This window comes from Neopsephotus bourkii, unplaced genomic scaffold (assembly GCF_033783945.1).
Source record: "Neopsephotus bourkii isolate Nb327-2 ecotype Australia unplaced genomic scaffold, CSIRO-AGI_Nbou_v1 NB_1373, whole genome shotgun sequence".
NCBI classification, from domain to species: domain Eukaryota; kingdom Metazoa; phylum Chordata; class Aves; order Psittaciformes; family Psittacidae; genus Neopsephotus; species Neopsephotus bourkii.
This window is the reverse complement of record NW_026901852.1, coordinates 5,006,746-5,548,621: the sequence shown is the minus strand read 5'-3', so window position 1 is coordinate 5,548,621 and position 541,876 is coordinate 5,006,746. Positions and strand designations below refer to the sequence as shown.

Sequence of the window (541,876 nt, the reverse complement as noted above, 5' to 3'; positions counted from 1 at the left end):
CATGGAGTGAACAAGCACAAATGTTAAATGACATTTCAAATGGGAGCCAGCAACAAGTGTCCCCAATTTCTATCAAGTACAGTAAAAGGAATATAAATTTGCAAATAGCTCATGCCTGAAACACAAGCAGGGAAAGCCCAAAATACATGGAAGTTGCTGACAGTTACTAAAGGTAACTGTAGTGTGACTTATGAGACAGGCTGAGGTGGACATGGGGAGCAGTAGTGGCTTTCTTCTACCGTGCTGACCTCTGTGTGCACTGGTACCCTTGTCCTGCTTGGGCCAGGCATGCCACCTGGGTGTTGCCAGCTGCCCTATGCCCATGCATATCTCACGTGCTGCGAGAGCTGGCTCTGCATTTTCTCTTGGCAAAGAAAGATGTACAAGCAGAAGTATGCAACAGGACAAAATGTTCCAGAAGTAGCTCCTGGGTACTAAAGGGCAACTATTCCAAGCACAGCAAGACTTGTTATGAGACTTGCTGGATGCTGATGGCTTCAGTGTGGCACAGGTAGGGCCACAGCTGTGAGCATGCTTTGAAGTTCAGCTGAGGATCCAGACCCAGACTTCATGGTTACTTCTGTGGAGATTTTAGTATAAAAAAAATATATGTGTATAAATCCAAGTGTATACTCAAGGAAAGAGAATAACGTTTGCTGAAACAGCTACAGACCTGACTTCTGGCTCCACAGGCTATTTCATCTGTCAACACCCTCGGAGAAGAAACTACAGATGTTTCTATACTGCTATGGCAAACTCACAACAGTGTGATGTTACTTCCTGAATGCGGAAGATGAAGATTAATGTGAATTGCTCTTTCTAAGGAGTTCCACCTTGTGCCTGTCCAAATGTCTTTAAATTTGGACAGAATAAAACTACAGTGATATATGGAATGTACTGAAGAGGAAAACAGGTAGAAAAGGCCTGTGGAGGATGAGGTTAGTTGAGGAGATCCAGAAGCAATCCATCACCTGTGTGTATGACTTCACTGTGTTCCACTGATTTCAACAGATCTCACCTGCTTATAATAACTAAATACTTGTTCTAGTATAACAAAACTAAGAAAATACAGTTGTTGGGATGCGCCTCACCTCTGGAAAGTAGAGCAGAGGAGCAAGGTTGCTCCTCTCAATATTCTGTGGTTTTAGGTATATTAAATCTTCTGAACTGCTTTTTTAAAGGGGGGAAAAAAAAGGCAAGGCAGCACAGCTAATTCTTTTAATGTTTTTAAGGTAACGCAGATCATCTGGAAGAATGGGGGAAACTAAAGGTAAAGTACAGCTCTTTTTTTCCTTTATTCAATACCTGTCATCACCTCTCCAGCTGTTGCATCCTCTGAGGCAGGCAGAAGAATCAGAAGTACAGCTTGGTGCTCTAAACTGTTTGATTCTGCAAAGAACAAATGCAGAGCAAATGACTCAGCAATGTAATACTGCAGCTGCAAGATTACAGTACCTGATCAGGAAATCAAGGTTTCTCAGAGCAGCATTTGGTATTAGGTTGTATATCCTGTATGTAGGCAGTTTGTGGTTAGCACTTGTTCCTAGATACTCTGCTGCTCTTTTAGAAACACAAGATTAAACTCTTCTGTGTGCTAAAATGGTGCAAAGTGTGTGCACTATTTAATTCCTTCAATGGGGGACTAAGGGGATGTGTGGGGACTGTGGTGGTCCTTGTTGCAATGTAGATTTTGCCAACAACAACCCCACCACCAACAAACAAAACCCACCAACCACCCAAACCACCCAAAACAATGTTGGGCTGTATCTGTAGTCATAGAGATGTCATTCCCCTGGATTTGTGCAAGGCATTTGACACTGTCCTTCACAACATCCTTGCCTCTATAACTGGAGAGGCATGAATTAAACAGATGGACCACTTGGTGGATAAGGGATTGCTATTGGGACTGGTGTTGTTCAACATTTTTGTCAGTGACACGGGCAGTTGGATTGCTGCACCTTGGAGACAGGTTGAAAGAGTTGGGGCTGTTCAGCCTGGAGAAGAGAAGGCTCTGGGGAGATCTTAGAGCTGCTTCCAGTTGCTAAAGGGACCTACAAGATATCTGGACAGGGACTTTTTACAGGGTTTGTAGGGATAGGACAAGGGGCAATGGCTTTAAACTGACAGAGGGGAGACTGAGATAAGGTATTAGGAAGAAATTCTTTACTGTGAAGTTGATAAGACCCTGGCACAGGGTGCCCAGAGAGGCTGTGGCTGCCCCATCCCTGGCAGTGTTCAAGGCCAGGTTGGATGGGGCTTGGAGCAACCTGGTCTAGTGGAAGGTGTCCCTGCCCGTGGCAGGGGATGGAACTGGATGATCTTTAAGGTTCCTTTTAACCCAAAGCATTCTATGATTAATGTTCCTAGTTGTACTGAGATGTCTCTCATGCTGGGTGAAAAACATCACTCACATCCTTGTCCCAAAAGGAGCTATCTTCCCCCACCTCTAGTGTTTTCATGATCACCTGGAAATTTTGCCAGTTGTCAAGGAGCAAGAATTGGCTCATTCTGCCTTTCCTGTTGCATACTGGCGATGAGGCTTTTTGTTGTGTCCATTGGGTGTCCCTTGGCACGTGAAGATGTATGGAGTAGCTGTCCTTCTGACATCTTTCAGATTAAGCACTCAGTGTTTACAGCAATGGATGCAGCAGGTTATGTTCAGCACATTTAATCATTTGCTTAGGCCAAGTTCTTTGTTAATCAGTAAAAAAAATGGGTTTTTTGCTTGGTTGGTTGGTTTTTGTTCTTTAAAACTGTAGTTATGCGAGTAAGAGCTTGGTAGTATGTAAAATGGAGCCCATGGGACCCTTTCTTTCACAGATTTCCTTGTTAGATCTAAACAATCAACCCTATTTCTTTGTTTATGTCAAAGGCTATAAGAAACTTCCAGCTTTCATGTGATGAGGTGAAGTTACCCGAGACCCCTGCATCTTCAGGTTTGTGTTTGATGTTATCTTTGTAGAGGCTTTCCCTAACAAAATCATTGGAGAATGGGCTGGGGGAGAAACCAGCTGCTTGAGGGGATGCATATATGTGGGATGTGAGGTATAAGTGGAGATAGATTCTACAATTTCCATAGTTATCGTTCTAATCATAATTGATTTCTACCTCAGTTTCTTCAGCTGCTAATTGAGGATGCTACTATTACTTCAGTTATTCACAGCAGTGTTCTGTGACCTCTTCTTGCTTGATGGTTGAGCATTTCAGTGCACCTAAGTACCCAAAGTATTTATTGAACACCTGAGTAAAGTTTCTCATCCTCTGACTGATTTAAAACTGCCAGTGGAAACAATCAATATAGGCTTAAGTTTTAATCAATTTTGTTGTTTTAATATACTGGTGAATGTAATTTTCTGTTAAGATTACAGCTCTTTTTTAACCTGATGTCTTTCACATTTCTGCAGTTCATACTCTGAGGCCAGCTGACATTAAAATAGTCACTGCAATAGGAAGTTTGCAAAGAGTAAGTACAAGCGGGAAGTGTGCTAAACATGACCCATTTCCTCCCCTATGATGGTGAAGTGAGCTGATGATGTAGTTTGGGGTCACAGTTAGGGCATTCAGGACTTGAATCTTTCCACAAACTTCAAAGGCTTCTGGTGAAAAATGACTGGAAATACCTGCTGTTCAGTGTTCCAGTATAACCTGAGACTAAAAACAGCCAGCTGACTTTGTGCAGGAGGAAATGTGATCACAGTGCTCTTGCAGAGAACCATAATATTTGATTAGAGTGCTTGGATTTTCCTAACGACAAGCACAACAGATCAATTGACTGGAAGAAGAAGCTGGGAAAACTCAAACTGGAAAAAAGTATAATTTTGCTGATCACCAGTAGAACAAATTATCAAGAATTGCAGTAGATTTTCTATCCTGTTGAAATGCTTTCCATAGAAACTGGTTTCCTATCTAGAAGGCAGAAGGTCTATAAGAACCACAAAGATGTATTTCTGATGTATGAATCAGTGGGTAAAGTTCTCCTGCCTGTTCTATTACAGTCAGATTTGAATTATCTTTACTTATGTTAACAGTTGGTAATGAATATCAGAAATAGATCTGAGGCCCAATTAAAAGCATCTAACCACAGCTTTCAGTCTTTAGAGAAGTACAGAAATGCACAATGGACAACAATTTGTAGCCATTGCAAGTCTACAGCTGCAAAGAAGTGGGGGAGATTCTGCCTTATCACAAAACAACTTTCAGGTTTGAGGTGGTGTTCATCAAGACCTCATACTTTTCCTTGGGATGAAAGCTTCCTATTAGAAATTCAGCAGTCCTGAACTCCTAATGAGTACCTCTCTCTTTGAAAGGAAATAATTGTCTTAACTGCAGAGGTGCAGATGCATGGTCCTTTAGAGCAAGGGTTTGGTCTTTTTTGCACTAATGTCTTTGTTGGTTGTGGATGGTGCCATAGAAAAACATACAAATGATCTTCCTTTAAGGAATGTCTGCTTTCCTAGAGCAAACATTTCTGCCACTGTCTTCTCCACAGACCATCTGGAATCAATGACGTTCCGCTGTTATGTTCAGGGGTTTTTAAATAGACACCATATTGGCTGAGTACCATCCATGTAAATTAGCTAAATGAGTTCTGGTAATGTCCCTTGTTGAAAAGGAGTAGATCGTGAGAAATTTAGTTTACAACAGCATTTCATTTGACTGAATTTGTGTTCAGCTAGACAAATTTAATTTTAAGCCATGTGTAATACATTCATTAATGAAAGTAGTAACTAAGAAAGGATTACCAGGCTATGAAAATACACTGTAATAAGGAAGCTCTGGAAAATAAGTGTGTGAGTAACTACAACACGATGGAGAAGTCTGTAGAAAACTATGCTACCTATATAGAAGTGAATTATGGTAGGGGTATGTATAGATGTAGCGTATGTAGAGCTAGTTTACCCTTTGCTTAATGCTATTCTTCTCACTTGTTTGTTCACAGACACCAGGATCTGGTGTACCTCATGAGGATTTACTCCAAAGGTAACAATCATTTGTTAGCATTGACAAATGTCATGATACTAATCTATACAGTATCACAGTGCAGGAATTACTTCCAAGCAAAATTATTACTGTTTTCGAGAGAGGAGGAGAAAGTCTATGTAAGATAGAAAGCATTTTAAGATGCCGGATACTTCTCAATCCTTGGTTAACAGAAATCCTTTCTAGTTTGCAAGATACAGAACTATCTTAGGGTTGCAATAACCTTGATTAAGAATCATTGCTACATGATGAATCCTAAGTAGTAAATATCATCGTCCACTAGTCAGAGGCCAGAAGGCAGGGATTTATTATAGCAAAGAAAGCACCCAGGAGTCCTGCCACCCTGTTCTCTCCTTGAATTATTCCCAGTGCTTCATGGAGAAGCTTTATCCCATTTTCGTCCTTCATGCCTCATTAGAAGGTCTAGATCAATGAGTAAATGTACAGCTACACCTTGTAGATGCAAGGCTGTATATCTCCTGTGGGTCACAGCATTCCAGATAAGGATTTGACCCTGCATGGATGAACTTTAAAATACTATTTTTCTCAAACAGTTGCACAAACATCTGTGCCCACTTGTATGTGGGTGCACACAAAGAGGTCCCTGCATTACTTGTGCCTGTGCATAAGCACAATTACTGCAACATGCCTAGTGTAGAGACACAACATTTGGGATCTAACGCTGTGTTCTTTCTCAGCAGTAGCTGATGACAGGATAGTTTTGGGGAAAGAAAGTCCCCATTCTTAATTTCAGCAGCTGCAGTGAGCACCCATTCTGGGCTGTAGCGGAGCTAATAAGAAATAGAGGCTGTGCTGTAATGTGATTTTTTTTCTTTGAGAAATGGAATAACAGCAACTTCCTGTTTTCTTTTCCTTTTCTATAGCACAGGAAAGAGCCTCCTCGAAGTGAGCATGGAAACTTTAGCAGGTTCGTCTTGCTGCCACACTGAAAACAGAGCCAATTGATTGAACAGCTCACTGACAGGGTGTAAGGGAAGTCTAAGGGACAGGGTACTTGGGGTACATGAGTACAGTCAGGCTGGGTTATTTTTGCTGGCTTTAAAGAGCCTCTCTGGGTACAAAAATAGCAGTGAAGAAGGGGTGCTGCAGCGTGCTGCAGGAATCTATATGACCAACAGTGAGTTTTTGGGCTGCTGCTACTACCCATGCAACAGTTTCTGCTGGTGTGTGCTTGCTGTCTGTGCTAGTCCAGAGAAATCTTGTGTGGGTTTGCCTGTTCAGTACTCTTCCTGCTGCCATGTGCTCAGGATTTACATTGGGGCTGCCATAGATGCACCACATAAACGAATTATTCATCATTCAGCTGGTTCCAGCTGGCTCTGAAGGCAGCCTGGACTTGCTTGAAGGGTGTTGCAAGTAAAACCTTCAGGTCCACTGAAATGTCGAGTTGTGATAGCTCAAGGATTCTCCTCTCAAAACCTGCTTCTCAGTGTCTTCACATCACCTCCATTTCCCTTTGAAAGGGATTTAAAACCCAGCAACAGCACCACAGGAGGCTGTCTCCAGGTAGACATTTCCAGTAGACCCTTCCAGTACCTTCATACCTAGAGTATTTAAATCCACCTACACCACTTGTGGCTGACATGAGAGATGGGGGATGGAGGTTTCTGACTGACCTGAGTCCGGAGGCAAACTCGGGCTCCAAACCTCCACTTTCAGAAGGTGAGGAGCAAAACCAGCAAGAAGAGTCGCAGAGGGGCTTTGATGCGTACCAAGAGATTCTCAGACTTTATATTTTCTGGCTGCTTTAGTTCTGTTGTGTTTATAGTGAAATGGCAGAGTAACAGTCCCTTGTGTGCAGAAAGCACCTAACCTGTGTATGTTTTTCAGCTTTCATTAGCAGTTTTAATCCCTCAGTCCTACTCCAGTCTCCTCTGCTTGGCACAAAGGGAGCGACACCAGACAGTCAAGCCATGTGAGTCTGAGGGTATTTCACTGGGCAGTTGATTTGCAGCTGGAAAAGAGTAGGATGGAAGCCTTTTACACTGCAGCAGTTCACTGGACACCCAATATATTCAGTGGTGGCAGAGGCTGCACAGACACTCCAGAGGCAGACCCTCCCACTGTGGCTCAATTGTCACCTCTCAGAGGTAGAAGGAACAAAGCCCACTGTGCAGTTTGGGGTCTGGAACATCTAACTTAAAGGCCTCCATCTTTGTATCTGTAAAACAAATTTTTTGGATCAAATAGAATTAGAGATGTGCCTACCAAGCCGTGCCTGCTCTTTTCATCCAATGCACATGTCTGAAAGTGAGATGCCTGAATATGAGCTAATCACTCCAGGCTCTCTGTGTAGCACAGACAAGTGCCTAATCTTAACACATTTAGGAGAGAAAAGATTAGTCCCACCTGAAGTCTCAAATGCTGCTTGATTTAATGGTAAAAATCAGACAAAGATTTACATTTAGCGATGCTTTCATAGTTTCTCTTTTCCTTTCTGCTTTTCAGAGACCTCCTGCATCAAGCTGAAGAAACAGTGAAGCTCATGAAAGAGAATCAGGTTTGTTTTTAAAGCACAGGGCAATTCAGAGAGTTTGATGTTGAAGCAGGAATAGAGGGAGAAATGTGATTAAATACTGTGACAGCACTCAAAAGTCTCTTCAAAAGAGAAAATGCCATTTCTTGAGGTTAATGGACTTTGGTCTTTCTATTGTAAATAAGAATCGGTTCTGTACCTTTCAATTAAAGACTTTTGTTCTCGAAAGTATCCCACCTGGTTTACGATTATCAGTGGCTGAAGAGCTTGGTAGGGAAGCCAACACATTTGTTTTCTTTTGATTAAGGATGCGAGACCTCTGCTAGCTAATGGTGCCAGCGTTTCTGAGAAGTCAACACCCAAAGCCAGTTCTCAGTATTCGTGTCTTCAGTTTCCTCTTGATCATTTAGGGTCATATTTTCAAGAAAGACAGAAAAGACCTAGATGTACTTTGGCTGGTGTCAATGGTTGATGCTGGTGAGACTTTGAATTATTACTCAGGGCTGAGTGCTTTGTAAATCCCATGCTGCAGTTTTATGCATTCTTTTTTCTTTTATTCTTGACCCTGAAGCACTTTATCCTGTAAAATGGCCTTGACATAATGGGAAAATGTAATTGGCAAGGCGATTCTGCTGTTGCCTCCTTGCTCTACAGGAGCCCATTGGACTGTTTGTACATGGACTTGGCATACGTTTGGGGAACTGAGTGCTTCGAACCCACGCTCTTTACGACTGGGGAGAACGGCCTAATAAACAGCTGAGCAGGGCTCTGGCGCTCGGATTTTTGCTCCAGTCTTCATCCCACTAGTGTGACCCAGTCTCAGCACTTCAGGAACGTTAACCCTGTCAGCAAGCTGTGGCACTGATGGAAAGAAGCAGCATTAAGCTCTGTGCTAAGTTCTGTGTGCTCGACTTCTCAAATAGACTCCCTGATGGCAGAAGGAATTTCTGGCTCTATCTTGACATTTTTATACTTGACAGCTTTAATTGCAGCGTTTGCTGTCTCCTCTAGGGAAGAGCTGGATGGCTTGTCAAATGGAAGGGATCAGGACCGCCAGGGTTGGGCCATGGACTACTGCTTGGTCTTGCTGATTTAAAGCCATAACAAATCTGCTGTGAGAAAGGAAAATACCAAACAGGTCTCCTATTGTCCCATTCCTTCAATTTCTTTATTTTTTTTCCCCAGATGTTGGACTTCCAAAACGACTGGAAACTGATCACAATTTTTTTTAGTGCTGAATGTTCTTCCTGTGCCTCCACACAACTGGTAAGCTTTTAACGGGGTGGTTTAGCAGTCAAGGCAGGGGGTTAAGACACTTCCCCAAAGTCTGCTCTCTGCCATAGTGAACCAAAAGAGTAGCTACTCTGGGGACAATGGAATTAAAAACCAGTGATTTCAGCTCCCTGCACATAGAATCATAGAATAGTTACGGTTAGAAATGACCTTAAGATCATCTAGTTCCAACCCCCCTGCCATGCCTCACACTAGACTATGTTGCCCAAGGCTCTGTCCAGCCTGGCCTTGAACACTGCCAGGGATGACGTGCTTTGTATTTGTAAACATCTGCATCTACTTTGTAATCTCAAGTCTGAGATGCCTTAGGAGAACAACTCTTACCTGCACTCAAGTCTATAGATGCTTCTCCACCCGTGTAGTTTTTAATACGTTGTCTAATTATAAACAGTTAAATTGCAAAACTGGTTCCATGCTTTTTTCTTGGCACTGACTAAGGCTGAATCCAGAATATAGTGGTCACTGGTAACCTTGCAGTACACAGCTCAACACATAGGGTTTGTGACTTTTGGCAGATTGATAACTTTCTTTTTTCTGCTAGTTTTGATGACATTTCTTATTTCACTTACAGAAGAACTGCATATTGGACACCCTGGAAGAACTTAGAACTGCCTTGGATTTTTTGTATAAAAAGGTAAGATTTATTCATCACCCTTGAATACCTGGATCCTTTGCTTTTTTTTTTCACCCCAGGTCTTGCTGGATTAGGGCTTTCACCACTGACTTAAAACACCAGCCTCTTTGACTCCAGTCCACTGGCTCCATTCATTGTCACTAAGTGTTTTATAAGAACAGATGGGTAACAGCTTCATTTTGCAATGCAAGCTGATGTACCATTCCCTCTTTGGTTTCTTTTGTTTTTAAAGTTATTTCTATGAAAGATGGAGTGTATCTGTCTGGGTCTGAAAGTCATTCATGTTTAATGGGGCTGGTTGTGAAAAGAATTGCTAGCTAATTATTGGATGTGTAGAACTACCTAGGCAGCGTACAGGCTGCTAACTAGGTGATGACTTTAATGGACCAGGAAAAACACCCATTAAAAATTATGTTTAATAGATTTTTTTTTCCTATTATGTGTGCATTTTAAGATCTCTGTGTTTCTAAAGGTTTTCAAGCTGGGAGAGTTAAGAATTATCCGCTTATCTGGAAGGATTTCTAGGAAATGCTCTGTGTTTTAGTCTACCAATGAATAGTAGACTAAATACAGATACATCACTACTAAAGCAGACTATGAACTGTTTACATGAAGTATTTCAATAGCATTTTCCAAGAATTTTGTTTTGCTGGACTGAAAGCCTAATGGGTACCCTAAACCTGCTGCAGTTTGATTGCATTAAGCCACAACCACTCATTTCTCTGACTGATTTCAACAAATGTTGTGTATGGGTGAAGTTCCACCCACACATTCTCTCCACTATTACATCCAGAGTCTGTGTATGTGCACTTGTAAAAGTGAAATATCATTATGTAAATGGAAAACTGCTTTCTGCTTCAGGGAGAGGTGAGGTGGGACGCGCGAGTGCTTGTATTATTACATAGGATGTTTCATCCCCAGCTTTGCATTGGTATGTTGCCACAAAAATGGTAATTCCTAGATCATCTGAGTTCAGTTAAATTGGCTGGTGGCCTTTTTAGTTGTGTAAAATGAATTGCTGGGTCTCGGTCAAGAAGTCATGCTCACGAGTTCTTTGTGAATGATGTGCAACAATATTCTAGGTGGCAGGCATAGGAGTAGGGTTCAGAATGGAAGTGGTAAAGATGTAGATCATTGATTTTATGCAGGCAGAATCTCAGGCCAGAGGTAATACATGTGAAGCTGTAGATGTAATTTATCATTATCGCTACTTGCTAATCTTCAATTGTAAATATGATGTGATTAATTATTACTTTGCTACTGCAGGTTCCCAGGGCCTTTGTAAATCTAGTGGACTCTACTGAGCTTACAACTTCGTCTCTTGCATGCCAAGATTACAGTAATGTCAGGTAATAGAGGCTTCCTTAAGTTCTTGACACTGCTTCCTGCTAGTATTCAGGCACATAGCTATGTATACATATTGACTTTATAACTGAGGTAGAGTCTTCTGAGCAGTTTTTCCGCCCTTAATACAGAAGTATAATAAAGATTTTCTGTTTCCACTTTGTTTCAACAATCTCACTCTGCAAGGCATATTTTTACCACGAAGAGCAGGTGCTTTAATCCTGCTAAGCCTGATAGCGTATGTTTAAATATCGGGTCAGAATTGAGGGTGGGAAGAGAAAGCCTTGATGCTGTACAATCTCCATTCAGCAACAGCCAAACCATTCATTGGTGTGTTGTCAACAGTTTTGGCCACAAATCCAAAACACAGCACCATATGGGCTGCTGTGAAGAAAGTTAACTCCATCCCAGACAGACCCAGTGCTGTCTGTGATTATGGTCACAAGTCTGCACAATCTACCTACCCCCAGCTCCTCAGTCAGTGCTACTTCTGCCCTGTAACTCTGGAGTCAAAAATTCTAAAGGCTCTTTAAAAGTTTAGGAATCAGTGTTCACAAAATGAACAATTGGTCTAAGCACATTGTCAGGTTATGTGGAAACTACTGCTAGGGCTTAGGGTATGGTAGGATGGTGAACATCTGATTTGTTAGTTCCTTATGGTAACCACACGCATAGATGGTTTCATCCATCTTGCTTTCTCAGTACCTTGTAATGAAAGTGTGAGTAGTTTATGCCCCAATTTAGTCTAGAGTAGGAGTGTGCACATGGACAGTTATGATGGAGTAGTTTACAGCTGATAGATTACACTCCATCTTACTCCACAGTAATTTTATTCCTGTGCCTGTGGCATAAGATACCACATGTACTAATATAGTCATTCTGAAGTGTTTCACAAGCTTTGCATATATACAACCCAGGATACATTCAGTCAATCAAGGAACAGGTCTGGCTGCTGTGTAACCATGTGCTTAGCAACGAGTATAAGCAGAATTGAAGCCTTCCTTGTCGAGAGTGACTGCGTGCAGCATTCTAGCTTACATCTCCTGCAATAAGGGGAAAAATGTGAGACAGGTAGATAAGAGGTAGAAAAGATAGATTTAGGAATATGGGCCTTGCCATATGTTGAAGGTCTTAAAAAGTAAAATTAAATAGATCTAATCTTTTTTCCTCTGAGCAGTTTTTATGTTTCCTTTTCAACTTAAGGCATTATGCTTTCTCACTGTCAGCATGGTCTTATAGCTGTGTTTATCTGGTGGAACAGTTCTACCAGTTTGCAAGCCTTGTACTTCACGGTTTGGTAAACTCCTGGATTCATCTGTGCCTCAGGCCCAGATTGTCTCCCAGATAAAGGGCTTGGCATTGGGCTATCAAGACTTCATTTCGAGCTGCACTTTGAGCAAAAACATAAGCAAGTGTCAAAAGATGAGATTTCAAGAATCCAGGAGGACAACAGTGGTTGATATTCCCAGTCCCATATCAGTACCTAATTTTAAGTATTGAAGTCTGGGACATAATTGGGTTTTAAAGTTCCTTCCTTTATTATTTTTTTACTAACTTACTCACAAAAAAGTGTTGTCAGTCCCAGCAGGTGGCAGGGGTTTGGAACTAGATGATCTTTAAGGTCCCTTCCAACCCAAACCATTCCATGATTCCAAACCATCCAGGCAATTTCAACTGAGTATATCTTTGCTGGATATTATTCTTAGATGTATCCTATTTGTTCCTGTCTACAGCCTTGGGAGGTCTGGGTTTTCCAGCTAGCTGCAGAAGTATCTCACATGCACATCTCACCTTGCTGGTTAGAAATCTGGCTGAGACTGGTTAGCTGCCTGACAGTGCCTGGCTATCCTTTAGCATATATAAGCTTTTACAACATTGAGCTTCCATTCACATTTCTCAATGAAGGTCCTGTGGCTGTTACTAAGGCAAAAGTTCACGTGGAAGTGCTTTGAGTGTGTTCAGTTTTCCTATGTGACTAGAGAGAGGGAAATGCTTGAAATGTACTGCTGCTGCTATTTTAAGCCTGAGCATGCTGCTAGTTTGTAAGACCCTGTGCTAATCCAAGTCTGGTGTATTTGTCATCTGAATAGGTTTTCAAATCCAGAAGTTATTCAAAGCTCTGGATTTAGAAATATAGATTATTCTATGTTTATATAAAAAAATAGGATGCTCCGTGTTTATCAGAGGTTCACAATGTTGTTCATGTTTTTTATTCTTTTCTGCAGCAATCCAGGCAGGAATCAGTGCAACTGTGTTGGTGAACACCCCCCATTAGATGAGAACATATTGAGGTGGTCCTATTATGTATGTATGGCATCTTCTGTGCTGTTTGGTTCTCATAGACATGCCTATTCATTTTCCAGATTGGACTGAAGTGAGGAGTTAAGGGAGGAATAGCAGTGAGGAAGCTGAGTAACAGCCTTTTTACCATAAATCCACAGCAATCCTGACCCCATTTCTTAAATCAGGAATACTGGAGATATGTTCTCTCTATACCTGAGTGATATTAGTATCTATTGAAGTTTCTAATGACTATATCGCTTTTTGGCAACCTAGGATTTGTCATATCCCATCAACAAAATGATCCATCTTGTCCAGTAGCCTGCCACATGGTTTAGAAAAGGGAAACCTTCTGTTAAGACTAATAGAGCTGGCTGGAATTCCTTTTAAAAATGACAGGGAAGCAATAAGCATGACATTTCATTGCCTTGCTAAACCTTTCAGATTATAGTGTATTAGTGTAGCTTTCTCATAGCTACAAGGAGTTTCCAATTGTTGTTTAAAAAGGTTTCATTAAAATACTGTCTTTGTTCTGGATTACACAATTTTATTACTGTGGTTTACTAGGAATGGGGATAATCTTTAAGCCCTGGCAAATTGCACACATATTACACTCTCTACCTGATAATACTTATCTGGTTAAATGTTTGTTTATTCAGGATGCTTGGGAAAAACTGCTGGAGTCCAAGACGTTTGATCAGAAGGATGACTTCACTGTCATTCTTCAGCCTTCTCTCCAAGAAAGAAATCTGCTGCTTAGACCAGTGAGTAAACTTGAGTTGCTCCATTCTTTCTAGCTTGTATCTGCTGAGATTCAGCACTCTATTCAGCTGGCTCTTTCCTGTCTAGGCTGTGTGTAATGCTAGAAGACAAGGTTAGTCAGGCATGTGCAGAACACACCTCAGGATCAGACAGAGGGGGCCTGAGCGCAGGATTTGCTTCCAACAGCATCAGTCAGAGATCTCGTGGCTTTGAATGCAATATTCCTGGAGAAATCAAGTCGTGGCACCTCAGTAGATTAGGCTACAAATGTTGGGAAATAGTCAGTGCTTATAGTTTTCTATATCTTTGTAGTCATCAGCATATTCATCCCTGATTATGCTCACGTGTGTTTGGCAACAAAGGCAAAAAGTGGGTAACAAGAACTATTTAAAAATGGGGGTGTGTGGAAAGGGGGGAAGATTAAGGTTATGTCATAGGTAAATTTTGTATTTCTTCTGATATGACACCTGCAGACCACCATGTATAATCTTCCAAACTCTTCCAACAGTCACTTTCATTCATAAGCACGATCTCTTAACACAAGTTCTGCCTGCTTCCACTTTTTAAGTGCATGTAAGTGTTAGCTATAGGAAGTGTTGTTTATTCCAAATCACTTATGTGATCATATCTGCATGTTTCCCTCATCACCTGTACGTCACTGTTGTGATTTTGCTTTGTTGTTGCTCTGGTTGTCCTGTCCTGATGATGTGCAGTTCCCTCACTGCAGCCTTACAGTGGTAGGTACAGCAGTTGTTTACAAGACCACCATTTGTTCCGTCTTAATGCACCAGTAGTAACTGAAATTGGCAACAAGTGGCTTAATGAGAGTACCAGAGATTGATATTCTTGTGGATATGAATATTGTTTTATGGATTGAGACTTTTTCTATGGAATATCTCATCTTTCCATACTCTTAAGTGTTTTCCAGTGCTTAAAATGCTTTCTCTTTCAGGTCAGGGATGCCACTTCAAAGACACAAGTGGAAACCCTGGAAGAAGTTTATGCCATCATGGCTTTGGGCCTCTGGAACAACATGGTGAGCAGTACCACAGACACTGTTGCTTACTGGACTTAGTATGGATGCCTGGTAGCTGCTCCACACTAGCAGTGGAGTGGCTTCGAGTAGCAAATAGGCAGGGGAACAGAGAATATAGGAAAGAAAACACCCCATGAGTGCTATCCTAAGCTGTACAGGGAGACTGATCTCGGCTAATGCTAAACGCCTTATGCTCCCAAGACAAATCTCTTGCTGTTCTGTGGCTGCTACTTACTATGAAGAGCTTTATAGAAAGGTTTCCAAAGTAGTCTTTTGGGAAGTTTCATGGAGTAAATGAGCTGTGACAAACCCTTCTTTTGCTAGTTTAACCGCTGTGACAGGGCAGCACAGTGATAAGTGAGGCTCATTCTAACCTGAAATTATAGTGATAATACTCTTTTATATACTCTGTCCTGTATCCATTCCACTGCCTTTACTAACAAGTCTCTTAACATTGCCTCCTTCTTAACCATCATGCCTCAGCTGCTGTTGCTCATAGCAAAAAGGTGATAGACAGCCTTAAGAAACTCCTGTTACCTCCTCAAGAGCTGGGTGTCCTACCCAGCTGGGAAAAGCAAACAAACAGTGCCTTCTAATGGGTGGGAGAGGGTGTCTGAAAGGACCAGGGGCTCTCCAACTCTCACCTGACCTTGAACACAATAACCGAATGTGTAGGAGGCTGTTTCTTTTGCCCACCTGAGCTGCTGACACACAGCACTACTGTGTGTCACTGGGGATGCATATACAGCTGCAGGGGTTTGCATTTTAAAATGGATGGTGGGGGCAAGTGAAGAAACAGGAGTTGTTTTTCAATAAGACTAGGACAAAAAAGCAAGTGCATGGTTTTGGGTTCACCAGAGCCGTTTAAGTTAGACTGAAGATATAAGACTTTTCTTGCTTGTCTTGCAGTCTGGGTGTTAATAAGACCTTCATTTGAGAGCACTTACTATTCCTGTGCCTCTCCAAATTATCTTAAGGATGAAGATAACTGCAACTGCCTTTTAGTGAACCACATTTAAAAATACACCCATGCACTGGCATGTTCTTTCGTTTGTTGCTAAGTCTGGCAGTAGTAATGCTACTGTAGCCTTGATCATTTAAAGAAAACAGGATTTTCAGGAGAAGCTTTTATTCAACCCAATAATATTGCTAGAAAAATCATACAGTCATTTTAATAAAAGATCATAGGCTGGTTCAAGTTGGAATTGACTTTAAATTTCATCTAGTTTCAACCCCCTGCCACAGACAATGACACCTTCCACTAGACCAGGTTACTCCAAGCCCCTGTGTCCAATCTGGCCATGAACACTGCCAGGGATAGGGCAGCCACAGCTTCTCTGGGCTGCCTGTTCCAGTGCCTCACCAACCTCACAGTAAAGAATTTCTTCTTAAGATCTTATCTGAACCTCCTGTCTTTCAGTTTAAAGCTATTGCCTTTTTTCCTAACCCTACATGTCCTTGTAAAATGCTCCTCTCCAAAAAGGTCTCCCTGGAGCTTTCTCCAGGCTGAACAACCCCAATTCTCTCAGCCTGTCTTCATAGGAAGGGTGTTCCAGCACTTTGATAGTCTCTGTGGCCTCCTCTGGACTTGCTCAAGCAGGCCCACATCACTCTTGTGTTGGGGCTCCAGAGCTGTACACATGACTTCAGGTGTGGTCTCATAAGAGTGGAGTAGAGGGGAAGAATCACCTCCTCTGACCTGCTGGTCACGCTCCTGTATCTGTGCTTGGGATTGCCCCAACCCAGTTGCAGGACCTTGCACTTGGCCTTGATGAAGTTCATACAGGCTAACTTCTAAAGCCTGTAAGGTCCCTCTGGATGGCATCCCGTCCCTCCAGCGTATCAACTGTGCCACACAGTTTGGTGTCATTGGCAGACTTGCTGAGAATGCACTCAATCCCACTGTCCGTGTCACCAGCAAAGATGTTGAACAGCACCTGTCCCAATACTGACCCCTGAGGACCACCACTTGTCACCGGTGTCCACTTGGACATTGAGCTGTTGACCACAGCTCCCTGAGTTTGACCATCCAGCCAATTCCTTATCCACTGAGTGGTCCTCTTGTCAAATCCATGCCTCTCCAGTTTAGAGACAAGGATGTCACGCAGGACAGTGTCTAATACTTTGCACAAGTCCAGTTAATGAGGTCAGTCGCTCTTCCCTGTTCACCATTGTAATCCCATTGTAGAAGGCCACCAAATTTGTCAGGCATTATTTGCCCTTTGCGAAGCCATGTTAGCTGTCACCAGTCACCTCCTTATTTTCCATGTGCCTTAACATAGTTTCCCTAAGGATCTGCTCCATGACCTTGCAGAGCACTGAGGTGAGATTTTATCTTTTAGTTAAAATTAGTAGGAATTTGGTTAGTTAGTAGGAGCCAAAGAGTTAAAAATTGATCAGCTGTTGAAGCTTTAGCCTTGAAATAACCATGCTGCATTCAGATATCTCCTTTGCTGTTATCTGTGAAATTCCTCATGATGATGCCAAAGTTCCTACATCCATTCTTCTATCATAAAACCGATGTCGTAGTAAGATACACGTTGTCTTTTTTAATCTTTGTTTTGCCTCAGTCCCACTTGGCAATCAGTTTTGCTAGTTGAATGAGCAAAGCAAACACACAAAGTCAGATTCCTGCAGTGTGAATTTAGCATTCTCTCTGGTTCTGGCAATTCCGTGAAAAGAAACTAAGTTACCTTGTCTGCCCATGCCTCAGTGTCACCATCAGTGTTGGAGATATTCACCTACATCATAAAATTACCATCACCTAAACATAATTTGTAAGACACAAGAAAGCAGTGGCATATCCCCTTCAGATAATAAATTGAAACCAGTTTGGAGCAAGCCACACAAAGTATGGACATACAATTTGTTGTGAAAAGTGCCACTTTACATCTGCTTGGCATGTTTTTTTTCATCAGCAAATTATTGAAATTAAAGACTGAACAAGTTTTACACAGAAAATGAATGCTTCCGACTGTAGAGGGAGCACAGTGCCACCAGTTTGCCAGCCCATTTTGTGCCTCTCCAGCAGGAATGGCTGGTGGACAACTGAACCAGCTTTTTCCATCTAACCGTGGCAATAGATCAGCCTGAACTAATGTATTTCCTAGGGCTTACCAAAGCTGACCTCCAGCTTTGAGTAATGTCCTTTTTTTGTCAGAGTTCATGTACTTCTACGGGTTTCGCATTCATTTTTTTCCAAGTCTATACTATATCTCTTATTTATCTTTTTTTTTCTTTCCTATGGCCTCTTACTATTCAGCTTTTTAGATTTCAGTTTATGCAGAATCCAATACTAAGCATCTTGAATATTCTTTACATGGAGTATCATCCTCAGTGTGAAACAGGTATATTGCCTCCTCCAAATCCAGGCTCTGTATCATGGGAGAGGGCCAGGATTTGTCTTCTGAAGTTTAATAACTCATGCAGACATAGTCAGGTCAGCACTGATTTCTCTTTCTTGGCCTCTCAAATTCTGACACTTATTTTGCAACAAATTTCTCCTGTCCTTTCAGATTATATTTTATTTGCATCTTCTGCTAGCAAAAGAGTCTTCCTCTCTCCCTCTGCTTCTTTTTTATGTCCCAAACCTATTTCTGCATAGACTTTATTTTGCCTCCTGGGCATTGTCCTTGAGAATCTCATTCTTTGGTGTGTTGCCACTGTTCTTGCCACTTTAAACACTAGGAGCATTTTGTTGGAAGAGCAGAGGTGAAAAACTATGAGCAAAATAAAGTGGTACTTTTACAGATGACTGCATTAGGGCTGGACAGCATCCTGGAACATCTACTGTAGGTCATGCTTTGCCTAGAAATTTTGGACCAGATGATGCTTGAGGTCTCTTCCAACCGGGTATTCTATGACCGATTCTATGATTCCCCTCTGTTTTTCTGCCTTCTCTTTGATTAGTGAAATTTCCTTAATGCAGCTGGCAGTCACCAGAAGGACACCTCTCTGGGCTGGTTCCTTGTCTCCCTGTGATGGTGTTCTGCCATGCTGCAAAAGCAGACAACATGGAAGATGCTTTCAGTGTAAAAAGCACTTTCAGGTGTCCTTACCTGGTAAAGGTCACTCTAGTTCTGCTGGGAAGTCCAGCTAATGGTTTATGCTGACTGCTTTAAGTACAAAACCAACCCACCCACAATGCAGTATTTTGGAACTGATAGGAAATCAAGATCAAGACTTGCCAAGCAGCAAACACAGCAGAATGAGGAGCCTTCAGAGAATTTCCCTCCTCCTCTTCCTCCTCCTGTCTGCCAGGCTGCCCTTACCTTGTGCTGAGGCTTGGGACAAGCCTTTTTCTTGAAATGATTACCTGCTTATTGGCCAAAGGGCAAAACCTTGAAAATCTGGTGGCAGTTGGCAGTAGGACTGCACTTCATTCTGACTGAGAATTAGCTGAGCTAGCAAGCGCTAAGGACTTGTCCTCGGCATGGCTGGATGTTTTACCGTAACATTACTAGCTACTAGGAGCAAATCAATTCTTAAGCTGAACACATCACACAAAAGTCAGCTAAATGACATTGAGTAGCTGAATGACATTGGGTAGATAGGAAAAGCTGAGAGAGGTTGATTATTTACTTGGACAGCCTTGAGTATCAGCTACAGAGCCTGATTGATTAATTTTGGCAATTGCCTACGATTTTATCTCTGGAAATACATCCAGGAGCAAAGCTTTCATGAGTGTTAAGAATTTACTCAAGAAGCTCTTGCTTTTGTGTCTGGCATTCTTTTGTGTAACAGAAGCCCTATCCCACGACCAAGATGGAAAATGAAACAGGGCAAGAACCTGAATGGGAACAGCACTGCAGGAAGCTGCCTGTGCCCCTGTTCTGCATTCAGGGGTTTATACTGACTTAGAAACTGCTACAGCACCAGAGCAGACCTCCACACTAATTTACCTGCATGACAAATGTGCTGGAATTCATGGAACATTTTAAGTGACCACGATACGGGCTTGGTCCCCAATTTCCTGAGCAGGACCTTGCAGCATTACTGCATGGGAGCTGTGTGTCTTTGCTGAGAGAGCAGTGTCTCTGGGCCATCTGGAATTAGTTGCCTCCTGGGGAAATTCATTCTCATCTCCCAACTGCCAACAACATACAAGTGTCTAATACTTGTCTGAAATTCATTCCTAGCTAAGAAACACCACTGTTGTCCCATGTCCTGCGGGATGGTTCTGTGTTGGAAGCAAAATACATTCTTTTAAGGTTGTCATTAAATAGCTATGCTGTTTTGTCCTAGGAGGATAGGAAAGTGCCAGCTCCCAGTGTATCTCTTCTCTGAGCTTCATTATTTTGTGTTTCAGGTACATTCCTTGTATTCCTATGTCTCTCAAAAAAGCACAGACTGTTTCTTCAAATGTTTCTTTCAAAGAATATCAACTCTATAAGCCTCTATTTCTCTGAATTTTCCCATTATTTTCATTGATGGAACAACCAGACCAGAATATAACATCCCTGCTCAGAATGTATTGGTGACATTAAGCCTGCTATTGTTGTATTTTCTAGTCCCTTCAATACTGTTTCTTTAGCCCGCTGCTTCTGGCAGCTGCTGCTGCTGGTGCAAGCTGAGCAGACGTTCACTGAGGAATCTAAACCAGTGGCCAGCTCCTTTGGGTGTGATTGCTATTTAATTAGCACCCAGCAGTGATTCTTTGTGTTGTCAGTATTGAACCATTCCGTAATTTTTCATTAACAACAATCCCCTCTCCATCTTGTTAGAAGGAGGCCAACAAATACAAATATTATCAACCCTTTATGGAGAGTTAGAGTCACCTTTTGATGTTGTCTAAGATGTATGAAAATGTAGATAAGGTGGGATAAATTAGCAAGCTTTTCATTGCATGGGCTACAGCCACCATAGGATTGGTGTGTGACTATATGTCACATTTGTTGCAAACTGAGCTTGCAGCAGCAGTACTTAAAGATAGTGTTCATGAGACAGAGGGTAAGAAGTTAGTGCAACATGAATGTATCACCAAATGGAAGACTTTTAGTTTTGTATTAGGGATTTTGTACTTTCTGCTTCTGAGGTACAGCAATGTGGACTTACCCAAGCTTTCAGTGTCTAATCGTGAGTCTAAACTTCATTTTCCAAGCAGTTTCAGTGATACTGTATTTACTTCAGATTTTCAATCTACTCAAAGTTGCTTTTCCTCCAACTCAAAAACTTCTGTGTTTCTTTATACTCTCATGTGAAAACTCTAAACTGTAAACTCCCAAGTGTGCCTTTCTTAAGCATTTGTGAGCATGGTTTCACTGCCTGCGAGTGGCAGTGGGTAAATCCTGGGAGGATGGGCAGACTGCTGTTGTCACCAGGTAGCTGAGCTGTGGCAACCCACCCTTTGCTTTGTCATACCCAGCCCAGGTGGGAAGTAAAACTGGCTTGCAAATGGCAGTGAAGTTTAAGCTGTGTACCATAAGGCAGGGGGAGGCGGAACTAATCATGAGGATGGTTTAAGCTTTGCTTATCTAGAGTTTGTCTACAGTTACTATGGTTGAGCTGATAAATAGCAGCTTAACTGCAAGTAGCTGAATATTGTAGTATCAGATCTATGCCTTGTGGGGAAAAAACACTTGCAGGATTGGCATTCCCAAGAGCAGAGTTAATGGGTGGATGGTTGTTTTAATCATGGTGGGATGACAGTCTAATCATGTGAGAGGCCTTGTTTTCAATTCCTTACTTAGGTATTCATGTGGTTTGTTATACATAAATAAATATTTATCATAAGCAAAACAAGTTTCAAACATATATATGGACATGCTGGAAAAACTCCAGGCACTACAGCCTTTGGGTTGCTGATGCTCTCCCTTCCTTCCCCCACCTCCCACACACAGAGTGCGTGCAATTCCTCTGTTCTCTCCTTTTCCAGATGGAGCCAGTTGGACAGAAGCAACCTTATGGTGTCACAAAACCGTTTCAGGTTCAGTGTACATCTCAGGTAAAAGGGCTTCCTTATTGCTGTGAGATTTTATTTACTCTTTGGAGAACTTCCAGGTTTCCAAATGGCGTTGTCATTTTCTGAAACTGTTGGGAGCACGAACTTGGCCAAGGCATTGCACTGGTAAAAATTCAGTGTTCTTAAAGCTCATTGGCACAGAGTCTTTTTTTCAGGGCTTTATCTTTATGAAATGAAAAACTTCTGACAAAACTTAGTTCAATCATCTTACCGTGTCAGGTTTTTTTACTCAAAATATAACCGGCTAACCTGAATTTGTTAATTGCAGATCAGAGGTGTGTCAGCAATAAAACTAAGTCTATGTATTTTTGTATAACTTGGCTTTTCTGTGATTTGACTCTGTCTGCTGTCGGGTTTAGTGATTTTGGCCCCTGGAGCTGTCAGTAACACAGTAATATCTTCAGGCTCTGAGCATCTTTGGTTCGAAGAACAGGTTCTTGAATGCTTTTGAATTTAAGCTCTGACTTCAGTAATTTGATAGTGATAAAATATTACTGGCACCCAAAGGCCTCACTGAGCAGCAATTAAAACATCAAAGAAATTCAATTATCTGTTTTGTTTGATGTTAAGTTTAAGGCAAGAGGTGGTGCTGTGCCTATAGAGCATACCAGGGATTCATTTTCAGGTCTAACCTGGTTTACTTCACTAGTGCAGTCATCCAAAAATTACTGCTCTCCTCTTGGAAAATCTAGCCGGAAGCAGACTGTGTTTCCACTAGCATTTCCACTCTCTTGCAGGAAAATCCATATTTGTTCACATACAGAAACAGTAACTACTCATCCTCTCCGGAGACATTAAACACCAAAGAAACATCTCAGGTATAGTAGGACTGTTTGCATCATATGGACTGAGTATATTCCAGGGAGTAGGGCAGGTGGGCGAGAGTGTGTTGTAGCCTGATTAAACAGTGCTACCCAGGAAAACTAAATACAGAACTCCAGCTCTTTATTTCCATGCTTGACTAAGTAGTCAGATGTTTAATAGCACGTGGGTTTTGTAAAGTGTGATTTAAGGTGTGTTCAGCCAGCCTAAAGTGCATCTTACCTTCACAGTTAAGAATCTTTTTTAAACATCTGGATAACAATGTTAATTTCCCTGGGTTAAGCAGAGAGAGAAAATGGGGCCGTTTAGTCCTACCGTGGAGGAAACTAGATCAGATCAGTCTCACACCACTGTGTGAGTCTGGATTCGTCTCATTTACACCATAGTGAAGATGAAGAACAATGGAATTTTTGGTTTTCTCTTTTTTTGTTTGTGTGAGATGGTTGCAAATGAGATGTGTGGAGCTCGACAGCCATGCTCTTTTTTGTCATGGTACTCTGATTCTGAGCAGAACTTTGTGCTCCCAAGCAGCTACCAAGGGAGGTGATAATGCTCATTTTCATCTCCCAGAACATAGTGTCTAGACTATATATGCACTCAAAATGGCCTGTATATCATCGGAATAGTAATGCAAGTTTCTCTTCTCATTTTAATGTTACCATCTGTTTTGTTAGTTACTCACGGTGTATATACCTCTGTGTGCGGCAATGGTACCTACCACCCTGATTTTCGGTAGTAGCTATGGTGTAGGAGGTGAGAAGCATCACTGCATCATGTTTGTGGGTTTGGGGTTTTGATTGGTTTTATGAAAAAATATAAAACCAAAATGAAGCAATGGGACAAGACACACGAGTGTCTTTTCCCTAGGCAAGTTAGCCTACCTAAAGAGCTCTGTAGAGACATCTGGAACACATATCCTTGAGTCTTACGCAGTGGTCTGCTGTGTGGTGTACTGACGCTCAGCTTTCACTAACAGTAGACCTTGGGGATGTTTCCATTAGTAGGCTGCAATCCAAAAGAGCCAGAAGGGCAAATCCCTGGCTGCACACAGAGAGCTGCATGCGGAGAAGGCAGGCTCACAGCCTGCTGACAAAGGTACAGTTTAGTGCTGGTGCATTCCAGGGACATTCAAACTCTTTCTCACAAAGAGATGTGAGCTCACCTCGATTGGAGTATGGGAGTACAGAACTGATGCCCAGCTGAGCACAGCCATGGCACAGAGTCTGAAATAACTGGCCCTACAGGTAGGCAACAACTGCATTGCACCGAAATGGCCATGCAACTTCTGAGCAGTCTGAGCTTGTGTCTGCCTTCAAAGGGCACTTGTAGGCATGGCCTGAGGACAGGGTGAGCTGGGTAGAGGTATACAAAGCATGCGGGACGTTTGTTAATCTAATGCTCTGAGACATAAATCACTTATCCTGACCACAGTATAGTGAGTCTGATGTGAAGCCCTGATGTGTGCTTTGTTTTTGCAGGAGAGAACTTATGGAACAAATATTCCCTGTTTAGGCCAGGGTCCCTCTGATACAGTTCCAGTCTCAGGTATGCCCCTATGCAATTGTATTGTAGAGCTACTTCATTTAATTGTAGAAAGAGGAACTGGGTTCAGTTAAGATAGGTACACTTTTACTTGAAGCAGTGCACTCTATTGACCGTGGCTTTGCTCCTTTTTGGAACAACGTAAGTAGTTGTATAGCCAGACACACATTGTCCCTCCAGGATGGTGAAAGCTTATGCAACTGCACCTTCCATGTACAAACAAAATGACAGTGGAAAAGACAGGAGGTGGTTGGGTTCATTCTTCAGTTCAGGGGTGGAAAAACTGTATGTATGGAATGGGGGCTTTTGTCAGTCTGGGGTGCAAAAAGCCACATGGAATTTTGTCACCAGGTGGGACTTGTTTTCCCTTGGATGCTGTGATTGTCCCCAAATTTTCAGCCTGTGTTAGCACAGAGGCTGTGCCTGCTTTTTAGTCATTTTCACCAGTTAAAAGGTATTTGAGCAAGCACAGATGCAAGACTGAAATCTTACTGCCTCCCTTGTCGCTGTAGCTAGTACCTGCCTATAGTACCAACAATCATTTTTGATTTGATGCCTTTCATGCCTGCAGTTCTGAGCTGATGCTGTCATGAATACTAAAATACTGTTTTTGCAATGCTGACCAACACAATTTGAAGCTTTCTGTCTTTCCTCTTTTCCTTACACTGTCTTTGTTTTTTATGTGTTAGTTCATAATTTGAGACCAGCAGATATTCGGGTGATTGGTGCCCTGGGAGATTCTCTCACAGTAAGTAAAGGCCCCTGGATAACCATCATTAGGTAGTGAAAAAGCACTTCTGAATATCTAACATGAGAAATAGAATGCATACTGTTACACCCTATTGAGCTAAACACATTTGTCACATAATCTTTCCTACACTCCACCTGGGCTGACTGGTCACGAAACAGATCACGAGACAGATTAGTCTCGTGCACAGTTCCCATTTAAAGTCCACAAGAGTGTCACACAAGGAAGAGCTGCAAGAATAGATTGCGCAGCAGCAAGCCCAGCCTGCCGGAGTGGACTTGAAACAATTGCTTTTCTTTATTGATTTTAGGCAGCTCCCAAGCCATCAGTAAGCAGTGTAAACAGGAAAAAAATCTGCAGATAAGTGTGTGGATATGATAAATCTGAATATATGATAATATCAAAGCCTGTAAAGCCATGTCCATTTATACTAACTAAATACTGGAGTAAAATTGCAATACAACATCAGGTGTGCCAAGTGTAACTTATCTTGAGGACTTTTCTTAACACTGTTCCTTGAACTCTGTAAACTCATCACCTGTAAACGGGCTGTGATTCTTCAACCAGTGACGATCGTTTCACTGCTCATATCGTAGTTCATGTTTCTCGTGTGTTCTGTGCTGATTACCGCATTAAATCCTTGTAGCCTTCTTTCTTCGGGAAACTGGGGGAGGGAAGAAATAAAATCACTGTAGCACTTTTTAATATGAGGAGTATTATAACAAATTATTCACTCAGGACCATTGCTATCTTATTTATTCTTCATGTAAATTCAGGATACGAATATTTTGAACATTCTCAACCATTTTTTCCCCTGCTTAATCTAATGAAGAAGTTGATAGAAGAGGGTAATTCACTGGCTCAGAGTTAAAATACCCTCAGCCCTTGATCCTCTTGAGAGAAAGGATCTGGTTTATTTTGGGAACATGACGTAGCTTGCTTCATTAATGTACTCTTCAATTATTTTCACTAAGATCAGTCAGAGAGCTAGTTACTGTAGCAATGTTTATTTTCAACTCCTCTTCTGCTTCCAGGCAGCTAATGGGGCAGCATCCAAACCTCATGATGTCCTGGATGTCCTGACTCAATACCGAGGTCTGTCTTGGAGGTGAGTCCCAAGAATTTCCACCACTTCAATCCACCCAAAGGGAAGGGAATCCATTTTCTTGGGTTTTGATATATGTAGTTGGCTTTGTAGCAAATGGGGCCTTGTGGAGAGTGAATTTGACTTTAAGGTTTGCATGGAGGCACATGGGTGTGTATTACTCATGATAAAGAATATACTCAAACTAGTGGCTATGTAGAGTACAATGTAGCATGGCTGGAATAGACCTAGATACTCAGATGAAATGGGGCCCTTGTTAAGATGGTCTCTTTTTCCTCTCATGGTTTAGCTAATGCGAAGGAGACTTGTAGATCTCAGCACCATTGTATCACTTGTTTCTCTCCCTGCTCTTTCTGTATCCTGTCTGCTCTTCCACACTGTGGCCCACACCACTCATTTGCCACGTTTAAAATCAGTGGTCTACAAGAAGTCAAAACAGGATCCTTTTTTGCTGCTGTTTCATATGCAGTACCTGTTTCCTTCACCCTTTTTCAGTACTGCTTGCATCACACAGAACAATTAATCAGTACAAACGTACATAGGCAGGATTTTATTAGACATGTCAAAAGGCCACCCTGAAGAAAGGCAATCTTGTTCACTTGTTATTCTGCAACTATATGATTTAATACCAAACCTGTTAGGCTGATTTTCTGTTCATTGTTTCTTACTGCAGCTCCAAGCAGTTTAAACAAGTACTAGAGCACTTCAAAGTATTCTATTCCAAATCAAAGAGATACTGTAGAGGTGTTCAACTTTTTGTATTTTGATCTATGACAATAATCTGCTGACGTTTTGGAGGAAAAAGTATCCTAACATTTTCTACAGCATGAAGGAGAGTAAAGAGCACACAGACATATGGTGAATTTTAGCAGTCTAGTAGTATTCTTCCAGCTGGGTGAAATGGGGAGGCGAAAGGTATTGAGTTACTTAGCACTTTGAGATGTATGCTTTTAGAACTTGTTGTTATGGATACGAAGGGTTTGTTAACTAAAAATGGCAGTAATAAATATTTTAATAGGGACAACAATAGCAAAGATGGCAGCTTTTCAAAATTCTCATTTCTTTCAGCTAGGTTTGAACATCTGCCAAACCACGCGAGAATTGAAAGGGCAGCTAGTGTACAGGGCTTTTAATTATGGTTATTATGGTTATGACAGAGTCTCTGATTTCGTGACCCCTTTGGTATGCACGCAAACAGCTTGCTTTGATTTAGTATAGCCACAAAATGTGCTATGTACATGTGTAGAAACCCCAAAAGGGGGAGCTCTCTTACTTAGTCCACTGCCTTACGAAGCCCATCATATCTTGGAACACTTTTTTCTTGTTCTTTCTTTTTAACAGTGTTGGAGGAAATGAAAACATAAGCACGGTCACGACACTAGCAAGTAAGTGCCTTTTTCCATAAACCTGATAAATACCTGGAGCTGTTTATCAAAACAGCTGCTGTTATAAAAGAAGACATAAAGAAAGATTTAATATATAGCATGACGGAATCAATCTGTTTGTATTCAATGCCCAGTGCTGAGTGAAAGTTGCATAACAACCAGGCTGTAATTTTCTGTGCATGAATTAACTATGTGTTTTGTAATTCCAAGGGATTTGGTTGTTTCAGTGTTCTTCTGTTGGTTATAGTTCTGTCCAAAATGTGTTGGGGATAGAGGAATCAAAGATCTCAGATCACAGCCTAAAGAAACTATTTTAACTGTATGGGAAAGTTGTTTTAGGCAGGAGAAGGATCACATTACAAGATCAGATTTTACATGCTTTTTAGAGGTCAGGGCATCAGATCTGGTTGTTTGCAAGGCTGGTTTGTAACCTAAGATGTAGAAGGGAATCTTGGGTCTTTGGAGTTAATACATCTGGGGAGATCAGGCTAAAGGATTTGATTCCAGTTCATCTGCAGTTAGAGTATGATGGCATGGGAGCCTGCTGCCTGAGTGTAGGGTTACTTGGCCTCGCTTACCAGGCAAAATAGCATTGCTAGCCAGGATGATCGTGTAAGGTCATGAGATATCTGAATTCATGAAATGCAGAAATCTTGAAGGCAAGGAAATAGTTGTACGGTGATGAAACTCCACATTTATTATACTTAAAGGCTCGTTTTTTTGATAGGATCTCACAAAGCTTTTTAATGATCTTTTACTAAGATTGAATCTTGATAACCTCATTCTCTACCTGCTGCAGTAAGCAACATTTCAGGGTGCTGTCTTTTTCTGCAGATATTCTTCGTGAGTTCAACCCATCCTTGATAGGGTATTCCACTGGCACTGGAAGGGAGACTACAGATAATGCTGCACTCAACCAGGCGGTGGCAGGGGATTGTGCTGAGTAAGAGGAAAGCTCTAAATTTTAACAGAAAGTGGTATTTCTTTAAAACTCAGGTCTAACTAAAAAAGGACCCATAACCTGGACTTTGTCAGGAGCATAATAAAAGGCTGCTAGACCTTCATTAGCCCAACTCTAGCATGAAGGCCAAGAAATGGGATTGTTTCCAACCTATGCCAAATTAGCAGCAAAAGCAATGCTTTCTCTAGTATCCTCAACCAAGAAGCCCAAGGCACTTCACAAGCACTACTCAAAAAGCTTCACATCTGTGTTGCGAGGCAGAGAAAAATATCTCCGTTTCATAGGAGGGATATTCAAAGCCTCTTGTCAAGAGTTTGTGTAGAGGAACTAAGAGGGAATTGTGGATTGCTTATGGTCACTCTGTGGTAGATCTGGACATTAACTAGGGACCACTATGCTCAGTCTTCAGTGAAAGTCATATCATATATTCTTCTCTCAGAAGCACTTCTTATAAGACATCTCAGTGGCTTGACGCCATTGATACATGCACGGGTGCTTCAGTGATATGCCCACCAGCAGCATCTGCCTGAAGCTGGAAAGGAACAAAGTACATTTATTTTGTGGTGGCACAGTGCATTTTCTATATAGCTTGTAAAAGTGTAACTATGCAGCATTTGCAAAGTGGTCAAGTGCCTGTTGGATGCTAGTTGTTTTCTCTTTTTTTTTTCCCCACCACTGTCTCAAAATATAGCCTTTTTGGGGTATCATAGCTTTAATCCAATGAAAATTGGACTTTCCTAGGTTTTCTTACCCATTACGTGAGGGATGTCCATTCATCAGCTTTCCTCTTTGCCTTGCTCTCTATGCAGGATTCTGTTTTCACTTTTATTATTTGATTTGTTAGGACTTTATTTTTCTGCTATTTTTAGGAACGTTCCTGCGCAGGTTAGAAGGCTGGTGGACCGCATGAAGAATGATACTGTGAGTTTAACATGTCACTAATATCTTTAGAATGAAGTTACTTTGGCAGCATTAGTTTCAGGCAGATGCCAACAGTGGATGCCAAACATGAAAGCTACAGCAGTGTACAGTGTAATATTCCCCAGTGCAGGGTGAGTCAGCACAGAATAATCCATAGCTTTGTCTTAAATGACACCGTGTGATAGCTACTATCAAACCCAGATAATTGTAATCTTCTTATCATTTTTACGACAAGTGGCTTGTAAGTTCCCTGCTGTCGTTTCCCCTCCCAACCTATGTCACCGTGTAAGATGACGAACTTCACTTCTGCTAGGATTTGCCTCTGGTACTATTAATTATCTTGTAAGCACATGGGTTTTCCAGCAATAATGATACCTGCTAGGGTGTTGAAGGAAAGCTTTTCAAGTGCAAATCATGGTGCTTGAACATGTGAAATGAGGAAAAGACTTGTTTCCTTAAAAACAATGTAGTCCCTTCTTGAGACATCAGCTGATTTTTGACTTACACATTTATTGTTAGGAATGAGTCGATTTATGTTCTGTAAAGCACACATTAGGCTGAGGATCACTTGCATGGTTTTCACCTCGACTGGTGTTTTGAAGGTTTGCTATTTGTAATTTGACAAATGTCCTATGCAATCAGTGACCTGTTACATTATATTACCTTGTGCATTTGGAAAGCAGCCAAAAGGCCTTCAAGATAACTCTGTGTGCGTGTCTGGTATAAGTACCCTGGTAAATATTCATACTGGCAAAAATATTTGCAGTACCTTCTTTTTTTGGTTCACTTTCTCATAAACAAGATTTCACTCTGATGTCTATCTGAAATGAGAGTAAAAGGATTAGCAACTAACAATGAAGCAGTTGGAGGGTTTAAATTCAAACCATTCAAGTCTTATAAGTACTACTATACTTATATTGTGTCGTATCTATTGCCTTGGGAACACCACGCAACAGTAATGAACGCAAATACCTTTTATTTAACTAATGAACTTCTTCCTGACTAGAAAGCCTGTTCATATTAAAGATCATGTAAAGATCTTTGGTTTAAGAGCTCCTTTCTTTTCCTCTTTTTAAAAGACCTGGTTAGTGCGGGAGGAAATTTTCCCCTCTCTTGATTTAGATAAGTACATTTTGAGACCAGCCTACTGAACAGTGTGTTTTACTAGTTGGAATATGTTGCCTTCTGTCTCTGAAGATAGATTTTTTTAAACCACTTGAGGCTGATGTACTATTGCTGCTTTTCTTAGTGGTGTTTTGCACTGAAATTGAAGTGTAAAGATACCAAGTACAACATCATTGTACTGAGCAGATCTGAACCATTCCTCAAAGCTAAGAAGGTGTGTGTTTAACTATAGTGCAATTACCCTGCATTAGCTATCCCTCTGCAAAATCCTTTCAGAGGAAAAAGTGCTATTCTTTTACTGGTATTCTTAGATAGAGTTAATATTGCCCCTCTATTCTTTGCAGTTTGTCTCACAGCAAGACTGAAACATATCGCCCTCCAGGGTTTTCCAGTGAGATAGCTGCATTATTTATAACACAGTAAAAAGATATACCATCATTTTTGCAATGAAGATATATTCTAAGAACTGCAGGAAAAGTCACTCAATGTATACACAGGATATTACTAAGAAAAGCATCCAGATGGATTCTGAGCAACAGTTTTTGGAAGCAAACAATTTGGCATGGTGCTACTGATATTGTAAACCTTATTAAGGTTGTAGCGGTTTCTACATCTTCAGTCATAACTACAAATTCATTTTGTTGTGGATGCAGAGAGAACTATAGCTGGGTACCCTGAGAAATGTTAAATTTGTGTTTATTTATGTTGCCTGCCACTCTCCCCTTTGTTCTTTTTTTTATTGTTTATTAATAACTCTCATTCTATCTCCTTCTGTGTGCAGAGAATCAATTTTGAGACTGACTGGAAGCTCATAACACTTTTCATAGGAGGAAATGACCTATGCAAATTCTGCAGGAACCCAGTAAGTCTCCTGCTGCCTACAGTGTGAAGTGGGCCAGCCTGGGCAAAGGGTCTCTATGCACTGCATTGGGTGAGAGGTCAGAACTCAGTGGGTGAGACCAAAATAAGCTAGGTCTTATTTGCACAGCTCTGGAATGTAACTGTACTGAGACCTTCAGGTTGTTCAACCTGATGATATGATAAACGAAGTGATATCTTTAGAATAAATGACATAATTGTCCCTACTTTGTTTTGTCATTAACTAAGATAGCTTTCTGTTATCTAGTTACTTTGCCACCTGTAGATAAAAGGTCAAGGGTTTTTGCTCTTCTTTGCCCTGTGCACAGTCACACTCCTAAGTCTTACTTGGTGTTCTCTTACCAGTTTTGGTGCTATGGGAATAGTTCTACCCACAGCTTATGCTGATGTAATTATATATAACATCGCATATATCATATAGGTGCTTAATTCATACATACTGTATGTAGCCTTTGTTATGTGTGAGTATAGAGGTGGTGAAAAGCTGTGTCAGACTCCACTTGGTGAGGAGTGTTCCTGACCCAGACACGAAAGGGCAGTTGCACACGCATGTGGGTGGCAAGGAGGTAGCACGTCTGCATCCAAAGATCAAAGTGATACCTCCCTTATGTTGTACAGCTACAAACAGTGCCAGCCACAATGTGTTTGGTGAGCTGTGATTTAGGAAATGAATAAGGGAACTGAGCTGTCTAGTTTTGTAGAGTAAGCCAGTGGGGCTCTCAATGAACTTCTGCTTGAAATTAAATCAAAGAGAATGAAGGCTGAAAATAAGGCAGGCGTTTCTCATAGGGAAGCTTATTTGATTGTTGAATACTTCCATAAGTGAAGAAATAAAAGTTGGATTACATGAGACAATTAAATTAGAGGGTTTAAGCCACTCAAATGGAACAGGGAAATTTTGCTGCTGAGAGGCAAGTATATAAAGTGATTTAATTTCCAGATAAACGCCTAAGCTTTGCCAGTTATTATGTGTGGCAGGCATACGAGAGGCATGTTGGTAATGTTGCATACAGTAGAAACAAACGTTCTTTTACACAAACTGATCTCTCCCAAAGCTGGTCCATCTTGCTACCCATGCCTTTAAGACCAAACCAAGCAAGCCTGGGGATGGAGGATATTGTGATGTCTGATAATGCCCCCTGGATTTGCTCCCTCACTGATACCCAGTGGCCACTAGGTTTTTTCTTGTGAGACAGCTGGGATGGGAAAGAAGAAAAGCAGAGGCAGGACAGGTTTGCCTAAGACTCTGTTGCTCTTGACCTCAGAGTCAGAAACGTGAATGCTGCTGTGAGGGATTCTAGCCAGTCAGCGTTGGGCCTGTTTGAATAAACCAGTAACAAAATGGAACCCTCTTGCTTCAACAGGAACGCTATTCTCCTGAAAACTACACCTACAATCTACAAGTATCTTTGGACATACTTCACAGAGAGGTAAAACAAACTTTTCTAGTGTATGGGAGTGGGGATCGTGTTCTGTTTGTAAAGCAGTCACTGGTTATTGATTGAGAGTTGAGTTCCCTGCTTTCATCTGCAGAGCACTGCTGTATGCGGAGGTGCTTGCTGGCAGGAAAACCTTTGTGAGAGGCAGAAAGGGCTAAAGAAGTATGTTATCAAACGCATAAGGATGTGCTCAGTTCTAGCTGATGTGCTGCAGAAAAATAATGTAAAAAGCATAGCAATGAATTCGAACAAACCTGTGGTATTCAGTGGCTAGGAGATGCTTTGCTCATTCATTATGCTGCAAGTAAGTATATTTTTGTGGTCATTAAGAGAGAGAGATTCTGATATTCCAGATGAGGGTGAGGATGATGAGAGTACTTGAGTGTCTGAGCCAATCTGAGACCTTTCTAAAGTCATATTTTTCAAGTGACCATTCATCAGCATCTAAAATAGAACCAGGCAGCGCAGACAGGGGCTGTAATTTAGTATTGTACATGTGGGGGATTAATTATTGAGGAACTACTTTGAACACCTCTGTTATAAATAATGCAAGCTGCATGAATCAGCAGGCTGCTACCTGAGGTCTGCTGTGGCTGTATAAGGGCCAAGATGATGGCACTCCGTGCTCTGGGTGATGACTACAGGTTTGCTTGTTCTCTTGGCAGGTTCCACGGGCGTTTGTGAACCTGGTGACAGTGCTTTACATAGCAAGCCTCCGGGAGCTGCACGCATCAAACAATACGTGCCCGAAGCTGCTTATGAGGTTTGAAGATGATTTATGTTACAGCTCTCACTGTTGCTCACAGAAGGCTGCAAGGTCTTCTTGGGCAACCCTTTTGCTTAAAGGGAAAAGGTTCTAGTATTTCAGACCACTAAAAACCTTCCTCTGTGTATGCACATGTACCCACACATTGATTTCAACACAGCATTTAGAAATACCTGTCTGTCACTGTCTCTGTATCTGATGAGCCCTGCTGTTACCACTTTTCTGGGGAGGTGCCATTTCAATGATTCATCACTTAGACTGCAAGGGCATCCAAGCTGGAGCAGAAAGAGCTCAGCTGTGTTCTTTTTGCGTAAAGACAGAAGAGACTGAGGCACAGGGTTTTCGTCATTGATCACTTTAAACTATCTTTATTTACGGGTTTACTTTTCTACAGTCTTAAAACTCTCCCTCTTGCTTCTGCAGTTTCTGATCTCTGTAATCTCATTGCTGATTATTAGTTTTATGGTTAATTAGTCCCTCAAGTAGACGTCTGGGATGCTTAACCACATTGCATGTTGCCTTGTGGCTCAACAATCCTCCCAGGTCAGAGAGAATCTGCCACTGAGGTGGCAGGTCTCTGCTCTTCTGGACAGACAGGCAGGCAGAATAACCTTGCTCTGTGAACGTAGGCAGCCACTGAAGGAGGTTTTACAGGAGGAACATAGATGCAACCCTCTTACTCTGATTTAAGGGCTCTCTGGTGGCTGTCAGTGTAAAATTAGCTTTTAAACTTAAGAGTGCTGGTGCTTCTGATAATCAGTTGTATGTTTTCTTTTTAACAAAGGTTACTGGCTAGAGCACACATGTATCTCAAGACCCTAATCATTAAACAGTGATAGTGGACCCTTTAAGATTAGATTATCTCAAGATACCTTTAACCTTTTCCCTTCGTTTCAGGTGCCACATTGAATTTAACATTCACTTCTATGGCAGCAAGCTAAGCTTACAGGGTACTAAGCAGATCCTAAGACAGTGAATGCCATGTTACTGAGTTGAAGGACCTCAAGAAAGCTTTTGGTCTTGAAAGCTTGTCTGTCTATTTTTGCTGAGAGCAGCAAATCACCTAAAAAAGAGATTAAATCTCTGCTAATTTTGCGTTGCTTACGTTATTTGAAACACATCTGAAAACACAGTCTAGGTTTGTATTGCCTTTCATATAGAAGTACCATAGAAATAAAACATTGTTTTATTGCTTGCTCTCCATTAAGACAAATTTGGAGCTGATAGGGGTCTTTGTATACTTTATACGTGTCAACTGCGTCTCTGTAGGAGGTATTTCTCTACGAGTTGTCTCAGGGATGCTTTACTGTGATCATATGACAGGATTTTTAAAAGCAGTCTTTTTTTCTCATTTGGATTATCAAGTAATAATGAGGCATGCTCAGGACGAGGAAGCATCAGGAAAAATTAATGTGCTTGAAGGGTCAAGATTTCAGAGAAGGATAAAAGTGGGCAACATGCCACACAGAATGGCCCTGGTTGGCGTGGCTTTTGAAGGATGGAGATTCCCGCATCAGTCTTGGCATCTCTTTTGGTGCTCTGCCATCCTTCATGTGAAACGTCCCCTAACTTGTGACCCTCTCAGCTGATTAAGAATGAATTTGTGGGAGCTGTGTCTTGAAGGGATGCTTGCTGAAGAAAACCACATTGCGCAGGAGTACTTATGTGAGCGGGTGTTGTGGTGGGTTGCTTCTGTGGCGCTTGGCAGGAATGCGAATAAGAAAGCTCGTCAAAATAAAGGCAGGGAAATCCCTTACTGATTACCATTGCAGGCGGAACAGACTTGATTTGGGGAACGTAGCTGAATTTATTGTCCATTAGCATAAGTATTACTGATTCTGGTACTGGGAAACAAACAAAGTTAACCAGTTGAAGCACATATCCTCCTTCCTTCCAGGCTAAGTTCACTTCAGGCACTTCTCCTTCTGTCCTTGTTACTGCTACATGCTACCCTCAGTCTCTTCAGTGAGGCATGGGTGGCACAAGGAATTCTGGTCTGGACATAAAGATTTCTCTTTGCTGCTTCTTCCTTCTCACATGTCCTGTGCTCCAGCATATGTGCCTGCTGTGGTGTGGGCTCATCCACAGGCTGCAGTCCCTCCATCATGGGTACCTGCTCTGCCGAGGAGCACCTCCTCCTTATTCCACTGTTGCTCTCTCCTCTTCTTCCTCTCTAGTGTTTTCTGCCCTTTCTTACACATGTTTTGGCAGAGGCATCACCACCTTGGCTGACAGGCTCAGCTGTGCCCTGTGTTTGGTTCACTGAAGCTGTCTAGAACTGGCTGCATCCAGTGCAGGCAGCCCTGGCCTGTCTGTACACAGGATCACTCCTGCTGCCAAAACATCGCCATGGGCGTCCAGTGTGTTTTTTGCTTGCATGGAGCTTTTTCCTTACTTTATCCTCATGAATTTGTGCTTAATAAATGTGTTTCTGCTCAAGAATCAGGGCCGTGGAGAAACTTGGAGATGAGAGCTAATGCTCCCATTGAGCAGCCTTTGAGAGAAATTCCCCTCCAAGAAGTTTTTAACTCTGCAGCTTGTCATCTCAAAAATAGTGATAGAATGAGGAGCAGACCTCAGCACCATGCTCTCATCCCACAGGATCGAATGCCCTTGTGTTTTAAACCTGGAGGACAACTCCAATGAGTTCAAGAAGTTGGTCTACTTTAACAGAAGGTATCAGGTAAGACATGTGGCATTTGTTACAGGTTTAATATCACCCTCCTGTTGATCCCACAACCACAGAGAAGCTAATACTTGGAGATGGGGGACGGTTTCCACTCATTTTACTGACATATTTGTACTTGTGATTAAAACGAAGGGTGAGAGGGAGATGGGAGTAGGCTCAGGATCTTTCCAACTCTATTTCACTAAAGCAGGAAAACAGACAAGAAGAAAGATTATTAAAGGGCCAAAGAAAGTAGAGTATGTCAGAGAGCCCACAGGTTTTTTGATCACTTATCTTCTTGAAGATCAGATTAAGTCAAAGAACACGATAACTCAGGAACAAACTTGGGGCATGGGACATCAGCCAAATCCAAGATGCTTCGGTGGTTCTGGAAGAACATGTTTTTGACAGAAAATCTAACTGCTGGTGTCAGTCAGGCTCCCATCCTCAGGCTGCCTCTGCAAAGAAGCCTGGGATGGATGTCTCAAAGACAGCTGTGTTGGCTGCCTGGCGTGAGCTGGAAACCACAGCTGTGTCTGGGTTTCTGCGTTAGGGAGGGGAAAGCCTTGGCCGAGATGTAAATGGATGGAGGGACTCAATAAGCTGAATGTAAAAGAAGGAATAGTGACAACTTTTCTTTGACTCTTTAGGAGAGAACGCGCCAGTTAGTGGAGAGTGGAAGGTATGACACTACAGATGATTTCACAGTGGTCATGCAGCCGTTTTCAGTCAATATTGAGATGCCAAAAACACAGGTAAAAACAACCAAAACAGATACCCCTACATTAAATCCTGGTATGATTCCACTGGCTTTTTTAAATTGTCTTGGCTTTAAGCGTGACCAGCAGTGTTCTAGCCTAATAATTATTTATATGCAATTTATATATATATTTATATGAATCTTAACTCAAGATTCAGTTAACATCTAAAATCGCAGAAAATGCTTATGGAATAATTAGTAGCTAATGGGCAACAGGAATACAGGCCTTGCAGACACTGAGTCCATGCCACAGCGATCAGACAACCATGCAGTAGATATTTAGCTCAAAATCTTCAGCAGGGAGCACTTCCCCTATCTAGCAGCCTTCCAGTATCTGGAGGGGGCCTATAGGGATGCTGGGGATGGACTCTTCTTTAGGGACTGTAGTGGTAGGACAAGGGGTAATGGGTTAAAACTTAAACAGGGGAAGTTTAGATTGGATATAAGGAGGAAATACTTTCCTGTTAGGGTGGTAAGGCACTGGAATGGGTTGTCCAGGGAGGTTGTGAATGCTCCATCCCTGGCAGTGTTCAAGGCCAGGTTGGATGAGGCCTTGGGTGATATGGTTTAGAGCGAGGTGTCCCTGCCCATGGCAGGGGGGTTGGAACCTGATGATCTTAAGGTCCTTTCCAACCCTAACTATTCTATGATTCTCTATACATCACAAATCCCTTCCAGTGCTTCGGTATATGACTTTCAGTATGTGCTTCAGAAGACTATACTGTATGAAACTCAGGAGAAATAAAGAATACAATCAATATCTGTGGCCAGGTATTCCATACATACAGTCATAGTGGTCTGTATTCCTTATTACTTTGGAAAGCCTGTATTAGAAGATTTCAATGGCTTCTTAGTTCTGAATTACTAGTGTTCTCTGGACCAGTTTAATTCTCTTGGCTTCAGAGACCTTTGCAGCTACTTCAGCTTGCAGTTAGCTGTGATATTCTCTGGAAGAGAGAGCAGATAATGCACAGCCTGTTGCATATTTACTGCCTCTGTAACAGCACTCATCCCGTTCTCTAGGAGGGGTTGCCGGACAGTTCATACTTCGCCCCAGACTGTTTCCACTTCAGCCAGAAGACTCATTCCCAGGCTGCACGTGCTTTGTGGAACAACATGGTAAGATTTCTAAATGATGTATTGGTCACCTCTTTTCTGTTCCATCCTGTCCTTGGCAGCAAAAAAGCCCTTCAGGGGGCTAGTAGGTAGCTAGCCCTATCTCTTCCAAACCCTTAACTGTGTTTACAAAGGAAGAGGGTGATTCTGGAAAAAGCTCACCTGAACTGTTAAACCAGTCATATCCAGCTAGTAAATCTCAAAGTGTGTTAAGGCTGGGGGTGCTGAGGCTTCTTTCAGGGTGATGATTCCTGCCTGTCATGTTGATTACCAGACCACATTCAGGGTGTATGTGTATTAACCTCTTCAGCATGCTAAGAAGCAGTGCATGGAGGCAGAGATTAGCATGGGTGCAGTACACTGCATTTGTCTTGCTGTGCTGCAGAGGTGGTTTCCAGTGGCTGGCAGCACAGCATTACTTGCTGCTCTCTGATACTTATTCACTTTGCTTTTGTGCACCCTCATTTTTTCAAAGATGGAACCCGTAGGGGAGAAGACAAATAATCAGCAAATGGACCGTGAGATTGTTTTCAAGTGTCCAACGGAGGTAAGTTTAAAAGGTGTCTGTGTTCATGTGGAGGTGCTATAGGTGGCTGGGAGTCTGCGTGAGCCTTTACCAACTGCCTAGAGCACTTGCCCATGTATTTTGTGCCCCTGCCACTAGTAGCAGTATGAGTGCTCCCCTGTTAGATGGAGGGTGGCAAGCTTGTCCTAGCAATAAGCTTCCTCACAGTCACACATCATGGTTGGCAAAAACATGAGGGAAGGTGTTTGGCCTACCTAGTCAAGGTCATAAAGTATCCACACTGAATAACAGAGCATCAGTGGAGAAATAGAGAAATGATGCACCAGCCAGCATAGCTTTGTGGAGGTCACTGGGACTACCTTTCAGTAAGACCACAAGCTTCTTGTTAATCACACACAGCAGGGTCCTGAGCATATTCTGTAAGTTCTGGCTGTGTAAAAATATTTACATTGTTATTGTAGGCATTTTAAAAATGCCTTTTTGGGGGGGTGGTTGGTTGTTTGGGTTTTCATTTGCATCAAGATGCTAATCATCTACAGACATCTGAGAACTGAAAGCTGGGGAATGGAAATCTACATATATTCTTCTGGTGTTTTGCATTGAGTGAGATTGTCTTGTTTTGTAGGCTGAGCCATTCCTGAGGACGTATAAGAACAGTAATTACACATACCCTAACCAGACTCCAGTAAGTGTCAACTGTGTCATCATAATCCCACACTACTGCATCTGTTTCTGTATGGTAACCAGATGAGTCATGCTCTGCACTGCAGGTGAAATCAGTCTTTGTTCAAAGGGGCTTGGGAGACTGACTGCATGGCATGGAACAGGAAAGCAGTCCCAGAATTAAGCAAAATACATCAAGAAGCACCTATGAGAACACATACTCAGACAGCAAGGTTATCAGTGCAGGATGATACCCTAGTCTGAGCAATACCAAATATGACTATTGAATGAGCAACCAAGACCTGTCTGGTTAATTACATGCTAAAGAGGTTCTGGTTTATCCACCTGGCCTCTACTAGGAAGATCCTAGTTACTACTGACTGTATTTGCTAGTCAAATGCTATTCAGTTTTATTCTTCTCTTTAGAATTATGGAAGCCAGCTGCTATGCAAGGACAGGTCTCCATCCTCCCCTCCTGCAACTTCAGGTAGTCTTGCCTGTTTTATGTTAAGAGGCTGAATAACCTTCAACTGTCCTTCGAGATGAGTTTTTACTTCTGCTGAAATGACTGCTGGACTGTGAAAAATACTGCTCAGAAAAGATGTCATGTTTCTCAGCAGCTGCTTAATAGATACAGCACCATACTGTCACGCAAGGTAGCATTCTGATTAAGTAGCTCCACTTAAGTCACTGCCAGTGGAGAACTTCAAAATATCCATCCTAAAACCCAAATCTGGGTGCTGACATAGCCTGTAAGTGATACCACCTAAATCATGGGGAAGGAAACTGGAAATCCAGCTTCATGCACGTTAGTCTAAGACACAGCAGTATTCTGTTTTTCAAATAACTTCATGTTCTCTTCTTCTCCACCTTTTTAGAGCTTTCCTGTTCCTGCTTTGTCTAAACTGTGCTGTTTTACTTTCAGCTTGGTGCTGGATATTGTTTGCAACTTACTGTTTGTTCCTTGCTCTTCTGTCTTTTCACTAGTGATGTTAACCACTGACATGCTGAATAATACGCATATGCTACTGCTACAACCACACGAGATGAACTGGAGAGAGCTCCTGTTTTATCACCTGAGTATTGCAAAAACATGTCTGAGCATCAGAATGCACAATGGCATGTTTCACACACACAGTGGTGAAAAAGAATAGCTATTTGCTATCCAGATTCAACTGTTTCTCTCTTTCCTTTGCAGTGCATTCCCTAAAGCCAGCTGATGTGAAAATTATAGCAGCCCTTGGGGATTCTTTGACGGTAAGAAGATAGTGTTTTTACTGTTCTCGTGGTAAAACTACAAGCATGTGCCTGCTCTGGTGGATAGGAAATAGCTGTTGTACCTAGAAGCAAAGATCCATTCATTCATGGATGATAATAGATCTAGCAGTTAGAACAAGAAAGGTGTCAGTCCTCCAGCACTCTGTTCCCCCCACGCACATATTCACATGCTTTTGAACTCAGGCAAAACACAGGCAAACCCTCTAAAGAGGTGCCTAAATATCTTTCTGAACTGCAGACAGAAGAGATCAGATGCTGTTGAAACTAATGGGACACAGCACCAGCCTTAGGTTACTGTATTTTTCAGTTTTTTCTGAATAGAACCAGGGTGGTGAACCTGTTCCTTTCCCTCAGTCCTTTTAGGAACAGAGTGTAACTAAGGGGTGTTGGATAGTAGCATTTTATTCAATGAGATAAACATGCACAAGGATAAGAGCCCTCTAACTTTATCAGTTTAAGAAGATATTCAGTCTTTTGTGTGTGTGTGTGTGTGTGTGTTCCTGTTTTAACTTATAGCTAATTTCTTTATCAAGATGTAGCTCTTGATGGCAATGATTATCTTAGGCAGTCTAGAAGAAATATGTCTCAAGGTCCAGACATTGTATATTCCAATTATGTCCTTTTGCCTGCTGTTTTCATACCAAAGACTGGATCTCTACAGCCAGCTCAAAGGAAACACTGGGCAGAAGGACATAATTGGAACATAGGTTTCTCTGAATGTGAGCCTTAACAACAACGATACTGTGTGTACAAACCACGAAGCCTTTACAACTCTCTGGCAGGCATGTTGCTAAAACTCCTACACACTGGAGGCTGCTGAAATAAATAGAAGCTTTTAAATGCAAACTTGCAATATTGACAAATATTCAGTATATAGCTGTGGTTGCCACGTTATAATATCCAGGATCCTGCAGGTGTTTCTGCTTTTAAGTATACTCTGTAGGAACTGAGAATAGAGCTTTCATTGACAGTGCAGTGGTGCATTGCTGTATCAGAGCTGCACTTGATCTGTGCATAGTCATTCTGAACACCAGTTTTCCATTAATCCAAGCAAGTTTATACATGGAAGAAAATGTAGTGTTGCTGTTTAATCTGAGGTGGTAGCAAACAGTCTACCTGGTCTTGTGCTGTACTACCCCATACTCAAATTTAGTATGAAACTACAGTATCACAGCTGCCAGGCACCCTGCTTCTGAATTCTTGGTGGTATTTTAGGAGGGATGTAGTTGCTAGCTTGCCTCTTTCTTTAGCATAAATGTAGAGTGCATTCCTCCTTGCTGTAGTACTGCTACATGATTCTCCATTTAGCAAAATGCTTTTCAAAGATATCACAGTGCTTCCTTCTGAGATACGTTTGTTTTCTCTGTTGTGTTCATATAGTCTTTCTTATCCTTAGCCAGCAAGTTTATAGGTATGTTTGAGATGTTTTCATCATTCCTGACTAATGCAACCATAAATGAGTTATTCAGCTCTTCTGTACCCATGAGAATAAACCTTTTGCTCCATCATTTATTTTGTGTCACCTACAATAAGTTGCTTGTAAACAATTACAAAAGGTATTGATGCATTCTTCAGAAGGAAGGCTTTAGAAAGCCAGATGTTTTCTAAAGCTTTTGAAGAGATGCATTCAAAAGTAAATGAAATTATTATGTATGACTATTGCATTAGTAATTGTGCTTTAATTTCATTTGGTTAATGAAAACTCATGTGTAGGCTGGTACAGGAATTGCCTCAGATAGTCTCCTGGATTTGAGCACTGAATATCGGGGACTGTCTTGGAGGTAAGTCTTTGCTCAAAGTGATGAGGAGAGATGTATTCTCTCCTGTAAAGAGTATTATTTCTTTCCACACATTTAGGGTCTTTCAGCTATCAGAAACCTGAAAGGAAAAAAAGTTGGTTTTTGGGCTAGCATTTCTTGTGAAAGATGCACCAAGATCCAGGATTTGTCATAAAGGTGCCTTCACAGAAAATGTTTTAAGCCATGGATTTCAAGCTAGCTTTCTGACTTCTCTCATGCTTTCATCTTTGGCTGCTTGTGACTGTATGGTGGGATGGCAAGTTGTAAATCTACAAAGCTGGAGAAAAAGCACTGATACAAACAAGTCATAACTTGCTGCTTTTGGGACGTCTCAATGTTTGCTATTGGAAAGCTTTCTGTAGCATCACAGAAAATGTTTTTTTTCACTGGAGAACTTTTACCACATGCAGCACACACTTGTAAAAGACTAAATTTGTTTGGTGTGATGATGTAGCTCAGTTGACATTGACTTCACCAGCTCTGTGCTGCCCTAACCACCTCTCCATAAGCCAGAGCGTGGCCTCAGTGTGCCCCACCAATTTGGAAAGCTTGAGAGAACGTCAATGTGCAGGATGCAGGAGCTGAGAATGAGGAGCTGTTGTTGCAGCTCTCTTGTCTCCCATGGGCTGGCTGTTTGGTACTGCCTTGAGTGGCTTCACAAGGCTGGAACTGGCCTCAAAGCTGACCTTCTAATCTGCAGTACTTTAAGACTCATCCATTCGAGTATGTAGCTGTCTCAGGCATTTTCTGCCATTTCACGATTGACTACACCCTTGTACAGCTGCAAGACCATTAAATCCTTCTGGCAAGCATCTTTACCACTGAAACCTCAGCCATTTTCCCCAATAGCACTTCCACTTCTGTCCTTCCCGTGTAATCTGATATATTGATAGTTACCAAATTAATCACCCTTCCCTTTTTCTCATGATGTGTGGTAGGTTTTTGCTTATTGTCTCTGTCCAGCTAAGAGATGAGTGATTGGGATTTCTCTTTCCTGTTTTAGTATTGGAGGAGATGCATCATTAGAGAACATGACAACTCTACCTAGTAAGTAAACACTTCGCTAGATCTAATTGGCAAGATTGGAGAGAGGGAGAGGGTATTAGAGTAATTAACAAGAACTACATTTTGAAGGAACTATATCATAGGACTAATGAATAAAAAGCTGGCTTCATCAGTGAAGCTGAGAAGCATCTAGAAATTCCCTTACTTTCTTCTCCCTTCTCGACTGCTTGGTGAGCGTTATTTGAATCTCTATAAAAGCCTGCTATGTCTGTGCTTGTGATGCAATTAACATTTGCATTTAATAAACCATCTACTGCAGCTTCTTCCAAAAGGAGATGTTTGCACAGAGTAGACCTCTTTGGTAAATATAGCTGACTACTCATACATGTAACCTGAAGGGAATCATTTTAACTTTCTCTTCACTGAAACATGCAACTTCTTGTAGCTCAGTCTATTGTTGATGTAAAGCCACTCGAGAGGCAGTTTGGATCAGCTTTAATAATAAACTTCTATTTGGCGAGGGACAGCAAACTGTCCTTCTGTGTGTTGCCCATTATCATAAGCAGAATGTAACAAGAATATAATCAGAATAAGCAGTTGATGGATTCACTGGATGCTATTACATTTGACAGAGCCTTTATTTGAAATGTGGTTAAATTCAGCCTTTGAGATTATAGTTTACAATGCAACCATTTTCACTCTCAGCTGTGAATTATTCTATTGACTTCCTTTTGTAAGCAAGCTGCTATGGAGGTAGTGGAGAACAAGATGGTATTTCATCAGAACCGTGCATCTGAGGCTTTCATCTTTGTATCTGTCAGTAGTGAGAGATCTTGCACAGCCATGAAGCAGACCCAGATCCCCTGGCTGAAAACAAGCTCCTACTGGGTTGAAATGCCCTTCAGGTTTGCTTCACAAAGCCACCATCATATGACTGAGGGCTTTATTTTAGGCTTTAACCACCACAACATGAGCTATTACCACACACAGCAATTCTTAATTCTGCTCATTGTATAAGCACAGCAAGGCCAGGGCTGTCTGCATCACTGCCAGCTGGTGATCCCTCTTGCCACTGTCTGGTGGATGCATCTAGAGGACTGGAGGCTGCAGCAGCTGTGGCAGTGCTGTCAGAGAGCAGAGCTGCAGCAGTGCTGGTGTATGCAAGCCCCTGAGGCACGGAGAAGGTGTAATAACTTCCCCTTTGCTGTTCTCTTTCTTTTTCAGACATCTTTCGAGAGTTCAATGTTGCAATTGTGGGCTATTCGACTGGTACAGGGAGTGCAAATGAGTCGAATGCATTCCTTAACCAGGCAGTTCCTGGAGCACAGGCTGAGTATGTAGCTTCTTGTTTAACATATGCAGGGGATGGATGCTTCATCTAATTGACTTTCAACTGTCTCATGTGCTGTCACAACTTGCTCTGAAGAGCAAGCAAAACCAGTCTAGTTAGGGTTTAAATTCACTCAAAAACCTGTTAAATGTATGGGCTTCTTTCATAGCTGAATGTTCAAATGAAGATAACAGTCCTGGTTATGAAATCCACAATCAAGAAACTGGCAGAAACTGGAGGTGGTGGTTTCTACTCTTCCTCTTGAACAGCTATTAATTTATCTATTTAACTGTCAATAAATCTCTGAGATTATGGATGTTTTCAGAAAGTGAGCATGTAGTGAAATGTTAAAGAGATAATAGGAGAAAAAATAGAGGAGATCTTTCATCATTCTAGCCTCAGGTTTCTGAATAGGCAAGCAGGAGTGGACAAGAGAGAGTAAAAAGAACAGCCACAGTCTTGAATCTGAAGAGTTAGTGATGGTCATATATGGGGTTTGGTGCATTGCAGACCTGATGCAGTTGCAACCAGTTCTGCCAATATAATAGGGATTGTAATGTCTTGCAGTCATTTGAATTTGGCTTCTTGCTTATAGTCACACCTGGGAGGCTGCATGAGGTGAGCTTTGCTATACTTCTTATCCTAGGAATCCCTGGCTTCTTACTGAAAGAGTCAGTGCTGTTTAATTAACAAAACAGATGGCTGCTGGAATTCGGTCATAGTTTGGGCACAGGTTCTGGCAGCCCATGCCTGGGTTTGACGCTGTTAGTTGATATTACCCAGACCTTATTTTGGTTGTTTGAAGAAAAAAAATCCCTCTTACTTCCCGAAGAGGTCTTGGAAGTGAAGCTCAGAAGCTAAGTGAGGTGTTTGAGTTTGTTATATCTAAGCAAAGATTGTTAAGGATTTATTGGATATTTTTATTGCTCTCCTGCAGGCCTTGAGTAATCCTGACTCATACCAGCAATCTCAGTAAATGCTTTTATTTACTGAGAGACATAGTCTGCTAGGTGCCCTGATATATCCTACAGCTGCCCATACCTGAGAGAAGGCATTTTATTTCCTAGTGATGACTCAGTGTATCTGTGTGTCAGTGAAATGTGCAAGGATTATGGCTCTGATTCAGCCACCAAGGAGAATTTATTAACATACTTCTAAACGCAGCATTTATCCAGATTAGTTTCAGCTTTTGCTTGTTATAGGGAAGAATAAGATGGGTGCTTGGTTTGTATTTTTGTGTCAGTTAAACCCTAAGCAGGCTTTTTTGAGTGGTAGGAAGACTTGAAACAGGATATAAGACCTCTTAAGTCACCCATGAAACTTGGAGCAGCTTGTATCAGTAGCAACCAAGATGTTAAAGTTAGCTGAATGAAATGAGCTGATGCATGTTAGTCTAATGGAAAGTTGTCTACTTCATCTATACCAATTAGTCTTCTCTCTTCCCATACAAGCAGCTTGACTTCATAAACATGATGAAGTGGAGATATCTGTGTTCTGCAGCCATACTTTGTAAACATCCAGCAAGGAGATGCAGACAACAATTGTCCCAGATTTCTGCTAGTCAACTGTCTTTTCTCTGTCTCGTGACTCTCTGTAGAAAGGTGTGCAAAAGTGAAGTCCTGTAAACTACCTCACTAGTAGCCCTGAACTTTGAGATGCTTCTTTGGGGGTTTTGTTTTGTCACATCTGTCTGTTTGTCTGTTTTGTTCTGTTTGGGCTCTTGATGCACCTGAGAAGATGAATGCATCCTAATTGAACACTGAAATGTAGTCAAATGTAAGGAACTGTTTCTCCTGCCTTAGGAATTTGGTCCAGGAGTGATGACGCAATCCAGCATTTATTCTTCATCAGCCAAAAAATATTGATTTTTCTCTGATTCAAAGGGCAAAAAGAGCCCACCAGTTAATGCTGGTACTTCAGAACTGTTCTGTGGCCTCTCTCAGTTTTGGGTACCAATCTAGAAACTGCTTTCTGGAAGTTCCGGGACCTTTCTAAAATCAGGTAGCTCTGCACCCTTACCAGCCTTTGGAAACCAGCTGTAAGGGTGTCTTAAAATGAAATCACTGGCTGCTTTGTGTTAACTTGATGGCAGTGTAGCAATGCAGGTCTCATTCAGTAAGATGTCACTAAGCCTATCTGCATTCATTGCCAAAGTGGTTACGTACATGCTGGAATTAAGGACAGATCTGAAGCATGTTGCTGAAGCAGAGCCTGGCTGAGATCTCCAATTTCATGTGGAAAAAAAAAAGGAGATTGAGAATTTAGGACTGAGAATAGAGAACAGGTGATAAGAACTGAAAATATCTGTATTTCCCATTAGCAAACTGTTTCTGCTGATCAGGATCTATATTTGGTGGAAGGTGCAGGTCAGGGACAGGTGATTGCTGACACTGTTTCATTCATGTTAGATCTTACTGGCTGCATTGGTTCAGGATGCACCAGCGTTTCAGTGACTGCATGAGAAAATTGAGGTGTTGCAGACAGTCAGCTCAGTACGTGGTGTTTTCCTCTGGGTCAATATTCAAGCTTAGGGGTTTCCATAGTAAGAACAGAAGAAAACTGTCCACTTGTGGTTTGTCATAGCTTTAGGATGTAAATAAGTAGGTTATGACATTGGACAAGGGTAACAGTGAACAGAACTATTACATGCCTACAGTGTCTGTGTCACAAGTAGATGTATGACAGGGTTCATTGCCCAGTAAATACTCTTATGTTAGTGTTAGACCTGTATTCAGTTGGAGGAGGGTGGTGAGAGAGATCTCCTGTTCCTCCAGTAAACATGGTATTGCAACGGAGAGCTAAGCTCTGGTTGCCATACAGAACAAGTGTCATGCTTATTAATGTCAGCTGAAATGCTTCCAGAAATGATAGACAGCCAGTGAAGTGTTTCTAACAAGAGCCTGGAGGGAGATGCAGCTCATACCATGGTACAAAGCTGCCTGGAAGGTCGAAGCTTTCCAACCACATTCTCTTTTCTATGCATATTTGAGGATGAGCATGTCAGGGCAGTCAGACAAGGCTGAAGCGTTCAATCTGCGTAACTCAAAATTCATGGAAGTTTATATATATATATATATATTAATGTATATGTGTGTGTATATATACAAAAAAGAGAGCGAGGGAGTGCTCACTTGGCTATTGGAAAACAGCAAGGCTGTCATCTTAACCTGCCTGAATAATCTGGAAAGTCTCTTTGGTTTTTACTTGCCCTGAAAGGCTGCGTGCACAGAGATGTTTTACACAACTGAAAACGAAGTATTGGCTCCAGGTGCAGGCTACAGAAATGAGGGAGGTGTGCACAGTGAACTCTGAAACGCTTCAGCTTTGCAGGGGGATGAGGTGTGGTTTATGCACAAGCATTGCTCAAGAGACGAGTTAAATACGGGGTCTTGGGATTCCCTTGTTGTTTTAGTCCAGGAGGAACAGACTGATGGCCACCTAGCTCTAAACAGGCCACATCATTTGCTTACAAACATGTTTCTGTGTCTGGCTTTTCAGCTGGTTTAGGTGCTAGGCACTGTAAAAGCAGCTAAACTTATGGTTCCAGATTAATTATTGAATTTGAGAGCGATCAGGATTCAAGCTCAATTTGATATTGATTTCGCACAAAGATATGAATTTGCAATTTGATCACAGCAACATGAGTATTGTACTGTCTCCTCACTCAGCCTTTATGATATCTGACAATTTGATTTAAGGTGTCTGGAGAGCGTTAATATTGAGCTTTGCATACAGGTGCTTCTTTCACTCACAAGTTGTCTTCCTCAACAGGCATTTACCAGCACAAGCAAGAAATCTTCTGAGACTAATGCAAACTGATCCTGTAAGTTGCCTGGGACTCCTTTAATCTTACAGCATGAAAAGAAACACGTGTTGCTTCACACAGTACATCCACCTGCAGTGATACCATGTGCATATCAAAAAGTCAAGGAAATTCAGGCTTGTTATTTTCTTCCTTATTGCACAGAGAATTGACTTCAGTGCTGACTGGAAGCTGATAACAGTACATATCGGAGGCAACGATCTGTGCAACTATTGCAAAGACCCTGTGAGTAGTAAACTGGTTAACTGAAACTGTAGTGGGATTGTGTGTGAGTGTAGAAACACGTCAAAGGAAATCCATGGATCCGTAGACCCTTCACAGAGATAATACGAGTTATATATGCCTTGCTGTATGTTTTGATGGGGGTTGCTGCTGACAGTGCCCTGATATAAAACCAGTTACAGCATCGGATGGTTTTGTTTTCACTGGCTTACTCCAAGGTAAGAATAACTGTCTTTGCTACTGTCTTTTGACCATGAGCAAAAAATGGAAGTAAAGCTTCACTCCTCCATTGTGGTAACTGTTCTACTGCTAGCACAGCCTCATTAAGACATCCAAGAAAGAACTGTACTGCTTTGAACTACCAGCACTCCAATCCTACAGGAGTCATTACCCCATAACTCGCAGTGTAGGGAGGCGCTAGGAACAGGTGAGGTGCGTATTAGGGAAGTTGCACAGTGCCCGGTACCATTTGAATTTTATGTTTCTCTGGATGGTGGAGAAGCCTTTAGGGCTGCCATAAGGAGATCATGGGAGCTGAGTGGACAGGTGGCAAGGAGAGGCCACCTTTCTCTGCCAGCTTTTACTCTCTTGCCTTTAAAATGCTGAATTCTCATGAGCGTTTTCAATTCTCCTGTACCCCCTTGTGCTTGAGAAATTTGCTGCTCCTGCAGGAGCCTCACTAGGCATCTTCACTGCTGCCACCAAGTTTTATAGCTTTATTTATAGCTATGACCTTGATTAGCAATGATTTCACCTCATTTTATGAGAGCTTATCAGCTGGCTCTGAGCACACCTATGGCTGCTTGGTTTATGCTGTTCAGCACGCATTCAGATTGGGTTCCTTCCTGTATCTTTACATGAAGGACCCAGTGGATTTGAGTTAAATATACTGCTACTCAACAAGGTTTATTTTAAACCTAAAATTTCACCCAGACTGTTTTGGATTAATTGATATGCTTAAAATACCTGGTCTCTAGAAAGAAACAAGAGCGGTCAACCGACCTCAGTGTTGTGTGCCAGAAAAGAAAGTGAATTAACGTGATTCTGCAGCCTCCCAGCCCAAATGCCTTGTGTCTCCACTTAGCAGTAATCTCTTCTGTTTCTCTCAGGATCACTACTCAGCTGTGAATTTCACCAGGAGGATTCAAGAAACTCTTGATATTCTGCATGAGCAGGCAAGTGCTGTGAAATAAATTGTCCTTGCATTCTAGCTTGTACTGGTACGTGACTGACCGGTGCTAGCTCTTCTGTTTGTTTGCTTTTGTTGTGTTGTTTCCCATTCTGGCACCAAGCATATTCCATCGACTTCTACAAAAGCATTTCCTTTTGTCTTGTCAACCTGAGAGTAGTGAGATGCAGTCTGAAATGGCAGACAGTAACACTGGGCCATGGTGTTGGAGAAGGATCAAAAACTGAGTTGGGGGGGGAATTGTTGCTTTTTTTCTTTCCTTCTTTTTTTCCTCGAGCAATGGAGAAAGGAAGTTAAAAAAAAACTACAGAAAAAAAGACATAGAGAAAGGGAAGAGAGAGTCAAATGACTGGACTTTAGGGTAAAATAAATGCAGCATGGGCTGCATAATCAGTTGCTTCTACGCTAAAGTCTAACTTAACTTTCAGGTTCCGAAAGCTTTAGTGAGTCTGGTTGAAGTGTTGGACCTCCGCCCTCTGAGACAGTTGTTTGTGGACACTCAAGTTCAGTGCCCCACTTACATGGCAGAGTAAGACTTGTTTGACTTCCTTATGTACCTGAGCTTACTGTCCATGATGAGAAAGCATGTTCTTATTCCACGCTTCTCTCCTCATTTGAACTGATGATCAAAGGTAGCACTACAGTCCATGCAGTGCCGACATCATCCTGCCTGATGGCATTGCCTTCTCTTGGCTTTGACCTAAGTGTTGTCAGAGAATCCGTGCATTTTGTCCATGTCCAGAGCTGTAAGGTTTCCTGTGGTACACAATATACACCTCTTTGAGGGTTCCTCAAGGTGGGGTTGAAGTCCACAAGCATTTGGATTTTTCAGGCCTTTTACAGCATGTGAAGTATTTGCAGAGTAGACAGGTCTCTCCTGCTGTAGAGGCCTTATTGCAATGGGTAATTTGCATTCGTTGCTGACCCTGCAAACAGGGACAAATTCTGTGTTTTGGCAATGCAAAAGGAATTGTTGATTGGAAAGGTACCAGCTCAGAGGCAATGCAGCCAGTAAATTTCAAAGATCTATTTTCTAGTTTCAGAGGGACTGGCATGTGCCTTCGTCAAGCTGCAGGACCTTTGGATGCCAAGGTGTAATGAAAGGGACAAACTATCACAAAGTAAAGTACAGTGTACTTTACTTTACCTGGGAATGAAATCAAACTGATTTAGAGCAGCACCATTCACATGAGGCAGAACATAAGCCTAAGGGTTGAAATGATGAACAACAGCAAGGATGATAAGCCATTTCCACAGAAACACAACTGTACAGGTTTCCTTATTATTCCCATGTCACGAGGATGTTGGGTGGCGAAGGATGACTTGTGCATTCTCAGAACTCTAATTCTCTCTATTCCTGTTTGCTCCTCTAACCTCTCCCACAGTTACCTGTGCAGCTGTGTTCTCGCAGAAGAAGAAAACTCACAAAATTTATCAATGGTGAAGGAAGCCACCAGAGATTACCAGGTATGTTTAACAAGAGTTGGTGCAGTAACTTGATTTCCAGTTGAGGTGAGCTCTTGATTGCAAAGCAACACACTATAGCAGTATTTTACCCATATAGGCCCTATGAGCTAAGGAGAAGGTAATATGATGCTGCCCAAAACACCATATGACCAAAACCAGCAACATAGCTCTTCAGAAGAACTCTGTTTCCTAGTACAGATGGATAGGTGGGAGTTTAGTTACCAAAATCCTGTTCCCAACAGTATTGTTGCAGTATTGTGTTCCAGCCTTCTCAGCCACTTTGCAAGCCGCACTTGCCAACGTCTGTGGCTGTTTCAGTTAACAAATAAAACCTCCTTTTAATTCATGGGCTGTCAGAAAACAAACCAAACCCACAGTTATGATACAGAGATGCCGATGGATTATCGGTGATGGTTTTGTGTTTCTTGTAGCTTGGAATTCGGAGACTGTTGGAGTCTGGCAGATACGACACTCATGAAAACTTCACAGTGGTCATCCAGCCATTCCTCCAAAATCCCAAGATTTCTCTTGGTCAGGTACAGTCTAAAGAGACTTCTGCATGCAAAGGACTAACTGTGCATGTCTAACCTATAGAGAATACTTTCACCTTGTTCTGTGCTTTTCGTATTAGAACTGGTTGCTTTCTGGTATAGTACATCAGATTTCTTCATATACTCAGCAGTTCTTTGTTTTACATATTATGCAGTATATGTAATATGAATTACTGTTTGGGAAAAGGAATCAAAACCTGAATGAAGAGGTTGGTTCTCAAGGGTACAGAAATATTTTTCTTTCTGAACATACAATATGAATAATAAAAGCCAGAGGTATAAAGTCACAGTTTTTAAAGCAGCACTGCTGCATTGCTCACTGGAGACATCTTTAGGTCCCATAACTCATTATTCTGTGTCCAGCAGGAAAAGAAGTTTACATATGATCTAGTGGAAGTAGCAGTTTTACGTAGTGAGCCCTTTTTCCTGTTACTGGCAGCTATATTTCAGTTCCTTGAGTTGTAAGTCTCAGTAAACCATAAAGGAAGAAAATGACCCAAACCTTCTCTGAAACTGAAACTCCACTTGCAAATTTTCACATGCCTCTGCACTTCCTCATCTCACCTGGAGCTAAGAGTAGATGGGGCAAAATACTGAGCTGAGATTGCTCTGTAATAATTGAACTGAACTGATCCTGATACTGCCAGCAACAGCCAGGGGCGAGTTTGAAAAGTTCAGATGCTGCTACAGGCAAATCTGGAACACCAGTGGAAACCTTCACAGGAAAACCAGACAGGGATTGGGGGGGGTTGTGTTTTGGTGAAGCTGGTTCCTGTGAAGTTATCCCAAGCTGGTTGGGTACCGAGATAAGGGAACACAGAAATGAAAACAGAAGTAGCAGCAAAATATTTCTGAATATTTTATCGTCTCACAAGCCTTAGTTCAGATTTTAATGAAGTTCAGGATGCTGGTTTCTATGCTTCTTATCTCACACAACATTCAGGTGTTCCTGAACTGAAAACTCTACCTCTAAACATGCCAAAAGATATAGATGCAAATTTTGGTAGTAATCTTCGAATAGGCTAGCCTAAACACACTGAACCAAAACCTGCTCAAGTTTTGAGGAAGAACTACTCTGACCAAACCACATCTTGTTTCAGTCATCTGTGACCTAAACTCCTCATCTCAGCACTCACACAAAAGCCAAGACACTTAAATGTCCAAACTCCGTTTCCTTCAGATGCTCCAGTATCTATATCGAAGTAAAGCTTTGCTCAGAGAGGAGGCTAAACACAAAATTGAAAATGGTGGGTTTTCTATTTCTGGGTGGATCTGCTCTTGGAGGCACATAAGCATCTCTAGTTAAGTGTTTCTGGTAGCTCATGGACCTGCTGAAGTACACTGTGTATCACCAGGTAACCATGAGACAATTCTGTATTGGATCAGCAAGAAAAAGTAGCATGAACCTCTCATTACTGGCTCTGATTTGGCCTCAGCAACCCCAGGTTGGAGCGGTGTGGATTCTTCTGCACTCAGAGGTCCTTTATGCTTTCATTTGTAGGATGGGCATCCAGATCTCTCCTACTTTGCACCCGACTGCTTCCATCCAAGCCAGAAAGGCCATGCTCAGCTTGCCAAGGCTCTCTGGAATGCACTGGTAAGGTGATCAGCTCTGCATATAATGTGGTCTTTAGCTAGACCTTACTACCATTGAAATAATCTCTGTTATAAAGCTTGCAATGAAAGCTTGGATAGTGCTGGACCTTTGTGTTTGTTTCTTAACTAGTCACATACCCTCCATATTTGGTGCTGCTCTCAGCCTAGAATCTCTTGCTTCTGAAAGTGTGTGGGGAGGAGAGGGGTGCTGTAGGTGCATGATCACAGTCATACGTGATTACAGCTGAGCGACTTCAAGTCTACTTCACCCCTTGTCATGAAAGGCAGGGTAGCATTCAGTAAGGATGATGTTTCTATGGGCTGCTCTGGGCAGCCACCAAATAAAGAATGGTAACTGCATGCGTCAATCCAAAATGGATTACTTAGAAGTTTGTTTTAAATCCATGTGTTGTGAATGTCTCATTAGGAATTAAAGTGGCTTAAATTCAGTTTAGTTTTACTACCTTTGGAAGTGAGTAAAACTTAATGAAAATGAGTCGTTGAAGATTGCTTAAGCAAACCCATTTTAGTGTTGCAGTGCAGTGCAATATGCAGTTGGAGGCATCTTGGATCCTGGATGGTAGCTTTTATATACTTCAGGGTAATGTCTTAACAGCTGACATGATTGCTTGCAATCATCCCGCAGTACCTCTAATTAAATTCGGTTCAATCTTCTATGCATAAACAGCCTTTTGTTGGAGATGCCATCATGCAGCTTAGTGATAAAAACTGAGGGACTCTTAGCCTCTTGTCTTTTATGCAAGAGAAAAGAGTTTATGACCTTGCCTCCTGGCCAAATTCCAAGGTACTTCATGTGCCTGCCAAAATCCTCCAGGAGTTTAAACTGATCCAGTGTAGCTTTCCACTTCCCATTTTAAGCTTCTTTCTAGAGTTGTTCTGTTGTTATGCAGTTGCCATGTTCTTTTTGAGAAGCAGACGCATTTCAGCCTTGGGTAAATCAAGGTCTGTAAATACAGGCGGTTTTATATAAATTTAAAAGCTATATTGAGGTTCTTTTAAATTAGACTTGTTACACAAATGTAAGATGGGCCAACATGGTTACAAAATGGGGGTTTTGTTGTCTTCCTTTCTAGTTACAACCCGTACACCAGAAAACTGACTCGTTTGATTTCATGGCTGACATTGTCCTCGACTGTCCAACTCAGGTAAATATACCCCATGTTGTGGAAGCTGGGCATCAGGAGGCTCTGTGTGCCTCTAGCTGCTGCAGAGAGCAGGGGTTTGGGATGTCTGGAACAAGTTTACTAGAAACTTTGGTTCTCTGCTTACCTGTGAGTGAGCAGGTGCTCACATATACCTGCTCTGGTGTCCCTCAGCCTTTTACTGGGCCATGAATACTAATTGACAACACGCTGATTGGTATGGGTTTAGTTGTAGCAGAGGTTCTGTTTTGCTGTGAAGTACAGAGGCAGGTCAAACAGCAAATAACAGAATATGTTGCATTAACTTTCCCATCAGAATCAACACCAGTATCTGTTATTTCTTCAACTAATGCCAGGTTGGTTTTCCTGGCCTGATCCATAACAGGGATACTTCAGACTCTTTGGAAGCTGCTTCTGCAGTTATAAAACAAGCTGCTGAACTTGCAGTACAGTTGCTAGGTATCAGCACGTGGAAATAACCACTGCAGTCAGCAATAATTGGCTCCCTCTCTTCAGCAGTTTCAACAAGGAGGCCAAAGGACTGAACAGATCAGAGAGCTGAGTTGTTATCTCGGGTCTGGACACAGTCATTCAAGTCATAGAGGAGGATTTTGTCCATATCATATCCATCCTGTCAAAAAAGGAAGATCTGAGAGTTATTAATTGGCATGTTTCAAACGTCCTCAGATTCACTTAAATTGATCTTACTTAATTTTACCCAGTATTCCTTCCAAGCAGCTTAAATTAACAACTTCTTTAGTGCCAAATAATGTTGATTTTCTACTTCTTTCCCTTCATCTACTTCTATTCAGAAGTAGGCGCAGAAAGGTTTAGTAGCCCTTGCAAAGAATACATGGCCATTGTTTTCAGAAGTGGTAAGCCCACAGTGCTTTGAGAAAGTCACTGATGGAAGTGCCAGTAGCTTTTCCTGCACGGAAAGCTCTGTGGCAGTGATACAAAGGAACAAATAAACTGTTTCCAGAGGATTTCACCACCTGTGTTACTGAAAGGAGTAGTGAATTATTTCGGATTCTGACACCCACAAATTCCATTTATTGTTCCCACAGTTTCTCACTGCAGGTTTAAAATTCCATCTGCTTTAAGCAGTCATGGCCCTCAAAATGTCAGGTGTGCCAGATGGTAAGGGCCCAGCAAGTCAAGGAATATCATTTGTATTGAGGCAACTTGAAGTAGGGAAAAACCCTGCAAATGAAAGAGTAGTGGGTCTTCTAATCCAATGTGTTAGTGCTTTGTAAGACCTCCTCATGCAGCCACTGGAATGGCTCTTAACTGAGACACCCCAGTGAAATTTTTTAGCCTATACAATGTGCGTGTCTTCTGAATGTGTGTTGCATTAGTATGGAACAAAAATAACCATGCAATTTATACAGTCTCTCTCAGAGAGAAGTGATCCTTTCAGTAATCTATCTTTCCATCTCCCCTCTGCTGTCAGGTTCCTCTACACTTCACATCGGTATCTTTTAAAAGGAATACATATCTAATAAAATCTAAGTCATTTCTGAAAGACCAGGAGAGGACAATGCTAAACTGCAATCAGGACCTGGTATATGTCATTTTTGCCATAAGGTGCTGAACATAAATCTTACTTCTGAATTTTAAGAAAGGAACATGGTTTCAAAATCCAGATCTCCATTTTGCAGCTTGCACCTTTACTTTCTTAGTGATGCCTGATATGACTTGCCGTGGTCTGTGCCATGTGCTTATTGCCTATTTTCTCTTATGTATTCCTCTTTCTCCAGGACAGACCATTCCTGGCAACATACAAGAATAGCAACTACACATACCGACCTGTGGAGCCCACTGATGAACCAATAGAGGTAATTGTTGCATCTTTTGCTGTGTCTTCTGTGACGTATGCAAAGCTGTATCTGGTGACTGTTCACACATCAGCCTGAATGTATAGATGAGATAAACTATTACCAGTTTTTTAGAAAGAGAAGTCTTATCTTGCACTGCAGTTTTTTTCTCTGTAAAGAAATGTTAAACTCTCCCTAAAAGCCAAACAAAAAGAATTGTATTAATTGGTGCAATTGTATCAAAACTGTGCTCAACAGTAGGGTACCTGGGATGCATCATTAATTCAGATAGCAAGTTCCTCATAGTTGTGAATGTTGTGCATGCTCCACCTCTGGCAGTGTTCAAGACCGTGTTGGACAAAGCCTTGGGTGACATGGTTTAGTGTGAGGTGTCCCTGCCCATGGCAGGGGGTTGGAACTGGATGATCTTAAGGTCCTTTCCAACCCTAACTAGTCTATGATTCTGTAACAGTAGCAAGAAGATAATGTATAGCCCTGAGCCCCCAAATGATCTGAGGAGGGTTTCCATATTCTCTTATTGAGCCACTGTACTTCCATGAACTAAGGCAAGCTTAACCTGCAGAGGGCAGTCAGCTTTACACATTGGATATGTGGTTAGATGCAAAGGTGATAGGAATCCATTTTCAAAGAGGTTCATTTTCCACAATGACTGAGCAACTACCACAGGGCTGATTAAAGAAACTGCTGAAACAAACTTTGTGTAGGATATGAAGAAATGGGGCAGTTAATTGCTCTTGACAAGTGGCTGCAGGCATGCAGACAAAGTGTGGTTGGAGGTGACAGTCAAAATGGACTGGTCTACTTCAATATACTGGGGGTCCTCCTGCTTAGCTAAATGATGAAAATCTTTATGTGCCTTGAGGGTTACAGAGAGAAACAGCTGGTTTTGCTTCAGCAAGCATAGTTTGCAATACTGAAATGGGATTTTTATCTGTAAAGCCAGAGTTACACTTTTAATGGGCAATCTTGTACTTCCACTGAATCTCATCAGCAATAGCTTTTAAAGTGATAGGGCAAAGGAAAGAGACAGTAGAGAGAGTAAAGGAACAGTTCTCTCTTTGATCTGAAAATAACTCCAGCTGTCCTTTCTACCCTCTGCAACCAGCCTTTAGCTAGATGGCTGATAGTAGAGTCATCTTCTTTTACAAGAAAAGATGAATTTGTCTTGATGATTTTAACACTAAGTGTGCTTTCTGAAGAACACTGCTCCACGTAGTTTTCCTCTGAATGGTAGGACAGTGCAATTGCAGAATAAATGGGGTTGGAAGAGACCTCAGGAGAACGTTAGTTCAACCTCCTGCTTCAAGCAGGGCCTGCTTTTGCCTCAGCATAAGCAACTCTTTGCTCTTGCAGGCACTGCTCATTACACCAATAACAGTATTGTTGCTCACTACTGAAAAATGTGGGTGGAACATCCATCAGTTGTCTCTGCTGGTGAACCAAGATGTTCTGCAATGAGTGGTTCACTCAATTTCCTCAACTGGTGGAATAAATATAATAGCTCTGATATCACGTACAAGTATATCATAGAATGGTTTAGGTTGGAAGGGACCTTACAGATCATATAGTTCCAACCCCCCTGGCATGGCAAAGTACAATTGTTTAGAGGCTAATCATAGAATCATAGAATAGTTAGGGTTGGAAAGGACCTTAAGCTCATCCAGTTCTAACCCCACTGCCATGGGCAGGGACACCTCACTCTAAACCATATCACCCAAGGCCTCGTCCAACCTGGCCTTGAACACTGCCAGGGATGGAGCATTCACAACCTCCTTGGGCAAACCATTCCAGTGCCTCACCACCCTAATAGCTCTCTTTACAGAAACTTTTGAAGTTTTGAACTTTTTCACACTTTATATTCAGTGAAAACAAGCCCTTTTTGAAAGTTGCTAGGAAAAGAATAGTTTTCTAGCAAGGTAGATGGGGAAAAATACAATGTATTAAGTTAATATTATAGATTTGCAGATTTTGTTATTGATTTTGGTTTTGTTTGTTGTTACATCTTTTGAGATGGAAAACCTGGAGACCCCACTTTCGAGGTCATGCACAAAATCTCCAGGCTGTAAAAGAGAGGAAAAAAATAATCCTCCTTATGAAATTTACCATAAGCAATATTTCTCAATTAAATATTTCATCTTTGGAAAGGTTTTATGCTTTGGTTAGAAAATTTCATCAAAAGTAGTTAATGTTTTGACAGTATTCAACAGAGGTGTAAAGGACTGTTGAGCTATATAGGTACCAAACTTGGATCTGTGTCTTCATTTGGTTTTGCCCTTTGCTGTACAATTAAACTGCATAAGAATTCTGTATCATCAAGGTGAACCAATTTTGTAACTTGCCATTGCAGAACTGGGGCAGTGACCTGTTGTGTTCTGAACAGGCTTCATCCAGTCGTGTCCCACCGTCAGGTGAGAAAGAACTTGTAAGCTAAAATCACAAAGAGAAAAAGACTCCATCTTTTGTTCTTAAAACCTATCCTAGATGGGAAGCAAACAGTAAAAGCTGATACATTTAGCAGCAAAGAAAGCCTGTCTTGCCATATACAATAAATTCTGCATCACAGCAGATGTGCCCTCTGTGGATAAATACAATCACTTTTATCATTGTCATGGTTTAACCCAGCCGGCAATTAAGCACCACACAGCCACTCACTCGCTTCCCCGCAGTGGGATGGGGAGAGAATCAAAAGAGTAAAAGTGACAAAATTTGTGGGTTGAGTTATAGACAGTTGCAAAAGCCACACACACAAAAGGAAAGCAGCCCAGCCTCCTCGCTGCCGGGGTGGTGTGAGACGCAGAAAAGGCCTTGACTCAGTGTAAGCACTGCTCAGCAGTGACAAAAGCATCCCTGTGTTATCAGCACTGTTTCCAGCACAAATCCAAAACACAGCCCCATACCAGCTACTGCAAACACAGCTAACTCTACCCCAGCCAAAACCAGCATAGTCATATACATGTATCATATATAGCAACACAGCAGATTAATATTGCCTGGGTAGGTTAGTGGCTCAGCAAGTTTGACCAATCTGATCTATGACCCAAACCTGAAAACCGATTGAAAGGGATAGAATGTATGCACCCCATAACATACCTGATCTGTTTTCATTTTTTTCCTAAGATCTTTTAAGTTCCATTTATTTCTGTGTTAGTTAAGCAAACTGTTGCAAGCAAAGTCAAGAAGTTATGCCTCTTGCTTAGCTGACACAGAATATGAAGCTTGTTTTCCCTGGAAAACTGTAAAAATGCTGTTGGATTGGAACAAGACACTTGCAACTTTACTCTGTTAAACTGTATTTTGTCTCAATTGTCAATAATCCTGCTTTTTTCCCCCTACTTTTTAGTACATGAGCTACAACCTGCTGATATCAAAGTCATAGGAGCACTGGGAGATTCCCTGACTGTGAGTACTGCTGTATTCCCATATTTAGAATGAGAAGAGCAATTGTCAGATTTCTACCTAGATCTGATCATGTCAGGCACCATCAGATAGCAATCAAATTGCTTTGGTTTGGCAAAGCAAAATGCCTCTGCCTGTGCCCCTCTGCAAAGGAATAACCTGAAGGGATATGAGTGACACCGGCAATTGTGTAATCCAGTAATAAATAATTCAGGCTAGAACAGAAATGGGATCACATTCTCTATTCCACACAGTTTATTCAAGTGTTTCTGAAAGGGGAACTGTCTGCCTTATAGGAACAGCCTTCTCTGACATTAAACCAAGAGCGAGCAATTGACACTTCTCATTAACTGGGAGATCTTGATGAAAATTCCAGTGGAAACAACTGATAGCAGAATAAAGTGCTTCTCACTCAAGATGATTCTGATATGTCTGTATCTCAGACTTCTGCTTTCAGATGCTGCTTCCTGGCTTAGGCATCTTCCAGTTAAAACTCTGATATGTACCAAGAAATGCAAACCGAAAGGGGTAGGCACAGCAAAGAGAAGCCTCAGGAAAGAGTAGCAGGGAATACTGCAGACCTGCGTCAAAGTTTTCTGACGGAAAAGTTCCAGAATTGCACAGCACTACAGAATTGTTCTGGCATGGGATGAAAGCAAACATTCCTGTCAACAGTTCCCATGAATTTTAACTCCTGAGCTAAACCACTACTCATTCGAGCAGCTTCAGCCCCTGTAGAGTTCAGAGGGAGTCGGGGGTACTGAAGCCTTTAAAGGATCAGGTTTATCTGCAGGCAGCTGTGCACGTCTTCATCTCCTCACTAGCTCCAAAACTGATTTTGCTTGACCTGATGTAATCCTGGCTTTCCTCCCCACTGCTAAGCTTTGAGCTTTCCTTAGAAGACCTTCGTAATGGCCCTGCAAGTCTCCCTCCTACCCGTTGCCGTGACCCTCAGAACTAATGGCTTGATTTCCTCCCCCACACCTAGTGCTATGGGTGTGCTCTAGCACACGTCTCTTCTTTTTTACGTTTTAATTCTTTTAGTACATGAGATGTCTCAGAGACCCCTACTTGTAAGGGCCAGACTAGTGCTCGAGCTCCCCGTCTCAAGAGCTGGGCAAGCGAGTTTCTCATACTGCTGTTATTCATCCAGTTCCTATTAGTTTCTGTTGCGACAGCAAAGCGTAATTGGGCTTTTTGAGAAGTGATTTATTGAGGGTAGGAGCAGGGCAGAAAACAGGGCAGACTATTTCCCTCATGTGTGTACACATACATGTACCCTTCAAGTACAAAGTGCCATACAGCCAGCAGCAGTGCACACTTTGTACTGCCTAACCATCCCCAGCTAAGACCTGTCATGGTCCACTAAGGCATTGATTTTCCTCCTGGTATTTCCCACAAGAGCCCTGAATGCAGTCGGTGTTCATGGCTGAATTGACACCACGGCTTTTTGAAGGATAGAAAATGAAGTGAAACCACAAAGAAACTATAAAGCTGCAGAAGCACGATTGCTGTCCTGAATGTGAGTGAGGGTGTTGACCTTGCCAGAGGTCTGTCCTAGTCCTGTCAGCTGCTCGAATTCCTCACAGCTTTGTTCTGATGTCTTATTTGGTTTTGAAAGATTAAAGTTCACACTGCAGGAAAGCTGCTCTCAGCCCAGATGCGCTTGGAGATTAATGAAAGGTTCAGGAATTTAGTCATGTCACTGGCTGGAATGCATCTGCCTGACTTCCTAGCACCACCGCACAGCGAAAGCAATAGCTATGCCAACATGCTTATCTGTATTGGCAAAAAAAAGCACCCTGCTACACCTCATCGAGTCTGCGTGTTGGATGGGCAGAATGGGTCTGGCAGAGGAAAAGTAGATTTTGCACCAAAGATTTGTTTTCTTGGCAGATTAAAAAGCAGCTCCTCTGCTGATTTATTTACAGCTGAAACTGGATGGGAATTTTTAATCAGTGTTTGGGTTTTGTTGTGTTTTTTTTTCCCTGGATTATTAACTTTCCCCAAATCAGCTTTCTTCAGGAAATGCCAGGATGAAGCGTTTTCCATCAGAAAAATCCAAACAAATACAAAGCTGTTGCTTTTAATCTGGGTCCCACTGGATCACTACAACAATATGAGAGTAGTAGTTCTAAAGCTCATGTCCTTGACCTTGCAGTCTGATGCATTCTGTCTGGATGTTCCATGGTCTGCTATTTAGATGAGCTGCTTTCAGAAATGTGAAGGCCTTGAATTTGAAGCACAGAACATGCAGGGCAATGAGAAGCCCTTGAATTTGAAGCACACAACATGCAGGTCTGCTCAGAGGCCAGTGTGTGGTGCTGAATACGGACATGGAGCATTTATGCTAAAACTGGGATATTGTAAAAGGTTGGCTGGACGCAGAGTAAAGTGGTCAAAATGCTTCTGCACTTTGAAATCACAATGTCTATCTTGGAGCAATTTTTTCTCCTAGTATTTTATACATTATTCTTCCCATCCTTTCCAGACTGCACAAGGAGCCAAAGCATCTGACCTACAAACAGACTGGAGGGGACTTTCCTGGAGGTGAAAATGCTCAGTCTTCCATTCTGCTTTTTCATCCACAGGCATAGTTAAAAGTGTGGGTCACCTGGCTATGTAGTTACCTACTTAAGCATGTAAATGAAGGAGTAGGATGTTGAGAGCAAGTATTGCTTGGTAGGGACTGGAAGAGTGAGGATTGGAAGAGAAAGGCAGTGATTCTTGTTGTGGGTTTTAGTTTGGTTTTGTTTTCTGTGGGGATTTTGTTGCTTTTTTTAACCAGACCTGATTGCTAGAAGCATGGCCTGGTGTGTCTGATGGTACTGGGTTATTAGGTACCTTCAGGACGGGCTGCCAGAAGTGGTATAAGAATGTATTGGCTCTGCACACAGACAAGCTTTGGGTGATAGAGGCAGTGGTTCTTCTCATAATCAGCATTGCAGAAACTGCAGATAGATAGTGAGTGTTTAATGCAGTCTCTCTTCTGTGCATAACTGCACACAAGCTTAGCTTCAGCAAGGTCACACGGACCAGCTTTGGTGAGGGAATACGCCTTTCAATGATGGGCATCCCAGCACGTCCTTACGAAAAATCATTTCTCTCAGTTTGCTCTATTCCCAGTCTGGAAGTTTCTCTCTTAGCTGATTCCCTGCTTGATTTAATGTGAAATTTCCTTTCAGTACTTTCCCTGAATTCTTGTGGTTTATCTCCTTAGTCCTCTTTGAAGTTAGTCTTTTTCTTTTTCCCTTCCTGGGCTGCTAGAGCAACATATGGTGGCAATAAGACAGATGGTTGCAGGATTAATCCTACTTGGTGATTTTGTTCTTTCCCTTTGTAGCATTGGAGGTGATGGCACCCTGGAGACACAGACTACTTTACCCAGTGAGTATCCTGGAAAATCAATGTGAGAAAAGCAAAAGGCAAGTATTACCCTGAAAGTACTCTAAGTGGATGCTAGGAAACATCTGGAAATGGTCATGCTTTCCTTGCCAACAGTGGGGAATGCCCATCTATTGTGGATTTGAGCAGTTCGTGTGAGTCATAGCTGAAACCCAGACTGACCTGTCTTAAAGTAGCTGTAGATTCAGCCCCTCCACATCACAGGATCTCCATGTGATTGTATCATGCTTTTGACTGAAATGATTAGGAGTAAATGTGCTGAAGGTGACTGAAGTCATCTGCAGGCCTGCTCCTCCTTTGTTTGATTTTCTGCTTTTCAGTGACTGACTGAAAAGGATGTGGGCAAATGAAGGGTTATGAAACAACTAGTGGTGCATATAGCTAGGGCTGTTGACAAGGCTGTGGTTCCTCCTGATGGTTTCAAGTTGCTACACTGCATTGAAAAAAGCCCTAAAAATCCTATACATTTCTTGTCTTATGTTCTGTGTAATCGGTCCTGTAGTTGCCATAGAAACTATTAAGGGGTCAATGTGACTGTAAACTGGAAGGGACTTGGTTCACAATGGTTTGCCTATTTTCATGTGATCCAAGCTGTGGAGCAGTTTGACAATACCTGATGTTGTTGGTAATAAAATCCGATATGCTTTGTCTTGTACCGCGCACATTGCTGTGCTTAAAGAGAAACAGAAGGTGCATTTCACTTATGCGGTATGAATGAGACCCTCTGAAGAGGTTTCAGACAGCACTACAGCCACGGAAACAGTAACATCATGCTTCCTGCTGAGGGTTTTGGTGAAATCTAGAAATGTGACTAAAATTTACTTCTCTGCAATAAATAGAACTATCTTGATGGGTATCTGGATGAGTGGAGTTAGAGGACTGTATTCAGAGCATCTGCTCCTGGTACATGAATTAACCATGATTACTGGCACCCATACTCAACACCCATGAGTTGCATGAGGCGTGCATCTCCTGGGTTGCCAGGCGTTGACTTCTCAGGGCCATGGAGAGAAATAGTTGCAGTGTGAGGTTTGGACAGTCGAGTCTCCAAAGCAGCTCTGTAAGGTCATAGTGAACAAGGGGGGAACCCAGGTCCATATTCCTACCACTCGGTTGCTTGTGCTTCTGAGGGAGGCAACGCTACCGGCTGTACTGTGCATGGGTGAACCTTGTGGTCTTTCTTTTGAAGATATCCTGAAAAAATTCAACCCAGACCTCTTTGGCTTTTCCACTGGCAGCTCCATGGAAACAGCGGGATTCAACGTCGCACAGGGAGGTGCCACAGCACGGTAAGCACAGTCACAGCCGAGAGAGGGCAAAGCCATGAGCATTGATGGACACCCAGGTTCTCTCTGAAGTGCAGGTTAAGGCTGGTTGAATACTGATTACCTGCTTGCACTGAGCATGTCTCTGTGACCTGATGTTTTTCATTGGGTTTTTTTTAATTGTTTCATAAAATTCAGTATTGGGGGGATTTATTTTTATCTCTAAATTAGAGACAGAGAAGAAACTTTCTTTATTTGACTTCTGCCCAGAATTTCTAAGCCAATGCCTTAGTTATGCTTTTCATTCTACCAGTACCTTTTTCTCCCCAGCCTTCAGTACTCAGGTCCCTGATTCTCTATCAGGCCATATCTGTAATGAGAAAAAGCCATGAGAATCTCTCATTTATTCCTTGATTTCTGGGAAATGTGCCTCAAACAAACAAATAGAAACCCACTGCTCTCCTAAAGGCATTAAGAACTATCTATTTTTGCAGTGCAAAGAAAAAGAACAGAATGAGCATCTGGAAATTAAGTCTCTTCTTTAAGAAAAGCTCTACTATAGGCTGTTAAGAACCAAAATGTGTAAGGGCTTGTATTGTGTGCTTTATGGATACTCATGGAATTTGTTTCCAAGACTTTCTATGACACCTTTAACAGTCAGTAAATTCACTGCAAAAGGGTTTTGGGGATAGCCTATGTAGCTACTCAATACTTCATGGGTGCCCTGAGCAAAGACTGAGGGCAATCAATATGGTTCTGGGAGTTCAAATACTGTAACTGCATTTGTGTGGGTGCTGAAGGGAGGCAGGGCTTATTAGCTTGAGCACAGTCTTATTCTAGTGTACCAGGAGCTTAGTTTTCCCACTGGTGTCTCAGCATGGGTTGTGCTTCAGCCCATGGACATTGCATCCTGCCCAGAGCCGGACTGGGACTGGCAGTTCCAGTATAAGCAATGTCTTCCTGTCATAAGAGAAGCTGTAGGAGTTTAAGGTCAGATCAGGATGGGTGGTTAGGTGCCCAGCTTCTGTGTAAGCATCAAACTCCCCCACCAGATTTCAAGGAGAGTTATGCAAATAAATGTCTCTGTGCATCTGGGCATTAGTGGTTTTCTCCAAACAAAATACACTTAAGACAACTCTGAGATGGGAAGAATTCATACCAGTTGCCTGCCACTTGGCAGTCATCCTAGCTGAAGCCCTTTCAGATCACATTATTCACTTGTGCAACTGCTGCTGATCTCTGTCCTATGTTTGCTCATCCTTCCGAGGTATTGCTTTCCTTGCACTGATTTCTGCTGATCCTCATATTCCCTGAAATGAGGAGTGGGATGTCAGGAAGATGATGTGTGTTTAAAGCACGCATCTAAAATGCTTCTGTTCTCTCTCTAGCAATATGTCAGCCCAAGCACGTGAATTGGTGGAGCTAATGAGAAGCAGCTCGGTAAGTGGAACTCGGGCCAGCCCTCAGTGCTCTCACGGTCTCTGGGACATGACTTTAATTGATGGGATGCTTGGGCAGCGATGGAACAAAAGTCAGTGTCCTTGTCTCTGGTGTGCTTTCCAAGATGAATGTGCCAGGGTTTAGCCTTTAGGAGATGATAATTTGCCTATAGAAATCCATGTAGGTAGGTGCAAACACAAGAGGCAGAGAATAACGTAGGATGCAGTGCAGCCAGGTGGGTAGTGAGGAAAGGAGAAATCTGAAGGTTATGGGAAGATCACAGGAGCTGAGCAACACCATTCAAAATGGAAGTCGTAAAGGCTGGGTGTAAAATTGCTGGAGCAGGCACCTGGTGACCAACGTGAATAACACTATTCACTCTTGGGTCTGGGAAATGGCAGGTTTAGGAAGGGGGACAACTGAAGTCTTCCTAGGAGACCAGGCCCTCTGGCTCTGAACAGGCAAGTGATCGATCAGTGGCCAGAAACCTCAGGGTTAGGTGAATCCCTATCACTCCACAATCAGTAGGGAGGGAATGTAGCACTGAGGGACAGACTGCTGTGCCAGTTCCACTGAGGGCTACAGAGGGCACTAAAAGGATGATTCCCTTTCAGTTCAATGGCTGCTGCTGCAGTTTGGTGGGGGGGAAGGATATATGGGAGAAAACTAAGGCCACCCTGTTCCAAGTGTTGGCTGAATTTGAGCAGATGACTGTCTGGGTGCGAGCTGCTGGTGCAGGGAGAGCACCCTGTGAAGGAATGGGAGTGCCTGGTGCTCCTTGGCTCAGGCTGAATGGGAAGGGAAGGTACTGAATAAGCAGGATCTGTCAAAGCATGTGTCTCTCTGTGCCAGCGCTCTGGACGGATGCTGCATGCTCACCTCACTGTCAGCTATTCCATGGTACCGATTGTTTGGCAGAGTGAAGGGAGCTGGCGTGGCTCTTCAATAAAATAGTGTGTGGTTCTAGAGCTTGGTTTTATCCACTGCTTTTTGTTCACCTTTAAAAAAGGGGGGTTAGTCCCTGCCACGCTTTGCCTCTTCATGAAAGGCTTTCGGAGCAAAGTGCTGGTTAAGGAGCAGAATTCAGACCTGTGGGTGATTCCCAGGCCCTCCCTCTATTTGTGGGATCCTTTCGCAGATGTTTGTTATGTAAATGCACTACCCTAAAAATAGTTGCCTTTGATTCCTTTCTTTGTACTGAATGTTACAAAATGTTTTGATGAGATCCAGCTCTCAGCAGCGCCTATTGTTAGCTTGCGGTGACGTGGATGCTGCAGCTGCCCTTATATGAGCTCAGTGAAGTCACCAGCCCCCTGGACTCTTCTATTTTAATCCAGCTGTCTGCTCCCTGGGGCACCCCTCGCCCCTCCTGCCCGTGGGGTGATGATACTTGCCCAGCTGGCAGGGATCCCCAGCAGCTCCGGTTCCGCAGCTCCATGAGTCACTCCAGCATCCACTCCCACAGTGCTCCATCCCCACGGCTGGCAAATCACCCCCGGCCATCCCTGTCCTGAAGCTAACATTCATTTAGGGACGCTTGCTGCCACAGACACGTTTTCATGGTTGGCTACCCGGACAGATCTCATTTGCTGAAGGGAATTTCCTTACAAAAGCCAAGGTGAATTGCAGCTGGATTAGCAAACAGTTCACATTTTCCCCCTGGAGAGATGCTTTCCTTTCGCCAGCTGAATTCAGCATCTCCTTTCTCTGTGCTGCCATGCTGTCTGTAGCCGTTTGTGAATGTGACCTCTGCATGCCTAAGCAACAGATGCTGCAATCTGTTTACTTTACGTGCCACTAGAAAATTAACTTCAAGGAAGACTGGAAGCTGATCACTATCCTCGTTGGAGGCAACGACTTATGCCAGTACTGCTTGGACAAGGTTTGTATCTCTGAATTAGGCATGCTCATCCAGGCACTTGGCAAGTGACCAACCCTGGAAACACAACCTTTCTCTCTCTCTTAGCGAGCCAAAGTTCCTCTTTGTTTAAAAAGCACTTAGAAGTCCTGTTCCTTTCATCTGTATTGTATCAGAAACAAGTGCACAGCTTTTAATGCTGGAGCATTGCAGCTCTGGAGCCACATTGTTTAAAAACCAGCAGCCTGCCCCATACTGAACAAAGCACCACGGACAAGCTGAAGAGCTCTCCCAGCTTAACTGGACAAGCTGTGTGGTGTTATAGGCGTGTTGTTATGGGGACACAAGCAAGGTTTTATTCTGGAAAGCATCTCCATGCAATAATCACTGGGGATGCCTGACTCTGGCTTCAGAATGACACCAGAACAATGTCAGTGTATATTGAAGATGTCTTTTACCCAGCTGTCAGTGGTCATCCCCTCTGAAAAGGTCCCTGTGATGCAGACTGGGGGTCTGGACCACAGCTTGTTGAAATGACTGCGGCTGTTCTCTCAGGTTTCTCTCTTTTGCTGTTGTTTTTTAGAGGCTGCTGCCTGGAGCCTTTGCCCCCACAGCTCCACCTCTATAACTACAGTCACAAAACAGTTTTGCCCGTGGGCTTTCTGGGGCCTCCATAGCAATTTCCCCAGACTGGCAGAGCAATAAAAAGGTATCACTGTTCATAAGGCAGACTAGGCTGGTCTGGATCCCATAAAAGACAATATCAAATCCAGAAGTGTGATTTATGTAGACATTCATCAGGCAAAGACTCTGCCAAGAATTGTTATATACCTTGGGATTTTCTACAGAGATTAAGAGACTATATTAGTGACATAGAAACACAAACACTGTATAACCTAGGTCGATGTGGCAATAAACCTCTTGATCTGAAAATATACCTGCCAACAAAGGCTTAAGGAAACACTGCATCAGTATATCTTCTCATGGGCTGCATCGCAACCGCAGAATCCGTGGGCTCCTTTGTTCAGGTGCAAAACAGTTAAAACTTCTTAGTTCCTCAAAGGAGACTGATCCTTATCTATTTATGTGTTTATTTTAATTACGCAGGAAACCTTTTCAGTGCAAAAGTATGTAAAGCACCTTCAGGACACTCTGGATATTTTCTATGAGGAGGTAAGCTTTTAAGATACCCTAGCAAGCTATGTTCCTGGTGAGCACGCTGATGTTTTTCTCACCACTTACAGACTGTCAGTGATTATGTTTCATAGAAGGTCATATTCCAAACAGCTGGAGTCAGACTTGGTGCTGCATTTCAACAACTGTGTTAGAAAGTGTCCTGAGAAAGTAGGCTGTAGTTTCAGGAAAACTGTGTGTTTCACAGTATTTTTGCTGAGGGCCAAACATAGCATGACCCTGTGGCCAGTCCTGAGGGCTAAACACGGTTTCATTTACCCTAGAGAAAACAGAAATGCCCTAGGGACTGCGGCAACATTTCAGTTAGCTTGTACAAGCCACTGGGATGTTTTTGGCTGACATCCACCATATGTCTCCCTCCTCCTATACATCGTCCTATGCACATGCCGTTGGTTGCAGTTTGCTCTGACTCCCTGACCTATGGATGGCACTTCTTCCTCACTTTGTAGTGGTATCGAGTTGTGTGATTTGGTATGTCTGGTTCTCATAATCCCTGCAGCTCCCAAGGGTCTTTGTCAACATGGTGGAGATACTGGAGATTTCTGGACTGCGTCAGATTGCAGCAAGCTCTTCAACGTGCACTTTGGTAACAAAGTAAGTGAGCAAAACAGGTCTTTGCCTTTAAAGGGTTATTTTCTTGGATCAATCTAAATTGCTTCTTCAGTAGGCATCCTCACCAAGCTTTCCAAGCTACTTGTATCGCAGCCTTTACCTGGTACACTAGTTCCCATCAGCTTCTATTACTTCTTTCAATACTTCAGCTAAAAGGCATGCACCTGCAGACAGCAGAGTTATCACTTTTCTCCCCAGCTCTAAGGCAGCATGTCACAGCACAAGTCACCATAGAAGTGGTGTATTGCTGAACTTCAAAGCCTTTTTTGTTCAGCCTTTCACTGGTCAGCAGCACAGGCTGACATCCCTGATGCCTCTGCCTGTATTCAGTGCTGCATTACCTATGGTGCAGGCTGGGCTACATAAAGCAGAGTGCACAATCAGGAACTGCTTTTCACACCTAATGGAGGAGAAAAAAGAATCCTAACTCAAAGAAGGTTGGGGGACTTGTTTTAGTCAGCAGCAGAGATTTTACAGGAGTCAACATGGACATGAAGAGGCTCTTCAGTCTAGCAGAGAAAGGTTTAACAAAGACCAGTGGCTGGAAGCTGATGCCTGATGAATTCAAATGAAGTTAGGCACAGATTTTTAATACTAGAAGTGATTAACTACTGGAACACATTAGAAGGGAAAATAATGGCTTGATGTCTTCATGTTCATTCCAAGCACATTCTAGGAGGATGCATTTCAGTGAAGCACAAGTTATTGCCTCTCAATATGGGAGTAACAGAATAAAACACAGTGGTCTAAGGAGTCAGACTACATGAACAATTTGTCTTGTATCTTTAAACCCTCAGGTATATGTGGGTTTTTTTTCCATTCTAACACATGTGATTTCCTGCTGATGTGTGGCATACTGAACACTTCTGCATTTGACTTGCAAGTTGTGGATCCTGCAGTTCTTACCAGGTGTTCACTTTGAAGATGAACTCAGTAGGGATATTTGTATCTGGCCATTTCTAAGCCAAAGTTCACATACCTCTGCACGTGAGCTTTCAGCACCTATCCTGAGCTTTGTGAAACAGACACACATTGATGAAGAGTTGCATAGGCTATTCCAGATTGGCTTTTAATTCTAGCATTTCTTTCACTGAAGGAACGCTTGCCCATGTGTCTTAAACCCCGAGGAAAATTCTTCTGAGCTACAAGAAATCAAGAGAGTTAACAGAGATTTTCAGGTAATACATCGATTCTGTAACTGGCCACCTTCACTTCTTTACATTGCTTCCCTTACTGCCCTTATTCTCATGCATATCCATCCTCAGCAGGACAGAGAGGGGTAACTGGGAAACAGCTTGGCTACAGTCTACCCTACCCAGCTAAGTGCTTAGCAGCAGGGCAAGTCTTTCCACATTGCCTTATGATTTGACCTTGATTCAGTTTCCAGATGCTGTTTCAACAGCTGAAAAGGATGATGATGGCTGTTGTGTTGATCTGTTTGTTTGTTATGAATCCAGTGAATAGCTCACATGAATTAGTGTCACTGCAAGGGTGACAAATTACCTTGCATCAGTTGCTTTGTGGTAACTTAGCAGAAGAAATGAACTAAACCAACCTGATATTCTTTTCATTTGCCATAAGCTGAAAGCGTGCATACAGATAAATAGCAAGCTGGTCCATGGTAAGCTAAGAGTAACTTGTCATAGCCTTGGGCATAAGATTCACTCAAAATTAACAAAGGCTATAAATAGCTACTGGAACATTAAGTTTTTCCATCATTATTCCTATGAATACAGGAATCACTGTATCAGATCACATTATGTTCTCCAGCCTTCCATTCTGGCTCTGGCAGGGGAAGCTGTCCAATGAATCCCAAAACAGTGCTCAAAAACCCATCTCAAAAAACATTTCTATAAACCTACTAGAGAGGACATTTCCATTTAACTAAGCAAGTTGGATTGGGAATGTTTTGAGATATGACCAAGAGCATCAGAGTTTATACCCATAAAGGGGCAAGTAACAATGAGATATTTTTGCCATCTGTTTGAATGTCCACGGCCATGGTTTTCCAAAGTGGTAGGTAACTTTTCAATGCTTAAGTTTTGCATTACGTCAAGCTCACCTTTCTGAAGAATCAAGTGTCCTTCGGCTTCACGTTGGCATTCTGACCCCAGTTGTCACTTCTAAAAATGTTGGCCTAATTCCTAAATTTCAATCTCATTGTGACTGTGCAGCACTGATTTCTATAAGCTACGAACAGCTTTCTTTTCATTAAGCAACTTTACGTTTCAAACTACCCTAACTTCTGTGCATTTTCCTCGTGACAATCGCTTTGTGAACCAAGTTATTTTCTTAGCCTTTTCCTGGACTGCTTTCAAAGCTGGCTTTACACTATCAATTTATGGCTTCCTACATTGAAAGAATGCATGGTTTTGATAGCTGATAAATATTAGAAGAGCCTCATGTTTCAAATCATTAAACTCCGCACAGGCTGAAGCCTTGCAGCTGATCAACAGCGGTCGGTACGAGGAGCGTGAGGACTTTGCAGTTGTCATGCAGCCGTTCTTCCGAAACACGTTGTTGCCCCTGGATGGCGTGAGTCCTGTTCTGATTGCCCATTATGCAAGCACCAGTACCTTGATTTCTCTGAGTTCAGTAAGATTGATTCCACAAGGACTGTGTTTTCTTCTCTTCGCGCAGTCTAGTGGCACAAGGTGGACCCTGCAGTAAGTGACAAAGGGGAAAACAGGACAGAGTGTGCTGCTTGTGAATCAAAAAGGCTTTAGGAAACATTCGTAGTGTCATACATTAAACCTAAGCACCCTCTGGCTTCCTCTAAGTGCATGTTGCTTTCCCCATTGGGGGCTTGGTTGGCATTCACGTAACTTTTGTCTGATCTAGGTTATGGAATATGTTCAGGTTTCCTTCACACAGGGACCAGAGCTTGCATGCCTGGTTCATGCCAGTCTGGAAACAGGAAGCAGCCTTTGAAGCCAAGCAGTGATTCTCCTTTCCTCCATCCTTAGCATTACATACACAGTGTAGTTAGGGATACAAATACTCATCGTGAATCCTGGTCAAAGCCACCCAGTTGTGCATGACTATGATCCCTTTGTCATATCATCCCCCTTTTGTTCTGGCAGCCTTCAGAGTTCAAAGAATGGTCACCATGCAGGCAGTGATCAGGCAAATTCTCTCTAAGACAGGTATTTGCCACAGCTGGATAAGACCACATTTTTTAATGTTGCCTGAAATCCAGCACAAATTCCAACGCCTGAAAGGTTGTAAATTTGAGTTATAGAAGTTTAGAAGGAAAGAGCAAGCAGTTCCCTGTCAGTTCTGTACGAGGTGGAGTGTGGATCAACAGCAGTGTCCATGTAAGAGCTGTGACTCTTGGCTTAACAAGCAGTTTAGGTGTGTTATGCAAACTGCTGTGTGAAGCTGAGCAGGCTGCATTACACAGAAGGTCTCAAGATGCAGTGATCAGCACACAGTTAGGAGTACCTGCTTTTATTTGCAGTGCTAAAATACGATCATATTGTTTCTAGGAAGATACCAAAACTGTGAAGTGGGAATGCCAAGTACATTATGTCAGATCTCAATGGTTGAAACGTGCTGAGAAACACATTTTTGTTTTTATCACAGGACAGCAAGCCAGATATGAGTTTCTTTGCTGCAGACTGCTTTCATTTCAGTGGAAGAGGTTATGCTGAGATGGCTATAGCTCTCTGGAATAATATGGTAAGAGGTTGCAACCTAGATCCCCATGTGTTGGTGGTAGCAATCCCTCCAAATGATCATGAGAAAGGGGTCTGAAACAAAACAATAGGCAAGAAATAAAACTCAGATCCTAACAAGAGGGGGCTGCTCAACTCTGAGACCCTTCTCACTCTGCATTGCTCGGGAACACAATCCAAAGTGATCATGGTGCATAAAACAGTGTAAGCCTTAGCTCATTCAAAATGAGAAATCCTGAGGTTTCTCATTACATTTTACTCATTTCATTTTTCATTACATTAATGTCATGAAAAATCCTTTTCTGGTTTGGTAAATAACTTGTATTAAAGCAATAAAACCCAGCCTAGTTAAGCATTCAGTCCTGTAGGCTTCCTGAAAATGTCTCTTGAATGAGCTTGCCCTTCTTGAGTGAATTCTGTTAGATTTATTAGAAATGTGATTGAATTTTTGCTACCATTCATAGTGTGGACATGTTATACCACCCACTCTAGTATCTGAGGCTATTCTAGTAGAGTCACTGAAGCTAATGTGGGGCTGAAATCACACCTATGATGCCTCTGCTTGCAGTCACATCCCTTCTGTCATTTTGGGGGAAATGATAGCTTCTGAGTAATGCTGTGAGTGTGCAAAAGGCATGTGCTAGACTTGATAACTCCAAGGTCACAGCTGCTTTCAGAACCATGATGCTTCCTATGTTGGAAGGAAGACTACGCCGTTTTCATGCCACAGCAACACTTCCTCCTCTTGTCTCAGAAACACCAGTACCCAAATACATTGTGCTGGCAGGAATCCTGTATCCTGGTTTGTACAAAAAACAAGCATAAATGGAGGGGAATTTCTTTTCCATTTATGTTAAAGTTTGAACAAGGTAAGAAGCTTACGGGCTACTCTGAAATGAGCTTGAGCACCAGGACTGGGTAATGCAGGGCAGAAATCTGTGCAGCTGCCAAGCATAGCATATGAGCGTTAGGCCCAGGGTTATAAAAAGCAGTAGATGTACAGTGCACGTACATGCTCTGAGTAATTGATTTGTGCGTGCACAGCAAATCCGCCTGGTTTCCATCAGCCTTCCCGGTCTGGGACTCCAGATGACAGCAGTCTGGTAGGCTTCACTGTGCTTCACAGCTGAAACAGGGCTAATGGTGGCCCAGAAACCCCAGGAAAAGGGAGAAAACATTCAAATTGAGCATGGCTGCAGGTTTCAAGAGGAAAAAAGAGACAATACCTGGACATATGGTAGCCTTAAACTGTGTTTCTGTTGCCACATGGCGTTCCTATTAGCCGTTACTCATTTCTGAATCACCATCAGTCCTTTTAATATGCCATTGGAGTTTTATTCTGTCCAGACTGTCACTCATTTCCTACGTGTGTAAGGTTATAGACACAAAGGTTGCTGCAGGGATCAGGTTCTTAGTGATGCTGACTATTTCCTTCCACACAGATCTGCCAGTCTGTGTCAACTGAAGATTTTACTGTTTAAATCTCGTCCTTGTAACACATCCCTGCTTTTCACTCTCAGTCCATGTACGGCGAGGCTGTGCAAGCTTTTACTGTAAGGCCGTATTGTTTCCCTGTTCCCTGAAAAGCTCAGCAGGCTGTAGGCTTATGGCCAAATGACACGGATTCTTGTCAGTACACATAAAGGGGCAGACTGTGCCTGGCCACTGCGTGGGTATGCAGGGATAGGGATGGCTTAAGGAGCCTCTCCCTCACCGTAATGTTCTTTGCCCTTTTTGGTTTGTGCAAAGCAAAGCAAAGCAAAGCATGCTCCTGTTCTCTGAAGTCAGAAGATTCTGTAGTCTTCAGGAGCTGTCACTGGTCCCAAATCCCTCTCATCAGCTCTCTGGCCCAGGAGAAGCACACATGGACAGCGTATTCAGCTTGTCTGCCACATGCTGTTGATGAGCTGTGTGTTTCTTCCAGAAGCTGTCCTGTGAGCTTATGGACTTGGGGATTCTGTCACCTTCTAAGTTCAGAGGCTAATGCTCCTGAGGAACAGATTGTACAGAGATGAAGCAAGCATGGCTGGCTACAGAATTTTGCACCTTACCATCCTTTGTCAGGGCTCTGTGCCAGACTCCTTACCAGGTGCCCTGGCACGGGTAGTATTACAATTATCTACAAATAACCAGTCGTATGGCAGACAGAATGCTGCAGGATATGAGCCCCACATCTTACAGATAACCACATCAGAATCTGAGCTGTTCCCTCTAAGGTGCATCCAAACTACCAAATTCAGCCTTCACAACATTAGCTGCGGGTCAGGCCAAGTGATTAAGATTCCGCATGAGTCCAGCAGGACACCATGACAATCAGCAAAACCTGGCACTCTGTTTTGCTTGTCATCTTCTCCCCGCTTGTTATCTTTCTTCCCTTCCCTAGGCACGTTTTGCCATGGTTCATCACATTTTGATGCGGTTCATCTCGCTCTTTTTATTTTTCAGTCTCTACTTCATTTTTTTCTTTCTTTTATTTTTTTTTTAACTGAACTCGAAACTATTTCCAGTGTTTCCATATGAGAATCCTATGAGTTGTGATGGGCTTGCTGTGGTGGTGTTTCTCTCCAGTATACAGCTGACATTTCAATCACTTGGGGACAGTAAATGCACATAAGGGCAATAGCAGAAGCAACAACACTCCTCTGCGCTGTATTCCCAGAAGGGCTGGATGACAGCTCTGCCGTCTCTATGGGCCAGTCCTGAAGTCATTGCTTCAGGCATGTCCATACACAGTTGTAAACTCTTAGTTAACATGACTGAGCAAGCCTCTACTTGTTAGCTTAGCTATGGTAACCAATGGTATGTGCACTCCTAGCCAACCACAAATGCTATGCTGTTAGCCTGGATATATTTTGTGTTCAGTCTGAAATGGACTTAGGGTGAGCTTGTGTCAGCTACTGCAACTTAGCTGACAGTTGGTAATATAAAAGGCTTTATTTAGCTCAATTCTTGCAATCTCACAAACTTAACTGCAGTGAAAACTCTAAGGGAAGTTCTTGTCTGAGTGAATACTGGAAAGGTTGGCACCATCTCACCCTGTCTCTGTAACTCCATCATTTCTGAAGTCACTTCCATCACCATGACACCTAAGCATCTTTCTTTCTGTAACATGCTAAGTAATGTGACTAACATCTGTCATGTGGGTTTGCCTTTTTTCCTTTGTGGTTTATACTGTCGTTCGAGGGGTGTACATGGGAGAACTGGGTGTATGGTGAACCACTTTGTTTTACCAGAACATGTGGTATTCAGAGTTAATTTCTCAGTAGAAAGGGAGGAAAGGCTTCTCCTGACCCTTGCTCTCAAGAGCATTTTTCTGCAGAGAGGACATCAGCTTCTCAATGTCATCAGTTCATGAGTGTTAAAACGTTTGGAAACTGTCCTGTGATGTGCCTCCCACCACGTTTCTGCACTGCTGCAAGCACCAGAAGATTGGATAAAAAGTTGTAACCACCCAAGTGAGGAGAGTCTGAGGAGGCACAAAATCATCATTACTTTTATTATTGCTTTTTTCTTCTTCAGCTGGAGCCAGCTGCTGGAAAGCAGACTTACAACAACTTCACCTATGACAGGTCAAAACTCAAGTGTCCAAGCCTAGTAAGTAAAGGCCAAGGTGTCTATACTCTCCATTAATGACTTTGATTTTTCTCCTTTCTTATTGGTAAAGCTCTTTAAAAAGAGTATCTTTGTGAAGGCTTGATATAGCTAAAATATACTCCTGCTCTGTTACACACAGAAAACCTATGTAAGATTTAACAGAAAGAAAATATTATCCTCATTGCAGTAGAAAACTTTTCTCATTTAAGCCAGTTTTCATGAATTTATATGGCCGTCTGTGGCAAACCAGTTTGGAAATGATGCCATCACTCCCGATTCTGAGCTGGCTCCTTTTTTTGTTCTAGTGACATTCAGGCAATAGGGCAGGAAAGAGGTTGACCTAAGATAGACAAAAAGTAGAAAGAGCTGATAGTCTGTCTAAAGAGCAACAATTCCTCTGTGGGAAGGGGCAATCGCATACTGTCTGAATGCTGCCTGGGGAGTGCTCTGTGGTCAGTAAAACCTTTGCTCTCCCTTTGCAGGAGAAACCCTTTCTATTCACTCTGAGAAACAGCGGGTTCAGAAGAGCAGACCTCAACTTGGGCAAGACCGAACCTTCAGTCCCCTACTGGGCTGTCATTGTGGCTGCAGTAGCTGGAGTCCTGGCGGGTTCTTTACTCATCTGGATAGTGCTGAGAAGAAGAGTAAAGAGGTACCAACATGGGACTGACACAGAAAAGAACACAAAAATGACACCTCTGTAACGCAAGTGGAACAAACATCTTTCTCTGCTGAGGCTGCTCTCTGGTGTGGTGCAGAAAGCCACAGAATAAGAAAACCCTGTTGGATATGAATGAAGCTTCTTAGTTAGCCATGGATTTTGAGGCCCAGTAGTCTTGACCAGAAATGTACTGTAAAGTTAGCCTCCGCACATCAGCCAAGTGGAGGGTGAAGTTCAAAGTGTTAAAGCTTTTTGTTCTGGGATGCAACTCTCCTTTTCATGAATATTACTCAGGATATCAATTGCTTGCATGAAGTGAGAAAACTTGCTCATGCATCTGCTCTTTATACATATAAAACTGTACATAGAATACTAGATACAAGTTCATGATTGTGACCTGGTATTCCCCAGTAGCAAGGTGAGATGAAAAAGAAAAGTTGCCATTTCACATGTTAGATTCCGGTAGGTGCTAAGGTGATTCTACACGGGCAAGTACAATACCATGGAAACATCTTTAAGATAACTTCTGAGCAACCTGGACCATCCATGTGGTATCCCTGGGTGGCACAGCTAGAATAACTGCACTCTCTCCACTGCCTTGGACTCCAGGCTCTGCCCATCCAGGATTGGAGATGGAGCTGGGCTATGCACATCACTTCTCCTCCGGGGCAGTGCTGTACCCTCCAGCCCACCACTGTGTGGCAGCTGGTTCCAGAATGACTCTTCCTGTGAAGAAGGAATTTCTCTGTAGCATGCAGTAAGGGGTCAAAGCACAAATGAGGTACCTGATTGGTAAATCAGCCTGGCTTAACCCTTCTCATAGGGGCCTGTGGTGTGTTCAGGTCTCCCAGGCTGGACAATCCATGGCTGTTCTCCAAGGAACAATTTGCAAGGTTCCTTTAAAAATCCCAGTCAGGAGTTCAGAGCTCTTTTCCTGGGAATTATCCAGCTCTTGTTTTATATTTGCAGGCCAATTCATGCACTCTGCTAGTACAGAAGGTAATTCACAGGTTCCGTGTGCTCATGTTTTCCAACACCTTTCTTATTTCCTCTGTTAAATACTTTGCATTTTGATTTTACTGAAGCCAAAGTGTGGCTCGTGCTGGTGTAATTTCTCTGAGGGGCACTACGTTTCCACTCCAGAAATGTAAAGGAGAAGAAAATTAAAGTATTTTGGAGAAGAAACTGGTCTGAGGTTCCTGAATCTGCTCACAGAGAGCAGAGTGAGAATGCACACAGAAGGCATTCTCCTTTTTCCATTTCATCACTCTCATTGTCCTTGCTAAGATAAAAAGAGGTGGATAAAGTACAAGCTGTACTTACAAATCAGGTTTCAGGGCTGTAGCTCCACTAACCCCTCCTTTGATCTGCTCTCAAAGGCTGGGCTATTACATACAGGACTTTTATTTGCCTAAATCTCATGCACAGATGCATCTCTAGGAGCTCTACATGCAGCCCCAAATAGGGATATATTTGGAATGCAAAACAGAAGCACCTGCATCTCGCTTTGGTGCAGCGCAGGCTGCTCTTCCTGTCCCTGTCTTCACTGTGGGTCATTAACTATCTACCTGGTAACCCAACTGCTGGTATTTATTTGGCTCAGTAAATGGAAGCAGACACAGCCTCAAACCTGCAATGCAGGAGGTAAGATTTACCGTATTCCAGTCCATTCCACAGCACTTTCACCTCAGACACATTGGGAAATACAAGCCTTGCAGCCTGAGCAAATATCCCAGTGGATCATGAAGGCTACAGTCTCCTCTTACCCCTAAATATTGTTCTTGTGAGTCCTCTTCCCTCCTGGGGATAGCCTTTGCTCTTGGCTTGAGGAGTTAAAAGATAGATTTCTCTGCAGAGCCTTTTATCAGTATTAGGTATTTCAAAGGGAACTCAAAACAGTAGCCCAGTGCTGATTTACCCTTCTAAATCATGTGTGCCTGCAGGAGGTGGGGTGGGGGTCCTAAAGCATAAATTAGATTACAGAATACTGCAGTTTCTCACATCAGGTTTGTCCTGCCTAGAGATGGGTACAGTGTATGTTGGGTTTCATGATGGTGCCCCTGATAGAATAACTAAACATCCCTTTTCCTCACTTAGCTAGATTTTGGTCTGAGCTTCTGAAAGCCAAACCATAAGAGGTCCAGACAGTTGGGAACTGAGGGGAAAGATGGCTCTTAGACCTCCCACCATCCCGAAGGATTCTGGGGAGGAAATAATTCTTGTGCACGAGTGACTCTGCTTTGGGCTGCAGATCCTCAGCTCCCTGCGGCATTCTGCTCTGTAAGAAATGCTGTCCTTACTGATGCCTTGGGGAACTAAGACATCATCGAGCTCCAGTTATGCTGGCTCCGTACTGCTTCTCCAACATGAGACTTTTCCCCTAGTTCCTGTAGCTGTGGTGTAGCTCTAATGCACTACTTAAGCAGGAGCAGTAGGAGCTGGAGCAGACACTGGCAGGCTTCTTATTTAGTCTAAGAAAGTATCTTTTGGCACCTTTCTGGCATGGAATGAAGTATGTGATGAACAGCATTGACATTTAAAAAACACATCAAGAATCATGCAGCTGCTCCACAAGCAAAATTATTTCCTTGAAGATATTACTGCTGAGCATTCCCTCTGTGCTCATTAAGCGGAGGTAACATTAGGCTGGAGTGAATGACAAATGATTAGGTCTGGATCTTAGTCTGGCTGCATTCAGTGACACTTTAAATCAGAAAGTAATCTGTGCATCCTGTTTGTCAGTAGCCCATTCCCCCATGTGCGTGCCCTTGGTTTCAAATACCTTTATGGCATTTTCTCCCAGTGGACTGCTGAGTAATCCCAGAATGCCTGCAAAAGAAAGGATTAGGAGGAACTTTAAATCTCTAAGGAAAAATAAAAGAAATGGCCAAAATCCCAGTCACCTTAGCCTAGGGTTCTGTTTTGGCCAAGGGTGGTCTCACCCACCACTGAAAATCACCTCTTCCATGTAAAGTGATTTCCTAATGTTCTAAGAGAACAGGCTTTATGAATTCTTCCTCTGGAGAAGAGCTACTGCTCAGCCCATGTGAGCAGTCTCTGTCCAAAGGACCTTTGTGGATACTGGCCTTGCTGCCCTGCTCAGGTGGTTGTGAAGGGCACTGGGAGTAAGGGTTATGCTGTTGCATGGTCTTGAGAAGTAACCTGTTGCTCAAATAGGGATGTAATGGAGCCTGACAAGTGTTGGCAAACTGTTTGTCTACAGCTTTGGCAGCAGCTGAGTTCAAGTTCTGCTCTCCTTTGTGGCTGCTCTTGGACCTCCCTCCGTCATGGTGCAGAGTGTGTATTTTGCTTTGTAAGGCCAAATGGCACACAAGAGTTTCCTCTAGGGTGAGTTCACCCCAAAGCCCAGTTTTGGTGCTGAGTAAACCTAGGGAAGAGAGGGGAAATTCAGGAAAACATCTGCACAGAATAACTTTGTATGGCTTTGGAGATTGCTAAATGCTTCCTCCCACCAGCTTCTAGATGGCGAGAGAGATACTGATGACAAATGATGGTCATCATGAATAGATGGTCAGTATGTTTTAGATTGGGGCATCTGGGCAAGGACTTTGTTACTTTGAAGGGTGTTTAACTAAAATGTTGAGGTGAAACAACCCCATCACAAAGAGAGGGGCATGGAAAAGCCCTGGATTTTTACAACTCTGCCTTTGTGTGATTCGTGTTCCCTGAGGTATTTAAAACATTTGGTATTGGAGGACCTCAGGTTTGCGATACTTGGATTTTTTTTTTTACCCTTTTCAGAAGGAAGGTAACTGGGATTTGGGGAAAAGCAAGACAAAATTTTATCCATAAGTAGCTCACAAATACTTCACTGAAACAAGTTTTCTGGGTATCATAGATCTCTGAGCACAGCAGAGGAGATGATCCCGAGAACCTCTGTTAAAAACATTTCTGTCCTGGGTACACAGTTTGCTCATCCAGCAACCTGAGAAGCATTTCTAGGTCTGTATCCTGAAAAGGGGTTGGTGGAAGAGGGAAAAGAGGCTGGCACGTTTTAACTTAGCACATGCTGAGCCTATTCCTTGTAACTGTCAGCAACCCTCCTTGCCACTACTTAGCTTTTGTGGACACCAGATGTTACAATATCTTTTGACTACTGAATTCCTTTCTGAGTTCAGTAGATTTCACTTATGTGTTTCAAAACCCAACACCGTTAACACACACCTGACTGAGACAGGGATGATCATTAACTTTAGCTGCTTCTGATGAATGTCCTAGTGCAAAGCAAAAATTGTTCTGTTTCTGACCATTGGGGAGAACAGTGACCCAAGGTAAAAGACAGAAAGCCCAGGGTTTGAGATATTTGAGCCAACAAGTCCAACAAAACAGGAGAATTGAATAAAGGGGTTGTTGGGACTACTCACTGCTATAGGCTGGAAGACGTTCCCTTGTGCCTTTCCATTTCTGTGACCCATGTAACAATCACTTATAGCACAATCGTAATCAGATTAAGTTACGTAGATTTTACTCAGAAAATGGCATTCACTGAACTGTATGGGTTTGCCTTCAGCAGGATTTGTAGAAGTCAGGTATGGAAACGGGCTTGTGCTCCTTGTCGGATGGGGTATGGGATCTGTATTTCAGTGGTAGGGTGCTTGCGGTTTCCCAGCCTTCTGCTCCCATACAAGAAGGATTTAACAATCACTCCGGACTAGTGCTCTGCGGGAACATGCTTCAGTGAGAGGCAGTCTGGAATTTCTACCACTGATCCGTGGGCTGACCCTGGAGTGAGTTATTTCAGCTGGAGACACCAGCTGCTTCCAAACATCCAAGAGTGCTTTCTCATCAGTGTAAAATGATTATGGCTATGAAGAAGGAAAGTGACCTGATACTTTCAAGTGTCTGCATCATAACCATCATGGCTTATTTTAAAATCCCTTTACTGGTAAAAATAGCCACAAAAGAAAACCTTTTGGCTACCACTTGTGTTGCTTAGGTGACTGGAAGCACCACCTGAGGCCCGATGGACTTAGGCTGTGATGGAGATAATCCCCAAATCAAAACTGAGGGCGGTTAAGTTTAACAAGTGGGACCCTCAGAAAGCTCACCCATCTGCACATACAGCCTTTACAGCCTGGAGTGCAGCAGCTCCTTAGCAGCTCACAGCAAACTGGAGTGATTATGTGACCCATGTAATATCCCTCAGTATTGCTCCCAGAGCCTCGGGGGATGTGAGGCACTGACACACGTAGGTTGTGAATGCCAGTCAGCCTCAGAAGCAGGACAGACAGCGAGATGCTCACCATAGGCAAGAAGGCAACACCACTGATTCAAAAGCAGAACTTCAGGTACCTGAATGCTTTTCAAGTCTGAAAACAGAGCGGGCCACGTATTCTGAAGAAATGACATAGGACTTTGTGACCATGTAATACTTAACAGGATTAGCCATCGGTATTCCATCACTGTGCCACCTACATAAGCTTTTTGAGTGCCTGGGCTGAAAATGACACAAATGCCTCTCAGCCTTTGGCACAACATTTATCTGTCATGTACTTGTTTTGCGGCATCAGCTGACCTTTTCCTGCTGCAGCAGGAACAACCTGAACATCCTCTTCACCCTTGCCCTACCTGAGACATCTTTTTGGTAGAGCTGCCAGAAACCTCTGGTGCAAGGTAAGTAAGCAAGCCAGCCTGGCAATTAGAACATTCCCCTGGCTGTTACTTATTCAACAACAGAATACTCAATGCCTTTGTTGAAGCATCATCTAAAGCATTTTAGTAATATTTATGAGGGCAATTTGTGTGTCCTAACATTCCTCTGAGATAGTCTTATTACCCCCCCCCTCCCAAAGATGATGACATTTATGTGCAGAGAAGTGATGTGCCCTGGGCTACCTGATGAGTCAGTGGCTGAGCAGGAGATTAAACCCAGAAGTCCTGGCTCCACAGACACAGCCCAATTGTGTAACCACTACACAACTTATCACTCAATCGCTAACATAGCTAGACTGGTAGCTGCGCCAACTTTACGCCTGTTTTTCCCCTTAGCCTGAATGCAAATGCAGCAAAACATTGGCAATGTGTTTGAGTGGGGAGAGCGCAGTGGGGAGCAGCACGCTCTGCGGTGTGCAGGTCACCGATCAGGATCAGGTCTGCCCTGATCCTCCATTTCCACACAGGGGCACTGGGCGGTGGGAAGTGCTTTGGCAAAGGCCCAGGCTGGGATTAGGACAGGGTGGGGAATGGAGAGGAGAGAGAAATTCACTGCTCTCCCGTCGTGCTCCCACTTGCATTACCCACACCCAGTAATTAGCTCACCAGGTTCCACCTCCAGCCTGCAAGATGCTCACCTCACCTAGCTCTGAGGGGATCCTTGCTCATTGCCTGCAGTAGGAAGGGTCAGGACTGGGGGGGAATCGGATCTCGGATCTGTTTACATGGTGAAGTTATGTCCTTTAGAACAGGGAAAAAATATCCTACTGAGAATTAACTGTTGCTGAAATGGAAGGTTTTTTTTCCCCTCACATCATTGGTCTGTTTGTCTTTCATTATTTTACTTGGTGGAAGAGTGATGGGGAAAAGTGGACCTAAAGTGAAATTTTTCATTTCAGAATGTTATTTCAAAGACACTTCAGCTATTTCAAAGGCTATTTAGTTCAGAATATTCAGAAGCGCAGGATGTCTGCCTTTTGACTTATTTTCCAGCTCAAAGCATATAGTTGAAAAATAGTACTGATTTGAAACCTCTTAATTTTTGTATAATGCCATCCTTTGTTATTGGGAATGGGAACTAACTGAACCATCAGCATGCCTGGGGAGAAAGAAAAGTTGTTTCTTCTGAATAGTTCCAGTAAATTCAAAGTTATTTCAGTGCTCAAGAGGCAGCTTCACTGCAGAGCTAACTCCTGTATTGATCAGCATGAACTGTTTGTACCAGGTAACTGTGCCAGCTATGGCAGTGACCACAGACCAAACCCGAGCTGTCATCTGCACTGCTTGACAGTACCAGTGTGTAGCTCTGAAACCAATTTATCAGTAGCCAGCTTCAATAAGAAACTCCGCAGTGTAATCGCTGTAGCAGTTGCCGCATGTGTATGACCGTATTGATTGGGTAAACCTTTCCCACTGACTCCAACAGCAGCCCAGAATTTTAAAACAGACAAAATAAAACAGGAGGAAAAAGAAGGAAAAAGGTATTTTTCCACACAAGGCTGCTTCCCATCAGGCAGCATCTCCGCTGGGATGCTCACAGCTCACACCCTCAGCAGAATGCTCTGCTTGATCTAGCTGGTGGTGCCATTGCTGGAAGGAAACAAAGGGTTATGGAAAGGGGGAGCATGCAGCACTCCTTGCGCTGCTCCATCCCAGGGAAGGGAAATCTGCGCCAGTAGGCCCTGCTTATCCTTTAACCTGCAAACAGTACCATGGAGCTGGGGAACTGCTCTTGGGCATCTTCTCATCAGATCATTTTGAGCAGAAACCTGTGGCTTACTCATGCGGCTTTTTTGGTTCTCGAACCATTGTGACTTTATGTGAAAGCAGTTGTGAGCTGGAATGATTCCTCTTGATGGGAAACAGGGTTGCCTCTGTAAATTAGATAACGCTATTTACCAGTATGTTCTCCTTTGGTTCTCCTTGGAGCTGCCCCAACTGACTGTTTGCTATGACAATCTAATTATAACTTAGTTTGGCCATGAGCACCAGCTGCCTTCGGTTTCTTTTATCTCGTTGAACTGGGCAAGCAAAAGTTAGGTGCTTCAGAGCCTGCTCCCTGCATGAAACTGAGGGAATTCAGACGTGTATTAGAAAGGCATTAGCTTGTCCTTTTCTCTCTTTTTTTTTTCCGTTGGAGCCCATCCAGATGGAGCACAAACAAGGAGAGGATAAATGCAAAGTGTTCTGCCACCCTGAAAGCACGCGCTGGTGTCAGCTTTCATGAACTGGCACTTTAATCATCGCATGGGGAATGTTTCTCTCTGCAGCTTCCCTTTGAATTTCTCAGTGCACCAACATTAGCATGTATGGCAAGGAAGATTTATTTTCTTTGCTGGTTAAGAGAGTAGTAAATTTGGAATGCTTTCACAAGCTGCGAGACGGAGAGCCCTGGAGATCCGAAATCCTGTAGGCTCAGACTAGGTGCGTCAAGGGCAGCAAAAGGACAAGCTTCTTCCTTTATGTATCTCTACTTGCATCAACAGCTAAGCTGAAAAGCAAGGGGCTTGTCCAGTCAGCATACACAGAGAAGTTGCTAGCTTTTCCTGCGTAAAGTGCTCTGGGGAGGAAAAACAATATAGGCATGAGAGACAGATGAATTAGGGACCTCCAAAGGTCTCTTTTGAGGCATGTAAGTTAAATTCTTCAGAATTAAGCACTGAAAATTATCATTCTCTTTTTCTGTTCATGTGTCAGGCCTCAAACAAGCACCTTGCTCTCTTCCTCCACCTCAGTCTTCCTGGCTGGACAACACAGAATTGGATCTTGACCCCTTCTCACAAGAGCTGGGGGTGATGAATTCACTACACTGTGTAAGAGCATTTTGGGCTCCGTGAAGGGGAGCTCTGTGTAAGCGCCTTGCATTTGCTTTCATCTAACTTTCTGCTGGGGTTTAGCCTAGGCTACTCCCCTGCATCTACTACTGCCTAGTTGTATTTTCCCTTACGCCCTTCACACATGAGGGAGCATGTGTGAAGCAAGAGTAGGATGCAGCCATCCTTTCCTGGCTGATCGCCATAGGTGTGCCCAGAGGTGAAATTCTCCCCCTGGCACAGTGGCCATCGTAACTCATGAGTTGGGGCAGATCCCAGTGGAACAATTTAACTCGAGGTTTGGGTCTTCATAGTGTGGGGTGATTACCTCACTCCATACACTGAGACGTGGGGGAGAGTGGGGAAAGATGACAGATAGTAATGATGCTAGCAGGCTGCTGTCAATATAGATGCAGTCAGCTGGTCCCATCAGCTGCTTTCATTAGACTGCCAGCTTCACAATAAAGTAGTTTCCTAATTATAGCTTTCTCTTCACTCTCTGTACTGTACAGTCCTGCGTCATCTGGTGCTGCTGCTTCCTTCATGCTTGCTGGAGCAGACTGCAGCACGGAGCTGTCTCAGCGTTAAGGCCCCACTCGCCTGTGTAATTAAAAAGGAGGATTAGAGATGGATTTGTGGCAGCTACATTCTTACTCTGTAACTCCTGCACGTTGTGGCTGTTGATTCTTTGAGGCCTCAGGTGGCTGAAGACTTGCAGGCATTTAAAACACACACATCCGTATATATATACATATATATAAACACATATATGTGCATATATATCCCATATATGCATTTCCCAAGTATTTGAAAACTTCTGTAGTGGTATGTTTGAAACACAGAGAGACAGGGAGCAAGCGTAAAGATCATCATTAAAGATTTAGCTAGGATACATTTTTTCTCCCAGGTCCATCTCTCACACACAAAAAAAAACACATGAAAAACACACCTATTCCTTCCTACCATGCACTCAGCCACCATATTTTACTTTCTTATCTTCTAAGAGCAGATACTCCCTCCTCGTTACCTCTCTCTCAAGGAAACTCCATTTTCTGTAGTAGAGCAGCCTGCAGCTATTGGCTCGACTCGGGCCATCACACATCATGAGCTGTCTGCTGGAGTACCTGAGGGTTTGGAGTGTGTTTAATAATTAGTTTGATGTGCTTCTTTTATTTACCTTTTTTCAGTGGTAGCGCTTGGTTCATGGCTTTTAAACTTTCAAGGCTGGAAATATTTTCTCCTTTCAAACGAGAACAGCAATTTCAATGTAATTATAGAGTTGCAGGAGCAAGGGCTGTAGAAAACAGCACCAAATATTGTGAAATTCATGATGTAACCATCGCAGCGTTCCTGACGTCAGTGCACAGTTTGACTTGCTAATACTGGAACCCTGGGTTTGTTTTCCTGGTCTCTCTCAACCAGCCATTTTAAAATCCAAAGTTGCTCAAAATGACCACTCTGCTCCTAATTCAAGATCTTTGTATTGTCCACTGCTCACAAGAAGAGATCTGATTAATGGCAGAGCTCTTCCTGCAGTTCTTCTAGCATAGGCTCAACTGGTACTCACCATCTGCCTTCTGCTCTCCTTTATTAGCTCCCAGGGTGAAAGAAACCACATTTAGTGACCTCATTCTTTTGTCATCATAAATACATTATAAATAGGTTTTGCTGATGGAATGTGATATATTTTTTCAACACACCCTTGTTGGATATTGCTATCCTGATTAGAATTGGACAGAAAACCAATAACCAATTACAGCCAATGCAGACCAGTAAAAAAACCCACAGTTCCACAGAAATTCATGATTTGCAAATTTTGGACAGTGCTGAAATGTTCTGTTTTCACTATTGGGGACCTTTTAGATTAAAAAATGTCCTTTTTCCATGTGAAATGTTTGTTTTCATCACAACATAAAAACTCCACAGGCAGGTTTAAAAGACCCTTCTGCCTTACAATCCATCCTAAACTTTTTCAGGGTTTTCCAATATTCAGATTGCATTTCAGTGTGAAAAAACATTTCAAACTCAGCATTCACAGAGGCGAGGTCTTGTCTTCTAGTTAGTCCTACTGGTGGCAAGTATTCCTGGTAAACTGGAGCTATTTGGCTCAGAGCTAGTAACAGCAGTACTGGGTACAATAATACCACCCTGGTGATGGCAGAAGACCTGATGCAATTGAGACATTTGCAGTGTTATGGTTCTCCCCCAATATTCAAGCTCTTCAGATCAAAGGTTGCCAGAAAGTGGGTTCCTACTGCTCCTACTGCTGCACTGAGCCCTTGCCACTTCCATGGGATCTGCAGCTTGGGGAGCTTAGGTGGTTTCTTGTTCACTTTTCCTGCAGTACTAAGTAACCTCAGAAACACTTGATGACTCCATCGCAGCAAGCTGTTACTGTATAAACAGTTATTTAAAATACTGTGTCCTGAAATATCCACCTCATGGTCTGGAGAAACCATCATATATTACTGCTCTGTGACACCATATAATCAAGGGGACTGCCTGGCCGGTGACAACTGTGGTGCCTTCTGGAGTCATGTGGATCTAAACAGTCATCACTAGAAAGCAGTGGAGAAGCAACTGTCAGCATTTCTGACCCTCTCTGGCTCCTGCTGGGTAGCTGATCCTCCAGGATGATCTCATGCAATCATTCTAAGCCTACCGTGCCCATTTTATTGGCCTTTATGTGCTGGCAACTTTTATTTCCAAGAGCTATAGCAGCTATTCAAGCGGAGCTGCAGACTAGCTGATGACTCACCCAGCCGAAGCTGGATTCAGATCTCTCCTAACCCGTTCCCAGAAATGAATGTCTGAAACCTCTGCATCCACCCTGCTGTCTGCCTCATTTGTGTTTTATGCCTTAGGAGAGAAATCTCTGTTCCTTTCTCCTTTCTTGACTCTGTTTTTCTGGATGAAAGAAAACACGTGGAAGAATGGGACCAAGCAGAAGTCACTCACGCTGTACGTGCAGCTGTATGCATACCCCCGGCACCTGTTTGTCCTCCCTATTTTTGGCCCTACAGAATGCCAGGAATTCTTCATCAAAGGTTTTCTCATCAGCTATCTCCCGAGAGCAGCCGAGACGGCCATCTGTCCATCCGGAGGGAGGAGAAAGCTGGGCATGGTGCTTTCCTTTGCACTGCAGGCCTCTTGCTGTTCCCTCATCTGTGGCCAGAGCTCCTTTTGAAGGTGTCCCCAGTTTCTTCTTTGATCTGGGCCACTGCATGCAGGTTGCTGCTCAAGTTCTGCTCTGAGACTTTCCATATGACACATTGACCTACATACCTGTCCTTGCCGGTAATGGGTCGTATCCTGGCTTATCTGGCCCTGCCTTTCCAAGGGTAATAATAAAGGAGAAACCTCTAATTATGTGGTGGTCTCCACCCACCGGTCCCCAAGTGAAATGTGCTCCTCTCCTCCATTCTTGTTTGTGTATCTTTGAATAAGAGCTAGCTAACCTAAAGGATTTCCATCCAAGCATCTCTGTGGAGTCTAAACATCTTAATCTCTCCACAATCTTAACTAATTGGATTTGTTTGCAGAGGAAAACTGCCTGTGGTTTGACCTTCTGCAGAGCAGTGAAAAAACCCAAACCAAACCAAAAAAGGTGTGTGTGTGTGGGGGGGCAAATAGATAGAACCAAGTTACAGTAATGAAGAAAAAGCAAACTGCATCACAGCTTACACCGTTGTACAATAGGCACAAATATCGCTTAAGTATGCAGTGGAGGTTTTGCATAAGCAAATCAGTGGCCTACATGGTGTTTAATATTGCTCTGCCCTTGTAGGTTAGTTACGCAGGGAACATTCCAGCAACAAGTCCCACTAACTTATGTCTCATTTCAGCTTCTAGGACCATTGCTCTAGCAAAACTCAGAATGTAAAATGCTGCTTCTCTTGAGAATGGCTTGTAAGTGCTGCTTTGCTTCTGCAGCCATCAGTGATGAATTTGTAAATGCAAACAAAAACATGAGTACCCAGAGAAACCCAAACTCAAGAGGTTAAATAACTCATTTTAACAATATATATACCCACTGGCTGCTGAGGTACTGTGCCTATCACACTGTTGGCATAGCAGTGCTGCCTGCTGCTATCCCTGTGTCCTAGGCTACAGAACATCTGCTACAGCTGCATAAATTATGTTCAGATGACCAAAAAGCCCGTGGTTTGCCCAAGAAACTTGCACTCTGCAAGCACTCTCACACTGCCTAAAGTGCCATCACATCAGGAATGAATGCTGCTCAGGGCTCATTTAGCAGGGTCTGTAGTTCACATACGTTTTGTGTTTGGTGCTTCAGACTTCCTCCTGGCTGGAGGCAAGCAGAGGGAGCTCAGCTGTGCCCAATTATGGTCAGAGACACATGGAGGGTAGAGCTTAAAAGCAGTGCAACAGGTCAGATGTTCACTGTGGCTTGGAGATGGGGCTGTGTTTCTGTCCTTTGCTCTGATTTATTTATTATTTTTTTACCATTCCTGAAGTTTTTGAGGCTGATTCCAGCTTATTCTGCATTAGTTCTGTACTAATGTTCCACTGAGTCTTGATTTTATGAAGGTAAGGGTACTGTGAGGCCTGCTCACTGTAAAACAACAGGTCAACCTGGGCTTATTTCTTATTGCTTGTCCATGCCTGTGATGGGCACCAGAGGAAGGGGCTGAGCCTGAGCATAAGCCAAGCCCTGCTGAGCATCAGAGGCTACTTGAATCCATGAGATTTAGGTGAGGGCTATACTGATGTCACTTTTTCTGAGCTCTTTTTAGGATCATGGAAGAACACTGGTCTTTAAATGAATCTGTTTAATGCATTTAGGACCTCTGTGATTGATGGAGTCTATAAATACCATTCAAGCAATAGCAATAGGACATTTAACACACCATTTTTAGCAGGCTGTGAGCCAGGCTTGCTGTCTTCCTCCTGCAGCAGTTTCCCTTGGCTGCGAAGGGATACTCTGGGTGACATGTCCTTGGCACTGGGGACATATGTTTGGGGGGGCTCTTCAATGCCTTGATTTTGGCATAGGGGTTATCACTGGGAAAGAGAGGTACACAGGGCTACCAGGGATTGCATCAGGGGATTTCTATGCTTGGAGAATAACCTCTGGGTCCCCAAGCCCTGGGTCAGCATGGGGCAATGCCTGTTTCCTCATGGGAAGAGGAGGAATTAACCCAGAGGGCAGCACAGGCAGACGGGGCAAGTGACTCCAGGCAAATAGTTATGGGTAGCACAAAACAGGGCAGTGGGAGGGAAGAGCTGGATTTGTCCCTTCTATCCTTCTGCACCTATTTCTCAGACATATCTGTGGTGTTATTTCTAATATGAATGTTTTTCCTGGGGGGGAGGGGAAACATTTTATAGGAATCTGATTATGTGTTTCTATATTTAAGAAGGGAAATTTCTTTTTTTTGATGCTAAAGTAGAAAAAAAAGTGGTTTACAGTATTAACATTTGCAAGTACTTATCATAATCTAGTGATTAAAGCACTCTTTTACTGGCATGCTTGTAAATCACGCATTCCCACTGCAGAATGGCTCCTGTGGCATTCTGCCAATTAACCTTTGCAGGCTTTGATCTTGGTTTGACTTAGGAGTTCAGGCTGCTCCCCAGCTTGTTGGGTTGTTGTTGTTAACAAAGCACTTGCTGTCTGAAATAAACAGCGCTTAGGATATGTGCTTCAGGTCCCTGCGCACATGCAATATTGATGTCCTGTGGATCATAGAAAAAGCCTGACTCATTAGTGAAAAGCTACTAACTAAACATCCTCAGAGAAAGCAAACAAACTCGGCCATTATGAAGGCTATTTTTCAGCCTGATCTGTGCTAGCAGATGCTTTAGTGAACTGGTGAGGAGAGGGGAGCCCTGTTATGTTCACCTGCTCTGCCTCCTGTCCTGCCTTTCCTGGGTACTGGGAGCAGAGCTGTGGGACAGACAGTAAGGATGGAGCTTACAGGGAATACTCCTGCCTAGAATCTGGCAACAAGCAGCCAGCAAGCATGGACTTTCTACAAAGCACTGCAGCCACAATTGCTGCTGCATGCATGAGTCCATCCTCATTCCTCCTGGGTGCACGTCCAAGACCTGCCTTTGGCTTGCCCCCTCTCTTGTCTCCATGTTTAAGTGTACAACATATGGTATTTACCTTTCCCCCTCCCTCCCATAGGTAGTATCCCTGCAGTCAAGCAACAAGTAAACACTGGCTGAGACCAAAAATAGTTGGAAGATATAAACTGTACCACAAGCATTGAGTATTCTTAAATAGGTTAGACATAGATTTTGCAAGCCATGTGATATTTATTATTTATAACTAATGAATATGTGACAGCTGAGAAATATGGAAGAGAATTTGCTCTCTGTGTTCAGGGTCTCTCAGTTCACATGAGTCAGTCTCAGTCTGAAGTCTAAAAAAGGTCACTTTGCAATCTCTAAGTAGCTTTAAAGCCTTCACGGGCCTTAAAGCATCAGGCTTAGCAGGGAAAAAAATCTCCTGGAGCAAGGTAGCTCCACAGGGAGAGAGCTGGGAACTGGGAAGAGCTGATAAGTCTGCCGTCTCCTGCTCCTGAGGCAGGTAAGGGAGGAAGAGCAGAAGGTTTTCTAGAGGGAGAGCATGTGTCTGATTTGTCTCAGCTTCAGCTCATAATTCTCACATTTATCTATTCCAGACTCTTCTCCAAATGACCAAATGCAAAACTTGACTCCACCTTGTCAAAATGCATGAAACAGTCAGAATGGTGAGTACCTCCATCTCCACAGAACATTGTATTCTCTCGTTTCCTGTCTGTTCTGTCATTGGGGCCTACATATCCCACCAGTAAGCCACCAGCACCTGTCTTCTGCTGCTTCTCACCAGACCCACATCAGCCAAAAACCTGCCACAGAATTAGCACATTTCTTTAAATTCAGGGTTTCTTTCCACCCAGACCTCCAGTACCCACCCATGAAGGTGAGAGCCTAGCTGTCTCCAATCACTCAGACCATGTTAGAAGCGTGTTCAGAAGCTGGTCCCTGCTCATTCAACATAACAACTTTTGCTCAGTCACTTCCTAGTACTTAGTTTTCCCTCAAGTGGAGTTTCCCCCCATGATGCCTTACACATATGAGAAAACCTGGGACAAAATCCCACCTTGCCACCTCTCTCCTGGCTGCCCTTCCTTCCTTTAAGTGCCCCATCATGTTGCAAAGCTGGTGCCATGTGTCAGCACTGGACTGTGACTAACGTTCGTTTTCTTGCACAATAGTATACTTGTCTTATTACCAAACTTCATCCTCCCTGCTGTCTTCTTCACTTCCTGTTCTCCCATTTATTTTGTGCATCCATTCCAAGTGATTAGCTCTTAGAAGCAGGAATTGCTAGTCTGGTTTCCTCAGGAAATTAGGTGATCACGCTCTGTGCATCCTCAGATAACTGTTGAATATACCAGTGGATTTAATTTGGCTGATGGAGAGTGGGCTCAAAGCTAATTGGATTACTGGAGTTTTGTGCAAGTAGGCAGCTAGCTGGAGCAGAGAGAAGCCCTGAAGTCACACAGCAGAAGGAAAGGTAGCAGATGAACTTGTATCTTAGTAGATACCAAACAATTCATAAGGGAGATACACTAGTTAGTTGTCAAAAAAAGCACCTCAGATTGTACCCACGAATGACCACAAAAAAGAGAACCCATAAGGAACCTGGACTCTTCCAGTGTTTGTTGAGTTACTTGCTTTTCTTATGTTGTTTGTACTGTGACTGGGACAACAGCTTTACAGCCCTGAAGAGGACTTCTTGTGTGTCGCTACAAACCAGATTAAAAACAACAGTAATAATAGTGATAAAGGCCGAATGTACTAATGAATGTTTCCTACCCATGAAGCTATTTTCAGGGCAGCACCTATCTGTAAATCTGCTTGGTTTGGCACTTTTCCATAGTTTTCTCTCCGCAGCCTTGTAAAAGTCTTGTTTGGTCTTAATATGTTAATTTTGTGTCTGTTTAACTTCAAATGGTGGCACAACAGGGCTCAAAAGGATATTTGGGCTTTTGTTGTTCCTGCTAGGAATGTAAGGCAACTCTGGTGCTGTATCACCAGGGTCCATCAAACTGATGTAGTGCAGCTGGGGTTTAGCCATCTTCTCAGGCTGTTCGCTGTCCTGGTCTGTGACTCTCAGGAGATGTAATCACCAAAGGTTCATCTGACATATGCAGGGCACAAAATCTTACCCCAGTATGTTGGGGAGTTTTTGCCAGCAGCATATCCTCAGCCTGTGCCCACCCCATTCATCTTCCAGGGACAACCTTATAAGTAGGCAGATGACACGCAGGTATATGTAAGCCCCAAGAAATCCGAGTGGCTTGCAAATGGCAAGTGGCAGATTTAAACCTAGCTCAAGGTTTCCAGCTGCTGAGTGATTACAAAGGTGGTAAGTACAGTACTAAAATCAGCATCAAGTTTTGTGTGGTGACATGTTCCTGCCCAGAAGTGGGCAAAAAGGAGGATTTAAGCATAGACCAATTCTGGGTTTTTTTCTGAAAAAAAAAAAAGGGCAGTTTTCCACTGTAAGGCGATTTCAAGAAACCCAAAACCAAACCCCAAAGTAAAGCCATAGAAAGGCTTGTGCAGTGGTCTAGCTGCCATGTTTCATGCAGTAGTACCATGTTACAGAGACAAACATCAATGCTTAGCTTACCGATTGTCTCAACACCTGGAAGGCTGTTATAGAGAAAGGTTTAATAATTAATTGCTATTTCTTTGAGACAATGCACCCAGGATCTCTTATTGAGCATACTGGACACCAGATAAAGGAGGCATAGGCAATAGAGACAAAAGCATTAGAGAAAAAGACTGAGATCAGATAACATTATTCCTCATGTCGTGGTGGCAATGGAGCTATGCTCACCTGATCCTCCTGCCTGGAGAAGGTTCAAAGCACTTGCGGTCAAAATACTTATATTTCAAAGTTGCTTTTAAATAAATGACTCTCATATGGCTGGTGGCAGCAAGATGGGAGCAGATCAGTTCCTTGATTCTATGTTGGGCTTATGCCATGTCACCCTGAACAGAAGGGGATAGAGAGGGGTTGTATTATAATCAGAAAAATATTGTACTTGGAAATGATGCTGAAAGGTTCCTACAGGATGCTTTCTGTATGTACTATTTTTTTTCTCATCTATATTTAGCTTTATATTTTTCTATGAAAGATATAAGCGTAATGAAATTTAATGCTACAATGAAGTGAGTAACAAGAAAATATTATTCTGCTGGGCTCCTTAGCGACCATGACCCAAACCATAAACATGGGCCATATTTTGGTGGTGGAGGAGCACTAGCATGATTTCTGTCTGTGTCTAAGGCACTTTTCCATGACAGTTGCCACCACTTAACACCCCTGAGGGCCTGTGTGTTACAACTGGGGTACCAAGAAGAAAGGTAACATCTGTGTGCACACATGTATTGGGGATGAAGATAGAGAGCTGGGTGAAGGAGGTGGTAGGCAGGAGGGGAGGCAAGGCCAGGCCTGGGCTACGCAAAAACAAAAGTGGACTTGGGTTGGGCAAATGGTGTATTTCAAGGTGCAGTGGGCAACAGCATCAGATGTGCATGTAGAGAAGGAAAGACCCCAAACATATGAACTCCATCTTTCTCTAATGCTTATATTTCTTAAATCACTGCAAACACATTAGGGATTTCAGCCATAGGGATATTAATGAAGCACGGCCTTAATTTAAACCAGAGTGAAGGTACCAGCACCAAGAGCAAACATCATCTGCTAAAATGGTTGAATAGATACATAGCAGCTGATGGCACAGAGCTGCATATTCTGGTAGCAGTGCTGCTTTGCAAACTTCACTACATAATCCTAGCATAAAAGCTTATCTGACCAAATATGTATGTTTACTGATGTGAAGAGCCTGATCTTAATGTAATCAATGAAATGAGCAAAATTAGGAACACCCTGTATGGTATCTACAAGGGCAAGACTAACTGCTGGTACCTGCTGTGCCATGTTTAGGCACATCTGTGTGTTTCATCATTGAGTGAAGCCCACTGACATCCTGGGCAAGACACAAAGTCTATTTTCCCTATGTTTTTTATTGCCGAATTGGATCTTGATTTCAGTGAGTCAGATAATGTTCTTTGGTAAACGTGTCAGCTCAGATGGCTTTGAAAAATGTGTTTCTTTATGGATTGTAGCTGGGTCTCTTCTTTGATAAGCACAGTGCAGAAATTGAAATACTAATATTGGATCTGGGCAGTTAAATTACTTTTACAGATGGGTCTGATGCTGTTGGGCACATTTTCCCAGTGCTACTGTTAAAGGAAAGAACTTCTGAGCTGGAAGAGGGGTTTAACAGAAGAAATTACCTGGGATGGCACTAGTTTCTGTAAGATAGCAGTTACTGAGGAAAAGCTCTGTTGGCAAGCTTCCTCTTAGTTTATGGCCAGAACCCCAACATAGAAGTTATCCTAGGGCCACTGAAGTTAGTTACTTCTGTACTAGCTGAATTTCTTATCCTGTACTTCATAATAAGTTTTGGTAGCTTTCATCTGTTAATCTGCCATGGAAAACCAGCCTAGGCTGAGGCACAGCATTTATCAACCAAGTCTGTAAATCTCTCCTCCATAAGACATTTTAGCTAATTCTTTCTCTGGCCCACAGACTTTAGGATACATGATGACAAGTTGTATGTGAAGAACCAGTAGGAGCAACAGTGAGGTGTGTTTGTGGAGATGAAGGAGTTGCTCTCTTGATTGTGAAAAGCAGCAAATAGTTTGTGACTCCACAATGTCTGGGGTTTTAAGCAAGTGCTGGAACATGCAATTGTGATACCACAACTGGCTTGTAAAGATTGAACTCATTTCAATTTTGGTTCCATCTCTGATGAAACAGCTTTTTCTTATCTCCTTCTTAATTATGATTGCTGGCGCTCTTGCCATCCATTACTGCTCCAGCACTAGTGATAACATTCAGCATTTTCAGAGTACTTTACATAATTCCAGTGTTGGAAAAACATTAACTCATTAAATCTTCCAGTATTTCTGTAATAAGGGCAGCCATTCCTCACTTTAAGGGCAGGAATAAGGGAGGATGAAGAGTTTAAGTGATCTAACCATGGCAAAGTTAGGATGGTGCTATTGATTTCTGTATATCCTCTAAAGAATCCTGAGAATTACATTCCTTATTCACCGAGCTGAATAGCCTTGGGCTTTTTCTTACAGCAGTGGTGTGGATTTAAATCTAATGGGTACTGGGATTCCAAATTTCTGGCATTGACCTTTTTTTTTTTTTTTCTTCAAAACTCTTTGACATTAATTGGAAAAAAATTAAGGCTGAGTTTTCATGGAGTGGTAAAATCCATATCACAAGGAGTTATGGGGCTCTGCACATCAGTGTTTATAAAGCATGCCATTGCCTCACGGAGCAAAGGGAGAAGCTGCTCAGTGGTGTGGCCACTTCCCCATTGAGTCACACAGTGTGCATGCTGTGCCAAGTAGCACTAACAGCAGAAGGGGAGTACAGTCCTCCCAGGTTCTGGCAAACCTATCCCTGTAAACAGAGCGTCATGGATGGAAGGCTTAGGGCAAACCATCCTAGCATTCATTCATGGCTCTGCTCAGGAGCCTAAGAACTTTCCTTATCTCTTGCATTTTCACTTGGTGCCTTGCAATAGATGTAGTGGTGGAGCAGTGCCTTAAGTTGCAGAGCAATTGCATGGCCTGATATGTTTTGAGAGTTATTGCCCCTTCCATGCAAGATCGTGGCTTGGTATCATGTTTCTTTGGGAGGTGGCTTATTCATAGGTGCTAAACTCAAAGCAAATGCTGGATTGGGTTTTCTATGTTGTCACTCACATGACAGCAGCCATTGGCATGCCGCTTTACACCTCCCTTATTGAGATCACAGTTGCCCTGAGTAGACTGCTCTTTGCATTCTAGAACAACTGCAAACTACAGCAAAAAAAAAACCCCAAAACTCAAAAGTGTGGTCCCACTTCCAAACCAGTACCACCTCTCCCAGCTCCACATCCTGATGTCTGCTGTGAAATATGAACTTTTAAATTTTGATTGCCACTCCAAGTTCATTTATATTTTGCATCAAGGCCTGTGCAATGATTCACTTTTTACTGCATTTGCCACTGATAAGAACGAATCATCTTTAGAATTTTATTTCCTCTGTGGAGTTTTCTACAAGCTGAAAACATGGTGATTAATTTTATTGGGACAATAAATTATAAAGGAAGGACTATGTCATTCTTCAACAATGCTTCTTCCAGAGATGACAGAGTAATAAATTACAGGCATACAGCAAATTTCTAAATGCAATCACTTGTCTTGGTGCTGGGTGGATGGAATAAGAGCAGTGCCGATGGGTTCAGTCGCTCAAGTCTCATGGAAGCTTTACCACTGCCCTAAGTCAGCATTGGGTGATCTACTTTTGATAGATGGTTGAACCTAAAAGCTCACATTGAAAAAAGTTCCTTTTGATGAGGTCAGCTACTCTGTCTGTTGTTGTCAAAGACCTCTCCTCAAGTATCTTATTTGACGGTTTGTCCCATAGTAGGATTTGTCTTGCTGGATTGAGCCATAAGTCATTTAATGTTGGAGGCTTCACAGCAAATGAGAAAAAGAAGGAAAAAAAAAAGCACAAGAAGTCCCATACCATAGAATGCAGGAGATTTAGATTGGACATTAGGAAGAAACTCTTCACTATAAGGGTGCTGAGGCACTGGCACAGGTTGCCCAGAGAAGCTGTGGCTGTCCCATCCCTGGCAGTGTTCACTGCCAGGCTGGCCAGGCCTTGGAGCAACCTGGTCTAGTGGAAGATGTCCCTGCCCATAACAGGGGGGGTTGGAACTAGGTGAGCTTTAAGGTCCCTTCCAACCTAAACCATTCTATGATCCATACTGAATTTCTGCTTACATTGTACAATTTAACCTGGTAATTCCTGTATGGGACCAACCAACCTATGACTGAAGAAGTGTGTATTTTTAGACCCATCTTTAATCCTGATTTAATCATTTCACATCACTGAGAATTCTGAAAAAAAAAAAATCTTTGGAAAGCCATTCACCTGATTTTCCTAAATGTAACCAGGAGATAATTTATCTGCCCAAGGTAGTGCTAGGAGTTGCCAACTAAGGCCACAGAACAGAACTGGGTGAGTGAGCTCCCAGCCCATGCTGTCAATATAAGAAATCCTCCCACTCCAACATCGCCAGGATGTTCTCAATCAAATTGAAATACACAGTTTGTCTTTCCAAAACCACTGGCCGGTAGTTTCATCAAGTGCACCTGCATGTAATGCTCTGCTTTGGACTGTTTTGGACTGCATTTTGAGGGGAAAGGATGCTCCTTAGAAAACCAACAGTCAGTATAAGACTAGGGTTCAGAAACACTGGAATATTTTTTTACTCTTGTCTGTATGAGGAACAATTAAAAAGCTGAGCTGCAGTCTTTAACAGGAAGCATTCTGGACCTGAGAAGGCAGAGGACATGGCTGCTAGCTTCTAGGCGTGACTCCCTGACTTCCACCATTTATACTGTTCACAGAGTTAACTGATGTAAGGTGTACTGAATGAAGATGAGAAAAACAAAACAAAAAGAACAAAAAACCACCCAAAACACCAAACAAAAAAAAAATCACCAGAGTTCTTAGTGCTTTTGCTCTTATTCAGGCAAATTTCCACTGATTATTATGCACAGGCAGCATAATTGAGGTCATCATCCCTGCTTTTTAAACAAACATGTAAACACACACATGTACACACACACACTACTATGTCCTTTTAGGGACCATAATGTGTTCTTAAGAATTTCGGCCACAGGTTTTGAAGAGAAAATCTGCTTAGTGGTCCAGAGATTTATAAAGCTGCTATCAAGCATAGAGAGAGATATGGCACAACAGATGTGCAGACGCACTTAGGAGGAACTGTTGCAGACATGGGAATCATTTGTTGCTGACCCATGTTCCCCTGTTTAGTTGACCCACTTGCAGTATGCTCTTTGCAGGGTATTTGCAGTTGTGTGGTTTTGTTTTTCTGGCCATGTCCTAGAGAATCCTACTTTAAGTGTGTTGTCATTGGGGAGGGAAGGAATCCTGGGTGAATTTATTCTGAAGTCCAGGTTCGAGGTAACAAGGGTTACAAGGTGAAGGTCTTTGATACCAGAGCCAATAGGGAAGGGGGAAGGAAAGTATGAAAGAATAAGTGAAGTCCCAATATATGTATTATAATCTGAGACCCACTGAGCTGGAGCTTCCCTGAAGCCCTGCTGGTGAGGTCTCCTTGGCAGGGCCACTGAAGCAGCCATTGCATTACAGTTGTGGGCACTCAATTTTGCTGAGACTCAAGCAATTTTAGTGTCTAAAGATAGGTAAAGTATTTTAGTACTGGTTAATTCTGTAGGGGAAAAAATAAACAACCCAAAACTTAATTTGGGATTTTGGTCTAGAGTATCCCACCATCTAATAATATACATGGGCAGGGTTCTTCAGTATTTTAACCTCACTGTTTGCCACATTGAAAATGCCTGTTATTTCTTTACCTTCAGATCAATAATACTGGCAGAGTCTCTTAACAATCTTGAGTGTTTGCTGCAGAGAAACAACTTCTGAGTCATTCTTCCTCCTTGTTTGCTTCTTTGTGGTTACTCATTAGGTTAAATCAGGAGAGAAAAACTTTTTTTTTCCTTACTGAAAGTTGAATGGGCTTTGATAAGCCATCAATATAATGCTTTCAAAGTACTAGGGGTGAGTACCCATGTGGGCAAGGGACTGTGAGGAGTAAGCCTCCTTTGAATTAATAGTGATAATAATATAGTGATCACTACTCAAAAAGTAAGCATTCTTAAAAGTGAGCCATCATACAGAATCCATGTATTCCTATAAAATAACACTAAATCAGTCACATCAGGTTCTATGAAATGTTGTTTTTTCAGTGACAGCTTCCAGGGAAAATAAGGAATTCACTCTATTTCTGTGATCATAATTCTTGCGTAAAGGAGCAAGCAATTTACTGTTTTGTAAATCTGTCCATGTGACAGCAGTGAAAACCTATGTTTGGAGGAGCACAGCCTTCTAAAGGCCTAAAAAGATGAGCTGGCATGCTAGTTCTGACAAGGGCAGAGTATCAGTTCTTTACTGTGAGGGTGGTGAGGCACTGGAATGGGTTGCCCAGGGAAGCTGTGAATGCTCCATCCCTGGTGGTGTTCAAGGCCAGGTTCGACAGAGCCTTGATTTAGTGTGAGGTGTCCCTGTCCATGGCAGGGGGGTTGGAACTGGATGATCTTAAGGTCCCTTCCAACCCTAACTATTCTATGATTCGCTCTTCTTTGGAAATAGACCAAATGATAAAGTTTTGTTGTTTTACCTGAAGAAGCAATATATGGCACCAACACTGTGCAGCATGTATGTTTACAAATTTAACAAACTGCAAACATATTATAGGGTTTCATCCAAAGCGCACTGAAGTCCAAGGAAAGGAATGGTTTCTCAAACACAACATGAATGGGAGAGAAGGAAAAACAGTGGAGAGCATCAGGAAGACAAGAACAAAGTTAAAAATCAGAATGAAGTGACAGGCTGGTCAGAATTTTATCCCTATCTATCTCCCTCTTTAATCCCCACTTTGCTTCTCCTGGGGCCTGCCCCTCCATCAGTCTCCTCACAGGACTGTAGGTTCTCCACTCATGTTGTACTGCAAAATCCTTCCTTTGTCCTCCTCATTGCGGATTCAGTCGTGGCTCAGAAACAGAGGCTGCCGACTACAACATCTTTCTCCAGGGGTTCAGAACTGATCTTAACATGATCTGTTGGCACCAAAGAAATTAACTTCTTTTGAATGGGACTGGATAAAAAAACGTTAATGTGAATGCTTATCTGATAAAGTACCTTTTCTGTTTATGGAATTATCCTTCAAGCCTTTGCATGTTCTTGATTTGCCTTTCTTCCAAGCTGAAATTCAACCCAGGCAAAATTTACTTTCTCCTCCATTATGACCATCAAACTTTTACTTGAGTGAACTTTATTCCTCAAAGCCCAAGTCTGCTCTGTGTTTCTGGCAATTTAATGTCCAGCTCCAGTTGCAATCACTGGATCTTTTTAAATTACACAAAGCAAATACTTGGTCCACTGTGAAGCCAGGGTCAGTGAGTATGGAGTTGCTCAGTGATGATGGCTGTTTGCAAGAGAAAATGCTATTTGGAAAAGTTGCATGTTAGTTGGATAAATCCCTGATCGGGAGGCTAAGCTGCTGGAAAAGTAGGATAGTCAGCAATAGAGAAGCTTCTGGGAGGTGTGATCAGGCACATTATTTAGCACTGAAGTGAGTAGAAGAGTCAGTTCCTGCACCTCTCCCCCAAATAAATATTTCTTTGCTGAAAAAATACCATGTAAATTATGAGAAACTCTTTACCACTGTGGCTAGGATGAGATGCTTTGCAGGTTTATTTTATATGCTTTATGTGTTAAAGGTTCTACAGGTGAAAAAATGTGTGCTACCACATTAATATGAAATAGTAATGGAAAAGCATCTTGATTAAGGATACCAAAGGCAAATGTGGGTCTGTTTACCATGCTGATTTACGCTGTTTGGGTTTGATCACCGCGCAGACCTAAAGCCAGCCTTGAGCCATGAGACACATAAGGTCTGTTATCATCCCATGCTCTCCGTGTGAAGATGCAAATACTCCCTTTGCACAGACTCTTCTCCCAGCTTGTCTTTGGGTGCCCCATAGCACTGTGGCTCTGCCAGCTGCCTGCTTCAGAGGTGTGCTGCAAGCAGGGAGCTTGGCCAGCAGCCCCAGTCATGCGGGTTTCGTGTCCCATCTGCTCATGCACAATGGAGCAGACCTGAACCACTGGGGCATTACGGCATTCAGAAATTAAGGGCAGGGAAACATGGAGTTTTCTTCATGTTTGGATGAGTTTGGGTTGTTTCAATCTGTTGCTCAGACATTCAGTAAACATTCATAAAGCCCACACTCTCCAAATGATTTACTATTACTTTTCAGTTCTAGTAACCCCCTGTTACTTTGTCATATGGGAAATAAACAACTGCTTTGACTAACTAAATCTCAAATCAGGTTGGAGAAGGTTTTAATTAGTTAATTTCATTAATCACAGTCTGTTGGTGCAGTTCAATGTACCGTGGAGCAATAGAAACGGCTGCTATTACACAATAAGGCTGCAACTGTGCTTCTTCAATATTGTTAGCAAAGGTATTCTCTGGTTGTAATGCGTAAGGACAGATGTACTTTTTCTCAGGTTTTTGTCTTGTATATTAATGGTATTAAACTCTAATATATCATTTGCTGGGGACACGTACCTTACACTAGCAGGAAGAACGGGTTATGTGGTTCATAGAGGCAAGTTGCAAGTTTGCAGTGAAATGGGAGTTCAGCGTGTACTCTGTTTCATCATGTTTGTATCTACCAAAGATTGTGAAGGCTAGAAATATCAGAATTTGAGACTGGGTTAATGAATGCCTGCACCAAAAAAAAGAAAAGAAAAATAAGAGAAAGAAAAAAATTAAAAGTACTTTTCCAGCAAAGAAATGCCAAAAAGCACTTAAAATAAAATCTAAACCTATGTGTTTTGTCCCTATGTGCTGTAAAATTAATGTGGAAGCTTAAAATCTGATATAGTAAGAGGGGAAAAAATCCAAGGAATTCATTTGAGAAGCATATTTTCTAAGATGGAACAACCTAGAGTAGTCATATTTAATAAATATATGTAGTGCTCATAGAACTCTTCAGGCTGACATCAATGTATGTAAACCCTGTTGTGCTGACTCTCCTGCAGCATAAGTGATGGCAATTACTCTGAAATCAATGACCCAAACTCTGACAATTTGGACTGGCTGCAGGTCTGCCTGTACTCATTTTTCATATGGTAGGTACAGATTGGGCAATAGCGAGACTGGCTTCCCATGCAGGGCAATTGCTTCCCCACCCTGATCAAAAGGGTTTATTCCCAGATCAGAGTTGAAAGAGATGATTAATCTCATACATTGTTCAGTCTTGGGTCCTTGTATAGTGGTCAGCAGTTCATGAAAAGCCTGAGTGGGGAGCACCACCAACTTTCCTCCTCCTGGCTGTCAGGCAACAACTTTGTCACTACTCACCTGGTCTAGGCTTGTGCCATAGCCTGGAGGTAAAGGATACACAAGCACCAATAAGTCTTTTGAATTGCCTAGTTCCCACTTCTTCACCTCAGTTATACTTTTTAAGGCTATTTACCAAAACTACACAAAATATTCTTTGAAGAAAAAAGTTTCTGCTTTTCACAGGCATCATTCTTTTTGTCTTCTCTTTGAAAATTGCAGGTGCATTATATAACTGCTATGGGTGTTATTTATTATTATCTCTACTGGGAAATCAGTGCTGCAGAGGACAACAACAAACATTTGGAGCAAAGAGGAGATGATATTCTCCTGTGGTGATAGTGATGACACTGATAGATGGTAAATAGATGGTTAGAGAAAACTTTACTGTTAGCCTAGCAGAATTGACCTTAAACAGCTATGTAGGGTTATAAATATTGTGATTTCAGACTAACACCAAAGCAAAAGTAATGGGTGCAGTACACATGCAGGTTGCGTGCCAGCATTAAAATTGCATTTGCATCACTCTTGTTTGTTTTCAGAAAAATGCTCTTGGGTCTTCTTGCTTGAGTTGTGAAGCAGTAATTTTGTTGTTTCAATATGAGCCTCTGTGGCCTGAAGTGAAATAGCAGCCGCTAGTCCTTTACTGGTTTTGTAAACAAAAAACAATACGATGATATACCAAAGTGTCTGGTCTCTGCAAAGCTCAGCCACTGCATCTACTGTGTATCCCATGATCAAAAGCACATGCCAAGGCTCCACTGCAGACCTGGTCCCTGGTTTATCCTTTAAGTTTGTCCTTTTTGTAGCTTTCAGCACTGGTTGCAGTGATCTCTCAAAGGATTATTTTCCTGTAAAGTCCTACAGAGATCACAGTAACATGACAGACTCTGCAAGGGACTGTAAAAACACATCCTGAGCAATGGTACCTAAATGAGATGAGGTGCAAACCCTATCTGTGGCAAGGAGATATCCCCTGGTATTATCTGTAACAAGAGTACAATGCCCTGATTTAATTCCAGCTTGGGTAATTACATTGTCTAGTCACATTTGCTACTGGTATCACCAGGACATAGTGTTCTTCATTTATTGCTTTGGCTGTCGCTAACAAACTGTTCAGCTATCACACTGTTAGCTAGTACTTAAACATCATCATGGACGTTCTCAAAATGTGTAAAGTAGGCCAAGCTGGTTGAGCAAGTCCACATCACACTGCAGAATTAGTTGTATCTCAGAGATAAATGAGGTTTCTCCTTTATTTAGTATAGGCCTAAGTCTACTTCCTCTGAATTCGGTAACAGTGACTGATTCCAGGATAAACCCGGTTCCAGTGCATTACTGGAGGATGAACTTCGTACTTGCAGTGAGTGATAATTGCACTGTATCTGTAAGATAGTAATGTTTTTCCATGTGATCTCGCAAACAACCTTCTCTGACTTCTTCAGGTCCTAGCCTTGCCGATAATAAAAACTTGTGTCATTGTTTCCTGAAGGGCTGCATTTGCATTTTTGAGGAAACCTAGCAACACTCATGAGGAAGAAAAACAATTAAAATGCAGCAGACTATTAGAAACGCAAGACTGAATTATGGTCTGCTGGGGACAACTAATCTAAGTGTGCCTAATGACATCCCTTAGAAATTGATACTTGGCTAAGAAGATACATTATTGTCATTTGTATTGATAATCTACTATGTTAATGCTTGCAAATACTTTAAATTATTCCCAAAATTTTAGGGAGTCTGTATTTGGAGATCCAGAGGGGTATCCATCAAAGTGGCAGGCATTTCTTTCTCATTTGTATCTTAGATATGTTTGCAGTTCATGGTATCAAAACCAAACAAACATGAAAAGCCTAAAAGGAAAAATTAATGCATTTAACTGAGGTGACAAGCAAAGTAATGTACATTGGAAGAAACATGTCAGTAAAGCTAGAGAAAAATAAGCTGAAATAGAGTAAATTTCACCCTGGCCCTATTAATATATGATATAGTTTAAGGCAAGTTAAAAGGTCCCTGTTCAACCACAGCTATGCAAAAACCAAATGAGATTATACCACACTGAATACATGGTTAGTTAATACAATCCTGAATGGGACTTTACTTTGTCTCTGCTGACTATTTAGTTGTGGTCAGCACATTCTGACAAATCTACCTTGGTTTTCCATAACTGTATTAAAGCACAGTAACATCTGGCTGGGCAGACAAGGTTTAAGATTTCAGTTTGCACTTGAAGGGTTTATGCTGTGTAGGGTGATTTATATGACAGAACTACTTCAACAAAAGCCCTAGCGTAGACACAATTATACCAGCAAAAATGGTGGGTTTGATGTTATGGCTTATACTGCTTGCCAAACTGGAATGCATTTTGCAGGCAAAAAGCACTCCAATTATGTAGGAGGAGTTTACTGGCATAACTACACCAGCATGACAATACTTCCAAGTGTAAACAGGAGCTGGGTGCTTATTTAAGTCAGTATGTCTTCTAATCACGTAACAAACTATAATTTGTCTTCCAAAGCCTCCCCTTCCCCAGCCACACACTGGGTCTCACTCTCACCCAGTTTAGAAGTCAGCAGCAGGACACCCATTGGAGAGGGAGGATCAGGCCTTCTCCTTTAGAGAGACTGCACTGATGCAATTCACCCACTAGCGGTGGTGTAATGAGAAAAGCAATGCCCTGGAAAACAAGCAAAAAATTAGTCCTTGTCCTACTTTTATGGACACATTCGTATGACTTCTCTCACACTTCCTCACGTAACTTGTGCCAGCTCTAACCTCCTTACTAATCAGTGTATGGATGCCCCTGGGACAAAAGGATTTAAGGAAACAGTGTGAGATGCTAACTGGGCAGCAGGTATGCCACGCTCTACACAGAGAAGCTTCTCCTTCACAATGTGATGCTGTGTGAGGAAGCCTTAGCAACTTGAGTTGTTAATAGCTTGGCTCATTCTTCCACCTCACAGCACAGATGTACCTAGTAAGGCTGAGCAGAAGGTCTAATGTAAAAGATTACAGCAGCTGGGCAGTACTGTACCTGCCTGTTCTACTTCTGACTGCTGCTATCGTGATTTTAATGAACTCTGTGCTCACCCCTTCCGCTCTTCTGCCACCCAAAAAAATCCAAGTCAGACAAGGGAAAACATTTTGGTTTTGTATTTTGTACTTTCTCTTGTATTTGGGTTGAAAGGGAAGGAGGAAAGAGGGAGAAAACTGTAAGATCATGTTCCAGACATACTTTGGAAATCCACAGGCTTAATGAGAGAAAAGAACTAAATGCATGAATGTTGTCACTAGCAAGTTACCTGAAGCCTGCAAGGGAAAATGCTTTTAAAATCTTTAAAGTAAATGATCATGCCAAGACACAGATAGTCAACACTTAAGGCAAAAGGTGTTTAATTAGAGTAGGAAAAGTCCTTGTTCTAAGTAATTAAAGGTAAAATTCCAGCGCAGATGAGAGAAATCCAAACTCCTTAAATATTTGACAGCTTTAAAGAGAAATCTGCAAGGATTCAGAGATAAACCCACACAAGAAGAGGCAGAGGATGAGGCTGGATTGCCTGCTTATGCAGCTCTACTGAGGTGTTGCAAGGGCTGAGAAGCAGGTCCCTGCCCATGTGGAGTAACTGAAAGCACTCCAGGCAGGTGCTCAGACTTCCCCTGCAATCAAGGAGTAAAACAAGAATCTTACAAAGAGTGATGAAAAATCCCACATGCTTTAATCTTAAAGGTTTTTAGTCTGAGATAGATACACCTTTTGACAGTGTCCTCTCATGTATGTATAAATTCAATAAATTTCAGGAAAATCCCAGGGAGCTGCAGTGAGTTAGTCTGTAGGTAGTACTATGCAGAGGTGTACAAAGAGCCATTTAGGTTCATGGGGTCCAATCCTCCCAGCTCAGAACAGGGACAGCTTAAGTCAGATACCCCTCACCTTGCTGAATTCTTGTCCTGCTCAGGAGGCTGGGGGACTTGCTCCTTTTGCATGCTGGTTATCACCTCCTCTCCTTAGCTAAATATTTAGCAGGAGGACTTTTTAAAACAAAGCTGTGGTGGTGATGGCCAATTTTGTAGAATGACCTATCAGCTAAAGGGTACACCCAGGAAATGGGATTTGGGTTCAAGATATACGGCGCTCCCCAGGGTATGCTGTAATCCCCAACCGATGGCATGGTCTGAGAAAGAAGGAAACATTTCCTCCTGCTAATGAAGTTAACCTGTAGGCACTTGGCTGCCAGAGTCGTGGGGCTTAGACAAGAGGTCAGGGCAATGTGCTGTGCAGTAGGGCACCTAAACGTTGGTCCTTACTCTCAGAGCTATTACTGGACTTTATATTAGATGGTATCTTCTCTATATAGAACACAAATAATCCTGGTAACAAGGACAAGCAATACAGATAAGGGAACAATATGTTCGTGGAACCTCATGAAACAAAGATGTTGAGGTATCAGCACTGCCCATGCTGAGCTACCCCTGGTCATGCTTAGAAACAGGACTGCAAGAACATGGAGAATGCAATGAATTTGAGATTTATGGGTCAAAGACTTCACTCAGAGGCTGCTGACAGGGTGACTGTGGACATCACAGTTGTGGAATCTGGCATTTCCAGAAGGAACTATTTATGACTGAGGCACCTACCTATTTTTGGAGGTCTAACTGTAACTATATATACACTAAAGTGACTGCTTTAGATGACAAAAAGTTTTATATGATAAATCTCCATCTCCTAGCTGAAAGAAAACTGGTAAAATCCTCAGTGTGCTGTCAGCTAAAAATGTTCTTTTTTCTTTTTCAGCAGGTATTAGTAGTATAATCTTTCAATTCCAATTGTTTCCAGTAAAAACCATACTTCACGACAAGTTTTGCTGTATGAGAGACATGAATAATCTTTGAATAATTTGGATTCTACTACAACTTTAATAGCATTTTCCAGTTAAGTGCTTTCCCCCTGCTCTGTAATGGTTGCCATTATAAGTTTATAAGAAGATTTCCCAGCAAGAGGATTTCGTACCACCCAAAGCTTTCCTATGGAGACACTCCTCAATATTAGCAACCATTTTTTTGGAATTATGACACAATTATACAGCTACCAAGAGTAGTGCATTTCTCTCCATTAACAAGCTCACTGATGTTCACCGAAAGTTACTTATTGCATTTATGCACATATGAGAAGACACTGTCAAAAGGTGTATCTTTTCTGAGTGCTGTCCAAGACTGAAGACCTTTAAGATTACAGTCCAACTTTTGACCAGCATATACAAACAGGCTCATAATCATCTGCACAAAAGCCTATGCCATTTCCTAGTTAACATACTTTAAAAAGGCTTGCCACAAGTGGAAGTATCATTGCATAGGATTATGCAGAGCAAGCTAATAATTTAAAGTAGGTCTTAAAGGTATGGAAAATACACATATGATTACCAGGAATCTTTCCTTCCTGGTGGAGTAGAAGAGAAAACAGAAGAGCTAATTTATACTTTAGCAAACAGAAAGTAAGCTTGCTGCTGTCAGAATAAAAAGACAAAAGGTATGTGGCTAACATGTACTGTGTACAGGCAGAAGTGTCCTACCCCTGCTATGTTAAACACAGGCAAGGTCCTTAGGGAAATAAGGTCTTCTTGTTGGTTTGTTGTTTGGTGTGGTGGTTGTTTGGTGTTTTGGTTTGGTTTTTTTTCTAACTACATCAGCACTCTCTTTTCCTGTTTTTCGATATGTATCTCAGTATTTTCTTGTTCCCTGAATCAGACAGCTCCAGACTCAGTGTTTTTGTTTCTGGGGGTCTCATTCAATGACCTGACTGCCTCTGCCCTAGGTACAGGCTTTCTGGGGATCCCTAGAGGGGAGGAGGACCATAGCGCCTGTCATCCTTTTGGCTTTGGGCCTCACACAAAATGCAGCTTTGTCCTTTTGCTCTGCCCCTGTGAAAGTCATGGAAGTGTTTATAAAAAAATGTTTTCTGTTTCACTTGTGATAGAGCCTCAGTAGCTGAGCTGAAATTGCCTGGATGTTCTAAACTTATAAGCATCATCCCACCAGAGATGTGTTCTTGAATGTTAAATTTAGGCTAATTGGAGGCATATCCTTTAATTTAGCAAGCTGAGGTTACTAATACAGATCAAGAGCTAAAAATTAACAGTGGAGCTGATGTATGCTAAATGCCTAAGTGATATCTTAACCTATAATTATACAAGTTCTGTTAATAGTGAATAATTCAAATCTTCAGGGATTTCAATAGTCTAATGGGCTGTAGTTATTCCCAATTTACATTATGGTTGCTAGGTTTCATTAAAATGAGAAAAAGGCTGTATAGCATAGCAGAAGAAAATTGGTGTTTGAAGTTATCACCCAGGAACCAAAATATGAAATTTAAATTAGAAGGTGTCCAAGCAACACAATGACACCAAAGCCAATCATTGATAATGAAAGTAGGAAGAGAGGGAGTTTGCAGAGAATATTAAAGGAAGACAGCACTACTAGCAACGTGCTCCGTAACTACAATACCTTAAACTCTGCACTACTGCCGCATGTAAGGAGTCCAAAACATATCACAAACCTCATTAAGGCTCACAATGCTCTTCTGAATTATTTAAATTTTGTTATCACTGATTTGCAGATGGCAGGCTGAGGCACACAAAGCTTATCTGAAGTTCTGCAATGACTCAGTAGCATGCAAAAGGAGCAGCTCAGGGCTGCAACCTCTCCCCTAGCCTTCTGCCAGATACAGCTACACCACACCATCGCTCTGGGAGGCTCTTCAGCCAGTCCCCCTCCATGGTTTGCCACTGCTAGTTTCATCCTCATACAACGATCATCAATCTTCTCAGCTGAGCTGAGACACACTGGGAGATGTGCTATACACCAGCTCACTCAAAGCAACATGGGTTAAAGCTAGTACTTCCAGAAGAGCCAGACGGGCTTCTTATTCATCTGAACCACTGTAGACATCTGGCTTGCAGTGCAGTCACACAAACACAACAGCACAACTGCAGGGATGGCAAGTCACTGCGGGGAGGGAGAGGGGGAGCTCGGAGAGAACACCTTCAACTGGTGTTGAGACCACCAAGAAAGTGTTGTGTAGCCAGCTCTGGTCATATGTGTTTCCACAGACTTGGGATATGCTTTTGGGGGGCCACAGTATACACCCCCTAGACTCCATGTACAACAGCTAATGGCCTCCTCTTAGCCAAGCCCACCCAGGCTTTCAGAGTAAGTAGGATTTGCTGACTTGAAGCTTAAACCTGTCAGTGTGACCCATTGCTACTAGTCTACAGTGATGTGGTCTCTCCCAACTCCTACTCTTCTGAGCTGTAATGTATGCAGATGAACTATTTTTGGAACAACGAGGATAAATCAGATTACATAGGTAATAAAAATACCACATAAGTTAACAGAGATGAGCAGCATGTGTTTCCTTGACTTGAATCAAATTGTATCTGACACGTTTTGGTATCTAAATTTGACCTTAAATTTCCTTTCAATTCTTCTGGAGCATACTTTAAATATAGAGAGTATCTGCTTCTTATGAGCAGGCTAACAACTAAAATGTACTTTTGTACCTAAAGATTAGTGATTTCTTCCATGTTTTGTTAGTGATTCATGTTACTTTATCTAAATTCAGGCTCAAATTCCTCACATTTCACGTTTGGAATCTAAGTTAAGTATCTGAATTTCTCTAAAAAGGCAGAGAATACTGTGGGATGGGTTTGCTTGCTTGTTTGTTTTAATTTAAACACCTTGAAGCCTTGTAGTCTGAATGCTAGTGAATGCCCCATGAGACGAAGAGTTATAACTAGTTCTTTCTTTATAAAATAACAATTCCCAATAGCTCCTTTTTATTCTTTTCTGAATCCAAGTAACCTCTTACATCTCACTCTGAAATACATGTATCCATTTTGTAAGATATTGCTAAATATCTCTAATTTACATAACAAGCAACAGCCAAACTCCACGTACATTGTGTTAGTTATTATTACTATTATGTAATTACATAATGGAGAAATAGCAAATTCAAACAAAGTGCTGATCATGAAGTATATTAAATTATAGCATTGCCTCTGCTGCAGGGGAGGTGTGCCCAGTGGCGCACCCTCCCTCATGCAGACAATAGGATAAGCCAGAGCACAAGCCAGCTTCTCTCCTGGAAACTGAAGGAGACACCCAAGACCCAAGGAGACTTCTTCTGACTTCTGTTGTGTGCTGCAACCAGGATGTACTTCAGGGTTCAGAGGTGTAGGGCTTAAAGGCAGAACCTAGTGATTCACAATAAATATACATTTCACTAAGTGATCCAGAAAACTGATGTGCTTCTGTGGGCAGGCTCATTCTGAAATTACAAGTAAAAAGAAATCCTTCCCAAGCCTATTTTTACATGCAGCAGATGATGAGGATTCAGCAGGGTTGGATTTGGCTCAGGAACATGTGCTGCAGTCGTCAGTGACCACAAGGCCTAAAGTCCTCATAGCCGTGCTCTGCAAGCCCTGAGTAATCTTGAGCAAACCACATCAGCCTCCCAGCAGTTCAACAAAACAGTATACCTATCAGAATTGCTTAGGTTAATTACTGAGTGATTGAAAACCTCTTTCAGATTGGTAGAAAATAGATGCCTTGTTACTACAGAGTTATGTTAAGCAATAACACCACAAATCAATAAAAATCACCAAACAGGCATCTTCAGACACTTAACACCCATTGCAAATGCCATTAGCAAGACGTTTGAGGGCTGTTCACAAATCTCTTCAGTGTGAATATTATAAACTCCCCATAAAGCACTCAGATGCCCCAGTGATGGCCATGCATGTTGCATACACCACAATCCTGTCCCTGTGCTATTAACAGTACTGGTTTCACGTTTAAAAATTGTGTCCTGGGAATATGGCTGAGGACACAGCACACTAAAGATGCATTAGCAAGCAAAGAGACATGTGGATGGTCAGAGCACTCATGAGACCAGGCTGTGACTCACTGCATAACCCGGAGGAACTAACTTACCTTCTCATCTTTAACATAATCCTCTGTGAGAAATGTGTATCAAAATTTAATTACTTCATGGACTGTTATGCAGTCTGATTAATAATATTTAGACAGCACTTGGAGATCCCTAGATAAAGGTGGTTGGTTTTTTTTTTTGTCAGCCTATTATTACTAAAACCTTCATAACTTTCATCTCTTGTGTTGGGTCCCTGAGTTTAAAGGCGTTCTTTCTAATGCTCTGTACACATTTTGTGAAACTCTGGCTGCTGGTGTCAAATGCCAGCATATTCACAAGGCATAAACCATCTGGTTTTGCTGAAACTAAATATTCCCGTGTTTACTTAGGAAAATTGATGCAGATACTTTCAGTTCTCGCAGCTGTTCCTTCCTGGGAAACAGGAGAAGAACATTTTTCTCTCCGAAGAAGAGAAATAGTAAGCTTGACTGACATTCCCAAACTGCAGATCCCGCAGGCCCAAATTATTTGCCTTGTTTTCCTCAGAAGTCCTTCCCCCTTCCTTGCTTGGGGAATAATGCCACAGCAGGTGTCGTGTATTTCTGATGGTTTTTGGATAATAGGAGAGGCTGCCAGGGGAACTGAGATTGTATCATATGCTAATAAATATAATTTTTAAAAAACCCAGAACCTCCTCACACTTTCAAATATTTCTGACACAGGGAGATGAAGTAGTCTATGGTACCTAGCACTGGGTATGCCTCACCTTGTCCTTGTTTTGCATGCAGCTCCCGGGAGGCTCTCTTGTGCCTTCAAGGCAGGACTTATCTTGTCCAAGCTCTCCAGACTGGCTGGAAGCTATCAGGATAGGGCTGAGGCAGCTGCTCTTTTCAAAATAAGACATTCAAGTCACACTTACTGTGCTCAAATTTATTCTGCTTTTCTTTCTTAACTATTTCAGCACCGGTTCTTGACATCTGACTTTTAAGTATGCATAGAAACCAATGATGACATAAGTGCATTCACAGGAATTTAAGGTCAGTATCAGTCTACAAAAAAATCTTGTTATTCAAAAAATATTACCAAAGCTTTGATGGTTATAGCAGACGTATTTGTGTATCAACCAAACATCTCATGATGTGTTTCAAATATTTCAGTTATGTCTCTTCACATGTGTTATTACTCCCATTTTATAAATGTGGATATTAAAACCACGAGCTCACCAAAGTTGCCCAGGTAATGATGAGCACATGTATGACAAGAATCTGGGGAGGCTGAATCTGACTTACCTATTAGCTCTTTGAAGTGGAAAGAGTAAGTGTAAAATGTATGTAGAATATTTACAGTGTGATACCTTAACAATATCCTGCCTCTGTGATTGGATCAATAATTAACTATTTCTACAAACTGTAGTAGCTACATTGAGAGAGTTGGACCAGCTCTACTGCTGAACAACTGAGGCATTCAGTCAATACAGATCCAGACTCAAATGCCTGCCCCAGTGGATATTTAATTATCTATACAAAGTGTTGCAATTCCAAGCAGTGGTACCAAGAGACCAGCCACGGATACAGCAATTCAGAGAAGAGTTTTTCACATCCTAGGTACTCTCCTCCAAACCCAAACCACTGGCTAGTTTGGGTCTCCTCTAATTTCTTCAGGAAGCTGAGAAAGCTCAGTGTAGAAGAGTAATTACTTATATTCATTTAAAAACCAAAACTTAAAGGGATATAACAAAATGTACTCTTTACCCAGCTTTAGTGCAAATACTGAGAAACAAAAAAGTACCATAAAGTTCTATGGAATGGAATCTGTTTGGTTTTCTGCATCTGTCTCTGAATCTAAAATTTGGGGACAAAATAGTGACACTGTATCTGCAGTCTTTGTATATTTGAGATTACCTCCATACAAGTAATTTAGCCATTTCTGACTAAAGAAACTGTCCTAAGAAACAAACTATCCTATGAAAATACATTTCTGATTTGGATTACTAACTTCTGTTTCAAGTCAGAAACTGAAAAAGGCTGCTGAGGAGGCAGCGGTGGTTCAGCCAGAGCAGCCCAGGGAGAATATGCTCCTAATTACATGCTGGAAGACTAACCACGTCTCCTCCCAACTTTCTCCTTCCATCCACGTAACAGCTGCAGCCAGCCTTGAGTTACAGTTATAAAGAGGATAGAGTACATTAGAAATGAGCTACAGTAATGGCATAACATTGTAAAATACTGTTGTGTGCTGTCTAGCAGACAGACCTACGAGGGCAACATAGCTAGGGCCATGATTGTTGAAAATTACAATGACATACTAAATAAATGTATGCAGTCCACCTTAAAAGCACAGTGAGTAGCAGAAGTGCTGGCTGAACCAACATAAGGTTACTAGGGAAGAGTAGGTAACATCAGAGATGCTAAGAGCGTGCTCTGTAGCTGGGGAAGCAGCTGTCTCGAATTCGCAGCAGCAGGCTAAGTGAGATCTCACGTCTATGAGCCACAGTTTAGGGAATGGCATTAACATATAATTTTTTTGCCACCTTCTTTGGAAAGTTCTGTCCTTCAAATCTTACAAAGCCATCGGAAGGGCAGTGCAAATTAAAGGGCACTGTGAAATAGCATGCAGATAAGGAGAGGAAAGTTCACACACAGGGTATTTCGTGTAAATGACACTAAGACCCAGTAGGGGAAATCAGAAGCAAAGATGTATTAAGGGACACAAGAGGAAATTGCAAAATAACTGAAAGCAAGTTTAGAAAGGAGAACTTTATGAATGGGAATTTGCCACAAGCATCAGTGACATGCAGCTCATGCTGTGACTTGAATCACCAGTTAGTCATCTTTGCTCTTTATCTGTATAATGGTATAATGCCAAAAATTGCTGAACATCACCCCTTGATCAAAGAAAATACGTTCAGTCCACATTATTTTTTTCTGAAACACAGAAGACAATGGACATCATCCTCTGATCTTTTAGTTCTGTTTACTGTCCTGGGATTATGCCAACGTAAACTGTGGGTCTGAGGGAGAACTCACGTACCCATTTCCCTGCTCAAGCTATGATACAAGGGGGGGACAGACACACACCACACACTTCAAAGGGTTAGGCACCACAGTAAAGTGACCACCCTCCCGTTTCGCAACCCACGTCCACCTGAGGCATGACTGTCACCCAGCTATGTTCCCACTACGAGGCCAGTGGAGAAGGAGGGAATGCATGCTTTGGTGTGCAAGTTGGGATGCAGCTGTGACGGGAACCAGAGGTACCCCACGGGGTGTTATACTTCTGATGTTGAGGACAGCACCAGAGGCTTTTCTCATTGTGTGACCCCAGCATGACGCTACCCTTCAGAAAACTGAGAGAACACAGTAGTGAAATGGAGCAGAAAGCAAGCTTCATGTACTCACCAGAGATCCACAGTAATGCAGCGACACAAGTTATACAGGTCAATGTGGGTTCAGGTGAAATGTGGTAATGTAAAATAAGGCACTGGCACAGAACCAACAAGGAAAAAAAGATCTTTTTTGCAGCTTGTTCTGTTTCATAGCATCTCTGCTTATTAAATTGTTTTGTTGTTATGATACGCTGCTGTCTGGAACATGATGCCATGCCTAGTAAAAACAGTTGTTACTGAATTATATGTTTTGCTCAGTGTATCAGGAAGTTTACTGTCTCCTGGAGCTTTAGAAGACATATTAATTGTATCTTTATGCCACAGTGAAAGTTAAGTTCATATCCCCATTTTGTAGTCAATGCAGAATGTTCTGTGATAAGAGTGTCATTATGTCTGAACCTGATGTTGCAATGGCTTTAAAATAACCTTCAGGGCAGTTCATCTGCGTGAAATGAAACTGGGACAATTCCTAAAAGCTCAAGAGGGACTGCGGATTTATTAGTTTAGGCAGCAATGAAGTAGTTGGGATGAAAAAGATCCTTTTAAAAGCTGAATAATTATTTTTTCTAGATTGCTAAAAAAAAAAAAAAAGATTCATTCTACTTGGATCTTCACTAACAGCAAAATTTGAAAAATAAGAAAGGATAGCTGTATGTGCTTTCAGCAAGTGAGTTGGAGTTACATTTCCATATAACTGCCTGCAAATGGAGAAACAAAATCAATCTTCTGTTTTTTTCTTTCAGTGTATCAAGTAAAACTTTAATATCATTGTGCAGGTATTTCAAAAAACAGTTCTCTACCTGACTGGACACCTAGAATTATCTGATGCCTAATCATTGCCCCACCTTGTTCCAATTCAGACTCATAGAATGACAGAATCAGCTTGTAAAAGACCATTAAGATCACGGAGCCCAACCATTACCCCATGACTACCAATCCCACCACTAAGCCATGTCACTAAGGGCAAACTGATCGCCCTCATGGCTGCCTCTCATGACCTCCAGTCACAGACATCCCTCCTAGTAGCCCAAACTATATAACTGCTGCCCCTACCCCTCAGGGCTGGTGCTCCTCTCCCCTCACGATTTTCACTCGAGGTCACCCCTGCTCTCCTATCACCATCTTCCCTCATAGCTGCCCCTGCTCTTCCCTCATAATCTTCCCTCATGACTGCCCCCATTTTCCCCTCACAATAACCCGCTGCCTCTCCTGTCCCCTTCACAATCGCCCCTCAATATCAACGCTATCCTCTCATGATCTTCCCTCATGGCCGCCCCTGCTCTTCCCTTACAATAACCCCTCAGCCCTCATGGCTGTCTCTAATGTCCCCTCACAATCCCCCTTCATGGTTGCTCCTGTTCTCCCCTCATGATCTTCCCTTATGATCTTCCCTTATGCCTGCCTCTGCTCTCCCCTCATGATTTTCACTCATGGCCAAGACTGCTTGTCCTGGGTTTAGCACTAGCAGTCATTTTTTCTCTTTCTTGGTAGCTGGTGCAGTGCTGTGTTTTGACTTTTGGGAACAAAGCGGATAAAAATGATGTTTTGGTTTGGCCAAGGACTTTGTGAGCTCTGCCACAGAGGAGGGGGAGCTGGGAGGAAGCAGAGACAGGACACTTGACCCAAACTGACTAAAGAGGTATTCCATACCATAGCACGTCATGCCCAGGAGGGAACTGGGGGTGACCCGGAAGGACAGGGGGCCTGCTGGGTCAGACTCGTTGTTCGGCGGGTGGTATTGTACTCTTTTCCCTTGCTATTATCTCTTATCGTTGTTAGTGGTGGCGATTTGTGTTGTATATTGGTTGCTGGACTGTTCTTATCTCAGCCCGTGGGATTTGCATTATTTCGATTCTCCTCCCTATCCCTCTGGGAAGGGGGAAGGGGGGGAGCCCCTAAGGAGGGGGGAACGGACGTGGGCCTCGATTGCTTCCAGCCCAGCACCACTCACTGGGAGTGACTGCACAAGCTGTCTGGCTGGGTTTAAACCACGACACTGCTCCCCCCTCATGATCCACCCTCATGGCTGCCCCTTGTCTCCCCTCATGATTTTCACTTGTGGCTGACCCTGCTTTCCTATCAGGATCCCCTTTCACGGCTGCCCCTGCTCTCCCCTCATGATCCCCCCTCATGGCTGCCCCTCCTCTGCCCCCACGATACCGCCTCATGATTGCCCCTACTCTCAACGCAATTATCATTCCTCATGGCTGTCCCTTCTCTCCCGTCATGATCTTTACTCATGATCCCTCCTGCTCTCCACTCACGATCCCCCATCATGGCCACCCCTGCTCTCCCCTCACGATCCCCTTGCACAGCTGCCCCTCCTTTTCCCTCAAGTTCCCCCTCATGGCTGCCCCTGCTCTCCCCTCATGACTTTCAGTTATGGCTGCCCCTGCTCTTCCCTCATGGACACCCCTCCTCTCCCTCCATGATCCATCCTCATGGTTGCCCCTGCTCTCCCCTCACGATTTGCTCTCATGGCTGCTCCTGCTCTCCCATCACGATTTTCATGGCCGATCCTGTTCTCCTGTCAAGATTCTCTTTCATGGCTGCCTGTGCTCTTCCCTAATGATTTCCCTCAGGACCACCCCACGTCTCTGCTCATGATGTCTTCTCATGGCCGCCCCTCATGGTTGCCCCTGCTCTCTCCTCATGATTTTCACTCATGGCTGCCCCTCTTCTCCCCTCACAATTTCAGCCATGGCCAATCCTGTTCTCGTATCAGGATCCTCTTTCATGGCTACCCCTGCTCTCCCCTCATGATCTTCCCTCATGACCACCCCATGTCTCTGCTCATGATGTCAACAAATGGCCCCACCCCTGCTCTCCCCTCATGATCCCCTTTCATGGCTGCCCCTCCTCTCCCCTCATAGTCTTCCCTCATGGCCAAACCTTCTCTCCCCTCACAATCCTCCATCATGGCTTCCTGTCGTCTGCCCTCACGACCCCCCCTCATTTTTGCCCCTGCTCTCCCCTCACGATTTTCTCTCATGGCCACCACTGTTCTCCCCTCATGCTGCTCCTACATGGTTGCCCCTTCTTTCTCCTAGTGATTTTCTCTCATGGCTGCCCCTGCTCTCCCCTCACGATTTTCCAGCATGGCCGACCCTCTTCTCCTATTATGATCCTCTTTCATGGCCACCCCTGCTCTCCCTTCATGATCTTCCCTCATGACCACACCACGTCTCTGCTCATGACGTCCCCTCATGGCCACCCCTCCTTTCCCCCCACAATCACCCCTCATGGCTGCCCCTCGTCTCCCCCCATGATCCCCTCTCATCATTGCCCCTGCTCCCCCCTCATGATTTTTACTCATGGCTGCCTCTTCTCTCTTCTCATAATCTTCCCTCATGGCCACCCCTTCTCTCCCCTCACAATCCTCCCTCATGGCCGCCCCTCGTCTGCCCCTCACAGTGCCCCCTCATGGTTGCTTGCCCCTGCAAGCAATGATTTTCTCTCATGGCCACCCCAGCTCTCCACTCCTGTGGTTCCTCCATGGTTGCTCTCCTCTCCCCCCACAATTTTCAGTCATGGCTGCCCCTCCTCTCCCCTCACGATTTTCAGTCATGGGCGACCGTCTTCTCCTTTCATGATCCTCTTTCATGGCCAACCCTCCTTTCCCCTCATGGCTACCCTCGTCTCCCATCATGATCCCCCCTCATGGTTGCAACTTCTCTTCCCTCACAGTGTTCTCTCATGGCCACCCCTGCTCTCCCCTCTTCTCTCCTCTCAATATCCCCCCTCATGGCTGTCTCTCCTCTCCCCTCATGATCTTTCCTCATGGCCATCCCTGGTCTCCTGTCATGATCCGCCCCTCATGGCCGCCCCTCCTCTCCCCCCACGATTCCCTCTCATGGTTGCAGCTGCTCTTCCCTAATGATTTTCTCTCATGGCTGCCTCTGCTCTCCCCTCATGTTGTGCCTGCATGGTTGCCTCTGCTCTCTCCTCACGAGTTTCATTCATGGGTGCCCCTCCTCTCCATGATGATTTTCAGTCATGGCTGACCCTGTTATCCTATCAGGATCTTCTTTCATGGCCACCCCTCTCTCCCCTCATGATCTTCTCTCATGATCACTCCACACCTCTACTCATGATGTCCCCTCATGGCCGCCCCTTCACTCACAATCCCCTCTCATAGCTGCCCCTTCTCTCCCCTCTCAATTTTCTGTCATGGCTGCCCCAGCTCTCTGCTCCTGTAGCTCTTGCATGGTTGCTTCTCCTCTCCCCTTGCAATTTTCAGTCATGGCCACCCCTTCTCTCCCCTCACAATCCTCCCTCATGGCCGCCTCTCGTCTGCCGCTCACTGTGCTCCCTCATGGTTGCTTGCCCCTGCTCTCCCCTCACGATTTTTCCTCATGGCCACCCCAGCTCTCCCCTCCTGTGGTTCCTGCATGGTTGCTTCTCCTCTCCCCCCACAATTTTCAGTCATGGCCGTCCCTACTCTCCCCCCACAATTTTCAGTCATGGCCAGCCGTCTTCTCCTTTCATGATTCTCTTTCACGGCCACCCCTGCTTTCCCCTCATAGCCACCCTGGTATCCCACCACGATCCCCCTCGTGGCCACCCTTCCTCTCCCCCCAAGATCCCCCCTCATGGTTGCAACTGCTCTTCCCTCACGATGTTCTCTCATGCCCGCCCCTGCTCTCCCCTCATGTTGTGCCTGCATGGTTGCCTCTGCTCTCCTCTCACGATTTTCACTCATGGCTGCCCCTCCCCTGCCATCACCATTTTCAGCTGTGGCCAACCTGTTCTCCTACCCGGATTCTCTGTCATGGCTACCCGTGCTCTCCCCTCATGATCTTCCCTCATGACCACCCCACATCTCTGCTCACGATGTCTTCTCACGGCTGTCCCCGCTCTCCCCTCCTCATAATCTTCCCTCATGGCGCCCTTCTCTTCCCTCAAGATCCCCCCTCATGGCTGCCTCTCCTCTCCCCTCAGGATCCCCCCTTATGATCTTCCCTCATGGCTGCCCCTTCTCTCCCTTCAAGATGCCCCTCATGGCTGCCTCTCCTCTCCCCTCAGCATCCCCCCCTCATGATCTTCCGTCATGGGTGCCCCTTCTCTCTCCCCTCATGGTCTCTCCTCACAGCCACCCCTGCCCTCCCACCATTATCTTTCCTCATCGTTGCCCCTCCTCTCCCCACAAAATCTCCCCTCATGGCTGCCCCTCCTCTCCCCACCATGATCCCCCCTCATTGTTGCCCCTTCTCTCCCCCCCCCATGATCCCCCCTCATGGTTGCCCCTTCTCTCCCCTCACTCTTTTCAGTCATGGCCACCCCTGCTCTCCCCTCTTGTTCCTTCTCAGGGGGCCTTGCTTTCCCCTCATGATCTTAATCTTATTTCATGGGTGAGTCTCCTGTCCCCTCATGGTTTTCAGTCATGGCCACCCCTGATCTCCCCTCATGTTGTGCCTTCAGGGTTACCCTTGCTTTCCATTCATGATCTTATTTCATGGCTGCCCCTCCTCTCCCCTGAAGATTTTCAGTCATGGCCACCCCTGCTCTCCCCCCATGTTGTTCCTTCACAGGTGCCCCTGCTCTCCCCTCATGATCCCCTCTCATGGCTACCCCTCCTCTCCCCTCAGGATCCCCCCTCATGGTTGTCCTGTTCTTCTCCATTTTCAGCCATGGCCACCCCTGCTCTCCCCTCATAATCATTCTTCATGGTTGCCTCTGCTTTCCCCTCGCCATCCCCTCTCACGGCTGCCCCCTCTCTCCCTTCATGATCCCCCATCACGGTTGACTCTGTTCTTCCCTCATGGCTGCTCCTGCTCCCCCCTCACGACCTTCCCTCATTGCCACCCCTGCTCTCCACTCATGATCCCCCCTCATGGCCGCCATTGCCCTCCCCTCATAATCTTCCCTCACAGCCACCCCTTCTCTCCCCTCATGATCGTCCTTCATGGCCACCCCTTTTTTCCCCTCATGGCTGCTCCTGCTCTCCCCTCACAATATTCCTTTATGGCTGCCCCTGCTCTCCCCTGAGGATCCCTCCTCACTGGGGCTGTTCAGCTTGCAGAAGGCTTCTTGAAGACCTCATAGCAGCCTTCCAATATCTGAAGGGGGCCTGTTAGGATGCTGGAGAGAGACTCTATTAGGAACTGCAGTGACAGGACAAGAGGTAATGGGTTCAAACTCAAACAGGGGAAGTTTAGACTGGATATAAGGAAGAAGTTCTTTACTGTAAGGGTGGTGAGGCACTGGAATGGGTTGCCCAGGGAAGTTGTAAATGCTCCATCCCTGGCAGTGCTCAAGGCCAGGCTGGACAAAGCCTTGGGTGACATGGTTTAGTGTGAGGTGTCCCTGCCCATGGCAGGGCATTTGGAACTGGATGATCTTAAAGTCCTTTCCAACCCTAACTATTTTATGATTGTCCCTGCTCTCCCCTAATGATCTTCTTTCATGATTGCGACGCATCTCTGCTCATGATCCTTCCTCATGGCCATCCCTGCTCTCCCCTCAAGATACCGCCTCCTCATGGCTGCCCCTCGTCTCCCCCCACGATCCCCCTTCATGGTTGCCCCTGCTCACGATTTTCACTCATGGCTGCCCCCCCTCTCCCATCACGATTTTCAGTCATGGCCGAACCTGCTCTTCCCTCACGATGTTCTCTCATGCCCGCCCCTGCTCTCCCCTCATGTTGTGCCTGCATGGTTGCCTCTGCTCTCCTCTCACGATTTTCACTCATGGCTGCCCCTCCCCTGCCATCACCATTTTCAGCTGTGGCCAACCTGTTCTCCTACCCGGATTCTCTGTCATGGCTACCCCTGCGCTCTCCTCATGATCTTCCCTCATGACCACCCCACATCTCTGCTCACGATGTCTTCTCACGGCTGTCCCCGCTCTCCCCTCCTCATAATCTTCCCTCATGGCGCCCTTCTCTTCCCTCAAGATCCCCCCTCATGGCTGCCTCTCCTCTCCCCTCAGGATCCCCCCTCATGATTTTCCATCATGGCTGCCCCTTCTCTCCCCTCAAGATGCCCCTCATGGCTGCCTCTCCTCTCCCCTCAGCATCCCCCCCTCATGATCTTCCGTCATGGGCGCCCTTTCCCTCCCCTCAAGATCCCCCCTCATGGCTGCCTCTCCTCTCCCCTCAGGATCCCCCCCTCATGATCTTCTGTCATGGCTGCCCCTTCTCTCTCCCCTCATGGTGTCTCCTCACAGCCACCCCTGCCCTCCCACCATTATCTTTCCTCATCGTTGCCCCTCCTCTCCCCACAAAATCTCCCCTCATGGCTGCCCCTCCTCTCCCCCCCATGATCCCCCCTCATTGCTGCCCCTTCTCTCCCCCCCCCCCCATGATCCCCCCTCATGGTTGCCCCTTCTCTCCCCTCACTCTTTTCAGTCATGGCCACCCCTGCTCTCCCCTCTTGTTCCTTCTCAGGGGGCCTTGCTTTCCCCTCATGATCTTAATCTTATTTCATGGGTGAGTCTCCTGTCCCCTCATGGTTTTCAGTCATGGCCACCCCTGATCTCCCCTCATGTTGTGCCTTCAGGGTTACCCTTGCTTTCCATTCATGATCTTATTTCATGGCTGCCCCTCCTCTCCCCTGAAGATTTTCAGTCATGGCCACCCCTGCTCTCCCCCCATGTTGTTCCTTCACAGGTGCCCCTGCTCTCCCCTCATGATCCCCTCTCATGGCTACCCCTCCTCTCCCCTCAGGATCCCCCCTCGTGGTTGTCCCTGTTCTTCTCCATTTTCAGCCATGGCCACCCCTGCTCTCCCCTCATAATCATTCTTCATGGTTGCCTCTGCTTTCCCCTCGCCATCCCCTCTCACGGCTGCCCCCTCTCTCCCTTCATGATCCTCCATCACGGTTGACTCTGTTCTTCCCTCATGGCTGCTCCTGCTCCCCCCTCACGACCTTCCCTCATTGCCACCCCTGCTCTCCACTCATGATCCCCCCTCATGGCCGCCATTGCCCTCCCCTCATAATCTTCCCTCACAGCCACCCCTTCTCTCCCCTCATGATCGTCCTTCATGGCCACCCCTCTTTTCCCCTCATGGCTGCTCCTGCTCTCCCCTCACAATATTCCTTTATGGCTGCCCCTGCTCTCCCCTGAGGATCCCTCCTCACTGGGGCTGTTCAGCTTGGAGAAGGCTTCTTGAAGACCTCATAGCAGCCTTCCAATATCTGAAAGGAGCCTGTTAGGATGCTGGAGAGAGACTCTATTAGGAACTGCAGTGACAGGACAAGAAGTAATGGGTTCAAACTCAAACAGGGGAAGTTTAGACTGGATATAAAGAAGTTCTTTACTGTTAGGGTGGTGAGGCACTGGAATGGGTTGCCCAGGGAAGTTGTAAATGCTCCATCCCTGGCAGTGCTCAAGGCCAGGCTGGACAAAGCCTTGGGTGACATGGTTTAGTGTGAGGTGTCCCTGCCCATGGCAGGGCATTTGGAACTGGATGATCTTAAAGTCCTTTCCAACCCTAACTATTTTATGATTGTCCCTGCTCTCCCCTAATGATCTTCTTTCATGATTGCGACGCATCTCTGCTCATGATCCTTCCTCATGGCCATCCCTGCTCTCCCCTCAAGATACCGCCTCCTCATGGCTGCCCCTCGTCTCCCCCCACGATCCCCCTTCATGGTTGCCCCTGCTCACGATTTTCACTCATGGCTGCCCCCCCTCTCCCATCACGATTTTCAGTCATGGCCGAACCTGCTCTCCTATCAGGATCCTCTTTCATGGCCACCCCTGCTCTCCCCTCATGTTGTGCCTGCATGGTTGCCTCTGCTCTCCCCTCACGATTTTCACTCATGGCTGACCCTCCTCTCCCATAACGGTTTTCAGTCATGCCCGACAGGGTTCTCCTATCAAGATCCTCTTTTCATGGCTACCCCTGCTCCCCCCTCATGATCTTCCCTCAAGAGACCCCACTTGTCATCTCATGACCCCCCCTCTTGGCCGCCCCCACTCTCCCCTCACGACCCCCTCATGGCTGCCCCTGCTCTCAAGATCCCCCCTCATGGCTGCCCCCCCTCTCCTCCCACGGTCCTGCCTCATGGCTGCCCCTTCTCTCCCCTTACGATCTTTCCTCATGGCCGCCCCTGCTTTACCCCCATTATTTTCAGTCACGACTGCCTTTCCCCTCATGATGCCACCTCATGGCCATCTCTGCTCTCCCCTCATGATCCCCCCCTACATGGCTGCCTCTCCTCCCAGGATCCCCCCTCATGATTGCCCCTGTTCTTCCCTCATGGCCACCCCTTCTCTCCCCTCATGAACTTTCCTTATGGCCGCCCCTCCTATCCCCTCATGGCTTCACCTCCTCTCCCCCCACGATCCCGCCTCATGGCTTCACCTCCTCTCCCCCCCACACTCCCGCCTCATGGCTTCACCTCCTCTCCCCCCACACTCCCGCCTCATGGCTTCACCTCCTCTCCCCCCACACTCCCGCCTCATGGCTTCACCTCCTCTCCCCCCACACTCCCGCCTCATGGCTGCCCCTTCTCCCCCCCTTCATGATCTTTCCTCATGGCCACTCCTGCTCTCTCTTCGTTATCTTCCCTCATGGCCGCTCCTCCTTTCCCTTCAGGATCCCCCCTCATGGTTGCCCCTGCTCTCCCCTCATGATCTTCAGTCATGGCCACCCCCGTCTCCCCTCACAATCTTCTTTCACCCCTCATATCAGCCCTTCTCCCCCTCCCACCAACCGACGTCCCTGATTGCTTTTTTTTTTTTCTGAGTTTTTTTTTCTTTTTTTTTTTCGCGTTTTATGCTCAAGAGGTTAACATAAAAAAAAAGAAGGGTTTGAAGTTATTTAAGGTGATGGGATTTCGCTGGCTTGTACAGAGCAATGGAATAACTCAAAGCTCCAGCTCACAGAGGCAAGTTTCTTCATCGACATCTCTATTTAGGCATAAAAATAAGCTGCAGCCTTGTTTTTGTTTTGTTCTTTCTAGAACGTCTGCACTTTGCTGTTTTGTCTACATGTGTTTGTCTGCTGTCCCAGTTCAGAAGTTTTCACCACCTCCATTTTAAAGCAGTTCTCTGCCCACCAGAGGCAAGCAGCCACTGACGAAAGTATGCAAACTTAACACGTCTTTAGAGAGATCATCTTAAAAGAAGTTTCAGAAATCACCAAAAAAAGTACTCTCAGCACGTCTAGCTGCATTGAAACGTAAGCCCCACGGGTTGGGAGCTTCTTCGGACAGCTGCGTTAGACGGCTATGAAAAGCAGAACTTGTCATTCCAGTTCTGACACGTATTTTCAATAAACTGAGCTTTCACAGGCGGTTTCGGCAGCAGAAAGGGTGACACACAGGTTACACGCAGCCTACTACGACTTTTTTCTGTGCCTTTTGTCCCCAATTGATAGCTGCCAAAGTAACTTCTTCTTAAGCTAATGCTGCCACTTTCCTTGCAGCAGAACGTGGCGCACCACGAGAAACGCAGTGATGCCCACAGACACGATGAAGTCTTCGGAGCCGCTCTCCGAGCTACAGGACAGCCCACAGCGGTACCCAGCCATCACGACCGGGCGCTGCAGCCGTCGTGACAGGAAAGGCTTCACGGCACTGCGCTCCCCGGGAGCTGAGGGGCTGACCCTGTCTTGGATTCATAGGAAGTACAGGGCACGACACCCCGGCCCGGGCCGGTGAGGCTGTGCAGCTCCCTCCTGAAAGCTCCCAGCCCGCGCCGCCGACCAGCACCCGCTCCGCAGCGCGTCTGACAACCGCGGGAATTCAGCGCGGGAGTGAGGGTGAGGCTCTACGCATGCGCCCCAGAGCCCGCCAGCTCCTCCGACGCCTGCGCCGTGCTCAGCGCGCCGGGTGGTGGAGAGGCGGCCGGGGTGAGGGGGCGCATGCGCTGTGGCGGCCTCCGAGGCGGGAGGAGGGGTGGGGAGGAGGGGTGGCCGCTTCCCCCCATTTAGCTGTAAGGGAGCGGGTGCGGCGCTTTCGGCTGCCAGCGCGGGAGAAGGCGGGCGGGCAGCCGCAGGGGACTGTCGGAGGGGGGTGGGGGGAGCCACTGCAGCTGCGGCCACCTCTCCCTGCTCCTCCTCCTCCGTAAAGCGCCCTCCACCCCGCCCTCTCCCCGCCCGGGACTGAGTCTGGTGGCCACAAAATGGCGGATGGGGAGCTGAACGTGGACAGCCTCATCACCCGGCTGCTGGAAGGTGAGTGAGGCGCCGGCGGCCCCATCTGACTGCAGCCCCACGCCGCGCTGTGGGGAGTGAGAGCGCGCCGCTGCCTTCCCCCGGGCTCCCCGCGGGAGACGGGGCTGCCGGCGGGGTGGGAGGACGCGGGTGGGGCGGACGCGACCCGCGCTGCGGCTGGGGGAGCAGCGGCACCGTGTTCTCCGCGCTGCCGGGTCCGGGGTGGCAGGCGGGGAGGGTGGGGGCGCGGCTCGGCGTTACCCCGGCCTGGCCCTGCGGAGTCCCTCGGAGGGAGGAGGGGCGCATTCGAGCGTCCTGTCGGCGCTGGTGTGTGCGGGGGTCTCTCCTCCCCATCTAGGTGTAGTGGCTGCCTTTCTATTCTAACGATAAAGCGCCTGGGTTTTCTTCTTCCCTTTCCACCCTGCTGCAGCTGCTTGGCTGAGGGGCGAGCTGAAGAAAGCTCGCTGACTGAGCTATGGGAGGCATTATGCCTTCCTCAGGTTGGGTTAGTCGCAGTCCTCCGTGTTTAAAATTGTCTGGAGCTGCGTTATGTATGGAGTTGTATGTACGTGAGCGTCAGTGGAACCAGAGGGATTTAGTGCCCTGACATTCCTCTGCCTACGGGGCAGTCTCCAAAAGTGACTTTAATGGATGGTAGATAAAAGCTATGAAGGATTTTGTGTGTATTAGTGAGCCTTTAAGGAGAAAACTTCTTGCTTTCGCAGAAGCTGATGAGCTACTGATAGCATTTTCTTTGTAAGTAATGTCTTGAATGCATAGTCTTTTTAGGCCCCTTTTCCCATTAATCTTTAGTTCACATTCAGCAAATACCTGGCATGTTGGAGATGAGAGTGCATGCGTGGGTATGCACTGTTCACTTACTCAGTTGCTGTACTCCTTGAATAGTTGGATCACTTTGCAGAAGGCTTAGAGAAAGGAATTTATGGAATATGTACAGTTCTGGATGTGAAACAAGTTTTGTAAGTCTGAAAGTTTTGTTCAGCTGGGTTACTACAAAGCAGAGTTTTTAGGGCTTTGAGGATTATTTTTTTAAGTAGTTGCTATCTGTTCTTTTTAGAAAATTATGAACAATAACGTCAGTGTTTTAGAGCAGATAAAAGCTTTGGGCACTTGTGCTCGTGTTTATGATTTAAAGTATGCAGTTTAGTATGGTATGAAGAAACCTACCGGTATCATTAGCTGTAGTTTATCTTTGATCTTTGATCACTAATACAGATAAACCTCCCCTGTTCTGGATGTTGAAACCCAGATTAGTAGGTAGGTTTTTAAGACCAACTAAATAATAACGTAGTAAACGCTGGCTTCATAATGCGGGTTTTTTGAGTGATACCATGCATGTGTGTAGTGATGGGTTTTTGAGACACTTTAAAAAACATTTGAAAGATACTTTTTGCTCATTGGTGTAGTTACTTAAATACAGATTGCTTCAAGAACTGGGGTTCTGCGCTGTTTTGATATGCACTTGTTGGATTATTGCGCTGCCTGTTATCCTACATATTACTCTGCTTTTTTTTTTTTTAAGTAGGACTTTTAAAGTGTGTGTTCCATACCCTTTATATACCCCATAAACACTTGTTTTGCAACTTTTTAGCTTTTGGGGTTATGTTTGAGTGCCTTGTGTCTAAGCAATCTGATCTGCGCTTTGAATTCCATAGTACTTTAAAGCTTTAGGGATATCTATGTACAACTTCTGAACCAAACTTTGCTTATAATTTTTCATCTCTTGATTCCAAGTCTGTTTCTTCCTCTGAGCAGAGATTAGGAAGTTCCTTAAGGGAAATTGAGTATTTTTCTCTGCTTGTCAGCTACTAACAGTAGTAGGAGTGTACAACATCTTGTATCTGAAAGGGAATAGATTCTTACAGGTTTTATTTGTGGGGGGAAAAAACCCAACTCAACCACAAACCAACAAAAAGCAACCATTAAAGAATGCTTTGTGTGTGAATTATTTTTGCTTCCATTTAACATCTTTCATTTGTTCTGCTAGCTTACAGTATTTTAAGCTGTGGTTCAAATAGCAGTGTTTCACAATGAAGGGGTTTTTTGTACAATTGGCAGCTCACATTCTGGAGCTCATGCTGTTGCTTAGCTGACCTGTTCTGGTAAAGTGAGTGTGAATGCCTCCCCATGCCGCTTGCGCAGAAAAATTGCTATTGACTCTCATCTCTGAAGAAATTAGTTTAGAGCTTGTTTTTTGGGTCCATTATCCACACTTGAGCTTTGACTTAAAGGATAGGGGAACATGGCTTTTGAGCTGTGAAAATGCACATTGAAATAATAAAAAGACACATTTATGAAATGTTACGCAGTACAAATTTAGGCCTTTTGGTTACTTTAAGTGAAATGGATGGCTTTAAGTTTGAATAGCAGTTTGCAGTTGTGTCTCAATGGCTGCTGCACCTACATTTGAAAGGATAGCAAATTCATATCAAAAGCCACAGCAACAGGAAACTTCCCTGCTGTTGCTGGGCTGCTGGCTAGTGACACCTGTTTCTAGGCTGTGATATTAGCTGTCATGAGTTCTTGCTCATACTTAATTAGGTTACTCTTAACTGTTTTTACCTTTGTTGCTTAAGACTACGTTTGGGGGGGGGGGAGAGGGGAGGGTGTGTTGGGTTATGTGACACATTAACTCACCTTTTAATTGAAATTACCTCAGATCATCTTACCCTCCGTTTGTCGTGGTTTTGTTTTTTGTTTGTGGGTTTTTTCTTTTTTTCTTCTGCAGTAGCATTATGAGGTGGCCCATATCCAGGCTGCTTGGGGGAATTCATTAGGAAGTTTTTCCCAGCCCTCAACACATGTACATGTAGTCTTACCTTGAACTTATTTTAGTGATCTTTTGCGTGCTGGAAGCACGTGCTGGGAAAACTCAACTGAACTATAACGTAATGCATGGGGATAGTCTTCCAGGACATTAACTTTTAATGTCTATGTTCTTTTGCATATACCAATTTCTTATCCTCTTTATTCATTGGCTAGGTGGTGAATTTAGGAATGATAAGAGCGATGTTTTGAATTGATTTTGTCTTGCAATGTAAGTAGTACTTGGTAACTAGCTAGTGATGCTTTTTAAGTTCTCTTTGGAGGGAAGTAAAGCTAAAAGTGTGTACTATATGTATAATGTCTAAAATTAGCAATGCTTTCTCTTATTTTTTCTACCTCCAGACTTTCAGTTCTTTTTTCCTTACTAGAAGAGTGAGGGAGATGCTAGTGCTCTTAGATGTAGCCTGATCTTAGAGATATTTCGAGCTTTATTATAAGATTTCTGTCCATAAATCACTCATAAGTGAATCTGCTGAGATTTGCAGGTCATGTAAACACAAAATTCCATAGCTTTGCTAAAACGTTTTGAACTGATATGTGACCATGACAGCAAACAAGCCACATTAGTCATCAGAATGTTTCCTTCTTGTACTGGCATGCAGAACTGGACTCCCGGGTCAGTTGTGCTATATTACACAAATGATAGCCTCATTTTTGCTTCAGTGTGCGGACTCTTTTTGTGTTTATTTGGTTTTTTTTTGGGGGGGGGGTAGGGAGAGGGGTTTGAGTTACTGGTTTGTGGATGGTTTTTTTTTTTGTTTCCTACCTTCCCAGCTATGCCATCTGGTGGATAGATTTTTTTCCCAGTCTATTCTAGCTGTGGACAGCATAGGAATATACGCATACGTGAAACTCATGAGTGCGGCAGATGTGACATATGGTCACCTATTCCAGCTCCACCTCCCAGCAGTGAGCAGGGACACCTTCAACTAGATTAGGTTGCTCAGAGACCCATCCAACCTGACCTTGGATGTTTCTAGAGATGGGGCGTCTATCACATCTCTGGGCAACCTGTTCCTGTGTTTCACCACCTCATAGTGAAAAATTTCTTCCTTACATCTAGTCTAAATCTCCCCTCTTCTAGGTTAATACCATTACCCCTTGTCCTGGTGCAGCAGGCCCTACCAAACAGTCTGTCCCAGTCTTTCTTATAAGCCCCCTTTAAGTATTCATAGGTCTCAATAATGTCTCCTGGGAGCCTTCTCTTCAGGATGAGCAAAGAAGTTTTTCTTCTTTCAACACAGTTTTTAGCCTCTGCAGCTGAAATTGCTGCTTCTGTTGTGTTGTGTTTGCCCCATGTAGGTTCATCATGATTCCTCAGTGGGAAGTGCCCTTAAATTTGTAGAAACAGTGAGATAAATGTATGCATGGGTTTTACATTTAAGCCAGGCTCTAAGCCAATTTAAAATTTGGTGATGTGTGGAAAAGCTCCTTCTTTATCTAAGCAAGGATGCTAGAATAGGTGTGACCTTACTTGTAAAGAGTGCTGTGGACGATGCTAAGTAAGACTGCCATATTTTTGTCTGGGTGTTGGGCTTTGTGTTTCTTTACTGGTTGTGTCTTAAAATTTCTAGATATAAGACAGCTTAGCTGGACTGGACTTTCTGCACCTTCAAATACGTAGGCATCTGTCTTGTGAAGCACTGAAGAGTTTACAATATGAAAGAGAGGATGTTCTTGGAGAAACCCAGACATACAGCAGCCTTAAATACAAGTTGTATTTCTGTGAAGACTATATAGCTGTACAAAAACCCCCTTACCTTGCTTACGCAAGAAACTTTGCTAGCCTAAATCTAACTAACATATTTTAAATTAACTGTTTTAATTCATATGATAGAATTTAATATGGATCTGCTCTAAAACAATATTATTTTTGGTAATGCTGGGAGGTCTACCAGTTCTGACAGTACTGATCCACCAAGCAAGCTGTGAAATGCTTTTCCAAGATGAGAGTTGTCAGACTTTCAGTAGACATGGAGAATGGTTGTTGCTTCAATGTTCAGCTTGGTGTGATTTTTTTAATTGTCTTAAGAGCTGGTTGTGTGGTGTTCTTGTGTCATTTGATGTCTTCTAAGAAAGCTGTGACCTTAACTTTCTTCTGATTTCAGAGGTCTTTTAGGTTGTGGTAAAGATAGAAATTTGAATATTATTCAATTTTTCAAATGGATTTTGGATTTTAAATGCTTATGAAGCAATTGAGATTTTTCTCACTAATTTTAAATGCCATAGAGCTTCTGGCCTGATCTATTACAGCCAATAATGGATTTCTTGTTTGGTTAGTATCTTAATTAAAATATCCAGCCAGCCTGTTGCTATGGTATGATATAGTAGTAGTGCTTGCAGTTCCACAGGCTTCATAACTGATACTGAAGAGAGGCAGTTGTAGAGAAGGAAAATAAACCTTAATGATCTGTTGCGAAACAACATAAGGAAACGACGGAGGTGAACCTTGAATAAACAAGAGTTATTACCTGGTTTGGTGTGAAATCACTGTGTAATTTTCTATTAGAAAAATAAACGAGAAGTTATTTAAGAGTTTCTTGCTAATAATGTATTTTTGAAATAGTCTTTAGAGAGAAAAATAGGCATTTTTCATCTGTTTCTAGGTGGGCAGGTATTGTATTAAACAGGGAGAAAGGATAGAAGAATGATGTTTGTTTTGGGGTTTGTACAGCAGTGCAGATATCAGCCAGTTCATCTTTAGGTTTATAAGTGCATGATGAATAGTTGGCTTGAAAAATGTCTGTGAAGGCCAAGAGCCCAGTGTTGGGTGGTGTGTGCTGGTGTGTCTTTATTCTGTCTGACTTTTGACACTTGAAGGCTACGTGATTCAGTAACTGTTTCATTTAGGTATTACACAGCACTCTTGTTGCTTGAGTCATTCAGTGTTTTGCTCAGGATACAGCTAAACTGTAGAGTAAAGGGAGGATAAACCCCCTGACCTTTTTATTTAATGTAGAAAGGGTGATTTTTAATACCTGACAGTTGCAATTAAATGTTCATTAGAGGCCACCAAATGTAGGTATGTCACTTCTTGGAAAAGGAAATAAAACCCCACCACCATATATGGTTTAGAACTGCAAAGTCAAGCTTGCTATGTTTGGCTAGTACCGCTCAGTAAGGTCAGATGCTGTACACGATGAAGGAGGCAGGGCCTGGTGTATAGCAGACCTACACTTAACTACAACCTGAGGTGCATCTTATGTGTCTGGTTCATGATTTAAACATGGAAAGGAGCACATTTACTGCCTTCTCTTACTGTTTTTTGATTTGTCTTAGTACATTTTAGTTTCACAGCACCATCTTCTACAGTTTGTTTTTTTTTAGCACCAAGCTTCATAAAAAGCTTTTGTCTGTGTATCATGAATAACCATACTTGTTAAATACCTGAGACGTTAAAGAGGTGCAAAAGTCGTGTTAAACCTTAGCTTTTTTTTATTACAACTGAAGTAACTTACCTCCTTGGCACTTCTCAGGAGTTGAATAACTTTGCAATTTTCCTCTGTCTTCCCTGAGTTTTAGGGATTTCATTAGCACTGCTTTAGAGGAAAAGGAAGTCAAACTTTGAGAAACAAGCTGAACTTCTTTGTTCCAGGAGACTTTTATGCTAGCTTTGCCTTCCAAGTGGACTAGAACAGGAATTGCTGCTGCTTCATGTAGTACTTCATAGTGAGAGGCTTCTACCTTATACATGGCTAGTTGTGTGAGTTTTAGGCCCAAGTGTAATTAAACAAATAGTAAATACAGACCAGTAAAAAGCATTAGGGTTACACATTTTGCTTACAGAAATGAGTAACTCATGTGATCTTGTCCTTCAGCCTTGAATTCAGCAATTCTTGGAACTGTGCATGATACAGAATGACTGAGACCCATCAGTTGGTTTATGGAACACTGGTGTAAGGAAGCAGGTCCACAGAAAGCAAATACAGTGGGTGAAGGTGGTGTAGGGACATGCAGGTCTTTTGATGGGCTTGTTTGGGTATTGTCTTCACAAGTGTTAATTCTGCTGGATAGTATATATTTTAAGAATGTAGATTCAGGATTGGGTAGAAGAGCATCACTTCATTGTTTGGTATTATTCCTGGTTAGAAATTAAAGGCTTGGGTGGTCTGTTACTCTGCAGTGAATTTGTGTTTATGTACCGCTGAAATGAATTCACAAGCAATTGCTGTGTTTTTCAGCAAAATACCTAATATCAAGGACATCCACTGAAGGCAAGTTTATTAAGATTTTAATATTATTATTATATGTAAGCACAGTTCTTAAGCAAATACCTCTCTAGAAGGCTGATTCTTTTATTTTTAGTGGAGATTTTGAGTAAAGTACCATAGGAAAGGTGCAGGGCTTTGCTGTGTACACCATGTAGAGGAGCTGCATATTCAGCAATTGGCTTTTGTGGAATTTAGCAAAGCCGTGGCAGGGCTTCATTTATATTATTGTTGTCTGCCAGAATAACACACGAATGAGAGTCATTTTAAGATCAGTTCTGTTACACCAATTCTGAAACTTTGAAAAATTACGTTGCTGGCTTAACTCAGTGTTTTGCTGCAAAATGGGGAGAGCTGCTTCTGAATGACAGCTGAACAATTTAAATTACAAAGTGTTCTGAGTACACAAAATACTTCTACTCAAAGTTTTGCTTTCCAAACTGAAAGGCGCTTTTAAAATCCAATGTAAGATTCCTGACTTAAAGCCATGAAAATATGTTACTTGGATTTTAAAAATGCTGAGAGCAGCTAGCTTCAGGATGCTGTTTCCAAAAACAGTGTAAGGACTGTTTGTTTGTTTCCAAGTCATGGGTAATGCCCCTTTGGCTTCCAAATCCATTCTGCGCCTACTATTGAAAAATGGTTCAGGATCCATCAAGTACTCCAAAGTACTTTGAAGTACCAGAAATAAATAGTTAAATGTCATAGTTGTTAATCACCAATCATTAAACATTCCACAGAATGTCAGGGGGAGTGTAAGCTTGTGGGATTTGCTTATATGCAATTTGTAAAATTGCATGCTTGCAGTCTTGTGTTGTAGTTTGGGGTTTGGTTTTCTTTTTAGATATACTCTGGCAAAACAGATGTCTAAAGCCATCATTTCAGAAGTGAGCTTGGCTGGAACTACAGTGAAAAGAATCAGAACCAGCTGCTTATTCCTTCACTAGTCCCAGCACAAGTTCACAGTGGATGTATTCTCCAGCTTGGGGAGCTATCTAGATTACATTTTTGTTTTGCTGTGTCCTTGTACTAAAAAGAGATCAGTTCACGGATGCAGTTTACTGTGTGGCCACATAAGTACATATGCCTGCAAAACAGCAGAGTGTAGGAAAAGGAGGCTGCTTCCTCGCAATAATACTGGCCTCATTTTTTGAGACTTAGAAGTCTGTCTGGGGTTTAATGTTATGTTAAAACCGTGAGTCTTTTGTCCAGTAATCAGCACAAGTGTGGTATTGGAGAACACAGGATAAATGCTTAAGGCAGCTGTGTGTACCACAGCTGACTCAGTAGTTGAAGAAACTTCTATCAGTGATGCCACAACATAAGGAGCTTGGTTACTTGGAGTGAGAGGCACAGCAGAAACAAGCATGACAGAATAGGTTAAATGTATTTTCTCCAGTTCATGAGAAGATATGGCAAAAAGTGATGCTTGCAGAACTTCCAACAGCCAGTTCTTGACCCACTTCACTTAATGTTACTTATTTTCTTTCTGGTACTGTCTTACATAATCTGCTACTCTCTGGCATGAATTTGGAAGGATTAAAAAAATGCAGTTATTTTTGCTGAATTTTTTTCTTTGCTGCTGCTGTGCAACTCATGTTTTGGATTACTAATTGCCATTAATAGACTTGCTAATGTTGTTTATCAGAGGTTGTGTAAATGCAGACACCATTTTAGTATCGATTAGAGCAGCATTTAGATTACTATTACTGTTGTGCTAAAATAATAGCCTGATATGCAACAAGGCATAAAGTTGTTTTTAATTCTCTTTATTCTCTTCTATGTCACTGTGCTTAATGTCCTTGCAGCAAAGGCTTCTTGCGGCATAGCACTATGCGTGTAGGATTGTGTATTACAACAGGAATTGCTGTCCCTGCTGAAGACCTTTATGTAAATCAAAGCTTGTTTAGAGCATCTTAAACTAAAGAGAATTAATTTACATTTATTGTTGAGATGCTGTTTGTGCTTCAGATAAATGAGAACAATTGAAAATGATGTTTTTTCGCAGTGCTGTTAAAAGCTTGCGTCGAGTTACAGTTGTTACAGTGTATGCAGCTGTGACTTCCGTGTTTTAAGAATGATTAGCTATAGGAATTTCGTACGTGAGTCTGAGAAACATAATGTATGCTCTTGATCCCATTCTCATAACTTCCTCTTAAATCTGTTCTTGGCATTTGAAAAGCTAAATGTGATGACAGATGCTCTTGTGTACAATCCATACAGTGCTCAGCCAAGTCAAGGCAACTGGAGCAAAATTCTTGTGGTGGTGTAAGTGTAAGCTGGTGAAAGATGTGCTTAGTCTTGCTTGTGTACTTGTGTCACAGCTGTGGCACAGCTGTTCTGCCTGACTACGCGGGCACCTTTCAGTGCCTTTTAAATCCAGTAAAGTTCTGAGGCTTCCAGGGTCATGGTAGCTTGCCATTTTTGCAACATGTAGTGCCCTTCTTGATGATCAGGGATTGTGGGGAAAAAAAAACGTTTTTCTCATATCATTGATGATTACTCCTCATGAAAGCCCAGGCTTTGTACTGTTTCACATGTAACTGAGGTCATGTGTTTGCTATGTGGAGCTGTTGACTGTTCAGATGGAGGGTGCCTTTGCAAAGTTGAGTGGCCCACATTTGTATCCTACTTCTCAAGGGCTGGAAGTAACTGCAGTCATTAGGTGTTTGTTATCTTCTCTTCAGAGTGTGACATGCTTCCCATAATTGTAGAAATGTCTCTTATCTGGAGAATCCAGAGCGTGCTAACAAGTTACTGTCCTGTTTGTTGGTTTGTCTGTTAAGGGCTTGCAGCAGTTAAGGCTGTACTGCAGAAAGAAGAGAACAAACATCAAGATGATGGATATACTGACTATGGCAGTTAATTTTAAAGTCAGGAGCTGCATGTGCACTGTGCCTTCTAATGCAAAAATCCAGCCTCAATCCTATAAAGCAAGTTTTCCAAGTTTAAACCTCCATGTGAGTTTCAGAGGGAGCTAAAGGCTGGTGTTCTAAGAAATACTGATTAAAACAAAGTTATTTTAAGTGTTATCAGTGCTCTCCTTGAACTGTTGTCTCGATTTTAGGCACTGTTCTTGCTCTAGTGCTACTTACAGTAGCATTAATATTGTGTATGGAGGGCACTTGTGGGTTTGAGCTCTGAAACTACAGTGGATGAGTGGATGTAAAAGGTGTGCCGTTATGTCACTTCTTGGTTTTCATGTGTGTGAAATGGCTTCATTCTGGTGCTATGAAACATGATGGTAGTTAATTACAGAGGAGGATTTCATTGCGTATCAAAACAGGCTAAAAGGAATCAGTTTGTAGAGGAAAAATGGGACTGAAAAGATAGTTGAGCTGCATGCTGCTTCAGTGTGACCTTGCTGTTTTAATTAACAATTGTTTCAGAATTATAGCCACTGGTATTTAGACTCTGCTCTTTCAGGTGGGAGTTCTATTGTGCATAGCAACAGTTTATTGTGCCTATCAAAATGAGTTTCTGGTCTCTGAAAGGGATCCTTATAAGCTCCAGGAATGCAAGTGTTTTAAAAGGCGGTGATGGGAGCATTTTGGTACCTCACAAATTGGGTAGTCAGTCCTGTGCAGAACTGCAGGCCTGAGAAACTACTTTTTTAAACTAGTAATTGCCATGGGGCTGAAGATGTATCTATAATCTTGGTAGATGTTTGAGATGTGATGAAAGCCTGTAGGCATCTATTGTTTCCTATTCACCTTGATGGTGTCTGTCTGCCTTTGTGTTCTTCTAACAAGTAAGCCAAAATTTGAATGCATGAAAAACACCAGCAAAAGTGTAACTAAGAAGCTGTTCAGCTGTTTGCTTTCTCAAGTGTAGCTGAAATCTTAATTAGCAAAAGGAATGTGACTTACCATATGGTAAATATCACCTGGTACTGATTCAGAGTTTCACTTATAGAAGTCCTATGCCACAGCCTTATTCTTGTGGGATTCTAATGAGCAAAGTATTTCCAGTATATGCTCGCAGCAGACAATCCCTCCTGCAATTTTGGCACTCAAACTAGCTGTCCCAGGATCTAGTTTCACATCTCTTCCGTGATTGTGAAAACTGTTCTTCATTTCAGCCTCTTCACATGTTCCTGTGGCTGCTTCCCAACCTCAGTTTAACAAGTATGTCTGGTGTTTATTAAAAATAAATGAAAATGCATAGCACAGTGTTGGAATGATCAGATGTACACTGGGAGAAGTATGCAGTGATAACCAGAGCAGAGTTTTTTGAGTTTAACACTTAGGACTGTAGTACAGGGTGACCTAGGACAAAATGTTTCCCCTCATACCCTTTTTTTCTTTCCATTACATAATGCATTTAATGATACCAATCTCCTCTCTAAAGTGTGTTTTCTGGAAGCTAAGTGAAAATAAAAAGGGGGTTATATTAATTAAAAAAAAAGTTGCAAGCTTACTTTTTTTTGTTTTGGAGAGGAAAAACCAGGAACTTTATGTGTGAAGAACTAGTTTTTGGTATTCTGTTCACAAATGTATCTTATTAGACTTCCTGCTGTTGCAGATAAAGTTTTTTAGTAGTAATATGTTACTATGTTTGCATTTGTGAAAGCATTTGCATTTGAACTTCTGAAGTTCTGTACCAGCTTCTCTTGTAGGTACTGCTGTGATTTAATGCTTCTGTGTAAAGCAGATGGCAGAACAGGATGTTCACCTGTTGTAGACGCTGATACATTCTGGCTTATTCATTTGAGCTCTGAAGTTTGGTTTATGCTGAGATGTGAGACTGAACTGGATCAGCCAAAGTGCAGATGAATTTGTTCTCTTTTGCTGCCTCATTAAAGACACCTTAAAAGCCTCTGACAGAGGAATCATATAGGTATTTGTTGAAAGAAGCAGCTGCAAATAAACTTGCCAGATGATGTTGGTTGGAGTGCAATGACATGTGAATGCTTTTGAAAACTTGGTGCTAAATATAGGCCAGAGTACCTGGCTTATTGGTTTAGCAATTCAATTTAATTCTAATTAGAATGTCTTTGGACGTAAAGGTTCCAGTAACTCAAGAGCCATTACATATGAATGAAGGTTTCATCAGACTTTCATAGTTTTTAGTGGGATGTTTCTAATATGGCAGTTGCAGCTGCCTGAAGTGTATACATGCCAGTGGTTTTTCTTTGCATTTAGCTAGCCCTGTTGAACTCAGCAGTCCTGAAGAAGTTTCTTTTGGGCTAATGTAAAAGTGCTTTCAGGATTTTGAGTCTTAGGATTTTTTGCCTATTACAAATATTCTGGTGTAATGGGATTGTTAATTTAAACACATTTTGAAGTTGCTTTTGTCCAAATATGGACAAAAGCGAGGCTTAAATGGCTCTCTTCTGAGAACCTGATTTAAGAGGAATGCATACTGACCTTACAGAGTAGGTTACAGTAGCACAGAGATTAATTCTAGAATTCATTGGAATACATAATTCCAACACAATTGGTAGATATGCTGGAGTGGGCTGCTGGCTTTTTGACAAGTACAGATTTTAAATACAGCTCGTCTGCACTTACCTATTGCTGTGTGATAGTTATCTTCAATTGTTAAACTTCTCATTTCAGTACGAGGATGTCGCCCTGGGAAGATTGTTCAGATGACCGAAGCAGAAGTTCGGGGTTTGTGCATAAAGTCACGGGAAATATTTCTTAGCCAGCCTATTCTCCTGGAACTAGAGGCACCTCTGAAAATATGTGGTATGTAAACTTTGTATCTGAGTGGTTTATGTCGGTGTTTTAATCTAGTTGTATGCTAGGTGGGTTGGAAGGATACTGAGAAAGGCAAGTGACCTTGACCTGGGTGATACAGATTAGAGTGAGGGCTTCACAATCTTAAATGTAATTTTGCGTTTTGATTGGATTAAGTCGAGAAAAGGCAGCTAACGGTAGGTTACTGATGCTATTTAGGAGCAAGTTCCATCGGCAGCAAGAGCTGCTTGTGCCCTTACCTGCTGCAGATTTTGCAGCCTCTCCCTTGTACACTTCTGAAGAAGTACACTGCTGTTAATAGGTACACAAGCTTAAAAGTGTTACAAAAGTATTGTAAATACTGGCTGGTAATCATCCTTATTAACAGTAGACAGTCTTAGAAAGCATAAAATCTCTTGAATTAGGCTTTTTAAAGTGTCATAGTATTAAAATTAAAGCAGTCTTTGCATTGATTATTACTAACGTGCTGAAAGATGGGTTAGCTTCTTCCCAGGCTTCCTCCTGGCAGACCTAGTGTAGCAATGTTTCTTACATTAAGAGAGGATATTACCAATTTAAAAAAAACAAAACCCAAAAAACCCCCAAAACCAACCGCCCTCCACTAGTGGCAGTCATTTTTAAATGACTAATTGCTTGATAGGGTGGGGAGGAAAAACTAGACAGCTTGCCTAATTTACAAAGTTAAAGGTAAAATATAGCTTTACCCCACATCGTGTTTTGTTCTACACTGAAAAGACTACAGTAGTCTCATCGTATTCCTAAAGAGAAAAATAATCAGGTATTTGCACATAAGTCAAAGTATAATTAGCCTCCTTCAAAGCTTATCATTTGTTTACACTGAGACAGTCAAAAGGACTGTTAGGTACACAATAATAGTGTAGCAAATGCACATTAAATAAGGCATTTGTTACATTTAAGTTGGATTCTGAACACAGTGATAGCACCAGGAAGTGTCAGGTGCATCTAAATTTAATATTAGAGCGATTGTCAACTGTGTGTCTAGATGAAAGTAAAAGAAAGACGATCACTTTCACCAGAAGCAAAATATGCAGCTGCACGGCTTTGAAGTACTATTTTAGTGTGTTCAGGCAATGCCTGAGGAATCATTATAGGTTTGTCTTGTCTTGTAATCGAGTCAGTTCAAAATAAGCTTTTACAGCTTGAATGACTGTGTTTCACTGTAAGATGAAAGTAAACGTCCATTTTAAAATAGGTGTGGTTTCTACTGAAACGCTTTGGATCTGGTGGATTTCAATGCAACTTGTGCCCATATGCAGCTGTATTTTAAAATGACAAGTGCCTTGAATGGAATAGTAAATACTGCTCTATTTACAGAATTCTTTCTGTAAAATGTTCCTTTAGCCTTTAAGTGTTTTGGTCCCTCTGCCTTGTGTGCAGCTGAAAAGTTCTAGACAACGAAAGCAATTATAGTATTCTTTGTGTAATATGTTACTTGGTAGTTAATTCTGGTGGTGGTAAAGTCCAGGGAATGTATTAATAGTGTAGTTCTAGACTGTTAGACTCAGTGTAGCAATGAGGAGTCATCAGTGTTTTCTTTCGGCTGTGACCCGGAGGTTTCTAAATACAAATTAGAACAGGAATCATTTTTGTTGCAAATTATGTGAACATTATTTTAGCCAGTGAAACTTCAGGTTGTGTCTGGAATTGGGCAGCAGATAAGGTTAACTACTATTAGAAGAAAACTGGGAAGTGATTCCTAAGTGAGAAATAGCTAATGGAAGAATGCTGCCTAAAAGGAAAGTATTGCATTTCTCATGGAAGAGTAAAGAGGAATAGAGCTGTGTACTCTTCTACCATTGTATGTCTTAAGACTTGAACTAAAGAGCATAAGGGTTTGGGAACCTTTTTCCTTTATGGAAGAAGTTTTAGGGAGGAGTGTATGTTGGGATTTTTGCTTTTTTTAAGGCCACAGTAGTTCCCATTTTACTGGAGAACAGCTGAGCTTAACAAAGTCGGGATTTTGCCACTGAACAAGCAGCAGAAGTACTTAGTGTAATGGACCAGGAGGTACTAAATTTAAATAGCATACAGCCTGTACTGAAGGCTTCTTGCATAGCTTTTTTGCGTTCAGTCACTTTGCTAGTGAACTCTACAGTCACCTGGAATACATCACAGGTATTTTGCAAGTTACTGTAGAGCAGTAGCTTTGGTATTTTCTTAGACCTTACAGTCAGCTCACAGTTAACTTTGGCTAGTCTGATATGCAGTCGTGTTGTAGTTGCCCCACAGAGTTCTTTCATTGTAAGCCTGTTAAATTTGGAAGCTGGCAGTATGCTGAGGAACGTGACAGTTATTTTTCCTAATATGGAATACCTGCAGGGATGAATGTCTTGTAAGGGAATCAGTCTTGGAGTCTCTGTATTGTTTTTATATGAAGGATTGCATCAAAGGAGGAGTTAGCCCAAATGCTGCGGGATGGGAATCTTAGTTACAGCAGTGTTATGAGAGGACAAGTAGTCCTTTGAGGAAGGGATGCTCTGCCAGCACAGTGTTCAGTTTCTCACCAGCCTACCTGTATTCTTCCTGGCCATGTTTCTGCTTGATTCTGACCTTGTTTCAATTTGAACAAATTAGAGCTTGGTTAGAAAGCTTATGCTTAATTATGAAGACTTCTGCAGTTTTTGGTTTTTAGATTGGCTTCATAACTGAGATAGAAATTCTGCAAATTATGTGGGATATTTACATTTAGTGACTACTTTAGTTTATAATGTTAGCATGGCTCTCATTTTTCTGATACCTCTTGCCTGTATATGAAACAGTCTGGTTTTTTTTTTAATTATTAATGCTGTTTTTAACATTGGTTAATAAAAAGTGATTAGCTGACTTAAGTTCTTGATTTGTGTACTCTTTATGTTGTTGCACTAACCCTTGGTAAACGTGTTTGTTTTGTTTTTTGTTCAGGTGATATTCATGGTCAGTATACAGACTTGCTTCGATTATTTGAATATGGAGGATTCCCACCAGAAGCTAATTACCTTTTCCTGGGAGATTATGTAGACAGAGGCAAACAGTCTCTGGAAACAATTTGCTTATTACTGGCATATAAAATTAAGTACCCGGAAAATTTCTTTCTCTTAAGAGGAAATCATGAGTGTGCTAGCATCAATCGGATCTATGGATTCTATGATGAATGTAAGCAAAACCTATTTCTTCTGAAACAGTGTATGAGACTAATATTGTGTTTTGGAGACACTTCTAGTAGTGGCTCTTGTATTAGAAGGATTTCAGTGTTCTACGAACCTGCTTTGAAACTTTGTAAAAGTACATTTCAAACAAAGATTTTAAAGTCTCTAGAGAATTATTTGCCCTTCTGTTGTCCTTGAAATGCTGTTGCAGGAGATTGAAACCTAAGTACAGTAACAAAAATAAACCCTTGTGAAAACAGGTTGCTAACATTTTTGTTCAGGTTACATTGCACATTGCAGGATGGCTTTGACGAAACAGCCTTCTCTTGCTAATGTCACGCTGTTTTTGTAGGCAAGAGGAGATTTAACATTAAGCTGTGGAAGACCTTCACAGACTGTTTTAACTGCCTGCCTATTGCAGCCATTGTGGATGAGAAGATCTTCTGTTGTCATGGAGGTAAGCTGATGACCGCTTTTAAAGGCAGTGTCTAACCTGATCTTTGAGTTAATGCTATACCAAATGGAGTGTGGATGTGCATGATATTTAGCTGGAGATGTTTAACCTTGTATTGCTCTGTAAAGGTCACTGTTATGCCTTATGATTTTCCCTGCACCTGGCAGCAGACAGATGTCATTCTTACTTGATACACATGGCCCTCTGCCTCAGGGCAAATACATCTGTAGGTATTCCCTTCAGTAGATCCCTCTCTGAAGGGTACTGAAATCTAGAATTCTTGCCTAATTTGCCAAGTCACTTGTTGCTGTTATCATCCAACAGTACCGTTTTAGCTAATGTTTTCATCGCTGGCAGTGAAGTGAAATAACCTTAGCAAGTAACTCCAGCTTCTATGGCCTTGGCTTCTTCAGCTAGTTTCACGAGGTATTGGTGGAAGGGACCGCTAAGGTCACATTGTCTTTGACCAGCAGACTTGACTGATGTTTGTTAACATTATAGCAGTTCAGCCAAGACTTTTTTAAACCTTTGCTGTTGAAAAATCTTTTTTCTATGGGCACCTGTCCCAGTGCTGCCCTGTTCTTGTAGTGAAAAAAAGCATTTGGGATCTGCTCAAAGCTTGTAACTTTTCTGAATATTGGAACTTACCTGAGTGTTCTTGCTTGTAGAAGGGGATTCCCCATGTTTTTACAGGTAGTGATGCTTACAGGTTTTCAGGACCTTTCAGGGTTAAACAGTTGACAAGAATTTCAAATTGTAGTATGAGCCATCCTGCCTTTTTGCAGGTGGCTTTGCAACTACTGCATTAACAAGCAACTTGATGCCTTGCACTGAGCAATCAGAGATGGTCTGGTGGGTGTCACACCTGTGTTGTTGGTGAGATAATTAACACTCAGTGGAAGTGAGAGCTCCGTGGAAACCTCTAGTTTGAACATTTCCACTTGGAATTGGAAATAGCGTGCTCCCAAAATTCCTGAGACTCTTCTAGAGTTTGTGAAGGTTGTATTGATGGCTGCCATCCGGCCAAAATACTGTAAAAATGATCCTGACTTTTCTTGCATCTTGTACTGAAAGCTTCTGCCTTCAGTACTTTCTAGAATAAGATGTCAGTCTTAGCATAATGTGCTCTGAGGTGTTGTCAGGTCCTGTAAATATGAACTAATGCAGTGGTAGACAGTTGAGTCTGTCAGTCTCCAGGTAGGAATGACATGTTAAAGTACTTGTATTCTCACAGGTCATCTTTTCATCTCTGTCGTAATTACTGGTGTCTTTTTTTTGTTGTTGTCTTTTTGGTGGGTTTTTCTGTTTGTTTGTTTGGATTTGGGGATTTTTTCGGTGGTTTGGTTTTTGGTGGGTTTTTTCTTTGTTTTGGTGGGGTTTTTCTCTTGTTTTTTTTTAAGAACTGGTACCTAACTTACGAGCCATCTCATGATTTTAAGAATATGAGACACAATGTCACTTCTGCACTGAGATAGCAAATCGTCAGTGGCTAAAACCGTGTAATTTGCTTTCAAAAAAGTTGAAGGAGTTTTCTTTTACTGTCTTTATACTTTCTGAATTATTTTTTTATTTGAGGAACAGTAGAAAATGAATGATGAAATACTGTGGTGTTGCAGACAAACCATTAAGCTTAGGTGGATGGTAGAAGGTTACTAAGGAAGTTTAGCAGGTAGACTGCTATGTTGTATTACGTTCTATAACAAAATTGATTGTTTTGTATGTATATGTACTTGAGACCCGAGTTGTGAGCAGGAAGTCTAGAAAGCTGATTTTCAAGAAAAAAAAAGTAAAGCTTTATTATAAATGTATTGGGGTATTAAGCTCTTGTGTAAACAGGTAGGAAAACTTCTGTTTTGTGCATAGTATGCTTTAAGGATCCTCTTAAGCAAAGCAGTATTTTGTTGCTTTATTGAATACTAATTATCCTTTCAGCTTGTATAGGCTTAATCTGTAACTAAAATTACTATCACTCACAACTGCTCTGCAGCTGTGAAATAAAGTGATAAGATTGGTAAATGTGCTGTGTGCTCCTCATAAATGGAAGTGGACATGCAGCGCACAAATCAGTTTTGCCCTTTTTCCGCTCTTTTCCAATCCTATCCAAACTGCATTCCAGATCCCATGAAGTCATGGACTGTCAACGCCTTTCATGATGTTACTACTATAATAAACACTGAGGCAGCAGCACAAACCATGCAAGTCTGCTGGAGGTTGAAGCTAGCATGTAGATATAAGGTAGGTGCCTTTTTTACTATATTGCGCATTTTTGCATAGTTTATTTTAAAAATATTGTCCTCTGGGATATATAATAAAACTTTGCAAAACCGCATAACATAGTAAAATAAAAGGCACCTAACTTACCCCAGTAGGCTTAAATACAGCTTAAAATACTGAATCAGCTGGTTTTGCCTAGACCTTTCTGGGCATCTACTCTTCCGAGTTCTCTGTCTCACAGTATAAGTCAAACCTTTCTCTCCTGTCTCCAAATGGTCATGCTGCTGAAAGGGTTTTTCACTGTACCCTTCCCATCACCTCCCTCTCTCTTCCCTGTCTTTATACGTTGCTCATACAAGTCATAGTTTGGACTTTTCTGAAGTCTGTCCTCTCAGCTTACGACTTGGCTCCTTATCTGGCTTTAATGAAAGCTTATTTCATTACCATTCCCTACTTCTCCCTTTTGCTCTGCTTTATATTCCATACAATATTGTCTTCCTACCTATGATACCACTCTATTATTCTAATCTTTAGAGACCTTGTTATTTCAGGTTTTATAAACCAAGTCCATGTTGCAGTGTCATGTTTATGGAATACACTGCTCATATCACATTGGATTTAAGCTCTGAGATGGGAGTCATGTTGAGTAGAATACTGGATTTATGTAATATTTTCAAGCTCTGGAATTCTGTTCTTGTGACGTTAACGGCAGTGAAATGTCTGTTGAAGGTTAAGTCTACTTGACAATTTTATACAGTATCCAAGGAGACCTTCTGCATTACACTATAAAAATAAGTAGCCATCACTTTTACCAATTCCACCTGATCATGAAGCAGTTCAAATCTAGAGTCTGGATTTGTTGAGTCTGTCAGGAGTAACGACAGTTCATTTTCTGATTTCCCTTAGGGAAGGTGTGCTCTTACACTTCAAGAAGATAGTATACTGAAAGATACTTTTTCTGTGCTTAGCTGTCATCATGTGACAAGATAACTTAATTCATTTGTGCAATTTCCAGTTTTCTTTCAGTACACAGTAGGTTGCAGCAATGACTGTAGTAGCAGCAGCGTGACAGTGAGCTTTAGCAGCCTGTGTTTGCATTCTTATTTCCTTTGTTTAACGCTGATCATCTACAACTTGTGTCTGTAAGTCTGAATTTGAGACATTAGCTATTTCTTTTTATGGAAGGGAAGTTAGGAAGATGTTTGGGAGAAGACAACCTCCTGGGTGGTTACAAAAAGACCTACAAACATGCCAGCAGTTTTGTGGGGTTTTGCTATTTTGCACTGATGTAAAATAGCACAAAAAAAAATAACAAGCTGCAGAGTTGAGATGTGGTTGTAATAATGTATTTTCTTTTAAAGAATTCCACGTTTTGGGTGCCGCCTGGAACACTGAGAGCTGTAACTTCATGGAAGGTCATAAACTGGTTGCTTATTTCACTGAGATAGTCCTTTACTATCTTGGGGTGTGGTGCTGAGTAGAATCAGAGTAGAATCCACATACCTTAGTGCTAATGTACTCTGCATGTAAATAGATCAGATCTGGGGAAGGGGAAGTGGTAGGTCGGTCAAAACTTAAAGTCTGATTATCTACTTGAATCGATATTATTATCTGTGTATTATTGTGTGAGTAGATTGACTAAATCTCCTTTGACATGCTATTTGATGTAAGATTTGTGCCATCTTTCACAACCTCAAGGTAATATTGTGAAGACAAGTTTAACAAGCCCATGAGGGTAAACGCTTTTATTATAAGACTGCTTCAACAGCAACAAAAATTTAAAATCTTAATACTTGGAAAGAAAAGTTCAAGTCTCTTTACCAAATGCATTGCGGTCGTTCAATGTATGTAACACATACACTGCCACTGCACGAACTCTTGATGCCAGCTGAAATTATTTTACACAGTGACTCATTCCAATGGCAGATATTTTCTATGATGTTCGAAGATCTGGACTGAGTATGGATATGATTTGTTAATATGAAATATGTTTCATCACAAATTAGGCCTTCATGCTCTTATCTCAAATCTGCAGCTTTCTTCATTTGGTTATTTTGGCCTAGTAATTTTAAGTCACTTTTAAGACCTTTATTTGAGAGCATGTTAAGGTGCTAGAACATCTCATAGGCTGTCTTTCATGCCTGTATGCTTCAAGTAGAAAAGCTGTAGAGTGTTTACTTAAACTGTTTGGAGGGTGGCTTTGGAGTTCCATGCTTTGACTGTAATTACATGTCAATATGGCAAAACTATGCAGAAAGAGCTGTGTCTTTGATAAATTATTTTTTTGAGTAATCAAGGTCCTACAGTCTTATAAATGACTAAGCAGCTGAGCTATAGTAAATAATCACTACCTCTGTGCTCCATAGCTGTTGTAGTTTCACAGTCGAGTATTCACTTACAGCACCCAGTGACTGCTGCTCAGCTGTGTGGTAAAACACTGAAGGGATTTTCCTTTAGATTTTATAAAGTAAGGTGGTTGTAAAGAATGTTATCTGCACTCAGTATAATTGGGTTAAATAATGGGAATGCTATTCTTCAGTGGTTATTTCTAGTAAGCTGTTTGAGAGATTGTTCTTAACTGTAGAGTTCTGTGCTGTGTGACTAAAAGCATGGTAGGAAAGGTTAAAACCCCTTTTAAAACCCCTTGCTAATTTCATTTGTGTTATTCTCTGTCCTTCTGTTCGTTAAATGTCTGATAGCAAACTGTCTTTTATTTCTATTACAGTGGAAACAATGGATGCTGTATGACTTTGAACCTCTAAATGTATGTTCTCTGGAACTCTTTACAGGTAAAATATGTACATAAGTCACTTGTTTTCTTGTACTTACAGGTCTGTCTCCAGATCTCCAGTCAATGGAACAGATCAGGAGAATTATGAGACCTACAGATGTTCCTGACACAGGTGAGTGACATGGAATTTACTGTAAATGGGTCTTAATGATGAAACAGGCTCAGTCAATTTCTCTAAAGGTAATGTGGTGACTTAAGGCAAACTCTGTTCCCAGTACAGTATTCCTTCATGTCTCTGTAGGGCGTGAGTCTTGTTCCTCATAATGGCTGAGTTATCTGATCTGTTAGATGCTATTGCTCATGTTGTCATAGCAAAGTAGGATACATTATTCAAGTTCAGATAAGTTATCCACAACTTTGCCTTAAAACAAACTCCAAAAACTTACAGAAAGATCAAATGAAGCTAAACAGCTAAGCTTTTTTCTGTACCTTAGTTAGGCTCACCCAAACCTTAGTCTGTTAAAGAACGCAATTGTTTAAAGCTTGCTGAGTGTTACTTACAAGTATTCGGGCTTCTCCCTACTTCGGGCAAGTCTCCTTCCTCTATAAATTTGAAAAGTATAGCTCCTAATTCACTGCAGATGAGATTTCTATTACCAGTGCTTTCTGTGTAATGTTGTTCTGAATGGTTTAATTAATCTTCCTCAAATCCCCTTTATTCCTGATTTTGTTACTAGTGGATTAGAAAGACTGACAGGCTGTACAATGGAATGTTTTTTGAAGTATTGATTTCAACAGTGGCCTGAAATTAACTTTCAGAGGAGATACCCCATCTGAATGCTTTTTTGAAGGACAAATTACCATTAGAGTTCAGCCTTGGAATAGAATAATTCTACTTCCTGTAATGTTCCTCAGTACTGATGCATAGGAGTAACTCAGGGACTATATTAATGTATCTACTGTCCCTGTTAAACAGCAACATTTCTGTGCAAGATGGTATATACACACTTGACAATGAGAAGCATTACTAGAGTAGTGAATGAGTGTTTCTGTAGTATAAATTACTACATTGTTCTTTTATGCTACTTATGCATTAAATGCATAACCAAGTAAATGTCAGTACAAATGAGTCAGTCTTTACAGTTATCAGAGCTCTGAGAAAAGGTACTTCTGTTCAACAGGCTAATACTATTGCTTGAGCCACCCCCACTTCAGGAATGCCCTTGCAGAATGTAGTTCTGGTTTCCATGGACACTCCACTAAAATCATACGTATTCTTAGTACCTCCTAAAAATAAGTGCAGAGATTAAAACAAAGAAAAAAAAGGGGGAAAAAAAAAAGGAAGAAGGTTTTTGGTCCATGGAGTGGTTTGCAGGCTTAATTCTGCTTTCAGAAGAAATAGCTGGATACTTAATCAGCAGGTAAAATGAAATGTCCCCTCAGAAATGTGTGCATATGGTATAGAGGCATAGAAGGTCCTGGCCTTTTGGACCTATTTAAGACAACTGACATTACAGATTGAAGTTTTATGGAAAAATGAAAAATAAACCAAAGTGGTCTCACTTATGTGGCAGTTTCAAGCTGTCCTTAAAAGCTATCCCTTTGTGGAGGGATGTCACTTGGTGAATGTGTATGTTGATGCAGAAATTCTTGGTAGATGCTTGTGTGGCTTGTGCTGCAAAGACTATTTTATTATGATACCTTATTCTAGTCTGATGTAAAAAACATCAACTTCAATTTAAATACTTCTTATTTTGGTGGCATTTTTATGGAATTTGGAAGCTGTTCACTCAAATCTGATTCTGTATTCCAACTTAAATCACTTGCCTTTGTTAACTGTTAAGTATTTGCATTTTGTGAAGCCAAGGTTTAAATCATGTTTTGATCAGTGTTGCCAACCATTTTCCTATTACGAAACTAGCTCCCTCTTTTGTGTAACCTTGAATGTCTGGTATCAGCTGTGTTGTGGTATGCTCCTGGTCAGCCTAAGCTATTGCAATGGTGTTGCATGTTAAAATATAAACCTACTTGAGCAGCATAGTTTAGTTTAGACAGAGCTATGGCAGCATTCTGCTACACAGCTGCTGAAGATTATAGAACAGGTTTCTCTATTCCTGTGTATAACCCCTAAAGGTGATTTGATTTGGGGGGGGAGAGAATTAGAAGAGGAAGTGCTTCCTAAGCAGCTAAGACAAGCAGCTTCTTGTCAGTTGTTGGAAATTCATGATAAACCATTAGGGATTGCAGAGTAACTGTTCTGTTTTGAAAAACATGTTGCTCAATATAGAACTAAATCTCAGTAAAGTAAGTTTTTTGTCATATGCTGCCTGTGTTCAGTAGCTTATTTCTAGATATTGTATGTAAAATGCAGTTTTATTTGCTCTGTTCTTTGTCTTCTGAAAGGAAATAAAATCTTAGCTTCTGCTAGAGAGGAGCTGTGACAGGCACCGAAGACCATTTTAATAGCTGTATGTAAATACAGAATGGTCTAGTTGCACAGTAGGTTTCAGATACTAGCTTTGCTTCATTACAACTTGTTATTTAAGAAATAGTGTCTTAAGCATTTTGTTTAGCAAATAACCAGATGTAATTGTAAATCAAATCTTCTTGGTGCCAAATAAAGGAGCCTGCTGGCATCTTTCACATTGTGAAACAATGCTCTGGAGTATTTAAATGCCTGTGGGATAGTCATTGCAGGCAAAGAATTTAATGGAAAACTGTGAAATACGTTTTGAATGGTTTTTGGTTTGTGTTGTAGTTGAATTGGCCTGGTTCTTTGTCATGCGAAAATGCTTTGAAAGTTCTTTGTATAAATGCATTGGAGTGGATACGGAGAATTTTTTTTAGTATGCAGTTTTAACTCCAGATTTAGCTGACCTTATATTGGCAGCAGAAAAAAGATCTTGACCAGTGCTAAAATAGCAGAGGGGTTTATTGTTCTAATTTAGATTCCAGGCTGATTGGCACGAGGCTTTTAGAAAAGCCAACAGTATTCCAAGCAAACTGAAAGTGTTATCAGAATTCTGACATGTTATATTTTGATGAAGTCTTGTCAGGTTCTTCTTTGTGGTAAGCAAGGGAAGAATCAAATCTGTTCCATGTTCAGAAGCTTGTGACACAAATTTATTTGTTGTATTAGTGACTGGGCTTGCATAGGTTTTTAAAATATACTGCAGCTTTACAAATAAGCTTTCTTGGTGAGCTGTGAAGTTGATGGTTGCCTTCTAAAGTGAACACACTGCAGTACTTCTAAATTCCTCAAATATTTACTGTACACATGCAGAATATTACAATTAAATACTATTGCAAAGAACTATTTGACTCATTTCATCTCAAGTTACTGTCAATGGTGAGATGAGGAAGAAAAATTTCCAGACTTACACAGTTCATATCTTTTGTCTGAGTTGCAGCTTAAGTGTTGCTGAATTTGTTGCCAAGGCTTTATTTGCTTTAGGAGAGCTGCTCTGGTAAATACAATAAAACTATTTTGTACTATAGCATGATAGCTTCTAAGACTACCATCTTCACTTGTGTTATCTTTCAAAGGCTTGCTGTGTGACCTACTGTGGTCTGACCCAGACAAAGATGTGCAAGGTTGGGGCGAAAATGATCGCGGGGTCTCTTTTACTTTTGGTGCTGATGTGGTCAGTAAATTTCTGAATCGTCACGATCTGGATTTGATCTGTCGAGCTCACCAGGTATGAATTATGCTGCTGTTGCTTCTTAAACATTCTCCTTCTAGATTTTATGTGGTTTTGCCGCTTGTCAGTAGAATATATTTTAAACTTCCTCATTGTGCTGCTTCTAGGAAAAGCATATCTTTCTCATAAAGGGACTATAATCCTGTGTCCTTCTATTGATTTATATTTAACTGTTTAATGTCAGTGAAGTAAAATGCTAACACTAGATTTTCACACTGATGTCTGGTTTTCGTATTGCCAGTTAGTGTTGTTTATGAATGTTAGAGGTAAAGTCCATGTTTAAAGTGACAAAGTGAATTTGAGATTGACACTGAAGTTTCAGGGTTGCCTGTTTCAGTAATAGTTCTCTGGTAGTTGTGGCTTAAACTATCTGCTTCTCTTCATGGAAGTATTAAATGTGTTTTGAATGTTTCCATGAGCATGTCTGTACATGAAAGATTTCACCGTTACTTTCATTTTGACTCCTCTATTTAGAATACTTTGACGTATATTGTTTGAATTTCTGAAATGTGCAGAAAGCAAGGTTATTTTTGGCATCATCAATATTTAAGTGGTTTTTTTGCTGTTTTTATTAAGTTACTTTAAGCAAGTGTCCTAGTTAGGTGGACACCAGGTTTCAATTTCCTGTATAACATTTCAGTGTCATTATTTAGTCAATTTTGAAAGCTCTCTCCTTTTTATTCTGTGTCACTTAGACTTGGGTATACTGTTGGAACTCTTGAATATTTCTCCTTGCAATTCTACTGCTAAAAAAAATTAGTGTCTGGAATAGATATTAAGATTTTAAGATATTAAGATTTATTAATTGCTGATCGAGATTGGTAGCAATTTTTTGTATTCATGTAGTCACTTCAGCTCTTCATAGGAGTATGACATCCTTTAAAAGACCATGGTGACTTGACTGAACCAAATGGTGACTTGACTGGACCAAAGTGAGCACTTGATGCACTAGTTTCAGTACTTTAAAGCGGTGCTTCTATTTCAGGAAAGAGGGAACATCCTTAGCTGATGTGTCATACTCCTTGCACATTTTAAAGATGAGTTATGCTCTTAGAGAAAATATGGCAGAACCACTATGCTTTTAGAGCATCAAAATTCTAAGGTTTGTGTAGACAATATCCATTGTAAGTAAAACTCAACTGTTACAGTTGCAGTGAAGTTGTTAGCCACATCCTGTGTGCTCTGAACTAATAGGTCAGACATTCAAATTCTGTGTTATAAGCCATAAAATGCTGGGAATCTTTGAAATGACAATGCATAATCAGACTTCAGGTATGAAAACGCTGAAAAAATTGATGCATATTTAACATTGGAAGTGTCAGACAGGTTAAGGTACCAGATTTGGCATTCAGTGTCCAGATGAGACAAAATGACTGAAATACCAAGACGTACAATAGTTTTTTGATGAGTTTTTGCAGTCTCCTTAATATAAGTCCTGTTTGCCTCAGGACTGGCTTTTTTCTTCAAAATGTATTTCTTTTTTTTTTTTTTTTAATGTGAGCTGTATTGATTTCTGTGGTGTTCACAGGTGGTTGAAGATGGATATGAATTCTTTGCTAAACGGCAGTTGGTCACCCTATTCTCAGCTCCAAATTATTGTGGAGAGTTTGACAATGCAGGGGGCATGATGAGTGTGGATGAAACTCTGATGTGTTCCTTTCAGGTATGATACATTTGTACATTAAGTATTGCATTAGGTGTTGGGCTGTATGGACTGAGTCAGCTCATTGTGCTTATGGTTAGTCTAAGGTAGCATACTTGAACTACGAAGAGGACTGCACAGCAGTCCATGATTAAAACTGCAAACCAGCTGTTCTCCAGAGAACTATGTGGGATTTGTTGTTTTCCAAACTCCTGCATATGGAGTTACTCCCTCTATTTGGATGCTAATTTAAGAATTTAATTGGGTGATAATTTTTAATCTCACCTAGTGATCAGACTACCTTAGTTACACTGACCAATGGACTAGTGAGACCCTTCTGGTGTGGTTACTTTGATCAGGTATTAGTCTGTATTCTTTCCTGGACATGTTTTCAGCCCCTTTCCCTTTCTCACCCCAGTGTAGTGGTAGAACAAGAAGTATTTAGAAGTAGTATTTCTGTTGTATGTAGGATTCAGAAATTTGTAGGCTTATGATGTAATTTCCTCCCCATCCATGTTCAGCTCAATGAGATTTGGTTGGCTTAACAGTATTTTAAATGTTCCTAGTTGTCACTGACTCAAAAGAACTTCTTTATTTTCTCCAAGATATTGAAACCATCTGAAAAGAAAGCCAAGTACCAGTATGGTGGACTGAATTCTGGGCGTCCAGTCACTCCACCTCGCACAGCTAATCCACCGAAGAAGAGGTGAAGAAAGGAATAACATAGAAACACCATCAGATCTGTCAAGGACAAAACTCCATATTACAGTATATAATGTGTGCACTGTAAAACCATCCAGCCATTTGACACCCTTTATGATGTCACACGTTTAACTTAAAGAGACGGGTAAAGGATCTTTATTAATTTTTTTTTCTAGTAGAAAGATGTGCGACACTGTATTGTAACAAGTATAGCTCCAAGTTCTAATATCCAGCATAGAGTTAAAAAAAAAATTAGGAAAAAACTATTGCAACTACATATTCACACTTACCACGGTTTTTGAAGTTGACCAACATCCCAGTTAAAACTTGATGTAATAGTTAAACCAGATGAGAGCATGATGTTCCATTTGTGTAATGTGGTCTTATTGTTGCTTGATTGCTTTTACTTTGGTTATTTTGTAGCTAGAATGATGCAAATATGGTATCTAGTCTTATTTCCTGGCTCTCTCTTTGAAATTGAAATAAGGAAGGCTCTTATCCTCCCCCTAGTTCCCTGTTGTTCATAATAATAATGCTGCCCAAATGTGTGCCCCATTACACTGCGAAGTTTCTAGTATGGTAGTGATTAAAAGGCAAATTAAGTCCAAAAAGCCCAGACTGGACAGCTTGACAGCCAGCATATATTGAGACAGAAAACCCTGTCTTGACTTTTTAACTTAAACTGCCACACAATGAATTTGTGCACTACACTATTTTAAATTATTGACGTTACACTGTGCTATGGCACTTCATTTAACTTAGGTAGGACAAAAATGGTATTGCCTATTAGTTGGTAACTTGATTATGTGGTACCTTGGCTTTAGTTTTATTAGCATGAAACACCTTTGGCATGCTTAGCTTCCAGGTAACTCCTTACCTGCATCAAAGTTCATCTTACATAGTTCCACAGAACATGAAGATCCTTATTTGCTAAGCCTTTGAAAGCTGACATTCTTTTTCATAAGAGGGTGTGCTTAAATGGATGTTCGTCAACGGACAGTAGGCTAGCTGACAAGTGGTGAGCTGCAAATGCTGTAGGAATGTTCAACATAATAAGGCTTATGTCACTAAAGATTATATCCTTTGGATTTTCATGATCAAATTTCATATACTGTTGTATAAACTTCTGCTTTGTAGTGTACTATAGTAGCAATAATTTCTGTACATGATCAAGAGTTATGCAGTATTTCTTTCCAGTTCTCTCCTTTCTCAAAAGAGTTAACATTGGCAAATGGCAAGACACAGAGAAGACAGAAAACTTATAGTAGGATATATGAAAGGCACAGAATTGTGATGCTTTAGGATGCAATACTTATTGGACATAACTGCAAAAGCTTTTATTGAATATTGTCAAATTTGTAAGATTCTTTGGGGGAAGGCTTCAGATTTATACCATTCTAAATGTGCGTCAGTAGATGTAAAACTCTTGACTTCAGTATTGTCTTTGAAAATGTTAAATTGAGGATTCTGGTAACTTACGTTTTATGAACTGGCACATTATATAATGCAAGAGATATATTGATTTCTGACACGGTGAGCAAGTTCTTTAAAATGGATTTAAGTCTCTTTTCTAATTCCATTTTGTTTTAAATGCGTATTTTAAATGTAGGTTTTTTCATTTAGTAAAAGTTGTCTAATTCATTTGAATGAAGTCTGACTGGTTATTTTAACATACCTTACTGTTCCTCAAGAAGTGTGAAGTTTCATATTAAAAAAAACCAAACCAAACCCAAGCTTTACAACATATATATTTTATTGATTTATATTGGATTGATCTGTGGTTTTGAACAGTGGTTTGATTTACCTCACCTTGAAGCAAGCACCAGAGTTCCAGTACATAAAATAAAATGAAGTAGGTTCCTTCTGGTATTGCTCAAAGACATTTGTTATTGAAGATCAGTGATGAGAGTTGTGTAAGTGAGAATACCATCAGTTTGTGGCAAGGTAATTGATGAAATGTATTCTGTAAACCTTGACAGGCTAACTTCCTACTCTGAGTCACTGCTTTACTTGAGGTTTGGTTTTACAGGTTTTGAAAATGCTTGGTTTTACCAAGTGCAAGCCTCTATTATAAGAAGCATCATATTACTAAGTATCTGGATTAACACTTTTCCATTTTTCCTTAGTTTCTGGAACAGTGTCCTATGTATCATGAATGTCCTGGTGTAAAACTGTATGTTATGTGAGTACCTAACATGCTCACTTGTGTTACAAATGCTGTGTCAAAAGGAAAATAAAGTCTTCAGGCCTTCTTGTGTGTCCTAAAGAAATAGGAAGTTCTTAGTTTATTTTATAGTGCTAGAAAGCCAGATCTGATGGTGGTATTCTGAAGAATTGCTGGGTTTATATAGCAGCAATCACTTGTAAAGGATTTGAGCGCCGTTTCGACTTCTGGGGAGTTGGGATGTCTGCTAACATCCATCATATTGAGGGGGAAAAAATGGTTTAATAATGTTATCACTATAAATACTATTATTGCATACTACAAGTAAACCAGGAGGATCAGATACATAACAGAACTCTCCACACCGCTTCAGCTGATGTTTACCATGCTAATACAGATCTCCAGTATTTTTACTATTTGTCCATTCTGGAAGAGGTAAAAAATGGAATGTGAATCTAATTATACTCAGATAAAATTAACTCCTCCTGTGGAAATCATGAGTGGTCTAATTGCTAACAGATTTCCCTCTATGTAAACATCTTGTCCATACAAGTCTAAAATGCCACTACACAGCATAGTGTTAGTGTGCTGGGAAGTTACAGGAGGATTCTCAAATGAGCTGTTACACCATTTCGGGGTATTTTTGTGTGTTCCCCCTACCCCTTTGAGGGTAGTATTTCTGATTTCATAGCGGAGTATAATTTGGTGCATAACCTCTTGTCTCGTTGCTTTTTGGTTGGCGGGCATTTTATGATTCTCAATCACTTGAGAAATGTGTGCTTTAATCTGATTGAAAATACTGTCCCAAGAAGTGCTTCTTGGGTCTCTTCTGTGTTGATTCACAGGAGATTCTTGGTTTTATGTGATGATTTTGGGGGGTCTTTTTTGTATGCTTCCTAGTGGTTAATGATATCTATTCATGGAATATTCATAATTGTTTGCTGCTTTAAAGAAGAAAATGTTTCATATAGTTGTGGTTATTATGCTACTCTAATATCTTGAATACTGATCTGATCTAGTTCCATAAAATGCTGTAGAAATAGACTTACTGAAAACACTGTATAAATGTCTTACACTAGTGGATTGCATTCAGTTGGCCGTGTTTGGACATACACAAGTATATGTGGCTGCTGGAGTTTGAGTTCATCTTTTTGCATCTAGTTCACTGTGCAAGTGTGCAGCTGTTAGGTGTCACCAAGCTTCCCCATCCTTTTATGAAGACAGTTTGTGTTTATACTGTGTCCTCTGTTCGGAGAGGAACAAATAGGTATGTGTGACATGGCTTGTAGTATCCCAGTGCATTGCATTGCTGTGCACTTGGCTGGGAAACTCTGATGGAAGTTCTTCAGGTCTATGGAAGGAAGTTGTTTTTGTTAATAGCATACATCCTTTTTGTAAGATTGCTTGAAGATGAAGATCCTGTTTGCTGCGTTTCTGCCAAAAGATGGTAGAAGTAGGAGCTGATGAGAGGCAGCCTATATTTACATGGAGAAATGTTCCTGTCTGGCATATCTTTTGGTAAGCCCAAGAAGATATTGCGATGATTCTGTGGAAGCTGTCAGATTAAATGACTGGAGCTGTATGTGGTTATTTTGGGGTTGGCAAACGTACTTTTTGCTGTGTAGTAATTAAAATATAAAAGACTACTGCTGTCTAACATGGTTGAACTGAAGGGAACCTGAGATTAATTCTGTTTTGTATAGCTGGAATTTTCAGAATCTGTAGATGACAAATATCCCATGTTTGGCCTTTGTTGTGAAGCTCAAATGTGAACAGAAAAGGGTACCTACTTTGAGAAGGCTTATGTAGATAACAGTTGCAAAAACCTAGCTTTTAAGCAGACTCTGAATTTCTTCCTGGTAAACTATCAATGGTGGTATCAGTGGCTGGTGTTTCTGGAACTTTCCTTGCTGTCAGGTTTGTTGGAGAAGACTATACAAACCTGACAGGTAGCATTACAGCTGAGCGGAGAGCAGAGGCAAAGTGATACTGTCAATATTATATTGCTTTTGAACTTAGCTTGAGTTGTAACTTGATGTGTGATTGGCATCCGTCTGCTTTGTGATGTACATGAGGATAAAAGTGAGTATTTGGCTTCAGATTAACTGGTGAAAAGGCAAGGGTGAGAGAATGTCTCCTTACACTGAAGCAGAGATGATTACAGCACAGTCAGATGTCTCCATCTCTGAATCCACATGGGGTAATAACATGCTTTAAAGAGCATTGTGTTAATCTAAACAGAATTGTGATGTTCACCTACGTAGTTATTCTTGTCAGTAAGGAACTCAATCAGTACCAGGCCTAGGATATTTAGGCACAGCCCTAGATGTCTTCTGTTTGCTTATGCTCATTGGCAGTAGCAGCTTTCAAAATCACTCTCAGCACAGCTGTATACTTTCTTTTTCTGCCTGGATCATACATCGATCTTGCTTGCTTTGTTCTAAGGTTTGGTCAGGGCTTTGATGACAGCATCTAATGAGATGGCTGCTTGCAGCTCATGGGCTAATAACGAAGTATTCTTCTCAGTGCATATCTCATGATTCAAGCTGAAGGAACCTCAGGCCATGTTGAACTGAACACTGGAATACCACATGACAGTAAGACAGTGTTGGGACAGTAAGTAAATTACTGAGATAAGATGCAAGTTTGGGTACTTCATGGTGCTATGTGTCTGCCAGGTTCTCATCTTCCATGGATTTCTGGAACTGGTAGTGCCTGAGCATCTTCCTTGTAGAGCACTTGAATTGCTGGGAAACAAGCAAAAGTCACTTTTTGTGTAATAATGATCTCAACGTGTTACTTAGCAATAAGGACAAAATTTCATTGTTTCCTGGTGTCCTGTTTTTGAACTCATTTAATCTCTGCACCTGTGTTCCAGGAAATAAGAATGCAAAACCAATTCAAAATAGCTGTTTGCCACAAGCCCTTGCCAATACATGGCTGTAGTAATCTTTTCCAAGGAAAACTACTGCTTCTTGAAACAGTCTGAACAGGTGGAGCTTTAAACAGTGTACATTTGCTGCATGTGGCCTAGTCCAGCCATTTTCCTAGGTTCTGCTGCTGCCTTAGGTAACAGAATCTGCAGCTCAAGCTGCCGGTTCAGCCTATTGTACATAGTCCTAGAAACAAGCATATCAGAAAGGAAGTGCTAACTAGGTCTAGCTGTTAGTACAGATCAGCAAAAGCTATTCTGTATGTGCAAGTGGAGATGTAAGCTCTATGTTAACGGTGAGAAAAGCTTCCAGGCAGAGCTCTAGAAACAAGCACCGTTTGAAAAACCCTGTGTAAATAGGATAGACATGCCCAGGTGTTAAGTTTCAGTGTTTTAACCTAATCTGAGTTACTGTTAAGTGGAGGAAGTAAATCAGATAGGCAAGGTAACAGTTATTCTACTCTTGCAGATAGCTGATATTAAAAAGTAGTGTATTTCAGAGAGCAAAATCATTAAATTACTGGGTTTTCCCTTAGTAGAGTTGTCTGCTCGTGTTCCTCTAAAAGGTTTGCATCTTCAGGCTGCAAGAGAGAATGGTGTAGATGGATCCAATTAATTATTGAGAAGGTTTAGCCAGGAAAAAAGCTGGTATCTTGTGAACAAACTTGCAGCTCATGACATGAAGCAGAGGAGCACACACCATTGATGAATGCAGGGGAAAACATTGGCAAGTAAACATATTCCAGTGTCATTTTTATATCCATTACTTTGAAGTCTGAACAAACATACTGCAATGTGAACAGTATTTCACATTGCTGTCTCTGGCTCCTTCCTAGCAGCATTTGTACAGTTCTTTGTGTAAATCCCTCATTGTCTTTATGAATTTCTGGTCATGTCTATATGAGTCATTTTCCACTAGCTAGCACCGAGTATTTCATGGTTGTATTTCACACTGGTGTTCCTGAGTAGCTTCTTGCACTTTCCACAGGTAGAACATGTATCATTCTGTGAAGTGCTGGGAGAGGGAGCGTGTTACAAGAACTGCATATTAATGGCCATCTTAACTGCACCTTAATTGCATCTAGCTTCCAGGAGGCTGGGTAGGAGGATGAGCTGTAAGACTTAATGACCCAGTCTGTTGAAGTTGGTGATGGAGAACTAACACTTTATTTCATTCTTTCCTACTCAAGGCTCTTACCTAAAGGTACAACAACAAACAACTGAATACTACTCTTAGAAGCTTTTGCCTTGCCTTTACCACCTAGAGTAGTAAGAAGATAGACCAAGGAAAATAGTGTATCGTGTGTATACTAATGCTATACAAGAATTTAACACGAGTGCTTAAGGAAAAACACCCAATCCAATTGACGTAACTTGTTTTCTTTATGTTAGAATCGATTTGGCATCCGATGCCATCTAGTGGTAGAAGGCCAGTGGGTGAGAAGCTGTTACTGCAGACTTGGCATGTTTATCGTGCACTTGTCTGATGTGGAAACCCTGCCCCATGATCAGTGCTGAAATACATTCATGCTTCCTAATAACTCGGATCTTGCTGCATTGTAGCTAGGCTTACCTCAGTTAAACGTACAGATTTATTTCCCTTAAATTTGGCTGACTTCTTGAGGCCTCTTAAAACTGTATGAAGATTCTGAAGGAAAAAGAATAAGAGCTGCCATGAAAAGCATAAATAAGTTGGGTTTTGTCTTAGGCAAAGGTGTCCAGGTTTCTTTCCCACTCTGGAATCTTCTTTTCCCAAGTCTAAGTAAGTAAGGTGGGATTCTTTATATAAATTCCCAGTGATTGGAGGTTGGTGGAAAATACATAAGTATGTTTAGGTCTGGCATCAACCAATATAACTACATAGGGGGAGAAAATAAATGGTTCTGGTTTAGGTGTGGAGAGCTAATTGGGAGATGCTATCAGAATAGGGCTGATACTAAATTTCAATGCCTTATCTATCCAAATATTACATAATGTGTTGCTTTTAGTTAAGCAGTTCTTAACTCTGCTCCACCCATGGGCTTGGTATCACAGGTTTATACTGTTGAAAACACCTGCAGAGTTTAAACCTGATTTGAGGGAATCATTTGATATTTAGCCAGCCTCCACTAGTCTAAAATGAATTGCTCTTGAAAAGCTGTATCTACACTAGTGTGTTACTTTGGAGCAATTACGTGGTTTTGAATGGAATCCTCCTGATCGTGCTCATGTACCTGGTTTGGTGTCAGAGCCCATACTGCTGTAGGCAGATTGGACATTTAGGTTTTGTTTCACACAAAAGAAACTTGTTCCTCGTGTATGTCTGTTGTGTCAACGATCCAAGCTACTTTGTGGGCCATACCACTGCGAAGCCCCCCAGCACGGCTGGGTGACACATGAGTGCACTGATAAAATGAAATCGAAATGAGAAGAGCTTATGTGACACTGAAGTGCTTCCCATGCTGTGTAAAGTCAAACTGGCATCTGTGCTTCCGACATTGTCTGTCAAGAGTCACTGCATCCTGTTACTTTACTGTTCCACAGTCCACCCAACATTTTCCTCTGTATCTTTTCCATTGTTTGTTGTAAATACCATTGCTCTGATTTTACTTGGTTTTTTTAATGTCTCTTTTTTCTAACTGATGCTTCTACCCAATGGGTGGCAAGGTCTCTTCAGCTTCCCAGATGGTTCAATACTGTGATATCTTAGGCTGCAATGAGAGACTCATTTTCAGTCTGTCGTGAGAGGGCTGAAACCTTTGGTGGCTGGATAACCTAGCAGCAGCAGGAGGAGGCTGTGCACCTCGGCAGTCGCGGACTAGCAGAACACCAACAGTTGGGGTACGTGTGCAGTTCAAGAAGGTGGAAGAAGTTATACTGAAGAGCAGGGCAACAACCGTATCTTGAGGCACTACAGCCTCATCCCCTCCATAAATGATGTAGGGTTAATGACACCACACACAACTCTACACGGTAGTGATGACAAATACTGGTTGAGGTGTCAGTTTACTTGGAATGCAGTTATCTGTTGACTTGCAGTAATGTGTTTTCCTTTCCACATTCCAGCAAGCCTGAAAGGTTTTACGGCTGCCCTTCCTTAGGCCCAGGGAGCAGCAGTGTGAAGCTTGTCCTGGGGGAGATGTATCACTGTGTGGTCTCTTCAGGATCAGAGGGTTGGGTGTCAGATACAGAGCTGCTATTTCAGCAGGCAGTCTGCAGTCACGGATTGGTGCCCCCAGGGTGGCAGCAGAGCAAGGATGTGCTGTCCTGCTTGCTGGCATGATTTTGTTCCATATATATAGCAGTCTAGGGGGGAGGTAGACAAGCTGGTGTCACAAGAATTTCAGGTGGTTGGTTTCTAAGGGCTAGAAGGTGTGCTGATCACCACCGTGGCCTGAGGCAAAAGTGAGAAGGGAATAGAGAAGGAAAAGCTTGGAGGCAGCCATGGTCAGAGTTACCCAGAACTGAGAGCAGTTCTTGGGCAGCCTGCATGCCAGACTTACTAAAGCTCAGGAGGAGACTGTGGGAAGACCAGTATCTTCAGGAGACATTTGCTTTCTCTCCAGAGTTCCCACATTAAGCTCTTCGTTAGTGACTCACAGGCCAAGTGCAGGAAAAAAAGGAAAGCAAAGGTCAGCTTGACTCTTCTGGCAGCTCTCACTCACCTCCAGTCTCCAGACACCCTCTCTACTTGCATAGGTGAGCATGAGGTAGTGTGGCATGGAAGCAGACTCCATATAGAGCACTTACTAATGCTCGTGGCCACACTTTAAGTTTGATCTGTTAGTCCCTAGTGGGCCATGTTGAACCCCTAAGAGAAGTTTGTACTGGCTCGCTCATTCCTATCTCTTTCTGTATCCCTGAAGTTCCAGGTCCCACTGGCTTCCCCAGGGCCCTGTTTTTTCATCCACATAAGGATTATGGGCCACCTCTTGGGGAATAAATACAGTTTGTATGCTTTTGCTGAGCCGTTCCAGTTCAATTCAGGTGTTCTAACCACTCAGATTTCGGGGTGATAACTCTGAAAAGGATGCTTCAGCAAAGTCTAGGCTCCGAATAAATGGTTACCCTCAGCTTTGTCCTGCATTATTGGGTCAGACATTTACAGTGGGATGAATAGCATGTATCTGGTTTCAGCTCTTATAGCACTATCTGGTAGTTGAGAAAAAACAACAGCTTAAGCCCTCAGGGCTCTGCGATGTTGACCTGAGGCTGTGAGAAAGTGGAGCAGCTCAAGTTTGTGGTGATAGGATTGAGCATACCTTGTTGGGCACCTATGGGAATCATGGAAGAGCTCGACTGTCATGTACTTATACTTGTCAGGCATCACTTAGTTCCCCTACAGTGCTGCATGTTTAATTTTTAGCAGGTAATAGAGAAATTTTAGTGGCTTCTGTGTCTCCCTTAAAAATAAATACAATTCGGAGCCAGATAAAGTTTGTTTCTCAGTTATCAAAATGGCCAGGAGGGGGCATCAGTGTACCACAGAGAAGCGTTTGAGCCTCAAACTGGCACTTCAAGGACACAAGCGCTTGCTTCTCAGTCAGCCATGCCTGTGCAAGGAGGCTTTGTTAGGTAGCTGAAGTGCAGTATTTGTGTCTAACTCATCTAACCCACCAACTAATTATTTTCAGGCAATTATGGGCAGATTTTATTGTGATTGGAGGTGGTAGTTTTTGTACACAACTACTTGGACTGTATTTGTGTTGTTACCTATTAATGTACATAGGGGTTTTACAGAGGTCACAGATCTCTTCAGTCACTGGTTTTAGTGTCCTGGTCTTCAAAATGAAGAAAACTGGGGTGGATGAAGCTTATAATAGTAATGCTTTATAAATAAGAAATGTCTGCTCTATGCTGCAGATATAATGCTTTCCTATCTCCCTTTCATGGTAGTCTGTAATCCACAAGTATCCAAGCAATACATCTGCCTAACAGTCTTTTAAGGTAGATAAGTATGATGGTAGAAAGCAAAAATACCCAAGGACTTCTTGACTATAGAATGGTTGTGAGGACTAGAGTGAAGATGTGAGAGTTCCTGTAGGCCTGCAGTCTGGGTTAGATTCCTTACCTGAAGACAGTAATTACATGTCCTGTGTGCAATACTAGCAGCACTAGCCACCATTTCCTGATAAAGGGTTCTGTTTTACTGTGGAATTTTTCCAAAGCTTTGGTTCTTCCTCAGTCTTTGATTTTGATTTTTTTTTTTAATTCTCTACTTTAACCTTTTCAAAGAATGAGCAATAAGAAAAGACATGTTCTCCACCCCTATCAGAGATGCTGCTTTGTTGTCATATTTTTGCTGACCCACAGATAATACTTCTAAGCAGTAGATGAAGATGCAATCCCTCCTTCACGACCATGGTGTCATACTGACAGTATGTACTGGGCCTGCTGCAGGACAGTAGCACTGACCTACTGCAGGGTTAATGTGCAACATTATTGTTGGCTGCTCATCTTCCTGTGCTGATTCCTACTACATGTCAACCTCTTCTGTTTGTACTTTGATGCCTGCAGTTCTTAGAATCAACTCAACGGAGGAAGAAACTGTACCATTGTGAGACAAAGGAAAAAATCATGATCCTTGCTCTGCTTTATTAATAGCAGTTACCAGAGGATGAGGACCTGTGCTATGCTGGGATGATGCGGTGATCTTACATGTGGTTTTGATAGATAATTTCTACTAAGACTGGGGATGAAAGCATCTGTGCATTCTTCTTGCTGGAGCCATTTGTTAGTGTTCTGTGGCTGCTTGTAGCTGTGGAAGATTCAACATCAGCATTTTGTCAGTGAGGCAGGAGTTGGATTTCTAGAACTTCACAAGATGCTTCTTGCTGTTCCTCTAGAACTTCGAGTGACTGATTTTCTAAACCCCAGTTTTGCATTTACTTTGCATACATCCCGTTCCTTAGGAAAGCAGCATGTATACTTGAATTAAATGACATTAACCTGTGGTATTATTCGTCCATGTAAGAGAGAGTGCACATTGCCATGTACAACTTGGTAGCACAAGGACTTCCAAGTGGAGAACATTGGAATGATACACATGCTTTGAAACGGGCATGTAGATTATACTGGAAAGAGCACAAAATTCTGCTCAGAAGTAACATTTGGAAGTCAATTGTTTTCCTAAGTTTCCCTATAGAAAAAAAAAGTGGTGTGCTGTGGTTGGTGCTTAACCTCTTGTTTCAGTCAGGCTGATTTCTTTTGTTGCAGGAAAATTGTCCACACGTGGCTTTAGCCTTAATATTTCCATTCTGGGAGTACTAAGGGTTGGAGGCCTGGTGGGAAATAAGCTGCTTATGTGGTTCCTTATCTGCTTATGGTGGTCTTCTTTATTTTTATGTATCCACTTTCTCCAGCCTGAAAATCTGCCTTTATTACCTCTGCTCCATGTTTGTTACTTCGTGACCTCTGCTGACATCCCTTTCTTACGGGTAGCTGTGTGTATGTGTGTTATAGATGCATTACATCTCCATCCCTGGTGATGTTCAAGGCTGGGTTGACAGAGCCTTGGGTGACGTGGTTTAGTGTGAGGTGTCCCCTGCTCATAGCAGGGGGGCTGGAACTGGATGATCTTAAGGTCCTTTCCAAACCCTAACTATTCTATAATTCTATTATCAAATGTATCTCCTGACTCCTTTCTTTGGAGTGGAAAATTGGGGTGGCCAGTTTGAGAGCTGGTTAAGGTAAAGGTAAGATAAAGGTAACTTACCCCGCTGAGGTATTTGCATATCCTGTGCTGCTTTAGCAAGTGTTTTACTGGTATCCAGGCTACCTGTGTTAAGGCTATTCAGCTAGAGGTGGTTATGATCGGTAATACTGTTTTATAAATAGTACAACTCTCCGGAACAACCCCAGAAACAAACATATCTTTGAAATGCATGGTGCTGCTGGCCAAAAGAGTAAACAAAGTGGCCTTTCATAAGAAGAGATGGAGATATGCCTTTACTCACTTAAATTTGAGCTGCAATAATTTAGGACAATGGCATGTAGAAGTTTCTGTTGCTGCCTAAAAAGCATTCTTCAGCTGAGTTGTGTAATCCATAGCACAGATGTTGGTAGAATTTATATAAGGTCTGTTGCCCTGTTCTCCACAAAGACTTCATCTGGCCAAATGCTGACCTATTAGCAATTACTATTTCCCAAGAACTCAATGTCTTTCGGTGTTGTCCACTTATATAAGAACATCTGGACAGAAAGAACATGCTGTTTTCAGTGGCAGGTCATCTGTATATCAAAAACTCTTTTTCTTCCTCAGAGGATGATTTTCTTAAGAACTACGGAGATGCTGCAGGGAGAAGATTGACCCACAAAACTAAACACCTGTCTTGAGTGTTTTAGCATACATACCCTGAACCTAGGGTATTTCTAAACCTCCTTGACTTCCTCTTTGCAAGAGTTGAACTCTTCATGCTTCTGTTGTAGCAGTTTGCACCCCATTTATGACGTGGAATAATGCAGGACTGTCAGTTTGTTGTTTGGTTTGGTCCTTTTTTTAAGAGCTCCAAACTGTCATAGATTAGAACATTAGCTGCAGTCATGCACCATCTGTTGTTGCCTCATGGGCACACGAGCATGTTCCTGAATATCCCCTGTGTCAACATCCCATGTATGATAGGTAGAGAGATTTAACTAGTTGTTGACAAAGTGTCAGTGTATTGATTGTACTTTTTCTAAAGCAAGGTGTATTCTAGTCTTGCACTAGAAGGAGACTTCCCTCTATCACATGCTGCTTTAACTCAAACCATTGCTGCTTTAACTCAAACCATTACTGCTTTCTCAAACCATTACTGCTATAGCAGATAGTGAAAAATCTGTAATTTGTCAGCCATATTAAATGTTCATTGATTTCAAATCCATACGTTTCATGTAGATACAGAATATAGCTGTACCCACAACCTATATATTTCTGTAGCTGTTGACTTTATTGAAATGCTATTTCATTAGTAAGAACAAACATTGTTCCATAAAAAGCAAGGAGCTTATGTTGATCCCTGTAATTACTTTTTAAGCAGATGGAACATACATGTCCAGCTCATTTCTGCAGCCCCAGGCACAGCAGTCTTGCAGTTAGGAGGAATCAGTCTCACTTCCATGAAATGGAATGACAGTAAAGATAAATCATGAACTCTTCTTGATCCCTCCCACACAAGAAGAGTACTGTTGAAGGGACATGGAAAGCCTTGAAGTAGCTAAATAGAAATGAATGCTGCATAAAATGCCCTGGGCACTGAAAAATGCTCATTTTCTATGTCAGCCATTCCCAGTGTACAGCCTTTGGTGCTGTGATGGTCGTATTTTGAGGCAGGCCAGCCTAGTGAGTTAGTGTTCTGGACAGAGTCCTGCATGGATCATTAACAAAAAAACCCAGGAGGGCAAAGGTTCCTTCTCACGCTGTATGAAAGCCATTTATTTGGGCTCAGGGTTTATCTACTACAGCACGGAGTCAACCTTTTATTGAATGTAAGTCTCATTTGAAGCCTTGCCCGATGATTAATATCTGCAAACTGTCTATTGTTGGATTCCAACACAAAGCCTGTTAGGTCATGTATTAATTGCAGCATGACAAACAACTGTTTTTCTCATGGATAACAAGAAGAAAGGAACGTTTAAAGGGCTATGGTTGCTAGTTTGGAACAGAAGTAAAAGATAGGACCTGGATTCCTTGCTTTTTGCTTGTGCTTTATCATCAGGATTTCTGAAAGCAGCTGGACCTTCTGCTAATGAGAAACAGGGTCTGGCTGGCTTCAGCTGAGATGTGTGCTGCCCTGCCTGTGCCAGCTGAGCCCTCATTCCCTGAGGAAGAGTTCCATCCTGTGGGAGGGCACACGGTTGCTGTGCCTCCTGTCCTCCTTCTGGCTCTGCCAGAGCAAAACCCAGCCCTCTATGGGAGTCCAGGAGACAATGCCCAGAACCTTTGCACTGTTTCATTGCCCTGGCAACAGCATCTTTTCTGAGCTGCTTCTCTCCCACAGGTACTATTGCAAACCGTAGGGCTGCAGCTACCTCTTTGTTCCTGTCGCCTTCCAGTGGTCCAGGTTTCCACTGATGCAAAACAGGAATAGTTTAGGCATACCATTACTAGTGAAAAGGTCAGTGTCCTCTTGCATATATTCATCTTCTGTTGATTTTGGTGACAAGGCATATCCAAAAGAACTAATACAACATAACCACGAAATAATACACTAACCTCACTAGTTGGTTCCTGTAACAGATATCCCTAGTACATAAATCTCTTCAGTTCAAGCACTCGCCTCAGTCTGGTTGTCTTGGGTGTTCTGTCAAGTATTCACAAAAGAATGCCTGTAGCAAGTCCACATAAAAGAAATCCTTTGCCCTCTCATTCTTAGTATAGCTTTCTGTACATTGCAATATCTTTCTTCTGCAGTGTGGAAAGGGTACATACAGATGTTGTCTCCAAATGGCTTTTTGACATCTGTGAAAGTGTGTCAAGGTTTGTGCTAAAAATACTGCAGCAGCTGTGTGATAGTGGTTGGCCCCATTCTCTGGCCCTCTCTAGTTTACTCATGTGGACATGTCTGTGAGTCCTGCAAGACTAATAAATACATCCAGCAGGAAGGTGCATAATGTGACCTACGCAACCTGTGTAGTCATAAACTGCCTTTGAGTTGCAACTTGAATGAAGCTCTTGCTCCTCTCGTTGTAGTCACCCTGTTCTGCATCTAATCACCGTACAAGCTGAATTCTAGGAAAGTTGCCCCAAAGCCTAAGCCTATCACAGACCTAAGAAATTGAATTCTCACACAAGCAGGCAACTCTCTTGTTGAGACAATTCTGTAAGGAAGAGGAAGAACCTTGACATAAACCTTCAAGTTGCTGAGCTGTCCCAGGGAGGCACTTTCTCACGCTGAAGATGACATAAATGATACTGCTTCCTTGTTCCCTGTGATGCTTCTAGTAGAGAGCAGATCTGATTCATCTGCCTTTTGCTCATCACAATATTGGGATTTTACAGTACTTCAACAATTATAGCCTTTTCCACATATGGACTTTGCTTTTGCAGGGTCTGCAGACAACAGTAGCTATCAGTTAAGATGAATTTGTTTAATCAGACTAGCTTCTGGGAGAGGACAAGCCTTCCCTTTTACATGGATAATTAACCTCTATGAAATAATTTCTATGCCAAGAGCAATAGTACATAATTTAGGATTCTAAACGCTTTGCTGTGGATGTATTCTTTTCTAGTGGGTAAAACAGATGTTACAGAAAAGCTTTGTGCAAACGTGAGAATTAACAGGCGATGAAAGAGAAAGCAGAACTGTCCTATCGCTTCACATGGTACTACTGTCCTGTGACTTGAGTACTGCTTTTAAAGCCAATAGGTCTCGCTCATGTTAGGGTTCAGTCTGATTTTGCATTGTCTCTTGGTAGTTTTGCATTATTGAAAAGCAGTATAGAATGCTAGTAGAAATTAGCTTTTCAGATCAATGTATTGAATTGTGTTCTTCAGGTATATAAGGTAAAAGGAAGCTTTTACATGGATTAGCAGTCCTTAATCCTTTTAAACACTGATTCAGTGGAGTACTGAAGTGTTTACTTTAAAAATAAGCACAGTAGTAGCTCCCTTTCGATCATTAGGACCGTTTGCATACTGAGCTTCACAAAAGTGTTCAAGCAGTTACCCAGATCAGGACCATAAATAGGGACTCTTTAACATGGCAGTGAAGTACATTAATGCCAGCTCTAATATTTCTTTAACTGTTTCGCACCTTTATCCTGTTGGTGCATGCTTTCTCCAGTCAGTCACTTGACATATACCTGGCTGATAGTTACTTGAGAAGCTTCCTGGTCCCTTAGGGTTTAACAAAGCAGTGTTGTCACATGCTTCACATGCCTTTTTTATTACAAAAAAACCCCACCAAAACTGGCTTTTTTCCAGTGTTCTTTGACCTCAGCAAAATTATATGGTTGCAATTGGAAACAATGCGGCTTTTGACCTACTATTTCATCTCCCAAGTTTTGCCACTGGCTGTAATGTCATGTACATACTGTGGCAGAGGTGTGGTAGGCTTTTCCATCTTGTGTATCACTAGCTAAGAATCAACCTCAAACAGGAACTGGAGGTTCTCCGAAGCTTATGATGCCCGTGTCCTATAGATGAGTGCCCCCAGGTCTTTCCACTATATCCTAAACATTTTTGATCTCATATTTATGCAGGTGCCTGCAGGCTCTGTTGTGCAGTTTCTTCCTAGGGTTTCCCATAACTCAAATGCCTCATTAGTTACTGGTTGTGCTTTGTATGAAAGTTGAATGCAGCCTTAAAAAGATAGCAGTGAATGCCTCAGGCAGTTTGAGAGCTGTAGTTGTGTCATCCTTTCTTTGAAGGTGTAGCAACTCATACAGGAAATGTGATCTAAGGTTCAGGGAGGGTGGTGGAAAGGTGAGGAATCTTGTTAGCCTTGCATGAGGGTGCAGATATGTGCAGGTGTGGATTTATCTATAAGTCAGTACCTTGCCCATGCTTGATCCATGTATTACAACCTTGACCATAGAATTCTAATCTTCCTTAAATATAGCTGCTTGCAATGGTATTGAAAAGGCTCTAAGAAGGAAATTGCAAGAGTAAAAGCTGATGTCCCAAATGATTTGAATGGCAAATTTGTCTTCCTTCTAATGAGAAGTACTCATATATCCAAGTGGCACTGAGAATCTCAGCCTCTATTTATATTTATACGTACTGCTTATATGTGTGACTTACATATGCAGTCTTCCACACGTGCATGTTGCCAAGCTAAAATTGCCATGTAACAGTAGTGTTCCCACCACTGTAACATTTGTCTTTATTTTGGGGAGGGGGAAGAGTCAAACTGAATAGCTGCATCTTCTTTACTGACCATAAATAGATCCTATTTTCTATAGGAAGTGATTTTGTTTGCTTGAACAGTAGAGGCAAGCGAAGAAACAATATATCTTATCCAGACTCAGTAAATTCAGTCTTCTTGGTGTCTGAGTAGTAAAGGGAGAGAATGCAGAAGAAAATGAATGGAAGAAAACTTTATTCAAGTCTTGATATATAAGCCTGTAGCTCTGTAAAAGACTCCAGAAGTTACAAAGCTTTCAAGGAACATGAAGAACTACTGGAAAAGAGCAGAAAGGAATTCTCTATATAGAGATCAGCATGTGAATAGACATCAGTATTATACAGTGACCAGCATGATTCTTTAATCTATAACTTAGGTGATACTGATATCTGATTTTAAGATGAATTAGACCTACTCAGTAGGATGTTCCATCTGGGCAACCTAACTGCTATGCTGCTCGGAAAGTGTGGTAGGTTTCCAGTGCTGCAGTGATTGTGCAATGCAAAAGAGGCTCCAGGAAGCTTCACTGGGGCATTTTATGGGGAAGACTTACCAGTAATTTAGTACAGTCTGAGTCAACATCTGGTAAGTCCTAGAGTAGAAGAAAAAAACGAAAGATGTTGCAGTCAAGGCTGTGATGATGTATGCATTAGAACTGCAAACTGTGAGCACATAATCCAAAATATATAGCCTCATAAGCAAAATTACAAGCAGAAGTGTTCAGCCTATGGTCTGTTTTCTGTGTGTGTGTATAAGAAGTATGTATCCACTTCAAGAATTAAAAGAAGCAGCAAGAAATCAAAGCCTATTATTTCTATCTGTCTCATTCCACTTACCATAGTTTCAATACAGTCTGAGTGTAATGCTTAATGTGCACATTAGGCTATCGTGCTCGGTGCTTCCTTTATGGAAGCTCTATAAAGATGTTACAGCAGAGGGCAGTAGGAACCTACCTCTTCGTAAAGTTGTGTATCACCAGCCTGCAGGCTTTTCTTCCCACTCCTCTTCCCTGCTCTAATGATATTCAAGGGCCAGATAAAGCACATAGAGGGGAGCTGCTGCCACGACTGTTGTCGTTGCACTTGTCACAGCGAATTCAAGAGCTATGTTTGTAGATCCGTTTCTAGTCAGTGAACTGATTCTCTAGATTTGATGTATGCTGCAAGGGATCCAGGCCCAAGCTGATGGCAGAAACTGGGCAATTTTTATCTCAATTTAGAATCCTGTAACAGTTGGTAGAAGGGAAGTGATGTGACAAACGATACAGCTCATCCTCAGGCATGTTTCCTGCTAGCTGTTGAAGTATCTTAATCTCCTGGAAGGCTGTTCCTTCATTTCCCAGTACAATATATAGGGTCTGAAAACCAGAGCCTTTTAAAGTGTGTGCATTTAGAGAAGGAGAAAGCTGATGCTGCAAGGTTGCTTGAGCTGGGAACCTTGCAGATCCGTACGGCATGATGATGTCAACAGATCCCCTCTGCACATCTCTTCTCTTTAGTCTTCGCATCCACTTGCGTTTGGTTGCCACTGCAAGTTAGTGTTCCAGCCACCTCAGTAGGTTTGGGATTCCCTCCTATCCTGTTTTTACTTCCAGAAGGGGGGACGTGCTCGTACACCCTCTTCTGAGGCTCAGTGGATTTGTGTCTCAGCAGCAAGCAGTCATCTCTGAGCGTGGTGCAGTTCACAGCCGAGATCAGCAGAGGCTTTGAACTTGCTCCCTCCTTTAATTGGAAGTAGCCGGGTCTGATGAGCTTCCCAACAACATTGCAAGGCTCAGCTTTCCCCCACCCCCAGCTTCCCCAGGCGTGTGAGAGTGTAGGTGTGCGGGAAGGAGGGAGTTACCATTGTGAAGAATTGTTCAGGAAGAGTGGAGGATTTACTCATTTCCTGCTTTACTGGTGAGGATCTGCCTTATGCATCGCTACACCTAGGGTGTATTTTTAACTTTTCCCTGGTAACTATAGCATACGTGCAGATGGACTTACTGAAAGATAGATAAAACATACTACGGATTGCACAGACTGCGCATAGGGATGCTAGGAATGTGCCTGGCTGTAGAAGTTCCTAGCTCTTGCAGTCATTCATATGTTTTGAACTGAGACATTACTAGATAGTCTGGTTTCTTTTTTGTCTTTGTTTGCCTATATGCTTGTAAAGGACAGGTTGAAGGATAGCTTGAAATCAAGACTCGTGCAGCAGAGAAATCCATGAAGTGGGTTGCTTCGGAGGCCACACCGGTCCCATCTTAAAAGACAAAGACCTCTCACTTCATGGTTTGTCAGAGCTATCCAAGGGTGGAAAATACAAGCAATGAGAGGTGAGCTGTAACTTCCAAAGATCTCCTATATTGTTCTTGTGCTGTTCTGTCTCTATAACTCGGATTAAGTCCACACCAGGTGAAGTCCCATATTGGGTAGACAAGTGTCTCATAAGGATAAGCAGCAGGAAGTCTGCCGCTTGTCACATCATAGCATTGTCTTAACTCTAGCGTTGGGTTATTGCATCTGTTGCATCTGTGTTCAGGTGAGCCCTTTGTGCCATGCTGTTGCGTTGCAGGGGACCAGAGAATACTTGAACTTTCACCTGCTTCTGAGAGCTGAGTCCAGGATGCTCTGATACAGGCAATGTCCACTAGGTACCAGTTGGAGAACACACACAGCTCAAAGCTAAATAGCCCTGAAAAATTCCTTTTAGAAACTGGTTTCACTATGCATAGCTATAAAGATTGCTTTTACAAAACTATACCTAAAAGAGCCCCAACAGCCGCCCCCCAATAGATCAAAAAACAAGCAACCCAAAACCCAATCTCACATCGACCAAGAAAAAAATCAGTGAGGTGATTACAGCAGAGGAAGTTAATGATTTTTCCCCTAAAAATACAATCACGGGGACAGATAAACATGTATTGAAAATACATTTAAGTCCAAATTTCAGTGCTTATACCTGAAGGGACAGCCAATGCAGTTTTAAGAAATCCATAAGTAGGCGCTTTGTGGTGTATTATCACACATTCACCATGCAATGTGAAGAATGCAGCTTGAAAGGAGCGTCTGTTCTCAGCCCAGCCTCTTGGGCAGATGGGTGTCCAAAGGCTGTTTTCCTCTGTGGGCATCAGAAGATTGAATGATTCGTCATGTAAAATGTCCCAGGATGACAAAGACAAAAAGCATAGCTAGGAAGGGAAGTTTTGCTTTTAAATTTGAACTCAGTGTAGATCTTTGGTGTGAACACTTGCACTGGCTCTGTTCATCTCCTTCTAGGGGAGACCAGATTCACTGAAACTCTGGGGGGAAAGTTAACATTACTCTTACCTAGTTCAGAGCCCTGCATATGCTGTGTGGTCCCAGCGAGGTAACTCCTCTCCTATCAAGTCATGCTGCAGGGGTACCTTGTGCATGTTTAATTACGCTCTGCTTAGTAACTGAAAATGGTGATAATAATCATCTGTTCAGAGGACAAGAGCAAAACGGCTGAAGCAAAACAGCGAAACTTTCCAAGCAAACAGGTTTGGTGTTGGAAGTTGCTGGTGAAGTAAACTGGAAGCATTTCCAGGAAATCTTTAACCTTTCTTTTTTAATTTGACAAACCAACAGCATCTCATTCCAACTCTTAATTTCAGATGTTGTATGCAATGGCTGTTGGCACAAAGCACTTTGAAAGGCAATTTCAGTATTTTATTTTGCTTTTTTTTATTACTGTTTTTAATTATAAAGCGAATTTGAACATTCTGACATCTTCCAGAGATGTCAGGAAAAAAGCTTCCAGGAAAGCTTATTTTGAAGCCAAGATAGGTCAGTATCTCATGCAGATGTGAGGTCAGCACCTTATGTAGGTGGGTGAAGGGGTTAGATTGCAGTAGTTAAGAGAAAATAGAGAAGCAGATATTAACACTGAAGCTGTGTAGCCTGTTTTAACCTTTGTCAGACTTTAATGGATGGCTGCTTTCATGTGCCTACTTGCAGCTGAATCGGAACCTGGGGGCTGTTAGACATGTTAAAATCCTAGTGCAGGGTCTTGGGACTCCATCATGGATTTTTCCACATTCTGGAAGTTCTGAGTTTTGGTCAGCTCTCACTGGCAGGGACATTTGAGTCAAAGAGTTCAAAAAAGACAGGATTGATGTAAACACAAAGAAAAGACAACAGCAGAGCACCCAGATGTTGAGGACCAGATAATATGATAGCGTTAGCTTCATTATACGTGCTTAGAATACAGTAACCTAGAGGAAATACTCCTATTGTTATAAAAGTGCTACATTACCTGGTAGATCTTCTGGTTTCCAGTGTCTGAGATCCATCATCAGCCCTCTTCAGAGTTGTAGGTGATGAAAGAGGAAGGGAAAAGCAGAAGTGGTTACCTGGTTCCTCCACTTGAGCACAAACTGAGAGGAATTTGGGCTCTGTATCTGCCTGCTTCATTGTCTGAGGGCTAAACAGCTAAGTAGTGAACTGTGTGCCCTAGTTCATTCTCTGGTATGCTCCTAGCAGGTGCTGAAATGCCCATAAAGAGATCAGACTGTAATGTTCCCAGCTGGATTTGTGATGTCATGGTTGTGGCTGTGCCCATAAGGAAAAACATAGAGGCAGTGATTTGTCACACAGGTCACTCAAATATCCGTACTAAGAAGCTTCAAGCACATGATTTAAGAAAGAAGAAAATAGCAGTACAATTGCTTCTTTATATTCTGCAGATGTTCCCCAAAGTAGTAAGTTCTTAAGACCTACACTATGAGCTAATCTTCCCTGGAGTAACACCCTCTGCTATCTCAGAAGAGTTATGAGTATTACTATTGCATAGATACACAGATGTGCCAGAGATCAAGGGTTCGTTGTTTCAAGGTGTGCAGTGTATAGAGCAAGAGGGGCCACCTGATGGTAACAGATTCAACCTGGAGGGAAAGCCAGATAGAGGGAAGCATTGCAGTATGCCTAAGTCATGTATTATCTCAATAGCCTTTGCTTAGCAGGCCTTACTCTGAAACACAGCGTTCTCTTTGCCCTGCTTTCAAATTCTTAAAAAATCCTTTTAGGAGAAATTAGGCAGAGGTTAATAGTAGCTTTACTTCAAAATCTGCTTATGCTTTACATAACATAAAAGCCTGCCTGTCTAGGTTAGATGTCTGCTTAGTTCTGTGCCACCTCGTATGAGCATAACGAGTAAGACTCGGTCTTGAACAACAGAAGGTCAACTGAATTCCAGTTAATCCATCTCTTTTCAACTCGCAGAAAAAAGGGGGGGTGGAATCTGTGCAGTCTGGAATGACACTCAAATGGTGAGCTTATCATGTAATTTCAGAGGTAAATGGGGTAAGTTTAGCCTGTTCATCCACAATCTCTGCTTTGGGATCGAGAACAGGACATTGGGAACACGACTGTGGCCAGCAAACAGCATCTGGCAGATCTTGTAGCAGCTACAAGGAGCGCTTCAGCTCTTCCAGTGAGTGCAGCCAGCCACAATGATATGTATAGATGATTCCTGGTTTTGGGGTGTTTTTTCCCCACATCCCTTCTTTCAACAGCTGGGGAAACCTCTATGGATTTGAGACCTGCATTGAAGGAAATGAGTCAGCCTGGGTTTTGCCAGCATGCAGTTCTGCTGGCTGCGCTTGCATGCTGCTCTGACGCGGAGGTAAAACCTCCTCCTCCTCCTCCATCAAATGGGGTGCCAGCAAACATGGTCAGAGAGGGTTTGGTAACACAAGTGCCTCTTTTAGTGCTCTCTGGGTCCCTTGGCACAGCACCACATCATGTATGTATGTGTCTGCAGCCCAAAATGCGTTAGCTTGCATAGCTGCCAAACTGCATGATGGAGACAAATTCTAGCTCCCTGTTTTCACTTGTGGTTCACTTTTGTTATTGTTGCTTTTCGACCTTGTCTTTGCTCTTAGAGGAGTAGCTGCAGCTTTGTTTCATGTACAGAAAATCCTAGTTCGAATTCTTACTGCTCAAGAAATATCTAAAGTATCATTGAGTCCAAGGCTTTCTAACCCGAATTCAGTAGACTTCAGGTGAGGTCCTATATTTGCTTGTGTTGTATTTTCTTTCTACTTTACCCACACTTATATTACTTCCCTTGTGTTATTTCATGGCCCTTGGTAGCACTTGAGGAAAGTTCCAGTTTAATACTGTACATGACTGTCATTAATGTGCCAATGACTCTGTCTTCCGTATCACTGAGGATGCTGAGGAAGATGCCTGGAGACATCACCCTCTTTTAATATGTCCATGTTTATTCTTACTCTGTTTACAGTGTTTAGGGCGATCTTATTTTGCATGACCTGGCTTGTAGCTGAGACAATCTGAATCAATTTTGAGAGGAAGCTCTGTAAATTATCTTCTATAATCTAACCCTGTATCTGATGCTTCCTTTTTGTTTGTGGTTATGTCTGAAATGAAACAAACGGCAGCAATATCAGCAACAGAAATTAACCAAAGATTTGTGCTTTAGAGACCCAGGCAGCAGATTACTCTTACTTCTCATATGCTCTGTATGCCTATAGTTTGTTCTCTTTTGCCTCTTGGAATTTGTTCCTTCTCTTTTATTGGCAATAGATGCTGTCATTACTGCCACAGAGCAGAGCTCAGCGATTTTTCAAGGATGCTTTGCTATATTGCATTTTCTGTCCCAAGATGGAAGTCAAATGTGTTGGCAGAGATTCAGCAGAACCCAAGAGACACTTCCTCATGAAGAAATAAGATGCAGCCAGACAGCTTAGCAAGGATGCTGGTAGCTGTGGCTGAGTTCAGTGCTTGGTGGGCACCAGGAGCCACTCGCTGCCTTTCTTTGAGGTTTCTTTAGGTGCTGTACGTCTCAGTTGCCTGCACACAACTCAGCATTTGTCCATATGAGGTATTTGGTATCTAAGTGCAGTGGGATGGCCATGGCTGGCAGCCAGACTCCCACCGGCTGCTCGCGCACTCCCTCTCCTTCACAGGAAGAGGACAGAATGGGAAGAACAGGAATGAGACAGCTTTAGGTTAGATCTAAGGCAGAAGCTCTTCCCTGTGAGGGTGCTGAGGCGCTGGCACAGGGTGCCCAGAGAAGCTGTGGCTGCCCCATCCCTGGCAGTGCTCACGGCCAGGTTCAAGGTTGGATAGGGCTTGGAGCAACCTGCTCTAGTGGGAGGTGTCTCTGCTCATGGCAGGGATTTGGAACTGGGTGAGCTTTAAGGTCCCTTCCAACCCAAACCATCCTGTGATTCTGTGATTATATACTCTGAGATGAGGACAGGGAGATCGCTTCCAGTTACCATTACAGGCAAAACAGGCTAGACTTGGGGAAAACTGGTATATTGCCAATTACTATATACGTATTTAATTACTGATTTGGGTATTGGAAAGCAAAAAGACAAACAGTAATTAGTGTAGTAAATGCTCCATACCTAGCAGTGTCCAAGGCCAGGTTGGACAGAGCCTTGGGCAACGTGGTCTAGGGTGAGGCGTCCATACCCATGGTGGTTGGGGGGTGGAGCTAGGTGATCTTAAGGCCCTTTCCCAACACAAACCATTCTAAACACTAAAACACTTACAGGAAATGCCTTTCCTTCCCCCTTTCCTAGGCTCAACTTTACTCCTTCACGCCCAGCTCCTCTCTTCCCCCCTCCTTGTTTTCACCACAGCTTATGTACAACCAGTCCCTTCATCAAGGCAATGGGGATGTGGCTTATGGTTGGCACTTGGCAGTTCCTCTCTGCTGCTTCCTTCTTGTCACCATCCTCCACTCTGGTGCAAGTCCTCCCCAGTGAATGGATGCAGTGAATGTTGCTTTCCAGATCACCAGCTAATAGAGGATTCAGTACTCCAAACACCATGGGATGGCCACAGTCTCCCTGCTGCTGGGTCAGGTCTCCTACACGTGGTGGCACTGCACCCCATGCTGGGTGCCATGCAGAGCAGTAGCATCAGGAGGATACCCCAGGATGCCCAGTGACAAGGGGGCCTGCACTGGCCCTTGTCTCAGTGTCCATGGTTGAGTGTGAAGGTGCTCAGCACTTTCCAGGATTAAGCTATCAATAATAAACCATTTTAAATATCTCAAAAGCAGTGCTGTGATGACAACCCAAGTAATTAATTGCATTACTTTTAATAGACCCTTCATATACTGCCAAGTCCGTGACATCTGTTGCAGTGTGGAAATACCTTCAGGGAGGAACATTTTTAATGTGGTGATACCTCAAAAGGCAGGCCATAGATAGGCTGGAAATGGCTATGCAGGGGATGAAATGTTGTAACAGACTGTTGAGCTTTCCTGCTTATTGCTCAGCCAAAAAAAATGGCCATTCATACATTTACTGGTGGATGATTTCATTAGGACCTACTTCTAAAAGCACGAAACCTGTCTGCCTAAGATGCCCTTTTGGAGAGGGCCAGGTTCTCCTGCACCTTATTTCTGCTTTGTATCAGTATTACTATCAACCATCTTAGCATAGTTACCTTTGGTACCCTATGAAGAATCAAATCCAGGGAAGACTTCATCCTCAGCTGATGCAAACAGGCTTGGCCCAGAACAATTAAGAGCACTTATGAAGAGTAGCGGAGTACGTGGAGCTGGAGTTTTCATACAAACACCAATTCACTTGCTGCTCTGGTTCTCTTGGGGGGAAATGCAGAAGATGGAATTAAAAGAGGGCTTGTTTATTGACCTTCTCTAATTTCTGTGTTCATAAAGTAATCTTGTTTATTAAGGAGTCATCTTTAGCTGAGATGCACCGTGTTCCCTGAAACACTTGGTGGAGAATTCATGAATCGAAGCTGGGCAAACTGAATACCAGGGAATTCATTTCAGAGGATATGATCTCATAATCTCACTAAATATTCATCTCTGGAAATGGATAGATTTTGGCTGGCGGCTGCAACCCTGGAGATAAGTGCATCCATATATTTGAAGGAAATGGAACCTTGATAATGGAGGTATTTCCTATTACATTTTCGTGCTTGTGTCAAGACTCAGGGTTTGGATTAAAGGCCAGGCTTTTTTCTTGTTTTAGTGCTTGTACCTGGCCCACTCCTGTTCAGTAGAGTTGATGTGGAAATGAACAATGACCTAACCTCATGATCCTGCTCCAGTGAATCTCAGGACTGTCAGAAGTGCAGCTTCCTATGGTCTCTTCAAGCCTTCATGATTCTCTCTGCATCACAAACTGTGCTGCAGAGGCAGTGCAGAGATGGTGGAATTGCCTTAAATGTCTCCAAGTAGAGGAATTGAAGGTGTTTGGTTGTTTCTCTGGAGACAGTGAGCATCCCCTTTGCTCTGTGCAATGGTGAATCACAGGTCCTACAGTGCCCCCGACATGGAGCGAGGGACAGTGTGCCACGCCAGGTGGAATTTCCCTATTGTTAAAATCATCACCACGTAGGCAACTTTTCCACTCTTTCCAAAAGCAGCGTGGAAGCAGGGGAGGGTTGTTCAGTGTGGTTGTTATCTCCGTGGCATGGAAATGGAGGGCTGGCAACAGCGTTTCAGTGACTGAAAATCTCCAAGGTAATTTCCAAGATTCACTGATAGCTTACACGGAAATTGGGCAAATAATTCTACAGAAGAGCATTTCCCAGTTAATTCTTCTTCTCTGTATTCTGTTTCCTCAGTAAACGACTGTTTTATTGCCAGAATCTGGTTATTTGGCTGCATTGTTTGTACAGTCTTCCTTTACACATTATGTGCCTAAATTGCAGAGATTTCCAAAGGACTCATGATTTCCCCTGACATTAGCTAAACCTGCTGGAGTTCAACAGCTGAAAAAGAAGGCTTCCTATGTGCCTTTAAAGCAGCAAGTGAAAAACCTAGCCTCCGGTGTTTAAATACAGAGCCACAGCTACGTCACGCCAGCTCTGATGCAGTTAAGCATTTAGGAAGGTGAGTAGGCAATGTCACTGCTTGGATTCCTCGGGGCTGTTTAAACATGCCTGTCTGCTTTGCTGAGCTGCAGCTAATGTCCCAGGAGCTCGGGTGAAATGAGTGTTTCAATGCTGATGGGCCAAACCACCTAAGTTCAGCATCGTGTCATACAGTGAGCTGGACCCTTCAGAGGAACAGGGGCTCAACCTTCATGCTGTTTTATTTACCCTGGATGAAGCCAGTGGATGTAAACACACATGAGAAGGCAAATGGGCTTGCTAGGAAATACAGGACATCCATAGGGATTAGGACTGAAGATCTGCTAGTGAGGACTCTGTGAATGAAGGTGCTTTAAAAGGGTCTGAAAGCTTTAAGCTGAGCTTTTGGATAGAAGTTCTGGGGAATAGTGACACTATTGTGATCCCTATTAAGGGATAGAGATACTGGGGAATAGTGTGAAGTTGGGAGGTGCAGAGCCTGATGCTTTTGAAACGATGGCACCTGAGGTCTGCTATGGGTGAGGGTTGCATGATGCTGCTCCCAAGGAAGTTGATGCTGGTTTTTTTGCCAGGAAGGGTAAAAAGGGATGAAGGAAGGAAAATTGAAGTTTGAACACTGACTTGAGTTTTGTTGGGTTTTTTTTCTCTTGCTTTGGCTTTGGTTCTTGAAGCTGCGGATCAACATTAAGTCACCTCAGCTGGGTCATCACCCTGTGATGAGAGAATCTGATATCAATGAGCCTACGGCTAAACCAAATAATGCCCTGCTTGAGGATAACATGTCCCTATTCAGTGTAGTAGTAATAAGCCATTATTTTACTAAGTCCAGTAGATACAGACCTTGCTCTGCACTCACTGCCATGTGAACAACCCCACCACGTAACATATCCACAGTTATGATAAGCTGAGTGGGAACAGAAGTGCTTTTAGGATATGGTGAGGAAACAGCCCCCTCTGAAAGGCTGATCCTCTGCTGAGGTGTTCTGTGCACTGTAAATTGCAACTGATTCCCAAAACAGGGAGAAGGAAGAGCAGTGCCAGAAGGTGCTGCAAGAAGGCCTGTGCCAGGCACTGAATGTCAGTGTTCTCGTTCATGGGCACACTATGAGTGAGAAGTGTTGCCTGAGATTATAGGATGAGATTCAGTAGGTATTAATAAAAGGAGATAGTTAAACCCCTTTTCCCATGGGTTTTCACCTGATACAAGCTTTATCATGTGAGCCCAGTATTTTTTGCATGTTGAAATGCTGCAATTGTCCTTAGAGCAGATTAATGGGAGAAAAACAACAAAGGTGAGAAGGGAGAAGACTGTTGGTGCATCTGTCAGAAGTTAGCAAGGATTAGACTCTATGACAGCAAACAGCACAGAGAGTTGACTGGTAAGAAGACCATCTTCTCCTTTGCCTTCTGCCTGATTGCCCACTGGGTTAACTGAATATGCTTAAACATTTTTGGTGCTGGTCATCAGTTTGTTGAACTCGACAAGTACTTCCCCATCCTGGTTGCGGAAGGCTGAAGATACAGAGCTCTTGTGTGAGCTGCAGGCATGATTTCAATGGATGTTTCCATTTATTTTCACTTTGGCAGCTGTGGGCCTATGGGTTGTTCTGTAACTTATGTAATGGACCCGAGTATTAAAATCTCTCCTGAGAAAAATGCACCCAGTATAAAGTAGTTTTTAGGAGAACTGCACAAGCTGGTTTTTGTAAGGGCTTATTTCAGTGCCCGTTGGAATCCATAGAAACGTTTCAACTGACTTTGGTGACTACTGATGAGATGAAGTAGGCTGTTTCATGGAAAACCTGGAGGAGAATGGTGATGATGCTATATTAAGACTGTGAACAAAAGCCATTACTCTCACTGGCAGCAGTAAATGGGGGGAACAGTATTTTTTTTCTTAGCCTTTCTTGCAGAGAAAGGATATAAAGGGTAGGGAAGGAAGAAAGGCCCCAGAGCAAAGAGAAACATGAGAATGAGTCAGAGCTTTCAGCAGGACCTGACTCTGGCTGAGGTTTTCATCTCTGTGCACAAAATAGCACACAAGAGCAACTGGTGAAATCAAGACTTGCACGCAGAATAACTGCAGTGGGTGAATTGGGTATGTATGATGGATTCATTTTTTGATACGCAGAATAAAATGTGACGTACTTCCAAAGAAACACAGTCAAGCTTGTTTCAGTACCGAGTGCTCCGTGGGAGTCGCAGCACTGATTAAGCTGTAGCCTGTGGATTTCAAGGGCCCATTTTCAAGTGTGGCAGTGAGAGCTGTCCATAATGAGGTTAAACTGCACACGGAAACCAGGTGATTTGAGGAAGCTGAGCTACAGTGCTGCTTCCTGCACCATGGGCTGTGCTCTGCTCAAAGGCCAGCTGGAATAAGCAGACCTAAGAGAAAAACAGCGAATGAAAGGCATATATGGAGCAGGAAAGCAAACTTTGCCCTCTTCCCTTCTGTTTCTCCACAGTGGCACTGCTTTGGCAAGGAAGGTACATAGAAATCTGTTGGGTTTTATTGCTGGGGTTTGCTGGTGTGGATTCTCTGTGTGCAGCAAGCTCCACATCTTTCCAGAGCCACCGTGAAGTCAGGAAGCTCTATACAAGTGTGGAGATGTCCCGTGCAGAGATCTCCATCACTGCAGGGTTTTAGACACCGTGTACACGTCGGGATTATTTGCTGCACAACAACAAGGTTTGTGTTTGAACGTTGTTTCAACAAAGACCTGACAAAAAAATGCCCTCAACTTTAATTGAAGAGGTAATTGCTAAAAAGAATGGGACTATGCTACTGCTTAGTATGCTTAGTACTGCTTCTATGACTACTGCTTTTCTTGTGTGTAGCCTACTTAGTTGGCTTATCTCCAAAATCAGCTGATGCAGAGATAAATCTGCATTTTTGGAGAAAGCCATAGGTGATCCAAGTCATACACTTGGTTATGCATTCCCACTCCACTCAGATTCCTTTCTGAAGTGATGAACACACAAGGAATTTGAATGCACTGTGGAGGCATAAATGCTGCAGTAATTTAGAAGGGGGAAGAAAACCCACGAGGCATGCTGAGCTGCTGTTTTCCAACTTGCGAGTTGGAGTTTTACTTCTCTTCTTCTGAAGCTCTTGTGTTGGTTTCCTCTCTTCCATTCCTATCTCTGCCTGTTAAAGGATGAAAAGAGCCCAGGGGAAGAGTCCTCTATGGCTTTAAGTCCTATGCTATGGATTGAAATGGGTCTTAGCTCCTGCTAAGGCTTTGCGCCAAGCGTCTCCCATGCGAATTTCATTCATTAAGAAAATACAGCTTTGTTTTTCCATTTGCTGTATATTAAGTTTGGGTAATGTTCGGTCCCAACTACCGTTTAGCTCGAAGAAAAGTTTTGTTTCTCATTAACGCCCACAACTTAATGAGTGTTTGTGGGTATATCATCTTTTATTTCCTCTTCGGCTTCATTTTAGCCCACCCATATTAGATGGCTTTGCCATTTCCCGTGTTGAGTTCTTGCTGTTCTATCAAATGCTGTGGTGTATGCATGTGGCATAGCAGGATGGTGTTGGCAGGCGCAGTCTCATGGGCAAAAAAAACCCCAATTCCCTGCCTTTCTGTTAACCAGTATGACGTTTTTCAGACAGATCTCTAAGTATTTTGTCTAGATTCTTCCTTGGCTAACTTTTATAAGCAGTAAAGAAAGTCCTTGTTCATGCCAGGATCAATTCTGAGAGGCAGAAAATTCCAGGTAGGTGCGGGGGGGCTCTCTGCCATTAGTGAGCCAAGGACACTGCTCAGACGTACACAACCCCATGTCAGTAGTCAAATATTGTTTCAGTTTCTTCCTAATTGTCTATTCCAGAAGGCACTTCCCAACAGCTGAAGGTCAAAAAGTGGAATGCAGTTGTTAGCCAAGACCCAAACTGAGAGAAACCAAAGGCTCTTTTGTGCAGGAAATATGAATTACTGCATGTTTCCTTCCCTAAGTACAAAGAATTATCTCTGTGACCCCAGTTGCATTGCCCCTTTTGGGGTGATATAAATAGTTCTTTCCAGCCAAAGCAAGGAGATGCTATAGCCTTCTGGCTCATGTAGGTAGGCAGGCCTCAGGCCGGCAGCAGGGACACTTGAGCAGTGCAGACAAAAGCTGGCTTTCAGAATTCACATTAGCAGCCTGTTCATCTGCAGAAGCTGTTTTTCTTCTGAAGTACGTTTTGAAACGCATCATTACAGTAAATGTAAGGCTCTAATAGTGGTGCTGAGCTGATAGTGCTGGCAACCAAAGCTCCCAGCTTACCATAGCATGGGGCAAGTAGCAAAAGTGGGTGCTTCACCATCCTGGTCCCCTCCCAGGAGGGGAGAGCATAGCTGCATCCCTGCTCCCAGCGGGTGCTAGTAATAGAGTATTGACTCACTGCCACTCAATTATCTCACATACTGATGTTGCCCCAAACCCAAAGTATATTGCCTCTGCATTAATTGAAATGTAGCTTTCAGCAGCCCTTATAAACGTGCTCAACTGCAGTGTGAAAGCATTTGTTTCCAGTGGAGATCCTGATAACTAGTGAGATTCAGGAGTGGTGACTGACCTTTGATCATCGCCTTTCAGCTTGGCTTGCTGCCTTGCTGGGAGGAGGAAGGGAAAGTTCTGCCTTATAAAAGCCAACTTCATGTCAGTGTCTCCTGTTAACATTTAGTTTGTTTAGCTAAAACCACGCAGCTCTGAAGCTCTCTTCGTACTGCATTGCCTGCATCTTTTTCCCAATGATACTCATAGCTCAGAAGTTATGTTTGTCTCCATGTTTAAGCTGTATGAGACTCCCATTTTGATGGCTATTGCAGCTGCTGCATTTCCAAGTTTGCCCGTCTCCTACCTTTCCCCTCATTTCACCTCAAAAACTGCCTTGGGATTTTCCTTAAGGCTGCTAAAGTCAGCTTCACCTCTTCCTTGGAACCTCCTTAGCCCTGCTGTTTAGGACAAAACCTCTTCTTGGATGCTGCCCAAGCGCTGCTCCGGCTGTCCTCCCGTGAGGGCTGGGTAGATAACAGCGAGCAGTCCTGTGTGCTTTTGCAGTCCCCGTGCTTCCGAGAGCTCCAGGGCTCTGGTGCTTGCAGCTCCTTCAGGATTCATTCCCATCCCTGCCACCCCGAAGCTTTTTCCGACTGTTCTTCATGGCAGAGGGTCAACTGACACCTGTTCAAATCCAGGTTTTGGGTTGCCGCCTGCTATATGACCTGGTTCCTCCTGTGACTTGGGAGTAATCCATGCAACCCGAGCTTGGCTCTCCATGCTTTCCTCTGAAATTACTCTCGTTTACCCTAATCACAATAAGCCCCTTCAGCCCGTGTCACTGGTAATGCAGTTCACTGTTAGTGGGAGCAATAGCAGATGGGTATCTTTGGCTTCCACCACACCCAAAAAGAAAGCAAACAATAAAAGTTACTGGTAAGGCAAGCTTAAAAAGGGAAATGCAGGAAGGGGAGCAAAGGGGTCACACTGTTTAAGAGCAATGTAAACTGAACAAACCAAAAGCATCCCAGGGTGAAAGCTAAATCTGCAATGGCAGCTGCCCACTTTGAACGGTGTTTTTTCATGGTGCACTGCACCATTACACCATAGGTTAAATAACTACAGTGTAAGGTCAATGGCCCACTCAGGAGTGTGCTAATTCCATGCTATGCCATTGTTTATAGGCAAGATTTAATGGAAATGGCCCTTGTTGGTATCAGGTCTTCTAAACAGATTTTAAATAACTTTGATCTGCCTTGTTTCTGGCAATTTTCTTGTTGGGAAAATCAGTCTCATCCTTAAATACTAATAGTGTGTTATAGCGTGCTGTTATTTCTGTTGGTGTTCTCCTCCTCTGCTTTACTTTCCTGTTTTCTGGTGTTTGACAAGGTCCATAACAAGTAGACATGCAGAAAAGGGGGAAGGAGTAAATCTGTGAGTGGGTTGAACTCAGCTCTGGGACAAGTTTAGCAATGTAGCCATTTCCCATTTTACCAACTATTTTTGCTATCACCATTAATGGTGTGTTTCGAACCTGCTTTGTTGTAACAGGCCACAAGTCACTTTGGATTTTCCCCAGCCATGGATTCTTTGGAAATCTGCGTTGGTGTCTCCAGTTTTTCATATACTGCTGTGATTTCCTAGAGAGCATCAAGTTTTGATCTGGTGTGAACTGATAGAATTCTACACGCTTTAGCAATGCTGCTTGATTTTTATAGGAGCATATTTAAGGGATAATTTGCATTGGACTCATGAGAAAAGGTCAGTAAAGGCTACCTGCCTGGGAAACACAGTGCCTTGGTGCTCTTCTGGATTTTGAAACCTGCCTTGGTTGTGAGTATTCCCATTAACAATCTGCATTAGGAAACATTAGGGCAAGCATCTCCACCACATTCCTCTTGTTACCCCTGGAGGCTTGATGTGCCACAGCAACAGCCAGTGAGCTGTGAAGCCAGGAGGTCCTGGTTCTCAAAAAGAGGACAACTGAAGGGAGGATATTCAAGTTCTAGACTTAGAAGCATGTAAGTAATAGGTCAGTTTGCCTGCCAGAATCTGAACACCGTATTTGTGTATTCTGGTCAATTCATGCTTTAAATTTGGGCTGACACTAACATTGCTCAGTAGCCTACAACATTCCTTTATTGGGCTGAAACCCAGGCATGTGTCATCCTTGCCTGAGTTTCTGAGTGGAGGCTGGGGTCTGGCCTGGGTTTTGATGGCTTAAGTTATGGTAAGGCTGTGGGCTAAGAACCTGTTCTTTTTCAGTAGGGAAGCACATTTCGAAGGTCTGCAGCAAAAGAGCATTTAACAAGCCTGAGCTGGAATAGGCACCAACAGATTGTAAATTGCAAAGTGCAGTGTAATTGAATCTGATCTCTGGCTTTTACAGGCTGTAGCAATTGGAAATTGCCTTTCTTTTAAATATGTACCATTCCTGGGATGGCTCCTTCTTGAAACTGTGATCTGATCATTTTTAAAGACATCATAAGGTGAAGTAAGTAGTATATAGTCTCCTTGGTACTAGCAGAGAATGGCGAAGTAGAGGCTTTAGGATGCTTCCTGCTGTGTCATTGGTATTAAACTAAGTCCTACACAGTAATTAACAGCTTAGCAAATATGAACTCACTCCTTGAATAGCTACGGCCTGGAGCCCAAATATCAGTGCTCTGCCGCAGGTCAAAGCAGATGACCTACAGAAGGGCTGAGTGGAAGCGGTCCCCATTTGCACTTGGCATCGGGATGCAGAGCATGGCCAGCCCTGCAGGAATGCCTCCCAGCATCTCCACGCTGTCCTGGATGGACTCTTCACACTTCTTTACTGGCAGCCTTCTTCTGAACACCATCAGTGGGTAAGCAGAACCCCCCCCATCCCTGCAGGGAGTCTGAACGTTGTTTCTTCAGCCATAAAAATAACAGTGATTTCCCTAATATTTTATACCTTTACGTCTAGGAGATCTAAAGGTAAGATTTGAACTGAAGGAAACAAAGTAAACCAGATGAAATCCGAACACCGTCTTTTGTAATGTTGCAGAGTTGCTGTTTAGGGCACAACACTCTCCTCCTGTCTCCCTTCATTGTCTCAAATATATTGGTTTATTATTTTTAATTTTTAAATGCAATGACAGATACATTTTATTTTTTAATATTTTTTTTTGGCCTAGATATTGATTAAAGATTGTGCAGAAAGCCACAAAGAGATTTGAGGCCTGGGATCTTTAATGAAGAGCTCTAGTGGAGTGCCTACTTAGCTTTATCAGGAAGAAGGTTAAGAGTTGATTTGCTTAATATAAAGTACCCTCATGGTGAGACACTAGTGGTCACCCAGAAATGACTGAATGGCTCAAGACAATGTATGGAGACTGGTGAAGTACATCTCAGCCATCTGGAACCTGAGGCTAAGCAAGCTCTCATTAGAAATTTGGCTTACACTTTGAAAGGGTGCTATATTGCTAAGAAAAACCTCTAAGGAGCAATTGTTCATATCCTCTTCTTTAAGACAAGACTTGAATAACTTTTCAGAAGCCAGGTACCTACTTAAATGGCTAGTTATTTGGTTCTATATGGGGTTACTGAGTTGAAATTAAAAGGGTGGTGATACATCAGAGGTTAAAAAGACTGATTGTAATGGACCATTCTTGTTCTAAACTCTCTGATCATAACAGACCAATTTCTCCCCTGCATGTGCCAGATGAGTACTCAAAACTGCATCTAGGTCTAAGCCAGCAGCCATGAATTCTAGAAAGTTGATGGAGGGTAGGAACTTGTGTGGACCTTTTCCCACATCTCCCTACCTTTTCTGAGAGGGAAAGAAACATTCACAGTGCTCTTATGCAAGGCTGGCTTGTCCTTGTCATCCTTGTTGGTGAGAAGGGGACATACCACCACTTCCGTTGTTGTGCACAGTGAGTAATAGGAACTACCCTGATGATCACGTGTTTGGAGGGTCATCATGGAAGAGGCAGACCAGCACCTACAGTCCCAAAGGCTGAGTCTCTTTTGTAGTGTCCAAGTAGCTCCAAGCTGCCCTCCACCTGCTCTGTCTGCCAGTCAAGACGACCATGTTCTCAATTTTCTGTTCCACGGGCAGGGAAGTACATGAGAATTTGGACTGTGAAGACAATTATTACCTGCAACTGCATGCTGCCAAGATGTGATTACAAGTTGGGTTTCAGTTTCACGCTCCTGATTCGCTGTAACTGTTTGGACTGGCGATGGCATTTTGCTCAATGTTTCTCCTTCATGAAATCTATCTGCTGGTATCTTCTTACCTAAAAAACATATTTTGCATGCAAGTTCCCCAAGTAGCCAATGCTTCCCCAACTCCCACCTTTTTAAGGAAATAGAGATTGTGTTCTGAGCAGTGGTGTTTGGGAGAGCGGGCATCCTGCAATCCTAGGGAAGGAGATGGGATTAGGTACATATTGCCCATTGCTTGCATTATTTCAGTTGGAGCTTGGTGTGCAGATCTCTAGCAGTTGGATGAGTTAACTGAGGCACCTGAAATGAGAAACCACTTCTAATAGACACTGTATAAATAACATTAGTATGAGGGATTAAAGGAAGAGCACTGAAGGAATTTAAGGGCATGGGGTTGATGGTTCTCCTTATGATGCCCCTTCGAACCTGTGACCAAATCCCACTGTTTACCCTGCAGTATTACTTACTCTGCTGTGCCAAGGCAGTTGTCCGTTTTGGAAGAGGTAACGGTTTCACATATGTACCATATTTTAAGAATGATTGATTGGCTTCAAGGAATCAGAGCCTTAGTTTCACCTAGGTAATTTTGCTAGCTAATAAATACTCTTAGCACTAACCTCTTAACGACTACTCAAATATCACTTTTCCATGCTAATGTCAGGGCTGGGATCCTCTGTTCTCTGGTAAATGCAGAAGTGGCCTTGTTCCTCTTTCTAGGACATGACATGCTGCCTGCACACTTCTACCTCTGCTTTCACTGTCAGGCTTCACCAGAAAGTACTGACAAATGATTTCATTTTGTGTTTTGAAGGTTCCCTCTAGCCATATAGAATAGGTTCTGCTTGAAAGTGTTTTTCTTAGTTTTTGTGTTAGTATTTGAGACATAAATTTGTTCCAAATGCACTTGGATAAAACTTACCTTTCATATAACTTTTGTGTTAAGAACCTTAAACCGGGTCTGTTTAACCAATGCTCAATGGACACGTTCTCTGCTGCTCCTGTGGTAGTGCAGTGTTGTGGTATTTCTGCAGGCAGTTGGGACCTGAGAAGTGGTTAGCAATGTGTGGAACACAAGTCAGGGGCTCTGCTGTGAATTCCTCTATGAATCTGTTATGTGATCCTGAGGAAGTCGTGCTGCCTGTCCATTCCTGCCTCTTCCCTCTGTCTCATCTGCTGACAGTGCTCTACTTAACATGTGTCCTTTGGAAGGTAGTAAATACAGCATTTTAGGGTCCAAAACAGTAAATTCTTCAACTCATTTTATACTGATATCATTCCAGTGGGATGATATATGGCATATAAAGAAGAATTTGGTCTTTACCTGCTGGTACCACATATCCTGAACCGGACTTCCAAAGGTATTCTCTCCTGCACAAACAAACCATAGACATAAACCCTCATGCTTAACAGTGTGGTTTTGAAAACCCAGCTCACTGTGTGCAGGCACTGTGTTAAATGCATCTTGTTCAACAGTACCGAGCACATTCAAGCTGACAATTGCAAACTCCCATGAGAACATAAAATGTTGCTTCTTGCAGAAAAAACTCACCACAAAACTCCCACATCCAATGCTGATAACAGACACTGAAGTTTTTCTGAGCGAGCCACTGACCAGTTCTGCTTAGCGAGGTAAACTGAAAGGACTGTTTGTTTATAGCTTCCATTTCTCTGCATGGTAGGAGGCACTGGTTTCATTTTGACTGACCACAGCATCCACCTTGTGCTGCAAAGCAGTATGTGTTTGAGTTGGTAAAATTTCTCTCAAAGAATTCCACTGTGTGCAGCTTTAAATATCACAAGTCGAGTGATTTAAAAAGATGCAAGTTTGCTTTCCCCCAAGTTTAATTACAGAAGCCATTTAAATGCTTAGACCTCCCCAAGCACAGTCTTTCCTATAAAGATTCTGCTCAGTATCTATGCAACTATATATGTATGTGTGTGCACATATATATATATTTGCATAAAGTGTTAATGCAAAACCCTATCTTCATTGTGTAATGTGACACAAAATGTGGTCACCAGCATACATGTATGACAGCAGGCTGTGCAGTGGAGGCAATCTACTGATAGCTGCCTTAGCTTTCCCTGTAAATCTGTGGAGGCATGCACTATATAAGCCTGTATCTAGATAATCTATGCAGGCTCTACCACAGAAAATACCAAAAGCTTCATCTGCAGAATGTAATTTACAGAGATTTCTATGGGAAGGAAGCATCTAAATAGCTTAGGAGCTCAGGAATCACATATATGGCAATTCTGAGATGTTTCAAATGGTGCTGTACTTGCTTCCTTTTGAAAATGTGGATAGATGATGCCTGTGCCTGTCTTTGGCAAACCACTATTCTGTTGAGCATTGCTGAGCATCCGGATGAGATCCAAAAGCAGAGCTCCCACTTCACTAGGCTCTGCCATGCTGCAGCTGGTGATGGATTCTTCTGGCTGTGATGTCTTCCGTTTTCTGATCGATGCTGTTCTACTGAGCAAAAAGAAATACAATATTCATAGGGAGGAAGAGAGAAAGCAAGGAGCTATGTCTCTATTTCTCAATGATGACAGCATGCAGGCAGGAATGCAGGCACCTGGATTTTGGTCTCCTTTTCAATATGCTACGCATGACCCAGCATCTAACGGAGAAAAGGAAATCTCTTTTCAGAGACCAGATGCCATATTTAGAACCCAGCATCAAGTCCTATTTCTGTGCCAAGCAGCTCCTGCCTAGCTGAAGAAGCTATCTCACTACTCCCACCTGTGGATCTTGTAGTGTGAAAATAGGTACAGATTTCTTTTAATGGTCTCTTTAAATGAAAAAGCCATCTGCTGGGTCTCTTGGACAGATTTTGACAGGTCAAACGTAATTTAAACTACTGTCTGCAAAGTAGTGAAAGCTTTTGGGGCTTTAAAATGACCATTAAGTAGTATCTATAAACCTCTGTTTTTGTCTCAGATAAGTATCTGCCCATGCTGCTGCTATTACTTAGCAGCACTGCTGAGCACTGTCTCAGAAATGTTGCTGTTTGCATCACCTCAAGTCGCCAGATTAGAGGAGAAGGAAAGCAAAGCTTCCTCTGTTTTCTGCAGCTCATATACTATAAGCGTTACAAGGATAAAATAAATGTGGGGGACAGGAGGATGTCAGCATTAAGTGTAGCTGTAAGCCTAAAGGCTGGACCCTGCTTCATTACACAGCGCCTTAACCTTGTTCTGCCCTTCTACCCAACAACAGCCGCTTTGTTTCCTTTCACTAACAGTCAGACATTGCAAATTCCTCCTCTCTAAAGCCATTAAAACAGAACCAGCACCACCCCAAGTGGTTTCAGAACTAACTGATTTAGATGCTGGAGTCTGCTGCAAAGCCAAAAATAACTCCCCGTTTCTTTCTCCTTCATTGGTGAAAGTAGGAGCGAAAGTGGCCAATGACAGAGACACAAATCCCCCGTAGGCATCAGAGACAAATCTATTTCGTGGCAGGAAAGGAAAAATAATGCTCTCGAAAAATGCTTCTTTGCTCAGGCCAATAGACAGAAGTGCTGCATGCGATTCTGCTGAACCGATGGTATCACTTGAATGGCTCATGGACTACATAAAATGCATTACATAATTATACTTTTAAACACTGTCCCCAGCTGTGCTGATGCACATTAAAGCTGTGTTTACAATGGACTCTGCACATGTAATTATTTTGTGGCACTAGCTCTGTGCATTTCCTTGATGGATGCTCCACGGTGCGTAAAATTGTAGCTTTTATCATAGATTCTTGAATATATTCTTTGGCTGTTTCAGCTTTAAATACCCTCTTGTCCTCGCATGGGTGAACAGGACTGATGCCTGGAAAGGCTAAATTATAGCGTCTGAGGGAACACCTTTAAGTCCTCTGGGAGCACCAGAGGGGGATCATGATGAGTGTTGAAGTCGAGGCACCTGGGTCACGGGAAGCACAGAGCGGCAGAGCTGCCTGCTCCTCAGGATGGAGCAATGGCTCCACTCCTCTTGGGTCTGCACATGTTCATCCTGGCCTGATTAACACCGTATTGACCCAGCTGCTTTGCAGCCCAGGGAGGCGAGGTAATGCTTTATGCCTGTGTGAGGGAGGAGGCAAAGGGGCTGTGGTGCAGAGACAAATAGGACGTGGCTCGGACTGTCAGGATCAAAGAACAGCTTTGATTTATCTTCTGTCCCTTTTGCATACAGCGAGCAAGCTCCAGGCATTTCACTGTGAGCTCTCCCTCGTCTGTTCTCCATCCAGCTGTGGAATACCTAACATTTCTTTATGCTAGCACAGTACTTGATGTGTAGGACCCAGCAAAGAGGACAGTGGGATATTTATCTTAGATGTGTTCCAGTATTCTTGTGTATTAATATCACTGTGAAAGCCTACATGCTGGAGGGATTTGTACATAACACAGCCCAAGAGTTTTGCCTGCCTGCCAAGCAATAACATTTGGAAATAAATAAAGACAAAAAGAAACACAATATCCTGAACAACAGCTTCAAAATGATGGAAAAGCAACATCATGGGTAGCTTCCTTTTTTTCCTATACTACTGCTGCAGAGAACTGACTTTTATTGTCAGCAAGCAAAATGGCTTGGCATTTTACCACTCATCCCTGGCTAGACTTAGATAGGAGACTCCACAAAGGAAATGCGGATTTCATTGTGAGCCAGTTTTTAACAGCAGGTGTTTGGTTGGAAGGCAGGACTGCTTTCTGGTAGTAGCTTGAATTCCGTTGTTATCATTCCTTGCCCTTTTCAGTCCTGTGCTTGGTCGTGGGAGCTGGAAGCTTACGCTTCCCAAAGGCCAGTTGCACCATGTAAAGTAGTAGTTGGTCTAATGCCAATAGCGACTGAATTATTCCAGAGTAAATGGCCCGACTGTTGGTAAACCAAGTTTTCCACCCTCACAAGAATCTAGTCTTCTCCCACCACGGAAACTGTTCAGCTATGTATGTCCTTAACATTCCCTCTGCTTGGCATGTGAAGTTTACATACCAGCTTCTGGGCTGTTGATCCATTTTGCACCAAAGGGTCAGGCAATGGAAGAGCAATCTTTGGAGTGGAAAAAATGTGGAACTGCAAAAGTTTATAGTATGTTCACTTGTACAGTCTGCCTTTCAGATAAACCACATCCCTGCAAGTGTACTGGTACTTGAAAGAGTCCTTGGATAACTTGCACAGAAGCTCAACCACCGGAGAGGTTGCTCCTTCAGAAAAGCAAGCCCACGAAGGTACCAGAAGCACTGAAGAGGAAACACTTCTGCAGTAAGTACCCCACTGTATTGTTCTTATACTTGCCCATTATGTTTCTATTTCTATGACAAGTAGTTATTTTATTAGAGATAATGTGGCTTCTACATAGGAAAAAAAGGTACTTTTCTCACTAGGTAAGACATACTTCTGACTCACGTATATATTATTTTCTAAAAGGGCTTATTTCCTTCTCCTCCCTTACTCTAGAGAGCCCTGCCGAAGGTCTATCAGCCATCTAGGCCAAAATATGTTTCTCAAATATGTGATGATCTTATACAGATCAGCATAATTCCATGTGCTTTGATAGAGCTACGACTTCAGCCAGTGGAGGATCCAACTCCGTGGTATTTTATGTAACATAGCTAAACCCCAAAATCTGTGATCAAAGAAATATTTCTAGGTGTAACACACTTGCATCATTACTCTTCTACATCAGCTGCAGTCCCTTGCTGCAGCCACTTGTGCAAGACTTCTGTGTCTGTCTTTACATTACACAGGGATGAGAGCTGCCTGTCTTTTGCAAAATGCTAGTGTTGCATACAGCCTACAGTAAGAATCCACCATCAAGTTAGTACAAAGTCTGCAGTTCAACAGAACAAAACAGTCCTCTTAAGACTACTGTTTGAACCCTGACCTTTGCCTTTTTGTGTCTCTAAGTCACCAGAAGCTGCTGTTTCCAAAGCAAAATGATGCTTTGAGCAGTCAAAGTTCAATGTAAATGATGTCGTGGCTATAGGGGTTGGGGCATCATCTTTGTTGCAGTAGGTCCCTCTTGGAAATAATAAAGACAGAAAGAAATGAGACCTATTTTACAGATTTTTTTTATTTTGAGCTCTCTAATTCCATTCTTGCTGTATTATTATCTGTGAGAAGCTTTTTCTAATTCCATAAAGCTCTATCACTATATTATCTGAGCAGCTAAGTACTCAGATTATGTAAGTTGCACATAATAGGATGTCTGTAAAACTTTGCTGCTTACAGCCTTGCAAATGTCTACACTGCTCGTCTGCAGTGACTCAGCTGAAGATCTCCCACATGATCCAGGAGAATGCGTGGTGAGGTGGGATTTCCATGCCATCCATCTGACGGAATGCAGCATGGTGCTCAGGTACGGCCTCAGCTCCAGCCTTGCTCTCCTCCCATGTCCCTGGATTTCTCTGGGCAACCTTTAACCGCTGATCAGCAGATGCTGGCTGTAGTTCCTGTCACGCATTTCAGTCCTGTCCTTCTAGGAATATTTACTTATGTTTTCAAAGCCATCCACCTTTCTGCACCGCAGGAGAATTCTCCTGTTGTACCAGATAGCAACCTCAATACATACTTTCACATTCTGCTTCTTCTAGAGGATATTTTTGGCTCATAAATGATGCTTTAAGAATAATCCTACCACTACTGTTCTTATGACACGGTGCATTACTAACCATATGGCCAAGCACAGGACATGCAGCTATATGGCAAGGTTTACTGCCCAGTGGGATGAGAAGTATGTCTTTTGAATAGGTGTGTATTGAGGACAAAAAAGTATCCAACTTCAAAGCTTAGGACCTTCATTTCTTCTCGTGGTTCTTCCTTGGTTTTGAATCAGGTTCAGCATCATCTCCCTTAGAATCTCACTGCAGTAATGTGGGCTCAGAACAGCTGTTTTTACTTTGCCTTGCTTATGACAGCGAGGAGATAAAACGCAGAGGAGTAAATTCTGCCTGGCTGCTACAGGTTGCATCACACCACCACTGGTAGCTCTCTGAGAAGTGTTGCTGAGAGCCAGATTTTATCTTGGTAGGGGTAAGAGCTCATGAAATGAAATGGCTCAAGGAATGACTAATGAAAGCTTGATGATGAAACTTCTGTCTAACCATGTCAGCCGTGACCAGAAATTGACATCAGGGGGTTATTTGGCAGTCCAGGGTGAGTGAGGAGGTGCCCCGAGTCGAGCTTGTTTTAGGGATGTCCTCAATGTAAATCCACTAACTCAGTTTGTATCAATTAATGTCAGTGGGGAAAACCACAAATGGTGATGTGCTACCCCTCGAGTGGCTTCTCGGGTTTAGAGCCGGGCCATTTAATGAGGCAGATGATATTGGTGTTATTTCACGTTTTTCTCTTTCGTGGATAAATCATTCCAGTCAGATGTATACACACAGCTGTGTTTTGTGTCTTCACGCAGACTCCAGTTCTCCCAGGAACAGTCCCAGCTACTCAGCGGGGACTACATTATCAATACGGGCATCATAATATTTCAGTGGGCCTCCAGTGTAAATGTCATGGGCAGTCCCCCTGCATGGCTCGGATTTACTACTCTACCAAAATAGCCTCCTTGGTCCCTGAGATTTACAATGCTTTACAGGTATCTTTGCTCTTTGTTTCGTGGCACTAATAGACCCTGTACCATCCCAAATCATTAATTATGGGCCTAAGTCAATGTGGAGGTTTCACCTACGGTATTGACTTAGTAGCGCTCAATAAAATTACCTACTTCTCACGCCAATGATCACGTCCTGCTTTCTGTAAATCAAAGTCCAATTTCCCCATTTCTGCCATAAAGCCTTATTTCCCCCGAGGAAGAACAAACTCCCCCTTTTGGGCAGGGCTGCAACTGAGGCAGGATGAGCTCAAGGTGCAGGGGGTAGAAGAGGGATGTTTGGCAGTTTTCCTCTGGGCAGTCGGGAGACACGGTGGGAATCATGGCTCAGATCATGATTTTCTGTGTGGCCTTTGGTAAGCTCTTTCATGTTTCCACCTCTTTTTGCTGAAACCTAAAATGGAGTTCAAAATCATCACTTCTCCAACACCTCCCCCTCCCCACACACACACAGAGTTGTGAGCTTTAATGTTTATCTCGGAGGCTTTGAACAGCATCATGCATCCAGGGAGCGTCCATGGGCATGCAGACCCCAGAATGAGCTTTATAAAATCATCAGTAAGGAGAATGGCATTTATATTAATCATAAATTTGGGATTGGAACAGAATACGTGGTTAACATACCTGCAAAACAAGCTTCTTTTCATTGACTTGAGCTGCTTTACAGTTCTGTTTGTGTACGTGGAAGTGATGTGCAGTCTTTTTAAATGAGTCACAGGACTGGAAGAACAAAAATATTTGATGGTAACATATAGCAGCAAAACAATTACTCTTTTCATTCTGACAAGCATGATAACCAGAATAGCAAGCTAGAGCTAGAGGTCTCGGCTGGTACTTTCTTTCTATGTAGCAGGGAGTTTAGATCTGCTTGCCAGGCAGTGAAACAGAACTGAAATGTCATAACAATAAAAAGACAACACCGGATCAAACAATAAAATCAAGCGTGTCCGTTAGGATACAACTCTTTACACTTATGAAGGCTCTCCTGCTCGGTGAGCCCATGCAGTATTCTCACACACTGCAGCCCTGTCTAGCAGCTTCCTGTACCTTTATCCAGAGGAGACTCCTTTCCACCCTGCTTGCTGCATTGCACCACTGATTTAGTGAAGACATCATCCTCATAAGGATGCTCTTCTAACTCACCTCTGAAATCCGCTTGCTTTTCTCCTCTGACAATTAGGTTTAAATGTGCTGCAGCAATGTACTCATCCTTAGCAGGCTTTTTTCAGTGAAAAAATGCATTAGCAAATTCCTTATTAGATAATCTATCAAATGAGGTCATACATAATTTTAGCAGTCTCATCTTGATTTATAGCATGATCGCAGCAAATCACGCACACAAAACCCAGCATGCTGGCTGTCAAAGTCAGGTATTTTTTGCTCTCCTAAGATTCCCAGGCCAGCCCAGGGGCCTAGTGGTAGCATCCCCATTGCTTGCCCCTCAGACTCATCCCTCACCCCTTATTAGGACTGATGAGAGTCTGAGGCAAGAGTCTAAATCCTTGCTTCACGCCTCCTAACAATAATCCCTAATGGTGCTTATTCTGGAAGGTTTTCCACGTTGCCCTTAAGTAACACAGAGGCTCCCTAAAAGGGTAAGCTTTGGTACGGGGAAACTGGGTCTGCGGGGCGCCGATCTGCTCCCTGCCTCCCTTCTGTGTTCCCAAGGGAATGCACAGCTAGTGGGAGTGAATCACCAGGCAGCGCTGTATCAGAGCCTGCTTCCCGGTCCAGGCTGCCTGGGCCAGCAGAGGCTCGGTGTCCTGCACCCACAGGCACTGGAGGAGGCAGTGCTCCATCTCCTACAGCCATCTGCATGGGAAGCTGTGCCACCTGCCTCGCTACAAGCAGAAGGGATGGATTTCAGGGAAAACAGGAGGGAGCTTCAGGAACAAATGCTGCTTCTGAACTGCGCTTTGCTCCCACTGCTCACTGCACCCAGCATCCAGCCCCTGTGCTGCAAGTCAATTGCTCGTGGGATCCAGAAGGGACACGATTCCTCTCCCCCAGCTGCAAATGACATTTCCTCCACAGAGATTTATCTCTAACTACCACAGGGGGAGCTGCAATAAATTATCAAGCCTCGCTATTCTCTTCACCTGCTCTCACCTCACATTGGTATTCCTGGGGTTTGAGCTCTGTGAAGTGGTGAGAGTACGTCATCTGCGTGTCTCTGAGTAAGTTATGTCTCTCACACTGAACCTATGGCCAAACCCTGTTCACAGAGAACAAAGTGGGATGGAGCAAGACGTGCTCCTGCTCTCTAAAATGAAAACTAAGTGAAAACCTGAATAAAATCCTCTAGGAAACAGAAGATCATAGAGGCCTAACTATTGCTGCATGAGAGCTTCTTGAAACACTTCATACCGAGGCCTCCATGTTAGCTTTGCAGGAATATTCCTCGAGTGAGAGGCTGGAAGAAGTCAAAGCCTTTTAGCAAAATGAATAAGCAAAGGGCATGCTTGCAGCGGATGGCACCGCTGTTTTACATGCCCCGAGGTAATTTTGCCTAATGCTACTGAATGAGTATTTGTACATGCATATCTGTGATGAGTAAAATCTATTGTATCCTCAGATGACAAGCTGTGTGTGGCAGATTGCAGGAGGGCTTGGGGAAAGAAGTTAATGACCCAGAGTAAGAGTAGAGTATAGGACTTCCATCAGCCTAAAGAGCAATTGCACCTCCTCCCCACAGCAGTACCGACACTGGTATGGGGTCCCTCTTCTCTCCTCTCCTTTTACCCCTGCCAGGAGTGGCTGAAGATGCGGCACAGAGGATGATGGTGAGAAGGGGGTTATTTCTTTGGGCTACAAATACAGGGTGAAAATTGGATGAGCAAAGGAGCGCCTGGGTCATGCCAGCCCTGTCGTGATAGACAGGGGTTAGTGGGAACAGCTAGTGAGCTTGCTGCAGAAGGGGTGCAATGCTCTGCAGACCCCCCTGCAGCACCACCATGCACAGGGCAGCCTCTCACTTGAGTCTGTGCTGCAGGAGGGCAGGGGAGGGGGCACAGCCCCACTTTTCCTCCACATGAGCCCTGGGGGCCACCCCTTGCGCTCCATGGGGTGATGGGGGCCCCCCAGCAGCAAACAGCCCCGGGTTGGCCGCTCCTTCTCTAGACCTGCCTCTGCAGAGGTGCTCGCAGCCATTGGCACGGGCGCTGCGGAGCCGGTTGCCTGGCAGCAGCAACGCGTCCTCTTCCCCATGACAAACATCATCTCCATCGACCCAGACCACCTCCTGCTTCAAATGTCTGCCCGAGCTGGAGAACACAGCAAGGGAGGACACGGCTCACTGAAACGGGCTGAGAACGCCCCAATTCATCACTCGAGTGATGCAGGGACCCTTGCACTAAGCGGCTGCACCACCGGTGAATTCACCCAGTTGCACTGGAAGCAAAATGCTGTTGTGCTGGGCAATTCAGCCCGGGTTAGCACGAAGAGAGCAAGCCCCCTTAAAGAAACACATGCTAATTAGAGTGCATGGATATTTAGCTTACTGCAAAGCTGTCGGGGGGAAAGCACTGGTGCAGCTAAGCCCGAGGTCTGCCTTCCTGTGCCTGGGTCTTCAGCTCCTGCTAAAAACACGCTAAAGCGTTTGATGTGCCAAGAGAAGGCGAAGTGTTGTATCTGAGAGCTTCAGGTCCCTGCGGCTTATAAAACATGTGCAGCATGTTTATGTGCTCCCAGCTTGGCACTCAGCCTCCAAGCACACCGCTGCATCCTGCCGCTGTGCTGTAGTAACTCAGATGCTGAATATCACAGCGATCACAGGATTATGAGTTTGAGAGACATAAAAATTACCAACTTCAGAGATATCCATCTTTCTTTAAAGAAAGAAAACCATTATAAGTCAGGCGCATTACCCACCAGCAGCCTACTGAAGGGAGCTGTCTTCTGCAGGGACGTGGAGGATGCCTGATGAATGCAGCAAGGGTGAGGGCACAGACTGGGAACGGAAGGGGAAAGCTAACTACATGCAACCACAGAGCGGCTGTGGTCGGCATGTCACAGTGCCAGTGCTGTGCAGGGAGCACATGGGAGAAGGATACAGCGGACTCTGCCCATGGGGCTGTGGTGTATGGATTTGGGATGCTCAGGATCTGGAGAAGCCAGGTTTGATGGAAGTGCAAAGTGAGTGCTGAGCTCCACACCACCACAGCTGAACACTGCACTGCGAGGTAGGGTGGGTATCCTGTGCCAGGGTGCAGTTACTTGTAGAGACATAGTATTAGGAGACTCTCTATTCCTGTCTGCAGGAAGGCTGGAATCAGTGTGGCCTATCAGTTGTTTCCTCAGTCTACCTCCAAACAGCAGATTTGTCCCAGGAAGGCTGAAGCTACATGGAAGCAGGCTCACTGGGTGCAGATGCAGCCCTCTGTCCTGACTGTGATTGCTTCACATGATGTGGGAATGAGCATCACACCCTCAAGGAGCTGCAGCTCCATCCTCTGCAACATGAGCATCAGCCCTCCCCACTTAGGGTGGTGGCAATGGCTCTGGGGAGCCAAAGACGTGCGACAGGGAGGAATGTGGCAGCTTGCCCATTTCCAGGTGAAGGAGATCTCTGGTGGGTGCTATGGCACAGTGGGCAGGGATAGAGCTGTGAGGTTGGGAGGAAGGGCTGCTATTTAATTGCCAGCCCCAGTTCTACCAGCAAATACGAGGACAAGCTGTTGCTGGTATGGAAGGCAGCAGATGCCTAATTGGGAGATTCTCCCTTGCAAGAGCAAAATGATAAACTGTTTTTAACATCTTCGCCTAGAGCCGAGTGCTAGCTTCAGCTACTACCCAGATACCCTGTGCAGAGGCACTCTGTGCCAGGAATGTGCTCTAGCGATAATCAAGAGAAAACTGTGCTTGAAGTGACATTTAAAAATCATTATTATGGCCCATTGCTGTTAGTCACACATCCCAAAAGCTGATCTGGCTAACAGAGCTTTCCAAAGCATCTTCTGCTCAACACATCCCTGGGAAACGATGCCATCGTTGTGTCACCCTGTCTCACCTTGTAGCCACCAGCACAGTCTATACACACACACACCATTTTCCCCCTCTCCTTGGGGGAAAATAAGTCTGTCTTCTGATTTTTCTCATGCTGCTTCAGCTGGTTTCATGCAGATCCTTGTCTCCGCCACTTGACAGAGAGCACAGGCCTTATGAAGCATCGCTGTCTCACCTCTTCTTGTATGCAGCCCAGGCAGCACCACCACTGTGAAGGTCCGAGGTGCCCCATCACAGCTCAGTGCTCTGCAGGCAGAGGCAGCAGAGCTCGCCTGTGTCACGCTAATATCAGGTGCTTGAAACCTTATATTGAAGGTGCCGGGTTGTTACTGGTGACTCACTATGGCATGTGCATTTTGTCAGCTCCGGCTCTGGTCTGACAACAGGGGAGAGGGCAGAGCATCTCTCAGCTGGGTCAGGTTTTCAGAGAGAACACTGGAAAGGACTTCAGCAGGAGAGAAAACTTTGATTCGCCTGTAAATCTGCTTATTGTTACTTATCAGTAAGTGCAAAACCCAGGGCATGTATCAGCTTGGTCTGCAATCAAGTGAATGCTCCACTTGAGGATAACAGCCCTCTTCTTGCTGATCCTTTTTTTTTGCAGGCCACTAGATATGTTTTTAAGGATATTTGCCTGCTGAGTATACACGTGCTGTCTCTGTGCTGGTCCTTTAAACTTCACTGTGTTTGGGGTGTTTTTGGTAATAAAAGGGCTGTAATGGGTTATATGAAAGCTTTGTCTCCTAAAGTAGTAAAATGTATTAAATCTTTACCTTCCCTTTACTGTCCATCTTCAAAAGACTCTTACCCATGCAGTAGATGTCTGTGCTGCAGCAGTCTGTCCTTCCCCTCCTTTCTCTCCCCATTTTGCTAGAAGTCTCCTGCTAAAAATCACAGCCTACACACACACACACCAGCCCACCTCTCTCAAATCCCACTGATATCATGTGGGATTTGCCCTCAGCTTCCAATTAAATCTCCGTATCTCCAGCCTTCAAGGCCCTCTGTAATGTTACTTTACCTTTAATCTTGTTCCTTCCCTCCTCCTGCCTGTATTTTCCCAGTCATCCCTCCTTTCTGCTCATTTTGTCTTGTTCTTGGGTGGTTCAATCTTGCTCTTTTCTTCACACCTCTCTGACACCTCAACCTATCTCCCAATTCCTATTAGCCAAATGTTTTTCTTCTTGTTCTGCCAACCCTACCTTAAATCCCTATTTTTTTCTTCCTGGCTAGCACTAATACCTCACATGCACTTACCCAGTCACCTGAGCTGTTTTCCCATGTGGTTTTCCTGGAGTGCTTGTTCTTCACACCAGGAATTTCTGGTTCTCTTACAGTGCACGCCCCACAGATGCAAACACACAAGGGTCTTCCGAAGAGCAGCCATCGCTGGTGAGTAACCATTCATTATTAATCCTGTTGCTTATACGACACACAGAAAACTTTCTCAAGCTGGGTAATAAGAGGAATCTTTTCTATGTTGATGCGAAGGCACACTTTGGTCGCTTTAGGTAAATACATAAAAATGCACCTTATTTAAACTTACAATGACTTAAACTCTGTACAGGCAGCAAAGCCATTCAAGGAGCATAAATAAGAAGAGGGCTGTTTGAAGAGGTTTTGGGTGTCACTTCACTGTACTGCCTTGCACTACCACATCATCACTGCCTGCATTCAAGTTGCCTTTAACATCTTTACATTCCTGCCCATGACAAACAATAGGGACTAGTTCCCATAGAGCAGAGGAAATACAACAGCAAGTGCTTCACATCCATTTCTCAACTGTCATCAGATAGCTTTTATTCATGGCATAGCACAAGTGTCAGCCAACTGGCAAGGGCAGCCTATATTAAAAATGTTGGGGATTATTCATGTCAACAGACACAAGGGAGCTTTTCTCAGCCAGTGGCTCTGCACTAGCAGTGGTATGAAAATGCAGCAGGTTCTCTAGAGTAATCTCAAATCTGAATAACTTCAGAAGCAGGCCAACAGCTGGCTGTCACTTCCAAGTGCAATTAAAAACGCTGTGTAGCGCAATTAGACACGAGCTGGGATAGGTGAGGCTTTAACTGTGTGGATGGCTGGAAAAGGCTGCGCCGTGAGGATGCTACGAAGAAAGACTGAGATGGGATGCTTTGTAAGAAGCTGAGATTGGAGGCGGTCTGTGGGTTGTGAGCTGGTGGTGCTTCCTCAAGTTTTGCTTCCCATTGCACAATTAGCAGATAGGCCCTCGGCCTGTTTGACTGCAGGCACTTACAGCGCTATTTGGAATATGATTTCCATTGGCCATGCCACTTGTCATTCATGGGCAAGGTGCACTTTAGAAACAGATTCATTCCTTCTCCTTTGAAATGGTTAAAAATATATATAGATCTCTGTTTAACTAAAAATATCTTATTAAATTTGTGAGAATATTAATAGAAAAAAAATAACAAGATGGACACAAGCAGTACATTAAAAACATCAGGTAAATATAATAGAAAACGATGGAGGTTTCAGATGTCCCAGGTTAACTGTTAGGGGCAATTCCCCAACCAGTTATTTCGGTCCCATCGAACATGTCAGTATTTCAGTATTTGCAGAAGTCTGTTATATTCCCTCATCTTACATTTTTACAGTGTTGGTTTCAAAACATATGGCCTGCTTCTTTTCCCCCTCAATTCTTTCCAGCTAGCTTAAATCTCGGAACTTGGTGATGTTATGCGGATATAAAATCAGGAGCAATTTAAGTGGAAAATAAAAAATTAAGGCTCATGCAAGTTGTCATGAATAAGGTGACCTGATCTGCTCTGACACAGATCTATGTTCCACTTCTGCTCTGGAAAACTCTGGATACTATATTTTCATCAAAACCTAATTTCTGTACAAATGTGTGATGCAGAAGAAACCCAGCCAGCAAAACCCTGGGATGTATCCCATGGCATCTCCATGACAACATATAGATGCACAGCCTGCTATATACATCATTATCAGGAGACTAACTGCTCCTAGATTTTTCCCACGTCGAGCTGAAAGGCAGGCGACCAACAGGGTGTAGCTGGCTGCAGAGGATGTTGCTGGGATTTAAATGTGGAAACGACAGTCTGTGATTCATACAGGGTAAAACGGAGGCAAACGGAGCAGCCTTGCTGAAGAGGTGAGCCTTATGCTACAGATTCCTTTGCTGAGGCTGCTTGGTCAAGGTCTCCACTGAGCCTAAAAAGTCATGTGGAGGATCTCTGCAGGGTTCTTAAAGCGTTCCCAAAAGGCTGTTAGTGCAACTGTGAGATAAGAACGGGAGGTAGTTCGGGTTAATGAGTTATCCCGAGAGGTTTTGTTCCTCCTGCATGTGCAGAAGGAAAGGGAAAGTGATCCTGTCCTCTCTCCCCAGTGGAGAACTCTGAACTCTGTGGTTCACTATCCATTCCCCAGCAGTGTGTAGGAAACCAGGGTCAGCAGGCCAGGCCAGTGGCACATGCAGCCAAGCCTTCTTCCAGGTGGATATTCCATTCCTCACAGGCAAAGGATCAGACTAGGACCAAGAAAAGGAGCCTGCTGTTCGCAGTGTGTATGTGTGGTTATCTCACCCTTCATAATCCCTTGTGTTTATTACACTGGATTTAATTGCTCCATAAGTTTCATGTTAAATCAAACCATAAATGTTGCTGTGCAGTTTGCTTCCTTCCTGGAGCAGCTGGGAGCAAGACCTTGGGTTGATGAGCAGTCCCATGGGGTCAGGAGACTGGTTCTTTCCTTCAGGCTGCTCTGCAGAAGAACTGACCGCATACATCTGCAAACACAGTGCCAGGGCTGCCTTAGCTCCTACGTGGACCCTGGAGTTTCAGAAACACGATAAGGATGCAGAGGCTGGGATAGCTGAACAGCGATAGATTCAGCAAATCCCCGCTCCTGGCTCCCTTCCTAACCCGTCCCTTCCTGAGCCCACCCCAGCACGGTGTGGTTTACATGACTTCATTGAAGGGTGAGCGGTGCCCGGGCGCACGCGCGGCCGCTCTGCAAAGCAGCTGAAGTGCTGTAATTTCACACTCCAGCTGACGGTGCAGGAACATGTTCATCTGCCTGTCCCCCAGCGCAGACACGGTCCTGGCAGCTCTGGGCACAGGCCATGGAGCTGAGTTAGTGTTTGCAGTGGTTAGGAAGCGTTACTACTGTAAACAGGGCTGCGTGCGTAACCGCCCGAGTAACGCAAGGCTGGCCTTTCTGTACTTGGTTCTGACTTCTGGACTGGGGAAGTCATCTTCTGCACTCCAACACCCTTCTAAGGCTGCTCAGCCTTCCTGTTTGAGAAACAGAGATAACAATATTGACCCTCTTAATAAAGCACGCTCTCATTTATTTTATGAGATGTGCTACATAAAACCAGATTGTTAGGTTTTGGTTGGCTATAAAATGTCCTCATCTTAACAGCGGGGCATGGTATGTTATCAGCCATGAAAAAAATCCTACACTGATTATTAGCATTTAGGGATAGACCTTTGTTCTGCTTAGTTACTTATAATCTTTGGAGTGGTGTGGCCTGGGATTGGTTTTTATTCTGCTGCTCTCTGTGTGTGTATGTTTTGTATACATACGGTTGACTTTTGCTACTATTAGGGTCAAAGATCACTTGGTTTAGCTTAATATACAGATGTCAGTTGGCATCAGCAGAGAGGCTGACCTGTGATCTGCCATTCAACACATTTCCTCTGAAATATAAGGGACATTAGCTTGCTAACAGGCAAGAAATTGAGTGAGAAACCACCTAACCAAAAAGGACAAAAAGAAGGACTATGATCCCCAAGGAATAATATGCATTCAGTATGTATTTTATGAATGTTTAATGCTGACAGCCAGAGCTCCTCCATTTGTTGCAGGTAGCCTCTTCCTTTACCGTGATAACACATATTTCCCTCGATGAGCTTCTGAAGAAGAAAAGTTCCTTATCTGTCCATAGTGCAGATGAAAGCTCTGTCTCCAGCCTGCATAGCACAGCGGAAGGGTGGGAGTGTTAAGGAGCGCCCAAGTTCACAGCAGATGGCATCTGGGCATGATGGAACCCAGAAGTTTTAGGTAGATTTCTATTTAACAGCATTTCCATTGCAGTGCCTAGCTATGCCTGTCAGGAAGGCATAGACAAATAGCAATAATACCAGTTCAAAGTCAAGATAATAGCAGGAGCAGCAAAGTCAAGCCCCAGATAGTTCCCCATTGCCTAATACCTCTTGTTCTGTAGGGCAGTGTCTGGAAATCACAATGGGGTGTACACAGTAGGGAGGCATGGTCCTAGACTGGATGATACTGGAGCCTTGGCTCTCTGCCTACAGTCTCAGGAAGCAGCAGAAGCGGTAGGACAGCATTTACAATAAGGATGATTGAGTTTCAGGTGTTTCTGAAGGGATTCAGTATATCCTGTGGGCATGGGCTGATATTCCTGATGGATGCGAACCATTCACATAAGAACAGAATAATTAACCATTCTTTCACTTACAGATAACTGAAACAATAGGAGCTGGGCAGGGTCCCCATAAGGCTCTTTGGGAATACGAACAAAGCAGCAGGGTGGCTTAGCTAGGGGCTGATCTACTCAGTAAAGCACAGATCAACTTGAAGGCAGCAATTTCCTTGGGATTAGAACAGAGACAGAAAGAGGACAGAGGGCCAAGAGGGCTCCAGGTGTAGCTGGAGGAACCCCCAGCAGTTTGACCCCAAACAAAAGCTGAGAGAGGGATTTGGGGCATAGTACTTTCAAGCAAAAGTCACTTGAAATAGCAAACAAAACTCCTCACTTCTTGTTTGGCCTTTGTTTTAAGAGCTCAAGGACAAAGGGACTTGTACATTCAGCGTTAATCAAGAGCATTGATGTAAGGAATTACCCAACACCATCAGCATCTCATCCCAATGGAACCAACCCAAAATAACTCTGCCCCAAACTGATTGGGGCTGGGTAACTGATATGGGCTGAAAATAATATTGGTCTATATATTTCTTAAGAAAAAGTTGTTCTTATTTTAAAGACTTTGGTAATAAATACATGCGAGAAATGAAGGCAGCAAAGAGTTGGATAGGCTATTATTCTCCAATCAACTCAATTTTTAAGCCTTACTTAAAGAATGCTAATTTTAAACGAGATATTCTTCTGATCATTTCTACAATTGAGGGATGTAAATTCACATTCATAATGAATGCTTTTTTTATATATATTTGATTGCAGTAATCCAAATGATCCTATTTGATATCAAGAACAGAGCTGGTGTCTATTTTTTGATAACTGCTTTGCATAGCACACTCCATACGGTTAACATTTTTAGAGACTGATTTTCAAAGACACAGCTTTTGGTAGGGCAGTCCTGGTGGCTCCAACAGGCTTCTCCTGCAGGCAGAGTTCAAAGTCACAAACACCAGGGTCTCTGCATCTTGTCCTAGTAATCTTTTATTGCATTGTTCTAACCTCAAGCATCACCTGTTCGGACTTCAAAGATGAAGTTGTGCTTGTTTTACCTGTCTCCTATTTTTAGCTTTCATCTTACCCTGTTGTCAAAGCCGGCAGGTCTTATTCTGGTTCCCAGTCTTCCTATCCAGTTGTAGCTTTTCCATCCTGAAAATAACCTTCTTCGGTCTTGTGAGGTACGTTTTATTGGCTTCGCATCCTCAAGGTGATGAGTTTCAAACCCCCCCCAGTCTTTGGGAAATGAAATGGAAACTTCACTTCTCAGGACTGTGCATGTGAAAATCCTGGGAGGAGAATTTTGGAGGGCTTTTGACCCGTGCAATTCTGCATGATAGAAATCCTTGGCGCAATTTAGCTTTTGTATGGTAATTATATGAACCGAGAGTCAATGAGATCGTGTAAGAAATGCTATTTGTTTCCATGCATAACATGAGTAATCATCATTATCAGCATTACAGAATAGGGAAGAAGACAAAAAGCAGATACTGTAGATACATTGGCGATAATGGGTTGATCATAACCAGAATATCTTATGTGTTCCATATGGTAATATGTAAATACTTCAATTGAGCAGAGGTTTAGGTCATACATCATTTTCTTAAGACTTATAAAAAGATCAAGAATCAGATTTGCAGGAAAGCAGCAGAATTGAGTGTTGTGCAGATGGGAAGCAACACTCTTCCTTGTGACATCTTCAGGCACCCTGAGCTGAAAGTTACAGCGAGCCAGGTGTCAAATGGAATTGCAGGGCAATTGTGTACCTGCTATCCACTGAAGTGCTTTATTGTTAATTATTATCATTCAGATACTGCACTGCCTGCACTTTGTAGATACTGAGAGAATTTCAAGAAGACATAGCCAGAATTTCTCAGTGTAAGAGCAGGAGCCAAACATTTCACCTCTAACAGGCTTGCTTCATGGCTCTGGACAAAATACCCACTCTCCCTTCATCCTCTCTGTAAACGAGGGCTAGGATTTGTGTCTCCTGGGATGCTGTGAGATTAGTTTTTTTCTTGTATGCATAAACTGTTTCGAAGGTGGAAAGGCCCAAGTCTCATTTCACAACAGCCTTGCAATTACGGTACAAATGGAGCAGACCCCATCTCTCCTCAGAAAGGGACAACCAGCTTGGAACTCTGCAAGTACTCTAGCCAGCTAGAACAAATATGATTTTGCAGTCCATTGATTTCCATTTACGATGCCAAGTTTTATTCGATTTATTTCTTGTTTTAATATCTATGTGCCATAGCACCAACTTCCTTTTTCTGTTTTCCCTTTTAAACGAAGTGTCACTGGCACATGGTCCTCTAGCCTAGAGATATTTTGGATAAGACAAAGGATCAGCAGGCAAAAAAACGGGGCCATTTAGGACAGTGTTGATGATGAAGCCCAGATTTTTTCTCCTGATGTGTGAGAGCTTAGGATTTCTGAGCGTGCTGGACTACTATGCAGCTGCATGGACTATGTAGGGGGTCCCACACATATGTAGTTAGAGCCAGAGTTAAATGTCTGCATCCTAGGTGTTGTTCCATGACTCTTAACAAGTAATGGCAGCCAATGTAAGAATGTTACTTGGGAAAAACTCTGTCCTCCGGTGCGACTCTCCCTGCATTCCCCTAGCACTGTGTGGTGCTCAGCACAATACCGCAAGCATCAAACCAGAATCATCCTCATGTTGAAAGGCTGATGCTGGGAGTGGGTCCTGGCTTGGGGTCCTTGCCGTGGAGCCTGGTTTGGGGCTGTTTCACCAACTGGATATGCACCCTTTAACTAGTGCATGGGTCACTGTCACTGACCGTGATTAAATAGTGCCTGCCACTGCTGAGTGAGTGGAGAGGTCTGAGGCTGATAACAGAAAATATGCGCAATACCTAGGGGTTGCAAAGAGAATTTGACCTATTGGTGATCCAACATGGGGAAACTTGCACTGTCATTGCTCATGCTGAGTGGTGCTTATGGGTAAATGGAAGATTGGGCTGTCAGGCTGTCAGCTTCAATGAGCCCTAACTTCCCTCTGAAAGGGAGAGGGCCATTTTCCTAACAATGGCCCCAGCTCTTTCAGTTACAGCCAGTCAAGTCCAATGACATCAAATATTAATCTGGCACAGAACCTGGGCTGCCTGAGTACATTTTATAACTAACAGCTTATCAAATCCTCTGGACCTGATGACAATCGCTCCTTTGTTGTCACATCAGTCAGTCACTTTAACCCAGATTCTTGGGTCAATTCAAAGGAAAGGAAATGGTGCTTCAGAGAACTGACTGCTGCAAAATGAACAGAACTAAGGCAGAGCTGAACCTCATCACAAACGATCGCACCATACAATCAGGAGAACACACAAGAAGCCTTAGATAACCTCACAGCATAGGCTGTGTTGCTGTCTTGTGTATGCTTTCCGTGCAGGGCAGACCTCGAATCATCCCACATCTAGTCTTTGGGCTCACAGTTCAGCGCCTTGGGCACAGCAGCATTTATATTCCTTTTATAACAGAACTTGTGTCTGTATAACAACATTTTCTAACACTGTGAAAGCAGGCAAACTTTGGAAATCATCTTTCCTATTTGGAGCATGAAAAGGCAGGTCCAAAGCACTGGTCTATTCCAGCTGATGCCTGACCACAACCTCCTACAATTTGTCAGGCAGATGCCACCTTCAGAGGGACTCTGTGTCAGGCAGCTCCTGCCTGCCTTTTCTCTAGCACCCAGAACTGGCATGATGCTTTAATCCACCTCTGATTTCTGCCTACTGAATGTGCAAGGCAAAAGCAACTCTTAAGATGGTTAACAGAGGGCTGAGCATAGAGGCATAGCACATTAACAAACCCACTACGGTTAGCTAGGGGGTGTGTGTGGGAAATGACAAAAATGAGAAGAATTTTGCCCTTTTTTGCATAAGACTGGAGTCACTGAGAAAAAAATATAACTTGACCCCAAATTATTCACAGGAAGCAAAGAAATACAGGCTAAAGAAGAATTCTTCCTAATAACTTGAACCAAAAGCCAAAGCACATTAACATATGAGGACTCAAAGACTCGGAGAAATAGCTGAAAGGAAATTGCATGCCTGTAGTCTTGGAAGAGAATGCAGGAACTCAATTTAGTAATATACCTGGTGTGCCTCAGGAAAGGGATAGTTTTACGCTGCACTGGCACCACTTCTGACCTTATGTACAGAATAACTGGCTCAAGGAAGAGGAGAGGAATAAAAAGAGGCTTTTTAAATGTTCAGAGGAATTCTGCCATGGAGATTTTTTTTCCCCCAGAAGCTGTTTCTGAGTGGGCTGGAGTGGGAGAAAAGGATTGGGAGCCCAGCGTGATCGTTCTCTCTTGCAGAGTCAGTTATTCAGTGATGATTAGAGGCATACCCTACCCCAGCTATGGGAAACAGTGTACTTCAGGGTGTTCTCTTTGAGAGATCAGCATGCATGCTTTTGGGTGTCTCCCCAGTCCCTGGAAACCTGCTAAGAGCCTTTGGTATTTCCAAGGTCGGGTACAAGTAGCTGAGTCTAAGCTGTTTATTTTTAAGAACAAAAAGTCAGCAAATAGAGAAAAAAATAGACCCCAACATGTTGCTTAAGGATGTGTCAGAGAACTCATGATGCCGTGCAAAAAAGCTACTTCTGTGGCAATGGAGTGCAAAATCCAAATGCATTGTGCTAAAGCTCAAAAGTAATCACTGGAAGGCTTGCTCATCTTGTGTCTGTCCTAGCAAGTGTTTGAACACGTGTGTGTGAGCACACATGCACGGGCCACCTCAGCTGCTGGTTCCCTTTGGGGCAGCTTCAGCTGCGAGGACAAAGGTAAAATAAGCACAGGGATGGGAAGCCCCTCTCAGTCCTTGGTATTTTCATTACAGGAGTCTGCAGTGTAGTAGTCAATGCAGCAGTTATTCTGCAAATGGAGAGCTCTGGTCTAGTGCTGTCAGTCTCACACCCACTGCTCGTGAACACCTACATTCCCTTTAAAAATAACATGGTAAGAGCTCTGAATACAAATGTGAGAAAGTTTTACTATTTAAAGGGAGCTTCTGGAGAATCTATGTCAAACATGCAGCTCCTTCTACAGCGCCACTGGCACCCAGCATTACTCATTCTGCAACCACTGCCTTCTGTGGCCAGCCAGTACAGGGATGAAGCTCACATCCCGCATGGGGCAACCCCTTCTCCAAACCGCCCGCCTCCTGTCGTGCTCTGCTCCACTACTGCTTAGGCAAAAGCATTTCCCAAAGTTGGGAAAGGATTGGGAATCACATTTGTTTCCAGCTGGCAACCTCAGCGGTTGCCCTGAGTGATCAAAGCTGGTGGCCTGGGGATGAGCAGCAGGAGGTGGGGGAAGCATGCTCCCTGCCTCCAAGTGATGCTCCAGAAAAGGAGAAGCAGCGGGAGGGAGAGCGCTGTCAGCAAATACCACCCACCCCGGCAGCACAGCCTTCTGAAGCTCTGCTACCTTCAGACAAGCGTGGCGGTGGAGTATCGTATGTTGGGAGGGCTGTGGAGGTGGAGGGCCAGCAGAAGGAGGGCAGGATGATGCAGGATGACAGCGCAGGCACCCTGCAGTCGCCTGTTCAGAGGTTCAGGTGTAGCCTCAGCTGTCCGTCCACTCAGTGTATGTTGGCCAGTTTTAGTGGGCATTTGCACAGTTCTCTGCTTGCTGAAGAAGTGAGATGCCTTCTCCTTTGGCATTCCTGTTATTTAAGGGGTAAGCAGAGTGTTTGAACAGGAATGAAGGCATCAATGCGTTCAGGCATTCATGCTATCAGCTTTGCCAAGTAACCTGATGGTACGAATGGGATGTTCACCCAGTTGCAAGGCATTAAGTATTTCTGTCCTGACTTACATCAGCTCCAAGCTGTAGTCAGAGGACATCATTACCTGCTTACATCAAGACATGAAGCCAAATCCTAGCTCCATAAAACTCAAACTGATTTCAGCAGCAACAGAAATTAGTCTCCCAGAGAGTGGTCAACAGGAAGGAGTTAGATGGGAGTTTGCTATCACCTAACAGTGAAAGTTTAAGGTAAATTCACTCAAGTTTAGGGACATACTGAAATTCTGCGTGAATGTGCATATGGCACCGAAGCATGGCAGTTATGGCACTTGGAGACCTAGTGTTGGTAGGTACTGAAAGTGATTTCCAAACCTTCCTGCAGATACAAATGACTATCTTGGAAGCTGAGGGACATGAACACTGTGGCTCCCAGCTGTGTATGACAGACAGTGTCTCATCTATCCCATAGCGCTTAGCACTGATACTCAGTTTGCTTAATTACTCCACCAGACAGAGTATTAAATGGTGTCTCAGGATTCTTTATTACAATATATGCTGTCCAGTAATTACCTCGCTCGTTCTCTGACAACAGTGGGGGTAAAAAACCTCCCCCCAATCATTTCCTGCCTGTAAGAGTACACACCTCTTAGTAACAGATTTTGTCCTTTAGCCTTTTCTTGTTTACAGTTGTATTTAGATTAGTATCAAGAAAATGTGCAGATCTCTGCGAGTGCTCTTTCTGTACATTTTCCCCTTACATTTAAGGAAACGCACGCCAACTATTTTTATTTCCTATTTGCTTTTTGCTTCTCTATAATTCCCCATTGTGACCACTTTTTAAATGCAGTTTCCATTCTGCACACATATGAAATAAGTTACATTTTGTTCTGTCCCAACCCTAGGTTTTGCATTCATCAGTGATCTGAACCCTTTCCTCTTAGGGTGCATAAGAAAACCTACAATTCAGAGGCCCGGCTGCCCTCCTGCGCTAATTCAAAGCTTAGATTTATTATAATCTCCAGCAGTAAATACTGTATCTGTTTTTAGAGAATGATCCAATCTGCTTGTATTTCCTGATCTTTCTTCTCATTCCTTTGTTATGATATGCTTTTTGCCTCTTAATTGTTTCCATATGAAACGGCCTCAGTCAAAGCGGTTGCAATGAATAACGTCCATTTCAGAATGTCAGCATTTTGGTCACAGCAGATAACCACGAGCTGGTTACTCCCTGCATGCAGTAAAACTCCTTAAGGACAAGTCGTAAGCTCTACAGTCTTGTTAAGGGAAAAACAGTAAAGACCAAACAGCACAGACAAAAGGCAACTTAGTAAATGTGATTTCGCATCCCAAGCCAATAATCTTGATCCCATTTTTGATTTCTGTGTAGCCATAAAATTTTACTTTCAGTATAGCTGAACAGTGTTAGGAATTAACTTGGCTTCTCTCCTGTGGACTGTGTTTAAAATGTCTTTTGTCAAGTAACTTGGGGGGGGGGGGGGGTCCCTTTTATGTTTTCAGTACTGAGGCTGCCTTATTGAAGTATAAATCTGGGCCCCTTCAAGGCAGAAAGCTCTGCTGGTTCTGCTGCATTTCCACAGCTCGATACAGGGCTGGATGCACTTATCTGAGAGGTGTGAAGGAGCATCCTGGAAGAGATGGAAGCTAAATATATTCCGCTACAAGAATTCTTCCATTCCTCTCTCCACCCCCAGATCCCAGAGACTACAATGGCTTCTGCAGGGTTTTACATATGCAGCTAATGGTGAAGGGAGGAGAATTCCCACGGATAAAGAGCTTTAGCCCAGTACCAGCAGAGCACACAGCCTGCAATGATGCTGGGGTGGGTTTTGAGGGAAAGCACTCCCATTACTGCTTCCAAAGAGAGGTCCTACACAGTTATTTCAGGAAAGGATCCCTGGATATAAGGAGATCCTTCCCTACAGCTTAGGTACGGACACCTGGACAAGGTGGAGAGGGGATGGGATTTCATCTAGACCCCCTGTGCTTTGTGTTTCCTTTTGCTTAGCTCTAAGGGGCTTCCCAGTTTGGGGAGTTTGTTTCCAAACACCCTCTGACACCCAGCTAGCTGTGTGCATCGCATGGCCTGAGAGGCTCAAGTGCTGTGCCCAGTCCTCCTGAGGCCAGGTGCATGGCGACACGCTTTCCATCTCCTACGAGAGCATCACCTTCTTCATGCTTAAGGAGCCTGACTCCATAAAAGCACAAAAGAGCAAACAAGACTTTGCTCTCATTTGGCCCTGATTTTATGCTTATATAATTCCACTAATTTCATTTGCATGAGAACAGAAACAGATCCCCAGTCTCCTGGTAAAAATTATTTTACAGGGCTGTTCTCCAAACCAGAAGCCCGAGCATGAGTCTGCTTCACATGCACAAACCACAGCAGCGGAAGTGACAGCGCAAAGTTGGTTGCTTTATTCCCACTCTATGTTTTTATCCATGTTTATGTATGTTGTGTGTAGTGGGACAGGGGCAGAGGAGAACAGCAGCAGAGCAGCCCTCCCTTTTCCACACGTGGAAGTTGTTTAGCTGGCTGGGTTTTATCTCCAGGTACACAAAAGGAAATGAAAACCATTAGCAGGGATACCTCAGAGCTGTAAACGCTGAGGGGAAGAAATTACTAACGGTTTGACCGGTTTGTAAGTGAATTACTTATTTATGTAGCTCAATAGATTTAATATTAATCACAGATGAAAGACACAAACCTGCTTTGCAAACACACGCGTGGCCTTCTTTTACTCAAGAACGGGTCAAGTTAAAATTGCTTCTGGTAGGGCCACAGATAATTGAGAAGGGAGAGCTGAAACGAGGAACAAATGAAAGCAAAGCAAATTGCTTTTAGAAGTTTCAAAGGAGCACGCTGTTGGGAGCGCTGTAAAAGATAACACCAAAGAGCCAGCTCAAAATCGTGGCTCAAGCTCATTTTTCTGCAAGCCATCATAACTCAGCAGCTTTGTGCTCGTCTGGGGGCACCGGACAAGCGAAAAAAGGTTGACCTCATCATCATGTGAAGTTTCCTATTCCTGTCCTAAGTTGTCATTGGTAAAAGCAGGCAGCAAGAATTCCAGTTGTAAACAGTGATGTGCTGCCAATGTTTCAGCAAGGGTAGCCCACATTTTTTCCTCTCTGCAGCTGTAATGCAGCTTGCATGTAAGGGACTCAGTGGCTGCAGAGGAGAAGGCTGCAGAGGAGAAGGCTGTGGACCAGCCCTTCCTTTATTGGCTTCTCTGGTGAAACATCAATGCCTGTTCTTAGGTATAACTGAAAAGGGAGATGCTGTGATTTGGAAAATGGACTTGAGAGTCACAGGGTCTTGCTTCTGTTCAACTGCTCACAAATAGGAGCAAGAAGCCCTCATCCTCTCTTGCACCCATTCCAACTGCATAGCTTAAGACACATCTGCAGGTCCTGCACCCTCCTGATGCATTCTCAGAGCTTGTGGCCCTTGTCCAGATCATCCTCCTGGGAGAGAGGCAGGACTCGTGCTTTTTGGGTGACTGACCAAGGACCTTAGGGGTGGCACTGCAGCCCTTACAGCAAGGAGGTATTCCTGAAACATGGGGTGAAATCCAGTTCACCCCAGCTGCTGTCAGTTAGACACTGATGCAGAGCTGAAGGACTTGATGCAGCAGAACAACTAGCTTCCTTCCAACACAGCTGTCAAAGGCGGCAGGTATGTGCTTCAGCATCCAGCTCCCACTCTTCCTTGTGGGACAGCTCCCTCAAGTTTAGTTGGAAAACCATAGATATTAGTGACTGGCTATCTCATTACCTGCCTGACAGTCTTCCTTGGTTCTAAAATGTCTTCAGAATGTACAGAATCAGAGAACGGTTTGGGTTTGAAGGGACCTTAAAGCTCATCCAGCTCCAAGCCCTTGTCATGGACACCTTCCACTAGACCAGGTTGCTCCAGGCCCATCCAACCTGGCCTTGAACACTGCCAGGGATGGGGCATCCACAGCTTCTCTGGGCACCCTGTGCCAGCCCCTCAGCACCCTCATTGTGAAGTATACCACCCTTCATCACTCACCCCCCTGCCCTCAGCCCACTCAATACTGTTATTTAAACAACCAAAGGATCTTTCCTAAACAATTGGAAAAAACTGTGCTTGGAAAACTGTCCAAATACCTATTTCCAAAAATAACTTAAACTGCTGCGGTCTCAGGGACACAAATGATGCATTCTGAAATAGGACTAAATGTTTGTTTACATGAGAGAGCATGCTGGCTCTAGTCTACTGAGAATATAATGGGCATTAAACCCTATGCAGCATACAGTCCACTGAATAAAAAGTAGATTATGTTTTAAAATGAGATCTGTGGTTTACTGATCTACAGTTTTTAAGCAAAACAACTCAATTTGATGCTTAGCAAAAGAACAACTATTTTGGTAACAATTTATTGCTTTTGATTTTAAAATTCTGTTAGGACTTCTTTAAAATGTAATGAAAGATAATGAGAGGGGATGATAGATTACAGCAAGAGCGAAGGTGATGGTTTATTGTGTCTCATTGAAACGTGTCAATCTGAAGGCAGCTTGTCAGCTTCTTCACTGGGTCTTCTCTGTGTCGCTCAATCAACATAGGGAGGATTTACTATGGTCCTACCCAGCCAGTGGTGGATTTCCTCCAAGGCAGAGGATGTCCACAGAGGTAAGAAAGCTGCCCTGCTCCCTGTCCTACCTCCATCGCTCAGCGAGGAGCGAGTGGTTATAGAGGCAAAGAGATGCGGCCTGAGCAGAACAGGGTTGTGATACTTGACTGCTCGAGCAGCTAGCACTAATTTGAGCAGCCCAAAGGTCACGACTATTTATGCAGATAAAAGGTCAATGGCAAGCTGGCAAGTGGCTGCAGGCTATCTTGGTACGCAGGTCACCCAGAGCACCGGTACAGGCTTCTGATTCACAGTTTGTCTTTCTCCATGAACTTTCAGGCCAAGCTTTGGCTGGGAAGGAAAATCTCTGCCATGGGAGTTGACACACTTAGGAGCCAGATGCAGTTTTTGTGGCTCAGGCTCATCTGTAGCTAAATCAAACCTTTGAATCATTATTTATAAAAGACAGCCAAATTCTGAACTGTTTGCTCAGTATTTAGTCAGCCCTGATGTGGATGGACTCCTCTGAAAGCATGCCTGGGTACAGATAGAGGAAAAAGTGAATAAGATGCTCAGGATGTCACCCACTGAAAGGAAGCCTGTGAAACGCCTACCGACCTCAATAGAGGTGGGGCTCTTCAGCTGGCCAGTATGTAGACAAAGACCACTTTAAACGCTCAGGACCTTGGAGCACAAGACTAAATGACATGGTTTGTATTGCCAGAGCAGTTTTGGTTTAGATGAAACAATGTCTATTTGGCTGAGAAGAAGGAAGCAGATATACTACATTTAGCTGAGTCCAGTCAGATTCTATATTATATCTGAAATGTTATAGTTGGTAAGTGCTTCATCCTTTGCTGGCTTTAGAAAATTCAAACATATTTTAACCTCGAGTTCCTGCAGTTGTCTGTCTACCTGCTCTCATTTTAAACAAACTCCTCTTGCCTTCCGTGATAAATCAGTCCCATATGCCCCGGTTCCCAACAGGAAGTATGCCAAATATTTTGTGGCATTTCAGTCCCCCCAGAAAAAGGTAATGGGAAAGCACCATCACATTGCTTTGCTTGTGATCTCAGAGGTATTTGGCACTGCGCCCTAATTAAGGTTGCAGCAGTAACTCTATTATAAGCACTGCTTTGCCACCCCCAGTTATTTTTTAATAGGAGTTAGCTATTATTCTGTTATTTGTTTGCTAATAAAGAAAAAATCCGTTAGGAAAGAAATTTCCCATGTAGAAAGCCACCAAACCCAACTGTCTTTAGACCTGGAAAAGCATGTTTTTCTTCTATCCATCTCTTCCCACCAAAAGGGAGAATTACCAAGTTCCTCCTTGACCACTGTCTTCCTAGATCTCCACAGATAGGGACGTTTAAACAGTTGCTTGGATGCATTTTGTCAAGTTTATTCATTCCATTGTACTTCACTCTATATTTCGTGGCCTTGGCTTCGGGCAAACCGAAACCAACCCATAACAATGACACAGTCTGGTTGGTGAATAAGCATATTGTGTATGTGTTTTCCCACTGAAAATAGCAAAATCCTAAGCACTGCACATTTGCCAGTACTTTCTCAGTCATGTGGTGGTTCTCACAGATGAAGGCTTGTGGTCCATATGTGGAAGTGCAAGTGTCTCTTGAAGACTTTCTCTTACGGCCTGTCAAAGGAAGGAGAAGGCTTTGCAGAATCTGAGGACACTGGAATACAGGCTGCAGTTTCCTGGACTTTATGCTACTTCTTGTGAGTGTTACATTATTATTTCCAGGTCCTGGAAAACAGGACTGTACTACAGATGATGACTGTGGCATTTCTGTTACCTTGGAGCAAATACGGTTTTTATGGTTTCCCTCCCACTGAGGTATTTTACTAAATGAAACACAGAAAAAAACAAGTTTGCTCACGATTACTGTTGAGGGCCATCTATTCTTGTACTTCAAGAACATAGGTTAGAAAAGGGATCTCCTACTGCCCCTGCCCAGTTTGCCTTCTCATCTTCCCGAATGAGTGATACAAACACCTAGAGCTATGTTTTCCTCACAGGACTCCAGAAAATGCTGCAAATTTATGGACAGCGTGCTATCAGAAACCCTCTTAAAATGGAAGCAGTTGTTTATCTCTTAAACCAAAACAAGACAAACCACAAAAAACAACCAAAGACTGAGAATCCCACTGGCTTTCTACTCTTAATCCTAGTCTAGAGCCCATGATTACATCTCACGTCTTCCTCCATCCTCTCTGTTTTATGTGAGTGCACTTACCTAATTTTTAGGACTCTCCCATCTTGTTTCATTTTAGTGAATGCTCACAATGAAGTTAAAAGACTCAGCTTTAGGTCACCTGAATCAGCTTTACTACATCTAGCCTTGAGCAGGGGAGCCACGTAATCCCCACAATAGAGCTCTGTATCCACTAGCTCCAAACCTGAATGGCTTCTTGAGTGGGTCTGGCAGTTTGCATTAAGCACCACACTGCTAGAGCTGCCTTGTTAGCCCTATCCAAGTTACTTAACTGCCAATTTGGATATGCCTGCATCCTGCACAGCATAGACACAGCTACGAAATGTAGTATTCTGAAAGCATTTGATGCAGTCCTTTCTCCCTGAGACCTGGACTTTGCAGTGCTCTTGTCTATTCACTTCTACAGAAACAGCAGTGGGAGACATACCCTGCCCTATTCCATAGAGAAAAAAGTGCCATCCCAGTGATTTACAGGCACTATGTAGTCCAGGTGTGAGTGCTTCAGGGATAAGGCACAAAGGACAGGGCAAGGCTTTCAATACTCAAGGAAAAGACGCAGCTATTCCCACAGCCATGTCTGTATTAGAGGCACAGTCAACAAACCTCTGTATTTTCCTCACTGCTGCTGCCATGCAGATGAGGTGAGGGTAGCTGGATGACCAGCCATCCCAGTTCCTCCCAGTTATCAGCATTCTGGGTTGTTTGATCAATAGATGCTCTCAGGATACCACGTACAGGGATGTCTCATTTAGCACCTTAAAATTTTGCACACAGCAAAGTTTTTCCTTTCCTGAGGGCTGAGTGGGCCTTCCAAGTACATTTGGGTGGCTAAATATTGATTTACACCCTAGATTTTATCCCCATAAAGGTGGAATTGGGAATAAAGGCCTTTCTCAGGGTGACAGGTTCCCTATTACAGACAAAGCTGAGAAAAATTAGACCCTTACGCAAACCCCAGCTATGAGCTATTTCCTTTCTGTATGTAGCACTTAGTTAAATGCTAAGTTTTTGTACATGCTGCAATCAGAGAACTTTTTTCTTCTTGCCTCAGAAATTCACTTACAAAATTCGCAACTAATTTCTAATTAGGTTGTTCAAATTATTATTGTACTCTACACAGAAATGACATAGCAAAACTTGAGGAGGCAGCTATAGAGTTTTATACCACTGCGGAGCACGCTGTACACATTGGTCCACACAATCCACTGAGGCATTATTAAAACAATAGGATAAGGTGAATTTACACAGTATTAAATATACCACATACAGTAACTGTGAAAATTGCTGGCTTATACAGCTCATTTTATCTTGTAACTCACTGCTTTTCTAATTTGCTGTCCCAGTCCTGAAACTGGACTTTTAGGAGGCTATGTTTCTGAGAGGCTTGGGGGGGGAGCACAGTGCACAAACATTGACGTATCTATTAAATTACATACCTGAGAGAGAAATTATCATGTTAAAATGTCTGAGTTGGCAGAGCTATACTGGACCATTGCTACAGAGAAATTACAGTCAATCCACATTACTGCTCTGTTAAAGGTGTCAGAGTTGCAGCCCGCAGCTGCGGGTGGTCATTTGATGTATTTCTCTGCCTCCCATGATATGTGCAGGCTGCAGTGTCAGCTAGGCTGCTGGAAAGCAATCCTGCCTCTCTACACCACCCAGAGAGGACCCTGGCCTCAATATACCTGAGAAGCTGCCATTTACCCACCAGAGAGTGCTGACAACCTGTTTGTGAGAGGGGTGAATTCCCCTCTCTGCCATTAATTTCACTGGGGTGTTCACTTTAATGCTTAGTAATGCCGCTGTAAGTGTTGGTGTAATTTCACTGGTAGTGTAATTGCAAGTTAACTTCGTGGCTGATCTCTTCAACAGATGGAAGCAGGGTGGGGGTGGTGATGAAACCCACAGGAAATGGGTGCTGCTGGAGGAAAATGCAGATGGAAAAAAGGAGACACATAAGAACAGGAAAAGGGGAGAGAAGGAGCTCAAGGAACAAGGGGGCATGAGAAACATACAGCAGAGAAAGGATGCTCTGAATGACCACTTCTTCTATCTTTAGAGAAAACGGAATGTAATTAAAAAGAATGTGGAGAATTTAATATATTACAGAAACCCAATACTTTAATTGACATATAAAGAAATAAACAATATGGTGCTCAGGTTCTCTGGGACCTGAAATTCTCGCATTCGCAAGTCCCTGCTCCTTGCCAAACCCATAGGCCATAATTATGGAGCCTACATTTTATTTATGCTGCGGGCCTCATTTCCTACAGCCTCTGCGCTCCTGAGACAGCCAGTGACAAACTCCAGGTACAGGACTCAGGCAGAACACGCTGTCTCAGTACAGCCCTTCCACGTAATTCCCATCAAATCTCTCAGGACCTGCCTCAGAGATATGTTTCTATACCTCATTCAACGGATTCCTTGAGCCTTGGCACCTGAGCAACCCAGGTTGTAAAGCTCTCTGTGATGCTGTGAGGATAAAGGATGGCCGCCAAGGAAAGGGCTTGGCAAACCAGGCCCAACACCAAGCACATGTGGGTGTTCTGTTGCCGGGACTCAAGCAAACGTCTCCACAGGAGATGGTTTTGCTCCCCGCAGATGCACCAGCACTCTGCTCCACTCCAGATTGGAGGGTGCGACATGCATGCACCCTGAGCCGTGCTATGCTGCTTTTATCCCAAATGTAGAGCAGGTGACACCTTTTTTTTTGGTCAAGAACTTGTCTGCAGTGATTCACACTTCTGGAACTGTAAAGAAGTTGGGATCATCAGAGCAATCCTTAAAACTGAACTGATGGGGAGGAGTAAAACTGCTCGAAGCCATCTTGATGCTCCATTGATGTGCACTGAGCACAGCATGGCCTTAGGTGGGGATTTGCTCCTAGTTCGTATTGCGAGACAAGGAGGCGTGCATAGAAATAACCTTGGCACTTACTGCTTTCTCCGAAGTGTATTTTGTTCATCCAAGTATATATTACACGTTGAAAACATGTTATCAGGGTTTAAAAGACAATAGTTTAGATGTGCTTAATTTGTGGTCTATAAATATACTTGAGCAGAATGGAGGCCTAAAAACCTAATGTGTCACGAAATAGTAACTGCAGATTTTGAGGCTGAAGGCCAAATTTAAGTACATGATGCTGCTTTCTGTATTCCCTATGGTCACAGAGTGAGGTAGAGAAGATGAGGCACCGGGCTTGATGAAGGGGTCTCTGGTTATTTTAAGGAATAAATAGGTCTTGTTCTGTTTCTTCTTCCTTTGTTCCTGAACTCAGTGGACACAAGATTACCTCAACACACAGAGCAGGCCTGAGAATTTCAATTCATATTCAGAGGGAAGAAGTCACAGGTTCTTGTTAGGAGTTCATGTGTGCCAGTCCCCTCCCAAGCACATCCTATTTATATGGCCTACAAACCAAAAGAGATGAGAGAAACCTCCTTAGTGTGTAGTGAGAACCATTGCTCTGGTTTGTCTAGTGGTGAGTAGAGAGGTATAAAAAGTACCATATAAATATCAATTAAGTGATTCTTGAAGTAGATACGGAAGCAGGTAATTTTTATTGTAACCTTACAGGTAATTTGCAGTCCAACTTGGGCCAGAAAACTCAGACCTGTCCCCAGGTTTAATAATACATTTACAGTCCCAAAGCAAGTGTTGTGGGTGAGTTTCAGAGAGGACAGGTAGGCCTGCTTTCACTGAACTCAGCAACATCACAGCTCTTTGCTCAATAATCTGTTGGGGTTTTGCACACTATATGCCTTGGAAAATACAAGTTTGGAAACGTTGCCTGGAGCCATTTGCCCAAATCCCTTTTGGAGAAACCCCTGGTAAGATGCATTTGGACAAATGTGATTTCGGCTCAGAGTCCCTGTCCATCTGTCCCCGGGCACAAGCCCAGCCTGTGCGTGGCTCCCCGCAGAGGATCCATTCTATTAAACAATTCTACCAACAACGATGCGCCTCCGGCCTGCGGCTCGAAGTGGGAGCGCTCCCGGCCTCCGCTGGATGCGGAGCGGGTCTCGTTTACAACCCTGCGGGTGAGGCTTTGCCGGAGCGCAGCGTTCTGCCAGCGCGCTCTCGGCGATGTTCCTCAGGTGCGCTCCGGGGAGCACCGAACGCACCCAGCGCGGCTGCGGAAGGAGGTGATGGAAGAAGGTTGATGGAGGAGGGGAGCCCGCCCTGCTCCCCCTTTCCCTCCACAAGCCCTCTGCGGCGGCCGCCGCCGCTCCTCAGGCGCTCTGCCCGCCCGGCACACCCGGTGGCTGCCGCTGCGGGGAGCGGGGAGCAGGCAGCCGGGCGGGCAGAGCGCCGGCACCCCACGGGCCGCGCCGGGCCGGGCCTCACGCACTGCGGGCGGGGGGCAGGGTAACCGCTTCGCAACGCAGACTGTGCATGTCCAAGTGACGCATTGCAGGTACGAATCCACCAATCAGCGCCCTCCTTCTGGAGGCTCTGCACTCATCGGTATTTTTTTCTAAGATTCTCTTCCGCTTGGAAAAATAGTTCCTCAGCCTGACCCCCCTGGCACATCCCCCCCACTCCCTCTCCAATTTACAAGCGCAGTCCCTCCCTTTCCCTCACCGTGCCTCTTCCTGCGCTGGGCATGGGGGTTTGGGGGCAGAAAGGGGATGCGCTCGGGGTACGGGGGGGGGGGGGGGTCGTGCCCAGATGAGCGCGAACAGCCGGGACTTCTTTCTCAGCTCTGCTCCCCGCAGAGGAAAAGAGGAGGGGGGAGGGAGCGGCGCGGAGCGATCCAGGCGGGCTGTGAGGAGGTTTATGAGGCACTGCTGGCGGGCAGGCAGGGCTCAGTGTGAGGCGAGCCGTTGAGCGGGCTGGTTGTTCGTGAGCCCCGTGCAGCCGTTAGCTTCCACCACACCCCACAGCCAGGCCGGGCCACCATGGTGAGTCCCTAGGTGTGGGGGCGCGGTAGGGCTTTGCGGGTGTTTGTCCGGAGCTCGGTGTGTGGGGCAGGGGGATGCGAGTGCTTGTGGCTGAAGGGTGGGGGGAAGGAGAGGGGTAAGTGGTTTGGTCGGTATGGGGCGAGGTTGCCTGTATAATGGGGGGGGGGGTAGGGGTGAATGCGTCCGTCGCTGCGGCCGTTGGGCGCAGCCCTGCAGTGTGAGCGGGCTGGGGCGGGGGGTCCCGCTCGGAGGCGCTGTGTGCGTTGGAAGAAGCGGTGGTGGCGGTGTCCGGATCCCGCCCGAGTCCCTTTCCCGCCCAGGGGCGTTGGTGCGGATTCAAAATTCAAACTGCCACTCGGTCCGAGCGCCATGACGCTTTGTCGGGGCGTGTGTCGGTTGGGGGGCGGGGGGGAGCGGCAGATAACGGTTCCTCCTGGGAGGAGATCCGCGAGGGGGGAAGAAGCTTGCCACGATGGCACCAGCTCCGCTTCCTTATCGCTTCCTCTTCCCCCCTTTCCCTCCCCTGGCAAGCCGGCGTGTGCGGCTGAATGGGGCTGGGGAGCCAGCGGCGCGGCAACGGCTGCTGCGAGCGCCTAAGATGTCTGGCTCGCTAGCGAGGTGTGTTGCGCCTGGTAATAATGCAATGCGGAGCCCTGCAGCTTCTGAGCAGCATGATGATGAGGGGCAGGCTGCCTCACTGCACCATCTCCTTCCTTGCTAGACCTGTTGTCAGCTCACGTTGGAGCCGCTTTCTCCTGCCGATTTCATGATAACGCCTTGCTGTCGGCGGCTCTGTTGAACAAGGAATTATGGGGGCTTTTTTACAGCTTTGGCTTCCCGTTTTGGGCATTGCGGTGGACATTTTCTTGGTCAAGCACAGTTTATTTTTCCTAGCAATACGTTTGTTTAGGATTTAAATCAAGTGTCGAAATAAAATATGTTCTGTGGAATTGGAGAGTTGTTTCAAATTCGGTCTAATGGATATAAGTTTAGCGATTTTTTTTTAATTAAAACGTGGATACTGAAACACGTACAAAAAAGAACAGTTCTGTCGCAAAAGCAACACCAATGACCAATTGCTTAATCTCTTTAAGAGAAGATGCAGTTGAGTGGAATTGCCTTTTCATTCATTACATGGGAATGTATGTATGCTTTAAAAGAATCAGATCACTGTCAATTTGCGTTGTGTAATGTGAACGATGGGCGCCTAGAAATTAAGTATATCTTTTTTAAGTGCTCTCTCTGGGCAAAGAAATCAGGTAAACAGAATCCTGAATCTATTCTTCTGCTTGAATTATAAACCTGTACACCAAACTGTAAAGGGAAAAAAATAGGTGAATCTAGCAGCAAAAGCCTCTTACTGCATGTAATCATAGTCTGTACAGAACCAAAAATGGAGTATCTTCAACCAAGGTCTATATAAAAAATGGGTGTGTCCAGGAGGCACAGTGACACTTTGACTGTGGTTATAGTTCATCTGAACAGACCAGACTGGCTAAACCTGTGAATATATGTTGTCCAACACCACACATGCTAGATAAAGCAGGATGATTTGCTCCTAGAATAAGCTAACCTACTCTTTTGGCCCTTATATGCTAGTCTGTTTAGTTCTCATTCTTAATGTTGGAAGAACAGAACTCTCCATTCAGATCAGATACCTGTGAAATGTATCAAAATGCCATGTTTTGGAGGGAGACAGTGTTGTCTGTTCTGTGATGTGCTGATAGCTCTCTATCAGGCAGTGTTAGTCAGCTCTCTTGAGGATCTTCCAAACTGATTACAGCATAGCAGCCACGACTGTAATGGAACACTACCTCTAGAGGCTGCATGTGCCACTGAAACTGCTGCAGCACAACAGCTCCCCTTTTTTCCTAGCAGGCTAAGAGTCTTTGTCAGGCCCTCAACACAATCCGGGGGTGGGGGGATGGGAGCCACTGCAGTGAAAATGAAAGTGCCGCAATATGAATTGGAGAATGCCGTGTCAAAGCTGTGATGGGTTTCCTGTCTTCACCAGAGGAGGTTTTCAGGTGGATCTTGACTGTAGTAAGGGGCATGTCAAAACTCCAGCATAGGGGCAGGTTCCAGTTATGATCTGTTAGTTTCTGAAGGTGGTTGCATCGCTGGAGTTGTGCATACTGCCACATGTAATGCATGAGTGTTTACCTTAAGCTCAGGATAAATAACTCCAGGAGTTCCCTCTAGAAGTCCCCAGTAGCGTGGACCTGGGCTGATAGCCCTCCACCTGAGTGGCATAGGAGGGAGTGATCTGGCAGCCTTGCTGGCTCCGCCTTTTACTGCTGTTGCGCAGCAGTCCCTGCAGAGCCTAGCACTGTAGAGTACAGATGGTGTTTGTTCAACCTTGCCCCACCTCCTAGCTTATCTTGCAACTGCCCTATACCTGTGGCTTCTAATAAGCAGTGTGTTCTCAAGCACTGTACCTCTTTAAAGGTACTGACTAAGCTTAACCAAATTTATGGTTAGTGGCTATAGGATGTTTTAAGTTGCTGGAAGTTAGAGAGGAAGAGTTCAGGAACACCTAACATCTTAAACACTGCTTAATGTCATGTCTGTATATAAAACAGTATGTGACTCAACTTGGTAACTCATAAGTACTGACCTATGTAAACTTGGTTCTTGCTACTTAAATCTGATCTACAGCTTTCTGTGGATATAAATAGCCTACAGAAATGTAGCACATCATCCTCTTCACTCAAGCAATAAAAATGTAAATAACATGCAAAGGTATGAGTGAGTCTGTGCTCCAGATGAGCAAAAATCTGCTAGGCTTCTGTTAAGTGCCCAGCAGAATGCTTCCATCTCAGACTAATGTTGAGTTGGTGATGTTCTCAGCACTGTTGCTACTGCCCTAAGCTATCTCAGTTTGGGTTTTGATTTTTTTTTTTTGTTTGGTTATTTTTTTTAAACCAGTATTGAACCTGTGTATGAATAATTTCTACAGCTACTGAAATCGGGACAGGTGGAGTCTATAGCTGCAAATATCCATTGGCTGCTCTTTTAAAAAATTACTCAGTACTGTGGTCTTGATTCTTAGGTGAACCGTGAACAGTCTGAGAAATCCCTTATCATAGCCTTTACCTTGGGCTGTTGCTGTACTGCATGCGTGGTACTGTGCAAGAGTAGTTTAGCTCTTACATGGTTTCTTGAGCAGCTTGGTTCACTTCTATTGCAGGAAGAGTAGCCAGGAGCTGGTAATGTCTAAGTTGCTAAGCAATATAAAAATTCAAATGGTAAAAAAAGCAGTTGGTATATATATATTTTCTGAATTACTTCATTGGAAGATGGCTAATGTGGGTAGAGACCTTGGTGGGCACAGCTAGTAACTGAAAACCTTTCTAGCTGTCAATATTGAAGTAATCTTAAAAAGGTTCTTGAAGTGATCACAACAGGAATAAAACTAAAAAAGTGGTGTTGCACTTTGGCAGTAAGCATATATCTTCTGTATTTTTTAAAGTGGTTGTTTTTGACTCTTCCATGGAGTGCTATGGGATAACGAGCTCAAGGAGCTTCCTTGAAGAATATCTATGGCCTGGTTACTGCAACTGAACTGAAGCTATCCAGAATTTGATGAATCTGCTAACTTGAAAGCCTAGGGAAAGTATTTCTACAGTTCTGAAACACCTGTGTTCTCTTTTAAGAGTGAAGCCCATCTTGGGTTTGGCCTTGGAGACTGAGGGTTGTTTTTGGGTTTTTTTTTTATTGCTGTCAAATCCAGTTGATTCAAAACTTTTCAGTGATGAAGCAAAATGAGGTATAAACAAGGGGGTAATTAACTGATAAAGCAATTGCATGTCTTGCACCACTGAAATTTTCTCTAGTGATCCTGTAAACTACCTGATGCTACTTCAGTCAGTACACAATGCTCTGAAGAAAGTCTAGACATCCATATGACAAATGCATTGAAATTACCAGTTTGGACTTAAGCTACTAGTACTGATTATATAGAGTTGTTTTTTTTTTTCATGGTCAGGTCTTGGACATGAAGCTTCATGTTAATCAAGGGATGATTTAATTTTAGAGAAGAGTACATCTTTCTAATTATGGCATTTTAACTTAGCAGAAGAGAATAGTCAGCCTTGAATTTGGGATTTAGGGGTTACTGTCACATTACTTAGTGCTAAACACTTTTGGTCTAAAAGTGAAGTTTACCAAAGTACAACTACCACTAGGCTGCTGTGTTAATGAGTTTAAAACTTGTATAGAGGGACTTGGTGCTTTGAGTTTTTGCTGGTGTTGCTTGGTACACATGTTAATCTATTATTTGAGTGTATGAGATACTGCAGGGTCAGGAAATGAGGACAGGCTGCCAGTTCTTACTTGGCAAGCAAGCATGACTTTTGAGCTGTGCTCATTAGAGCTATTTCAGAATGCTACAGATAAGTGCTGAAGAGCAGCTACCATATTCAGAATTCCGTGCCTTATTTTGCCTTGAACTTTTGCTACAATTATAATGATATTCTCTTTCCTTGCAGGCTGATCAACTGACAGAAGAGCAGATTGCAGGTGAGGTTTTTATACGCTGTGTTGATACTCCTGCTTGACCTGGTACATCTCTTAATCCAGTGACAGTCTGTGTTACACAAGATATTTAGCTTTCTTAGGAACTGAGGAAGTATTGTGGAATATATCCATTTGTCTCAAGTTTTAAAGGCCTGTCTACTGCAAACTGAAAGGGATGGGAGGAGTCTGGTGAAGACTTGTAATCTGGAGTGCTCTTCCAGCAGAAGGCAAAAATAATTTACTTTTCAGTCTCCTCTGTCAGGCATGTTTCAGTGTGGCTGTTTTTGATGACAGCAGAGACTGATTTCTTGATATTCCATATTTGGAACTGCACTGTGGGCTTGGATGCAAGTGTTCTGTGCACTGTTCTAATGCTCTGGCACTTGGTTTGAAATGCTTGAATAAATATGCATATCTCGTGTCTTAGTATTTGCCTCTTAACAATCATTTATGTGTGTGCACTGACAACTGTCTGCTAGTGGCTAAAATTTGGTTGTTGTCTCCTACTCATGCCGGCTGCACAAACTAGTATCTGTCACTGCTCTCTGAAGACTGATCTCAACTTTAGTAATTGATGTGACTTAAAAGCTGGTAATGCAGAATTAGGCCTTGCCATGGACATTCAAAAAAAAACTTCAGGGTTTTTGACCTGACAAGTGTGTAGTGTTAATACTAGAAAGTCTTGGTGTGCATAACTGTCATGTGAAAAGATTTTAGATGGTGTTAGGGGTCTGCTAATCTAATAGTACTAGGTCACACATACAAATAACAGCCTCTAAGAGGTAGTGTTATTTAACTGTGGTGTAACTCTTGAAGGCACGGTATTAAACAGAAGTGTCATAATGAGCTAGTTTGTTTTCAACATAATTGCCATATTTGAAGTGTAAGAACATTCTTTAGCTTTTAGACTTCACAAGCTTGCTTTAATTCATAGGAGACTAATTATGGTACTGTGGAAAGTCCTTAGTCTATTTATTTGTTGCCATGGTATTGTCTTATGAGTAAACACAAGCCAAATCTAGTTCAACTGAAGATTATTTTGTGTGTGTAAGTGGCCTACATATCTTAAGGGGTTTGTGATCAGTTTAGTTAGAGCAGGCTTTTATCAACTGTCACTGCTGTCTCTTCTGTAATGGTTCATTGTTTCAGTTTGTAACTGTAGATGCTTGATTAGTTGATGTAGCTGATTACGGAATATAAACAGGAAGCTTATTAACACCACCTTGGGATTAGTGCAAATGTTAGCTATTCAGTAATGATGGTACATTTTTCAGAGCCAAAAGTATTAATAGGCTTGTCATAGGGGAATAGAGGGTTTTCATCTGTGTGAAAAGAGTGTAACTTTATATCCAGTGTAAAATGGCCTGCCGCTTCCAGTTTGACTGTAGTATTTCATGAAGCAAATGTGTCATCAGGTAAACCATAAACCTATGGTATGAAGACATGAACTGGTCTACTGGGGGAACCACCCTGAGTACTGCTTAGGAAGGGTTTGGTTGCAGGTGTCCAAGCAGTCTGCTTAGTTCAGCTGTTGAAGGCCAGTGTCTTGTATGGGAAAACAATCACAGGTACAGATTGTGTTTTACAGAGACTGGTTTTACAAGCTTGAGCCCCCTTACCATTCCATTTCAACTAAGCTGAAGATGCCTAGCTTTTGAGTTAAAAGTGGGTGCTACAAGGTAGAGACAATACTTCTTTTCTTAAATAATAGGCCAAACTAATAAAAGCAGCTGTTTCTATGCTTAAAACAACCTCTGAAAACCAGAATTACAGCTGTTTTAAGATTCCAGTTCTTACATCCTTTGGAATTCATCGGTCATACAGGCCAGAAGGTCCTTTCCTTTATATAGATAGGGATGAAAGACTTCCCAGGTTTTGTTCATATGAAAGACTGTTTTGAAAGCCTAGTGTCAATGCTAGCTGCAGCCTCATCCAGTAAGAGTTAGTTGCCAAGTCAGATGGGTATCCCTTTGGTTAAGTGTTGTATTAAAAAAGCTATACAGGTCAGAGCCACTTGATGTGGGTGGTTGTGGGGGTGTGACTGTAAAGATGCTTTGTCCCAGAGCACCTAGTCTAGTGAACTATACTCCTTCCCCTAATCTCAAATGTCTAAATGGGCAGTGAACAACAAGTAGGCCTATGTATGGTGTTTGTTCCTAGTGTGTTGTGGTTCTCAGTTGGGAATCTAACCACAAGAGTGACTTAGAATTTATTTCATAGTAGAAATAGTTGTGTTCAAGTGTTGAGCTCCTGGTAGCTGTGAAGAAAACAATTGACATTCTCCTATAAAAGTTCCAGACATAGCTGGCTAAACTGTATGAGGGTGGAAATGGTCGTTCTGGTTCAATGAACATATTAGGTCACTGAAGGCTGCCACTTCATCTGGAAAGGTGATGTGGTACAGGCATGCCTCAGAAGCTATTGTTAAATAGAACATTTTGAGCTAGGGTGTTAGAGGTCACATTCTGTTGGACCTGCCTTTCTTTTGTTTAGCCTAGAAGTAGTCTTAGTGCAGTGCAATTCTCAGAAGGAAGGCTGAAGCTTTGTAGGCCGGTTTTCTGCCAGCACTGTCCTTGGGTTTCTGGCAGGTTAGCCTTATCTAGGATACAAGAGAATTTTCATTTGCAGCTTGCTATGGAGGAGTGTTGAATAGAGGGAGGATTTGCTTTAAATGCTGCATGGAGTGATAAGATGTTTAGGGTGTGGGAGGTGTGACTTATAATCCTATGTTGCAGAAGCCAGAACTGAGTCTCTCACTAAGCGTTAGTGTTTCATAGCTGCCTTCACTGGCCATTGCTGTAAATCCTCCAAAGCTATGCTAGGTTGTTATAGTCTAAACTCTATCTGTATAGGTTGTTACTCCTTTGTTCTGATTACTGGAGGTGGTCCCTAGATGTAGTTGAAGAGGTATTCTAATTGTGTTCATAACTCAATTCAGCATTTCAAACAGGAGTATGCTGTTGATCTTTGACTTGCTTTACAGTCTTTATGGTTATTTCTCAGCCTAATGCATCTTCGAGTAAAAGGTGAAGAGTTGTCCTTTAAATGATTCACCTAAGATGGTTAGGATACACCGCTGCCTGCATTGTCGAAAGCAAGTCTTCTGATTTTTGCATAAAAATTGCTACTTTTTCTAGGCAGGGTCATTGCAATACTGTGAAGGCTTTGTTTTAGTGACAGTTGATCTTCAAGTAGGATGAAGTGGTTAACAGCTGAACATTTAGGATTACACTTTAGTATCTGACTCTCGATAAAGAGTCGGTGTTCCCCTTGCGAGGTCCTTCTTCTGTGATAGACTACAAACTTCTCTACTAGGCTTGACCTAAAAGCCTGTTCTTCCTTGGTGTAAAGCTTTACTCCTGGTAAATCTATTTGTTGCCTGAGCTAACTGAAACTAATCCCAAAGACTGTTTGGAAGCTACTGTAGGCACAGGTTATAGCTGCCTGTTAGGGTAAGCCTGTTTCTGCTTTGTGGTTATACAATACTGGCTTGAAACTATTTAATCTGGTCCTGTGTTAGCCTTGCTCTGATTCTAATGTGCTAAACAGTGGGAGTTGGCTTTTGGAACACTTCAGGCTGTTAGATGTAGAAGAGTTTTTTTTCCTGGATGGGACTCAACCATGGCTCTGGTATTATAGCTGCATTCATGAACTATAAAAAGCCTATTTTTGTAGTTGTGTTTTTAACACTTGCCAGCTTGTACTCACCTCAAGTGTTTCAGGGTATGAAATGGATGAAGTAGGACTTCATGTAGTTCATGTGAAAACACAGCTTTTACTGTGACTAATCCTGGTCTGGGAAACCCACCATCTGGAAAGCTGGCTGCTGGGAAATTTGAAAAATTAATTCTTGGAAGTATTTTTGATGCAGGAGCACCCTTGAGCTAACAACTTCTCCAGAGGCATGATCTCAGATAACTTGAAAGCTGTAAAAGTATCTGAACTATACAAGAGAACAGCTATGTTTTTCATGTTTTAACTTTTATATGAGCTATTACAGTCCAGTGAGCAAGTTTAAGGTCTGTGGCCAAAGAGAAACAGATGGCATGGATTAAAACCAACTCCCATTTTTGGGCTGGACAATTAAACATGTTATGCTTGTATTAGTATTGCTGGCTACAGTACAGCCATTATAGGGGGTTAAGAGGTAGCATGGAAATGCAGTTAAGCAGTCTTACAACAGTTTGTTTTTTTTTTTTTTTTACTAGTTCTGTGAAGGCTGTTTCAGGATACAGTAGGACTGATGTAGTTTTCTAATCAGCCTTTCAGAAACTAAGACACACCAGTGGCTTTCCTCCTTGATCAGATGACTGGAGTTGTATGCATAAAGAGGCTGAAAAACTGCAGAAGCCCATTGGGAGAGAAGGCTGGAAGAAGTTCCCTTGTAGCTAGCTATGGCCAAAGGTTAATACCTACGGTGCAGGTCCTTACAGCTTCATGTAGTATATGTTGTTCAGGTGTCAAGGCCAGAAGAACTGAGTTATAATGAGAATTTGGTTTTAGTTGGGTCTGATTATAGCTTTTCCCATTGATTTATTAGTAATAGAAGTGCTAGGCACCTGTAGCAGTTGTATTTTAAGTACTGGTTTTCAGCTTTCTCAGAGTAATTTATGATTCTGTAATCTCATGTTTCCTTGTGAGACAAACAGTTCCTACCAAGGACATGGATCATTCTAGTTGTAGATAGCTATTCCTTCTGGCTTTGTATTAGTTACCTTGTTTGAGATTGATCAGAGTGCTTGTGAAATGGGTGAGCTTCCCATCTTACTTAGGTCAAAATTTGGTTGATTAGACTGGCAGGTGGTTTTCCAGATGCTGGTGCTTCCATATTGGCATTACAATTAAACCAGACTGAGCAGTATATTGAGATTTTTCTGAAGAGAATGACAGAGTTCTGTAATTTACAATAAGCAGCAGTGGATTCTTACATGGTTAAATAAACTCACCCTTTCAAAGCTGAAGGGGTTAACTCTTTTTTTTTTTGTTGTTGTTGTACAGAATTCAAAGAAGCTTTTTCACTATTTGACAAGGATGGTGATGGTACTATAACTACAAAGGAGTTGGGGACAGTGATGAGATCGCTCGGTCAGAACCCCACAGAAGCAGAGCTACAGGATATGATCAATGAAGTAGATGCTGATGGTAAGATTTTACTAATAAATAATGCAGTAAAGTGTCTAAAACTTGTTTTTATTAACAAAGTGACTATCTTGCAGGCAATGGCACAATTGACTTTCCAGAGTTTCTGACAATGATGGCAAGAAAAATGAAGGATACAGATAGTGAAGAAGAAATTAGAGAAGCGTTCCGTGTGTTTGACAAGGTACTAAAACATTTTCCTTAAATATTTCTTATGAAGACTCAGTGAGTTCTAAGGAGCTTCCTCACTGAATTGAGAGGTATCTGCAATCCTGTGATCTAGAACCTGTAGGTTACCTAAAAACCCTGAAGTTCAAGTCTACTCTGGTCACCTGAGGGTCAAAGGAATCATCGTGATAGTGGGTGATACTATTAAGCAGTCGCTATGATACAAAATAGTTTTACAAGAATGGCAGGGAAATTGTTTAAATACCCGTAAAATGGTTCTCTTTCATAATATCAGTGCTTCAATATCTAGTGTCCCAACTAGGATGTTGCACATAGAAGTGGTTTCTGAAGGCCTTGTGGCTTTGTGCTGTCTGCCGTGAATCAGGTGAATGAGAAGTAGCCTGTGTTGTAAGAAATGGTGCTGGAACCAGTCAGTCACATGACTGTGAATAGGCATCTGTCACCTAAAAAAGCTGCAGAAGGTGCTGATTGCTTTGTCGGTGATCTAAACATGCCTTGGATAGGACAGCCAGAGTAGAATGGATTGGATAAGTTGTTTTTAAAATGTCTTTTTAAGACTTAAGATCCTGAAAAATACCGAAGGTATGCTTACAGCTTTTATTTGCTTTGTGCAGGTGCTTGTGTCTAAAGCTGTGTTAACTCCTTAATGCCCACTTGCTCTGCAATATTCTTAACTTACAGTTCAGTTGCTAGGCCATAGGCAAGTCTATTCCAGTCTTCCCTTTCTCCTCCCAGGATGGCAATGGTTACATTAGTGCTGCAGAACTCCGTCATGTGATGACAAATCTCGGAGAGAAGCTAACAGATGAAGAAGTTGATGAAATGATTAGGGAAGCAGACATTGATGGTGATGGTCAAGTAAACTATGAAGGTAAGGAGTTGTTAACACATTCTTTTTGTGTAGCACTTTCCATGCCAGTGATTGTGTTGATGTTGATAGCCACCCCAAATTTAAACAGGGCAATGTTCAGATGAGATATTCGCAACGCTTAGTGTTCCTTTAAGCAAATGTCTTTTAGTTTGTACATTTTGTACCTCTGAATAGCTTTAAGCTTGAGTGCATTAATACCTTTGTGCCAAAGGCAAAAAATAACTATTCAGCTGTGTAAGAAATAACTGTCTAAATCTAATGATGTCTGATGACATTAGAATAAGGAAGCTAGCTGAGATGTTCACATACTGTTTTGTTCACTAATGAGCATTGATTTGAATGTAGGAAGTCACTCATTTTTCATTAATTCTCTTAAAATTACCAATTCAAGGGGGGAAGGCTCATAAAATACACAGGAGACTTATTAAATGATTTCACACAAATTGGCTGCAGCATTTGCTTATTTTCATTTCCTCCTTTCTTCCTGGTATTGAAACTTGAATGAAGTCATGCAAGCAGGAGGAGCTGTGTTAGACAATTACTTGCAGCTCAGAAGGACTAGGCTTGGTTTCATTTTAACTTTCTGAACATCTTACAGAATGGAGCTGGGGTGTGTTCAGGCAATACATTTACTGTTCCTGAGGGGTAGGTGTGGTTTCCTTTTAAGGCCTTTTCTGGTTGTGGCCTCAGGATGAGCACTCATCTGCAAGTGAAAGGCATTTTTATGAACAAGGCTGCTGCCTCATAACTGTACTTGCAGATAGACTGTTCACAGGCTGATACTAGAGAGGGCAGACATCCCTCTTCTTTCCAATTGCTCTTTTGAAACTTCAGCAACCAGTTAACTCCTCTTAGATTCCTGGTTTCTTTCTGTTACTGAACCTAAAATTATGGTTCAGCAAGATAAGTGAAAAATCCTATTTTGTGGGATCTAACTTTCATTTTGCTCTGAATAAACAATGATTCAGTTGCTTAAAGCTGGCCAGGTGAGAGAGGAACACGTGTGCTATTCTGCTTTGAAAAACAAAAAAAATGGAAACCTCTGCGGTGTCTTGGTCATTGTACACCTATTTAATTGATGGACACTTAAGCACAGTTTCCACTGATCTTAGTCATTCTTAGGTATCTTGTCCCTGTCTGTAAGTCAGTGGGCAGGAGGACCCTGTAAAGTTCTGTTTTTGGAAGTAAGGCAGTTCTCCAGTTTGCTAAGGGACCAGCTCTTTTTGATAAAAGTAGAGGCATTTTGCCATTAAAAATAGGAGTTTAAGAGGTGATTGGTGGATAAGGGTATTGTCTTGAAGATGCTCTTTCGAATATAACTGAAAGTGTAGTATTGAAAATGTTAGCACTAGTAAGGGAGGTCACTTCTCAGATCTTGCAGTTCAGATTTTTCTCTGAATAACTCATGCAATTCTTTCCTTTTGCAGAGTTTGTACAAATGATGACAGCGAAGTGAAGACGTTGTACAGAATGTGTTAAATTTCTTGTACAAAATTGTTTATTTGCCTTTTCTCTGTTTGTAACTTATCTGTAAAAGGTTTTTCCCTTACTGTCAAAAGAATATGCATGTATAGTAATTAGAAGGCCATTCCTCCATGTTTTTCTCCTTTATCTTACTGTCATTGTTCTGATTTTTGGAAAATTGATCTAAGTAACAAATGTTGCATGTGGCTTACTCTGGATATTTAAGCCCTTCTGCACATCTGAAGTTAGATGGAGTTGGTTAACTGAGGGAACATCTGGGTTATCTGTTTTTAAAAAAAGTAGCTTTCTTTAGGAGATGTAGGTATGACTAGTGATACAAGTTACATAAAGTAAGCTAGGGTTTACCATGCATTAGCAATTACTTAGTTAAAGCGACATGCTGGTTCTATTTCTCTGGTATATAAAGGAGCTTATTCTGCTTTCTGTGATGGAGGATAAGGACTCTTGCAGCTAACTGCAGGATAAAACCATGTGAATAGTATATATACATGTGGCTAATGCACTGTAAAAAAAAATCATTCTCCTGGCTTGCTTCACAGTAACTTGTTTGTGGCCATACCTGTAACATGTTGTTGAAATGTGGAGTCTTAACGTTGTGGACGATTGACAGTCAACAATATGAAACTTAAGTTGCACTAATGCAAAACGGGTGATTTATCCAGGTACTCGTACACAAGTTTTTTTTGTACTGCTGGTCCTGTACCAGAAAACATTTTCTCCTCTTGTTACTATGCTTTTTAAACTTTGTTTAGCCACTTATTTTAAAAAAATCTGCTTCTGGCACGATTTGCCTCAAATCCATTCCAAGTTGTATATTTGTTTTCCAATAAAAAAATTACAATTTACCCATACTGTTTCAATGTATCCTTGAATTATTTACAGGAATTGTTCAATACCGTTGCTGCTCTGTGTTTCAGTATGTAGCAGTTTGGTTTGCTTATGCAAATGATTGGCTGTCTTAAAATAGCTTGGAAGGTGAAAACTTAGTCCTTAAACTCTGGCCCTTAATAGTATTGTTGACTTGAAGAAGCTTTCTTACTAGTAGTTTAAAATGTATTTTACAGTCTTGTGTGGAGCTCGGTGCTTCAATAAACTTAACGTAGTGACTGGCTATGCCCACTATCTGTAGACATTGTGAACTGGATGTTGACCTAGTTCAATAGTTGACCTAAAATTAAAATTCCTTGTTCAGACAACTAAACCTGTTTGCTTTCTTTTAATTATTTTGGAGTTTATTCCATGTCAGCTGCTACATGGGGGTAACTTAGTCTCACACCTGGACTTTACTGGAACTGTCATGTCTGAGTTGCCATTCAGGGTGCAGTCACTTCAAAGTACAGAAGGAAAACATTCTCTTACTGATAGCTAATGTGCATGATTGTGCTTCTAGCACTGATTGTCAAGGTTTATTTTCTTTTTAAGTGGAAAACAAGCTTGTTTTTAACCAAGGACAAATCCAAGACGCAAAAGAATGCCAAAGGCTGTTTGTGCCCCTTGCCTCCTCTAGTCCTGGTGAGAACTGACTGGTGTAACATAGGCAGCAGTATGGTTATCTTGTCTGGGGATTCCGGTTGCCTTTAAAGTGTTGGCCCCGGTATCTGGTCACCCTCACTGGTCCCAACAGAGCAGTTACCTATTGCTTTAAAACTGTCTTAATAATCTCTGAGATATTTATAATTACAGTGAAGATGTAAAACTAGGACAGCTGATGAACCTGGATTCAGAAACACTTAATCAAATGTTTGTAGTCATAAATCTCAAAGTCATGTTTGAATTCCTTAGAATTGTTGCTTGTGCACTGGCACTCTGATTCAGGAAGCTTACACAGTCTAAATATTCTAGTAGTTAGGGTCTGCCTTCTACAAAATGAGTGACTGGACAAACATTTGTTGTCCAGTCTACACCCTGTGTCTAGGAGCTAGTGGATGAGACATAGGTGCTTAAACTGGCACAGAATGAGAATTCTGTAGAACCATCAGAAGAGCCGTGTGAAATCCTGAATTGCCAGGAGCATTGGAAGTCTCATTTTTAGAGGTAAGTAACACAGACAAGGATCTGACAAGAATTTGTATTTACCAATCTTACGTCTTGAGTTTCAGTAGGCTGGGAATTGCACATACACCCAGTCTTCTGCTCCAACTCAATGTGCATGTGGAAGTATCTGATTAGTGCAGAAAGGAAAAGGTCTTCTCCACTATGGAAGACTGCCTTGGCTGAGATAATTCCCTTTCATAAAAGGAATGAGTGAAGAATGGGTGGCAAGGCCACCTTTATTTACTGCATTTTAGCTGCTCACTGGTGAGAGTGTCTGGCCACAGGAAAAGCTGCTGGTTTTGTTTAGTGTGTGTGTGATGCTGTTAATTAAATACCTGATGTCTAGGTTGATATTGAAAACTTGTAACTTTGTTTACATAATGTTTAACTGCAGAATGATAACTTTTAGTATCATTCCAGTACTTCCAGTACTTTCTGCTGGTGGAAGAATGTCTTCTGAGGTACAGCCGGTGAAGCAGTGTGGTGGAAGTTCATGACACCAGTTACTAAACTTGAACCTTTTGACTGAGGTCACTTGCAAGTGCTTCTGCTGTTGTGAAATAGGTAGTCCTTGGCTCATCCTGAGTATGTAGGAGTACTTTATAATTGTAAGTTAGAGCTTCTGGTAGCTTGCTAAGATACAATCCCTCATTGTGTATGTTAAATATGGTGGAGGTTCTTATTCTATACAATAATAGTAAGAACAAATAGTACAACATTGCGGTAAAACACCTGGTGGTGCTCTTTTATTCTAAAATTGGGGATGAGGTGGGAGATGTGCCTGAAGATTGCTGTTACCTTAATTTATAGGCTTAGGGGGAGATCCTGTCTGTACAAAACCCTGATGGGAGGGAATGAAGACAGCTAGATTCATCTCAGTGGTGCCCACTGGCAGGATGAGGCAGTGGGCACATCAGAAAGATGATGTTCTATTTGGACAGAAGGAAAGACTTACTATGAGGGTGTTCAAACACAGGTTGTGGAGCCTATGCAGATCAAGAGCCTGGCTGAGGATGTGCTGGGCAAGTGGCTTTAGATGGCCCTGCTTGGGTAGGGAGCTGGACTAAGTGATCTCAAGAGGTCCCTTCTAACCTAACTGATACGTGAAATGAAAGCATCCCTCCCAGCTTCTAGGTGTGCCATGGTGTGCAACCATGTGTTCATGTAGTGGTCCTTCCCAGTGAAGGAAGATACGTAAGTCTACATTGAGCCTCATAAATTTTAAAGTATGTCTCTTAACTTGACCCCTACTAGTGTTGGATGTCACCAAGCAGGATTATAGAAGATTCTGTGTACTTCAAGGTTGTGAGCTGTCCTGAAAATAGTACTTCCCTAATCACTTGTAATCGTGGAATTTTGGTGGGGGAATGTACCACTGGATGAGGAATAGTAGCTGGATGGCCCCTTTCAGACACTGTTTGGTAACATCCTGGACAATAAGCAGCAAAATGACTGTATTCTTATTTATATCACATATGACTATACTGTGTTTCTTGGACAGAAACAGACCAGTTAAGAGAGAAGCTGTGTTGAACTGTTTTACTGTTGTGTATGTAAGGGAAGCTTCCGTAGTTCAGGATTGTCATTGCTGGCCATTTCCAGTGGGGGTGGGTGAAAACACTAGGGAGGCTTCCAAAATTCTCCTCGGTCCACTGAATTTAAAGCCAGTTTTCCATTGAAATCTTTGTGTTGTAGTGGACACTGAAGAAAGTTTCACTCTAATTCAGGGCCAGTCTGTCAAGAGATAGACTTTTCAGTTAAAAATACTTAGTTTAGCAAAGAGCTTCTGTAGAAATGCATCTTGAAAAGCAATATCCACCCCAAGTTCAAGTGAGAAAAATAGGTATTTGCGGTGACTGTGTATATGAATACACTGGGGTTTTCTGGTCCAAGTACGAAAATAGGTCATGTTCAGCTGAAAGGGACAACACCAAAAAACTTGGTTACTGCATAACCAATCTATGCTTAACACAACTTTGAAGAGGAGATAGATCCTTCATTTGGACAGACGGAACTGATTTGGGTGCTTCTTGGAGTAAGTGTATTTTTATATCAGCATTTCTTCAGTCACCTTTTTCCCTACTTACACCTACGTACACAGGCTTAACTGTTCTCACACTGCATCCGTTCCAGTGTCTGGTTTTGCAGTGTTCTTCCTAAGAACAGTCACAGTTTGTCAGGTATCTGTTTACTCTGGTTTTAAAGAATTGAGTCTGGTATCTGTGTATTCATAGCTAAAAAAAATTATGGGTTTTTAGGGGCTTACACTACATTTACAAAGAAAAAAGTAAATATTGGGGTGGGGATGGGGACCTTAATTTTCTGTTGTCCCTAAGAGCAAGTCCAATGCCAAGTGGCAGTTTTGACTTGAAACTCGTGCCTAGCTGCTCCTTAGGAAAATAATTCCTATGGCTTTTTTTATTACGAAGTATGGAGAAGATGGCATTTATTTCAGTGTCTCTAAACTTGAGTCCTGAGGTACTGTTTGAGAAACTACGGGCAGAAAGGTGAGATTCATCCAAAGATGCAGAAGATGCGGTAAAGGTCACTTAATGGGAACAGCCTAAAGATGGGACATACTCGCTGCAAAACTGGTTGGATGATACAATGCAGTAACTTACACTTCAGAACACCGCAAAGTTTCAGTAGGCTATGGAAGAATTGCTCTGCATTTTACTGGATGCTTTGTGTATCAGAATCTGAGAATGGTTTGGGTTGGAAGGGACTTTAAGGATCATGCAGTTCCAACCCCCCAGGAAAGAAAAGGGACAGGAGAAAGAGGATGAGAGAATACAAAACCAGGAGAATAATGTGGGAGGAAAAGGTGAGTTTGATGTAAGCATCCAATAACTGAAGCAAGACAAAGCCTGCCACTATTCCTGGAATTCCTGCCGTGCTCCTGCAGGTTGGTCTCAAATGGTGTCTGAGTTTGCTGATACTTTTCTAGTGCCCCTGCACAGCTAGGACAGATTATTTAGATTGTTCCAACTGCATAGTTCTAATTTTGCAGATAAGACCTTTAGGCAGGCATATATGTGCTCGGAAGTTAAACTTCCTTATTGATAAACCAGTACTTCTATTAGTAGTAATGGACACCTTCATCAGCTAACAATAGTGGCTCTCCCTTAGCCACCCCTCTTGTAGCCACTGAGATAGCCACCATCTTGTGCTTCTGGCTGGCTCCTTTCATGATAAGGCAACCTGACACGTGTTCCTTCTGGGTCTGACAAGTTCAGATCAGTTGCCCCATGCACCATTGCAGCAGTATGTCCCTGCTCCTGGGGTACCTTCTTGAAAGGCACAGGCTTTCTGGCAGTCAGAAAAATGCCACTAATGGTCCTTGGGGAAGGAATTTCTTCTAGCTTTATGTCGGCAGGATTGTAGAAAAGCTGTTTGTTTCTGGAGTGAGAGCTTTTGTATTTATTCTTAACTAAATGATTTCTTTCACAGAGCTATGATAACTGATACTGGAATAAAAGGCAAAAAAAAGATTTGTATCTCTTCCCCTGCCCCCAATCTGTTATTAATTGTGAAGCATTAAATGATTCAGGCAGGCTGTGGGGTTTCTCAGTTCCTTCTCTTTCTAAAGTGTTCTAAAGCATCTGATTACCATAAACATGTTATTCTCCTAAATATCCACTGTCTTTCTAATATTAACTAACCTTTGAAAGCCTTCAGAAGACCTCTGATGCTCCCTATGTCTAAAGTTGAATTGCTCATTCATTGCTGCCAAATCATTCACACAGAACAGGAAAATCATAATTCAAGGTCTGCTCTAAAGGTCTGTGGTCAGTGTATTCTTTTCATTGTCTCAAAAGGCCTTGAATATGCTTAGAAGTAAAGCTGCTTAATGGATTAGAATGTGTGAAAACTTCCAGTAATTTGGAGTTGATTCACAAAGCAGTGTGATGTTAGGTTACTTTTTTTTTAAGTTGGTAGAATTAAGATGGACTTAATTCTGTTTTCAACTCTGAGAATAGGAGGCATTTTTCCATGCAATTAATATTGGCATTTATTTATTCACATTACATTTGAAAAGGCTGCCAAGACAGTGCCTAGGGAACTGTCTTCTATTGCCTTTTCCTATGAGGAAGCCATCCCACCAAGTAAGTTCACAGGCAAGTTTGCAAGATCACCTGAAAATGAGCATTTGTTATTCTACCAGTAGGACAAGTTCCCTTCATTTATTGAAATGGGCTGTGATGCCCAGGTTAAACAGGCAAGGAAGTTAAGCCTTTCCACCCTCATGTAGCATCCTATCTGGGTTTCAGCAGGCAGTGGCTTCCCTAAAACCTTTTAAGATCCTTCTGTGGTTCTTTACTGGGTTTTGGAAGATATGCTACCAAAAAATCTCATTTACTTCTGGCAGCATTTTCTTTCCTTTTAATTTGCCTATGTTTTAACCTTCCCTAAGGAAGCATTAGCTAGGGAAACATATCTCGTGCCCTGAAGAGATCTCCATGTGATCCAAGCTGGAGGCCCCTTGCAGAATGGCCCAAACTGCTGTGCTGTAGTTTCATCATTCATCTGGCATAAATTGGATTTGAGGGTGGGTTTTATTGCCAACGTTCTGATAAATTCTCTTTGGCTACTGAAAAGAGGTATAAAATACTTGTTTTATTAGAGAGTAATCTTCATTATGAAAGCAGTGAAATCATGGGAGATTATATGGGGGCAGAAGGTTTCATATTCAGTTCTTGCTTTCTTGGCTGCTTCTATCTAAAGTCTGCCTGCCAGGTTAGCAGTTAAAAAGGAAAAAAAACCAGTCATTTGCTTGTGAAGCAGATTGGAAGCATCTACATCAATCCCAAAACCTTATTCCTCATCTGCATCTGAGAGAAAAGCACCTCCTTGCAATCTGTGAAGTGTAGGCACGTTGCTATTGAGGTAACTTGCTGAATAGTCTTAAGCAAACTGATGGTTTTCAGCGAACATCTGATGTAATTACATTTTATATCAGAAGCATGGGGAAAGTGCATCCAGTATTCAAATGGATGTGTGTTTGTTTCTTCAGCCCTCACCCAGCCTTCTCTTCTGTACCTAGCCAAAGTAGGATGCAAAGTAGGATGCTTTTACCAAAAGTGCTGATAGTTATATCCATTCAATGTTGGCACAGTAGGATGAAAGGAGTTGTATAAATGGTATCTGCCACTTCAGCTGTCCTTTGTTTCCTCAAAGGGGAGAAGCAGAGAACCTACCTTGCCACTCATGCTGAAGGGCCAAATTTCACTGCTAGTATACCCCTGGGGAATGCTCTCGAGCCTTTCCAGACAAGAGGTTTCTCTTAGCTTGTAAACATGTCCTTAGCTCTGGATGGATCAGCTATTTCAGTAGTTTTCATCAGAATCTCCCCTCTCCTATTTCTGGCAATTTCACTGGTGAAATACTGGTTTGTGCTTTCATCAGTCATTGACTTGTAACTAAAATAAGGACAAATTGAAATGAGAGTTTACATTTCCACTATGCCTGCAGAGAATAAACTGCACAAGGAACTCAATTTACATCCTTAAGCAGCCAGTGCTAATACAAGGTAGTTAGGTAGTGTGAGATTTTCCTTGAGAAACCTGTCTCAGCTGAGTGAAGCCCACCCACAGTTTTAAAGGGGAGAAGGGAGAGCATCTATCTAACCCAGAAGTTAGCATCTTGCTACCAAGTGCTTCTATGTACTTTCTTCCTACTTTTGTAGATTTACATACATAAAGCACCCTGAAGAAGTACCAGCACCTGATGTTTTGAAGACAAGGTAAGTGTTTCTTGAATACATAGGAGAGAGAAACAATAGCTGGGACTTGCTTTCAGAATGTAAGTGGGTGAAGGCTCTAGGGATGGCTGTTCTGTAGGTAATACATGACCTGTATTATCTACTTTGCCTGAGCTTTAAAATATGTTCCTCAGAATATTTTGCTTCTGTGCTTTCACACTTTTCATGTACAAGAAGTGTATTTTTTTTATTCCCCTCAGGCAAAATTTGATTTGTGTAGTCAAAGATCCACATTTTTACATGCTCATCCCATTTCCTTAGTTCTTACCACCAGTCTCCCCTTTGTGGATGCAAGCAATCCCAATATAAACTTGCATATAACTTCATCTTGCTAACAGAGCTACTCTCATCTGCTCAAAAGTTGTCTTCTTGGTATCCTGTTGGGCAGTACTTTTGTGCTGAATCTCAACCCTAGAGATAGCATGGGGAACAGAACACTGTCTAGTATGATAGGTACCCAGCAACAAAGCTTTGCACCTCTTGAACAGAGTTTCTACCTCTTCAGGGAAGCTTAGAAGCCTGTTCAGGGCACCTGCAGAGAACCTTGGAATATAGCCCATGTAAACCTGTTGCCAGGCAGAAAACAGCTCTAGTTTAGGCACTGAATAGTGCTCATGATACATGTATATTATAATTCACTCATGGGGAGGGCCCATCTTCTCTGCCCCCGAAGCAGATCCTAGCCAGGAAGCCCTGTTCCAGGCTTGCTCTTTAGCACAGGAATCTCAGTGATGTGGGATGAAAAGTGGCACATGAACTTTAAACCCTTCAGTCAAGCTATCCTGCAGAGATAAGTATGACAATCCCAAGCTCAAATTAACTTACTGAAGAGGTTTTTGGATTTTGCCACCTATTTTTATTTTTCCTTGAAAACGTATTTTTAATCCTATTTTTTTCCCTGAACATCCTCCACTATTCAGAGCATTTCTGTGAGATTATTCAGTGTTGAAGCCTTGGGTTTATGGGGAGCTGTGCTTAAACAAGATCAGAACCTTGCATGATACCTGTGCAAAACAATGTGCCATACTTGTGAGTCAGGTTCTACCTTCAGTTCCACCATACTGTTCTCTGTGGTGTGGGAGTATGAGACAAATCAGCAGCTTGAAGGCCCTCTCATCCTCCTGTCTGTGCTGACTTTTCTTTCCAGGGTATTAACACTACAGCAGGATGCTAAGTCCTCAGCTCCCTTTCGGCTCCCAGGTTTGCAAGTAAGTAAATGAGATGAAAATTACACGATAGAAAACTGATTTATGTATCCCAACACTGCAGCACACCTGTGACTGCCATTTATAAGCTTCAACCAAAGGCCACTGAAGTCTATTAATTCCAGTGGTATCTGGATCAAGCCCTTGGTATCTTGACCATCTGTGGTGGGGTAGGTCCCGATACAACATACTTTTATGGATATGCTTAGTTCCATCCCCATTTAATAAACCATTTAAGTGTGTGATTAACGTCAGTAAGATGTTGAAGCCTGTGCTGGAAGTCAAGCATGAACTCAGCTGCATTTACACTAGAGGCTATCCCTATTCAGTGTCTGGGAAGAAAGAAGGCTGGCTGCTTATGCAGACACACAGTGCTGGTAGATATCATTGTGGTTACAGCTCTTTAAGGCTAGAGCTGCCTAAAATCCAGCCAGTTTGTTTGTGCTTGTTTGTGCTCAGTCATGTAAGCAGGTCCTCCATTTTGCAGTAAGCTCAGTTATGCTGCCTGAGGGCATTCATAATGAAAACCAGCTATTTTTGAAGTAAAAACTGATAGAAACTATTGAAATAAAAACCCAACCCAGAAACAGCGCCCGCAGTGCCTAAACTCACCATAATTTCTTCTTTCTCAATGTCCAAGCAGTTTGTTTTGTTCTGCCACCAGGAGCTCCTCAAAAATGTACTTCATTCCAGTCAGTACCATGCAAATGAACATTTCCACTAATAAAATATGCATGGCCATCTGAAATGCAAAATGTACATAAATTGCCCCGTGGTTTTGAGGAGCAGGAGCGGGATGTATGGCCTGAGCACATGTGGAGTACTTCAGATCAGCTTAGCCCTCTGGACACCAGCTCAGCTGGGGTGATGAGGGGCTGCCTCACTTGAGCAGACTCATGCTGATAGACTAGAGATGCTGAACAATGGGATCCAGTGAATCTCTGTGCTGCTTTAAGGAGTTACTTCCCGCAGCTGTTGGCTGATGGTCTTGTCTTGGAGGTTCCTCCCTTCCATGGCAAAACTAGCAGAACAGAATGTGTGACCTGCTCGGGTGCTTTATTGCTGCAGTCCTTATCTATTGCTTATTGCTCCTTACTTCAAACTGCAGGTGAAGCAAAATCAAACTAAACCAATAGACTTTGCACTGAAGCTGTTGAGGCACTGACTATTTTATCTTCTTTTTACTTCACTGTATTATATGGAGGTAGGAACTCTCTATTGCAGAAAGGCCTAATATGCTCATCTATTACCACACTAACAATCAACAGTAACTTCATCTAAATCGGTGCCTGAGTTCCTGTTACCCTCATGACCATTTATTCCTATGACTGTGGCCTGTGTACTCTGTAGCACACCAGCTTGTAAGCAGTTTGTGGAAAACTGTATTGCAGGACTTGTCTTTTTAATGGCAACGAGGCTGCTGCTGGAAGAAAGGTGACACATCTGGTCATGGTCACAGGATTTTGGCCAAGATGTCTTCAGAAGGCTACGGAACCACTTCAGCTTGCTCTTTGTGACTAGGCAGTCTTCAAGGCCCTTTATGGTATGCAGAGTGAAAAGCAGTGTATATTGCTGCTATTGCCAACCATCCTCTTAAAAAATAGACAAGATAAAAAGCATTTATTGTAATTCCCTTGTAAGGGTTTTAAAGAACTAAGAGTATCTGCCAGGTCTAGAAGTAGGTGTATTTTGGCGGTGTGGCTAAGACAGATTGAGATTGTAGATGAGCCAAAGTACGAGTATTTCGGTAGCTGAAAGCAGAAGTTGAGTGCATTGGATGCATATTATGTCTGTGTGGTAGAAAAAAATGATTTGTGAAATTCTTCTCTTGTTTAAATTACAATTTCATGAAATTTCAAATGCCTTCAGCCCTCTCAGTGTTGAGGCTGATCCCAGTCGCTTCAGTAGTAGCGTGACTTCCGTAGCCTCTGTAGCACAATTCCTGATCTACCGCAAGAGAGCAAACTCAAGGCTACTGTGGGTCCATTTGACTGTCACTCACAATACCATGGATGTTGTTTATGGAAGTGCCAGCTATTGCTGCACAGGCAATACCAACCCTTGTAACTCTGAGCGAGCTATGGTTCCCATCTGAAGAGCCTTCCAGTCACACAGCTTGCAGTAGAACAACAAAAAAAAGCCAGTTTGATGTATCCTCACTGAGGACTGCTCAAGGCTCTGCCACTGGACTATTACAGAAGGGGCAATCACTGAGACTGAAAAGCTGTTTTACCTGACTGAATTTGCTGAATCGGACATGGGAGCGTTACTGCAGTCTAGTTCTTCCAGCAGAACTAGACGATGGACCGTGCTGAGCAGCTGGGAAACAGTCAAGTCTCCAGTCAGTACCACACGTCACAAACCGAACATCTGTCATGGCCTGAGTATGGCGCCTTAAGGGCATCCCTCCATGATCTTCTGTGGGAAAGCTTGGGTTTTCTCTGCCCACATCCCAAGCAGGTGCAGGCTCCAGGCTGGAGAGAAGCCGAGCAGCCGTGTTAGGGTGGCGATAAGCATGAGTTAATGCTCCCAGCCTCCCAGCAGGATTACTGCATCAGGTTTGGCACTCTGCTGATGAGGACTACTGGGAGCTCCTGGCTCCAAGTGGCTCATGTCCGGGAGCCACGGCTCAGCGGAACCAGCGTGCAACAGGTAGGATGTGCAGGACAGCTAGCCAAAATATTGCTTGATCCAAGCGTTTCACCTCCCATGCCTCAGCGTGCTGTGGACTGTAAATCTGATTCCCAAGTACTTAATTCCCCTCATTCACTTGGTAGGGTTGATAGGCACCGAACTCAGCGTTGTGGATGGCAGCATTTGCTTTTACTTTGAGGTATGGCATTAGTAAGCGTTCCGACATCCAACATGGGCAAGGCTCTGAGTATATCTATGTGTTATTTTGGATCTTCCCTAATGAGCATCATTTGATTTTTAAATCATATTTTATTAGGAAATGTGTTCAGGGGTCTGTTAATCTAGCTGACACCCAAACCTGCAGCAATTTGTTACAACACCAGTAAATCTGGTGCTTTAATTATGGAATGCCAGCTCTTGCTTCTCTGTTGTGAAGCAAACGCAGAGTCATTGCTGGTTTCTATTTTTTGCATGAAAATGATTCACAATGTAGAATGTACTGTACTACAAAAGGGATGGAAGAAAATAGTTCCATGATATATGTTGAGAGACAGAAGCAATGGCTTGCTGCTGTGATTCACGCTTGTACTGCCCAGGCATTCCAAAAATGGCTTTCTTCACAATTAGCCACAAAATCTGTAAACCATAAAAGGAAAACCATTGGTCCAACAGCAAGTGATTCTGGCTGGCTGCTTGAAATGAAGGAAGGCGATAACTCACAGGGCAGGTGAAATGTCAAAACTCACTGGACATCTTCTCCTGATTAACTTCAGAACCCAGCAGCCCAAACTGGCAAAGACTTACTGTGCTTCAAAGATCAATATGGTCTGCCGAGAACCAATCACTGATGCTTATAAATAGCTTAAATATGGCATCAGTGCCCTGTGCACAGCCACTTGTTGAGGACAAGGGTACCTAAGGGATGGCTGAACTGCAGCCCTGCTCCTCAGGCGAGTAGAGGGGCTGCTGCCCACATACTCCCCACGGAACAGGCTTGGCAGAAAGAAGGCAGTGAGTAGGCTGAGCCCTGGCACATTGCTCTTCCCCCAGCACAGCTGAAAAGCGAAAACAAGGCTGCAGAGAGCACTCAGCTGGGTGTCAGCTGAAAGAGGAAAACATGGGTGTTGCTTCCCTCAACACGTCTGCGGTTTTGGGACCCCCTCGAGCTTGGCATAATCGGGTACATCTCAAGGACATCGTGCCCTTTCCAAGGCGCTTTATGAGATCTGAGGATCTGCTGTCTGTGACTGGAAGCTTGGAGGTGGGGTGAACTCCAGCTATAGCAGACAATGACCTTCTTATAATTTATAAGCGGAGTATTTATTAACACAGGCTTCCAGGGAGCCTTTGACAGATACTTGGGAATGGCTCCAGGAAAATACATATGCACAAATATAAGTACAGAAGCTCCTGCTGGAAAAGGCAATTTATTACAGCTGGTAATGTCCTTTTTTAAAACCAGAACCAGAAGCGATAATGCTTGTATACATTTTGCCCTCTGATTGCCAGGAATGCACGCCTAACTCAGCCAAGGTCTTGGCTGTATTTCTCACTGTAGTCAGGTCTTTTTCCTTTTTGGGGCTGAATCTCTTTGCTGGTCTCAAGGTACTGGTAATTTATAGATAGCTAATAGAAATGAGCAAAGTTGGGTGTTTTTTATCCTGCAAAACAAATGATTTGTGCTTTATCTGCCCCATTCATAGTTTCAGAAGGAAAGGGATCTTTAAGAAGTAAAATAAACATCAGTACCATTCCTCAGCGCTTATTGGAAAGTATAGCAGAGGACTGTATTAATACAAATTGTCATGGGACAGACTTTGTCAGTTAAGTAAATACTAACCTTTGATTAGAAAATCCTTTAGGATCTCATTAACTGTTCCATGCCAGGCGGCCTATTGTTGTAGGAGAGCCTTTCTAAGTAAACAGCAACTCTTAAATGAGTTATACCTCCTGCTATTATACAATAGTTTGCAACAAATGATCTGCAATGCCCTTTAGAACTGCACTTGCAGCCTTGGAGTTGCAGCCTGACTCTGGTGTGCTTTATTGACAGACCAGCTCTGCTTGGCTGCTGGTACGGAGAACAGCCTTACATTTACTGTTTATCTTGCTACGTAACTGTTCTGTGCCAGAAGCATTCTTGTTTGACCTCAAGCTAACCACTAGTTATAAATGGCATCCATGCTCAGGTTCTTGATCATATACCCTAAGTAATTCCATAAGCAACTGCTTCCCTTCCAAATTTCATCATTATAATGATGATACAATATGATGCACTAGTGCAGTGCCACTGCCAATGGGGGCTACCTTTTCAATTTCATAAATGTGCATTAACATCCTGTGAATGGCTTAAAATACAGTTACAGTCAGGAAAAGGGTTTTGTAAAAGCAATGTCTCTGTGCTCTATATTAATTCTGAATTATAAACATAGCAGAATATACACAAGTCCTACTTTCCAGATGTTATTTTTTATCCTGGTATTAACTGTCAGGAGAAAGCTCTATGCTGTTAACACTCACGTCTATTGCTAAGTGTCAGCTTCTCCTCATATAAGAGTATCTTTTTTGTCACTTCCATATTTCCAACATTCACTGTGTTTTCAACATTCAAAGTGGTTTTAATAGTGATGATCCTGGAGATCTGTGATTGTCAGGATTAAAGGCTCCTCTTTGTTTTTCTTGGGGTTGTTTTGGTTTTGAGGTTTTCTTCCCTGGAGTCCTGATCATGAAGGAAATGCCTTTCCCATCAATCACCTTTTCTTAACTAATCATCCCTAAGTCAAGTTCTCTAAGCTTACAAATCAGGGCCCCATCTTTTGTTAGCTGTTACTCAAGGAAGCCACAGCAGTTCTCAATTTAGCTCAGTGAGAAGATCACAGGCCTCCAAACCCCATTTGGTTATGCTTTTCCCCTTCCCCACTGTCAGTCACTGAAAGCCTAACCAGTTCTCTGAATCTGCTTTGTTTCAGGACAGCCTTGCAGTTGATGATGGGAGGCAGAACCAGCATGATCCCAGAGGTTGAGACTGACACCATCCAGAAGGCTGCTGGCTTCATCTTCTACCTTCAGCACCCTCTTCCCTTCTCCATAGTTATGGCAGGTTATAGTTGTCATACTTGTGAGGTTTCTGCCTTGAGCACTTCTGCAAAGCTTTGAAGCTTGCCTTTGTAGTGCTCAGTCACTGCAGTGTTTGCTTCAGGCCTTCAGTGGAACGTTGGCTTGTCGTGGTTTACGTCTGTGACTGTCTTCTTTCAGTAGCTCTGCTGCTTACTATCCCCAACACACCAGAAACTTGAGTTCAGCAGGAAACCTTACTCTTCCTCATTCCAAAAGCAGGAAGTAATTTGTCTCCCCCGTGGCCTTGCCTGACCAATTGGTCTTTTATTTGATGGAGGAGAAAACACAAATAGTTTCAGAACCATTCCCACATGGCATAACAACATCCAGACAAATGGATTTGTTTATATTTCCCTCTCACCAGAGTACCTGACTTTGCCAGATGTATCTAGAAATGTCTCTTGCAGCATAGGAGCACCGTAGCAAACCTTGCCACTTCTCTGGGTGGCTGCTGCAAGCCTGTTTCCATCTGCGGCTATTGGGAGCGGTATTAAAGTGCTTGTACCTTCTTTCATACATCTCTTTTACAGCATAGTTCATAGTTATTATGAACTATCAGCAACTGAATCCTTGTCCCAGAATAATAACCCGTCAATGGAATGGTTGTAGAATGGGAACGGCAGTATTTGTAATGACAGGGTGCGGCATGTGCTGGCTAGCTTGTAGGCTGGCACATGCTTTACCTACTACCACAGCCAGCTGAGGTCAAAATGCTTCAAGAGCCAAGAGACATCTATTAATATAATTTTAAATACTGTGGCTAACATCCAGGTAAGGAGAGCCTCAATGAGGTATCTTTAAAGAAGCAAAATGCTTTATTTCCTGTCTATTATAAAACCTAATAATCTGCTTCTATGGGTAGTCCTTTGAATGGTCACTGAGTCAGAATCAGTGTGGTCTATCTGCTGTGCAAGTAATGGTAATTGTGCATGAGAGATCTGCCAAAACTCTGGTCTGTTTTGGAGAGCTGACTTTTCAGAATGCTTTACATTCATAAGCCTTCTTTTCTTTGTCATCTGCCACCTGCATCATGCTTTTCCCATATTGCTTTTTCTTTTAACCTCTCCTCTGTGTTGTCCACAGTATTGTTCTTAGCTTGATACTCATTTTTATTTCAAACATACCAACTTTGGTCTATCTGATCTCTTATTCTGATTAATGGACATGAGAAAAATTATGACAAAAAGCTAGGGAAAATGCTGCTGAAGTTTAGGAAAGCAATCCAGTAAGCCTGCTTCTTGTATTTATTGGATTTTGTATTTACTATTTGTCATGAAGTTCTTCTTTAGGATACGGGAGTCTGAGCTTTCCATCCTAAATGATAGCAGCATCTGATGGCATGTTCAGATATTCAAACTGATGAAGGCTATCTCTTTGCTAGGCTGCAAAGGAAAGACATCATGTAATATTTTTACTGTGCAACTCGTGGCATATCAGATTTAAATGGGTATTACGTGGTTCATGAATTGGCCTTAAATCATCTACATGCTGCCAATGAGCCTTTTCTTAGCAGCTGATCTTTCCTTTAGTTAATTACTTAATGCTCCATCCCTGGCGGTGTTCAAGGACAGGTTGGATGAAGCCTTGGGTGACATGGTTTAATGTGAGGTGTCCCTGCCCATGGCAGGGGGGTTGGAACTGGGTGATCTTAAGGTCCTTTCCAACCCTAACTATTCTATGATTCTAAATGTCAAAATGTGATGGCTGAGCGAAATGTCCTGTTAACCTGCATGAGCCCGAACCTCACAATCATTGTCTGTAGACAACCAAAAAGAAGCACTACCTGAAAAAACATGAGATGTTGTGACTGCACAAAAGCTTCATTTTTATGCCTAAAGTTGACAATCAAAAATAAGGGAGGGGAGCAGGGAGAATTAATCAATACACATTACCCTACCTCATGGCTATGAACAGGCTTAGGCTGGACCACAGCTCTTAAAGACCAAGTTGGGCGATTTGTGGTGGGTTTTGTTTTGTTAGTCTTTTTTTATTTTTCTGGAGACAAATTTGAAAGCCTTTTATGGAAGATTATAACTCAAAATTTGCCAGTGGAAGTGGAGGCTTTTTTAGTTGAGTGTTCCAAAATCCACTTGGTTTGTGCAGCAAAATGTAAGTATTCATTCAAGACAGGAGTCATAACCTAAAACTTCTGGAGAAGCAGGCACAGCTGTTATAATTGACCCCTGTTGCCTACATCTGCTATGGCTATAAAGTCGTTATTTGGTTTTGGTTTGGAACAGGATTGAGGATTGAATAATCTATTAAAAAATGTAGGCTCCAGCTCTCTTCTCTGTAAAAAACATTACATGGCTATTAGAAAGAAATATCTAAATACAAAGAAAATGCATTACAAAATATGCTAGGGCTGTTTTCAGTGTTTTCTTCTCCCCACAGAGTTGTGATATATTTTCTTAATGGCTGAGATCAACTTCCAAATATAACTAGGAATGCCTTTTCTGGATTGCTTTTGATTGCGGAAATCTCAAGTTTGGCCTTAAAAATTAGATGGGAATGTGTAGACGAAGGTTTGATTTATGGAGTAGTTTACTGCCTGTGTCTACAAACAAGTGATAAGGATAGGACTTCAGTTTTGTGTCAGGAGGAACTCTCCTAAATACTGCTCCTGGTTAGCTCTTCACCAACCCTGAAATGAGTTGGCCAAGGAAGCTGTGAATGCTCCATCCCTGGTGGTGTTCAAGGCCAGGTTGGACAGAGCCTTGGGTGACATGGTTTAGTGTGAGGTGTCCCTGCCCATGGCAGGGGGTTGGAACTGGATGATCTTAAGGTCCTTTCCAACTCTAACTGTTCTATGATTCTATATAACAGGAGATGCTGAAATAATGGAAGAGTTTTATATCAGCATTTATCAAGTCTAATCATAAATAACCTTCTTAATGTGGCCAAAGAAAAAGTGCGGCCGGAATCTGTTGTACATGCAAAAGTACTTCAGCTCAACAGGAGGAGTCTACATGTATTTCATACCTTGCATTTATTTCTGTGAATGAAGAGCAGGGGTCAGAGTATCTCAAGAATGAAATACCTGTTTGTAGCTCTGCTCTGGGAAACGTAGATCTCATTTGTGCATTAAAAGCCCACAGGTTAAACAATTCTATAGAAATGAGCAGAAGAACCTCGCTGAGCCCCGCAGCAGTTCTGGCTGTTCAATGAACAAAGGCAGGAGGGCTGTGGCAAATAAAGATGACAGGCAGCATTTTGCTTTGAGGATGGGAAAAGAATGTGCCAGCATTTCCTTGCTCTGGGACTGTGTTAACTCACAAAATGTGAGTAACATAATAATGGTCTATAGCCCCACTAGTCATTCACAACACCAAGGGGGGGGACTGAGGTAAAGGTTTATTGTCTGCAGTGCTGCGAGCAGTCATGTTTTCCTTTGATTCTGTATAAAACCAAGAGTTTATTTATCAGTCTTTTAGTCTTTTCCCCTCAATCTAACTTCTTAATTTGTTGGAGGGAAGTATGGCCTCTCTTGGGAGTCCAGGGAAGATCTTTTCTTTTCCAGTGCCCCGAGGGAGTGTTTCAACTGGTAACAAAGGACATCTTCCTCCTTTCTGTTGCTAATTGTATGTAAGAAAACAGTTGCATTTACTGTTTATAAGTAGCAAGTTATTCTGTGCAATCTGAATGCAGTCTAAACAATGATGAAGCATTTAGAAATTACTTGGTGGTGATGCACCAGCAGATACTGGAGATCTCAGCTTCTTGTTTACATTACAGCACCCATATGTAATGCCTGATAAGGTATTTGCTGTGACATTGGCATTATTATCTGCATCAGTTAAAATGAGTGTTAATTTATAATCACCTGAGATTGGAATACTGTTCCATGGCATTGAATTATTCACAACAAGGAATGTTCCATTAATCAATCTAAGAGACTAAATGATTTAGGGGGGGGAAAAGAGTATTTAGGTACCTAGAGAGGCTAATGGTGTTCTTGGGCTCTTTTTTAGGTCCTGGCATACAGTGAGCTACTCACTGATGAAGCTTCTTCTAAATACCCTCTTATTCTGAAACCAGAACTCATAAGAAGTTTCTTTCTTGAGCATTGGTTTCTTTCAAAGTGCTTGCATCAGTAAAAAGCCATAAGTAGTATGGAGGGCTCAACAATTATGATATTCTTTTAAAGAGCTAGTTGGGAATTAGACTTCTGAACTAAGAACTAACTACCTCCTTTTACTTCTGGAAATGATAATTTGGCATATAGGCTGCAGAATGCTTTTCCTCGGTTACATGCTCATTCTATGAGCTATGCTGAGGATGTGCTGGATGTGCAGCACTCAGTAAAGCCGGGAAACTGAATGCATGAAGCAAAAACTCTACCAGGGTCTGTGCTCTTTCCTTACTGCTTGACTGGGGCCATCTTGCAGTTTCTCAGAGCTATTAGGCGTGCTGTTTATTTAGAAGGATGAGATGGCAACAAACAAACTTGAGATGATTCACATCACAGCTACCCGTGCCCAAAATAGTGAGCTACATATGTTAAAGAATACAATTGAAGGGCATTTACTGAACTCCAAATGGTTTTTGCTGTTGGTGGGCAATGTAAGGTCCGTGATTCACTGTGGCTAATAACTGGAGAAGAGGAGCTTCCCACGGAAGCAGATGTATAATGTTGACTTTAATAGATCCTTGCCCAAGCCTATCCTTTTCCATGACGTGAGGGCTATCTCCTTGTATCTCTGCCTCATGATAACCCCGATGGCTTCATTGTGAATGAAACATGGGATATTATGAAAGCCTGACTCCACCAAAGATAGTGACGAAACACACATTGTGTGAGGTGAGGATATCACCTGCAAGGTTTCATTCTGCTCAGCTCTGGTTACTGAGGGATGAGGATCATGGCACCAGTGTCTTCTTGTGTCCTCACTCAGTGAACAGGGTGGTATGCTTGCCAGCCAAGCCGACAGCAGTCTTGAACGCAGAGGGTGCTTCTTTTTGTCTTTGAGTCTCAGGTGCTTTCTGTTGGCTTACACAACCTCTCTTTTTTATACCTCAGGCTGAATCCTGCTTTCAACCAAGTATTCCCACCAAGTCAGTGGGAGCTCCAATCCCTGCTTCAATCCAGCAGGATAGGGTTATGAAAGCAAATCTTGCAACCACTGCAGTGAGACATGCAGAAGAAGTGCCAAGCTCTGCCTAGCTGACTTTCCACTGTATAGTGAGGGAGGCTGTGTATGCCCCTTGGGAGGGCTTACATTAATTTGGCAGAGCAAAACACCCAGCGCAGGATTCCTGCTGCAGCTCACTTGTTAGATAGGCCTTGCAGTGCTGTGACTCAGCTGGTTTTATTTGTGGCAGAACTGTAAATATCTGGGCTACCAGGCAGGAGCTGCATGAGCAGCTTTGAGCTCAGCAGGCTTAGGAACCTGAAGCTGCCACTGTGTTCAGGCACATAAGCCCCTGTGTAAATTGGAGTCAGATTTGACTCCTAGCTGGGGTTGTTCATCCCCTCTGTGAATGAATCCACCTTATTTGGGTAGCCAGGATGGGTTTAGAGCACTAATAATAGCCCCCCCCTCCAGGTTAGGGAACTTTGACCTCAGATTTTATTTAGGATGTAGGACTTTTATGCAGATTGAGCACAGAGCGTGTGTGTGGGAAATGCAACATCTGGTCTGTTTTTATAGCTTCTTTTCTAATGCATGGTGGCAAATCCATTTAACTAAGCTGTACAGAAACATCATCACTTCTGCTTAATTATAAATCTGTTGCATATCATTTTGGTCTTTGAAAATGAATATGGATAAACAGACTTACCTCTAATCTATATTGATCTCTATCAAGTGATGAACAGATGATGAACTTAAACCATCGGGTTCTATGTCGTTCCCCATGCATTTCCCATCTGTACAGACATGGAAAGATGTTTATTGTAACTAAGACCAAACACTTCAAGTAAATGATTATTGTAGTCAGTTTGAAAAATAATAAAGACAAGCAAAAAAAGGTAAAGACCAAACTCAGACATAAGAAAATGTCTTTCCATACTGCCAAGGTCATTTGATGTCAGGATACAGAGGAAATATGCTCGTCATTTTGAGTAATGGGTTGTGTTCTTCCTTTTAGCAAAATGCATGAAGGTGAGCATACTGCTTAACATCTATGTGCTTGTTTCCTCACAAATGGGGGCAATAGCTCTCTGAAATGGATCTGAGAACACTTTAAAGGCAGCTGGCTTGTTTTTGTCCCAGTACTGTGTTAGTCAGAAGAAGCAATCACTAATCTTCCCAGTCCATCACTAAATGAGGAAAGGCACAACCAGAGTGCTGGAGAAGTGATAACATTCAAATAGGCTGTTATGGGGGGCAAAAAGGCAAATGATGCCCATCGTAAACTGCAAAGGCTAAACCTTAATTCCTCAGGGGAAGATCCTTGCTGGATTAGGTTTATAAATATCTTGAGATGGTACTTTGAAATTCCGGTTTCCAGGAAAGCATTTAGGGGATGAAGAAAGAACCCCTCATTAGGGTAGTGGAATTTCAGTTCCAGAGGAGTATGTGACCCGGTTGGCACTTGTGATTCCTGTAAGCCATAACTCACACCTGCCTAGATTTGGGGGAAAATACCTTTATTTCATCTTTCCAGTCATCATCGCTTTTCTGATGTAACTTCTACATGAAGTTATCTGAACAGCAAGCAACTTGATTAACGCAATGACCACGGGGATATTCATCCAGAGATGATAAAACTCGGTCACAATGGTCTTAGGACTACTTAGCCAATTGTGAGAAGGAAACATGAACAAGGGCAAGACTGGTTTCAGTTTACCCAAGTGTAGGAACAATGAAGACTTCCTTATCAGCTATGCCTTAAATTCTCACAGGTGTCATGATATTCAAGGTAGCCCTGGGGCCAATTAGCATGTGCTGTACCATGCTGTACCTCTGAATGACCCTTTGTTTGATTAATGCTATTTAGAAAACTACAAAATGCAACCCAATGTTTCTCTCTCCAGGGACAAGAATCATCGCAGTACATTTCTTTCTTCCTTGAAGAAGGAAATATATCCACAGCTTTGCCTTCTCCTTAATTTCTGAAGCTGCAGGAGATTGTTATCTTATTTCAATGTCCTATTCCAATTACACTCTGGTTTATAATCCTATAAAATTCAAGCTAACATGAAAAATCCTTATATACCTATATAGACCCGGGAGTGTTATATGGGCTTTGCACATTTAAAACCAAACAGTCTAAAAAGAAATCCAATGTCGTTTATTTGTGCTTGCTTACTTGTGTTATTTTTCAGCTTGGATAATAACAATTAGGTGGTTTATGATTATTTCACACTGAATTTCGCTCCAGGCTCCCTGTGCACAGCTCTTCAGCGGATCGGTGCTTGCAAATCCTGTGGGGAGAAAGTTTATTTCTCTGTTGGAAGATGGAGTTTCTTTTGGAATTCTTTTAAATTGTTGCTGCCTGCTGATCAGTCCTGGTTTTTTTCACAGACATGTTGGCCCTGGTACTGTCATGGATGCCTTGGCAAACCCTGGATCTGGCTTGGAAATCCTTGTGATGCCAAAGAATTAAATCCTGCACCCACCAAATTCCAGGAGTGAGGAATGAGTAAAAGAACACAAGTTTAAAAATATAAGTAACTGGAGTAAGAGTTTGTGCTTACTGAGTTATCCAAGAGCCCAGCAATCCCAACCTGGTGCATTGTTCGCATACGGAGTGACTGCTGTGCTCCCTTGGCTCATAACATGCCATGGTCTGGTCTCTAGTTCTGCCAAGGAGGTGCCAAACGGGTGCTCGCTTTGTAAAATTACTACACTCTTATCCTGGGTCTCAAACTTAGCCCTTGATTTTGTGGAGATTGGTGCCTACGCTTGGGCAACATGTGTCTTCCTTTGGCGTTTTGGCTTCCCTACCCATCTGGAGGGATAACAACACGTTTTCTCACCTGGGATAACCGAGGAGGTGGTTGGGAGTAGCTGCCCACAAAGAGGGAGTTACAGGCCATGAGTTTCAGGACAAGGAAAAGTATTCAGGGAAGGGAGGAAGCAAGTGAAGAATTCCTTTACAAGAACAGAGCATCCCTCTGGCAGGGCAAGTAGAGATAAACCTCATGGCAAGAAACTGAAAGTTAATCAGAAAAGAAGGCTCTAAAGGTAAGGGGGTGTTGTTGTTGATGGAAGAAGGTGCAAATACTGGAAGTTTTATTTTCTAACCCAATTTTATGATTATTTTACGTCAAAGTATAATTCAGGGTATTGATTTCAGTGGGAATATTTGTGCTCAGAGAGACGTGTGTTATATACCTGTTGAGGAAGGGGTTCTGGCAGGAGTGGTGCACTCTGTGCTGGGCAGCGTCACTAAAGTGCTCCTTCTCCAGCGCTTACAATTGCTTACAGCTTCCCGACTCTTCATGCGCCGAGCTGATCTCTTCCAGATGGTTTCCTTTTGAAACTGGTTTCATGCATGTGGGCTCGAGGGGAAACCAGCTCAGCCATTTAAAATCGGGAATGGCCTTTCTTCCCATGTGCTGGCTCTAACCGTTTCAGAAATGCTTTCTAACCCAAGTTGTTTTCAGTTAGAGGTCAGCCTTGCAAGGTGTAAGGATCCTCTTTCCTGAGACTTGTAGGACTGAACACATCATAGAGATGTATAGTTCTCCTTTTATAGTTATCTTTTGGTTTTTGCTCATTTTCTTGAAGTAGTCCTAACAATTCATAATGCATTTTTCATAAGATGATGCAGTGTGCTGTGTTCCCACTTAGGTGAAGTAATTAACTGGGCAAGTGAAATTAACTGGGCCAAGCTTCCTAAACCAGGATTTATATACTCCCAATGTATTTAAATCACCATTGTTGCTTTTGCTGAAATTTAATAACGTTACACCTATGGATTTCTTCTCTATGTGAGGCTGAGCAAAGTCTTGGAAAACCTTGCATTAACAGAGAGGGATTGGTAGGACAGGGTATGTCTTTGCTAATGGCAAGCAAAAACAAGCAAGACCTTCCCAGAGGTGTTTTATTTATGTGGTTGCTGGTAATAATAGAATCATAGAATCACGGAACAGTTTGGGTTGGAAGGGACCTTAACATCATCCAGTTCCAACCCCACTGCCATGGGCAGGGACACCTCACACTAAACCATGTCACCCAAGGCTCTGTCCAACCTGGCCTTGAACACTGACAGGGATGGAACATCCAGAACTTCCTTGGGCAACCTATTCCAGTGCCTCACCACCCTAACAGGAAAGAATTTCCTCCTTATATCCAATCTAAACTTCCCCTGTTTAAGTTCTAACCCATTACCCCTTGTCCTATCACTACAGTCGCTAGTGAAGAGTCCCTCCCCAGCATCCCTATAGGCCCCCTCCAGATACTGGAAGGCTGCTATGAGGTCTCCATGCAGCCTCCTCTGATCCTCAGGCAGGAAAAGCTTTTCACGAAGTGCTGTGGCTGAGACTCACTCAGGAGATGCTGAACTGCTTTTGAGAGGTTGTAAAAAGTTCTGCTCTTCATTTGGTGGTCAGACCTGTCTGGTGGCTCTTGTGTCCTGTGTATGCCCACCTCATGTGACACGGCAGGAGGAGGGTGGAGCAGATGGGTGTACCTGCCTCAGAGGAGAGGAAGGACAAATGGAGAAACGTAGGGGTGGGAGAGTTTATGAACCCTTATCAGGCTTCATAAACCTCTCTTATTGAGGTTTATATCAAAGCAGAAAGCTTTAATATCTTCTGGTTTTTCTTGCTTTAGGAAGACTTCAGAAGAGTTAGGGAATCCCTGAGCAGACTTGTCCCCAGTATCAGGTGGGACTGGGAAATGCTCCTGTCCCTGGGATGAGCAATGCCTTTACAGCCTGTGGAATATCTGTAGTGGTGTTAGTGGTCCTGGCAATCAGTAACTAAGGATATGAGATAAAATAGAGTGGTTTACTGCACTTAAGCACATGGGAGCCATTTTAGACACTGAAATTAATGTGGTCTACAGCATATCAACTGGTTCTGCCTGTGCTCTGCTTGCCAGGTTTGCAGCACAAAGGCAGGGGGCAAGGGAAGGCACTTGCTGCTGGGTTCTACATGCTTGCTGGCAGTTCTCTGTCAGCATTAAGGGAGCACAACTTGTGTTTCAGGCCCCCATTCTCTGTTGGCAAGCTCAGGAATGACCTGCTTAGGTTGTAAACACTGGGAGAAAGGCTCCTGTGGCTTTACAGCTCCTAGCTCAGAGGGAATCCAATCTCAGATCAGACTTTGGACTTTCTTGAGATCTGAATAGTTCTAAAGGTCTCTGCTCCTGTGGAGGTTGGGAGCAGCGTGCACCCAAAGGAAGGGGAGAGCTTAGGCAGCCATCTGCTTCTGTGTTGTGAGCACTTGTAGCATGCAGGAGGCCTGACACCAACCACAGTTTATGTTAATCCCTGTAAGTAATAGATGGCTCCGTGCTTGGGACAAAGTGCATGTAACACAGTCTGATTACAGCCACATGGCCTTCTAGGCAGATGAATTATATGCCTCTCCTTAGCATCGGGAAGTGCAGAGGTTTCTTGATGTGCTTCTACTGCACCATGTCAGATCTGCCAACCAAGCTGCTGACAGGACAGGTCTGTCCAGGGAAACTCGTGCTCCTCCTGCTAGTTCAGGAAAGGCATGGAGTCCCAATGGTGCAGCCAACCTGACCCTTTCCTTGGTTGCAGGGGTGTTAGCTAGGCAAGGCCTCACCGTGGTCAGCAGTGAGCATCCAGCAACCCACTGCTGCCCTTTCTCCCAAGTGTCCTTGTGCTTGACTTGGTTTTCCAGGAGAGGTCCTAAGTCAGATCCCAGTTCTGAAGCCCTCCAACCACCCTGCTTGCCCCAGTGTGGAGAAGTCAGTAGTTTGCATGCTCATGCCCTCCCACTGACACTTCAGCTATTGTCCACCAAAGACTTGTGTCAGGTTCAGGGCTAGCCTTTGCTCTCAGGTTACTGTGAAAGGATCTGATTTAATGAGTCTCTGAGAAGCGCTTACACTGTCCTCTCCTTCCTGAATGGAAGGAAAAGACTGATGAATAACTGAACCCTGCAACCTGATCTGGTTTCTGCCACCCATTGTGTTTCTGCTGGTGTAACCCTGGGGTTCCCCTTTGAGTGGGTGACGTGGTTCTGCTGTTTGCTTATCTCCCCTTTGAAAACAAGCCTCGTGGTCTGTGATACTGGAATTTCCACTGTGTAGTGGAAAAACATCTTCTAATGAGTTTAAAATAAGCAGGTATTTATATGAAACAGTAGTGCTCAGTAGAAATGGTGCCTGTGAACATGGTACATTCAACCCCCTTGCGTTGCTGTTTGTCTGAACATGACTCCCATTGTGCTGGCGCAGCTGTGTGGTAGGTAGCAGGGGACGCATGGCTGAGTTTTCTTTATAGATGCTTTCAAATATTTATCTGCAGGAGATAATGGCAGAGCTGTTTCCTCTTGTCGTCAGAATTGCAGAAAGGGTTTTAATCCCCCGTGCTCCTTGTGCTTACAGAGCCCTGACAAAAACGGGTTGGTCCAGCTGGCACAGGACCCTTTCTTCCCCTCTGCCCCCAGCAGCGATGTACTCTGTTTTAGACTAGCAGCATACCAGGAAAGCATCTACGTTTTGGAAACGCAGTTGAATCTGCTTTTCTGGGCTACAATCAATCAGATCTAACAAGGGCTCCTGCTCTTTCTCTTCAGTGTTGCTCCATTCCCCCTTTTGACCGGTGAGAAAGTGAGTGAAGCTGGAGGATGTGCATTTCTGACTCCAATGCGAGATGTAGGTGCCCAGCACGCACCAGAACTGAGCACTGATTTCACTCTTGCCAGCATTGCCATTGATGTGAGCACATCTTAAGATAATATGGACCAAACTGCAGCTTCTAAGTGCTTACAACTTAAAAGGGGTCCCAAAAGAATCAATTAAAACCTGGATTAAAACCTTAAAAGCTGCTGCAAGTCTGATATATTGCTCAGTTTTAAGTCAGCGCTGAGATACCATTTACAATAGGGCTGTCCACAGGGACTGCCTTAACGTGCTGCTTGTTGCTGTTTACTGCTTCGTATTTCCTCCAGTCTGAAGGTCTTCCGTTCCTTTGCTGTAGCTCTGACCATGCATTAAGTGTTTTATTGTGTCTTAGGAAGTACCCAGCACTGCGGCAGCCAGAGCACCAGCGTCCTTGGCCTTTGAGATAATGATGGTGTGAGAGGCTATGTGCTAACGAAGATAAGGATCGCATAGGGTTGCCTTCTGCCTCCCCAAGCCCTCGGGGTGATGATGTAAGCTCTTATAACAGTGTGAAATACAGTTCAGCAATCACTGTGAAACTCATGCTGAACAACCTTGCTGCCCTGCTTCTCACTCTGCCCTTCTTGCAAGGTGCTGTGATGCTGGTGCACAGGGGACAGGGTGCGTGCAGTGAAGCACAGCAATGTGTGTATTGCTGTGCTGTGATATGCCACACACACCCCTGTTTTCATACAGCATGGGAGAGGAGGGGCTGCAGGTTCCTTACCTGCATGCCTGCACACCAAAGCTGGGTGTCTCACAGCTGCCGCCCACCCTGTCTTCAATGCACTTCACCCCTGCTCTAGGCGGGATCATAGACTCATAGAACAGTTTGGGTTGGAAGGGACCTTCAAAGCTCATCCAGTCCAAACCCCTGCAATGAGCAGGGACATCTTCAACTGGAGCAGGTTGCCCAGAACCACATCCAGCCTGGCCTTGAATGTCTCCATGGATGGGGCGCCCACCACCTCTCTGGGCAACCTGTACCAGTGTTTTACCACCCTCAGTGTAGGGAATGAATATCTCCCTCACATCCAGCCTGAATCTCCCCTCTTTCAGTTTAAAACCATCACCTCTCATACTAGTGCAGCAGGCTCTGCTGAAAAGTCTTTCCCTACCATTAGGAAACTGATTTTTCTCCCCTGAGTCCAGACATGAAGCAAAATTAATCTCTTGCTCTTTTGTAACAGAAACTGCAAAGGAAAGGATCCTTTAGCTGCAGAGATCCACTATGATCTCTGCCCAGGACACAGTCACCATACAGATGAGTGTTACATTTGCATGGTGGCTTAGAGTGGTAAAGTACTGAAACAAGCCCTCTGTAATGTAACTGAGAGTGTAACCTTGGACTGCAGGCTGCAGTCCAGTTTGCGGTACAATGCTGGTGTTAAGCTTTGCCCTATTAACTGCGTGATAGAACAGGTGGGTTGGTAGATATCAAGATGGCATCTAAAGTCATGGTTAAGATGGTGTGGGGTTTTTTTCCACAACAGGGCTCTTCCTTAGTATGTGCACACACAGCACTGTGTCAGGGGAACATCTGGATCAACATGTGCATCGCTCCTCTCCGTGTGGGAGGAGCAGCCACAGAGCTGCATCACACCGAGTCCTGCTGGGTGCTGGTCCCCCTGCAACCTACTTGGTATGCAAAGATACCTTTCTGCAGTGAAAAGGCTTTGATTCACTCAGGTCGAGATCACTTTATTAGCACTGCAAAAACGCTAAGAGCCTATGCAGCTGATTGATAACCTCCTGCTCAGGTTGATCACCTGCCGCATATGTGATCCTAGCAGAGATAATGGGGAAAGGTGTGTTTATTGCTTTGCACTTAGCAGATATGGATATGCCTCTCGGTTTCGCAAACATGTCCTTGGTTAAAGGCTGTTGCTAAGCAATAGTCTAAGATAAGGAATACATACAAATCCCTACATGCTCAGTTTTGGGACTAGAGGCACTTGTAGGAGAGAGGTTTAGCAATACCCTGCTCTTGTCCAGAGCACCCAGAAGAAACGTTAATCTTTGTTAGACTGAGAACAGTGTTAAATTGCTCTGCAGTATGTCCCCCTCCTGCAGCCAGCTGCAGGGCAGAATAAACAGGTCAGAGGAGTAACCAGCTGTATTCCCCATCTGAGGTGACAAGGTACAGAGAAAAGACAACTCCTTCTGCCTGTGCCTTTATTTATGGCACAGTTTTGCACAGGGAGAGAGAAACAGAGCTTTCTGCTTTTTACCCTTCTTTCTGCTTCTGTGCATGCCATTTGTATGGTTTTGGTAGCTAGAATACATCTTGGTAGCACATCTGTCACCCACATTGCCTTGTGCCCATCAGCCAGTGAGTCACTTCACAAGCAGAGGGGAGCTTTCCAGTGATGGTCCTCTGCTGCTCGTGTCTCGTGGGTCACATCGCAGACTTGGCCTGATGTTTACCTACAATTGGACCTACTGCATTCCCCACCTGCCCTATAGCTTTAAGTCATGAGGTTCCCACTTGTGCCCCCCTGGGCAGTTTTCTCTGCTTTCCAGCCTGCCTTTGGTGGATCCATGCACCGCTGCAAGGGCAGGAGGTGAGCCCCATCCCTGCATCTCAGCAGAAGCCTCATGGGAAGCCTTCTTGTTTTCTGCTCTCCCCATTTGCCAGTGCATGTGAGGGAAAAGCTAGTAGCTGCAGGAGCTTGGCAGCAGTGGTGGGCTCGAGCTGAGCTGACACGTTGGGTGCAAATGGAGTCATGAAGTATATGTGGCAGTGTGATGCATATTAAAGCGATTTGCAGGGTAATGTTTCCCTGACTATATTCTTAGTAACAGAAAGCAGCGATCTTCCCACCTTAGCTGCAGGCACGTTGCAACACCCACCGGAGAGGCTGTCAGAAGCTGGATGCAGTGCTGGCTCCAGCAGACCTCAAAGCCTGGGTTTACAAAGGCTTTACATGGCCAGCCTGTGCCCTGCAACTCTGCTTCGTGCTGTAAACCCACAAGCAAGCACATGCTGTCTCCTGCTCCTGGCTCTCAGTGGCATGTATAAAAACATGCCCAAGAAATGACTGCGTTCCCTTAGGAATAAGGAAGGACCAGCCTAGTTAAAATGAGAGGAGAAAGTTTTATATCCATGTAGTTCCTAACTCTTTATTTGGGAAAGCAGTCTGCTTGCCTGGTGCTTCTCGGACCTTTGACATAACACTAAAATGACCTTCGCACAAACCTTCTCCAGCCTCTTCCCAGAGGAGAAGACAGAAGTTTTAGTTTTCTTTCCATCTGCTCTTGCTTCAGACCAGGGACTTAAAAACTGGGCTGCAGCTGCCCTCTCTAGTGAGGCCACAAGTGAAGCAACTGCAGATTGGCTGGGGAGATGTTAACCCCTTACTCTGCAGGGAGGGTCACTAAAACACCAGCTGGTGAGAGCTCTAGGAGCTTCCCAAATGTAGGTCCTAAAGCAAGCAAGGGGTCTTCCCTCTCTCCTGTTCTTTCCAGGCCTGAGAGCTCTGAAGCTCTGTCCTTGGGATTGCCGATTGCCTTCTCCTCTCTCCCAGTGTGCTAGCACAGAAGGTGTGGGTTGGGGTGGGAGGAACTGGGAAGAAGGAAAGGCAGCTCTTTTCTTTTGGTGTATCCGCATGGTTTCCCCAAAGCCTGCTGCCAGACACTGGCAACATAACCTTCTGCCTGTGGCCTTGCTTTATGAACTTCCCTCTCACAGAATCACAGCATGGTTGAGGTTTGAATGTGCATCTGGAAACCGCAGGGTCTAACCCTGCTCACCAGGCAGGGGGCAAGCAGGTTGCTGTCTAATGGGATATTGTGTATTTCCATGGGTGTCCATTCCTCAGCCTCCTGTGCTTGACCACCCTCACCAAAACAAGCTAGGTTTCATGGAATTTCAATGGAATTTCAATGGCATTTCTGGTATTTCACTACTGCCATCAAATCCTCATCTGAGCCAGGCCAGGAGTTCCTGCTGTCAGGTATCTGCTCAGAGAAGGAAGCACTGTCTTCCTCCATGCACTCTTTCTGGGATGCTACATTTGTTCCCATGTCAACCAGCTGCACTCATCTCTTCCAAGCCAAAGGAAGTGGCAAAAACCAACCTCCTCTTGGTTTCCAATAGATTTGAAAGTCTGCTGAGATGTTTCTTACAGGTGTATGAAGTCATAAATGCAAAGCCGAATTTGAAACACGAGCTCATCTACTTAATATGTACTTTACAGTCTCCGGTGACGGCGTTCTGGACCACCTTTGTACTTTGCTGCTGATGTGAATGAAGCTTCTTGAGACTGTGTCCTACCTTTCCTGTAAGTAACTTTTTAACCTGATAAGAATATTGTTATCATGCAGCCTCTAAAGCCCCAAAACACAAATACCTGGGCTGCTGTAGCAAACATGGTGTATTGTCCTTCAGGGTTTGATCATGGAGGTTATTTTTGTTATGCTAAATTTGACTAAATGTATCTCCAATTTTCCTGTCTCTACATCAAATGTTACATGTTCAGGAGCCTAGAATGACATCTGCTGCCAGTCATGTTAACTGAGAGGAGCACAAGACACTGGAGCGTCTAGTTTCTCATCACATACGGGATGGATAAAAGTATCTGTTGTACTGACTAGTCCATCAAATATGAATGATGCAGATAGGGTGGCTGTTTACATGCAGCATCTATTTTAGTTAAATTGAGAAACACACACAGGGGAGTGTTTCAGCTTTGTGGGTAGAAAACACTGGGGATGCTTTTCGTTGCGCCTTTTCCTTTCACCAGTGACAATTAGTGCTCAGGGCTGCCCAGTTTGTGGCTGGGAGAGGATGAGCTCTGCCTCTAGGATGAAGATCAGGATATCGTTAGTTACCCAACCAAACCTCATGAAACCAAAGATGAGGTGCTTGTCCCCCTTTATCATTCTAATTTTACCCGAACACTCATCTCTTTTGTACAGTGTTAACATAAGCATTTACAAAGCCTGTCCCTCTGGAGGATGACAGCAATTGTTTTGCTTAATGGTTAATGGCTTCCTCTCCCTCCAGACTCTGTGCCAGTGCATATTGTAATGAACAAGCTCTGGAAGAATATTATGGCCTCACTTCATCTATTAGGACACTTTACATAGAAATCTATTTTGCACTGCCATGAGTTATATAAACACACAAATTAAAGATACATACGCAATAACTGCTTGCAGAGAGCATTGTCTGCAGCAAACTCATTAGGCGAATGAATTACTCTGTAGAAAATCACTTAACCTTTGTGGATTTCCTGGTACTGTGTTTATTAATGTCCTTGCTTTGTTTTGATGTAATTTCTCTGGGTTATCTGAAAACATGCTCCAGGTTTGCAAATTGATGTACAACATTAAGGGTTCCTCTGGACATACTAATTATAGAGAACGCAGAATGAGAGGTCTCGTTCTGCTTTCCTGCATCCATGGGTAGAAGAGTCCAGATGCGTCTCCCTGTGCAAGGGCTCTGGAATCAGATCCAAACGATACAGGGCTAAACTCCTTCAGAGAAGGAAAAGAAAAAAGGGCTTTGTTTTCCATGGGCAAATGTTGATTACAAGCAGAAAGCTTCAGTGAACAGCCTTTCTCAGGGGTTGTGCACAGGGCTCAGTGGCTAATGTTTTGCTTTGGAAACTATTTCTCCAACAGCAAATGGAGATGAGGGGAAAATAGCAGACTAACTTTCTGGCAAAGGCCTACTTTGGTTGGAAAAACAATGCTCCACAGGCACATGGTGCTGTCGGGAAGGCTGCTAGCAGGAATACGGCAACTCTAGTAATTCTGCAAGTAGTAAAAACAGGATGCATCAGGAATAGCACGCTCGGGACAGAGTAACCCCCACAGAAGTACTGCGGCAGGAAGCAGCGTGTGTGCAGGGACCTGCACCGGTTAGATATTTTCAGTGGCAAAGCATCACTGAAGCTGTATATAGCATTTCTGCAATAACAAAAGATAATGATTAGTCACTGAAAACATGAAGTGACCTCGGGAGCCCACGTTCTGACTCGCCCTGTGCCAAGACGGCCTGTTCTGTTTGTTGGGAGAGCTGTGACTGGGGAACTCGGGAGAAGCTGTTGCAGACGCATGTCAGGGTGACTCACTCACCATCTTGCTGCCGACTGCATGGACGTGTGGGACTATGCAATGAAGGCAATGGAAAAACCTGGTTTGGTAGGTTTCAAGTCTGTAGCCTTATTTCAGGGACATAGTAATGGAAATGAAAGCAGGCAGGGACTCTGATGAGTACTGGAGCAGACTGACATTACTTAAATCTGTTGTATTGGGGATTCGTGGGTTTGATTTCGCCTCTGTGGCAAAGAGTTGCTTCTACATTTGCTGGAAAAGCTATGTCATGCTTGTGTCTTCTATAGCTGTACTTATAGCCCTGCAGAGCAAGCCAGTAGAGAGCAAAGGTTATTGACTTCCACTGATGTGTTCCAGGTGACACCAATACAAATAGAATAAAACCTTGGCCTTGAGGGGAAAGCTTCAGTGAAAGGTTGCATGGAATAATTAAAGCTATCATACAAGCCATGTCATACTGAAATGAATTGACAAGCAATATTAACCTGACTGAAACTCCTTACAGGTCTGAAGCCCTGGCACTGACTGAAAAGGCTGGGATGGGGGATAGTGGTTCTGAGGACAAACATGCTCTAGCTGGCAGCATACCCAAGCCTTGCAATTACTCAACTAAAGAGTAAGAAAAATAAAATCCGATTTTTGCTGCTTCTGCAGATCAGCATCATCTGCTGCTTTCTCCTTTGCATGTGTGGAATAGTTGAGGCAGGAAAAGGAGGGCTGGATACTGGGGGGTTTGCAGATACTCCCTGTAAAGTAAGTAGAAGACCTAGAAGGGAGCAGGAGGAGGAATCAATGTGGTGGAGAGAGAAGGGTCTGAATTCCTGCAGTCTTTGTGGTCTGGTATTTTACTTCCACCTCAGAAAAGGAACAGCTTGTAAGAAGCTGCTAATTTAGATAGGTTATGGATCAACAGACTTCACTCTCTTATGAAATAAGTGAACAGTCCTATTTATTGCTGGAGGTTATAAGTTAACCCTGCATCTTGGGATTGTAAGATTTATCAAGAGCAAATCAAAGCGTTTCACACATGGGCTGAACAACTGAAGTATCTGGTCTGTAAGAGCTCCTGGTCCAAACACTGTAATTTGCAAAGACAGGTGAAGCAAGGTCACTTATTTCTGGTGGAGACTTACAAGAACATGGCTTGGATTTGGATTTTCCTCCTAGGAGAGGCAAGGAAAAGATGATATTAAAGTAGATTAGTGGTGTATTGTACTGGTTTGTAAGAACAGCCAATGAATTTTGGAACTGTTCTTTCTAGTGAAACCAAAACAGATCTGATTTCGAAACCAACTTCATTGCCCTGGAGCTGTTTGTAAGTTGAAACTAGAAAATAACTTTGTGTATCTGATCACAAATGAGTATTTCCTAACTACAACTGTGGAATTCAACTCTGAAACAGAAAATGCTTCCTGGGCACTGAACATCTCTTTGTATTTTAGGTTTTGCATCATGAAGATACATACAGGACCCGCTGTATGTTCATGAGCGTTTCTAGTTTCATAGTAGATTGGTAACAACATCTTTCTCCCATGTGGGATGACTGGAAGCACAGCTGCTCAGTTAGCGTTTTAGCTTTCCTGGTAATAGTTATCAGCATCAGTGAAAATGTACATACATCGATTCAAGAGAGTGGACAGACTCAAATCCATTGATTAAATGTTCAAAGATAAAAGCTGAAGATGTTTTTCAATGCTGTAAGAAAGACAGCCATTAGTCTCTAACTTAATAGTGAATGGCGAGCCCACAGCGATGAATCCTCTAACTGCTCTTTTGCAAAACATGGATACTCCTTGTTTTAACAGATGTTTGGGGGGGGTAGGGGGGGTGTTTCCTCTGAAAGCTCTTCAACATACACACATTCTCATCTCCCACTTCACTCTTCTAAACGCAATCATCTCTGTGCATGATTGACCTAACTGATCACTATGGTTTCCAATTCAATTCAGGTCCCCAAAGAGGTCTTTTAATTAAGAAGCTCTAATAGAATCTCAGAGAAAACTCCTAAGTCCCCAGTCTTCAGGCTGTGAGCTACAGATCCCAGGAGTGTCTGCGGCCAACTAGTACGGGACCTTTTCCTTTTGGAAAGGTCATATCCTCTGCAGAAGTTTGGGTTAGTAAGTCTTACAGATGTAGACATCCCATGGAAAGCTCCTATGGATCACATAAGGCTGCAAAGCGCTGTAGTAGGCTGCTGTTGAGCAGCGAGTAGTGACTGAGGGAGGGCGAGCTGCAAGCAGGAGCACACAGGCATGTCTTGGTGTGAAGCTCTATCTACAGTTTGGGTAAGGTACTTGCCCAAAATGTTTAAGAACTGATTTTTACCTAGAGTGTGTCTGAGCCAGCTGCAGACTCTAACCACCATCACCTGAACTGCAGATGCGTGCATGGGGGGGATTTCAAAAGTACTTGGGGTTTGTCTGTAATCATAGGATCATGGAATGGTTTGGGTTCAGATCTTAAAGCTCAATCCGGTTCCAATCCCCCTGCCATGGGCAGGGACACCTTCCACTAGAGCAGGTTGCTCCAAGCCCCATCCAACCTGGCCTTGAACACTGCCAGGGATGGGGAAGCCACAGCTTCTTTGGGCACCCTGTGCCAGCGCCTCAGCACCCTCACAGGGAGGAATTCTTTCCCAATATCTAGCCAAAATCTATGTTCTTTCAGCTTAAACCCATTCCCCCTTGTAAAAAGCCCCTCTCCAGGTTTCCTGTAGCCCGTTTAGGCACTGGAGCTGCTTTAAGGTCTCCCTTTAAGAAGCCTTCTCTTCTCCAGGCTGAACCAGCCCAGCTGTCCCAGTGGGACAACTCCACTGTGTGTGTACACGTGCGTGCAGAGCAGCGTGTGCTGGTGTTCACCCAACAGCTCGTACTCATCTCCAGGAAACAACCTGCACTCGCTGGACTGCAGATGCAGTGTTTGGTAAGTGTTGTGCAGAAGCACCTGAGAATGCTTTCACACTGGGAACCCCAGCATTAGCCATGTGTGAGAACAAAAAGTGGCACTGGAAAACATTGCTAAACCTTTTCGAGTATGGTATTTGCTGGAAAGCAAAGTTCCAGAAAACTGGAGCCACTTATAAACTTGAGATAACTTTGGTGAATAGTTCTTGGCTGGCAGACAAAAAGGAAAATTTAAGTGTTCTGTGTAGATTGTTTCAGGATTAAACATCTTGAATTTCTGTTTCAAAACACTCTCCCTTCTGGCAATTCTCTCGCAACTTCTGGTCATATAAATCTGAGTTATTGAAGACACGACTTGAGGACTCCTGTCAGAACATTGTCTTCTTTAATTGGAGGGTTTGAAGCTCTTATTTAATAGAACATTTCTGAAGTTTCCTTTTGGAATGTAGCTTGAAACAAGTTCTTTTCTTCTCCAGCTTATTGTATAGCCGGCTGAACAGAAAGCACTTTGCACATAACCATGAGGAGGCGATGGGAAAACAGAGGAAATAACTCAAAGCCCTGGGTGTGATAAGTCACCCCCTTGACACAGCAGCCCTCCGAGACCAGACCCGGACCACATGTGCAGAAGCCCCTGTACCTTTCCGTACCTCGTAGTTGCAGCAAGGCACGTCTAATGTGAGCCACTGTAGATTTATAGAAGTCGTATGTACTGCATTAATTCATGAGTGGAAACTTCCCTTAGCTCCAGAGAAGAAACCTGAAAAGGGGGGGTTGAAGGAGGACCGCACCATGCTGCGACTACAGCGTGGTGGTCACTGGTGGGAGGCAGATGGTAGAAAGCAGCAAAACCCAAGCCACATTAATTTAACCAGTTCTGCACAGAAAACCACCCCTCTCTTGGCTCCACTGCAGACTTGGTGAAATCTTCCATCTGGTGAAAAATGAGGATGAGCTACCTCCCTTGCTACCCTCTGAGAAACACTTCAATACCCTCCAAGGAGAGGTAAGAGCAGCATCATTGTAAGTGGGAAATGAATTGCTCTCTTGCTGGATTTAACAGCTTCCTGTTTTGGGAATCTGAGATACCGTCTCACATTTCTGTTTGTTGTCAGGCTAGAAGAAGAGACTCCAAGGCTGCAAAGCCTCTGGTGAGGCAGTGGTTCATTTGCTAATTGTCTCTGCCAGACAATGCCATTTACACTGAGCACAAAATCACCTCTAACCTCCACTGACCAGAAAATCATTATATCCTTGAACTCCCATCCTTCAGAAACAGGACCCAGCATTGCAAACAGGGGCTGTGTGTGTCAGCTCCTCTGACAGGTCAACAAAACACAGGAGTGCTTATTCCTGATTAATGTACAAACACCCCCGTTCCCAGACCTAATTACGGTATCGTAAGCAACTCCATTACCAAAAAGCTGTCTGATTTGTCATACATAATGCAATGAATCTTGTGCTCCAAGGACCGCGCTGTCCTTTGGGAGGTGATGGGAACTGGGAGCAGGATTGGAGTCACTGTAAGCACACTGCGGAAGGGTCTGGGCCCCCTGCTCTCAGGGTGGGTTGGGGCTCTGATTGTGGCATAGGGCAGAAGCAGCATTAAGGTCCAGAGGGCTTTGGGGTCAGGTGGCTGGAGAGGGGCTGTTCTACGTTTACTGTTGCTGTCACAGATCGGGGTTTTTTTTATATGTTTCTGTCAAAGGCTGGTGAAGCTGGGATTTGCCTCTCTGAGACCTTTTCAGTAGAGAAAATGTCTCCTATTTTAGAGTTTTCACTGCTCATTTGGTTTTTTAGGACATGATACAATGCTTGCCATTATTGCTGTATAAATTTGAGATGCTCTGCCTGCCTCCTTCTCTTCCTCCATCAGCCAGATAATTACATCAGCTCTAAATGGGATCAGATGTGAAAATGGCATTCAGTTGGAATGACCTGTAAGGCTTCTGTCCTCCATAATTTAATACCTGCTTAACTTGGAACATGGAGGAAATCTTTGGATCTTGCTTTTCAGTTGGGGATGTTTTTGGCTGCGATATGCTGCTCTTCGTTTTGGAGACAACGCAGCAGAGGACACTGGCTTGACAGCCACAGCTCAATTAAATGCCACAGTGACTGGTAATGGCAACAGAATAAGCCAGTGATACGTAGGTCTAATTTCCCAACACCAGCCTTTAAAGGTTACGTGTGTATTCTTTCTTTGTTCCAAAGACTGGTTCAGGCACTTCTGACTGGGATGTGACACCTCTGGAGGGATGTGGTTAAAGACAGGCAGTGTCAGCAACGCTGCTTTGGTGACTCCACAGAAGCCTGACAGCCAGAGCCTGCGATGGAGGTGAGCACCTGGGCAGAACCAATGCTTCCCTTACTGTTTATGGGGTCGCTAAATATCAGTGAATCACATGAGGCAGGAATATACTGTATCTGTCTGAGTTGTTTTTACCCATTCTGCAGCACAAAAACAGAAGTGGAGGTATGAATAAATCATTTAAAAATATATAGAATATATATTATTAAAAATCATTAAATTATTCCTAATGGCCTTTCAAGAACATCATGTTAGGATTACCCACTGAAACATTACTTGGTTCTGTGCAAGGCAGGAAGTGATCCTGAATTGAGTGGAGTACCCTAATGATTGGGAGCTCCTCCCAGCAAAAAAGAGGGGTAAAAAGGCTTATTTTCTTCCCATTTAAATGGAAAGGGAATATTAAACCCCTGTGTGATGCAGAGAGGGTAGCAGGCAGTGTACCATTAGGATGGAAGCAAAGGTGAGTGGTCCCCCTCAGCGGGGACTGAGCAATGAAGTTCTTCAGTTTTCACTGGGATTCAGTGGTATTCCTCCACTTGGGCTCCTGCACAGAGGAGCAGTGGCAGCCTTCTTCCTCCCTCCTCCCCTCCCACAGAAACCCCACACTGCTGTTTCACTTCTCTGTATCATGGGAAAGGGGGGGGAAAGTCAGAGCTAGTGTTCCGTTTGCTTTAATTTCCAGTTTTTAAGGCTTTGTCCTTGCTCTGCTTGAGTTCTACTGAACACACTCGTACACTAGCCACAGCTAGGAAGGAATTCTCTCCAGAAGTCCTCTCCTTAATCTCGTTTGAGTATGGAACTAAGGGGCCGGCTTTGAAGCTTGCCCGAAAGATTGATGTGCAAGTGCAAAGAATGCTCTGGAAGCTCTTCAATGGAGACACTTCCAATTAACCACATGAGCACTGTCTGCAGCAGAAAGATGATTTAATGGCGTTGTGGCCACAAGAAGGTGAGTCCCTAAACTTGACGGCATAGTATTTGCATATTACCTCCATGTTAGAGTTTCTCACACTACCTTTGTTTATTTTTACTGGAAGAAGCACAAGAAAAGCACGATGCTCGCTTCAATCACCACAAATCCAAACATTTGAAGCTACATCACTCCTCTTTCCTGGCTCTGTTCCTCTCTGAAAGCACGCCGCTTGCATGCTTACTCTCCTTTTTCCCATGAACTACAGGGTGTAGGCCAAAATACCCTTTGCAACTGGTAACTTGCTAGGCACACTAGGTTCCAGTTAATACAGCAAATGGTCATTTCATAATGCTTGAAGTATCTGTGGCATGAATATATTAAAAGCCCTGAAATTGGCAGGAAATATGAGGAGCATTTCTTGTTTTCCACAGGGTCAATTTTATTCATCTGCTGGAAACTCCTTACAATGACAAAAAGAAGTTACATGGAAAACGGATTCCAACTGGATTAACAGTATTCAAGTGGCAGGTAGGAAACACTTGGATGTGCAATGGTGAGCACTTCTCTGTGTACCAGCTTGCAGAGGTTCTGGCCTGTATCATCACAGGCTGCATCACTGTGGTGTCATGTCCCTATCAGTGGTTTTAGCTTCAGACTGGCGTGCATTTCTGTGGGGAAACTATAAGGGTGGTGAGGCACTGGAATGGGTTGCTCAGGGAAGTTGTGAATGCTCCATCCCAAGCATTCAAGGCCAGGTTGGACAGAGCCTTGGGTGACATGGTTTAGTGTGAGGTGTCCCTGCCCATGGCAGGGGGGTTGGAACTGGGTGATCTTAAGGTCCTTTCCAACCCTAACTATTCTATGATTCTATGAAATGAGCTGGACCTTTTAGCATCCAGTGCCTTGGGAACCTGCCTTGGTTTGCTGGAGCTGAAGGCGTAAGCCAGGTCATGGAAGGCAAAGTTGGAGGAACCATCATCCTGGCAGCTGCTGGGTCAGTGATTCTTCCTCCTGCCAACATCACCAAACCAATGGGTGTTTCAGCTTCTCACTTCTAACAGAACAGCTCTCTAGCTGGCCATACACTGATAACCTTTAGCACTGAACCACAGCTTCACAGCAGGGAGACCATCACCCGGAGTCAGGCCTAGGAACAGGCAGGGGCTGGTTAAGCCAGCTCGAGTGAGGGGATGCTGGTGGGTACCCAGACGGGCACTGCAGTTGTCCCTTTGGGCATAAAGCAGCTCTCCTTAGCCACACAGAGAAGCATCATCTCAGCTGCACATGCTCCTTGCACAACTGTCAAATATGCCTGTAATACAATTCGGTCAGAGGCAGTTACCGCTGCAGCGCGGTGGCTCTGGCAAGCCTTGCTCTCCTAGGCTGAACTGTAACTATCAAATCTCTGTTGGTCTGGCTGAAAAAAGATCATAGCAGTGGTGTCTTTTCACTAAAAAGAGCCGTTTCCCACTCTACTGTCATTAAAGTGAAATATAAACTAGCCAAAGTCTGTCTTCACCAAAACTCTCCAAAAATGGAACATTTTTGGGGGATAAAATAACTGTAATTCTAACTGCAGCAGTCAGTGCTGTGCCTACTTTGGTACCCAGCCAGTGAATTTTAAAGTAAACACCCTCCAGGACTGTTCTCCATTTGGATTTATTAGTCATTACCAAGAAAAGATAATTAGCACTTCTGAAGCATTGTGATATTCAGTAGCATGAACTGTTTCCCATAGAAACGGACCGGGGTACTTGTGCAGTGCAGAATATGGCAGCTCCGTTGGACTCCCTGTACAGAACGAGTACACTGGTGGGCAGATCCTCAGCTGGAGGAAATGCTCACACTACCAACAGCTCCAGTGGAGCTAATGACAGTTTATATAGGGTAAGGCAGGGAGAGGAGTTGCTCCCTGGCCTCGTAGGCTTCTCTTTCTGTACCCTGGAGGCAGAGCCATTTTGGTTACAATAGACAAACCTTCTTGTTGGTCAAAGGCAACAGCAAACACTACTCCTCTACTGCACCACAGGAGAATAGAAAGTAATTACTTTTCTTTCGTGTGCACAAAAAAGAAAATAGCCTTTCAGTGGAACAAGAGGATCCTGGGTGTAAACCAGCATCCTTAAGGCAACGATGCCTTTTTTTCTCTTTCTAAACTGAGAAAACTGTTGGACTCAAGTCAGTGCTAAAACTTGCAGAACTGGTTTTTCACTTATTGTTCCCCTCGCTTCCATTACTTACAATCATTGGTAATAATCATATGAGCGATAGGATGTAAATCTTGCGTTCTAAGTCTCAAACCCTGAGCGTTAAGCATGCCAGGCTCCCTGCTATACAAAGAAGTATTACCCACTGAGTTCAAGGAAGTAGGTCTTTAGATTTATTAGTGTTCCTGTTTAAACAAATACTACAATGCATAGGCTTGTCCCAAGTAGTTGTCCTTGTTTTTCTGTAAGTATGACCAAAATCCGTGCCAAATAACAGAGGTAGCATGTAAGCTTGGGAAAGCCTCTGTTTTGGGGAGCACTAATAACAAATGTAGCTAGAGGATTTGCCCTGAAACACATGCAAGTCTGCAACAACCACTCTCTTGCACTGTACAGAGCAGTTTAGGCCAGTGTAAAACCTCTCCAGCCAAGAGGTACTTTGTATCCTCTGGGAAGCACACAGCAAATCTTGGGGTTGAGTACAGTATGGATCCAAAATACTTTGTCTGCAAGTGATGCAGGGGCTGTGATGTGCTGTGCCGGTAAAAGGGTACCTTACCCATGTTATTCCTATTGATGCTGATGGCATTTACTCGTGTGAGTCTTCCTTGCCACGCCTGAGGCAGAGGCTCTTAGGATTGCAATTCCAAAGCCAGTAATGCCTGTTAATACACACAAAAACCACGGGACCACCCTGCCAACATCCAACAGGCTGATGCACTCAAAGTATTTGTGCATGTCTGTGCCTCTCCTAGCAGGATGACTGCTGTGGCAAGTCCGATTATCACCAAGGTGAAGCGATGGCAACAAATGTGATGGGCTGCTGGTTGTTTACCAGCTACACTTGCAGAAGTAAATGGGTCTGTGAGTGTTTGCTTTTCAGCTGCTGCTGGGAAACAGCACCCTCCTGCCAGGTCACAGGCCAGCTACGTTACAGACCTCGCAACGCGGTTCCTTGGTTGCAGAGGTGGATGCATAGCTGGTACTCAAATAGCTCTCCGGATGCATAGCTTGTACTCAAATAGCTGCCCAGTACACAGAAGTTGCTATGGCAGTGCTTTACAGGCGTAAGTTGCACAAAAAGGTGGTGATGTGAGACCACACTGACTCTCCCACCCTGGGAACCACAACAAATATCGGAATATAATATCTATATATTTATATGTATGTATCTACTTAAGTAATTGTCAGATTGCATCTCACTGTGAGCTGGGTTTAAAACACCTGGGTAACAATTTTCAAACTATGCCAACAAACAACATCTCTCCTTCCCTCTCCTTCCCACCTGCAGTGCAGAGCAAGCTGACCTCATAGCATCCTCCACAGTAAAATGAGTCTCTGCTGCATCTTTCTGTCTTCATGAAACTCATTTAATTCTGGTACTTTAACACCTACTTCTTTCTCTGCTGCTGGTGCTGCTGCAAAGGAGAAATGTGGCCAGTAACACTGTCTCCTTGGAAACCTGCCTCTGGCCTAAAAAGCCTGATATGGTGCCTATGTGACACTGGAAAACCAGAGCCTCTGAAAGGGCTGAGCACATTTTACAGCACTGGTGCTTTCACTCCAGACCCTGCAGCAGACAAATAAGCTGGGCTATCACAATGCTAAAACTTGCAGAGGGAGTTTAGTTGGGAAAATTCAATGGGAAAAATGCGAGATATTGGCCATGGAGTGCAAGAGGCTGCTGGGAGCACCCTGCGGGCAGGAGCTCTGCGATGGTGTGGGCTGGGAGCAGCACGAGGCACCCACCTCTCCATTAGCCCGCAGATTTCCATGTAATTGTAAACAACGCTGAGTTCAAGCCTGCTGCCAGAGCCTTGGGCTCTTTAAGAAATAACCCCATCTCGTTTATTGCCTGAGGATATTCTTATCTCCGGAATGAACTAGTTGCGGATCACAATACTGGGCAGAGTTGTAGTACAAAGTGTGTTCTAGTGCAAACCTACTTATGAAGTAGTCACAAATCTTCTTTGGACAGAAACGGGCACAGAGCCCCAACCTTTTGTGTCGAAAAGTGCCTGCGGCTCCTTTCTGCACCATCTTCATCTTGGGACTGGTCTGGCTCTCATGTGCCATGGCATATAGAGCTCTGGTGGGGCACAGCTAAGGAGAAGCTTAGCAGGGGGTATGCCAGCTGCAGCCCCTGGCTGTGCCAGCATGGGGAGGCTGTGTGGATTAGGGTTATCCACTCCTGCATCTGATACGACAGGCAAAATAATGCTGCCCTGCTGAAGGCTCAGCTCCTTACCTCCGATGTGAGATTTCTACAGACAATCCAAAGATTTGGTTTTAAGAAACAAGTAATTCATACATACACACACTGCCTTCAGTATAACATCCCTTAAAAGACTGCTGCCGTCTTTTGTACCATGAAAAGATGAATATGAACATGTTTTGTGCCAGGAATGGTAATGCAGTAGAGCACAGAGTTCAGTCACAATACACTGGTAATCACTATATGCCTCACTCAAAGTGATGCAATAGGTGATTAATCAGCACAAAGCTCAGAATTCATAACTAGCTATTTCACGTAAGGCCTTTCAATAAATATGCAAGTGGAGATACATATAGCTTTTTAATATAGTTCAAGTGTGAACTGATTTGGTCTTTGGTCTTTCTGCTTTTGTGAATCATACTGCAATAGCAGCTTTTGAGAAAGAAAAAGTATTTTTAATTTAAATTGGTCTAGGCAAGAGCCACACTAAATATAGTGAGCATATGCAGCACATAAAACCAAGGCAGGAGAAAGGATTATCAGAATAACTGGAATAGTTTTGTAAGCGGCATATACTGTAGGTCTGTATGGTTTAATTGTCGTTCCTATCCCTGTCAGAGCTGTGTGGAGGCAGCCACATGTTTAAGCACAACTTGGTCAAGTCAGTTGGTGCGTTTACTCCTGTTTAGAGCTGGTCTGGGCTTGAATTAAAGCCTGAGGGGCATGGGGGGGGCTTGGTGTTTATAATGAAAATTGAAAGGTGCAAGTGCTTTGGACAGCTGTACCCTAGCATGAGCTTTCTACAGTCACCTTGAACCAACACTCTGAAATAAGCCTCGCTATTAACTTGAACAGGAGATTAGCCAGGCACCTGTGAAGAGCAAGGCAGTCTGCTTGTGCCTGTTGCAAATTCTTCTGCAGTTAGGCTTGTCTCAGCTAAGCGGGAAGACCTGAGCCCCAGCCTGGAATTGGTTCTCCCGCTTCCAGGTTACAATGGCACTTTTCTGTTGGGCTTTTTCTTTGTTTATTTGTTTGGTTTTGGTGTCTGTCCGTGACTGAAGGTGCTCAGTTGCTGAGCAAAGCTTCAGAGCTCCCTGGGTATGACAGTGAAGGGGATGACAGGACTGCTGGATTCGAGGTCCAGGGCGGTGAGGAAGCATTCGATGGCTGCTTCGTTCTTGCCCTGAGCTTGCAAGACCTCTCCAAGGCTGTTCCAGGCCCGGTGACTGGTGGTCTGGATCCGGATGGCATCTCTGAGGACCTTCTGGGCCAGGTCCCTCCGCTCAAGTCTGCTCAGCACCAGGCCCTGTCAATAAACAAGTGATGAGCAGTTAAAGACACAAAACAGGAGAATGGAGTGCCCCAAGTCCTACCAAGCTGGGCTATGTATGAGTGCAGGCACAGAAGTCCTATGATGAGGGATCTCCACCTATTTCTGTAGAAGAGGAGCAATCAGCTGGTAAGTTCAGGTTGTTTTTTTAATTGCAAAGTGTAATTTAAAAAGCAATCATGAATTAGTTCTTTTCTTTAAACACAGAGACTGATCCAGCTCAGAAGTTCTCCTGCTGCGTGTTACTGTGGCAGCATATACTGGTGCTACACAGAGAAAAGGCTACAGGCCCTTGAAGCATCCCTCTCTCCTTGAGTGGCTTACACTGGATTCGAATCCCCAAGGAAAATATACACAGGTTCAGTTACACCCAGCATCTAAATTAACTCTTGCACATCTGGAATATCCAGCTGAGGTCAAGTCTGTCAGCTCCTACATCCTGACCACACAGACAGATCTTTCTCCTTAACAAATGGGGCTAGAGGGATGCAGCTCCCTTCTACGCTTCTAGGGGCAGGCTGTATGAAACAGCATGGGGCCCTCTGTCCTCCTGCACTCCAATGTAGATCCTAAAGCAGTGTGGGGGAGCAGAAGGATGGAGGAACCTTGTTTAAAAAGCTGTCCTTAGGGTAAGAAAAGACACGAGTGGGTGTAACCATCTGGAAGGAACAGGAGGAGGAGGATGAAAGAAGTGGTAGGAAGAACATGTTTTCCTATAGGGCTCGCATGGATGTGTCTGAACCCACAGTGCATCTAATGAGCCAGGCTCCCTTTTAATTATACAGCAGCCAACCACACTGAGCCCAGATGGTCATGTGGGCTTCGCAGGCCACAGTGCACCAGTGGCATTTTCCTGCTTCCTCCTGAAGGTGCGCACACCGGGATGAACCTCCCACCGCTTCCATGCAGTGTGGCCTATGGAAGAAGCAGCCAACGCGTTCTCGTCGCCTGCCAAGAGCTGCATGGCCTCTGCCTGTGCTCACCCGTGGAAACGGTGGAAAGCGAGATGACTGCCTGGCTTCGTGCTTTTCCTGGCACTACATGGTATGTGGATGCATATATATATATATATATATATATATATAAAGTTTCACCTTTAATGTGTCTACTTGCCCTTAGTTGATATAAAAAGCCATAAGAAACCTGAAATCTCTCGCAATGAGAACCCAAATGAATTTCTGACCAAAGAAAGGTGATGCTTTCGGAAGTAGTAAAGATTTTTCCTTCGTTTTGTTTTTCCAAACATGCCATTAGATGCAGGGTGCATCAGCATGACTAAGACCCTATCATGACATGACTAGCCAGTTATAGTACTCACACCTACAGAAACACATTACTTTGCCTGAGAGAAACAATGAGAAATGTCAATTTAATGAAGTATCAGCAGTACTGTGAACAGTTTCATTGCCTTTTTCTTGCCTGTAACCTTGACCTGAATAATCAACTGGTATGAAATCTGATCATTTAGAGGTGCAGTGGGGATGTGTTTTCTTTAGGCTTCTCTTTCCTGCTGGAGAATGGTGAGACAACGATCTCACTGTCCCCCTGTGAGCAGGCAGAGGTGGCACAGAGGTACCCCGATGGGACAGGCTGGTTCCTCTGGAAGCAGCTGCAGGCACATCCCTACAAACTGTGAGGACTTTGTGCAATTATAACCTGAGTCACCCTCCTGACAGGGATAATGAGGCCCACAGAGGGCAAGCAGTGGCCATAGCAGCTCTGCTGCTGAGCCAAGAACAGACGGGCGCTATCTCAGCTCAAGTTAGTCCCCAACCACAAAACCACCCTTCCTGTTGCGCTGACCGGGCAGAGCCGATCGTGCTCTCTGGTGGCCGGGGACCCACCGCAGTCCTCATCCTGACGCTAAGCAGCATCAAGCCTCTCGATGCTCCAGAGGGCTGCCGGCCCATGGAGCCTCTGCAGCTGCTGCCTGTCATCCCGCTCCAAAGAGGAGGGGAATTCCCTCCCCGGCTGACATCTCGCGCCTCCCAACAATGCTGCAGTGAAATCCACCTCATCCTAAACCGCTCGTGCAGCACAGCTCCCTTGTCTGCCCCAGCACCCTTGCTGGGCAAGGACCACAGTCTGGCGTGGCTTCCCCACCGTGGAGCTGCTCCATTTATTGTGCCTGAGGTCCTTTGCAGCCCTGTGAGGAGGCTGTACACACACCCAGGTACTGTGTTCACCTGGGGAGGTGCTGAAGCTGATTCCCACCAGGAAGAACACTCGCTCCTTGGTATTCAGTGCTTCCAAGCATCCTGGTTTAGCTGCAAAAAAAAATCTCAGAAAGGGCAATCTGAGGATCCCCACAGCTTCCTGTTGATGCTGCAATATCCTATATGAGTGAAAAACTACATTTATGGAAAGAAATACAGGAGGAGATACTTGCTAAAGGAGGCAAAGGTTTCCTGCCTTCCTGCTTACATGCACCACTGCTACTGCCAAAGGCTGCCTGGGTCCATAGCCCTTCCCAGGGGTGCTCACCATCCTGCTTCCCTCTTCTGACCAGGAACAGCCGTGTGTCTCCTTGCCCACATGCCTGGATTTCCATGTGCTGTGGGCAGAAGACCCTGGTCCTCAGGCCTCAGCCCAAGTGGAAGTTGGGGTGTTGCCAACCTGGTCTCCAACCCAGACCCTGCCAACGCTCCCGAACCCCAGCACGGAGACCTACTGCTTTGCCCAGAGCGAGCGGTGACAGATGGTGTCCGCCTTCCCAGGGAGGCTTAACTGAACCGGCAGCAATACGCTGCTGTGTGTTTAAGGGGCAGGTTGAACATCATCAACTCTGCGTGCAGGAAAGCTTCTTGCTTTGGGTTTCCTCTCCCCGCTCCTCCCCACCCTGCTCCTTGCAAACCACAAGCGTCTTCTGAGAGCTGGAGGCTGCACGGTCCCCAAGCCTCACCAAGATGCAGCACTGAGCACTTCAGCTTTTTGCTTCCCTGAGGTATTTGCACTTGAGAGCTTCTCCTTGCTACTGAATTTCTTATTTCCCCATGGAGTCTGCCTCGCTATAAACAATGCCTGCATGTTGTTGCTATGTAGGTCCAGCTGGAATCTGCCTACAGTGCAAAGGAAAAACATTATATATAAATTCAGAAAGCCACCCACTGACAGGCAATTTGCATTTTAATCTGGAAGACTTTTATTTTATCTTAAAGATTTTTTTCTAATGAAAGTTCAGTTCCTGAGTTTCTATGGAAACTCATCTGCTTGGTGTGCATGCATCATTTCACCAAGTCAGATCTCAGGAAGATAAGCAATTAGTATAAATGCAAGCAGGAATGTGATTAAGGGTTTCATCCTCTTATTCCTGAAGATGGAGGGTTGGGCTGGGTTTTGCTGCCTTTCCTTGGTTCCTATTTGTGTTTTTGCCAAACTAATGCAGACACCCGTATACGAGGTAGCCTGGCTCCTCTGCCACCTCCTGGCTAGCACTGGCACTTCTGGTTTTGCCTGCTTATTTTCCTCCCAAAGATGATGAGTACCCCTAAGTAAGGTCTCTGTCAGTGTTGGTACTGAGTCAGGTAAAGAGCAATGAGGACAGGCTTCTTTTTAAGCTCAAGCTTATTATCAATAGCTCAAAACCCCAAACCAAACCGAAAGGTGCGTGGGAGTCATTCTGCTTTTGAGCTCCTGTGGGCAGCACATTGCTGGGGCTCACACCGGTGCTAGCCACACACAGGCACTTCATGTGCTGCATGTTACACTAGCATGCAAGTTACACTAACATTAGTATAACTGTATTGTTCTTGGATGCTAACTCAACCACGGGTAACTTGATTCATTTTCCTCTTTAGGTCTGAAGACATCAGATGTTGCAAACAGAGGCACTGAAGTGAAGCCAGGCTACGAGCCAGACGGCAAAAGGCGGCGCTGAAACCACTGGAAGAAACTCATTTGAGGTGAGGGGCTGCCGCACAGTGAAGCTGGTACGGTCCAGCGGTGCATGAAGGCAGAGAGCAAATTTGGTTTGCTGATTCAGGATGCCTTATGCAGGCAGCTGGACTCCTGAATGTATTGGTTTTGATTTCAGGGACAGGGGAAGCTTTTCCAAAGGTATTTTTGACCTTGTCCATATGCAAAAGAAACAAAACCTAAACCACTTCTATACTGACACTGGGTTGGACTCCCTTGCTTTAAGTGATGTGGTCCTTAGTAATTGATACTTGAGTGAGGCCAGGTTTGGTTTAGGAGAGACATACCTCAATTAAAGTTAGATGGGCAAAAAAGTGACTTGTTTTCCATTTCCACTAATAAAGAAAGTGGTCATAAGCCCCACTTAAAGTTCCACTTCAGAAGGTCATGAAATTTCTGATCTGTGCCTTTATTTCATTAAGAGTTTGACAAAACCTCCTTAAGGGTTGTTAGCAAGAAAATAGTTCAGCAAAGTCATTATGGAAGCCCCAAGTACAAGCTGCAGTTTATTTTTAGTAATGGAAGTCAAAACTTCCTTTGCAAATGTTTAGTTCAAGCACCTGATGAGCTTCAGGGAGTTATCCTGAGCCTTGACACCCCTGTCTCCTTCCACTAAGGTGGCACAGATTTACTCTCCTTTCCTCTGGCGCTTGTATAGGAAAGAGATTTCCCAGAAAAGCATTCTATGTCATTCCTGGGAGATTGCTTTTTGTTTTGTTTGCATGGTCATCTCATTCTTGGAGAGTACGTATAGATAGAATGGACTCTGTCCTTCACAAATTGATTTTAAGACTTACTTTAAATGAGGTTTCTTTCTTTGCACTCTGATGTCTCCGATGTTTTTCTCAACTGCACAAAGCATTTTTGCCCATTGTTGTCCAAATACCCTAAGAAATTTCCAGAAGAAACTAGACTTTGCAGACTTGCTGTTGGGCTTCTGCTAGCGCACTATTTAATTCATTTCAAGGTAAACGGGGTACCCTTACTGCTGCTCCGAGATGTAATAGGGACATGTCACTAGTGGTTAGTAGGAGGGCAGTCAGCAGCTGGCAAGATCAGGGCATGCTGCAGAAAAGTACTCGTTCGGAACTGTGCTAACTCAGCAGAATGCTACAAAAAGCCTTTCAAGATGCATTTGGCACTTGGTGATAACAGTCTCATGTAACAGAAAAATCCGCACTGCTACAGGGCAACACAGGCTTCTGTAATTATTTAGCAATCAGAGTAAGTTGTAAGCAAAATCTGCTGCATAAACCATGGAATGTATCAGAGTCTTTTTGGACAATGGCAAAGATTAACCCCTGGAAATCCTAGGTCTCCTAGGATAAAGACAGACATGCAACCAGCCGATTTATCTATGATTCTTCCCCCCTACTTTCATGACCTTTGCATTTCTGAGGAGCCAGTACTTTTTAAGCTGTTGTTGATCAGTGCAGTGAATTCTGGTTGTGCTGCCACTCAGCTAGCTAATCATGCATTTTGCTGATTCAGTCCAGATTGTGGCGAACCTGAGCTATACATCTGAGCTCTGTCCTCTGAGAATGCACGGTAGGAATACACGGAGCAGGCAGGGTCTGCGCTCCAAGCACTCTGCATTAGAGACGCTATCCTAATTTCCTGCCCTAACAAAGGGTTCTGGATCCAGTTCTGGAGGAAAGCTTGCCTTTCAGTGTTTCTGCCACCTCTTTTGTTGATTGCAGCTTTTCCTTTCTCTTCCTTCCCCCTCTCCATCTCCTTCACTGAAGCTGCTGCATCCCTGTCAGTTAGTGACGCTTGAGTGCTGCATTTGATAGAGCAGAGGAGGGGAAGGAGAAGGGAGGAGAGGGAAGGCAGGCAGGGCCACTGCAAAACAGAGCATAAGGAAAAATGATGGAACAGCACAGGGGGTGGGGGGGAACTGGCAAGTGCTGGGGAAAAGCAAAAACCTGAGTTTGCATCAGGATTTGTAGTGCTTGTGCACTGCCTGTGGGTTTCAACTCATAGATTCAACACGGAGATTTCAGCTCTGGTACTGCAGGCTGCAAAGGCAGCCTAGCAGCAGAGTGCTGCTTAAACCTCACTGCAGCATCTTCATGTGCTACAGATGAGTGTGAGGTAAGAGAAGAAATGAAACTGTAAGGAGGTAACAGGAGAGGCAGACTAGCTGAGCATGAAGACAGCAATGTCTTAAACCCTCCACAGAGCTGGGCGTGCAGATATGCTTTACTAACCATAACCAAGGAGGTTTTGGCAGGGAGAAAAGAAAAAGCAAAAGCAAAAGAAGATTAGAAGGTGAAGTCCTGAACAGAAGGACATTCCTTTCCCTGGCTTGTCAATGTGTTTTCCAAGGCAGTGTGTAATTGTAAAGGCACCATCATGCCCAGGCCCCACCGTGGGGCCAAGGCAAGCCCCCCTGCAGAAGGGAAGCACTGTGCCATATTGCACGCTGCCCTCTGCCCATGCTTGCTCTCTCCTTTTGAGTTCATCAAATGTTAGCAGGGATGTTCGTACTGTGTTTGAACCTTAAATGTGGTAAAACATTTACTGACATAAAAAGCAAACCCTAAGGCAGCATTTCAAACCTGGAGGCTCTGATGTCTTCACAGGGAGGCTCATACAAGCGGGGAGAGAATGAGTTTTTCTGCCTTGTTGGAGTGTCGACACTTAAGCTTTATTCAAAGCAGACTTGTTTGCAGCATGCTGAATATTCTCTAGATAGTTCTTCCTTTGCTGAGACCTACATGGAGGTGAAGCAGCAAAGAAGGAAATCGAACAGGATGCCTCAAACACATGTTTGAGACTAACTAAATGCAGTATTTGTTTCACAATCTCTTTTCCTAGGGAAGGAAAAACATCTCCCAGCCCTGATCTCAGCAGTTGTCATAGTAATGTTGCAGTAGAGCGCACAGTAGCTTCAACTAGGCTTGCAGTGTCATCTGTAAAAACTAGACACCAAGAGAAGGTCCCAAACGAACAATAAACAGTAAATTAGAATACATAATGTATAAGTTAAGGCCTCAATTCTGTTGTGCACTGTACCTGCTTTCCTGGCAGAAAGCCTGGTCTGAATTAGTGAGATTCATCCTAGATATATGCAAGTATTTCACAGTACTTGCAGAATTGACACTGATCAGCATCAGCAGTGAGAGAAAAGACACACGGGATGCTGAAAACCAGCAGGTTTTCTGGCTAAAGCACATGACTAGAAAGTGTTTGCTGTGCTTCACTGGCTGCTAATGCATTTCACATTGAATAATCTGCCATTGCTCAGGAACAATTCAGAGAGCGGGAACAGAGTCAAGGGACAAACTATGGGAGGCAGAAGTCCTGGGTTTTAGTGTTTTCAGGCTAAAGAGGGTTGAGAACTTGCCTCTCATGTGCTCGGGGGGTGCATGCTTCTAGTAACTTCTAGGTAATATTTGTAAGAAGTTAGGGCAGCAGTAAAGCATCCCCATCACCCCCAAGGGCAGAAACAGCTCTTTCTTTGCCTCTATTTTGATAGCGAGCAGGTGCCTTGGTTCTGTTGCACATAACAAGATGTTACTGCATATAGCAGGGGAATGTCTAGGCTTAAGACTTGGACACCCGATTAATCTGCGTGCCCAGAGTGTGCTGTGGCTGATGAGCAAGGGATTTCTGACTGCTAGGTTTTCTCCAGTGCCAATGCTGGATCTTTCCCCAGTTTTTAATGCACTGCTTTGCAGCAAAGGAGGGGCTAATGTGCACATTTCCCGTGTGTGTTATCTCCCCCTTCTCTGTATGTGCGAGCCATGAACAGGTTCTCCGAGACAGCAGCTTGAGGATCTCCATGAACTGCAGTCCTACGGAACTAATGCACAGAGCAGGCACTGCATTTAGCGCATCTCGGAGGAGGGGTGCAGTGAAGCCACGGCTGACAGCAGCACACAGAATGCCAGTGGAGATTACAGCAGATGTCTTCTGAAAGGAGAGCCGAGATATGTAACCAATCTTAATTTGCTTACTTTTCCACTCCTGGCAGCCTCTGGGATAGCATGTGATTAATGACATCCTCTGCACAGCTACAGCCGCAGCCTCCCAGTGCAGGATCACAGCTGGGCGCTGCGCTAGCCGAGCTGCTGGGAAACACAGCACGAGCTGGGCAGGAATGCGCTGCTGCGGGTCCAGCATTGCCTCTGCTTCTGCTCCGGTGCCTCCCACCCCGCAAGGAGCATGTTTCCTTACTGCCTCTTAATGCAAAGTCTGCCGTAAATCACGAACCTCCGTGCACAAAGAGGATGTGCTGGGGTACAGATAGCATTTTCTGTTACATGCTCAAAAGAGAGTGAATGAGGAAACTCATTCAGAAGATAAATAATTAAAGACTTTTGATAAATACTGCACATAACATTAGCACTGGAGAGCTGTGATGTTTACATGTTTCCCATTTGTTTGGCAAGAAGGGACTTGTCCTTCCCTCTCTTGACTATGGCCAGCTCACTGTATTGGGATAGCTTGCTGAAAACCTGGAAGTCTTGCTCGTTCCCACCCCTCTGTTTGTGCAGCTGTGTCTTATGTACCAGAAGGCAACATACTCTGTTACTGTGCTACACGCTATTTTTTATTACTATAGTCTATCACTCTGGCCTGTCTCTGGTGCAATAACAGACAGCTTAAATAGCACAGAATTTACACTAATTATAACTGGTTTCCTTGCTTGTGAAAGCCTGTTTGAAGGTTGAAGTACAAAGGGGACGGTGATTCTACCCCTTCTCCCTTCTGCCAGCACTTTCTGAAGCACCATTTATGAGTTCAGCTGTAGACCAACCTGGCAACTACAATTTCTGGGCTTTAACTTGATCTCAGAGCAAAGCACTGCATAAGGACAACACTGGTTAGTAGAGCTACAGCGGTATCTTGAGGGCTGTGGATGGAAACCCCACCTAAAGCTAGCCATCTTCTGGAAGATCAGGCTGGAGCTCAGTAGAGGGGCATCTGCTGCAGGGAGAGATCAGACCAAAGGCAATGTCTTGAGGCCTGGATGCAAGTTTTATTCTGCAGAGATGACTGAACCATCCCAGGAACTCGAGGGGTGTAAGGAATGTGTCAGGTTCTTCTCTGGGAAGGTGTTACACACACTCCAGAGCAGAGATCAGAGACGAGCTGGGGAGTTTTGTCCTTCAGGAATTTATTTTGGTTTCTAAAGTTACGTAAACAGAGCCTGAATAATGTGGTAATGAGCACCTCAGGGACATGGAGAATAACTTACCACAACAGAGGAGTGCAAATGATTGGCACATATAAACAGGATCTACAGATTCCCTGGAAAACGGGATAATCCACCTCTGAGAAGCAGAGCACCAGTCCTGCCACTAATGGCACAGTGGATCCGATTTGCCTCTTTAAGTGACCCCAAACACCACAGCAGGGCTGGTCTCCTGCTTGTGAGGGAAATGCACAGTTCCCCCAGGAGAGGAAACGGCCGCTCACAGTGTCTAAGTGATGGCTTCAGTGTCAGAGAACCACTTACCACCCTGTTTGTGATGGCTCCCCTGTCTCATCTGGATGCAGGAAGGAAGCCTGGCAACCGCAGAGGAAGACAGAGTCAACAAACCTGCAAAACAGCCCTGTGGGCTCCTAACTGGTGCTCCGGAGCTGTGATCTGGATGCACAGTCAGGGATTTGCTCCATTGCTGGGCTACCCAAGCCACCAGCTAACTAGTGGGTTTGCAGGGAAGATGGCTCTGCAGCAAACAGGAATGAGGAGAACAAAGTGTTTGCAATTCTTTGAACAGTGAATGAGCTGACACACTAACTTATTAATGTCAGCATCCAAAATGCTCATTTCTCCTATGGGAGCCAGTGACTAGCGGCAAAGACAAGTTCTCTCCCTCAAGCTCAGCTGCTTCAACACAAAAAAATTGAGCTAAGAGGCTGCTCTAAGGATTGCTTTTCCCCAAGGAGAGCTTGGAGCAGTTATTTTGGGATATCTGAAGCGCAGGAACATTCTTGGGATTCTGCAATGAGCCTCAGAGTTGGGAAAACAGAATCTGCTAACCAGCCATGGTTTGGAAAGAGGCCCCCAGTCATCTCCAAGAGCTAAACGTTGTTTTACCATTGCCATTTACCACTGTTACCTATCTGTGGTGAAGCTGCAAGAGGTACATGCCAGAGAGGCACAACATCCTTTATAACAGAACTTCTCTTAGGGTCAGATAGAATTTGTTTTGATCACTCTCCCCTCCCAGCCCGTAACCTATCTGGGACTTGCAGAGTCCCATTGCCATCCTGATGGGCAGAAAGCAGCTGCCCTGATTACAGTCAGCGCTACCGGGGATGCTTCCTGCAACTGCAGCCTCGTGCACGAGGAGTGTGTGATCACTTGACGGGGAATTCCAGCGGAGAGCACCGTCCCACAGAAGGCTGTGCTGATGGTCCACCAGCAAGTGCTGCGCTGCTGACGTGCCATTTCGGGGAGGAGGTGTAACTCGCTATGTCACCCTGCGGAGCAGGCTGAAAATAGGACTGCACTCACTGTGCCATGTGGCTCGGTGGTATGTCAGGACATGTATTTTTAGGAAATTCCTCCTTTGGGCAGAAAGGGTGAAGTGCTTGGCCTGGTTTGCAGTCTGCTGGCTTTGCCCACATCTTTCGTGCTGGAGTGTGGGAGCATGTTAGCCACCAGTCCGCAGATGTCCTTAGTGCCTGTGTACAGTGCTAATCCTAGTTACCTGTTCATCGGGGTGGCTGTGGAAGGGTAAAATACAGCTGGTCTGCTGCTGTGCTTTTCTCTCAATGCATGCATGCTTGCTCTCTGGTGCTGGTGCTTTTTAGAGAGGGAACTGACCTCCAACAGAGAAGGGATGGAGAAAATAGTTCAGGAAGATCAATGTCTCGGGAAGAATACAGTCTCTGAGGAGCAGCAATAAAAATGTACCTTGCAGAATGAATGTGAGGCAAATAGGGAACTCGGAGAAGATAGCTCATGCAGAGAAGAAAGACAGAAAGAAGGAAAACCAGACAGTAAACAGGGGATTTAAATAACCTTCTGGAGAGGCAAAATGGGGTCTGATTAGGCGAGGTACTTTCTGGGTGCACCGTAATGAAAAAATGCTATGCATCTCCATGCCCGGCCAGTTACTGACGCATAGACAGTGCTGTGACTGGTCTGACCCCAGGAGAAGGACGAGGTAAGGCAGTGCTGGACTCAGAATCAAATTCTTCTCTGGCAGACACTTGCTGGCTTCCTCTTTCCCCCAGAACATCATTCCGATCAGGCAGCATGTGTTCAGCTCCAGCATCTGGGTTTTGATTTTCTGGCAGCTGCACAAAATCTCTGCTATTAAATCCCACCTGCCAGTCTCATGTCTGCTCCCACAGACCTCTGCCTGTTAGCAAATGCTTCAGAACCCCGCTGCCAGGCACAGCACATCATTCTGCCATCCTGCCTCGGGCAAAAACCCTTGCGCAAGGACTCCTTGTAACTTCAGTGGGCTGCAGGAGGGAAGGCTAGAGGAGAGGCCTCTGGATAACAGGCAGAGATGCTAATTTAGGTCACGGCTTGCACCGCATTCTTTTCAGCACTAATGTAAACCAGCCATTTTCCCCCTGAATTTTTTTAATGATACTATTTTGTCTGTGACATTTTAAGAAGCTTTCTTTTAAAACATGCTCCCTGCCACAGCTGTGCAGTAAAAGAATTTGTGAACTTTGTTCATCAATTTGTGCTTATGTGAAGTCGTTTTTCCCTTCTTCACAAATTCCTCCTTTGCCTTCTATTGCTTCTTAGAAGCCCCAGCTAAGCAATGCCACCAGTATGACGTGCACAGTGCATCTTGCTTTATTGTTGGAACAGCATTAGTAAACCAAACGCTGAAATACAGCTTGCACATCTATCCTGCATAAGTGATCTATCCATAGAAATAACTGCAATGTTTAATTCTGTATGGGGAGAAAGGACTCAACATTAACCTAGGCAGTAAGGCTGCCCTTTTGGTGCAAGGACAGTATCTCTTGGAGATGGTCTAAGCTACTTGATTATGGCGTCCCTAAAACTGCAAACAAAAGAGACAATCAGTGCTTTTTTTGCTGTGGACATCTGTCAGCAGAGGAGCAACTGCTAATTGTCATGTAATAACTACAGCAGACGCTTCCATAGCAGTCATCTTTCTGGAAGTCAAGCATGACAAAACCTGTTACTTGTCCAAGCACCCAGATCTGGCTGCATTTCTGAAACTGTCTAAAAAGTGACATGATGCTCTTCTATAGATGGATGCTTGAGACCAAAATGTTGAGCCAAAATATAGCAGTCAGTGATCGTTTTTGTTGGCATGTGATTAAGGTATTTAGCTTTATACTCTAATACTTGCATTGTTATTTTAGAACTGCATGTATACACTGAGGAAAGGTGCTGATACTCTCATATAAATACTAGCACATGGGATTTGTAGAGAACTGGTTCAGCAGCAGAGATGCCTTGCTGCACTTCACCATTCAGAGATGTCCTTGCTCCTACTGCAGCACCGCAGGAGCTGTCAGGTTGGCAGGTACACGGCTCTACATGAGCTCTGAACAATGTTAAAGCAGTACAGTGCTGCCTAAAGCCATGTGCGAGGAGGAATAGCTAATTCTCTTTTTATGAAAGGATTGACTCTAGGCAGCCTGCCATCTACTGAAACCACACATGTGATTTCTTAAGGCATCTGCATACCTCCTTTGCAGTCACAGGCTAATCAGCCTATCACTTAATTGAAGAGAATGGAAAAATAGTTGCAACTTCTCCAGAGACAACACATAAGGAGATGACTTCTAATGACTAGGAACCTAAGTCAGCTTTGAACCAACCAAAAACTTCTGTACTCTCTTCTTTAGATGGCACCGGAGCTGCCTGCACTACAGACCAGTTACTCTGCTGATTACATTGTTTGGCAGTAGTCTAATGATGGATACTGTATTTGGAGGAGGGAAAACCGAATTTTCTTGAGAACTGCCAGAGGAAAAATACCGGATCATCAGGAAAGAGGATAAAAACAGTCTCTGATGATTTTCAGTAAACAGCGAAACAACCCTCAACTGCCTCAGTGTAATGAGCTGGGTACCTGCTGCAGTCTCACAGAGACATGCACATAAGACACAGTTCAGTGCTGCCCACAGACCTAGGCAAAAAAAAAGGAAGTTAAAATTAAATCACAAACATTATGAGTCTTTATAATCCATATGGAGTGAAGAGGATATTTACAGAGCAGTACAACCCCTAGCACTGCACCCATTCCCAAGTCTAGCAAAGCCCTTTCACATCAGTGAGGTTCGGCTGCCTTTGTGCTAGGAGGAACAGCCATGGGTATGGTTAAATGAACCAGCCTGCATACGTGAGATGCCAAGGAAGGCAGTAACATGGAGAAGACCCACCGTGTAGCAGTACGACATGAATCCTGTGCTCCTGTGTCTGGGGAGCAGTGGAGACAGCCAGGGAAGGAGATGTGCCCCTTCAGCTGTACTTGTATCAAAGCCTCACCAAAACACAGGCTCCAGCAGCATTCCCTGACGGGGGTGATCTCCTTGTAAAACATTTACACTTCCAGCAGGATGTTTCTAATTAAACTCAATTGGTTTGCACACCTGCTGGGAGTGACTGCTCTGCACCTCGTCCCCCCCTCCTCCTGGAGCACAAAGAAGATGTGACAGCCTATGCTACCACATAGCACTGGGTTCCTTTTGTGCGCTGACACTAATGGAGGAAATGGATGGCAACAGCGTGCTTTGTGTTTGATGCTGTTCTAGGAAGCTCTTCCTTTTCTTCTCTTTTTTGTTCCTTTCCCCAGAGCGTGAGAGTGCTCAGGTTTTACAGCCCTTTTTTCAAGAGTGGGGGACTGACAGGGCTTTCTGTAGTTTCCAGACTGTAGGGCATCACGATCGATGCTGATAATGAACCCCTCAGGACTGAGGAAAGTACCCATACAGATCCTGACTACGATGGATGGGGAAAGGATAGGACTGAAGCATGCTATGGTTAGTAGTGCAAGGCAGAACAGCCTGCTGTCCCCTACTAAACACTTTTTAGCCTGTTTTACAAGCATAGCCTGACCTGAATGTTTTAAGAAGGGGTTTTATTGACACTGTGTTATCTTGTCTGAGATATTTATGGGTTTGCTCAGAGAGGTCTCAGACAACCAAAAATTGAGAAAAAGCTGCTGAATTGTGTGGATGGCCAGCATGACTTCTGGTTTGTGATTGCTGTCCTAGGCTCCCTCTCTTCATCTTAGGGAGCCAGCACATGTCAATGAGATGTAATGAATGCCTGAATGTATTTGCCTTGTTGTAGTGGGGCATTGCCCTGCCGTGCAATGAGAAAAATGCATTCTGTGTGCTGTGGCAGCAGGTCAGCATCCCAAATGTTCTCCCCTCCAACGAGCTCACTGGGTCAGAATAATCCTGTTTTGGATTGTACAGGACAGTCTCCCGGGTAACACGCTTCACAGCAAACGCTCGGGGGGAGCACGCCCTTGAATGCAAGGCAGTCAATGAGATTTATAATTACTGTGTTTTATAACCCTGCTCATTCAGGCAGGGGAGGATACTGCTGAGGAGGTCTCAAACAGGAGGAACGATACATTTGCAGCTACATAAATAGCAGTCGTTAATATGATTTGAAACCTGGGAGGCAGAAAACACTCTTTTGTCCACTGTGCACGATGCACAGACCGGGTTTAAACCCAGCAGGGCATAAACCCGGGACTCCCGGAGGAGGGGAGGTGGAATCCACTCTGTATCGCCAAAGTCTGACTGCATTATAAGCAAGGTCCTGGCTGAAGGCCAGATCCCAGCTGTCCTTGCAGTGATAATGACCGCGCTCCCTCGGGGTGCTGAGCATGGGCAGAATCCAGCTGCATTTGGACACGCGTAAAACGAGAGAACGCGGCGGTGTTAATGCTTGCGGGATGACAACCCGAACCTATGGATGTGTCATCAACAGCCAGCTCCAAGCAGAGTGTGTTTGATTTGCAAAAGAGCCCGGAGGTAAAAAAAAACAACCCCACCATCTCCTGGTACCGTTTATCTGATGCTTTGTTTTTGAGTGTCCTTGATGCATAACAGCATGCTATCATCCCTAAAGATTAAAAACAATCCCTTCTTATTGCTCGGCTGGGTATTTTCAAAGAAATTCATGCACGGATGAAAACAAACAAATAACACTGCCCAATGGCTCTGCAGAGATTCTTGGCCTCTAGTTTCAGGTAGTCTAGAGACAATTTTAAACAAACATGGACCTCTTAAATCCTTGGCTACAGCTCCAGTAGGGACATGTTGGAAAGGCTTCAGTAGCTTTAATGGGGTGATGCTTGTAGAGGATTTTCATCATCATCTCCATTCTGTGATTTTCAGGGTACAGATTAACTAAGATCTGCAGTTTCACTTCTGCAATACTGGATTTTCACTATTTTTTAAACTGGAGCTTCAAGTTAAATAACAACACCGTTGTTCAGGCTTGGTTTAAACAAGAATTCAAAGTACCTATGTTGGTTTTCATGCTGTTAAGGCCTGGGGTTTTTGATGAACTAAAGCACAAGTGGAAAAAGCCACCCTCCAATCATCAGTGCAGGACCAGGGCCCAAAATGACAGAATTAAATACACCATAATCTGAGAGAGCCTCAGGCACTGACGAAGGAACAGTTCAGCTCGCCTCACTTAACATGTCTTTTGCTTTTACCCACTTGGCTTTATTGTTCAGAGGATCTGGCCCAGTACAGGAATGAAATCCCTCCCACAGCCCTAGTTCTGCTTCCAGCCTTTGCTGCTGGCTAGCTCTGATGGACAGCTGCAGGAGTTCCTTACGAAGACATCTATGTGACACTGCTGCTCTTAGAAAAAGCCTGAAAACAGGCTTTTGTCTTCACTCCTGCTTGGGCACTGGCTTTTGTTCAGACTGAAAAACACTCTGCAAACGTATAACTGAGGGTCTGGTTTGTAAGGGCTGGGCAAACTCATTCACAACATCACTTGTGAGGGAAAAATAACTCCAGGGAGAACTAGCACAAGATGCAAATACTGATTTAGGGATGCTGGTGGTATGGAGAATAACAGAGGTAATGTTGAATACAAAACCATGCTCTGTGGCTGATAAACAGCACCACAACGCAATGTATCCCAACCCATAGGAAGGGAAGGAAGCCCCGGCAGGTCACGTTCAGACTGTACCTGCTGCACAGTTTCATCCTAGTATTAAAAGATCCCTCTTTCATTTTAAAGTTAACTTTACCCTAGCTACGCACTGCCCACTTGCTTTACTGCAGTGGAAGGTTGGTTGCTCTTCAGTCTGTATGCTGGCAGGGTGTTGAAACAGCCCTCAAGGTTTTAGACAGCAATAGCCAAAAAAGTCCTCCCATGGCCTCCCTCACCCTCTTTAAGGCATTAAACTTATTTTGGCTTCTTATCAAATACTTTGTCCTTTTTAACCTTGGCCTTCCCCTATCCTTTGTTGTGGGGCCAGTGCTGCTGACCACAACTACTATTAGTTACCTCTAGTATAAGAGCGCTAGCAGCAGCACTACAATATTGCAGGATATGCTGTCACAGATACCTAAAAGCCGTCATACTTCCCTTTAATTTGAAAGGTTTCACCTTTTACCATCAGCTCTGTGGTACCTGAGCAAGGAAAGTCTTTGCTAAAGGCTCCTCTCTTCTAATAGGAGATGCAGAGAAGCAGTCCCTCTGGTTCTTCTCAAACTGTGACAACTGACCACTGAGATGGAAGAAGTTTGCAAGTCATCTAGTTCAAAGTATGCAAAAATAGCAGGGCTGCACTTCCAACAAGGCTGCTTTTCTGCCCTGTTTGATGCCACCTTGTGAGGGTGAAATTGAGTAGTGCAAGAGTATAGAGATTTAATCCATTTATAGAACTTCAGTTGTATGAAGTTGATCTGAAAGGATTTGTGCTACATGTATATATCATGACTTGTCATAGCTGCCTGCATTGACACTACATTATGTGAGCATTCTTATTGCAGAGACTAGCTACATTGATAAAATCACTTAGTACAGCTGACCAAGGTAAAAATAGATTTATAAAAACCAGGCTGCCTTTTGGCTCAAGGATCTCGCATATAAGCCATTTTTACTTTGTGATGCTGCTATTTTTGATGCTGCTATTTTATATTTGCTGGTTTGGGAGAGCTTATATTAAACAATGTGTTACTTCCAGACCATTTCCTTTGATTGTTCTTCATTCACTATTCACAGTAAGAGATTAGTTAAAAATGGTATATGTTTCCAGCCTGACCTGCTGTTGTCAGCCACCAAATAATAGAGAACTTCCCAGAGAATGCAAAACCTATGAGCTGAGCAAGTCTTCTGCAGAAATGTGACATGAACACTTATCTCAAATACTTGCACAATCATCATTTATCATTAGTGAAAAGCAGTTCTGAGCGTTCAAGACTGCTTGTTTGACCTATTTGTGGTATTCTAGGAACAACAGCAAGGAATCCTAAAGTGAGGGTTTCTGCTCCTGAAGCCTGGAAATCTCAAGGGCCTGTGGGTTTTATTTACTTTTCTTGCTTTCAAGGCATGCACTTTTCAGGCAAACAGGACAGCAAATGGTCCATGGACCTGGTGCTGAAGATACTGCAGGCAATGTTGCTCTTAATAGGCATGAAATGTGTGCAGAATCTCTTACTCTCACTGCAGTCACAGGGAGAACTGTTATCTGCTGTACTGCAGAAGCCTGTCCTGAACTATCCTCATGTATGTAATCTCCGTCTGGAAAAGACCTAAATGCTGTGGGGTCTGGCTGTATGTTAACAAGTCTATAAGCTCACCTACAACACCAAGCTTTGAGCCCACAAAGGGATCATATAGGATGTTAGAAATGCTTTACTGTGGTATTTAATTTTTCCTAGCTTCATTTGTCTGTATTAGTCACTCCTGTGCTCTGCTGAGCAAGTGACAGCCTCGGAGAGAAAACACCACTGCTTGACAACCTGGCACAAAATTCCCTACAACCAGAAGTTCACAAACTCTGTAGGCTTTTAGATGTGAGGGAACAACACTGATCTCTTATTAAAAACCATACAATCCTATAAAAGTGCCAAACCTGCTTGCCACTAGCTGCTTTGGGAAACTGCCCAGGGGAGTATTTACAGAAGGATGAAGCTAAACTTTCCCCTTGTTTAAGAAAAATAATCACAAGCACAGAGCTTCTTAAGAATTTATTTTAAATGCAATTAATAGTTCATCCTTCATTACCAATTAGGCTGGCAGGGCTGGTATGTTATGCGTAAATGTGCCGAATGAGTGCTGTAAGGAAGGAGAAGCAGTGGGGTAGCCCGTTATGTTAGGAAGTGTTTTGATTGTATAGAGCTTAACAATGGTGACAACAGGGTTCAGTGTTTATGGGTAAGAATCAGGGGGAAGGCCAACAAGTCAGGTATCATGGTGTTAGTCCGTTACAGACCACCCCACCAGGGTGAAAAACAAGGTGAAGTATTCTATAGGCAGCTGAGAGAAGTCTGACATTAGGTAATGCATCTCAGCAGACTGAAAGTAATTATTTCCTGCTATTTGGCATAGATCTGGAGTGCTGTCACCAGTTTTGAGTTCTCCAGTGCCAGAAAGATGATGACAAACTGGAGAAAGGCATGTGGAGGGCCACTGACATGGCTGGGGGGACCATGATATGAAGAGTCTGAGATGAACATGTATTCAGCCTTTCCCTCTCCAGGCTGAGAAGGTATCCAATGGCCATCTTCAGCTACCTAACTGGAAAAGATGGTACCAATCTTTTCTCAGAGGTGCTTGGCTACAACAGATTAAGGCACAGCAAGGGAAATTCTGACTGTTAGCTATCAAGAAAGAAGTCTTCACAAGGAGAGGTGCAGCATCAGAACTCAGGCACAGAGAGATGGTGGAATATTCATCCTTGGAAATGAATGTCCAGCTATGTCAAAGCTCAGCTGGACACAGTCCTGAGCAACCGGCTCTATATTTGAACTCTGTGAGCAGGAGGTGGGACCAGATGACCTCCAGAGGAAAGGTCGTTTCTCACCTACATTCTTCTGTGATTCTAATGTGCCTCATGACATGTGCGCTAAGATATTAAGCTCACTTAATATATCATCACTGGTGTCAGGTGTCATCAACACTCTCATCAGTGGGAACACTGCCGAGCTGACTCAAATACTGTACATCTTGTCTAAATGCAATTAAAAAGGCACATGGCAGTTTCTGTGTATCTCAATTAGCCTGGTACCATGCATGCTGACATTCAAAATTAGCTGACTTGGAGGCCTGTTCCCCACTCAATTCAAGGATTATATTGAGCTTGCCTGGTCTGTTGTAAAACTTACTCAGGCTCACAACGTAACACCCTCCTTCAGAGTCACATTAGCTGCAATTTGTATTTTAGAGGAATCAAAGCAAAGCTCACAGAGTACCAATCTAATGAATCAAACCCTAAAAGATTAACGTTCCTGAGTAAAGCAGCAAACCTCACACAGAGCTCCACAGACCTGCCTCCCCTTTTATTGCTCTGCTTTTAGGATATAAGAAGAGCAGTGGGCAGTGACGTCTCTCCCACACTGGCATCTATCATTGTAATGTTAAGTGCTAGCTCCTATCACCCCCGTAATCCTGTTTGGGAAGCTCTGCTACAGCATTTACGTTCTTATCTTTGTTTAGACAATGCTGGCAAATAAAAGCATAAGCAAACAATCTCCACTGTACAGCTTGGCACTGCTGAGACGCTGCCATTTGTGTTCCAGTTGATTTTTATTTGCAGTCTCTTATGCCAGTGACAATCTTGGGAAGCAGATGCAGCCCGGTAAGTGACGCGACTGTAAAACTGATGCTGTTATGAGCCTACTCTTTGTATTAAAATTAATGCTGAACAGGTGAACACAGGCAATAAGAGAATGGGGCTAAACATGAAAACATCAGTGCAGTAATTCCTCTGGAACAAGTCAGTGTAATTTCATCTCATCTCATTTCCTGCCTTAGGCCATGTACTAGGAGATACTCAGCTGCCTCATGTGATTAATTTAAAGAGGTATGAGATCTATACAAACATAAGCACCCACTTTAATTGCACAGTCTCCCTATACCTGCAGGGGAAGAACAGAGGTAGACTCTCCACAGAGAGAGAAGAGCAGGAGCCTAAGAGAAGGAGCTCTGCACCAACCTCAGAGAAGTCCCTTGCTCTGGGCAACACATGAAGAGAGTGACCAACTCATCTACCTAAGCTAAAGGCTGAGAACTAGGCAACGTGAACCTTCACCTACGACTAACAAGTACTTAGAATGGAATTGCCACCTCAGACTCTCAAAAGCAAATAGGAAGTATGAAAGCCCATTGCTTTGTTCGCTTCTTACAAAGCCGAGGGCTATTAAGGAAGGCATGACAGAAAAACTACTACCCACCCAACTTCCAAAAATACTAGTAACCAGGACCGATTTAGGCAAACAATTATATCCGACAAAGCCAGTGAACTGCATGACTCCAGAGAGCAACTGCAAGACAGAGATGCTCGATCCTGTTTCTGATTAAGCAGCTCCCAGTTGGTATGCTGTGCCCAACGACTGTCTCCAGTCTGTGCCCTTCATGATGGAAGGAAGGCTCAGCTCACTACACCGGTCATAAATCTCCCCACTGAAAGGTGATTAGCTTGAAAATCCCCTGTTGTTCTGTCAGGGAGCCATACAGAAGAGGTGCAAATCCATTAAATTACAACTTGCAGATATGTATCCAAGGAGAATACATGGCATTTGGTGATATATGGAAACTACCACGTTACACCTTCACAGAGCTTATACGACAGCCCCAAATTAACATTCTTGCCATGTGATTCTCATTAGACTCATTCAAACGTACTGTTAATCTTGTATTTTTCCTCCCAAGGGATTAACATTGATTTTTTTCCTCTTGTGCACAGGATGGTCATACTGTTTCCTACAGGGCGGATTCACTCAATAAGGAGTTACGCTATTAAATCTGACTTGATGTTATTGTCAATAGAGCTGAGCTGCCACAATGCTGCTTATTTTTAAGAGAACTTCAATGCAACTCTCCTGTGAGTCCAGCTCCATCCATCATTTCACTCCACGATACACACAAGTCACTTGACAACTCATTAAAAATATATATAGAAAGCTGGAGGTCAGGGCTGTGTTCCAGGGAAGCCTTACCAACATTCAAACTCCACCTCTAATCTAAAGAATAATAAAGCTAAAAATAAGTACAGAATGCTTCTGGGAATAGAAGTTCTTCAACAGAAGAAGCAAACAGGAAGGCAGGACAGCAGGTGGGCCTGTAAGACATTATTAGGGGGACACTCTGGTTTCAGGTCACAAGTATGGTCACAGTATGAATTCAGTTACTGGTAGTCTGGGGAAAGCAGACTGCATGCCTGCACGGGTTGTCACTCTTTTGGGTTTGCTTAAATCCTACTTAGAGAGACCTTTGGGTACTGCTTCCTCCATCCCTGGTAAACAGATCAAGCTCCAGTATCATAGGGGTCAGATTGTCTCTCCCACATCTCATCCTGGAAGGCTGCTCCAGAACCTCTCTGCACCAATGGCAAGGAACCCTCTTCAATCTCCAGCACCAATTTACAGCAGATAAAGCTGCATCCTTTATCTGATGCAGCTTCTCTCTCCCCATAGCATTCACTATTAGTTTCCAGACATACCTGCAGAGACCAAATGTATCCCTTCCCAGTCTTTGTTCTGCTGCCTTGACAAGTCAGGCTCTTTCCTGCCCACCCCTGACCCAAACATGGGCAGTTTGTGTTTATTTCCTCTGCTCTGCTTCCACCTGGGAATTCTCTTTTGAGCAGCTCCGGCAGCATTAGCAGTATTAGACAGCAGCTCACTGATAAGAGTGGAGCTTTATAGAAGCATGAAAAAAGGACAAGAGGAAAGGGGCAAGAGAAGTGTTTCCAACATGTAAAAAATGCGCAAGTTTAGATGTCACGAAGAACAAACAGGAAACCTATATTAAGTTCTTGCCTCAGGAGTCGAATTTTCCAAAGGGCTGAGGAGCTCCTCCCAGTTTCTTGGTCCTGGATTGATTGTTCTGTTGTTTTCAGACACTCCTTCAACACCACTGGAACAAGCTTCTGACCTAAGTGCACTTTCAGATTCTTTATGGCGAATTTTACCTTTCTTGGATAAAATAGCAAATAAATAGCATTTAAGGAGCTTTCTGGGGCAAATCAAGCTTAGGTTCATCTCCTGCAAAAATCTACAAGGCAGAGAGGGATGGAAAAGGAAGAAACAACCTGCTGAACGGCTAATGGTAGAGAAAAGAAGTGATTTTAACTGTCTCTGAGTTGTCAATGCTTTACCTTGGTACTTTAAAGTAAGCAGCAGTCTTTACTGTCTCTTCTATGTCCCTTCCATTTCTTTCCCCTCCCCTTCTCGCTTATACTCTATATACCTATAGATCACCATTTGCCTGCACTGGGGAAATGCAGTGCACTGAATCAAAAAGAACCTGAGAAAACCTGTTAGCAGTCTATAGGGATTTCCCCATATCAAGGTAAAACTTATGGGGTGGGCTGAACCATTTAAATATTCTGTAATGTCAGAGTAGTCCAAAAATATCCTGCTGGAGACTAGGGCTTAGCAAATTCATCCTTCCAGTGTTTTCTTGTACACTCCATATTAGGTAGACCTAAGAGAGCCCCAGAGTCTGTTGCTCTCCCAGCTGCATCACAGAAGACGTCACTGCTCTTCCTTTGGGTTGCTAGAATCTCCTGTTGACTGTCACTATTACTTAATTAAGAAAGAAGGGGGGAAAAAAAGGCACTTTGTTCAAGGTTGCTCCATTTTTGGAAAGGCTTGCAATGACTGTCTACTCCAATGCCTTCCCTACCTTTAGGTCTGTCATGTCTCTCTCAAAAATCCAACCCCCTTCTCACCAGGGGAAGCTGCAGAACTGTACTGGTACAAAGACGCTCTGCTCACGCTGAATTTGCAGAGCAGAAGGATATATTCACTGTCAGAGAAAGGAAGCTCCCTCCCTCCCTTCCTCCTCCCCCCTCCTTGCAAAAAGCTATTTTTTGCAGGCGTTGTCATATCTTATTCCCAGGAAGAGAAGAGGGCTGTGCTAGAAAGTCATCGGATTCACATTTGCTTCTGTTTTACTCTGTCCTTCACAGCACTGCTCTAACCATTTATCAATACAATGGAGGGCAAGGCACAACACACAGGCAAGGCAGACTCCTCTAATGAAAACAAATCTTTGCTAGAGAGGAAATAGTTCATAGATTCGCCTCCTAAATCCCACTCCCACTGCAATAATGTTTTCATCACTACTTACATTTAGGGACATAAGGGTACTCAGAGCTATAAAGCACATCATTTGTGCTGAACAGTCGCAGTACTTTGCCCAAAATAATTCGTGGTCCAAAAGCCCAAATGAATAAAGCACCACAGGAATCAAGACATATAATTACAATAAATAAGATCTTGCGCTTACAGAGCGCCTGTCATCTCAAAGTACGTGCAGATATTAATTAAGCTCCACAAACCCCAGATGAAGTAGATTAGTAGCTTCACCCCTGTTTCACAGAGGTTTAGTGTAAAGTGTGACACATAATCACAGCTGAAAGTGCAGCGGAGCTGGCAGTGCTGGGGATGGAGGGAGCCAGGGCTCCACCTCCTCTCCAGCGCTCTTCAGTGAATTGCCTTCAATGGAAAATGACTGAGTTGTGGTTCTGCGCTCTCTGGAAGAGGAAGGACCCACCCTGTTGCACAACAGCAGCAAAGCCCTCGCCTGAAGTGTTTTGATAAATGCCATGGCACGGTGCTGGGTTTGGGAAGGGAAATCAGGAACTCGCTTGCTCCCTCCCGCATCTTGCCACTGGGTGCTCAACCTCGCTCCTTCTAAAACGCCAAGAGATGACCTCTGTGTCAGCACACCTTATATAAACTGTCCCAATAACATGGCTCGTGGCTTCACAGGTTTGGAGGATATGGCATACATTATATCTTAAGCACTGTAATCTGTGATGTTGGCTTTTACCTTTCTATTTCTGTGCATCTTACTATGTTACAACTCAGAAGCCACGCAGACCTAGGATCACACAATGTAATTAAAAGCTATAGCAAGTCTAAACCTTACAAATAACTCCGTCTTGAAGGAGGTTTCACATAAATTTGGGATGATAAACAGAAATAATAAATCTGTTACAATCCAAAAATATTTAATATAATGAATGTACTCTATATTCATACTTAAGAAAAACCTTAAAAATGGTGTTACTAGTAAAGCTTCAATTGTTTTGTATGTTAAAGAACAGTTACAAATTCATTTTGCTATCATTATCTACCGAAATTCAAGTTCTTATGACAGCAGTTTCTCAAAGATTCACTTTAAATGATAGCTGTGATTGTGTAAAACATTTTCAGTATCACAACAGTAACTGTCCACTTCATCAAAATCACACCAAAATCACACCAAAATTCTGCTTATCACCTTTACCAAAACCAGAGCAAAGGGAGCATCAAACACAGCTAGGAAGAAGTATCTCCAAAACACGTCGCTCATTGTGACTCTAGATACAATTATCCACCTAACTACACTCAGGACAAATGCACAGTTGTCCTAAACTACTTGGGGATGCATTTTAATTGTGATGTTCAGTGCTCTGTATACAAATACAAAAAACCTGAGCAAGAAATGTCACTAGCAAATGGAAACAGAGCACGCTGTACTTATCTACAAAATAGCTAACAAATTGGATAAACTATGGACATAAAGCAGCTCCTCAGATGATAAATAAATCTTAATGTGAAAACTATGCTCTTTTGTTCCCACATTTAAGCACAGAATGCATTCTAACTTCAGCTTTCAATGTAAAAATGCTTTTAATTAGGGTCCTAGCCACCTTACAAGACATACAGATGATGGAGTTATAATAATTTACCCATGCTGAGAATCTGCCCCATGATTTATATGATTACTTCATGGCAGCGTGAAACAAATCCCCACGGAAGTAATGCATGCCATCCTTGAAAATATGAAGCAATCAAGCTATGTTTTTATTATGTGAATGGATGCCTTTGAAAACAAGGATGCATGCACCATACTGTGAGGTAAAATGAGTTAAATGAACAGAAATAATTCATTTCCATGTTCTACTCAAGGGAAACTGTAGTCTTCAAATTATCCTGATGCTACCAAATGAGAGTCTGGAGACAATAGGTTGACTCTTCTTCTAAAATGAACATGAAATTGCATCCTAAGCACACAATGAAGGCCAAATTAAACAGTCCAGGACTCTTTGTAAAGGCTCTTTCTTTTTGTTCAGCCCTTACATCCAACTAAACAATTAAGAACAGTAGATTTAAACAAATCATCATATAGTTTTTAAACACTCAAATCTAATCAAAAGGACAAAAGGAACATCATAAAAACCCCTTTTCTCAATCAAGCTCTTCAGCTTCTAGCATTACCAGCAGAGAGAAATTTGTGTTCCTCATCTGAAAGGATGTCTCTAGCAAGCAGAATGAAGAATATATATCAAAGACTAGAGCTGCAGGCTTCTTGTCTGTGTTGTATTCAGACTCGGACACTGACATCTCTGCAAGGACCCAAGACAACACTGTTACACTGCTCCTTGATATAAATCACAATGCATTCAATCAGAGGTGCTGACCATTCAGAAAATAAGAGAGACCCTGCAGGCACGAGAAGATGGTAACAGCTGTGATAATGAGATCAGGTTAATACAAAAGATTTCAAATAGAATGCATACAAAAGATTTCAAATAGAATGTTGTATTTGTATGAAAATGTATGTAGGTAATAATTATATGAGTAGAAGACCATGGGACAGTGAGAGGTTTTTTAATACTGAGACTACAACACTACCTTTGAAGCTAAGCTAGTTTATTCTAGAAGCATTATTTGCTCTAGTCTTCTTATCTTAATAAGAACTGTTAGAAGTTCAGAGAGAGGCAACAGCAATGATGAAAGGAATAGGACTGGTCTGGTGATATCTATAAAATCAGTAATGGAAGTGGGATGATTAAGAATCAGCGATGTGTTATGTCTTCCAGAATAAGACCTAGGTGCATGAGTTTGGCTAAGGAAAAGCTGCATCCAGAACATAAAAAGTTTGGCAGCTCTTTGTACAACAGAAAGCAGACCTGTGGGTCTCCTTGCCGAAGGGTACTGTCAATGCTGAAAAACAACAGGCTCAAGACAAGTTCATGAAGGAGAAATCCACTGTGAATTACTAAGCAAGTAGAACCTGCATCTACTTCAGGATGTCCCTGACCCAAGTCATAACCTCAGAAGTACCGCATTTGCCTGCCCTCACTTTGTGGGTATGACTGGATGAAAAGCAGCTTTGCAGAGAAGGCCCTGATGGACAACAAGCTGGCCATGAGCCAGCAATGTGCCCTTGCTGCAAAGGCAGCTAATGGCATCCTGGACTACACAAGGAATTGTGTTGCCACAAGTCTGAGCGAGGTGATCCTTCCTCTTTACTCTGTACTGGTGAGGAGTGCTGTGTCTGGTTTTGGGCTCCTCAGCAGGAAGAGGACATGGACTTACTGGAGAGAGTCCAGCAAAGGGCCACTGGGATCATTAAGGGGCTGGAGCATCTGTCATACAAGGAGAAGCTGAGATAGCTGGGACTGTTAATGTCGTAGGATAGAAGTCTCAGGTGGGACCTTATCAATACGGTTAAATATCTGACAGTAAGGTCAGTAAGGTGTAAAGAAGGTGGAACCAGACTGTCTTGTGACTGGATGTGCACAAACAGAAAGAGAAATATTCCATTTAAACATGAGGTTAAGCTTTGTTTGTTGTAAGGATGATCAAACACTGGAGGAAGTTGCCCAGAGAGGCTGGGGAGTCTCCATCCTTGGAGATATTCAAACTTCAGCTGAACACAGTTCTGGTACCCTGCTTTAGCTGAACCTGCTTGAGCAGTGGGCTGGATTACATGCTCTCCCAAGATCCTTTACAACCTCCACCATTCCATGACTCTGCCATGTGGCTGATAACTCCCAAACTACATTCACCATAGGAACTTCCTTCAAAAATAACCAGGCTTCCTGGGGAAAGGCCAAAATCTACAGATGTCAGAAAACAAGGGTCACAAAACAGCCTACAGTCAATTTGTTGGCTCAGCTGAGGTGATGTAAACCCAGATGTGTGGGAAGCTAGGTTTTCCTATTTTGGTTGGAGGTAGGACTGCACAGCATATGACTGTAAAGCCCTTCTGCATGGCTGCCAATCACGTTTTGTGGTACAGATGACTGTCTCTCTAAGAAAAGGCAGAACTCTCATGATTAGCACAACTGGTGTTACCTCTATATTCTATTTAACTTGGTTACGGAACAAATCAAACTCATTTTCACTAGATTATATTTGCCACACATTTCTGTGGTCACAACAAAACACAGAATCACTTTATAAAGAATGTTTTCCCATTTAACTTCAGGAAAAGCCCATCAAACAAAGCCCAATATACTTGTCATTTTGTTTTGCTATTGAGCATAGGGATGAGGCAGTGCAGGCAGCTACATGGCACTGTGATAAGAACCTTATCATCTTTGCCCCAGCCTTTGACAGAAGTGAGGAACCATTACCATCTTCTACTGCAATAAGTAAGACTTAAGAATGATTCAAGCAGTTTTAATTTGGTTTGTTGGTATTTATTGTTGCTTTCATTAAATCTGGCACAGTGAAGGAGATCAGACTGCCCATTTTTTTTCCCCTTTAAATACATGATTCTCTTTCTTCTTCCCTGAAATAAACATGTTGAGAATTGTTCTAACTCGACAAAGTCCTATGTGAGATGCATGCTGGGCAGGAGTCTTCTGAATATCTCAGCATGTTTCTAGTTTTTCTTGCAATATTATGTATGGAGCTTCAGGACTCAACTCCAACATGCTGGCTTTGATTTTCTCCTCCTCTGAATCAAAGGGATAATGATACTGAAATGCACTGTGGCTGGGAACTAGCAAATCTCAATTTCTTTAGCGACATACAGGTAGGTGGATTTGTTTCTTGCTTTACAAGGAGGTGTCATCTGCTCCGGCTTATGTTATATTTTCTGACTTGGTTGGGCACATGTCAGTTTTGTTACCACCATCCCAAAGCTGTGTATATCATGATGTTATATAACCAAATTTGGAACCTACTGGAAGAAGTAAGCTGTAGCGATTTTGTTTAGAAATGTGCTGTCAGAGATCAGCATCTGGCATGGCTGACTAGTCACAGCATAAGACAAGGGGATACAGACCTCTTGTTCCTGGACCACTGAATACAGCCACTCAGTGGAATCTCCATCAGCCCCTTTCAGAGGGAGAAAGGCACTATAATCCTTGTGAGCAGGCCCCAGAAAGGAAAAGAAGAAAAGAACAGGGCTGTTCTAATAAAGGGAGCTAAGACAGAAACAGGTTAGACAGAATGAGGAGAAATGAGGAAAATAAACCTCTAGCAAGTTGTATTTCTTGAAGAGAGCTGTGGTCTTACAGCATGCACAGTTTCTAAGGGCCAAGACAAGCTAATTGTTTCTGACAGCAGAGTTGTTCAACCAAAGGAGTAGCTCCACACCTCATCAGGAGCCCTTTGGTACATAAAAATGTTCCCAAGAGCCCGCTAAACTGATTCTATTTTCCAAATGAAAACAGAACTCCTCAACAAATGTGCTTCCTTAGATTAGGTATTAGCCAGTAGTATTTACTTTGTAAAGGCCATTTGTGGACTCTTAATACAGGCTTAAGGATCCAGTGGCATCGCTTAAAAAGTGTAAGTGCTATCAAGAAGCAGCACAACTATGTAGTATTTTCAGTGTGCCTGTGGTTTCCTAACCACAGTATCAGACACCAAGTGCCAACAGCCTTTGCAATAAAGCAGTGTGTGGTACCCACCTCATCAGATGCATTCAGTACTGCAGTCCTGCTGTATAGTGCTGCTCTTCCATGCAGCAGCATCCTTTATATGGAAAGCACACTGATTTGACAGCGATTGTAAACACCCTACAGTCACAGTAAACCACGCATTTTCAGCTACAGAAAGAGCTTGTGTTTATTATGGTGGTGACTCTACCCTGCGTAAAAGTGAAGCTATTGACATCTGATGGACTCATTCATTGCTAAATTCGTGCCCTTCATTTAAAGCCAGCAGTGCTCTTCAGGTTGGAATTTTCCAAATATAGCTTTGACAACCCAGTTCTGAGAGCCCAAGGGAAGAGACATGACTACTTTGCTAATTGATGCTGATACACCAGAGAGAATCACACTGTCTACAGCAGAGTTTTCCCTTAAAGTGGACTAGGTCGGCTGGATGGCAGCTGCACTACATCAAACAGCAATTCTCATAACCAGATCCTCTTTCCTTGAATTATTACACATCCACAACAGTGTTGCTACAGTAGGAAAACTACGTACTCAAATGTTTGGGGAGACCATCACTGAAACAGCATGTGTGAACTGAATTTCAGCTGCCTATCTGTCTTCCATAGTTTCAAGCCACTTGGAACTAGCTGATAATCCTGTCTGGCCTCTTGCATAATCCAAGACATAGATGTCCCTCTGGAAGGAAACTGAACATACCGTGCTCAAAGAACTTGTATTTTTAATAACAGTACAGCTAGTACTTGCCTATTACATACATTTCAGAAAGGTATCAAGTCTAATGGCCTTGGGGAGATGCAGAATTTAGCACCTGTTGTATTACAACCTCGATTGAATAAACCCAGTCTTAAGGTTTTCATGGGGACACTGTCTCATTCAGTACACAGGACAAAATCACTTAGCCACTCAATATTTTATGTTTGCCCTTTTTGTTTGATGCATAGCCCTAAAAGCCTTGTTTACTGCACAGTATTCCAAGCTCTGTTCTGAAGGCAGAATGATTAATTTCTTTACAGGCTTTTCTATAGTGCTCATCAGATGCTTTTAACTTGTTATGTGCAATTTCCTAGCTTTTGGAAAAACATACAAAGGAATGCCATTATGTGGCATCCTAGAAGTACTGCCACGATTCATATCAGCAGGGATAGACCAAACCTTCGCTATCTTAGCTAACAGGTGTAAAACACAGGCTGCTAGCATGGCCAAGCTACAGGAGATGAGGCACATGCTTAATTAAGCAAGTGATTTTCACTGGTATTTACTGGCACTAGGATGGGAAGATTCAGAATTTTAAGGAGACTGAAGGCTATGCAGTGACTAACTTACAGGTTCATGCTCCTTTGAATGTCTCATAAGATCGACCTCTTTAACTCATCCTTTCCAACATGCTCACCCCTCAGTTCATGTGTCTTGGCCTGTTTCCTTACTCAAATCCCATTCTTCTTATCTACCCAGTCTTATGCACTATTACCTATCTTAATTCCTACCTATCCTTATTTCTCTTGTTTTGTTACCAAGTTTATCTTTCCTCTTCCTGACTTGCTCACAGACTGAGTCTCTGCCCCCAATCTCTGTCTTTAACCTCTCCTCAGTTTTACCTCTACTCCTTGACTAAGAGATGATGTAGCTTACTGGGGTTTGAGGGGAATGAGCATTCACAGATTCCTTAAGAGATTTCAGAAATACCTATCTACTAAGTGCATATAAAATGTGAGTTTTTAAAGGTTATAACTTGGGTAACCTAGGAAGGATTTTCTTAGGGATGGTAAAAATCGCATTAATACATGACAAAGATTACCTGTTCCTGACAAAACCCAGAGGCACTAACGCACAGTAAATGAGATGTCACAGAAGCCTTTAAGGTCTCTTCTTTAGCTTCATTTTCAGAAACAGTCAAGCTGTGTTGGGTGACATTTTCCATGTGCATCTCAGAAAGTTTTGCTCCAAATGACTACAGTCTCAGAAAATTGAAATGAGAAGACACAGTATGTGGTTCTGCCCATAAAATGAGACAAAACCGAAAGCTATTAGTATCAAGTTAGTATCTAACTTGATGGCTGCTCTGATGCCAGCAACTTGTCTGAAATCATGACACCACCTGAACAAAGAATGAATTCTATCTCGCCAAGTTTTTACTGCCTGATTTTCTAAAGGTTAGATTACAGCAACAAAGTAATATTATTGCCCCATATAAGCCTGATATATGCATAACTATTTCATAACCTTCCCCTGACATATTGTCATGGTTTAAGCCCAGCCGTAACTCAGAACCACGCAGTCTCTTTCTCACTTCCCCCCTTCCTCTCCCCTGCCCCGTTCCTGGAGGGATGGGGACAAGAATCAGAAGAATATAACTCTCATGGGTTGAGATAAGAACAGCCCAGTAACTAAGGTATAGCACAAATCACTGCTGCTACCAACAGTAATAATAATGATACAGGAAATAACAAGGGAAGAGAACACAACCGCTCACCACCTGCTGACTGATACCCAGCCCACCCGAGCAGTGATCTAACCCTTCCGGGTAACTGCCCCCAGTTTATATAGTGGGCATGAGGTGCTGTGGTATGGAATACCTCTTTGGCCAGTCTGGGTCAGGTGTCCTGTCCCTGCTTCCTCCCGGCTTCCCCTCCTCCCTGGCAGAGCATGAGACTCAGAAAGTCCTTGGTCAGAGTAAACATTACTGAGCAGCAACTAAAAACATCGGTGTTGTCAGCGCTGTTCCCAGGCTGAAAGTCAAAACCACAGCACTGCACCAGCTACTGAGAAGGAGAAAAATGACTGCTACTGCTGAACCCAGGATGCGTATGCACCAGCTATTCATTTGCTAGTTTTGCACTGAACATTCAGGATTAAAAATGTCTCGTTCCTTGCCTGTAGGTTCTACTCTTTTCTCTCAATTATAACTTCACTTTACATTTGTCCTGTTGTGTGCTGAGACCCCTTCAGTTTTGGAGTTGCCTGCAAACCTCATCAGGACCAAATGTACACCAGGAAATACAAATCTGCTAGCAAGGACACAAAGCAGTCACACAGGTATAGAATTCCTGTAAAAATTACATTAGTCAAGAAAGACTTCTGAAACCCCAGACAGGCGTAGTAAGGGTTGCAGTTAAGATGAGACATCATGATGAAGCATGATTACCTGTTCTGATTTTGTAAGATAAGTGGGTTTTGGTCTTCCACAAAGCTCCCTGTATTATTATTATTAAGCTCTGTAAGTAAGTTTGTTTTGGGGATGGTGCAACGGAAGCATACTTGCTGGGTAGGAGTGTTTCCAAAAAGGCCCACAAACGTGGAGTCACTGCCCCTACACAAGGCTGGAGCTAAACCGCAGCTTAAGACAATGATTAGTTTTACTGTAAACTCACAGTTTATCTTGATTTGAGTAGACACAAGACTCTGACCCCATATACACATGAGGTACCATATATACATGTTATACATTTGTACCCATGGGGTATAAACCCCATATATATCTACATTCTATAGTTACTTAATTGAGATCTTTCAAACATCAGTGTACTGCTAATTTAAAACGTATAACACTTAGTAGCAAAAGCACCAAACAGCAAGTTGACTTCCAAAACCATCAGTATAATATTTACTTTTGACACAAGTCCTAATTAGTTCAAAACATTTAATCCAATCTTAAAATAGAGGTTCAAGCTAGCCGGTTTATTCTTGGAACAGTCACTTGCTCTCAGGATTAGGAAGACAATGAAAACCAGAGCAAGCATGAGCCCTCTTTCCTCTTATTACAGTTAATCAGGAACATAAATACTATAATGGAGCTGAGCCCCTGCAAACTCACCAGGCTGTGCATAATTTCCACTCCAGCTGGATTCACTGTGAGCGCTTCATCATACAATTGCCTCGCCTCCTCCAAATTGCCTTTCATCTCTGCAAGCTTCCCACGCATGTACAGTACAGCGTGAGATGTGGGGAAAAGACTAGCTGCCTCCTGGATACAAAAGCCTGCTTCTTTGAGATGCTGCTGTTCCATGAAGAGTTCAGCTAAAAAAAAAACCACAAACACAATAACCAAAACCCACCCTACCATTAGTTGAAATAAGTCAGAGACCTTTCTTCACATTAACTACACATCACCTCCCTTAAGCATATTAAGACATGATGCCATGATGCTGCACAATGCTTACTACTATAGTTAGTGCTTACTATCACAAGTGGATTTACTGAATGGTTCCTTTTTTAATGCTAAGGGCTCTATACAGACATTCATGGAAACCTTTAGGTGGTGTCCTGACAGAGGATGGCCTTAAGGATTAGTCAATCAGGAATGTAAACAGTGCTGAACTGAGCCCTAAGGAAGCACGGCTGGTAGCCACTTGGAGCCATCATATGTATTTCCAAATAATCTGAAGGAAAAAGAACAGAATAAGCCATCACTGGCTGCTGAGAGCTTTAAACATGTAAGAGTAATGGGATACATCTGACGGAGCTGGACATCAGATAACTTATTTAAAAGAGTATTTCCACATTTTAAAAGATTATTGGAAGTGTTTCTGCTTATTTGTCTAGTTTATGAGATAGCAGTCCCTTAACTTTTCAGAGTCTATTAAAATCAAAAGGTTTTTACCATAGAGAATTACTTATATTGTGTATTCCCATATTTACTTCCTCATACATATGGTGCAGAAAAAATGAGAACTCTTGGAACAGACTGCTTAGTCATTTACTTTCTTCAGCTATCAGCAAGTATCTTAGTGGTTTTCTGAGGAAAAAAATAAGTAAAAGGCATCCTGATAAGTTCAATGGCTTATTTTTATGTAAAATAAATTTCTCATGTTAAACAGATTCCATAACATATCTTGTGGTTAAACATTAACACTTCTCAGGATTTGGACCAGAACATCACTGGACTAGATGATTGCTCTAGGACCCTTCCAACTGAAATAGTGGATTCTAATTCTAGATTTATTATGCATCCTATCCTTGCAAAAGGCTTCAAAAGTGGCACTCAATTTTCACTGCCACACATAACTGAATAGGGAAGCTGTTTTTAGAAACACATATATGCATGTATAGAATCACAGAATGGTTTGGGTTGGAGGGAACCTTACAGCTCATCCAGTTCCAACCCCTGCCATGGGCAGGGACACCTTCCCCTAGAGCAGGTTGCTCCAAGCCCTGTCCAACCTGGCCTTGAACACTGCCAGGGATGGGGCAGCCACAGCTTCTCTGGGCACCCTGTGCCAGTGCTTTACTACCCTCATAGTGAAGAATTTCTTCCAATAACTTCTTCCTAATGTATATATATATATATATAATAATTCTCTCAATATAGCAGCCATTGCTCCTTGGTCTATAACCTGTTTGTGTTCTACATGGTACAACTGGAAAAGCTCAAAGCCTTTTTTCTTTTTTAGCTGATGTGGTAATGCAGTAAGTATTGACAGTTCAAGAGTCCAATTCGAAATGACTAATTCATGCTCCAGATTTAGATAAATAATTCTGAAATTAGACATAACCTTAAATGCCCTGACTTTTAAGGGTAGTGAATATTCTCAGGAAGTCCCTGTGAGAGGGGAAATTAGCCTGAAAATTCTTCTCAACCAGCTCTGAAACTCTGCCAGTTTCAAGCTGCTGTGAGACCCAGATGACTGTGGGGACTTGGCTTGCTGACACGGAGCTTGCTGGGTAGAGGTGAGCAGGAGAGCATCTCAAAGGCAGTCCTGCCTGAACATAGAAAGGCTCCTCCTTGTCCTGTCTGACACGAGACTCAGACCGAAAACAGCACTTTTACTGGCGCACTGAAAATGGTCATGGACTGAAATGACAGCATGGCTGAACACCCTTCCTCTTCTGAAGTGGTCCTTCTAGAAGGAGAGCAAGACATCGTCCAGAAAACAACCAAATATTTTTTAGCCATCCCTAGGTTGTGCTACAGATAAATGTCATTCTCCAAGGCTGCCAACATAAGCAAAACCTTAGTTCCTTGGTGAGAGCTATACTCTTTGAGTGACTCATCGACATTTCTCTCTGGTTAATCATTATGAAAACTCAGCATGCACCCCTTCCCTTGGCTCCAAGAGGCTGCAGCTATCTGTAACAGCAGAAAGCAAGGCCATGTACCTTGTCAAGCTGAGTATGTGTGCAGCTTATTCAGAAGTTTGTGGGAGGACAGTATTTTACTTGCACTTCCCAAGGAACACAGCATTTTCCTGCCAAGTGCTGCGTAACAGCTGATGCTGTGCATGTGACAATAATGAGGATGGGGATGTGCAAAGTAACGATTCACAGCCTGAAGATGAACACTTCATTTGCAAAGTTAGCGCAAACTTAGCAGTGAAGGGGTGAAATCCTGGTACTGTGCAAAGTCAGAGCAAGTTCTGGATACTGCCACGCTAGAAGCCCTATTAGCAACTAACAGCATACTGTGAGTTGTTTCATTTCAGAAAAGAATCAGGAGCAGGAGAGTTTAGATGTGGAATCATGCAGAGCCAGTGTTTCTGTGCATACAAAATGGGGAGTACTTATTTCAGTGGTGCCTGTAAATCTTCGTCAGTAATAACAATTATTTAGAGGAAGTGCAGAAACACAGAATCTAAATAAGATCTGCAAATTGTATTTTATTATATGGTAATGTAGCATATTAAAGTTCAGTCCATTTCTTCATAGGCTCAGGGTCAATAAAACATGATTTATTGGTGTGGGAGGCCTAATTTGCATGAAAACAGAATGAGAGAGGTGCCTTTGGGTTACCAAAGGAAAGGACTGCACCCACCCGGCTAAAAATAGCCATTAAAGGAAATCATTTAGGCATGCATTAAAATGTGTTCTCTGTAAGCTCATTTTTCACTTCTATTACATACTCACTTGATTTACAAGATTAACAAAATACTCTTATGCAACACAAATAAAAACACAGCTAGAGACACAAATCAAACCCCAAAACCAAGGACTCTTTAAATCTACCATGGTAATACTACAGCCGCCTCAATGGTACTGAAAGTACTGAAACACCTGCCTTTGTGTTACCTGGGTTGGCAGCTTCCTGTCCACTGCATTATTCAGCACATCTCCTTATGTCACCTAATTATGCTGTAAATAGACATCTAACCAAATTAGCAGCCTCCATGAGGAAGTTCTCTTATAGAGATGTGGCATCCAATTCCACCCCAAAGCACAGGGTATCTCCTCAGGCTTGGCACAGATACAGAGGATGTGTAATTCTTACCCCGTGAAAGACTCAATGCTTCAAGGAAGCCACTTATAAACCTCCAGCTGCTGGACTACATCATTCTTGGTAACGACATACTTCATTATCTTTGAATCTCAAGGCCATGTTTGCAAGCTTCCTGCTCTTTCTCACTTATCACCATGTTCATAAAACCAAACAAATTTACATCTGTTTTGAACCAAGTACCACCAAATGCTCTCCAAATGCTACTGAGCAAAGAGAGGTGATCATCCTAGATGCACTGCCTCCTCTATCTGCTGACTCCAAAGTCTAGCCTAGCATGCTCCATTTCTTTCTCATATTCACTTTATGCTTCCCATCTGTGCTCTCTTGCAGAACTTTCCAGCCTACTCTGTTGTTCTCCCAAACAGCTGTTAACTCCTCTTTTGGCTATAGCTTCCTTTGTCTTGACTTGCAACTAGACTTTCACTGATACACTGGTCTTAATGCTGGACCCAGCATTAAGAGAGCAACATACATCTCAAATCAGGCTATCATTAGCTCCTAATATGACCTCCTAGTTCTTCCAGCTGCTTCTGCTAGCATTTAAGCTCATCTACTGTGAAGATCCTTAATCAAGTGAGAATTGCCAGATGCCTATCATCTACTTGCTCTCCAAAGACCAGAGACAAACCCACAGACTGAGAGCAATCCCCAGAACATTGACAAATACTGTCTCCAAGATTGATTATTTGACATAGCTCTGTTAAGGAGTCCACCAGAGGAGTAACAACAGTGTAATCTAGTCACGTCTGCATCAAAGCGCCAGCCTGAGGAACAGGGTTGCTTGCCATCACCTTGAACACTGATTCTGTTCTCTGTTTCCTAGGTGTTTCAAAGCAGTGTCAAGAGTGATTGTGCTTGTCACCACAGAAGCTGCAACAACTGTAATTCTAGCAAAAAACCCAAATAAATCAAACTGATGTGAAATGTATTTCTGCAGTGTGAACAAGCCAAGAGTTAAAACCCCATTCCTTGCGAATCACGGCTGGTGTTACCCAAGACGCAGCACTTAACTCCCACAAGCAGACTGCTCCACATCACTTGGTTGTGTGTGCCACCAAATCTAAAGCACTTGTCTACTCTTGTCCACCCCAAAAATGCTACTGCATAGTGACACGGCCAGCGCAATGCAGTCAGATGCCCAGCAGGGTGGTACAGCAGGGAGCAGCACTTCACACTTTAGCAAGGTGACAGCACCTGTGAGGATGTGTAGGGAGGTGATTTCTGTTCCACATCATCTGCCTTCAGGATTGTAACTTGCTTGTAACTGCAGCAGCCCTTAGCCAGCTGGAAAGACCTGCTCCTCTGCGACAGCTCTGCCTTCAGCAGTGAGTACAGAGCTGTTACTGCCACAAAGGGTTCTCCCCCAACACTTTACTTTCTGGCAGGTGAGGTTGAGTCACTGTTCCATGTTATGACACCACCCTGCATGCAGGAACGTGGCAATTTGTGGGTAGATTAGATGGAACATTCCTCAAGCTGTATCCTGACTGCAATAACTTCGTTTGATGAAAACCTGCAATACAGAAATGAAGAACAGAAACTGCCACATGTTCCCATCCACCTGAGCTCAGAAACTCTTTTGAACCATGCAACAGATTTACAGCCTCAAAGGCTATCTTTGCATGCAAACTGGTAGTTAACTGGAGTTCAGGTACCCACTTGGAGTGTCCAAGCTTTGGGTCTCACAGTGGCTGAAGTGGCCACTGTCTCCTTTATTTACTAATGCAGCATTAGAGTGAATGTTTCTGGAAGCAACACAGAACCACCACAAGCTACATTCTACACTAAATGGCATGGTCAAAACATGATTTGAAATACTAAGAAAAAGCTGGTTCCTTTCTGTGAAGTAAGGCCTGCTCACTGGTGAGGAAACAGCTGTTTCACAGCTGGGAGATGCAATAAGGCCAACACCAATAAGGGTGACATAAAAAGGGTTCCATTAGAAGGGCACCTTTTGGGTTTTCCTGTGCCCTCTTTCAAAACACATATTACTGGCTGTAGCCAAGGAAAGGACTCCTAAGTCTTCGTATTCTAACCCAGTTAAGTATAAATTCCCATTTTCTGTCTTTGGCATGAATAAATGTCCCGATTTCTTTTTCTTTACTGTCCACACCTTTATCACTTGCCCAAAATTCACTGAGAAGCTGAGGAAATAAGAGTATTTAGTACCCTCTGTTGTTCTCTGGGTACTCTACTGGCACCGCAACAGGTTCCTCTCCATCTTTTGGCAAAGGATCCACAGACTGCTTGACAAAGAGCATTGCTAGCTGCTGCCCGTTTCCTTCTCAAGTGAGTGTTCAACACACACGTACATGTTTGCATGTCCCACATTTGGAGAAATGGCATGTGCTCTTTGAAGACCGCCCATGCCAACGGATTATCAGTCCACAGCATTTCATGTCCTGCTCCAGCAATGAGCAATATTCAGAAGCCTCAGGAATGGGGGAAGCAATCCAAAAATGCCCGATACTGATGTAGGGCCAAGACTCCTTTTGACTTTTTAAATTCACTGCTGATAGAAAATACAATAAGCCAAGTTGGAGAATGCAGATCAAAACCTAGCATCTCCCCCTGAGGACATTCAGATGAAGAGATACAGGGAGTTTGGTGGTCCTTAGCCAGCACCAGAAAAGCCTAGGATAGAGCTTGCTAAACCAGGAGGCTTCTTAACTTCACCAACAACACTTCAAAGTGGACCAAACCTGCTCATTTTACCATTTCTATCTGTGGTGTTAAGTGTTCCTAATCCCTCCTAGTGAGCAAACACTGCAGGGCAGCCATTGTTGCAGTACAGCTTTATTACACAGCTATTGCTGAGGAGAATAAAGGACCCTCTCCTGCTTGCTCCCGCAGGATCCAGCTTTTCCTACTGCTTTGTGTCAATGTAGAGAGCCACAAAAACCAGCAGCGCTTACGGAGCTCAACAACTTAAAGCAGTGAATGGGGATGTTCTAAATTTGAAATTCTAAAATTTGAAAGCACTTAAAAAAACCCCAGCAAAAACACCAAATAAGAAGAAAGAAAAATATTAGAATCGCTCCAACGACCAATGCTGCATCATGGGACAGCATCTGATCCCAGCTATTCTGGCAACGTCAGTGAAGATGTTTCCCAGCTCTGATGAATGCCTTTAATATCAGTGCTAATAACTTGAGGGGGCTCAGGATGGCTGAAAGGGAAGGAGGAGCATGTAAGCACCCACGTGAACACAAGCTGGGCACCTGCTGTGCAGCGCGGGACAGCCGGGGTTGAGATTGCAGCCCGCTGGCCCTTAGACACGGCCTCGTGCAGCACAGCCCATCTCCTCCAACACGGCTTTTTCCCAGGAACCGGCCCATATGGAATAAAATAAATAAATCACAGGCATTTTGTGAAGGGAAAAAAGAAAGTTCCTGCTGTCCCTAGCTCAGGGGAGCAGATGTTTTTCCATTAGCTCACTGCTCTCTGCCGCACTGCCTCTCCTTGCGTTTCTCATCCATGGCATGTTCATTACTGTATTTGTTCCCTAGGGTAAACTCAAGAGAGCAGGTAGCCCACTCCAGCCCCAGTGCGAGCACATGGAATAGTTATCCTAGCCGTTTTCCTTTTAGTGCTCCTTTAAATTAGGCATAGGTCTACCTGGTGAGTTTTGCAGACTGTGCTTAGCAGGCATTTAGCCAAACTTAGATCAAATTACCAGACCTACTTTGCTGTGAGTGGCCATATTTGGTAAAGTATTGGGTTAGTCAAGAAGCTAAATTGTCAGATATAAAGTACTAGTGAAGACAGAGTGGACATTGTAGTTAAAAGTAAAGCTTACAATAATATAGCAACGGGAGCTGGGATATTAGAACTTTTATTAAAACTGGCTTGCAGCAGTCTAAAATGCTCCATATAAATAGAGCATGCTGTTATTACTGCCTGGAAATATAATCACATGTACTTCAGATAAGAAATCACTCCGGTTACCCAAAGAGCTTAAAACTATTGAAACTATTTCTTTTCAGTACTGACACCCTTTGCTCTCTGGGTCAAAAGTGATCTTAGAAAAAAATGTTGTAAGAAGGTAAATTTTGGCCATAAATTTGAACTATTTCAAGTACATTTCCCTTCGCCAAACAGCATGCCTGTATCCTCTAAACAGAAAGGAAGAGTACTGGCATGATTTTATAAAGGAAATAAGGGGTAGAAATAGTTCCTAGGTCAGACATTCCTCTTGGTAACACAAGCAGTATTATCACCAGTAATGTCTAGGATTCCCCTTGTGGCTCTTCCTGCAACAAGAGGTAGGAGTTAACAAGCTTTATCAATGCTACAGAAGTTCCTTCTCTCTTCTCAAAGTTGAATTCAGGCTCTCAGACATGAAAAGAAGAACAAAGAGGAGAAATGAGCATAAGGATTGCATAAAGACCACCTCTCCTGGAGCTGCACACCCACAGCATGTGCACTGCAGCACCTTTCCGGAGTACTCCATGAAATGAGCTGTTTCTCAGATTTGTGGCCAAGAACAACATTTGGGCTTATGAATGTTAAAGCTTAATGAGATGGCTCTCTTTTAAGAAGCCACTGCACTTCAAGAGGACTGGAAGTGGGGTTTATTGATGAAAGAGACCAGACAAGCTGTGTTAACAGTCTTTGCTGCAGAACCCTCACAAACAGAATATGCCTATTAGCATTCCAAGCATGCTTGCTGTCAGGAGTGGACAACCTCACTAGTCTTTGGGGACAGCAGGCCTTGTACTCTTCCAAAGTTAATTGTGACTACCTGCAGGGAAAACGGGAAGATACAGAAGCCTACCAAGAAATGTGCTAAGTTCCCTGCTGCAGATGACTGTACTTGCAGCTGGTCCTACAAGAGAAGGCTGGACATAACATTAACAATGAGAATTCACCGTTCTATTTGGATTTGTGAAAGAGAAGAGTGCTCTTTCTAGTAACCACAGATCCACCAAGTAGCAATTTGGTCACTTACAGGAAGCTAAAAAAGTACTTAACTTGCTACAATTCACCAGGCATTGCTGCAGAGAACGAGGTGCAGCATCCGTTGTAGTGCAGCACATCTGGACTTAGCAGCTGCACTTCCAAAACTGCTGCCTTATTATCTTCCCTACATAACTGTGCTGGTCATAAACCCAGAAAAGTTACAGATAAAAACACTAGGTCTATGCCCTTGTATGCATAAGACAATCTCTTTTGTGTTGTGGTAAGATACTTAACTATTTGCACAGGGTTCACAGCCTTGCCTTCAGCCACAGTTAAAGGAATGCACATATTCTCAGGCATTAATTGTGAGACTTATTAGGAGTGCAGCAAGGGCTCTCCAGCTCCAAGGGACTGAGGATGCTTCTGCAATAGGCAGGAACTCCAATTGCAGCTGCAGGTGGAGAATGACACTGCAAGGATTCCCCTATGTAAGCACCATCTGAGAGCTACCACCCACTAACAGGCCCTTTTGCAAGAGTATGTGCTGGCTCTGTGGCCTGGCCTGGCTGCCGGAGGGCTGCAAGAACAGCCTCACACAGCTGTGGGATAGCTGGCTTTGTATACCTCTTCCCAATTTAAGTGCTCCAACTCCATCACTTGGTTGGTACCATTCATTTTCATGCCTTGGGATATGAAGAGGCACAGGAACTGTAATGGCTATAATGAACCCAGACACGATTGCAGCCTGTGCTCTAAATTCATACCCACACACAGACACACATGGCCAGCTGCGTCCTGTTAGTGTCTGAAAAGGACAGATGCTTTATTATAAATCTGCTGTTAGTATGAGGTTAGGAAATGGTAATAATTGTATCTCAAGATTTATGATTCATGTAAAAAGGTTAAAGCGCTAATGACAACAAGCCCAACAATACACAAGCCATTTCCTAAAGGCAGATTAACATATTTTCCCCTTTAGAGATAGGACACTGAGGCATGAAAAAGTTAGGCAACTTGCCTAGAGTCACAAGATTAGTCATTGACTGAGAAAGAACAAGCCCAAGCTAAACCTGATAGAAATCTACAGTGTACTGCTGCAGCTCTTTCATGAATATGAAGGGACTCCAGATGCAGGTGTCAGACTGTTAAGATAATCGCCTGTTGCTTTCCACAGCTGTTAATTTTGGGGTTAGCTGTAATGCAAAAGCATGTGACTTCCTCAACTGGTTTTGACCACACATCTCTGTTTAATTTGTTGTTTACAAAATGCCTCTGTTTTGGAAGTTATTAACTTCTTATGGGAAAGATACTAGCACAGAGGATCAGTGATACCCTTTTGGACTATTCCACTCAATAAGCCTAGTGTTAGATCCAACCCACTTCAAAGAAGCCTTCTAATTATTCAGGTGCTGTGCCCTTGCCTGCAGACAGTAAAGACCACGTCAAAATACCTGCATCTCTCCTCATCTCTCAGGATGCAGCGACTCCACACTACTTCGAGAAGACAATGGGCAGTATCGCACCAAGAGCTCATTAAGCTGCATCCATAACAATAACTGACTTCAGTTACAACATTACAAAGCAGTCGCAGTATGTATTTTCAGAATATCAATCCTGATTCAAGTACAGCTAGAAGTAAGCATGAAACAAACCAAAGACTTAAAAAATGATAGGACAAAAAAGTTACAGCTTCTAAGAATAAATCCTATCTAAAAGAATTAATTAACACCTTTGAGAAAGGCACTGAATTTACACTGAAAAGTAATCGTAGCAATTCACAGCTAGGGCACAGCAAGCACTAGGTCTTTATTGCTTTTGTCTTTTCACACAGCAGCAAAATGCCTACTGCCTACAGCTATCTGTAGGATGATGGACAACAGACATCTGACTTATCACAATAAAATCAGGGTTTTTTCTCCCCATCAGCCTCCTCTGCAGCCTTAAATCAGGAGCATAAACTGAATAAAGCAAAATATTGTGAGGAACTTTGAAGCCCAAAGGACATCATTGAAATTTACATACATGCAAGCCATGTAAATGTATGTGAACGCTTGCGGTTAACTTAAAATGATGATGCACTCCATAAGGTAGTTTCTTCTGTTCTTTAGTAGTTAAGTCAAATCATAACAAAAAAGAAAGTCAGGTATTTTGTACCAGAACTGAAGTCTAATTGGTAAGAAATGGCCCACAAAAACAGCTATAAAAATCTTTGCTGAGAAGTAGGGTGAGAACTGCCAGGTTTTATGTGAGAATTGCCAATTGCACAGATTAGTGAAATGAGACTTTGAAAGGTTCTCCTGCATACAGAATAGCAAATTATCAGCAAGGTTCCAGTGGGCTCTGCTTTTTGTTGTTGTAGAGACACCTCAGAAGCAATCACAGCACTCAAATGTAAGTTCAGGTGCATAGCTATAGGCCCAGCTGTGGGAGAAAAGCTGCGTCTCTTGAGAGCAAAACTGCAGGGTCAGAACATTTCCTATCAGTCCCGAAATGCTGGAATACAAATGGCAGAATGTGCTGGGCAGCTTTGATCCTCACCAACTGTCCTACATAAAACCTTTTCATGAGTCTGGAGATCGCCTCTGGGTAGAGTTTGTTCTCACTGCTCCCTTTATGTGCTCTGCCGTAGCATCTCTGCATGAGTCTCTCAAACTGACATGCAACCTACAAGTCCTTGGGAGAATCAAACAGTCTAGGATAAATGAGTGGAGGACTGGCTCTTTTTAAAACTTTTCACTTAAAACTCTGCAAGGTTGGAAAGTTCCCAGTCTAAATAACATTTAAGATGTGGTTTGCCCAGTGTTATTACAGGGAAGCACACAGGAAAAGGAGAATGAAAATAAATGTCCCTACCAACTACTATCCCTTAATGAAGAACTGCCTACCCTCTTCTTTGAAAAACGTATTTCAATGATGACTCAAGTTTTCTGTGTATTATGGAAAAATAGAGGTGAGCTGAAAAAAATTGCACTACTCCTGTATTCTTTTCCTTTTTTTTGGGGGGTGGTGGTGGTGGTGTTATACTAAATCAAGTAAATGGTATTTCAGAAACCAGCCACGATAGATAAGCAGATTTTCTGCTGGAATAAGTAAATTTCAACTACTGGTTTCAACTATTTCACTAATACTTTATCATCTCATTCATCACCGGAGGGAAGAAGGAACTCCAGGTGGTCCAGGACTTACCAGCTTGTAGCCAGATTTGTTCAAGAGCTGTCCACAGCTGCATAGGTCCTTGCTTCATTGCGCTGCTCTGCATAGTTATTTCAGACATGGCCTGTTCCAGTCTTGATGCAGCAAGCGAAGAGGCTCGCTGTGATCCTATGGACCAAACAAACAAGAACAATAATGCATTTTATACCTCTATGGGATATTTATTTGACTCATTAAGGCTACAGGTCTGGTTCTCCACTCACTGCATCAGTCTGACGTAGTAAGAACGCCATGGAATTCTGCTGGGACCAACTGGGGAGACATGTTTTATAAAAGGTTAATTTACTGAAAAAACCCCACTAAATTACCCAAGGGCTGCAGCTCAAACAAGCGAATTAAGAGACAGACAGTAATGTTATAAAGGTCTGCTTAGCATTTATCACGGAAGCAACTGTATTTTGCTCATGTGGGAAACAGCTCTACCATCAAATATCTCCTCCAAATACCTCTTAGTAACCAGTGTTATCAGCACGCTGTCACCGTACAATCACAAAGCACGTCCCACTAATGTAAAACCTTAGCACAGCATTACACAGCAGCTCGGCACCATTCACACAGCACACACATTTCAAGTGACATCAATATTGTTCTACTGGTTTAGAGGCAGTGAGGGTTTTCATTTAACCCTGGGGAGCAGAGAGCTCAGTGCTTTGACTGTATTAACCTTTAGCGTGCGCTGTAACATTTATGCAAGAATCAAGTACTTGGCGCTTGCACGCCTGGGACAAAAAGCATCAAAGCTGCTCCCAGGAAGAACGCATGGGCAGAGACCACCTTCTCCAGTACAGCACATGGGTTTATACTGGTGAGCCAATCTCCCAGAGCGGTACCAAGAGAATGGTAATAAAACAAGAAGCTACAAAATGAGATTTCAGAGCTGGCTTCATAAAGCTTTGGGGAATAAGTATTCCGATATGCATAGGTTTAATGTGACTTTAAGGTTGATAGGCTCTTTCTCTGGAGAGCTGCTGTGACTGAAAGCACTTGTGCTGATTAGCATTGCTCTTCAATCTATCCTTACAGGCTCACCTCACAGACCACAAGATCCCATAGTCAAAATCCCACTTTATCTTACTGCAGTCACCCTGAGGGAGCAAGCAGAGCCTAGGAACAGGTACACAGAGGAGCTGGAATGGCTTTGGGCAAGGGAAGGGCTGGCTCCTCTGGATGCTGAGCAGGGACCCAGCCTTCTGCCAGGCACAAGAGGAAGCACGTTTCCACCCCATGCTCCTTCACAAAGACATCTGTGTGGTGCGGGGCAGGATATAGGCTGTGGCTTTTGCCTAACCTGAGGCAGCACTGCCTGCCCCAAGAGGGTCATGGCTAGAGAGAGGCCACAAGTGCAACTGGAAGTCTAAAACTGCTATGGTAAATGTGTCCCATCATCTCACTGCTAACCAATGTCATTCATTTTAAGCAGGAGAACTTCAGAACAGCCCTGCAGTGCAGGCACCTCCCACAGCTCCCCCGGAAAATGCATCTCCTAGATGCATTTCTTAAATTCCTATGTATTTTCAAAGACACTCCTGATCTCCCGTTCCAAGAGATGACAGTGCAGTAATGTAGCAATCACGGCTTTAATGGTACAGTAAAAGCCATTCTGCTTGATGCAGAGGATTTATCATATTTAACAGATCCATCTTCAGCCTGTTTCACTGCATGGGTTTCCTCCTCCTGCCCTGCCCACTCACACTCCTCTCCCTGATCCCTACCTCTGGGAAAAACCCCACAGAAACTCCCAGGAGTTCAAGTCAGACAATGGATGTTAGATGGAGGGAAAACAGCCACTCAAAACACAGATTCCTTTGCAGTGCAGAGGCAACAAGAAAATGGCCATGTGAGCAGCTAGCAGTGTTATCAGGAGCACTTTGAAGTTAGGGGCAGACCCCTTGCCTTCTACATGGCAAACCTGGGAAAAAATGACATGGGATTTGGGGAGTTCACAGTCAGCTTAACCAGATCCTTACATCAGCACTCCCGGTCATGTTAGCAGGCTCTGAAAGCAACTTCCAGCATTGCACTTCTCTGCCAAGACTGCCCTCTTTCAGAGAATCTGTCTGGAACTGTGTCTTGCAAGCATCCATGTGTAACGCTGGTGTGACTGCATGAGGCAGGCAGAAAGGCTGGTGTTTTATTCACATCCTCACAGAGCTCAGAGAAATCCTCTTTTCCTTGCAAGTCAATCCAAGGACGCTTTGACACTCTAAGGCACCTTAGTGCATTTTGGAGAGGTTCACGCACTGCTGCGAGGCTAAACAGCCACTTAGGATCTACTAAAGCATCCTCCCTTTGCAAAGCAGGTTTTATAGGGATACTACTATGAGCCAGCTGCACTCAGATGAACATTAGCTAGCTCCTTCTCCTCTCCATTAGCCAGGTAGTTGCCAAGAGGGAAAGCCTGGCATTTGAGGCTGATCTCACCCAGTGGTGTGGGCTTCAATCTGCACAGCCATAAGAAAGGAACCCAAGTTACTGTGCAATTTACAGTGGAGGCTCTTTGTGTTTTAACAGCCTTTGGCGTTCCAGTCCTTTGATGTTTATTTCCTTTTCCATTTCAGCTTACACAAGGAAGCAAACCATCTTACCAAGCAGAGACCACCCAATCCCTTCCCATCCCTGCCCAGCCTCAGCACAGGTATGTTCCCTGACACACACATGCCAGATGAAAAGGCTGTCCCTACCCAGCCCATACATGCATGCTTGCTGCTGCTGTTCTTACCCATCTCTGCGGGACCGCTCTCAGGAACACGCCTTAAACCTTGTCTGCTCAAACTCTGGAAGAGAAGGACTTTGCCAAACTGGTCCTTCTGGACTGAAAGGGGCTCAGCCACAGCTCTGAACCCTGGGTGAGCAATGAGGGGTGGGCTGAAGGCTGCTGGAGCCAGAAAAGAGTACACCTCTAGCACACTGCCTCCCGAGAGAGGAGGCAGGCACATATTGCACAGGTATCACTGACCTCAGGGTGGAAAACTGCAAGCAACATTAAAAGAAATGTCTCTGAATGTCTCATTATAAAAGATATCCTCCTAAAGAAATGTAGGTCTGTATATGCTAAAAACCCACCACAAAAGCTGTCTCGCAGAGCTTTAATGTCATGCCTCAAAATACATAAAAATGTTGGCATAAGAAGGTATCACATCAATTTGTTATTTTAGTGCTGTCTCTGCCTCTTTTTAACAGCTCCACTCGACAGAATATAAACTTCCCATTTTACAATAAAGCCCTCCAAACATTTTGGAAATACATCATAAATATAACAAAATTGATTCTGTCGTGATGAGCTCTGTGCATAAGCCATACAAAACACATCTGAATAATTTCAAAGCACTGTTCTAGGTTTGTTATAAGTCCAGGAAGGACCAAGTTTAATATTTCGCATCTATGAAATAACTGCTCTCAAAATAGAAACGTACCTCAGTAGATTTACTAGGCTTATAAGAAACACGGAATTCCCCAGCCTAAATCACTTCAGGCAAGAGCATTATAAGATAACGCTAACTCAGAAGAAGAATGAAATAGCAAGGCAGCTGACCGATACCAGTGAATTTAGTTAGGAACATTGCTTCAGTTAGGAGAAGATGAAGAAAATAAAGAGGAATTAATCTCCCTGGCAGCAAACCTAGACTTCTGGCACAGCAAATAATCTCATTGTGCTCTAAGTGAGGGGGAGGCCAGTGTCAAACCCAGCTGCAGCAATCCCCCCTTCAGTGACGAGTCGGAAGATCACAGAGTGCCTGTGCATTGCAGCGATGCTGCTGCACGCTCCCAGGGGATTTCAGGATGGAAACTGAAGCCTGTTCCAGAATGATGCAAAAGAAATCAGACCTGCCCCCTCCTTCAGAGCAGCCAGCCACAGCCACAGCTCTGGGGAGGGACAAGGGCAAGGGGGGAAAGACAGGTACTCTCCAGTCTCCCCCCACCACCGCCTCAAAGGGGCTCCCAAGCCGGACAACAGACCCAGCTGCATCCCTTCTGCAGATGGAGAACAGCAGCACCTAGAGCCTGCAGAGCAGCGAGCACAGACCCTTGCTGGAATCACTCCTGCGCTAAGGCGGGTGGTAGGATTTCAGTACCAGCCCCATCCTTACATGCATTGTGGGTGCAGCCACATTAGCATGGAAACCTAGACTCTTGAAGTGGAGGAGGAATAAATTTCTTGGCTAAAACCAAGCTGCATTCAGTGCAAATCACTTTATGTGTGTGAAAAGCTGCCTTACAGCTTGTGCTTTACATGAATTTGCTTTCTGGCAGGCAGTACTATGGCATAGAGCGCTTTCTGCAGCATCACAGCTGCTCCATTGCATGTTGGCTGCTAGAACCAGGTGAAGAGCACGCTGAAGCAGGTACCCAACCCAGGTGCTTTTCGAGGAGGGCACTACACAAAGAGCTGAGCTTTGCTGTGACTCTGGGAGAGTCACAGCAGAGGAGTAAGCAGGAGGCAGGAGCAAGCTCTTAGCAGGGTGGCATAGCAGCACATCAAACTGCTACAGGCTCTGCTGGTGACAGTTTGGTCTCAAGACCTTGTTGTGAAGTGGGTGTAGCCCAAACCTGGCCACTCTCCCTTCTTCAGACAGCTACAAAGCAAGGCAAGGAATGTCCAGAAGAGTGAGAATGCCTTTTACGATGCATTAAGCACAGCTAGACTTGAAGGGGCAGGGATCAGTCCACACTCAGCCCCACAGTCTAGGCACCATAAGCCACATCCTGTTTCAGCAGAAGAGTGGGAATTGGATGGATAACAAAAGTAGTGTGGCAAATAACATTTTGGGGGTTTTACTGCTTCCCCAGTAATGCCCAATGGCTGATGGATTCTGCAAACTACCTACAGTGTTTTCCAAATCATTTTCTTGTATTCACTGAAAGTCCATTTTACTGCCCAGCATTACGGACAATAATGTATATAGAATCATAGAACAGTTAGGGCTGGAAAGGACCTTAAGATCATCAAGTTCCAACCCCTTGCCATGGGCAGGGACACCTCACACTAAACCATGTCACCCAAGGTTTCATCCAACCTGGCCTTGAACACCGCCAGGGATGGAGCATTCACAACCTCCCTGGGCAACCCATTCCAGTGCTTCACCATATATTCCTCAAGTCTTCACAATTATCTTCAAATAATGACTATCCTGAACAACTTTGTATCACCAGGAATTGCTCATGTCATATCCACTCCCTTTTCCAGATCATTTTTAATATGCCAAACAGCACATACTTAATATATCTTCTTCATCTATCTGTGCTAAACTTGGTCTGTCTATTTAATTAAGCTGAAGACTGTAGAACACTGCCATATAAACAATGAGGAAAAGGATCTATACAAAATACAGTCATCTCAGCAAAGAGTAATAAAAATGGATTAAACAAATTAAACGTTATAAAGACACGTGTCTACAGAATAAGGAAGATTATTATGTCATAAACATAGACCCTAAGGGTTTAACACTACAAACGAAAGAGCAGACACACTGAATAGTGTTTTGATGTTTGAACGTTTGTATGCTCAAGACACAGCCTTGCAATGCTTTTTAAACATTGGTGGGTGTAAACGGGGGTTAAACACTCATAATTTAATGCAAGTCGTGTACTTAACACAGAAGAACTTGTCTTCCATCTCAGCTATATACGCTGAGCATGTGATCAGTTTTACAGTTCCTAATGATCATGATTGAAACTCACACAAACCCTAACTCCCTCACCCCAAAACATGAGACTTAAGTGTTAGGACATTTTTAAATCAAGCTTTTACAGTCTCCTTGTGCAATTTCTGAGTCTGTGAGGATCATTTTTTAACTCTATTCCTTCCACATCCACAAGGGTAGAAAGTTGCTTCCCTAAAAACCTCTCCAAGTTACAAGGCAAGTTTCTCACATGATCATCTGATTTTGAGTGAGAGTTTTAAAGGAAGCACCAAATGTCACGAGACTTATGATAAAAATCACAAGTCAGCAGCACTCTCTGAAAGCCTCCTTTCCCCTTCCTGCCAAGATTAGCTTTGATGTCTCAGTTATTTCCATCTGACTGTATCTGCTACTGTAAATGTGTACTTACCATAAAATAAAGCATCAAAAGGTTCATGTACAAATCCCAAAGCAAATCACCTTCTAATAAGAACCGACACTCACTCAGCTTTCCAAAACCACAAGAATAAAAGGCTTGATCAGGACAACTAAAAAGGATTAAATATGGGGGAAGGGAGGTAAAAGGAGGAGGAGGGGAAAAAAGAACTGAATTATACAGTTCTTGCAGAAGCATAGTGAACTCCTGTCTAACACCTTACATGCTCATCTCAGAGAGCTTCGTAAAAGGAAGCAGGAATTAATCACTGTTTTCTGCATGGAAAAGCCAGGTACAGCCAAACCACAGTGCATGTTGTGCAGCAGAGATGGCCCTGGAGACAGATCTGGACCTCCTGACCACCGGCCCAGCAACAGCATGCACACAGCCTCCCACCCCTGCCAAAGAAAACAAAACATTCCTCTCTCACAAAAGCATTTAGGATGGGAAAGAACAAATCTTGTTTCCTCACCAGAATCGGTATCGTGAGCATCCGGGAGCGTGAGATGCAGTCCATTATGCTTTTTGATCACTGGGGTTTCGGTGACACTACTTCCTTTCTCAGAGCCACTGTACAGAAACAAAACCATGTTACCTGGCTGCTCTTCAGCAGAGAGACAACACTGCCCTTGAAGCTGGCAGTACTCTCATCTAGCTGCCACTGGACCTGAAAACTGAAGCTCTCCACTTACAGGCAATCAGCCTCCTGAATGTGCTGTTTCACCACCACCACCTTGCCTGTGGAAGGAAGCTCAGAGACATCGTGCCCAGCAAGAGCTCCAGGGAACATGCCATTATCACTTTATTTGGCTGTTGGGACTCTGCAAACCACTGGATGAGGACCGTACTGGCAGCTAAGAGCCAGACCAGAGGAGGCCAACCAGCAGCCCTATGCCCAGGAAGAACCACCATCCATTGGGCTCGTCTGCAGAAGGATTTGTTCACAGCCCTGCTGTGCTGATCAGTTTGAAACAGACCAATTACCACCTTCCAGCCAGGTGCTAATTCCTTCATTTCAAAGGGATTATTTTCTCCTCTCCCACCTGCACTCTGTTCAAACGGAGGAGGAGGAGGATTAAAGGTACCACAGAGCACTCTTTATGAGAGGAGGACTACCTGGTCTGCTCTTCTGTCCTCACTGTAGAGGTCTTACAGAGAGAAACCCACAAAAAAACAACCACCAAAAAAACCCTCATGAAAAACCACTTAACACATGTCTCCTGAGCCTTCCTGTCACCACATAGCCTGCCATCCCCCCCGGATCAGATGGTGATGATATCTCCTCTCATCATCCATTAAGGGACAAAATATCAAAAGGAAAAGCGACTGCCCTGGCTACTTTTTCTGGCATGCTCCCAAGCCTGCAGCTCAGGATTTAGACAATATTCCTCCCAGGAAACAAGCTCTCATGATTGCTGTTGGATGCCCCATCTTCCAATCTGATCAGTCCTTTGGTAGGGATTGCACAGGATTCCCTTGAATTTGCATTAATCTAGCAGAAGAATTAGCTTGGGATGGCTATTTGGTTTTAAACGTGACGAATCCGTTATCACAGAAAACAATAGCAAAAAATAAACAGTGTCTTGTCCTTCTCAGCTAAAAATCTACTACTGAAAGCCACTCACTGTTGTTCATCATAGCGGTAATTACATTTACAATAGCTAATAAACATTTTACTTGGGCTTTGGGATCAGACATTTTGGTTTGTGCTAATGGATGCTGTATTCTTGAGCATTCAACTGCACAAATGCACCGATACCCCATTTCCAACTGCCATGTCATGACAGATACAAAGGAAAAGTAAATCCTCTACCCTATACCTAGCCAGGATTAACCCAAGTGTAAGCGCCCTGGCTGAGGGCTGCTGCTGGAACCATAAGGGCATTTCTGTCTTACTGGTGCATTGCACATGCAGGAAAACGGAAGCTGCACTTCAAAACATCACTCCCATGAGGCAAGCACTGCTTTGATGCAGCAGCCATCACCACAGAATCACTGCTCAGACACATGGCTGGCCACTGGTTTGTATGCTGTTGTCCTGGTTTCAGCTGGGTTAGAGCTCATTTTCTTCCTAGGGCTGCTACAGTGCTATGGTTTTTAATTTAATCTGAGAATAATGCTGACAACACACCAAAGGTTTTGCTGTTGTTAAGGTGTGGTTTCCCTAATTGAGCACTTTTCAGCCTCATGCTCTGCCAGTGAGGAAGGGCACAAGAAGCTGGGAGGGAGCAGCGACAGGACAGCTGACCCAAACTACCCAAAGGGGTATTCCATACCACAGCACATCATGCCCAGTATAGAAACTGAAGGGGTTACCCAGAAGGCGCTGACTGATGCTTGGGGATGTGCTGGGCATTGGTCAGTCAGTGGCGAGCACTGCATTATGCATCACTTATCTTTTATTTGGTGGGGGCGGGGGGGGTGGAGGGAAGAGCGTTCTTTCTCTTTTTGTTGTCTCCCTTTTCATTATAATTATTAATATATTTTATTCCCATTGTTAAACTATTCTTATCTCAGACCACAGGCTTTACCTTCTTTTTGATTCTCCTCCCCATCCCACTGTGGGTAGGTGATGTGCAAGTGGATGTGTGGTGCTTAGCTGCTGGCTGAGGTTAAACCATAGCAGCTATGCTTCTACCCAAAGGAGACTGGTGGGTGGCATAAGTGTGGACACAGTAAGACTGATCACAGGAGAGCAGCATTCAGAGGTGGTTTGATGAGAGGACCTCAGTCAATAGCATGTACCTCAGTACAGTCCACAGCATGGCCTTTTAACTGGGAAAACAAAGCGAGATCCCAGCCTGAAAACCAAGTGGAGTGCACTGTGCAAAACCCCCACTCCCAACGGCTTTATCTGCTGTCCTGGAGAAGGGCTGGAAATGAACTACTTCTTCAAAGCTGCAGTACGAGGCCTTCAGCCAAGAAAGCTTTTCCAAGCATCACAGAAGGGCCAGTAGCCAGGTGATTTGCCTTCTGCATACAGCACTGGAAAGGCTGACAGCGGGACACACTGCCACTCCACTGCCCATGTTATTAAAATGTAGTTGAGGCGGTGGATAAAATGCTGACAAGAACCACTTGGTTGTGGGATAATGCAGAGGCACCAGAGAAGACAAGCAGGGACTTGAGCATGGCTGATAAATATCTTCCTGGGGAGAAAATACTGGGCCCTGAAAGACTCTTTAGCAGAGTCATAGTAAGATTGCAGAGCTGGGAAACTCAGGCCAGACAAATGCAACCCAACGTAACTAAAGTGCAGTTTAACTGTGTAGGCGATTAGCTGCTTATTGAGCTAGTACAGAACACTGAGTTCAACAGCTCTCAACTTCATGTTAAGAAATACAGGCTTTTCTCTTCCCAGAAGCCCTAAAAAATGCCTGTGTCCAAGTCTCGGTGGACAGAATTCCCCTTAAGCTCCTCTGCAAGGCCAACCCGAAATATTTGGCATATTTGTTAGCTGATACTGCTGCAATCTGCTTAATACAAGGGGCTTCCTGTGTCACTGAATCCAGCCTAAAATTGCAGGTGCCAAGCTCATTCTTGTTACCTTTCAAGCAGCACTTCCCAGGAGAAAATGCTTTATGACCTATTTTTTGAGAAAGCCACAAAGTCCCACTGGGAACAGCAGTGGCATACACATTAGAGCTCCGAAAAGCAAAAGCAAAGCAACTTGTTTTGTTTAGGCTTCTATGGCCAAAGCTTATCAAAAGCCCCTAAAGCTATCACATCTTGGTTTTTTAAGTATAGCAGCCAAGCACAGCTTGGGATCCGAATGCAGTCCAAATGGCTGAACTACTTGTCTGTTCTGCAATGTACCCTCTGCAGTCTCAGGCTTGCAGTCCCCCCTTGCAACTGTCATAATTGTTCACTGTGGATTTGATCAGCTTCATGAGGACTACTCATGGATATAAAGATTATTCATGTGAGAGGTACATGACTGAATCCTTACCTAAAGAGACTAAGGCTTAAGGAAATCAATGATTCCAGCCTGTAAAAGACCATTTCTCTGCTGCTATGTAAATATCTTGATTTTTGTGTTTGGTCTGCTGCTCATTAGTCAAACCAACAAGGAATTACTAATAATCCCTCAAAGAGAACTTGTATATAGACATGCATCATTCTGTACATACACTTCTGGTGCTTGTAAAGCTTATGGAAATGCATACAGAAGCTGGGAACAATACAGGCTTCATCAGCCTGCCGTCGTGACTGTTGCCATCACGAATGCTGTCCCCAGATACAACCTCTACAGACATCACAGGTCAGTAATAACATTCCCAAGGCAGTGGTTGCACAGTGGTATCATGACTAGGACAATATTCAAAGGGTGTGGGAAGGAAGAAAACCCAACCTGGTAACTTTCATACTTTCTAAGCTTCTCCTTTTGGAGGGGAAGCAGATGAGAGAGGGAACAAACAGGGAACCTAGCACTATTTAAACGCAGATTTACTAAGACAAGGGAAAGAAGAAAGACTACATCCTTCACTCCTTTCCTTGCCCGGTTAGCACCACGCTGTGCAACCAGCATGCAACCACAGCACATGACAGTCTTGGCTATGTGCTTTTCCTTGGCTTACTCAGTTCAGGGCTGTATCACCCCCACACATTCCTGGGCGGTGCCAACTGCTGTAGACTCTGAACAATAGTTGATGGATGCTCAGCAAAATCTGCCCTCCATTCTGGACATCTGAATATGGATAGAGCCGTTTAGACATCTAGATTAGAAACTCTTTGTTCAAACTGCTGCTTCAAGCTTAAAATCTTGAGGGTTTCTTTCTCTGTTGGGGTTTCTGTTTGTCTGTTTTGTTGGGTTTTTTGGTGGGTTTTTTTTTGACTTTTGATTATTTTTTAAATCTTGGATATTAAAATCTTACGGGGTTTTTTTGTTTTGGTTTTAATCACAGCTAGAAATACTACGTGTGTGCCTGTATAAAGTGTACAGTTTATTATCCCTTTTGCAAAGTAACTGTCTAGACAACTAAAGAAGATAGCTGCATCTCCATTATGAAATCTCAACTTGCTAGTGGAGAAAGCCTACCTGTGCTGTAAAACATTATATACCATCTGCCACATCTGCAACATATGTCTGCACGTCACCAGAGCCTCCTCGGGTCCTTTATGTATCCATTCCAGTTTTACTTTGGTGAAGAGTAAGCTGCAAGATAAAAAGCAATAACTTGTGTTTTATTGGCACCTCATAAACGTGCAGAATCACCATTGCCCTGGCGAGATCCTAGCAGCCAGCGTTTTTACTTGCTTTGTATGCGCAGCAATAAAAGCAAACACCATAGCACAAAACACTGCATTTGGCTCAACTCCGATTCCCCACAAGGAGATGAGAGGATTAACAATATTCCTCAGCTGCAGTCAAATTTGCGTCACAAAGCTGGCAGGACAGTGTTAAAAGCAACGCGCTGCCAAGCTAACAAGGTGAAGCATACAGTGATTCTCATTTTATGTTGCACAGAGTTAAAAACAGAACGAAGAAAGAGCTGCCATAGTACATGTGCCAGACTGCTTTCTTAGTCTGGCATCTTCTCATAGCACTGGCTTATATAATAAATTTCAGACAAAAGCCCCAACACACTTAACATAGGCGGATAATTATGTAAGGCCCCACAGGAAGGAAATGCTTTTCCTTAACCCCCAGCCAGCGATCATCTTATGCCTGTAGGCAAGACAGCTGATAGCCCTTGGACATTCTTGCTCCAGGCAGAGTAGCTGCTGCTACTATTCTTACACCTAGAGAACACATACTTGCACAGACCACTGGAATTCAGGAGAATTAGGTCAAGCAGAGGTTAGGAGACAGATTCGGCAGTGACACAAGCTACTTGCTCTTAGCATGGCTTTTAACACCATCCTTCACAACACCCGTTTTACTGCTTTTTCTACTTGCCAAGATGATTGAATGTATTTATTTACTACCCTAAATTTATTTCTCTGCTTTAAATGTTTTAATGAAGTCCACAATCTACACATTTTAAATGACACGTTTATGTGCATACATCATGAACAGCTGTGTGTTAAAAATCCTAAAGCCAGTTTTGGAATGTGACCTGCAGGCTCCTGAGGAATCCAAACAACTTCAGAAAGAGACCATAGCAACTGCACAGATGATGCTAGAAAAGACTCTGCTACTGAATAAGAGATCCTTTGCTTGCAGTAATTAGAAATCTGCAGTCAATGCTGTGGTACCTAGAGTAATGTGCTAAACTGGCAGTGCCATTCTGCACTAACCAACATTAGTGGGGTTTTTCTTGGGGGGTGAAGTTGCCAAAATGTAGCCCAACTGTATGAACTGCTATAGGGAAGTCTTCTCATGGCTGCTGCTACAGTTTGACCTCACAGGACAAGTATTCAATTAAATTCCCCACGTACAAACTTAGGCTCTTTAGAGATGCTGCCCCCCCTAACTGAAAGGAAGTGCTCTTACTATGATTCAGGTAGCTATTTCGGGGGCTAAATCCATGAATTGATAAAAAATTTTGCTGGGACAAAGAACAGTGGACACACACTTACTAAAAACAAGTGTGAATTCAGATGAGTGGTTAGCAATGGAAGCTGGCCAGTGATGCATGCTGCTCTCTATCCCTTAGTTAAATGGGCTCATGACGCTTGTTTTAATACAACACAATCCAGAATCAATCACTTAAGAGCATGGAATATATATCACACTAGAAAGATGGGAGGTTATACCCTGGAGTGCAATGGTATCATAAAAGATCATGAATGTGAAGTTCCTGAACAACAATGCAGTTAAGAAATCGAGCAACCCTTAGCATCCATATACGGAAGCACAATCAAGTAGGAGCTGGAAGATGTGGTTATTCCTGTTTACAGCATCAGCAAGACATTAGAATCCTGTTTCTAGCTCTTGCTCTTTAATTACAAAAGATGACTAAAAATGGGATGAGGTTCAGAAAAAGGTTATGCAAGTGATCAGAGGGTTAGAAAAGCCTATTTTATCAGCAGCTTAAGAAGCTCCGTTTATTTTGTTTAACTGAGAAGCACCAAAGAAATCATTTTGCTTCAGTCTGCAAGAACCTACATGAAGAATTATCTAATTGTGAGTCTTTGATCTAAAGGGAAAAAAAAGGCATCAGAAACTCCAAGTATTTGCTGGAAGCTGAAAGTAGTCATACAGAGATCTGTAAGTAAATGCAGACACGTAACTATCAAAGAAAATAATCTCTAAAGCAACCTCCTTGTATGCACAATAGATTCTCTAGCCTTTAACTGCTTTTCAGCAAGACAGGATAGCATCCAGAAAGCAACAGTAATGCACAAATGGAAGACACGGGTTTGATGCAAAGACTCAAGCAAGCTTCTTTGGAGCTGAGGCTGCATCATCACTCTCCTTCTGGCAATTACCCTGTTAAAACTATTCTACTGGTCCAAGAAACAACCACACTGAACAATCTATCCTGGCTTTATTATACAGAGTATTATATACACTTTCAAAATTAAAGACCTAAAGCACCATAGGACCCTCCTTGCAGCAGAAGAGGTGGTGGTCAAGGAGCCCAAGGCTTAGAGAACAGTCATATTAACATCCCTCAAAAGCTCCACACTTTTGAATGCTGTAAGATATCATTCAATATTCATGAAATAGAAGGACTATTATCCTCCTGCTACAGGAGGGATCTATTAAAGGTACTTTCTCCCTTTCATACTACTAGGGATATATATGGCTTAGTTATCAAAGGCAATTACAATCACTACATAGTACATACAAACATTGCAGTTAAACATGAAAAAGACAAAGAATTCAAATTCTTCTCTCCATTACTCTGCTGTTTACTGCTTACAGAGAGAGTATGTCAACTTCCTTGAATGAAGGTGCAATGTCTTAGAACAGAACAACTAGTGAAACACAGGGAAAAATTCAATCTCACTAAACCATAACGTATGTCTCAGCACAGTATTATCGCCAGTCATAAGGCACAGGCACACAAAGGTTAACATAATTGAATCATGCAACTTTAGCAACTGTCCCTGCAGTGCAACCCTACCAGATGTCGAAGATACTACACACTGTTAGCTGTTGCATAATTTACCTTTGGAATAGTGTAATAATAAAATACATAAATAAAAATAAAATAATGTAATAACAAAATTAACCAAACTAAAAGGAAAATATAAGGGACTATAAGTGGCAAAAGGAATCAAAGCCATACTGAGAGCAGAAGTAAACAATGCAATTAAATACCATAATTAAAAGGTGTAAATACAACCAGGACATCAGGCTGTATGTGCTGCTTGCTGTATGTATTCCTCAGCTTCTAACAAGTTTTCTAACAGAAAACCCAGATAAATAAAGATATAGGGAAAACACTGAAGTAGCAGCACTTATCTTGATCTTACAATTTTATTACTGAGACAGCACTCTCGCTACAAATAAATCTAATGAGTATGGTGTCACTGTCTGCAAACAACTGTTAGGGGCATACGTAAAAATTACGTATGCTCAGATCTCACCTTATTTTATTTTCTTAATATCATTTTACTGTCCTTTTGTATGCCTGAGGTATTCAGCAGAGCAGACTCTTAAAGTGATTCAACATATAAAAACAGCCCCAAGATTATCAATATAGTCGTTGGCAATTTTGTTAGCCTCTGAAAATGAAAACAGATTTGGGCTAAAGCAAACGTATAAATTGCTACTTCAGAAGCATAAGAGAGCAAAAGATTTGCAAATCATTCCTGTAACAATGGGCAAGGGAAAGCAACAACAGAAAATAACCAGTGCTTACTCTGGGTACCAGACTCTAAGCTCCCGCTCGGAAAAGGTTTTCTTTTATCTTGTATGTGGACAGTATGCAAAGCCTTCTATTCCCTGATGTAACATCAGGTTATTGCCACAAACACACACAGGAACGTTAACTCTGGCAAATTAACATCTGTATACAGATGACTTTGTGGAGATACGAAGCTCTGAAAATTCAAAGTTAGGTTGCCAAGTATCAAAATGCCACTAGTACAAATGACTTAAATACCACTATAATATGCCACGCATTGACAGGAAAGGATGGACTAGAATACTGGAAAGCCTAGGAAGATCTTCAGCAGCAAGCAGGCTAATTCCTCCTTATTTAAGGAGGAATTCAACATCTGTCTTCATAAAGACTGATTTCAGTTGCTGATACTCACCATGTCTCAAGGCTGGCCAAATCCACCTACCAAGCCCTCCTGAAAGTCTTCTAATCCTATATGGCTAAATGCTCAGCCTTTCAGTTCTGTAATATTAATAATGAGGAAAAGAGGCAGTTCTTTTGTATCACTGACAATCTACTGAGGTTTAATAGTTAATACTTATCATCAGAAGCTTTCCCATGTGCATATGGTATACCATAAATGCTTATGAACACATCTGTTGAAGAAGTTGTCAGTTGCTATGTTTAATAATAACCTATTGACTACTTTACGGATGCTCTACGACTGTAGAAAGATTTATTGATCAGTTAATTATTGGGACTTTTCAAGCTGCTTTAAAAAGCTGCTCTAAAAAGTTTTTAGTATCAAACGTAGCCCTTTAAGTACACATTTATACAGCAACACAATGGGATCTCTGTGCCCTATCATCTGACAAGCAATAAATAATGCTAGTACTATAACAAACAATAACACATTCCACTCATTTCAAGGTTGAGAGACTAAATTAGGAAGAAGGAGCATTATGTAGTCATTTATCTCTATGTTTTGCCATATACTGGCTGCTTATAACCCCTCCAGTTTTTCAGAGGTTGTCAGCAGCTGCTCAAAGATCTTCAAGCTTTACCAAATTGGGGCCATCATTCCCCAGTGTCTTTCATTATTTACCCAGATTTGCCTATCTACACACATAGCTGCTGGGTTATTTTGGATTTTGAATACAAAAGGAAACAAACACCAAAACCAGCAGCAATGTGTCCCAATTCAGAGAGACAATCTGAATGTAGTGTGAAGATACTGAACTTCTAGAACTAATGTGCACTTTGCTTCTTCATTTTATTAAATAAGAGGATGCATGTGTCTGTCTGTGTGCTCTTACAAACATTTGCCTAGAGAGAGAAACCAGAATCGCAGAAACAGCTCCAAGGACAGCAAATGCACTTTATCCAATGACAGACTGATGGCATGCTGAAGCACCATGCAAGTGCCACTGGACCCAATGCTCACCCTCCTACCTCTCTGAATCCCAGATAGATATTGTGCAGCAGCTCCAATGAAATGCAGGGGAATGCCACAGCCTGGATGGGTAGATGGCCAAGGAAGTGAGGCATGAATTAAAACCTCCAACATTTTGATCACTGAACTCTTGAATTGGTTTCTGCCTTTTTAAGGTAGTAGACGCCAAAGGAGAAAACAGCTGGGTATAGCTCATAAACTGAACAGAGCTGGAAAGAAGATGGAGGAGACAAGAACGGGAAGATTCAGAACACCTTGATATATGGAGATAATAGACAAACTTCTCAGTGGAAAAGAGGCTGAGACAAGAGAAGACAGATTCATGAAATCATTAATTACATGAAGAAGATCAGGAAATCAAAGCAGTCTGTGTTGTTTCAATGAAAGAAGGAATACCCAATAAAGCAATCAAGAAATTGATTTAAAATGAGCACATTAAATGCTTTTTCATACACCACAAGTGCAAGCCCCATTGCTACAGGATGTTCTGAGGAGACATATAAATAGGTTCAGAAAGGGATTAAATTCATGGATGGCAGGCCCATCAAGGCATTAAACACAACCTAGTGCAACCTCTGGCTCCAAAAGCCTCTGAACCCCTCAGCTGACAGCAGCAGGGATGACACAGAAGGGGTAGAACCATCCTACTGCCACGTTTCTATATGCTTTTCCCTGTGTTTTCACCAGATACCCTGCTGAAGCCCTTAAGTTTGATCAGGAATGGCCCCTCTTACATTTTGATGCAGTAGAGACACGACTGCAGCCCATGTTCTTTTTATAACTCGGATTGTGCAGTCGTGTTTTCTCTGCCAATATGAGAGGACAGTGTCTCTGAAACCATAGTATCTTCACAGCAAATTAGCTGCTCAGTTCATCAGTCCCTGAGTTTAGTTTCAGCCCTGAGTCACCCATACAAACCAATTAGTTAATGCATAGTCTTTCACCATAACCATTATGGTTTCATTAACCTTCCCAGAGCACCTGCTAAACCCCTGAGTCACGTTATCAGTAAGAAACAAAGTTGGCCAAATTGGAGAGCTACTCTTAATCTCCTGCATTTTTGTTGATAACATCAACATCAAAGTTGCTGTCTTCTCAAATAACTCAGTGCTTCCTGCAGTCTCCTGACATTTAAGGGCACATTCTCCAGTTAAAGTAATGCCAGCAACGCTGACTGCAACCTCCTTTTATAACTTCATGCTGTGCCGTGTTATCTATCACTTTCCCTACAAAAATAAATTGATCATATACTTTTACAGACACAGAGTCTTCTTTTTTTTTTACGGCTCCCTGCTCATTTACCCCCCAGTATGAACAAAAAACAAAACCCAGAAGCCTGTATTATATCCAAAGAACTGTTGGCTTCATTTTCCCAGCCCAGGAAAATTAGCAGCTGGTATCTCATTTAGAAAAATGCCCTACTCGGAGCCCCATTCTTGCATGACACCAGCAATTTAACTAACGTTGCTCCATGATCTATGAATGCAACAGCACAGCACAGGGTGAGAACAGCTTCCAGAGAGGTAGTCTCTAAGCTATTTAAAAGCTCACGTGAAAAGACAGTTTGCTAGGCTTAGCCTCATGACACAAAGCACCTACAGTGTTCTTGCTCATCCAGTAGGAGGGAAACAGAAAAAGATGTGATCAGAAAAGCCAGGACTGCAGCCCAACCTGTCAGAGACTACACAACAAAACCAAAGGGGCAGCTACTGGCTCTCGAACCTATTCCAGCATTCAGGTCCATCACATTCACTTACAACACAGAGGTCATCTATGAGACAATATATGAGTCAACAATGATGTGGCCCACCCAAAAAATGCCACGCACAATGGAAGGAGGTCTTGAAACGAACACCCTTTATCTGCTAAACACAGATAAGTCACTTGAAGGAAAAAAAACCAAACCAACGAATAATGTGCTGAATGAAAAAGCACACTGATTTGCTGGAGGAAAAAAACCCAACGCACTGAAAGTCTGTCTTCTCTTCACCCTTCTTCAGCTTCAAGCCATACCTAGTCATACCCAAGAAAAGAAGGCACCAAGAAAGAGTGATAAGAATTACTGTCTGCTTTCAGCTAGATCATCCACTTTGAATCTCAGGCTTGTGGTATTTTGCTTTTTGTTAAGAACATAGAGATCAAGCAAATTGTTAACAGAGCTGATAAAAACCCTTCCCTCACCCTGTGTTACATAGGATCATTTGGGTGATTCACCTGAAAAAGAGTTTTTATCTTTCTCCAACCCTGATGAACTGGCAACAAAATGATTCTGTGCCATCACAAATCATATGTATTTCAGTCTTTATCTGCCCTGAGTAAAGACAAAAATCATCTTCCTGATTACAAGTTTTGCTATGCAGAGTGTTTACATCACCTTTTTATATGCCATATCCCCCTGTAAGAACAGTGTACGAGACTTTCCTTTGCGACTCTTCCAAAGATGTTAAACTAAGGTGTAATTTGCAAGTGTCTCCACACATTGTTTTGGGATTTGTTTTTTTTTTTCTCTGTCAGGTTCCAATTACACTAAGTAGTTCCCATTGCACTGGACACTGCACGAGCACATATGAAAACCAGGGCTAGGCCTAAAGCATACAAGGCTAGGAGCTTAGATGTCTACCTCCCATTTAATGTCAATTATGAATTCAGTGGGAGCTCAATGTAGAGTTTCTCCAGCAGATGTGAGCCCTGGCACTTAAATTCAGGTGACTCTGTGCTGCAGTATCTCATTTCTGCTTGGGAACAGTCACATTGCAATGCACAAGCATCAGTGCAATCTCAGAGATGTACTGGAAATCATGTTCCAATGTATTTTGACTGCAGTGGCAGTGTGGTCAATATCTTATAGCTAGGGCTGGGGACATGGAAGAGTCATGCTCCATTTCCTGCTCTCTGATGGCTTCTTAGCCTGTCTTGGTCAAGTCATTTCAGCTCCCTGTGTTTCAATTCTTCTAACTGCAAAGCAGCTAACAGGAATGACCTTTTACAAAGCATTCAGAGAGCTACATTCTTCAACACTGCCTTCCAACATAGCCTTTACATTTAATCTCTTGATACTGGTGCTCTCAATTTCAGAGTTATCTGTGTGCAGGAAGGAAAGCAGGTTGAGTTCCTCTAACTAACATCCCTTCTAAACCATTTTTTCATCTGTTGGGCCTCATTCTGCAGAATTTCATCAGCTGTGCCCCCAGGTAAATCCAGCCCTGATGAAGCAAGAATTCATTTGGAAGGGCAGAGCTGAGAACTATCATGCTGTCACAACCACTGTAATAACTTTTGATTGACAGAAATGGAAAAGGAAACTAGGCCTAGGGTCTGTAATTGCTGAGCTGAGGTCCTGCCAGACATGAAAAGAGCATTAACAGGACTAAGCTGAAGTATTTAATATGCTGCCAATGCTTCCTATCCCCAAAGACTGCAGAAATGGATGCTTCACTTACACTTCTAACTGCTGTATTTTTCAGAAAAGCTTCTAGGATGTTCTAGGATAAGGCAACTTTTAAAGGAAAGGATTCCAGAATTCTGGCTAAAACAGTACCATTGACAGCAACTTCCAAGAACACACCTTCTGTCTGGAAAGTTATGTCAGAATCCTGATTCACATATTTGAATGCCTCCTAAAAACTGATAGCAGCATACTCATATGATAGTGGTATGAATCATGCAACAAAATATGGTAAAGCAGAACCCCCCAACAGGATTAATAGAATATTTCTCCCCAACTTGCCATATTTATGAAATCTTACATGCTGCTGATCCTTGGAGCCAACAGCCCAAAACTACATTGCACCTCCACTGTCCTAGTGAAGCAGAACCACACAAATCTGGCTTTGCTATAAAACAATAGGCTCAGGGTAAAATAAGGTTCTCTCTTTCAAACTGCATTATGCAATGCTGTTAAAATGGATCTCACTCTTGCTATCATTTTATTTTGGGGCAATATAATTTTTGCCACTTTGGCACTGCTCCAGCAAAGCACTTAGAAAAGGTCTTCACCTTTAAGCGTATCAGGAGTCTTGCTGAAGTCAACAAGAAGTCAGATCTTCCTCTCCTTCAAACTAAGCACGTGCTTAGGAACCTTAGTAGGTTCAGCTCCTCATGAGGAGAAGGATTAGGAACCTCTCTTAACTGCTTAACTTTGCAAAGGACAAAGCACAAACATGACTAACATATGAAGGGTCAGAGTCTGCCGATACACAGCGTTCACTGTCTCCATGTCTCAACGGAGGCAAAGAAGACGGAAATCCATCTGCCAAAACCACTGAATTTCACTACAGGATACTGGTTCCAGGGTGCATGTGGGCATGTTTCACCCTTTGTTCTGGCTAAGGCAACCCACCATATACTTATGACAGTTCAGAGGCACTGCTTTTTATAAGGTGAGCTCATTCAGTAAGATCTGCAGGAGCAAGTTTCTATACCAGCCTAAAAAAGGATGGTGAAAGACATGCTTAAAGGTGAAAGCAGTGACAGAATCAAAGACAGACAAAAGCCCGTCCATTTCAGAAGGAAATAACCCACCTAATCTACAACAAACCTGTGTTGTGATAAACAGAAAACTGCTGGCTTCACCAAGGAAAATCCTACAGAAAGAAACGGGTATACTGCTACTAGCAGGAATTGTATTTGTCTAAGTCTGCAAAGCAAAACCATGATGTAATTGCAGTCTGTGCCAGCACCAGCGCCAGCTGAACACAGCACAGTTAGCAGCAGGAAGACACAGGAGCATGACCTTTAATGCAGAGCTAAAAACCAGCGTACAGACCCAGGTCTCTACTTCAAGAGGCAGATGTGCTGAAGATTGTGCTACAGCAGTTTCACTCAATCCTTCCCTGGCACGATTAAGTTAACCTAACAAAACCTGTGCTTACCATTTGGCTCGACAGAGCCCACTGCCTTGCAGAAATCAGACAAAATGATGTTCACGTTTCTGGAGATGCACTGTATTTCCTTATACAGTTCCTTTATAGCTCTGTTTCGTGCTGTACAAAGCTGATTGCAGGGTCAGGACTTGCAGCCCTTAACCCCTGCCAGGCTTGAGACCACGCAGCCTGGCTGTGGCAATGACAACACTGTTTGTCATGTTGTTACCCTCACACATGGTATGGGTTCCCCACAGATCTCGAGCTAGCCAGATGATCTGACACCGTGATAGCTCTCCTTAACCATCACACTGAGACAAAATCAAACTCAGGATGTAACAGTGAACAGCTCTGTATGTTTGCAGTCATATTGAAAGGGGTCACCGTGATTTCAACTGACTTTGTTTTGTAATAAATCCAGCTTCTTCAATATATGTAGAAACACTATGTGTGCTACCGCTTATGCATTCCACTTTAACCTAAATATTCTTTGTTTTTCTAGCACAATTAAACATAAACCAATTTTCTATATTTTCTTCCTAAAATATATAACAACTACACACACCAACTACCTACTTGTAAAACCCAGCTCCACAGCTTGCATCCTTGACTACTACTTCAGGACAAGGTTTTCCTAGCAGAGAGCTGTTCCTGGTTCAGCTGAGCACTAATGTAGCCCAGGATCTTGCAGGCTGTATTTTAAATGTGAAGCTTCATTTCTTAGCCTTGCTGGAAATTGTAACCTCACTATTGCATGTATGACTCCAGCAAGCACACCTTACACTGTGCAAAAGAGCTGAGTCACTGCTTATGAGTAACAAAGAAAAAGCAGCAGCCTCTCAACCTGTCAGAGATACCCAGTTCATTTCAATTAGAACAGCCAACAAAAACTAAAAGCCTCAAGAGAAAGGTGAGAAGTACATGAATGGTAAAAAACACCCCAGGAATAAAGAGAGAATCCATGGCAGATTGAGCCTAAAATCAGATTAACGGATTATTCTTCTGCACTATCTATTACACCCCAATGTGACAGATCTTCCAGATGTGCTGAGAAAAGATGATACAATCCTACAGATCCCAAGCACCGCACATGTGATTAAAGACAATCCTCTGGGATAACGTGCAATTAGTACATTTTAAATGTTGAAAAAGAGCAGTATTTGGCCTTTCAATAACAGCCTGAAAACAACCCTCAGTGTAAAACTGTGAACACAACTGAAAAGCTGGATAGAATGAAACAGGCCTGACTGTTGAAAACCAGGTCTAATTTATGCCTCACAGTGCAGGTAATGGGACCAGTATTTTTTGGCTTTACTTTTGGCCTCTTCACCCACAGATTACTGGAAAGCTTTTTCTCTTTGAGAAACAAGCCCAGCACTTAGCAACCACTGACCTTTACGTGTTTTTAATGTCACAGTGCTTTTAAAAACTGAAATCCGTTCCACAACTTCAGGCTAATAGCTGCAATGAAACAGGTAGAAGGAACTAAACATTCAGGGCCAGACAGCGAGCTGAAGGGAACTGGCTCTGTTCAGATGAAATGAATGGATTTCCATCTTTTTAAATGAGCTGGGGATCTGGCATTCGAGATTCAAGTCGGAAAAGCTCAGGCAGGCTGTCTTCAGCTCCCTAAAAACGAGCATGCATCAGATAAACACAGAAATGAAGCGCAGGGTCAGTGCAGTTCGATGTACCCGCTGGCTTCCTACTTTATCCCTTCAAATAAACTATTCATTTGCAGAATTGTAGCCTGTAAATTAGAAAGAAAAAAACAGGGGAGAAAAAGGAAAAAACATGAAAAAAGGAACAAAAAAGTGTTGTTTTTAACACTCCCAGTGACTCACAAAAAAAGCCCAAAACAACCCACAAACCTGTTTAGTTCTTCCGTAAGCATCCTGCAACTGAAGTGAACAGAAGTGATGATGAATAACAAGCCCCAGCTTTTCATAGAGAACAGACTTGTACTTTCTCTTCTCCTGAGTGAAGGAGAGAAACCCCATGGGGAAGCGCCTGGCCTCTGCAGGGCTGCTGGTGCCAACTGGCACAACAGCCCTGCAGCAGAGCTCCAAGGTGCTCCGGGTCAGACCTGCATCTCCACATCTCAGAAGGGGGACAGGCGCACCCACCCCTGCTGACGGAACACAATGAAATCCCTGTGTTTACCCTGTTTCATGGACCCTGTTAATTCAGCACGGAGCTCTCTGCAGAGTAAGAGGTGAGCGCACACCAGGATAAATCAGAACCGTGTATTTATAATCTCTGCCTTCTCATAAGTTAGCAGCATGTACCAGCTTTTCCTCGAAATAAGTCTGAAGGGGAGGAACAGATGTCAACCTGAAAGCATGAAACTGTCCTGTGTTTTACCGTTAGGCATAAACAACACTTTGCGTTCACGGTTGCACCTACTTTCCCTCTTAAAAGGCCATTGTGCAAGCAAGCTGTAATTCAGAGAGCATAATCTCAGGTTTATTTCCTTTTCTGCCTAAGCCAATATGTACAAAACACAGGTAGAGTGTTCCTTTCCATCCCCATCACACCGAAGGAATTATATCTGCATTACTATAGCCACACCTTTCCTCAAGTAACTTATTGGAAGGATACCAAAGTCACTGTGCAGAACTTACTCCAAGGCAATTGAAAGCACTCAGGCTCTCTGGTGACCTGATTGGTAGTTTTGCCTCCGGAAGGCTTAACAGAGCCTGTCATTATGTATGTGATATATCCTACCATAATTAATTCCCTCAGGGAATGGCATCCAGAGGAAGCACAGTTCAAATACACAGCATGCGCCTGAAATTTGACATTTTGAATCAGATTCCCAACACCAAGATGCAGCCATGGAAGAGCTGACATTTTTATTTTCTTTGACTGTAGATACATGGCATAAAGTAAATCCTGTCATAAAGGGACTGGCTTAAAAACTGTTGAAAGACACAGATAAAAATCAGTGTTCTTTGCTCTTGAACAGATTTAATACATTCGAAATCCAGAAGGTGTTTAGAATTACCATGTGCTATTTAATATGAGACGAAGTAATGGCCTCCTTCAGCCTTAGTGGGAAAGACTCAGAGCTGTAATCCTTTGTCAAATAATTACCCTGTTCATCAGGCTTCAGCACAAGATGACTCCAAGCAGCAGAGAAATGGAGAGGCGAGCTATGAAAGCCTCAGTATATACACATACTATATACACATACTAAGCTGTATAGTGATGAGAGCCCTTTGCAGGCATTTGTCACATCACAGGCCTGAATTACACTAAAATTGGAACTGCAAGAGAAGGGCAAGAGCATATGAAAGTATCCAATCCACCTACCATATAAAAGGGTCTTTGGAGGAAAAAGCCCCAGGGAGGGTGGGTAGGGATGCTGACTGGGTGAGACAGCTCCGCAAAGCTACAGCAGTGAATTCAGGCTTTCACACGCATAACCTGTGGTTTTGACTCAGCCATGAGCTGCTCTGTGTGGCTCAGGAAATGAGCTTATAAAGAAGGGAAAGCTGGTGACTGACATGAAGAGCTGGCCCAGCTTACCGCTACCTCGCTTCAGGAGGCACGGATGAGTATTTCATTTGTGCAATCCCAGGACAGTGCCAACTATACCCTTACTCAAGGTAACTACAGCGTTTGCTACCCAGTGCTCAAGGAAATCCTGCACCAGCTTGCATGAATGATTCTCTCCAACAGAAACGGCAACACAAAATCCAACACGCTGACTAAACAGTACTGCAAATTCCATCCTTGAGGTCAATTTCTGTACAGAGTATTCAGGACAACAGTCAATAAACTTCTTGGGCATCTTTTTCCTGAATGCCCTAGAGAAGTTAGTAAAAGCACAGACACGTGAGCTGCAATGCACTTTTAGCATGAATGAGACAGAGAATGAATTAATTCAGAGAAACATCAGCTCTGCTGGAAGCTGACAGATTCCTCAATGCATCAGATTTGTGATTGCTTATGGCATGACTGACTTTCCCCCCCTCATGTGTTTTTCTTCCACTTTGGTCCTGTTAAAAAGGCTCTACAGCAGCCAGATCTGGCAGATTTGATATAGGTACAGTTCTTCCCATTCAATTTTCCCCAATCCCCTTCTCCTTCCACTCCATGATAAGATCACAGCTCTGTCAGGTCCCTCCAGGTATAAACTTATTTTTCAGGCAATATCTGCCATCAGTCAGCCTCAATGCTGAATTTTTAGTGTGCTTCCAGTTACCCAAACAGCTTCATTTCTCCACTGAAAAATGTAAATAATAATGTGATGTGCTTGATTCACTTGAACCTGGTGAAGCCTGCTGCAGTAAACCCTGCAGATTTATGTATTCCAGATTGCTCAGAAGAGATGACAGCTTGACGTTTCCAATGGATACAAATTCCGGTATTTATATTCAGGATACAACGAATGGACAACTGAAGCCTCAAGTACAAAAATATCACTTTTGCAAAGCCACTACATGATAACAACCGTAGCACATAAATTCCCCAAGTCCATAAAAGCTATCATCTAGACAACTACTTAAGTCAAAAGAACACATCATCTAGCTGGTTTGCTCCGTAACATAGCCCTGTAGGAGTTAACCCAGCAAAGACTACCCCAGGAAATGGATTAAGCCAGTGACACATTTCACCTCACCGTGTAAGCTGTGTGTTCCCTCTTGCTAAACCAGCTAATCGCACTGACGGGGCAGCCTGGTGTGGCTTGGTACAGCTCTGCACCACCGTGAACCGCTCCATCCTCATTTAAGGTACCCCGCTTCACTGCAGGCAGCACATGCAGCAGCAGACAGGAGAGGCTCTGTTCACACACACCAGCCCTCCCTGCCTAAACTGCATAGCTGTGAAACTCCCTATGTAACCAAGAAAACACAGCGAGGGTGCTGGACTCATCCCTCCCTCTCCTCTCCCATGGGCTGTGTGTGGGAACACATCCATGTGACACGTTTTTCTTCCGCTGCCATAAATAAAAGTTAAACTGCAACTCACCTTGTCAAATGAATCATTCCATGGTTTGTTATTGCTGCTCAGGAAGCAGGCCTAAATTACAAGAGTGAAAGAAATTGTGTGACTGTTGCATCTCCATTTGTGTTCTCAGCCAATTTTCCTTCAGTTTGAGTGCAGACCAGTCCCCAAAGCACCTGTGACTACTTTTTATGAGCACCATGGACTGGCAGAAGAAGGAAAGAACAACCTCAGTAGTGATTACACCTGAGTCTCAGGTCTCTTTATCCATGGAACTGAGCTATGTAATCTGTTTTGAACACTACCACTATCCTGCAGGGAACTGTGATGCACAGTCTTGGGAATTTTGTTCTAGAGAATCCAAAGGATGAACCTGTCTAATCCACAAGCATTAGCTTGTGGACCACAAATCAAGAGCACAGTTATGCAGGAGACATCACAAAGAAACTGCTGTGCTCTTATTAAAGTTGTTACGCAACACCACAAAGTTAAATGTTCTTGGGAAAACAACAGAAACCGACATTATGAAGCCTGAAACTTACTGCATCCATTAACTCACCCCATTACTGATTTAATAAAACAGAGAGAAGGGCAAAAGTTGAGTTTTTCATCAATAACCCTAACCAGAACTGTGCAGCAAAGACAGAAAAACCAGCCAGTTCTACTAATTTTAGAATGTTTCTATCATGGGATTTAGTGCTGTAGCTGATTTAGAGGAGTAAAAATATATCTTTCCAACCACCAACTGAAAGAGATGCATTCAGTTATATTTGGCCAGCTTCCCTTAACACTTTGAATTAGCTTTTATTTGGGTCTTTTAGGATTACATTTGCCCCCTTAAGATTAATAATTTTTAACACCCATCCCGTAAATGAAGTCTAAATCCCAAGTTTTAATTAACTGAAGATAAGAAGGAGCCTAAGTCACATTTTTACAGGTACACAGGTGTTAGGTCATTATAGTCTAGTAAAACCCCAGCTCTGGTCTCTACATCGTGCCTCTCTACAACCACCTCCCCAACTTGAACTGGCAGATTATTATCCTTCCAGACTTCCCAGCCTAACCTGATACATGCCATTGTTATTGCCTGTTAAAGAGCTGCTCTACTCTTCAATCACAGCTGCATTTCAGTGCTGTACAAAATGATTACGGAACGTTTGATCCATCCCAGGGCCACTGGGAGGTTCAAACGGAGTTTCACTGCAAGGAGTCTGTGGCTGACATGGTTTACTACAGTTACTCACCATCTAGGAAATGTGCTTTTGCAAGAGAACAGCTTTTTTGTTTCCTGTCTGCTGGTAGGCAGACAAGCGTCTGACTATGCAGAAAAGGTAAACTACCAGATTTTCTGATTGGCAGGAACGACCCCATAAAACTGAGTAAGAGCTTGAAATGAATTTTCTACCTTCCCCCAAGTCCAAACACCAAATTTTGGCTTTCTTTCACTGTTTTTCCTTCTATTTTCCACACCTCCACTTCCTTGCCTGGTGCTCCAAATACTCCACCACCAAATGGCTAGAAGCCAGAAGCTGTTGCTTGAAAGAGGAAATACATGGAATGGGAGAGTCCACTCCAGGGCGGCAATGCATTTAGTTTTATTGGAGGCTCCTCATGTGAATTTATGTGCCATCCACTTGAGCGGAAAGTTACTGAACTTTAGAAAAGCCAATTATTCACAGACAATAGAAGAGAAGGTCAGGGATCTCTTTAAAAACTAGTGCTTTCTTAATTTATGAAGCCAGGATAAGGAAACTTGCACACAGAGTGTCCAAACACCATCACAGCTTTGGGGCCAATAACTGTGTTTTCAGCTTGCTTCAGCAAATGCCATGCTTCCCTTAAAAACGTCTTCCTGCTCCTCATAAAACATGGGTTTGGCAACAGAAAAGCTCCCCACTGAAGTTTTATGAGACCTTTTTACTGATGGAATAATAATTCTTTTGGCCCTTTAACCATGCTGCTGCTTTCAGGTTAGGATTCCTGTGAAAACCTAACAGAGGTTTCCAAGGGAGGCTGATTCCTGCAGATCATGCTGAGCCCCCAGCCTTCTACTGTACCTCCAATGCGTGCAAGTTTGGTTTTGGTTAAGCTGTACTGACTATCACTTTGCAGCATCCCTCATTACCTTCCTTACACTCTTCGATCACTTGTTCCACATGCAAATGAACATGTAAGACACAGAAACAGCAGGTATTTAAATACTCTTCACTGAAATGCAACAAGCTGTCCCTTCCCAAGTGGTATGAAACTCCATCCCACTGGGAATGCCAACCCCAGCACGGCACGGCTCGGCTTTGCCTGGCCCCTCCGGCCTCGACTCAACCAGCTCTTCTCAGGAAACCTGCGCAAACTTCATTATCACACTGCAAAACTTGTTTTAAATCAACCAATAGCTCCAAAAGTGCTCAGATTATAAAAAGCCCAACTGCAAAATTGCCATTTCTTTAGGAAAACAAGTTTAAAAAGCAGGAATATAATTAGAACATTTCCATTTGAAAGCAAAAGGAACAAATCCCTCCATAGGTTTTAGGAAAAAAAAACAACAAACACACCCCAAAAGCAAACAAATGCAAACGTCTACATAGCTTTGAAAATAGAGTAGCAGCCATTGCACACAAAACTGATAAATAAGCATATTTCAGGGGCTGGATCAGACACTGATGTCCTGCTCACTGGAAATACTCCTTCGCTAGCTAGAAACTTTGTTTTGTTACTATAGCTACTCTCACTACAAGTGGCCCTGACTAAGGCATGAGGCATTTGTTATATAAAACCTCGACACAACTGCAGCCTTAAACTTCACAAAGCACCGGCTCTGCGCAGAGTCCCGCTTGCAAATTCTATTCCAAGCCCAACTCAAAATGCCTCGCGCTGATTAGGGCGCGCAGTTTAATGGCACTGTTTAAATGATGAACTCATAATCAGCATTGTTCATGATATAGGCTAAAACTGTGAAGGAATGTAGATGGACTGAGCAAGACAAGCAGTGACTTCCTCCCTGGACAATTACGCTGTTGGCAGTGGCTGTCGTGTACAGGAGAAATTGGCAATTGAGTTTAATAACATTTGCTGAGAGGCCATTGAATTTGATGGGAGAAAAACGCCTGTAGCCAGTTTGGATAGCACTGGGTTGAAAACACACATCCTGCAGAAGTGCGAGGTTTTGCTTTGTTAAGTTTCATCAAACAAAGCTGATAATAATGTAACATCAAGTATGAAAATAAAAGAAATACCCTCCCTTCCTTGGCCTTTAATACATTCTGATTTCATAGGATTCTTTTCTTGTTCTTCTGGGGGATATTTTCAGCCAAACTGCTATTATGCATAATCCTGGAAAAGTGGTTTATGAGCTCCCCAGTGAAAACAGAGAGATGACAGGGCCTCATTTTTTAAGGGAGTCATCTGATGCTGATGCTCCAGTACCATGCGCCAGTCCGACTCAGGCCATCTGCACTGTTCTCAGCTCTGCTTTTGCCCCTACTTGGGTAGGGTAAAACAGTGTGGCTTTCCTTCCCTTCAGCTTGAAATCCAGGCACTAAGCTTTCTCTTAAAATGCCAATAGCCCAAACAGAACCTGCTCAGAAGCAATGATAAGCACTTACAAGTACCGAGGTCAGAAAAATCCATGTTTGTACACTTGTTTTCCTGCAGTAAAAGCATCGCTTAGGTTGGGGCGAAGGCAATGACACGGGGTTTCTCTAACACAGGGCTATATAGCTCATTTCTGAAATGGAAGATGTAGCCATTTAGACTACACAGTTTCAGCTTTAAGCAATCTGAATGCTGGAGAAGACTCTTTCCCTTCCTCCCTCGGTGCTGACACCCTGCACTATTCTTAGTGTGCAGAAATCAGCGGTGTTAATTTCGGCGTTCACACATCGGAGGAAGCATTTAGAATTTATTCATTCATTTGTGAGAACCTGTATGTGGCTTTGTCCCTAATGGCAGAGCAACACTTTTCGGTTTTAGCTGTGACATTCTTTGCAACCAGTCTTACAGCTTATTAACAGCCTCCTAAGTGCTGAAGAGCCAATCTGCCCTATGCTGTAAGAAACAAGATTTCCTTAAGGTGCTGTTTGGATGCAGAATTGCTTCATTGGTTCTTCCCTGTACTCACAGAGACACCTAAAACCATGATTTCTCCCTCTCCCACGACTTGGCAACTAATCCCACACTAATGGCCTAGTCTATGTAGGCACATAATGAGTACCTGCTGGAATACATGATTTGTGAGCGCTGCTTCTAGCTTTTTGTGGCATAGCAACTTTACACTGTACTGTTGCTTATGCTGTGTTGAGAAAAGAGTAAGTTATTTTTCAGCTAGGATATTGCTTACATCCAGAATTCAAGGCACGTACTGCTGTAACTTGCAAAATGAGACACTGGCTCTGCCATGTGCAGGGCCCCTTATATGAGATCAGAAGTGGATATTGACATGTCTAAAATTCATTTTTTGCAATAGAAGTCTGCAGGAGAACTAGGTGGAGAAATGAGCAAAGTCTAAACTCATAACCTGATGCACATCCAAAGACAAAAGTGTATTGCAAGGATTAGGAAGTTTCTGAGCCAGGGAGGCATCTGAAGAAGGTATTTCATTCTTGTAAGACCAGTTTTACCTCTAGAACATCACAAATATGTACTAGAACCCTTTACATGCTTTCCAATGTAGCTATCACAGCTAACAAGCCGCATACAACATTCCTTCCTGCATCTTATTTCGATACTGTCCTTCACAGTATCATCATAGGGCTTAAATAATAAAACTAACGTTGCATAAGTTTAACATGTGCTTGTTTTTACACTCCCTAAGAAACACACAGACACCCACTTGGACATCACCACCCTACAGGGTTTCCCTTCCTCTTCTGCGCAGGACTATGCCCCTGCTACGCGAACCCTTGACAGGGAAGCAGCAGGCAATTGCTGGTTGTCACTGAGAAGGATGCAACATAATCCCAGAGCTGCTGGTAGAGCAGGTTCCAACACCTTTTGTGCTGGAAAATCACCTGGTGTAACGGCTCCAAAGAGTGCATCTATTATGTTTTGGGTTTTTTTCTGTTTTTAAAGTGGATTTGAGAAACCAAACCTTTTTCCAGTTGGCATTTCCAAACTGACAATATGCAGCCTCTTGATTAAGGGGGGATACAGTTTGCACCCCTGGCAACAAAAGATTCTCCAAGCACTTCCATCTGCTTTAATGCTAGAGCAATAAACAAGAAATGTACCATCCAGTTTAGTTTCAAGAGAATGTGCTTGATTGAAAGATAATTTAGTATATGTACCCTGACTCCTACATGCAATTGTGTAAGAAAAAGCATTAATTCACACAAGCGTTTTGGATGCAAAAACCCCCCTCCAAATGATTAACTCTCAGTACCATGGTGCACAACTCTAAACAAGTCTTTCCATACCACAGCAGTAGCATGGAGGCTCAGAAAGGCAGAGAAAGTCTCTGCGCTCTCCCTCTCAATGAGCCATTCCTTCCAAAGGCACAGGAACAGCACAGATTAAAGCAATCCCAGGTAGATTAAGGATTCCCTGGGGTGAGATCAGCACATCTGGCTGGCAGTAGCATGAACTACCAGAAATGAACACTGGCCCCATGCCACTAACTAGCAGCTTCCTGAGGTGCACATCACTGGAGCTTCATTTTAACCCAGTACATGGGACATGTAAGCCTTGGGGAGTGCTGTGTGCATTAGCACGTGCTTGGATAGTGCTGGCCAGGGAAATATTTGACCCTTTTGCTCTCAGAGTCCCAGTCTGCTATCCAGTGCTAGTTATCACCAGCGCTTTGCCTGCCTTGCTGGCAGTCACTGTAGTTTGATATGTCTAGGCTAGTCGATGCCCAGCTGAAGAGCTGCTGCACAGTCCAAGGCAGCCCATGGGGCCTGCAAGGCTCACGAGTGTGAGCCCAAGCAGCACAGACCCACATCTCTATGGAGGCTGCCAGAAGCAGCCCAAGGAGATGGGATGAATCCAGCCCAGCCATATCACCAAGGGGAGCAGCCCCAGCAGGATGGGTATACATTCTGCAACTGGTGCACCCACTGTTTCTCACTCCCATGAAGGATGGTCCAGCAGCCAGCATCTATCGTTCTGCATCCTTATATGTCAGGGAGCACCCCACTCCTGGTGGGGCCATGGATGCTGGGATTAGCACCTGGGTCTGTGCAGATGCCACACATTCCTCACCTCAAGTGCCATTTTTGCAGTACAGCTTCTCCAAGCACTTCCACTGCAAAAGTATGGGAAGGGCTGGAAAAGATTCCAAAGATGATCCTCATGCCTGTACTGTATCCCTTTGTTTCATGTCAAGTTATGTCATTCTTACTTTGTTATGCTGCACGCTTAAGTATTACCACAATTTATTAAGCCAATCACAAGATTTTTTTTTTCCTTTTCTACCCAACACAGCAAATATCTAATTTTTGAAGAACCAAACAAAATGACTGGTTATTGAAACTCATGGGGTGGGAGGCACTGATTCCTCTTTCACTCAGTAGCACAGCTCCTTGCAGCTCCCTTTGCCCACTGGCCATCTCTCCTGTTCATTACACTGACTGCAGTGGCACGCTATAGTCTCAGCTGGGTTCAGAGAACCACTGTGCTAAATACCAACAACAGAAGGACACTGACCTTGTCCTGAGAAAATAAAAAGAAAAGCTACAGAATAACCTCAAGTCATTTCATGTGCTCAGATGGCAGATACAAATGGCCAGATTCCAGGAGAAAAAGGTTAGCAAAAGATGCTCAGGAGTCTCTTCGCTCTGAATTCCAGCACAACTGCTTACGTGTAAGATCTTCATTTCAGGTGGCAGTTATCACCTTCTTGCCACTTGTCCAGCTGATAGATGCATATGGAGTAGAGGTCACTGCACTCATTTCCTGACCTGCAAGATCTCCAGCAATTCACATTTCCAGCTGCAGTGCTCAGAAACACAATTCTACATTTACTTTTGCAGTCCTGGGTTAAATTTTCTGTTGGTGTACGTAGGAAGAATTCTGTTACTGACTGCAACACTTGATTAGAACCATTTAGCTCTCAATCCTTGTGTTCACCCTTCCTCTTGAAACAGTCTTACGACAGACTTACTGCAGAGCTATGTGCAGAACAGAAAGCTTCAAGCCAAGGTGAAAATGAATAAAGGAAAGACAAAACTTATTCATATTATCTGCTTGGTGTTGCAAAAATGTTAGCATATTGTGAAATGTATATGAGCATTTTAAAAGACATGTTGCCAATGCAGAACTTCTGTGTCAGTCTCTTCGATTATAACATCTCCATTCATCATTCTTTTTCCTTTACTAACAAGGACTAACACATTCAGTGACATGAGCAGTGACTAATATCAAATACTAGGACTATGCCTGCTTACATTCTTGGTTCGCAAGACATTCGTGTCAATAGTACACGTCTTCAATGATAAGTACACTTACCATCTAAGATGCAATTATTGCCAGTGTTTCTGGGACACTGAAGAGCAAGGGCTTTCCTTATTTTCAGAAGTTAAAAACCACATTTGTGCCTGAAAAACTACTATATTCAGCTTCTGTTCCCTGGTGAGTTCTTCAGCAAGTCTGAACATATCCCCCCTCCCTCCTCTTTTTGAAGAGGAAATAATGAAACCCAAAACATTTTGTACTCATCAGACAAACAAATACTCCTAGGACCTTAGAGCAGAAGTCACTCGAGTCTGAAATTTCCAGCTGGAGATGAAAAAAAAGCCAACCCTTTCATTGAGTGATCAGAGATTTATACCCATCTGAGACACAACATGGCTTGACCACACTGTGATTTCTTGGAAAGCAATTTACTGTGCTGAAAAACAATTTGCTAAGCGTACCATCCGTGCCTCTCTCTATTTCAGGACCTGTGTTTTCCAGAAATGATTATCATCAGCAATTCTCAGTAAATGCTAACAATTCTGCGTGTTGAAAAATGAATTCTCAATCAAGAAAGGACTCCTGATCATCCTTGCATTTGAGGGGTTTTAAAGGTCTCAGGAAATCCAGGAATGCCTAAGAAAAAAAACCCACAAAAAATGACCCAACCAAACCCCAAAACCATCTTCCTCCGTTCCTCTGGCCCCTGTGAGTGCCCCAGGAAACAATTTCAGATTATCAGATCTGTACGTTTGACAGCAGACTCTTCACAGCCTTCACCTTCACTAGATGTACAGACATGAAAAACAGCCAAACAGTGGTTTGCTTTCTGCTTTTACTCATATAATGAAAAAGCCCTGAAGGAGTTCAGGTCAAGAAGGTTCTAACCATGTTTTCCAGCAGAACTAACGTCTGAAGCTGCTAATAAATGGTGGTACCCTATGAACCCCTCTGTACCCATGTGTAGCCCCACAGCAGGAAGGGAAGGTTTAGAGCTGGGCTTCCCACACCAACACCATGTTTTCCCCTTGGTTCTCTCTTTGATTTCCAGGCATGAAGCATGCCTCAGGTCCTCCTCCTGGTCTCAGTGACCCAGGTCTACCCTTGGAGTTCACAAAACTGCCCAGTGGAAACACTGATCCCAATCACCAAGTCCCTCACACTGGGTAACCCCTACATGCATGGACTACAGCTGAACATTATAGCCCACAGAGTTCCTACTGCCAACTTGACTCTGCTGCCCAAACAATATACACATGTTGTTTTTCAATATATTCCAGCATTCAACATAGACAGTCAGGGCTCCTAAACACTTCCTTTGAATATAAAGCAGAACATCCAGCAGCTGTTTGAAAGACAGTGGCACTTAGCAGGGAGAAACGTGCATGTTGGGGGACTAACTCACTGGTACGGCAGGTATCTACAGTGCACTGGAGTGAGCCAGCAGGAACCAAAAAGCATCTTCTCTCCATCCAGGTGAGAAAGTACTGGCAAGAAGTTAATTGCATAAGATAAATGCAAGTAGAAGAATATAAAATTGACATTTTGCTCTTTCAAAAAGCAGCAGTGCTGAAGGAGCAGACTTTATTCCATTAAGGCCTGACTCATCAAAGAAACACAGATTTTAAAGATCAACAAATAACTTAGCCAGTTATTACTGCCACAAAGCGGTTTGCAGGTTTCATTTTCCTCTGGCTTATCAGTAGTCATTAAGCCTTAAAATGTCACGTCAAAGCAAGACAGCAGCCCCAACAAATGCACAGCAGGGATCTACACCAGAGCATGCAAAATCTGAGCTTAAAATCCCAAACACAAATTTACTGATGTTCCCTTATGGAACTTCTCGCTTTTACACAAATAAATCTGATTAGCAACTATCTCATCTCAAATCAGCCATATTCATCAGCCAATTCCTGCACTTTGGAATTTATTCTTAAATTTCTGAAGTGAAGCCTATGCATTTGCAGTACTTGTGTTACCTCTCAATGCCAAAACTAGCATCTGGAAGCACTGCTGCTCGCTATAAAGGTCTTAAATGAATGGAGGCAGTAGCCATTTACTCAGGTGGCAGGAACAAAGTTATTATGAAGTAAAATTGATCTTTCATCTCCATTGCCACTAAGGTTGCAAAACTGCAGAGCTGTTCCTTCTTTTCATTTCATACTAAGAAAATAAGTCTGCAATAGGTTTCCTGTCTAAGCTCTGGTTTATTCCTTTGATTCATAACCTGAAGCCTGTGCTATGAGGGAATGGAATCCTCCCCATGTACCACTCAATCCACGCATACAATTTTAAGATTGATACATACACTAACAAATCTGGTCCTGGCACAAACAGACATGAGCCAGCTAGGGAGATATTTCTTCCCACTGCATTAAGATGGTGGATAGAAAGCTTATCATGCTCATCTGCTCAACTTTTGTCTTAGATCAGACTGTGACCCTTAGAAAGGGGTGCTTATATCTGTTTCAACTTGCCAAAATAAGAATCCAGTCTTGGATAGGTGTTACGATGAATAAAAGTCAGAAGACTAGCTTAAAGCTCTCCTTTAGTATATCAGCAACATTACCTGTTCCACAGACTATAGACCTGATTATTGCAATGTATCACCAAGGAGTTTTTTTGTTAATTTTATAAAACCAACAAGGAATCATAACATGCCAACAAAAGCAAACATTCATGGTTGCTATAGCACAAAGCCCAATTTCAACCTTTCTAAATCTACATAATACATCTCTTTTGTTTAAGTGAAGCATGTATTCTGAAAACAGAATACATGTTTTGTACTCTTGTAGCACAGTACTGTCATATCACCTAAGTACATACTTCCATCTTTTATTATTCTTATTAATGTATTGGGCATCAGCACAGAGATTAAACACATTTGTGGGTCACTCTCACCAGCCAGTGTGTGGACACACCACTACAAGAAGTCAGCTTACAAGATGTCCATCCGTAAGAGTTCTGAATATCCTATTTATAAAACTTGTCTAGTATGATGAAATGCTACAGCCAAAACATTCATTTATCCTTGTTTTAGATCCTCAGATCTTGCATCCTTGAGGAATTAAAGCAAAACAATATCCTGAGAACTTTAACAAGTTTGTTTTATCACCTGACAAGATGCATCAGACTTCCTTGCTTCTTGCCTAATGAACTGCAATCATATAGGCAGGCTGAGCTGACTCTCTAAAGCCATACTTCTAAAGACAGGTCACCACCACTTCTGTGGTAGAACCGTTCTCCAGTACAATCACATTACCTGAGGGCGAGGTGGGAGGTACAACTATCCTAACAAAAACTGTAGTAGAGTCTAGGCCTAAGACAAAGGTTTGCAAACCATCCACTGAGAGGCAAGTGACTCCTCCTTATTGATGATTATAGGAAAGATGACGGTTCTACTTTATTGCTGTCAATGGTATTATATAGTTCTCCACTAATTCCCATGAAGATATTGCTCAAAGAAGACAAGAGATGTTTATTTTCAACATACAAGAAATAGCTTGACAAGCAATGGAAAAACATAAACCAAACCAAAAAGATGCCAGTTTAATCATGAGTTTTGAGATTCTGATTTTGCACTGGGGATTCTCCATAGCAAATGGAAGCACCTGGTAAATGGCATCGCTTATATAGCACAGAATGGCTCTCCCCACAGTAAGTCTGCACCACACTATGACAAATAAACCTTGCCAGATGATTACTGCACGCATCCTTCACAAAATTAATTGTAGTAGTGATGAAGTCAAGGACATTTGCTATCTGTAAGCCACTTCTAGAAGAGGACTTTGTATTTTGAGGGCTGGCTGTAGGAAAACCACTACAAACCTCTCTGCTAAAATAACACACAATTCTCCATGCAAAATTTACTTACTGTATTTTATTGAGGGTCTCCAAGACATACATTTAATATTTCTTTGCCTTCTGAGCTTTCTTTGCACTACATTTACAATAATTACTTTCATGATAGCAAATATCTGGGTAGAACAAAAGCATCTGCATTTGACAGCTACGCTGCTCTAAAACACCACCCCACCTGCTTCTTTTTGAGTCTTTATTTGTAGAATAGCAGCCCTTTCTAAACGTTTTCAGTTATTTCTCTTTAAAACTAGTTTTGAGACTCAAAGCAACAGAATAGTGACTTTACACTTTAGGAAGGAAGAGGAGGAAGTGGCTATTCACTTAAGAATTACGAGTCCTGTACCACACACAGAACTGTTACAAAGACATGATCATTTCAGCAATTAGAAGCTGTTGTACTTATGTCAGAAGAATGTATTCTTGTAACTTAAAGGGGAGCTATCCAGGGGACAAAAAACAAACTAGCAAACAACAGAACACATTTTGATAAGCAGTCTGGGAGCAATTATAAAGCAATGGAGTATCCATAATATTGATATCCTATTTCCAACTGTAGGGTAGGTACGGACCTTAATCCTTCAATGCAGGGAGCTAACCAAATACAGATAAAAGATGACCAGAGAGCAAAACAGTCCCTGGTAGAGTGGGTGAGTCCAGAGGACAAAGTCAATCTTACACAAGTGAAACAGGAAGGAGGAAATATTACTACCTGAAGATAAAGGACCATGTCAGATAGGCTCTGTGGTGAGCTCCGCAGGCTGCCAGACCTATGGGACTTCTGCATGGGACACTGTGAGGTGTGAATACAGGCTTTAAAAGGGGAAATTCTTTCTGTCTAGAAAAACAATGCACTATTTTAAGAAGATCACCTGGAGGGCAAGAGGGGTAGCTCACGAATATTATTTCTTCCAGGTAAAAAGATCTATCCCCAAAACAAGCCTAGGGAGGTAATGACAGCCAGTCCCAGGTAGAACACTGCCTGAAAGGATGGTTTTTGAGTTTGAAAAAAGATGAAGGAATCCATCTTAAGAAAGCCTTGTAAACAGCATAACTGACCTAGAGGGGAGACAGTTGATGCTATCAGGAGTCTTCTCTCCCAAATTAAGCTTAAGACAGTGCTTTGAAATATATACCAAACCTAACTGCTGATGCTGCATTTACTAACTTCTTTTAAAAGCATACCAACATTGACAGGATGTACAAGCATGAAGCTGTACTGTGGGCAGCCTGCCTCCACAGGAGCCAGGGCTTTTTCAGGTGAAAAACCTGAAAAATACAGACAACACCTCCCATATAAAGGCTGTTATTATTTCTACTTTTTATATTCATGGCAATGAATATAAAATCAGTGTATTTCTACTGGTTCATCCCATCTTGCTATAGCTCTCATTCTTCCTCTATCCAGTCTTCCTCTGCCATTGCTTGACAGTGTATTGCTTGACAGCGCATCTAAGTGCTCCAATTCAGCCATTCACTGATTAATGTAACGTATTTGTTACTATATGCTGCCTTTCAATCAGAAGTGATCTTCCTAAGCTCATTTTTTTTTAACAACTTGTGCTTTTGGATATCCAGCTGTTCTTCAACATTCTTCACCAACAGCTTGATCCAAAACACTCCACCTCTCACTGTACTTAGTGTCTAGCTTTCGTATCCCTCCTCCCTATGCATCAAGCCAACCACTGAGATGTGAAGTACGTGTTTAAGTTTAAACAACACTCCAACAAGCAGCACTTATAGACACATTTGGGACAGTGTTATGTGGCTCATGCCAAAGGATGCCATGTGTTAGCTGAGCAATGCAGTGTAGTTTTTCCAGTTGCTTCAACCACTAACCAACTACGTGACATTGTGAACAATCACTTCTTTAAAGTACACAGTGCAAGAATTTAATATGAAAATAAAAAGTGAGAACAAACTCACCTTAATTACATACAGAGAGCAACAAAACAGTATGAGATGTCCATAGTTTGGCCAGCGAAGACCTTAATTTTTTATGTATTATTCTTTCTTTTGTTCAGGATATACCCCCAGTTAATGCTTTAATTTTTTGTCATCTATGGAGCCGTAAAGTCCTTTAATGCAGCTTTCACCTTCTTTTCTTGATACATGCCATCAAACTTTGCTTCCAAAAAGAGCTGCCATTAGGAAAGAAGCCCTCAGGCACCACATTACACAGTTGCCTGGTTCATACCAATGTGAATTGGGAAAAATAATCAACCTCTTCTAAATTCAGCTTTAAACTCACGCAGTTGAACTTGCCTATACTATTTACATGAAATATCCTGTAGTCATTTCTCATGGTAGTAAAAATTCCTACAATTTTTCTATAAGGCAATAACAACTGGAGATACACAATAGCATCAGGTTTTTCTCCCTTCACAGAGGTTTTACAAAGCACTAAAGCCCTCCCAGCATAAACTGTACTTTAGACCTCTAGAGAGTCTGAAGCAGTTGCAGATTTGAGTCTGTAGTCTTCTTGCTCCTGCCCCCCTCCCACTGGATTCCTGTTCTTCCCTTTCTTCAGAAATGCTTGTTAAAATTTTCATTCCATTTTTTTCCTGTCACACTCTTTCTCCATTCCCTCACTCATCACTTATTTGCTGGCTGCTTTAGAGAAAGACACACACAGACAGACTGGCGATAGCAGCAGGCAAGACGCCAGCCGCTATTCTTGCATCCATGTGTACCTGTGAACAAGTCTCATTGCCAACTGTGTTACGTATCACAGTGCACGCAGGGAGCTAAGAGGGGTTCTTCCAAGAGCACACACTCTAGAAAGCCTGTGTCTAGGAATAAGCATGAACCTGTGGCTTTCACTACCAATATTAATCATTTCTATCAGAAACAACCTATTCTGCTACTCCTTCCTTGCAAGGTCCTTCCGCACATGAAGAATGGTACTGACAGAAGCATAGGATATAATATTGTTTCCCACTTTGGGGCAATCAGATCACCAGACAGTGCCAGGAAATCCACCCAGAAGTCCTCCAAGCTGCTTTGCACACACTGTGGTTTGTCCTCCCCCAAAACATAAATTATCTGTAAGTGCTAGAGGAAAGATCCAGGACTTGATGGACCAGTTGGTTGATCTGACATGGCAAATACTCTGCTCCTCACATAAATAACCATTTTCTTCTTCCTGTCTTGTCTAGCTTTGAGTGTTTGAGGTCCTCAATGAACATCTGACCCTTGACTGTAAGACATGAGGTTTTTACTATGCCTATTACTTTCAAACCACAAAACACAATTTAGCAGCCACTGGAGTGTTTCCTGTTTCAATCATACCCATGTTCACACTCTGAAGAGACACTGGCATCATTTTAAAAGCTTCTCCATTACTAATTTTCATTTCATTCTCAAAGATGTGCACGGACAGTCTTAGCTCCTCACATACGCAAAGTAACCTCAAAAACACAGGCAGCGGAGCTATTTTAAATGCCAACATGCAGTTTACAATCAAAAGCATTATATGCTGATATAGCCCCATAGCTCTAAAAGACCCTAAAGCATTCATGCTCCCATTTAGATAGGCTTAGTCTCACTTGGAACATTCTCGTGCTTTGGTTTAGAAAAAGTCCCAGTCTGCTGCTGGACAACACCTGTGGAGAATGCTCCCTCTCTCCAGAGAAAACAGACTGTCTAAAGGCGATGCTGCATGGGTTTAAAACATCAGTTGGTCTTGAGTTGGGTCTTGAGCATCGCAACAGGATTTTCTGCAGTTTGGCTGCAAAACTCGGCCAGCATGCAATGACCTGAGAATATCACAATAGCTTGTTTTTTTGGCACAGAACAGACAAAGTCATTGTTTTGAAATCTCATGAAAGTAAATTGTAAGGAATTCAATTTATCTCCCTTGGATGGATGAAGGACTGAGTCAAACACAGAACAGTGCAAACCTCTGGCTCCAAGAAGTCTGTGCTGGTTCAAACCTGCTCTTAGGCAGCCAAACCATCCTTTCCACTACATGTTATTTCAACTTATGACTTTCAACTGATATTTTTCCCTAACTGTGATGTTGCAGCAAGTTGTGTTGTACATGAGCATCAAAAGAATGGTCAATAAAATGAAGAATTTGTTTGTCTTTAACCACGGAGTTTACCACATACAAAATGATTTGTGATACACACAAACATCATCATAGAAGCCTCACACTCATTTTTCCATGTGTAAAGTGACATATGAAAAAGTAAAGGGAGATACATGGGAGAAAACGCCATCAGCACAATACAGAAAGACAAACAATGGAAAAGCAAAGAAGCACAAAGATTAATTCTGAAAGCCTGTGAAGACAGAAAATCAAAAGAATACCCTGAGCTTCACAATACAGACAGGAGAGTGGCACACCAGTAGCAAACCTGATTTAACAGAGCTAGTGAGCAGATCATTCCTGTCGGGATGTACCACGTCATGCTGTAACTCTTACCTAAAGCTTTCTGGGTACTCAACCACAGCCATGTTGATAACATCCAGTGCATGCTGATAGTGCTTCTGAGCTGAAAAGAGGAGGGCCAGTAGATGAAGTGAATTCATGTCATCTTTGCACAGTTGCAGTGCTTCTTGAAGATGTTCTATAGCATCAGAAATCTGGGAAGAGACAGGGGTAGAAATAAAACCAACACATTTCTCCTTCAGTCATTTGTTGTATCTCAAAGGTAAGAAAAAAATACAGTCATTAGAAATTACAAAGAAATCTTACTTAGGCACCTATGAGAAAGAGTTCCACCATCTGAATAGACTGCCAAGATTAACAGACTGTGCTGCCTGAAGAAAAACCACACATTCTAGAGAAAGGAATCTGCAGCGTTACTATATCACTGCTTATAAACAGGAGAAGCAGACCTGATAAATCAACCCCCTCTTATTTTGACATGGTGCTCCTGTGCTGTGAACATCTCCACTACAATGGCCCTATTCTCAACTCCATTTCTAGGATGGGTGGTTGCCCTTCACCTGAGGGACAGCACACATCTCTGCTTCATTTTGTCTCTTGTGATGGCTGTACAAGGTCTTTCACGACTCGGATCAAGAACACAAAAATTGGACTGTTCAAGGGTAAAAGGGTCAATATAAAAGAGTCAAATAAAAGAGTCAAATGCTGTCAGAAAAAGAAATATCTTTGCTAGCAGCTATGTAAAGAGCAGTCCTGACACTCGCAGCAGCAGCATGTAATTAGAATAAAGTCTCACTTGGCAGAAAACTTAACATCTATAATGCATGCAAGTATATCACATGCGCTTTGTGATCTAATACCCTATTTTAGGCTACCTGTTCAGAAGGGAACTTCTTTAGTAGATTTTCTTGCCTTTGGCTACCAGTAAGTTTTATAAGGAGGACTTTTTATAAAGTTCTCTAGTATCTGAAATCCCTGTTACTTAGGTTATTCCAGATCTGTGTTTGGCCCTGGATGCCTGCAGAAAGCAAGACAGAAAATGAATACATTTCTTTTCCTCATATATATTTCCCCTCCCGTTCCCTTAAGGGATGAAGAATATATTTCCTTCTTTCCTACTATGAGAACTTCCCACCTAGCAAAGCTCTGCAGACACTGGCATACCACCAGTGTGACTTCCCACCACCTCCACAGATCACTCAGTAAAACAGGTAGCACGTAACTAAGGAAAGCACAACGACACTGCCTGCTGTTACAACAGAGGTTGCTGGTTTTCTAGATGCCAGGTGTCCCGAAGGGAGCATGGTACATACGCTGTTCATGGCGCAACTTAATCCTAATGTGCAAGTGACATTTCTCTCTTACTGAGCATACGCAAGCCAAGTTACTCAACTGCTCTATTACTGGTGACTACACGCAAGTCTGGAGATCAGTGCAACTGCTCCAAAGACATAACCCCAAACTGGCCTTTGGCCCAAAGCTTCCAAATGGCTCCATGTCCTGGCTTACATTCAGATTGGGATGTATGACTGAGTGCTCAGCTTTAGTGAATTACTGCTTGTCAGTGGAGCTACTTGAACCACATGTGTTATAGCCCACTGCACAGGTAAACACACTGGCTTAAGTCACTAACGTTCCCGTGGCAGTTCCCTAGGACACATTTTCTTACAATGTAAAAACACTAACAATGAAAGGACAACTTGGAACAAGGACAACAGGCATGAGACTGTGGTGCCCCATCCATGGAGCTCTTCAGTAGGTATACCAGAGCTATATAAATTTAGTCTGCTAAAACGAAGCTGCTATCCTCAGGGTATCTATCCTGATAGATCTATCAAGCTGCTATCCTAAGCTATCTATCAAGCTGCTATCCTAAGGCTCTCCTCAGGACTAAAACACCTTATTTTTTCTCTTCTTTTGTTTCAGACCTGCACAAATACTCATAGAGAAATTCCAAGTTTGGGGAAAAGTAAGCTCATTAGAAGAAAAAGAAAACCTACAAACCAAACAACTGGAGGGAGCTTTGAGCAACCTGTCCCAGCTGACCCTGCTTTGAGCAAGGATTGGACCGGATGATCTCCAGAGGTGCCTGCCGAACTCCACTGTTCTATGATCTGATTCAAAGACTTGGGAAGGTGATCCTAATTTGCTAGTATGAATCAGAGAAAGAATAATGCTTACAAGTAGTGCCTTTACTGAGGGGCTTTGAAACTGTAAGGATACTTGACCTTACTTGCACATCCACATACAAACTAAGTCACTGAGACTGCTTTATATGCGTAGCTCTCTGATGAGCACACATCTGCAAGCTCATACCCCTGACAGAGGTCGCCTATCAAAGAAGCTCCCCAATTCTCTTGCAACATACATGAAATAAATATATGTGAAATAAAGCATCACAGAAATGAGTTGTGGTCAGCCCTGCAAACTACAGTTATAGATGCAGCCTAAATTAATTTCCCCCTGTTCTGCAGAATAAGGCTTGCAATGGTAATATCTCATTGCAGTGCTTCACTCTAGTGCCATCAGTCGCAGGCACTGGCTGTTTTTGAAAGTTAATCATGCTTCCCTGACACCTGATTGTTTAACCTGAGCTCAAATAGATTTCTTAGTGCTGTAACACCATTAGTAGCCTACACAGTATTGCTGCTTAATTAGAAGCAGCAGACAACACAGAGATAAGAAAAAAATAACCTTTAATAATATGATAAGACTCTATTCTTTATGGGAAGCATTATACAAACTAACAACCTGCAACAGACCAGATGCAACTAAACACAAACTAAATTTCTAGAACAATAAGAGCAAGATATTTGGCAGGAGTCAACATAAACTTCTTTTGAAGAGCAGAGACCATCAATCTATTGACAGATGCCACAGCCTGCTTATTTAAGTAACTCTGTAATATGAGAAAGATGGAAGCTGGCAGCCCAGATGGCACCCTGAAACTTCAGGGCTGTATCAGAGGTAGGCTGCCAGTTTAAATTCCCTACAAGTGCTGTGCTCAGAGGTAATCTTATTTCAGCTAGGCTGCAAGTCCGAGCAGGGCCTGCAATTAGAAGATGCTACCCTTCTCCTATTCACCTTTCTGTTAATAAATATACCACACGTCTTCTGTATGGCACACAGGTATATTCAGATCACACTGATCAGGAAGCAAAGATACTGCAGTAAGCCAGAAATAGCATCCTGCAGCATTACCAAAATAATGCCACAATATGGATTGCTTAGGCTGCCTCTTATATAACAGGATTTATATCAATAATGCTATATGCTTCCTTAAAAACAATGCTGGGATGTTACAACTGTAGGTATAAAAAGGAAAGTGGCATGAGTGTTAAAAATAATTCCCAGCAGTAGAATTCACTTGCATATTTAGGATGGCAAATGAAACAGGATCTCATAAAAGGGGTTTTCAGGCCTTATAATTTCACATCAGTTGAGATATAGTTAATTAACCATTAAAACTACCCCCTCCATCTCTTTTTATAGCATGGAGATTGAAGAAAAGTGACGGTTTTATTGACTGGGAAGAGTTTCCACTGGAAACAGACTTGCTACAGTCCACCAGGGCTTCAGGAAAGCAGGGGTGAACATAGCTGTGACTTAAATTACTACTTACTTCTTACCTCAACTTGGTTTTGATCATAAGCAAAATCTAGGCCAGGACCTAGACAGAAAAGCAGTGTGCTGCTGTTCAGCAGGGGAGGAACACACAGGAACACAGACCAGAACTACCCACATCCAGCTGAAATAAGCACCTCCCAATACCTGCTAAACCAGAGCTCCCCTCCTGGGGCAAAGGCGAGACAGCAGACTCGCCTTCTTGAAACCAGACTAAAAACTGTGGAGAAAACAGATGAAGTATTTTCTCTGGTACCTTAACCGATGTTTATCTTATTTGTACATCCAGTCTCTCTGGAAGGCGGTTAAGTGTTTTTTGGATATTGCCACTTGAAACTTCAGGTCTGCTGGCAGCCCACAGATGAAATTGATAAGTGAGACCTCTAATTCTCAGCTGCTGGCCCCTGGCTGTCTTTCCCTTCCTATTTTCATGCAAAGAAAGGTCAAATCAAATCAAGTATTAAAATGGTACTAAACACCCATATGTTGTTTTTATGTACCCAATACTGCTTTACATGGCATTCAAGGTCAAAAACAACACCACCACCCAAAGCGAGAAGAAGAGCAGCATTTAAAATTAACAAGAGCGCTGACTCTCTACAGTCATTTCCATAGAAACCGGCCTGCTAAAAAACAAGGCAAGGCATTAAAATCAGTGAGCTTTAAAACGTTCATTCTACCTTGCTTTTGCTGATCCAAATGCCGTTACCACAGAAACAGGGGAAGCAGCCGAACCAGCCACCGGGAGCTGGGAGTTACAAGTCTCATTTGTCGCTGGGCTCGGCCAGCTGCCAGCCAGGCACTGCAGGTGGGAGAGAACCACCGCAGCAAACACTGACCCCAGCCTCGGGGCACTACAGCTTTGGGGGAAACAGAGTCAGAGGCCCCTTACACATAGGGGATTCTACCTGCCTGTTGCTGAAAATCCACCCTTAAGTGCTGCGGGGCTGACCCAGACCCCCTAAGTGACTGCAGTCCTGCCTGAGACTTCAGTGGTCTTCAAGACACAGATCCACAGATACAGACACAAGCACATCATCATCATCATCATCTTTCATTTTGCTTGCTGGTGGTTTGCAATTGCCATCTCTGTGAAAACATTTTATAACCATTTATCATCTTGTCACGTCCTCATCGCATGTCAGAGGGAAGCTGATGCTTTTCCATTTCCACTTTCCCTTGCCCTGTGCTGACAGAGACAAGTGCTGTTGGAAATGTTCTAGAGTCTTCCAAGGAAGATGAATTGCTTCAACTTCACTTGGCTCTCTAGCGGTCAGCTGCCTCTCTTGCTTTGTTCCATGAAAATGCTGTTATCTATGCAAACTGATACCTAGATTTTTCAGTGCTGGGTAAAGTTACTGCATTTATTGACCTTGACCATGGAAACAAAAAGGCCTGTTTGTTGAGATTAACGTTCAGGTATTATATTATAACCTACATTTGTTGGTACTGTAGCACTGCCTGATGCAAGCCCTACCTGACATTCAATAGTTAATGCAATCTATCAAAAAAAGGTATCATTTATCTTTCAATTAATCAGAAAGAATATATTAGATACTTTAAATAATTAAGGAAATTAAAAATGCATTACCAAATCATCATTAAGTAAACTGGCAAAAGGAGAGCAGGATATTTTACAGCAGTCTAAAAATAAAGATGTCTCAGGTATCTCCCCTCTCTCCAAGTATGCATTAAAGATTTATATCTCACTAGATGGAGGAGAGGAGCAGCATCGTAGGGGTCAGGCTGACGCTACATAACACTAAGATCTATCATAGCAGGGGCAACTGATAGAACATCAAGGATGAAAATACATAGGTGAGGTAGACAAAAAGAGAAAGTGAACTTGAGGACAAGAGACTGAATGGAAAGAACAGGAGGGAAGGGAAATGATGAAATGAGAGCTGTGAAACAGCACCGTAAAGACAGGCTTCAACTGGAGAAAAAGAAAGGGTAATGAGCTAAAATGCAGTGGACTGGTAAGAGCGAAAACAACAAAGAACCAATGACCACAAAAATCCTGACTTCATTTTTAAGGCTAGCAGCTGAAAAGCTGTAATGCTTTTACTCATGGCAAGAAGCACAGGAGGCAGCAGATCAGACAACCTCCCTATGAGGCAAAAGCTGTGAGAGATAGAAGGGTATCTTTTAATGAAAGACCCTGAGCAAACTGCACCATAAAGCAGCCAGTAGGCAGATGAGCATATTAAATAAGCCATTTTAATAATCCTTTCTTATCACAGGCTTCCTCACAACACACTGCTCTCATTATGAAAGGGTTACAAAAGTGACATTATCAAGAGTGTGCTCTCCTGGAACAATGAGTTTAACCTAATGAACACACAGCTCCCCTAATTACCTCAGGAAAGCAAGAAGTATCCAACTGTTTGGCTCTGTAGTGTAGACTAAGGAGAGGAAACTGCAGCAAGCAGAAAGCCTGCCAAAGAAGGAAACTGTGATGATGAAATTTCAAATCTAGCTAGAGAAGCATTTGAAAAATAGGGGCCGCTCCAATGAAGACTTTGGCTTTTAAACAGAAGGGACAGAGAAATAGAACCCATCCCAATTATATAAAAAGAAGGGCCCAAATGTTTTTCCTGCAAGGCAGTGCAGTGTATTTTCTGATCAGCTTAATTTTTATGAGTTAACACCTGCAGCAGCATTCAAATGCCAACTAATCCCACTCGCTGCAGAGCTCCAGTGCCCGTCAAAGCCTAACGCCAAACGTGCCCAAGTATGGAATAAACCAATCCCCAGCGCAGAGAGCATGCGATCTGTGTGATACAGAACCGGGCAGTAACGGGAGAGCCTCTGGAGCGGCGGGACACAGCGTGATTCCCAGGGAACAGGAATAAACACACCTCGCACAAAGTTGCTCCAAGTGGGAACAGCGCTGCTCAGGGGTGAAGAGCTGAATGCATGCCTTAGGGAAGGCCATTCCATGTGCTATAGGATTACTATTTTTAAAGTAATAATAAAAATTAACAAAAATAACAATAAAATTTGTAAAAATAATAAAAAACATCTTACATAAACATAGCCTGACTGCTTGCTATTGATTACAACGAAGGAAGGCAGGGACCCTGCTGAGCAAGTCTGGGTCTTGCTCAACTGGACCACCCTTTGCCCACCCTCTCATAGCTCAGTGGTTGCCAGTTATTGCACGTACCTGTCTGACAAGAGCCAGCTGCAGGGATAGGTAGAGGATGATTTGGTGATCTTCTGGGGCCAACTCACGTGCTCTTTAAGGACGACCACACAATACAAAAAGAAAAGTGACTGTTAGATTGTACTCTGCAGAACTCCTTTGCCAAGAGTCACACACGCAAGCACAGAACAAAACCCAGTCCTCTCCTACAGAAAACTAGTCCAGTTATGGGGGAGCACACAGAAAACTAGACAAAAAGCAGATCAGTGTTGGCCTGACTAAGCCAGGCTCAAAAGAACAAGTATAAGAAACACAGCTGACGGGATACTATACAACTTACATGCTCCTTCATTAAATGCCACTTAATGCTTTGGAACTTGGGTAACTGATATGGGTAAAGCAGCTCTTAGTTCATAACAAAACGATTAAAGCATTATTTTAAGTAATTTAGGTGAGGGGGATAGTTGTCCAACTTGTTTCTTTATTGCCACTTTGCAGACAATAGGAGGGGATTAGGTCAACGCTGAAAAAGTGGTAATCGTTTCTCCTATTATTGTGACTATGAACATGTGGAGGACTAAAGATCAGGAGCCCAAGATGTGAGCTCGTGCTCAAACACACATCCTCCACCCCACAGCTTCTAGTCTAATTGCTGACAGTAGGCTCCTCATTCGGGAAGCGAAGGCGCTGAGGGAACAACAGGATTTGATGGCAGGAGCTGAGACTGGACCACAACCAAGGCCCTCACCTCCCAAGCTTAGACCTGTTAGATACTACCTTCTAGTCCACAGCAGGCAACAGTGCTCACTGCAGTGATGGTTCAGCTAGTGAAGGCTGCAGTGTCTTCCAGAACCAGATGTGGAGGCCCTTGGCAAAGGTTTGTGCAAGGCAGGGAAAAGGAATGGACAACCAGGACAGAACTATCCCTCTCCAACTATACCAAGCATGAAACTGCAGTCTGAGCTTTATGGTTTCTGGAGAAGCCCTTAACCAAGGGCAACATGAAGATGTGTTTTGGGGACCTTAACCTAGGAGCAACATGGGGGCACTGGCTCATGCCACACTGTCAGCCTAGCCCAGGCACCAGCACATTACTCCCCTCACTGACCTACAGAGTTCACTCTAAGCTCTGCAGCACGGGGAATTCATTTCACATGGGAAACATAGGGAAGAGGAAAGTCTCTTGTAGTCAACTGACATTCCTGACCTCTTTCTGGGCTGCATTCCAGGACACCAGGGAAGCCTGCACCTGCATTGCCCTGCCCAGAGCGAGCACGATTAACATCTTTATGTGGGAGAGACAACCAACCGGCTGACAAGGCTGGTGGTTACAAACCCTGCCAAAACTATTCCTTTGTTAGTAATAAACAAACAAAAACCAAACCACACACCATTTTAATGGCAGCCACCTCTCAAATGCCATCCTGGCCTGCAAGCAAGAAGCTGTTGGGAGCTGCCTTTTATAACTAATGGCTGTAGAATGAATTAATTCAGTAAGGACTGAATGTGCCCTGTAACTCTGCAAATGAAGGTAGTATCTGAAACAATGCCAAAGACATAAAGATGCAATTAGTACAGGCAAGTCACTAATTTCTCTGTCCAACTGGGAAAAACAGAAACAACACCCCCCCCAATAAAAAAACACCCCTAACCAAAACAAAAAACACCAAAGAAACCACCCAAACCCACACCACAAAACCAAGCAACCAAGCAACCAAGCAAAAACACCAAACCAAACAAGTCTCTGCAAGGTAGAACCCAGTTTTGCCCTAAGCTGTTGGAGCAGCTGTTGAAGCAAGTTGCTTTTGCAACCAACTTGTATGAAACCTTCAGTAGCCTCCCCAATACCACATAACAAGGGAAAAGTCTACATGGGTGAATGGGACAAGAGACTAATGGAAAGAAAGGGTTATTACTTTACTGCTTGGTTTCCTCAAAAGGTATTAGAAAAATATTTGATCTGATCTTCCAGCTGAAAAGGCCACTTACAAAGATGGCTACAGGGCAAACCACAGCCTGAGAGACCATACATGTACTTTAAGACCAGGTGAAAAACAAGGAAAAATAAAAGAAGAAAGAAATCAAACTCAGGCGTTTAAGATGACACTGGTAACCTGGGCAGTAGCAGAAGTATTACATTTTAGTCCAGGAGCTAGTGTGAGTGAAAGTGCATTCCTCATATAAAAAGGGATTGAATAAATGGCTTTTCCAAATTTATCTTTCAGATCTCCATAGAATACATATGCAAGAACTACATCTGTGTACAGCTTACTATATGCTCTTGCAACCACTGCAAAACCAGTGCAAGACAAACACACCGGACGACTCCTTGCTCAGCATCAAAAAACCAGCTAAGATCCAATAACATGCTCAACCTGCCACATCTGTACTTTGAGATACCAGAGATCTCAATTTTTTTTTCACTTTTGCAATGTATTTATGACCACACCAGTGGTACTTGGGTACTTCAGCCCAAAACACAGATGATACAAGCTTCCATTCAGTTGCCACCTGAAGTCTGTAGGCATCTACATTTACAATGTTAACTGCCCAAACACCACCTCGTGTATTTTGGGTGGTGTAACTTAAGTCATAACAGGGTCAGGAAACTCACACCTCACCTCTCTCCCACAACAGTGCTGGCAAAAAGGGATTTGAACCCAAGCAGTTTTAGCTGAGGTAACCGTAGTTGCAGAGTTTAATCCACAGATACTTTCAGGCCAAAGCCATTGGATCAGAATCCCCCACAAAATACAGTGGTGAAGAACAGGGGAGTAGTGACTGCTTCGTACCACTAGCTCTGAAGTCCCCTTTTCATACAACAACTCATGTAAACACTCATTAGGACAGCAATCATCATCTCCCTGTTAAGCGCACTGATGCCAGGTCATCTCATAGCAGCCTACACCCTGTGATGGTGAAGGTACTTTACCACCATGAGGGAAACAGGAGTTTAAGCCAGCTTCACACAGGCATGGAAACAAAACTAGCTTTTCACATTTGCCTGCTGGCATCATGTGAGGAAGCTGCATCTCCCAGCACTTTTAATCTCATTGCAGCTGAGGCTATTTCTGTTTAGTGGCAGAACAGATACTCTTGCCTTGGATATTCAACCAAATATTGGATTTAGCCATCACAGGAAATGTGTTTGACAGACTATTGCTGAAATCTACTGAACTGTTTTTAAGCTTTCAGGCAAAGAAGCCTTACACAGAAGAAAATGAAAACAAGCAATTATTCTGAATTCATCCAAAGGAATGGGCAATGCAAGTATCTGCAAGATTCCTACTCACCTCTCTAAAGTCTGAAGCGCTTTCTTGTTTAGCTCATCCTGAGTGCCCTTCACAGTAGCTGTAGGAGAAGATACAATGCCATTTGAGAGTTGAATTCAGTGTTTCAGATTGAATAAATAGCTACACATGAACAGAGTATTTCAAACTGGGAGCATAAAAAACTGTGGACATCTGGTGGTATGAGTGTTCATGGATGTAAAAGGTGCCATTTTGTCTTTAAAGCAGCACAAAACCAGAATTTTCACTTGAATTCTCAATTTTATCTATATTAAAGACTCTTCCGACTCCCTTGTCTGAAATGTCAAGGTGTTTTTTATTTACTTATGCCAGGGAAAGGGTCTGGGAGGAGAAGGGCCCATAGCATAACTAGATACACTAAGAGCAAAACAAGCCTTCTGCCAGGCTGGTGTATATGCTTAAAAGCAATAACTAGCAGCATATTCTGACTCAGATACAGCCCGTCCCCACCACCATCTTCACGTAGGAGGGTGTTGCAGGTTGAACAGGGAACACCAAGAGCCAAATTGACAGCTTTATGACAAAACCATTGACAACACACCATCTCCCTTGAGACCAACAACAGTCTTTGAGGTTACTTTTAAGCAGCCTTCACATGTGGCATTAGCCACTAATGCCCTCCTTGCAGTCTGTAATTGCTTGACTGAAGGATCCTGCCCATTACGCTCACTTCTCAAATGTGTGAATTAATTCCTAACCAAAACCATAACAGGAGAAGAAGAACCAAGCTCTTGTTATGCAGCATGTCATCAGAGACCATGATGACGAGCAAGGGGAAGGAAGGAATTACACGACTCCTCAGATCCAAAATATCTGGAAAGCTAGCAGTATTTTTCAGAAGTACATTGGCTGTCTTGTTCTGGTTCTTAGTCTTTAGGATATGCATAGCAGTTGCTTCTTGCTCTGCCTATCCTGAATCTGAAAGCCACAGAGAGACAGCACAAAGAACTGATGAGTAGTTAATCCATCAGCAAACATCCACATATGAACATATTTGGCTTCATATATCAAGTCAGTGTAAGTTCCAGAACAGAAAGTAAGTAGCATGTAGTTAAGCAACAAACCCAGATAAAATTCAAGTAGTCTTAAAAGTTTAGAGGAGAGATTTGCTCTCTACAAGATGTACAAGGATTCTTTGGATCCTGCAATATGCCAGTGAGTGAAGCCAAAGTAGCTATAGCCATCAGACCTTTTTTTATTCCTACAATATTCCAAGTTCTCCAAAACACCAGGTTCATTTGGGGAAAACAGCAATCTTTAGGATTTTCCACATCACAAAGATCGAAAATTGCTTATGGCACAAAATCTACTCTAAGTAGTAAAAAATGAACAAAAATCTTGCAGTTTGAAGAATAAGCTTGCAGATATGGAATTCCATGCAAAATGCAGCATTTATTAGGATACACTCTCCATAACCTTAAATTGAGTATTCAGGAAAAGGTAACAGAAGAGGAAAGTTTAGAAGAAAATTAAAAGTATCAAGCCTGATTTAAACATAAAAATGCTTGAGGATTTCATCATAGCTATAAACAATCATCCAGAAAAATACATCAGATTCTGTTTCTCATGGAAACTACAAGACTCCTTATGTAAGTTACAAAGCAGGTCTGGAGATGCCATACAATGAGGAAGACTGAAAAGAATCTTATTATTTGCACACCCCCCCCCCCCCAATAAACATCAAATGGAAAAGCTAGGACTTTTAGGTTCCACGTGGTAAGACATTTGACTGATGTTCAGCTTGTAGTCAGAAAGAGCACAAAATATGTGATGGAAATGCAGTTATTACAGCTTGTCAGCTTTGCCCCTGCACTTCTGGGAAACAGCATGCGAGTCCCACCTCCCACAATATGAACTGCATCTTCAGCTACCGCTCAGTTGGAAATCTGGTTGTTCATCTCTAGATTTGTGTCTGACTTGAACAAACGCACTGAAATTCATGTTTCACAAGACTGAGGGCTGATGCTGCAAGTTAACCATGCTATTTAAGGAATCAGAAAAAGGGAGGGATACATAAGCAGCAGCTTGGCCAGCAGGTTGAGGGAAGTGATTCTCCCCCTCTACTCCGCTGCAGTCCTGCATTCAGCTCTGCGGCCCCAACACAAAAGGGACTTGGACCTGTCAGAGCAAGTTCAGAGGAGGTCACAAAGATGCTCAGAAGGCTGGAGCAACTCTCCTATGGAGACAGGGGCTTGTTCATCCTGGAGAAGAGAAGGCTCTGGGGAGACCTTAAAGCAGTCTTTCAATACTCCAAGGGGACTTATAAGAAAGATGAAGAGATGGATTTTTTACCAGGACCTGTAGTGATAGGACAAGGGGCAACGGCTTTAAACTAAGAGAGGGAAGATTTAGGTTAGATATAAAAAAGAAATTATTTCCTGAGGGTAGCAAGATATTGAAACTGGTTGCCCAGAGATACTGGCAGAAATGCCCTACCTCTGGGATTATTCAAGAGGTCATCACTGCAACCTACTTGTATTGCTGAAAAGCTCTCATTTCAAAGAAAAGTTTGCACCAAGGAGACAGAATCAGGTGTGTTTGGCTAAACTGCTAAAAGTCATGCTCCATTTTCTGATGTTGACAGCACTAATGCATCCTTCAGCCTTTACCCAACTTTTACCCACCTGGAGCATGACTGCTGCAGTTCTACCACCTCAAATGCAGTCTTATCACCTGGATTAAAACAAACTGAAAAGCAGTCTTACCACAGTGAGGCAGAAAGCACAGGGGAGTTTAAGTTTCTGAAACCTCAGCAGTTATTCCTGTAAGACACAATACTTTTGCAAATGCCACCTTAGGAACCCAAGATTTATAAAGCACTCCAGGCTTTTAAAGGACCCTGAAGCCTTACCAAAAGTCAACAGGATCCTCCACAATATTTTGGTACCTAAATACAAAACCCCTAAAAAGTCATGTTTAAAAACAGAGTAGGGCAAGTTCTGTGTTAGTAAGCAGATGTAGCACAGTAAGTGTGAATGCATGGAGTGAAACACTTAATACTGAGAATCCTTACATCAGCCTTACAAACACGGAGACAGGGGTCTACTTCTAGTCTTGTCCCACAGACTGAACACCCATTTGCAGCTGCAGCGTAATCAGGTCTATTTATGAAGTGCATTAGATCTAGGGTAAAGAAGTCAGTTTGTGTTGTGCAAAACTGTTCCATTATGAGACTCACAACATAAGTGGGGATGATGGAGAGACTGGCTTCAAAAACACATTCCTGATCCAAACTAAAAACATCAACATCCTTTGGCATGTATCACTGGGTTTCAAATAAACATTCATTTGTGCCAAGACACCTAACATGGCAAGGTGTACAGTTTTAGCACCCAGAATTATCATTAAAGATTGCATGTGTTGACTGTTATCTCCAGAAGCAAAAATGATGGATTTGTTCACTAATAAGTGATGTGTAATATTGTTTTTTAACAGTGCTGTCAGCATACTGAGTATTTATAAAACCCACAACGACCAACAAAGTTTCCAATTCAACCCCTGATCTGTGGCCTTATGCTCAAGGTAAGTATTACACACCTTTCTGATAGTTCAATCAAACTTATTTCAAGAAACATGTCATTAGACATTAAGAACAAGGAAGCCACGCACACTGCTACCTAGCATAAGTTTCAGGAAGTCTTATTTTATCGAGGAGTAAATGCAACCATTGTGAAGTGAATTGTTATCAAAGGCTCCCATAAGCTCTTTGAAGCATCATTCAGTAGGGTTCTCCCTCTTCTGACTATAGCAGGTGCTTTTTGCAGGTCATGAAGGAGAGGCTTTAATACAGCTCCTCAGTGCCTTTGTCACACAGGAAGAGAAATATTTACTGAAAGGATGTATTAAATAAGAAAGCTTAACCTTGGATGGATGGCATCTTGATATATTTCTGTAAGCTTCATAAGGCAATTGGTCAAATGTCCCTAAAACACTTAGCTGCCATTGAAAACGCTGACTCACCAAAAGTCAACTCAAGTGGAAAGTTATGGAAATCATATATATGAACAGATGTGTGACTGTGTGCCTGCATATGTCACTATGAACTGGTATAAACACAATGATAAGACTGACAGAATGAGGCAGGATTACACAGGGGAGTTGCTATCTTCCTTTCAGCATGTTCAGTTCTTTCTTCGTCACTGTGATAAGGATGCTAATGAAAAACGGCTCGTTAGTGCAAATTTGACATTTTCTAGTAAAATGCTATTCCATATTATCATTGTAAGTATGCTTTTGAAGGACTTAATCCATTTCATTAAAATATAACCTGAAACATGGAAATAAACTCAAATTTCCCTCAGAACGCCTGAATGACTTAAATGCTAGAGATATGAGGAGAAGGCAGATATTACACTGTTTCACAACATGAATCAGATGCTAACCTGGAATAAAGATCAAAGAGAGTGAAGACTGCTTCTTTTACACTAAAAAGGACGCTTATTACAACATCTGAACTAATTGAAAACTCAAAGATTTCTCTTCCAGAAGCAGAGTTTCCAACTCACATTTTGCTGCACCAAAGTATTTTTAGAGCCAGAGTACAGTACACGTCTCTACAACTCCATTCTTTAGAAACCACTTTCTTTCCATACAGAGGATAAACAAATAGATCATAATGGGCTAACACATAAAACCTCTGTCTCTGAAAATAGTCTTTGGGATCTTGTATAGCTTTAGGGATGGTTTAAACAAAATCTAGGCAAAATGCCCTAAAAAGCCAGGCTGTTAAGCGGAACTCAATGCTGAATGAACTTTATATATCTATATATAGATATATGCATATGTGTGTGTGTGTATATATATATATATGAGAAAGTCCAGGCTAAAAAGGATGTATGCTTTTTGACATGAACTTTCTAGGGGAAGCTATTCTGAGACAGAGAAATGAAGAAATGAGGAGAGCTACCGTGCCTTTAGCCTCCATTCTGGAAAGCAGTTCTCACAACAGCTGATCTGATACAGCTGGCTGAAAAAACACACTGACATGTACTAGACAAGAGCACAAGCCCCTTCCACATACATGCCTTGCAGAATTCTGGTGTAACTTGCCAAGGCCAGCATGCTTCCATGATACCATACAGTCAGCTTTATCTCAGGTTCATTTGTTGGAAGAAGTTGGTTTATTTCTATGGGAACCATCTAGCAGAGATATTGCCTGCATGTGGGCAGGAGTGCCCAAATGAATATGAAACACACTAGCTCAGCCATTATTCAAAGAAACTATGTTAGAAGTTGTAAAAGAAACAAAAACTATTCTCACCTGTGAGTATGATGAATGTCAGAGCTAGAACCTAGAACTCTCCCAAAGACAAGGACTTCAAGACCTTCTGGCTACCCAGCACCAAATCAGCAGGAGCCCATTGTCCAGTCATTCAAAACCCAAGCGAGCAGCATTAAAACGAAATACTTCTCACATTCAGTGTCTGTATCTAGTCAACATCCACACGTACCATCGAGGTAGATATTTTTATCTTGTTTACTTCTTAAGCAGAGAAAGAAATGACATGACAGAGAGGTTCAATCTCTGTGGGGAATCAGTATCATGCCAGGAGCTAAAGTCAGGCATTTCTGGCTCCAGTTCTTGGATTGTATTTCTCTATGTGATTTATGAATGGGTGACAAAGATATGAAAATAGATGGCAAGTTTGACTTTTTGTTGTGTAAATAAGTGAAATAAATGTATTAGAAATATCCATGTAAAACACACCAAGCACTGTCAACTACAGTCAGATTATCCCCTCCTAAGTAATGATTTGCCTTTCTTCCTTTACCTAAAAGCATCACTTTCATTACCACAGAAGACAGTTCCCTGAGCAACTGAACAGTCCCCATTTGTCTTGCGGTATGGTTATTTTTCATGTCCAAGCAGCACTAAAAGCAGATTTTCTAATAGATTTCCATTGCTTGCACTGAAGACTTTGAACAGACGCTCTCCATACAATATACTTGACCAACAGGATAACTCACCATCAGTAGCTTGAAGACTGTATGTCAGGCCCAGAGCCAGGTAACCCTTTGCTAGGGACTCTCCAGCATCCTCACCCAAGTCTATCACCATTTTAGCAAAGTATTCTCCTTCTTCCAGCTGCAAAAGAGGTAGGTTGAGACTTGTAGGCATTTCCTCTGTACTTGCTTCAATAAAAGTACCCTATTAAACTTACCTGTAAGTGATGGGAGAATCATTCATACAAGGGTTTCCAGTGATCACAGTAAACACTCATAGGAAGGAGGATGTAGAAGGTCAGATTAGCAGGCCTTGGTGAACAAGCACAGTTTTGAGAAATGTTTTGGGTTTGTTTTAAACCCCAAAATGTTGCCATATGTTTAAGGTTAAAGATGGACACCATCTTATTTTTAATTGTCCTTCAGGCACACTTCACTCATGCAACCTTAAATACAAATGTCAGACCAATCGACCACTTATATACTATCCTAGCATTACATTCAAAGGTCTAACAAGTTTCCTCCTTCAAAGAAACCCACCTAGTTTTGCTGTACAATGTTTTTAAACTTAAGCAAATTCTGCTTCCTTTTAGAAGGTTACAAGAGTAAAACAAGAAATTAAAACTCCATTGCAAGGAAATTCAGCTGCTGCTCGCAGTTCTGCTGCCACAAGGAGGAGGCAGCAAATTCAGGACACACATTTGGTAGATCATGCTGCAGCAGCCCCATTTTTCACCTTTTGCAAAGACAAAATTTCCTTGAAAATGCATTTTATAGTACAGATTGTGATGGGAAGAGAAAGCAGTCACAACCTCTCAGTATCAGCCTCCAAAATGGTGAAATAAGCTGGTCTCTGCTGACTGCCCCTCCAACCTTCCTTTCCAGCTGATCACACTGATCTGAGTACAATGAAAATTCAAAGCTTTAATGTCTCTAAAATCCAAGTTAATGATAATTTTAAACAAAATAATTATTTGAATATTTTATTACAGGACAGAGTGTTCCTCATTTCTAACCTTAAACTCTCATTAACATCACCCATTCTAAGTAGAAAAGAGTCAGGACTTTCTAGTTTACATATGTGGAAAGATGTAGGAAGGAGAGGTACAGGCAGAGACTTTAAGTAATGCTTGAAAGACACTGAGCCTACAGGGATATCTCTTTTTTAGTAGTGATAGACTGCAGATCCTGTCAACCCTAACCAGAATCATCCCTAATCAAGACCCAGGCATCATTACACTATCCAAAAAATACTCCTTTCAGAAACTTTCATTACATAACAGCTGACTTTCTGGGATGGGGTCATTTCATTTTGAAGAAATACATTTTTGTTTGAAATCCATCTGGTTTAGACACAAGAACTGCAGATGCAACTGAAATGCTCTCTTAATACACAACTTTGTCAGACTTCAGCACCTCATAGTTCATTAATATCTACATATGGAGTCAGCAGTAATGAGCTGAAATCAAAACGTACCACCAGGTAAGTGATCTGCAGTGATCTGTTAATATGCTACCTCTGAAGAGAATCTACTTGAACTGATATACTACCCTGTCAATGGGCCTCCTAGTTACATCACTTGAAGACATTCAGGTGACAACATTTACTAACAGCTCCATAAACAAAGGAGCTGGTATTTATTAGATTATATCAAACATAACGTAAGCATGAAGAAAGGCTGAAGAGTTCAAGCTAAGCAGCAATCTCCATGGCTTGGCTCTTCTCCTTACTTGTACAGCTCACTGAGGTCAGTACCATTCAAACTAGATGCAGACCAATAGCTCCCAAATGTCTGAAACCAGTGATGAGTATGTATTCTATCATCAACCTTTTCCCTGAAAGCCCTATGAAAGCATTACAGTCTTGCTGATTGCCTAATCAACTGTCAATCTGGAGATTACTAATTGAAACAGGCATACCTCTTGAGGCATACTTAGGGCTACAAATAAATTGCAAGGACTGTCATTAACAGCATAATCCAACATCTACTGAACACACTTGAAATAGTTCTACTGACTTTAATGATGCTCAGATGAGACCCTTTGCACTCTGACCCCATCAGGAAGACTGAGGTGCTGTAAGAGACTTCTTAATTCTGTCAGTAGCCTTACTTCCAGCCAGACTTCCCTGCCACATACTGGAGCGTGTTCTGGAACAGAGCCTAGGACAATGGAAGTAAAATATATCCCATGACTTGCCACACACACAAAAAACCCCAATAAAACCAAACAACAACAAAAAAGAACCCCTTCCCATGAAACAATAACTGAATTCTTCAGCTCTCAGGAACTTCTATGTAAGACACGAAATCTCTGCAGCCACAAAATTAAGCATGAACCTCTTCTGCCACCATAAACAGCCATTTTCCCCACTCTCTTCCTTCATTGTTTCTCCTCCCCACTCATGCTTTCATCTAAGAAGTCTCCATTAGATGAAGAAAAGAACTACACAAGGAGCTCTAATGACTACTGACAAGGGTAGGGGTGGGCAGAGTGTCTAAAAAAAAGAGATTAAATGAAAGGTTTGGAGTTGAAATAGAGACATTTAAAAAGGGCGAGATTTGGCTCCATTGTTTCTCTGAATGGTCACCTGATGGTGTTCCCAGTCTCTGACTGATGGCCTATGCTGCATAAATCAGCAGCACACTATTCAACTTTCTCACACGCCAGTTACCCAGGGCCACCTGTGAGTGTCACATTAATCTATTGGACAAATAATTAAAACCAAAACTTTTCAGAATGGCCGAAATAGCACTTCTAGCACAAACATTCATGTAAACATTTACTCAAACTAAACGCTAATGGCACTCTGACCAGCCACAAAGATCCTCATGAATGCAAACTTGGGTCAGCGGAAGGCTGCTTTGAAAGTAAGTGGCCTTGCAAACTCCAGCACAGCTGGTTCTGTTTATGAGAGCATTTACTTTCTCTTCTTACAGCACTCAAGCCCTTCCCCTGCCAGCCCTGCTGTGGCTGCCATCTGCCCCCTCTTCTCCCATTCTCCTACTCTTCAATCAGTCTGGGTAAGTGTGAAGAGCCAAACCTTTCCCTCACATCGCCCACTGTGAGGTTTCAACTCTCCAGTGCATCAGTCTTGCTGACTGCCTAAGGCAACTATGAATCTGAAGCTACCAACTGAAACAGGAATACTCCCTTAGGGCATACTTGGGGCTACCAACTAAACTGCTAGGACTACCAGATTGAACGTCTTGATGAAAATCCCCTCTCTGTAAATCTTTGGGATGGACTAATACTGAACCTGAGCTGGGATATGCCAGTAAAGCTATGTCTGTGGGGGTCCGTAAGCATGTGAGATGTCTGCACTCTATGCTGTAGTGATGGGAAGAAGGGGAAAGCCTCCAAATGAGGCACTGAGCCCTCTGGAGTCCCACCAGATATAGCCATTCCCACCTCCTGCATGCTGCTGCATGACCCAAAGCAGCAAGAGCTGCTTCCCCTTCCTCCTCTCCCCATGTGGTGGTGGTGAGACTCCTACAAGGTGTGAGCTCAAGGCTCAAAGAAGTGAGCTGAGAGAAAGCTTATCAGGAGAATCAAGACATTCCTACTCCTACTGCAGAGGCAGAGGCCAGCCTGAGTATGGAGGGAACCTAAACGGTTCCTTCACTTCAGAGAACTCCAACCTTAGACTCATAGAACAATCTGGGTTGGAAGGGACCTTCAAAGATCACCTTGTCCAACCCCCCTGCAATAAACAGGGACATTTTCAACTAAATCAGGCTGCTCAGAAACCACATCCAGCCTGGCCCTGAATGTCTCCATGGATGGGGCTCCCACCACCTCTCTGGGCAACCTGTGCCAGTGTTTTACCACCCTCATTGTAAAGAATGACGTTCCTCACGTCCAGCCTGAATCTCCCCTCTTTGAGTTTAAAACCATCACCCCTCATCCTATCCCAACAAGGCCTGCTATGCAGTCTTTCTCCATCTCTCTTATAGGTCCCTTTTACTGAAAGGCCACAATAAGGTCTCCCCAGAGCTGTCTCTTCTCCAGGCTGAACTCCAGCTCTCTCAGCCTTTCCTCATAGGAGAGGAGCTCCATCCCAGATGATTTTCGTGGCTCTTCTCTGGACCCTCTCCAGTATGTCCCTGTTTTTCCTGTACTGAGGGCTCTGGAGATGTCTTCCTTAAAGTGACAACACTGCACTGGAAGGGCAAGGAACACGGATTAAAACTTCATGTTGCAACTTATAGGCCTTTGCTAATAAGCTTTAAGCCACAGGATGCTACACGTCCTTGCCCACAGCAGGCATGGCATGGCCATCACTTAGTGATTTGGGAATGCACAGTGTACTGCTGTTACCTGGTTGCTAGCAGCTGCCACAGCATCTCCCAACACTACAGAAAACATATTTATTTCATCTTTCTTTTGGGCATCAAGGGTGCTGGTAGCAGCTTGAATTCAGTGTCCTTAGAATCACTACATGTTATTCTCTCAGAAGCAGGAAAAAACAAAGTCTCAAAGCCACACAGATATAGCTCTGATTTAGCCCTTAATGTCCTTATGTTCCTGTGCACACTGCACTGAAGAGCTGTTGGAGAGAAGGGCAGCACCACGGGTTGCAAGAGAGGCTCCCTGCCTCCAAGACCAGCATGGAATAAAGCTCAGAAAGCAGGCATGGGGGAAAACAACCTAAAAGGAATACAGGAGTATTTTGAACTCAAGCTGTATAAACTGTCAGGAGGTACCTGGAAGCAGGAGCTAAACAACCTCTCCAGCACACCAGAAACAGCACAGACCTGGAGAGCGACAGGCTGCCAAACTGTGAGCTGACACCAGTAACACTGTAATCCAGTGGAGCTGCTTCTCCCCATCACCTTTGATGCTAAAAGAACAGTTGTTAGCTCTGTAACCCTGTTGCAGCCACTGTTGTTATCTGACCACAGGTTTTGATGTGTGCTTGAGCCAAGCCCGGGGCACACTGACAAGGGGTAGTGAGCAGCAGATGCTATCCCCTGGCTTGTCGCCACCCAGCTTGTGTTCAGAGAAGCTCAAGCCCTACCCCGCTGCATCAACACCCTCCAAGGCTGTAAGTGGGAGCTGCAATTCTCACCAGGGTGGATTTAGAGCAACTGAGGACAAGCAAATCCATGATGTGCTGCAACGTGGGAATGGCACCTTACTGTGGAGAAAGGGAGGAGGCAGGAAACACATCAAGTGACACAGGACTTAAGAGAGCAGACAAAGTTAGTGGAGCAGGGGAGTCTGGACACCAGGGAAACTGAGTGATAACCAAGCACGTAGAGACCCAAATCCTACAGAAACGGCATCTATGCAGAATTATGCATGGTATTAACTAGTTGAATTGACCTCTTCCTATAATTTTAATTACATTGGGTATAGAGACTAGTTCAAAGAACAGAAAAAAAGAAGTTAGGAGAAGAGAATAAGAAGAGGAAAAGTTCATAAAGTGATCAATAAGGTGTAGCGTAATAGAAAAGTTTTATCCCACAGCTGTTTATGGCATACAAAACAAATTGTAGAATTGTTAGGGTTGGAAAGGACCTTAAGATCATCCCAGATCCTGTGTTTTCTATTGTTGATCTAGTCAGCATCTTCTGTAAGTGTCACCAGTGCTAAGCCCACCAACTTAGTCTGCATGTATGCTCAGCCCCTAGTATTTAGGAGTAATTTAGGGCCTTTCCTCCACTGTAGCAAGATTGAATTGTCCACAAGGAAGACGTATAGAAAACAAAATTCTTGGTCATTTTAGATGTCTGAAACCCTCAGAACTGCCCCAGTAAGAGTAGCTGTGATGTAAGCAAGAATGTCTTTTAAAAGATAGAAGAAATCTCTATTAGCCCCTTACCATTCACTGCTTTCTTGGTAGCCACTTGCCCTAGTCATATTGGTCCTCTAGAGCATCCACTCAGCAGGCAGAATAACTCCAATAATGGGACTAGATTTCATCTTTCAGTGTTATTCATACTGCAGTAAGACCTAAGCATTTCCATGAGACTCCAGCGCTCCTAGGTGACTGGGTAGCACATGCACTGCATTTATTATCTACAGTGACAGGGTCAACAACGGACAGAAGGAAAGAGAAGCCCTCTCGGATTAAGTGGTCTGTGAACGCAATGAATGATAAGCTGCCACCTCGGAAGCATGCAGCTCTGAACATACATCCTCCCAACCTCCCCACACCACACACACCGTGACGTATTCACCTTATGGTATGCCTTACTCACTTTTTGTGACTCCAGGCATGGTCTGGCCTGGCCTGACCCCACTCTCTCCTCCTTTTCCCTGACTGATGGCATGATCTCTGCCTTCCCTGCAAAGGGCTGAAGCAGAGCACTTCACTGTGCACACTGGGATTGGCAAGTTAAAAGAAATGAGGGAAATGTCCCATTTTGTGCTGCAGTTTTGGCCATGGAGTAGAGTCCATGCCAGCTGGTAATACTGGCATCATTTGGTACTACACAAGCTTAGCACAACAACACTATTTCTATTCTATCAACCGGGGGGCAATGAAAATAGTAAGAACATGCCTCGTGTTCTCCTACTCTATCAGACGAAAGTCCTTTTGTCTTTATATACAAAGTTTTCAACATGCCTCCACTGAAATCAGTGGAGTAAAAGGCTCAAGAAACCATCACAGCAACCCTAAATGACTTCAAATAATACTTCCCCCAAATGGAGAAATGCAGTATATAACACTTGCCTGTAGGCAGAAGTTCTGATTCTAGTATTTTCACACCTGCCATAACAGGGTCCTGGAGAAGTATTGAAATTAACAGCACTGTACTATTGAAATCTTAAAAACAACTACTCATGCAGCAACTCAAAGTCACTGCCAAAACAGGCAAGTGAGCATTCACAGCTGAGGCTGTGCCAGGGGAGGCTGACTGAATGAGGAAATCGCAGCAAGCCTTTTAGTTAAGTGGAACTCTGGATTTCTAGTGGACCAAGGCAGGAAAACCTCACTATGGACACATTCCACTGTAAGATACATCAACGTTGCTATAAAAACTTAAACCAATGCTCTGACCTTTAGTAGTCAAAAACTTCACAGCGCATTCTGGAAAGCTAAAAGACAGATAGCTAAACACAAATGGGCTTTGGGTTCACTTGCTAGAATCATTCACATGTGAGTTCAGCAAACCTATGTGCTGATACCCCAGTAAAATAGAAGGCTAGGCAGCATGATGCCTCAAAAGTAATTCTGAGCCCAATAAACAGGCATTAAGATATCTGTGTTATGGGCTAGGTACAGTATAAAGGTTCCAGCTTTGCTGAAAGCCTTTTGTATCTCATGAGCTTCATTCAGCACGGGTCCATCCTCACCCTGACCAGACAAGTGTGGTCTATATAGGTACACTACTGTTGGAGCTTTTGACTGTCGGGTTTTAGTTGGTTGATTGTTGTGTTTGGCTTGCTTTGGTTGACTGGGTTGGTTTGTCTGTTTGTTTGATGGATTGGTTTTTAATCTGTGAAAGGCTGTACTTCTGAAAAAGGTAACCAAAACATTGCTTATATCATTCTCTTGTTTACTGCAGGCCCCAGGCAGAGAGCTAGTGGTTGATAGGGCAAATCATCTGCTGATGTAAGCCAGCATAGTGCCAGTGGAGTAGTGCCAATTTATATCAGCTAATAATCTGGTCATAATGCCACAGCAGAAGCTGACAGCGGTGTTAGCTCTTTTCCACATCAGGCTGTTAGATATTGATTTGCACAGCACAGTATGAATGTATGCATGTTTTCATACCTCAGTTTCTTCTGCATATTTCATAGATGGGATCAGCATCCTCAATGTTGTAAATCATTATATTTCAATTCATATTTTGTTTTTCCTGGTCCTAAAAGTATGCTGAGACATCATGTACAAAGCCAGCAAAACAGGCAAAATGACCACTAGATTAATCTGTGCTCCTCATGACATTCTGCAATTATCCAGTTGCAGATACGTTTTGGCTTTGTTTTGTTTTTTTATTGCTAGTAACTGAAATAAGACTGAAGTACTGCTTGTCCATGGGCCATAAACAAACTGAGTACAATACTGCACCAAAAGCACACAGTAGACAGATGCAGGCAGGATGTATAAATTTGCTGTTTCATTTGGATAAACGGAGATCTATTTTCACCCTGTGCCTGCCTAGGCAGCAGTCAAGCACATACATATATTTCCTATTTGAGAAATTAATCATATTTGATATGTTCTGAAAAGTAAGATGTATCTGAGTATTTGTAACTGTTAATATTTGCCCATTAGACTGTTCCTGCACCATGCCTATCCTCCTTTCTATTTATACTGGCATTGATCAGCTTGTTCACTTCCAGTTTAAATGATTCAATTCCGATTTGATTGCCATGTAATTTAAATGCAAATAATTACTGTAAGGATGACATTTAGAAAAACAGCTCTGCTAAGCAGGAAGGTCTTTATTAGGCACCAGAGTTTGCCAGTAATGTCAGAAGCTTCCCTTTGACTGTGAGATGTGGGAACCTATCATTTCAGTTCTTCTAAAAGATGCTCTGATTTCCCTCTGGCTCCCCTTAACTAAAACTCTTCTATACCATCATCAAGTTCAATATCAGGGTAGAGCCACAGAGTGAAATGAACAGGGGAGAGGAATATTTTTAACTGGGTTTTAGTTCATAAGTTTGTGCTCTAGATAACTCCAGTGAGATTACCCTCTTGTGAAATCATGTTTGCATCTCATACTACACCCCAGTTCTGAGTCAGAGCCTGATGGAATAACACTGAAAAGTGCTTCACACAATGAAAAAGCAGTAGATAGAGGGGAAAAAAACCCAAAACTCTTAAGTATGCAATACTCAAAATCAGCTCATTTTTCCTTTACTTGTTCTATATTTTAGGGTGAGATTGTTGCTTTATCATCTCTACCATATATAAGATGTCCAGAGATACTGGACTGCCCAAGAACAGAGTCAGAACTGAATTCGGTCTCACTGTCTTTTCTAAGTGTCTCTTTCACAAGGTGGGTTTTCTATGTGCTAGGGACCTGAAGAGATTTTGGGGAGAAACACCAATAAGAAGGATGAATCCTGACTCTGCCCATTTCCTGGCATAGCATCTCTTCAATTTGGGTTCATAATTTAACATTCAACTCCTCATTCATCACAGTCAGCAGACTTTAATGGCACCGTATGAAATTTAGTCCTCAACACTGAGAGCTGCATAAACACGAGGGTAACACATGAAAGCAAAGGGATCCTATGCCAGGGATCTTGATTTTAGCCTGGAGTCTCAAAAGATGCATTCACTGTGTTTCAATTTTGTCCGAACACTAGTTATGGCAGGGATCACATGCTCAGCAAGTAGCAAGAGACCACAGCCTTCCTGAAGGCACTATCTGTGTTTAGAAGTGGACAAAAGTCAAAGCATGACTGAATGGACCACTCTACTATGTGCCTTGTTGCCTTCTCCCAGGATCCTGAACTTTACCACCTCACAGTCAGTATAGTTAAGGCTGCCCCACACTTCACATTCCCAACCACTTCTTTCCTTGTTTGTAAGTATCAGGTCCAACAGAGCATCCTCCCTCATTGGCTTCAAAGCTCCAGTGCCTCCACCTTGTTGGATGCATGTTCACAGAGCACAAAGGCAGAAGTGTAAAAGATTCATTTGCAATATGGAGATCCCAAGTTTGTCTCCTGTACTAAAATTCAGACCCCTAGGCAAAAACTAGCTTGATCTCAGAGGAAGATTTTCTTCATGTTTAACGTGAGTGTTCTGCTGGATTGGGTTTTTGGGGGGGTTTTATTGCCTCGTGGCAGAATTGCTAGGGGAAGCTGTCAGGGGCTTGCAGTACCCTGCTGTGGCTCCAAGTGAATGCAGGAATTCATCCCATGAAGTTCATCCAGATTCACAGCATCCAAAGTAAAAGTTATCAATCTACTTGCTGATGTTTTAGACTGATGACAAGTTAATCTTGCTTTGAACACTTCATCAGAGATACCAATAAGAGTGTTCAAACAGCTGTAACGCCTATGTTTCATATTGTTTTAATATCTTTGAGAATTAAGAAAAAAACCCAACTTATTTACTTTACTAAAAAAATAACTTCCACTGTGAATGTTATTTTATAATCACTGAAAAGCTTTCAGCCCTCCAAATTTAGACGCTGAGCTAAGGGTACAAGAGGGTTAAAATTGCTCTATATAGAGAACAGAGGTAGGTTGGGTAGCTCAGCAACAATTCCCTCAAGGCCTCCGGACCTGATTTTCCCTAGAAAAAGGTACTTCCCAGTTTTTGCTGACTCACATATAAGTTTAACCATTACAGCTTGAGCATCATAATTCATTCAAAAACATCTATAACCAGATCTCTTTGCTGACAATAGCATAAGCCAATATATCTCAGTTAAGTTTAGCTGAATACCAACTGTCACTCGCTAGGGATATAGATGATGGAGAGGCAGGGGGTAGGGTGACAACAGCAGCAAATCCAGCCCTTACAGTTCTTCACCAAAATCTGGGCAGATTCTTCTGGTTATTTTCCTTCATGCTTTCTCACATCTTTGCTTTACTTACATTAAGAATTATAACCCTTCAGTGACTGCAGGGACACCTCGTGGTGAGGACAGGTGAAAACAGCAGGCTGCCATTCAATTAATTAAATCAAGCAGCAAAAGACTGACAGATGTTTCTGCTCCTTGGGATAATCAGAATTTCACAGGCACAGACTTCCACTCCCACTCTGCTTCTGGGGCGTACATTAACACATCCAGAACAGAAAGCACTGATACAGCACCTCCAGGAACAAAGGACTGGGTTGTCTAGCAGACCTGAACTGTTTAATGGTCCGCTTATTATTCACTTTAGTCTTCCAAGGGCTACACGAGTGGCCAATTCAACTCGACACTCAGCTGAAGAAGCAGTTCCTAGAATGGCTGTTACGGCTTTCCCCCTTCTTCCTTTGTTTAATGTGCCAGCAAAACGTATTCCAGTGACTCACTGCAAAATGTCTTGCTGGGATTTATTTTAATCTTTCATTTAAGGGCACGCATGTGTGTATGATTTCTTACAGGGATTCCCTTTCTCCCCACTGCAACCGCACTGTGGCACTCTCACTGCTGAACCTGCTCCATTAGGTAAGAACTGCATCAGCTTGCTTACCCAGTGCAGCGACCCAATGCAGACCTTGGCAGCCAGAAGAGGAACGGTGGGATCCGCAGGTCGCAGTTTAGCACACTCTTTAAGCACTGACACAGCATATGCCGACTGGAGGAGGAGGGGGAGAGAGGAGCAGGAAATAAAAAAGGCTAATTAGACAATGTTGTTACAGAGTCCACACAAGGTATTTCAGTGCGATGCACAAAGTGCTATGAAGGGAAAAAAACCACGTCAGCAGCAAGTTAGCAACTTGATTCCCACCTCCACACACGCAGACACATGTGCCGCACATGCGCAGGCAAGCACGCGCTCATCCTACACCCAGAGGAAACGTGCCAAAGAACCAGCCCTGGCTGTGCGCTTGACAAAGAACGGTTTTCCTCAGCTGTTAATGCACTGGTTGTTTTAACTCTGCCCCTCCAATTCACACGCATTCTGCTGTAGTTTTCCTCACACACAACCACCTTCCAGTAAGCCAGAAAAGATCATAAACAGCTTAACCTCCAGTATGTTAACATTTTATGCCAACTCTATTCAGAGAGGGGTTTGTGCAGCTAAAGTAATTGCTGTGTATATTGTTTTGGGTCTTCTCCTGTTCTAGAACATATGAGAATACAACCGCGATCCCACCATTCAAAGGGTGGAGAAGCAATTGCAGAGCAATACCCTGTTCAGCGGGTGGTCTCACCAGCATGTGTTAGAATGAAAGCCCATAAAACTCTTGCTGTCTTTCTGGTGTTAAGTTACCATGAATGATGTTTATTAAGATCAGCAGCCAACATAGCCCTTGTGCTCTACAAACATTGTTGTTTTTTATAGCACATATTCACAGCTGAAGGTTTAAAGGAGAATGAGGAAATCGCTGGTCTGAGATGCTAGTGAGAAGGTCTGGTCAAGACAATGAGGAAGTGACAGCAGTTGCCCTGCCCAGCCCACCCCACTTGGACCTCAGTTGCTTTCCAGCTTCCAGTCTACTCACTACTGACCCCTGACCCCCCTAAGTTCTCTCATCCTTGAGCTCAAGGGGAAGTTTTCTTCTCCCAGAATTTCTCCTTGCATGCCCCATTCCCCAAAAACTTTTCCCAAGACAGACACCGGCCTCTCTTGATGTGTTTCCTCTCGTAGGCACATTAGACAGTCACAGCCTGTTCATATTCCAGGAGAGCAGCAACAGAAGCTTGCAGAGTCAAACCAACCACTGTTTTTATCAGGTCCTGGGCATCTTTTCCTGACTCTGACCCCCAGGGTTTCCCCCCAGAATTCTGACCATCACAGGCAGCTCCGAGCCCTGCAGCCCCATGCTGCAGCTTTGTGCTCCCACTGCCCATCAGGACCTCCCCTCCTCACACACCAAAGCAACCTGTGCCTGATATCTCCTTTCCCCACAGAACTGAAGGTCCACTTCTTGCTATGGGATACAAAAGCCTGGATAGGATTTTGCTTGGGAGGGAGCCTTGGAAAAGGGAAAACCAGATGTACAGCAGCCCTTCCCATGCTCAAAGATGGGTTTCATAACCAAAGAGGTGAGCTCTGCAGCTGCAGAGAGCAAACCCTTCTGCTTGAGAAGTTTTGGGTACCTGCTGCATAGTCTGAAGAGCAACAGCGTACCCTACATTCTCCAGGCTGCTCCCACCTACCTAAAGCATCTGGTATCATCAATGAAAGGAAGGAAATCATTGGTATTTTACAACTCCAAATGCACCGTTTGCCTAAAGCCAGAAGGAAGCCTGTCTCAAAGACAGGAATCAATAAGCTTTGTCCTGGAGCTCAACCTGTTACCTTACCTCTCTCAGAAACAAGAAGACTTGGGTAATTCAACCCCGAGGTACAGGAAGAAACACATCACTGCACTGTGCTGTCCCGAGGTGACTAGCATCCCTCAGAATGAACCTCCCTGACACCTATTTGCTCAGAACACGTACTGTCTCAAGTTTTAATGGCATCTTATTCCTCTCTCTCACAGAACCCTACCTGCACTGCAGGCACCTAATATTCCCAGTAGCACTGCTGAACACACTGGAAATGAAAGCACAACCCCATAGGGGTCCTAGCCTGGCACATCATCTTCTTGCCTCCTGCCTATATTCCAGCTCCACAGGTGTTTCCAGACAAGAGAAACCCAAAGAGCAGAGCAGGACAACATGTACCCTGCTGGTTGGTGTATCTGCAGCTGAACAGCCCCAAACCCTTGTCATCTCACCATGCAAGTGACTGAAAAGGCCAGATGTGTAACTGACTGTACAATGCCCAGTGCCAGTGCTTTCAGAGGGAGATATAACCTGACCCCAGTGGTGGTTTCTCAGCTTGCCATTGGCAGCACGACTGGAGGGAATGCAGGAGGCACCTGGGAGCTGTAAGAGCTGCCCCATAGGTCAGCACTAACACAAACCAGAGCTGAAAAAGGGCTGTCCTAATTTGGGACACAGCTGAGGGACCTTCCAGGGTCTACAGCAGGAGAAAAGTAATATAACCTGACTCCTCACCAGTTCCTCTTGAGCTCTGCTCCCTCCCTGTCTGCAGTCTGCCCATTGAGTAAGGCTGGTCACTGGGAGACACCAACCCTGCAGTCTCCAATAGCCTCAAACCACAGAGCAATCCTCATGTCTGTCCTGAGCCTGTTCAGGGGCAACTGCAAAACAGCAACTATCAACTGCTGCAAAGCAAAGTCCCACCCTGTGCCTATAGCAAAACACCTCACATGTGGAGTCACTTCACCACATGCACTCTGGAGCATCTAAACATGCATTTACAGAGCGAGACCACAGTTTCAACACTGCTTCTAAACCATTCACAAAGTTATGTCACTCTAAAAGGAGTTATACAATTCCCTATTAAACAGCTGGAGCAGAAGTGGCTTTAGAAACAGGGTGACACGAAGCCTTTCTCTCTGCTGCCTGTTAAAAACTCAATTTCACCTTGAACACTTTACTCAGCAAAAATTATCTACAGACAATGAATACGTTATCCAAGGAATGACAGGAGAAAGAATATCCCACTCCCACAGCGACCTTACCCCAGGGAGACTGGTGTGACATGCAATATCCAGGTGTTCTAAAGATACTCACTGCAGACATTAACAGGCAGAGAACAACCATCACGCACTCAGTACTGAATGCAGATGTCACAGCTTTGTAACAATATTTAATAGGAAGCAGCGTTTGTGTATCATTGAAATAATCTGATAATTAAAATGTACATATTCTTTCACTTAGCGTGGGTGGAGCAGGCAGCCGAGGGCATTGTTTGTGAGGTTCACTGCAAAGCAACAATAATTAGATTTATTGGTGAGGCATGTTTTGAGAAGAGCAGAGCTTGAACTCCAAATGAGTGCATGCTTCCTACTCGTAATTCCGAGCTCCACAAGGGCTCACAGCAAAATCAAGCCAGGGTTTAAGTTCTCTCTGTTGAGCTTGTTAATTGCTAGGTTATAATGACTGCACTGGAACCAGCTCCCAAGGACTTCAGAAAGCTAGCGGTTTGCCTCTGGGTCTCATTTGGCCTCTCCGTGGCAGAGCTACTTTTAAGTCCTCCCAAACACACACAGACCCATTAAACAGACATAGTTTAAAGGAATGGCAAGCTTGCCAACAGCTGCCTCATGGGGGGTTCCGCTTTGTTTATGGGAGGTCTGATGCAGGAGTTCTCAGCCTTGCGACCCTCATCAGGTTTAAGGAGATGCATGACCATCCTCCCTTTGTTACGACCAACAAAGCACAGAACTCAAATCTGGCTGTGGAGTGAAAACACTGCATTAATTGGTATGTTAAGCCACCAAAACCAAAACACAAACCAATAACTTTGTGGGGTTTTTGCAGTGGATAAAGGGAAGGATAAGGCACTGCTGTTCCACATTTCAATCACAGAATAGCTTGGGTTGGAAAGAACCTTAAGATCATCCAGTTCCAACCCCAATGCCACGGGCAGGGACACCTTCCACTAAACCAGGTTGCTCCAAGACCTGCCCAGCCTTGCTTGAACACTGCCAGAAGGAGCAAACACAGCTCCCTTGGGCAACCTGTTCCAGTGCCTCACCACCCTCACAATAAAGAACTTCTTCCTTATAGCCAGCCTAAATCCAGCAGTATCTATAGGAAACTGGTTTTCTTTGTCCGTTTTTTCCTCACCTAATCTACTTACATACAGTATTTTTCTTCTACAGAGATCACAAACAACTATTTATGAGAAGAAAATTAGGAAAGGCAGTTTCCAGGAAGCAGCAATTACTACTGGCAAATGGCTGCTTTCAGTACAGACTACTGAAGGAGCTCTATGTACCACATCCAATATGTGGGGGGCAATTCTCAGTATGCAACAAGAAATCACAAAGAAACTATGGGGAAGGAGAAGAATAGAGAGGACACCTCCCCCTAAATAATTACAGCAGTGACAACTTTGAATCCTGTAAGGGAGTCAAATGTAAAGAAAAACTTCTATCCAAATACAAAACTACTCCCATTGCCCATTTACTAATTATAGAGCAAAGCATGCAAGCATATTCCTCAAACATGCTTGCACATGAACAATACAGAAAGAAGAACAGGCTATAGTTAGTTCTCTTCCTTATTTTCCCAAAAGGCTCGAGGGATCTTACCATCCATTATGGTAAATACATAGATGCTGCCCAAATGCTGGTTTTCCAGCTCACTCCAGCACAGTTTTCTCCCTCCCCCCCCTTCTCTCACCATACCAAAGCAACAAAAGGATGACAGAGATTAGTTTCATATTTAGAAGATAAAGAAACCACAAATGTAGGTAAAAGGAAGAAGAATTTGCAGACAGTAAATCATGCCAGGCAGACTTGACACACCATAAACAGTTGCTCGTCTCTTGCAAAGGTTCCAAAAACCCTTCCTGCTTTTTTGCTTCTTTGGTAATACTCCTCAGCCAGAGGGAAAAATGTTCCTCAAGGTGGCAGTTCTGGTAGACAACCTCATTCCCAATTCACCTGGCACTTTAGTGCATAAATGAATCTCTACAATGAGCGCTGCTTTATTTCTCTGGCATCATCCTGTCTGATTGTAAAAACGGCTCTGTTTCAAAGGGATTGTGGGGAAGAGGGGGGGAATCTTTCATTATTATGCAAGAATTAACATTCCCTGTACTCTGGGATTCACAGCAATCTAGCTATAAATGACCTTGAACCAACAGAGATGAGCCACAATTGAGAACTCTGGAATTGGTTGTTTTGGTGTTAGCTTTCAACTGAATTTCCAGACTCCCGTGAATCCCTCAGCATGAACATTCCTTCCCCAAGGCAATTACATCTCTCAATGCAGGCAGCAATTCTCCCCCTTTTCTTTTACCTTTCTTTGAGCAGATCAGAGCATTGGAGGGAAGCAGCTTTAAATATTCACTTTTTAAAGTGCCTCTTAAATTCTAAGCCCTATACGGGCAAATTTGTCCTCGCTAATGTGGCAAATCTCTCACTTCGCACATCCTGTCAAGAAAAGAGAGTAGAGCCTGAAGGCAATTATAAAGCCCACCCAGGTATTCTGCTTGACAGTCAGGCACCTTTGGAAGCTTCCGTTTTTTGTACTATCTACGGCACCCAGGCACACACCCCCTTCTAATCTTTCCTTTGCACCAAAGGAAACCAAACTATTGAATATCCCCCCTGGATAGCTGACCTTTGTAACAGGATCTTTCACCAATGAATGTTCAATATTGTAACTTTCACTCCCCAGCAATGCTATTTAAGGAGCCATCCGAGGCCCCTGCTGCTCCCAAGGTTCCTGCCTGCAATGCAATGAGAAATGTACTCTTTTTTTATGTCAGTTGCCTAGCAACCTGCCTAAGCTTTTGCAAGGAAACCAAGAGGAGGAACAGCCTAAATCATAAAATTCGTCTGCTGTTGCTGCAGAATTATGTATTAAATATATTTATAACTTTCCTTCTAACCTTCTGGAAAGCTGTATGTTGGCAGTACAGGCATGGCTGAGTCAAACTTGAAAGCTCCTCAAAGCTGCTACAGACATCTGCTTTTGCTGCACTGTTTAAGGATGGGGAAGTATTCCTTTTTCTGGGTGCAACAGAGATATGAGCAGCTTGGGCATTAGCTTGTCATTATTTGGCTGTTACCAGTATGTATCAGCCACTTGCAACGGGCTCCAAAAATCAAAGCTCACGTCTGTGTAAGACTGGTTTCAAAACCCTAAACATGCTGCCAGCACAAGCCCTGGGCAGGACTGCAGTATCTCGAGCCTCTGAGCAGCCAAGGGGAACACAGTGACACTGCAAGATTGGCTCTGGTAAGAGCTGTAGCCTACTCGCCCCTAAAAACAGCTGAATGACAGATCCTAAGAAGGATGCGACTATTTCCCTTTGTATAACACCAGGCACCTCCTGAAGCAGTATGTTATTAAGAAATCCACTCAGGTAGACAAGTATGACTCTTTCTTTCTCTTTGCCTTAAAGATGAGCAAACATAAGGGGTAAGAGCAGAGAAGACCATTGTGTGTAGCTGAAAACAGCTTTAAGTGTGTGGGTTTGCGAAGTACCACACCTGGAGCTTAAATGCCTCTACTGCCAACCCTAATGATACTGGTAACGTTGACCACTATCCCTGTGGTGTCCTCAGCATGGGAAGCAAGGGGAGGGTCAGCAACAATGCAGTTGTTCCCAAAATGAAGCAATTAATGCCCTAAGGGCTAGCACTGGACTGATGATGTTCTGTCAACATGGGCTGGGAAGGGCTGGACATCTGCATCCCAGGCATCCCAGAACACTTAACCACCACCAGCAATCCCAGAGCAAGGCCTGCTGAGCACAGCCCTTGACTCCAGCTCCACTGGGTTCTTCCCAACAGCCCCTTGAACTGGCCCTGAGCTCTTCTTTCATGCACTTTTTGCTGCACTTCATCCCTCAAATGAGTACACAGGGCGAGGGGTAACAGCACATCATCCTCTCCCAGCAGGTGCTCCAGACTTCCCTCAGTCTGGAGTGAGCTCCCTCTGACTGTATCTCTCCCTCTCCTTCCTCTCAAGAAGTACACATCCTAAAGCTTTCAGTTCACTAACCAAGTTGTGTGGTGGGTTTCTAGGGGGGACACAGAAACACTAAGTATGAGCATGAAAATGGGTTTATGCACTGCATAGACCAACAATAAACATCCACTGGACATGACAGATCAGTGTAAGACTGCTGCAAGTTGAATGGCTCAATTAGGGTATCCAGCACTTCCAGACTAAGTAGACTCAGTGTTCACAGAGTAATTTCTCAGCTATTCTTGAGGAATTTCTCCCTCATCACCTTTAGGAAAATGGCACATCATTATCACTAAGTACAAATCTTGTCTCCTTGGTTGGTACGTAGGTAGAGAGGCATCGATGCTGCCTCATGTTCAAAGCCTCATACTGTATCAGTTACTTTCCCCTTAAGCAGTATGGTCAGAAAAGGCACACTGTAGCTCTAGAAGACTTTTGCAAGTACTGTCAATTTAAGCTAGAGCCTGATCCCATAATGCACTTCTAAGCCTCTGCTCCAAGAGAGCTCCAGTGACACTTTGGGACACCCAGGCTGGGTCCCGTGTCAGGCTGTTAGGTAGAGAAAGGGGCAGAAATTTGAACAAGGGAACATGTAACTGATCCAACTGGTCTGACGCCAGGGAAATGCTTGCGAGTGCACAGGGACCCTATTTCACACCCCTTGTGTTGTAATACATCATCTAGACACTACGACAATTTTGCCTCCAACTTCAGATACGTCGGTAGAGCTAGCCTAGTCTGCAGAGCGCTGGCAGCCTCCACAACCCCCAGTGACAGCTCTGCAGCTAAAGCAGCAGAAGAGAACAAGTCTGCCCCGAAACAACCGTGTCTCTCTCTTCACCACCGCCAAGACTACAAAGTCTTCTCCACTCTGTCAATAAGAGTTTGTCCCTTCCTTTCCCCATTCTGCTGAATACAGGTCACTTTTTCAAACCCTTGAGACAAGCAGATGCAACCTCCTGCACTGGTTTTACTGCGGCAGCAGGACGGTGGCTCATCCCAGTGCCCGAGGACTCTGCCAGATGGCATCCGGCTATCACACCACTCGCCACTCCGATTCCAGCCTGCCTATGCATGGCAGCAGAGCCACGGAGCTGCTATGCCCACTCAGCCTCTGGCTGTTGTATTCACACATTGCAAAGGTTATTACCAGCAGAAGCAATTTAAAGCAGCTGTGAAGAGTTCAGCATTCAGTTTTACAGCACCACTTCAGAATAGGGGTGCTGTGCTAGACCAATTTAAACCTTTCTCTTGAGTATCCAGAACTGCACTTGGTGACACAAGGCTTCTCTTATTATGTCCTTGCCATTGTATGGCCTTTCCCACCATTTCACTTAAAATTCCCTGCAAAAGCCTTTTGAATTTCATGGTGGATTTTAACCATGTAAATAAACATGCTTCTTCTGTTGATGAAATACACAGCTCACTATAAATGCATCCTCAGGAACGGGTTGAAGAACAACCAGACCACAACACCTTTTTCATTATGCAACCTGTTGAGAAGCACAGCAAAGTGAAATTGCTGTCACGCCATTATTTCCACTGCTTAAGTGGCTAGAAGACAGAGAGGAAGGTTATGCTTCTCTGAGCCTTTTCATTCACTGTTTTATGAAGCCCTAAGGCCTCACTTGCTCTGTAAGAACCTACTGAAGTGATGCCCCTGGTTTTGTTAGGACACATGCCTTTTAGAATAGCATGTAAACTCAAGCCTGTAGACAGTAATGAACCTAGGTGGTTGGCTTGACATTCAGACTGATAGCTTGTGAAACGTGGCAGTCACCATTCGGCAGCTTTCTGGCTGGCAGAAGAAGAAAACAATTTGAAATGCAACGTGATTGACTTAACCTGAAGAAGATGAACAGACAAAAGTAACACTAGCCAAACGCAGTGCAGAATAGAAAGCAAGGATTTTACAGTGCTTGTAAGGTCAGAGTCTGCAGACCCAAAAACGTGTTAAAAAATAAAGAGGGCAGAGTTTCCAGCATTTGCAGGTTGATAAAACTGTTCCTGTCATACACAAGATTTATGAGCATGATGTGCTGTACTGCAGAACAAGTAACGCTGCAGGATGTGAGATTTCATTACCAAGAAATGAGATCAGGAATTGGCTGTGACCAAGGCAGGTGAAAACAGATCTTTTACCTATAAAAGCTCAAGGGTACTCTGCATTCTGCAGTCGAGACAAGCCACACTGTTTTCTCATCAGTTCCTTCTGCTACGCTGGAACATTTACTTTTAAATGAACTCTGTCCTGCCATCAAGCTGTGAAGCAGTATAAAAATGTATGCCACATCTCCCATTAGCAAGATGACGCATTGCAGAGTATACGACAGGAATCCTAAGGGAATACTTTGGGATTAGAAGTGAAATACTGCACAGATGGGCTTGTTGGGTAAGGGAATTCCCTCTGCCCCATATAGGGCTCAGAACATTTAGAGCTTTTACATCAGTAGGCAAGATCAGGCCATTTTACCTTGTAAATATTTAAAATACAGGCAGAAAGACATGGCATACGTGAAAATCTGAAAGGATAGGACAGTTAGAGAGATACAGATATTTGTGTTGCTCTTATTTTATCTTCTCTTAAGCATCAGATATTCAGTAACTTCTCAGGAAGGTGAACAAGTATGCAAACATGTGAGGACAGTTCTCATGCAAAGTGTTAGATGCTGGATAACAGGCCTTATTTCTCTCCTCCATGCTAACCTAAGATCAAACCACAATTACTGTCTGGATACCCTCACTCTCTCAACCATCAGCAGTTAAAATCAAGGTTTGCTTTCTAGCAGATCAGTAGAGCTACCGCACTGAATACTGTTGGGAAGCAGGTTACACAACCTGTAAAACCAATAAAGCTCCCAGACAAATCCTGTGTTTATGGGACGATACTGCACCTTCCCATCATAGCCTATCTATCCAGTCATTGTTGTTCTCAGTATTAAAGAGATCAGGTATCTGGAGGATTTGCAAAGGAACAGAGGGCACACATGTGTGAACTCCAGCTGAATGCCAAGGGGAGCTGGCTTGTAAACCCTGCACCTGACATAGGCCAGCACACAGTATTAACACCATGGGACCAAGATCATTGTTTAAGTATTCCACCCACAGCTTCAGGTTTCCCTATACATGATTGAGTCTAGCCATCATTTTCACACTTGGAATTGGATTCTGAAATGCTTGCACTGAGCTCCTGTAGGAATTTGTGAGCCTCTTTCTCATTAAACATTTCCCTTCAGCTCCCTGCTGATCTAATATGCTTTGTTGAAGTTTTGATGTCTCCTTTTCATTATAACATGTCCAGATACCATTACCCTTATTTTTTTTTGCCTCTTAACAGAGAAACATGAACTTGCATTGCTGTAACTGGAAGCTGTTCATCTCCTACCTACCATAAGACAAGATTAACCCCTGCCTCAAAGAGCTCTTGAAGATTCGTTTCTTTTCGACTTTTTTCTCCCCTTTAAGACAAAAAAACCCCTTAATTCTACCACTCTTTCCACAGTCCTGCTTACTATATTCTTAGTTGTCCTTAATGCTCTTTATTAGACTTCCTCTTATTGTTCTACCATTTTATTGAAGTATAATGCATAAGTCTTCCATGATAAGGCTTTGTCTATTCTCACAGAAATGAAGGAATCTCTTCAGACATCTTCCAACCTTTGCTGTCACTCATATCTCACAATATGACAACTTCTTTGCAAAAGCATGACACAGTAGATTAATTTCCCATTTGACACCAAAGCCATTCTTTCCAGCTCAGCATATAGCCACAAAAAGCCAGTAGTAGTTATCATTTGGCATATGACTGCTAGTTGCTGTTTTCTGCCCAGGCCCAGATAGATTCCACTTCACTCCATGGGCATGTGATATAGGACCATATTAAGTGGTCTGCTACCACACAGCATTAATTTGCTTACACCTCCTAAAAGCAGAGATGGAGACCCCCAGAATGAAAGGCTATACTTTGTACCATCCATGTCTCCTTCAGGAAGCACGCTCTTTTAAGACTAATAAAGGGAAGTTCCTGCTGCTTCTGCCTAACGTTCTCAACCAGACTTTAGCCATCTCAGTGCTTAACTGGTAACGTTGACAAACACTACACTCATTTAAAACAAAATGAAAAACCCAACAAAAAAAACCCAAATACCAAACTTGCACTAAAACACACGTCCATGAAAACATTCACACATCATTTCTTTCACTACAGTGTTTTTTGCACCCAGTACTTCAAAAACATTAATCCTCACAAGTTCTCTATGAGAAAGCATTAACATTTCCTTGATCAGATTGAGAAACCACAGTTTATAAAGAGGTTAAGTCAGCTTCCCAAAGACACAGTGAGGTGATGACAGTTTTAGTCATGAGTATCTTTGTTATACTAAGCACATTTATGTTGAACCTGCAGAAAACTGACAGCTGCATAATGCTTTTCAATCCACAGCTATACACAAAATCAGTTTTCCCCTTGATAATGAGAAGCAAACACTACATGGAAAGAACAGTACTCAATCCCCCCAATGCATACACCTGATCACAAAGTGCAGCTGGAGTCTGAAAGGAGAGAATTGTCCTTCCATGTAGCTGCCAGCACCTACTCCCACATTCAAACAAATAAGCTGGATACAAACTGCCACAGGAAAACGTGCTCTTTCTAAGTCCTTTGGGTTGAACCTTACCTTTCCACAGGCCACCATAGACAGGGCAAGCTGGTACCAGAGGTGAAATTCATCAAATGCAAATTTCATGGCTCTCTCCAAGCACTGGGAAATAAATGTTGGGAGAAATGTCAGGCTTTTTTAAAAAAAGCAATACCAATATCAATATCTATATCTATACATATCTTTTGTCAAAACTGCTGTTTGGCTCAGTAATCAAGTCGAGGGAAACAAACTGTTGTGGCCCAGGTGTGTTATTTTTTCTTACACCACATTCTCCTCTTCTCAGTGAATGGGGCTAGCTAATATACACCAGCACTTTAAATAACAACCACTTTGTTCAAGAGCCTAGATATAAGTTATTTTAATGCCTCAAACAGCTCTGTGTACATTCCTGGCCTGTGCTGCCATAGATCTGTAGCTATTTCTACTAATTGCCAGTTAGCGAGCTTCATTTTCACCTTCCCTGACAAGTTACTGAGAAGAAGGGTTTTGCTTGCACATTCCAAAGGGAAATCTCAGCAGAAGCCAGGAGAAAGTACCTCGGAAAGCATGACATACTGCCCTCTTCTGCCCAGCGTGATGCTGAGGAGGTCGTAGACTGCTGAAGCATCCTGGAGGCTGACAGCACGGTCATCCTGCTGGTCTGGGGCTCGGCTGATCACTGCATCCCGGTTTGCCTGGGCACGGACACAAATGAAGCATCAGACCCGAAAAGGGCAAGAGGGAACCGACTGCTCCGTTAAAGATGCACCTTCTATCCATAGCATTTTGTTTAAAGCCCTCTTGAGATTTATGGCTTTTTTAACTCATCCCAGTGTAAGGAAGGTGTTTCCATAACAGAAGCAGACTCAAGAATACAGCTGTACCTACAGAGAGGAACTGCTAGGAACACTTCATCTGTACTTGTTTCACAGAATTGAAGCATTAAGAAGCAGAAGTACCAGATCCCATTTCCTCCATAACTGGAAATTCAAGGCCATCCTTAAATCATATTCCTTATTACTTCAATTGCCTGCAACTGTGATAACTGTTTCCATAGTTGACATTTTACCTTCCGGGTCTGCACTTGATTTCTTCTCATCACCACATATTTTTCTTCTTTTTTGCTACTCACATTTTGGTTTTTAATTTGACCAGGTTGCCTTAGTAATCAGATTTGCCTGTCATCAATATAATGTAATCAGAGGTCTGGGCAACGCAATACCAAATAATTAAAAACTAATAATCTTATAAGTGTTAATTTTGCATAATCTATCAATGCATTGCTCAGCCTAGATCAAAAAGAAACATTACTTTTGACAGTCTAGCAAGAACGTCCCAAAACAACACAGACCCAGGTCTGCCTCAAGATCCCAGTCTCTGTTTCCTGACCACAAAGAGGGAGATTTCAATCCCAGAGTAAATGGAAAAGTCCCTCTGATTTCCCAGTGAAGAAGACTTCACCCCAATGGCCTAACTTCTGAGAGAGGCAATCATGGATGCCAATGAGCACTAGCACGAACTGACAGCACAGCCACACTACCCTGGGCTCCCCAGCTGAAAGGGGTGCCAATGTCAGATATTCAGGTCTAGACATCTAAAAGATCAGAAAAACTAAAGCAGATTGCCAGCAGTTTCACCTGGGGCAAAGACAAACAAAACGTTCCTCCCTGAAAGAGAAAGGTTATGAGATTTCTTTTATAGTGTTTATTACTGTAATCTTGCATCGATTTCTTCCTAATTGCAGGGAGATTTTTTCCCTAAAAAGGTTAAACATGGGAATTAAGCATAATAAAAATTTCCAGAATATGGAGCCCTTACAGCCCACACATATTTCATTATGATTAAGCTGCAGCTGTTTCATCATGATATTATCTGTGTAATGCCCCAGTTCCAAGCACTCTTCATCACAGCCTCCAGCCGAGACAGCAAACACAATTACTGACAACTAACATAATCACAACCAAGAGCTAAACGGGGACTGTACTTAAAGGCAAACTGATAGGTCAGACCCAGCCTAGTGCTTGCACAAATAAACTTGCACCAACTCTTATAGCCACGAAAATGGTTTTCTTTTTCATGTTGCTGCAAAAGACCCGATTTGTGATTTTAAAAAACACCGTTCAGAACAATAGGTTGCATGAGAGGATGAAGCCAACTTGGCAGAGCAAATTGTGGAACCAGAATACAGAAGGATAGATTGTCTACCTTTCCTAGCAGAATAAATAAGAATGAAATAATTAAATAGATATTTAAGCTCCGTTTGGATTTAACCCAAAACTGCTACTTTAAAAAGAGAAAAAAAAAACCCAAACAGGCATTACAGGCATATCCAGAACAGTTCTGAGATTGCTACATCAGAGAGTTAAAGCAAAGCATATACAGAACAATCCTCACTGCAAGCGAATCCTCCTACGAATACACAACAGCATTAACAATTTCTGCTGCACTGGTTACATTATTATGACAATTGTTTGTAGAAAATAGCTACTGAGATAGCACCGCCATGCTCTGTAAGCTCACCATCAATCTCCCATTAGAGTCAGCTACAGCCTGATGCTTTTTTGGGTATCCATCTAGTACCAATCTATGATTTCTAAATTGATGCATTAGCACAGATAGAAAACTAAGCAGAACTGGTGAGTTCTGGTCCATTAATGTCTGCCAACAGAGAGTGGTACTAGAGGGAAGGACATGCCCAAATTCTACAATAAGCAGGAATGTGACATATTGCAAGGATGCAACATTCTAAAATTGCAGTCATACTGAACATATTGTACATATTGTACTTCACCCAAGCAGACAGCAGTTAAAAACAACATATGCACAGGTATGAGTAATAGTATTTCCGAGAAGACCATAAACCTGCTTATTTTGTTTAAGCTTTCAAACCTGAAAGCCATAGAAGGTCTCTGCAATCCATCACTCTCTATACTTGCATGCATAAAAGTCACCACTGAACTAACCCATTGTCACTTCTACCCCAACAATTTTAATGCTGAACCCATTTCCAACTGCTAATTCCACCTGCCCTCGACAAAATAATTCAAGAAGTTCCCACCTAATCACAGATATATATATATATATATGATATAAATACAAACAAACCCACGAACCACAAAACAAAACCAAAACCAACCAACAAAACCAAAAGGTCATAACAAACTGACTGAACAACAGCGAGAACCTGGAGTGCATCTAACACAGTAACGTGAGTCATCATCCCAAGGCTACTGCGGTTACATACAGGAGGGCAGGGAAGGGAATGTGAATCACTCTTGCTTGAAACCCACTTAGGGAAACTGGCATGTTTCTGTAGCCTCCCTCTCCCAGAAGGAAGGGACCACCATTAGGCAACTTGTTTGTCCTTGACTTAGTATAGGTTTTTCTAAACTTCAGTTTGGCAGTGAGAAATCCTGACAGTCATGAGTAAGTACAGGTGTAAAGTAGTTGTAGGGTTCTTGAAACATGGTATACACCAATTCTGTTGGATGGGAAAATTTTACTTACTGAAACTTACAGAGAGACGCTTCATTTTGCGTTTGAGACTGTATAAATTCTAAGCCATTTACACCAACATTTTTTCAATACCTGTGTTTCTTTTCTGTTGTTTCAGATCACTAATCTTCCCAAACACATATGGAAAAAGGGTTTTTTGTAGAACACTGATTTCCAATCAGCATATTGATAAATAAGCAGCAATTCCAATCTATCCTACCGCATCACCTCCTCCTTCTCTGCTGTAAGCATCAGTAAAACATAGCTACAAACACATTTTCAACACCCCCTTTAAACGTCTTCCCTTTAAGCTGTTCCCATTGTCACACAGACATGCCTCACAGCACACAAGCAACATGGAGAGAGATGGTGAGTCACACCATGAAGAGAACCCGTTCAAGGCTGTTGCGTGGGATGGAGGTCACTAATGCTATCAATGAGAGCATCACTTGCATTATACAGTGCAAAATCATACAGTCAATGCCCTTTTACTTAAGGTACTCCCCGGTAATGGAGCAACCCACAGATGTACAGCATTATCATATTTTGTGATGCATCAGTTGCAATTAGGTATGTATGCAAGGGGCTCAGACGTATCTGGGGAGACAAAACACATCCTGCAGTCAGCCCAGACTGAGCAGCACACAGGATAGCGAGCGCCTTCAGCCCTCCCTTTCCACAGCCCAGGGACACAGTCCGACTGCAGGGTACATGCCCCCAAAGGGCTCCAGCACAGGCTGACACCCCCAAGCTGACCCTGCACTCAGCCACTGTAATGTCTCTGTATCATGCTTGAAGCTCAATGAAGATGTTCAGCCTGAGTGGACTCCGAACAGCTGGGGTTCAGCAGGGCTTTTTCGGTCTGGTTCCAAGTCACAGCAATACAACAGTGTGGGACTTTCAGACCCATGCTGGCTACGACAGCAGGGAAGAGATCTGCCTTTCTGGAGATCTGCAATTTAACTAACAGCCCTGCTGAGCTACAGGCAGCTTGTGCCTTCCTATCCGCATACACAATACACTTACCTGCAAACTAGATAAGCCATCTATCCATGGAGGATTTGCTCTACATCAATGACTCTGATAACTACAGCTTATTTATGACATGTTTATTTCATGTAGAAAGAAGAGCCACAACAAATCCCAAAAGCCATTACTTCAGCAGTTATTACACATGCAGTTACACTGCAGAAAATTAAATCTTACCACTGTACAAAGATGTGCTTCTTAATAAAACGTCAAGCAATCGTACGAATTACAATAAAGCATATTCCATGTAGCAGCCCCTTCTCTCAGCAATTAGCTATGAAGTATCCTTTAATTGCTCACTTTGAAACACGTCTCCCCCTGCTTTTTTCCCAAAGAAGAGAAAGAAAGCAATTAAGATCTTTAATGAGTGCCTGCTGCCTGCCCCCTAATTCATGGGCATTCTAATGTTCAACTTGTGTCTTTTCATAATAGACATAATTGCCAGATCCACTGCAACCCATCTATACAGAACGGCAGCATGTTTTACACAGTGTACTGTAATAATGTAATTGGTGTGATTCAATACTAGCATTAAGAGAGAAAAACAAATGCTACGTGTGTGATAGATTGACAACAAGCCTTTGAAACCATGCAATTGATGCCTATACTGCTAAGAGCTGGGAAATATTTAGCCTGTATCTTTTGGGTCTCTGTTTTGGCTGTTTTGCCTCTACTGCCAACAAAATGAATGAATACTTTGTAATGGCAAGGACCCATTCATACTGAAGAGGTTACAGACTTAGCACCCAAGTTATTGATGGTCTCCATACAGTACTTGTGGGTTCCCCTCCCTAACATATTCAGGGTTGACTACCCAGCTGGTGTGAAAATGGGAAGCAGGTGGAACAAAGAGGAAATACCATATTCCAGCCACTCACAAAACCCCTCTTACAGAGATACTACAGCTTGCTTCACTTAGGAGCAGAACCACAGCTAATGAAGACTTACTGCCTTGTGAACCGTGTGACATCCTTCTCATTTACAGTAAGGAAGAGATCACAAGTTACTGGTACTCCATTCAGATGTCTCAGCAAACTTGCCCATTGTCACTAGTTATCAAACATGACGATATAGATATATCTTGTACTGTAGCTGAACTAATTCTGGAAACATCACTGAAAGCAAGACATACCCCTCCACCCCAGCTAAAACAGCCCAGTAACCCTACACAAAAGGAATGCAGAGACAGAAAGTAAAGACGTTCATTTGTTGATACTCTCTTGGGTAACACAGTCATATGTTTGCTGCCAGCAATCTGCATTTAGAGAGCTATCTTCCAAGAACTTGCATCCTTCTTGCAAGTTTGGAAACAAGACTTAGTACTGCAAAGCCATCTGCAAAAAGCTCTCTCTACCCTGTTTCCAGCAACTCACATTAAAACTCTTTAGTCAAGAGACAGTTAACAGAGGTGATGTATTTCCCACTAGAAACATCCTGCCATCCACTTCTGCAGGTCCCAAACACATAGCTTTGTCTTGCAGGCCAGTTAAAGAGACAGATGAATTCACTACTGTGAGTGCATGACTGTGATTTGGCAGAAACCAACAGAGCAGGTAATCCTATCCCCAGCTGCCATGGTTTAAGAGACTTCAGGAAAATACTCATGATGGTTGTCCAGCAGCTGTATCATCACTGGGCTTGGTGTCATTAAGGAAAAAAACCCTACATAAGCACTAAAAGATTCTTCTCCTTTGCCAGCCTATTTGTTGGACAGCATTATTTTGTAGATAGGAAGTGTAGAGCTAAGAGGTTTTCATTACGCCTGTGCTTAAAAACACACGGGTTTAACCTTACTCTGTTGAAGGCATGCTCGCAGCCATGAGTTTGCTCTCACCAGTAAAAAGAACAGGACAAATCCCAGTATCTTTCTTCCCCTCTCACCATCTGTTCCATGCTCTCAGGCTCTCCAAGGTCAAATTGTGTTTAGGGATTCAAATCAGAGATAAGATGGGGATGACATTGCTAAACTTTTTTCCTTTTTTTTGCACAGGATTTATTAGTTTTGCGTACAAGGAGCTCCATTTCCAGTATGACTGAAGTGAACAGAGTCAAAAAAATAATAATTATATATATATACACACACACATATATACACCCGTTACCTGGCTTGTTTGCTGCGCCACATCAGCCAGAGCCCCCAGTTGTAAGGACCAGGGCTGAACAACGGGATTTTAGGCTGTACATTGGACCTCACACTCAAGAAGGGAAGATTTTTAAAGAACAACCTTTTTAAAAAACAAACAAACAAATGAAAACCCCAAACACACACCAAAAAAAAAAGCACACAACCAACAAACCTCAAAAGTAAACAGAAAAAGTAACAGAAATTCTCAGTTCCAGCCCTGGCTCTGAGACTCCTGTCTAGCTTTAAGGGGCAGTGCAGGCGACTCAGAATACTCCTGAGAATGGTTATTAAAATAAACAAAACTGCAGCTAGGGGCTAGTCCTGCCAAACCTCCCCTGCCTACACCCTGCACCACAAAGCAGCAGGATCCCTGATGGTGGAACCAGTGCCGTTCCCATCGGCAACATGATGCTGAGAAACCACACTGCAGCAAGTCACTGTACACCCTCAGTCCTCCCCACACACAGTGCCACTGGTTTAGATGGGTTAAATGCAGTAAGAGGACCAGTGGTTTAAAAATAGGCCAGTCCATTTTTCCACCATGTGATAGGAATGCATCATTCTACCACTGACTGAGCTTGTAAAGGCTGTCACTAGCTGGCCTTCTCCTTACTCTGAAGGAGAGCATTTCCCCCCACTCTCACAAACACAGCCCATCCATACTATAACTCAGGCTATGCATAAGGAATGAGAATTTAGACAAGAGGCCACAAACAGCCCTGGCTGTGGTAATCTTTAGGCTGCCTGATTTGTTTCACTAGATTCCTTCATGAGAACTCCACAGCCAGCCACCGTGACTAAGTAGCAGCTGGCATAGAGGAGAGGCACTTGCCAAACTCAACAAATGGAATGCTTCTCATTGTTTACTGAGATGCCTTTGTTTATGAAAATAGGTTCCCATTTTCAATGGCACAGAAGGAATACAGAAGGCAACACTCAAGAATGAAGCACCTTCAAATCTATGAAAGAGGCAACCAAGTTACTTGGTCAACTGAAAAAATTTACATACTTTGGCTCAGAGGCAGAGTGAGTGAAACACTGAAGGAAATCTTAATGCCCCACTTAGAAGAAAGTCTCACTTCATCCCACCAGAACACCCAAAGAGGCTCCCTTCCAATGCACAGTAACGGGATAAGAAGAAAAGCTGGGAAGCATCACAAACCAGAAGACAGCATCACTAAGAGCCAGAGGAGGTTTTTGGAATGTAGGGTCTGCCGCACACCACCACCTTAAAGTTGACTTCTCCATTTCCCCCTTACAGGAACAGTTCTTGCAACCCCAGTAACATCTTCTGGGGAGCCGCACAGATGTTAGCTTCCCCATAGGAAGGCAAGACGAGCAGAAAAACAGTGAATTTCAGCTGCAATCTACCTAGCATTGATCTCCTTCTTCCCTGTATGACTCAGGAGTGGGACAAAACCCCAGGTGTTCTGCATGTATAGATGTATACTTCTTGAAAAAGCTATCATGTCTCCTTTTCATGATAATTTACCACATATTTACTTTGAGGTTTGTCCTGGGTTCAGCAGTAGCACTCATTTTTCTCCTTCTCAGTAGCTGGTGCAGTGCTGTGTTTTGACTTTCAGCCTGGGAACAGCGCTGACAACACCAATGTTTTTAGTTGCTGCTCAGTAATGTTTACTGTGACCAAGGACTTTGTGAGTCTCACGCTCTGCCAGGGAGGAGGGGGAGCCGGGAGGAAGCAGAGACAGGACACCTGACCCAAACTGACCAAAGAGGTATTCCTTACCACAGCACGTCATGCCCACTATATAAACTGGGGGCAGTTACCCAGAAGGGTTAGATCCCTGCTTGGTTGGGCTGGGTATCGGTCGGCAGGTGGTGAGCGGTTGTGTTCTCTTCCCTTGTTATTTCCCTTATCATTATTATTATTGGTGGCAGCAGCAGTGATTTGTGCTATACCTTAGTTACTGGACTGTTCTTATCTCAACCCATGGGAGTTACATTCTTTCCATTCTCCTCCCCATCCCTCCGGGAGCGAGGAGAGGAAGGAAGGGCAGTGAGCGAAGGTTCTGAGTTACAGCTAGGCTTAAAATATGACAAGGTTCTCTGGCGATTTATGCTCCTCCCCAGTACATCTCTGCTCTGTGTTCCTCCATGTGCTGATGATTCTTCTGTCCTTCCTGCTCCCCAGTTTTGTCCCCCTTGAGGCCACTTTGGAATGGCAAAAGTCAGGAACAGGCATGTGGAGCAGCCGTGTGGCTTTAGAGTCCTGCAAAAAGTTATAACGGCATGGTTGCTCTTCTGTCTGCTTAAAAACCCAACAGGAAAAGAACCTTTCAAGTGAGTTTTGCTCTAACAGAGCAACTGAAGCGTCAGAGAAGCTGGAGAGCTCCCAGCAAGCCAACTGAATTTATACTTGTTTCATTTTAAGGAGTTCATAACTGTAAATAGTGAAAGAATGCCTAATCCAGCCAAAATCCAGGAACACCAACTATGTTCCTTACTGGCCTACAACAACATACCATTACCGTTTGCCACTAACGTTCTCTCCAGGAAGGAAAATATGTTTTATTCAGTCATTAACACTATATCATTAGGGAGACCTCAACTGGAAATCTGCTGTTTGCTAACTCATTTTCCATAAGCTTCAGCAAGTTCTGAAAAACAAAACAAAACAAAACACTTCAAACAAGCAACAAACCTGTACATGAGAAAACTCATTAGCCTACAACAAAGCTGTTATGGAAAAGATGTCTTGTCATAAATTAAAGACATTTTCCCTTTCTTAGTACCCAAACAGTTAAACTACAGGGAAAATATTTATGGATTACAAACAGATTGTTCCTTCTGTTCCTTCACTTAGGAAGGATGTTACTGTGGTTCCTAAGTGTATTTCTATATACAGATGTATTCCTATGCACTCGTATTTATTGCTGATATGAAAGTAAGGCTCAGATGTTCCATTTCCCAAAAACTGGAAAGACAGATATGGTTTCTGCAGTGTTCTACTACAGGATTTTTTATTATTAGGTGTTTTATATGCAGCAGATCAAAATGCTCTGCATCTACCTCCAGGTATAAAGACAACAGCACTTAAGCAAGCACAAGCTTACTTACTTAACCATGAAGTCAGCACAACAGTCCAGTTCCTATCAACAGCATTTCCACGCTGCTTCATCCATAACTTAGTTACAGGACCCATTCATCTTTTCACACGCTACTGAATAAAACTTTCCTTGTCCTCAACAGAACAAGATTATGGAGTCCAAGGTCCCACAAGGCCTTTCTGACTGCAAGCCCATACCCAGAATAGGCTGGAATGGCTGTTACTGTCACTGCTCCAGACCCCTGATCCTCCCACTTGGATCCGCCCTGACAAGCCAAGCTAACAGGAGTTCTGATTTTAACAGAAGCACATGTGGTGTTCTACAAGCCCTCGCTCCTGGAATCTTCACTTCCAACTACAAAAACCCCTTTCAACTGCAGAAAAACCCCTGAAAACACAAAGCAGATGTAATGTAGAGGCTTAATCTAGAAAGAATAAACCCCACAAAGTATAATAATGCTCAGATGTACTTGACTTTAAAGCCAACTTAATATATTCCGGAGCGGTTCTGCCTCTCTAATTTTTCCTCCAGTTTTGAAAGCGAACACTATTAGATTTCATGTTCTGAAGAAGTCTGCAGGAATGAGAAAGGACTTGAGCCAGAAGAACCAAAGAAAGCAAATTAAGAAACCAAAACAAAGTTTCCACAGTATCTCTTTTCAACTTGTCTGAAAGCTCTTTCACAGTTCCAAAGAGGGCCATTGATGCTCCAAGGTCTTCAAATCTCACTTTGAGCTACAAGTGATCACCCAGTATTTAAAGCAAAGTAACTTTCCTGACACATTTTCAGAGAACATTCCGTACGCATTTCCTATATGTGTGCATCTCTTCAGAAGAAGAAAATGATCAAAGGTTACAGTTTTGCATGCAGCTTTTCTTCCTCCACCTTCTTCCCTTTCTCTTGAAGGAATTTTTTAATAGGGGTTATAAATAGAAGAAATCTAATTATTTCACATCATTACGGATGTTTCCACATGCAACAAAACTTCCTGTATCATCAACTTCAGAAACAGCCAAAGATCACACAGGACTTAAAACAGCCAAAATACTGTCCCTGCAGACTAAGGAATGCAAGCAGGATATTGTATCATGCAAATGCCAAACAACAGGTCCCCCATCACTCCTGGCTGTAGGCAAAGCTCCATTCCTCTCATTCTTGATCCATAAATCCACACAGCTGTTTTGAATGGAAGCAACTGGCTACCGACAATGTATCTGTATGTCAGAACCTGTACGCAGCTATGGTGAATCCAGTCACTTCTTGATAATTCCCCAAAACCATTCTTTGATGTCCCATTTAATAAAAGTGATGTCACTAAAGGAATAAATAGCATTTCCTGTTCAGCAGCTGAATCCTTGCTTCCTGTTTATTTAGGGAAGATTCTGTAAACAAAACCAACCAGAAGACTTGACATGGAAACGCTAGATATTCCTTTGTGCTTTTGCTATTACAAACTCATTTTTGGCTTACCATGGATTCACTGATTAAGAGGAGAAGAAGAGCCTCTTCTACGTTGTCTTGAGGGCAGTAGGCACTGAAAGACAGAACGCATTTTTCTGACGAAGGTCAAGAGTTACCCTGTCAGCCTCCTTTCTCATTTCACAAGAGCAGCAGTAACTTGACACATTTCATGCATAATTCATTTGCTAGGCAATACCTTCTTTTGCAGGTTTGCACAATTAAAAGCTCTGCAATATATCCTAGATGAGCTATACTGGCCCATAAACAGGTTATTTCATTTTCTTAGCAAAGACAGCTGTTAGGTTAGACTTTCTTCCTCTTGTGAAAAAAATCAAGTACTCAAGGCTTAATGCTTTATTTTTCCAGCAGGTCTTTTGATGGGAGGTTAAAAAGAACACACAAAACTACTACATGAATCAGTGACACAATTAGCAGTACCAAAGAGTGTCCAAACACCCTCCTTCCTCCTGCCAATAAACAAAAACAAAACAGAATGCTTACTTCTCTTCCATGTACAGCTCAGGCCTCCGACAAAGAAGATTGCTAACGTAAGACTGATCTTCCTTGCTCATGAACTCAGGAAGAGGATCAGATAAAGGGCTCCAGTAACAGTCTTCACTGAGGGAATGGAGAAGTATCTGGGCTAGCTGTTTGGCTGCAGTCTAGAGAGCAGTGAACAGTACAGAAAAAGACACATCAATGAAGTCATCTCCAACACAGAAGTTTCACCACTCCCCATGTTATACACTGGGAAGGAGACGTACCCATAACATAACGTTACCCCTTTTCAGAAAGCCAGGGTAGCTAAAAGTGCTGCTAAAACATCTACAGCAGTGGCAGCTTCTTCCCTCCTATGGAAGAGCCAGCCTCCTGCATCTACATGGTCTTGTAATGCTGTATGGAAAAAATACCCAACAGGCCTGACAGCAAGAGACCCTTTGGTAAATGAAGACAACTGATTGCCACAAGCACTGCTGAGACAATCTCACAAGTGCCAGTATATTACAGTATGATGGCACTCAGCCTCAGAACTTTGTATGCAAGTCTCAGCCAAGAGGCCACTTCTGTATCTGTCAATATCACTCTTCCTGCAGCTTTCTATAGCTTCACCTTGATACCGCTTCTCTCTTTTGCTTGCAATAACAAAGGGAGGAGAGAAGAGGGTCAGTAACTGTATGTCGAGACAGCAACATCACATACGAGTTTCTGACCATTAAGTGGCCAAGGATCCTTAAACACTTGCCTTCTGGTTCATAGCTGGCAAGCTGGGCCCAAAAGCTGGCAAAACTATCATTGGATTTTGTCCTTGTCCGCCACCCAATAGGTCTCTGATTTTTTTTGCACTGTAAGGAGATGAACAAGCACGCAAGCACAGAGACATCAAAATGGATGCTCTCTGGTGTGAATCCTAAGCAGCACAGCACTCTAACTCGTAAAGTAAACACTGCACCGAACAGAGGCTGGCTGAAATATCTGTCCCAATACTTGTAAATACTATTTTGGAACTTCTCTGACTACTGCATATGTATTTTATATGCAATTTACATTTAGAGGTATGTTATGATGCCACCAAGAGTAATTTTTCTTTTAAATACAAGAATAGGTACAACTGATAAACTGAATCACTACTCCACTTGAGTTACGGCATCTATAGGACCACATAACTCATACTGAGGTTAAAATTCCTGTTACTAGATTCAGAAAATTAACTTAGTTTGATGGAAGGCTCTTTACTTTCATCTAACTTACCATCCATTCACTGAATTAGCCTAAACTGCAACCACAGTAGCACGTGCTGTTTCTTAAAACACCAGAAAAGGAGGTTTCATAGAGGTGAGTGATCTGTATGTACGATGGTGCCTCAAAGAAACACTTGCCACACACAGCTCCCTGGAAACCCCAAGACCTTCCATGCAAGTTAGAGAAAGCGCCTGTTTCTAACTAGGCTTTTCTACGCTTTTTATAGCAAGTAACCATGAGCAAAACGGCCTAGGGCCTTGCAACATTAGCCAGTACCATTTTATCATCTCAGTGTGTAATTATTTAGTCAGTTTTACCCTGAGGAGCCAACTCTCCTGTATTTTTTCCCACAGCCTTAAAGGGAAGGGAAAAATTATATGCCAGCAACAGGAAGATCTCTCCTGGTTCGCACAGAAGTAGGAGTAAAGTTTGCGATAAACCTTTCAAAAGGCAAGCACTAAATACTTTTAGTGCCTTTGATTTAACCATACAGTACAGTAGCTGTGTAAATTAGCTTCACTCTTGTTTTGAATAAAACCAAACAAACTAGAACAGGCCAAGACTCTGATTTATGTTATTACTGCCTTTGGCTAAAAAAAACCATCATTATGCTTGAAGAACACTGTGATCCCACAAATTAGATTAAAGAAAAACCCAAACCATGTGTTTCATGCTTGGAAAACTTGTTTAATTAAGCACGTTCCTCTCTTTGCCCTCTTGACAGCTCTTTAAAATTAAGTAAGAAAATGAAAATGCTACTTCCAGTAAAATGGAAATCCCAGCAAAACCTATTGGATGAGCACCTTCAGATATCCCCTTAGGAAAAAATCCCCTGTGAGTGTTGCAAAGCTCTTCCCAGTTGCACAGGGAGAGTATTTGAGTGTCACATTCTGTCATGGCATAGGAAGAGCAGATGGTTAGTCTCATTTCAGCAAAATGATAAAACAGGCAAGCAAGAAAAATCCCCTGAACCTGATCTCAATCTGGAAAAGGATGCAACCATTGGAGTGTTACTATTTAAGTCATCTCTTCCCTGCATAAACTTCCACACACATCTGTAGTCTGAATTAGGCATATAACATGGTCCCAAGGCTATGAGGAGATTAATTTCCAGAACAGAAAGTCCAAACCACACAGGTCTGAGGAATCTAGGCAAGAAAGCACCCAGGATATCCTTTCTGCTTGCACCTTCAATTTAGCTCTACACTTATACGCGAGTTAGACACACGGTGCATGCATCCATTGGAACACGGCAATCTCCAAAAGGCATGCAAACCCATGCCCACCTTCCATGCCAAACTTCCTAGGAATGACACAAAACACAAAGCTGAAGCAAGCGCAAAACAAGTTCAGTTGAATCAATATCAGTGCTTTAAGGGCTGAAAAGTTTTCATGCATGCTCTCAAGATTCCTATTCTCCATGCTGTTGACCTCCTCACCTCCTGAGTAACTTCAGCACAAGATCTCTTAAAGTGGAGACAGGGAAGAACCAGTTAAACGTCTACGAGGTTAAACAGGCACATAAATAGCTTTTCCCATTATTTCTTTATGAAAGGCACTCGGGATAACAGAATGCAGAATGCCAACATCAACAAAACATTAAAATCACTCTGTACTGTATTGAAGGGAGTTTTACAGAAAGAACACCAAAGCACTTGAGTCTTAAATAGCACTGCTTCTTGCAAGAGCCAGAAGTACTTGATGTTTCTACATGCACACTGAGAAAGGTATGCATGCACACACTGAAAAGCAAGAAAAAACAAGACATGATCACCTGAAGACAGCACTGCCAAACTAAATACATCCCTATTTCTACCAGGGCTAGAAAACACACTGAAAAAAATCCTAAACCTAAAAGTAACCCACATGCCCAAGTCTGAAGGCTCGGAGGTTCCAATTAGGCAGGTCTAGGTCACTTTCAAAGAACCCCAAACAAAAGGCAGCAATCAGTTGAGTGAGGACAAATCCATTTTACATCTTTGTTCTACTGCACTGCTCAATAAAAAAGAGAGAGAACCCCTACACAGCAGATTATCCCACCCTCCCAGCTCCCATCCCCTTACCATTTTGAAGGTCTGCGTAGCTTTTGTTTCCACTGTCCGCAGTATTTCTCGCAGAATTCTCATTCCTTTCACAATATTTCTATGGGGAAGACAAAAAAAAGAAAAGAATTGTAAAAAAAAAATAAAATCCCCAAAACACACCTTGGCACACTGGAGACAAAATATTTTTATGATTTGCCAAAGCCTGACAACAAACTTGACATTCAAACAAACCCATGAAACAGTCGCTGAGTGTGCATAGCGAGACAAGTCACTCTGAGGCACAGATAGGACAATGGCACTGAGTGAGGCAGTGACTGTAGCATGCCTACTCCAGATGGCTTCCTAAGAGAAGATCACATTCACATTTGATGAACAGAGGGGACATTTGGAAGCCTTTCATAGCTCATATTTATAAAGCAGATGCTTCTTCTTAAAAGCATCCACATTTCCTCTTCATACACACAGACTGCACTTGTTTGAATTACATTGAGCTTACGTGATGCTTTTAAACGACGATTCCTTTGAGGTGGTGCTTAAATGCCTTGTGTCTGATGGTCCAGACACATGATGAAATTACAGTGGTTTACACAGTTTATTATCAGACAGCTAAGCTGCAGTAACTGTCTTCAAGCACGGCCTGATGGGCAATAAAAGAGGGTTAGCATACCAGTTGCTAAATGGTATGTTACTCATATGACTGAGCACCAAGAGAGATTTGGAGGACATACTAGCTAGATACTTGCAGTCTGTAAGTTCTTCAAGGCTAAGGACATGGCCCTACCACCACAGTGACTACAAAAAAGTTCAGTGCACTTTCATTCCAGGGTGGAAGCTACTCAAAGAAAATACAAGCCATCAAGAAAAGGAGCAATGCTGTACTGAAATAAAGACAACCAGATAAGCACTTGTACCGGTACACTGACTGCCACTTCAGTTTATCCCAGGAGAATCTTCTGTGCAGACAAAACCTAGTTCTCATGAAATAGTAACAAAGAGAAGCCATACACCTCAACAACCTCTTCTGTCAATCTGATTAAATCTTGAACATAAGTGGGACAGACTGCGCTTGTGCCCAGGTATATGCAAACCTTCTTGGCACTCCAGATGTGAGCATGCATACCATGAACAGTGGCCACATAAGATGCCACCCTCAAGCTTATGGTCACCAAGTTACAGAACTCAAATGCATGTGGCCTTACTTCCAGTCAATATTCATCTCCAATGTCAAGCTCTGAGGCAATCTGAAGATTAACTAATTGTGGCCAATCTACAGACAAGCAACGAAGTAAGGCAAGAGGAGGAACACCGCAGATTTGCCCCTGTATAGAAAGTCAGATGCTGTCTTTTTCCTTCCACTTTCCTCTAAGTATAAGATGTGCTTTGAATTTATCAAGGGAAAAAAAAAAACCTCAAGGAAGTTCTTGTAAATTGGATTTCAACGCTTTATGAAGCTCTCCAATTACAGGGCCAAGACATGAGGTTCTTTTCTGTGGATCTAGGAAAGAATATACCCACAATTATGCAGTTCTGGACCTTAAACTGAGGAAAACCATAAAGCACATGTCACACCAAATCCAACAGAGTCGTTCACATACTGTTTATTATCAGAGAGTCAAAATCAACAAATTCCCCCACCTAAACAAAATGCATCTGCCCAACTGCTCTGTCAGTTCCTGAAAACTACTGGCATTTCCTGTGCTTCCTTGGGCTGGACAGAAGAGATAGAGTGTATAACAGTTCTACATTTTCAAAAATGCATACATTTTGATTTCTTGTTAGGATAATGATATTTGTCTTAATAAGGTGTCAATGAACTCCATTAACTACCATCAGAAAGACTAGTGATTACTTGCAAAGCCAATTAATTCCACATTTGGCACATACTTCAAAGATGAAAAACCAAGGAAAGGTGCTTAAAAGGGACAGCTTTGTTCCTAGAAAATGAAGCACCATTTCAGTTCCACTTTGTAGACAAGGCCATAAACCAAGTTAAGCTCCATGGCAGAAACACCTTGCTCTGGGGGGGAAGGGGAAAGGAAGAGGAAGGAATATTGACACACTGAAGTGAATGAAAGAATAAACAGCAAATTGCCACCCATCTGCAAGTAGTCAGGGCTGAAACCATGAATCACATGAGAGGTGCCTAGAACACCTTGAACAGGAAGGAGGTAGCATTTCAAAATGGGCGGGACTCGTCACCAGCAATTGTGTGGTCAGGTTGTCTCAGAGAGCAGCTGCTTTACGCTCTGAGATCTCCACTTAAACATGCAAAGCATCCGTCAACAATACCTGTTCTACAGGACCCAGGATTTGGTTTGGCAGCTTTTCTATTGTGAACTCCATAGAACATCATTGGGCTGTGACAGGAGACAGATCACACCTGCCAGCAGCCTGCAAACAAACCTCACGAAGGGAGTTTGTCTTTCTAATCTACTGTTCCAAGCCAGAAGGCCATCTGAGCACACATTTCATATTAAGCACATGAATTGCTCTACCCATAACGATAAGGAACTTACTGTTCCATTAACAGATGTCCTTCACATACTACATGTGCACTTGAGGAGACTTTTTAAATTAGGACCTGAAGAAGTTAAAAAAATAAAAGTATTTGAACAGAAATATGCGTACATAGATTAGTGGATGAGGATCCAAACCTAAACCCTCTGGAAATCCATTGTGAATCCATTTGATCTTGTCTAGATCAGAAACTAAGCAATCTTGAGCTTTGCAGGACTTGGATACAAGACTATCCAGACATCTCAGGTAGTGCTGCCTCAAGCCATGGCATCATAAGTGACCATCAAATCATGGAAATTAAATGAGATGAAAGAGTCCATAGGCCCCTATTGCACTGCTAAGATGCCAGAAAAAGAAATAAGGAAGAACAGGATGTGAAAAGCACATGGGCATTAAACTGCCTTGGTTTTAGCCACAAAAGTGCCAAGAGAGGCATTAAAAAAAAAAAAAGAAGAAAGAAATGTGGTTTAGGATTCAATTACAGCTAATCTAATAAAGAGGAACACAGCAAATTGTGGGCACAAACTGTGACAAAGAGGCCTGTCGGTCTGGCTTGGCATAAAAACGTGTTTTGTTTGTACGAGTACCCTATTAATATAGGGTAATTAATTACCAGTCCATGAATCAAAGCACTCATATCACATTTAGGTCATGTTGTTCAGTTAACTACAAAAAATTTCAAGATATGAGCAAATAAATACACTGTTTTCTATACAAACTGCTGGGGAAAAATATTAACAGTGAACCAGAGTGGACCGTGGTGATGGAGGTGTGCAAAGACAGTCCCCCAACAACAAGGGCACTACAGCATCATGTTCCTCTCCTTATTCATTAACAGCGAGCCACTAACAGATGGAAGAGACCATTTGTGAGATGACTACGTGGCAGCTTGCAGAGCCACCTCTCCAGAAGAGAGCAGTATCTGAAGCACACAAACAGAGGCAGCAGCACTGCCTCTGCCCACCTCCTTTTGCCCAGGTTTCTAAAGAATCCACCCTCTTTACAAAGCTGTTCATGCATAGACACAAAACACAACTGAAGAAGTAAGCCTCATATTCTCAGACTCCTATGCATGAAGACACAAGACCCTAACTATAAGGCCTGTTAGGCTGCCATTAGGAAACCCTAACAGAAGTAGGGTACTCAAAAAAAACCTGTCAACAAACCCAATACAAAACAGAAGCATAGCACTTATCCAGATCCATGCAGCAGGCAATAAGACTCACTCCTCCCAAATTACCAGCGGCAATGTCCTGGGATAAGGTCCTAGATTGTGAGACTGAAAGGAGAAATCACAAGAAAACCCACACATTCCTCAGAAGAGACGAACAGGCTGGCAGAGGCCATCCTGTCTGCCTCTGTACATTAGATTCTACTGTAAAAGAACATACGTATGAAGTTACTCTTTCAAAAAGTGCCCTTGCAACAGAAGCCTACAAAATCTGAAAGAGGGACCTGAGTACTTTAGAAAGCTAATAGGAGACGAGAAAGAATTCTGTAAGCTTTCCCTACTAGGCATTTTCATCAGGGTTTTCCAAAGTAATTTAGGTCCTCACTTGAGGGATCAGAAGGAAATCCAATTTCTAGTAAGTGCTTAAATATTTGTTTTTCAGAAATTCATCTTCTTCTAAAGTGTCCCATCCAGAGCTTCCAAACCCAACCACATCCTCTAGAAAACTCTCAGTTTGTTTTGCCTGTGGAACCTCACACCTACTTTAAGTACCATTAACAGAACTGCATGAATAAAACCATTACTTCACACAGCTGAAGCCTGTTTGCCCTAAGAAAACACAAACAGTATCTTGCCCAAAGCCCCCATAACAGTATAAAGTAATAATACCTGTTCAATACTCTGAAAGGCAGTAAGAAATGAGCATAATCTTCACATATCCACATCAAATAAAAAGACCACTGGTTGCCTCCTATAGTATGACAACATCTGCCTGACTATATTTTGCTATTCTGCATCCACAGCATCAGCATCACTCACTGGTGAAATAACATACCTCTTCTTTGGGATGCAGCAAGGCAAACAACTGCATGAAATGCCTTCAGCCACACAGTACTTTTAAGTAAACATCTTATTAAAAGCATCTGGGACTTCCACAGCTGCAGGGATTGCTGGTCCTTACAGCTGACAGCTCAACATTTGAAAGGGAGACCAGACCTTTGTTTTGTACTGCTTTCCTTCCACTGCGCACTGCAAGAGAAAAGGGCATCCCTGCCTGTGATCTGAGAAGAGCATGCCTGTTCCTCAGCAGGAACAACAGCATGACAATACCACTCTCATCCCTCAGCTTTTCTATTTGGTAAGAGAAGAATAAAGCAATCACTGTTTCTTCTGTACACATGTGCTGCTGGGGAAGGACATCCCACCTGACAGGACTTACTGTCAGCCTGAGCATTCATCATCCAAAGCTTATTTCCTACTTGAACATGCTGGAAGCAGTAAGAACAAAAGTGTTTCTTTGAGCTGTTCAACGTCAGGTGGAGAAATTTATTATACTCAGGAAGCATCCTGAAAAGCTTCTTCCCTCTTCCCTGCTCTTTCCTTAATATATCCCAATGCTACTTATGCCCTCTCGTGGCAGAAATCACGCATTAATACCAGCTGGGGGGGGCAAAGACAAGCTGCAGAGTCCCACCAGCCTCCTTTCCCCCACACTGAACCTTTCATTTTCCTGGCTGGTGTTTCTCACTTGCAGTGGAGGAGGTGAGGAGCGTGTGGGACTCCATTCCCATTCCTACCACAGGAGCTCCATCACACCAACTGAGATGCTCTTTCATCAGAGACAGCTACAGAGAACATCTTACTGATGTCACAGCAATTCAGCTTATAAGCAAAGCACTGCTTAATTCACACGTGTATTCTGATTCCAAAACGTTTTCCTGTACGAGTTTTGTTGGGGTTTTTGAAGGCTGTCATTAAAATAACATAAGAAGGGAGCAAGCAGGGCCCACAGTAATAGCTTAAACAATACACTGGATATATTGAACTGATGAAGACTGCATTTTAAACGTTGCTGAATAAAATGAACATGAGTCTGATATTCAAAAAGGTGCCTAGGACATGAGTGCCTTATGTTCTGAATGAGATTTTATTACAGTTAATGAGTCTACTGGCAAGACCTGAGCTTTCTGCTCACCATGAGAATGGCAGAAGAGTAGGAAAGCACACACTGTGCCACAGCTGGTCAACAACCAGCTCACCTGGGAAAACCACATACCCAGCCCCTACTGCCAAGATGATACTGCGACTATGCCTTACACTTACAAGGCTGTTTCTTTACATATAAGCTTGTAATCACCTGGGTCACGTCATGCCATTTGGGCTTGGTGTGTTTGTAAGCCTGTGGGTTAAACAAGGCCCACCTGAAGGCACCTCTCATGGATATGCTTATGAGTACAGCTTCACTGTACATGCAGGCTTTTAATGAAAGAATGAGGAACAGAGGCTGTTGGCAGCTGCATTTAAAGTTACTGCTGAGGGATTTAAAAACTTAGCAAAAAAGCCCTAAAAAATAATAAAAAAAAAAAAAAATAGGTATCAATTTTTCTATAGAATTTCAACTTATTTTTGCTGGGATTTTCCCTCCCCCCCCTCAGTTTTCTTCCTTTCAGCCTCCCCTCACTTACTGCTTCCTTCTCCAGTTTACATAGCAGGAAAAGAAGTTACGAAAATGAGATAATTTTTTTGAGTGGGGATGAAGGTAAAATACCCAGCCAAAATAAACACTTTCAAATATGGCTTGCTATAAAGTTTTGACCAGCAATATCACCCAGAGCCAGGAGAAATTCAGTATCAGATTCTTTGAGAACAAATGGGATAATATGGTACAAGAACAGAACAACGAAGGATGGATTCTTACGAGTACTGTTTACATATATTGAAGAGCCACTCTATGGCAATCTCTCCATCAGCTAAATACAGATGATTATGCTTTGAAGACATGCCCTGCTTTAGGCAGGTGTGCCCTCACTGATGCCTTTACTTGTTGCTCTCAAGGTTTTCCTCAGCTGAAATTCACTGTAGGCTTGCAGATGCCAACTCCTCCTCCCCTACCAAGGTTCACTGTGAGCTGTATTTCAGAGGCATAATACATACCCTGGAGCAGCATTGTTCCCACATGTATTCTCTCCAGTAAAACCACACAGATTTGGGGTATTGATCAGGACATTTAAGACCTTAAACAAACAAATGAAAGGAACTACCCTTAAGACTTCACTGAGCCCTAAACCAGGCCCTGTGGCTGAACGTTTTAAAAGCATGCAGCAGTGTAAATCTCGCTCTTTACAGTCAAACTCTCCCCATCTCCACAGGGAACAGAGCTGAGTCAAGACAAAAACACTGCTCTGCTCCACCCTACTGTGGGTCTGGAAAAACAAGGTTTAGCACTCTTAAGAGAGGCAGAGAAGGACAAATGGAATAGGAGAGAGGGAAGGATGTGAGGTAAGCCAGCTGCAAAAACATCACAACAGAACACATACAAAGAAATAAGCCTTCATCTATTCTGAGACAGAACATGCAAAATGATCTGTTTTTCTTAACATCTGCATCCACCTACCCCTTCTTTAAATGAGTCACGTAGGCACTCTGTAGAGCTGCTTCCAGGAAGTAGGAAAGCTCAAACTCAGAGTAAGTCACATTGCTGCCCTTGATACTCCTCGGGTGCGTGTTGTTTAAGGTCTGTGAGGGGAGGAAAGAAACACAGGGTTACAGACAGCTGTTTAAACTAGTCAGTTCCTCATGAGCCAGAGACATCTTCAACAGTAAAATGTGAGCTTCTGCCATCAGACTCCTCCTCAGACTACTTGAAACTTACCTTCACCAACCAGTGAAAATCCTTTCAAAGTCAACCACACAGTGACTTCCACTAAATATCCTGCATGCAATATGACATTTAAAACACCATCCTCACTTTCCAACCTTTAGTAAAATAGACAGCTACACATTAATGCCAAGGGCTTCAGATTCAGAAGTACTCCTCTAACCACACAGATCCAGCATCCCGCACAGTTTGAGTAGGTATGGCTGCCTTAGCAGAGCTTAAATGTTTATTACGAGCTAGTGAGCTACCAGGAGTCCTGATGGAAGAATCTTAGTCTTTCTTCCATCTGTGCTCTCAAATCTTTCCTGGTTTTGCTTCCTTATTGGTAACAGCTTTCATTGCTGAGAGCTGCCCTGTGTGGACTCTCCAAAGAAGAGGTTTTTTACATCCAGGACTGAAGGAGGCCTATGGACTTTTTTTATGGACATCTCCCAGTGTTGCTGCATCCTTGTCTCTGTGTCCAAAAGATGAATGAATTACAGTTCAAAATCCTTCCCCTCTTTGCAGACACGTGCTCTTGATAAAAACATTTACAGTGTCCAATACTGGCAGGAACTCATCCTTCCAAAGGGGAAGGACAGTACTTAATTTTAAATAAAAAAGCAATCCAACTTTTTCTGACAAAGAAACACACGGGTCTATTTGTTAGCTGCCGTTCTTAATGAATTTATATATGCACCAAGCTCTATGTATTTGTTTTTTCTTAAATTAAAACAATTAAAACCTACAACAGATACCTTCACACCTTTGCTGCTCAGAATAGCATAAATATCTAATCAGAAGGTCAAAGGCTACAGAAGAATAAGTAACATGCATTGCCATCAGTGCTGCTGGTATCCAGAGTAGCATGTGGCAGAGAAATGGCATGGAAGTGTATGGTGTGCTCTGTTAAACACAGCTAGGTGGAGTTTCAGAGATAGAGACCACTAAGCATGTACCAGCAAATCAGGGGCATGTATTAAAGTTCCATGCAGGGCTCACAGTACGCATCTTACTCAGCATCCTAGCCAGCCATTGACTATAAGCAGTTACTTGCTACCAATGAGCTAGGTTCCTCCAGTTTCACTTGGAGAAGGTGAAGTACTAGCAATTAAAGTGCTATGGCTGACCCAAAAAGGTTACCTCCAGCCTATTAGTGATCTCAATACTGTGTATCATTTACACGGCAGGTATGATCTTGAGTTCCTTCATGCTGGTACTTGCTATGCAAAGTTGTAGTGCCTAAGAGCTGAAGTTGAGGTACAACCTGTGCATTTCTGAAATATTTAGTGCTTTACCACAGGCAAAACTAGTTTCCAGACCTCATTCTCAAGGAAAACAGGCAGAGACCAGATAAACTGCTGTTTTGCAACCAGTTATACTGAGACACCTCACCCCTTCCACCTTGTTCCCATACTCCTTGTTGTCTATGATCACATGGCATTTCCCCATCATTTTTGCTGTCACAACCCCAAAATTCCACCCAGACCATCAATTAACACCTTTCTTACACACTCCTTCTTACCTTTTCAAGCTCCTGTAAGTACACCTGGGCAACGACACACGCTGTCTCAAAACAAGCCATGACTTCCTCCTCCCTTTCGCACAGTCGAGCACGCGAGGCAATCGAGTTGGTTGAGCGCTCCAATGACAGACCTGCAAAATGGCAACACCTTCTTTAACCAGAGCCCACCAACAGCAGCACGGCCATGTTATTCCTTCATTTACTATCTGACAGGAAAGCTTTTCCATAGGTGGGTTTCCCCCTTGTTTTAGTGACTTTCAGGAAAAGATGCCTGGGGAAATATAATTCCTACACATGCAAGGCAATTCTATCATGCTTCTCTAACACACAGTGCCAGCTGCTTTATGAAGAAAGGATCTACAATTGCTCTGGTAGGGATGAGTAAGCAGGGAAATTAAGGCCGATATTTCTAAAGACACCTATAGGCTTTGGGTGCTGAAACAGCCCTTGTGTTGAAGAAATACCCTGGCACTAGACTGGATAATTTCTAAGCACCCATTATTCCAAGTGAAGCTTTCAATACGCAGCAGGTTTGAGGGGAGGAGAAAAAAATAATCCAAAACAAAAACCAGGAAAATGATCCCAAAACAAAGTCAGAGAATTTGAGGCCCCACTTGGAAAATGTGAGCACGTGCACACTGCACACGGACACACAGCGAGCTCTTGGCAAGGCACAAGAGAGCCTTAACCACAAGATCACCCCCTTTTCCAATGAAATTACAAAACCCTGGGTTTTTTACTACTAAAACTCTTTCTGGCATCATCATCCAACCCAACGTACAAACAAAACCTATGTCAATTGAAGACCCACAATTACTGTCCCACACGGAAATCCTTTACAAAATTACCAGATCCTTGTCTGGCACCACGCTATGGCATCCTTTATACCTCTGAATCTATGTGGAGATGCTACACATCCACATACCCATTTCACTCTGATCCATGTAGATTCACATGCTGCACTGGATCTCTACAATACCGACTGCTTGGCAACTCAGGTCTTCTGCACCTGCACTGATGCCCAAGTAGCTCGACACAGGTTGTAAGAAGTTCAGCACATGCTTCCCAGTACCAACATTTCCTAATACCAGTGAAAAATGTGCACGATGTAACACAGAATCCGAGTGCTCCCAACAGATCCACAGAGGTAACAAAAGATGAGAGTTCAGCTCTCAGGACAGCCCCTCCAAGGAAGCGATTGAGACTGCTGCAGCATATGGCAAAGGATTCTGCTCCATGTGAGGAGCCACGTATACCAGGAGCCATGCTTTCTTGGCCCCATAATCACTGGGGGGCACAACACCTCAGCACAGTTCACTTCAGGAGCCTGACAACAAGCTGCTATGAGGCAGCAATGGGGAGCCAGGTTTCCTCGTGATGAATGATGCGGGATAAGCACTGATGCTGAAGGAGCCTGTGGTTCCTAGGCAGTCTTAGCTTTGTTTACTTCTCATGTTCAATGTTTCTGTTTTGTCCCCTTGGTTACTCTGCTAGGACAGTTCCCCTGTCTCACATCGTACATTTTAGCCAGACACGAGCAGCCAGTTCAGTGGCCTGAGAAGATGCCACACTGGTGCAAGCTCAGAAGGTGGCTCCCCACTCCTCTCTCAAGTCAAAGTGCACAGCATATTCCCTCAAGGACTTAAATCCTGAAGGAACACATGTTAGTACCTTTCACCTTTGAAAATCCTGGCCAGAACAGAGCAAGAGGAATGCATTTACTCCAAATTGACAGTGTAGGGGGGACAAGCATGATGACCATTTTGCTGTTTTTAACCAGCACTCATACTGTGTTCTCTCCTTTATACTCACATACACCTTGTACAGCACCCAACATACATTTTTGTCTTCTAGACCATCTATGAAGTCTCTGGCTTTATACCAAATACCATGCTATTATTTCAAAGCTTCCATTTCCTGTTATTCCTGATACTATGGAATGAAGGAGAAAAAAGTACATTGACCATACAGCGAAAGAAACCACCTGGTGCTGAAGCTAGACCAATCAGCCTACAGATATTCTTCTTAGAGTACCTGTCTCAGTTTTATCTAACTCTGAATTTCTAGTCATTGCCCTGAATTTAAAAGGAATTTTAACAAATGGTGGCATTGCAGAGTCACCATTCCCTTAAGTGCAAAGTGGTGCTGAGGGCCCTGAAAGAAATCCAGTACAAATCACTGACATTCATACCCATGCAGCATTTAATCAAGCTGCAAGAGCCATCCCAGCACAGTCTGTATGGGGGTGGTTATCGTGGGAGATGTCACAAACAGAGAACAGGCTGATAAAAACCCATTTACATACGTGCTAAAGCCCACTGCAAGAAACTACTATCTCTAAGCTCTGATGTGGGGGAAGAAGGCAAGCAGCCTTTGCCAACACCAAGCGCTAACAACAAACGTTCCCATCCATGCAGTCAGAGAAACAGAGCCAGGGTTGATCACAGACAGGAAAACGAACGTCTCCAAAAAGGGTTCTTGCCCCTGTAAGTACAGAGCAATGTATGGTGTATTAAAACAGAGTGGGTGCTACACTGCACACTTCTTTCTACTTGTAAAGGGCACATGATGTGACATTAGTCATGGCTCTTTCTGCTACTGCCATATGCGCTGACCTGATGTCATCAGATTACAAGATCTTCCACAAAATCCAAACACGTCTATTCCTCCCTACCACAGAAATGCAATGAAAACTAAAGTTAGAGCAAGCAGACTCCAACCCCGGCAGACAAAGTGAAAAGCAGAAGAATAACAACAGAAGTTCTCTACTCTTGCAAGCACCAGTTCAGTTCTCACAGTGCAAAGCCCCAACAATTACAGATTTGCTTAAGGTGCAGTTGGACAACACCATTTACAAGCCCTCCACTCCCGAGATCACAAGTCCCACGAACTCCTCTCCATCCCCAAGTCAGCAGCACAGAAAAAACTCTGCAGCATAACATACATTTTAAATGCAACTCTACTCCCCAAAATGTCAAAAGAGCATGCTACTTCCACACTGGATTTAGCGAGAAAAGTGTTGCTCTTGCTAAGACAGAATTAGCTTCCGAGTAAAGCATAAAGCCATTATGTTTTCTTGATAACTTGTTAAGGTAAAGGGACTTGGTTATTTTTCACAACCAGTTATTGTGAGATAATAGCAATTTACAGCTATGCTAAGATTTTCCTCATATGAATTGGGTGCCCAAGTTTAAATATATACACATACATATATACATACTATAAGAACATTTTATGTAGTGAAGATGCAGGTTTCTGCCAAGAGTATGGCCCAAGCTCAAGATTTAGAGAGACATGCTTCCAGATTATCCTTTTAAAACAACACACTCTCTGTACCCACTTCAGAGGCAGTAACTTTCTATGTATAGAACCACTGCTTTTCTTTCCCCCATAAAGATAAGAGCTTCCATTCACTTCCTCCAGTTCTCCCAAAGATTAACCTCTGGCTCTTGATTCCTCCATAATCCTTGTCCCTTCTTCTCACCTTCTAAAGCTAATCTGCATTTATGTCAGGAAAAAAAACAAACCTGTGAGGTTTGTAAGAAGTGTCACTGAATTTGGTGTTCCTAGAGCTGAAACGCACTGCTCGCACTTACAGAAACCTGAAAGAAGAGGTTTTATGAAGACTGATTTCCACTTTCACCTCACTCAGTCCTTGGAAAGGGAAGGCATCATATCATGTAGCTCCAATGCTTCGAGGTGATGTTATTACCAGAACTGGAACACACATGTGCACATGGACACGCAGTATCTCTGGCAGTGTTCAAGGCCAGGTTGGACGAGGCCTTGGGTAATATGGTTTAGAGCAAGGTGTCCCTGCCCATGGCAGGAGGGTTGGAACTTGATGATCTTAAGGTCCTTTCCAACCCTAACTATTCTATGATTCTATGATTCTAAAGCTGACTGTTAAAGGGGCAGCTTTTTGACTTGAGTGGCTGTGAATCAGATGGTAGCAAGCACTCCCTGAGATGCAGCCTCAGTCCCCTACCCATGATCAGCGCTGTGTGGGCACTGCATCACGCTGCGTATCTTACTGCATAGCAGAAATCAGCAACCTTAACCCAAAGATGCTCATTTTCCTGAGCATATCAAGATCTGCTGCCTATCAATTGGCTGCTCTTGAGCTCAGCAGCAAATCTTCGAGCCTCAGGTTTAACGTTAATACAGTGGTCTCCCAATGTTTTGAACATATACTCCTATGAGTAAAAACAAAATAAATTCAGGACCATGCACAACCATATAGTTATATACACACTGCTTTACAGTATGTTTACTATATATTTATGTGTTTATTTTGCCAGAGATACCTTCTAGGTAGCATGTTACTGACAGCCATCTGTTAGCACAGAAAGGCCTGCAAATTCAGAACACTCAATGCTTTGTAAAAGCAAAGAGGCATAATTCATCTTTGACAGCTCCTCTAAGCATTTTGCCAAGAGACAACCAGTGATCTTTGGTGTGATACAGAGCTTTTCCATGGTCACTCACCGTCGCATTACAAAGCATTGCAAAGATGCTATTTACAAGTCTTGTGTTTATAACACTAACCCCATTAATGACATCCTACAGCCCTTTGTGTGCTTCTGGGTCCCACTTTGCTGCTAAGTAGTTCTTGGTGTATTTCCTTATTGAACCAGAATACAGCAAACACTTTAAGCTAAGTTAAAAGCATTTGTACTTTCATCAAGCTGTAGAGCAAACCTCGTATACACTTAGCATATATGCAAGCAGCACCTGCAGTTGTGTGTAGAGAAAGGAGTGGAAGACTAACAACACTTTGCTATCACAGAAACCCAATCACAGTAACAAAAAGAACACCAAGTTATTCTCTTCTTCCACTTTCCAAACTCCAGTTACTTACATTCAGTGGCCTGCAGCTAACTCTCCTCAGAAATCTAAACTCACTCCCATGCTGCTTCTGTGCACAGCAGATTGGGCTAAATAAGCTATTTCCAAAATGCACACAGGAAAAAAGTAAACTATCTGATCCAATGGCAGAGGAGAGCCCATGGAGTGCAACAGCAAAGCCTAAATGCACCAAGAATGCCAAGGCTGGGCTTGACAACCCTTTCACATTCAAGTCAGAAAGGACTGGCAACGAAGCACGCAATTCACCAACATGGGAGTTTCTAAGTCATCACTGTTGTAACATAAGAGCTACTCCAAACTCTCCAGTTTCTGTTGTGACAACCCAGATAAGATGTACTAACACTAGGCCCTTTTATCAAGACATCAGCCCCTACAAACTGGGCTTTCTCCTACCAGACAGCTACTGTGATGCCAACATGAATCAACAGCATGCTTCCTGTCCAGCTGTCAGAACTGTGAAAACCAGCACTTTGAAGTGCATAGCAGGTATAGAACAAAGTGCCTTTCTGATGTGGATTAGCATTTAAAAGATGCAGCTTTTATCAAGCAGAAGTGAAAACAGGTTCTGCCAACGAAATGCCTCACCCTCAGTTAGTTTTAAGTCATATTGCATCATACATCCTTGTGGCTGGGGCTCAATTCTTCCAATAGCCAGGCAAGTAAACTAGCTTTACTATGTAGGCTCTGTTTAAAGGAACTCATTTTCCCACAGATCTCCATGCTCAGAAAGATGAATATGACCCCCTTTCAGTCATCAGAGAAGGATTCCAACAAAAGAATTTGTGCTCTGCCCTGACAGACCCTTAGAAAAAGGCAAACCCATTTCTTCTTCCATTGCAGTTCTACTTAGTCACAGCAGCAGCTGAGAAGCTGAAAGTAGCCTCACTGAATACCTGCCAGTAGAAGAAAAAGACAATAAGAAATAGGAGGAGGTTACTGCAGGCTGTTTAGAATAGTTAGGGTTAGAAAGGACCTTAAGATCATCCAGTTCCAAATCCCCCGCCATGGGCAGGGACACCTCACACTAAACCATGTCACCCAAGGCCTCATCCAACCTGGCCTTGAACACTGCCAGGGATGGAGCATTCACAGCCTCCCTGGGCAACCCATTCCAGTGCCTCACCACCCTAACAGGAAAGAATTTCCTCCTTATATCCAGTCTAAACTTCCCCTGTTTAAGTTTGAACCCATTACCCCTTGTCCAAGAACAAAATAAAGATTGCTCTGAGCCACTGAACTAACAAAGACTCGTTTCCTTGTGCTTGTGTGACTTATTTGTTAGAACAAAAACACAGACTATGATCAAAGCTTCTCACAGACGGCATCACCTTGCTCTCTTCCACATGGATTTTGCTCTGATCTAAAATGGCTGAGCTCACACTGCAGTCTTTTGATACACCAGTTCTCTTTTTTAAAGTTTAGAAGGAAAACAAAACCAACAAGACCAACCCCCCAAAAAACACAAAAAATAAAAACACCACCAAACAAAAACCAACCAAATACACTTTTAGCAACAAATTTACAAGGGACTCATCTCACCCATCTTCAGACACCCACAAGTTAGTCTGCAGCCTCCTCTCACAGTCACGAAAGAGGAGGCTGTATTGTACAATACTGTTATGCTTCATGTCAAATACCATTTGAAGAGGTGATGAATCGCCCCAGAACAGCCAGCTGCTGACTGTACAGAGAGCTCAAACTGGAGCTGCACAAATTAAACCCACCCTGAGCTGAGAAAGGCCAATAACAACACAAACATTACCGCAGGATGAACTGGTAGAAAAAGTCAAACTACCATAGAGGCATCTGAGCCGAGCTCCAAATGAAGCTGGCTCCAGGCAATGAGTCAGCTTCATCTGGAGCTCAGCTCAGGTGCCTCTATACAAACACCTGTAGTATGGGGAATAAACAAGAGGAATTAGAGACGTGTGCATGGCTACAGGGATACCATATCATTGATATCACAGAAACATGGTGGGATGGCTCTTATGACTGGGGTGTTGGAATGGAAGGTTACAGGCTCTTTAGAAAAGACAGGCCTGGGAGGCAGGGAGGGGAATTGCTATTTATGTTATGGATAGGCTGGAGAGTATGGAACTCTGTCTGGGGACAGGTGAGCAGTTAACAGAGAGTTTGTGGGTCAGGGTTAAAGGGAAAACAGCAATGGGAGACATTACTGTGGGGATCTGTTACAGACCGCCTGATCAAGAGGACTCTGTGGATGAAGCACTCTATAGACGGATAGGAACAGCCTCACGCTTGCAGGCCCTTTTTCTCAAGGGGGACTTCAACCACCCTGACATCTGTTGGAGGGACAGTACGGCCCGGCAGAAGCAATCCAGGAGGTTCCTCAATTGTGCGGAAGACAACTTCCTTCTGCAAGTAATAGAGGAACTGACAAGGAGAGGTGCCATGCTTGACCTCGTGCTCACCAATAGGGAAGGGCTCGTTGGAAACGTGACGCTCCAGTGCAGCCTTGGATGCAGTGACCATGAGATGGTTCAATTTGAGATCCTCAGGACAGTGAGAGGAGTGTGCAGCAAGCTCACTGCCCTGGACTGCAAGAGAGCAGACTTTGGCCTCTTCAGGAACCTGCTTAGTAAGGTTCCATGGGATATAGCTCTAGAGGGCAGGGGGGGCCAAGACTCTTGGTTGATATTCAAGGATCACCTGCTACAAGCTCCGGAGTGTTGCATCCCAACTAGAAGGAAGCGTGGCAGGAGGGCCAGGAGACCTCCTTGGATGGATAAGGAGCTGCTGAGGAAACTTGGGGGGGCGGGGGGGGGGGAAATAAGCTTATAAAAGGTGGAAGCAAGGACAGGTAGCCTGGGAAGAGTACAGGGATGTTGTCGGGGAAGCTAGGGACCAGGTTAGGAAAGCTAAGGCCCAGCTAGAATTAAACTTGGCTAGGGTTGTTAAGGTTAACAGGAAGGGATTCTATAGGTACGTAGTGAATAAAGGACAGACTAGGGACAACATAGGCCCCCTCACAAAGCTATTAGGAGAACTGGGTTTGGAGAAGGCTGAAGTTCTCAATGACCTCTTTGCCTCAGTCTTCATTGGCGAATGCTCCGACCACACCACCCAAGCCTTGGAAGGCAGATGCAGGGACTGTGAGAATGAAGACCTTGGGCCCACTGTAGGAGAGGATCTGGTTCGAGACCATCTTAAAAACGTGAATGTACACAAGTCCATGGGACCTGATGAAATCCATCTGCAGGTTCTGAAGGAGCTGGCGAATGAAGTTGCTAAGCCACTGGCCATCGTATTTTAAAAATCATGGCAGTCAGGTGAAGTTCCCAATGACTGGAAAAAGGGAAATATAACCCCCATTTTCAAGAAGGGGAGAATGGATGACCCGGGGAATTACAGACCAGTCAGTCTCACCTCTGTGCCTGGCAAAAACTTGGAGCAGATTCTCCTGGAAGGCATGCTAAGGCACATGAAAATCAACACGGTGCTTGGTGACAGCCAGCATGGCTTCACTAAGGGGAAATCCTGCCTGACCAATTTGGTGGCCTTCTATGATGGGGCTACAGAACTGATGGACAGGGGTAGAGCAGTTGATGTCATCTACCTGGACTTGTGTAAAGCGTTCGACACTGTCCCACACGACATCCTTGTCTCTAAATTGGAGAGACATCAATTTGATGAATGGACCACTCGGTGGATAAAGAACTGGCTGGATGGCCACACACAAAGAGTTGTGGTCAATGGCTCAATGTCGCTGGAGACCAGTAACGAGTGGTGTCCCTCAGGGATCGGTGTTGGGACCGGTCTTGTTCAACATCTTTGTCGCTGACATGGACAGTGGGATTGAGTGCGCCCTCAGCAAGTTTGCCGATGACACCAAGCTGTGTGGTTCGGTTGATACGCTGGAGGGAAGGAATGCCATCCAGAGGGACCTTGACACGCTTGTGAGGTGGGCTGATGCCAGCCTCATGAAGTTTAACCATGCCAAGTGCAAGGTCCTACACCTGCGTCAGAGCAATCCCAGGCACAGCTACAGGCTGGGCAGAGAAGAGATTCAGAGCAGCCCTGCAGAGAAGGACTTGGGGGTGCTGGTTGATGAGAAAATGAACATGAGCCAGCTTCAGTGTGCGCTTGCAGCCCAGAAAGCAACCGTATCCTGGGCTGCATCAAAAGGAGCGTGACCAGCAGGTCGAAGGAGGTGATCCTGCCCCTCTACTCTGCTCTCATGAGACCTCACTTGGAGTATTGTGTGCAGTTCTGGTGTCCTCAACATAAAAAGGACATGGAACTGTTGGAACAAGCGCAGAGGAGGCCACGAGAATGATCAGGGGACTGGAGCACCTCCTGTATGGAAGTAGGCTGAGAAAGTTGGGGCTGTTCAGCCTGGAGAAGAGGAGGCTGCATGAAGACCTCATAGCAGCCTTCCAGTATCTGAAGGGGGCCTATAGGGATGCTGGGGAGGGACTCTTGATTAGGGACTGTAGTTGTAGGACAAGGGGTTACAGGTGAAAACTTAAACAGGGGAAGTTTACATTAGATATAGGTAAGAAGTTTTTTACTGTTAGGGTGGTGAGGCACTGGAATGGGTTGCCCAGGGAAGTTGTGAATGCTCCATCCCTGGCGGTGTTCAAGGTCAGGCTGGACAAAGCCTTGGGTGACATGGATTAGTGTGAGGTGTCCCTGCCCATGGCAGGGCAGTTGGAACTGGATGATCTTAAGGTCCTTTCCAACCCTAACTATTCTATGATTCTTTGACAAAAAGAGGCAGTGGGAGTATTAAAGCTTTAACTCACTAGAAAACCAGACAGATATCATTTGCAACCCGTCATCACTGCACAGATTTAGATAGCTATGTATCTCCAGGCTAGATAGTTATGTATCTCCAGGCTACCCCACTCTAAATGGAGGAAGACTAGTGCCTGGCCCGACAGATGATATGGTGGACACAGGGAGTTCCTCCACGCCAGACTCACTGTTTTATGCAACAAACAGAACTGCTTGCATCAGAGATCGCCTGAGTACTGTGAACTGAGCAGAGCTTTTAAGGAATTAACTTCACAGAAGATGATGAGGAAGGAGACGAGTACAGACCAATTACCTATTAACTAAGTACAGAGATTAAGATTAGTCATAATGACAAATCAAACTGTCGTCAGAGCTCTACTCACAGCACTCGCACAACTTCTCCTCTCTTTTCAATGCAGGGATTTAGAAACAAGCAGAAGCAGTCAGTCGAGAAACTGGAACAGTCTTGCCCTCTGCCATTTCTCCTGTAACTTGTCAACTGCTCAAATTCCTCCATGTGTAAAGAACCTCAACATTTCCTGCTTGCTGCTCACCACGGGTGGAAGTCTGAGCAAGACAAGCAAGAAACATTTTCCCTATCCAACTTCTGCAGTCCAATTACAAGGGTGCAAACGCACATTGCTTCTTACCATAATATGAATCTATTACATGCTATGGACCTTCAGAGGAAGACCCCAGAGATTTAGCTCAATATCCAACCTTCAGTACTGCAGAGCTTAAAAGGTGCTCTAAAAAAAAGCAAACTCAATTTTGCTGGTTCACATTTCATTTCTATCACTGGCTTCATCTGTAGAGAGCTCTTATTCACAGTAAAAGTGTTAGTACCTCTCATTTCACCTTTCTTCCATGACCTCTCCAGCATAACCTCAAGTGTTTGAGAACCTACTGTCATTCTGCATGCAGGCACAACCCAGCAGTACTAGCTACACAAAACCAAGGTGGTTTCAGGTTCATACCATGAAGTGATACAAAGTTATGGTGTTTAATTCCGGATGGACAAGGATATTGTATTAAACCAACTGCCTTCTTCCATTACTGAAAATGGGAATAAGCAATTAAGTGGAGAACCCAAGTTCTGCCTTGAAATAAAGCCTGGACTGTAGCTTTCCTGGACTGTTGCCTAAGCAATCCCTGCAAAAATTTTACTAACAGCGATGCTCAAGAGCATCTTCAAAGAAGGTTTCAGCTTGTGTAAGCAACCAGTAGTTCAACCAAAGGCAGTAATATTGCATGGATCAATAAGAAAAACCTTCAGCGTAAATGAATTTTAAACGATTCAACTGTGTGCTGTTACTTGCCCTGCAAGATGTATCCTGGACAGACAAGTTTTGAAATGAAAATTTAAATCCACACTTTATTACCATAGCTACCTGCACAAATTTCTAACATTTAAGGGCTTATTTCTCTAAGACTGTAAGGCGGAGCACATGGCACTGGGGAACAGTGATACCGCAGTGAGCACCCTCTCCAAACTCAGCTGGACAAGCTCTACTCTGCTAGACACCATACTGAGTGACGTACTACACCTTTGATATCTTGACTGATCTGAAAATAATCATCATGGAGAATACAAACTGTGGAACAGTAATAGCACAAAGGTTGCTCTGCAAAGGCAGGGGCTCCTTACAGTTTATACACAAACACAGGGACAACACAATAGCTACATTCCATGCTAAAACACACGGGAGAAAAAATTACAACCTGATCCTCTGAGGCAAACACCTCTACCCCCAGTATCTTCATATACAAATAAGGTAGTCAGAGACCTCACAGGAACAGTGTTATTCCATCAGTGATCATGCATACCTTATCATTGTATTCACATCTCACCAAGGGCCTTCTGCAGTTTCCAGTGAGGACACTGCATCTCCTTCAGACTCTGGAGTGCACGAATAGTTACTCTAAAATACACTGCTATGAATGCACTAGCAGTTACTTGCTCCTCTGCACTGTGCAAGTGTTAGTGTGAGCTACAAGTAAGTCAGTCTTGCTCCACAGAAGCTCATTAATGAAGCAGATTCAACCAGTGCCACAGAAAACAAAATCAAAGCAAGCAAAGCAGCACTAACAGGTTTTTAAAAGAGCTGAATGACTGTGTGAGATCATGAAACACTCAAATTATTATCAGCAAAACTAGCAGCCTAGTCAAACAGTATTTTGGGTTGATTTTGGGTTTCACTCTTTTACATACCAGTTGAAGGTATCTGATCATCAGAGCTCTCATTCACCTAAATAGCTGGTGGACATGCTGAAAAGAGTAGAAAGCAGTAGATAGGTAGCAGTACTTGAGCAACATTTATAAAGGAACTGAAAGCAAATGAAGGAGAAGATTACTGATCTTTTTTCCCCCCAAGCCAAAAAAATGACTAGGGTCTTCCTTTCCCCCCACTCAAAATGGAAAGAAACGCAATTTCATTACCCATAGAAGCAGCTTTTATTAGGATTTCTCAAACACTGCAATGTTCGTAGAATTACAAGGGGGAGGAGAGATTCCTGTTTGCACATAAGGTCTGATACTGTGTGACATGCACTGCAAAAATATACTACCTGCTTTAAAAGCACATATTCTGTTAGCCCAGAGTTTAAAACTTGGAAGCATCATTCTTGCTTTATTCATAGAAATCATAAAGGTTTTCAAATACATGAACTCTTCCAAAGAGAAAGGAGAGGCCCCAGTTCTGATGGGTTCCCGATTTAGACTTTCCCAAATCGGATACACAAGCTCAAGTGTGTTGCTGACTTACAGTCAACAGTTACCACAAGATTTTCAATTTCAAGCATTTCTTTACAAGCCAGCCAAGTTTAAAAACCATGGGCTAAGACTCCACAATGCCTTTAAGTTTAAACTACAAACCATACACAGTAGGATTTCCTAAAGCATACAACATTGCCCTACTTCTGCTGCAACCAAATTAGAAACCACCTTCAACTTCAGTCTAAACACAGCACATTTCCAATACACACATGTGGTCTTTTACCTTTTATAACAAAGGCCTCAGTTACCAGACGCAGCATGTACAGAGGTTCATCTTTTGTTGAGAGGTCATCAATTCCTGCTCTTGCATACATGCTGATGGCATCTCTGTAGCATCCCTCCACATAATGAAGCTTTCCTATGATCAGCATAGCTTCTGTCATATACTTAGGCTGAAACAGAGTGGGAAAAGAGTGTTTACATGGCAAAATACCAGATAACAAGAATGAGGTACTTCAGAACAAATCAAGCAGATTTGTAATGCTTTCCTCTCAACACTGTTAGAGTAGGGCAGAGCAGGAAGGATTTAAGTGGAGCTCTTAGGGCTATGCTCACAAGAACAGCAAGCAACAAAGGTCAGGCAACTACTCTGAAGCTCAGTTTGGAAGCACACAGCTTGCAAGCCACCTCTCTGGTTTCATATGAACTACTCTATTGATTCACCAGCCACAGGTAGCACATAAAAGCCTGGCATTGTCAGAACTAGCTATATACACATCAAGAAATTCCCCTGCTTTTAAGCTAGGCAGAAGGCATCACTTTTTAGTCAAGTGCTCCCCTTCCCACTCTACATTTAATTTGTATCGCAAGAAAGCACTCAAATTTCCGTAAGTTATCAAAATAATTTTCAGGCAAAGGTAGAAAAACAGAAGACATGCCTGCTATTCCTAAAATCTATTCAATTTCTCAAGGAGTGAAAACATGTGTGCACATCTGTGTAACAAGAAATATTTCACTTAAATACATCTGTTCAGACTCTTTTTATGCTTTGGACAGACTTCATACTCATAGTTCTTTTTTCTTTTTAAATACATGCAGTCAACACAGGGTCAATGCTGCACGAGTAGCCCAGTCACCACTAACAAAGGAATAGTAATGGCAATTCATGCAGCCAAACTTAACAGTAAAACCTGGAAGAACTCAGTCATTCCATACAGCTGAGGCTAAACTATAAAGAGAGAGGGTTGGATGGACTCTGCTTCCTCCCCCCTCTCCTTTTTACTTCTGAAATATGTTGATTTCCAAGAAGTTAAGAACAAGCAACTCTCCCAGAAGAAGCTGCTGCACTCTTGCTTCCTGGGAATTAACATGGTGAAAGTACAGCATCACACATCCAAGCTAACTAGGCTGTAAGTTTCAGGACCAAAAGCAACCCAAGTCTGACACGGACTGTTGTAATTCATGATCATTTTAAAACCAGTTATGCAACTGTGTGCCCAAGAACACCAACACAGCAGGAGGCAGTCTTAAAACACTCCTGGAGATCCGCGACCGAGCTGCACCCAGGCCACAAAATAAACGCATAACTTTGTGTAACTTCTCTGGCATAGACTGAAAGCAGCACAAGGCTGCAGTCCTGAACTCACAGCCCAACCTGAAGTGCCTGACAGCAGCTCGCTGTATGTTTTACCTCTGATGCAGAGCTGACACAATTCCCTCAGACCGGGAGCAGCAGTAGATCATTGAGCTGTGCTAGCCTGACAGCACCGTTATGTGGCCATGCCCTACCACCCCAGGGAAGTCCTCAGTATTTATCCTGCTTCTTTCTAACAAAACAAATAAACTGGATAGGTAACAAAACAAATAAACTGGATCCATAACAAAACAAATAAACCGGATACATACTTGAAGCAGATAATTTGTTTGCACATGAAGAAAGCAAGCATTCCAGCAGAAGACACTGCAAAGAGGTACCAAATTACCAATCCACTAGTAATACCTACACTGTACATACAGGGATATGAACAGGCAACAACACCACTTTGTATCAGACTAATAATCATATGAAAGAAGCATCCAGGTGGCAGGAATTACAACAGAGCCTGCTTACTCTTAGTTTTCCTCTGCTTAAGATACTGGTCAGATGCTGTTTAGCTTCACTCAGTTTTGGCTCATTCTTCTCTGTCAGTGGAATGGAGTCCTTCAGTTTGGCAAAGTTTTCCTTCAGACATTCTTCCAGCAGAGCCTCTGCAAGTAGCATATTCCCATAGTCCTCTGAAAGCACATACCAACAGAGAAGAAACATTGCTTAGTGTCATACTGCTGATAAATAGCCTTACAAAAACAAGACAACACACAAATAGTAACTCAAATGAGAGGATAAAGAAGAACTCGCAGAAAGAAAAAAGTTCCATTAACTTCCAGCTGTTGGAAACAGTACCTTTCCTGTGAAAAAAATGAAATGGCATTTCCTTTTAACTTGAAAATTTTCCCCAGCGAATCCTTTGATCCTCTGACAATGCAGCTGATTTTTGTTATAACAGTTAAGAATTTTCATCACAAAACTCACTTTCAAAACTATAAGATCACTCTCTGCAAACATTTAAGTGCACGCTCTAGGTTTATAAATACACAGGTATGAAACACATGCTTTGGACTACAGATAAGCCATGGATTTCACTGCAGAACAGTAACCACAGCAGACGCTTTTAAGATCCTCCTGAAAGTTCACAAAAAGGGTAAAAATAGAGAATTTTGACACATTTTACATATCCATGACTAAAGACACACAAAGCTTGATCCAGTGACATAACTAACACACCACGTAAAATACTTTCTACATTAAAATCCCTTCCTGTTTACCGTTCCAGTGTGAAGAGAAACTCAGACTCAGGTAGTAGCACTGGATACAGGACGAAGCATCATGCGATGCTGCAATCATATGCCGAAAAAGAAGTTTCATCTGCCAGTGCACTTGGAGTTCCTGCATGATGAGTCCAGTTCTGCAGTTCTTTTATTCATAATAGTACCTCAATCAGCTGACTAGTGAGTCAACAAGGGCAAGCAAATCTTCATAAATCAAAGAGCCAAGCCCTACATTTCATGTATGCTTCACATTTCAAAGTCTAAAACTGCAGAAAGCAGGAAACATGACAGTGTATCAATTTCTGTATTTCCAGTCCATGGGACAACTTATCCCCACTTACTACCTATATGCTACATTTGGCATTAAGAATCACCTTGGAGCTGCTTTAGACTTCCTTGTTGAACTGTGTTTAGTTGCGTATCAAATAAGAACCACAGCACCTCCTGTCCAATTGCAGGTCTACAACTAACTTGTGCAAAGCATAGGTACCTGAAATTGGAAGTGTAAATATCCAAGCACATTTCTCCTCCAACCTCACACGCAATCATTTCTATACAACACTGGAGAGCTTTCATGTAATCACAAACTTAAGGACTTACACAAGACCATATGCAATTAAGAAATAAATATACAGTCTTTCAAAGCAAATACTACTATTAAAAAGACCCCATCAAGATACACTGCTGTGTTTCTGGAAACACAAAACTGCTGCTAGTCCCTTGCTGGAAGAAACGCTCTGTAGGAACAGCAAAGCATTACTCTGTCATAACTAGCATGTTATGATGACATAGCAGCAATTTAACAAACGATGTTTTTACAGCAATCAGAATGTTGTTGTGCACGTTAATTACAAGCGACCAACTAATATGAACTCTTCAACTATTAATGCCCCCAAACCGCATGATGATCTCTGCACCTGGGAAGCGCTGATGAAACCTGACTAAAGTTCAGTTTAGCTGTGTTGTTCTCAGCACAGGGCTTGATCTGTGGCACGTATACACTTGGAAAGCCTCATAGATAACTGTCTTCAGCTAACAACATCTCAAGCTTCAGTTAATGCTAGGGCCACATGCTAGAAACGCTCCTCTGAAGAAGTGGGTTATTCATACAATTAGCTCCTCCGACTTCAGCGGCGGAGACTCTGGTACCAATACAGTAGAGAGGATTCGGTCCTTTCACAACTTAACTGCTGTTGACTACACAGAGTTTTGTATTTCTAACTATTAGTTAGAAAGTTAGGCTGCCTTACTTCGTACAACCGATTTCATTTAAAAGGAAGCAAAGTAATGTGCTGTTAACAGGCAAAAAAGATATGTTTATTTATGAAATCCATCTCATATGTATAAGGATGCTCGGGTGAGCCCAAGCCTTTACAGAAATCAGTTCCCTTCAGAAATGGAGGGATATAAAGCAAAGGCACCCAGAACAGGGTGGGGAAGGGAGCAAGAGGGACTCAGCATCACACACATCGAGATGGTGAAAAGAAACAAAAAGGAAGGATTTCGGTGGGGAGCCTGCGCGCAGCGCAGCCGAGGATGCTAAACCCAAGAGAGCCACCGAGCGCAGCGGCACGGCACCGAGAAAACGTTGCCTCCCTTTCCTCCCCTCCGACCCCTCCAAGCACTGCGCTTCCCCTCGCAGCCCTGCGGACTCGGAAGCACTGACACGAGGAAACAGCGTTATCTTCCTGAACGCGGCTTCCTGGGCTCCACCGGGGTCAGGGAGCCTACGGGGGGACACCGGGCAACACCCCGCAACCCGCGCCAGCACCTCCTTGCTCTCTCCCGCAACCCTGGGACGCGGGGCAGCCGCAGCTCCCGCCCGCATCAGGCACGGAGCCACCAGCCACCCCACGCCCCGGGGGTTGCGGTAACAGCAGCTCCTCTGCCCCGCTTACCGGCGTCCTGCGCGCCCCCCGCCGCCTTGCGCGGGGTCCGAGCCGGCGGCAGCAGCTGCTGGGCCAGGTGCCGGAGCTGCGCCCACTGTCCCTCCGCCCGGCACCGCTCGATCTCCCCCTCCAGCTTCACGTGGGAGTGCAACCCCCTGGCCGCCATCTTAATGCCGGCCCCGCCCCTCCCCGCCCCGCCCGGCGGTAGCACCGGGGGGGTGCGTGCGGCGGTGCGGGATCGCGGGACCAGGTTCCTGGCGGCCCCTCCACACTGGGGCTGCCCCGGCACCGCGACCCGCCACGGGGGCGGCCCCCAGCCGGCTGCCCTCAGGCCTGAGAAGCGCTGGCCCCGCCGGTGAAGCCCCGGGGCTCTGTGCGGGAAAGACGTGGGGCGCTGCTCCCCGGGTAAGGCTCTCGGAAGCCGGCTGAACGCCAGGCTCCCGTCATTAGCCACTTCGAGCCCCCTGACGTGTGGTGAGAGGGGAATGCGAATAGAACAGTATGCGCAGAACGGAGGGTAACAGCGGAGGGGCGCACGGGGCTCAGCCGCTCCTTCGGGCGGGACCGGGCCTGGCAGGGCAGTGACCGGTGACCGGTGCCCGGTGCTGGGAGGGGCGATCCCCGGTGGCTCCACCAGGGCTCCACGTGGAGCTCCCGGAGCGGTGAGGCCGGCCCCGCCCAGCGGAGGGGCGCAACCAATGGGCGGGCGGGGCGGGAGCGCGCGCGTGGGTGCGTGCGTGCGTGCGTACGTGCGCCCTCCGGGTCAGGGGTGACGCCGGGCATGGTGGCCTGGCTGCGGCGCGCTCTGCTCCGCCGCACCGACACAGCGGGCACTGGCGCCGGGAAGCACGGTGAGTACCCTGCCGGTGGCACGGCGGCTGGGGCGGTGTGCGCTGCGGCATGGGAGGGCGGGAGGTCAGCGCGGCAGGGGCGGCTGTCAGGGCCTGCGGCACTGCTTCATCGTGTGTGCTGGAGACGGGAGACGGGAGACGGGAGACGGGAGACGGGAGACGGGAGACGGGAGACGGGAGAGAGAAGCCGGGCCTGCAGTCGCTGCTTTGCTCACCTCGCAGACATGCTTTAACGAGTCGCTTGCTTGGGAAGCGAGCGCTGCAATTAGCCTTCTAGAGCTGTGTGGTGTTTAGTGCAGATCCACTAATAGAGCCACTAATTTGATGCAGCCCCTTTGCTGCCGCAAGCGGCCTTTGCTGCCATAGCTGTGGGGCTGGCATGGTTGGTTGTGTGGAAGCTGTATGAAGACGCAGGCATGGCTGGTTGTCTGGAAGCTATATGAAGACGCATGGAGTGCTAAAGAATGCACATTTGCTGCATGGGAAAGAAAGTCTTTCTCTGAAAATTACTGCGTACTTCTTTGAAGTAGGGATGCACAGATTCTTGTTGGAGCTCTTTGGTTTTCTACTTGCTACTGAGTGCTTGAAATGGAGAAAGTTATTCTGTAGTACTCAGTGGGGTTATTTCTAAGCACTCAGTAAATCTGCTGAAAATAGTTGCATTTTTCACCTGTTTTCTTTTGGGGGGGGTTAATGTTTTCCTATTTATAGGAGATCATGATGGCCCAAAGGATTTTTAGAATATGCTTGCTGTTCTCCATTCTGGCTGCATTTATCATCTCTGCCCTAGCTGAGCAACACGTAGGAGAGAGTCAACATGGAAATATTCGCCTGGATAAGAACTTGGTACAAGATAAAGAGTATGTGTTCTGTGTTCTAAAAATGTAAACTTTGCTTCTTAGTGATTTGCTTATCTCTTAAGTCTTGTTATGCGAGTTGGACATAAGCCTAGGGCACACTTTTTCGCAGGATCTTGTATGACTGGCTAGAGTCAAATATGAGACACACTTGTTTGGTAAGTTTGTAGAGATACCAGACTTAGAAAGGTCTCTCTGGACCTAGCCTTAATCATACTATAAAGAGTTTTTTCACAGGAGTCCTGCTTACCTAGATCAACATAATGTAGACAAAAAACACATTCTGAACAGGTAGAGCGAGAGGATTTTTTTCTCATTTACTTCTTCCTGCTTCTTCCTTCAGTTCCTGCTCTTTGGAAGGCAGCCAGAGGAGATTCTGGGCACTGCTTCAGTTGTTTTGATAACCTGCTAAGTAGGCCAGAAGAAATAGAAATAGCTATCTAAGGCATTAGAGGCTACTACAGCACCTGTAATAACCAACCTTTGTACCCCGTTCATCATAGTATAAAACAGCAGCTTTCAGTTGTCTTAGTTGTCCGGGGTGCTTTTAGAGATACGATGTTTCCTGTGTACATGACTGTCTGATCAAAGACTAAATTTGATGTAAACAGAGCATTAAATATTAACTGATGGCTATGTTATGAGGTTTGTTTGGTTTTCTTCTTAGCCACATCATGGAACATTTGGAAGGTGTTATTGAGAAACCAGAATCTGAGATGTCTCCGCAAGAACTGCAGCTTCATTACTTCAAAATGCATGATTATGATGGCAATAATTTGTTAGATGGGTTAGAGCTTGCTACTGCTATATCACATGTCCACAAAGAGGTAGGTGAAATTTTGTATTGGCATGTGTATTTGGAAACAGTTCTGACTCTCTATAAATGGTTTACAGTAGAACAGTTACAGCACATCTTCAGTGCAGTTACAGTGTTGCCTGTAAGAGGTTATTTCCCCCCCCCCCCATAGTATTGTTTTGATTTATGAATGTGCTAGCTTTATCGCAGCTTTTCATGGCACATGGCAGTTTTCCAGAAGTCTCCATTATAGCTTAAAGTTTGGAGTGAAGAAGGACTGTAAAGTGAACATGGTTTGTCAAGAGGGGATACTTTGGTATGCACGGATGGGAGGAAATTAAAAATAATCCAAAAGGGGATAATGCTCACAAGGGCTTATAGAAATAGCATGTGATATAATGCTGCTTGAGGTTCTAAGGCTGCTGTTCTCAACTCCAAACTGTTACTGCTGAGATTACACAAACCGTAAGTGACCTCTTGCAAAAAATTAGAAGAACCAGACATGGTCAGCCTTTGTTTTAAACATGAATTCTCTTTCCAGCTAGGAACATGTAAGGACAAGGTAGGAAGATACAATCATTAGGAAGACATGACTAGTACACCATCTCATACTGACTTTTTGGAAGTTACAATTCAGGATAACATAGCTTCCTGTTTACACCTGTGACTGAAACCGAGAACAGAATAATGACTTGCTGTTCCACCTGTAAAGGCACGTCTTTATCTTCCCTTTGCTTGCAAGGAATGTTACTAAGAATTTTACTGACTTGGAGCTAGTGTTGGGTTTTTTTCACTACTCTGTTACTGTCCAGCTCTGCATTTTGCAAGTTCTGGCACACAGGAAGATGTTTCCCTCCTGTATAGAATCTATAGTGTATATACTACACCAAGAGCCAAATAAAGAATACATCTCTTAGATTATTATCCATCATTATACTCTCTGCTATTTGGTTTTTAGAACTTTGGCTAATAATATTAACTAGATACAGAGTGCTTGTTCTGCAGTGCAGAGAACTTGGACTTCATAGGCTTGCACCTGGTAAAAGTTGCTTATCCTGGTATAAATGATTACATAAAATGTGCCGAATTAGACACCAAACATAGCTTAACAAAAAGTTAGTTGTCAGTAACCTGTCATGTGCACTAGACAATAAACACTGCTAAACTGTTCCATGTGGTTTTGGTTTTTGTAGGAAGGTGGTGAGAATACCCAGGCAATGAAAGAAGAGGAGCTGATTAGTCTAATAGATGATGTCTTAAGAGATGATGACAAGAACAACGATGGATACATTGACTATGCAGAATTTGCAAAATCACTGGAATAGGGTTTTGCAGGTGGCTTGTTTCTCCTTCTAACTACATAGAAATGTGAACCAGTCTAATGTGATTCATTACTGTCTCATATCAACCTCTGTGCTGTGAGGAGAGGTGGACCAGTTCCAGATGAGTTTATTTGAAAGTTGTATGTGTTAAGAGACTGGCTAACTCAGAGCAAGAGCAATGTTTGACTTTGAATCTTCATCTTTGATGCTTTGAATTGAAGCATCAACACTACTCACATAGGGTACCACTGGCAAACTCTTAAGTAGCTGTGTATAAATACTAAGGAGATCACGTACAATCTTAAGTTTATATTTTTGTGTCTTTGGGTTATATAGTACTTTCTTGCTTACATCTTCCATTTAAACTTACTAAATGCCCAGTAAGCAAGAGAAGTTTATTGCATATAGTTGTATTTCAAGGACAAATGTTTTTACATTCCCACTAATTACAAAGGAAATTTGCACGTGAGTACAGGTGCTTGAAACAGCAATTTTAGAGGAAAAGTGAATGTCATTTCTGTTTGAGGCCCACATGATACCTGTGGACTTCTAACACAGTCTTTGAAGAAATCCTGTATTTTGAAATATCCGTACTTCCTAGCATACCCTTGTTTTTCACATATAAATATATATACATGTTTTTCAATTTTTTTCTCATCCTACACAGATTTACTTTTTATATCTTAATTTACTGATTTTTTTCCCCCTCTACCTTCTCTGGTGTTTTCTTAAGAAAATGAAAGTATTTTTAGTACATTCATATGTTGTATTAATGCTGTACAGCATTTACTAGAGTAGCTTCTGCTGTCTCATTTTGAAGGTCACAGTAACAGTAAACCAGTTTAATACAAGAGTTTCTGTTCAATTTGGTTTTTACAGTATTAGTCAGCAGGATAATCTGGGTGAGAAAGTAATGCTGCCTTGTTAAGGTTTAAGTTCATAGTCCTTGACACTTAAATTATGATTATAGTTTCAGGAGGTATTTCGTAACTAAGAGTTTGAAGGTACTTGAGTGTTTGCGGATTAACATGGTTCTAGGAATGTTTTCGCTGTCTTGAGTCAATATTCAGTAAGTCAAGCACTGTAAGGATATTGGGGAAGTGATGTATTGCTGTGCTATTGGCATTTGGTGACTCTAAAACATAACCAAAATCTTAAATTGCATTTAATCAATCATTATCCATTAACAGAAAATCTAAATGTCAATGTATTTCTGTAATATGTATAAAGAGCTATTTTCTGTACAAAATTATTCTTATACAAGAGAAACACATTTGTAAAAGAAATTATTTCCTCTGTTTAAATGTTTGTGCAATGACTCTTAAGTGTCAGACTTTTTTCTTGAACTAATTATTTTGATGCCTTTTGGGGGCAGAGTTATACAGGTTGTACAAGCAGGGTTCATGTACTCTGGACCTAGACACACAAGGCTGAAGTACTAGTGAGGCATGTACTTAATTTTCTGATCTGTTTTTAGGTCAATCTCTGTTAGTAGCAGTCATCTTAAAAACAAAAGTTCTTTCAGTTAAATTTTGTTTTAAATATCTCTTTTCAGGGTAATTGATCTGGAGTGAATGTTGAATCAGAAGAAAGTATAGAAAATGATTGTGGGTAGGAGGGAAAAGGCTAAACTCCTTGGCTTCCAGCACTCAAAGCAGGTTGCCTGTAGATTTGCTTGAGTCTTACATACTTATTGCAGAAGCCTCTGAGGTTTGGATTATTTGGGATGGGAGAGCAAGACCAAGAAACTGACTTTTATGCAGTACTAAAAGTCATGGTTGTCTTATCAAACGCAGTCCAGCATCCACCTGTGGGGTGCTTTCACATACATACAGTGTATTTATATACGTATTTATTAACTGGTATCCTGTGTGGCAAGACATGCCCCATAGAAGCTTTATATCAGAAATATGATAAAGGTAGGTAAGGTTTACCATCTATTTTAAACTTGGTTTAAAGGGTTCAGAAAGACCCTTATCTATAAATAGAAGAATTATTTACCAAGAACGGAGAGCAGAATTGTCACCTTGGATTTCATGATGCATGAGGAAAGACCAAAACAAAATTTCTTCTTTCCTGGAAAGAACAGTCCAAGAAACACCACCCAAGCTGAAACCTGCGTCATCACATCTTTACTCAGCCTCCTAAACCAAATACACTTACTTAATTAAATGCACTTGAAGATAAATGGTTTAGCAGCTATCCAGGGAGCTTTCTCCATTACTAAGGAGCCCAGTGCAAAATTGCTGAGAGCAATGTAACTAAGCGTGTGCTAGTTGTACCCTAAATATACTGGTATAGATCACATATATATATATTATTTTCTATTTCATTTATATAATATAGGAAATGCATTTTTACAGCTGAAGTACCCATCAACTATAAAGCTGTTCTAGCTTCCACAGTACAGTACTATCTCAATTTCACAGATAAATAACATAGCAGAAGGTTATATAATTTACTGAAGGTCAATTACATGCCTGGCAGAAACAGAAAGTGGGGAGAATGCTCTTGTGTGTGATCTTCACCTCTTCCTAGACTACGATCCCAAGGGAGGGGTTAGTTTTCTCCACTAGAACACACCTGGCCCTCCATTACTGTGGACTCTGCCCAGTTTCAAGTATCCAGATTATCTGCTTTTATCTTGCAAAATATTACATAATCTAGCAGTTAAAGAAAATACTTAAACTGGCTCTTGATGCACTCCTAAATTGAGCAGGTTTTTATTACATAATCTAGATTATAGTCTGTATGTGAAGGAGAAAAATCAGCTGCTTGCCCAGTGCTTGTCAGGATGCTATTAATGACAAGAATGACTGCCCAGGAGCAGTTTTATTGGCATATCCATGCAGACTTAGCTACTTTTGTTATTACATGAATCACCTATCGCCTCAAAATGTCTTGGATTCATTAAGGAACGGTTGAACACTTCCAAATCCTCATTTTGTCTAAAGTACTTTTTAATACTACAATTTACAAGCAGAACAGGAATACAGGGAACATGTCATAATCGGTACAACCACTAGATAGCGCACTGACACTGCACATCCCTTCCCTGTGGTACCTAGCTAACCTGAAAGGAGATAGCTAACCCGCCTGATTACAGGCAACGCTTGCTCCTTTGTCTTCCAACACCACATTGCCAGTATGATGTCCACTTGTTTATTTACACCTGTCATAAAAATTGGCCATGCCCGAGGACTCGTTACTTTCAATAATCATTGCTTAGGGAATCCAAATTGACTTGAAGTGATGGTAAACAAACTGGCATTGTTATATTGTGAGTAAAAATAATTGTGCAACAAGGCTTTCTAATAGAAGCACCAGGCTTGGCCTGACTTTCTTGACCATCTCTGGTTGACCTATGAGAGGGTCCACGAGGTATCTGCAGTGGTCTCAATATTACATTGGACAGAGCCTTGGGTGTCATGGTCTAGTTTGAGGCATCCTTGCCCATGGCAGGGTGTTGGAACTACATGATCTTAAGGTCCTTTCCAACCCAAACCGTTATATGAATATTAAAGAGATTAGAAGGGTTTAGGAGCTGAAGTCTTGCAAGTTTTGCATTAAATATCAGTAAGAGCTTCTGTTGCTGTTCTTACAAGGCATAGGTCCAGTGTGGTCTGATCAGCCATTTTTGCTTAAGGTGAAGCTTACTGCTTTTTCCTTCCTCTCCCCCATTACTGTCTCACTGCCCATTGTGCCATGAAACAGCTTCATAATGTTCTAAGGTTTCAGTAAAAATGATAGGGCAAGGATCATTGCATACCCTAGTCTGGATTATCTATTATCGAAAGGTATTTGCGTTCTAGATATTTCATCTGCACAGATCCATGTCGTGTGAGTTCCATTATAATGGTAGTTATTGACTTACAGATGGGTTCTATGAAGTTACACTTTTCTTCCTATTCTTTATGCTAAATTCTGAACAGCAGCCTAAGTTAAAGCCTAAGACATACTGTAATTGTCAGCGCCTTTCTCAGCTGAGCAGCACCTACATGTAGGTAGAGGGCAGTGTAACATACGACTCAAAGCCTGCTGCCCTGTATGACATCTTACAAGGAATCAGTGCTGCACTGAACATAGTGTCAACTTCTGCCACTTGATCTGAGTGACTGACAGCAGGAGAGTTCAAGAAGGCAGATGTCAAGGAACTCAGAGAATGGGTAGGGAAGCTCTCACAAGAGGCTAATTAAGTAAAAATCAAATTATGGACAGCTGTCACTTCCTTAAACGCTGGTGAAAAACTAAGTACAACCTCTGCCCTTATAGAGGAAAGTAAGGAAATTCAGCAGAAGTCAGCTAATTCGTAACCATTTAATCGACCACGAGCATAAGAGAGAGAGAAACCTGTAAAGCAGAGACTAGGTCAGCTGGTTGAGAGCCCAGCACAATAATCCATAAACTGGGGGAGGATGGTGCAAGCAGGTAGTAAAGATACAATGCACAAGATGCAACCTGCAAAACTTAACAGAAGTAAAAGACATTTTACAGCTAAGGTGGCAAGAGGAAAACAAAGGTAAGTTTGGACCACTACCCAAGGATCGGGGGGTACCAGCAGCAGAGGACATTAAGGAAGCCAAATTGCTTTATATCCTTCCCCCCCCCTCCCTTTTACATCAATCTTTACTAAAAAGGTCAACATGAAGCAATTATTATCAGGAAAAAGGAATAACATTTCAGCCTAAAGTCTGCAAAACCTGCTTAGAGAGTAACCAGTGAAGTTAGCTGTTTTCCAGTTGCCAAACTCTGATCAGCTTCAATCTAGGAGTCTTAAAAGAGGGTGGAATCATGGCTGCAGATGTCACGTAGCTTGAGTTTATTTATTTAATTGAATATTTTGCAAGGCCTTTAGCAGTATTTCCTATAATATCCTAGTGAACTGTGATCTAAATGAAACTGCTGTGGGAAGGGGCAGGAGGTCAAGTCTAGTTGGATAGCTGTATCCATGGGGTAATTCCTTCATGATCTCTCAAAATACACATGTTTTGCAAGGAATTCTGTGGGCTTTGGTCCCATATCAAGTTTTATTTGATGTTCTTTCATTGAAGGCATAGAAGATGGAATATGAAGTATGATTATTAAAGGAAGGACTGCAGATTTTATAGATGTTAAAAGATTATAATTTAAAAGTATCTTGATATATTTAGAGAAGTCACCTAAAACTGATGTGATGTGATAGTGCAAGATACCATGTTTACACAGAAATAGCAACCTGGTTTTGCCTGTCTAGGTACCAGTCACAAGAGGAAAATCCAGGGACTACAGTGGAACAAGCTGAATACGAATGGCAAAGCCCTCACATTAGGATGTCAAAGGGGTCTTGACTGAAAGAGTCCATGTGGGTTGATCCCCACTGTTAAAGATTCATCTGGAAGACCGTGTCCTGTTTAGTGCACTGCACTTAAGTCCACTTAAGGCCAGAGGAGATCAGCAAAAGTGGATAAAGGTCCAGAAAACATAAGGGAAGATTGAAAGAAATGCAGGGATTTTGCTGAAGAAGTAACATCTGAGAAGAAGGAAGGTTAATAGTCTTCAACTAAAAAACTACTGTAAAGAATAAGAAACTAACATGTTCTTGGTGGAAAGATCAGGAAGAATAAAACAGAGAAGCATAAACCAAACTGCTTAGGAGATTTAGATTAGACATGGGCCAAAACTTCAATATTAACAATAAGATACTGTGGCTTGGGGTGACATGATTGTAACTTGATCTTGGGATAGAAAGGTAGAGCTAATGACTTCCCTAGATCCTCTCCTTCAAAGCCTGTCTCTCAGTGACTGTGACTGTCAGTATCTGTGTGGACTTGTATGGGGAGGAGAAGTATCTTATGATGGGTTCCACAGCTGAGAGCTGAACACAGGCAGCCTGTGCACAGCTCCAGGTCTTGGAGAAGTTTTCTCCAAGATCACAAACCATCCTCCTCTCTCCCTGCTGTAAGCCTTTCCTCTTCTCCTTATCATCTCTGTAGACTCTTACTGAGCCAGCTATATTCCAGTTTTCTCCTAATCCATATAGATGTCATCTTTACATCTCTTTACCATCATAATCCGTTTTCCTGCTTGAAAGCCCCTGAAAACTTGTTGTTCACCTCTGCCTTCCAATCAGACAGTCCTTCAGTCCCGGAGCACAGTGGCTTTATGGACAGTCCTGTTGCACTCAGTTCCTGTGCTGCACGGCAGAGCAGTCTGCAAAGAGCAATGTCCTGCTCAGTCCTCCCGGGGTATGTTCCTTTCAACAGCATCCAAGTGCAAAACCTTACTAAGTTCCTACTGAGTATGTTTCAAAATGCGATTGTCAGCAGCCAGAAGTGAACACTTTGAACAAGAACAAGGGGAGAAAGAGCATATCTCTGACTCCAAGATAATGGTTAGCTTAGGATGCAAGTCCTAGCTCCAGAGCACAGGGACACCAAAGCTGCTTCACAAAAAAGAACAGTAAAAACATTGTTAAGAGTCCATAAAATGACAAAGTGAGTTCCTAAGCCCTGTTTTCAGCAAGTAGCCAACTATTTTTGTTGACACTGAGAGCACAGTGTAAAAGCATCCTCCACACTGAGTCAAGACAAAGGTTCATCTAGCCCAAGAGCTTGCTTCAAATGGTGGCCAAGAACAGATAGTGATGGAATAATAAACAGAGAAAGCATGGTGTCATACTCCTCCCAAATATGCAGGCCACAACAATTTAACGTCAGCAAGAACAAAAACAACAGAAGTCAGGAGCTCAGAAAGATCAAGGCTTAAATATTAAAGGCTTTCAACATTATTAACTAAAAACAAGGTCTCATGGGACATAAGCAATGTCCCCTGGTCAATGGCACATGCTGGGTAGACTTCGCTGTTGATGTTGCTATGCTCTAACCCTCAATACAAGCTAAGGGAATGATGCAGTGAGCAAGTAATGATCCCAGGAGACCACATTAATGCAGTGGTATAGCACAACTATACTGCTTCCAGATGTCACATTCTTCTTAAAGTGACAGACTCTGAAAATTGTCTAATGAATAGTTATTTGTAATTTATAAATTACAAATATTTTTTGTATTACAAATATTAATTGTAAATTATAGTAATTTGCCTCTGGTTTTGGTCACATTTCAAGAACCATCTTTAAAAATGACCCGATTATGAGAGAGCCCTAAGCACATATTTTGAAATAAATCCTCTTTAAGAAGAGAACTTTATACCTCGGAACTTATTTTGTCATAAAACCAGAAATAAGCCACAAAACGCATATGCTGAAAAATAATACTGACTTCAGTCTCATCATGTGTGGCCCATAGCCATTGGAGACTGACATATTGGCACAAGTCATGACAGGTATGATTTCTTTTTTTGATCCAGGAAAGAGCACTGGAATGATTAAAATGATATTTGAACTCTGTTCCAATATGGGAGAGGTCTCCGGGGACTGTGCAGAAGGGACTGCAAAGGCACGTTGTTAACCTCAGCACAGATTGCATGTGGATCAGGAAACACCCAGCTGAGGATTTTAGACAGCAGAAAATGCAGATAGGAAAAGTCTCAGGGAAGGAATATGTCTGTTTAGCATACATGAAGGGTTGTATAGAAACCTTATATATGCCACCATAAATCTATGAGCACATTGGCACTGACTAGTTAAGATCTCCAAAGATCACATAACCCATATACGTACACACACTGAGGCAGGAACCACTTTCAGTAACCAAATAATTCTGTCACCAGACAGCCTAAAACTATTCAAAGGCACCATTTCTAGCCAAGACCAACAGATCTGAAATATTCCTCAAATCAGGAGGCAAATGAATTTTCAGGGTATGACAAGCCAAAAAGTCTTTAGGAAAATCTCCAAGCAGATGATCTCATTTTTTTTAGCCATCATCTCTCTTAAACACCTTGACCAGTTTCCTTCAACTCTTCCAAAAAAAATGTGTCCCAGAATAAGATTAAGCTTGTGAAGTCGTAGGTGTATAGGGCTAATTTTGGCAAAGGGAGGAATAGGAATAAAATCAAGTTTATAATGGAAACTTAAGGACATCTGCAGTTTAGTGAATACTGTTCCATGTGATCTGTGTAATGCATGATCTTTCCATTGTAGCAAAAAATATAAAGTGCTTTTATTACCACCAAGGGGAAAGAACACTTCCTCCATATGAAGTCCTACCTATGAGACAAAAAGACCTGGCAGGTCATGCAAGCATTTTTGCTTCCTGCCGCTAAAACGTTCATAAGATCCAGGTTCATTTCCTAAGGTCTGGCTGGGGGATTTGTGCCGAGTATTACACCATGTTGGCAGTGCGGAATGATGGCAGTTTCTGACTGCAGATGTGCCTCTACCACAGACCTTATTAAAACTGCAGCATGGATTGATGTACCCAACTAGCTTTGAATTAGGCAGCTAAGGTACTGCTGGCACCATGGCAATGCCATTGCAGAATATGGCACAACTGTGAAACTGTAAAAGCAGAGCACAGTAAATGGTCAGATATTTTTTGCAGGCCATCCTGAACACTGTTTTCCTGGGATAATGACACTAAATGGACCTAAGCTATCTAGTTTAATGGGATAGGTTTGTCAGAGCTCTGAAACATCTGAAGGCCCGGTAGTGTGGGTAGTTAAACTAAAGTATTCTGGGTGATTATAAAGTCTGCCTCTAGATAATTCCTAGCCAATAGCTCCTGCAATTCACATTGATGCCCAGTTTGGGAACACATAACACACACAAAGAGAGTTTTTACTGAGGTTTGGAAATCTTCTGAGTTGCACAATGGTTAAGGAAAAACTCCCCTAGGGACCTTACACAAGCCCTCTCAGATCCCTGTGGCAGTTAGAGGTCCTTCCTAGGGGCTTGTAAAGCTCACTCTGATGTAAGTATCTGTAGGGAAAGAGTTATACAGGCTGCAGATCAGAGAGCGCATTTCCACCCAGTGTGCAATCGAGCTGTCATCCGTGGATACTGTTCCCAGCAACAGCGTGTTACTTTAGGTCTGCTAAACCCCATCTCACCCCTGACCTGCACCCATGCCACTTAGTTCTGGTCATCAAACGGCCTTCCAACACAACCATCTCACCTGGGAACAACTCAGTTCAGCCTGAAAGTGATTCCTATTGACCTCTCCTGTATTGCTTTGAAATGTGAAGGAAAAAGAACCCTGATTCATTGGACCAAATTAAAGTCATCTAAAAGCCACCAAACTAACTCATCTCAAGGAACAAGCAGCTGGAGCCTGGTGTTCAGACCAGCAAGGACATCTGAAAAACTGCTCCTGAGGATCAGGTTGTGACAGGGAATATCGGTGAGAAATACAACTGGACAGCAGTGGAGAAGGTAAAGGATGAGCAAAGGACAGCTATAAAGCCACCATACACATCCAAACCTGAGATGTGCTCAAGCTTAAGCCATTAGTGCCATCTTCCCTAATTGTGCTCCATAGTAGCATAATCTTAGTCTGCTTAAAACAACTTCTGTCAAGAACATGGGACTAAATATGTCAATGGACCAAAGTACAGCCTCAAAAGACATCAGCCATTATGGAAAAGGTTAAAGCTGTCAAGAATGTCCACCCAGTTGAGAGCATTGATTGTGGAACCTCATACACTCAACTGTTTATCTGCAGCTCCAGCTTCAGCCTGAGCACCAACCACTGGGGAGCATCTAACTCCAGATGTTTTTCCTGCTCCCTCAAGAAATGAGAAATGTACAGTTTCTGCCTCAGAATTTCTGTGGAAGTGGCTTTTCAGTGATGCATGAGAATGGAAACGCCATGACTACTCATCTAGGCATGAATACCACTCACTTCAGTTGCTGGCGACACACAGCTCAAGCAGCTGAAGCCTGGCCAAATTATAAACAATCAGAGAAAAAGCCTTCTAATGGAAACTGTTGGACAACATTAGCTATTGGGCCACTGTCATTTTCACTGCCAGAAAGTGACTTAATCTGTCAGTTATGTGAGCACTGGGAGTGATGAATAGGTCTTTGTATTCATTCACAGCAAATATGCACCCAAGATGACATATGATGTGGGGTTTTTTGTCCATAGTCCACTGGATCTCTAGAGAGCCATGAGTCCAGAAAGAAGGACTCCCAGGTTGCTGACTAGTGTTCTTCCTCCCCAGCTTGACTTGCCCATCATTACCTACACAACTTAAAAGCCCCATGTCAATAACTTCACAGTTTTTCCCTCAGTTTTAGCCATACCTGATGGACACATTTATAATCTAGGTGGCACAGGGGCACAAAACCATCTTGTCCTTGGCTGCCAGCACAAAGTAGTGCAGCCACAGGGCTCCTCTGCAGAGCCATGCTACTTAGACCTGGGCAGGGCCACACTAGCAGCTCAGAGTTGTAGGGTGACCCCACTCCAAGAGGCACTCAGCTGTGCTGGCAGCACGGGAAGCAGAGCAGGGGCACAGGGCTGACCAAGCCAAACGACTCCTTTGCAGAACGACTTCATGCATTATTAGTGAGTGCACTTTTCTACTCCTTTTGTTGCTGCAACAGCACAAAAGGACCAGAACAAGGCCAGCAACAGTCATGTTTTTACCTGCTGTAACTGAAAGCAGAGTATGCTCTATCAAATGTTAAAATAACATTTTAACAGGGACGATGTGAACGCTCCATCCCCGGCGGTGTTCAAGGCCAGGCTGGATGAAGCCTTGGGTGACATGGTTTAGTGTGAGGTGTCCCTGCCCATGGCAGGGGGTTGGAACTGGATGATCTTAAGGTCCTTTCCAACCCTAACTATTCTATGATTCTATAAATGGAGCTTTACATAAAGCCAGTTACAGCTCTGCCAAGCTCTGGTGGACACAGTGGTCCACTCTTCCCTGGCAGCTGTCTGGGCTGGAAACTGGATGGAAAGAGCCACAGCGGGACAAGAGTGAGGTTTACCATCTGGCCAAGGTTATTTACTAGCTTGGCTTTTCTAATCCTTGGGAAGCCAGTGGCAACTAGTCCTAAGCCAAACTCCTTCATTGCCATAGGTAAAAATGCTCAACAATTCAAGTGAAATGAGATGATTGCAAAGCTTCCAAGGATATTCCCAAATAGCAGCCAAAAACTCTCTGAAAAGTCTCAGTTTAAGATAGATTACTACATGCTACCTCTACAACCCCTCCTCCCAGGGCAGGTACAGCTTTTGAACTAGTCTGTGTTGTAAGTGGTGTGAAAAACTGGAGTCTATCTCTGGCCACACTTCAGCACATTCCATTTCATTTTGGCACCACCCCCAAAGATTATTTCTGCTGTTCAGATGAATAGGGTCTATTTATTTTTAATCTTGTTCTTGTGATCAGTTATTTCTTAGCATTTAATCCCATTGTGAACAAGGTGCTCAGACTCCGTTATCTCAGGCAGACCTTAAACGACATGAATGATGTTTTTCCTCTCTCTTTTCCCTTATTGAGCTACCCTTAAGCATACATACTTAAACATACATAAGGGTGAGCTCACACCCTTAAGGAGTGAGGCACAGCAGAGAAGAGATCAGTGTGAGAGACTGGGGATGGCGGTGTAGGATTTGGAAAGGATGGGGCACAGCTGCCTCCACCAGATCTGTGCTGGGGAACTGACATGTAGCCACAGCACAAAGACTTGATTCCCTGCTGTGCTGCTGGGATGTCCTGTCCCAGAAGAGTGTGATGCCAGTACTGGGCCACAAGCACAGATAGTGGGGGAATCTTTCCTTTCCCCATTTTTCTGCAGGCCAGACCTAGGTTTCTGGAGAGCACATTTCCTCCATCCTCAGTGAGCAACTGGACTGAGGGCCCCATCAACCTCCACTCTGGCGTACCATGAAGGTTTGAATGGTACCAGCAAGCAAGCCATGCCCCCAGGAGCGGGACTGTTAGGGCTGCCTCCTAACTTTTATCTTATCTTGCTATTGCAAAAGAACCTGTTGAAGTGCTGGAAAGCCATAAGCTCTGACTAGGCACTCAAATCCATCTCTGTTCAATGAAATGACAGGAATGAAGTGCTTAGAGCTAAGTGTGGGCTTAAGTGCTTCACTGAAAGGCATAAACCTTAAACAGAGGCAGTTGTCAGAGGTGGGAGATAAGGGAAGAAGGGTACATTCACCTACAGCCATTACTTCTGAAGGCACAAGAAGGGGTCTACTGTGCAATGTGCATGAAGCCAGCTGCATCTGGGAAGCATCAGACCAGAGCTGAAGTTAAACTGGGACACTACACAGGGATACCTTTTACCATTTGAACATGACAGAGAAAGACCATGCAGTAGCATACCTGTAAAAATGCACGTCACTTCAGGTGAGTTTTACAGAGAAGATACCATCTTTAGAGAGAAGGTACCATCTTCTCAGTGTGTTCTCTTCTTTTGATCAGTGGCTCCCAGAAGCCATGCATGATTTTCGTAAGGCGATATAATAAGCTGTCAGTTGTAGGAAGCCTAAGAGTGAACCACAGGGAAAATCAACACGGTCTGAAAACAGGAAACATGTCAAACTGTAAAAACAGATTCCTTCTTTAAAGATAAATTAAGGGAGTGATTTGAACAAGCAAGCTTTGGTTTACAAGTCATCCTGTAGGCATCAACAAAATAGGATGGAAGTATCTATTCATGTGCTCCCTGAGTGATTTGATAGGAAACATCTGAGTTACCTCTTGCTGTGGATTTGCCCAGTGTTATCCCTTGCTTTCCAGGCTGCATGATGTCTTCCCTGTGGACATCAAGTTAGAGAGAATAAGGAGGAGAAAGGGAGATTGCAGGAGAGTGAAGTGGGAGAAAAATCACAGAGGAACAATATGTAATAGTTCTGTATGATGTGTCCCATATATCATATATGTGTTTTGACTCTCCATAAATAGACTTACATATTTACTTACATAAGTGACAGGGAAGACTTAGATGGTCATTTAGGTACTGGAATGTTGTTCTCTGCCACTGGTGCTCCAGGTGATTCACATCCTAGCTACCTCCAGCAGTTTTGGAGTCAATCCAGCACTGCTGGTAAAGAGAGAATGTAAATTCCATTATCCAGACCCACATGGTGGAGTTGCTCAAAGCAGGGTGGGAACCGTTAGCCATGAAAAGCCCCAGCACCTCTATTCCTAGCAATGGGGAAGAACAGGTTTTTCATGGCCAAGAGCCTCAGCAGAAGAAAGGACCACCTTGAGTCAAGCGCTGTCATCCTCCTCTGCTCTTATTCCACTCTGGGCCTGCCCATGACAGCACTTCCCAAGGGGGGAAAGGAAGAAACCTGAGGCTATCGCTGCCTTCTCAACACAGGGTTTGCCTTGAGGAGGCTGAGCCATCTGGGTTCACTCAGGTGGAATACTCTGGATGGGGCCTTCATTGACTATATTCTTTTTCCTTTCCAGCACAGTCAAAAAGTTGTTCAGCAAGCGACAGTTTGGGATGCTGGACTTCAGTGGGGTTTATTTTTCTCCCTTTGGCGATCTGTGCCAACTGTTACTTCATGCATATGAAACACACAACTTCCAGCCTTTCCTCACTGGTGTGGAGTAAGAGTTTGGCACACGCTGAAAACAACAAGCAGAAGTTAACTTGCTCTCTCCTATCTCCTATCCAAGGTAATTGCTTGGAGAATTAGACACGTAGTCGCCTTGCCGTCACCTTAATTCTCCACATTAAGAAAGAATTATATGACAAATTAGCCTGATTTAGTCTGTCTTCCAGGGACTTACCCAGTGGTTCACTCTTCTTTATTAAATTAGCAAAGAAGCTTTTGGCTTTCAGACATGTTACAAAACCCTTCCCAAGTTCAGACCACCGGTGCTAGGGATTACTGAAGCACTCACTGCTCTGGAACCACCTCCTTGGTATTTGCAGAGCCTGAACTGCAGCTGACCCATCACACAGTGAAAACCTGCGGGTAGACACAAGTAAACTGACCTTCTGACATTCACCTTCCAGCTCAGAGAAACTGATGCCCCAAATAGACGGGGTCATAGAGCCTGAAGACTCTTCCCTGTGCCCTTTTAAATATAACCCAAAGTTCAGATATGGGGTATGTGCCAATGGAGTCTCTGCTAATTTTCTCTCTGGTGATGGCTTAGTGGGAAACAGCAGTTGCAAAGCCCAGCTAGATGCCTTTTCACCAGTTGTGCAAGAACGTCTCCATTGCCTTCAGTGACAGGGATGTCTGCTGACCAGAGGGGTAAGTCACAGAGACACAGAGCATCTTATTCCTCCTCAGCTGACTGCACATTGGAGAACTAATGCTTCTTTCATACAGAATTACACAGAAGGGAGTCTTCTGATTGCTAGTCATCTGAAGGCCTGATGCAGTGCCCACTGAAGCCAAAGGCTGTTTTGCTTCTGCCTTTATAGGTTTTGGACCATTGCCTTACCCAAAACACTAAACCTTTGAGTATTTCAAGCTTTAGGGTCAAACCCCCTTACTTTCTGCATTCTCTGCTTTTAGCTGTAACAGGTCTGTGGTCACGACCACAGTGCTAGATTTAATGGCAAACAGATCTGTGAATCAGTACAGAAACAATCATATCACCCTTTTTTTTTTCCCCCTTTCCTTTCTTCAACTTCCCCCTTGAAGGTAGAAACCAAATGGCTCCAGATAGGCCTTTCTCATAGTCCTTGGAGTTGCAACACCACGTTTTACTGTGCTAGAATGAGATAAATATATTAACAGGGACAACAGATAACTTCTGCTAAGACTTACAAATATTAGATACTACTGATTGATTCTAATCAACAATTCCCAGGCTTCTTAAGAAAAAAACAAACCAAAACGAAGTTTCTTACCTATTTCAAAGAAAAATGCCCAATGAAAACCAAATACACAATAAATAGAACTGTACTGTGATTTTTCCAAGACTAGGCAGCAAGCCTGACCTTCTGTACACATCTTCTTATTAGTCTGTGTTGCAAGCCTTTGCAATTGATCCTGAATTGCTTGTGAAAGGTGCTGGCCTGAAATGTGGGGTAACTGAGCTCACCCATATATCTGCATTACCTTTACAGCACAGGCAGAGACAGGATGCCTGTCCTCACCGTTCTTAAATCAGATGCCTGAACGAGTCCTACGGGGCTGACTGCTGATGACAGCTCTCAGCGCTGCCCATCACTGGGGTTTTCACATTGCAGACATGCACTCATGGGTATCTCATGCACGACTTCAGAGGGTGCTTAAGCAACCTCAGGTTTTTGCCATCACTGTTGGAGGCCATGGGTGAACCAGAGGTGGAGGAGCCTGTGCTCCTAACAATGCATTCCCCATTCAGTAGACAAAACAGAATCTGAAGAAAACATAATCCCCTGTTTTCAGAATCACTGATACTTACAGCTATTGGTTGTGACAAGTAAGCATTCTGGTTAAACATGACCTATACTGCAACATGCAACAAGACTGGCAAGGTTTGATGTGATCACCATGAGTCTAAAAAAACCCATCCCGCTTAGTTCTGATTCCTGTCATTCTCTGCTATATCTTTCTTGCCCATGCAGTCACCTCATGACCTGTTGACCCACATTGTTTTGAGAAAGCTTAGTTAAGGAAAATTCAATATAAAGCCACATTTTCTTCCACTCTCATGCTCTGCCTACCACAGTTGTAAAAGAATGGTGTTTATCCAGCTGCACAAATTATCAGTAATGTTCAATTGAAGTTTCTCTTCAAAAAGTCTTTATGAGGAATCATAGAATAGTTCAGGTTGGAAAGGACCTTCGGATCATCCAGTTCCAACCCCCCTGCCATGGGCAGGGACACCTCACTCTAAACCATGGCACCCAAGGCTCTGTCCAACCTGACCTTGAACACTGCCAGGGATGGAGCATTCATAGCTTCCTTGGGCAACCCATTCCAGTGCCTCACCACCCTTACAGTAAAGAACTTCTTCCTTATACCCAATCTAAACTTCCCCTGTTTAAGTTTTAACCCATTACCCCTTGTCCTGTCACTGCAGTCCCTAATGAAGAGTCCCTCCCCAGCATCCCTATAGCCCCCCTTCAGATACTGGATGCTCTTTTTCTTTTTTCTTAATGAAAACCTGATTCTGTCAGATGCTTTGTTTTATTCCCAACAGCCTCTGACTTAAGAACTGCTAAACATTGCCATGGGAGGAACACATTGTACAATGCCTCAATATTCATCAGAGTAATTAAGGGCACTGAAAAAGGAAGGTCCTAAAACTAAACTATGGAACAATAAGGTAATATTTCATCTGAAGCTGGTCACAGTAAGGAAAAACTATGTGCAAACGTGCAGTCTGTGATCAAAACTCCATGTACTTGTTAAGGAGTGATGGCTTACAGCAGAGAGGCTGGGTAAACAGAAAACCCCAACCCTCAAGTGACAAACCCCATGGGTAGCAGTAGTGGCTCCTGCTGCCTTTGGGGATCTTCACATCCAGAAATTGAAGACTTTGCAGTAATTGTCCTTCCAACCATGCTATTATGTACAGTGTGAAAATAGCTTCTTTCAAAACCCCTTCCATCAAAAACTAAAGGCTTCCCACTCTGAGTAATGTATAAAATAAAGGGGATGCCTTATGGAAATGGACAGGGATAAAAAAAAAAAACCCTATTTCTATGAAAAGCATTTCTACATATAGCAAAGTAACAACTCACTATTTTGACAATGGACTTTTTCCTAATTTTTACAACTTTTCAGGATTTTATAATGCCGATTTAAACATCCCCAGTTCTGCAGCCTGTGTGATCTACATGTAATATGTCCCACCGGTGCTGTGAACCACGTGCTCCCCCCTGCCAATACACACAGCTCTAGTTCTAACTGCAGCAGCCTGAACTTTTCCATCTAAGTACTTCTGCTTCAGTCCCCAGTGTCAGGCAGTATTGTAATAATTCAGTGCTATATTGAAAACATGACATTGAAAATGTCTCCTGTCCTATGCACTGCACTGGTCCTGTACAAGTGAGACCTCATAGCAGCCTTCCAGTATCTGAAGGGGGCCTATAGGGATGCTGGGGATGGACTCTTCATTAGGGACTGTAGTGTTAGGACAAGGGGCAATGGGTTAAAACTTAAACAGGGGAAGTTTAGATTGGATATAAGGAGGAAGCTCTTTCCTGTTAGGGTGGTGAGGCACTGGAATGGGTTGCCCAAGGAGGTTGTGAATGCTCCATCCCTGGCAGTGTTCAAGGCCAGGTTGGACGAGGCCTTGGGTGATATGGTTTAGTGTGAGGTGTCCCTGCCCATGGCAGGGGGGTTGGAACTGGATGATCTTAAGGTCCTTTCCAACCCTAACTATTCTGTGATTCTATGATAACTCAACAGGAGGCAAAACAATCGGATGTTGGGAATTTCTACAGAATATTTGTGGCCTTTGTTTTCAGTCCAGCAGAACTGAAATGGACAGGGTGGAATTGCATTGGCAAGCCCATATACTTGTCAAATAAGGTTAGAACTGCAGTTAGATGGGATTCAAAACACCACAGACAACTCCTGACCTCTCTGAGCAGTGATCACTCCCAGTCATGGCATTCTACAAAGTGGAAAAACAAACAAGTAATAATAATAATAATAATAATAATAATAATAATAATAATATAAAATAAACAAGGAAAACTAAAGAAAACTATTTTGTACAAACCTCCACATTATTTTTCAAAGGAAGAGCCAAGTGGCTATGCATTAGATATCTGCCTCGGAGAGACTTCCTACCCCACTCAAAAAACAACCCCAAGCCAACCAAATTATCCACTTTAATGTCTTTTCTGTGATGGTTTCCTTTTAAAGACTAAACGAGAGAAGTCTGAGTTGAAGACTGAAAAAAAGGAAGAGGAAATCCTATTCTAAAGTGTTGAGGGACTTACTGCTCAGCGAGGGATGTATTTGGAGAGGTTTCATGGAAGTTCCTCTCATGAAGCCTGTTGACAGCTAGGAAAACTACCATCTTGTTGCTTCTCAGCTTCGTTGTGCAGGATTGCCACAAAACACCAGAGCAATGCCTGTAGAAACAATAATAAAACAACTCTCGAGTACTTAGGAGTGAAACTGAAGAGAATAACAAGCAGGTTTTAAGAGCCATACATCAGGAAGAAGACAGGAACAGTGAAAAAATGGAAGTAGGAAACCCCTTCAAACCCATGAAGTGCTAAAAGATTCATTCAGAAGTGTCTTCTCCAAAAGAAAACGTTCCTGTTGCCTCAGTTCACTGACAGCCCCATTTCCACAGGGTCTGGAATATGATCTGGCACATCTAATTCACATAAGCTTATAGAATTTACCTCCTATAACAATGCACAAACAATGATGTACTATGGATTTTACATGAGTATTTTACTTTTCCACAGAAGCCAGTAAAGTCATGCCAGCAAAATACTTGGCTTTACATTCCCATAAAATATTTCATCCCAAGGAACAATAGAAACTCTAATCAGACTGCATCAGACTTAATATTGTTACAAACTTCAATTAATCTATTCAGACTGAAAAGCCATGCTAGCTTTTGACTGAAAGGCATGTCATTAAATTTCTGAGCTGTTTACATGTAATGCAACATGACAGGAATTTGTGTGGAGATGGAAGAAAAATGAGCTATTTGAAATTAACTGTTTGGAATCCTGTCTGTGGCTGTTTACAGTCTGCAGTGGATTGGCAGGGCTGATTCCATGGATTCGTGTGGGATTTGTAGGAAAATTCCTCATGTTGAGTTGTTCTTTAAGGAACTCTTGGTGAGAAGTAACTGTGCCTTTGGGTGTTTAGGTGTAGGAAGCAAGGAAGTCAGCATTAAAATCTTTGGTTTCTAGCAAGAGTAAATAATAAATCTAAAACTAAGAAATATGTGAATTGTATTAAGTAGGACAGGTAAAAAGTAGTGTGATTCATACCTCATGTGAAGCATAGCAGTTACCACCCCCAATCCTTTTACCATAGGATGCTGAGACAGATGATGAAGCCCTGCACAACAACTGGGCAAAAAGCAGCAGCTGGGTACCACAAGGTTCACACATGATCACAGAAGATGCTAGGCAGAAAGACAGGGAGGAGAAGACTTTCATTAGGTAAGTACAGAAGAAGACCTGCCCAGGTGCCTGTACAGTGACTGGTTGATGTTAGCTTGGATGCAGAGAGCCAAGGTGAGAACAGGATCCAGGCTCTGTGCTCAGACCTGGGCTGTAGGCAGATATACCCTATTTAGGAATGTTCCTTAGTTGTGCAATACGTTTTAGCTCCTTAGCCCAGTCAGTTACTTAGGAAGCAAGGCAGGAAGGAAATTTTCTCTCTTCAAATGCCAGAAAGAATTAGATTGAAAACATGTACCATGAAAGTTCAGAAAACAGGAAGCAATTAAAAAAGATCCAAGTATTTGCTTGTTTGTTTGTTTTAAACTTCATGCTCTGCAGCTCTCGGTCAACCTTTGGATCTGGGGCAGAAGCAGAAGCTCAGGAATGAGACTTTTAATGTCAGAGATTTTGGGCTAAAAGTGTGTGATGATCTTGTATGCCAGTTTAGAATACCTCAGATAAATAACCTCAAGGATCAGGGGGCAGGTACCTAGCATTTGTTGTCACTTTGCACTGATTCAAACTTAGTACTTGAAATACTAAGAGCCCTAAAACACCAGGCACCTCTTAAATCTTCATTTACAACCTGTTCCGTGTCAGAGAAGAATATTTTTCCTCCAGAGAACCAGCTCCCCATCATCTGGGAAAGTGCGTTTAATGACGGGAAGAGGAGGAGGAAAACTCATTAGACTAATCAAGAAGGCAACTGGAAAAACTGAATTCATTCTCAAAAACTCAATATGCTCACGGAAAACCAGCTGAATGTTAGGGCTCCAAATGAGTCCAGTTTGGAAGAGGAAGCAATTATATTGGTGGTGTTAAAAAGACAAGTCTTGAGACAGATGTCATCATTTCTTCCACTGGCAAAGAGGTGCTGCTGAGCTGTGATGAGAGCAGTCACCCTTGGCGGGTCTCACTGCCCTGGCAAGTGGTGTAACTGCTCTCTGGCACAGGAGGATGCTGCAGTGCCTCTGCCTACCCCAGCAGCCCAGCTACCTTTCCTGCAGGTGCCTTGCTGGTCTCCAAGCTGCTGGTGGCCTGTGCCCAGTCACTTCACTGCGACACTGGACCAGCCATCGACGTGCTCAGGGATTTGCTCAAGACACATTACTTACCTTCACCCATGAGCAGTAATTCCTCATCATCCTCAGCAAACACACTCCAGAGCACGCAAGCATCTTTCACTGGAGATGGTTCCCACATACAGAAAAAATACAGAAGTCTGAGAGGGAGCCACAGGGAGAAACAAACCCCAGAGCAGAAGTCCTGCTCATCTCTAGACTACCTGTGCCTCAATTAAGTAATTAGATACGTAAGAGACTGGAAATGCCTCTACAAAGATATCTAGATAACACTTCACCATGTCCCAGACACTGAAGGAAGACAGGTTCAGTAAAGCCAGTGGAAAATTATCAAGAAGTGCTTTATGTGCTGCTCTTGTTTCTCCCTGTAGCTCATTCTTGCTGTGTGCCTGATCTGAGTTACAACAGCCAGATATGTAAGTACAAATATTGCATTTCTAGCTTCATGCTTACTTTGAAGCTTGAGTCCAGTAAGTGAAGACCAGTGAATTTATAAAGCATATTCAAGCTAGTCCATAGAGACAAGTTTATGAGAGTCTGAACCTCTGGCAAGCATCTGCATCTGTTCTATTTACTCAGATAACACAAGAGAGGCCACACTACTAATACACAGCATAAATGAGTTACTAAATTAGGTCATTCAGCCCCAGCATTAAGACTGGTAGTGATAACATATTGGTTTATTTTATTAATGTAGGCAGTTACCTCTCTAATGGGACTCAGATGAGGACGTTCCTGCTAGTAATGGGAAAAATAATAATCTCTTTTAGTACTTACTGCCTGCTCCCATCTCACTATGTATCTGCAATGGCTGAAATCCAATGGCTTCTGAAAATGTAGCCTCTAAACCTGTGCTTTCTTAAAAACACATAAAAGCAAATAAAACAAATAAAACATTCCCCTGACCAACTAAAAAAGAAAACAAAACTTGGACCATACACAATACTGTGGAAAGCCTTCTCTCTAAACAGTTCCTCCAATGAATATAATGATGGAAGGAACCAGTACATTGAACGAAATCTATCCCGTGTTAATTACATTGCTTTTCTCCCTTAGGAAAGAGCGTTGGCTGTATGGCAGAACACAAACGGCTGGAAACTAAAATGTGCTGCAGAACTGGAATCCTTGTTAGTCTCTGCTTAGTGTTTAGCCTTTCACTTACAAGCTGGGATGAGATGGCAGTTCGTGTAGGAAACACCATGTCTCTGCCAGGCTGTGCATGACAGGAGTGATCAAACAGTCTGCACGCAGTGCACACACATGCACTTGTTCATGCCAAGGCAAGAAAATGTTTTTGGGGCACAAGCACAGAAGCAGCTGCTGCAGCAATCTGAGGTATTGTTGTCAGTGCCTCCAACCTCCTTTCTATGCTATGGAAATGCAAAGAAAACTACATCTCCATGAAATTCTGCATTTTTAATATACCTGAAATAGGGATTTTTGTCCAAATTGAACTGCTCTTTTGTTAGTGGCACTTGTTCAGCTAGGTAAGGAGAAGTCCGCTTACTCTTCAGTTATAAAAAGCTGTTATAGGTACATCATATGGTTAACATATCTACATGGGAGCTTAATAAATGAAATTGTTACTCTCCGTTTTGAAATGCTGTGTGATGTACAAGAGTCCCAGCCGTACCACAGTATGAATCATGGGCATCAGTGACCACGTTCCCACATAAAGCAGATAAAATACCAGAGCAGCGCCTTGATTTTTGCTTTCCAGCAGAGAATATTGATGTAAACAGTAATCCATCAACTCATCCACTGCAACCTAGTGCATTGCTGTTGCAACAAAGAACCAACAGACAGCTTTGTCCCCAGAGCATCCCAAGAAGTAGGGTGTAGCTCAGAGCATTCACTTTGATCCATCCAGCTACCATTTGCTTAAAGCTTTTTCTCTGCAGACCAAGTTTCAGCTGGGGAGCTGGAGGCTTTGAAAGTTTGGGTCAGGGCATGAATGGAAAAGGCATTTTCAAGGGAAATAATCTCCTGCCCTGGTCCAAAGCATCATGAAGAGTTCAAAGGGACCATCTGCCAGTGCTGGACAGGATAAATACCAGCATTTATTAGTGGTATGAGTCAGTAAGTAATTTCTTGCCTTGCATCGTCAAAAGGTTTCTAGCTGTCAGGCTCCCCATAAAATCTGACACACAGTCTGGATTCATCAGTGACTCCAGCCTGGACATCAGGCAGACTCAAGCATACCATCCTCAAGCATGATAGCCAAGGTCCTTCTATTGCCAGCTGTAAGATCTGAACCAGAATCACAGATTAATTCAGGCTGGAAGGGACCTCTGCAGGTTGTTTGGAACAACCACTTGCCCGGAGTAGGGCCTGCTGAGGTATGTTTGTTTAGGGTCTTGTCCAGACAAGATTTGGGTAGCTCCAAAGTCGTAGATCCCACAGACTCTGTAGATCCCACAGACTCTATCCATTCCAGAGCCACACCATCATTCCAGTAAGGAAAAAAAAGTCATCCTAATAATGAATGAGAATTTCCCACCCTGCAAGCTGTCACTGCATTCCCCTGAGAGGAATCTAGATTCAACTCCATACACAGGTTAGTTTCTCTTGCTGCCTCAAAGCCTCTTCACATTCTCCACCCTCAAACTGCTTACTCTCTAAAACACTCAGTGAAGATGACCAGGGTCTTCCTTGCTATCATCCTCATTCATGACTTGCAGTCTTCCTTCACCCCTCATTGGAGCCACACTCACTTCACTATCTTCACCAGTGAATGAGTTCAATGCTGAAACAGAGCCTTTGTCTTTTTATTAAAGAAGCCAGGCAATCAGCATGCTTTTCTGAAACAAATGGACAGGGCCAGTCATTTGGGTGGTAGGATCCAAAGTTCCTCAAGCCAGAAGGCTCAGGCCAAACTTGATTAAGCCTTCAGCAGAAGAGGTCGTGCTCCTTTCTTGACACTTTTCCCTCAAGGCATTTAAAATTCACTCCTTGCTCTCTTGCTCTCTCTGTAAACTTTTCCTCAACCTGTGTTTCCTAGGCAGCTCATGCCAGTGGGAATAATTTCTGTAATGCCAATGTTCCTTTGTTGACTCTGCCTCAGCTTAAGGCTGAAGAGTATGGCCCTGTTCAAGACTGAAAGGCTGTTCTGCACCGCATCAGGTTGAAAAGCACAAATATTCTTGTATCTTCCTCTCTTTCAGCATAATGAGACTCTTACCTATTTCCTCCCCTTCTAAAAAGTGTGTTTAAATGTGGGAAAAGAAAAGCATGCCAGCAGTATGAAAGGATTACAAAACATACTCTCATTCTGCTTACTGACACTCCATTCATGATCAGATTTTGATGTACACAATAGGGAATGCGTATGTATCATGAGGATTTATCTGTAGTGAAGTTAGTAGGATGGAGTTTGCATGTCCTGAGGTAAAAAGCTACTTCAGTAACCTACCTTGAGACTGAAGTGTCATGTCTCACAAGTTGAGGCCTCATGAAGACATCAATATACTGTGAGATAAGCTGTATCTATGCAAAGCACTGATACTAGTCACTATATCACAGGCTCATTCTGTATCTCTGAGCCACTAAGATTAGGTTCACTTACTCTATTAAATTTTACACAGTGACTTCTTGCTTTAGAAATGACTTTTCAGGATCTGAGAGTAGAATTTTCCTCTCTAGTTTTCAGGTCTCACCCAGCCCGTATTTTTGTCCCAGATTGGCAGGACTTACTTATCTTGTCATTACAAAATTGAAATGTTTTTCTTTGTCATTTCTAGCAGCCGGGACTTGATGGCGTTGATCAATCAGATCATTATTATTGGAAGTAACAATTCTGACTATAAGCCAAGGCTTGCATTACAGCCTTGAGGATGCCTTCGTGCAGGAAAAGCTCTGGAAAACATTTGGGTGGCTTATGAGATTTCCACATGACTCCAGGGAACAGATATTAAGGAAACTCTGCAACCTTTTGAAAGATCATTGCTCATTTCTCCTTCTTTCTCCTTGCAGTTCCAGCCTGTGAGGTTTCATGATCAAAGCCTCAGCTCACCCCAAACCATAAGGGAATCACCCACCACTCTATGCTGACGTCAAGATCTCATTCCCCACAGAGTTTTTGGCTGGTGGCTGGATGGAGGCACAGGGGTAAAGCAGTGCTCATTCAGGCCTGCAGAAACCTAGTCTGAAGTTCTTCACACTTCAGCAAAGCCTAAGGCTATTTATATGCTTTGCTGAACAACTCTAAGTTCAGTCTTTAGACTGAATCAGCAGGACTCAAAACATCAACTCACCATAGCTAACCACTGCAAAGCTCACAAAGGATCCGTGGTCACAGGCTCCATTTATGCTCTATCTGCTAGGGTTCTCCTAATGGTACTTTGAAGATCTCCAGCATCTGACAGCCAGATTTTCTCAGCCTCAGCCTGGGCTGACTACAAATTCATGTGTTGACCAGAACATGTCAGGGCCCTTTGGAAAGGCCCAAGTTCCTTGCCAGGTAGGATCTGGCTAATCCATTCTGCTGAGGATTGTCACTGCAAGACCAGGAAGGACAGCAGGAAATTGCACTAAGCAAGTGTCATGTCCTCATCAGCCTCCATGCAGCAAACTGTTGAGTCCAGACTATAGAAGGCACAGCACCCAGAAAGATCTGAGGTTATCTGCTCCAGCTCCACTTTAAAAGCAGGCAGCTTTATTCCTCCCATTTCTCTTGCTGGCTCTAGATTGTCACTGTTTTGATAATTAGAAACTTTCTAAATGCTGATGTGAATGTATTCCATTTGTTTGTATGCCTTTTGCTTAAATAGGCATTTTTTTTTCTTCACAGTTTATGTCTCTAATGTTCTCTTAGAGAGATCTGACCTTGACTTGGGCAGCTATCCCAGTCTTCTCACCTTGCTGGATGTAGACTAGAAATACCCATTTTCCTGTGGTTTCCTTGATCCCCAATATTGACTCTGGATCCAACTGCTTCCCTCCCTAGTGGAGACATCCCTCCACTAAAAAGATTCAACGGAGGAGGGCACACAGTAGTAGCAAAGGCCAAGGTCTTCTGTTTCCCAACCCCATTAGGCTGATATACTCACAGCAGTGCTATGATGATGCATTAGCAACACTTCTCCCCCTTTCTGGGGAGCACTGCTCTTGCTTGGACTCTTCCTTCTTGTCTAAATAGGAGACACATCACCGAGTGGTGTTGCTTATTCAGTGAAAAATGCTATTATCCTTTTTATATGAAACAGACTGCAGACTTGGAGCAACTTGGATTAGAAATTAATAGGAAAAAATCAGGAAGATGAAGAGCAAAAAATCCCCAAATCACAAATTAAAAAAGCCCTGCCCCCAATCTTACATGTAAGCCAGCAAATATATTAAAACGTGCCTTTAACTTGTAAGTATTGGCAAGCAAAGTCAAACCTAGAGCAATCACAGACCAATAAAATAGCAGCCGTAAAAACCAGACTGGATACTGTGACAGAAACTCCTGCACATCAACTTAATTAATAACTGCCAGAATAATTGCAATTCATTTAGGAGTTGGAATCAAATCGTAAATCAGTCTTCAACCATGTGTTAAACAACATACCAATTCTAACATAGAATTGCTGAGTGCAGCATTAGTAATTGTAAGGAGTGTTGTAAATACAGATGCTTATCCCTAAGGGTTGCTTACAGTATTACATACGCATTTTGCACTAGCATTTTGTCCCCAGTGGTATCACATACCATGGTATTTATTCCCAGGGTAGCATATTACTACTTGCTTATCCCCGTGAACCTACTCAGCCTATTGCTCAATGGACTTCTACCATATCATTCACCCAGCAATCATGTACACGGCTAGCAGCCCTTTGTTTTTGAGTCTTATCAGAAAGAGAGGGTTTTCCAGGCTGCAGCAGTGAGTTTCTGTGACAATAGAGCAGCTCTTGAGTACCACTGATTATTGTTACGACAAACTCAAGCACATGCATGATGTCTGTTTGTAAACTTGTAAGGCCTTAATATGCATAGCTACAAGGCTCAACCCCCATTAAAGGTTTTACTTACACTGCAATACTCTGTGCTCATATCCTGTGCCAGAAGAGAGGGAATGTGCTGCTCTGTGACAGACATGCAGTTTGCTTGCTTGCTTCCTCTGAGCAGCTGTGAAGAGGATGAGGCAAGGGGTCATGCCCATCTCCCTCTGCTCTTTCTCTGCTTGCTTATGGCAGGTATGGCATACTGCCTCCCTGCCTTCATCTTTTGCAGCTCAATGTAGTGAGTCCTAATGACTTTTCTGTCCCCCTGGATAAGACTTGGGAATGATCCAGAAATTAGCTTTATGATCATATTCACCTCTAGAGTAAAACCAGCTGCTTCCTCCCTCTTATTGCTATAACCCTCATGCAGAATGAGGCTGAGGGTTAGTGCAGTTCTTGTGTCTCTGGATCTGAGGTAATTGCTCTTCAAGAAATAGAAAGTCCCATAGCATATGCAATATTCACGCACCATGGGGGATTTCTTCTGCTTCACTGAGCTTTGGATCAAGGTTCATATCACTTGAAACTTCCCACGGTCTCAGACCTCATTGTTATTGGCCTCTTCTACAAGCCTGCAAGGGACCCAGGGGCTCCCCTGCTATCCTCCCAACAGGATTTCAATTACCTTATCTCCATCTTAATTCACCAGCTGATCTAATGATGTTTTGAGTACGGCCTGTTCCGCATTTCCTCATCAATACTGCATCTCACACCTCAGCCCTAGAGATGTCTATATTTATCTTGCCTGACATTACAGGGAGGACGGAAGGAAACTGTAAATAGTTTGCACCATTCTCTTGACTTATCAAGGGCTTCTGGTATGGAATAGACTGATGGCTGTTTTGAAACCAGTTTGCAAAACAAGCTTACTTACAGCCAGCCATACCAAGTGTCAATACAATACAATACAATACATGATACCATAGACTAGTTAGGGTTGGAAACAACTATCATACCATTAACATAATAGAAAATAGGTGGAAAATGTTTTGTTTACATTTGTTTACATGTTATCTAATTGTAAGATTACTGTCCAGGGAAAAGCAGGAAGAGTGTTTCTGTATCATTTTCCTGATGAAAGCACATAGGTACATCTTCTTATGCACATCTACTATGAGTAACACTTCATGCATGCCGTGCAATAATCTGTATTTCAGGTAAAATCTATAGGACACAACTGAGAGCTTGCAACACTTATTCCACCTCTTTTTTTCTTTGGGATTGTTCTGGATTATCCTATCTTGTTATTTTGCCTTTATATGATACAATTTTAAAGCATTTACTTGGCCAGCTATCAAGCCTCCTTTAAGACTCCCACAGATGGAGAAGCAGATGCACTGTAACCATCTGGGGCCAGAACTATGATTAACTTTCATGTCAATGTGCCTGTAAGAATGGACTGCATGTTAGAAATATTTCTTCCACTTCAACCAGAAAAAAACAAAACAAGGTTTAAAAGTGGCCTCTGGATTTGGGTGCCCAGCGTGAGAAATGTTTTCTGTTAGGCATATGAAAGTCAGTCATACTTCCAAAACTTTGGAAGCTGGTGGTCTCCTGTCCCTAAACCAACAGGGACTCTCCCTCCCTGCTACAGCGGTGACTGAATTACACTCACAACCCTTACAGAAACACCTCTTGGTTGCCTCTTGTGTCAAATATCACAATAGCCCTTTGTAATGGTATGACCTGCCTTTCCCACAGGAATGGCTATTTCTAGTGTCATTAACCTGCAGGTTTTGATCTCATTGATTTTATCTGCTGCTTCAGTTTACAAAGGAAGGAAACCAAGACAGGTACCTCAGCCAGTCGGAGAGATCGGGATGGGTTCAGCTGCCCAGGAACTTCTTCAGCTATTTCTGCCATTCTGTGTGAATGTCCAGAGACTTCTCAGATTATGACCCATATTTGCAAGCTTTCCTGATCCCACAAGCTGACAGTTCCATGATTCCATGAAAACAGATTTTCTTCATTGCTAGACAGAGAGCGTCTCCTACAGTAGCAGCCTGCATGCTCGTACCCCTGAACACCCCACCTTCTCACACCTCACACACATCCCTCTAGGCCTACCAGTACACCAGTTACTCTCACCATCACCAACCACATCCATTTGAGCTTTAAGCAAAGCACCAAAGGAATCTCCTTCCCTGCCTCCCCCTGCCCAGTTATCCCATTTGATTACCTTTTCATTTTCAGGTTCATTCAGAGGAACACAAGGTCTGTAGATGGGTGGTAGGAGTCCTTGAATGAAAATAGATTGGGTGAAGTCCAAGTAATGACTATGTAGCCACAGGTGGACTGGCCCAGAAAAGACCCTTCCTAAGTGACTTTATGTAGAACTTGTGCTTAGGTTGGGAATAGTGTCAGTGCTTTGAGAAATGTGAGAAATCTGGTTTCTAACATATCCCTTTTTAGCCCTCTGAACTTTTGTCTTTTTCCTTCAAAGCCAATTTCAGTCAGAGATTACTCGTGTGCTAGCTTGGATTGGATGCAATAGAAGGGGCCATATGGAAACAACGTAAGCTCCACAAATGTTAGTTGTGTGGTTAACAGAGGAGCCCAGCACCGAGCAGCACAGGTGAGGTGTGGGTCTGCAGATGTTCCTCAGCTCCTAGAACCTCTGTGGGAGTGGTGGGACTGAGGACAGGGTTCTCTTGCCTCAGACTGTGTCAAAGGACAAATAGATGTGAGGGCATCTTATACCTTCATCTCAAGAGCCCTTGCCAACGTTTGGCAGGAATTTGGCTCATCACTCTCAGAGCCCACATGCTATGGAAATGGTAGCAGGTGTCTTTGATGTTGAAAATAAACTGGCATTTTGCAGCTGCCTACTCTTGTATGCCCAAAGTGCCAACAAGAAGCAAATCTGTGGGGAGGAAAGGACCCCCTTTAGCCACACTGGTGTAATGCAGGCAGTGGGGTAGCAGGGCAGTGGAGTGGCTGTGTGACTGCAGCTCCCTCATTGGCACCACAGCCTTAGCGAGCCTGAGAGCCAGTCATCTAGTGATGCTGTTGGTGGGCATAAAGAGCACAGCGTCCTAAGGCAAACTTCCCAAAACTGTGAAGATGCCTAGACAGAAGGAGAAGGAAAGAGTGGGTCTTTGGGCTGTCTCTGGCTTGAACTGGGATGAAGAATTTCAGTTAACACAAAACATAGCAGCTTGTACATGCATAGCTTCTCTTACAGAGACTCTTGCTAAAGTATCAGAGGGTGTAAAGTATCATTATTCTTAGAGATAGAATTTTCAGACAGGAATGTCCGAGTGCTTTGTAATCTTTAGCTAATTAATCTGAATTATTTCTGGGAAATAGAAAGGTCACACAGACATGGATCATTTCACCCCAGCCTTGAAGCATGGTCACCACTGGAGTAGAGAATGTCAGCTGCGTACACACAATGGTATCTTCTCCAGTTTAAAAGGAAGTGAAGACAATCACCTCTAGTTCAATTCCACGAGGAGTGTGGGAGGCCAGGAGGTTGTGTGCAAACATTCAAGCTGGACCTGGCGAGGGTAAGGCTTGCTTTGCAAAGCAGCCATTGATGTCAGAACAGCATTGCTCAGGACTGATAGCGATCAGGGCAGCGAGGCACATCAAGGTCCATGCGTTGCAAGAGCTTTGGCTTCTCTGTCAACAGCTGCATCAGACTGGAAATAATAAACCTTAAGGGAATAAACCTTAAGGAAATAAACCTTAAGGAAAATCCTCATCACCCTGCCAGGGTGCCCACATGCTGGACCAAGCACTGCTTGTTTGCACTGTGCTCCTTCCCTGCCAACGCACCTACGCTCACTCTGACAGTAGGAGAAATCTCTGGTCAGCCCTTCCCTATTTAGGGCAATATTTAAGCATGTGCTTCCCTGAAAGCCAGTTACAATGCCAACTCCAATGCTTCCCATCTTGGCTCAATGATTTCTGTAACGGCAGCAGATGAAGACTCACAAAGAGATTAATGAAATCAGCACACCCTCACATGACTGACAGCAATTCCTCTTCAGTCGGTGAAGAAACCCAGCAGAAAAACTCTTCTGCACCTAAGGATCCAGGATGTGACAGCTCCTACCTTACCAAGCAAACACACGCATTGAATCCATTCATCTCAGTGATGGGGAAGGCAGAATGGAACGTGTTAATTATTCTTTGTGGGGTGAATGAAATGCACTGTACAATTAGCACCTTCTGTGCTCCCGCCTAATGACAGGCTTAACTTCAGAGAATTCTCTGCACTGTCCTACGTATCACCTTTCCTCTGACATTATCTTCCTTTTCTTGGCTCTCTCCATAGAATTTTAATGAGATCTTAATTGTTTTTCCATCAGCTGCAAGGATTTCAAACCCAAGTCATATGTTGGTTGTCATTCTGCAGAAGGTGGCATGAGGAGCTGTAGAGATGTTCTCTTGCTAAAAAGGAGCAGGAGGCAGCCCCCACACCTCCCACTGCATCCCAGGGAAGGGCTGTCTCTGTATTTCCATGCAGGCCTGGAGGCTCCAGCTTGGTATTTCTGCAGTTACACCATGGGGACTGGAAAAATCAGTCATGCAATTGACCATCACCACCTCCCTGCAGCTCCACTGGTTGCAAGGAGGTTTGGGGTGCTGGTTTCTGCTCCTGCCTCACTAGTGCTCCCGTGGTGAGCAGCACAGCTCAGCCTTCAACACAGCTGGAGGACTTGAAGGTGCTCAATGAGCCATACATCAGCCTCCTATTTTTTGTCCTTTGCCATCTGCTAGTCACCTGTAAATTCTTACCTTTTGCTTCATCATTCAAGTCATTTTCAGTAATGTAACCTATTTAAAGCATAGATTTACTTACTTCTCTTGAACCTTTTCAAAGGTGCTTGCAAGACATCACAGAATCTCTGAAGCATCGTGGGGAAAACAGGACATGTACTGACCACTGGGAGCACTAAGGGTTCCTCAGATACAGGCACCCATGGTGCTGTGCTGTCATGGAAAGAGATGCTACAAGTCAGGATTATTCTTTATGGTCATCAGACTGTGTGAAGATCAACTTATGACAGAGCAGCTGCCCTAGGGTTTATTACAGAGCCATTTCATCAGCTGATGCTACCTACAGGAGCCTGGCACTAGGTGCAGGCAGGAGCGCTTGCCTGGGACCAGTGGGGTGACAGCCATGGTGGCACCGCAGGCAGGCAAGCCCTGAGCACCATCGTGATTCATTAACATCTCAGGCTTCCATAGCTTTTCACTCCAGGGTCCTAATATAACTTGTAATCAATATATGACAAGTCTGGGGATTATGTTAGCAAACCCCAACATTTTAGAGATGAAGAAACTGAGGCACATGATGCTGGTCTAGAATATGAAATCAGTGAAAAATATGAAATGCTGAGGTTTTAGATAAAACTAATTTGAGGGACAGGAGGAAAACCTCATCATCCACCTCTTAATCCTGTCTTCCTCAGCTGGACAATGCTGCACGGGCTAGCCAGCTATGTTTAATTGATGCTTACATATTTTAGTTATTCATCTATGAACTTAATATTTATTAAAATATTCCTCTAACTCCATTTCAGTGCATGAATTAAGGCAATGACGGTTTCCATGTAGCTGTTTCCTGTAATCACATCTTCTGCCCTCCCAGAATATCTCTCTGCTGTATGGGAAACAGTATGGAAGCAATACCATCTTTTATGTCATAGCTGCTGTGTGACAACTATGTGGTTTCCATCCACACCTTACGCTCATTATAGACATTCACTTTTTGACAGCTGGATTCTTCCCTTTGGGGCTTTGGTGCCAATCCAAATCTCAGTAAAGTATGAGACAACAAATTAATTAGCAGTCACTGGAGAGTCTGAACGTTGCCCTGTGTGAATGTGAACTAACTACACCAACCCTGTAATGCTTATTATGATTGAAGCTGGTTTTCGTTGCAACAACAGAGCCCCTGCACCAGGGAGCAGTGGGTAGTTCTGCAGCTGGAAGCACGGCCAGAGCTCTGCCCTGCATCATTCTGCACACTGGGTATGTCTCCTACTCCACTTAAGGATGACAACAGGAAAGTGCCTCAGCACAGGATTGGGGCATATATATGTAGGCACTATACATTTGTTCAATTGCTATAAGCAAGACAGGCCAGACTCCCACATTAACATCCAAGGCTGCTAGATAACTGCATGAAGAGAAATCCCCTTTGCAAAGGACTGCTGCCCACTTTGCCATCCATAGAACCTCATGGCCATTCATACAGGGCTGTATTTTTGACCACAAATAGGAAGAAGACACGAGCAAGCCGTTGGGACCTGAGAAACTTGCTTTGCTCCCTCTCACTCAGGCTATCTTTCATTAACCGTGACAAGTACTTAAATTAAAGCAAACACTGCAGATATGAGGGAATTTTTAATTCACTGACAAGAAATGCTGCCTTCAGGACCTCTTTCATTTCCATTATAAATAGAAAGCCATAGCACTGCCAGACTAAAATCAGTGCTGACAGTCCAGCTCTTGCCTTCTTTACAGAAGCTGCCCAAATGTGCAAAAAATTAAACATTCAGAGAGATAACACACTGCTTCTTCAGTGCACCTCATCTGTAATTTACAGATTGTTATTGCTGGCATCACTCAAACACTCCAGACTTGCTTTAAAATATGTGTCCCTTGCCTAAAGCTTTAGACAAATCATCTAATTTCCTCACGAGTCAGTAACATTCCATTTAGTGCTGCTACTGGAGCAGAATAAAGTTCGTTCCTATTGCATCATAAAAGGGGGACTGCTGAGTCCAGAACGGGAATGTAAAGATGCAGGCAGGAGATGCAGGCAGGAGATGCAGGCAGGAGCTGATGCATTCGTCATTCCTTATATTTCTGGGTGAACTCCTCTTTCAAAGCATAGTTGTACTCCTGAACAAGGGAGATACGCAACAGCATCAGCTCTGGCCCACACCACCAGACACTTTCATCCCTCCTTCCACTATAAAAAGCGATACTTCATGTAAAAAGCAAAATCCAAACAATTTCAGTTTCTCTGAATGTCTTATGACAACTGGGTTTAGCTTATGCCCCCCGTTCTCCTTTGCACACCTTACTCCCTCTCCCAGTTACATTCCCTAGTGCTGTGCACCTTTGAACCAGAAGGAAGGATGTTCAGCTTCTACATCAAAAAGCTCTCAGCAACCTCCTGGAAGCAGACACCGCTCACAACCAACCCCAAATTAGACTGGAAAATAGTCCCACTTAAAAAGCAAGCAAGCAAACAAAAATCCATGAAAGTCTCTGAACAAGCCCCATCTTGAGAGCAAATGACCCAGCACCGGATTGAGGGCACGATTAAGCACTGATAACCCCAGGGGCTGGAAAGCTTCCCAAGGGATTAAAAGCTCTTCAAACATCATTCGCCCTGCAACTGAAACCAAAATTTGAACTTAGTTCTTTGGAAATGAAACTTCAGTCTGCTCACCCCAGCGACCTCACGTTAAGGCACCATGTGAAGTGCCTGCCTTTTCAGGCTAAGGCTTTCTAGTCTGTAGATGGAGAGCTGCAACACGGATGGCACCCGTATGAGGAGCTGGGAGGCCTCTGAAGGAGGCAATTAGCAGCAAGCTGATGCCTGCAGATACCTGCACGATGCGTGAGGGTGAAAATGCAGGTAACATGAATGGAGTGGGAGCCCACACACAAAGGAGGGGCTGTGGGCTGATGAGGCACAGGAAGCTATGGAAATGCCCTCTGGCACTGCCTGCATGCAGGGCCACGCAGCAAGGATACCCACCCTGGGCACCCATCACAGGATCCATCCCCAGGAAATGTATAGATAGTTGGGGTGTGTTTGATCACATGCAGAAGTGTATCTAGCTATACGCATGTGTGTGGAGTCCCCTGGCTGGGGATGAAGATGGTGTGTATGGATCTCATAATCAAATGGGGTGTATAAACTCACATGTGGTTCTCATATGCTTTCCTCCACATGACACACAGAGCTCGTGGTCTCTGTATGTGCCTTACCTGGATTTAGGAGAAGCTGCATAGATCAGTTTGGGAAAGTGCTTGGGATCAACTTCAAATGAAGGAAGGGAGAAAATCTCCAACAGATCTGGGGTTTTGGGTAGCTGCTAGACCCACTTACAGTAAAACACAGAAAACACACCACAAAGCAGTGAATACGGCACTTTTCTTCCATGATTTCTGAAAGGGCAATTAATGTCTTTGCCTGTGCTGCAGAAGACTCTGAGACAAACCTACCCTTCAGGTCACAGGAAGCAGTGACAGAGGCAAACACAAACCAGCTTTCCATTCAGTTCACATCTGTGTGGCTCCCACCGCTGGAGCCAAGAACGTATTTTTCCCCTTTAATTTTAATCATGCATGCAGAAAATGAGAACTATGTAGCACACTCTTTCCAAGACAGAGTGACAGACACCCTGTCTCCTCTTCCCAATGGCCTTCTGGGGCCACACCATTCCTGATGGCTCAAAAGAGCGCAGCTTTGCTGACACCGTACACAACTTGACAAGTAACAAGTACAAGATGGTGAAGGAATTTCCTTCTCTCTACCCCCCCCCCCCCTTTTTTTTCTTCCTCTTTTAGTTGCACTGGATCTATATAAACAAATTATATCGCTGACTTTGCCAGCAGATGAGTTTTTCCATCTGGGAATATTTGATTTAAAATAAGGGATTGGAAGCCCGTTGCAAGAGATGGGTAAAACTAACATGGACACATCATTCTAAAATAAACTGTAAAAAAGCCAAACCAAAACAAAACACAAGACAGACAGAGAGAGAGAGAGAGAGAAACACTGGCTAAGGGGCCTACAAGAGCTTTACCATTTCTAGCTGCTCTGGGCTTTCTTAGAGAGAAACCAGTTGCTGTCTCCCAGAAGTGATGGAAACCCTGGTTTTGCCCTGGTGTATCTTGATGCTGGGAGAATCTGAATAGGGGAAGTAACTTACAATCACTTACTGATCCCTCTCCACCCTCATTTCAAGTAAGATGCTCCTCACAGGACCCCTCTGTGGCTCCCCAGCAGCCAGGACCAGGCAGGGATAGCAGTTAGGGAAGGGGGGCTTAAACACACTGCAGAGTCCTCATGCATCCTTGTAGGCGCAGTAGTCCCTGGGGCTATTTCATGGGGTACTGCTAGATCCCCAGGACAGACATGGGCCACCTTGGGCTGACCACAGAGAGGGGAATACAGAAGAAGGTTACAAGGTCATTTACAAGCCAATAGCTTGTAGGAAAGGGAAAGGGGCAGTCATTTTTTTTCCTAGCAATACTTTGTATGACTTCAGTGAAACAACTGCACTTTACTTGCAGTCAATATACAAGCTCTTTGTATGTTTTTGTATGGGGGGGGGAGCCTGAAATTGCCTAATGTTACTGATTCAATCCATCCTCTGCCAGTCAACAAGAGTTTTCAGCCTAGACAAAGACTAAAATAAAGCATACCAAATAAAACCCATGGACATATAATTGTCATTTCCCAAAATGCTTCTTTCAGTCCCTGCTTCTCAGAAAATTACCCAAGCATTAAAGCTGCTGCTTCTCAGGGAAACTAATTATAACTCACCAAAAAAGAAAAATGGGAAAAAAAAAAAAAGAAAGGAAAAAAAGGCAACCCACACGTCTAACTGAATACATAAAGGATAATTATGTCATTAAAACTAACAGTGTTTCAGATGGCGAAAGCATCACAAAGCAAGAATGGCTGTGTTGGACACCATCAGGCTCCCATCAGGTTGTTCACAATGAAAACGCAGCCGCCACCAGAAGAATCTAATCCTTGTGTGCTTCCAGTGATAGGGCTCAGATGTGCATGCTGGTATTTCTGAGCCCTAACAGAGCTGAAAGTGTCAGCAGTTCATTGTTTGCTGTCTGGACTGAATTGATTCTTCGAGCTCCTTAATGATACACAGGCGGCCAATGCTTCATCTACCAAGGCATGTTGATTGCCATCCAAGTAAGTATAAGCTTTCACATAGCTGTAAAGAAGGATCCCCCTCACACAGGCCAAGGAACTGCTCACAGAGGCTCTATTTAACCAGCGCAGCTCCATCTTAGTGGCATGGGCACAGCAAAACAATCATCCTTTTAAGAAAAACTGAGTCCTGGAATCAAAGAAACCCAGTGGGTGCTGCGAGGAACGCAGGCAGCAGAGCGTAGGTATGCTTTTGGCCTCAATTTATCATGAAAAAGAGTTGCTATCGCTATCAGTACCACTGCACAACCCCAAAGAAATCCTAAGAGCAAGTTTTCTGAATAACTTCAGTTATTCCCTAGCCTAACATTGCCAACAGAGAGCTTGATAAAACAAGTTCTTCTTTGAGCAGCTGAGCTAATGAAACTCTGTTTCATATGGATTTCTGTTATGTACCCCTGCTCTATCACCAAAATGACAGCCCAGTTACACCTTTGGGTTCACTCTGCACCCCTCAGCCCTCCTTCCTGCCACGATATTCTCAGGTTTTCTTGTATTTGCTTCAAAAACAGTCATGTCCTTGGAAAACTGACAGTGTGTGACACTTCCTAGGCATCCCCCCCTTGATGCCGCCACCTATTCACCACAGTGGTCTCACTTATTTCTGTTTCCCATCTGACACCCTGCAGTTCCCCTCCAATCCCTTACACGTCTTCAGTGACAAAACCTTTACTTTTCCATTGCTTTGGGGTGAGCAAGAAAAAGCCCCTGCTGTGGCTGGTTTAAAGCACATGGGGTTTGTACATTGTTTGCATGTTGGGGCAAACAGAAAGGGCAATGGCTGACTGATCACAGCTTTACCTTGAGGGGACACTAATCAAACCTTTGGAGAACTCCCACCGGTCTTTGTGAAGTTCCTAAAAACGGCCACGTCTTTGGGAGGCTTCCCTTTCATTCCAGCTTGGATGAAATTTGCTGACAGTTTGGAAGTTGCAGGGAGAACCAACAGATGGACAGACAGCCACCGCGACTGCAGAAGCTCCATTTCCTTGGAAAACCAGACTAATAATAGAAGAAAACACACTGGCTGAGAGATTTAATTAACATAAACATACAAGGGGTTTAGTCCATTAACCTACTTACTGGTCTAACAATGGCGTGAGGGCTTCAGTTGCCTTTTCTGAGAGAAAATAACTTGGCGCTGCAACTTTCTGGCTGAAAGTCTCTGAATTCCTGAGCAAAAGACACCCTTTCCTGCTGCTTCTTGGCATTAGTCAAGAGTCGCCTCTAACAGACACACAGACATCTCTTCAACTTGTCATGTGGGTTTTTCTCCTTCTCTCTGTTTATTCGTATTTAACTTGGAAGAGCTGCAGACTGGATAAGGATATGAAGACTCACATTTGAAACAATGCGTTATGTATTAAGGGTATAAATCAAAGCAATGATGTCAGTGGAAAGACTCCCATCAAATTCAATCAGTTCAGAGTGTCAGTTAATAGAGCCTTAAAACCGTTGGTGAGAAAGTGTCAGAGCATCTCATGTGACCCCAGGCAGCTCAGCTGGGCCACCCTTTCTCTGCTGGAGCCGGATCCACATAGCACAATGCAGTGCCTTGCAGGAATACTAACCTGAAGAAAGCCCTCTAGTAATACAGCTGATAGGGATGCTTCCAGCATTAGTGCAGACTGTGGTACCTCTGCTTTCAGAGGATACAATATGCAAAAGGTGCATGCCCTGATAACATGAAAATCAACAAAAATCTTCCTTTGATCAAGCTCTGCTTTTGGGATTATATTCCTGGGTTTATCCATTCAGGCTAGGCTGTAGCTGGGATGTCTGTCTGAATGCTGCCTTGGTTTTTTAACACCTTGACCACAGATCAGATACATCTTTCTTCAGTAATTCCACACAACCTTTAAGAGACTCCCTTGTCTATTAAATGACCCACTACAGGAACCTGTCCAAGTGAAATGGAATTTACCCAATGGAAAAAGACAGTACAAGTCCCATCTAAAATTCACCTTAAAGTGTCTTGGATAAAGTGGTGAGCAGACCAGCTTTGGGAAGGGGTATGAAATTAATTCCATCTATATTCTACGAAATAGTGACATATCACACGTACACAGGTTTAGCATTTTTGGGTTGAACTGTTAGCAACCTTTTTAGCTCTGTGATGGCAGTAGGGCTACTGAGAGACTGCACTGATAATTGCAGCAATATGCAAGGACAGCAGAAACTAAAATCGCTCTAATTCGTTTAAAAGTGCCTAATCTTCTGCCCAAGGAAATTAATGTCATAGAAGAAGATTATCTGAGATAGGATACTGCTGGGAGAGCTCAAATCTTTTTTGATCTGCTGCCCTGCTCCAGACAGGCTGTTTTTTCAGCCTATGTAGTGCAATCACACAGAGGAGTTCTTGAACTTTTCATGACCCTAAAATTTGCCTCATTATTTGGTTTTCCAGACGCAGTCATCTTAAAAGGACCCTGGCCTTCACCAGGGGTCTGAGCAGACACCACAGCCCTACAGAGACTTATGGTCACCCTTGCAGCCTCACCAGCTTGGGTTAGCGCCCTGACAAACGCTCCAGACGCAAAGTTGCCTCCTCCTCTTGTGCATCAGCACCTCCATCCATTCCCAATGGGCCAGGGTGCCAGCTCGCAGTCCTCAGAGCAGTGTTCTTCAAAGCTTCCTCTTTGTTGCTTCTCCCGCAAAGCACTGCCTATGGGGAATGAATGGAGAGATGTCAAGGTGAGCCCATGACTGACAGTCAACAGCTTTGATTTCTCCTCCCTTGCTCACTCTTGCTCTGTTACAGTCAGTTTAGCCTTTCCACAGATGTTAACTTCATTGACTGTTCCACCTTGACATACATTTGGACTGTGAAATTTTGAAGGCACACTTGTCTTCTTGGCTATTTGCACATCTCCAATACACATAGACCCTACAACAACATAAATACAGGTCAGCAGCCAAGTCAGTGACATGGGACTGCCAGGGAACGGAGTTCACATGAGATATGTGGGAAATTCAATATCTTGCAGAGATTTTTGTGGTGATGAATAAATTCAACCCCATCAAAACCACCTTCTGCTGTAAAAAATTTCGGTGGCACAGTCACTTCAGAAAATCATTTTGTTTTTCTCTGGTTTTTCAATGTTTTTCCCACAAATACGATGTAAAAACCTGCACTTTATTCCTACAAACTTCTTGATGCAGGCAGGAAGAAAACACAAACAGCTTAAGTACTTGTGAGATCTGCCTGGGGGATGAGATGAAAGAAAAACAAGAGCTAAACTTAGCTATGGAAAAGGAAACAGGCTATCAGGTGCAGAGGGACCTCTTGGGACTTGCAAGGGCCTGGTCTTTCCAAAAGGAGAAGTGTAAGCAATTAGAAGAATAGCCATAACATTATTTATGTTTAAGGAAATGGATGAATCCTCAATTTTTTAGGTTTCAGAAACCTGGAATAAGACAGCTGTATGTTTTCAGAGCTTGTGTTTGGGTTGTTATGCACCAGAGAAAGTCGCTTTTTTAGTGACACTGTGAGGATACCAGGAACACTCATTTTCCATAGGCATCAATCACAAGTGTCTTCCACCTTCCTCTTTCTCAGCACATTCTCTGGGTTGTAAATAGTGAGGCAAACTATTCAGGCAAAGCATGGAGATGGCAGAGAAGTTTCTGTTACTCCAACAGTGTGGGTTTGGTTATTCAGAAGGAACCTAAATCTATCTAGAAAGCACCCAGATGCTGGAAATGAAAGTAAGAGGTGTCAGTGGGCTAGAGGGGAGCCTGGTGCTCCCAGAGGTGAGCATCCCAAAAGCACCCTGACAAAGCTCCCTAACTACTCAGCAGCCAGAAGATGCTAAAGCTAACTGACAAGCTGAGGGGGAAGGTAGTGCAGGAGAAGAGAGACATTTGCACCTTATGCAAGTGGGCCCTGGATGGACATTTCACCAGAAACCTCACCACGTTTCCCCTTGATGAATGCTCAGACCAGCTCCACAGGCAATGCTGTACGACGAGGCAGCCTCTACCTTTAAATGACTTTTACATCAAGATCCCAGGTAACGCCAGCAGTGCTACAAAGCCCCTTTGAGAGCCCTCACTGTGGCAGAAACTTTCATCTCAGAGCAGAGCCAGGAGCAGGAGTTCCTGCAATAACTGCCAAAAGCAGTTTCCTCATAAACAGCAGTAATATTAGAGAGAAATCAGTGGGCCAAGGACCTGGTCGCTGGGCTGCCCTGGTCCAGGGGATGCTGATCAGGATATGAATCATGGAAGCAGGACAGTCACATCCTGTTATGAGAACGCTGTTTATTTTCCCTGCTCCTTCAGCCTTGGACCTCTCTGCTGTGCCTGCCACCAAGGCTGCCAGCTGCGGAGGTTGTAAGGTGGATGCCTGTCAACAGGAACTGAGCTATAATCATTGATTCATTCCACAGTGGCTCCTGAAGTAACCATCAGCTGGCAGCCATGCTCGGAGAGCAGCCAGGAACCTGCAGGTCAAAAGCTTTTCCTGATACTGAATGGTTATTTGCTGTCAACGGGAGTACAAAGCATGGGAAGGTTCTATTCAGATTTGGTAAGCTCTCCATATCCACTAGCCTTACCTAGAGGTAAATGGCTGGCCAAAACCAGCAGCTGGAACAGGCTCCCTCCCTGGTACACACCAGCTCTGACCTAGGTTTGGTATGTAAAAATCAGCTGGTGGAGAAGACCAGCTCTGCCTCCATATCAGTCCTTAACGTTCTATGATCAACTCTGGAGCAACACACGTTAACTTCACAAACATTAACTTGTAGGTGATTTTCTGGTCAAAGGCAACAGGACAGTGACAAGCACAGTAGTTAGACTGCATGACACAAGGGAGAACTGCAGCCCCCACTTGTGCTGCTCATCACATGCTCCTCAGCCAAAGACTAAATGAGGAAGCCCTGGCTTATTTAAACACAGTAGGAACGTTACCAGTGCCTTCTATGGGAGCAGGGTTTCATTGCACAGCTATACTATATACATGCAATTAAACGTATAACATACATAATATACGTGTAATACATATAAGACTGTATCCTTGTTGCTGCAGGATGCTGGGACTGCAGGTATTTAAGGGACTCATCTTCCTCTGTCAAGATCTTCTTAAAAAATGGGATTAATGTTTAAAAAGCTTCCCCCTTGTGTAGAATTAGCCATTTAGAGCAGAAAGGCAGTGGGACTTGTACAAGCAAGCACGTTCTGTCACAGGCAAACCTTAGGTTAATTGCCATGCACAGCAGAGCACTGAATAAGGCCAGAGGAAATAATTCTACAAGGTACCTCCTCTAAAACATATTAAGACCCAGTCTTCCTGCCATGGACGTAATTCCCCCTGACCTCAGCAGGACTGAGCTCAGAGGGTGCTCCCCTCACTGCAGAAAGCAGGATCAGCCCCAGGTCCAGGCATTCAGGGACCTCCTGTGATGCCTGTGGCTTCCCATGGGACCCAGAGAGCCACCAGGCAGAGAAGTGGTACAGGAAAAGACTACATTTGCATTAAGGCAGAATCACCCCCATCAGACAATTTCACAGGCATTCTATAGAGTGTCTTTTTGTCACTCTCACTGTTAAGTCATCACTATTTGAAGCCTGGCTCAGCACAAACCACACAAGGCAGTCTTTACTTGAAAATGAGCACCTGAAGATCTTTCCAAACAGGAGAGGCTATGAGATCGGAGAGCATGCCACCATCACTTGGCCAAAATTCTCCTTCCGGAGGTACAGATACCCCAGTCCTTGGGGGGCACTCTGGAGGGAGACCATAACGTGAGCAGAGCTGGTAAAAGAGCGAAATGAAGAAGTGAAAACCACGTCTGTTTTACACACTTTGGAGAAAGCTCTTGACCACAGGTAGGAGTCAAGCTTAAAAGTTTAAAAGCAAGGCGCTGCGTGCATCAGGAGCATCACCTTTTCCCACTGCTTTCCTCAGGCCAGTGAATGATTGTAGCTCTCTGAGCAGAGCAGCAGCAGTTTTCTAGCCCTGTCTATACCACAGTGAGAAGCCTCAATGACTTGCGCCAGGTCATCTTCAAATCACTGGAAGCGCTGGCCCAAGATGGCAAGAGACACTTCCATTGCCCAGGCACTGAGTTGTTCCCAAAGTGAGGGTCATGACTCCATGTAAATAACTCCATAAAGAGTATTTACAAGGCTGATTAAGGTTCAGTTTCATACAATCCTAGTGTTACAGACCCAGTCATTCATACCCACAGGGAAACAACTGCTTCCCATCCCACTGGAAGCAGGGTTCCCTCTTTTAAGTCTACCTGTCCATTTTTAAGCAAGGTGAAGAAGCAGGCAGAGTAATATTGCATTTCTACCATCTACTCCCCAAAATTTGTGTTAGTATAAAAAAGATCCCAAGTTACTCCAGATTCACATCAGTATTTCCTTTACCTCAGCAAGTGCTTTATCTAGGAGAGTGAATAGGAGATAATTTGGTTCCCTTCATGCTGTTAATACAGTTGAATGATTTAGCAGGTGAAAAAAAATAGTACCTCTGTAAATGGCTTTACAGGTAGAGCAACCTCCCTCAGAGAAATCACAAGGAGCATAGATGTTATTAGAAGCAAATAAATACAATTTCCCTATCAAGGAGCTGTAGAACTCCTCTCTGAAGCAACTGTGTGGGGCCATATGACAGCAATGTGCTTACCAGCAAAATGCTCTGGTGGGGAGCAGGTAAAACAAACATTAGATGAAGGATCAACATCTCCCTGCAGGAATTTACACATGGAGCCAGAAATTCTTTATGTGCCAGGCCTGTTGGGAACACACTCTTTTTTATGAACATTCCCTGATAACAGCTTAACACTAAATAACCCCAGAGCCTGTAGAGCTGCCTTTCACTCTCCGGTTTGCCTTGGTGAAGTCTCATTGCTCAGTTTGCACAATGCAGATGGATGGTACAGAGAAATGAGGAAATGGGAAGAAAATAGGAAAAACCTGAGATGAGAAGGGTATTTATGGCAGCTGCCTTTATTCCCTAGGAATAAGGAAGCAGCAGCACTACAGGTGCAGCAATAACAAGACCCCAGATCATTTTTGCCTTTGCTGTGTGTTTCAAAAAGCTGTAATTGTCTTTAACTAGCACAGCTCCATAATGGCCAAATAAAATCCTCCCCAAAATTATTCATCCACTTTTCTGTGTCAGCTATATACTACAACTATGCTACAGTTAGTTCTTTTCACATGAGCATCTCCTTGGAAGACAGGCAGGAGCGATAACACTTGTTTATTGATCCCCGAGACCACCAGGATGCTTCCATGTGGCCCTGCTAAAAAGAATTCTTCCATGCTCGTTGGAGGGGAAGCAATCAGGGACCTTAAGTGCAGCACAAGGCTTTGTCTTTATGAAGGGATTTCTCCATGAAATTCACACAGACAGATGGAGACCATGCTGATACTACAGCCAGGATTCCTCATTCATCACTTTCTTCTCTAATTTGAAATAATTCACAGCAAATTATACATCCTAGACAGTTTCCACTGTATTTGTCACTTTAAATCAGTTCAAGCCTGTAAATAACTGACACAGATGCAGAAAAGGGCTGAACACTACTGGGAAATACAGACTTCTGCTACTCAAACAGGCCTCACCAGTACCAGCGGTAAGCGACAAAGATTCAGTACGTCATCTGCTACAAACACAGATTCAACACAAGTTTAGGAAGAGTGCATGGGGCTCAGCACAAGGTCGGGCACAACCCTAATGTCCTTCTAGGTTTTAAAACTCACTCATAACAGGGCGAGACAGAAGCAGGGCTGCAACCTCTTCTAGATGCTGCTGGAGAAGGCATTCTGGAATTAACCTGGAGACAGGCTGCTGCGCACGGAGCCAAAGCAGGCAAGAGCTTCATGGTGCTAACTAATCCAAAAAGGGAAATATAAAAGATATAAATCAAAGATAAGTGACAGCTTTGGAAATCAGCTAGTCCATTGCATCCTGCCAGCCCAAAAACTTCTGTATCTCCTCAAACCCAGAGGAGCTGTCAAAGTCATTATTGAATAACTATGGAGAACAAAATATTGACTTCAAGTCCTTTGTGCTCATAAATCGCAGGTTTCATTTTCCAAGCAGCAACAGTTTCCTTGCTTATGTGAAAGCAATACCTCAGGAAGTCTTTCCCCACCAGTTTGTTCATGCCCATGGTCATTCTGGTGGCATAAAAAGTAACCCTTTAGCAAAAAAAAAACACAATTTTTCTTGATTATTGTGTACAACCTTAAAAAATATAAAAATAAAAGTCAACCAAACCAATTATCTTTGTTTCATTCTGGTCTCCACACTCATTTCCTGCACAGACATACAAAATGAACAAGATACTTAAAATCTAGGGTCACTGGTGCAAATCATGGGCCCAAAGGCTGAAATATTGCTCCAGCAAAACACCTTCTGCGCTCCTATTGCTAGTTTGAGCCACCATCTGCAGCGTGAAGGTAAAAGCACTAGGAGAGGAGACTGGAACAAAACTAATCTGTGAGGAAGCACAGATGTAATCCCGCTAATGCAAACAGGTCCTCTTATATTGATGGTAAATTTAATCCACAATACTGATTTCATTCCCCTTGGGGGTCCAGATAACCATCTGGTATAAATCAGTCTGGTTCTTTTGACTGCAGTAGGATTATAATGCTCAAAGCCAGTCAAAGATCTCACCCAATGACTAAGGGATATTTACTCATTTTCACTTAAAGCTGGCAAACACTGTTAGTTTCAGTTTCCAACCAAAGGCAGAGGGGAGCTGAACCAAAAATACTTCTAACTGATGCAAAAAAGCAAAACCAGACATTATTTCAGGTCAGCCTGAAACATTTAGCTCAAATTAAAATGAAAAGGCTTAGAATTACAGATGTAAAACAAAAGTTAAGAACTTCTTATAAAAAAAAAAAAAAGAAAACCAAAACCCAGCCAACAGGAGGGGGATGACAGCACATGAATCTGAATTTTTAACAGTACTGTGTCAAAATAGAAAGGCAAAGTTTTGGTTCAAAACCACTGAAATTAATAATTTAATTTAGGAAAAAAAAACCTATTTCTATGTTCTATTAGTAGAACAGGGCCAATTCTACTCTTTGCCATGTGTCATTCTTCAAAACCTCACTGTTTTCAGGCTCAGGATGACCTGCCCAGGGGTGTACAAATGCTTCCTCTCAAACAGTACCTAGTTTGTATTTTTTGTGACAATAGCAGCAAGGGAACCCCACAATCCCATTCATCTCAGCTGCTCTGCTTTCAGAGTCTGTCCATTGCCTTTGATCCCTTTGGATCATGAAATAATCTTGGAGCAACCTAACATTAGCAAACCTTGGACCAAGGAGAGTCCTGGTTTCCTATAGCTGAGATGTATTTGATAAAGACATGAGAGACAGACCTGTTCGCATGCAATTGCATAGGAAGTTGTGTGCTTAGCTGTTGCATTCACCTCCTGCATCACCAGCTGTGTCACCAAGTACTTGCATACACCACTCTGAATGCAAGCACAGGATGCACAGCAGTGCACAGCTGGCAATAAGAGCATAGCTCTGTCTCCAGACATCACCTGGGGATGCAGGTTGAACCAGCACCAAAACACAGACCCCTTACAATTCAGCAGCATCAGGAATAGACCTTTATGTCTGATGTGAGCTAAAGCTATCCAAAACCTTTTATTATCTGTGAGGGACCCGAATGCCTGGCTCCTTCATTAGCTTCTAGCACCTGGCAAGCAGAGCTGAAGTATTGCTTCAGAGTGAGGAGACCTTTGGAAAGTACAGCTGTTGAAATCCCATTCCCAGTCCAGGGAATGTGCCCTGCTCTCAGCTTCTGTTCATAGCCAATGTGGTTCACTGCACCCATCTTCCTCTCCTCCTCACGCATCTCCTCAGGTCACAACCAGATATTTCTGCTGGAAAACCAGCTCCTGCTTGCTCCCCATTACCTGCCTTCCCTACTTCTTGCCTCTATTTACTAACATCAAAAGGATAAGATGCCCCTGTACATCATGGTAAACACAGATTGTCAACATAAAAACACAACACAAACATAAAAATGTAACAACTGCATAACATAAAAACTGCAATTATTTAAAATGAGATGATATTTGGATAAAAACAGTTTCTCACCTTGCAGAGTCTGCCATGGATTCTCTTGAAGCGCTGTGAGCTCTTGCCTCCAGGGAAGACATACCCAGTGTCCAAATGAGTTCTGGCTCCTCCTTGGTATTGCTTCACGACAGTTTTACTCCTACCAAAATAACACTTCTTTTGGTTCATGCTGCACAGTGTGATGGTGATCAGAAGGAGGATACTCATACTAGGGACTAGCATGAGTATCCTAGACCCTGGATGTGCGCGGCCCTTAAAACCAGCTGAATTCATCAAACACGTAACCCTCAAGTGAAACAACAGCAACTTGGCACTGCCTGTTTCTTTTCAAAAGCAGAGGTTATTGCCTCCTCACAGCTAGTGCCTGGGTGGTATCAGCCTTCTGGAATCTAGACTTCTTTCTAGGAACCTTGTTTTACCAGTCACAGCTCCATTTGCTCTTCAGAGTCAGAAAGTGAAAACCAAGAGTGAAGTCCGCTCCAGGATCCTCCAATTGGTGCTTCCCATTTGACTGCTATCCTCTCTGATTTTGTTGCCAGGAGTTTAACTTCATAATGGATGGGTTTGATATTGCCTTTCCAGAGCTGTTTTCTGAAAAGGAATTTTAATAGGAGGTGATTTGTGCAGAATTCCAGTGGGAGTGATCCTGAGAAGTGCTCAATAGGGGCACAGTTGACTCTCCCAGCAGAAACAGACCATCATTTTCAATATGTGAGGTAAGCAAAGACAGAAGCACCAGCTTTTGGCCCTACGAGATTCTGATATTTCGTAGAAAGCAAGTAAAATTTAGCATCAGCTTTGAGACATAAAAGTAGTATCTACTTATTCATTAAATACGTTTCATGTTACACTAAATGGCAACCACCCTGTTCAAGGACAACAGATTTGTGTTAGCTGGACACTCAGAGCAGACCTAAAGGTACCTTCCTTTTTTGGGAGGTAGGAGTGATTGGAAGTTTTTGCTTTACCAACAAGCTTTAGAGAATGGCTCAGCCATGGCCCAAGCCATTTGATGATTATTTTCCAATATAAAGAGACATTCCAAGTCCCAGAAGTGGGGACTGAAAGGGGAAGGGAAACTGAGAGAGGACTAGACCAAAGAAACGAGAGGACTGCCACCCACCAAAGCTTTCAGATAGATAAACTAGTCTCATGCCCATAGTATTGCTGGTCTTTTCCCATGGTCTTACACTTTACTTTTCCTGTATAATAATCATATATAACTGCCTTGTATGTGTATGCAAAGTGAGACACATGACATTTCCTTGCAGGTGCAAATCATGTATTGTAGCTATATGACTTTTGATGCAGACTTTCCTTTTCCCCTTGTTTCTTCCAATATAAAGGTCCTGTGAGGAACAGTCCCAAGGAAAATCTATAGATTTGTTATAGTGACTCACCTTTAGTATGCCCCATCCAGACTGTTCTTATATAAGGCTGAGTCATTCATTAGCAGAGCCTTTGCAAAGAAATAAGGAAATAAGGGTTTTTTCAACAAACCTTCAGGTCTCAGTTTTCTCTGTTCTAGAAACACAGGTTATGGCCTCGTCATATCTCAGATTTGGTTCCCTGTGACTTCCCTGTTTTTCTAGTATTTCTTTTATACCGCAGCATCCTTACACCACTGAACTGACTTTGGTTATGAGCTACCCCATAATACATTTTCAAGTGAAATTGGTTCTCTTGGAACATCATCTTCCATTTCATATGCTCTGGGCATTTCATATTTACTTTCCAAAGCCCCAACAGCACACATGTCACCAAGATGTATTTGCCTCCCTGTGCATATAAATGCTGTTGTTTGGGAAGTTATTGCTAGTTCAAACCTTCGACTTGCATTGCCTTATATACAGCCATCACCCACTAGCTGCCCAGGCTGCTTGATTTGAGGAAGCAGAGCAGACATATGCATCTGCCAACTTAGTGTGAACCTGAACAAGTTCCCTGGGGCCTAAGATTCCTGCAGGACTCCTCCTCAGATCTTTTCTGCCAGGTTCTATAAACCCAACACATTTGGAACAAGACGCTAGTGCTCCTCTGTTTTCTATCAAACCTTATTGCTGTCAATGACTTTATGTGGAATTAAATCATCATCTTCACACTACTTTTAATGTGTGTTTTCTTCATCTTTTGGGTTTGAAGCCCTCATATTTTGACAGGAGAAAACTGTGGTCTGCAACACAGTTCCCTAGGCTTCAGTGGCAAATCTTGACTACAACACATTGATGAGGACTACCTAAATGGCAAAAACTAAACCAAATTTACCACTTTCCCAAGAGCAGGATTTAGGATCCCGTGTGACTTCAGCCACCCTTTGAAAGGTGATCAAATAAAATAACCTGCCTTGGCTTTTTATAATTATATAGTAAAACACAACACAGTGCTTTTGTCCAGTGGGAAAACAAAGTGAACACTTAAAGATGTGCTCATTAGTGACTGGCAATTAAATTATATGTGGTGAAGTGCAATTTATCCCTCACGAGGCTCTGATGTTTGTGTTTGTACTTACTTTGCTCAGTAGACAGCAGTATAACTCTGTGCAAGCTTTTGTGTGTGGCAGCTGCCAATGAACATTTATTTGGAGGGAAAGTCTCTGGGATTAGGCAGAGAATTCAAGCCCCACATTCAGGTTGAATCTCAGCCCTGTAGCAGGCTGGCTCCTACACCTCTGAGATGCCCATCTACCAGATCATATCCACCTCTTCCCAGATGAGAAGCTGTCCCAAAGCAGCTTATCACTGTCATGTTTGCTCTTAGCCAAGAGCCAGTCAGGAATTACATCTAACCAGTTTAGACAATGGTATCAGGTATCTCTGTTGATGGATGGACACCAAATATTTAGCTCCAAACAAGAAGATGCTTCAGGCAGAAATACTCACAGTGAGGCCAGAATTTCAGAGAGACTTTAAGCCAGGATGCCCAAGTGGTCCCCTCCCCAGCCCAGCAGCCACCTCTCATTCCTGCCCCCATCTACCTTTTGCTAGTGTTGCCCCAAGCATCCCTGCAGCCTCACAGTCCACAGGGTGAAAGAAGCGATCCAGTGAAAGATAACCTGACAACGACAAAAAGCAAAGGTAAAGTGTCAGTATGGATGGGTGGTCTGACCCCCACCACCCAAGGCCACCAAGGGGAAGTGGCAAGGCAGGACTCTGTGGGTAGGAGTAGGATTGGTTCTTACAGTGACAGCTAATGCCAGAGGAAATTGCTGGAGACCTGTGGTCACAGCTGGGGAAGGCAGGCAAAGCCCCTGGTGAGGGGTGAGACAGGAGAGCACCAGCCAGGCAGCACATCGAGATGAGCTCTCAAAGGTCCAAACATGTGCATGGCTTTTTTCCACTGAAGTCTCACATGAATACCTGTGACAGCTTTTCCTACTGTAAATAAGTACTTCTGCTTGTGTTTTACCTTAGTCTTACTAAAATAACAGGGATTTCATCACAGCATGCAGACATTTCTTGTCCAAAGGATGTAGTGATGCGTAGTGAATCTGCAAACTCTAGATCACCTTCAGAATTCCCCAAGCCCTGCACAGTTTTCCAGAGTATCCAAGGGGTACTGGAATACGCCCCAAAGAAGCTGCATGAGATGCTTTGAGAGATGGCACTGTGGGTCAGAAGAAGGAATCTGAGCAGTGCCTGCAACCTGGGCATTGCAGAGTTTGACATGTCAACAGTGTCTTAGACTGAGGCAACCTGCAGCAGGAGGGATTTCAGCCTCTCAGCATCGACACATCCAGTTAAGCTGAAAGCAGAAAGAATACATCAAATATTTACTTTGAAAACTGAAATCTGATCTGCCCACAGCCAGTTTTGCACTTGCTTTTCTGTTGACAGAAGAGAGACAATATTTGCTATTCCCTGGCTCCTATGGGCTTGCCACAAATACGTACTTACATGAAGCCCAGCACTACCAAGGTTTCTTGACAGTAAGCCAGAAAATGTACCCAAAGGTTTCATAAATGAGTGGGAAACTTCTCCCCAAACTCCTAATCCTCATGGACAATTGTTTAGAGGTATTTGCCTTACTTAAGTACTCTAAATATACCTTTGAAGAAAAAGATGCCATATTTTAGCTCTAGATCAGCCTGAGCCACACCATAGCTTGAGTTGAAAAGAACTTCTGAAGAGAACCCCGTGACAACGATTTTGCCAAGCCAGGATCAGCTGAAGAAATGGGGATTACATCTGCCCCATCGAACCCTGTTATTATCATTATTACTTCACAGCTCATTTTTCCTTCCCAGCGCAAGGCTCTCCAAGCACAGGAATTCGCTGAGCTTCTGGTAAGTTGCCATGCACGCTAACAAAGCTGGCATTCACCACAGCTCGGCATTGCAGCCGCTGCACTCTCAGTCCCTGCTTCTCTCTGGAAAACACAAAGGCAGGCATGGAGGAGGCACACAGTCAATATTGCCTATTGCCATGTTTCCCCCTTCCCCAAAACCCTGCACCTTGCCTCTTTCCCCTTGCCCACATGCTTTGGGCATGCCTACTTAAGATAACCCTCCCGGCAGCACAGGCTGGCAGTCTGCTCTCCCTCCTGCTGCCCATTTCCCACCTGCAAGCTCTGTTTCCCTGGCTGGCCTTTTCCACCCATTCCCGCACCCTATGGTGGCAAATACGAGTGCTGCGACTGGACCCACTGCTGACAGTTGGTGCTCGCACCAAAGGCAATGTAGTACTGTAAGAAACAACTTTGACAAGCACCAGAAGGATCTATTCATCATGCCCAAGAGCGGGCATCCCCCACAGCTACCAGCTTTTGTGCAGGTTTATATAAGGAAGGTTCGGAGCCCCTGTCAGCTCTGCCTCCCGTCTCAGCTGGCAAAGCCTGTGAGATGTTAATGTACAAGTGAGCAGTCCAGCTTCTTGAAAGCTTCAGCAGCAGCTTCTTTAGCTCATTTTTCCATTAATGGAACATAAGGTTTTTAAAGGTCATATTATCACAGGCTCTTGGTGCTTGCAGCACATCTAATTCCACAGAGGTGGCATTTGGTTTGGCTGGGGCTGCCCATCACAGAGTCTGCTCATTCTTTTCTTTTCTCCTGGCAGTATTAATGAGCTGGTGGCTCACCTCCATATTGCTGGTGCTTTGCATTAGCACACTTTGGAAAGAACTACATAGCTCCTAAAAGTGTTACAGAAACCTAAACCATTCATGAAAAGGACTTACATGCCTAGAAATCAACTTACTCTTTCTTTGCTTCCTTAAGTTTCTTTGGCGACCCCTGAAAACAAGGCAATTCCTCACGCTGACTAGCAACATGTTGAGTTTCCTTTTTAGGCACCCAGTAATGGGGAACAAACACCCCAAAATACCATGTTCCATTGCCCAGGCTTCACTTTTCTATTGAGAGGAAGAGTGAAGTCTGGAGAAAGACGATAATTATTAATATAGCCAATTTTATGCAAGGACTAAGGTCTACTGTCGTCAAAGTAAAACTTGACTCCAAGGAGTGACTATTGCCAGCTTTTCCTTTGCATACGTTAAATGAAGAAAAAGAAAAACAGATGGGAGAGGGAAAGGGCTCTTTTCTTCAGTATGCCCCTCACTGAAGCATAATTGTTGAGGTTGCTTGAAGATATTCTTATCCTCTTCAATTCTTTCTCTCCCACAGCTGCAATAGGCTGTTTTATTGATGTGACAGTGGAAAGACAGCCCAAAAACCTCATGAACAAATATCTTGAGTTTCTTTCTGTTGGCAACTCTGTGGACTTCTTCTCTTTTTCTTTTTTTTTTCAGTTTATTTTATACGTTTACCTTAAAAATCTTGGGTTATACAAAATACACAGGACAGCTCTTTTCTTCACCTCCATCTAGCGTTCAAGGCCGCAGTATTCAAGGCCAGGCTGGATAGATCTTGGGTGGCATGGTTTAGTGCGTGCTGTCCCTGCCTATGGCAGGGGGCTGGAACTGGATGATCTTAAGGTCCTTTCCAACCCTAACTATTCTACGATTCTATGATACAGGCAGTATTTTTTCCACCTTCTCTATCTTTAACAATGCTTAAGTTTTTAATGGATGCTTTTCATCCTGCTGTTTTCCTTTCAGTTGGAGCATGGTAAAGCTCACATGTCCTTGTGGGCCAAGATTAGAGGGTCCCACCACCCTCCCTATTAGCCAGAGGAAGGACATTACCCTAACGTGAGCTACCCCATAAGTCAGCTCTGCATTCTGCTTTGGGCTAGGCAAACTCCACAAAGATTCGGGAGGAGTGGGAGACAGTTGGTGTCCAAAAGTACACCAAAAAGATGACTAACGGAATCTTCAAATATTCTCAACAGGCCCATTCCCAAAACCAGACTCCTTCAGAAAATTGCACTGCTGTCATCTGCACTACTTGGCTCCTTTAAAAGCTTTAAACTTAGGAGCTCAAGCTTGGTGCAAAGAAGCTGTGATTTTTCCCTTTTTTGCCAGTCCTGTGACTGGGTCTCACATGCTGCTGAAACAAGAAGTGAGTTTTCCAGCCCCTTTCCTTGGCATGCAGCTTACCCTGTGCTTTAAATGACATGTTATTTATTCATTTTAACTCACTCTTCCTACATCCTTAGAGCTTACCTAAACCATGCCAAGTATTCACTAGCATCCCAGAGCATGGTAAGCACCTTATCCCTGTACAGGCTGCGTGTGTATGAATAACCTCACTGCGTGGTGCGGTTTGTGTTAGCACAGGTAGCGTAAAGGCAAACCCTCACATACAAGGAAGAGCTGAGGTCCTACAGGGACATTTCCCATGGTTCCAGACAAGCCTGAAAAAGCTCTGCCTCTTGCTCTGTCGAGCTCCATCACCACCACTGCATACAATGCTCTTATTGCAAAGGCCAGGGGTATTTCCCACAGGCTCTGCCTGCCCTGGGGCACCTAGGAGCACCCTGGAGGCAGTGCCAAGCTGAGAGTGACTGTGTGATTCACTGCCTTGCAAGTGTGGCTGCCCATTGCCACCCTTCACCAATGCATTTGTGGCACCGCTGCCACCTCTTCTTTTAGAGATGCTCCTGCCAAAAAGGTCAGCACACCCTTTCCAGACCAGGGCAGCCTTCATGCTCCCATCATCAATGGCTGCTGTCACTCTGCAGCCCCAAGGTCAGCCAGAGGCGAACTATCATAAGCACAATGAAGAATGGGCTGGTTTTATCCTGCTAGGCACTGACAGAGCACCCAACAGCAAAACGTACCTTTGGGATAGAAGAGAAGGAGAGGCTGTGCTGTCTGGCTGGAGTTACACACACACAGCAATTCGGAACCCTAGGTAGCCCTCACTGCCACAACAGATATGACACTCCAAGGCAAATCCAGCTGCATGCATCCTCACTGGAGCCTAAGATGTCCAGAACAACAGTTTTTGCCTTTTTTGAGCAAAAGAAGATCTAATGTTAATAAAGGTATATCTCCAACCCTAAGCAAATACACTTCAATATATATCCCCTTCCAGCAGGAAGAACATTCATTCTACGGACTAAAAATTGCTTTTAGACTTTAGTCCTTCATAGACTACTGTCTCTAGGTTTCTTTTCATCATGAACTTAACTTCCTTATTAGTTCCTTGCATTTTCTGAGTGTTTGCTGGAGAAACTGGATGAAATAAGGCTGCTGACTGCATGCACCCAATAATCCACACCTAGCATGCCTGTGATGTATGAAAAAACCCCAGTAACATTAACAGGGCTGTACATTCTTGGGGGGATTGCACACACTCTGTGAACTTAGAGAAGCGACATGGTAGGAGGTTAAACAGTTTCAGGCTGAGGAATTCTAAGAAAGCTTACATTCATCCTGACATACTTACGAAATGCTTAACTTCCAAGCTTACAATTAACTTCAGATACACGTTGCATGCCTTGGGAATGACCGACTGTCCATTTCTCACATCCACCCCAGCCTTTGCCCGTTTTATAACCTGTGGCCAGAAAAGATGCAGTTATAACAAACCATCTGCTGGAAAGGCAAAAGGCTAAATTGGACTTAGGGGGCGGAATTTAACACAATACTCTCACAGCTCTGACAGTCCTTTTTGCAACACCAAAGCTGGAAAACAGTGTTCTTGGCTCTCTGATGTTCAGTTTTACCCCTCTGTTAAAAGGGATTAATAGTACTTACCTAGCCCACAGACGTGTTGAGACAATTTGTCTACCACATTTTGAAGTCCGCATCTGAGAGATGCTCTGCAAGAGCAGACAATTATTAAAAGCTCAGGCCTTTTGGAAAAGCAGTTAAAAATAATAAGTTGCATTTTCGAGTGCGTTCTGTAGTCTTGGTTGTTTGTTTCGCTGCTGGTCTTCATTGAATATTTCTTGTACACTTTAAGAATTACGTGGCTGCAAAACAAATGACAGCTGCCTGAGAAGCCTTCGTTCAAACAAAAAGTTGGGCAGATGAAGCAGAAGGAGGCCTTTGCCATCACCTGGGTCTTTCCTTTCTCAGCAGGTACAAACCTAGAAGGCAATAAAATGGAGCACCGTAACTCACAAATCTGCATGGCATTGTCTCACTTGATGCTTACTGCAAAGGACATGAATTTTTTGTTACTAAGGATCTGTATGGGTGGCAAATCAATGTATGTGGATTCATTAAATATGTTTTCCTTTGAACACATGGCTGCTTCACTTCCCCCTCCTCAGAATGCAAACACTGCTGTGCATCACCACAGTGTGAATTAGGAGGGCGCTTCCAATCTTACAGGCACGTCCAGAAAACCAAAAATGGCACTGATTATTCTTTGTTGCTTTTTCTCCACAAGTTAAAAACATCTCAAAAGACATTATTTACAATGCAGGGCCGGATTCTGATCTTAGGAAAAGCATGAAGTAGCAGCAGTTCTACAGAATAGAAGGAAATTATTCTGTACATCCCCTAGCAGAAGTGAGGACTTTGGTCCTCTGAAGATATTAAGTATGCATGAACCTTCCTCAGCATCTATCTCTTCCCTGCATTGTCCCACCACCAGCACAGGCCCCCCTTTCTCCCACTTGATGCTCCTCCAAACCAATAGCTGCCTTTCAGCTACCACCTCTTCTCTGGCATCTTTTCACCTCATTTTCCCTGGCCAGACACACGCAGTCAATTAGAGAGATCTTTACTTGATGTTAGATAACTACAGGACCTCTCTCCTCCAAAGGCAAGCTAGAAAACATAGTGGGTACATTTGCTCCTGCCCCCAGATTTCATGACTTTCAAATCATCTCATGGTACAAGCTAAAGAAACACTTCCCATGCAATTGTGAGTTACTGTGTGTCTGGTGTGGATTTTACTTGTGGAAGCACAAACCATGACAATGGGCTAATAATGCAGAGTCAAGCGCAGCTCTGCATTTCCTGGCTGAGCTGTTGCTACCTTGTGTCACAAACTCAGTACCTGTTCAAAACACCAAAACAAACCAATACAACCCAACCAACCAACCAACCAAAACAAAACCAAAACCCGAACCAAACCAATTAACCCAAAATGCCCCAAACCCCCCCCTTTCATCACATTTTCTATCAATCTTACAGTACTTACCCTGAAGATCAGAACAGTTCCTTGGGTAAGTTTGTAATTAAAATGCTTTACAAGATGCATTTCATTTACTTCAGAGACAAGAGCAACCCCACCAGAGCCCTTCTGGTTCATCAACTGCTTGAATCCCTGAAATTAGGCTTTTTCTTTTTACTAGACAAGTCACGTTAGGAATCCACTGGAAAAGAGCAGCCTCAGCCCTAGTCAATGTATTCATTTGATGCTTATGTCGTGTGCCATTAATATTTTGAAATTATTGGATCTCAGATCTCTTTAGGAACAAAAGACAAATGACATCTCCCCATCAGCACCAACATGAGACATCAGGCTTTTTAAATACTGCCATTCCCCCATCCTCCGTTTCTTAGAATATCTTAACAGTGACTGTATTGATGCATTTAAAATTACTAAGGAAAATGATTTCTTGGCTGTCACTTTGCCAAGTTTCACTGTGAAATGTGTTTTTAAAGCTCCATTATGAAACTCTAGAAGTTGGGAGCAAAGAACAAAACTATATTGGGAGGGCTATTGAGCTGCAGTCAGTCCAGCAAAGCAGTTCACTGTGATTATAGCTCATCCGATCCTGCTCATTTGGGGTCCAGACAGATGTGTTAGCTGAAAGAGCAGGCAAAAGAATGAAGGAAGCTTTCTTGGACACCAGTGTACCTGTGTGCGACTGCCTGTGCTTCACAGAGGCTGTAAGCTGGGGGGAGGATTCTGAAGAGCAGCAGTTGCAATATTGCAATAGTGCTCTATGGCACAGCCATCTTCTTTCACCTTAAATTCAGTTTGAGGTAAGACACTGAGGAGTCAAAAACTGTGATACCAAGTGTCCTACATGTGGTTAAGAATGCCACTGTCACTTGTGTTTTCAGGAAGGCTCCTACACGTAAGCAAAAAGCAAACTGTTTCACTGCAAAAAACATCTAATCCAATGCTTGGCTAAACCCTACTTTTCTTAACTTTAATCTCCAAAACCAGTTTGCTGTCTTAGAATGGGATTGACACAATACAATGAGATGCACAAGCAATTATGACAAATTTACTGTTTCTTGCTATATATCATTGCTTCATTATTTCTCACTGTTGAACTTGGACCAACTTGGTGGAGTGAACAGATTTTCCAGCAGGTAATTGACTTCAAGAGAAGGCCTGCAATAATTCAAGCTGCCTGTTACACTGGGAATGAGTCTCCTTCCATTAATTAATCACTTTGGGGGGAATTTTTCTTTCTGAATAAACTCATTATTTTTAAACATATGACATTTAGCTGTATAAATAAGCTCCAGAACTGTGATTTAAAATGTGTGCTAACTGCAGGCACGGCATGCCACGGATAGCAGAGCCTCCTCTGCATTTTCTGGAGTGACTGTATCTTCTGATTACAAAGAAGTGGTGCAGGGAAATGAACTGACTTGTGATTTCACCCACTTATTACCACAATTTTGTTTACTTGCATGACTGTTGCTTTTGAAGACATATGCAAGGAGACATCAGCTGTGTACCCAGAGAGGAACAAAGTGTACCCAAGGAAAAAGGAGCATGTTCAAAAAGGACAAACCCCAGCTAAATCTGAGAAAAGGATCTAATAAATCAGTCTTTCTAACACAGAGATGCTCCTCTGGTTCAGAGGTTCTTTCATTCTAAAAGCTGGTTTTCACAGTACGAAGCTTGGGTTAGGGTTAGGGTGAAATTATATGTATTATATGAAATACAAAAGACAGTAGATCTATTGGAACTCGGTGATATTAAGGTCCTTTCCAACCCTAACTATTCTATTGTTTGCTGGACCATGATGGTCCAGATGCTGAGGTTAGAGCCTCTGACCACTGAAAGGATATACATTGGTGCACCTTCTTTAAGCATTCACTAGCAGCCACAGTCACCTACAGGGCATTAGCCTGACCCAGTGGGGACATTCTTGTCCTGCCAGAGTTACTCTGCATTAGTTATTCAGCAGCACCAGTAAGTGAATACTGTCTTCAGACTCAGTCTAGACCACTTGGCTTTTGTCTTTTCTCTCCCTTTCTCCACTTTTTTCTGGTCTCTTACAAAGGAATACTTTATGCCCTAACAATCCCCACACCTATCCACGCTGAATTCAACTCAGGGCAACACTGCTCAAAAGAAAACCAGTCCCTGCCGCTTCTACCAAAGAAGAAATATCATCAGTCACGGCACTATTAGTACTTCATTAGAAGTCACACAAGTACTTTCTATGCCCGGTACCTTAGCCCATGGCAGACAGTGCACATGGTTGGCAATGCATCCAGACCCTTTATTGACTAGCAGACAGGCAAAGCACTTGACCCATTGGCTGCAAGTAGGCATAAAGCCATTAAAAATAAAACCTCACTGCTTCCTCAGGTACATGAGATACACCAGAGTGTACAATTAGAGCAAACATTAACATAATTGTGCTTTTTTAGGGGTCCCATTTTAAAGCAGCATTTTTCTAGTAACACCTCTTCAATGTCTCTCCTACATCCAACTACACACGAGGTATTGAACTGGGCCCAAGCCAGTAACAACAGCGGAGCCGTCCTGCCTGGCATTCCCAGCAGTCTGCTCCATCAGTTCCCACAAGCCTGTTGAGCAACACGTATAGGAAGAGAGCTGCAGCTGTAGCTCTGGCTGCACTTCACTCAGAAGGTATGCATTCACCATTCCAAAACACCCAGCGCTTTAATAAGCACTAGCTAAAAAAAGGGGGGAAAAAAGAGAAAGAACCCCAAATTCATTAAATTCATTTAAACTTCTTTCAATCACTGGGGAAGCTCCAGTCTGCACAATGACTACAAAGGCAACGCATCTAACAGCCTTGCCAAGCAATCTGAATGTGTCTGTACAAGACAAAACTTCAAACCTACTGGAGCTATCAATCAGAGTGAAGCTAAAATTACAGCTTAACGAGCAGGTATACATGTTTTAGTTAGCAAATGAGGCAAGCAGGGCACATTATTTTTAGGTGCAGTGAGGAGGAAAAGAGTGAAAAATAGAAGGAGGAAGGAAGGAAAAATTGTGTGTCTCAGTTTGGCTCAGACTTCTGAAGTTTTAGCTAACATTGGCAGCATTTGGAAACGATACATCTCCAAATGGCATTCAAGGAGTCTCTCGGATTGAACTGTTGCTGTGTGTGTAATTATATCGTAATTTGGGTTTTTTTAAAAATGAGCTAGGAAAGAGTTCATTTGACTGAACTTGCCTCAAACTTGCAAATTAATTGTGGACTGTTTTATTAGGTGGGCCCTATGGGGCCAGGATGATCATAAAGCACTGCTTTCTCAAGCAGATGCTCACCAAAATCCAATGTACATCAACGTGCATTTTCTCCTTGACTCCAAATGCCTTTCAGCTGAACTCACAGGGAACTTTCAAATTACTTATGACAAAATCTGGATCAACAATGAGCTGATTTTCTCTCTCTTACATTATGGAAACAGTCTGCCCAAACACAGCCATCATTCATCTTCCCTAACACCATACAAAAATATGCCAGTTGCAGGATCGCTTGTCGGACTCTTTAGTCTGGGATCTTGGACCCAAAGTTAGTCAAGTTTCCATTCTCCGCGTAGTATCAGCAAAACAGCTTCCCATAACACTGGATGATGGAGGAAGACATCTAATTTATCTTGCAGGTACACCCACTGAACTCGTTGTTGAACACATTAACAAAAGTCACAGATAATCCTTACCTTAATTTCAGCAGGGTTATGTTTCCTGTTGTCTGGTTTTCCTAAGGGCTGTTTAGCAAAAGTGCTCACCCATACAGCTTTAACTGCCCCTGACATACGTACAGCACCACAAACAGTCACAACAGCATCAGGAAGAAACAAGTTCTTCCCAGCACTTCTTGAAATGTAGACGACCACGACTGTGGATGCCAGAACTCTGTCCTGACCTCATCTTTTTACACATTTTGCTCCAAACTCCCAATCCTTCAACCTGGCTAAGGCATATCCATCTATGGCAGCACTGTATTCAGGTCACAGGAGCTGGACACCTTTGCTAGGTTTTGATTTAAAATAGAGTTGTCCTGCTAAATTGCTTATCATAAATAATGCAAGGCTGCCTCCTCAAAAAGATGTGGCAAAAACCTTTTTGCCAAAGACAAAAGGTCACCTGTGAAATGTAAGCTGTTTTTCACAGTAAAACAATTCCTTCTTTTGCTAATGTGCAGTAGGAATGGAAGAAAAAGGCTCAAGGGTGCTGCTCAGTCCATTTTCAGGAGCATCTGCCAAACAAAACTGGAAGCAAAGGCTGTCTCATGATATCAGAATTTTCTGAATGCTGTTCTCATCGGTTTGATGGGGAGGAAAAGGGGGGAATATTTTTCTTTTCATAATTTGTTCCCCAAAGGAATAATTCCCCAAAGGAATTATTTAATCATAAAATGCAGCCAGTACCTCATGAAAGAGTGAAAAGAAACCAGTCGGTAGTGAAGAAGAACCAACTTTGTGGCCCCAGCAGGGAACTGACACAAGAAGCTCTCTTCTATTCCTATTTAGCCCATCCTGGGGTGTGACTCATTAGTGCCTTCATGCCTCATTGGGATGTTTTGGTCAGTCTTTTAAGAACAGTCTGATCCAGTTTTCTGTTGCTTTCAGGGCACAAGCTGCATTTTCTTGCTGCTTCGAGCGCGCTCCTAAACACCGCAGGTGCTTCAGGTTCAAGACTGCATTTGGGGTCGGAAAAAAGGGCTGCTGAGCCAAAAAGAACAGCGTTGGTGAACACCAAAACCCAGCAATGAACCCCAAACTGTTGTTCAAGCAGAAGTTTGAATGTCTGAGCAGCTGCCACGCCGTGGGTGCCAGCGGATTCAGCAGGGCAGGAGGGTCCTGCTGGAGAGGGTCTGGAGTATGGGTGAGCAGAGAAAAAGGCCCCAGGTTGTGTTTGCAGAACAGAAACACGGGCAGGCTGGATCACTGGTCTGACAAGAGGCAGTTTCACTGAAGTGCAATGTGTGCAGAGCAGTCTGGGGATGGGATAAAGCCTTTGTGGTTAACGACTTTGAAACGGTTTTGACGGGTTTTTGACTCAGGGATTGAGAGATTTCAGCCATAACTGGCAAGTCCCCCAGAAAAACCAAACTTGTCCAATGGGTGTTGGTATAAACAGGTCCTCTCCCCAGTGAGAGCAACCCAGCAAGCAAACAGAATGGGCAAAATAGGAAAGTCTGAGAATGAAGTCAGAAGTAGGAGTTGCTGGGGAATTGAAAAGTGACAGCTGAGAGCCAAGTAAACTGCCTGAAATAGTCAAAGGCCTCCATTATGTGACTCCTCACCCCCTATCTACCCAAGCATCATGTTTAAAGTGTTGCATTATCTTCTGAAACCTGCTGGGTTCACAGCCTGGATAACAACTTTGACAGTGACTCTCCAGGTTCATGGGCCTTTTGTCCTGTGTTGCCTTTCTCTGTGTGGGAACAAAGCAAGCGTAAGCAGCTTCTGGGTAGAGAGATGGACATAGAGGGGAAAGTGAGAGGCAGATTTTCAATGGAATCATATCACCATAGAAGAACAGAATGGTTTGGCTTGGAAGGGACCTTAAAGCTCATTGACTTTCCACCAGAGCAGGTTGCTCCAAGCCCAGTCCAACCTGCCCCTTGAACACTGACAAGGATAGGGCAGCCACAGCTTCTCTAGGCAACCTGGGCCAGTGTCTAGATAGAACCATAGAATGGTTAGGGTTGGAAAGGACCTTAAGATCATCTAGCTCCAGCTCCTCCTGCCATGGGGCTGAAGAGCTTGGGGAGAAGCAAGAAAAGTGATGGTCAGAGAAGAGAAGGGTTTGATGTGGAAGACAAAAGAGAAGACAGAAGAAGGGCAGGCTGTTGGACACAACAGGAGTACCCCAAGACATGCCCTTGCAAGATTCAGAGATGCTGACTGGGGGCCTCACAGCTGACAGCCATGCTGCTGAACAGGCATTTGGAAGTGGATCAACCCAGGAGACATCAGTGTTAGAGGAGCATTCCCCCAGGCAGGCCTATGCTGATTCAAAGACCAATGCAGAGGCTGCCTTGGGATTTTCTGGTCCAGTTGAATCCTCATGGTTGCAGGAAGTTCTGTTGCTAAGCTGCTCCAGCCACAAACCTTAATAGCAGTTATTGCACACATCTCCTCTACTACATTTATCAGCCTGGAAAATTGAGATATGGGAAACAAGCAGAGCCATCCTATGCTCCACTGGGTCTTCCCCCTTAATATGGAGCATCACCAATGACAGTTGCAATGAACAAGGAAAGAAAATTTGCTCATTTGTGCCCACTAAAAATAACAGCTCTGGCACCACAAAAGCAGTTTACTTGAACTCATCAGAGTTAGAAATAGATCTGTCTCTCAGGAAACAAAACTGGTGCAAAAGAGCAGGGGGTTTTGCCTCTCTGCCCCAGCTGCATTCTTACTGTTGGATGATTTTAGGCACTCCAGAATAAGCACTGTTGCAAATGGTTTCCCTTATACCATGGAGCCTGGTCCTCAGCGCTTCCTGCTCCCATTCCTTTTGCCAGGCTGTAACCACTTGATTTGAATCAACCACAAATACATCTCTGTCCAGCCTGATTTTGAATATATTTTATATGTACTTTCAGCAAAACAGTTGGCCTGTTTCCAAAGCAGAAGCCATTGTTTGCAATTTTATACTTCTAAGATCCTTGCACAAGCATAACCACATGTTGTGGAGCAAGGACCTGATGTTTATCATTGGCACAGCCTTTGCACCTAGAAATCAAAAACCCATGTGAAAAATTACCCTAATTATGAGTCTTTGAAGAGGGAAGAAAAAGAAACTGTAAACCCAAACTCGTCCTTTAACAGTTAACACATGCTCCATAGAAGTTTCTATAACAAATTCACGTCCCAAAACTTCACCCATGTTTGGCATATTCCTGTTCTTTCTGATGCTATGAAATATACAGAGGACCCTGGGGGCTCTGTGTCCAACAGACAGCTAGATAGAAAAGAAGGGAAGAGAAAGGAAGAGATTTTGCTTATCAGAAGATCACATTGTGCTACAAGCACACACAGTGCACTAGGTGTGTATTCACTGACCTTTACAAACACGTGTAAAACCAGCACTATGACTACAATATGAAGCAATTAACAGTGTTTCATTCTCCCTGGTTCTATGATATATTTCCAGCATCACAGCAGTTAAACAGGCAGCGACTGAGCTGAAGACAGGGATCAGTTGTTCAGATGTAAGACAATAGGCTACAGAGGGAGATGTGTGTGCCCTGTGATGTGGACTTGGAGAGAGTAGCAGGAAGAAAACAAAAGACATAATAACGAATTGTGGTACTTCAGGCTTTTCAAACTTGTGCAAACTGATGATATTACCTTGAAGGCAAATTCCAGATGATGACAAGTGTAGGTAAAGAAATGAGAGCAGAAGAACATTTAGCCAGCAACTAGAGAAAGGAATTTGCTCTGGAGAAAGGCTCTGTTGGCCATAAAGGGTCAACCCATTCTGGTGCACGCCTTCAGACAGCTACTTCTGGGAATCTGCGGAGAAGCTGAGCACAGCAGTGGGAGGTTACAGGGGCCATAGGTCAGGCTCCTTTGCCAGCCACTGGAACAAGCAGGTTTCACATTTTGCTTTTGGAATAAGCAAAAGGTCCTGGACAAGGAGGTTGAAGAACCTTTGAACTGCCACTAGTACAGATAAATGACCCATTCAGTCTGCTATCCTGGGAACATCTCTCCCTCAACTCATAACTCTGTGTTAAGGGAATTTGACATCATTAATCTTGGATTAACTCCCCCCCTCCAACAGCTGCAGAAGGAAAGTTCTGACCTTGGTGTACTGATGGAGTGGAAAACATCAGCACTGTCATCTTCCCATCACCGGTGGGCTCCTGTATAACACTGGTGTTTCTTCCCATAGTAAATCTTTCTCCTCCCCTTTCCCTAACCTAACGGTGACCTATCTATTGGGTTAACAGTACTTCAGTGGGGTGTGCAAACTGATTAGTTTGAACACTACATTGTCAAGAGAGGCATGTGCAAGTCAGAATAATGGAAGAATAGTATTGATGAACTAATAATCTCAACACAAACAGGAAAGGAGGAGAGATTCATCCGTAAAAATACAGTATGCTTGGAGCCAGAACTCAGTGAGAATTTCTACTTTGGTTCACTCACTTCTATGGTTTCACAGATGAAAGTCAGCTTTTTTTGTAGAAACATCTGCAAAAAGGTGTTGATACCCTGCCTATTTTATGATGGTGATGAAAGAAGGTGGAGTGAAGGTTATGGAGAAGGTGGAATCTGATAGGAACTATAGATTTATATGGAGCATAACAGATAGAGCTATGTAATAACTGATTTGTCAGCTTGATAACTGTCCTGGGAAAATAGAGTTGGGGAAAGATTTATGTCAGGTTGACCTAAACTTATTTTCAGTTTTTCCTCCCTACCAAAATAACAACATCCAAAATTCTGAAAAACAGGATAATTTCAGTCCAGAATAGAAGCCAGAAGCTGACTTCCAAGCTGCTGAGCAGAGCTGCCGCACTGCCTGGTTCTGGCTTCTTGCCTAATGGACACAAGGAAGAATTTATATGGAAACCCATCACTAGTACAAGTCATATTTTAAACATCTGATCAGCAATTAAAATTTGACTTCTCAAGAACTGACAACTAATTCACACTCTGCCCCAACAAACTTGGTGTTATTGAAAACACTCTAGGCTAACAATACCAATAATGTCACCAGCATGGTTTCTGTCATGCCAAGAGTTAGATTAAAAAGAAACCCATACATAACTGGGAACAAGAAGCATATGTAGGTCATTTGGACACACACAGTTGTTTGGGGGAGGTTTAGTTTGTTTTGTGATGTCTTCAATTACGAATCCACGGGAGATCGGTGCAAGTATCAAAATCATCATAATGAAATATTTAACTTCCTAGCTGGTTCAGGCGACAATCATGACAACAAGATGCTGCCACATCCAATCTCTGTGAAGAAACCAAACAGTCATTGCGTTGCTTGTCAGGCTGCAGCCTTCTTCTCTGAAACCAAATATCGATAGAGACAAGTGAGAATGATGTGGCTGTTATGATCATGTTTATAAGAGAACTGAACATTAAGATGACATGTGATTTTGCTTTACTAATTGCAGTCACTTGTCCTTCTACTGGGCTTTTCACTTGAAGATCAAAACCTTATTAAAAGCATTACTAAATGAAGTCCCAGAGCACTCTAATGTGAAAGACAGCATAAAATCCTTTTCCTCGCTTCTGAAGTCAGGAAGCTCATAGAAGACAGGCAAGGTCTAAAATTAATTTGTTACGAGGCACACGGGCTAATTCCAACAAAGGATAAGCACATTGTGTCATTGTGGATTATTCTGGCCCAATTGATCCTTCCATGGTCTTAGAGATGACAACACAATGTGCAGTTTGCAGCTGGAAAAAGAAAGGATCTGCCTTCACACTGAATGGCCTGCCCTTCTGTGCAGTTTTGCTTGCCTCTCCCAAGTCCTGCCAAGGGCTGAGCCCTGAACAAGGGAATGCTGATAGCCTGCATATTCCCTTCCATCCCTATTTCTTCATCTACTCATGTCTACCTACCTGCCTTGTACTGTGAACCATTATCCAGGCTGATATGGAAACCAGACTGTAGGACTGCAAATGGCCATGCAACAGGATGTAAGTCTGCATCTGTATCCAGTACTACAAAATCCAAAATGGAGCAAGCAGAGTCTCAAGGAATTAAGCACTTTTAAGAATGTGAGTTACTGAATAAAGCTGTGATTATACCAAGCAATGCTTCTAATCACTTCCTACTAATAAAGATTCTCTATACTAACTCTCAAGTGTGACCTGCCTTTTAAAGGATGCTCTGTACCACATGAGCAGTGGATGGCATGCACGCACACACACCTGTTTGCACCTATGGATGTCTTTAAGCACACATATGCTTTCATGGAAACAAATGATGGTGAGACAGGAGCAATCTAATGACAGTGTACAAACCAGCATCACGCCAATAGGGTGACAGCTTCACTCTGACAAGGGGCTATGTATGAATAGTCGTGGTTGTACACATGCACGAAGAGGCTTTTTTGCTTTGGTAACAAAACCCGGTTTTGGTGCTTCTCATTCTGTCAGGCCTATGGGGCAACAATGCCGAGGAGCTGAGCCTAAGCTCAGCTCCCAGAGCCCCAACCAAATCACAGCCAGCCATTAGAAAGTCCAATAGCTTTTCCACTCACACACAGAATCATCATAAAACATCTCAAGAGGCAAATCAGGGAGGGCCCAGGGTGCCCTGCTTGAAAGTCTCTCCAAGACTGCTTGGTAAAGATCTGCTCTCACTCCCTCTTCTGAGCAGAAAGCATGTTCCTGGATGCTTTAGTAAATGCAGCATCCCTGACCAGACACTGGTACCACTGGTGTTACTTGCAACTGGCACAGCCCCTCAGGCTGGATTACCCACTATTCAGTACCTAGGAGAAGAAGAATGCATAGATAGGATGCATAGGACGGATAGAAGGATGCATAGGATGCTCACCCAGGATGCGTAGAGCACTGACTTGATCCTGCCTAGTGCTGCACATGCTTGGCTATCACTAACCTCAGGGAGAACTGGAGGCACACTGTTGGGCCATTTTAGTCTGAACATGTGCTTTACATGTTCAGCCTTTGGCCTTGTTCTACTGCCACTGAACTTTTCTTTACTGTAGGACTGGCAGCTTTAGGAGTCTTCTGTTCTGTGAGACAGCACTCAGGCATCCTTTACCACCTTTACAGCCTCCACCTCTGTACCATGGGGTTTCCCCATCTCCTAATCAAAACCCTGTGCTTCAATGTGATGAGGGGTTTCTTCTTCTCCTCTTACCTTGGTCTTTACACAGAAGATTCCTCATGAGGAAAAGCAAAGTAGAGAATTGAGCAGTACAGGCTGGTGCAATAAGGGGCCTAAGTACCAGTAACCATGAGCACTGGGGAAGTTCATGGGATGCTTTTCACAAAAAGCTTTTGTGGACATTGACACTTACCTTTATTTTGATTTCTTTAGGTCCATCCTTTTTAAGTCTGAGCTGACTTGTTCACTCCGAATCCATCTGTTGGTCAAGCAAGCAAGAGCAGCAGAGTAAAACATGCTCCTTCTCTGCAAAAAGAGACAGTACATTCCCAGTTTGTGCAAAGCAACAGAGGCAGTGCAATTCAGAGCAGGAGTATGTTGCTAACATTCAGTACCCAGTCAGGCAGGAGGTGATTTTATGATTTCCAGCATCCACTTAAAAACAGAGTATGCAGACTTCTCAATAAACAATGATGTTCTTTCCTTTCTAACACATGCTCAAAAATATCTTTCTCATGCACACCTCAATGTCTGTTCTCCTTTTGCACCTCACAAGATTTAAAGATACGTGCAGTTCACTGTGCACACTGTATAACAGGTGTTTGTGGGGAAAGCCAAAATGACCTCATATGTGCTAGTCCTTCCAATGAGCCCTTACACTGCGTCAGCTTGAGGTGCTGTTGAGTTATATGTTCTGCCAAATCACAGATGGACAGAGCACACCTGCAGTCTTTAATGGGCTTGCTTCTTGAATGTCTTAGGACAGCTTTGATTCACCCATAGAACCATAGGATCATAGAATAGTTAGGGTTGGAAAGGACCTTAACATCATCAAGTTTGAGCCCTCAGGGACACAAAAAGGGACACAAAAAAAGAAAAAGAAAAAGAAAAAGAAAAAGAAAAAGAAAAAGAAAAAGAAAAAGAAAAAGAAAAAGAAAAAGAAAAAGAAAAAGAAAAAGAAAAAGAAAAAGAAAAAGAAAAAAAAAAGAAAAAGAAAAAGAAAAAGAAAAAGAAAAAGAAAAAGAAAAAGAAAAAGAAAAAGAAAAAGAAAAAGAAAAAGAAAAAGAAAAAGAAAAAGAAAAAATTAATTAAAATTAATTAATTCTTGAGAAAGAAATGTCTGGTGCGTACACCTAGGATAACCTCAGGATCTTAAGCTAATGCCTACCAAAACATCTCTTCAGGTAGCCGCTGATGAGTGTCAATGTACAGCAGCGCATGAGACGCTATACCTCAAAGATCCACATGTTCACTCCAGACTTGTTATACTTTACTGGAGTAGTCCTTAGGGTCATGTACAATCTTCCTGTATGACAGACCTGAAAGGCCAAGGTAAAATTTGGTGTTCAGAATCCTAATGAGTTAACTTCCCCCATTTGTACATTAATAGCAAGTTTGGGAATGTCAAGGCAAGTCAGAATTTTAGGGAATAATTGTTTAAAATAGTCTCTGAGCTATTGTGTTTCATTTGTGTAAGATAACTAGGCCATAAGCTAGATTTTTACCTGATCTTCACATCAATATTTTTACCTGATTATCTTCCAGTCAGCTGCTATGTATTAGGTATAAGTTACACACACTTTGTTCCAACACAAATTCTTCCGTCATTGTGAGACCATTTCTAAGTCACGTTTACTGATGTTTCAATCTGAAGTCTGTAAAACAATGTCCCAATTGATTTATAGGAAAAGACCCAAATATTCTTTTTGTCGATGCTGTGCCCATTTCAGCTCCTAACAGGATGTCTATTACTTTAAGTCTTCGAATACTCAGTATCTGCTCTAGGATTTTGGCTGGATACTGTGATACACAGTTCACTGCACAGTACATTGTGTTGATTTTGTCAGCAGTTACTTCTAAAGACAGGCAAAACCCTGACTTCAATATCTAAGCTCTATTTCATTGAATCTTGTAGCCCCTTTTTACTCTTGGGTTTGAACAGATTAACTCCACCCCTGGTGCAGCCTGGCATGTCTTTGGGCATCCCCAGATTACTTCTTTCAGTTCTGTACTAAAAATGATGCAGCCTACTTTTCTTCTTAGGACTCATCCCCACTTTGTGGAACAGAATCATTTACTCTGATGATGCTCTGATAGGAAATCCCCAGCCAGTAAAAAGTAAAACCACAGAAGCAAGGCAATGAAAGTATAACTACATTCTTCTCTAGCCCAATGGCCTCTAGATACAAAATATTAAGGAATGCCCAGTCAGTGATCCCCTAGCACCGTGAAAAGGATGTCAATAAAAGATGGCCATTAAGAGGATCAATAACAACCTATAGGGAAGAACGGTGTTAGTCATCACTTTGTTGAAATGTTCTTATGATTCCCTCTAAGGTTTCTAAGAAACCCCTATTTTGCTGGCACTGAATACCACGCAGAAGGCAACTGCATTATGAAAGATTTGACAGTAAGAAACCTGAAAAAAATCTCAGCTCATCACTTATCACAGGCGGGAAACATCATACTCCAGTAAAATCCATGGGGCAGAAGCATTTGTATAGTTCACTACATCCACCAGCTGTATATTGCGCTAGTCAGAGAAGCCTGTCCTTCCCTCTAATCCTGTTGCTATGTACAATTTATCCTTCATGGGGTCCCTTTAGCTCGTTTTCCTTGGTTTTCATCACCTTTCCTTACTTGATGAAACTAAGACAAAGTGGCACGACTGCACTGGATCTCCAAAGGACATTCTGATAATGCTGTTTTTGCTGAGTCAGCTTGTTTGAAGATGCAGCCACCTGGGAAGAAGACCCTCAGTTTCACCATGTGTGTCCTTGGAGATGGCACAGCCGTTGCTTTCATATAGCCCTAAGCAGGAGCCCACAGAGTGATGCTACAGGAAACGGTGTTTGTGACTCAGCTTCCTCACAGTATCCCCAACACCGCACTGCTTGGGTGGCCCCCACTGTCTGTGGCACTTGGCTTTTGGACCAGGGGCAGTGCTCTGCCCCTCTCTGAGTGACCAGAGGCCAGGCACGATACCGGGTGGCTAATGGGAGCCTATGTCTCACTCCAGATTATGGGGTTCTCCCACCTCAGACCCTGAAAGGTCCAGGGGTTGGAATTAAAAACCTTGCTGCTCTTTGTATGTACCATATAGAAAGCTTTTAGGAGAATTTTTGGCCAAAATCCAGAAAATGAATCCTATAATGGCACCAGCTACTTGAGGTAGGAAAGAAACATCCCTGTGGTTACACAGCTTCCTAAACTCCCCCAGGCTGTGGCTGGCAGGAACTGTGCAGGCATTCATTTGTCCCTAACAGTTATCTCCTCACCTGCAATTATAAGCCAATTTTAGAAGCTTCTATACAAAGGCAAATGAAGAACTGAAAGAATTAAAAATCACCCCACTTACCTGTTCTGCTTAAGAGCTTCCCTGAACCTGTTCCCCCCTGTGGGGAAGGTAAGCCACGAGTGAGCTTGGCACACCCTTTGGAGATCTCATAAGATGTGAATGTGGAGAAGAAGAAATGCCATTCCTTGAGTAGATCCAAGCAAGACCAGACACTTTTCTGCTGCAAATGGAGGTAGAGCTATTGATTTCAGTCAGCAGCCAAAAAAGCATGGGGTAAATGTTGCCACTGGTGCCCAGTCCCTGACTCATCTGCCATTATTCCTCAGGCCTGCACTGAGCTGAAAACAGATATAACAACATGGAGGAGGCAACATGAGAAAAGAGGCAGAAAAACGTGACACACAATCCTTTCCATTATATTACACATTTATTCTCATGCTGACTCCAGGGTCAACTAGTGAAGCTTTGTCTGGGTGTCTGACCCCAGCAATGGCCCTCTTACAGCATTAAGCACAATGCAGACCCCAACATATGTATGTAATTGTCCTAAGTTGAGCAACAGACATTAAAAGTCCATTGGTAATTAAAGTGCATATGATGCTCCACAGCCCACCACCTCCCGGTCATGCACTGCCCATCCTGCCAACCATAAGCTTAACTCCCAGCCCTTGCTTATAAGTCCCATGCTTCTACATTCTTCAGCACACTGCTCACATTAGTTTTACAAGACCTCTGCACAGGTCTGAAGGTTGGTCCAAGCTGAATCACTTACGGAGCCAACAGCACACACAGCTCAATTCCTTTATAGCTCAAGAGTGTGTTTCTGTGTTTGCCCTCTTACCCTCCTCATTTCTTTATTTGATACAATTAAATTAATGAGTGAGACCTCCTGAATCCCAGCTCTGCACTTTTGAATGCAAGCCTGGGCTACACACAGACTCCACTGGCTTGCTCTATTGTCTGGCCACGAAGGCCTGCTGATCTGCTCAGGGATCCAGTCTGCAACCTTAATGCATTGCTGCTTACCACTTCTATCATCTACAAAATCCCAAATGGGAATTGAAGGAAAAAAAAAAAAGAAAAGGAAGAAGCTGGTTTGAGACCTTTGAAGTAGCTGAAATACATCTCACAAGCACTTTCTGCAGGACAAAACCCAAGAGATTTGAACAGACATTGGGCAGCCTCTGCCAAGTAACCAGGCACTGGTGAAGTATGTATAAAGCATACCCATCTAAGCCGAATTTCACTTCTTGGTGAGTGGGGGAAGAGGGAATATGAGAAAGAGTTAAGAACTTCCTTGTCTGAGTGCTGCTGACCTTCCATTAGTCACTGAAAACAGCAGGGCTTGTAATGGGATCTTGCGGCTTCTATGGCTCGAGGAAAGCCATTTTTACAAGGCTGCAGCTTGATGGCTCTGATGAGTCACACCTCATGAAAGAACAAACGCAGATTGGAGAGCAGCCTGTGCACAGCCCCCGGGGGCCTCCCTCGCAGAGGGGATGGGAGCAGGTCCACCCTGGGCTCACAAGACCAGACCAGAGATGCTGGAGATGCTGCTGGTTCACGTGCATTTGGTGTCAGGGAGCACGAGTGGAGCCATGTTCACGTGAGAGGCTGTTTCTTAGCAGGGACTTGGACTCACTTGCAAGCAACCAGCTCAGGCAGCACAGCTGCCATTGTAAAGTCATGTTTTTCTCACCCTTACTGTGGTTTACTGCAGCATCCACACTAAACTACCCTAACACCGAGAAGAGAATAACAAATATAACCACCCTGCTGCTCTCACCATCAAAACCATCTCAGAAACTCATGCTACTTAAGGGTTTTGGATAGGCAGTATAATCTACACTGAATTTATTATAAACATCAAATGATGTGATAACTTTTACTTGCGGTGGCTCAAGTTGAGGGCATTATCCATACCTAGCATAAATATAACTTCTTTCCTAAAAGAAATTTCTTTTTCAGCTACTTTTGTGTAGTATATATTAAAAAGATGGATTTTGTTTTTAGGAGGGACTTAATCCAATAACACCTGAAGGATGAATATGAAAGAGGCCTTTAACTATTTAGCTATTATGGAAAACTTTAAATACTTTTATAGAGGTCAACTGATTGAATTCAACCAATTTCTGCTGCTGGCTGGAGCAGAGCAAATATCCCTCCGCCTTCGAGAATGGCAAGAAGAAAAAGCTAAGGAAATACATATTGTTTGACCTCATCTTAGTCCCTAGGAATGCGATGGAGAAAATTGTCCTGGAAAGCATTTCCAGGTACATGAAGAATAGGAATGCAGTTGAGAAGAACAGTCAGCATGGATTTACAAAGGGGAAGTCTTGCTTGGCCAAGTGATAGCCTCCTGCATCATACACTTCCTTTATATGTCTGAACTCAGTTTGGCACTCCTTGCTCATCCAGACAGGTCTCCTGCCACTTTTGCTTCATTTCTTATACTTTGGAATGGTCCTTTCCTGAGCACCCCACCTCTCTGAGGCCCCTCTTCTTTCTGGGGCCATATTCCATAGGATTCTTTCAAGCAGATTGCTGAAGAGGCTGCATTTTGCTCTCCTGAAACCCAGGGCTGTGGACCTGCTTTTTGCCTTGCTCGCTCCCTCTTAGGGTCCTCAACTGCTCAGCCTTATGGTCACTGCAGCCAAAGCTGCCTCCAGTGTTCACGTCTTGAACCAGTTCTTGTTTATAGTAAGAGGTCCAGCACTTTCTTTTGTCAGTCCCTGAACACTTGCTTGTACAGGATCATACCTTTGCTCAACACTGTTCTGTGTCAATAGGTATCTCCCTGTGGATGCTGTTTTGAGCTTGCAGTGCTGACAGTGAAAGCTGTTCTCACTAGGTTTGAATGCCAGGAAGACACACGCTGCATCGCTTTGTTTCCTGACAGTACCAGCATAATTCTTAAAATGAGCCTTTTGGCACAAATCACCACAATTGCACTGACAGGATATTTTATCATCACTGTTTAAAATGTAATGTTTAGTAAAAGCTCTGCCTGATATATCTTTATAATTATTCACACTAAAAAAATCAAATAAAAAGTAGGTGTTAAGGCCCTGACTCAGAAAAGCACTAAAAATTCCCTTTAAAGCTCTGTTTTATACCAGTCTGAGTCTGGCAAAATATTAAAGTTTGCATGCTCAAGCCCTCTGCCTAATGTAAGGTTAATTCCCATAGGAGTCAAGATGGATGTTTGCAAATACAACTTTACAGCCCTCATTCATCTCTACAGCGAGAGACTAAATACACTTTAAAACATCAGCTCTGCAACACTATCAACAGAAAGCAATGATTGTGGCTGCCCAGACTGAAATACCAAACAGAGCCTTCCTTTCCAAGGATGGGTTCTTAATGCTCTTAGAACATGAGACATTTGTTAAGGCGCCTGAACCTGACTTCCCAAAACCCAAAGGCAATGAAAATCACGAAATAGCTTTGAGAAGCTCTCCGTGACTTCAGAGTTGCCTGATTTTTAACTTGGGAATTGGAACCTTCACGTTATACTAGCACATGTTTTTACATTTTCCCTAGAAACAGATGGAATCCTGTTGCTCATGCTATGCCAACACCATGTTGTTACACAGTCTTTATTAGAACTGCCTCAAGGCAAAAACTGTATGCGCAAAGGCAAGGGGTGGGGAAAGTTGGCAACTCCTTTGGACTTTCAGACTCGAGTCCTTGATCTCTCAGCCAGCTCTGTGCATCATCGAGAAATAACCATAGCAACGTGAAGGGTACAGAGGCTTGGGTGCAGTGCTGGGTACTGGATGAACCGTGTCCCCGAGACCCCTGCACTGCCAAAGGTAGCTGAGACACCCTAATATAAAGAGAGAGGAGAAGGGGAATGTGTACGAAGTGAAGAAACCCAAGAGTCACAAAATAAAGAAACAGAGAGAAGTATGAGAGGAATGAGGGATTTAAAGGAATAATAGAATTGGGGAATTAACATCAGTTTTTCTTTAAATACAGGAAAAAATAAAAAACAAAGGGGGAAAAGGGGAAAAAAGGGAAAAGGGGGGGAAAAGAAAAAAGGGGAAAAAAGGGGAAAAGGATAAGAAAGGGAAAAAGGATAAGAAAGGGGAAAAGGATAAGAAGGGAAAAAGGGGGAAGAAGGGAAAGGGGGGAAAGGGGGAAAAGGGGGAAAAGGGGGGAAAGAGGGAAAGGGGGAAAAAGGGGGGAAAGGGGGGAAGGGGGGAAAGGGGGGAAAGGGGGAAAGGGGGGAAAGGGGGGAAAGGGGGGAAAGGGGGAAAGGGAAAGGGGGAAAAGGGGGGAAAGGGGGGAAAAGGGGGGGAAAGGGGGAAAAGGGGGGAAAAGGGGGGAAAAGGGGGGAAAAGGGGGGAAAAGGGGGGAAAAGGGGGGAAAAGGAAAAAAACAGAAAAAAGGAAAAAAAAAGGGCAAAAAAGCAAAAAAACAAAAAGCAAAAAAAAAGAAAAAAGTAGCAAAAAAGGCAAAAAAGGCAAAAAAGGCAAAAAAGGCAAAAAAGGCAAAAAAGGCAAAAAAGGCAAAAAAAAAGGCAGAAAAAGCAAAAAAAGCAAAAAAAAAAAAGAAAAAAGGAAACAAAAGGAAAAAAAAGGAAAAAAACCCCACATTTCCCTTCCCTATCTTGCTCAGAAGTTAATGCCAGTTATGACAAATGGCACATGGAGCAGATAGGCATCTGTGTATGCATACATGTCTTGACTATGTCCTTCTAAAGCATGATCCAAAGCCACTGAATTAGACGCAATAATTTCCATTTGGCTTTGGTAGATTTTGGACCAGGTCCCCAAAGTTTGTAAATTCAGCTTTGAAAACAGAAAGGGACGATAAAATGCCAGATTAATTCTCATTCTGAAAGAATCTGAGCCCATTTACAAGGGGCGCAAACAAAGGGGAGAGGATGGGAAGACCAACCAACAAACCAAAACCCCCACAAGTTTCAATCTTCCAACCATGGAAATGCCTTCAATTGACTAACATTGGTTTCCCTCTGCCTATATTGAGGATTTTTATATCCCAAAAAGAACCAGTAAAAGCATTTCCATGATAACCATAAAAATCACTGGAGAGAAAATAAAGTTTTCTATTTCATTACCTTTTCTGTGTGGTGATCAATTGCAAAAGAACAACAGCACAGGTTCAATTGACTAACTAAATAAAAAGGAATTAAAAGCCACAGGGGATCTTTATTTTACTTATGTTCAAGTAGGGTCCGACTCCAGGCCTCATTGCCTTGTTTGTACCATATAATGGGGCTTAATCTTTTGTGAAACACTGTCAGCATTAGCTGATCGTGATTAGGAAAATGGGGTTAGAGAAAACTGAGCTACTGAAAATAGCTTTTCCCAAGCGTAACCTTCCCTCCTCTCTGCTTCTCTCCAAATGGGATTATCCTGAGCTCCCAGCACATAGCAAGACAGAAATGGACCGCTTGGCAAAACAAAGGTCCTTCCTTTGAAACACAAGGTAACACTGAACGTTCTGTCCCAATTCAGCGAGCACCATGCTTACCTTTAACCACTCGTTTAGATCTTCCACTGACATCAGGTTTAGCATCTGCTGCAGAACTGCTAATCAATACTAAGTGGCAAGAGATTCATTTAAAAAGGAGAGAGGATCACTTTTTTCTTTTTAGAACTTGAAAAATATAGCTGTGGTTTGGCCTTGGGTTTCTTATTTTGAAGTCTGAGTTCTTATTTTAGCCAAATAACTCATGACTTTATTATTTAGCTTCACATGGGCAAAAAAAAAGGCTCCTGGAGACATGAGCAATATTAAATCTGTGCAGATAGCTGAATGGAATAACTCAGAGGAACTGGCACCTATGGGATGCTTTGCCAGTGGGAAGCAGTTTTGTGTGGATGTTGGAGTCAAATATACATGTATGCCAGTGCATGCATCCATGGAAATCACAGGAAATCAGGGGCTTCACTGAAGGCAATGGCAGAAGTCTGAGGGACTCCAAGGATGCCATGGTTTCATCCACAGCTGGGCTGGGACTCATCACCTCTAACCCCTGCAGCTGCAGTCACTTGTCCCAGGCTACGCCAGGCACACATGTGTGTGGCTGGGGTGGCACCTCGAGGGGGACGGTCCCTCTGGCATTGCGTGACATAGCAAAGGGATCAAAATGCCTTCTGCTCTCCCCAGTCTGGTCTTGAACCCACAAGGGTCCTGCTCAGCTTCAGCAGGGACCTCTGGCATCTCTGTCTGCACCATGGTTCACTGTCCCCCTCTGCAGCAGGCACCCCCAGGGCTCTGCACCCAGCCTCCTTCCCATCCTTATAGACACTAACTGAGGAAGGCCTGAAGGCAGGAAAGCACCAGCATCCCTGTTACAGCAGCTGAGAGTCCACCAAGCACTGCACCTAACCACAGGGAGAAAAAGAGGGCCTGCCCCATCACGTTTCACGAGCTGTACTTTTCACCAAGAGCTGCCCTTCCAAAGGGCACGGGATGAAAAATCACTCTCAGAAATCTGTTTGCAGAAAGATAATTCCATACTGCTCATAAATCAGGACGCTGCATTTCACGGCCAAGGCATTCAAATTCATTCTTTGGACTGCTGGCTTTTCATTCCTTCGGGCGAGGTTTAATCAAGTAATCTCCCCACAAATCCCAGCTCCCCTGCCATTTGCAGTGCAGTGGGTCTTGTTTAGGAATTCTTAGAATCAGTGCATTCCTGCTGCATGACAACCCTCCCATCTCTTCCCTTTCGAAAGGAGCAAAATGGAAACCGGTCCTTCTCCAAGTTTACCGCAAGGGCAGCCAAGCGCTGATGTTATACAGTAAGATCTTGAACTGGGAACCAGGCAGCTATTTTAATCAGTGGGCTTATTTCACGTCTGTCAAGGACAGTATATTTAGAGCTGGACAAGCTGTTTCTTCACTGCACCCCTGATGTAAAAAAGCAACCCAAGCGCAGCATTGCTCAGATGGACTCTCATGCACTTTGGCAAACCCCCTGGGACACAGAGTTTAGATAACACACCAGCTATATCAACAGGGCCAGGGTTTCAAAAGTGCAAAGAAACGTCCATGCAATGTAGAGCCAGAGCCACCACTGCTGCTTAAGCAATCACAGCTATTTAATCATGCCTTCTAGGCACCATCAGATTATTTGAGTGAATCACTCAGGTCAAGGCACCAAAATAAAACAAGCTCTTTTATCACTGCTTATAGGCCCAGAGTAAAGCATATGTGAAAGTGATGTAAGTGATGATTCCTGAGTGACTGACAGTAAACAGAGGAGGAGAGCTCTCCTGCTGCACTGAGACAGAGCGTGAGCCAGAGCCATCTTCTTTAAGGTACCACTTCCCAGCCACACCACCATGCAGTAGTGCAGCAAGCCAGCATCAGTCCCCTCCTGGGGCATCAAAACAAGCAGAAGGGTTTTGGAAAGAGCTTGCTTCCAAACTCGCTGTCCTTACCACACTGCAAAGGTGAGAACAACTGGGTGGGGACCAGCCTCTGCTGAAAATCGGGCCTTTGTTTAGGTGTTGCAATAGAAATGGAGCAGATGCAAAAACAGGATCCTCTGTGAGTGCTGGCAGCATAAATGGTCTGCAGCGATGACTGGGTTTTGTCCAGTTCTAGCTAGGGCAGTATGAAAAGTCACCCCATGCCTCAATGCTTGGCTATAAACACTAAAAAAGTAGATTTAGCCACCAGAAACAAACTGCTGCTACAGCAAGCAGTTTTCTTTCTTTGTATTCAGCCATTTGTATAACAAAGGGATTCAAGATGAAGGCATTATTGTCCAATGAGTTCCAACCATCTGAGTCAAAGATACCAGGAGCAGCCTGCCACACACCTTGCATCACCAGCAGGAACAGAAGATGCCTGTGCTACCATCACCAAAGCTCTCTGCAGCCCTGCGCTGCCTGCAGGGACTACAGCTTGTCTGCTGCAGCTGGGGTCACAGAGCTGGCTCCCAAAGTCAAGGTAAAACAGAAGTAGCTGGCACTTCATTACCTTCATCCCCTCACTAGCAGTGGGGAGCTTGGATTTGGGACCTCCTACAGGCAAAAGTCTGCAGTCTAAGAGCCTTTTGGACTTGCACCGTATTGATAGCAAAGCAGAGACAGGAAGGACCACCTCCTGTGCTCATGTCAGCAGACTGTCTGCCCCTTAGAGGACTTCTCAGAATGGCTTTACAAGACTAGTAAGAAAACACTGAAGCACAGTGAAATCTGGACCGGTTACCACCAGACAGGAGTCCGTAAGGAGTGTGGTATACTGCCAGCATCCCCACTATTCTGCTTTCTTAATGGAAGGAGAAAAAGCCAGGTTAGGAGTTTGTGTCTCAGATATGCCAGTGCAGTAACTGCATAGTACGGATGTAATGACATTACCTGTTCATTCACCTCACAGCCACCGCAGCACTTCACACTCACCCAGTGCAGCCCTTCAGGGTGCCCCCCACTACACAGGGACCTTGGGGTAACCACCAGACAGAAAACACAGGAGAATAAACCAAGCCAACCCCACCTCGCATGCCTCCTGCCCTTATCACAAGCCACCACACACTCTTTAAGAGCTCATGACAAATCCCAAGGGAAAATGCTTTGATGACCCTCAGAAGCTTGTCTTGTTCCAGGGTGCTGAGAGCAACAAAAATCCCATCTGAAGCTGTGAGGTGAGGAGGAAATCCTGTCCTGATCCCATTACCAATGCCACTGGGAACATGACAATCCAATCTGACAGGCTGGCAAAGCACCTCTCCTGCCCTCCCCTGTGCAGTTCCATTCCCAGCCTTCCACTGAAGGGGAGCAGCAGCATCACCCCCTGCCATCCCTTTGCCTCACCTGCTGTAGCACAAGTTCCAGCCCTGGACTGGCCATGGAGCCTGTTCAGCACAGCCTTTTCTGTGGCCTCTTGGAGGTCTGCAATGCAAACCTGTGCTACTTCTGCTGTTTAACATCCTCCCACTCCTCTGCTCCCTTCTTCTGCACATCAGCTCCACACCACACACTTCTCACTTTGCAGCTCTGCCTTTCCTTTATCTCCCTTCCCATGGCCCAGCTTGCTTTTTTGCCCATTTTGCCTACACGGGTCCCAGTTCTGCAGCCGCAGGAGTCACCCTTCACTGCTGGATCCTCTTCATATGGAGGTGGAACACAAAGTGACACCCACATGCCAGTGTCAGGTTTTACTGCAGCTGCAAACTAGAGTTTCAAGATTAAGAACTGGTGTCCTAAGTGCTTCCTCCAACACCCATCAAACCTGAAGTTATCTTTAGAACAGTGCTTCACTGGAAAGAGGTATAACACAAACTATAGAAAATACCATTTCCTCCATTAATGCCTGTGGAGTTGTAATGTTCTTGCCATAATCTGCCTGCAGATGTACTGTAAGTATTGAGAAAGAACTCAAGAGACTCAAAAGAACCAGGAAATGACCACTTTCTGGGGTACAGAGTCAGCTTGTTTGCACAAACCGTCTGGCTCACTCAAACAGGCTTGTCTTAGACTTGCCAGCCAAGTGATATGATGTGTGTCTGGAAAATATTTATGATAAAAACTATGGTTGCAAAAAGAACAGCAAGTAAGCAGCTGATCCAGCTGGCACACAAATAGGGCACAATATTTACCAGCACAAATACGTTCCTCAGCACTACCACCTACTCCTTCTGCAGAGCAACAGGTACCCAAGGATTTTCATGACCACCAAGCAGTTGAGGTCCCAGCAGCCCCAATGATAAATATTATTCCTGCCTTAAGTAAACCAGGAGAGGGTGTTTAGCCACCTCTCATTCCACTTGACACAACGACATCCCGGCTTTTGCCCTGACACACTCTGAGATGGGAAGTGAGGCACTTAAAGCCTTTGATTTCAACTTGTATTTAAACAGCGCATACCTCAGGGATTTGTTGAACCCCTGATGCTGGGTAAAAGAATGCACAGCAAAACTTAGATCATTGGGAACAGAACAAGTGGGAATCATTATAAAGGTACGGTGCATGCTCCCTGACATCCCTCCTTTGCTTAAGCAAGCTCTGCCTGTTACTGGAGACACACTGCCCACAAGTACTGCTGAGCTCCTATGCTCTTGGGTCTCTCCCCTCTACACAGCCACCTGTTCTCATAAAACTCAAGGAATTTAAAGTTTTTCTCCTGCCTTAAGAGTGGCGAAAAGACAGATCAATGCAACATAAAATCATAGAATAGTTAGGATTGGAAAGGACCTTAAGATCATCCAGTTCCAAACCCCCTGCCATGGGCAGGGACACTCCACAATAAACCATGTCATCCAAGGCTCTGTCCAACCTGGCCTTGAACACCGCCAGGGATGGAGCATTCACAACTTCCCTGGGCAACCCATTCCAGTGCCTCACCACCCTTACAGTAAAGAACTTCCTTATATCCAATGTAAACCTCCCCTCTTTAAGTTTGAACCCGTTACCCTTGTCCTATCACTACAGTCCCTAATGAAGAGTCCCTCCTCGGCATCCTTATAGGCCCTCTTCAGATACTGGAAGGCTGCTATGAGGTAACCAGACAAACTCACGTTGTTTCCTTAGGAAACCAGGCTAGTAACAGCCTGTTAAGGACCCATAGTCTTCCCTGGCTTTAGAATAAAATAATTACTATAGGAATTGCTGTATTAGTGCACACCTTAATGTGGCAGGAGAAACCAGCTCCCATCTTCTGCATTGCCATGAAAAGGTTGAAGGCAACATCTGGTGAGATCTAAAGCAATCAGCATCTGTCCTTTCCAGAAATGTCCTGAAACCTGCTCTGCCACCAAAGTCCAGCAGAGCATCTGTGATCCCTCACTAGCCCAGTAAGACCCTAGTCACACTGCTTTTTCACTGTAGGTTTTGCAGCCCTGTGACAATCCTACATTAGACTGTTTTAAAAGGAAAAGATAACCATGAGTCATACCACCAAAAGGCATGATTTGGCTCTAAGTCCATAAATGCTGTGTTGAGTTCCTTGATGGGCAATGTCTGTTAGTGTGACCTGGTTCCTTCTTGCCCCCCCTACTCCCATAATATAATAACAGAAAGAAAACCTCCTTGGCTACTTGATTTCATACAAATGCTACTTCTTTGTTTCAGCAGAGCTTGGCCAACTTTGGAATCCAAGACCAGTTTTGTGCCCACCCTGCTCAGGCTTTCTAGCAATGACTTTGTTCCAGGGTGTGTGTCACTCGGACTGTGGGATAACTGGAAACTTCAGTGTTTATGAGTTTTCATTTTCAGTGCTCGGAGTATTTTCAGTGTTGACTCACAGAGTGATTTTTAAAGGAATAATTGCTTCCAGATGTCATGCATATTTTGCTCCGAAGGAATACTGCAATCTTTGTTAAGGTTACAGAGCTAGAAAGACTGTTTCCCCCTATCTGAGAGGCTCTCTTGAGAGGATTTGGGAGCGCTCTGTGTCCCATGTGGATCCTACAAGTGCAGGTAAGACCAATACTCAAGGTCTCTGAAAAACACACTTGGTTGGTAACACACTTTGTAAAGCCAAAGTGTATCACAGATGCACACTCAACAAGTTTAGATTTGCTCTGTACCGAGAACATTGTGTTGGGGCAATGCAGTAAGACCCAGTTAAAACCAGACATTCCTAGAAGACTTAAATCTCCAGTTTTATGGGAACATCCTTGGGCTAGATGCAAACACACTTTTGACGATGCCAAGTCCTCTTTGACTTCCTTGTGCAAAGGATGGAAAAGATAGAAATTCTTGAAGAAGAGGCACGGAGGGGGAATAAAACTCTGCCACTTAGAGACATGCTCAGTCTTGACTGGTTTTAATTGCACATCTTCAGTCAGCTAATTTCCAGGCTTTCTCTCTCTATTAAAATGTGTGCATGTATCAGAGTAAGGTAAAGAATTTATATAGAATGGTTCAAAGATAAGGTCAGAGCACATAAAAATACAATATTTTCCCTTCTGGGAATCAGCAGCTATGGTATCCAGACTTGGAGAGCATGCTCTAAATTATTGCTGAGCATCTTCAAAGTTGCATCTGTTTGGGTGCTGCGCTTACAAAAGCTGTGCTTTGCCACACTATGTGTTACCTAATGAAGGCTCCCGAATCCGTTATCCTAAATTCCCAGTTCGAGAAGGCATTACTTCCATTAACATGACTGCTTACTGAGAGGCAGATGTGCTCTATGCATCTGGCACAACAGAAGCGTGAGCAAGATTTCATGTGAGGCCTGTTAAGAGGAAACAAAGACAAGAAGAGATCACCTGCTCAGGACACGTTGGGAAAGCGTGTTTGGACACAGACAGATCAGCCAAAACACTCATACCAAGATAAGAATAACTGATGAAAACAGACCGGTTGCAGTTGGTGAAGTCCTGCAGGGTTTCTTATTTGCAAAGAAACTTTGTATTGCACTCGATTAGGGTTGTTGAAAGTTGCTGGAAAACATTGAACAGCTGAAAGTGAAATGTGGCAGCTTAGGGGAAATAATCACAGTTCATGATTATCAGCCTCTTGATAACAGAGAGCTTTAGTAAGATTTACATGTACCATTTCAACCGTTCTGCCACAAAATGACCTATTTTCCATTTTTAGAGCTATTTTAGTTCTATGAAAAACAGTAAAACCCACCCTGCATCATTGGATTAGCAAGATTTATGAAGTTTCCTGGGTTTTTTTCCATCCTGTATCAAGAAAAAAGACCAAAGTTGCAAAGCACAAATGAAAAATTAAATGATCTCATTGCTCTACAACTAAGAGTGGGTGGTGTTGAAAACTACTGTCCTAATAACACAGGACAAGACTGACAGCACTAAAAAAAGGGCTAGAAAGAAAACACAGCTAGAAATAAACCATCCCCTGCATCAGAGCACTCCTTAATAGGTAGGAAAATATGTTCCTATTCCTACACAAATAGATTGTACAGAACAGCATCATTTTGTGTACAACACCTACTTCAAAATGGCCCACAGAGATGTAATGCCTAAAATAAGAAAACAACCAAGCTTGTGTCCATGTTCCACAAAACCCCAAATTTCATTCTAATACTATAGCATGAGAGCAGTTATAAGTATATACTAAAATATATTTATTGAAGAAATCAATAAATATTCTAATACTAAAATATATTGAAGAATCCAAAGAAACACAGATTTAACTTAAAGGCTTAACTAAGCCCCAAAGACCTCCAGGAGAGCTTAGGTCTGTGTTTAAGAGATTATTTGAATAGGGCCAATTAATTTTAGTTGAAGGCATGCAAAGCTGAAGCTTTACAAGACTTACAGCACTGATGGGAACAGGCTGTCACCACCAAATCTCACCCCCAAATGCACTTCATGTTTTGCTGTCTGAGCATTAAACAACTAAACTATTAAGAGTTTGAGAGATGATATTGTAAGCATTCAACCAAAGAATTATTGCAGATGGTGGTAGGGCCACCTGTAATCACAAGCTGCCTGGTATGTGCCTTCACATTACCTTATTTTCAACTGCCTCTGACTTTGTCAAGACATAGACCTTTTTTCTATACCAATGCCATATTGCTTTGCAAGCAGTGAAGACGTCTCAGTCATCACCAAGATGAGATTCCAAAGTGTACTTTTGGCCCAGGTTGAGGTTGCCCATAATTTTGTTGAATAATCTAATAGCTTCCAAAGCAAAGCCTGAGACTGGGATTTGCCACAGACTGCTGCAGTGAGGGATGCCCTTTTTGGCATCCCCACAAACCTGATCAGGCCCTGAGCCTGGTGAAAAGCAAATCACAGGCCCAAGAAACCCTTGTGTGAAAGAGAAGGGCAGGAATTCTGGCATCCAGCTGCACTGGCACATTCCTCAGCTCTTCTCTGCATACAGCACACCCACAGGCTTTGTTGCAATGCACAATACAAGGGATTGAATTTACACATCATTTAATCTCATTCTTTTCATTCTGATATTCCCTAGTGCTTGGGTGCTTCAAGTCCCTTTAGGATGAAGGACCTGAAGGACATGAAGCCATCCGCAAAGCCTTCATACAAAAGTACCACCTAAGCTCCTCTAAGTATTTGCATTTCAACTAAAAGCAACACAAAATAAGTGTAAGAAATAGCCCAAAAAGAGAAAAAAAATCAGTTTCCTTTTCTTGTAACAGCCAAAGGAGCTACACATTAGGATAGCCCCATTAGGACAGCTGTGTAACAAGCACAGGCTCAATGTTAGAGGTGCTTCCACAGGTCCCATAAGCACAAGCAGTGCCAGGATGTTGCTGTGGCTCACTACTGGGGATAGACAGTGCTTTTACACAGTTAAAGTAATACTTGGTACTACTTATTTATAGCTCCACCATCAGGTGTTATTGGAAGAGGTGCTATGTAGAGACCCAATTCAAATTAAGTGTTAGGCTCATTTTAAAAGTAAGTCTTCACTTTAAAACAGGACTAAGTCTTGATAGCATCCAAGTCTTGCAACGTGACTAATTTTAAGCAGCAGAAATCCTATGAGATCTGGTATTTAGCAAGATTTCTCATCCACATGCCTTCCAGCTTGAGAAGCAATTCAGAACCAGAGCGATGGGCACGCATCCAGCTTTAAAGATACGACACGGACTAATCTCTATTTTAATCCCCCCTTCTCTCCTGCTGAGTATTTTAAAACACAAGTTTTTGGCTTTGAAGTTTCTGACTTTATCACTCAAAGTTTGGAGCTGATAGCTCTTGGTTCAGTTGAGAATGAAGCCATTCATGACCTTACCTGGCAGTTACCTTTCCCTGCTCTCCGACTTGCGTGAAGAACAAGGCACTGTTCTACCCAGCCAGTGAGGATCAGCACTGCTAGCAGCTGGTGGAGGACAGAGACTGCTGCCCCTTAGGGGCCATGTTCCTCTGGGATATCCTTCTCTCCAGCTGTGGCCTCCAGAGTCCTGTTCTCACTGCATCAGAACATCTCAGAAACCCTCTTAACCTGTGTTTGCCCAGGTGGAAGCAGTGATTTGAGCTCTGAGACCACTAGGTCAAACCATGGACATCACTGACATTCAGACACCGGTTAAAAGAACAGCGCTGACTTCTCTATGCTGGCGCTCCATATTCCAGCTTGAGGCTGATGGAACACCTTTAACTACCCTTTGATGCAGTGTAATAGCAGCTTGTTTAGATCGAGTGAGGCTGCGATGGGGATTAGATCATTTTTATATGATGCAGGACACAACAGGACTTTAAAACCTGTTGAAGCCTCTGAGCTTCTCTGCAATGCAGTAGATTAAGTTACAGAGGAGCACAAGAGTCCCAAGGATGTGCCAGTGATTCAGCGCACCAAGCTCTGAGCAAACATGCCCAGTGGATGATGCATCCCAGTGATCTGACAACAACCCTGCCTGTGCAGCACCAAATTGCCCTGGATTGGCTTCCCTGTTTTATCCGTCAGCCCCCTGCAAACCAGGAGTAGGGAGAGAAGCTTGCTTTTCCTGACACCATCCAGATGCCAAACATCAGCATCCCTCTGCATGGGGCAGCATGTGGCCCATGTAGGCAGCAGCCTGCCTCAGATTCATCCCCTGAGCAGCACCAGTTGCAATGAAAGGTGGTGGGAGCAAGCAGGGCAGGGGTGGGAAGCAAATCTGTTACACTTGTGCTGTGCCATCAGGAACATCAAACAGGATATTTCAGTTGGAAGGGACCTCCAGTGATCATCTGGTCCAACTGCCTGACCAAACAAACTGCCTGATATACAAAATACTAAGCAGCAGCCTTATTTCTGGTATTTCCCCCTTTTTAAGTCTCAAAACTTGCAAACAAACTTACTTTTTGCATGAGTAATATATTAGATTATTTGCAGCCTTTCTCAGTGCTGGAGGGTGAACATGATGTCCTTACATCCTGATGCTTATAAATAATTCAGGGCACAGCAGAACTCTTCACTGAAAACTACTGCAGCCTTTTCCAGAGCTGGTTTCCAACCCTTTCCAGGACAGCTGCACAAGATAATGCAGAAATGAAAAGCAAATCATGCTGATCCATATTCCATGACTTGCCAGCTGCTGCCGGTGCAGAAGCATGCATGGTCCTGGCAGGAAGGGCAGAGCCTCAGCTCTGGAGGAGCCAGGTCTGCATGGTGCCAGTGCCTGCAGCCAGGGCTCAGGAAGGACCGCTTCCTATACCAGCCAAAAGGATGCAGGGATTCATGGGTTTGGACAATGGGAAGAAGCCAGTGGTGTGATGGGGAGGCTGCTGCACCCCGAGTTGCGGGGGGGTGAGGAAGGCACAGCATGGCTGAACAAGAGATGCTGATACCCCATAGGCATACCTCCCCTGCACCATGATAGCAGAGGTAACAATGGGCACTGAGGGAAGCAGCTGGCTGTGATCAAAGCAGCAAGCTGGTGGGCAGCAGTTTCAACAAGCTGACTTACCAAGAAAGCCCTAGAAAGGGCCAGTGGTGAGGCACCAGTGTCAAAAGCACTGGCTCCCCCACTAACTGCACAGCCACTTACACACTTCTCTTGCTTTTCCATGTGGCCTCTAGATCAATCCTTCACCTCCATCTTCTTCAAACCAAACGTGCCAAGTAAAGATGAAGATTATTAGGAACCATTCTTTTCTCCCCCTAGAGCAAATGAGACAGTCAACACTACCTCTGTGCTCACAAAAGCCACAGAGCTGGGTACCCTTCTTCTTCACTGCTCATTTGGATGCATCCCCCAGGTCCTTCGGGAGGGTTTCCTTTAGGGTCAGAATGAACAAGCTAAAGCAGCAATACTCACAGCTTCAGGCTTGGGTAGGGTTTTCTCTGTGTTTGCACCAAGAGTAGCAACTGGAGCTCCTAGAACAGTAAGAAAAGCGTTTGCAATGTCTTTATCATGGCATCCACACACCACAAAGCCTGTCCTTGGCCAGAGGTGGGCTAGCACGTAAAGCACAGCCCACTCTGCTTGCAGAAAGCCTTTTGCATCCCATTGGTATCACCTAATTCCATTGATTTCAATCCTGCAGAGCTGAAATGAAAGATGGCTGTGTTGGCTCTCAGCCTGTCACAGGTAACAATCTATTGGGTTACATTTGGAGCTTACCATAAAGTAACTGTGCTGAAAGACCTCTACGCTATTTCCACACCAATGGTCATTACTTAAAGCATTAACAGAAGTGGTCTGTGCAGGAGCTCAAAAAGAAGGGAGGGAAACGTACCAGAAACTACAAACTTCAACGCTGTGGAAAGTGTTGGTCTGTGTATTTCACGCCTACTTGTGCCTCGAAGTTACTTGTGGAGCCTATTGATAACAAAAACATGTTTAATTTTGCCTGTGATCAAACACATGATGCGGCAGCAAGCAGCGCACCTCAGGGAAATGTCACAGTTTCGGGGATGGTGAGTGGGCAGCACAGCTCTCAGCACATGAATTAACGCCACCATTCTTTAAACATCTCAGTTTTTCCATTTCTCTGCCGTGCTTTTTCAGTACAAACACTAGCTGTCACGATCAGCGCTCCTGCTGCAACGTCCCTGCCTGCATCCTCATAGAGCATCCCCACGGCTCACTCACAAACCTAAGAGTGGGACTGTTTTTAACACTTACAGGCCAGCGGCTGGAAAGTGCCCTTTAGCCCAGGTGAAAAGCATCATCTCACCCCGAAAGCAGCCATCAGGAAGGTGCATCCAAGGGCATGTGCAGGATGCACCTTCCGGAGGCTTTGTTGCTGCTGCGGTACCTATGGCCAGGGTCTGACAGCAGAGCCACACACCAGCACACACTGAGACCCAAGCTGACTGCTTAGAGGAAACAACCAACCTCCAAACCATTCTGAATTGAGAAACTTAATTCAGGCCCCAGCACAGAGCAAATTAAGGCTGGCAAGTTACGAAACCCTCATAAACCAGGGGTGATACGGTCTGTCGTGACACACGACCACAGCACGGCACCTGAACCGCAAGGAGGATGCTGGTAGGTGAACTCCCACGGTGACTTCCCTACTGCCTGCTGCAGCAGCACTGTCCGGAGGGAGGGAAGCGGGAGGGAAGCGGGAGGGAAGCGGGAGGGAAGCGGGAGGGAAGCGGGATGCGCGGCCGCTCACGGCAGAGCTGCGGAAGCTCCCTCTCGCGGCTGTTCCGAGCTTCGCTGCGAGGCTGAGGGGACTCCCGGTGCTGGCACCCGGGTCCCCCGGGCCGGGCAACCCCGAGCCGCCGGGATGCGGCATCATCCACGGGAGCGCCCGCGCCTGGTTTTGCCTCCAATGGAAGCAGCCGCCCCTAGTCCGACCCTCTGCCCCTATTACTGCACATGGTAAATGGGGTCTGACAGGTTCAGAGAGGAGAGAAGGCTGGAAAAGAAATTCAGACACAAAGCTCGTCCCCAGGCTGGAAGGAGTCCATTGAGAGCAAGATCTCAGCAAACCCTACGTTTTGGAAACTTACTGGGGACAATTTAAAAGGCTAGTCCTAATCTCACAAGAACCTGCAGGGACAAGACAAGGGGGAATGGGTTTAAACAAGGGGGAGATTGAGATGAGCTCTTAGGCAGAAGCTCTTCCCTGTGAGAGTGCTGAGGTGCTGGCACAGGGTGCCCAGAGAAGCTGTGGCTGCCCCATCCCTGGCAGTGTTCAAGGCCAGGTCGGACACAGGGGCTTGGAGCAAGCTGCCCTAATGGAAGGTGTCTCTGCCCATGGCAGGGGTTGGAACTGGATGAGCTGTAAGTTCCCTTCCAACCCAAACCATCCTGTGATTCTGTGATTCTAACCTGGGGGGAGATGGGACAGAGGAGCTTGAATATCCAGCAAAATCAGACAAAAAGCAGGTTAAGTGGTTAAATTCTCTCCTCTTTAGCACAACTTTTCCATTCTAACTCACCATGCCATCTCCACAGCCTCAGCCCGCTCTGGCCCTTGTGCAGTAATTGCATTGTGTGTCCTGTGTTTCTGACCAGATCCCACCCACTGTAGGCACTGCGATATATGCTAGCCCAGAGCAGCGAGTTCAGCCAGGAATGCCTCCAGCCCACAGACACCCAAGAAAACCTAAGGTTCCTTTGCTGTTCAGGCAGCTCTCCTCAACAGAGGCCGTTTGACAACAGCTATCATGGCTATTTGTTAAATGAAAGGAGTAGTGAGAAAATAACTTCGTGGCATATTGGGCTAGCAGATTGCTCAGACATTGTACAGTGACAATAAAGCCTTTAGGATCCTCGGATTGACATATATAACGAATGTAGCTGTCAAACTTTTGTGCAGCAATTGCATCTTGCATTGACGACCTATTTCATTGACCAGGAGTCATTCACATGGTTGTGGTGATGCTATTTACGGAGCCCAGAGGACAGGGGCATTGCTTCAATGTAAATATTAATATCCATGTTCCTTTTGAAATACATAATTCTGTATGCAACGTATGCTACGTGCACAACTTGGTACAGGGACAGAGGCATTATTCTGCGCGGAGAAGGGGGCCTGGAGCTGCTGGGGTTGTTGTTCATTCACTGATTCATTATGTGGCCTTTGGAAAGGCACTTAGTCATTCTGCAGTTTAATGCTGCTCTCTGTAGAGTGGAGAACAAAGCCCCAGCACAAACCACACTCACCGTTATCAGTCAGAGTGGCAGAGGTCGAAGAGGCAGCACACGGTCAAGGGGCTCCTCTAAGCAGCCCTTGTGTGCATGAAAGCCAGAGGCACGCTCAGGATGGATGTGCTCTTCTGAAACAGCTTCTTCTTCCTACCAAAGCAGTGGCAGGGTCAGCTTGGTCTACCAAGCACAGCGGCTGCTGTTTGCCCATCACCTTAACTTTGGTTATGGTCAATGACCTGCCATGAAGTCAGTGGCACTGGAGAAAACAGGCAGACAACAACCAAGCGGGCAAATCAGAACTTAAAGGAGGACAAAACCCTCATATGTATATATACATTATATATATATAAATATATATACACATACACACATTATATATATAAAAGCAAGGATTACTCTCACACCATTTGTTACACAGTCAAGCCCACAAACAGGTTGTGTATCTAAAGGTAGGGAACACAAACTCATATCCCCAGGGAAAGGTAAGCAACTTCTCAAACTGTCTGTAGAGGCTATTATTAGCCCTGCACTAACACTGACATAAGCTTGAGCCCAAAGCCACAGAGTGCAAGCGCTGTATCCACAAAAAGAGATATTCACAGCTCTGCAGCTCAAATGTGCTGGGCTTATACTCCGGTGCCAGCATTGTTTGAGGAGGCTGTAATTATAGACAGGACTTGGACAGCATGGACTTGGAGAGGGCACAATAACCCAGCTCGGGGTGCTGGGGTCAGCAGGCACATCGTTCTCTAAGTGTAACAGGCTTTGTTTGTTCAGTCGTTCCTTTAGTCATTTTCACTTTAAAATACCAAGAAATTCCAGAGATGGGAAGTTCATCTCTGCCCCCCAAAATACAGTATTGCCTGTGGAAAAAACAACTTGGTAAGGTGAGCATTTCACAGTCTGTTTGTGTACCAAAACATATATACCTAGGAAAGAGAGCAGGAGCTCTATGTCACTGTGCCTTGGGTCCTAAAGACAGAGAATGGAGCCAGGACGGAGCAGAGAAGAGGGAAGGAGCCTTATCCTCATTCACATCACAGCCCTGTAAGGCTTCAGCCCCAAAGA

The 541,876-nt window shown here is 43.3% G+C and overlaps 5 protein-coding genes and 4 long non-coding RNA genes across 19 annotated transcripts; 6 read left to right on the top strand and 3 right to left on the bottom strand.

The window, feature by feature from the left end:
- The first annotated feature begins 2,761 nt into the window (after window positions 1-2,761).
- Window positions 2,762-77,906, top strand: PLB1 (phospholipase B1). The gene is made up of 57 exons (XM_061367253.1): window positions 2,762-2,767; window positions 2,873-2,936; window positions 3,405-3,463; window positions 4,940-4,980; window positions 5,865-5,908; window positions 6,832-6,916; window positions 7,450-7,501; window positions 8,663-8,743; window positions 9,342-9,404; window positions 10,671-10,753; window positions 12,974-13,052; window positions 13,688-13,806; window positions 14,748-14,826; window positions 21,701-21,769; window positions 22,525-22,605; window positions 24,088-24,154; window positions 24,841-24,899; window positions 25,934-26,007; window positions 27,346-27,389; window positions 28,224-28,332; window positions 29,220-29,271; window positions 31,178-31,258; window positions 32,640-32,705; window positions 33,380-33,477; window positions 36,082-36,163; window positions 36,799-36,903; window positions 37,932-38,027; window positions 38,500-38,571; window positions 39,176-39,235; window positions 39,640-39,700; window positions 40,412-40,470; window positions 42,205-42,272; window positions 43,294-43,337; window positions 44,520-44,628; window positions 48,397-48,448; window positions 48,593-48,673; window positions 49,780-49,845; window positions 50,288-50,388; window positions 51,245-51,326; window positions 51,758-51,862; window positions 53,379-53,474; window positions 54,568-54,639; window positions 56,397-56,474; window positions 58,822-58,882; window positions 59,815-59,873; window positions 62,362-62,420; window positions 63,214-63,257; window positions 64,465-64,564; window positions 65,929-65,980; window positions 67,782-67,862; window positions 68,946-69,011; window positions 69,532-69,626; window positions 70,741-70,822; window positions 72,075-72,179; window positions 73,230-73,325; window positions 76,841-76,915; window positions 77,398-77,906. The coding sequence occupies exons 1-57, from the start codon at window positions 2,762-2,764 to the stop codon at window positions 77,617-77,619; spliced, it is 4,341 nt and encodes a 1,446-aa protein (XP_061223237.1). The 3' UTR covers window positions 77,620-77,906.
- Window positions 77,907-90,475: 12,569 nt separating this feature from the next.
- Window positions 90,476-103,917, top strand: LOC133219746 (uncharacterized). 3 transcript variants are annotated; one of them, XR_009727512.1, is made up of 3 exons: window positions 90,476-90,613; window positions 92,716-92,784; window positions 103,833-103,917. It is a non-coding gene; the product is annotated as an uncharacterized LOC133219746 (long non-coding RNA). The 3 variants fall into 3 exon arrangements; XR_009727511.1 differs by having other exon boundaries at window positions 103,827-103,914; XR_009727510.1 differs by lacking the exon at window positions 103,833-103,917 and adding an exon at window positions 93,455-94,558.
- A 5,008-nt stretch (window positions 103,918-108,925) lies between these two features.
- LOC133219724 (uncharacterized) lies at window positions 108,926-113,735 on the top strand. The gene is made up of 2 exons (XR_009727494.1): window positions 108,926-113,639; window positions 113,674-113,735. It is a non-coding gene; the product is annotated as an uncharacterized LOC133219724 (long non-coding RNA).
- Window positions 113,736-113,890: 155 nt separating this feature from the next.
- On the bottom strand, window positions 113,891-281,051 carry LOC133219725 (uncharacterized). The gene is made up of 3 exons (XR_009727495.1): window positions 280,705-281,051; window positions 277,615-280,674; window positions 113,891-113,901 (listed from the first exon to the last, which is right to left on the bottom strand). It is a non-coding gene; the product is annotated as an uncharacterized LOC133219725 (long non-coding RNA).
- PPP1CB (protein phosphatase 1 catalytic subunit beta) lies at window positions 127,263-155,265 on the top strand. Its single transcript, XM_061367227.1, has 8 exons — window positions 127,263-127,560; window positions 140,156-140,287; window positions 143,222-143,452; window positions 143,798-143,902; window positions 148,945-149,016; window positions 152,391-152,542; window positions 154,074-154,208; window positions 154,793-155,265. Exons 1-8 carry the CDS (start codon window positions 127,509-127,511, stop codon window positions 154,895-154,897), a joined length of 984 nt encoding a protein of 327 aa, XP_061223211.1. The 5' UTR covers window positions 127,263-127,508; the 3' UTR covers window positions 154,898-155,265.
- Window positions 225,737-238,907, top strand: CALM2 (calmodulin 2). The gene is made up of 6 exons (XM_061367230.1): window positions 225,737-225,860; window positions 230,351-230,381; window positions 235,377-235,520; window positions 235,595-235,701; window positions 236,442-236,577; window positions 238,005-238,907. The coding sequence occupies exons 1-6, from the start codon at window positions 225,858-225,860 to the stop codon at window positions 238,031-238,033; spliced, it is 450 nt and encodes a 149-aa protein (XP_061223214.1). The 5' UTR covers window positions 225,737-225,857; the 3' UTR covers window positions 238,034-238,907.
- Window positions 281,052-281,614: 563 nt separating the features above from the next.
- On the bottom strand, window positions 281,615-448,114 carry TTC7A (tetratricopeptide repeat domain 7A). Of its 9 annotated transcripts, none has more exons than XM_061367218.1 (20): window positions 447,908-448,112; window positions 445,255-445,418; window positions 443,428-443,596; window positions 430,802-430,932; window positions 429,034-429,155; window positions 421,970-422,048; window positions 418,668-418,828; window positions 418,176-418,239; window positions 407,543-407,680; window positions 407,022-407,105; window positions 395,366-395,470; window positions 384,290-384,407; window positions 378,305-378,362; window positions 375,033-375,105; window positions 368,273-368,433; window positions 337,653-337,769; window positions 333,087-333,184; window positions 326,531-326,665; window positions 315,047-315,249; window positions 281,615-282,487 (listed from the first exon to the last, which is right to left on the bottom strand). In XM_061367218.1, exons 1-20 carry the CDS (start codon window positions 448,062-448,064, stop codon window positions 282,266-282,268), a joined length of 2,559 nt encoding a protein of 852 aa, XP_061223202.1. In that variant the 5' UTR covers window positions 448,065-448,112; the 3' UTR covers window positions 281,615-282,265. The 9 variants fall into 9 exon arrangements, 7 of the variants coding, with proteins under 7 accessions (XP_061223202.1, XP_061223205.1, XP_061223207.1 ...); XR_009727492.1 differs by lacking the exon at window positions 315,047-315,249 and adding an exon at window positions 319,637-319,955 and having other exon boundaries at window positions 282,368-282,487; window positions 447,908-448,114; XM_061367217.1 differs by lacking the exon at window positions 281,615-282,487 and adding an exon at window positions 289,855-290,344 and having other exon boundaries at window positions 447,908-448,114.
- Window positions 448,115-448,685: 571 nt separating this feature from the next.
- On the top strand, window positions 448,686-453,043 carry MCFD2 (multiple coagulation factor deficiency 2, ER cargo receptor complex subunit). The gene is made up of 4 exons (XM_061367231.1): window positions 448,686-448,749; window positions 449,461-449,609; window positions 450,274-450,433; window positions 451,596-453,043. The coding sequence occupies exons 2-4, from the start codon at window positions 449,467-449,469 to the stop codon at window positions 451,725-451,727; spliced, it is 435 nt and encodes a 144-aa protein (XP_061223215.1). The 5' UTR covers window positions 448,686-448,749; window positions 449,461-449,466; the 3' UTR covers window positions 451,728-453,043.
- An 84,016-nt stretch (window positions 453,044-537,059) lies between these two features.
- On the bottom strand, window positions 537,060-538,270 carry LOC133219744 (uncharacterized). The gene is made up of 3 exons (XR_009727509.1): window positions 538,019-538,270; window positions 537,668-537,861; window positions 537,060-537,229 (listed from the first exon to the last, which is right to left on the bottom strand). It is a non-coding gene; the product is annotated as an uncharacterized LOC133219744 (long non-coding RNA).
- Between the last annotated feature and the right edge of the window lie 3,606 nt (window positions 538,271-541,876).

Bases quoted from the DNA above. Each gene is read 5' to 3' on its own strand.
- PLB1 (XM_061367253.1), top strand. The intron at 4,981-5,864 runs GTAACAATCATT...CCTTTTCTATAG, and splicing joins CATGAGGATTTACTCCAAAG to CACAGGAAAGAGCCTCCTCG. The intron at 36,164-36,798 runs GTAAGACATGTG...TTGACTCTTTAG, and splicing joins ACTTTAACAGAAGGTATCAG to GAGAGAACGCGCCAGTTAGT.
- TTC7A (XM_061367217.1), bottom strand. From the start codon at position 448,064: ATGGCGGCCAGGGGGTTGCACTCCCACGTGAAGCTGGAGGGGGAGATC. The intron at 445,419-447,907 runs GTAAGCGGGGCA...ATGTGCTTTCAG, and splicing joins GGGGGGCGCGCAGGACGCCG to AGGACTATGGGAATATGCTA. The intron at 395,471-407,021 runs GTAAGGTTCAAC...CTCCTCCTCCAG, and splicing joins CTATGGTGGCCTGTGGAAAG to TCGGCATATGCTGTGTCAGT.
- MCFD2 (XM_061367231.1), top strand. From the start codon at position 449,467: ATGATGGCCCAAAGGATTTTTAGAATATGCTTGCTGTTCTCCATTCTG. The intron at 449,610-450,273 runs GTATGTGTTCTG...TTTTCTTCTTAG, and splicing joins AACTTGGTACAAGATAAAGA to CCACATCATGGAACATTTGG. The intron at 450,434-451,595 runs GTAGGTGAAATT...TGGTTTTTGTAG, and splicing joins TATCACATGTCCACAAAGAG to GAAGGTGGTGAGAATACCCA.
- CALM2 (XM_061367230.1), top strand. The intron at 235,521-235,594 runs GTAAGATTTTAC...ACTATCTTGCAG, and splicing joins CAATGAAGTAGATGCTGATG to GCAATGGCACAATTGACTTT. The intron at 236,578-238,004 runs GTAAGGAGTTGT...TTCCTTTTGCAG, and splicing joins TGGTCAAGTAAACTATGAAG to AGTTTGTACAAATGATGACA.
- PPP1CB (XM_061367227.1), top strand. From the start codon at position 127,509: ATGGCGGATGGGGAGCTGAACGTGGACAGCCTCATCACCCGGCTGCTG. The intron at 143,453-143,797 runs GTAAGCAAAACC...CTGTTTTTGTAG, and splicing joins CTATGGATTCTATGATGAAT to GCAAGAGGAGATTTAACATT. The intron at 149,017-152,390 runs GTGAGTGACATG...TATCTTTCAAAG, and splicing joins TACAGATGTTCCTGACACAG to GCTTGCTGTGTGACCTACTG.